This window comes from Pongo pygmaeus, chromosome 21 (genome assembly GCF_028885625.2).
Source record: "Pongo pygmaeus isolate AG05252 chromosome 21, NHGRI_mPonPyg2-v2.0_pri, whole genome shotgun sequence".
Classification (NCBI taxonomy): Eukaryota; Metazoa; Chordata; class Mammalia; order Primates; family Hominidae; genus Pongo; species Pongo pygmaeus.
This window is the reverse complement of record NC_072394.2, coordinates 13,081,815-13,658,530: the sequence shown is the minus strand read 5'-3', so window position 1 is coordinate 13,658,530 and position 576,716 is coordinate 13,081,815. Positions and strand designations below refer to the sequence as shown.

At 42.3% G+C, this 576,716-nt stretch overlaps 7 protein-coding genes, 4 long non-coding RNA genes, 1 other non-coding gene and 6 pseudogenes across 27 annotated transcripts; 10 read left to right on the top strand and 8 right to left on the bottom strand.

Annotated features, from left to right (window-relative positions):
• Positions 1-104,397: 104,397 nt before the first annotated feature.
• On the top strand, positions 104,398-125,396 carry LOC129022059 (uncharacterized). Its single transcript, XR_008496207.1, has 3 exons — positions 104,398-104,582; positions 109,287-109,369; positions 124,632-125,396. It is a non-coding gene; the product is annotated as an uncharacterized LOC129022059 (long non-coding RNA).
• Positions 120,356-120,976, bottom strand: SCP2D1 (SCP2 sterol binding domain containing 1). Its single transcript, XM_054468181.2, has one exon. It carries the CDS (start codon positions 120,930-120,932, stop codon positions 120,462-120,464), a length of 471 nt encoding a protein of 156 aa, XP_054324156.1. The 5' UTR covers positions 120,933-120,976; the 3' UTR covers positions 120,356-120,461.
• Positions 125,397-129,963: 4,567 nt separating the features above from the next.
• Positions 129,964-146,664, bottom strand: LOC129022056 (uncharacterized). Of its 2 annotated transcripts, XR_010125196.1 has the most exons (3): positions 146,606-146,664; positions 142,974-143,132; positions 129,964-130,650 (listed from the first exon to the last, which is right to left on the bottom strand). It is a non-coding gene; the product is annotated as an uncharacterized LOC129022056 (long non-coding RNA). The 2 variants fall into 2 exon arrangements; XR_008496206.1 differs by lacking the exons at positions 129,964-130,650; positions 142,974-143,132 and adding an exon at positions 144,650-146,192 and having other exon boundaries at positions 146,606-146,650.
• A 64-nt stretch (positions 146,665-146,728) lies between these two features.
• On the top strand, positions 146,729-155,543 carry LOC134738889 (uncharacterized). Its single transcript, XR_010125113.1, has 2 exons — positions 146,729-147,055; positions 154,634-155,543. It is a non-coding gene; the product is annotated as an uncharacterized LOC134738889 (long non-coding RNA).
• A 4,427-nt stretch (positions 155,544-159,970) lies between these two features.
• Positions 159,971-161,034, top strand: LOC129022055 (putative elongation factor 1-alpha-like 3; annotated as a pseudogene).
• Positions 161,035-179,316: 18,282 nt separating this feature from the next.
• On the bottom strand, positions 179,317-352,485 carry DTD1 (D-aminoacyl-tRNA deacylase 1). The gene is made up of 6 exons (XM_054468180.2): positions 352,270-352,485; positions 346,559-346,649; positions 344,130-344,365; positions 317,746-317,852; positions 199,996-200,167; positions 179,317-179,854 (listed from the first exon to the last, which is right to left on the bottom strand). The coding sequence occupies exons 1-5, from the start codon at positions 352,310-352,312 to the stop codon at positions 200,015-200,017; spliced, it is 630 nt and encodes a 209-aa protein (XP_054324155.1). The 5' UTR covers positions 352,313-352,485; the 3' UTR covers positions 179,317-179,854; positions 199,996-200,014.
• On the top strand, positions 245,429-270,429 carry LOC129022054 (uncharacterized). The gene is made up of 4 exons (XR_008496205.1): positions 245,429-245,688; positions 252,369-252,417; positions 265,918-266,082; positions 269,211-270,429. It is a non-coding gene; the product is annotated as an uncharacterized LOC129022054 (long non-coding RNA).
• LOC129022053 (double homeobox protein A-like) lies at positions 302,346-303,292 on the top strand (annotated as a pseudogene).
• Positions 334,597-334,717, top strand: LOC129022193 (U6atac minor spliceosomal RNA). Its single transcript, XR_008496282.1, has one exon. It is a non-coding gene; the product is annotated as a U6atac minor spliceosomal RNA (small nuclear RNA).
• Positions 337,318-337,374, top strand: LOC129022156 (U6 spliceosomal RNA; annotated as a pseudogene).
• A 16,817-nt stretch (positions 352,486-369,302) lies between the features above and the next one.
• On the bottom strand, positions 369,303-374,102 carry SMIM26 (small integral membrane protein 26). The gene is made up of 2 exons (XM_054468178.2): positions 373,925-374,102; positions 369,303-372,267 (listed from the first exon to the last, which is right to left on the bottom strand). Exons 1-2 carry the CDS (start codon positions 374,040-374,042, stop codon positions 372,098-372,100), a joined length of 288 nt encoding a protein of 95 aa, XP_054324153.1. The 5' UTR covers positions 374,043-374,102; the 3' UTR covers positions 369,303-372,097.
• A 6,498-nt stretch (positions 374,103-380,600) lies between these two features.
• Positions 380,601-434,186, bottom strand: SEC23B (SEC23 homolog B, COPII coat complex component). 2 transcript variants are annotated; one of them, XM_054468175.2, is made up of 20 exons: positions 433,676-434,186; positions 430,592-430,826; positions 429,391-429,448; positions 425,933-426,019; positions 417,361-417,597; positions 416,994-417,079; positions 415,748-415,892; positions 415,151-415,309; positions 414,080-414,195; positions 410,878-411,001; positions 408,929-409,009; positions 405,920-406,009; positions 399,965-400,071; positions 399,193-399,346; positions 396,348-396,425; positions 393,612-393,773; positions 390,907-390,993; positions 387,732-387,887; positions 386,981-387,046; positions 380,601-381,073 (listed from the first exon to the last, which is right to left on the bottom strand). In XM_054468175.2, the coding sequence occupies exons 2-20, from the start codon at positions 430,810-430,812 to the stop codon at positions 380,984-380,986; spliced, it is 2,304 nt and encodes a 767-aa protein (XP_054324150.1). In that variant the 5' UTR covers positions 430,813-430,826; positions 433,676-434,186; the 3' UTR covers positions 380,601-380,983. The 2 variants fall into 2 exon arrangements, with proteins under 2 accessions (XP_054324150.1, XP_054324151.1); XM_054468176.2 differs by having other exon boundaries at positions 433,694-434,133.
• A 2,350-nt stretch (positions 434,187-436,536) lies between these two features.
• LOC129022048 (small ribosomal subunit protein eS19-like) lies at positions 436,537-437,090 on the bottom strand (annotated as a pseudogene).
• A 6,839-nt stretch (positions 437,091-443,929) lies between these two features.
• RBBP9 (RB binding protein 9, serine hydrolase) lies at positions 443,930-454,138 on the top strand. Its single transcript, XM_054468174.2, has 5 exons — positions 443,930-444,252; positions 445,437-445,479; positions 446,616-446,721; positions 450,189-450,274; positions 450,679-454,138. The coding sequence occupies exons 1-5, from the start codon at positions 443,962-443,964 to the stop codon at positions 450,903-450,905; spliced, it is 753 nt and encodes a 250-aa protein (XP_054324149.2). The 5' UTR covers positions 443,930-443,961; the 3' UTR covers positions 450,906-454,138.
• A 1,619-nt stretch (positions 454,139-455,757) lies between these two features.
• On the bottom strand, positions 455,758-473,388 carry POLR3F (RNA polymerase III subunit F). Of its 2 annotated transcripts, XM_054468171.2 has the most exons (9): positions 472,902-473,343; positions 471,398-471,515; positions 467,531-467,598; positions 466,984-467,051; positions 465,230-465,342; positions 460,230-460,373; positions 459,902-460,009; positions 458,594-458,785; positions 455,758-456,912 (listed from the first exon to the last, which is right to left on the bottom strand). In XM_054468171.2, the coding sequence occupies exons 1-9, from the start codon at positions 472,961-472,963 to the stop codon at positions 456,835-456,837; spliced, it is 951 nt and encodes a 316-aa protein (XP_054324146.1). In that variant the 5' UTR covers positions 472,964-473,343; the 3' UTR covers positions 455,758-456,834. The 2 variants fall into 2 exon arrangements, with proteins under 2 accessions (XP_054324146.1, XP_054324147.1); XM_054468172.1 differs by lacking the exon at positions 460,230-460,373 and having other exon boundaries at positions 472,902-473,388.
• On the top strand, positions 472,621-557,276 carry DZANK1 (double zinc ribbon and ankyrin repeat domains 1). Of its 13 annotated transcripts, none has more exons than XM_063659400.1 (21): positions 472,621-473,474; positions 475,136-475,228; positions 480,183-480,336; positions 485,180-485,294; positions 486,713-486,809; positions 487,841-487,908; positions 491,439-491,524; positions 497,055-497,172; positions 506,729-506,842; positions 513,322-513,414; positions 525,050-525,172; positions 525,990-526,154; positions 527,695-527,902; positions 541,992-542,095; positions 544,074-544,148; positions 546,260-546,356; positions 546,788-546,888; positions 550,137-550,217; positions 550,766-550,893; positions 555,508-555,582; positions 556,084-557,276. In XM_063659400.1, exons 2-21 carry the CDS (start codon positions 475,219-475,221, stop codon positions 556,247-556,249), a joined length of 2,178 nt encoding a protein of 725 aa, XP_063515470.1. In that variant the 5' UTR covers positions 472,621-473,474; positions 475,136-475,218; the 3' UTR covers positions 556,250-557,276. The 13 variants fall into 13 exon arrangements, with proteins under 13 accessions (XP_063515470.1, XP_054324143.1, XP_054324142.1 ...); XM_054468168.2 differs by having other exon boundaries at positions 472,624-473,474; positions 475,150-475,228; positions 487,784-487,908; XM_054468167.2 differs by having other exon boundaries at positions 472,832-473,474; positions 487,784-487,908.
• LOC129022045 (beta-1,3-galactosyl-O-glycosyl-glycoprotein beta-1,6-N-acetylglucosaminyltransferase-like) lies at positions 518,931-520,470 on the top strand (annotated as a pseudogene).
• Positions 557,277-559,081: 1,805 nt separating the features above from the next.
• On the bottom strand, positions 559,082-559,764 carry LOC129022144 (uncharacterized; annotated as a pseudogene).
• Between the last annotated feature and the right edge of the window lie 16,952 nt (positions 559,765-576,716).

The following is a 576,716-nucleotide window of genomic DNA, read 5'->3' as shown; positions in this document are numbered from 1 at the left end:
TGGGGACCTCCTGACTACCAGAGGCCTCCAACAGTCCGAAAGCTCTATATGATAGGCCAGCATGTTAGCTTTCAAAAGGTTAATGTCATTCCAGCCTGTGGTAACAAAAGCATCATGAACTGCTTCTGACTCCAGTCTATTCTTTCAGCCCAGTTTCCAACCAAGCTAAGCTTACAGTTTCCTGTGCACATCTAGCATTTTCCACCACTGTTCCGTGGCTCTGACTCTTTCCTCCCTCTCAAATATTCCTACCCATAGCACTACATGTTCTGGTTACTTATGAACTCATCTCCCCCTTAAGCTCGTTTATGGTAGAATATTTGTACCTGATTTGCATTTGTGTCCTGCTTAATACAATGCTTATGTTTGACAACAATATTTGCTGAAAATTATTTTACTCAGAAACATTTTGATGTTACCACCTTTCTAGCCAAAAATTTCTCAGGTCACTGGCTGGGTCTAAGCAAAACTTTTAATATATGAGGGATAAGATGACTGCATTTATTTTCAGTTGGATGTCTTCTCATTGTTCTGTACTCTGCTCTCCTTAGTCCCATTGGTAAATACTTATAAATGGTACCTTCTGTTGGGTCACAGTTTGAATGGGGTTACTGTAAATTTTATCCATCAAAAATATTTCTGGGGCTCAAATCAAATGAGTGTCAAGTGAAGACACTCAGCTTTTGCTAAATCACCACTGAGCCAGGATTGCTTCAGGTTTTGGAAACAATAAATTATCAAGTTAGAGCTGGGAGGAACATGCGCATAATTGGCAAGACTGATGGAGGTTGCTTAAACTGCTGAGCAACATCTGCAAATGAAAATCATTCCACATGTCTGCCACTCAGGCCCCAATCTAGAGCTATTTAGAAAATGGTATTTCCCTAGCTTAGGACTTTGTGCCTTGTCCCTGAGGGCAGAATTTGAGTGAATCTGAATCCTCCCAGGAAATATAAGCCTAAAATTTACTTCACAGTTGTCCAATGTACACCTGTTACTTCAGATCACTGCCATGAGTGAAGGAGAGAGTGCCCTGGGGCAAACCAATGAGGGTAGAAGTCAAAATGTGAGGCTAACAAAAGCCAAAATTGACAAATGGGATCTAATGAAACTAAAGAGCTTCTGCACAGCAAAAGAAACTACCATCAGAGTGAACAGGGAACCTACAGAATGGGAAAAAATTTTTGCTATCTACTCATCTGACAAAGGGCTAATATCCAGAATCTACAAAGAACTCAAACAAATTTACAAGAAAAAAATAAACCATCCCATCAAAAAAAGTGGGCAAAGGATATGAACAGACACTTCTCAAAAGAAGACATTTATGCAGCCAACAGACACATGAAGAAATGCTCATCATCACTGGCCATCAGAGAAATGCAAATCAAAACCACAATGAGATACCATCTCACACCAGTTAGAATGGCAATCATTAAAAAGTCAGGAAACAACAGGTGCTGGAGAGGATGTGGAGAAATAGGAACACTTTTACACTGCTAGTTGGACTGTAAACTAGTTCAACCATTGTGGAAGACAGTGTGGTGATTCCTCAAGGATCTAGAACTAGAAATACCATTTGACCCAGCCATCCCATTACTGGGTATATACCCAAAGGATTATAAATCATGCTGCTATAAAGACACATGCGCACGTATGTTTATTGCAGCACTATTCACAATAGCAAAGACTTGGAACCAACCCAAATGTCCATCAATGATAGACTGGATTAAGAAAATATGGCACATATACACCATGGAATACTATGCAGCCATAAAAAAGAATGAGTTCATGTCCTTTGTAGGGACATGGATGAAGCTGGAAACCATCATTCTCAGGAAACTATCGCAAGGACAAAAAAACAAACGCCGCATGTTCTCACTCATAGGTGGGAATTAAACAAAGAACACTTGGACACAGGAAGGGTAACATCACACACCAGGGCCTGTTGTGGGGTGGGAGGAGGGGGGAGGGATAGCATTAGGAGATATACCTAATGTAAAAGTCGAGTTAATGGGTGCAGCACACCAACATGGCACATGTATACATATGTAACAAACCTGCACGTTGTGCACATATACCCTAGAACGTAAAGTATAATAAAAAAAAGTGATGCTAATTAATAAATGTATTTATGCTTCTTTCTTGTTCTGTTCTGGGGATCAATTCAAGTTTGCTTGCCTGATAGAGACAAAGATATGTGGGAAATTATACAATCATTTGATAAATTCAGAAATGCCCACTTGAACATCTCGGATAGTAAATTAAGATCATCATTGTCCCAACAGTTTTTTAAATTGATCGTTGTTTGAGACCTATATTAGTACAACCCCCAACTCATAGTACAATTTTTCTGTCACTTACTCTTTTTACCAACATTTAAGGCCATTTGTTCTCTCCAAGACTTTTTCAGAGTCACTCAAATTTGTACAGCCAATAGACTCATGGAAGTCAAAGCTACCCTTAGGGAGACTCTTTCTACAGATGAGAACCCAGACAGGCATCCAGCCAGAACAGGTGACTTATCTATGTTTACAGACCTGGTTGGTGCCTAATATAGCCCCAGAACTCTGGCCTCTCCATTCCAAGGGTAGCATTCTTTCCAAAGGACATCAAAACTGTCATTTTAGTTCACAATGACTCCATCAGTTACTATCAACATCTGATCAATTAAACTGGAACCAGTGTTTTTTGCCACTGATCCCCTAATAGCCCAACATGGATTCTTTGGAGATTCATCTGTGTGATTTTGCCAATTACCCATGAGCCATATTTGCTGTCAAAGACAATAAGCCATTCATTGGGGGAAATTAAGCTAATGTCTCATTTTATATTCACAGCTATCCCTGAGACTACATGCGGTATTGTTTCTACAATATTAATTGATCTAACCTTCTGAAAACGTACAACAGATTAAAGTTCTCCCCACTGAGTGTCTATCGAGACAAAATTTGCTTAACATTCTAAAAACCCAATTCATTTGAGGTCCAGGAAGAAAAGATGTGCAGGCTTTAAAGAAAATTGTTTCCTGTCTTAGAGCATAAAATGAAGAACTTTGATTTATATGCAATATTTTCCAGAGTGGGTAGAGGTTGGCCCTATAATAAAACATGATCCTAAATGTTGGGATGCTATTCCTATTGGAGTTGTATTTTGAGTTGATTATCAGCGTGGGTTGGCCCACCTTGAAAAAAATAATCATTCTTGGAGTCAATCACCCAAGGAAGGAAGCTGGAGAGAGTTTCCATCCACTGACTCTTGCTTTCTTGTTTTCTCTTTCTTGTCTTTGAATAGTGGAGATGACCAGGTACATGGGATTCAGTTATAGGGACTAAGATGTGTATAACTAAATGCCTATAACTAAGATGCCTATACTATCTTTGTATTTTGGGAATACAAAAGCATCTTTGAGAATATCATGAAAGCTATGAACTCTATTCCCAAAAAATAAATAGGCACACAGGCATTCAATTACAATCTCAGGGGACCCATGGACCTTGGTAAAATTCATCCATGGACTTCCCAACCTCTATCCAAGGTCCAATATAGCAGCAAGCCATGGCCTAAGAAGAGTGCACCGTCTGTCAAACATACCAAGCCAAGAATTAAAAATGTAAAAAAAAATTAAAAACTACTCTACCTTACAGTCAGATTTTCTAATTTATTGTTCTTTTTGGTGTGTACGTCCATTTTGCAACCCAGAAGCCTTTAAGGACAGTCAGTCTTTTCTCAATTATACTATTAAGAGAAAGGGCTATATGCCCATTTGAGCCAGAACATAGGTGAGAAAGTTCCAAGAAGGTTAGTTTTGGGAGAACAAGATCTGGGCCACATGATCCAGCTACCCCACACAGGAAGGAGTCTCCTTAGATAATATGTATTTTGTTTTTCTATTTAGGAAGGTGGACAATTTCACAGTTGACTATACAATCTCATGATATTGGTGAGGATATTTGGCAGTACCATCCCCATCATCAGAGGCTGTAAGACTACCCTTGTAATTTTCTTTACTTTCCTGAATGACCTTCCTTTCATGCAAGGAGATCTATCTCTTCTTCTGAATCTTGTTGTTTCAATCTCACTCACACAGAGTGAACACAAGCTGCTGTCATTGGAAGCTGCCCGAGAAGTTCCACTTTTCAACTTGCACCAGCTTCTGGGTAGCAGTCACTTGAGTTAGTCAATGTCATCTCTTGGATCTGAGGAGTGGAGCTGAGTCATCTAAAAAGCATCTTCTTAAGGAGGAGTATCTCCCTGCAGCTGTCCTCAGGGTAGGCTGAATTTCATAAATGCAGCCATTTCATTCTGGGGAGCCAGAATGAAAGAACACATGTGGTGACCATTCTATGCACCTTCCCACCAGAAAGGAATAGGAGGTGGGTTAGACTTAGAAGTGGTTGGCACCTGAAAGGCCTATCCTCGGGTTTCAGGGCAGGGCTTAAATATCTGGCAGGGATCCTGAAAGAGCAGAGTGGGTTTCCAGGTTTAAGAGCATGCAGGGGTACACATCAGGTCACCACAGCAGGAAATTCATGACAGGAAGCATGGCAGAACCGGCCATAATAACTTATATACACAGGTTCTGGGCTTCAAACAAGAAAGGCAGTGCCTTAACCAAAACCGGTCAGACAGACAGCAAGGGAAATGTGAGAATGAGCCCAGGAAGGTAAGGGGAGCTGGTGAACCCCTTGTGAGTGCAGAGGAGGAGAGAGGCAAGGAAATGGTAGTCTTACCAAACCAAGTAAAAAGTGGTTGAGTCTCAAAGCTACACTGTCTCATATATAACATCCTACTTAGCAAACACTTCTGTTCCCAAAACAGTTCAAGGCCACATGATAAACACCAGCCCCACTTGATACATGGACTGACATCAGCTATTAATCAGAAAAGATCAGAAAGCAATAAAGTGCTCAATCTGGAGATTTATTTTGAGTATGGATGTCTCTGAGGTTGTTAGGGTCAGCAAACGCCAAGAGCATTCACTGAGTCCACACCCTAAGCAAAACCAACATTTTATTTTGAGTTTTGAGACAATTTCTAATAAACGAAGTCTACACTTGACTCATCTTCTGATGTAGAGTAAATATGTGTAGGGTCCCAGTTGTTAAGGGCTCTGCAAGGCCTCATAAAATATTGACACTTAGAAATAAGTAATACTCTTGCCTTTGTTTCTGACACAAATGGATATGTTGAATGATATTTAATACACATCACACTTCATTGGCTTCTGCTCGGCAGTCACTCCGCATGTTATTTAACCTCAAGATGGCTCTGGGGGTAGCCAGCCCGAACAGATAAGCTAGACAAAATGATCCCGAAAATATGTCCCTCTATGGGCATTCCTCTTCTGATGACGTTTGGAAATCCTGGCTGTAGGTTGTTTTCATTGACTATCCTCCAAGCAAGATCCTTGAAGGGATATTCAGTCTGCACTCACACAAGACTCCTCTGAGCCTTAACAGCAATTGTCAAGTTCTAAAAGAAACCAAAGCTGTTTGCATCTTCAGCAAACTTGTACTCTCTACATTGACCTGATTCTTTGCAGCAGTTCTTTTCTAAAAGGCTGCAGTTATAATTGGATTCATGATAAACGTTCTTTTTCTCTTACTTTTGTTTGCAAAAGATATGCTTAATATTATAAAAAACATTCAACTGTGCTCCCTAACCTGTGACTGAAGGTGGGAATTTAATATGAGAACCACTTACGTCTCAGTTCCTTTGAAGATTCCTTGGCACATGAAGGCTTAGTGAGTGGGTGGCTGCGGTTTTTATGTATTTTGAATTGAATTTCACCTCGTTCTGAGAGCATCAGTGGCAGCCTACGCATTTATAAGGAAAAGCAAATGAAACTAAATAGGTGAGACAAAGAGAGTTAAGATAGGGAATGTCAGTTTGAGAGTGAAATTTGGGGGGGTTTTGAACTTTATATTAACCATTTTACTTGATTTTTTTTTTTTTTCTAATCTTGCTCCATGTAGAAACTTTTTAAGGTATGGGAAAGCAGGAGGCAGTGTGGGGGAGGGAAACACAGAAAAATAAGTCTCTTATAATTCTACCACCCAAAACCAATACAGTTCATTTTGGCCTATTTCTTCCCTGCTATCATTCTATACATTTTGTGCACAGTTGATATAAAACTGTATGTAGCAGTGCTCATCCTGTGAACCTTTACGTGATAAACAATTTCCTATGTCATTAGAAGTATAAGATCAACACAATCCTCAGAGGTCATACAACATGTCACTGTATGAATGTTCCATGATTTACTTACCAATTACCTTAATGATAAACATTTAAATTTTTAATTTCCTACTTTTATAAATACCTCTGAAGCAGCCATCTTTTAATATTTGGCCATAAACCTGGGCTGTGCTAAAGATTGTGTGTTTAGGGAAGTTTCTTAGCAGGAAATGTACAGGGTCAAAGAAAAAGGATGCTTTTAAGGCCCTTGACACGTGTCGTGAAACTGATGAGCTACTTCCTTTGGAAATAGGCAGATTAAGCAAGCGGCTTCACAACCTGGAATCTCACAGGCCTGCTCAACTCTCTGCTATCCAAGTAGGAGGGCAGAACCGTACCACCCATCCATGAGGGCAAATCAGTTGGACATAGAAATTATTCAGTAAGCAGAAGTTATAATTATTATTTCCCATATTTTCCAAGATTTATACAGAAATTTTATAATCACAGAAAAGGTAGTGGGAAGAGAGGTATAAAGAAGGGATGATTATGGCTGGGTTTGGTGGCTCATGCCTATAATTCCAGAATTTTGGGAGGTGGAGGCAGGAAGACTGCTTGGCCCCAGAGTTTCAAGAGCAATCTGGGCAACAGAGAGACACTCCTCTCTGAAAAAAAAAAAAAAAAATGCAGCTGAAAGTTCAGGACCCAGAATGAAATAACGGATAGGGTGACCATGCTGTGGACCCCGCCACCAGTAAGGAATAAGCAGGTGGGTTAGACTTAGAAGGGAGTTAGGCTGTCCAGCTGCAGTGGCTCACACCTGTGATACCCCCAACACTTTGGGAGGCCAAGGCAGGCAGATAACTTGAGGCCAGGTGTTTGAGCCAGGCCAACATGGTGAAACCTCGTCTCTACCAAAAATACAAAAATTAGCCAGGCGTGGTGACACATGCCTGTAGTCCCAGCTACTCCAGAGGCTAAGACAGGAGAATCACTTGAACCCAGGAAGCGGAGCTTGCAGTGAGCCGAGATCATGCCACTACATTCCAGACTGGGTGACAGAGCAAGACTCCATCTCAAAAAAAAAAAAAAAAAAAAAAAAGAAGGGGGTTAGGCTTAGAAAGAAAAATTAGCTAGGAGTGGTGGGGTATGCCTATAGTCCCAGCAACTTGAAAAAGCTAAGGTGGGAGGATTGCTTGAGCGCAAGAGTTTGAGACTGCAGTGAATCATGATTGAGCCATTATACTCACCTCTGTTTAGGGCAGTTTATAAACTTTACAAAGCCCTTTTTAAGCATTCCCTTACCTGATCCTCCCCACAACTGTGTATGCTCTGCAGCTCAGATATCATTATCATCCTCATTTTACCAGTGAGAAGACTGAGATTTTCCAGAACTTAAATATTTTTACTGAGGGAACGGACAAGAAAGCTTGTGAACCACCAGATCCTAAGAGAGTTGCCAATGTTTGCTCCCGGGTCTTTAACTTAATATTTTCTCTTGCTCTCATTCATCTGAAATGTATATGCTGCTGTGGAAAGAGAGCATGGGTAGCCATCAGTGTGGTACAAAGCTGGAGAGAAAAAGAACAAGTGTATCTCTGCTTAATGTCCCACTTGAATGTTGTCTGGTGAGGGGCCAGCTGTGTTCCTGTGAGTCTTTTCTCTGAGCCTGAATAGAACGTGGGTGGGCTGCTTTTGTAACATGTTACTCTCTCCACCCGTGGGGGGAGAAGCATTGTCGGCATTGGCATTAGGGCAGTGGTTGCCAGTGGTTACATTTAGGATAGCCCAGGGAAGGAGCAGTGGCCTATCATTGTTCATCATTTATGGGGCCCCTGGACTGTTGAGGAAAAGTGTCTCAGGTATCTTTCTCTGATGGGAAATACCATAATACCTAAAATGTGTATAGTCCATTCAACTTCATCAGAGATAAGACAACTTCTTATAGTTTGATCTTCACAGCAACCTGGGGAGGTTGACTTCATTATTATTCTCATCTAAAGAGAGGAAATTACGGCATGGTGTGGCAGAAACTGGCCAGACACCCACCACTCTTGTGTCCTCTACCTGGGTACTCAAAAAGACTATATTTCCCAGACTCCCTTGCAGTTAGGAGGGGGCCATATGCTTGTGTCTGCCACACTGGATTGTGGGCAGAAGTGATGTAGTTCATATAAGGCCAAGCCATATAATTTCCCATGTGATTTTTCCATGCCCTCTTTTTCCACTCATAGGCCAGCCAAATGAAGAGAATACAATAAAGGATTCCAAGGAAGTTCTCAAAGATAGAAGAGCAACCACATAGAAGGAAATTGGATCTCTAAGTTGTGATAGGAAAGAGAGCTGCCTGACTCTCATTCGATTGCAATGAGAGTGATAAATAAACGTGTATGTTGTGAAGTTGGGAGATATGAAGATTTGTTTGATCTTGCAGTGTTGCGTAGACTAGCTAAACTAACACATAGTGATTGGCTCAAGATCACCCATGAGTGACACATAGATTATACCATCCTTCTGTAACTCCTGCTGTGAGCCCTTAAATGGGATCAGGAGATTCTGTCTCCAATTCCTTTGCAGTTCATCTGTGCTCCATGGTGGAGTGGCCTCAAGGCTGGAGGCTGGAATCATCTCAAGTTCGTCCCTCACATTTCCCAAAGTTGATGCTGACTGTTGGCTTGGACTTCAGCTAGGGCTGTTGGCTAGAAAACCTAAACATGACTTCTCCATGTGGTCTCTACATCCTCACAGCATGGCAGCTGGGTTCTTGAGTGAGAATGCCAAGAGGACCAGGTGGTAGTTGTATTACTTTTCATGATTTAGCCTCAAAAGTCACATAGTATCACTTTCAACATAGTCTAAAGCCCACCCAGATTCGAAAGAAAGAGCCATAAATCTCACCTCTCAATGGGAGGGGTGGCAGGGGCTTGGGAAATGGTAGATCTCGGGGTAAAAATACACTCTTCCATACATGGCTAACCAAGACACACAGTAATAAGAAAAAGCCTGGTACAAACAGTTTAGTCACATTTCCCCTGCTTTTACAAAGAAAAAATATGTAGGGGTGTGTGTGTGTGTGTGTGTGTGTGTGTGTGTGTGTGTACCTAGAAATTTTCTGGAAATATTGATAAGACACTGTTAACAAAAATTTCCTCCAAAGAATGAGACTGGAAGTCCAAAATAGAAGAAAAGCTCACTTTTCATTGCATACCTTTTTACTGTTTGAACTGTTTTCTATATGCTTGTGCTATTTTCATAATTATAAATAGAATTTTAAAGTGATGAATAGGGATATTCTGAAATGATTATACACGTTTTCCCTTTTTCTCTGTTGAAATCATTAAATTTTTGGAAGCCAACCAAATGATGCCAACAAGAAAAAAGATTTTTTTTATTTTCATTTGAGATGCCAATTTCCATTTTGTACCGACTAGATGACAATTTGGCAACAACTAGAATCAGATTTGCATATGTAAGAAATTCTTTATTTTTCCGTATCATTGGTTACCCATCCCAGCTGCACATCCAAATCACCCAGTGAACTTTTAAAAAAAAAAAGCAAGATTCCTAGGGCCCTCTTCTGACCTACTAAATCACAAACTCTGAGGTAGACAACCAGGAATGTGTAACTTAAAGCTCTCCCATGTGACTGATACCATCAACTCAGCCCTGGGTTTTTGAACTTGACTTTGGAAAGAAAACAACTGGTGGGGCCAGGTGTGGTAGCTCATGCCTGTAATCCCAGCACTTAGGGAGGCCGAGGCCAGCAAATGACTTGAGGTCAGGAGTTCAAGACCAGCCTGGCCCACATGGTGAAACCCTGTCCCTACTAAAAGTACAAAAATTAGCAAGGCATGGTGGCTCATGCATATAATACCAGCTACTCAGGAAGCTGAGGCAGGAGAATTGTTTGAACCTGGGAGGTGGAGGTTATAGTGAGCTGAGATTGTGCCACTTCACTCCAGCCTAAGTGACAGGGCAAGACTCTATCTCAAAAAAAAGAAAAAACAAAACAACTAGCAGTCCTGCCTCCAGGCATGAAACCACATGGTCTTCAGCCTTGCTGCTCCGAATCACTGTGAGACACAACAGGGACTCCTCTTAGAGGTCTACGGGCCCTCCAAGCATGGAAATAAAAGAAAATCTTGAGTTCCTTCAAGGGAAATTCCAGGCACCTGGCTAGCCCTGAGAGCAACTTGATATGCAAGAAGGTAATAATAGCTTGAAACAATAGCCAAAGAAGTTAGAGTCACTAGATGTTTGATTTCCTATAGAAACTAAAGATAACATCTTAACATGTGTGTATTACTCTGTTCTCACACTGCTATAAAGAAATATCTGAGAAGGGGTAATGTATAAAGAAAAGATGTTTAATTGCCCCATGGTTCCACAGGCTGTACAGGAAAGATAATGCTGGCATCTGCTCAGCTTCTGGGGTGGCCTCAGGAAACTTACAATCATGGCAGATAGTGAAGGGGGGCTGGCACATCATATGGCTGGAGCAGGAGGAAGTGGGGAGAGGTGTCACACTCTTTGAAACAACCAGATTTCATGAGAATTCACTATCATGACAACCAAGGGGGGATGCTGTTAAACCATGAGACAAAACTGCCCCCATGATACAATCACCTCCCACAAGGCCCCACTTTCAGCATTGAGGATTACATTTCAACATGAGATTTGGGTGGAGGCACACAGCCAAACCTTATCATTCTGTCCCTGGCCCCTCCCAAAACTCATGTCTTGCCCACTGCCTAGACAGAGCTGATTTATCAAGACAGGGAATTGCAATAGAGAGTTATTCATGCAGAGCCACCTCTGTGGGAGACTGGAGTTTTATAATCAGTCTCCCTGAGAATTTAGGGATTGAAGTTTTTAACGATAATTTGGCACAGAGGGGCCAGTGAGTTGGGAGTGCTGATTGGTTGGGTTGGAGATGAGTCAAAGGGAATCAAAGCTGTCCTCTTTTGCTGAGTCAGTTTCTAGGTGGGGGCCGCAAGATCAGATGAGCCAGTTTATCAGTCTGGGTGGTTCCAGCTGATCTATCAATATCTCAATCACTGATCATAGGTTTTACAATAGTGATGTTATCCCCAGGAGCAATTTGGGGAGGGTCAGAATCTTGTAGCCTCCAGCTGTATGATTCTTCAACCATAGTTTCTTATCTTGTAGGTAATTTGTTAGTCCTACAAAGGCAGTCTAGTCCTCAGGCAGGAAGGGGGTTTGTTTTGGGAAAGGGCTGTTATTATCTTTGCTTCAAAATTAAACTATAAGTTCCTCCCATAGTTAGTTCGGCCTGTGCCCAGGAGTGAACAAGGACAGCTTGGAGGTTAGAAGCAAGATGAAGTTGGTTAGGTCAGATCTATTTTACTGTAATAATTTTCTCAGTTATAATTTTGCAATGGTTGCTTCAATCATAAGTTCCTCATTTCTACCTGAGTCCTCCTCATCCTAGACTTTACTGCCCACATCACTATCAGCATTGTGGTCACAACTATTGAACAAGTGTCTAGAAAGTTCCAAACTTTCCCTCACCTTCCTTTCTTCTTCTGAGCCCTCCAAGCTGTTCCAACCTTTGCTGGCTACCCAGTTTCAAAGCTGCTTCCAAACTTCAGGCATCTTTATAACAATGCCCCCACTTCTTAGTACCAATTTTCTGTATTAGTCCATTAGTCCATTGTATTGCTATAAGGAAATACCTGAGACTGAGTAATTTATAAAGAAAAGATGTTTAATTGGCTCATGGTTCTGCAGACTGCGCAGAAAGGATGATGCTGGCACCTGCTCAGTTTCTGGTGAAGCCTCAGAAAATCATGGCAGAAGGCAAAGGGGGAGCCAGCACTTCACATGGCCAGAGCAGGAGGGAGAGAGAGGAGGGGAGGTGCCACACACTTTTAAACAATCAGATCTCATGAGAATTCACTATCGCTATGACAGCACCAAGTGGGGATGGTGTTAAACCATGAGAAACCACTCCCATGATCCAATCACCTCCCACCAGGCTCCACCTCCAGCACTGGGAATTACATTTCAATACAAGATTTGGGTGGGGACACAGATCCAAACCATATCAGTATGTCCCTGAGTTGTTTTTCAGAAATCTGGATCTACACCAAACAGATCCACTGGCACACAGACCTCAGATAAGGAGAAACTGAGGACTGGAAACTGTCACTGCTGTCCTTTGTTCTAAATTTCTTCCTGAAAGGCCTGAAGGAGGTCACACCCATGAGCCAGAGCTAACATTCTTTTCTGCTGATCCTAAACTTTTTACACAAAGCTTCACCTCCTTAACCAATTGCAAATCAGAAAATCTTTGACTCCACCTATGACCTTTGGGCCCCTGCTTCAAGATGTCCTGCCTTTCTAGGTCAAAGCAATGCGTAGCCTCCATGTATTGACTCATGACTTTGCCTGTGACCTCTGCCTCCCCACCTTTAGAAACCCTTATCTGTAAGCCCTCAGGGAATTTGGGTCTTAAGGTTTAGCAGCCCCATTCCCCTTGCTTAGCGCCCTACCATAAATGCCTTATTTTCTCTCACTGCAATCCCGATGTCAGTGTTTGAGTTTGCTGCATTGGGTGGGCAGACCCCAGATTCATTCAATAGCAAGTATAACCTGAGAGCTTGTTGGAGATGCAAATTCTCAGTTCTCATCCCAAAGCTACCAATTAGAATCTACATTTTAAAAGGACCCCCAGGTGATTCCTGGGCATATTAAAGTTGGAGAAGCCCTGACCTAAAGGATACAGTCCCAAAAGTAGGGAACAAAGACAAAAATTCCCATCTTCATGGAGCATATTTTCACTTGGGAGAGATAAACGGTAAATAATAACGATAATGTTACATATAGTATTTATTTATTTAACTAGAGATATGAAACTGGTGATTTTGGAAGTCACCAGTGGATTTTTTTGCTTTAAATTTTGAAAATTGCTTGTAAGACATTGATAAGTGCTAGGAAAAAGGAAAGAGAATGTGGGAGATAAGTTTGCATCTTCAGATAGGAAGACAGGAAAGACCCCCATCCAAAAGACAGTATTTGAATAATGGCCTGAAGGAGGGGAGCAGGAGAGGCCTGCAGAAATCTGGTGAAGAATATTACCAGCAGAAGGAACAGCCAGAGCCAAGGCCCTTCCAGGTAATGTGGGCCAGGAGGGGGGACAGAGAAGTACCTGGGGCAGACTGCCTGAACCCATTTGGCATTGGATAGAATTTGTCTTCTACTCAGAGTGTGAGCTGAGGCTGGGTTACCTAGAACAGTGATGTAATCTAATATGTTTTTAAAAGATTCCTCTGGCTGCTGATTTGAAAATACACCATGGGGGCAGAAACAAGGAGAACCAGTCACAAAGCCATTGCAATCGTCCAGGGGAGAGGCGGTGGTGGCTCAGAGCAGGGTGGCAGCAGAGAAGGCCGTGAGAACTGGTGAGATGTCCACATCCTGCTCTAAACTGGCCATTTGTGATGGCCCCTCCCCCACCTCCAACAGGGAGGGACAAAGCTGGCATTTTCTGTGACTCTTAAAAGTGTCACCCGGGCCACAGGCGTGTAAGTTATACAGAGCAATCTGTACCAAAGCTCTGTCTCACTTCCCCATGTTTACATCAGAGCCCACTGCTGACGAAGGCACCTTCTGACTATGTCATTCACAAAAGTTAATGTGCCATGTTGTTTTTACTGTTCTATATAAAGCACTGTAATGGTCGCCAATGGAGGAAATTAGAGTCCCTGCAAAGCACAGAAGTAATAAAAAAACACAGCTTAGTTTCCAGTGAGGTTTGGAAGAAGACCCTGGATGACTCATACAAAGTTTCTCTTTTCACTCATTCCGGAGTTGAATGATTGCCATTTATCTTTATCAGCAAAGATAATTAAATAGTACAATTCTGGTGGGAAGCCAGCCTTGAGGGGAAGAGAGAAGGAAGGGGAGGGAGCAGGAAGCATTAAGTTCTACCTGTCGTCACATGGATCATCTCACTGCCCACATAAACTCATTAAAATGTTCTTTCCCTCAGGTCGACCCTACCCCAAGCTCTAAATTTTCAACCACCATGGCCCATCCTGGTCATTGCTAGTCCATACTTTCTTAGGTGCCTGAGGTTGGAAGATGAGTCAACAGGAGGAACTCTGCCAGAAAGATCATAGAAGCTGAGAGATGGCAAGGGCCAGTTGCCATCTTGAATGACTGCAAAGGCGCATACAGTCGCCCAGGTGAAAGGGGGTGAGGCTGCCTCAGACAAAGGCTGAGCACAGATCTCCCTTTCAACAGCTCTAATTTTATAAACACATGGGGGCTTACAAATGGACCAATTCCATTCATTCATTTACCCACTGATAAGGAACATGAAGCCCAGAAATGCAAGTGATTTGCCCAAGGCCACACGACTAATCAGAACCAGACCAATAAATTAAATGCAGAGACCCTTTTCTTATAGCACCAAGTTCATCTTTTGTGTCTTAATAGTTCAAGACTAGCTTCTTTGGGGACTAATAATGGGCTCTCCATTCTATCATGGGTCAAAATTGGTGCTTCCCTGGGGAAGCCCAAATACTAATTCCAATACCTAATGCTATACCCTGACGTGGACTAGGACACACAACCCCGAAATATAGTACCTTGGCGTTTAGCAAAATGGAAGGAGCAGGAAGGATCTCTAGCCTTCTCTTGCTGTTCTACCCTGAAGCAGGCCATAAAAGAATTTTCCGACCTTTATTTTAAGTAGGTTATAAAACCCTAATCCCAGAGGGGTCCTATGCCTGGAAGAAAGACACAGATATGCCAAGAAGAATCTGAACAAACAGGCCTTGCTCAGCATCTCCCAGCTTGTTACCACTAGATCACACTCCCTTTGTCCAATTCTACTTCTGCATAACTGTCAGTATGCATAACTTCATCAAATCCAAGCATAAAAATACGCAGCATCCCTGTTTCTTTGGGTCATCATTTCTGAAGCCTCCTATCACACACAAAACTTATATTACATAAATTTGTGTGACTTTTTCTCATTAATCTGTTGTCATAGGGGTCTCAGTTATGAACACTGTGAGGAGTCAGGAAAAAGATATTACTTCCCCTACCTTCAATCTCCCTTTTTTTCAAGAGGCACTATGAGGAAAGTACATGTCATGTCCAGATTCCCACTCCTTTTCTCTAACTCAGCTTCTTCTCCTACCCTCAAAACCAGTGGAGTTTTTTTCTTCTGCTCAGCTTACTTTATGCTTCTCAAGACAACTGGCTTGCTAGTATCCTATTCTTGCTATTTCCTCTCTGTTTTCCAGTTCTGCCTGGTGGGCTAGTGTGGAGAGAGATGGGAGGAGGAACTATGGTCCTTCATAAATATGTCATTTGTCCCCTTTGCATTGTCCAAGACTCTCTCCTTGCCCAAACTTCAGGCAGGCTCCTCTGAGCCCTCTTCTCAATGAGGCCTCAGCCTTGGCCTTGGTCCCATCACACTTGGTATCTGATCACACTCAATATCTGATCAAATTCCTCATTCTCTACCCATGATATTGAGTCACCCTGGCCTGTCTTCAGCAAGGATCCTGTCAGCTTAGCAAGAATCCGCCATCCTTGATGTCTCCACTTGTAATTTTCCATCCACTGACCACTTCATTTTGCTCATTGATCATTAAATCCCCACTTGCCCTTGCTGTATTCAGAGTTGAGCTCCATCTCTCCCCTATTTGTGAGTCTTGACACTGATCACAATAGTCCTGAATAAGGCCGTCCTTAGCATTGTAATGAATGTCAGAATAAATTTTTCTTTAACAGCATATACATGGGAGGGAGGTTGGAAGGAAATAAACCAAACATGAATGATGATTACCTCTGGATGGTACTTGACTGTATACTTTATTGTGTTTCAGTACAACAAATTGATTTTTATAATCAAAACATTAAATGAAAGTATTTTAATTTGAAGTTTTCAAAAGTCAACAGCCATGCCTATCAAATATTTTTTAAGTTTATTCTTAGCTTCTTAAAATAAATTCCACTTTGTTGCAATGAAGCAAGAAATGCCCTGCCCACCATGGGTCATCCTAAAGGGTACTGGTATGTGGAAGGGAGTGTCTAGTGGAAACACATTCACCTTCAGAATCATGCCCAGTCCAAACCTTCTTTTCAAATATCCAATCAGCCAGTGATTAGGGACTGGTAACCTGATCAGAGAGTTAAGGAGTGCACAAGCAGTGGCCGCAAGGAGACAGAAGAAACAGTCAGGAAGGGAGTGGCACAGTAGGTCTTTGGCTATTTGAATATGTGTAAGGGTTTATGTCAGAAAAGAAACTCTATCTCACCATGTTTTTCCTCTACTGTCACATCACAACAATCATTAACAAACAGGAAGACTTCTGTGACCAAATGTATGGGGGTTTGGTCACAACAGACATGCAACAGACACCAGCTGTGTGTCCTCCAAGAGAGTGTCAGATCCCACAGATTGGGGGCTAAGGCCCGAAGACTGCCACCCAGACACCAGTCATAAGTCCAGGCCACCAGAACTTCTGACCAGCTGGCTGAATTCAAGTTGGGATTACCATGACTCCATCTTTGGGTTTGATTAATTAGCTGGAGAAAATGTACAAATTTGCATTTACTGGTTTATTAAGAGAATTATTACAAAGGGTACAGATGAAGAGATGCATAGGGTGAGCCATCGGGGAAGGGGCCTGGAGCTTCCATGCCCTCCTGGGGTGCCACCCTCCAGGAACCTCCATGTGTTCAGCTATGTGGAAGCTCTCTGAACCCAATCCTTTTGGGTTTTTACAAAAGCTTCATTAAGTAGGAATGGTTGGTTAAACAATTGGCCATTGGTGATTCATTTAACTTTCAGCCCCTTCCCCACTTCTCAGAGATTGGGGGAGGTGGCTCAAAGTCCAACCATCTAATCCTGGCTTGGTCTTTCTGGTGACCAGCTCCCATTGTGAACCTGACAGACAAAAGCCACTCTAAAAGACAGCCCTTTGGAGATCTTAAGGATTTTAGGAGTGATAAGCCAGGAAACCATGGACAAAACTCATGTATATAAAATACCACAGGTTGGTCAACCATGTAAAGTAAAAAGAAAACATTTCCTAAGGAAGCCCCAAGGCTTCAACCACCCAGTCATGAGACTACTCTCTGACTCGAACTTGATGGTGAACACTACACATGTCACTGTCTCCTTCTAAGAGACCACGTTGACAGATGTGAACTTTCTAGGCAGCCACTTGATTTAACCCCTGTCTGAAATTCAATTGAAATCCAATGTACATCCAAATTTTAGTCGTACTTCAAAGTGATCCCCCAACTTTATTAGGGGGAAAAGCCAAATTCTGTCCTTCTCTGGTCACAACCAGGTATGAGTTTACAAAGAGTAAACACACCTTGGCTTCAAACCGAGAATAATCTGGTTCACCTGATGTTACACAGCACAGATTCCTGGAGGCAGAAGGACCTTGCAGGTCACTTTATAGATGAGGACACCAGCCAAGGTGAGACAAGGTTTTTCCTCATTCTCTTTTGTTTTCTATGCATTAAATTTAAATTATATGAGCATTACCTAAAAGCTGATTGTTAGAAATCTATGTAAACTGAAAGTGTGTCATTTCTGATACCTGTCTACATCGCTATGGATATAAAAGTCTACGGTTCTGTTTGTGTTGTCAGTGGGGTGTGCAGATGAATGAGGTAGTATTGAACATTGTTTTTTCTGTAATGCTGTGCCTTGGAGATCTTCTGCTGGAGCCCAGAAACCAATATCCCAATAGACAACACTTTGACATGCTGAACTGAAGCAGAGGCTTCATATCCTCTCTGACCTCCTGCCACCCTCAATCTTCTGTTTCCCCTAAAGCACAGGATAGAGTTGTTTCCTTAAGTTCCCTGATATGTCTAAAGTCTGGACCTGACAAAGAAGAAAACAGTCACCTCCGGTTCCTTCCCTGAGTTTTTGTTAATTGAATTCATGTCGCAGGAAGAAAGACTGAAGTCTTTCAACTCACCCGGACAGACTTTTGTCTCAAATCATTGTCTACTCTGCAGGCCCAACAAACTTTGTCTCAGGCTACTGTGTGTTCTTTAAGACCACTGAATTCCACTAAAAATCATTTACTACCTCCACTTTCCCCTAAGAAGAAGGTATGCAGCCATTTCTACCCCATTGCGTGAGATCACTCTGTGGCCCTGCCCCGTGCATGATAACACATTTGAATGCCATTCCTCCTGTTAACCTGTCTTTTGTCAGTTGATCTTCAGTGAACCTTCAGAGGGCAAGGGGGATGTTCTTCCTTGGCCCCTATACTTGTGATGCTGAAAAATGGTCCTACTGTATTCTGTACAGCCTTAGTTTACATAATTGTTACCCTTTTGATGATCTCTTAAGTTGTTTTCAGTTTCTAGCTATTATCAAAAAAAATACTTTATTTCTAACCTCTTTTCTACAAAACTCAGCTTCTGATGATGTGCCCCCACCAACCAGAAAGGAGACCTACTCCACCATCAGCCTCCCAGGAGTTGACAGACAACTCCTTCCTTTCAGATTGTTCAGGTCAAAAACCCAGGAGTCAGCCTTGATTCCCAGTGATTCACATGGTGGAAAATCATGTGGGTTTTACCTTTGAAACACTTGCAGAAAGATACGGAAACAATCTAAGTGTCCGTTAACAGATAAGTGAATAAAGAAACTGTAGTGTATATGTGTGTGTGTATATATATATTTTTATGTGTGTGTGTGTGTATATATATATATAGAGAGAGAGAGAGAGACAGAGAGACAGAGAGAGAGAGAGAGAGAGAGAGAGAATGAAATATTATTCAGCCTTAAAAAAGAAGAAAATCAGCCAGGTGCAGTGGCTCATGCCTGTAATCCCAGCACTTTGGGAGGCCAAGGCAGGAAGACTGCTTAAGCCCAGGAGTTCAAGACCAGCCTAGTAAGTCAACGTGGAGACAGGTTCAACAAAGTAAGAATTCATCTATACAAAAAATAAAAAATTAGCCAGATGTGGTGGTACACACCTGTAGTCCCAGCTACTTGGGGGACTGAGGCAGGAGGATCTCTTGAGCCCAGGAGATCAAGGCTGCAGCAAGCCATGATCGCGCCACTGCACTCCAACCTGGACGATAGAGCAAGACCCTGTCTCAAAAAAAAAAAAAAAGAAAGAAAGAAAGAGGAAAATCCTGCCATTTGCCATAACATGGATGAAACTGGAGGACATTAGGACATTATGCTAAATGAAATTATCCAAACACAGAGATAAGAATATTGCAGTATCACTTATACCTAGAATCTAAAAAAAAGAAAAAAAAAGTCAAATATACAGAGAAAGAGAATAAAACAGCGGGTACAAGGGTAGTGGGAAGGAAATGAGGAGCTGTAAGTAGCAGATGTGTAGCATGAATAAGCCTCGAGATCTAATGTATAACATGAGGACTACAGGTTGTCCACAAAAGGAGTCAAACTCTATAAAATGCTTGAAGAGATTTGTTCTGAGCCAAATATGAGTGACCATGGTCTGTGATATAGCCCCAGGAGATCTGAGAACATGTGTCCAAGGTGCTCAGGCTACAGCTTGGTTTTATACATTTTAGGGACACATAAGACATCAATCAGTACATGTAAGTTGTACATTGGTTCAGTACAGAAAGGCAGGACAACTTGAAGCAGGGGCTTCCAGGTCGCAGGTGGATTCAAAGATTTTCTGACCAGCAACTGACTGAAAGAGTTTATTTAAAGACCTGAAATCAACATGAGGGAGTGTCTGGGTTAAGATAAGGGGTCGTGGAGACCAAGGTTCTTATTATGCAAATGAAGCCTCCAGGTACCAGGCTTCAGAGAGAATACATTGTAAAGGTTTCTTATCAGATTTTAAAAGGTGCCAAACACTTAGTTAACTCTCTCCTGGATCAGGAAAAAGACCTGGAAAGGAAAGGGAATTCTCTACACAATGTGGATTTTCCCCACAAGAGACAACTTTGCAAGGCCATTTCAAAATATGTCAAAGAAATATATTTTGGGGTAAATACTTTGATTTCTTTCAGAGCCTGCTATCTCATGTTGCTATCTTATTGCTACAAAGAGTCCATTTTATGGGTCTTAAGTTTTAGTGTTAGTGCTGGTCAGCTCTGCCTGAATTCCAAAGGAAGGAAGTTATAATGAGGTATGCCTGACCGCCCATTCCCAACGTGGCACGTGGCGTGAACTAGTTTTCAGGTTTACTTCAGAAAGCCCTTGGCAGAGAGGAGGGTCCATTCAGTCTATTGAGGGGCTTAGCATTTTATTTTTGGTTTACAAGGTAATAAAATTTTACTTTATTTGAGATTCCTGCTAAATGACAAGATTTAAGCTGCCCTTGTCACCAAAAAAAAGTGTGGGTAACTATGTGATATGTTAATGGTGAATACGTTAACTTGTTTTACTATAGTAATTATTCTACTATCTATATGTAGCCCATAACATCATGTTGTATATACACAATAAAATTTATTTAAAACACACACACATACTTGCAGAAGCTGACCACCTTTAACTCCTCGACTGCTGGCCCAATAGGCTAGTCCAGACCAGGGGCAACACTTCTGGACTGGTCCCGTGTCCACCCTCCTGCTCCTACCATATATGTATTATCTACATAGCAACCTTGGGGGATTCGGGGAACATGACACTCAGATGGTGTAACTTCCCTGCTCAAAACCTTACAAACTCCCCACTTCAATGACAGAGATTGCTGAATTCCTTACAAAGCCTAGTAAGGTCCCTCAAGTTTGGTGTCCTGTTATCCACACCAACTTCCTTTCCTGCTACCCTCCCCTGGATCCACAGACACTGGCTTCCTTGATTTTTCTTCAACATGCCAAGCACACTCCCACCTCAGTGTCCTTGCCTTTGCTCTTCCCTCAAACACCTACATGACTCACTCCCACACTCCTTTCAAGTCTTCATTCAAATTTCACCTTCTCAACGAGGTCTACCCTGACCGCCATATTTAATACCCAAACCCATTCCCCTACTCCCACCCCAACTCTCAGCACTACAAATTCTTCCTTACCCTAATCTACTTACTCTTTTTTTCCACATTTATTATCTTCCAAAAAACTAGGGGATTTATATATTCATTATATTTTTTATTGTCTATCTGTACCCGTGAGAATACACATTCCAGCAAATAGGAGCTTTGGCTGGTTTGTTCACTGATATGTCCCAAGCATCTCTGAGCTTGACACAAAGTAGGTGCTTAATGAATATTTGGTAAATGAATTAGTGATGCTTTTACCATTATTCACTTGCATGTTTGTTACTATTTCTCTAGAAGATATATCTGTAAGTGGAATTGCAAGCAGATGCCCACATTTAAAATTTCAATAGACACTACCAAATCGTGCTCCAAAAAGATGTAACCAATTTATACTTCCAACATCAATGCATGGAAATCTTTGTCTTTCCATCCTGGATATTAACTGATAAAACTTTTATGTTGTTTTAGTATGTTTCCCATGAATAGGCTGGTGAGGTTGAGCAGTTAATCTTATATTTGTCAGCCATTTATAGTTCCTCTTCTTTGAATTTATTATCTTTTCATATTGTAACAGGATAAAAAAAATTTTGAGATTATACTTTGTCAGGAAAAAATTGTCCAAGATGTGGAAATGGGCAAAAGAGATCCCTGAGTATTCTTTCAGTAGAGTATTGGGCATTGCCTAGGGGACCTTCTGGGATGATCTGAGTCTAGAGAGGCCTGTGCCTTTGGATTGACTTTCCATTATTAGTCTATTTTACACGCCTGTAGGGGCAGCAGTTAAAGTGAAGACAACTGGTAGCAATGTAAATGGTTCCTGTCCTTAACAATGCAAATGAGTTTTGTCCCAAAGAGAATATAACTCTTTGTAACTCAAATTCTGATTTGAATCTCTTCTAACAACTGACTTGCCCCTTCAATAATTAATGAGCTAAATAAAATCTTTGACACCTGTTCACTTTATATTTGTATAAAAGTCATGTTTCCAACTTCTAGGAAATTATACTCTAGCAGCGTTTCCCCTAATCAGTGTAAGGAATTTGACTGCCCTTGCAGTTGAGGACCAGGGAGGGATTTTAGAATTATCTATAGCAGTGGTACCAAGAATTAATATTCAGCTACTGACATTCAAAGGAGAGTTTGAATTCACAGCAAGATAATGGGCTCTAAATCCAGGCTTTGTGGAGAGAGAAGAGATTTTCTAAATTCCTTTATCTCCCTCCTTGAACATATTAAGAGCCTAGAGGACCCAAGGAAAGTCCTCACAGACAGAGAGGAAAACAGGGGGAAGTCCCAGTAGCCTGTGTAAAGAGAATGTCTTAGTTTAATTGCTCTGGATTGAAGGCATAGAGGAGATAAATAGAGGAAAAAACAAAAAGCAGCAGAACCTCAACCTCACTTTCTATCCAGACAGAGGAAAGAGGCAGCCTTATGCTCAGCCCCCAGCCTAACTGGAGTGGGCACAACCAAGTCGACCCAGTGTGCCAGGTAGCCAGGCAAAAGAAGGAAGGCCTTGAGTTCACCTCTTCCAAGCAGGCTTTGGCTCCCACATGGCTAGTGTTGACAGACTTCACAAATAAAAATACAGGATGCCCAGTTAGATAAGAACTTTAGAAAAACAATCAATGTTTATTTTAGTACAACTAATATACTAATATAATGTAATATTTGAGACCTGCAATATTTGGAACACACTTATACTAAAATATGATTTGCTGTTGATCTGAAATTCTAATTTAACTGGGCATCCTGTATTTTTATCTGACACTCCCTACATGAGGCTTTAAGGGAACCCAGAGTTCCCTTTAGCCCTGAGCAGGTACAGAGGTACCCAGATGGCTAGGCAGGAGCACACCAAACAGCCAGTGAGATGAAGGGAAGCAGCTCCCAGGTGAGGGCTGCAGGACAGGCCACAGGACCTGGGGACACACATAGACCTCAGGCAAGGTCATAGTGAGGGCAGTAGTGGGGCTGGGTCAGCCAGAAAGTGTTACCATAAAGGGGTCCTGATCCAGATGCCAAGAGAGGGTTCTTGGATCTCACACAAGATAGAATGCAGGATGAGTCCACAGAGTAAAGTGCTAGCAAGTTTATTAAGAAAGTACAGGAATAAAGCACAGCTACTCCACAGACAGAGCAGGGTGTTTCCAAAAATAAGAGGAGGAACGCGTCCACCCTAGGTACAATACTCATTTATATAGGATAAAAAAAGATCATGGGAGATGTGCTCTGCTACAGGGGTGTGCGATAAGGGATTAATTTTCTTAATTACTGTATTTTGCAAGAATCAATATTATCTTTAAAGCAAAATTAGGACTGCTTCTGTTCTCGAGATATTGGATATTAGGAGACTCTCAAGTCTGGGTCTGTTTAGTAAATGTTATCAATCTGTTCCCTTAACCATAAACATCTAGAGGCTAGGATACTTAACTTTCTGGGAATGCAGCCCAATAAGTCCCAGCCTCATTTTCCTAGCCCTCACTCAAGATGGAGTCACTCGGGTTTGAATGCTTCTAACAAAAGGGCCATAGGCATTGGCCCAGCTAGGAAAGGAACCAGAAATGAAGACATCATCATGAACCTCAGCCCTAAGTGCCTCCAGAAATTAAGCAGCCAGGCATGACACCAGCTGCACCCGGGCAGTCACTAATCCACGAACTGAAGTGGACATGAGGGGAAATCCAGAAGACAAGAAATGAATCCTCCACTGTCCTTACCATCTCAAGGCCACACAAGCCACAGCCTCATTCCTACATCCCCTGCATCTTAGGGAGGAAGTCTGGGCATTTCATCCAAACGAGAACCACATTGTCTAAAGAAACTTTTGGATGCATTAGTTCATATTACACTTACTAGAGTGGACAAAATTATAGAGGCCTTATAGAGGAGATGAAATCAAACACAGAGAAATAAAGTAGAAGATAACTTTATCTGCACTTTGGAGTGTATGATAATTTTGTGATTCAGTCACACTCATTTTTATAATCCTTTAACTCCCATATGTTGCAAATATTTTCTGGTTATTTAAGTTGTCTTCAAGTGTGGTTTTATACCAGCATGTGTTACATAGAAGTTTTCATTTTGAAGTAGTCTATCAAAATCTATCAATTATGCCTTCTGTATTTTGTGCCTTGCTTAAGAAAATTTCCCTATCTCACGATGACTAACAAATGTTCCTGTATTTTCTTCTGCTACCTTTATAGTTACAATTTATGCATCTGGCTGTTAATTTGTTGCATGTAGCTTCATGGTTATATCTTATAAGGCAAGAACCCTGTCATGCTCTTCATAAAAGGAAATTGGCTGACTTACTCTACTTATTATATGCTTTCTAAAAATTACACTGGTATTTTATGCATTAATTTAGTAAGAATTGAGAAATATACAATATAGAAACATAGTATAGGTTTTCACTTACTCAGATTTCTATTGGTGACATTTAATAAGGATTCATAAGTTTTTGTGTAAATCTTTCACATTTGTCATTATATTTGTTAGGTATTTTACGGTTTTGTGGTCATGGAATCCTATTTGGTATTACATCGTCTAATTTATGATTGCTGATATTTAAGTCTTTTGACTTTTTAATGTTGATTTTATATTAGACTCCTTTTTAGAAATCTAAGTTCTAATAATTTGTCACTTGATTTTCTTAGATTTTCTAAATTATCATATCATCTTCAAATATCTCATTTTCACCTCTGTTATTGCACTGGCCTTTAGCATAATGTTGAATGGCAGTGATGATTGTGCTATCTTTTTTCCAGGTTTGACAGAAACGCTATAGTGTTTGGTAGACACTTTGTATCAACATGTTATCTTAGATGTATGTGTCAGTAGTTTGTCAACTCCTAGTATCAGCAGCTACCTGGTACCTGCCTCTCTTTCCCAAGTACTCATGGTTTCTGCTCACACCTGGCAGAAAATGCCTCTGTCTGCTGCTGCTTGACACAGGTAGGTGGCAAGCCACCAGGCTGCACCCAAGGCACATCATCAGTCACTGGGATAGATGACCTTAGGCAACCCTCTCACCCTCTGCATCCACAGCCTCAAGCTGAGAGCTCTCCTGGGACTCTTGTGCGGCACCCCTGGACTACTTCTGCCTTTTAAAAAAACTCACCTACATGTGTTTTGATCAGTGAACTCCACTTTCAACCTCATTTCCTCTCGCTTCTAGCTTACATAATTTCACATCCAAGAAAAGTAAGATCTAATTTTCTACAGCTGTAATGAATGTGTTTTATGTCTGTTCTGTAATTTCTAGAGATCTAATGCAGAAGGGAGTATGATTCTCAAGTATGTTCATTCTGGTACCTTTATCCAACTCCTTTCCTCTTCCAGATCAGTCTTTTTACACCTTCATCAAAGTTTCCCACCACCCTAAGGAAAGTATCTTCATCTCCTCTGCATGTTACCGAGAACAGTTGGTGATGGACACCTTCTCTGATTCCTCTGGGCTCTCTAGGATGCAAAAGGCTGTCAGGACCCCCTGGGCCCATCGTGAAAGCTAATTACAGATGGAATGTTATTTATGTTGGTGCTGTAAATTTGTCCTCAAAATCACCTTTTCAATAGGGATAGTTCCAGGGGGAACATAAAAAGAAATAGAGAAGATTTCATGATGTCTGTAGTCACAAAATTTTAGGCACTCAAATGAAATTCGAGCTTGACTATGAACTTACAAAGAGGCTTCAAAATATTATTGGCACTAAATTTGCCTAAGAAAAGTGCCCCTATGGGCCTTTCAGTCGTCAACTGTGTTTCCTGAATGATGACAATACTAATGCTTCTGGTTACTTAGAATTACTTTTTAATCTTCAAAATCCATATTTACATATTGTCTGACTTCTCTGATGCCCATTTAGTGTTTGATAGTTTCTCTGGCTTGGGCTACATTGCCTACTTTGGGACCCGTTATTAGTAACCATTTCAGTCCCATTGACTTCCCTCTCCAAGGAGCCATAGTTGAGTCAGGCTCAGAAAAAGGGGTTAAAAAGAGACAAAGAGAGGTAACAAATTACTTTTACGCACATGCACTAGCAATTATTAGTCTCAGATGTGCAGATGAGTGGATTTCTAAGACGTAAAAGTCCTCTTCAATTTCCTTTTATTGGAATCATCCCCTTGCTGGCTTTTCACTTTCAAACTTAACTTTGTGAACAATTACGGAAACAATATGGTTATGGAGGGTGCTAGGTTCAAGGGCAGGGATGTCAGTTGGTTGGAAAACTGAGTCAGGACTAGTAAAAGACTTTCAAACTCTGGAGTGGAGAGACGAAAATTCATCTCCAACACTTTGAGGAAAGGATGATAAGTTCCAGCTGAGATGACCAGGACTTTGCTGCCACCTATCCTCCATCCCTAGATCTGGCCTTGCCTCCAAATGCCACACAGCAACCATGCACCCTCTTCCATCAACGGAGCTGCGAAACAGTGCAAAGCTGATTCTCACAGCATGTCCCTGAATGTCCTGATTTACAGAAACCTGAAGACACCACAACACTCAAAGGAAAGCAGTGGCCCAGAACGGGCAGAGGACTTGTGAGACGTCATACAGCAAACCATCAGAAACCTGTATGGTTTCTGGACATAGTAGATCCAGAGAACTCCTCCCCCAAAATGGCAAAGAACTGAAGCTCATAGTTCAAAGAGCAGTGATTGTGATTTGTCTAATGTTGAAGGAGAATGTCTAGATGCAGAATACCAGAGCGTCTGGTTTTAATCTGTCTTAGACTGGGATCCCCCAGAAACAGACCCTGGAATAAGAATTTGAATATAAGTAGCTTATTTGGGAGGTGATCCCAGAAACCACCACTAGAGGAGGGGGATGTGAGGCCAGGAAGGAAAGGCAGCCAATGCCTGGGATTTATTGGGTTACCACTGCAGGCCACTGACATCAATCATGCTGGGCACTGTGGGAGACGGTGCATAACACAGCTCAGAGTTGTCCCCACCTTGGGACAATGATGAGGAAGTGGGGGTATTTATCCATCAAACAGCATCATCACTGGGGTCCTGTCTCCAAGCCTGCTTAGCTTTGACCAAGCACAACTTGGATGGAGAGATGAAGGGCAAGTGCTGGGTGCAGATGGACAAGGCGCCAACCACATCTGCAACACTGCTCTTTCCCCTCGGTGAGCTTGGACAGTTGGGTTTTCTGACCCTCATCTCTTCTCTTGGGTGATTATATCTCAACATCATTTCTGGGACACTGCAGGGACTCACTCAGGCTAGGGCCACTTGCTGTTCCACAGCCTCCCGAGTCATGCCCTTTCTCACTGGGATGTCCATAAACTCCAGTCTGCAGGGCTCTGCCCACTCTATCAACTCCTGAAGGAAAACACTTTCTGGAGCAATGTTTTGTATGTGCCACTCCTTCTTACAAAACATTTCATGGCTTACCATTCCCTGCAAGGCAATATCCAGTCCTCTTAATCTTCTAGGTCTCCACAGGTCACACTCAGCGTGGCTTCTCAGTCTAGGGATCCAGCCAACCTAGCCCCTAAGACAGGAATGACTGGGTCACCTATGCCTTTACTTTCCCCTTAGTTTTCTGCCATCCCCTCAGCCATCCACAGAACTATTATAGAAGGGAAAACAGGGAATGGAGTATCCCTTAGGTTTCAAGCAAGTCTATGGAGAAAATGGCTATGGAGAGATAGAGGTGGTCATACCGAGGAAATCAAATGCCTTGGCCTCCAGCTGAACTGTAAAGAAGAGGCAGCATGGTAAGCACAATTAATAACAATGTACTTGATGTAGTTAGGCTTTGTGTCCCCACCCAAATCTCACCTTGACTTGTAGTCCCCAGGTATTTAGGGAGAGACCTGGTAGGAAGTGATTGGATTAAGGGGGTGGTTTCCCCATGCTGTTCTCTCGATAGTGAGTGAGTTCTCACGTGATCTGATGGTTTTATAAGGCAGTTTTCCCCACTTTTGCTAACACTCTCTCTCCTGCCACCATTTGAAAAGGTCCAAGCTCGTTTCCCCTTTGCCTTACACCATAATTATAAGTTTCCTGAGACCTTCCCAGCCATGTGGAACTGTGAGTCAATTAAACCTCTTTCCTTTATAAATTACCAGTCTCAGGAGTAACTTTATAGCAGTGTGAAAATGAATTAATAACGTGCTATATATTTCCAAATTACTAAAACAGTAGATTTTAAATATTCTTACAAAAAATAAGTAGATTAGGTGATGGACAGATTAATTAGCTTGATTTAATTATTTCATAAGTATACACATATCAAAACCTCACACTGTACCGCATAAATATATACAATTATTACTTGTCAGTTAAATTTTTTAAAATCGAGTCCGCCAAGATGTAATGGGCCTTCATTCCAATGAGATTTCTCTTCTTGGTCTAAAAATAGACTGACCTACCAGACTAAGGGAACTTTCAGGCTATAGAATTTTGGCTTTTAAAACCAGAAGCATCCCAGGCAAACAAGGACCAGTTGGTTCCACAAGCCATTTGCTTTGGCCAACTGGATCAAGGGAGAAAAGATGACTCTGCTGAGATGAAATAGCTCCGTGCCTACCAGACAGAGTCTACCATAAACCATAGCCAGATGCATATGTTGCTTATCGCACACATCGCTTCTTTGAAGAGAATAGCTAGTGCCAAACCCCAGGCTAAGCGTGAGCTGGCTGGGTAAGTAAACAGATTGCTCAAAAGAAGTTCTTCAGGGTGGCCTGTGAGTGAGCTGCTGACCCTCTCCCATCTTCTGCAGGTGGCTCATTCAATCGCCAAATCTTCCCCCACACACCATCCCAAAAACCTGACCACCAGTGACCTCCCAGCTGAAAGACATTGTGTGAAAGAGGAAAACACATTCCAGCTTGGCCACTCAGCAATCTTAATTGAGATAAGCCTGCTCATAAATATTCAACCTGTCACAAAGCTCCATAAGCTCTTGTTTGCTTATGGAACGGCTTAATTGTAAAGTCTGGGTCTTGAGCACCTGTTGGTGTCTCAGACTGATGTAAATACCATTAACCCTGAGAAAAAGGTTGCACCCCTGGCAGCCAGAAGAGAATATGCAAATCTGATGGGGGAAAACAGCTACACATTCCTTTGCACATAAAAAAGCAGCAGCATCCAATGAAAGTTAGGTCTTTCTCCCCTGCTCAGTCTAGAGGTCTGGACGGTAAGCCCAACTCTACCATGAGGACACCAACTTCCAGGGAGGCATTTGGCTTTCCCCAGCCTTATTTTCTTCCATCTGCAAAATGAAGCCATGGATTCAGCTCTTTCAGAGATCTTTTCAGCTCTAGGGGAGTGCTCCATCCCTGAAGATGGATAAAGACCAAGAGCATGGCTATGGTAAACTGTATAGGTATAGGCTGGAGACAGCTCTGGTGTTGAGGATTTGGGTAACAGAACACTTACTATGAGCCCACAATGTGAAGTGGTCACTAAAGAAGGTTTCGTGAAGCCTTAGCTTAAAGTGTCTGCATAGATACTGTTGGGACTGCACCCAGATGACCTCAGAGCCTTCTCACCATTTGTCATGGACTAAATGTGTCCCATCAAATTCATAGGTTGAAGCTCTAACCCCCAATGTGGCTGTATTTGGAGATAGCTCCTTTAAAGAGGTAATTAAGGTTAAATAAAGCTGTTAGATTCTCAGGTAAAGGCAAAAAGGAAAAAAAAAAAAGAGGCTGTTAGGGTGGGACTCTAATCCAGTCTGACTAGTGTCCTCATAGGAACAGGAAGAGACACCACGGATGTGCAGGCACAGAAGAAAGGCCAAATAAGGACACCATTTGGGAAGGTGGCCACCTGCAAGCCAAGGAGAGAAACCCTCACCAGAAATCAATGCAGTGGCACCTTGATATTTGATTTCCAGCCTCCAAGGTGGTGAGAAAAAAAATTCTGTTGCTCAAAGCACCCAGTCTGTGGTATTTTGTCATAGCAGCCCAACCAGACTAATACACCAGTTCTGGGTGCCCAGTCCTCTTCTGTGCACTTCACATTTTTTTTAGTTTATGTTTTGACTCAGGTTCTTGCTCTGTTGCTCAAGCTGGACAGCAATGGTGTGATCTCAGCTCACTGCCATCTCTGTCCTGGGCTCAAGTGATCCTCCCACATCAGCCTCCTAAGTAGCTGGGACCACAGGCACACACCAAAATATCCAACTAATTCTTTATTTTTTGTAGAGAGGGGGGGTCTTTCTATGTTGCCCAGGCTGGTCTTGAACTCCTGTCCTCAAGCGACCCTCCCACCTCAGCCTCCCAATGTGTTGGAATTACAGGCAGGAGCCACCACACCCAGCCTTCACTCCTATCACTCACACCTGCAACCCACTTCAATGCCCTTGAACTGCTGGAACTACGACCCAGAACAAAGAAGGCAAGAAGTGCCTTGGAGTTGATGTGCCTGCCCTCCCTGGTGCAGGGTATGAAAGCCCCACTCCCTGGCCTTGAGGTGGAGCGAACTCGGTGCAATTCACACTCCAGAACTGTCCACAGTATCACCTGAAATTACCCCCTTGCTTGCTGCTGCTGCTTCTCTCCCCTGCCTGCTCTACTGCCTTTCAATTTCTCTCCAGAGTCCTGCCTTAATGAAACACACGCACACAGATTGTCATCATAGGGCTTGCTTCAAGGAAGCCCCTCCTAAGATGCTAGCTCAAAAGATGTGTGCACCCCAACACTGTAGCTTCAAGCCAACTTCATATTTCACACTCCTCTTATCACTTGCTCCTAAAGGGAGATGGGAAGGGCCACTGCTGGCTACAGTGAGCTCAGGCCCTCAGTTCTAGCATATGCATGTTCTCAACCATGTCTCTGACTATACAATCAGATCCAGCCTCCGATTTGGAAGTCTCCAGCGAGTTGAGCAAGGGAATACATTCCTCTGACTACCCTTCAAGTGCTCTCCTGAGAACTCAGCAGGCTCCATCCTAGCCTGTTCAAACTCCACCTCGGGGCTGTGCTCATTTTGGGGCTTATGATTTTTGAGAGACACCGATAGGGGGCTCACAGGAGGGACCAGAATGGAGAAGAAATACAAAACTTCACAAAGACCCTAGTTTATATTTTCCTAGAGGCAAGTTCAAGAAAAGGATTCATGTGCTTTAGTTAGGAGGTGATCCCAGAACTAATAGGGATGGGTGATAGGGGGATGTGAAGGAAGCCAGTGAGAGTACATCACTCGAGCAGGTCCCTGTGGTGGGCACTGCAGCTTCCTCCTGCTGGGACCCTTTGGGAAACAGTGTAGAGCACACACCTCAGAGCTTCCCACACAATGGGGAAGGTTGCTGAGAAATGTCTACAGCAACTCCTGAGTGGTATGAGGGGTCACTGACTAGTCCAGGGCTGCTCCCAGGGGGTGCCACCTCTGATGGGCACAGGGTGGCAGAGCTGGTGCTGTGACCATGCTGAGCCCTCAGATGCTGCACCCAGAAGCAAGGTTCAAATGTAAGGGCTAAGGGAATGTGGGCAAGGCATGGCAGGTCTGACACACAAAGGATGGTTTAGAAACTGACATTATTAAGCCAGGAATAGAGATCACTCATGGGTGAAGAGGTCTGACCTAGAGTCAGAAAATTGAACCTTGAGTTTTGCTTGCTGACCTCGTGAGCCCAGCAAGTTGCTCCACCTCTCTGAGCATCAGTTTCCTCATCTGTGAAGTGTGGGTTAAGAGTAAACACTGCAGGGTAGAAGTTTGAGGAAAAATGAGTTATTTGCCTAGTCTCAAAGTATCTCTCCATGAGGTCATTATAAATGACAAAGGGAAAAATAGCGACTTTAAACCAAAAGAAATTGGCAGATACCAGCTTAACCAAGTGATCAAAGCTATCACCCTCATAATGGACATGTCAGCACCACATACTTCCTCACATGCCCTGAGAAGACACAACACACCTCTATGTGTTTCTGCCAAAAATAATCACCTGAATCTAGTCATAGGAGACATGAGACAAACTCAAGTGGAAAGAGATTCTGCAACACAATGGGCCTGTGCCCTTCAAATATGTCAAAAAGTATATATATGAAAAAGTATATATGCATATGATAAATATATGAAAAAAGTATATATATATACATATGAGATGAAAGACAAAGAGTCTAGGTACTGTTCCTGATTGCAGGAGGCTAAAGAAACATAACAACTGAACTCAATGCGGCAGCCAGGATTTTTTTCATTTCTTGGTTTGTTTATTTATTTATTTATTTTTGCTATAAGGGACCAACATCTAAATCATGTCTATAGTTTATATGATAGTATTTTATAAATATTTAATTTCCTGATTTTCATAATTGTGCAATGGTTATATAAGAGAATTTTTGTTTTAGGGGAAAACAATAACTAAAAATGCAAAGGGGTATTGTTTCAGTCTATTTTGGCTTCTATAACAAAGTATTATAGACTGGGTGGCTTATGAAAAACAGAAATTTGTTTCTCACAGTCCTGGAGGCTGAGATTCCAAGATCAAGGCACCAGCAGAGTTGGTCTCAAGTGAGGGCTCTCTTGCTGGTTTGTAGATGGTGACTTCTTATTGGCTGTGTCTTTGCATAGTGGACAAGGCAGGTGCGCTCTCTGAGGCCTATTTTATAAGGGCACTAGTCTCATTAATGAGGGCTCCACTCTCTGACCTAATCATTTACCAAAGGCTCCACCTCCTAATACCATCACAGTGGGGGTTAGCATTTAAACACATGGATTTGGGGGACACATTCAGTCTACAGTAGACATGACATCTGCAACTTATTTTCAAACAGGAAAAGAAAATCTCACACCTTTTTGGAAAATCTGAAACTGTGTCAAAATTTAAAACTTAAAAGAAGTTAATAACCACCTCACAGCATTGCTACTGTTGCTGAAATAGGAGTTAACACCATCTCAACTCCTCTCTCTCCGGAGCTCCTTTATCCCATGAATCCTGCATGGTTTCCTCCCAGCGCTCCCCTATCACCCTCAGCTCTTCCCAGAGCCTTCTGCCAGCCTCTCTGCCTGCATGTCCCTCCTGCACGCTCTACCCAAACCACCACCCCACTATGGCCCTAAGTCACCCTCCACACTGGTCAAAATGGTCTTCTTAAAATGCAAATCTGACCTTATTTGAAACACTTCAATGCCACCCCCTTGCTTATAGAACAAAATCCAGACAAATAAGACCCTTTGTGACTGGCTGTGGTCCATCTCTCCATCCCTCCCTCCCCACCAACTCCCTGCCCCATCTCAAGCCCAGGCTTCCACCGCACTAGGAGACCAGGTGACCAGAGGACCAGATGGGATACTGTCTCCTAGACTCACTATGCTGTTTCCCACATCCATGCCTTTCCACATGCTACTTATTCTGTTTGGAAGTCCCTTCCTTTCTTGACCCCAAAACTTTCACCATGACCCCTCTTCAATATCATCTCCTTTGCGAAGCTTTCCATGACCTACCCCACCACACCCCAGACAAAGCTAATTAATCATTCCTTCTTCCATACAGTCATTATGCCATTTCTATTTCCACAAACACACCTGAAGCAGGTAGGAATCTCAACCCCCAACTCAGACAAGTGTTAAAGGATAACTTTTTCTTTTATCCCAGCTCCCTTGCCCTTGTGAAAGCTGATCATAAGAATTGAGTCATTCTTGTCATACCCAACTAAAACAGAATCAAGAGGCCAGGAGAAAAAGTACTCAGGGCACAAAACATTGCTCCAAAAATGTAATTCTCTGCAAGCCTGGCTGCTGAACTCCCTGCCATAACCTGAAACAAATTTTATCTAATGGCTGCTGAAATGACCTGCTGCAACTAAGACTACTTTTGCCCACCACAGTCACTTACCTATCAGAACTTGCCAGCTCCTCAGAAGCTTACTAGTGCCAAAGAAATTTCTCAAAGAATAATACATAACATTTCTCCTTTGTTCTTTGGACATACCAAAGACCAGCCAGTCTGCATGGATGCCCAAAATTGCAATGCTTTCCTCCAAAATAAAACATTTTAATTTTAGAGATTGATTCCTATATTTTATTTGACTTTGAGATCCTTCAAAATATTAACACAATAACTCTTCTAGCCTTTTGCAGACTGGCTTACAGTTTCCCCAGCAAACTCAAGCTCCAGTTATCCACAGCAGTGGCTGAGTTGAGAACACACTTCCCTTCCTTGCATCACTTCCTGACTCCCCTACTGGAGTTCCTTTCATTTCCCAAATAAAGTCCTTGAACTTGAATCCTTGTCTCAGCTCAGCTTCTAGGAGAAACAAAACTAAGACAGATGACGTGGCTCAGATATATTAGTTCTGACCCTAGTCTCCCCTGTCCACATAAATTGATAAACCATACAGTCTGATAAATCCCCTTCTAATACCCTAATCTAATGCATTAATACTAGGTGACTCCTCATTTTATTTTTCTACCCTAGCTTTCTTTGGAAAGAATAAGGAATAAAGGAAAATACGTGTCATTGTCATCATATTTTGGGGTATAAAAGTCTTTCAGATGTTGTATTTCAATGTTGAAAATATCGAGCATAGATACCAGCCTTCTACACTCCAAGGGCTGGGTAAAACATCATTAATGCAGTGTTCAAGTTCACCTTGGCTGATTTTGTTTTGTTTTGTTTTTTAAATAGACTATTTTTTAGAGTAGCTTTAGATTCACAGCAAAATTGAGTAGGTAGTATGGAGTTCCCACGTACCCTCTGCCTGCACACATGCACAACCTCCCTAAATTCTTCATCAGAGTGGTGCATGTGTTACGATTCATGAACCAACCCATGTTGACACATCACAATTACCCAAAATCCATAGTTTACATCAGGGTTCACTCTTAGTTCTGTACTTTCTATGTGTTTGGACAAATGTATAATGACATGTATCCACCATTACGGTATCATGCAGAACAGTCTCACTGCCCTAAAATTCCTCTGTGCTCTCTCTACCCATCCTTCTCACCCCCCAACTCTGGGAAACTACTGATAGATTTTCTTTTTCCAGAGTGTTACTGTATTAGTCCATTCTCACGCCATTAATAAAGACGTACCCAATACTGGGTAATTTATAAAAGAAAGAGGTTTAATTAACTCACAGTTTCTCATGGCTCACAATCATTGTGCAAGGTGAAGGAGGAGCAAAGACGTATCTTACATGGTGGCAGGCAATAGAGTAGATGCAGGGGAACTCCCCTTCATTAAACTATCAGATCTCGTGAGACTTATTCACTATCACAAGAACAGCATGGGAAACCCTGCTGCCATGATTAAATTACCTTCCACCACGTCCGTACCATGACACGTGGGGATTATGGGAGCTACAGTTCAAGATGAGGTTTGGATGAGGACACAGCCAAACCATATCAGTCATATAGTTGGAAATCCATATAGTATGTGTGCTTTTGGGGTTTCTTTCACGTAATAACATACATTTAAAGTTCCTCCATGTCTTTTCATGGCTTGATAGCTTCTTGGCACTGAATAATACCCCATGGTCTGGATGCACCACAGTTTATTTATTCGCTCACCTGCTGAAAGACATCTTGGTTGCTTCCAAGTTTTTGAAATTAAAAATAAACCTTCATATTCAGATTGTTGTGTGAACATAAGTTTTTGGCTCATTTGGGTAAGTACCAAGAGACATGATTGCTAGAGTGTATGGTAAGATTATTTGTGAGAAACTGACAAATTGTCTTCCACAGTGGCTGTACCATTTTGCATTTCCATCAGTAATAAATGTTCCTATTGCTCCATGTCCCAGTCAGCATTTGGTCTTGCCAGTATTGTATGTCTTCACCATTGTAACAGATGTGTAGGGGTAACTCATTGTTTTAATTGGCAATTCCCTATTAACTTACAATGTTGAGCACCTTTTTAGATGTTTATGTGTTATATGTATATATTTTTGGTGAGATATTTTGTCAGGTCTTAAGCCTGTTTTTCCATCAAGTTGTTCATTTTCTTGTTGAGTTTTGAAAGCTTTTTGTATGTTTTGGATAACAGTCCTTCATCAGATATATCTTTTGCAAATATTTTCTCCTAGTCTGTGGCTTGTCTTCTCATTCTCTTAACAATGTCTTTGACGAGCAGAAATTTTGATATTAATGATGTCCAGCATATCAGTTTTTTCTTTCATGGATTATATTTTTGATGTTATATCTAAAAAGTCAAGACCATATGCCAAGGCCATCTAGATTTTCTCCTATGTTGTATTCTAGTAGTTTTACAGTTTTGCATTTTGTATTTAGTACTGTGATCCCATTTGAATTCGTTTTTGTTGAGGTTGAATTAGTTTTGTTGAGGTCTGTGTCCAGATTCTTTTTATTGGAGAGGGTGGTGCGGGCACATGTGGATGTCTAGTTATTCCAGCATCATCTGTTGTAAAGACTATCTTTGCTTCTTTGTCAAACAGCAACTGACCATTATATGTATGTGAGTCTATTTCTGGGCTCTCTATTCTATTCCACTAATCTATTTGTCTGTTCTTTCAACAGTGCCTCACTGTCTTTGTTACTATAGCTTTATAGTAAGTCTTAAAGTCAGGTAGTGTCAGTTCCCTGACTTTCTTTTTCTCCTTCACTATTGTGTTGGCTATTCTGAGTCTTTTATCTCTCCATATAAACTTTAGAATGAGTTTGTTCATATCCACAAAATAACTTGATAGGATTTGTATTGGGATTACATAGACTTTATAGATCAAATTGGAAGGAACTGACATATTGAGTTTTCCCATCCATCAACATGGCATATCTTTCCATTTCTTTCATTCTTTGATTTTTTCATCAGTTTTCTAGTTTTCCTCATTTATGTCTCATACATATTTTGTTAGATTCATGTCTAGGTACTTTGTTTTGGGGTGTGCTAATGTAAATAGTAAAGTATTTTTATCTCAAATTTCACTTGTTCCTTGCTGTTATATAGGAAAGTGATTGTATCTGGTATCATGCAACCTTGCTATGATATTAGTTCCAGGAGGGTTTTTTATAGATTCCAGATAATCATTCATCTGTTAGCAAAGACCGTTTTATTTTTTTCCTTCCCAATCTGTACCTTTTTCTTGTCTTTTCTTGCCTTATGGCCTTACCTGGGGCCTCCAGTTTGATGCTGAAAAAGAGTAGTAAGAGAAAACATCCTTGCCTTGTTCCTAATCTTAGCAGGAAAGCTTTTAGTTTCCTCACCATTCAGTATGACGTTAGCTGTAGGGTTTTGTAGATATTATTTTTCAAAATAAGGAAGTTCTTTATTCCTAGTTTGCTGAGAGGTTTTACTTAACCATGAATGTGTGTTAGAGTTTGTCAAATGCTTTTCTATATCTATTGATATGATCATGTGATTTTCTTCTTCTATTGATGTGATGCATTACATTAATTAATTTTTAATTGTTGAACCACCCATGCTTACCTGGAATAAATCCCACTTGGTCATGCTGTATAAGTCTTTTTATAGATGGTTGGATTTAATTTACTAATATTTTTCAGTGATTTTTTGCTTCTATGATATGTTCATGAGTAATACTGGTCTTTAGTTTTCTGGTAATATCTTTATTTTGTTTTGTTATTAGGGTAATGCTGGCATCATAGAATTAGTTAGAAATATTCCCTTTCCTTTTATCTTCTGGAAGAGAGAGAAAATTGGTGTAACTTCTTCCTTAAGAGTTTGGTAGAATTTGCTGATGAACCTATCTGGACCGGGTACTTTCTCTTTGGAGAGGTTATTAATTATGGATATAATGTCTTCAATAGGCAAAAATTTATTCTGATTGTCTATTTTTATGTGAATCTTGGCAGATTGTATCTTTCAAGGAATTGGTTCATTTTATCCAGGTTGTTGAATTCATGAACGTAGAGTTGTTCATAGTAATTTTTATTATTATTTCAATGTCCATGGGATCTGTAGTAATATCTTGCTTTTATTTCTGATATTAGTAATTTATTCTCTCTTTTTTCCTTATTTAGCCTAACTAGAGGCTGATCAGTTTTAATCTTTTCCAAGAACTACCTTTTGTTTTAAGTGATTTTTTCTATTGATTTTCTCTTTTCAATTTCACTGATTTCCACTTTAATTTTTATTATTTCCATAAGACCAAAAATGGTCTTACTTTGCAGTTAATTTGCTCTCCCTTTTTAGTTTCCTGAAGAGGAAGCTTAGATTGTTGATTTTAGATCTTTCTTCTATTCTAATACAGACATGCAATGCTATGAATTTTTTTTTAGTATTTCTTTCACTGCATCCCACAAATCTTGACAAGTTGTACTTTCATTTTTTCAGTTCAAAGTATTTTTAAATTTCTCTTGGGATTCCTTTTGGACTAATATGTTACTTAAAAGCATGATATTTAATCTCCAAGATTTTCTAGCTATCTTTCTGTTATTGCTTTCTAGTTTAATTACATTGTTGTCTGAGAGCTTAAATTGTATTATTTCTATTATTTTAAATTTGTTAATGTGTATTTTAGGGCCAGAATGTGGCCTATCTTGGTGAATATTTTATGTAAGCTTGAGAAGAACGTGTGTTCTGCTGTTGTTTGATGAAGTAATCTTTAGATAGCAATTATATGCAGTTGATTGACGGTACTGTTGAATTCAACATTGTCCTTACTGATTTTCTGCCTGCTGTGTCTGTCCATTTCTAACAGAAGAATGTTAAAGTCACCAATTATAAGAGTGGATTCATCTATTTCTCCTTACAGTTCTATCAGTTTTAGCCTCACATATTTTGATGCTCTGTTGTTAGGCACACGCAGATTAAGGATTGCTATGACTTTTTGGAAAACTGACTACCTTATCATTATGTACTAGTGCTCCTCTTTATCCCTGATAACTTTTCTTGATCTGAAGTCTACTTTCTCTGAAGTTAATATATCTCCTCCATCTTTCTTTTGATTGGTGTTTCATATTTCTTTCCCCATTCCTTTACTTTTTATCTATATGCATCTTTATATTTAAAGTGGGTTTCTTATACATGACATATAGTTGACTCTTGTTTTTTGATCCACTCTGATAATATCTCTCTTTTAATTGGTGTATTTAGACCATTAATATTTTAAATTATTATTGATATACTTGGATTAATATCTGTCATATTTGCTGCTGTTTTCTATTCATTGCCTTTTCTCTTGGTTTCTACATTTGTTTTCTACACATTTTCTGCCTTTTGTGGCATTAGTTGAGCATTTTATGTGATTGCATCTTCTTTTTTTATTAGCATATCAATTATATTTTTAAAACTCTTTTAGTGGTTGCTCAAGTTTGCAATATACATTTACAACTAATCCAAGTCCATTTTCAAATAACTCTATGCTGCTTCACAAGTAGTGTGAGTACTTCATAATAATAAAATATTCCTAATCCCTCCCTCCTGTCCTTTATATCATTGCTCTCATTTATTTCACTTATATATAAACTATAATCATTGACTATAAACTTTACAAGTGCTTCTCAGGTTTTTTTCACCCCCAAGGTGGTATAGGATGGCTAAAGAAAGCTGGGGTGGAGCATTTGTCTTCCCCTAGGTCAATTCACCTCACATGAAACAACAGTAGGTTAGGCTCTGGTAAAATAGTTCCTCTTGAGGGCAGGCCTTGTTGAGACATACTTCAAAATGACTCCCCATGCCAGAAACTCAAGATTTTTTTTTTCTCTAATCTTCACTGTAAGAATCTGGTAGAGTTCCAGGAAGTAAAATTTACAAAAGTATGAAGGCCTCCCATGTCTGGATCCCCCTGGAGTTTCTAGTTCTCAGACTTGTCCACACTGAGCTTCCATCAGTTCATCAGTTACAGTTCAGGTTTTCCACCCTGGCACTGGTTCTCACAGAAATTTCTTCCCAAAAGAAATCAATAGGCATTATGGTTTAGAGCATCAGCTGTGGGGTTGGACAAATAGGAGTTCATGTTTTAGCTCATCTATTTCCTATTAAATAGTTGTGAGATTATAAACAAGTTACATGCCCTTGCCAAGTCTTAGCTTCCTTAGCTTAAAATGATGAAAATAGTTCTGCATTCACAAAGTTATCATGAAGATTAAATATTAATTACAAATATTGCATAGGACATACTTATACAATGCTTTGTATAGAGCAAGTGCTCAACAAATGGTTACTGGTACTGTTATCACCATTATGCAGACTCTAATTATTTCGCTCAGGACCTACCCTGTTCAGATGCTCTGCGTTAATGGGTTCCTATAGTCAAGTAGCATTTGCTGCTGTGGAAAGAGGCCTGGGATGGCATTGTTTAATTAATCATATCTTTATCCAGGTGGCACAAGCCTTTGGTGGAATTTTAGAGGTAAGAAAACCAAACAGCTACTGTGGTGTGGCAGCAATGGAGGCAAAGGAGATTGTACCCATGGTTGCCATGGATCATAGATGGGCAGCCTCACCATTTGTCTGGTGAGAAGTCCCATGCAGCGGCAGTGAACTGCAAAGGGCACAGATGCCAGAAACCAGGGAATGTGAGCCCTAAAGCACACACCTGTATCTGGAGAGGTCAATTCATGACACTTTACAATTGGGGCCCTGACCAACGTGAATTACAAAGGGAGCAAGATAATGAGCTATCATCAATAGCAAGATGGGAACTAAAACTAGAGCACTGGGTCTCAAGCTTCAGCTAGCATCAGAATCACCTGGAAGGCTCATTGAACCACATCTTACTGAGCTGCACCCCAAGGAGTTTCTGATTCCATAGGTCTGGGGTGTAGGGTGTAGGGTTACTAGATTTACAAATAAAAATAGGATTCCCAGTTAAGTTTGACTTTCAGTTGAACAACATTATTTTTAGTATTTAGTCCCACATATGGCATAGGACATACTTATACAAAAAAAAAAAAAAGTCATTATTGCTTACCTGAAGCTCAAGTTTCCCTGAGCATCCTGTATTTTTTCTGACAACCTTACCAGAGTGGATCCCAAACGTTCCCATTTCTAACAAGTTCCTACTTAATGCTGATGCTGCTTGTCCAGAAACCACACTTAGAGAACCACTGGCCAACTCAGACACACCTTCAGCAATTTCCAATTCAATTCTGAGTGCTAAATGTTGGAGTTTTCCATCCTGGAGGTAAATACCTAAGTACCTTCATATGGTGCCTGAGGACCAGGTAAGCTGGGTGCCTTTGACAGCTCTGTCTGCCTTGGTAAAGGAGAAGTGGTTCTTAAAAACTCACCCCTTAAACTAAGTGATTATAATAATTTCAACAACAGAGCTAACCTTCTTGGGACAGTAGAAATTTGATTTTCTTGGCTAAATTTGTGTAGACTACCACAGAAATTGGCCCTGCTAGTTTTGTGAGTAGGAGGTACTGATTTCCTGATGACAATGAGCTGTTCGTTTGCATTTGGCAATCAATCATCTCCTTTGTTTTCCATTGCAGTTTCTTTCTGATTACTACACAGACATTTCCTCCCTCCCTTTGCTCAGAATCATAGGTGATAATGAATGTTCACATGTCTGGTAAGTGATTCTGTTTGCCAAGCCATTGTTTGCTCTTTATAATCAAGCCCAGGTCTGTGAGTAATAGTTTCACCTTGGTATGAGGGTAGTTCTTGTCATTTATTTTCCAGGCAAGAGATTGCTTTTTCCATTGATTGTATGTTTTTACATGCATGAATCATCCATAAAGAAAAGAGAGTAAAAGCCTGAATAAAAAGAAACCAAAAAGAGCATATTAAGTAAAACTGACAATTTTTTATTGAGTGACAGCTTTATGCACAGGCTGCACTCTGTTGTTATTCCCTGTCTTCTCTCCCTATATTTCGATCCATGATGGTCAACATCAGGTGTAGAGTGGGTCCACTTGGGCAGCTTGAAGACTCCTACCCTGGGTTCCCCCACCAGAAATGCTAATTTAATTGGTCTAGGTATAGCCTGACCAAGTGCAGTTTTTAAAGCTCCCTAGATCATACAATCATGTTAGTAAACTATTAGGCATTAAAGTTGAACATATAGTCTATTATTATTCGCAGTAGTATATGTTCTATAAAGTCACAGTGAGCATTGAGTTGGTGACTACTGAACCACTGCTCCTAGGGGAACTGCAGGATTAGATGCCTGCCAGCCCTTGATCACAAGATTTTGGTCAGCTAGCCAGGCGCAGTGGCTCATGGCTGTAATCCTAGTATTTTGGGAGGCTGAGGTAGGAGAATTGCTTGAGTCCAGGAGTTCAAGACCAGCGTGGGCAACATAGAGACTCCCATCTTTACCAAAAATTTTTTAGAAAATTAGCCAGATACAGTGACGTATGCCTGTAGTCCCATCTACTTGGGAGGCTGAGATAGGAGGAGGGCTTGAGCCTGGGAGGCTGAGGCTGCAGTGAGTGATGATTTCAGCACTGCACTCCAGCAGCAACAGAGTAAGACACTGTCTCAAATAAAAAAAAAACTTTGCTTAGCCAATCAATACATAACCTTGTTTTATGTGTGTTTCTGTTTAAAGACCTCTTACTTAATTTATATTGTTGATAACATTCATGTTAATCTAATGCCTGGAACAGAGTTTATCTAGCCCATGTATTTTTTCCAAAAGGCACATCCCACCCTTCTTATGCTTAGGAACACTACATAGCACTTCAGCACTACACTTGGTGCTGGCATTTAAAACAGTGAAATCACTCTTCAAAAACATACAGAAATGCAAAATACAGGGCACTAGCTACACAGCAGTTTACAGTACGAGGACTGAAACAAGAAGGCGGGGCCTTGCCATGTTCAGGCTTACTGGGAATATGCACATCAATTGACTCAAATTTTTCACCTCTCTGCAATTGTCCATCAATAACTGTGAAAGTGCCATGAGTATTGATTTTTGAGGCTACAAATACATTTTAGCAAATAGGCAAATTTGCAAATACAGTATCCATGAATAATGAGGATTGACTGTACATGCACCCTCAGACCCAGCAATTTCACTCTTAGAGAAGTGAGAACATAGGTCTACAAAATGATACGTGTAAGAATGTTCAAAGAAGCTTTACTCGTAATAGTCCAAACCTGGAAGTAACTCAGTCATCCATCAACAGGAGAATGGATAAACTGTAACATATTCAAACAGTGAAATACTAAGCAGCAATATAAAAGAACTATCAACGCACTCAACAACACACATGAATCTCAAAAACATTAGGTTGAGCAAGAGATGCCAGACACAAAAGACCACACATGTTATACACAATTGAAGATCAGGTGAAATTAATCTACAGTGACACAAAACAGAACAATGGTTACCTTCAAGTGTTGATAGGAAGGAACATAAGGTCTCCTCCTGGAGTGCTGGAAATATTCTGTATCTTGATTAAGGTAGTGGTTACACAGATGTTATGTATGTAAAAATCCATCAAACTTTACACCTAAGATTAGAATGTTCCACTTTATAGTATGTATGATATATTTTTACCTCAATTTTTGAAAAAACTGCCAATGTGACTCTAATGTACAGCCAAACTTAGGACAGCTAAGAAATTTTAGAGAAATTTCTGAGCCCCATGAATGCTCTGGTCGTTCCAAATTATGCTGCCAGTTCCACCTTTGGGATCATTCTCAAGTAACAACCTGCAGGATGAAATCCATGCAACCCAGCTTTTAAAACCAAAAAACCATAGAATAGCAGAGCTGGAAGGAAACTCGAATGTCATCTAGTGCCAAGATGACTAATCAGTTTCATCTTGAGTGCTAATCCCGGCTAATTTGTAATGGCTGCCTGGAATTCTGGATTCAGAAAGAGTCTAAGACTGTATCCAAATATAGTGGGAAGGACATTGCATGACCAATTAGCAATGTCTGGCTTGTGCACAATCAGGAGAGATGTATGTGCTTTCCTTGTATTTGCCCACCAGTCTAGTCCAGATCTCTCCTTTTTCATGCACAGATATTGAAACCCAGAGAAATGACTTGCTAAAGTTCACCTTGGTAGTCAGTGGCAAAAGCAATATTAAAACAAAGTGTTTTCTGAGTGGCCTTATCACTCCATGAGATGAGGTTGGTTGCTAGAAAGGATGGAAGTGGGAGTGAGGAACCAAGGTATAATTTTAAATGGACTGGAGATGCAGGCCATCTATGGACAAAGACCATAAAACTGGTCCCCTGAATATTCAGGGAGTTCGAAAGGACACTAGTGCAAACACACAAATTCTATTTCAAAACTATATGTGTCCATTCATTTATTCATAATTTTTGCAAGCATTTTAATAGAAAAAGAGTGGACCTGAATGTTCTTTGTAAACCAAAAGATACTTTACAAATACTTGTCATGTTTTATAAAATGCTTTTTAGAAATTATAATAAATGTCCACTGTATGCCCAGTCCTGTACTAGAAGTTGTGGAAAATACCACAAAAGTTGGAGATGCAAGTATTTTATTAAACTGTAGTAGTAGGACCTCGATTTGTGCATAATGTCACTCAGCAATTAGCAAAGTTTATTTGCTCACCTGAGTCTCAGTTTTCCCAGTTGCAAAGTGAGTTTTACATGAGTCTTCACCTTGTAGAATCATTATTCGGACCAAATGAAATGTGAAATAACTTTGAGTACCAGAGCCATGCTTTTGTAGACTGAATGTTTCAAAGTCAAAAGAGCAAATCATGTAGGGTCAAAATTGGCTAAAGGCTGATAAATGTTAGTTACTATTTTGCAATGCTCTAAAAGGGATTGTCTTGCTTTTCTATCACACTGGTCCCCTGGTTAGCTAGTCAGTTAAATTGTAGCCACTTCTTGACCTGCAGGAAGATCCAAGTCCACATAGGGAAGATTATCTCTGAGTTCCCACAACATTAAAATTCTGACTCATGTAGAGTGGTGGTTCTCAATCTTTAAACACTGCAGCAGCTTTAAAGGCCAACCATGTAATCCCAGCACTTTGGGAGACCAAGGCAGGAGGACTGCTTGAGCCCAAAAGTTTGAGACCGGCCTGGGCAACATAGTGAGACCCTGTCTCTACAAAAAATTTTAAAAATTAGCCTTGTGTGGTGGTGCATACCAGTAATCCAAGCTACTCTGGAGGCTGAGGTGGGAAGATCACTTGAGCCTCAGAGGTTGAAGCTGCAGTGAGCTATGATAGTGCCACTGCACTCCAGCCTGGGCAACAAAGCAAGACCCTGTCTCAAAAAAAAAAAAAAAAAAGACCCATATCAGACTTCTGGTTTCCAGTCCAGCATGTAAGAACCTGGAAGTCACCACTTCATCCTAACAACAAGTGAAAGGCTGGACAACTCTTTATGACATCCTTTCTCTTTCTAACTTTGGGCTTAGTTTGTCCTTTTTCTAGTGTACAGTTACGTTGTTTGAAATCTTTCTTCTTTTTTAATGTAGGCATGTATTGCTTTATATTTCTCTCTTAGCACTGTTTTTGCTGCATCTCATAAGCTTTGGTATGTTGTGTTTTCATTTTTCTTTCTCTCAAGATACTTTTTAAATTCCCTTTCGATTTCCTCTTTGACCCAATCAATGGTTGTTCAAGAATGTGCTGTTTAGTTTCATGTATTTGTGAGTTTTTCTATTTCCTTACTGTCATTGATTTCTAGTTTCATTCCATTGTGATTAGAAAAGACACTTGGAATGATTTTAATCCTCTTAAATTAGTTAAGACTTGTTTTGTGACCTAACATGTGACCTATCCTAAAGAATCTTCCATGTGTGCTTAAGAAGAATGTACATCTTCTGCTGGGTAGAAAGGTCTGTATATGTCTGTTAGGTTCATTTAGTCTAAAATTTTGTTTAGTTCTTCTGTTTTCTTATTGATTTTTCTGTCTGGAATAGCCAAAACAATCTTGAGAAAAAACAAAGCCATAGGCATTTCACTTACTGATTTCAAAATATATTACAAAGCTAAAGTAATCAAAACAGCATGAGACTGGCATAAACTCCAACATATAGACCAATGGAACAAAATAGACTAGAAATAAATCCATGCGTCTATGGTCAGATGATCTTTGACAAGAGTGCCAAGAACTATGGGGATAGGATGGTCTATTCAATAAATGGTGCTGGGAAAACTATATAACCACATGGAGAATAATAATATTAGACCCTTCTCTCACACCATATACAAAACTCAAATCAAAATTAATAAAGACTTAACTGTAAAACCTGAAGCCTTAAAACTACTGGAAGAAAATGTAAGGGAAAATCTTCCTGACACTAGCCTGGGGAATAATTTTTTTGATATGACAACAAAAGCAGAGACAACAAAAGCAAAAATAGACAGGTGAGGCTGCATCAAACTGAAAGGCTTCTGCACTACAAACGAAATAATCAACAGAGTAAAAAGGTAATCTACAGGATGAGAGAAAATATTTGCAAATCACATATATGATAAAGGCCTAATATTCAAAATATATAAAGAACTCAAAAAACTCAGTAGCAAAAAGCAAATAACCTGATTTAAAAATAAATGAGCTAAAGACCTGAGTAGACATGTCTTAAAAGAAGACATACAAATACCCAACAGATGTAGGAAGAGATGGTCAACATCACTAATCATCAAGAAAATGCAAAACAAAGCCACAATGAGATATATCATGTCACACCTGTTAGAATGTCCATTATCGAAAAGACAAAAGGTAACAAGTGTTGGTGAAGATATGGAGAAAAAGGAACCCTTGTACACTGTCGATGGGAATGTAAATTGGTACAACCGTTATGGAAAACAGTATGGTGATTCCTCAAAAAGTTAAAAATAGAATTACTGTATGATTGGGGCCGGGAGTGGTGGCTCATGCCTGTAATCCCAGCACTTTGGGAGGCTGAGGCAGGTGGATCACGAGGTCAGGAGATCGAGACCATCCTGGCTAACATGGTGAAACCCTGTCTCTACTAAAAATACAAAAAAATTAGCCAGGTGTGGTGGCAGGTGCCTGTAGTCCCAGCTACTCAGGAGGCTGAGGCAGGAGAATGGCATGAACCTGGGAGGCGGAGCTTGCAGTGAGCTGAGATCTCACCACTGCACTCCAGGCTGGGCAACAGAGTGAGACTCCATCTCAAAAAAAAAAAAAAAAGAATTACTGTATGATCTAGTTAATCTCACTTCTCAGTATATATTCAAAGGAAATAAAGTCAGGACCACATATCTGCAAACCATGTTCATTGCAGCATTATTCACAATGGCCAAGATATGAAAACAACTTAAGTGTCCATTGATGGACAAATGGATAAAGAAACTGTGAGATATACACACACACACAAACACACATAAACAATGGAATATTATTCAGCCTTTTACAAAAAAAAAAAAAACACTGTAGTTTATTACAACATGGATGAACCTGGAGGCCATTATGCTAAGTGAAATAAGCCAGGCACAGAAAGACAAATACCACATGATCTCACTTATGCAGTATCTACAAAAGTTTAATATAAAAGCAGAGAGGAAAAGGATGGTTGAGGAGGACTGAGGGTAGGGAGAGTGGAAAGATGTTGATCAAATTGTACAAAGGTACAGATATACAAGATGAATGAGTTCTAGAGTATCTGGCTTGTGCACTGGGTTGTATATCTGATGTACAGTATGGTATCTATAGTTAACATTACTGTATTGTATAATTGAAATTTTCTCATAGAGTTGATCTTAAGTGTTCTGACCACAAAAATAAATCAGTACTATGTAATGAATATACTAATTAGCTTGATTATAGTAATTATTTCACCTCACCTTGTATTCCTTAAATATACACCATTTTTATTTGTCAAGTGTCCTTCAGTAAAGCTGAGGGAGAAGAAATGAACAAACTGAAAAATTAACAACTCTTCTTGGATGCGTGACAAAGTGGGGCCACAGGGCAAATCACTACCCCCAAAATTGGAGAGACACACAGGTAGATGCAGAGAATTGTGGCTTGCCAGAACAGAAGCCCACAAGCAGCAATCTCCACAAAACTGCCAAGGTAAAAAAAATCTGAACTGTAACTGCCAAATTGCTGGAGGCACAGTGTGGACAAGTCTGAGAGACAAAACTCCAGGGAACACAGTCATCAGGGGTCTCCACATTTTTGTGAGTTTTACCTGCTGGAGCTCTATCAGATTCTCACAGGGAAAATCAGAGAAAAATTATCTTGTGCTTTTGGCAGGAGAAGGAAGAAATGAAGCATTATGAAATAATTCAGAGCACTTTGTTCTTCCCTCAGGAAAAACTGTTTAACCAGAGCCTAACCTGTTTTATCAGAGCCTAACTGACCTGGGGTAAGGGAAATACCCAAATATAGTTCACTATAGCCATTCTATGCCACCTAAAAGGAAGGAAAGACTATGAAACCCCTTTGAGTTTTACAGTACAGGGGCAAAGGCTCACTAAAAGATTGAGACCTGACCATGGGATAATAGAATGTTTGCCCTTCCCCCACACCTTACCACCACATCACTAAAGGCTTATTTACAGCAGTTCCTTCTACCCAGTAGCTCATGTCTAGCTATCAAGAAAAGATTACAAGACATTAAAAAGCAGAAAACATAGTTTGAAGACACAGAAGAAGCATCAGAATCAGACTCAGATCCATCAGGAATTAGAATTATCAGACTAGGAATTTTAAACAATGATCAACATGCTAACGAATAAAGTAGGCAGCAGGCAAAAATGGATGGGCAATGTAAGCAGAGAGATAGAAAGTTTAAGAAATAATCAAAAGGAAATGCTAGGTAGACATCAAAAACACTGTTACATAAATGAATAATGCCTTTCATGGGCTTACTGGTAGACTGGAGATGGTTGAGGAAAGAATCTCCAAATTTGAGGACATCTCAGTAGAAACCACCAAAACTGAGAAGCAAAGAGAAAAAAGAGCAGAAAAACAGAATAGCATATTCAAGAACTGTGGAACGACTATAAAAGCTGCATACACATAGGGAATTCCAGAAGAAGAGAGGGCGAAAAGAACAAAAGAAATATTTTTTAAAATAATGACTGAGAATTTTCACAAAATTAATGTCAGATATCAAACTACATATCCAAGAAGCTTGGAAAACACCAGGCAGAATAAATGTCAAAAAGACTACACCTAGGCATATCATATACAAACTGCAGAAAATCAAAGATAAAGAAAGAATCCTTAAGGAAACCAGAGAAAAACATATCTTACCTGTAAAGCAACAAAGATAAGAATTATACTCAACTTCTCCTCAAAAACCAGGTGTATTAGTCCATTTTGCATTGCTATAAAGAAATATCTGAGGCTGGGTAATTTATAAAGAAAAGAGGTTTATTTGGCTAACAGTTCTGCAGGCCATACAAGCATGGCACCAGCATCTGCTTGGCTTCTGTTGAGGCCTCAGGAAGCTTTTAGTCATAGTGGAAGGGAAGGGGAGCTGGCATGTTACATGGCAAGAGATGGAGCGAGAGAGAGGAGGAAGTGTTGGGCTCCTTTAGAAAACCAGCTCTCGCATGAACTAACAGAGTGAAAACTCACTAATTTACATGAGAAGGGTAAAAAGCCATTTATGAGGGATCCACCCCCATGACCCAAACATCTCCCACTAGGCCCCACCTCTAACAGTTAGGATCACATTTCAACATAAGATTTAGAGGGGACAAACATCCAAACCATATCACCAGGCAATCAAGGAGAGAGTGGAGTGAATATTTAAAGTGTTAAGAGAAAAAACCTACCAACCTATAATTCTGTACCCTGTGAAATTATCTTTCAAAAGTGAAGGAGAAATAAAGTCTTTCTTAGACAAACAAAAATTGAGGGAATATTTTTCCATAGACATGCCCTGAGAGAAATATTAAAAGAAATTCTTTAGCAAGAAGGAAAATGATAAAGGTCAGAAATGCAGATCTATGTGAAGAAGGAAAAAGCATCAAAGAAGGAATATTCAAGGTAAAATTAAAGTTTTTATTTTTCTCCTTAATTGATCTAACAGACAATATTTTGTTCAAAATAATAACAGAAATATATTTTATTATATATGCTTATTTGTGTGTGTATATGTATATATGCTTATATATGCTTATGTGTAAGTAAAATGAATGACAGCAATGATACAAGGCTCAGGAGGGAAGAATTAGGAACATTTTGTTATTATAAGGTACTCACACTACAAGTGAAGAATATAGTGTTGTTTGAAAGTGGACTTGGATTAATTATAAATGCATATTGAAAACTTTAGGGTGAGCACTAAAAAAGGTAAGAAGAAAAAAGAAGCATAACTAATATGCTAATAAAAGAGAGAAAATAGAATTATATTAAGTAAAACCACAAAAAGGCAGAAGAGTGGAAAACAAAGATAGGAAAAAGAACAAGGGTAATCAATAGGAAACAGGAACAAATACAGTAGATATTAATCCATCTCTGTCAATCATTACTTTGAGCATCAATGGTCTAAATGCACAAGTTAAAAGGCAGATATTGTCAAGGTGGATTAAAAAACAATACCCACCTATATGTTGTATACAAGAAACCCATTTAAAATATAATTACACACATGGATTAAAAGTTAAAGGGGAGAGGGAATCATCATGGTGGACGGGAGGCAGGACTAGATTGCAGCTCCAACTCACAGGGACAGAGCAGCATGCAGAGGCTTGCACTGTGAATTTTAGCTCCAGATCAACTGCAAGAACAAACCAGTAATACCAAGAGAACACAAAGACCCTCTGAAGGAAGTGGACTGCTCCTGCAGGACCCAGGAGACATCCCAAATACTGCGAGTGCCCCCAACTGCAGAAGTGGGAAAGGGAGATCCTCCTCTCCTGAACACATCCCCACTGGAGAAACTGGAGGTCTGTTTGTGGGAGAAGTTTCTGACCTTACCTGGAGCTGAGTCAATTTAGAGAGCCAAGTGAAATACAGGGGTGGAGGAAGCAGCAAGAAAGGCACTGAGAGCTCACTGGGTCCCCAAACAGGCCATTCCTGCCTGGCACCACAGGGATCCATCAGGAGGGCAGCCAGAGGAGTGGGGAAAAACACCACAGGGAGAAGGAAATCTCCAGCTGAGCTTTGTAACAATTTGAACTGGGTGAGAAGCCTCCCAGCCAGAACTTGGGGGAGGGCACGAATCCAGTGTGCAGACTCCACAGATTGGGGAGGAACCAAGCCATTTTGTCTCCCAGCTGGGAGGTGAGTAGCCTGGGGCAAGTTCTCAAGCCTGGCTCACCCACTGCCTAGAAAGATACTCTGGACTGTTGGGTGGGGCACGGTGGGAGTGCCCCTTTGGTTTGTGTGGGAGCTGGGTGAGGCCTGTGACTGACAGCTTTTCCCCACTTCCCTGACAACCTGCATGACTGAGTAGAGGCAGCCATAATCCTGCTAGGTACACAACTCCATTGACCTGGGAACCTCACCCCTATTCCCCACAGCAGCTGCAGCAAGACTGGCCCAAGGAGAGTCTGAGCTCAGACATGCCTAGCCCTGCCCCCACCAGATGGGCCTTCCCTACCCACCCTGGTAGCTGAAGATGAAGGGCATATAATCTTGGGAGTTCTAGGGCCCCACCCATGACCAGTTCCTCTCCATACTACCACAGCTGATGCTCTCAGGAAAGTATCACCTCGTAGCAGAAGGCCAATCAGCTTTAGAGAATTAAGCCACCAAAGCTAAAAACCCTCACAGAGTGCATTTCACACCCCTGCCACCTCCAACTGAACAAGTGCTGGTATCCACAGCTAAGAGACGGATAGACAGTTCACATCACAGGACTCTATGCAGACAAACCCCAGTACCAACCCAGAGCTAGGTAGACTTGCTAAGTGGCTAGACCCAGAAGAGAGACAACAATCACTGCAGTTCGGCTCACAAGAAGCCACATCCATAGCAAAAGGAGGACAGTACTACATCAAGGGAACACCCCATGGGACAAAAGAATCTGAACAACAGCCTTCAGCCCTAGATATTCCCTCTGACAGAGCCTACCTGAATGAGAAGGAACCAGAAAACCAACTCTGGTAATATGACAAAACAAGGCTCTTTCTTTAATACTATCCCCCCCACGAACAAAAAAAAATTACACTAGTTCACCAGCAATGGATCCAAACCAGGAATAAATCTCTGATTTTCCTGAAAAATAATTCAGGAGGTTAGTTATTAAGCTAATCAAGGAGGCACCAGAGAAAGGTGAAGCCCAATGCAAGGAAATCAAAAAAATTACACAAGAAATTAAGGGAGAAATATTCAAGGAAATAGACTGCATAAAGAAAAAGTCAGAAATCCAAGAAACACTGGACACACTTATAGAAATGCAAAAATGCTCTGGAAAATCTCAGCAATAGAATTGAACAAGTAGAAGAAAGAAAATCAGAGCTGGAAGACAAGATCTTTGAATTAACACAATCCAACAAAGACAAAGAAAAAAAGCATAAGAAAATATGAAAAAGCCTCCAAGAAGTCTAGGATTATGTTCAATGACCAAACCTAAGAATAATCAGTGTTCCTGAGGAAGAAGAGAAATCTAAAAGTTTGGAAAATATATTTGGGAGAATAATCAAGGAAAACTTCTCCAGCCTTGCTAGAGACCTAGACATCCAAATACAAGAAGCACAAAGAACACCTGGGAAATTTATCACAAAAAGATCATCACCTAGGCACATTGTCATCAGGTTATCTAAAGTGAAGATGAAGGAAAGAATCTTAAGTGCTGTGAGACTGAAGCACCAGGTAACCTATAAAGAAAAACCTATCAGATTAATGGCAAATTTCTCAACAGAAATCCTACAAGCTAGAAGGGACTGAGGCCCTATCTTCAGCCTCCTCAAACTAAACAATTATCAGCCAAGAATTTTGTACCCAGTGAAACTAAGCATCATTTATGAAAAAAGGATACAGTCATTTTCAGACAAACAATTGCTGAGAGAATTTGCCACGACCAAGCCACCACTACAAGAACTGCTAAAAGGAGCTCTAAATCTTGAAACAACTCCTGGAAACACAACAAAACAGGACCTCTTTAAAGCAAAAATCACACAGGATCTATAAAACAAAAACACAAGTTAAAAAACAAAAACAAAAAACAACAAAAAAAACATACACAGGTAACAAATAGTACAATGAATGCAACAGCACCCCACATCTCAGTACCAACGTTGAATGTAAATGGCCTAAATGCTGCACTTAAAAGATACAGAACTGCAGAATGAATAAGAACTCACCAACCATCTGCTGCCTTCAGGAGACTCGCCTAACTCATAAGGACTCACATAAACTTAAAGTAAATGGGATGGGAAAAGGCATTTCATGCAAATGGACACCAAAAGCAAGCAGGGGCAGCTATTCTTACATCAGACAAAACAAATTTTAAAGCAACAGCAGTTAAAAGACACAAAGAGGGACACTATATAATGGTAAAAGTCCCTGTCCAGCAGGAAAATATCACAATCATAAACATATATGCACCTAACACTGGAGCCCCCAAATTTATAAAACAATTACTAATAGACCTAGGAAATGAGATAGACAGCAACGCAATAATAGTGGGGGACTTCAATACTCCACTGACAGCACTAGATAGGTCATCAAGACAGAAAGTCAATAAAGAAACAATGGATTTAAACTATACCTTGGAACAAATGGACTAAACACATATATGCAGAACATTTCATTCAACAACTGCAGAATACACATTTTACTCAACAGCACATGGAACTTTCTCCAAGAGAGACCATATTATATGCCATAAAATGAACCTCAATAAATTTAAGAAAATTGAAATTATATCAAGTACTCACACAGACCACAGTGGAATAAAACTAGAAATCAACTCCAAAAAGAACCTTCAAAGCCATGCAAATACATGTAAATTAAATAACCTGCTCCTGAATGAGCAATGGGTCAAAAATGAAATCAAGATGAAAATTTAAAAATTCTTCAAATGGAATGACAATAATAACACAACATATCAAAACCTCTGGGATATAGCAAAGGTGATGCTGACAGGTAAGTTCATAACCCTAAATGTCTACATCAAAAAGACTGAAAAAGCACAAACTGACATTCTAAGGTCACACCTCAAGGAACTAGAGAAACAAGAACAAACCAAACCCAAACCCAGCAGAAAAAAGGAAATAACCAAGACCAGAACAGAACCAAATGAAACTGAAACAACAACAACAAAATACAATAGATAAATTAAGAAATGAAACAGGAGATATTACAACTGACACCACTGAAATACAAAAGATCATTCAAGGCTACTATGAACACCTTTACACACATAAACTAGAAAACCTTGAAGACATGGATAAACTTCTGGAAAAACACAACCTCCTAGCTTAAATCAGCAAGAATTAGATACCCTGAACAGACAAATAACAAGAAGCGAGATTAAAATGATAATTTAAAAATTACCAAAAAAAAAAAAGTCCAGGACCAGATGGATTTACAGCAGAATTCTACCAGACATTCAAGAAAGAATTGGTACCAATCCTTTTGACACTATTCCATAAGATAGAGAAAGAAGGAACCCTCCCTAATTAATTCTAGGAAGCCAGCATCACCCTAATACCAAAACCAGGAAAGGACATAACCAAAAAAGAAAACTACAGGCCGATATCCTTGATGAAGATAGATGCAAAAATCCTTAACAAAATATTGACTAACCAAATCTGACGACATATCAAAAAGATAATTCACCATGATCATGTGGGTTTCACACCAGGGATGCAGGGATAGTTTAACATACACGAGTCAATAAATGTGATATGCCATATAAGCAGAATTAAAAACAAAAAGTCCCATGATTATCTCAGATGCAGAAAAAGCATTTGACAAAATCCAGCATCCTTTATGATTAAAGCTCTCATCTAAATCGGCATACAAGGGGCATATCTCAATGTAATAAAAGCCATCTATGACAAACCCACGAATGGGGAAAAGTTGAGAGGATTCCCTCTGAGAACTGGAACAAAACAAAGATGCCCACTCTCACCACTCCTCTTCAACATATTACTGGAAGTCCTAGCCAGAGCAATCAGACAAGAGAAAGAAATAAAGATCATCCAAATTGGTAAAGAGGAAGTCAAACTGTCACTGTTTGCTGATGATATAATCGTTTACCTTGAAAGCCCTAAACACTCCTCCAGAAAGCTCCAAGAACTGATAAAAGAATTCAGCGAAGTTTCCAGATACAAGATTAATGTACACAAATCAGTAGCTCTTCTATACACCAACAGCAACCAAGCTGAGAATCAAATCAAGAACTCAACCCCTTTTACAATAGCTGCAAAAAATAAAATAAAATACTTAGGAATATACCTAACCAAGGAGGCAAAAGATGGCTACAAATAAAACTACAAAACACTGGTGAAAGAAATTATAAATGACAAAAACAAACGGAAATACATCCCATGACCATGGAAGGATAGAATCAATATTGTGAAAACAACCATACTGTCAAAAGCAATCTACAAATTCAACGCAATCCCCATCAAAATACCATCATTCTTCACGAATTAGAAAAAACAATTCTAAAATTCATATGGAACCAAAAAAGAGCCCGCATAGCCAAAGAAAGGCTAAGCCAAAAAAAAAAAAATCAAATATGGAGGCATCACATTACCTAATTTCACACTATACTATAAGGCCATAGTCACCAAAACAGATGGTATTTGTATAAAAATAGACACATAGGCCAGTGGAACAGGTTAGAGAACCCAGAAATAAACCCAAATGCTTACAGCCAAAGATCTTTGACAAAGCAAACAAAAACATCAAGTAGGGAAAGGACATCTTTTTCAACAAATGGTGCTGGGATAATTGGTTAGCCACATGCAGGAGAATAAAACTGGATCCTCATCTCTCACCTTATATAAAAATAAACTCAAGATGGATTAAGGACTTAAATCTAAGACTGGAAACTATAAAAATTCTGATGATAACATTGGAAAAACCCTTTTAGACATTGGCTTAGGCAAGGATTTCATGACCAAGAACCCAAAAGCAAGTGCAATAAAACAAAGATAAATAGTTTGGACTTAATTAAACTAAAGAGCTTTTGCACAGCAAAAGGAAAAGTCAGCAGAGTAAACAGACAACCCACAGAGTGGGAGAAAATCTTCAAAATCTATGCATCTGACAAAGGACTAATATCCAGAATCTATAATGAACTCAAACAAATCAGTAATTAAAAAAACAAACAATTTCATCAAAAAGTGGGCTAAAGACATGAATAGAGAACTCTCAAAAGAAGATATACAAATGGCCAACAAACATGAAAAAATGCTCAACATCACTAATGATCAGGGAAATGCAAATCAAAACCACAGTGAGATACCACCTTACTCCTGCAAGAATTGCCATAATCAAAAAATCAAAAAACAGTAGATGTTGGTGTGGACGTGGTGAACAGGGAACACCTACACACTGCTGGTGGGAATGTAAACGAGTACAACCACTATAGTTGTACTAGTTGTGGAGGCTTCTTAAAGTACCAGAAGTAGAACTACCATTTGATCCAGCAATCCCACTACTCCATATTTACCCAGAGGAAAAGAAGTCATTATATGAAAAAGATACTTGCACACACATGTTTATAGCAGCACAATTTGCAATCACAAAATCATGGAACCAACCCAAATGCCCATCAATCAGTAAGTGGATAAACAAACTGTGGTATATTGATACAATGGAATAATACTCAGCCATAAAAAATGAATTAATGGCATTTGCAGCAACCTGGGTGAGATTGGAGACTATTATTCTAAATAAAGTAACTCAGGAATGGAAAACCAAACATTGTATGTTCTGACTTATATGTGGAAGCTAAGCTATGAGAATGCAAAGGCATAAGAATGATATAATGGGGATTTGAAGCAAGATGGCCAAATAGGAACAGCTCCAGTCTGCAGCTCCCAGTGAGATCAACACAGAAGATGGGTGATTTCTGCATTTCCAACTGAGGTAACCAGCTTATCTCATTGGAACAGTTTAGACAGCAGGTGCAGTCCACGGAGGGCAAGCCAAAGCAGGGTGGGGCATCACCTCACTCAGGAAGCACAAGGGGTCAGAGAACTCCCTCCCCTAGCCAAGGGAAGTTGAGAGTGACTGTGTCATGAAGAATGGTGCATTCTGGCCCAGATACTATGCTTTTCCCATGGTCTTCACAAACCACAGACCAGGAGATTCCCTTGGGTGCCTACACCACAAGGGCCCTGGGTTTCAAGCACAAAACTGGGCGGCCCTTTGGGCAGACACTGAGCTAGCTGCAGGAGTTTTTTTTTCATACCCAGTGGCACCTGGAATGCCAGTGAAACAGAACTGTTCACTCCCCTGGAAAGGGGGCTGAAGCCAGGGAGCCAAGTGGTCTGAGCTGATCACACCCCCACAGAGCACGGAAAGCTAAAATCCACTGGCTTGAAATTCTCACTAACAGCAGAGCAGTCTGAAGTCGACCTGGGACACTCAAGCTTGGTGGGGGGAGGGGCGTTCACCGTTACTGACACTTGAGTAGGTGGTTTTCCCCTCATAGTGTAAACAAAGCTGCAGGGACGTTCAAACTGGGCAGAGCCCACTGTAGCTCAGTAAAGCCAATGTAGCCAGACTGCTTCTCCAGATTCCTCCTCTCTGGTCAGGGCATCTCTGAAAGAAGGGCAACAGCCCCAGTCAGGGCTTATAGATAAAACTCCTATCACCCTGGGACAGAGCACCTGGGGGAAGGGGTGGCTGTGGGTGCAGCTTCAGCAGAATTAAATGTTTCTGCCTGCAGGCTATGAAGAGAGCAGTGGATCACCTAGCACAGCGCTCAAGCTCTGCTAAGGGATAGGCTGCCTCTTCAAGTGGGTCCCTGACCCCAGTGCCTCCTGACTGGGAGACACCTCCCAGCAGGGGTCGACAGACACCTCATATAGGAGAGCTCCAGCTGACATCTGGCAGATGCCCCTCTGGGACAAAACTTCCAGAGAAAGGAACAGGCAACAATCTTTGCTGTTCTGCAGCCTCTGCTGGTGATACCCAGACAAACAGGGTCTGGAGTGGACCTCCAGCAAACTCCAGCAGATCTGCAGAAGAGGGGCATGACTGTTAGAAGGAAAACTAACAAACAGAAAGTCATGGCATCATCAACAAAAAGGATGTCCACATAAAACCGCCATCTGAAGGTCACCAACATCAAAGACTAAAGGTAGATAAATCCACGAAGATGAGGAAAGTCTAGCACAAAAAGGCTGAAAATTCCAAAAACCAGAATGCCTCTTCTCCTCCAAAGGATCACAACTCCTCAACAGCAAGGAAAGAAAACTTGATGGAGAATAAGTTTGACAAATTGACAGAAGTAGGCTTTAGAAGGTGGGTAATAACAAACTCCTCCAAGCTAAAGGAACGTGTTCTAACCCAATGCAAGGAAGCTAAGAACTTTGTAAAAAGGTTAGAGGAATTGCTAACTAGAATAACCAGTTTAGAGAAGAACATAAATGACCTGATGGAGATGAAAAACACAGCACAAGAACTTTGTGAAGCATACACAAGTATCAATAGCCAAATTGATCAAGCAGAAGAAAGTATATGAGAGATTGAAGATCAACTTAATGAAATAAAGCATGAAGACAAGATTAGAGAAAAAAGAATAAAAAGGAATGAACAAAGTCTCCAAGAAATATGGGATTATGTGAAAAGACCAAATCTACATTTGATTGGTGTACCAGAAAGTGACTGGGAGAATGAAAACAAGTTGGAAAACACACTTCAGGATATTATCCAGGAGAACTTCCCCAACCTAGAGGGACAGGCCAACATTCGAATTCAGGAAATACAGAGAACACCACAAAGATACTCCTCAAGAAGAGAAACCTCAAGACACAATCATCAGATTCACCTAAGTTGAAATGAAGAAAATAGTGTTAAGGGCACCAGAGAGAAAGGGCGGGTTACCCACAAAGGGAAGCCCATTAGACTAACAGTGGATCTCTCTGCAGAAACCCTACAATCCAGAAGAGAGAGAGAGCCAATATTCAACATTCTTAAAGAAAAGAATTTTCAACCCAGAATTTCATATCCAGCCAAACTAACTTTCATAAACAACAGAGAAAAAAAAATCCTTTACAGACAAGCAAATGCTGGGAGATTTTGTCATGACTAGGACTGCCTTATGAGAACTCCTGAAAGAAGCACAAAATATGAAAAGGAAAAGGGGGTACCAGCCACTGCAAAAACATACCAAATTGTAAAGACCATCAACGCTAGGAAGAAACTGCATCAAAGGCAAAATAACCAGCTAGCATCATAATGACAGGATCAAATTCACACATAACAATATTAGCCTTAAACGTAAATGGGCTACATGCTCCAATTAAATGACACAGACTGGCAAATTGGATAAAGAGTCAAGACCCATCAGTGTGCTGTATTCAGGAGATCCATCTCATGTGCAAAGACACACATAGGCTCAAAATAAAGAAATGTAGGACCAATTTACCAAGCAAATGAAAAGAAAAAAAAAAAGCAGGAGTTGCAATCCTAGTCTCTGATAAAACAGACTTTAAATCAATAAAGATGAAAAGAGACAAAGAAGAGCATTACATAATGGTAAGGGATCAATGCAACAAGAAGAGCTAACTATCCTAAATATATATGCACACAATACAGGAGCCCCCAGATTCATAAAACAAGTTCTTAGAGACCTAAAAAGAGACTTAGACTCTCACACAATAATAATGGGAGATTTTAACACCCCACTGTCAATATTAGACAGATAAACAAGACAGAAAATTAACAAGGCTATTCAGGACTTGAACTCAGCTCTAGACCAAGCAGACCTAATAGACATCTACAGAACTCTCCACCCAAAATCAACAGAATATACATTCTTTTCAGCACCACATCACACTTATTCTAAAACTGACCACAAACTTGAAAGTAAAACACTCCTCAGCAAATGCAAACGAACAGAAATCATAACAGTCTCTCAGACCACATTGCAATCAAATTAGAAATTGGAATTAAGAAACTCACTCAAAACTGCACAACTATATGGAAACTGAACAACCTGCTCCTGAATGACTGCTGGGTAAGTAATGAAATTAAGGCAGAAATAAAGAAGTTATTTGAAACTAATGAGAACAAAGACACAATGTACTAGAATCTCTGGGACACAGCTAAAGCAGTGTTTAGCAGTAACTTTATAGTGCCAAATGCCCAAAGGAGAAAGCAGGAGAGATCTAAAATTGACACCCTGAAATCACAATTAAAAGAGCTAGAGAAGCAAGAGCAAACAAATTCAAAAGCTAGCAGAAGACAAGAAATAACTAACATCAGAGCAGAACTGAAAGAGAAAGAGACATGAAAAACCCCTCAAAAAACCAACGAACACAGAAGCTGGTTTTTGAAAAAATTAACAAAATAGATATACTGTTAGCCAGGCTCATAAAAAAGAAGAGAAGAATCAAATAGACACCATAAAAATGATAAAGAGGATATTACCACTGATCCCACAGAAATGCAAACTACCATCAGAGAATACTATTAACACCTCTATGCAAATAAACTAGAAAATCTAGAAGTGGATAAATTCCTGGACAAAAGACTAAACCAGAAGGAAGATGAATCTCTGAATAGACCAATAACAAGTTCTCAAATTAAGGCAGTAATTAACAGCCTACCAACCAAAAAAAGCCCAGGACCAGATGGATTCACAGATGAATTCTCCCAGAGGTACAGAGAAGAGCTGATACCACTCCTTCTGAAACTATTCCAAACAATAGAAAAAGAGGGACTCCTCCATAACTCATTTTATGAGGCCAGCATCATCCTGATACCAAAACCTGGCAGACACGACAAAAAAAGAAAATTTCAGGCCAATACCTCTGATGAACATCGATACAAAAATCCTCAATAAAATACTGGCAACCTGAATCCAGCAGCACATCAGAAAACTTATCCACCATGATCAAGTCGTCTTCAGCCCTGGGATGCAAGGCTGGTTCCGCATATGCAAATCAATAATCATAATCCATCACATAAACAGAATCAATGACAAAAATTGATTATCTCATTAGATGCAGAAAAGGCCTTCAATAAAATTCAATGCCCCTTCATCCTAAAAACTCTCAATAAACTAGGTATTGATAGAACATATCTCAAAATGACAAACCCACAGCCATTATCATACTGAATAGCAAAAGATGGAAGCATTCCCTTTGAAAACCAGCACAAGACAAGGACGTCCTCTGTCAACACTCCTATTTAACGTAGTATTGGAAGTTCTGGCCAGGGCAATGAGGCAAGAGAAAGCAATGAAGCATATTCAAATAGGAAGAGAGGAAGTCAAATTGTATCTGTTTGCAGATGACATGATTGTATATTTAGAAAACCCCATCATCTCAGCCCAAAATCTTTTTAAGCTGGTAAGCAACTTCAGCAAAGCCTCAGGATATAAAATCAACATGCAAAAATCACAAGCATTCCTATACACCAATAATAGACAAACAGAGAGCCAAATCATGACTGAACTCCTCCCATTCACTATTGCTACAAAGAGAATAAAATACCTAGGAATACAACTTACAAGGAATGTAAAGGACCTCTTCAAGGAGAACTACAAACCACTGCTCAAAAAAATAAAAGAGGACACAAACAAATGGAAAAACATTCCATGATCATGGATAGGAAGAATCAATATCATGAAAATAGCCATACTGACCAAAGTAATTTACAGATTAAATGCTATTACCATCAAGCCACCATTAATTTTCTTCACAGAATAAGAAAAAACTACTTTAAATTTCATAGGGAACCAGATAAGAGCTCATATAGCAAAGACAATCCTAAGCAAAAAGAACAAACTGGAGGCATCACACTACCTGACTTCAAACTATACTACAAGGCTACAGGAACCAAAACAGTATGGTACTGGTACCAAAACAGATATATAGACCAATGAAACAGAATAGAGGCCTCAGAAATAACACCACACATCTACAACCATCTGATCTTTGACAAACCTGTCAAAAACAAGCAATAGGGAAAGGATTCCCTATTTAATAAATGGTGTTGGGAAAACTGGCTGGCCATATGCAGGAAACTGAAACTGGACCGCTTCTTACACCTTATACAAAAAGTTAACTCAAGATGGATTAGACTTAAACATAAGACCTAAAATCATAAAAACCCTAGAAGAAAACCTAGGTAATACCATTCAGGACATAGGCATGGGCAAAGACTTCATGACTATAACACCAAAAGCAATGGCAACAAAAGCCAAAATTGACAAATGGGATCTAATTAAACTAAAGAGCTTCTGCACAGCAAATCAAAGTATCATCAGAGTGATGAACAGGCAACCTACAGAACGGGAGAAAATTTTTGCAATCTATCCATCAGATAAAGGGCTAATATCCAGAATCTACAAGAAACAAACAAATTTAAAGAAAAAAAAACAAACAACCCCATCAAAAAGTGGGTGAAGGATATGAACAGACACTTCTCAAAAGAAGACATTTATGTGGCCAACAAACATATGAAAAAAAGCTCATCATCACTGGTCATTAGAGAAATGCAAATCAAAACCACAATGAGATACCATCTCACACCAGTTAGAATGGCAATCATTCAAAAGTCAGGAAACAACAGATGCTGGAGAGGATTTGGAGAAATAGGAACACTTTTACACTGTTGGTGGGAATGTAAATTAGTTCAACCACTGTGGAAAACAGTATGGCAATTCCTCAAGGATCTAGAACCAGAAATACCATTTGACCCAGCCATCCCATTACTGGGTATATAACCAAAGGATTATAAACCATTCTACTATAAAGACACATGCACATATATGTTTATTGTGGCACTATTCACAATAGCAAAGGCTTGGAACCAACCCAAATGCCCATCAAAGATAGACTGGATAAGGAAAATGTGGCACATATACACCATGGAATACTATGCAGCCATAAAAAAGGGTGAGCTCACATCCTTTGCAGGGACATGGATGAAGCTGGAAACCATCATTCTCAGCAAACTAACACAGGAACAGAACACCAAACACTGCATGTTCTCACTGATAAGTGGGAGTTGAACAATCAGAACACATGGACACAGGGAGGGGAATATCACACACTGGGGCCTGTCAGGAGATGGGGGGCTGTCAGAGGGATAGCATTAGGAGAAATACCTAATATAGATGATGGATTGATGGGTGCAGCAAACCACCATGGCAAGTGTATACCTATGTAACAAACCTGCACATTCTGCACATGCATCCCAGAACTTAAAGTATAATTTTAAAAAAAATGATACAATGGACTTTGGGGACATGGGGGGGAAGGGTGGGAGTGGGGCAAGGGATTAAAGACTACAAATAGGGCAATTGCAAGATGGCCAAATAGGAACAGCTCCAGTCTACAGCTCCCAGCATGACCGACACAGAAGACGGGTGATTTCTGTATTTCCAACTGAGGTACTGGTTTCATCTCACTGGGGCTTGTCAAACAGTGGGTGTAGGAAAGTGGGTGCAGAGCACCAAGCATGAGCTGAAGCAGGGTGGGGCATCGCCTCACCCAGGAAACACAAGAGGTCAGGTAATTCCCTTTCATAGCCAAGCAAAGCAGTGACAGATGGCACCTGGAAAATTGGGTCACTCCCACCCTAATACTGCGCTTTTCCAATGGTCATAGCAAATGGCACACCAGGAGATTATATCCCACACCAGGCTCGGAGGGTCCCACGCCCACAGAGCCTCACTCACTGCTAGCACAGCAGTCTGAGATTGAACTGCAAGGCAGCAGCGAGACTGGGGGAGGGGCGCCCGCCATTGCAGAGGCTTGAGTAGGTAAACACAGTGGTGGGAATCTCAAACTGGGTGGAGCCCACCACAGCTCAAGGAGGCCTGCCTGCCTCTGTAGACTCCACCTCTGGGGACAGGGCATAGCCAAACAAAAGGCAGCAGAAACCTCTGCAGACTCGAATGTTCCATCTGACAGCTTTGAAGAGAGTAGTGGTTCTCCCAACATGGAGTTTGAGATCTGAGAATGGACAGACTGCCTCCTCAAGTGGGTCCCTGACCCCCGAGTAGCCTAACTGGGAGGCACCCCCCAGTAGGGGCATACTGACAGCGCACATGGCCAGGTACCCCTCTGAGAGGAAACCTCCAGAGGAACGATCAGACAGCAACATTTGCTGTTCAGCAATACTCGCTGTTCTGCAGCCTCCGCTGCTGATACCCAGGTAAACAGAGCCTGGAGTTGACCTCCAGCAAACTCCAACAGACATGCAGCTGAGGGTCCTGACTGTTAGAAGGAAAACTAACAAACAGAAAGGACATCCACACCAAAACCCCATCTGTACGTCACCATCATCAAAGACCAAAAGTAGATAAAACCACATATATGGGGAAAAAACAGAACAGAAATACTGAAAATTCTAAAAATCAGAGCGCCTCTCCTCCTCCAAAGGAATGCAGCTCCTCACCAGCAATGGAACAAAGCTGGACAGAGAATGACTTTGACAAATTGAGAGAAGAAGGCTTCAGATGATCAAACTTCTCTGAGCTAAAGGAGGAAGTTCAAACCCATCGCAAAGAAGTTAAAAATCTTGAAAAAAGATTAGACAAATGGCTAACTAGAATAACCAATGCAGAGAAGTCCTTAAAGGACCTGATGGAGCTGAAAACCATGGCATGAGAACTACAAGACAAACGCACAAGCTTCAGTAGCCGATTCGATCAACTGGAAGAAAGGGTATCAGTGACTGAAGATCAAATGAATGAAATGAAGCAAGAAGAGAAGTTTAGAGAAAAAAGAATAAAAAGAAATGAACAAAACCCCCAAGAAATATAGGAATATATGAAAAGACCAAATCTACGTCTGATTGGTATACCTGAAAGTGATGGGGAGAATGGAACCAAGTTGGAAAACACTCTGCAGGATATTATCCAGAACTTCCCCAACCTAGCAAGGCAGGCCAACATTCAAATTCAGGAAATACAGAGTATGCCACAAAGATACTCCTTGAGAAGAGTGACTACATGACACATAATTCTCAGATTCACCAAAGTTAAAATGAAGGAAAAATTGTTAAGGGCAGCCAGAGAGAAAGGTCGGCTTACCCACAAAGGGAAGCCCATCAGACTAACAGCTGATCTCTCGGCAGAAACTCTACGAGCCAAAAGAGAGTGGGGGCCAATATTCAACATTCTTAAAGAAAAGAATTTTCAACTCAGAATTTCATATCCAGTCAAACTAAGTTTCATAAGTGAAGGAGACATAAAATACTTTACAGACAAGTAAATGCTGAGAGATTTGGTCATGACCAGGCCTGCCCTACAAGAGCTCCTGAAGGAAGCACTAAACATGGGAAGGAACAACCGGTACCAGCCACTGCAAAAACTTACCAAATTGAAAAGACCATCGAGGCTAGGAAGAAAATGCATAAACTAATGAGCAAAATAACCAGCTAACATCATAATGACAGGATCAAATTCACATATAACAATATTAACCTTAAATGTAAATGGGCTAAATGTTCCAATTAGAAGACACAGACTGGCAAATTGGATAAAGAACCAAGACCCATCAGTGTGCTGTATTCAGGAAACCTATCTCATGTGCAGAGACACACATAGGCTCAAAATAAAGGGAGGGAGGAAGATCTTCCAAGCAAATGGAAAACAAAAAAAGGCAGGGGTTGCAATCCTAGTCTCTGATAAAACAGACTTTACACCAACAAAGATCAAAAGAGACAAAGAAAGCCATTACATAATGGTAAAGAGATCAATTCAACAAAAAGAGCTAACTATCCTAAATATATATGAACCCAATACAGGAGCACCCAGATTCATAAAGCAAGTTCTTAGAGACTAGAAAGAGACTTAGACTCCGACACAATAGTAACGGGAGACTTTCAAACCCCACTTTCAAAATTAGACAGATCAATGAGACAGAAAGTTAACAAGGATACCCAGGAATTGAACTCAGTTCTGCACCAAGCAGACCTAATAGACATCTACAGAACTCTCCACCCCACATCAACAGAATATACATTTTTTTCAGCACCACACCACACCTATTCCAAAACTGACCACATACTTGGAAGTAAAGCTCTCCTCAGCAAATGTAAAAGAACAGAAATTATAACAAACTGTCTCTCAGACCACAGTGCAATCAAACTAGAACTCAGGATTAAGAAACTCATTCAAAACCGCTCAACTACATGGAAACTGAACAACCTGCTCCTGAATGACTACTGGGTACATAACGAAATGAAGGCAGAAATAAAGATGTTCTTTGAAACCAACGAGAACAAAGACACAACATACCAGATTCTCTGGGACACATTCAAAGCAGTGTGTAGAGGGAAATTTATAGCACTAAATGCCCACAAGAGAAAGCAGGAAAGATCTAAAATTGACACCCTAACTTCACAATTAAAAGAACTAGAAAAGCAAGAGCAAACACATTCAAAAGCTAGCAGAAGGCAAGAAATAACTAAGATCAGAGCAGATCTGAAGGAGATAGAGACACAAAAACCCTTTCAAAAAATCAATGAATCCAGGAGCTGGTTTTTTGAAAAGATCAACAAAATTGATAGACCACTAGGAAGACTAATACAGAAGAAAAGAGAGAAGAATCAAATAGATGCAATAAAAAATGATAAAGGAGATATCATCACCGATCCCACAGAAATAAAAACTACCATCAGAGAATACTATAAACACCTCCATGCAAATAAACTAGAAAATCTAGGAGAAATGGATAAATTCCTTGACACATACATCCTCCCAAGACTAAACCAGGAAGAAGTTGAATCTCTGAATAGATCAATAACAAGCTCTGAAACTGAGGCAATAATTAATAGCTTACCAACAAAAACAAGTCCAGGACCAGATGGATTCACAGCCGAATTCTACCACAGGTACAAGAAGGAGATGGTACCATTCCTTCTGAAACTATTCCAATCAATAGAAAAAGAGGGAATCCTCCCTAACTCATTTTATGAGGCCAGCATCATCCTGAAACCAAAGCCTGGCAGAGACACAACAAAAAAAGAGAATTTTAGACCAATATCCTTGATGAACATTGATGCAAAAATCCTCAATAAAATACTGGCAAACTGAATCCAGCACACATCAAAAAGCTTATCCACCATGATCAAATAGGCTTCATCCCTGGGATGCAAGGCTGGTTCAACATATGCACATCAATAAACGTAATCCAGCATATAAACAGAACCATAAACAAAAACCACATGATTATCTCAATAGATGCAGAAAAGGCCTTTGACAAAATTCAACAACACTTCATGCTAAAAACTCTCAATAAATTAGGTATTGATGGGACGTATCTCAAAATAACAAGAGCTATCTATGACAACCCCACAGCCAATATCATACTGAATGGGCAAAAACTGGAAGCATTCCCTTTGAAAACTGGCACAAGAGAGGGATGCCCTCTCTCACCACTCCTATTCAACATAGTGTTGGATGTTCTGGCCAGGGCAATCAGGCAGGAGAAAGAAATAAAGGGTATTCACTTAGGAAAAGAGGAAGTCAAATTGTCCCTGTTTGCAGATGACATGATTGTATATCTAGAAAACCCCATTGTCTCAGACCAAAATCTCCTTAAGCTGATAAGCAGCTTCAGCAAAGTCTCAGGATATAAAATCAATGTGCAAAAATCACAAGCATTCTTATACACCAATAACAGACAGAGAGCCAAATCATGAGTGAACTCCCATTCACAATTGCTTCAAAGAGAATAAAATACCTAGGAATCCAACTTACAAGGGATGTGAAGGAGAACTACACACCACTTCAAGGAGAACTACAAACCACTGCTCAATGAAGACACAAACAAATGGAAGAACGTTCCATGCTCATGGATAAGAAGAATCAATATCGTGAAATTGGCCATACTGCCCAAGGTAATTTATAGATTCAATGCCATCCCCATCAAGCTACAAATGACTTTCTTCACAGAATTGGAAAAAACTACTTTAAAGTTCATATGGAACCGAAAAAGAGCCTGCATTGCCAAGACAATCCTAATCCAAAAGAACAAAGCTGGAGGCATCACACTACCTGACTTCAAACTATACTACAAGGCTACAGTAACCAAAACAGCATGGGACTGGTACCAAAACTGAGATATAGACCAATGGAACAGAACAGAGCCCTCAGAAATAATACCACACATCTACAACTATCTGATCCTTGACAAACCTGACAAAAACAAGCAATGGGGAAAGGATTCCCTATTTAATAAATGGTGCTGGGAAAACTGGCTAGCCATATGTAGAAAGCTGAAACTGGATCCCTTCCTTATACCTTATACAAAAATTAATTCAAGATGGATTAAAGACTTAAATGTTAGACCTAAAACCATAAAAATCCTAGAAGAAAACCTAGGCAATACCATTCAGGACATAGGCATGGGCAAGGACTTCATGTCTAAAACACCAAAAGCAATGGCAACAAAAGCCAAAATTGACAAATGGGATCTAATTAAACTAAAGAGCTTCTGCACAGCAAAAGAAACTGCCATCAGAGCAACCATCAGGCAACCTACAGAATGGGAGAAAAATTTTGCAATCTACTCATCTGACAAAGGGCTAATATCCAGAATCTACAAAGAACTCAAACAAATTTACAAGAAAAAAACAAACAACCCCATCAAAAAGTGGGTGAAGGATATGAACAGACACTTCTCAAAAGAAGACATTTATGCAGCCAAAAGACACATGAAAAAATGCTCACCATCACTGGCCATCAGAGAAATGCAAATCAAAACCACAATGAGATATCATCTCACACCAGTTAGAATGGCAATCATTAAAAAGTCAGGAAACAACAGGTGCTGGAGAGGATGTGGAGAAATAGGAACACTTTTACACTGTTGGTGGGACTATAAACTAGTTCAACCATTGTAGAAGACAGTGTGGCAATTCCTCAAGGATCTAGAACTAGAAATACCATTTGACCCAGCCATCCCATTACTGGGTGTATACCCAAAGGAATATAAATCATGCTGCTATAAAGACACATGTACACATATGTTTATTGCGGCACTATTCACAATAGCAAAGACTTGGAACCAACCCAAATGTCCAATAATGATAGACTGGATTATGAAAATGTGGCACAAATACACCATGGAATACTATGCAGCCATGAAAAATGATGAGTTCATGTCCTTTGTAGGGACATGGATGAAGCTGGAAACCATCATTCTCAGCAAACTATCGCCAAGACAAAAAACCAAACACTGCATGTTCTCACTCATAGGTGGGAATTGAACAATGAGAACACTTGGACACAGGAAGGGGAACATCACACACTGGGGACTGTTGTGGGGTGGGAGGAGGGGGGAGGGATAGCATTAGGAGATATACCTAATGTAAATGACGAGTTATTGGGTGCAGCACACCAACATGGCACATGTATACATATGTAACAAACCTTCACGTTGTGCACATGTACCCTAGAACTTAAAGTATAATAAAAACTATATATATAAACTACAAATATGTTGCACTGTATACTGGCAATGGGTGCACCAATATCTCACAAATCACCACTAAAGAACTTACTCATGTAACCAAATACCACCTGTGCCCCAATAACTTACGAAAAAATTTTTTAAAAAGATATGTATTAAAAATTTTTTTACGTTTAAGGGATACAGAAAGAAATATTATGATAACTTTCATCAACAGAAAGCTGGAGTGGATATATTAATTTCAGACAAAGTAGACCTCAGACCAGGAAAAGTTATCAGAGATAAAGAGCAGCATTACGTAATGATAAAGTGGCCAATCCTCCAAGTGGACATAAAATTCTTTAACATATGTACACCTAACAACAGAGCATCAAAATATGTGAGGCAAAACTGGACAGAATTGTAAAGAGAAATAAATTCATTCACTCTTATAGTTGGAAATTAAACACTCCTTGTGTTAGCCTATTTGCACTGCTATAAAGAAATATGTGAGACTGGGTAATTCATAAAGAAAAGAGGTTTATTTTGATGTATGTTTCTGCAGGCTATACGGGAAGTATGGTGCTGGCATCTGCTTCTGATGAGAGCCTCAGGAAGCACATCATGGCAAAAGACGAAGAAGGAGCTGGAATATCACATGGCAAGAGAGGAAGAAATGGTAGGGGGAGGTGTCACTCTCTTTCAAACAACCAGATCTCATGTGAACTCAGAGCAAGAATTCACTCATTACCTTGAGGAGAGTACCAAGCCATTCATGAAGAATCCACCCCCAGGATTTAAACACCTCCCACCTGGCCCCACCTCCAACATTGGGGATTACATCTCAACATGAGATTTGGAGGGGACAAACATCCAAAGTATATGATTAAGCCCCTTTCCCCCCAACTCCCCCACCAAATCTCATGTCCTTCTCTCATTGGAAAATACAGTCATCCCCTCCAAGTAGTCCCCAAAAGTCTCAACTCATTCCAGCATCAACTCAGGGGTCCCAAAGTCCAAAGTCTCATCTGAGACTCAAGTAGAGCTGCTTCCACCTATAGGCCTTTAAGATAAGCAAACTCTTTACTTCCAAGATACAATGGTTGTACAGGGATTGAGTCAACATTCCAATTTCAAAAGGGAGAAATCAAGCAAAAGCAAGGAGCAACAGGTCTCACACAAATTCAACACCCAGCAAGACAGAAATTAAATCTTAAAGCTCCAGCATAATCCTTGACTCAATGCCCCACATCCAGGTCACACTGTGCAAGTGGTGGGCTCCCAAGGTATTGGGCAGCTCCACCCCTGCAGTTTTGCAGGGTGCAGCCCCCATGACTGCTCTCATGGATTGGAGTTGAGCAGCTGTGTCTTTTCCAGGCACCAGGTGCAAGTTGCCAGTGGCTCTACCATTCTTGAGTCTAGAGAATGGTGGGCCCCTTCCCATAGCTCCATTATGCAGTTCCCTGGTGGGAACTCTGTGTGGGGTTTCCAGCCCTACATTTACCCTCAGCCCTGACCTAGTAGAGGTTCTCTGCAAGGGCTCCGCCCCTGCATCAGGCTTCTGCCTGGGCACCCAGGCTTTCCCATACCTCCTCTGAAATCTAAGTAAATGCTACAAAGCCTCATTCACTTTTGCATTCTGTGCACCTGAAGGCTTAACACCACATGGAAGCCACCATGGCTTATGGTTTGCACTCTCCAAAGCAGCAGCCCCAGGTATACCATAGCTCAAAGGAGCTATGGCTGGAGCTAGAGCAGTAGGGATAAGGGCAGTAGTCTCCCACTGTGACTGGTAGAGCAGGGCAGTGGTGCCCTGGTCCTGGTCCCAAACCATTTTTTCCTCCTAGGCCTCAGGGTCTGTGATGGTAGGGGTTGCCCTGAAGGTTTCTAAAATGACTTTGAGACCTTGTTTTCATTGTCTTGGATATTAGCACCTGACTCCCTTTCAGTCATGTAAATCTCTCCAGCAAGTGGTTGTTTTGCAGCCACAGCCTGCTTGTATTCCTCTCCTGAAAATGCTCTTTCCTTCTCTACCATGTGGCCAGGCTGTGAATTTTCCAAATTAATACACTATGCTTTCCTTTTAGTTGTAAGTTTCAACTTTAAATCATTCATTTCCTCGTATATCTGACCATAGGTTGTTAGATGCAGCCACGCAACTTTTTTTTTTTTTTTTTTTTTTTTTTGAGACAAAGTCTCACTCTGTCACCCAGGTTGGAGTGCAGTTGTTCTACCATGACTCACTGCAGTCAGATCACTTCTGAAATGCTTTGCTGCTTAGAAATGTCTTCTGCCAGATACCCTAGATCATCACTCTTAAATTCAAACTTCCTCTGACCCCCAGGGCATGGATATAATGCAGCCAAGTTCTTTGCTAGGGTGTAGCATAGATGATCTTTACTTTAATTCCCAATAACTACCTTGTTTCCATTTTAGGCTTCATCAGCCTGGCTTTTACTGTCTATATCACTATCAGTATTTTGGTCACAACAAATTAACAAGTCTCTAAGAAGTTCTAAATTTTCCCTCATCTTCCTGTCATCTTCTGAGCCTTCTAAACTCTTCCAACCTTCCACCCCTGTGACTGAGCCCTCTAAACTCTTCCAACTTCTGACCATTTCCCAGTTCCAAAGCCAATCCACATTTTCAAGCATCCTTATAGCAATGCTCCATTTCTTGGCACCAATTTTCTGTGTTAGTCTCTTTGCATTGCCATAAAGGAATATTTAAGACTGGATAAAGAAAAGAGGTTTAATTGGCTTACAGTTCTGCAGGATGTACAGGAAGCATGGTGCCAGCATCTCATTCTGGTAAGGGCCTCAGGAAACTTACAATTATGGTTTAGAGGATGAAGGGAGAGCAGGCAAGAGGAAGCAACAGAGCAAGCAAGGAAACAATAGAGCAACGAGGAAGAGCCAGACTTCTTTAAACCACCAGCTCTCACATGAACTACCAGAGCAAGAACTCACTCATTGCCATGGGGATGGCATCAAGCTATTCATGAGGGATCCACTCCCATGATTCTAACACCTCCTACCGTGCCCACCTCTAACATTGGAGGTCACATTTTAACATGAGATTTAGAGGGGACAAAACATCCAAGCCATATCACCCCTCTGTCAAAAATGAATAGATTTGGCAGGCAGAAAATCATAAGGACATAGTTGATCTTAAGAACACCATCAAACAACTGGCTATAATGGACATTTATAGACTATTTAATCCAAAAAAAAGCAAAATACGCATTCTTCTCAAGCTCACATAGAAAATTAAACATGGACAACATTCTGAATCATAAAATACACCATAACAAATTTAAAAGGATATAAATTATACATGTCTACTCTCAGACCAAAATGGAATTAAACTAGAAATCAGTAACAGAAAGCTGGAAATTCCCAAAATGACTCATCTAGGTTCCAGTCTGGTATTTTTTAAAGAATCAGATATGACGGCCAATTTTATGTGTCAACTTGGCTACACTACAGTGCCCAGTTGTTTGGTCAGGCACCAGTCTAAATGTTGCTCGCTATGAAAGTATTTTTTAGATGTAATTAACCTTTAAACCAGTAAACAAGGATTAAGGCAAATTACTTTCCATAATGTGAGTGGATTCCATCCATCGAGTTAAAGGCCTTAAAGAGAAAGACTGAGGTTTCCAAAGGAAGAAAGAATTTGATCTCAAGATTGCAATATAGAAATTATCTCTGAGTTTTCAGCCTAGTAGCCTGCTCTGTGAATCTGGGACTCAAGACTACATCAACTCTTACGTGAACTTTCAGCCTATTGGCATGTTCTTATAGAGTTTCAACTTGTTAGCCACCACAGCCACACGAACCAATTATTTAAATAAATCAACCTCTGTCTCTCATATATTTGTGTGCGTGTGTGTGTGTAATTCCACAGAAAGAGAATCATAAATATATATGAAATCTAACTAACACACCAGGTGATAGCCAATGTGCAGCCAAGGTTGAGAACAACTGGTACAATGGATCTGTAAGAAATTGTGATGAATCCTATCAATATCAACTACACAGATGAGAGGGTTCTTCCCCATCTCATGGTCAGTAGAATGACCTGAGCAGTGTCAGTGGTGGAGCTCCACAAGGCCTAGGGGCCCCACATGGCCTAGCAGCCTCCCACATGGGCAATGAGACTGTAGAGGCACAATACCACAGCAGGCAGGCTAGTCAGCCACCAAAGGGATAGGAACCACCAAAGGCATTCCAAGGGTCATTTTGGGGCCAGACTTAAAAGACAGCCGGGATTTATGGGAGGGACAATGCAGAAAATGTAGGTTTCCCTGGTAGGTCTTAGAACCAATGGTCATTTCCAGCCCCATTGCTATGAGCTAAACCCAGACAATTTTCACGGATGTGCAGCCCAGCATGGTACAGAGAGAGAATGTAAGTATCCACTCATATTTACAAAATTATTCCACTGTGCAAATGGCTTTCACACATATGAGACCACTTCTTCCTTCTAACAATCCATGGGGGTATCCAGGAACAATATTATTACCCTCAATTTACAGACAAGAAAACCAAGGCTCAGAGATTAGATGACTGGCCAAATTCACTAAGCCAGGGAGTACTTAAGTTGAAATTCAAACTGAGATTCCTTAACTCACAGTGCAGATTTCTCTTTAGTTACTACCATTAACATTAATAGATAATATTTATTGAACATTTATGTATTCCAGGTGCTTACTGCATTTTATATCAATTATAACATTTAATTCTCATAATTACACTAGGAAGTATTAGGACCACCACTTTACAGATGAAAAAACTAGGATTTAGACTTTTAGGGGAGGAGCCAAGATGGCCAAATAGGAACAGCTCTGGTCTACAGCTCCCAGTGTGAGCGATGCAGAAGACAGGTGATTCCTGCATTTCCATCTGAGGTACCGTGTTCATCTCACTAGGGAGTGCCAGACAGTGGGTGCACGTTAGTGGGTGAGTGCATTGTGCACCAGCTGAAGCAGGGGCGAGGCATTGCCTCACTCAGGAAGCGCAAGGGGTCAGGGAGTTCCCTTTCCAGGGGTGACAGACGGCACCTGGAAAATCGGGCCACTCCCACCCGAATACTGTGCTTTTCCGACGGGCTTAGGAAATGGTGCACCAGGAGATTAGAGCCCACACCTGGCTCAGAGGGTCCTATGCCCACGGAGTCTCGCTCATTGCTAGCACAGCAGTCTGATATCAAACAGCAAGTCAGCAGCAAGGCTGAGGGAGGGGGGCCCGCCATTGCCCAGGCTCACTTAGGTAAACAAAGCAGCCTGGAAGGTTGAACTGGGTGGAGCCCACCACAGCTCAAGGAGGCCTGTCTGCCTCTGTAGGCTCCACCTCTGGGAGCGGGCACAGACAAATAAAAAGACAGCAGTAACCTCTGCAGACTTAAATGTCTCTGTCTGACAGCTTTGACGAGAGCAGTGTTTCTCCCAGCATGCAGCTGGAGATCTGAGAACGGGCAGACTGCCTCCTCAAGTGGGTCCCTGACCCCTGACCCCCGAGCAGCCTAACTGGGAGGCACCCCCCAGCAGGGGCAGACTGACACCTCACACGGCCGGCCGGGTACTCCAACAGACCTGCAGCTGAGGGTCCTGTCTGTTAGAAGGAAAACTAACAGAAAGGACATCCACACCAAAAACCCATCTGTACATCACCATCATCAAAGACCAAAAGTAGATAAAACCACAAAGATGGGGAAAAAACAGAGCAGAAAAACTGGAAACTCTAAAAAGCAGAGTGCCTCTCCTCCTCCAAAGGAACGCAGTTCCTCACCAGCAACAGAACAAAGCTGGATGGAGAATGACTTTGACGAGCTGAGAGGAGAAGGCTTCAGATGATCAAATTACTCCGAGCTACGGGAGGAAATTCAAACCAAAGGCAAAGAAGTTGAAAACTTTGAAAAAAATTTAGATGAATGTATAACTAGAATAACCAATACAGAGAAGTGCTTAAAGGAGCTGATGGAGCTGAAAACCAAGGCTCGAGAACTACGTGAAGAATGCAGAAGCCTCAGGAGCTGATGCGATCAAATGGAAGAAAGGGTATCAGCCCTGGAAGACGAAATGAATGAAATGAAGCGAGAAGGGGAGTTTAGAGAAAAAAGAATAAAAAGAAATGAGCAAAGCCTCCAAGAAATGTGGGACTATGTGAAAAGACCAAATCTACGTCTGATTGGTGTACCTGAAAGTGACGGGGAGAATGGAAACAAGTTGGAAAACACTCTGCAGGATATTATCCAGGAGAACTTCCCCAATCTAGCAAGGCAGGCCAACATTCAGATTCAGGAAATACAGAGAACACCACAAAGATACTCCTCGAGAAGAGCAACTCCAAGACACATAATTGTCAGATTCACCAAAGTTGAAATGAAGGAAAAAATGTTAAGGGCAGCCAGAGAGAAAGGTCAGGTTACCATCAAAGGGAAGCCCATCAGACTAACAGCAGATCTCTCGGCAGAAACTCTACAAGCCAGAAGAGAGTGGGGGCCAATATTCAACATTCTTAAAGAAAAGAATTTTCAACCCAGAATTTTATATCCAGCCAAACTAAGCTTCTTAAGTGAAGGAGAAATAAAATACTTTACAGACAAGCAAATGCTGAGAGATTTTGTCACCACCAGGCCTGCCCTAAAAGAGCTCCTGAAGGAAGCACTAAACATGGAAAGGCACAACCGGTACCAGCCACTGCAAAATCATGCCAAAATGTAAAGACCATTGAGACTAGGAAGAGACTGCATCAACTAACGAGCAAAATAACCAGCTAACATCATAATGACAGGATCAAATTCACACATAACAATATTAACTTTAAATGTAAATGGACTAAATGCTCCAATTAAAAGACACAGACTGGCAAATTGGATAAAGACTCAAGACCCATCAGTGTGCTGTATTCAGGAAACCCATCTCACGTGCAGAGACACACATAGGCTCAAAATAAAAGGATGGAGGAAGATCTACCAAGCAAATGGAAAACAAAAAAAGGCAGGGGTTGCAATCCTAGTCTCTGATAAAACAGACTTTAAACCAACAAAGATCAAAAGAGACAAAGAAGGCCATTACATAATGGTAAAGGGATTAATTCAACAAGAAGAGCCAACTGTCCTAAATATATATGAACACAGGAGCACCCAGATTCATAAAGAAAGTCCTGAGTGACCTACAAAGAGACTTAGACTCCCACACATTAATAATGGGAGACTTTAACACCCCACTGTCAACATTAGACAGATCAAAGAGACAGAAAGTCAACAAGGATACCCAGGAATTTAACTCAGCTCTGCACCAAGCAGACCTAATAGACATCTACAGAACTCTCCACCCCACATCAACAGAATATACATTTTTTTCAGCACCACACCACACCTATTCCAAAATTGACCACATACTTGGAAGTAAAGCTCTCCTCAATAAATGTAAAAGAACAGAAATTATAACAAACTATCTCTCAGATCACAGTGCAATCAAACTAGAACTCAGGATTAAGAATCTCACTCAAAACCGCTCAACTACATGGAAACTGAACAACCTGCTCCTGAATGACTACTGGGTACATAACGAAATGAAGGCAGAAATAAAGATGTTCTTTGAAACCAACGAGAACCAAGACACAACATACCAGAATCTCTGGGATGCATTCAAAGCAGTGTGTAGAGGGAAATTTATAGCACTAAATGCCCATAAGAGAAAGCAGGAAAGATCCAAAATTGACACCCTAACATCACAATTAAAAGAACTAGAAAAGCAAGAGCAAACACATTCAAAAGCTAGCAGAAGGCAAGAAATAACTAAAATCAGAGCAGAACTGAAGGAAATAGAGATACAAAAAACCCTTCAAAAAAGTAACGAATCCAGGAGCTGGTTTTTTGAAAGGATCAACAAAATTGATAGACCACTAGCAAGATTAATAAAGAAAAAAAGAGAGAAGAATCAAATAGATGCAATAAAAAATGATGAAGGGGATATCACCACCGATCCCACAGAAATAAAAACTACCGTCAGAGAATACTACAAACACCTCTATGCAAATAAACTAGAAAATCTAGAAGAAATGGATAAATTCCTCAACACATACACCCTCCCAAGACTAAACCAGGAAGAAGTTGAATCTCCAAATAGACCAATAACAGGAGCTGAAATTGTGGCAATAATCAATAGCTTACCAACCAAAAAGAGTCCAGGACCAGATGGATTCACAGCCGAATTCTACCAGAGGTACAAGGAGGAACTGGTACCATTCCTTCTGAAACTATTCCAATCAATAGAAAAACACGGAATCCTCCCTAACTCATTTTATGAGGCCAGCATCATCCTGATACCAAAGCCGGGCAGAGACACAACCAAAAAAGAGAATTTTAGACCAATATCCTTGATGAACATTGAAGCAAAAATCCTCAATAAAATACTGGCAAACAGAATCCAGCACACATCAAAAAGCTTATCCACCATGATCAAGTGGGCTTCATCCCTGGGATGCAAGGCTGGTTCAATATACGCAAATCAATAAATGTAACCCAGCATATAAACAGAACCAAAGACAAAAACCACATGATTATCTCAATAGATGCAGAAAAGGCCTTTGACAAAATTCAACAACACTTCATGCTAAAAACTCTCAATAAATCAGGTATTGATGGGACGTATCTCAAAATAATAAGAGCTATCTATGACAAACCCACAGCCAATATCATACTGAATGGACAAAAACTGGAAGCATTCCCTTTGAAAACTGGCACAAGACAGGGATGCCCTCTCTCACCACTTCTATTCAACATAGTGTTGGAAGTTCTGGCCAGGGCAATCAGGCAGGAGAAGGAAATAAAGGGTATTCAATTAGGAAAAGAGGAAGTCAAATTGTCCCTGTTTGCAGATGACATGATTGTATATCTAGAAAACCCCATTGTCTCAGCCCAAAATCTCCTTAAGCTGATAAGCAACTTCAGCAAAGTCTCAGGATATAAAATCAATGTACAAAACTCACAAGCATTCTTATACACCAATAACAGACAAACAGAGAGCCAAATCATGAGTGAACTCCCATTCACAATTGCTTCAAAGAGAATAAAATACCTAGGAATCCAACTTACAAGGGATGTGAAGGACCTCTTCAAGGAGAACTACAAACCACTGCTCAAGGAAATAAAAGAGGATACAAACAAATGGAAGAACATTCCATGCTCATGGGTAGGAAGAATCAATATCGTGAAAATGGCCATACTGCCCAAGGTAATTTACAGATTCAATGCCATCCCCATCAAGCTACAAATGACTTTCTTCACAGAATTGGAAAAAACTACTTTAAACTTCATATGGAATGAAAAAAGAGCCCACATGGCCAAGTCAATCCTAAGCCAAAAGAACAAAGCTGGAGGCATCACACTACCTGACTTCAAACTCTACTACAAGGCTACAGTAACCAAAACAGCATGGTACTGGTACCAAAACAGAGATATAGATCAATGGAACAGAACAGAGCCCTCAGAAATAACGCCACGTATCTACAACTATCTGATCTTTGACAAATCTGAGAAAAACAAGAAATGGGGAAAGGATTCCCTATTTAATAAATGGTGCTGGGAAAACTGGCTAGCCATATGGAGAAAGCTGAAACTGGATCCCTTCCTTACACCTTATACAAAAATCAATTCAAGATGGATTAAAGACTTAAACGTTAGACCTAAAACCATAAAAACCCTAGAAGAAAACCTAGGCATTACCATTCAGGACATAGGCATGGGCAAGGACTTCATGTCTAAAACACCAAAAGCAATGGCAACAAAAGCCAAAATTGACAAATGGAATCTAATTAAACTAAACAGCTTCTGCACAGCAAAAGAAAGTACCATCAGAGTGAACAGGCAACCTACAAAATGGGAGAAAATTTTCGCAACCTACTCATCTGACAAAGGGCTAATATCCAGAATCTACAATGAACTCCAACAAATTTACAAGAAAAAAACAAACAACCCCATCAAAAAGTGGGCGAAGGACATGAACAGACACTTCTCAAAAGAAGACATTTATGCAGCCAAAAAACACATGAAAAAATGCTCACCATCACTGGCCATCAGAGAAATGCAAATCAAAACCACAATGAGATACCATCTCACACCAGTTAGAATGGCAATCATTAAAAAGTCAGGAAACAACAGGTGCTGGAGAGGATGTGGAGAAATAGGAACACTTTTACACTGTTGGTGGGACTGTAAACTAGTTCAACCCTTGTGGAAGTCAGTGTGGCGATTCCTCAGGGATCTAGAACTAGAAATTCCATTCGACCCAGCCATCCCATTACTGGGTATATACCCAAAGGACTATAAATCATGCTGCTATAAAGACACATGCACACGTATGTTTATTGCGGCATTATTCACAATAGCAAAGACTTGGAACCAACCCAAATGTCCAACAATGATAGACTGGATTAAGAAAATGTGGCACATATACACCATGGAATACTATGCAGCCATAAAAAATGATGAGTTCATGTCCTTTGTAGGGACATGGATGAAATTGGAAATCATCATTCTCAGTAAACTATCGCAAGAATAAAAAACCAAACACCGCATATTCTCACTCATAGGTGGGAATTGAACAATGAGAACACATGGACACAGGAAGGGGAACATAACACTCTGGGGACTGTTGTGGGGTGGGGTAGGGGGGAAGGATAGCATTGGGAGATATACCTAATGCTAGATGACGAGTTAGTGGGTGCAGCGCACCAGCATGGCACATGTATACATATGTAACTAACCTGCACATTGCGCACATGTACCATAAAACCTAAAGTATAATAATAATAATAATAATAATAATAATAAAAAGAAACTAGGATTTAAGGGTTTAAGTAACTTTTAAAACCTCGCATGATATTCTTCTAAGAGTATTTATGAGCAGCACTGCATTTGTAAACCACAAACATACAACATGGCAGCTGGAATGCCTAGTCTATTATCAAAGAAGGTAAAACCTACATAGATAGGCATAGATCCCACTAGATTTGTTAACCCATGTCTCAACCAGAGCTGGGTAAAACAGACTATGCTGGAGGGACATTACTGTCCCTATCCCATCTCCCCATTTCCCAACTTCCTCTGAATCCAAGGAGCTGGGCAGAAGAGCAGAATCCTCATCTTATACAATTCCTGAGGCCAGAGCTCAGGCCTGACATGTGGGTGTATACATCACCTCTCACATGCATAATCCTTCCCTCAAGGCACAAATAATGTAAATGAGGGATAGGAATGGAGAATGTCTAAGGGAAATCTGATTCCACCAGCCATATGAATCCTCATTTTTAAGAACAGAGCTCCTACTTGATGATTTCCTTTTAAGTTTTTCACTTAGAAAAAACAATTGGCCTTAACATCACCAATTACGGAACAAGTAGGCATCATCTCCTTCCTGATGTGATATACTGAGAAAGATGTATGCACATCATTTCTGGGGTATTCCTGCCAAAATAATATCAACTAAATCTAATCAGAAGGGATATCAGACAAAACAAAATTGAGGGACAGTCTACAAAATAACTGTCTTATGCTCTTCAAATATGTCGTCATGAAAATCAAAGAAAGACTGAAGAATAAGTTCCAGATTAAAGGAGAAGAAAGAAATGTTAACTAAATGCAATTCATAACCCTGGATGGAATCCTGGATCAGGAGATGTTTTTGGTTTTGTTTTGTTATAAAGGATTCTATTGACACTTGACACAATTTGAAGAAGGTCTGTAGATTCACTAACAGTATTGCATCTATGCTAATTTCCTGATTTTGAAGATTGTACTGTGGTTATGCAACAGGATGTCCTTGTCTTTTAAGGAACTGAAGCTTGGGGCATGGAGAAAAGAGAGAGAGAAAGTCAGATAGAGAGAAAGAATAATAAAGCAAATATGATAAATGTTAATGTTTGGGGCATCTGGGAAAAGAGTAAAAGAATTCCACAGTACTACTCTCATAAGTTTTCTCTAAGTCTGTAATTATTTCAAAATAAAACCCATTATTATTTAGAGACATTGAGCCTTTATGAGTGAACATGACAGAATCTTCAGTCTTGGTAGGAAACTGTGATCAAAGTCTGTGCAAAACAAGTCTTAATATTGTATCATTGAGGTGGGAGGAAGCAGAGGCATTAATCCACCAACTCTCATCCTCTTTGGTTGAGAGTTGCCTCTGAGGCATTAAATCTGCAACAGTTTCATGCTGCCCTGTTCACAGACAGAGCACATGCCTACCACCACAACCCCTAAGGCAGAGATGCAAGACGCCATGATGTGTACAAGAATGGCCTGCAGATGACCTCTGGTATGGGATTAGAGGATATGAACAGGGTAGCTACAGTGTCTACCAGAGTGACACGACCTAACTCCTACCCACTAGCATGGTATCTTCCTTCCAGTCATCTGTCACCCAAAGAGCTTTTAGGCAGAGAAACTTCAAAAAACACATATACCTGAAGTTGAGTTGATATCCATGTTCTGGAAAACAAAGAAACAGGTGCTATGGAATGAACAATCAGAAAGCCCCGAGTGAACACAAAGGAAGTATGTATTTTCTGTGTGGATTTTCTCAGTAACAGGCCAGTTTGGTTCTTTTCAGCTAGGGTAATTGGAATAAAGGTGTTCCATTTTGAGACAAGAGGGCAAGCCAGGGTCACTGCTTGCAGCCAGGAGCTAAAATGAGGCTTCCATGAAGACTGGCAAAAAGGAAGTAGACTCCTGCTGCCTGAGATTATGGCATTTAGGGCCAAGGAATGTAGAAGGACTTTAATGAAGCTTGATTCCAGGAGCTGAATCAAGACACCTGCACCTTAAGAACAGAGAGTTTGCCAAAGAGGAAATACAAATGGCAAAAAAAAATATATATATATATGAAAAGATTTTCAACATCATTAGTCATGAGGAAATGCTAATTGAAACTACAGAGAGACATCACTATGCACCTATCAAAATGTCTAAAATAAAAAATAGTGACAAAACCAAATGCTGGTAATAATGTAGAGAAATGGGATTGTTCATTCATTGCTTGCAGGAATGTGAAATGACATATCTACGCTGGAAAGCCATTTGAAAGTTTCTTATAAAACTAAATATGCAGAGTGACAACAAGAAGATTGGCAAAGCAGAAAGCACAGGAATCTATCTCCCCACCAAGACAAAAAATGCACTGGCAGGATCTGTCTGATGTAACTATTTTGAAACTTGGAGTCTATTTGAAGGCTTTCGACTTCCAGGCAAAAGCTTGACTGGAAAGTTGCAATTAATTTCAGTCCATTTAAACTTTTAATGTAGTACAACAATTAAAAATAAAGGAAACCATGTGGAAAGGGAAGTATCTGATTTTCAGAGGTACAAATTATAAGATTCAAATGTCAAAAATCAAAAAGCATACAAAGAAAGAGGAAAGTATGGCCCAGTCAAATGAAAAAAAAAAAAATCAACAGAAACTCCCTAAGAAAGAACAGCTGTCAGATTTATTAGACAAAGACTTTAAAACGACTGTTTTAAAGATTCTCAAAGACCTAAAAGAAAACATAGACAAATTATTACATGAAGAAAATGATGTATGAACAAACAGAAATATAAAGACAGTATAATAGGAATATTATGGACAGAAAACATAAAACATTAGGATACAAAACAAAAAGGAACCAAAAATAAATTCTGGAGCTGAAAGGTACAATAACTAAAATGAAAAATTGACTGCAATGATTTGAAGCATATTTCACAGGCATAAGAAGAAATCAACAAACTTAAAGATAGGACAATTGAAATTATTCAGTCTGAAAAATAGGAAAAATTGAAGAAAAGTGAACAGATTCTAAGGGACCTATAGAACACCATCAAGCTGACCAACATATACTTTGTGGGAGTACCAAAAGGAGAAGAGAGAGAGGAAAGGGAAGAAATATTATTTGAGTAAATATTGGCTAAAATTCTCTCAAATTTCATGAAAGGCATGAATAAAGACATCCAAGAAGCGACAAATTTCAAGCAGGATAAACTCAAAACAACACACACCCAGACAATATAAAGAAATTTTCAAAAGCCAGAGACAAAAAGAAAATCTTGAAAGCTGCAAGAGAGAAACAATTCGTATATACAAGAGATCCCAATAAGATTGGTAACAGATTTCTCAGAGAAACTTTGGAGGACAGAAGGCAGTGGACTGATTAATTCAAAACGTTGAAGGAAAAATAAGCATCAATCGAGAATTTTATATCTGGCAAAATTGTCCTTCAAAAATGATGGAAAAATTAAGACATTGCCAGATAAACAAAAGCTGAGATGATTCTTCACCACTAGACCTACCATGCAAGAAATGCTAAAGGGAGTCCTTCAGGTTGAAACAAAAACCACTGGAGAGTAACTCGTAGCTGTTCAAAGAAATAAATATCTCTGCTAAAGGTAAATGTATGAACAATTATAAAAGCCTCAGACTGGGCTAAGTGCCTTTCTCTGTACTTAAATTGCCCACCTCCACCTCCTCACCATCCCCGGCTTACCTCTATTAGAGTATTCATCTCCCTATATGGAAATGTCTGATTGCCTGGGCACTCTCTACAGCTAACTATGACCACAGTAATGTCACATACAAACAGGTCAGCCAAGAATTGGTTGATCTGGGCTGAGTGGCTCTGCTAATCTGAGTTTGATTTGCTTATGTGTCTGTGAGTTGACTGGGATCAGCAGATATAGGTTAGCCTCAACTGGTATGGCTATGCTCCATGTGTCTCTCATCCTCCTCTGGAAACAGTGGGCTAGCCTGGACATGTATTTTTCATGGCAGTAGCAGAGACACAAGCAGAAAATATGCCAAGGTTTCTTAAGGCATAGGCTCAGAACTGGCACAGTTACTTCCACCACTTTTTATGACCCCAAGCAAGTCACATAGTCTAACCCCAAGTCAAGGGTTGGAGAAATAGACTCCACCTCTTTAGAAGGAGATGCTGAAAAATCAAATGCAAAGAGGATAGACTAAGATACAGGGTGGAATACAGAACTAGGGCAGTGATGCCATCTTCCCCAAGCTCCTGTGGTAGGAGTCCTATCTTACTCATTTGTATCCTAGAAGCTCATCATTGTGCCAGCCATCAAGTGTTTAATAGTCATTAACAGAGCTCAGAAGAGAATGAATGAATAAACAAACAACTCTTTCTTTTACAGATGAAGAAACAGTTCCATGAGATGCAGTAAATTGCCCAAAGTCACACAGCTAGTTCATAGTGAATCCACTATGAACATAACAGATATCTGAATGATATCTGTTGAGCAGATAAAGAAAGAGATATCTGAATGAACATAAACAGAATTCAGATATCTCTTTCTTTCCACCATGGCTTGGTGATGAAACAGTCATGGCATGGCACCACCCCTATGCACACTCTGTCTGCTGAGGACTGGTGTCTGGGATGAACACCTGCAGGCCAGCTCACAGCTCTGTTGCAGCTGCCATGCTATGAATCCATCTAAGGTGGGGTGTGGCTAGCCCTTTGCTAACTTCTTGCATAGAATAAGAAGAGACACTTTCTCTGCCAACAGACAGAACACAGAGCCAAATGCCTCCCTGCATCACTGTCATCTTTCCCCCTTACATGCTAATATCCCCATCAGGGGGTTGGAGGAGGCTGCTATTTCTGGGCAGTTTCCTGCAGTTTGATGCTTGTGTTTCTAATCGCTATTGCCACTTGCTGGCATCCCCTTTGGTATATTAACAGTTTAATCCATGTGAATTTTGTGTGTGCTTGCATCCCGAGGCTGCTTAAAGTGAAAGGTAGAATTTTATTTGCCTAAAAAACTAAAGACTCCTTCTTCCTTCTGAGGAACTGGCGGCAATTGCTTCATCAGCAAAGGGCAAGGTTGAGGTCTAAAAGGATACAAAACTCCCCTTGGCAAAGAAAAGGGCATTGGGCCAAATCTTTCACTGTCCCCACCTGAGGATCAAGGAGGAGGTGAGGGTGCTGCTCTGTATAATCTCCTTTTTCTTGGCTGCTGATTAAGAAAATCAGGTTCTCAGCTGGGTGCGGTGGCTCACGCTTATAATCCCAGACTTTAAGGAGCTGAGGTGGGAGGATTGCTTGAGGCCAAGAGTTTGAGACCAGCCTGGGCAACATAGTGAGACCCCATCTCTACAGAAAATGTAAAAATTGGCTGGGCATGTTGGTACATGCCTGTAGTCCCAGCTACTTAGGAGGCTGAAGTGGGAGGATCACTTGAGCCCAGGAGTCTGAGGCTGCAGTGGGCTATGATTACACCACTCCACTCCAGCCTGTGTGACAGAGGAAGACCTTGTCTCTAAAATAGAGAAAGGAAAAAAATAAAGAAAGAAAGCAAGTTAGGTCCAAGTAATTGACTTTCTCATTAGATAGCTGTGTGACCTTAGAAAAGCCACTTCACTTCTCTGCATCTGAGTGGCAATCAGTAAAACAAAGTGAATTACTAGATCTATGCTTCAGAAGAACAGGCTTAAATCCATCAGATGTACACTTCAGAGAAGGGCTGTGTGGGCAGTTGGTGGGGGGTGGATAACAGGGCTCAAAGCCATGGGATGAAGTTGTAGAATCTTTATGGGAACTCCAACTCCATGGTTAATACTTTTAAGTACATAGTGTATCTATACCATGGAGTAGAAGGCAAGTTTCCATGAACCTTTAGTATAAACAATGAGACACTGATGCTTGGTTGGCTGCATCAGTCTACACTCTCCATTCCCAAAGTACGCTTTTCTCCTCTTCTGACCTCAGAGGCACTTGGTAGAAAAATGTGAGAAGCTCCAAGATCACCACTTGTTCTAATATTTGCTGAGTCTATGAATCAAGGACAATTAAATAGCAAAACTCTCACCCTGAGAAAGGTAAATAAATACAGCCACTTTGGAAAATTGTTCAGCAGTTTCTCATAAAGTTAAAAACATATTTACTGATGGCCCACCAATTCCACTCCTTGTTACCTAAAAGAAATAAAAACATTTATTAAAGACCACACAAAAATATTTCTTCCTAAGTCCACACACGCTTATGTTCTAGCAAAAGCTAGAAACAATCCAAATGTCCATCAATAGAAAAATGGATGAACTTTGCTACATCCCAGTGATGGAATACTCCTCAGCAATGAGAAGACAGAACAAATAATATGCAAAAACTAGGATGAATCTCAAAATCACATGCCAAGTGAAAGAAACTAGAAACAAGAGTATATACCATAAGATTTCATCACATGAAATTCTAGAAGCCATACAAAGCCATGATGATAGAAATCAGAATAAGGTTTGCCCCTTGAAAGGGGCTGGGGTGAAGGTATTGCCTGGAAAAGGGGCACAAAAAATTTCTGGGATGAAGGAGAGGTTTTCTATCATGATGAGGGTGTTGGTTATACAGGCATATAAATTTACCAAAGCTCGTTGGACTGTGCATTTTACTGTTTATGAATTACACCTTAACTTAAAAAGAAAACAAAACTCTCACCTGCTGAACAGAGATGTCACTAGGAAGCATGAGCTGCTTCTCTCCCTGAAAACTAAAAACAGTCCCACTTGATTTTCTCAATAATCTTATAAAAATGACACTACTGTAAGTCCTCAATTCCTTATTCACAATTCTGAAATCTAAAAAGTGCTGAAAGCCAGTAATTTTTCTTAAGTTTGTAATAAACTCATTTGGATAAAACCTGAAAAAAAAAAAAAAAAAGAACAGCAGCACTCTAAACATCAGATGCTCCTGAAACTGTCACTAAAGAAGGACTGTTGAACAGAAAACATTAAGCCTGGGACAAACCCAATTTGTCAAGACACAGCAAAGAGCCTACCCAGCTGAAGGTTGCTGTTAACACACAATATCATGGATGATATCATTACAGTTGGGCTCCCTGAAAATCAGTCTCTGGGATGAAGATTAGCTTGCAGGAGGCCTCTTAGGAAGTATTCTTGGGATCAATGCTTGTGGAAGGGAAGAGAAGGAAGCAGGATTAGGCAGAGAGAAAAAGCTAAGCTGCAGTGTGGTCTCAACAAAGGCCTCAGCCAACCCCCTGTGAGCTCGGGTGCCCAAGTGGCTCTTCAGAGCTGACTCCTGAGCACGGAGGGATCATGCCTTCTTACCTGACATCAACTGGTAATTGGATGCAGGTTGCCCCTGGAAGGAGGTATAACCCTGAGCCAGCCAGTCCCCAAATGGGCTAACAGCTGACAGATGTCTACCAGCAGCATTCTCAGAAGCTGGGAGGGTTAGATTTTCATAAAGTGGATCTATACATCTCATCATCACAAAGCCCACCAAAGTCTCCAAAATTAACTTATAACAATAACTTTCTCATTTCTTTTAGCGCAAACCCCACTCTCCCTGACCTAAGTTTTTATGAAGAGTTGGCACTTCACCCTGCTTGAACAATCAACATTTACACACAGTTGAAGATAAAAGTTAACCAGGGCAGCCCTAACTTTTACAGACCTGTGGTAAGGTCCCTCCTTCATTCCCCAAATTGGATGTAGAAGTCACATCAACTCAGGTCTTAATTGGAAAGAACCCGTGCCAATAGCCATTCTCTGGAGAGAATATTAACTCTCCCATTACATGGAATGGATGGTCAATCCACTTGCAATAAAGCCCCAGTCCAAGGTTTCTGCCTGTCTGACGGATGACTGGCGATGACAATGTGGGTCTCTAACTGAAAAGCAACAACAAAAAAAAAAGAATTTTTGCCTTCTCTCCACATATATGACTTACCTGAACTGACTGATGACTTTCTTTCTTGAATTGCTTTTCACAGAAAAATCAATTTTGTTTCTCCACATAAGTTAAGTATGAGTGACAAGGCAAAATTATGTTATTACATACCACATGACTGGTAAATCCATGGGTGTGAAAACACTACCCTTGTGTTAGATCATTTTTGCATCACTATGAAGAAATACATAAGGCTGGGTAATTTATAAAGAAAAGAGGTTTAATTGGCTCACAGTTTTGCAGGCTGTACAAGCACGGCACTGGCATATGCTCAGCTTCTGGTGAGGCCTCAGGGAGCTTTTAACCATGGCAGAAGGTGAAGCAGAAGCAAGCACTTCACTTGGTGACAGTGGGAGCAAGAGTTAGGGGGAAGGTCTTAGACTTTTCAACAAACAGATTTTGCACAAACTAACTGAGCAAGAACTCACTCATCAACAAGGGGACGATGCTAAGCCATTCATGAGGTATCTGCTGCCATGATCCAATCACCTCCCATCAGGCCCTACCTCCAACATTGGGGATTACATTACAACATGAGATTTGGAGGAGACAATATCCAAACTATACCAATGCTATACTGATTTAAATTTGCAAAGGCCCTAAGTATCCCCTCCACACCTATCTTAGCCTTAACCATATGATTAATGAAAATATGTAGGCACCTCTACATATGCACCTCTATTTGCAAATATGTATCAATGCCCCCAAATTCTTAGCATATGTAGCAGATTCTGTTGCTTTCCCACCCAAGCCCCTCGGCTAACCTCTTGGATTCACCCGCAGCTGTGATGGAGAATTCCTGTGTACACCAGCGGTATCCACACTGAAGCACCTCCTCCTTTCAGCTTCTCTGCCTGAGAGCTTTCTCTAACACCAGGGGACCTTGCTCAGACCACGCACAGGGCAGCCTAGTGTGCTGAGGAATCCATGTTCCCAAGCAACCTCAACCCACGAGGGAGGAGAGTTGGCAGATTATCACTCCAGCTTCCTCATCCCTCAACCGCTCAGTGGGACAATTCTGTGGCATGTTCTGTACCAGCAGTTTTCAAACTTTCATATGCATCAGAATCACCCAGAAGGTTTGCATGACATGGATTGCTGAAGCTCACGATAGAGCTCCTGGGGTGGAGACTCAAGATTTTGCATTTCTAGTAAGCTCCCAGATGATGCCACGTTGCTGATCTTGGAATCACCCTTTGAGAAGCAGTTCTTCAAGAAGACTCCAATGGAAAGGAGTCCCTACTGCCCACAGAGGCCACCCTGATCACTAGTGCACACTTCCTTGGCTGCTTCTCTTTCCAATCTCATTTTCCCACCCTTTCATTTGGATTACCTTAGAATCACCTCCCAAATAAACTCCCACCACTCAAGCTTTTGTCTTGGAGTCCGCTTTTAGTAGAATACAAGTAGGAGACCATGGCTTCTTATATGATCTCTCAATTACATTACATGTATATATTCTTTCAATTAAAAAAATACAACTACTAGTGTGGGAGTCTTCAAGGAGGTCCCAAAAGATCTGAAAACCATTGATTTAGATAAAGTCCTCATTTTACAAATGGTCTACAAATGTTCGGGGCCTTTAAAAAAGAGATTCAAACCCAAATCCAAAGCTCCTAGATTTTCACTCTCTCATACTGCCTATTTAGAAAGTAATCTGTTCCTGATGTCATATATTGAATAATGACTATAGATCCACCTGAATGATCAAAAGGTGCCACGTATGGGGTTGGAGGCCAGTTTTTCTGGTATTTCCTTCTTTGGGGCACCAAATTGAGTCTTAACATCCAAGGTCTTGGAGACTTACTTCCTATCCAAACCACATTTCTTATTTTTTCTGCCCAGGCAGGGTTTGGAATTTCTGTGTCTCATTCTGAAATATCAGGCCTTCCAGGTTCTCTCCATTAAGGCAGACATCTGCCCTGTCCCTCCTCCTTGGTCATCCCCTGAGCCTGCAAGCATCGGTGGTATAGAAGGACTCAGCCTGCTGTCTTCCTCTATTCTGCTAACTGTAAACTAAACAAAGGCTACTGTGAAATTCTCTCCTATGTAGCTTATACAAAACCTCCTACATATTTACAGACAGTGGAGCAAGTGGTGAAATGCAAGAAGATACTCTGGTGCCCTAAAGCTAGAGGAAAAAAACAACCAAGCAGCACCTCTGAAAACCCCACTGTCTGTGTCCTGCAAGAAGCGGCAAGTCTCCCTCAACCCTCGGCCTTCTTAGCTCTGTGGGCCTCCATCCAGTTCCCTTCTATGACACTGTGTTTCATTTTTCCACTGCCTCCCCATGATCTGTAGCTGGTGTGATATTTTGGAGTTTGCTTTTGGAAACATTCTTTCAAACATGTCACCCCATGATGCCATCTGCTGTGTACATGCCCTCCACCTCCACCAATATGTCCCTTGGCATTTGAAAGTGCTTGGCATTTTAGAAGCTTGTGAGGAGCACTGCTTGGGGGATTTGCTGTCAAAAAAAAAAAATATATCACCTCTGTCCTGACAGAGGCGTTCTTTGTGGAGCCATTGGCCTTGATTGAATTTAGAATTCATTTTCTGAAAGGCGTCTCAAGTGACCCTGTGGTAGGCTGAATAATAAACTCCCAGTATGTCCATATTTTAATCCCTGGAACCTGTGAATGTTACCTTCCATGGGAAAGGGGCTTTGCAGGTGTGATTAAGTTAAGGACCCTGAGATGGAGATATGGTTTCGATGTTGTCCCCTCTAAGTCTCATGTTGAATTGTAATCCCCAATGTTGGAAGTGGGACCTGGCAGGAGGTGTTTGGGTCATGGGGGCGGATCCCTCATGGTTCAGTGCTGTCCTTATGATAATGAGTTCTCATGAGATCTGGTTGTTTAAAGAGTGCAGCACCTCCTCCACTCTCTCTCTTGCTCTTACTTTCCCCATGTGACAAACCTGCCCTGTTTTGCCTTCTGCCATTATTGAAAGCTCCCTGAGGCCTCCCCAGAAGCTGAACAGATGCCAGTGCCATCCTTCCTGTACAGCCTGCAGAACTATGAGCCAATTAAACCTCTTTTCTTTACAAATTACCCAGTCTCAAGTACTTCTTTATAACAATGCAAGAATGAACTAACACAGATGGGGAGATTATCTTGTATTATCTGAGTGGATTCAGATGTAATCATAGGGTCTATAAAGGAAGTCTATAAGGTGTTGCTTTTAGCCACTAAGGCTGTGATGATTTGCAGCAGAAAGGTGTCTTTTAACTATCTCCCGATGAAGTGATTTGCTTTCAAAGCAGGAACCTGTTCTCAGGGCATGATTCTGTTTTCATTTATACCCCAATCATGGTGATAAGTTATCACCACCCCTTTTGCCCCTCATGAAGTAGTGGAGACACCGTGACACATCCAAGCAATTGGTAGCAAACTTTCTGCAGAGCAAGTCAAACAGGCATGTTGCTCCTCAAGCCTGTGGGCCAGCAACAGACTATGATATTGTTTGAATTTCCTTCAATAGCCAATCCAATATCTATACTTGTGGCTGCTGTGCTCTGGCACTGAAAAGGGGAGAGAGGAGAGACAGGAAGATCTTTGTGACTATCATATCCCTTCAAAAACCATTCAGACCATCCTTTTCCTAGAAAATGAAGTCATTCTTGTTCCAGGAAATTAATTACTGTTCTCAGAACTAGCAGAGATCCATGGATACGCAAATTGTCCATTGAAATTCCCATCAATCTCCTATGTAACTGATGCCCAACCAGCATCTCTTCCAAAGGCAACATGTTTTCAGCCCCTTTTTCTCTCGGGAATAATGCACATCCTAATGGAAACATGTTGATTTATCTTCACTTCTCTCCTGTTCCTGTTTCCTCTCTGGAAAGAGACATACTATTTGTCCAAGGATCTAGCTAGTTAACTTTCGCTCACCCAGAAGCTGGTCTCTAGTATTATGAGCTGCCAAGAGGCAACTTTCACTCCACAGAGAGATGTCAATCCTCAGTCCTTAGAGGAGGGAGAGTCAGTCTTCTGTAGGGTAGGATAACAAAATATTCCAGCTGGCCTGGGGAAAACCCCAGTTTATGCCTATAGTCCTTGTGTAATTATAAATGATATCCTTTTCACTCTCAAAAGTGTCCTGGCTGGACGATAAATGTATGATCATCGTGCCTGGAGCTTTTCCTGAGGTCTTGGTCTGGGGAAATGGTCTGGGAAGGCAGCATGTTGTCAGTTAATAGCTGGATATCCACCCGGCCCCCAGCCCAGGTGATGCTCTGCCTCCATGCAGCACAGAGTTTAATTTCATTAAAGATGCCAGCCGTGCATGGAGACAACCTTTTCCTGATGTCTACCCAGAAGGTTTGGAACTGTGGCCCCATCAGGGCATCTAAATACCGTTTTCTAAAAATAAGTTAGGTCTCTTCCTTAGAGTGAACCCCAAAATAAATTTTGGATGCCTGAATGAGTTAGATGTAAGAGATAAAATGACAATAGAGTTAGTAGAGACCCATATAATCTGGGTTGGAGAAGCTTTATCTATGCACTAAAAGGAGGAAACTTTGAAAGAAAAGATTGATCTCATTACAACAAATTAAAGTTTTCTGAATGGCAAAAACACACCTATCCACTCAAACTTAAAAGTAAAATTCAATCTAGAAAAAAAAGTGTGCCACATAGGAAAGACAATTGCTTGATAAACTTAATAATTAGATGTAATTCACCTAACCAGAGTTTCCTATTATATTGAACTAGGAAATGTGGCAATGGCAATTAGATGTAGCTTGAAGTATAAAAATAACAGCTCATACATATCGAACTTTCAAAAATCAATTTTTAAAACTTCAAAAGAAAAAAACAAATAATTTGAGCAATTTACAAAAGAAATACAAATATCAAATTAAGCATATTTATTCTCTCTCTCTCTCTCTCTGGTAATAAAGCAACACAAATCAATATGGCATATTTTTCACCTATCATTTCCATGACAACTCCTGGTGCTGATGAAGAGATGGGTCAATGAGCACTCTCACACACGCCTAGATGTCAAGTCAAGCTTTCTGGAGAACAGTTTGAGTATACATCAAAATCCTTATGTGTTTACAAACCCCTTGATTGCTCATTTGAGTCATGAGAGCAAAGTCAGATGATCATCCCAAAGTCAGTCAGACAAACCTCCAGGTTTCCAGGCCTCCCCTCAAAGTTACCATTAACATATCAGTAATTGCCTCTTGGGAATCTAATTCTGTCTTTGAAAACTCATTCAGTTCAGGAGTCCCCAAACACAGAAACTCACCAAAAAGATAACTCCTCACAGTCTGGTTTCCAATTCCACTGCTTTCTGACTGCAGACGCCCCTCTTCCTCTCTTGGGGTTAAGGTTAAACTGCTAGTCACCAGTTTAATAGATGACAAGGGCTGAGAAACACTAACCTAAGTTATTCCCCTCCCCTTGAATTCACACTAAGAATACCCTGTAGAGGCCAGGCACGGTGGCTCACACCTGTAATCCCAGCACTTAGGGAGGCCGAGGTGGGCGGATCATGAGGTCAGGAGTTGGAAATCAGCCTGGCCAACATGGTGAAACCCCATTTCTACTAAAAATATAAAAATTAGCTGGGCATGATGGCAGGCACCTATAATCCCAGCTGCTCAGGAGGCTGAGGCAGGAGAATCGCTGAGCCCAAGAGGCAGAGGTTGCAGTGAGCCGAGATCATGCCATTGCACTCCAGCCTGGGTGACAGAGCAAGACTCTATCTCAAAAAAAAAAAAAAATACCCTGTAGACCCAGGACATGGAATCCAAGAGCAGTCAAGTCCGCAGGAAAGGAGGTGAGGCCTGCATTTGCACTATCTTTTTATTGAGAAGCACATGAGTCTGGGTAGCCCAGCGTGCAGGGAACAGATGTGCTCACCCCACCCTGTGGCTGGGGACATGGTGCAAGGAAGCCAATGGCAAGGGTTTGGCAAACAAAATCAGCTTCCAGGCTGGAGGAGAGGAATGGAGTGGGAAGGAACGTGAGGCAGGGCTCTGGGTGCTGCCAGGGCTTGGCAAACAAAATCAGCTTCCAGGCTGGAGGAGAGGAATGGAGTGGGAAGGAACGTGAGACGGGGCTCTGGGTGCCGCCAGGGCGTTCTCATTTCCCTCCATTCATCACCCGCCATTGTTTCTGATTACAGTTTTTGCTCCCGTCCATCTTACATCCTTACATTAATCCTTCCAATTCGGGGCAATTTTACCATATTGTGTTTGCTAATTTCCCATTTAGAGCAATACGCAAGCAGGTTCCCACTGCTTCCTGAATGGCTCAGAAGCCAGCTGAACAGTCAAGACACGAGAATTCTTTGCTTCTGGAGTCTGCCTTTGTGAAACAGGATTAGCTTTGAAATACAGACATACCAGAAGCAGGGTAGCAGCTGCTTCCATAGAAGAACAGGGGAATCAGGACAGGGGAAGCGGTGCTGAGCGGAATGGTACGTGGCAAACCACTAATTTCGGCTCTCAGCTCAGAGATTGACACCAAAGGCAGAAGTAACTGCTTTGCTTCTCTCCTCTTTCCCTTATCAGGCTCAGTAACAAAGGAGTTTTTCTTTGTTCCCTCCCTTGAGACATGAAGTTAGCCATAGGGGAGTGTGAACAGCCTGGCATGACCAAAATGCCCACCCATCCACATGCCCTTGGAAGATATCTCTGAGTCACCAGGAAATGGGGGTTATAGCCTAGGCCACCCAACAGACAGAATAACAATTGTGTATAGCTCTGTAACACTTTTGTCTAAAACAATTTCTTTAGCTCGCAATTCTGTGAGTCAGAACTTTAGGCTGGGCTCAGCTGGCGATTCTACTGGTCTCAGTTGGCTGCCCCATATGTCTGCAGCTGCAAATTGGCTTTGTTGGTCTTGTCCGGGCTTTCTCACATGTATGGGTCTCAAATGGGACTAGTTGGCTCTGGAGCATTAGCTCCCTGGTCCCCAACAGGTTACTCTGGATCATTTTCATAGTAGAGGCAGGGGTTCAAAGAAAACAAGCAGAAACATGCAAGCCCTCTTGAAGCACAGTCCCAGAATTGGCCTACCTTCTCTTCTACTACATTCTACTAGTTAAAGCAAGTAAAAAAGCCAGATTCAGGGGGCATACAAATAGACTCCCTTCTCAACGGGAGGAGCTGCAAAGTCACATTGCAAGAGAGATGCATACAGCAAGGAAGGAACAAGTGTGGCCATTTTTGCAACCTTCTGCAGCCAGCCACAGGGATTCTTTGCCCAGTCATCTACTGTTCCACAGCTGTGAAGACAGACTCAAACGATCTTTTATAATGCAATTCTGCCCAAAGAACACCCAAGGTCTATCCCCTCCAAAATTCAAGGAACTCCTTCATCATGACACATCAATCTCAACACCAACAACTGCAGAAGCAGCAACATTACAAAACCCAAGTCTTAGCAGAGAAAGATTCTAGCAAAAACAGAAAATGACCTTGGGTAGTTTTAGAAAGAAATTTATTAAAATGGAAAGTATTGTCAGTCACAGTGGCTCACACCTGTAAGTCTCAGCACTTTGGGAGGCTGAAGTGAGAGGATCACTTGAACCTAAGTGTTCAAATTAGCCTGGGCAGCATAGTGAGACCCCATCACTACAAAAATGAACAAAATTAGCTAGGTCTGGTGGTTTGCACCTGAAGTCCCAGCTACTTGGGAGGCCTAGGTGGGAGGATCACTTGAGCCCAGGAGATCAAGGCTGCATTGAGCAGAGATCACACCACTACACTCCAACCTGGACAACAAAGTGAGACCCTGTCTCAAAAATAATAATAATAATAAAATGGAAAGGATTAAAAGATCAAAAAGAGGGATGCTAATGCACCCAAAGACTAGAAATGGCCAATCATGAGATCTTTAAATTTGGAAAAGATTTCTCTTTCTCTTTCTTTCTTTCTTTTTCTTCTTTCTTTTTTCTTTCTTTCTTTTTTTCTTTCTTTCTTTTTCTTTTGAGATGAAATCCTGCTCTGTTACCCAGGCTGGAGTGCAGTGGTGTGATCATAGATCACTAGAGCCTTAAATCCTGGGCTCAAGTGATTATCCTGCCTTATAAAGGTTTATAGCCTACAAGGTGGCCATCCTGACAGGTTGGGAAGCATAGCCTCCCACAGAGACCTTTAGCAGGCACTTTGAAGGAGGAACGGATAAGATAGGAATTTTTACTGAGTGGGTTGGCCAAGTATAAATATTCAACAGGTTATAGGATGTTCCATGAATATTCATGACAGGGGAATCTTAACATACGTATACTGAATAAACATGTATGTTACATATGACCCGTGTTCACCTTGGGGTGGAGACTTAACATGAACTGTATTACAATTAGGCCCTATACGTCAAAAGGTGAAGCAGGGATACAAAGGCACTTAAGTGTGCAGCCTCTGTAAAACCAGCCAGAGCCGGTCCGTTAATCAGGAGTAAGTTATAGAAATCAGTCTCTTGTCCAATCAAAGCTATAGAGATGACTTGTGGAACAGTAGGTGGAGGTCAGCATCTGGTGGCGGTTGAGCTACAACTGTTTCAATATTGCTTATCTCAAGACCAGTACTTGCTTAGCTGATAGAGAAAAAGAAAAGCCTTGTGGCAGGTAGAACACAGTTTATTCTTTTAGTGTAGTTCTTTACTTGTATGACTTAACCCTTGCCTGGCATAGCCTTAGGTCCTATTTTGGTATCTTATTGCCGCAGAGAGCCTGTACTGTCAGTGGTATGATCTCTATTTTAACATTAATGCTGCTAGTTGTGTCTAAACTGCAAAAGGGCAGGGGTAATAAGGTGTGTATGACCTCCCATCCTGTCATGGCCAGCAACTCAGTTTTTTAGGTTTCTCTGGGGTCCCCTTAGCCAAGAGGGAGTCCATTCAGTCAGTTGCAGGGCTTAGGATTTTATTTTTAGTCCTCAGAATTCATTAACATCCCTAGGTCTGAGCTGGAATCCAGTGAGTGCTGGAGCCTTGAGGGGTCAAGTGAGGGATGGAGGGCAGGGACCACACCGGAGCTACAGTCATGGAAAGACACAGCCACTTCCAACTATTTTCGCAGTTGGTAACTGAAACCATGGATAAGGAGAACTACCATATTGAGTGTTGTATGCCCAGACCTATTTAAGTTTTTGCCTAACCATATTAAGCTTTCACAACAACCCTATGTAATGGACCCTATCACTATTTCCCTTTCACAGATGAGAAACCGAGGCTCAGAGATGTTAGGCAACTCACCCATGGTCATAAAGCTGGTGAATGGCAGAGCCAGGGTTTGAACCCAGGCAGTACATAAACTCCTGCCCAAAAGGCTTTACTGTCTATGGCAAAGCATGGTCCCAGCAGATTTCCTGGGACTCTGCAGGATTCCAAAGTGTCTTACATGTCACTCTATTTGCTTCAATTACGTTTACCTGATGATAATCTGTTTTGAAAACTGGTCATTGATGTGTGCTAAAAACAAAAAAATAGCCAGATTATTGTCCAGATTTTTATCAGACAAGGTTTGTTATTTACAATCTAGATTACTACCTGTGTAGAATTTTAACATTCACTACATTTCTTAACCACTTACCCTCTGGGTGCTGAGATAAAGACCTTGTATGTATCATCTCTATGAATCTTCATGATAACATAAGGAGGTACCTATAGAACATCACCATCGCCATCATTAACATCATCCCATTTTATAGAAGAAGCTCACAAGAACCCTTCAAGTGCATTATTTTGTGCTCTATAGCCAAAGTACATGGGAGCAGCCCACGGAGGCCCTCTGAGGCCTTAACCAATCTCTATCAGCTGTAGCTTTCTCCCCCCTTCCACATCTGCCTGCCTTCCTGGCTGCTGCTGTCTCATTGCTTCTCTCTTCTCCATCTTTCTCTCTCTCTCACCTCCCTGTCCTGCTCTCTCCTTTGTCCACATCACGGACCACTCAGCTGCTTCCCAGACATTGTTAGCCCTAAAGGTGATATCTAAGATCTCATTTCCAAGGGAACAGTTCCTACCAGGAGCACCCCAAACGTTCCTCAACACCAGTGACAGGTACAAGAAATGTTTCCTTTTGGGAAATGTCCATCCTGAACATTTGATAAATTCAGACATAGGGACATGGAGAAGCTATAATACTTATTTCAAACCATTAACAGAATCAGGAATCACATTTAAGTTATCTTTAATTATCTAAGCTGACAGAGGCAAAAATCAGCATGTACAATCCAAATGTATAGGCAAAAGGAGAGAGATTGTGGCTGGGCATGATATTCAAATGCTGTGTTGTGGCCATTCTGACAAGCACATTTTGTTCATATTTCATCAGCCTGAAATCAAGGCTATTATTAATGGTGTCTTCATAATTGCTGTTGGATGGGCAGCAACAGCACTACAGTTATCTTTGCCATCATCTCAGTCATGGTGCATTATGTCATCGCTTCAGTTGTGCATTGCAGATTCTGTGGCTGTTGGGTTTAATTTCCATTTAAAATACAAACCAAGGCATATAAAAGGGCAATTTAGCCTTGTCCCTTTACTCCATCATGGTCTTTCCAGACTAATCTGATTTAGAGGGTAAAGCCTGTGGTGTGTGGCTCATGAATGTTCTTAATCATAGAACACCTACTGGAAACTTCCTTGGACTGTGGCAATGATTGTTTCCAAAGACAAGGCCAAATTTTGACTTTGTGTGTGTTTTCACAAATTTGTTAAAGGGAAGTCAGAAAGAGGAATATAAGAAAGGGCATACTCCACAGTCGTGTAACACCAGGAGGCTCCCAGTCTACAAATTGTTGCTGTTAAAGTTCACATTCTTTGCAAGCCTACTTGGCCATGGGGTTACAGAGTGAATAAATCCAAGTGCTGACCTAGTGTCTTTTCTAGAGATGACTAGGGCACCTCTGATCCAACCTCCCTCCCTCACAGGATCACACCTCAGAGCATCACTCCATAAACAAGCCTATGACATGGCTTTTAACATTTTGTTCAAAAAAGAATACTAGCAAACTTTTTGACAGTAACTACTGAAGTGGACCACAGATGGACTCTAAGGCACAGCAATTCCAATTCTAGGTACATGCCCAATAGAAACATGTGCTGACATTTACCAGAAGACATGTACTAGAATCTTTGACTTTTATTAATAGCACCAACTAGAAATAAATGATGTCTGTCAGTAGCACAATGAATACATAAATTGTATTTTATTCATATAATCACATACTATAAAGCAAAAAGAATAAACAGCCTATGACTACATGCAACAACATGGAGACTCTCACAGACATAATGTGGAATGTCAGGAAAGTATACCTACTGGATGACACCATTTGTATAAAGTATACTCTAACTATCTCTTGCTGTGCAACAAATGACCTGAAAAGTTAGTGGCTTTAAACAGCAGCAACATTTTTTTATAAGTCTGCATTTGGGCAAGGCTTGGTAGACGACAACTCATCTCTACTCCACTGTGAGGTACGTGGGAAGATGGGAATGCAGGGGGGTGGAATCATCTGAAAGCTTCTCCTCCTATAGGTGGTAGCCAATGCTGGCTGTCAGCTGAGACCTCAACTGGAGCTGTGGTTGGAACACATCGACTTGGCCTTGCATATGGCTGGATTCCAAGGGTGATCACCCCAAAAGGACCAGGGAGTCATTATCTTTTATAACTAAGCCCCAGAAGTCACATGCTATTGCTTCTGCTATAGTCCCAGGACCACACATACTCAAAGGGAGGAAACAGAGATGGAGGAATGTCGGCAGCACATTCTCAGGAAAGGAAGGATGGGATATATTAGTGCAGAGGTCTTTGGAAAACACTCCTGCCATAATGTACACAGGAGGCAACAGTAATCTGTGGTTTTAAAAGGCAAGGTAATGGTTACCCTTAGGAAGAGAGTAGTGATTAGAAGGGAGGATGAGAGGGGCTTGGGGGTGTTCATAATATTCTGTTTTTTGACCTAGTGCTAGTTCACTTTGTGAAAATTCATCAAGATGCCCATTATGACTTGTGCACTCTACTTATGTATGCTATAACCCAATAAAGACTTTTTAAAGAATTGTAGCAATGATATTTTGGCAAAGCTTGGTGGATTCAGTAGGCCCAATAGAAAATTTTCTCAACAATAGCCACAAGTCATGTCCTCTGGGATATGATTTGAGTTGGATGCTAGCTCTCTCCTTGGTAACTTATAACTTGCTAATATGGAGAAAATGGGTTTCTTCTTGTAGAGCTAGAGAAAGATTAAAGCCAACTGTGATGGTTAATTTCATGTGTCAAATTGGCTGGGCCACAGTGCCCAGATACGTGCTCAAACATTATTTTGATGTTTCTGTGAGGGTGGTTTTGAATGAGATGAACATTTAAATTGGTGAACTAAAGCATCATCCTGCATAATGTGAGCCTCATCCAGTCAGTTGAAGACTTGAAATAGAACAAAATACTGACCTCCCTTGAACAAGAAGCAATCAGCCATGAGGCCTTCAGACTTGTTCTACAGCATTGGCTCTTCCTGGCTCCATGGCAGACTACCTTCAGGCTGAAACTGCAACAATGACTCTTCCCTGGGTCTCCAGCTTGCCAGCCCACCCTGCAGAATTTGGACTTGTCAGCCTCCATAATCATTTGAGCCAATTCTTTTAAAACATAAATAAAATATATATATACATATGCATAAATATACACACACACACACACACACACACAAATCCTATTGGTTTTGTTTCTCTGGAAACCTTTGACTAATGGACCTGCATTCTTGGTGTCTGTCTTGTATCCTTTCTTATTTAAGCTGACTATCCACTGAATGGTCTATGTCTCTCAGAGAGCCAGTAAAACTTAGCCCAACCCCAATTTCCATGGCCTTAGGAGGCTCTAAAGCTGTCCCTGCAGCCTCTCTCCATCTGGAACTTTCTTCCAAACGCTTCCTTCTCCTGCAATACGGCCTTACAATTCACACACAATCCCTCACTGGTTCCCATTTTTAAAACATCATTTATCCCAAGCATTTCATGAATTTATTGACTTTATTAATGATTTGAGAGAATAAGAAAGCGTTCTGTATTAATCAGCTATTGCCACAATGTGCTGCATAACAAATAATCCCAAAGCACAGTATTACACAACAATGAGAATTTATTCTCTGATCACATATCTGTGGGTTGGCTAAGGTTTGGCTAATAGTCTGGACTTGGGTGGACTTGGCACAAGCTGTGGGTTGGGCCTAGGTCTGTTCCATGTGTATCTTCTTGCCCCTGGTCCTACAAATACCCAAGGCATGTTCTTGCTATGGTAAAAGTCAGGAGTGCAACAGAGCAAAATCCCCACCCAAGAGCCTTTCAAGCCTCTACCCATGTGATATCTGCTAACATCCCATTGACCAAAACAAGTCACACAGCCAAAGCTAAAGTCAGAGGAAAACACCTCATCCCCTTCCCCCACATCCGGGGCCATGGCAGGGGTGTCGGAGAATTAAGAGTAATGATCTGAGCTCCCACAGTGGGGTCTCTTGCCAGTCCCCAGCCTCCCTCTCCTTTCTCTCTTCCACTTTGCCTCTCTCCAGAACGTCAAGAAAAGCCTTCCCTGGCCTCTGCAGAACGGTGTCTCTTTCATCGGGCCTGAAGCATTGTTTTATTCTACAAAGCTCAGGGCATCTTCTCAATGAAAGTGAGTCTCTCCCCAGGAAGCTGGCTGAGAAAAGTAATCTGTTCAAAACCTCATGTAGAACAGACAGAGTCCCCTCACAGAGTCTGTGGCCATTATCATGCTGAACCAAAAGAAAAGTAAGCCATCCCCTTTCAAGCCCCCAGATCCTTTCTCAGCAAGCTCTGAAGTGGAAGAAGATTAATATTGCATCTCCAGGCTCCTGAGCCACTAAAAGAATGAACTTCCTCTGGGGAGTTGCCTAGGCCTTTTTCTGAATGCACCTCTGGCCAAAAAACAAATAAAACAAACTCTTTCTAGGGATCTCAGGGGCAGCACTTTAATGGAGGAGCAATGAAGAACAAAGCCTCCCATTTGCCAGCGCTAAAGATGATCCCCGGGCAAACTGGGGAAAACAGAGCAGAAAATTAAGCCTTTGCTTGGTTTCCTCTCTCAGGCTCAGTTCTCACCAGTCCAGACCGCAGCACACCCTGCAAAGAGGTAAGTGTAATGCAGAACAGGAGCAGGAGCAGAAGAGAGCCTGAACATTGACCCTCCCCAAGGCTGCTTTGATGCTGAGCCATTTTATGCCTAGATAATGAACATACCCACAGCACTCCCAGGTCTGAATGCTGATACCACTCTCTCTACTCTTGCTCCAGAAAAGCCAATGAATTGTGTTACTTGGTTTAGTTTGGAGGGAAGTGGGGAGTAGAGCAATGTAATCAGTTTACATACAGTCTTTCCAGAAAGATGAAGATAAATCGAGTGTTCAGACACAGGTAATGACTCACAACGAGGCTGCAGGCTTCTGGGAGGCCGTGATTCTGGGGGATGGCAGAGCTGACTAGCAGGCAGGGATGGGGCTGTGATTTTTTGCATTGATTCTAACTTATACTTTTTTCTGTATCTAAGTAGTTCTGAAGTTGGAATGCATCTTAGTATATATCAAAGCTTCCTTACAACCACTTCCTCTAAGAAGTAGTCATGCCATATAGTTGCCCTTGCCTGTTACATGCATGAATATCAAAAGCACCAGCATCAAATCCAGCAGAGTGGTATCTGCCATGTGCATGGAAATCCTGGAGCCTCTCCTAATTGGTCTGGGAGTGAGAAGGGAAAATATGCCTTCAGGAGCCCTCCCCAAAGCAGCAATCAGAAGCAGGCTGCAAAACCAGCTTCAGAACCCAGGGCCAATGCTTTTAGTTCATGCATGGATAATAAAAGGCAAACTCATAGAAGGAGAGAGTAGGATGGTGTTTATCAAAGGCTCAGGGATGGGGGTGAGTGGAGAAAAGAGAGATGTTGATTAAAAAGCGCAACATTCAGCCAGGCGGAGGGACAAAGATTTAGTGATCTATTGTACAGCATGATGAGTATAATTAATCATAGCATTGTATATTTCAAAATTGCTTAAAAATTGGGTTTTAAATATCATAAAACCCAATCATAAAAATTCTTATCATAAAAATTGATAAGTACATGAGGTAATAGATATGTTAATTTACTTGATTTTATCATTCTACAATGTAAACACATACCAAAACATCACATTATACCCCATAAATATATGCAATCATTATTTGTTAGTTAAAGATAAAATTAAAGAACAGAATTACCATATTACCAAGGCTCTTCATGGCACTCAGGATGACATTGCCAGAGGAGTGGAGAAACTACAGGCAACAACAATTTGGGAGTCAAAAGTGAATCAGAAAAATCAGGTCAATGTTAAGAAATTTAGAATATATTAAGCAATTTTATTTTGCTTATCTTTTTCTTTTTATATTCACCCAAGTATTATATTTAAAAATTTTTACCTAATTAAATGTAAAGCCCTTTCAAATAAGTTGAAAATAAAATTCTAAAGAAAGCAGGATGCCATAGTTTTCCATTGCAATGTTAGTTCTTCCTCAGTGAGACATAAAATAAAGGTGCATTTAGGATTAGGTTGAGTTAAAGGTCCCAAATCTAATCTCCTGCTTCAATCTCAGTGCCCAATAAAACGAGCCAGCGACAGGCAGAAAGCGGAGCCCCACTGAGTTTGTAGTCAAAGTCCCCACCTTGCTTTGGGGCACGTTCCTCTTCCTCCCCTCTTCAATGAAAAACCGCTTCCCTCAGACATCAAGTGCTACTGCATTCCTGGCCCAGATCAGTTATCAGGAAGTCTTGTTCTTTTCTTCTCTTTCGGGACAAGTGACATAGAAGGCTCACTTTGGAGAACATGCCTTCTGGGTGGAGGGGGTGTTGTATTTCCTCTTTTTCTTTTTGAGACGGAGTCTCGCTCTGTGGCCCAGGCTGGAGTGCGGTGGCGCGATCTCGGCTCACTGCAAGCTCCGCCTCCTGGGTTCACGCCATTCTCCTGCCTCAGCCTCCGGAGTAGCTGGGACTACAGGCGCCCGTCACCACGCCCGGCTAATTTTTTGTGTTTTTAGTAGAGACAGGGTTTCACCGTGTTAGCCAGGATGATCTTGATCTCCTGACCTCGTGATCCGCCCGCCTCAGCCTCCCAAAATGCTGGGATTACAGGCGTGAGCCACGGCGCCCGGCCGGGGTGTTGTATTTTAACAGTGGGAAAGGAAGGGCCCTCCTGAGGTGAGATTTCAGGCACTGGCCATTGGAACAGACAAGGGAGAGGGTTCTCACCCCCCACTCCTTGAAGTCTGGCCATTTGGGTGGGAGAGGCTGGAGCAGCCAGTGAGGACACTCAGCATAGTGTGGGCAACCAGACAGGATGGATTTGAATTTATAAAGAACCTGCCTTCCTTCCTTCATGTTCCAAGCAAATGTTCCAGGTATTTAAGCCACATGCTGGGGAGGTAAGTTAGATAAGTTTCATTCTGGAGAGATAGGTAGATGGGACACAAATCTGGAAACTACCCATCAACAGTAGAACAGATAAATAAATTGTGGTATGTTCATAAAATAACATATGATACAACTAAGAGGATGAATGAGCCAAAAGATGTGCAACAAATGCGTGAGTGTTACAGAGACAGTGTGGAACCGAGGAATCCAGACACAAAATCAGAGTGCATGATTTTGTTTATGGGAACAGCAAAAACTGGGGAAACTAAACAATGTTATTTTTAAGTCAGAATTGTGGTTTCCCTGGGTTGGGGGACTAAGTAGGGACAAGAAAGAGGAGAAGGGACATCTGGGGTGCTGGAAGGGATTCTGTTTCTGGATCTGGAAGTTGGTTTATGAAAATACGGGTGCCTGTAGTTTATGAAACTTCATCAAGATGAACACAGGATGCGTGCACCTTCTGCGTTTATGGGTGTTATTTGTCAAGTGTGTTAAAAGGAAGATCCTTCCTGTGGATCGTATGGGGCAAAAAAAGGAAGATCCTTCCCTTCAGGTTGCAGAGATGGGGAAGAAACCCAAACAGGCTGGCTACAGGATCTGAGGGAGGAGACTACATTAATTTTTTAGCTTCCACTTTTATCAGCCTGCTCAAAGCAATGCCCCAAACAAATTATATATTCTATGTCCCTGCAACTTCATGAAATAGGGATCTGCACACAAAAAAAGTGTTCCCCTGAGAGCTCCAGGAAATGGGTTTCGCACACATCAATCAAGACTGCAAAAGGGGCTAGGCACGGTGGCTCATGCCTGTAATCCCAGCACTTTGGGAGGCCAAAGCAGGCGGATCACTGAGGCCAGGAGCTCGAGACTAGCCTGGCCAACATGGCGAAACCCGTCTCTACTAAAAATACAAAAATTAGCCAGGTGTGGTGGTGGGTGCCTGTAATTCCAACTCGGGAGGCTGAGGCAGGAGAATTGCTTGAACCTGGGAGGCGGAGGTGGCAGTGAGCCAAGATCACGCCATTGCACTCCAGGCTGGGCAACAGGGCAAAAAAAAAAAAAAAAAATCTCCACTTCCTTATTAAAGGAAGATTTGAAAGCATTCACACACACACACACACACACAAACACACACACACACACAAACACACACACACACACAAACAGCCTCTAACGGCCATAATTTGTAGCCTAGGCTGAACCACAGCACTGTTTCAGTCATCCCATCTGCCCATTTTTTGGCCTCCGAGCTCTACCCAGCCAGAATTCACCCTATGAGCCCCATTGAGCAGTAAGCAGTTATTTACTCCATCAATATTGACTGAGCACCTGCCACCATCCAGGCCCTGTGCTAGGTGTTTAATCTGGCAGCAATCATAGGAGGCAGGGAACACGATCCCCATTTTTACAGATGAAAAAGCTGAGATTCAGGGACATCAGAGCACTTATCCAAGGTTACAACCAGGTGGCAAGTGGGGGAGCTACAATTCACCCCATGCACCATTCCTTGCTAGAAACTGTAGCCTTGATTTTCCAGTTATCTAATACTGCATAATGAGCCACCCCAAAACAGTGGCATAAAACCGGAACGATGATTTGCTCATGGATCTGGGGGTTAACTGGGCTCCACTGGGCAGTTCTTGCTCAGGGACTCCCATGTGTTTGCAGAGACATGCAGTGTCTGCGGCCCTCTCCAGAGATTCCTCGCTGGGAATCCAGGCATCCCCGAGCATCTCTGTCTGGTCTCCCCACATGGGGACCTTGGGGTGTCAGAACTTCTCACGAGGGGCAGAAGTCTGCAAGAAACCAGCAGAAGCCTAGAAAGTCATGCAGTATCACCTCTGCCACATTGTGTTCATCGAGGCAGCCACAATGGCCCACCCCAGCTCAGAGGGAGGGGACCTGGATCCCACCTCTTGATGGGAGGAGTAACAAAGAATTTGCAAATGTTTAAAACCACCACAACTGATAAGTTTGTCAGAGTGGGTATTGACCACGATGACTGTCTTCACATTTCCACTCTCTTCCTTCACTTCTGATGTGCATTTTAATGCTGTACTTCCTGCTTCTGAGTTTGGCCATGTCTCTTGCTCTGGCCTGTGGGATGTTAGCCCAATGATGTGTTTCCCCTCTGCCATCACCATGGGGAAAATGTGCCCGGACCATGCCACAGGTCTAAAGGGGAGTGTCTCAGTTCATTTTCTGTTGCTTATAACAGAATATCTGAAACAGGGTAATTTATAAGAAGTGAAATGTATGTCTTACAGTTCTGGAGGCTGGGAAGTCCAAGGTTCAGGGGTCACATCTGGTGAAATCCTTCTTGCCAGTGGGGACTCTCTGAAGAGTCTTGAGACTGTGCAGGACATTACGTGGCGAGGGAACTGAGCACGCTAGCTCGGGCCTCTCTTCCTCTGCTTATAAAGCCACCAGTTCCACTTCTACAAAAACCCATCAATTCATTAATTCTTAACCCATGAATGAGTTAATCTATTTGTAAAGAGAAGAGCCTTCATGACCCAATCACCTCTTAAAGGCCCCACCTCTCAATACTGCCACATTGGGGATTGAGTATCCAACACATGAAATTTGAGGGACACATTCAAACCATAGCACGGAGGGAAAGGAGATAAGAGACTGGAGGGGCAGGGCCCAGCCAGCCTGAATTAGCAGATCCTCAGTCAGACCGCAGGTCCATGAGTATAATTCAGTGCTGTGCCTTAGCACAACTTATTGCAGAGTTTTGAGATAGCTTGTGACTCAGTGTTGTTGTGGCTCTAAGTAATTTGGACACTGCCACTCAAAAAAGACATTGGAATCTAACTTCAGAGAAAATATTGGGAGATATGAGAAAACTTATAACTAATCATATGTCACAGAGTTGTTCAAGATGAAGAAAATATAAACAGGAGACAATTTAAGATACCGGCCAAGCTGGTCAGTGACATCTCAGAAAGTTTTTCAAGGTTCTGTGCCTATGCACCCCACCAAATGGACTTCTCCAAAGAGACTCCCACCAAAGCCATAACCAAGTCCTGCCCAGAGCTGTCTGCCTTGAACAACTCATTAATTCAGCTCATTATGATGCTTGATTGACAGGGCATGTTTGATGTGCATGTGTGTGCAAGTGTGTGTTGAGCTTTATGTGTTATGTGGGTGTGAAAATGGGAGAGCATCTCTGAATGATTCTTTGTAATAAAGAAAAATGGAAATTCATTGTACACTGGTCAGTCATCTTGAACTCCAATACTAGCTATTTCTTTAAAATAAAAAAGGAAAGAAATTTTATTTTCTCTTTACTAAATAAATTTTCCTTGGAAAAATTATTGCCTCTACATTCTTGGTTCATTTATGCCACCCCATTTCTTATGGGGCCTCCCCTTACCACGACCCCAGTTTTATCCCCAACAGACAATGGGAAGTAACTCAATCAATGAGAAGAGGCTGGAATCAGAGACAGAGAGCTTTCAAGCTTGAAGGAATGTGAGAGTACACCTAATCCAACCCACCTGATTCCCTGAGAGGCGGGGGCTTGAACCAAGAAAGGGCAAGTAGCCTCCTGGTGACCACACAGCAAGGCTAAGAACCAGCTTGAAGTAGAGTTCAGGCCTCTTTCAAGAGCTTCCCTGGAAAACTGGTGAAGCCAACCAAAGCACAGTAACCATGGTTTTGCGTCATTCAGTTTTTCTTCTCTGGATTTGAGTTCATTCATCTCTAAAACGCATGCCCTGGATTAAATGAGTTTCAAAGCCCTGTCTAGCTCTTTGATTTTTTTTTTTTTTTTTTTTTTTTTTTTAGTAATTTAAAGAGGAGGTCAGGAACACTAGATCTCTCTCAACAAGACACCTGGAACCAAGCAGACCCATTTCCAAACCTCAGCTCCACCATGACCTTGTGCTGTTATGCAAGTCACTTAACTTCTCTTCCCCTAAGTGACCCAGTAGGTAGAGAAAGTACCTACTGTGGCCACACACAATTCAAAGGCACTGAGGGATTTTTTTTCCAACATAATTTGCTATATGGCAGTTTTATTTATTAGAGAGATACTTTCCTGAAGACCTCATGTAAATCCCAGCTCACTGAAGTCCAGACCAACCTTTCCATAGTAACAACACAAAGCGTGATGGGTCTCCCTTTTACCAGCTGAGAGCGGCCCCATCTTGGACAAGTTTCAACAAAGCTCACAAACCAGTCTATCTTAAGGCCCTTGAAATTCTGAGATTCCCAACTCTCTTTAATCTCTTGGTATTCTATTTCATATTTGGGTTGTAAAGTGAGACTTTATTTTTATTTTAAACTATTTCAGAATCATATAATTCAAATTTACATAAAAATAACCACAATTATGTACAATAATGTTTCAAAATACACATCAAACTAGTCATTGTGAAGAAACGCCCAGAACTTGGTTAATCTATCTTGCACTTGATTTATGGTTTAGCATAGTTTTATTTTTTAGATTTTTAATTACATGGTTTGGAAGTAGGGGGAAGCACCACCACCTTTCTAAGGCCAAAACCTCAGCAGGTTTTCATCCTCCCAGTGGAAATGGAGCTAATTTCAGAAGTAGTGGTGACAAGAAATAAGATGATACTTGTTAAGCCCTGAATGCAATGCCAGGAACATAGACAAATGTGCCCAAAACACCACCTTTTATTGTTATCGCTGAGCTAACTTTCCTTTTCTTCATTAGCTTTTAAATACTGATCTGTTTTTAGGATTATAAATATCCAAGGGAAACAGAGACCATCTGGAGTTATCCCTACATTGTGGAGGGGTCCCACAAGAGCCCATTGGAGAGGTAAGGATGGCATTGTGGATCTGGGCACCATGTTCTCTCATCTTCCAAACCACTTCCCATGGCGCCACACCACCAGCCCACCCAAGCACACCATCCCCTGTCCACATATGTGTGGCCTTGGGATAACCTTAGACTTGGAATAAAAGGCGGCGCCACTGGGAAATGCAAGTGGTGGCTTTCCTTCTTCCCTCGGCCATTTCTCCCTTTGAGTCTGTTTAAGGACCTATTAGGCTGTGGCTTAGACAGACACTGAGATGAAGCCCTCAATTTCATGGAGCTGGGTTTGGGTTTAGGTCCTTGTTCACTGTCCCTTCATTGATGTCATAGAGCCACCTCCATCTTCATGGTCATCATCAGGGCTTGGAGGAGTCTGGGGTTACAATTTTCAAGATGGGGAGAAAACCTAAATCTTTCTGGCAACTCCAGCCTTAAGGGTGCCATTGCCCACCCCAACTTTCTTTTCCAGAATAAAATAAGGCCAGCATGGAGTCCACACCATAGCAGGTGGTTCCAGGTCTCAGATCATCTAAGGATGACTACCAGAGTTCTGGCTTCAGTCTACAAAGCTGGGCCCCAGGCTCCAACCTTCTGCCACTGACCCCCATTCTCCATCTTCACTGGTCTTGTTCTGTTCCTGGAACTCACCGTGCTCTGTGAGCCACAGGGCATTTGCACATGATGTTTCTTCTGCCTGGAACAGCCTCATCTCTGCCCTATCTCAGGGACCTCTCACTCATTCCTCTGATCTTGTTCCTCAGGAAGTCTGTCCTAAGCCCCTACCAAGTCTATGAAGAGCCCCTCAGCTTTCCCTCCTGAGCCCTCACTGTGTGTGTAGCAAGGCACCACACTGGGAGTTCCCTGAGGATCGGAGGTGTATTACTCCATTCTCACGCTGCTAGAAAGAACTGCCTGAGACTGAGTAATTTAAAAAGGAAAGAGGTTTAATTGACTCACAGTTTCACAGGGCTGGCAAGGCCTCAGGAAACAAAACAATGGCAGAAGGGACAGTAAACATGTCCATCTTCACATGGCAGCACGAAGGAGAAGAATGAGAGCCGAGTGAAGGAGGAAGCCCCTTACAAAACCATCAGATCTCATGAGAACTTACTCACTATCATGAGAACAGCATGGGCGAACCCACCCTCACGATTCAGTTACCTCTCACGAGGTCCCTCCCACCACACGTGGGGATTATGGGAACTACAATTCAAGATGAGATTTGGGTGGGGACACAGGCAAACCATATCAGGAGGTGTCCATTTTGCTCAGCCTTGCATCCTGTATTCTCAGCACAGGGCCGAGAAGGTATATTAGGTAGTAGTTGCTTGGTAATTATCACAGAATGAATGAATAAAGAAATGCTTATGGGCTCAAAACATCAATGGGTTTTCCCTTTTCCTCATGCAAAGAGCAGAATTCCAAAAAAAGAGGATGGCCAAAACAAGGGTACTGTCCCTGGACTGCCTTCTCAACTCCATACTTCTCAAGCTCCCCGGAAGCCCTTCTGAATCCCACCCCTAACCGCACTCTGGAGGCACCCCTGTAAAGGCCTGATGTTTTTATGGCATCTCAAGGCTTCAGAGGAGACCCCACACCAGGCCCTGCCCACAGTAGGCTCCAGTCCTGCTTTGCAGGCCTCGGGGGGCTCCAGTGAGAAACTTGCCCAGCTGAAAAGCTATGGAGCCCCTTTGCCTAAAAACTATGCTTAGTACTTGGGGACGGGATCAGTCATCCACAAGCCTCAGCATCATGCAATATGCCCAGGTAACAAATCTGCACATCTGAATCTAAAATAAAAGTTGATTTTTTTTTTTCCAAAAAAGAAAAAACTCGCTTCAGCTTTGCTCTTTTCTTTATTGATGAGGAGTAAGAGAAAGCACAGACTCCACTCCCTGCCAGTTGAGATCCCCACCAATACTAGCAGTTCTCCAGGAACAAGCATGAAACCCTCCAGAAAAACCCACCATTACCCCACTTCATCTCCTCAGGCTACAAAACAACAGCAAAGGCGCTTTGAGACAGAGCACTTTCTGATTAGTCCTTTAAGAAAAAACCTTTCCTCAGCAGGAAATGACGCTCCAGAGACTGCTGGACAGAAATATAGAAAGAGCTATAATCCAACTGCCCCGGAGTGAGCCATGCAGTCCCTCAACACAGCATGTTCCTCAGTTCCTCAGGCCCCCCCAGTCTCTGTGGCCACTCCAGGACCCCCCACCAAGAGCCTGCGGGAACACCTCCCAGGGCCCCTTTCCAGCCCACTCCAGGGCTGCCTGCAGATCTCATCCTGCGCTTTGGGAGCCTTCAGCTGTTTCCAAGAGTTAACTAAACATCAATTTAATTACATTGCTGGGCTATATAAATATTATGCTCTACAAAATGGTACCAAGCAGATATTTTTAGGAGGTCACAGATGTTTCTTGTGATTAGCCTAGTTACAGGTCTGGAAGAATCTTTTTTCCTTCAAAGAAAAGTCAATGAGGATTCTCAGCTGTTATCTGCAGGTAGTTCCCAACATGGTTAAGCGCTGCGCATGTTAATGGCACACCTGGGAGACTTCCTTTTTGTCTCCTCTGCCCTGTGGCTGTCAGTTTCCCTCTGAAACCCAGCAAGTGGGGCCCAAAGTCTAGGATCATGGAGGAGGTCAGAGGCCAGTGAACCAGACACCAAATCCCAGCAAGGCCTGTTCCTCTACCTCTGGACTTGCCCTGCCTCTCCATTCATGCCACAAACATTTATAAAGCACCAGCTGTGTGCAAAACACCACACTGTAGCTGCCACTGCAAACTGGGATAAGACACTAACTAATATTAAGTGGCAAAATGAGACTTCTGTTCCCATTGATATACAAGAGGGCTCACAGCAACGCTATTTAAAATCACCCTAAACTGGAAACAATCAAATACAATGGAAAACCACTCAGCAATAAAACAAACAAGCAGTAACTGTGCACAACAGTGTGGATGGATCTCAGACACAGAATTCTGAATGGAAGGCACCAGACACAGCAGAGTGTGCACTGCATGGTCCCATTTATATAAAGCACAAAAGTAGGCAAAACTAAAGTCTATGGCATTAGAGTCAAAATAGTGGTTATCCTGGAGGCAATAGTAACTAGAAGGGGGTGTGAGTGAGGATTCCTGGGGTGCCAGTCATGCCCTATTTCTTGAGCCAGATGTTGTGTTGGTTACACGGGTGTATTCCCTTTGGGGAAGTTTGTTAGCTGCACACTTAGAATGTGTAGACTTCTTCATATGTATGTTATTCTTCAATTTTAAAAATGCATTAAAAAATAAGTAAATAGGCCGGGTGCGGTGGCTCACGCCTATAATCCCAGCACTTTGGGAGCCAAGGCGGGTAGATCACCTGAAGTCAGGAGTTCGGGACCACCCTGGCCAACATGGCAAAACCCAGTCTCTACTAAAAATACAAAAATTATCTGGGTGTGGTGGTGCACACCTGTAGTCCTTTAGAAGGCTGAGGCAGGAGAATCGCTTGAACCCTGGAGGCAGAGGTGGCAGTGAGTCGAGATTGTGCCACTGCACTCCAGCCTGGGTGACAGAGCAAGACTCTATCTCAAAATAAAATAAAAATAAATAAAACAATAAAGTAAATAAAAGCAACTTGCCCAATGAGGCAAGATCCAGCCCCAGGCAGTCTGCTTCCAGAGTTCGAGTTCTAACTGCCTTGTCCTGGTGCCCCTTCAAATGCAAGCGCTGCTGGAGATCGCCAGGACTCAGCACTTGCTCTGATCCTTCTCTGGACCTCATCATCAGAGTCTGCTGCACCTGACTTCCAACTGCTGGAGGGCTTTCTCTCAAATGCCCAGACCCAGGGAATCAAAAACCCCTGTCCCAGGAGCAGCCCTGTATTAGTCAGGGTTCTCTTAGAGGGACAGAACTAATAGGATATGTATATATATATACATATCCTATTAGTTTACTAAGTATCCTAGGAGTTTACTAAGTATTAACTTACATGATTACAAGGTCCCACAATAGGCTGTCTGCAAGCTGCAAAGCAAGGATAGCCAGTCCCAGTCCCAAAACTGAAGAACCTGGAGTCTGATGTTCGAGGGCAGGAAGCATCCAACACGGGAGAAAGATGTAGCCTGGGAGGCTAGGCCTGTCCCTCCTTTTCACGTTTTTCTGTCTGCTTTATATTCGCTGGAAGCTGATTAGATTATTCTCACCAGATGAAGAGTGGATCTGCCTTCCCCAGCCCACTGACTCAAATGTTAATCTCTTTTAGCAACACCCACACAGACACACCCAGGATTAATACTTTGTATCCCTCAATCCAATCAAGTTGACGCTCAGTATTTATCATCACAAGCCCTCAACCAAAGACTGATGGGGATTAGTTCAAAAATTCTGCAACTCCCTCTTTCCTTGGGCTGGACAATGCTGAGGGGTGTTCTATCCTGTCTCCCTGAACTGCTCTGTGGGGTTGAGCCCCTCAACAATGACCTGCTCAATAATATGCCCTGTATCACCTTCCTTCCTTCCCTGTCCCACTGCCCCACTCCCGAGGGGATATTTCCTGGAATCACCACACAAATCCACAGCTGGCAGTTGCATCTTTGCCCCAGGGCCTGCCACTAGAGTGTGAAGTTCAAGAAGCCCCTTCTCAGAGAGGCCTTCCCTGGCCACCCAGGCCCCCGAAGCCACATTCCCTTCCTTTCTCAAGTGTCTTCTCTGGTTATTTGTTTGCTGTCTATTGCTTGTCTCCCCACAACCCACCCACAACCCCCATCTGGAAATACAAGCTCCAGGAGAAAAGAAACCTCAGCTTGCTTGCCACCAACTCCTCAAACCAGGAGTGATTTCCAGAATGTTTCATAACCATATGGCAAAGGAAAAAAAACCCATCAGAACGGGTTACTGAAAACCAGAATGGTGTTTGACCAATCGGAACCAATTCTGGCCTCATATATCCCAGCTTACTATCAGCCCTGCCAAAAGTAATTAACTCCTAAGACATCACGAGTGCTCAAAAAATATTTTTTAGGCAAATAGATTAATTGCTCAGTCAGTGAGTGAACAGAAGAAACTGGCAAGTTACAGCTAAAAATCCAAGATCTTCCCTAACTTAAAACCTCCAGAATAAAAACCTTGCCCTCTTTGGTGGTGCTGTCCTGGAACTTGTGCTAAAACACATGTGAACAGATCCACCCATAGGAGCTGAGACAGTCCTACTTCCCTGTTTCTTGTTTGGAGAATGGAAAAAATTACCTGCAAAATCGTGAGGTCCCTAAGAGTTGCCCTAGGATCCAGAATCTCAGTCTGGTCTCCATGCAGCCAGGCGCACCTCACTGAGACTCCCACAGGGGCCGTGAGCCATTTGCTCCATCCTTCCTAGGGCACAGTGCACATCTAACCCTGTTCAGAGACAAAAGAGGTGGGATCTCTGGGGGCAAACTGGGAATGTCCCAGATAAGCCAGGGCATTTGTGTGGCCCACATAGGACCACACCCATACAAAGGCAGAACACAGAGCTGGAAAAAGGAGAGGTATACAAATTGTGGGAGAGAAAGACAACAGCTCAATCAGGGCAGTTTCCTGGAGGATGACCTTGAGAACATGCATGGAATGTAGATGGTGGAGGCAGGGGAGTTGGTAGGATTATGGCCTCCAAGAAGATCCTACACCTCAGTCTTCAGGACTGTGGCTAGGATGAGATATCACACCCATGAATACATTATTTGTCTTAGTGTGGGCTCTATCACAAAGTATCATAGACAGGCAGCTTAAACAACAGACTTTTATTTCTTATCATTGGAAGCTGGTAAGTCCAAGATCAGGGTGCCAGTCTGGTGAAGGCCCTCTTCCTGGTGTACAGATGTTCACCTACTTGCTACATCCTCATTGGCAGAGAGAATAAGAAAGAGAGAGGGGGGAATGGAGAGAGAGAGAGAGAGAGAAACAGAAAGAAAGAAAGAAAGAAAGAAAGAAAGAAAGAAAGAAAGAAAGAAGAAAGAAAGAAAGAAAGAAAGAAAGAAAGAAAGAAAGAAAGGAAAGAAAGAAAGAAAGAGAAAAGAAAAGAAAGAAAGAGAGAGAGAAAGAGAAAAAGAAAGAAAAGAAAGAAAGAAATAAAGGAGAGAGAGAGAAAGAGAGAAAGAAAAGAAAGAAAGAAAGAAAAGAAAGAAAGAAAGAAAGAAAAAGAGAAAGAAAGAAAAAGAGAGAGAGAACGAGCGCTCTGGTCTCTTCCTCTTATAAAAACACTGATATGGTTTGGTTCTGTGTTCTCACCAAATCTCATGTCAAACTGGAATCCCCAGTGTTGGAGGTGGGGCCAGGTGGGAGGTGATTGTGTCATGGGAGTGGCTCCTTCACAAATGGCTTAGCGCCATCCCCTTGGTGCTGTTGTTTTGATGGAGCTCTCACAAGATCTGGTTGTTTTAAAGTGTGTAGAACCTCCCCTGCCCAATCCTTGCTCCTTCTTTGGCCATGTGAAGTGCTACTCCCCCTTTACCTTCTGCCATGATTGTAGTTTCCTGAGACCTCCTCAGAAGCCGAGCAGATGGCAGCATCATGCTTCCTATACAGCCTGAAGAACCATGAGCCAATTAAACCTCTTTCTTTATAAATTACCCAGCCTCAGGTTTTTCATATAGCAATGTGACAACAGACTAATACAGACACTAATCTTATCATGGGGGAACCACTCTTGTGACCTCATCTAACCCAAATTACTTCCCAAAGGCACCACCTCCAAATACCATCACATTGGGGTTCAAGGTTTTGACATATGAATCTGGGGTGACACATTCACTTCACAGCATTACTTCTCATGGCAGAAGGAATTTTGCAGACATAATTAAGGTTACTAATAAATTCACGTTAAGATAGGGAGCTTACTATGAATTATGAGTGGCCCAGTATAATCACATGAGTCCTTTCATGAAGAGGCAGAAGATAAAGACAGAAGAATTCAGAGAGATTCAAAGCCTGAGAAGGGCTCGACACACCGTTGCTGGCTTTGCAGACGGAGGAGCCATGTGGCCAGCCTCAAGTTGCTGAGAGCATTCCCAGCTGATAGGAAACAGTCCTATCACCACAAGAAGGTGAATTCTGCCACAACCTGAATGTGCTTGGAGAAGATTCTCCCCTCAAGCCCCCAGAGAAGAGCCCAGAGTGGCCAACACCTTAAGGTCAGCCATGGGAGCTGAGACGACAGCCCAGCCTGCCTGGACTTCTGGCTTCCAGAAGCTATGAGTTAATGAATGGGTGTTGTTTTAAGCCACTTAATGTGTGGTAATCTGACACTGACAGGCAAAGAGTAAGACCATGTATGGTAGGGAGCCACGGTCGTGAGCACAAATATCCACAGGGGCCCTGCAAGGCTGGCCCAGCCCAAGGAAACTGCAGCCACCAACACTCAGCCTCGGAGCCAGGGAGGCCGAGCGGGGAGGAGTGGGGCCTGGGTCTGTCTGGAGAGCCCATCCGCTCCACACCCGCAGCTGTTGCCTGGCAGGATACAGGCTCAGTGTATCCAAATGACCCAATTTTTAAAGAGAATACAGAAATCCAATTTTTTATATACAATGTCCTAATTCAAACTTTACTAACACTATGTTGGCCCACCTTGTATAGACCAAACAAAACACAGATGTGTGTTTTGAGCCACTTGTGACCTTCTAGGGCACCAGCCGAGTGTAGAAGAAAAAGCAGGAAAGTCCCTAGAGGCAGTGGGGAGCCAGCCTAAGTGCCTGCCCTTCCTCTTACCCAGCGGAGAAAGGGACTCACATGCACGGGAAGCCCACTTCCAGCCAGGGGCTCTGTTGGGCCGCCTGAATGAGGGCTCCCCAGCAATCCACTGTCACGAGGGCTCCTGGTCCCGTTTGCAGATGAGGAAGCTTGGGCAAGAGGCGGTTCAGTACCTACCTGTGGTCAGGCAGGTGTAAAATGGTGATGCTGGGCTCAAAATTCCGCTTCTGGTTCCAGAATCTGAGTCCTTCCAGCAGCTTCACGTGGTATCCAGCATCGAACGTTTTCTTGAGATTGAGAGGGGTTTGCGGTCACGTTTCTGAGGCCTGGGCTTCCCACTCCTCACTTGTTGACCACCTTTCTCTCCCTACTTCAGGTTCCGGACCCTCCATCTCTCCAGCCCCTGCCCCATGGCTGCCCTTCCTCAAAGCCCCTTCCTCACCCCTTGCATCCCAGCCTCTCCGATTCCATTCTTGCTGCTTGCTTGTAGCTCAGGCTCTCACTTTCCCAGTTCCAAATTCTTGAGAAAGGAATCGAGTTAGCTCAGGTCATTTTTTTTGTCCCAAGTCAGAATAGGTCATAGGTCAGATGCCAGCCCAGGCATGAGCCTGCATAACCCCTCTGCCCACTCTCCTGTCTCTAAGCAAGCCCCATTTCAGGGCCAAATGATTAACACATGGTATGAGCAGGACTCCCAGGTAGTAGGGGCTTAGGTGAGCCATTTCCCTTAAAAAGGAATGTGGCACAGCTGGGCACAATGGCTCACACCTGTAATCCCAGCACTTTGGGAGGCTGAGGTGGGCAGATCAGCTGAGGTCAGGAGTTCAAGACCAGCCTGGTCAACATGGTGAAACCCTGTCTCTACTAAAAATACAAAAATTAGCTAGGCATGGTGGCAGGGGCCTGGAAGCTGAGGCAGGAGAATTGCTTGAACCTGGGAGGCGGAGGTTACAGCAAGCGGATATCGTTCCATTGCACTCCAGCCTGGGGGACAAGAGTGAGGCTTCGTCACAAAAAGAAAAAAGAAAAAAGGAATGTGGCACAATGGCACCCCAAACACCTGCCAGCCCCATGCCTGACACTGAAACATGGTTGAATGGGAGTGGCCTGGGCCGGTGGAGCTGAGTGCTCACAACAGAGCTCAGAATCCATTGGAAGCCTCTGAGACATTCACAGGCTGGGGGCACTGACAGGGACAAGATGCAGATCACCCCTATAATGACGCACATGAGAGAAGAAGCCAGGATGTGCACTAAGTCCGTGCCCATCCCCTTAGCAATGTCTAACTGTGGAGTAGAGCACTCTCAGGACAAATGGTCTCTTCCTTTCCCACAGACAGGATGATATTTTGAAAGCAACAAGTTCTCACTCTGCCTTTCTCTAATATGAAATGGAGGAAGTCCTCTGCAGAGCCATCCAAATAGTCAGGAGCTGAACACTAGACCAAGATGAGGTGAGAGGGCTCATCTCTCTGAGAGAAGGGGAGAATTGCTGATCCTTCCTCTTCAGGAACACAGCCACACAAAAGCCTTATTTCTAAGGGAGGGTGGCAGGTTCTTAAAAACAACCTGATTAGCTTATATGACACATAATAAACTGCATGTGTTTATATTGCAGTGCACAAGGTGATGCTTTGACTTGGGAAAACATCACCACAATTAAGATAATGAATATACCCACTACCCCCAAGTGTCCTCATGACATTTGTCATAATCCCCCCATCCTTCCTCATTTTTCTATGCTCCTGTCTCTTGGCAACCACTGCCTTTTTTTTTTCTGTCACTACGTTTACGTTTTCTAGTATTTAATATAAATCGAATCATATAGTATGTGCTCAGTCTTCTCTGGCTTCTTTCACTCAGCATAATTATTTTGCCATTTATCCACATTGTTGTTTGCGTGTATGCCAATCATTTCTTCCTTTTCATGGCTAGGTAATATTCCATGGTATGACACCGCACAATTTGTCCACCCATTCACCTGTTGATGAACATGTGGCTTGTTTCCAGTTTAGGACTACTCCCAACACAGCTGCCATGAACATTCACAGGCATGCGAGTGTTTCTTTTATGCTTGTACATATGCTTTCTTTTCTCTTAACAAAATACCCAAGAACAGAATGGTGGGATTATTTGGTAGGCGTGTATTTGAGCATGGCAGTTGTGATGAAACTTCCACCCAGGTTTCAGAGTGTCCACACTGTGTAGGTGTTTGAGCATGGCAGTTGTGATGAAACTTTCCTCTAGGTTTCAGAGTGTCCACACTGTGTATATTTAGCCCACAAGTTAAAGGTACACACAAACCACATGTGAACCAAGAACACACACACCCTCATCCACAAGGAGTTTGCATCAGCTGCATCAGACTTCATCCTATCCTCCCAGACAACATGTGAAGGGAGCTTCCGGAAGGGAAATCTCCCAGGCTGCCCTCTGATTTTGTAAAATGTTCAATGCACAAGCTCCTGACAGCATGGATACTTTATAAATGGCTCACAGAGGGCTGTGGGGTCTGTCTCTGGGAGATCCTTTAATTAATGGCACCATCTCATTGGCCTAGAATAGAATAGTTACAGTCAATACTGAGAGCTTTGGCATGAAGTGAAGCAGAGCTGGAATTCTCTAAGGGTGATGCCATCAGCATCCCCTGGGAACTTGTTAGAAATGTGCATTCTCTCCAGCCCAGATTTCCTGAGTAGAAGCTCTGAGATGGAGCCCAGCAATCCAGACTTTAACCAACCTTTCCGGTGATTCTGATGCATGCTCCAGTTAAGAACCACTGGCCTAGAACACCTCCCAAGCCCTTCAAGTTTCTTGGAATTGAAACCATCAGAAATTATAATACACCAACAGCACCACCCCCTCTATTGCCTGGGTTCCACCCACTGACCTGTGGCCCAATTCCCTTAGCACCCCACAGTCTTATAGTAAAGTTTCCTCATGGAATCAAGTTACCATGCAGAATGCACACCTGCGCAATGATGGTTATCGCTTCTTTCCCCAAAACATCAAACTTTTTTAGAAAAGGAAAAATGTCTCAAGAACACAATCATTGGGGTATTTAATTCCAATGATCATAATCACCCATTTCTTTACACGTGGCTCTTACCCTGGCATAAATGGAGCATAAAGGGCATAAATTGAGCTAAAAAAAAGAAAAGAAAAGAAAAGAAAAAGACAAAGATTCTAATTGATGCACTACAACACTTTTTACTGCTTCAGAACCCTCCCTGAAAATTTACCCATCAGCAGGAAAATCAATTAAACTGGAATAGGAAGAATTTGAGTAAAAATATTGAATACTTTTTACTTTAATCTTCAGATTAAGCATGATTTCCACTCGACATTATCATCGAAGAGAAGTTCTTCCTTGGTATTTTTGCATGCTTAAAATTTAGCCCAGTCTTTGAAAACCCTTTCCAGCTTCTGGCTAAGCAGAACCTTGCCACTCACTTTGAACTTGCCGGCAAGGAAAGCCTTCTGCGGGTTCATTTTGCCCAAAACCAGCTCCATAAAGACGGACTCTGGGATTGTAAAGACAGTGTCTGCTGGGAGCCTGGCAGGTCCCGGATACATGTCCCCAGAACCATTCTTCAGATCAATGGTCCACCGCAAAATGGTTTTCCCATCTTTGGTGATGTCCAGCTGAAAGACGGCATTGACTTTCTTGACCAGTTGAGCTCCCACTTCCCTGATGTGAAGCCTAATGTCCTCAAACACTGGGAAGCTCTCAAATTCTGACAGCTCTAGAGGATGCGGCATGGCAGGTTCTGGAACTGAACCCAGAATCTCGAACTGGCCCGCCGGAGGTCCATCCTCTCCTTTGATCTTGGGTTGATGGTCACTTCTCTTCCACATCTTCCTGTGCTAGTCCCCTGGACCTTGCCATCTGGTCTGTGAGCAGCTGTGACCAGATTAATACCCACAGGTCAGATTGTGACATCAAAGGTAAGGCCAAGTGGGGACTGAAGCTGGTGTGTGTGCTACAGTCTTATTGGCCAAACAAATGCTAACGTGTGACCTCAGATAAGGGTTCAGACAGGCCATTGTGAGGCAGATCCACACACACACACCCCTCCCAAACCAATCAGGGATGTTGGTCCTGCAAGCCCAAAAGGTCTGCAGGCTGCAATGGGGATAAGGGAAACTGGCCCCAAAAGCTTCTTTAGTGACATGAGCTCTGTCTTTCCAATGCAGACATCTCCTCAGTGAAACCCTACGTGAGACAGAAGTTATTCTTATTCCTCTAAAACTGGGTAATACTTAAGTCCCATTAAGTGGGTAATACTTAAGGTAGTACTACAGATCCTGGCGCTGAATTTGGCTTTATCTGGCTGCTGGTAGAAAGGGAAATGCTTTTAGGCCAGAGTAATTGATTGGAGAAGGAATCAGTCCAGGGGCCTGCATCAGAAACTTTCCGGAAGCACAGTGAGACACACACAGAGAGATTAAATGTCCCTAAGATCAGCAGATGCTGCCAGTCTCCTCTGATAATTACACATAATAGCATAGCCCTTACTCTGGGCCAAGGTGCAGAGTTCTAAGTACTACACATGTATTAACACATTTAACTCTCATTACAACCCTCTATGATAGGAACTTTTTTTTTTTTTGAGACAAGGTCTTGCTCTGTCACCCAGGCTGGAGTACAGTGGCGTGATCTCTGCTCACTGCAGCCTCCGCCTCCTGGGCTCATTTGATCCTCCCACCCCAGTCTCCCAAGTAGCTGGGAATACAGGCGTGCGCCACCACACCTGGCTAATTTTTGTATTTTTTGTAGAAACGGGGTTTCACCATGTTGCCCAGGTTGGTCTCAAACTCCTGGGCTAAAGTGATCCACCTACCTCGGCCTCCCAGATAGGTACTCTTTTTATCCCCATTTTACAAATAAGGAAATTGAGGGGAGAAATGAAGTAACTTGCCCAATATCACACAGTTAGTAAGTAGTGTAGCCAGATTTGAAGAGAGGCAGAATGACTCCAAAGTCCACCTGTTTATTTCTTTACCTTTTATTCTGAAATAATTTCAGCCTTATAAAAAGTTTGCAAAAATAGTACCTGTTTAACCTGCTCCCAGCTTTCCCCAAAACTAACATCTTATGTAACCACAGTACAGTGATCTAATCTGAGAAATTCACATTGGTTCATGACTTCTAACTAATCTACAGACCATATGAGACCATATCCATTTGGTCTCAGGTCTCCCTAGTGCCTTGCAGTCTGGGGCAGCTCTTCGGTCTTTGTCTATCATTACTTTGACACTTGAATACTGGCCAGTTATTCCCAAAAATGTCCCTCCTTTGAGTACTGCCTGATACTTTCTCCTGGTTAGGTGGAGGTTATGCATTTGGGACAAGGATACCACAGAGGTGACCTGTGCTCTTCCCACTGCGCCATAGCAGGCATCCATGATGTTATCTCCCATTTCTGCCGATGTTGTCCTTGATCACTTGGTTAAAGTGGCTCCTTCAGGCTCCTGCACTACAGAGTTACTGTTTTTCCCTCTGTGATTAGTATCTTTGGGGGAGGTGCCTTGAGACCTTGCAAACGCCCTGTTTTGCATCATTCTCTGGCCCACTCTTGTTGCATCCATCCATGGCCCATCCCTGCAGCAATCAGTGTGACGTAGGCCCAGCAGTCATTTTCTATGCTTCTTACTCCCTTGAGATTTAATAACTGGAATTCTGCTCTAAGGAAAAGTGCCCTCTTCTCTCCCATTTCTTTATTTGTTCAATCATTTATTTATCTCAGCATGGATTTGTGGGTATTTGTTTATTCTGTGGGTCATAATCTACTATTATCATTGTTTATTTCCTTGCTAAATTGTCCCAGATTTGGCCATAGGGAGCTTCATCAAGTTGGAGCCTGTGTCCTTTCCTACATCAAACTGCTCTTATGTGTAAGCAAAGCTCTGTTATATGGAGTTGCTGGAAACTTCGTTCTTTCTGGGAATGATGCAGAAGAATGAAAAAGGCTTCAAAGTACATTTGCAAAGATGGATGAGCTGCTGTTATCAACGTTGAACAGCTAAACAAAGCCCAGTGTCTTCCAAAACCATGTTCTTGCCATGAGGTCACCAGGTATGGACAACATCAGCACAGAGATTTTAAAATGAGGAGGGCAGGAATTCCCCAGCAAGTTCACTATAAGCAGCCAACAAAGAACTGAGCCCCACCACTGCCCGTATCTCATTTTCCTCAAGGACAGCGTTGTCCCATCTAAATTATTCAGGCAGGTCCCCAATGGGGCTGTCATTCTCCTGCCACAGTGTGTCCAAGGGGAACGCAGTTCCACAGCTCATACATAAGAAATCCAAAACATGCCAGGACTCAAGGGAGCACTTCCCCAATGACATTGTTTAGAATTGTCCTCCAATAGAAATAATAAAAGTAGAGACAATGTCTAGTCAGTTTTGTTATTTAAATTCTCAACAGACACCGCTGCCTTGTTACCTGCACCATGGCAGGCTGCTTCTCATACCTTGACTGCCACCCCATTGGCATCTGGAAAACACGCACCCTGCAACTGGACACAATCTTCCTCAGCCCTGTTGAGATTCTTTCCCCTTCGGTTGCCATTCAGACCCAAAAATCTGGTCCCGGCAGATTTGTAGCTTTTTGTTTCTGAATTCTTCAAATGCTTTAAAGGAATGTGAGAGGCAGGGAGATCTGTTCCCTAAGAAATACAATTAAATTAAAATTTAAAAATAAAAAATTGCAAAACCATTTTATTAAACAGGATGCTTTTAGCTTCAAGTAACAACCACTACCATAAAAACTGATAATGGTTCAATTCAGTGGTCCCAAAATGGGGTCCCCAGGCCAGTGGCATCAACTCCACCTAGGGATTCATTAGAAATGCAATGCACATTCTCAGGCCCCATGCCAGATCTGCTGAATCAAAAACACTGGGGATGGGACCCTGCTGTATTAATCAGGGTTCTCCAAAGAAAAAGAACCAATATGATATATATAGACAGAGAGATGAAAGGAGTTATTATAGGAACTGGGTCACATGGTTTCGAAGGTCAAGAAGTCCCACATGCAAACAAGGGACACAGCCAGGGGGTGTAATTCATTCCAGGTCCAAAGGCCTGGACTGGGGGGCGGCGGGGGTTGGTGTAAGTCCTGGACCAGGACCCCAGATGTCCAAAGGCAGGAGAAGATCCACATCTCAGGCCTGGCAGAGAGGCTGAGTTCCACCTTCCCCTGACTTTTTGTCCCATTAAGACCCTCAATAGATGGGATGATGCCTCCCACATTGGGGAGGGCCATCTGCCTTACTCAGTCCACCAATTCAAATGCTGTCCCCTCCTTCTAGAAATGCTTCCATGGACATTCTCTGAAATAATGTTTTACCTCTGGTCTGGGGATCCCATGGCCCAGTCAAGTTGACACATAAAGTGAACCATCATGCCAGCAACTGGGGTTATAACAGGCCATCCAAGCTCTGAAAATTGGGTTTTTCCACCATGGCTCGGAGAGAGGTCAGCCAAGACCTCTGTGCTGTGTCCACTCTTGCATTCTACCGTCCTCAATGTGTTGCCTTTTGTCCCCAGCTTGTCACTTCATGGCTGCTGAGCTGCCATGGCTCCTTCCATCACATCCTCACAAGACAGCAGCCCAAGCCAAAGGGACCAAAAAGGCCTCTCCTTGGACTTATTGCTTACCAGAAAGAAAAGGTCCCAAGGCCTCCACTGGTCTCATTGGCAAGGACTGAATCACATGTCCGTCAAGATTCACACCCCTGAGCAGGGCTCCCCGTCCCTTGGACAGAATTGGAGTTGGGGCAACAGGAAAGAAAAGGGTGTTACACAGCAACAAGTGCCCACCACAGGTACCCACAGCTTCTTCCATTGCTCCTTGGAAGGCAACAAGGGGAAACCCCATCATTTTAGAGAGCTTTGTTATCATTACATTTCAATAACAAAAGGTCATTTCCCTTTTTTGCCAACCTCCTCATTGGGAACAAAATGTGGCTGGGGGCTTTCTTTCTGAAGTTTACAAATCCGTCTCCCACCTGCCAACCCAGCACCTGGGCAGGTGTATTCACTCACAGGTGTCAGGCTGGCAGATGGGTCAAACAGAATGGGGGAATGGGATTAAGAAGTGTCACCCACCCCCATCCCCTGAATGGGAACAAATCTATGTCACCGAGTTTACCCTTGCTCTGAGGGCCTCAGACAAGGTGCCTGCACCTGGTTATCAGATGCAGTGAGAGGAGAAGGAAAGGACTTTCACCTTTTACTTAATGTATTCTGCTTTGTTTGTAATGAGTGTGCACTCTTGCCATGGTTTTTTAATTGAATACAATTTTTCCAACATCTTATTCTTAAAATTTTTAGGCATATTTTGCAAAGTTGAAAGACTTCTACAGTGAACACTCAAATATTCACCAATATTCTATCATTGCATTATATTACACTTGTTGGAAGCTCTCCATCTTATTTTTATCTTATTTTTATGTTTCAAAGTAAATTACAAGTATCAGTAGCCCCCAAACACTTGAGCATGCAAAGCATTTACTACAGTTCAATATTTCTTTAGTTTTTAATGTAAAATTTACACACAAAGAAATGCACAAATCTTAAGTGTACATTTGCTGAGAGCTGACCAATGCACACACCTGAATATAACACATTTTAGTACTAAGGAGCTGAACGCCACATGGCCCACAGCCCCCAGTTGCCTTGAGCATGGAGCCGTCTACAGTGTGTGCAGAAGCATGAACAAGCAGGAGCTGGGGTTTCTTCTTCACTCGTCAGGTGGAAGGCTGCTTCCTGGCAGCATGGGGCTGTCACCATGAGTCCCCCGGAGGAAGGTCTGAAAGTGTCTCTACCAAAGACCCAAAGACCAGAGGCATAAACCAGGATTTCCACATTGAGAAGACATCATAGCTTCTGAGCCTCGACACAGATGGGAACTCAACTTTTATGAACACCTCTGAAGGCTAAAATCTTTGTTCTGTGGGCCATCTGGTTTCCAGTAGGACCATCACCCACTTCCCTGGCCCCTGCTGAGTCCAGTCACATTTTTAACAATGCTGAGCCCTGGCCTGGGTCCCAGAAATACTCACAGGATTGATGGTTCAATTGAGGGTTGGTAAGTACCAATCCTGCCCAACATAATGAGCTGGAGCCTGCATGGGATACAGAGAAGGGCAGATATATGATCCCTGCTCCCAGAAACTCAGAACATGAGCAAGAGAGATGCATACAAGTTTAAAAATCCAACTATGAGAAGAGATTGATAATAACTGCTTAGGGAAGAAGACAATGAGGTAGCATGTCAGGATCCCCATTCTGCGCACCCAACAGGCAGCAGCCTCTTGTCTGAAACTTACATCATTTCCTGGAATCTTGTTTGTCTGCCCCCAGACAGAGAACCTGAGATATGAATTCAAAGTAGCTTATTTGTGAGATGAAGTTGGGGGAATGGAGAAGTGAGATGGAGAAGGGAAACCAGCCAGTAGAGGGTGTGTACTCAAGAGGTTACCCTGGGCTTTGGGAGGCCAAGGCGGGCAGATCACGAGGTCAGGAGATCGAGACCATCCTGGCTAACACGGTGAAACTCCGTCTCTACTAAAAATACAAAAAAAAAAAATTAGCTGGGCACGATGGTGGGTGCCTGTAGTCCCAGCTACTCGGGAGGCTGAGGCAGGAGAATGGCGTAAACCTGGGAGGCGGAGGTTGCAGTGAGCTGAGATTGCACCACTGCACTTCAGCCTGGGCAACAGAGCAAGACTCCGTCTCAAAAAAAAAAAAAAAAAAAGAAGTTACCCTGGGCCACTGGAGTTTAATCCTGCAGGAAAACTCTAGGAAACTCATGTAAGACAAGTTAACCCCACTCCCATGAGGGACAGGGAAGCTGGGACTTACCCACCCACTCCATCAGCCACTGCTCCCAAGACATTAATTCCAGCATGCATAGATGGGAACAAGGCAGGTGTCAATGGCCAGAGAAAGCGCTGGGGCAAGTGCAGCCAGCTGGGAGCCAGGCTGTAGGCACCACTGTGTTGGGGACAGGGTATGGGTGGGGCATCACTAATGCCTGCCGTACCCAGGGATCACCAAAATCTGCTTTGGGATGGCATTTCTCTGGCCCCATTATGTCAGAAAATAAATGGACTCAAACAGCATATAGCAGGAAGACATAAAAGACTACACGCCGTTTGCTTCCATTTATATGAAGTTCTAGAAGCAGCAAACTAATCTATAATGACAGAAGGCAGAAGGTAGATTCATGGTTGCCTGGGACTGAGGGTTGGGGGACTTTCAGGGACTTTCTAGAATAACAGGAATGTCCTGTAGCTTGACTGCAGTGGTTACACAGGGTACACACTTGTTAACCCACCTCCCAACTGTACACTTGAGACTTGTGCATTTTACTGTGTATAAAATTAAAAATTTAAATTCTAAAATTTTAAAAACAGCTCAAATAAATAAGTAAACTGGGTAACTATCTAGTCCTTTCAAGCTTTGGGAAAGGACTTCTGGACTGAGCCTCCACTTGGGAGGCTCTCCAAAGTAGTTTTCCAAAGTACCATTTTGTATTCCCACAAGAAAATGCATGAGGAGTCTAGTTGCTGTGTGTCAGGGACTGAATATTTGTGTCCTCCCAAAACTCAAATATTAAATCCTAATCCCCAACATCATGGTATTAGGAGGTGGGGACTTTGGGAGGCAATTAAATTGGGTAGGCTATGATAGGATTAAGATGGGATAAGAAAAGAGGAGGCCAGGCACAGTGCTTCACACCTATAATACCAGCATATTGGGAAGCCAAGGTGGAGGATCACTTGTGTCCAGGAGTTTGAGACCAGCCTGGGCAACATAGTGGAACTTCATCTCTACAAAATAAAAAAGAGAGAGAGAGAGAAGAAGAAGAAAAAAGAAGGAGGAGGAGGAGGAAGAAGAACAGAGAAGAGAGAAGAAGAGGAAGAGAGCCCCCCTGCCCATCCCGAACATGCTCTAAGCAAGAAGATGGCCATCTACCAGCCAGGAAGCAGGCCTTCAGGAGACACTGAATGTGTGGGCACAGTGATCTTGGACTTCCTGGCCTCCAGAATTGTGAGAAATAAATTTCAGTCATCTAAGCCATCTAGTCTATAATATTTTATTACAGCAGCTCAGCCTAAGACACTCTACACACTTGTCAGCGCTTGGTTGTTTGGTTGGTTGTTCCACCATTCATCTTCGTCTGTTTTGTGTTGCTATGAAGGAATATCTGAGGCTGGGTAATTTATGGAAAAAAAGAGGTTTATTTGGCTTATGGTTCTGCAGACTGTACAAGAAGCATCTGCTTCTGGTGAGGGCCTCAGGCCCCTTCCATTCATGGCAGAAGGCAAAGGGGAACCAGTGTGTACAGAGATCACATGGTTGCAGCAAGGCGGGGGAAGGTGCCAGCCTGTTTGTAACAACCAGCTTTCTCGGGAATTAACAGAGCAATAACTCACTCGCCTCATCCCCGAAAAGGGAAGGCATTAATCTCTTTATGAGGTTATCCTCTCTTCATGAAGATCCATCCCCATGACTCAGCCCCCTCTCATTGGGCCCCACCTCTAACACTGGATATCAGATTTCAACATGAGATGTGGAGGAAACACACATTCCAACTACAGCATCATTCTATATGTATGCATATATGTATGCAGCCCACATATCTTTGAGTTCTAAGACAGTGACAGCAGCAACAGGAAAGCTGTTCAGAGGCAGTGGTGAACAATTTTTTTATATTTGATATGGCTTCAGGAAATGGCATGTATTACTGTGGGTGAGGCTCTTATCTAAGTAGAATTTCACCTCTTACTCTGTTGATGCAAAGACTGTGATAGGTCAAATTACGGGTCTTAATCCATCACACCTGTAGTAGGATTATTCATCCATAACCTTTCCATGACTTCACTGCAAGTGGAGCAAAATTCCCCACCCTTGTGAAGGTGGCTGTTTCTGTGGGGTTTGCTTTGGCCAGTGGGATGTTATCGGACATGATGTGAGCAGAGGCTTGAAATGTCCTTGCGCAGTGGGGCTTTCATGATTGTGCTCTGCCATGGCCATGACAAGATCATGCCCTAGGGAGCTGCTGGTCCAGGAAGGATGAGACACGTGTGGAGCTGACCTAAATCAGTCAAGCAGGAAATTACCATGTAGACCCATGAGAATAAATTCTGCTCATTTTAATCCTCTGAGCTTTTAAGTGGTTTGTTACTCAGCATTACTGTGGCCCTAACTGACTGTGTTAACGTCCAAAAAAAGGAATAGCTGGGCTTGCAAACCAGTCCTTATGGGCAAAGTCTTCAGTACTTAAACAGACAAATCTTACTGAAGTTACAGCCTGCAGTCTTTCCACACAGCAAACAAACAGACACATTCAGTGCTAGGGCTTGGCTGAGATGATGAGATAATGTTCCCTACCTGAGTCAGGCTCCACACACTCAGTTGCTTTTGTCTACACACTTGCTACTTAAAATGTTTGTGGACCAGCATCAGTGGCATCCCTGGGAGCTCGTTAGAAATATGGAATCTCAGACCCCACCCAGACCTGCTTAATTGGTGTCCACATTTTAACAAGATGCCCAATGATTCCTCTGCTCATTAAAATGTGGGATATGCTGAACTACAACACGAAGATAGAGAGATTGACAGAGATAGATGATAGATATACATATAGATAGTTACAGATGATATCGATATAGATAAATATGATCACTCACATACCTGTTGCATTCTCGCTGGTTTGAAAATAAAAACTATCTCATAATTTGTCTTTAGGTTAAAGATTACAACACACACACACACACACTTTGGGAAAAACGTGATTCAAACTAAGAAGAAACATTTAATTTAAACATTTTCAAGTAAAAATGTTTTTTTCTTCATTTGCTTTTTTATTAATAGACTTTAATCTTTAGAGCAGTTTTAGGTTTATAGAACATTTGAGAAGCACAGAAAGTTCTGAAACACTTCATCTCCCTGCTCCCCTGCTTAGTTTCCCCTATTTTAATATCTTGCATGAGTGTGGTGCATTTGTTACAACTGATAAGCCCATATTGACACATTATTTTTCATTAAGGTCCACAGTTCACATTAAGGTTCACACTTAATAAGGTACATTACATGGGCTGTGCGGAGTGCATAATGTCATGTATCCACCACTACACTATCGTACAGAGCAGCTTCACTGCCCTAAAAATCCTCCGAGCTCTGTCTATTCATTCTTCCCTCCTCCCTAACCTCTGGCAATCACTTATCTTTTCACTGTCTAAAGTTTGGCCCTTTCCAGAATATCACATAGCGGAATAATACAGGATGTGGCCTTTTCAGATTGGCTTCTTTCACTTAGCAACATGCATTTAAGTTTTCTCCATGTCTTTTCATATCTTGATAGCTCATTTCTTTTCATCACTAAATAATATCATATGGCTACAACACAGTTTATCTATTCACCTACTGAAGAACATCTTGGGACTTCTTCCGAAGATGGCCGAATAGGAACAGCTCCGGTCTACAGCTCCCAGCGTGAGCGACGCACAAGACGGGTGATTTCTGCATTTCCATCTGAGGTACCGTGTTCATCTCACTAGGGAGTGCCAGACAGTGGGCGCAGGTCAGTGGGTGAGCGCACCATGCGCCAGCTGAAGCAGGGGCGAGGCATTGCCTCACTCGGGAAGCGCAAGGGGTCAGGGAGTTCCCTTTCCAGGGGTGACAGACTGCACCTGGAAAATCGGGCCACTCCCACCCGAATACTGTGCTTTTCCGACGGGCTTAGGAAACGGTGCCCCAGGAGACTATAGCCCGCACCTGGCTCAGAGGGTCCTACGCCCACAGAGTCTCGCTGATTGCTAGCACAGCAGTCTGAGATCAAACAGCAAGTCGGCAGCGAGGCTGGGGGAGGGGCGCCCGCCATTGCCCAGGCTCGCTTAGGTAAACAAAGCAGCCTGGAAGCTTGAACTGGGTGGAGCCCACCACAGCTCAAGGAGGCCTGCCTGCCTCTGTAGGCTCCACCTCTGGGGGCAGGGCACAGACAAACAAAAAGACAGCAGTAACCTCTGCAGACTTAAATGTCCCTGTCTGACAGCTTTGAGGAGAGCAGTGGTTCTCCCAGCACGCAGCTGGAGATCTGAGAATGGGCAGACTGCCTCCTCAAGTGGGTCCCTGACCCCTGACCCCCGAGCAGCCTAACCGGGAGGCACCCCCCAGCAGGGGCAGACTGACACCTCACACGGCTGGCCAGGTACTCCAACAGACCTGCAGCTGAAGGCCCTGTCTGTTAGAAGGAAAACTAACAGAAAGGACATCCACACCAAAAACCCATCTGTACATCACCATCATCAAAGACCAAAAGTAGATAAAACCACAAAGATGGGGAAAAAACAGAGCAGAAAAACTGGAAACTCTAAAAAGCAGAGTACCTCTCCTCCTCCAAAGGAAGGCAGTTCCTCACCAGCAATGGAACAAAGCTGGACGGAGAATGACTTTGACGAGCTGAGAGAAGAAGGCTTCAGACAATCAAATTACTCCGAGCTACGGGAGGATATTCAAACCAAAGGTAAAGAAGTTGAAAACTTTGAAAAAAATTTAGAAGAATGTATAACTAGAATAACCAATACAGAGAAGTGCTTAAAGGAGCTGATGGAGCTGAAAACCAAGGCTCGAGAACTACGTGAAGAATGCAGAAGCCTCAGGAGCCGATGCAATCAAATGGAAGAAAGGGTGTCAGCCCTGGAAGATGAAATGAATGAAATGAAGCGAGAAGGGAAGTTTAGAGAAAAAAGAATAAAAAGAAACGAGCAAAGCCTCCAAGAAATGTGGGACTATGTGAAAAGACCAAATCTACGTCTGATTGGTGTACCTGAAAGTGACGGGGAGAATGGAAACAAGTTGGAAAACACTCTGCAGGATATTATCCAGGAGAACTTCCCCAATCTAGCAAGGCAGGCCAACATTCAGATTCAGGAAATACAGAGAACGCCACAAAGATACTCCTCGAGAAGAGCAACTCCAAGACACATAATTGTCAGATTCACCAAAGTTGAAATGAAGGAAAAAATGTTAAGGGCAGCCAGAGAGAAAGGTCGGGTTACCATCAAAGGGAAGCCCATCAGACTAACAGCGGATCTCTCGGCAGAAACCCTACAAGCCAGAAGAGAGTGGGGGCCAATATTCAACATTCTTAAAGATAAGAATTTTCAACCCAGAATTTCATATCCAGCCAAACTGAGCTCCATAAGTGAAGGAGAAATAAAATACTTTACAGACAAGCAAATGCTGAGAGATTTTGTCACCACCAGGCCTGCCCTAAAAGAGCTCCTGAAGGAAGCGCTAAACATGGAAAGACACAACCGGTACCAGCCACTGCAAAATCATGCCAAAATGTAAAGACCATCGAGACTAGGAAGAGACTGCATCAACTAACGAGCAAAATAACCAGCTAACATCATAATGACAGGATCAAATTCACACATAACAATATCAACTTTAAATGTAAATGGACTAAATGCTCCAACTAAAAGACACAGACTGGCAAATTGGATAAAGACTCAAGACCCATCAGTGTGCTGTATTCAGGAAACCCATCTCACGTGAAGAGACACACATAGGCTCAAAATAAAAGGATGGAGGAAGATCTACCAAGCAAATGGAAAACAAAAAAAGGCAGGGGTTGCAATCCTAGTCTCTGATAAAACAGACTTTAAACCAACAAAGATCAAAAGAGACAAAGAAGGCCATTACATAATGGTAAAGGGATTAATTCAACAAGAAGAACTAACTATCCTAAATATATATGCACCCAATACAGGAGCACCCAGATTCATAAAGCAAGTCCTGAGTGACCTACAAAGAGACTTAGACTCCCACACATTAATAATGGGAGACTTTAACACCCCACTGTCAACATTAGGCAGATCAACAAGACAGAAAGTCAGCAAGGATACCCAGGAATTGAACTCACCTCTGCACCAAGCGGACCTAATAGACATCTACAGAACTCTCCACCCCAAATCAACAGAATATACATTTTTTTCAGCACCACACCACACCTATTCCAAAATTGACCACATACTTGGAAGTAAAGCTCTCCTCAATATATGTAAAAGAACAGAAATTATAACAAACTATCTCTCAGATCACAGTGCAATCAAGCTAGAACTCAGGATCAAGAATCTCACTCAAAACCGCTCAACTACATGGAAACTGAACAACCTGCTCCTGAATGACTACTTGGTACATAACGAAATGAAGACAGAAATAAAGATGTTCTTTGAAACCAACGAGAACCAAGACACAACATACCAGAATCTCTGGGATGCATTCAAAGCAGTGTGTAGAGGGAAATTTACAGCACTAAATGCCCACAAGAGAAAGCAGGAAAGATCCAAAATTGACACCCTAACATCACAATTAAAAGAACTAGAAAAGCAAGAGCAAACACATTCAAAAGCCAGCAGAAGGCAAGAAATAACTAAAATCAGAGCAGAACTGAAGGAAATAGAGACACAAAAAACTCTTCAAAAAATTAATGAATCCAGGAGCTGGTTTTTTGAAAGGATCAACAAAACTGATAGACTGCTAGCAAGATTAATAAAGAAAAAAACAGAGAAGAATCAAATAGATGCAATAAAAAATGATAAAGGGGATATCACCACCGATCCCACAGAAATACAAACTACCATCAGAGAATATTACAAACACCTCTACGCAAATAAACTAGAAAATCTAGAAGAAATGGATAAATTCCTCAACACATACACCCTCCCAAGACTAAACCAGGAAGAAGTTGAATCTCTGAATAGACCAATAACAGGATCTGAAATTGTGGCAATAATCAGTAGCTTACCAACCAAAAAAAGTCCAGGACCAGATGGGTTCACAGCCGAATTCTACCAGAGGTACAAGGAGGAACTGGTACCATTCCTTCTGAAACTATTCCAATCAATAGAAAAAGAGGGAATCCTCCCTAACTCATTTTATGAGGCCAGCATCATCCTGATACCAAAGCCTGGCAGAGACACAACAAAAAAAGAGAATTTTAGACCAATATCCTTGATGAACATTGATGCAAAAATCCTCAATAAAATACTGGCAAACAGAATCCAGCAGCACATCAAAAAGCTTATCCACCATGATCAAGTGGGCTTCATCCCTGGGATGCAAGGCTGGTTCAATATACGCAAATCAATAAATGTAATCCAGCATATAAACAGAACCAAAGACAAAAACCACATGATTATCTCAATAGATGCAGAAAAGGCCTTTGACAAAATTCAACAACCTTCATGCTAAAAACTCTCAATAAATTAGGTATTGATGGGACGTATCTCAAAATAATAAGAGCTATCTATGACAAACCCACAGCCAATATCATACTGAATGGGCAAAAACTGGAAGCATTCCCTTTGAAAACTGGCACAAGACAGAGATGCCCTCTCTCACCACTTCTATTCAACATAGTGTTGGAAGTTCTGGCCAGGGCAATTAGGCAGGAGAAGGAAATAAAGGGTATTCAATTAGGAAAAGAGGAAGTCAAATTGTCCCTATTTGCAGATGACATGATTGTATATCTAGAAAACCCCATTGTCTCAGCCCAAAATCTCCTTAAGCTGATAAGCAACTTCAGCAAAGTCTCAGGATACAAAATCAATGTACAAAAATCACAAGCATTCTTATACACCAATAACAGACAAACAGAGAGCCAAATCATGAGTGAACTCCCATTCACAATTGCTTCAAAGAGAATAAAATACCTAGGAATCCAACTTACAAGGGATGTGAAGGACCTCTTCAAGGAGAACTACAAACCACTGCTCAAGGAAATAAAAGAGGATACAAACAAATGGAAGAACATTCCATGCTCATGGGTAGGAAGAATCAATATCGTGAAAATGGCCATCCTTCCCAAGGTGATTTACAGATTCAATGCCATCCCCATCAAGCTACCAATGACTTTCTTCACAGAATTGGAAAAAACTACTTTAAAGTTCATATGGAACCAAAAAAGAGCCCGCATCACCAAGTCAATCCTAAGCCAAAAGAACAAAGCTGGAGGCATCACACTACCTGACTTCAAACTCTACTACAAGGCTACAGTAACCAAAACAGCATGGTACTGGTACCAAAACAGAGATATAGATCAATGGAACAGAACAGAGCCCTCAGAAATAATGCCACATATCTACAACCATCTGATCTTTGACAAACCTGACAAAAACAAGAAATGGGGAAAGGATTCCCTATTTAATAAATGGTGCTGGGAAAACTGGCTAGCCATATGTAGAAAGCTGAAACTGGATCCCTTCCTTACACCTTATACAAAAATCAATTCAAGATGGATTAAAGACTTAAACGTTAGACCTAAAACCATCAAAACCCTAGAAGAAAAACTAGGCATTACCATTCAGGACACAGGCATGGGCAAGGACTTCATGTCTAAAACACCAAAAGCAATGGCAACAAAAGCCAAAATTGACAAATGGGATCTAATTAAACTAAAGAGCTTCTGCACAGCAAAGGAAACTACCGTCAGAGTGAACAGGCAACCTACAGAATGGGAGAAAATTTTCGCAACCTACTCATCTGACAAAGGGCTAATATCCAGAATCTACAATGAACTCCAACAAATTTACAAGAAAAAAACAAACAACCCCATCAAAAAGTGGGCGAAGGACATGAACAGACACTTCTCAAAAGAAGACATTTATGCAGCCAAAAAACACATGAAAAAATGCTCACCATCACTGGCCATCAGAGAAATGCAAATCAAAACCACAATGAGATACCATCTCACACCAGTTAGAATGGCAATCATTCAAAAGTCAGGAAACAACAGGTGCTGGAGAGGATGTGGAGAAATAGGAACACTTTTACACTGTTGGTGGGACTGTAAACTAGTTCAACCCTTGTGGAAGTCAGTGTGGCGATTCCTCAGGGATCTAGAACTAGAAATTCCATTCGACCCAGCCATCCCATTACCGGGTATATACTCAAAGGACTATAAATCATGCTGCTATAAAGACACATGCACACGCATGTTTATTGCGGCATTATTCACAATAGCAAAGACTTGGAACCAACCCAAATGTCCAACAATGATAGACTGGATTAAGAAAATGTGGCACATATACACCATGGAATACTATGCAGCCATAAAAAATGATGAGTTCATGTCCTTTGTAGGGACATGGATGAAATTGGAAATCATCATTCTCAGTAAACTATCGCAAGAACAAAAAACCAAACACCGCATATTCTCACTCATAGGTGGGAATTGAACAATGAGAACACATGGACACAGGAAGGGGAACATCACACTTCGGGGACTGTTGTGGGCTGGGGGAAGGGGGGAGGGATAGCATTGGGAGATATACCTAATGCTAGATGACAAGTTAGTGGGTGCAGCACACCAGCATGGCACATGTATACATATGTAACTTACCTGCACATTGCGCACATGTACCATAAAACCTAAGGTATAATAATAATAATAATAATAATAAAAAGAGCATCTTGGTAACTTCTAGCTTTTGTCAGTTATTTAAAAAGCTGCTATAAACACTTGTGTGTAAAATTTTGTGTGGACATAAGCTTATGCTGTTTTATAGGTTTTTTGAAATATTGAAGTATTTAACAACTGAGCCAATTGTTGATATTATTATTATTGTTGTTAATATTTACTGAGCTATAACAATCCTCCAAGCACTGTAGTAAAGCCCTTTAAACCTCATAATATTCTGGGGTAGTTACTAACATTGTTCTCACCTTAGAAATGAGGAAATTGAGAGGCTAAGTAGCTTGTCCAAAGACACATAGCTAATTACTTTGAACCCAAGAGTTTATGGGTTTGGACATTTCAAAACCATAATTTTTGTTTCACCTGATCCTTCTGGAATAATGTTTGTTGTTGAATTGTTATTACGTATTAAGACCTAAAATATATCTTTAAAGAAAGAGGTTTCCACCCCCTTCATGAGCTTCTCTCTTATAAGTGGGTGCTTCTATCTTTAGAGAAATCCCAATGCAACTGGCCAAGAAGCACATGAAAAGGTGCTCAACATCATTAGTCATTAGGGAAATTTGAGTTAAAACTATAATAAGATTCCTCTTCACACCCACTAAAATGGCTAAAATTGGAAAAACTGGCAATGGCAGATGTTGGTGAGGAGATGGAGCAACTGGAACCCTGTGCTTTTTTAATAAGAGTGCGAAATGATGCTGCTTCTGAAGCCGACTGTTTGGCATTGTTCCATAATTAAATACGGACTTACCATACAATCTGTTATTTCCACTCCTAGCTATTTATGCAAGAGAAATATATAGGTCTACAGAAAGACATGTAATGAGTGTTCTCAGCAGCATTACTCATTAAAGCAAAACACTGGCGATGATCCAAATCTTTTTTTTTTTTTTTTTTTGAGACAGGGTCTCACTCTGTCACCCAGGCTGGAGTGCGGGCAGTGGCACCATCTGGGCTCACTGCAACCTCCGCCTCCCAGGTTCAAGCAGTTCTCCTGCCTCAGAATCCCCAGTTGCTGGGATTACAGATGCGTGCCACCACACCCAGCTAATTTTTTGTATTTTTAGTAGAGACAGGGTTTTACCATGTTGGCCAGGCTGGTCTTGAACTCCTGACCTCAGGTAATCCACCCACCTCGGCCTCCCAAAGTCCTGGGATTACAGGCGTGAGCTGCCACTCCCAGCCCCAAATCTTAGGTTCTTCATCTTCTGTTCTTTAACACGAAAATGTATCAACAAATTGTGGTGTAATGATGGAATAGAATACTACATGGCAATAAACAAGAATGAGCAATTGATTCACTCAATGACAGGGATGAATCTCAGATATATTATGCTGAGTGAGAAAAGCCAGATTCTCCAACACATGATACGATTCCATTTTAAGACAGTCTAAAAATGGCAAATTACACAAACAAAAATAAGTGACCAGTGGATTGCAGGGACTGGTGGTAGACAGTGGATTTATCTGCAAAGGGGCACAGAGTTTTATTGGGGTTTTTCTAAGGCAGGGAAGGTGATGGGACTTTACTCGGTCCTGATTGTGGCAGTGGTTACACAACTGTTTTACCTTTGTCAAAACTCAGAACTGCACTGGGAAAGATTTAATTAAACATGTAAAGTATACCTCAATAAACCTGACTTGAAAAGCAAAAAGATGTGTGGGCAGATTTGCATTGCTACTGCTCTGAGCTCTTTCTAAAGCAGAGGTCACAGCCAAATCTAGAATACTGGATTTTTATTTTTTAAATTAGTTTCCATATTAGTACCAATTGCTATTACCGCATTATGATGCATAAATTTTAGCTTTTTAGTTCCTTCTTATATAAGTTAATTCTTGCTACATTATGAAGCGAAACAAACCAACCACAAAATTTCAGCAGCAAGTAACATTCACTGTTTATTTCTCACAGGTCTGTCAGAAATACAGACCTGGGCTGAGATTGGCTAGGCGGCTCTTCTGGGACACACGTGTTGCTCATCTGTTCTCTGGGACAGCCAGGTGTGTTCTTTCCATGATGATGACAGCAGCATAAGAGCAGCAGCGGAAACACACATGACCTCTTAAGGCCTGGCACTGGCTCACAGCCATTCTGCGCATGCACCAATGGCAAAAGCAAAGCTCAGAGCCAGGCTTAAAGTCGAAGATTTAGGACATACTCTCTGTCCGTGATGAAGCAATAAGTAGGTGAGAGGCAGCGAGGGAAACAAAATTGGGACCGAAAATGCAATCTGCCATAGCTACTGACATGTAAAAAGGGAGAGATGTCAAATTTTAAGATCCAGATTTCTGGCTTTTCTTACACTGGAAGGATCTGAACCTTTATCTGGTGACAATTAGCCAGCTTTGAAAACAAAGTTGCTGCTTGCTTCAGGCAGGCAGGGGTTCCCATTCCGACAGCTCCTAGTCATAACCTGCCTGACCCCTGGTGACCCCTTTCCAAAAGTCAGGTATACAGAGGAAATGTTCCAGAATTCCCGAGATCTTTTCTTCACTATATTTCACCAGAAATGCCACAAGAATTTGGACAATATGAAGTTTGCCTCCGTATGCATTCATCCAACAAATATTTACTAAGTACCTAGTGTGTGGAAAGCACTGGGCTGGGAATACACACAAAAACAAAAGGTGGCCGGGCACTGTGGCCCACACCTGTAATCCCAACACTTTGGGAGGCTGAGACGGAAGGACCACTTGGACCCAGGAGTTCAAGACCAGCTTGGGCAACATAATGAGGCCCTGTCTATACAAAAAAAAGTTTTTTAATTGGTTGGGTATGGTGGCTCACTCCTGTAGTCCCCACTACTGGGGAGGCTGAAGTGGGAGGATTGCTTGAGCCTGGGAGGTCAAGGTTACAGTGAGCTATCATGGCCACACTGCACTCCAGCCTGGGCAACAGATCAAGACTCTGTCTTAAAAAAAAAAAAAAAAAAGCCGGGTGCGGTGGCTCACACTTGTAATCCCAGCACTTTGTGGGGCTGAGGTGGGCAGATCATGAGGTCAGGAGATCGAGACCATCCTGGCTAACATAGTGAAACTTCGTCTCTACTAAAAATACAAAAAAATTAGCCAGGCATGGTGGCAGGTGCCTGTAATCCCAGCTACTCGGGAGGCTGAGGCAGGAGAATGGTGTGAGCCCAGGAGGCAGAGCTTGCAGTGAGCCGAGTTCTTACCACTGCACTCCAGCCTGGGCGACAGAGCGAGACTCCGTGTCCAAAAAAAAAGAAAAAAAAAAAAAAGATGGCAACAACTACTGGCAAAGATGCAGAGAAATTGCACGATTGGTGGGAATGTAAAATGGTGCAGCTGTTACGGGAAACAGTGTAGTAGTACCTCCTTTAAAAATTAAACATAGAATTGCTACGTGATCTGGCAATTCTACTTCTGAGCATATACCTGAAAGAACTGAAAGCAGACTCCAACACTTGTACACCCATGTTCATAGCAGCGTTTCTCACAATAGCCAAAAGGTGGAAACAACCCAAGAGTTTATCAACATATGATTTGATAAACAAAATGTGGTCTATACATACAATGGAATTTTTTTATATATACTTTAAGTTCTGGGATACATATGCAGAACATGCAGGTTTGTTACATAGGTATACACGTGCCATGGTGGTTTGCTGCACCCATCAACCCGTCATCTACATTAGGTACAATGGATTTTTTCAGCCTTAAAACAGAATGAAATTTTGATACATACTACAACATGAATGAACCTTGAAGACATTACACTACATGAAATAAGCCATTCACAAAAGACATATCCTCTAAGACTCTACTTATGTGAGGTACCTGGAGTAGTCAAATTCATAGAGATAGAAAGTAGAATGGTGCTTGCCAGGGGGTACAGGGAGTAGAGAACGTGGAGTTGTCGTTTAATGGGTACAGAGTTTTAGTCTGGGTAGATGAAAACGTTCTGGAGATGGACTGTGGCGATGGCTGCAGAACAATGTGAATGTACTTAATGCCAATGAATTGTACACTTAAAAACTGTCTCAATGGCATACATACACATATATTTCATCACAATAAAAAAGAATATACAAAGAAAATATGTCTAAGAAGCAGCTTAGAGCTAGCAGAATTGAGAAAAACATATACATAAACATCTAAGATAGAAGGTAACCTAAGTGCCATGAGAGGAATACATATGGTGGCTTTAAAATATGTTCACAAATTCTTCCATACTTCTACCTTCAAAAGGTAGAGCCTGATTCCTCTTCCTTAAAGGTAGGCTGTACTTAGTGATTTATTTCTAACAAATAGAGTATGGCAGAAGTGAGGGTATATAACCCCCAAGATTAGGACATAAAAAGCACTGTGGTTTCCTATTTGCTTCTTCTTGAATCACTCACTCTAGATGAAACCAAAAGCCATGTTTAAGGATTCCCAAGCAGCATCTCCTTGGAGACTTCCACGTGGTGAGGAGCTGAGGCCTCCTGCCAACAGTCATGGAGGGAGCCATCTTGGAAGACAATCCTCCAGCCCCAGTCAAACCTTCAGATGACTGCAGCCAACATCTCAACTGCAACCTCAATCAAGACCCTAATACAGAGCCACCAAGCCAAACTTCTCCAAAATGTATGATTCATGGAAACTGTGAGATAACAAATGATGTTTAAGCTGATGAGTGTAGGGGTAACTTGTTAGAAGCAATAGATAACAGATACAAAATACACACATTGCAAGAGAGTTCAGGAAGAGGGAGGTGAATCAAAGGACGTTTCCTGGAGGACATTTGTGCTCAGCCTTTTAGCATCCATCAGGACTTGGCTCTCTGATGCATTAAAAGCCCTGGGTGAGACACTGATAGGGAAGATGGAGCAGCAAGGAAGGCTTTCAGAACAGGTAGAATGATCAGGCAGAGAGAAAGACCTGACAGTTTGAATTTAAAGGAAGCCAAGAGGAAAGAAGGACAGAAGGAAGACAAATGGTCAAAACAGTCAAATCTACAGGACAACTGCAAAAGTGGGAATAAAGAGATAGCCATCACTGAATGCCACACCTTCCAGCAGCAAAATGGAGGTGATGGTGGGGAAGAGGTGTCCCTTAGCAGACTCCTCAAGGAATTTGGCAGGAACAGAGAGGAGAGAGGCAGAGGAAAGCTTGAGGAGATGAAACAGTTAAAAGAAGTTCTTGTTTCTTAGGAGAAAGGACATGTGAATATCTTTATATGCAGAAGGGGAGTGTAAAACAAGAAAGAAATTACAAGAGAAATAGAAGCAGCTGTAGTGTAGTTAAGAGCTTCACCCTGGTCTTGGTTTAAACCCCAGCAGTGTGACTTTGGACAGGCTGCTTATCCACTTGGTGCCTCTGATGCTCCACCTACAAAGAGAGGATCATATTACCTGTGTCACAGGTTGTTGCTCTAAAGATAAAATAAGATAATCCATAGAAAGTGTCCAACACAGATAAATGCTCAGTAAGGTTATCCCTTCTCATAAAATGGGACACAAAAGGGAACAAGATGCTGGAGGAGGTGGCAAAGGATAGGAAGGCAGACCTCGAAGGAGTGTGGAGGACTCCTGTTCCTGTCTAGAAAGGACAATGAGCAAAGATGTTGAATGATTTTGAGGTGAAGAGAAATATCACCAGCTGATGATCCTGATCTCTCCAGACCTTTCTCTTAACATGTGCCTGCAGGAGCCTTTCAGTCCAATCCAAATGGCTTCACACTCCCCTTTTGAACACTCCTTGAGTTTCCTGTCTCTAGGTTTTTTCATCCTGTCCTCCATCTTTACCCAAACTGTGTTCTTCCTTCAAACCTCAGTTAAATGCCATCAGCCTTTATCAAGCCCTTCCACCACCATGCAGCAGAATTCACAAGAACATAGAGCTGGATACACTTCAGACTACGAGGGTCAGACACAAGCTAAACTGGGAACGAATGCAGCCCAAGTCAAGTATGCGGCAGCCTCAGAAAACATTTTACCAAGACATTGAGGTCTACAGGAACACCCAACAAACAGCGTCTTTCTTCCCCACTTGAATTCCAAAGAAATCAAGACAAAAAGACCAAAAAAAATGGCAGATGTAAACCAAAATTTTGCTTTATCCCTGACAGAAGTATTGTTCAAAGAACAGACTCAACATGAGGGCCCAATGGGCCTGCAACTAAACCCCACAATATAAAGAAGAGTGCCCACCCACCCATCAGTCACCCTCCTTGGGTGCCCTCTGAACATAAGGCTAGTAGTGAGGGGCCCACCCAGGGAAAGTTCCAGACATGGAGGAGCCTAGTTTATACTCCCTAGATTCATCATCCAAGTGAGTGGTTTCCTTTGAGGAAACCAGAAAGCAGAGACAGGCCGTCCCCTCTAGTAAATCCTAGCGAAAGTGGGGTGGAGATGGGAGGATAAATACAAAGGAACCTTGTCCAGTGGTACCTGGGCATTTCCTGATTTTGCCCAAAATTCCTTTCCTGTGCCTTGGTTTCTTCTCTTTTTCTCCCCTCAGGTTTTGCTGGGGTTTTCACAACTCAGGCTGGAGGGTTCCATCACTCCCTCCCACAGCCTCACTCTGCCCTGGCAGAATGGATACTCCTTCTGTAAAATAAAAACTCCACTTTAATGGCTAGCTCTGTGACCTGTAAACTAAGAGAACATTCAATGATGTAGGTGTCAAAACAGGCTAGCTTGAGTTTTATATAATAAACTAGGGAACAATAATATTTTTCCTAGGAGTTCCAGAGTGAGGATCTGTCATAAGCAACTGGTCAGCAGAAACTAGAAGTTTAGGCAGAAAAGATTCTGTAAATAAGAAATGTGAACTAAGCATTGAGACCAACACTGCCGGATAGAATTTTCTGAGGTAACACAAGTGTTCTGTATCTGTGCTGGCCAAAGCAGTGGCCACTAGCTGTATGTGGCTACCGAGCATTTAACACATGGCTGGTACAAATGATAAATGGAATTCTTAATTTTATTTAATTATAATTAACTTAAATTTAGTCATATATGATTTCCCATCAGAACTGTAGGAAACAACCCCAACATGGTCATAAACTACTGTAAGGAAGTTACACGGGAATCTGGTGGATGTAGTCTTTAATCACTTAATTACACCAAACATAGAAAAACCCATTCCTAAAACCCCCAATAACTATTACACATGTGAAACAGAAATCAGCTCCCACTGGTGGGATGTGATCCATCTGAGGGCACTCCCATTTTGGGGCAAGGCAAAAGGCATAAAGACACACATATATACTTAAAATGGTACTGTTGCATTCATCTTTGAATAAGACATACACATGCATAAGTGGGTGATTACTGAATAACTTCTGAGTTAAACTGTGTAGGGTACAATTGCCTGTTAAGCCAACATATTTAACTCTTACAGCCCTTCCCAAAATGTCCCTAATGCTTTAAAGATATCTTGGTTATGAATTGCCACAATAATGCTACACAACACACCTCCCCGGAACTTAGTGGCTTAAAACAATAAGCATTTATTTAGCTCATGAGTTAATGTGTCAGCAATTTAGGCTGGGTTCAGCTGGGTGATTCTTCTGGTCTCCTCTGGGCCCACTTAAATCTGGTAGTTATCTGACTTATCATCAGCTGTGGCAATAGTGGTCCTTGGACCATGTGACACTCATTCTCCCCAAGCTAACCAAGGCACACTGTCATCATGAAAGCAGAGATATGAGCAAACAATCCCAACTCCCCAGTGCCCTTCAAATCTTTGCTTGCACCTATTAGCCAAAGAACATCACATGGGAAATCCTAGTGTCGTAGTGAGAGGCCACTACCAGGCTACATGGCAAAGGGTAGGTGTAAAGAGTTGGGACCAATAATGCAATTAATTGACCACACCCACAGAACAGTGTCAAGCCCTGGAAACCTTTCTTTCTTTCAAAAAAAAAAAAAAAATCACCAAACTGTACCAAACTCATGTGCGAATATATTTTTTAAATCCCAGTAACTCATTTGAGACTTTTAAACATGTAGAACAAAGATCATGCCCTCCCTTCCTTCCCAGATGGCATCACTGCAGGAATCTGGCCCATATAAAAGCACTCCTATTTTAGGACAAAACTAAACAAAGGTCCAAAGACATATGAATATCTAAAATTGAAAAAGTTTATTTATCTTTGAATATATCACAAGCATGCTCAACTGGCAACATTTTTTAAAATTAGGTAAAATGTACAAGGTGTATCTTCCCATAAATTAATGAAACTGATTTTGAACAAACAAAACTGACACACAGATACATTTTCTAAGTGATGCACTTTTCCAATGATGTCGGCATTACTCAAAACATTTTTTAGAATATAAACATATAATTGATTTTATAATTGCTGTCAGAAATAAAGGCACATTCTTTTACTGTCTCAGAACATTCAAGATGTTTTCAATTACAAGTACCAAAAGCAGCCACAACTCAAATGGCTCAAGCAGTTAAAGGAATTATTCTTTCCCATAAAAGAGGTCCTGAGGTAGCGCTAGAGTGGCTGACCTTCTGCTATGATAAGTATTGAGGGGTTTCCCAGGACACAGGATCAATGCTAAAACTGGCAAAACCCCAATGGACTGATCCCTTCAATGGATGACAGGATCCTCTATGGCTGAAAGACTCTAAAGTTCTTAGTTCTTAGCTGTGACAGGACAGAGAACCGACACATCCCACCTGCAGCCACACTCATCCCCTTATTATTACCAGATCTTATCAAAAGCTGACTTGAAGAGGAAAAAAGGCCAAAAGACTTCTCTTCACCTAACTGCTGATGCCCTCCTTTTGGTTTTATGGTCCCAACCTGACAGCTACTCTCGGCTACAAAGAACCCCTTCTTGACAGACGACTGCCAGCTGCAGGCTAGATCAGACTGGTCTCCGGAGATTGCACAGATCGTGAACTTGTGCCCTATGTTTCACCTTTTTGCATTTATAGCCTAATTATAATACATTTAAATGTTAAATCTTCACCCCAGAGTGAACATAGGTCATCCGCTTTTGGATACTCTTCATATGTAAGCCCAGTGCGTGTCTCTAACGAGTTTCCTCCATTAATTTTCATAGGCTTCTCCTGTATGCTACAGAATACGTATATCCTACCTCTCCACCTAGCATAAATACCTACCTTTTCTCCTTCAAAGTATGCTTTATGGCCTCAGGTAGAGGCCTGCTTCCTGCCTGCAAGTTGTAACCTCTTAGAAATAAAGTTATATTTTGTTTATTTTGATTCTTTTCAGTCGACACATGCAAGCAGGAACGAGTTGGCTGCTTGAGGGTTGGTTCCTTGCGCATCTCAGTGAGTCTTGAAAAACCCCAGATCCGTCCTTCCTTCCTGCCGCATGTCATCCTAAGGCCAGTGTCTGTCAGGGGGGCAAGGCAGCAGCAGTACTTTTGGGAAACATCCAGAATAACATAAAAAAGCCCCTTTTTCCCCACACGTGTCTTTTTATCCAGAGGGTCTTGTTTTCCACAAGTTCTTCAGTGATTTCTCCCCAGTCTCATTGGCTAGGATTGGCTTTCATGCCTCTTAACAGGATTGGCCATGGTTCATCACGGGTCACCTTGAAAGCTGAACCCTGCCAGCTTTCCCTGAATCTCCTGACTACGGTGGAGGAGTGTGGATCCTGGAACTAAACTGAGGTGATACTGAGGAAAAGAGAGAAACCAACAGTAAACGCTGCACATCCTCTGTCTGGTAAATGTGCATCACTGATTGTATCCATTCTAGTTTCAACCAGAGAGACGGAAGCATTAAGAATGACATAGAATATGGAATTTGCTATAGGGATTTGAGCTTCTACATTTGTGGGAAGGAGCGAGTTGAACACTTAGGGACAGCTGTTGCTTCCGTGTCTGGTGGGGGGCCTGAGAGTGGCAGGACAAGCAGCCTGGCCCAGAAGTGGAAGAAACTGAAGGTGGAGTCCTGAGAGCTGAATCTGCCGCAGGCCCGCGGGCCGCCCGGGAGTTAGGAAAGTTAGAGGGGCTCCACGCCCACAAGGTAAGCCAGCAGACGGGGACAATTCCCCGGGCTGCGACAGTCCCTAATGTCGGGCACCTACCTTTCAAGCCTACGAGACGACAACGCTGCGTCACTTCCGCCTCACGAAGCCCGCATCAGGTCACGTGGCCTGTGCTAACCCCGGAAACCTACGGGCAAGGGAATTCTGGGAAACGTAGTTCCCACTTAGCTAGGTGGACATGGTACAAAGCCACATTACCACGCTAAGTGTGGCTTTGATTTTTAGAAACAACCGCCTCATGCTAAGTCTAGGGAATACAGTGGTTGAATGGGGTGAGCGCTGACCTTTAGCTATTCTGGAGGAACATGTCACTTTCACTTATTTTCTTTCATGCTTTCCCACACAGTGCTATGGACTCTGATCGCCCAACCAGAGCAAACCCAGAAGGACAACTCTCCAAGCCTTTCAATCACTCCCACTAACCAACCCGTAGTGTGGACACACTATTGTGAGGCCTACTAAGGATGTACTGCTGATGACCTTTTGAAGGTAAGTCAGATGCTGTTAATCCTAAGAGCTTGGTTAGCCCCCTGCATCTTACTGAACACAGTAAATCAAAAGCGCTGTGCCCGTGAGACAAATATGATGAATTCCCTCTACAGTTTTGAAATATGTATCAATGCTAAACAAAGTAGGGGGATGTGGGGAGCATGAAAACAAAAAGACAAGGTCTGACAGACACATGAGAGAGGTGTCTGTTTCAGAGGCTTAGTTCAAGTGGTTACTGTATTTAGGCTATTTAATTTAAAGGTGGTTACTGTATTTACATACACATCAGAGAAGTCCAAAATTTTAAAGTAAAGATCAGTTTGCAAAGATCTTGTCAAATTATTCGTTTTAAAATGAGGACCCTTATAACTACACAGGTACTCAAAAATATTTTGTTAATGAAAGAAGCTGGACACAAAAGATTACACCATGTACAATTTCATTTATATGAAGTTCTGAAACAGGCAAAACTAATCTATGATGGGAAAAAATCAGAATAGAGTTCACCTTGGGGGTTGGAGGTAGACTTACCTGGAAAGGGGCCTAAGGAAACCTTCAGTGTACACATTTGTCAAAATTCACCATAGGGGTGAAGAGTACTGATGCCTGCCAGTTATATGAAAAGCATCAAAAAATAAGATGGATTGATGGATGTATACAAGTGTAGATAGACATATACAAAAAACAAATACAGCAGAATATTAATTGCAGAATCTATGTGGCGAGTATGTAGTTCAGCCCAGGATTGAGTCATAGATAGATGGATGTCATAGATAGATAGTCATAGGTAGATATAGAAATACTGATTGGGGAAGAGATAGTAAAGAAGTCATGGGAAAAGGATATAAAAAAAGAGAGAAAAGTGGCCAGGCGCAGTGGCTCACGCCTATAGTCCCAGCACTTTGGGAGGCAAAGGTGGGCGGATCAGGAGGTCAGGAGAACGAGACCATCCTGGCTAACATGGTGAAACCCCGTCTCTACTGAAAAAAAAAAAAATACAAAAAATTAGCCAGGCATGGTGGCAGGCACCTATCTATGGTCCCAGCTACTCGGGAGGCTGAGGCAGGAGAACGGCATGAACCTGGGAGGCGGAGCTTGCGGTGAGCCGAGATCGGGCCACTGCACTCCAGCCTGGGAGACAGAGCAAGACTCTGTCTGAAAAGAAAAAAAAGAGAGAAAAGTTACTGTCAGTTAATAGGAAGATATCAACAGACAGTCCAGACATTCAGAATATTTAATGTGATTCACTCTAATCTTCAAATTACATGATATACAATCAACCTGTTGAGCTCCATTTCTCTCATAGTTACTAGGTGCTTGCTATGTGACTACCCTAAGCCAAGCACTTTTGCAAGCATTGTCCACAGCACGCTAAGAATCCTCCTCTACTTATTCTACTCTTAATAGCCCTATATTTGTCCATTATAACATAATGTGCTGCATAACAGACCACCACAAAACTCAGTGGTGATCTGAGTGGGTCACAATAGTAAACAATTATTTCTTGCTTACATGTTTTCAGAGTGGCTAGTGGTTGGCCCATGTAGGCTGAGCTCAGCTGGTCCATCCTCCTTGGACCCACAGACTCCCTGGGGTATGTTCTTCTCATGATAATGTCTGCAACACAAGAGGGCAAGACATCCTACACAAGCACATTTCAAGACTTGGCTCACATCATCTCTGCTAAAATTCCATTATCCAAAGCAAGGAACACAACTGGTCCAAATAAGCACAGGCCTCCATATATCCAGATCTAAAAATGGAGTGTTCGCCTCAAGCTCCTTATTTATCACTGCAAGAGATTCTGGGGCTGGCAACTAGTGACATGAGCTGGAATCCTCTTCCTGAAATTACTGTCTTCTTGGATGGGCTCTCCACATCTTCCACCATGAAGTAAAAACAATTCTTTGTGTGTGTAAGTAGACCAATTCAAGTGGACTATTTTGTTTTGCCTCTTTCAGCTTCCCCCAAGGTAGAATCCCAAGGGGACAATTACAAACATCTGGCCAAGAGAAGGAATACAGGCCACTTATTTTTCTGCTTTAGGAGAAGTCAATTAGAGTTTCCATTTCCTCAGTTAAATGTCACCTTTTTACAACATCCTGGAGGGAGAGTTGGCAGCCCTGTCATTAGGGGGAAAAATTCTTTCAGGGAAAGGCTTATTGTCTAAAAAGATACAGAAGGGTCCAGAGATGAAAGGACCTTCTCAGGCTGTCTGAGTTTTCCAGAGCTCTCGGTTTCTATTTTGAGCTGAGCATTTGGCTTCCCTGGTATCCTCGAGTGAGCTTTGTCAGCTCAGCCTCCCTGCATCACTTTTCTACCATTTGCAAAAAAAAGGATAATAAGACTTGCTGCTGGTTAATGCATATAAAATGCTCTAAGGAGCTCGGCGGGAAGGTAGGCTTCTCAAGGGGAAAGCTGTCAGCATGTTTTATCCTGATCTCCAGATATTTTCACTGTCTGGTACCCCTCATTAGAGCATCTGGTCCTTTCTCAGAGAAGTTAGATGAAAGCCAAAATAAATGGAGCAGAGAGGATCCCTTCTCCTGCCTCTGCTGCAAAGGAGATATGTCAAGTTGAGTGATGAACGATTACTCTTCTTCACTTGCTAACACTTTGTACCCTATTTTCAAATTAAGGAGCACATTGTTGGTGCACCCAAAAGGTTAAACACTCCCACTTCTTTGCTGTAGTCACTAATTGGTGCTTTATCACAATTTCTGTGGAGGGAACATCTTGTCTGCAGAATCCTTCCTCCACAGAGCTGGATGAGATTTTGAGAGCATCTCAAGTTTCTAAAGTTAGATCATGAATCACTCTTCTGCTTGTAAGGAGGTAAGGCCCCGTCTGTTATTAATAATTGTCTGCAACTTATTTTAAACTGTATTGAAAAATAAGATGGATTGATGCATTTTTAAAAATTCTTTTTAAAAATTATTTGGAAAATTCTTCCTTTTTCAATTATAGGGGGACTTATTTTCTCTCTCTCTCTCTCTCTCTCAGTATTTTACTTATCTATAGAACAAGAACTTCTGCCCTTTTCAAAATATTGGGAGGCAAGGAGGTGGGCATCTGGAATTCTCATAATGCTGCCAGTGGGAGTACGACACGGTTCCACTTTGGAAAACGGTTTTTATTATCTAAAATTGCTAAGCATCTTTTGTGCGTATATCTCTATAAGTGGAACCTCTGGGTTCTAAAGGATAGTTCTAGGGATATGCCTAACAGAAATACCTGCATATTTTCACAAAAGACACATATCAGAATGTTTTAATCAGTCAAATCTAGAAACTAGACATGGTTTCTAGATGTATTCACAGGGCATTCCACTCTACTGTTGATGCAGTTTACCCGTCAACAGTAGAATGGGTAAATTGCAATGTATTCACAGAGTGGAATACTATAGAGCAACGAGAATTAACAGGTCACATCTACACACAACATGGGTGAACCTCACAATCATCATTTTGAGCAAAAGAAGTCAGACACAAAAAGAACCCATACAGCTTCTAGGGGGCTGGTAATGCCTCAATTGTTGTTCCGGGTGCTGGTTACACAAGTGTCTTCCATTTGTGAAAATGTGCTGAGTTGTCTGCTCATGTTGAGTGCTCTCCTCTGTGTATTTTCCTTCAACAAGAAGTTAACACAATATGCATATAGAAAAATTGCCCCGAAAGTCAAAATAGAAAGTATTTGGAAAAAACTTCCACCTAATTTTTTCATCCTTTCACTCCTCACTCCTCCCCTGGAAAGGGCAGGGCTGTAGCTGACTGGTGATGAGGTGGGAGAAGGAGCCATATTCACACACAGCCTGGTGGCCCCTTTTCTCCCTGTTCCTGAGCCCTTCCCTGATCCCTCTGTCTTGACTGCCATAATCTGGAAGGTGAGAAGTAACAACTTTCCTTTTTTCTGGCCAGGCCAGTGGACCTGCTCTGCAGACCCAGGCTCCTCTCCCATGGAGCATCCCAAGTCTGCCCTTATGGGAAGAAGCAGGAGCCCTGTCTGGCTGTACCCCAAGCTGCTTTCTCTGGACCAATGATGTCAGCAATAGAGATATCATTTTGAAATGTTACTGGTTTATCAACTTACTATACTATTATTATTTTAGAGTGTACTTCCTTCTACTTAAACATTTAAAAAAATAGTTAAAAGTAGCCCGGGTGCAGGCTCATGCCTGTAATCCCAGTACTTTGGGAGGCCGAGGCAGGCGGATCACGAGGTCAGGAGTTCAAGACCAGCCTGACCAACATGGTGAAACCCCGTCTCTGCTAAAAATACAAAAATTAGCTGGGCATGGTGGCGCATGCATGTAATCCCAGCTACTCAGGAGGCTGAGGCAGGAGAATTGCTTGAACCTGGGAGGCAAAGGTTGCAGTGAGCCGAGATAGTGCCACTGCACTCCAGCTTTGGCGACAGAGCAAGACTCCATCTCAAAGAAAGAAAGAAATAAAGAAAAAATAGTTAAATGTAAAACTGCCTCAAGCAGGTCCTTCGGGAGGAATTCCAGAAGGCGGCATTATTGTCACAGGAGACGACAGCTCCATACCTGTTATTGCCCCTGAAGACCTTCCAGTGGGACAGGCTGCGGAGGTGGAAGACAGTGATACTGATGATCCCGACCTTGTGTAGGCCTAGGCTAACATACGTATTTGCGACTTAGTTTTAAACAAAAAAGTTTAAAAAGTAAAAAATTTAAAAATGTAGAAAAAACTTTATAAAACAAGGATATAAAGAAAGAAAATATTTTTGTACACCTGTACAATGTGTTTGTGTTTTAAGCTAAGTGTTATTACAAAAGAGTCAAAAGTTTTAAAAAATTAAAAAGTTTAAAAAGTAAAAAAGCTTGACAGTAAGCTAAGGTTAACGTGTTATTGAAGGAAGCGAAATTTTTTTTTTTAATTTAGTGTAGCCTAGGCATAGAGCGTTAATAAAGTCTACAGTAGTGCACAGTAATGTCCTAGGCCTTCCCATTCACTCACCACTCACTCACTGATTTGCCCAGAGCAACAGTCGGTCCTGCAAACTCCATTTATGTAAGTGCCCTTGACAGGTATATCATTTTGTATCTTTTTTTTTTCTTTTTTTCAGACAGAGTCTAGCTCTATTGCCAGGCTAGCGTGCAGTGGCACCATCTCAGCTTACTGCAACCTCCTCCTCCTAGGTTCAAGAGATTCTCCTGCCTCAACCTCCTGAGTAGCTAGGATTACACGCCACCGAGCCCAGCTAATTTTCTGTATATTTAGTAGAGATGGGGTTTCACCATGTTGGCCAGGATGGTCTCAGTCTCCTGACCTCATGATCCGCCCACCTCGGCCTCCCAAAGTGCTGGGATTATAGGTGTGAGCCACTGTGCCCGGCCTATTTTGTATCTTTTATACCATGTGTTTACTGTATCTTTTCTATGTTTCCATATATTTATATACATAAATTATTACCATTGTGTTACAATTGCCTACAGTACTCCGTACAGTATCATCCTGTATAGGTTTGTAACCTAGGAGCAACAGGACTTACCATATAGCCTAGGTGGATCAGCCATCTAGTTTTATGTAAATACACTCTGTGATACTCACACAATGACAAAATCACCTAATGATGAATTTTTCAGAACGTATCTCTATCATTAAGCAACACACAACTGAACTTCAAGAACATATTAAGCCCCTCCCCCTCACACTATAGGTCTCTGGAGTCACAAGTTGGCCTGGGAGAAGAGTTTAAGCCAATTATAGATTACAGTTATAGCCTGGATAGAATTAAGTCAAAAGTAATTAAAATGTTAAAGAATTTGCTCAAGATTTTATTAAGGGACAGGAAAGAGGAAATTGACAAAGTGTGGCTATAGGCAATGACTGCAAGAAATAAAAACTATTCCTGGTTTATATCCCCCTGAATTTGACAGGTTACAGATTATTTTTAACAACAAAATCGTAATAGCACAGGAAAACAAGAAAGGCCATCAAAAGGCTATAAAATGTTTTTAAATCCTGGGAAGATACCAGATGGAGTTACGTTAGTATAAAAATCGGAACTGAGAACATGCTAGCCCAGAAGACCTGAGATGACTGAGGCTAACCCCCAAGGGCCCCAGAGAACTCCATAGTCTCTACAGAGAAACACCAGGTGCAGGGGCTGGCCAGGCAGCCATGATCAGAGAGATTTATGGAAGAACTGCATTCTGAATCAGTGACAGTGCTAATGGGGGTTTCCTGGAGCTGTTGAGGGAGGGTGGAGATTGATTTCAAAGAAGCATGAGGGAAATTTTGAGAGTGATGGGAGTATTCTATATCTTAATTGGGATGGTGGTTAAACAGCAGATAGACTGGACACCAAAAATCAATGCACCACTGCGCTCCAGCCTTTTTACATTTTATTATATGTAAATTATACCTTAGTAAAGTTGATTTTTTAAAAGAGATTTCAGCTACACATTAACCAGCTGAAAGGTATGGGTCGTGTTTGGATCCTAATTCAAACAGTTTAGGGAAACAAGAGAACTTAAAGAATAAATTGGAAAATATGAACATAATCTGGATAGTCTATGATTTAGGTATTATTGCTGATTTAGAGGTGGGTATGATGAAGGTATTGTGGTACATTTAAAAGGAGCATCCTTATCTCTTAGAGATTTACACTAAAATGTTTACAAATGAAAGTATACAATGTCTAGGGTTTGATTCAAAATAATTCAGGGGGGTGGATATAATGAAAGGGACTACAAAGGAAACAAAATTGGCCACGAGTTAATTATTGGGTGATGGATACATGAGGCTCATTATACTCTTCCCATTACTTTTTTGTATATTTGGAATTTTCCACATTAAAAACTTAGAAATAAAAAAAAAAGAGAGATCATTTTGATGTTTAATTCCCATTGCTTGTGTCTGTTTCTCAACTGATTCTAAAGATGGAAGGCAAAGAAGTACAACTAATTGTAAGCCCTTAAACCTCAAAAACTTCTTGTTTAGCAGTTAAGAAATGCAGGCAAGAGTAAATGTATTGCTTTTATTTTATAGAACATTAAGACCAGAGATTCTGAGCTCCTACAGCTGGGGTTTTAGGGTATGATGACTGCCTCCTTGGAACAAGACCAACTGAATAATTAGAAAAGCAGAATTAATTAATCTCCTTTCTATAATATTTCCCTGTACTACCTAAAGAAGCTGTTTTTATTTATCTATTTTAATTTGTACTTGTATAAATTTATGGGGTACAAGTGTAATTTTGTTACATGCATAGACTGCATAGTGGTGAAGTCAGGGTTGTCAGTGTACCCATCACTCAAATAACATACATTGTACCCACCAAGTAATCTCTAATATTATGGGTGCCCATTGATTTAGAGTGACTGGATGTAACGTCAGAGGTTATCTCTGTGCTGAGTTAGACATCACAGTCGCCAATTGCCATAGAAGGGGAAAATAGAGCAAATCCTTCCATGAAGAAATAGAATCCAGCTCTTCTCTATCTCTTCAATTTAGGCCTAGACGTGTGACTTGCATTTTTTTTCATGTAGCAAACAAGCCAAACAGCAGCTTGAAAAAATGCTTTCTACTTACACATACCCTCTTGCTGCAGGGAACCCTTCCACCATCATGTGAAGAAGCGTGGTCTAGCCTGCTGGAGGATGAGAGATCACATGGAATGAGGCCAAAACCATTCCAGCCAAAGCCCCAGTAATAGAATTAAGATCATCCAAGACCATGGCATCCCGCCTGAGAAGTTCAGATGAGAAGGGCCACCTGAACAACCAACAGAATCTTAAAAAGTAAAAAATGAGTGTTACCACTATGCATCTATTAGAATGGCAGAAATCGAAGACACTGACAACAGCAAATGCTGGTGAGGGTGTGGAGCAACAGGAACTCTCACTCACTGAAGATGGAAATGCAAAATAGTGCAGCTACTTTGGAAAACAGTTTGGCTGTTTCTTACAACACTAAACATGCTATTATTATATGATCCAGAAATTTTGCTCCTTAGCACTTACCCAAAAAAGTTGAAAACTTATGTACACACAAAAACCTGCACATGGATATTTATAGCAGTTTTTGATATGGTTTGGCTCTGTGTCCCCACAGAAATCTCATCTTGTATTTGTATAAATTTATGGGGTACAAGTGTAATTTTGTCAACATGCATAGACATGCATAGACTGCATAGCTCCCATAATTCCCACATGTTGTGGGAGGGACCTGGTGGGAGGTGATTGAATCATAGGGGCAGGTCTTTCCTGTCCTGTTCTTGTGATAGTGAGTGGGTCTCACAAGATCTGATGGTTTTAAATAACAGGAATTTATCTGCACAAGCTCTTTTATTTTGCCTGCTGCCATCCACATAATATGTGACTTGCTCCTCCTTGCCTTCTACCATGATTGTGAGGCCTCCCCAGCCATGTGGAACTGTAAATTCAGTTAAATCTCTTTCTTTTGTAAATTGCCCAGTCTTGGGTATGTCTTTATCAGCAGAGTAAATGTGGACTAATACAGTAAATTGGTAAATTGGTACCAGTAGAGTGGGGTGTTGCTTAAAATATCCTCAAAAATGTGGAAGTAACTTTGGAACTGGGTAACAGGCAGAGGATGGAACAGTTTGGAGGGCTCAGAAGAAGACAGGAAAATGTGGGAAAGTTTGGAACTTCCTAGAGACCTGTTGAGTGGCTTTGACAAAAATGCTGATAGTGATATGAACAATAAGGACCAGGCTGAGGTGATCTCAGAGGGAGATGAGGAACTTGTTGAGAAATGGAGCAAAGGTGACTCTTGTTATGCTTTAGAAAAGAGACTGGTGCATTTTGCCCCTGCCCTAGAGACTTGTGGAACTTTAAACTTGAGAGAGATGATTTAGGGTATCTGGTGGAGGAAATTTCTAAGCAGTAACGCATTCATGAGGTGACTTGGGTGCTGTTAAAGGCACTCAGTTTCAAAATGGAAACAGAGCATAAAAGTTTGGGAAATTTGCAGTCTGGCAACGCAATAGAAAATAAAATCCCATTTTCTGAAGAGAAATTCAAGCTAGCTGCAGAAATTTGCCTAATAACGAGGAGCCAAATGTTAATCCCCAAGACAATGGAGAAAATGTCTCCAGGGCATGTCAGAGGTCTTCACAGCAGCCTCTTCCATCAAAGGCCCAGAGGCCTAGGAGGAAAAAATGGTTTCCAAAGGCCCAGGGTTCCCAATCTGTGTGCAGCCTAGGGACTTGGTGCCCTGCCTCTCAGCTGCTCCAGCCATAGCTTCAGAGGGTGCAAGCCCCAAGCCTTGGCAGCTTCCACATGGTGTTGAACCTGGCAGTGCACAGAAGTCAAGGATTGAGGTTTGGGAACCTCCACCTAGGTTTCAGAGGAGGTATGGAAATGCCTGGATGTCCAGTCAAGAGTCTGCTGCTGAGTGGGGCACCCATGGAAACCCCTGCTAGGCCAGTGTGGAAGGGAAATGTGGGATGGAGGCCCCCACACAGAGTCCCCACTGGGGCACTGCCTAGTGGAACTGTGAGAAGAAGGCCACTGTCCTCCAGATTCAAGAATGGTAGATCCACCAACAACTTGCACCGTGCACCTGGAAAAGTTGAAGACACTCAACGCCAGCCCATGAAAGCAACCACGAGGGAGGCTGTACCCTGCAAAGCCACAGGAGCAAAGCTATCCAAAACCATGGGAACCCACCTCTTACATCAGCATGACCTAGATGTGAGAGATGGAGTCAAAGGAGATCATTTTGGAACTTTAAGATTCGACTGCCTTGCTGGATTTTGGACTTGCATGGGGCCTGTAACCCCTTTGTTTTGGCCAATTTCTCCCATTTGGAATGACTGTATTTACCCAATGGCTGTACCCACATTGTATCTAGGAAGTAACTAACTTGCTTTTGATTTTACAGACTCATAGGTGGAAGGGACTTGCCTTGTCTCACAGGAGACGTTGGACTGTGGACTTTTGAGTTAATGATGAAATGAGTTGAGACTTTGGGGGACTGTTGGGAAGGCATGATTGGTTTTGAAAGGTGAAGATATGAGATTTGGGAGGGGCCGGGGTGGAATGATATGGTTTGGCTCTGTGTCCCCACCCAAATCTCATCTTGTAGCTCCCATAATTCTCACATGTGGGAGGGACTTGGTAGGAGATGACTGAATCATGGGGATGGGTCTTTCCCACACTGTTCTCATGATAGGGAATGGGTCTCATGAGATCTGATGGTTTTAAAAAACGGAAGTTTCTCTGTACAAGCTCTTTTGTTTTGCCTGCCACCATTCACGGAAGATGTGACTTGCTCCTCCTGCCTTCCACCATGATTGTGAGGCCTCCCCAGCCATGTGGAACTGTAAGTCCAATTAAACCTTTCTTTTGTAAATTGCCCAGTCTTGGGTATGTCTTTATCAGCAACATGAAAATGGGCCAATACAGCTTTATTCATAATTGCCAAAACTGGAAGCAACCAAGATGTCCTTCAGTATGTGGATAAATCATGGTACATCCAGATAACAGAATATTCAATGCTTAAAAAAAAGTGATCTATCGAGCCATGGAAGAAACTTAACTGTATATTACTAAGTGAAAGAAGCCAGTCTGAAAAGGCTACATACTGTAGGGTAACAAATATATGATATTCTAGAAAAGGCAAAATTGGGGGACAGTAAAATGATCAGTGGTAATCAGTGGTTATCAGGGGTTAGGAGGAGGGAAGGATGAATAGGCAGAGCAGAGGATTTTCAGGGCAGTGAACCAATCTACATGATACTGTAATGGTGAGCACAAGTCATTGTACATTTGCCCCAACCACATAGAATATAGGATGCCAAGAGTGAACCCTGGGGTAAACTGTAGATTTTGGTTGATCATGGTGTATCAATGTAGGTTTATCAATTGTAACAAATGTATTGGTGTTGGATGTTAGTCAGGGACACTGCACATGTGTGGGGGCAGAGGATGTGTAAGAGCTCTTTTTACTTTCTGCACTATTTTTCCATGAACTTAAAACTTCTCTAAAAAATACAGTCCATTTTAAAAAATGTATGTCATTCTAAGCCACTGACTTTTGGAGTGGCTCATTACATAGCAGAAGCTAACTGATACACTGGGTCAAACCTTGGGTGAGGAGGAGAATCAAAGGGAAATTGGGTCTCTGTCACTTCAGAATTCAGATACACAAATGAGAAAACATCCAATAAAATAACCATCATGGAATCCAGAAATAAGTTATATCCACACCTATAGTTTGGCATATTGGTTAAAACCAGACAACAAGCCAAGTCTAATATTTTACAAGGACACACTTCACCAGCCCCATTGCATGCTGTTTTAATTCCTTCCTGATTGTTAGGGAAGGGAATTACTTGTACTGAGGCCTGGCAACAAAATTCCTCTTTCTAGGAGCTTCAAAATTGGATTACAATACAGTGAATGCAATTCCTAGGTTTACTTTTAAAGAGGCAGAGGGGATGAGATGTTTCAGCCTGAGCAGTTCAGTAGGTGCTTGTCCTCCTCTCACCACCTGATCTAGTACAGTCCCATGACATCTGCACTAAAGAGGGGAGAAAAGGCAATACTGAAACGGTGGATTATCCAGAATCATTTATTTGGTTCTTTGGAATGCGTGAACTCACCACCACTCTGCTGCCTCCCCTTCACCCACCTTGCTCTCGGTCTTCTTCTCACACACCAGTGAGCACAAATTGGGCCCAGTCTCTTATTAAAAGACTCTGACATTGATAACAAGGATTTCTCTGGATGTCAGGGATCATGTGCTGAGAACATTGCCTTGAAGGTAAGACCAGAAAAATTCCCTATAGATGAAAAACTGAAGTTGGGGGTCCTGAGGTCAGAGTCCAGCCCCCAGCAAGTTGGGCCCTGATGGGCATGCAGGCTGAAATCCTTACCTAGCTCTGCAGCAGACTCTGGGAGTCAGAGATGAGGGGGAACAGAGCACAGCTTATTAATAGAGGGAGCTGGCAACGGCTTCAAATCAGCACAATATCCTGAATTGTTAAGAATTCCATCAAGGCCGTTAATTAGCTACTAACCATAAGCCTCTTGTCTTTGAATGTGCTTCCTAATCCAACATGAAAATGACCCTAAATTACAGACTGATCCTGAAGTTGAACTGTTATACCTGATACACTTTATTCATAGTCTCTTTCGCATTCGTAGGACAACCCAGGGAGATAAAGTGATTTACCCTGGACAAGTGGTGGGACGGCTGTGCCCACCATGCGCTTACACCACTGCAGAGAGCACAGGAACAACTAGAGAAGCTGTGTCTATACATTTTCAGACATTTCTCTGTTTCAATGAAACAATATTTCAAGGGGTAGACTTCCCCAAATTCTCCATTTGTGACTATATGGGTCAACAAATGGGAGGTGTTAGGCTGAAATAAGTGTGCTTTTCTTTAATAGTAAAAATAGTGATAGAGGAATAGAAAGGTGTGTTAATATTTTGCCCCACAACCCAAAATCACACTATGATATTGACACATTTCTTTTAATTACATTGTTTCTTTTACCAATATCAATAACGTGCTGACAAACAGATGCTGGCAAGAACACAAAGCAGCCTGAACTCTCCTATACTGCTAGTGCGAGTGCAAAATGGCACAGGACATTTTTTTCCCCAGAGAGCCTATTGTTTAACATTTACAGCTCGGCAGCGGGGGCATGTGTGAATATGTATATCAGGCAGAGTTCTTAGTTGCAGACAACAGACTCTAGTTTAAGCAGATCGACAAAGAGGCATTTAGAGAATTTGAGAAGGTGGCTGCTCAGATGGGAAAGGGTTCCTTCAAGTAAGCCTGGGTCTTGCATAAACTGAGGGCTGAGAGTGAGTGTTGTATCACCATTTACCTCTCCCTGTGGGAACTGGAGACCTGCAAGTGTTGCGTGATCACCACTGATGCCCCAGGACACTGAGTCTTTACCAAAAACATGATTACGGGAACATTTGGGGCTGTCTATCCTGTCCTGACTGTTGCTTCCATTGATGAATCTGAACCTGTTATCTCCAAGAATGGGCAGACCCATGAGCACACCCTTCTGGCTCACACTGAGTGTGAAACAACTAATTGTTGGTGTTAAGAAAATGGATGCCACTGAGCTACCTTAATGCCAGAAAAGATATGAGGAATTTATTAAGGAAATCAGCACCTACATTAAGAAATTGCCTACAGCCCAGACACAGAAGCATTTGTGCCAATTATCAGTGGGAATGGTGACAGAAGGCTGCACCCAGGTGCTTATATGCCGTGGCTCAAAGGATGGAAAGTCACCCGTAAAAATGGCCATGCCCATGGAACCATACTGCTGGAAGCTCTGGATTGCATTCTGCCACCAACTTGTCCAACTAACAAGCCCTTTCGTCTGCCCTTCAGGGAGGTCCACATATTGGTGGTATCAATACTGCCCCTGTGGGCCAAATGGAGACTGGTGCTCTCAAGCCTAGCATGGGTACTACACCTTTGCTCAAGTCAACATCACAACTGAAGTCTGCTGAAATGCACTATTAAGCTTTGAGTGGAGCTCTTCCTGGAGACAACGTGGGCTTCAGTGTCAACAACATGTCTGTCAAAGATGCTTATTGTGGCAACCTGGTTGGTGACAGCACAAATGACCCATCAATGGAAGCAACTGGCTTCACCACTCAGGTGATTACCCTGAACCATCAAGGCCAAATCAATACTGGCTGTGCCCCTGTGCTGGATTGTCACATGGCTCATATTGCTTGCAAGTTTGCTGAGCTGATGGAGAAGACTGGTCACCATTCTGGTGAGAAGGTGGAAGATGAACCCAAATTCTTCAAATCGGGTGATGCCGCCATTGTTGATATGGTTCTGTGTGTAGAGAGCTTCTCTAACCGTTTTCTTCTGGGTCCCTTTGCTGTTGATGATGTGATACAGACAGTTGCTGTGGATGTCATTAAAGCAGTGGACAAGAAGCCTGCAGGAGCTGGCAAGGCCACCAAGTCTGCCCAGAAATCTCAGAAGGCCAAATGAATATTAGCCCTAATACATGCCACCCGAGTCTTAATCAGTGGTGGAAAAAGTCTCAGAACTGTTTGTTTCAAGTGGACATTTAAGTTAATAGTAAAAGACTGGTTAACAATAAATGCATCATAAAACATCCAGAAGGAAAGGAGAATGTTTTGTGGACCATTTGTTTTTTTGTGTGTGTGATAGTTTTTTGAAGTTATTAGTTTTTAAAATCAATACTTATTAATCAGAATCTATTTGACCAAACATCGGTCACAGGATTTTGAGACCCATGAAAAAAATGTTTATTGAGGAAAAAAAGGTCCAGTGTGACAAAATTAACCTAAAATTACATTTGCATGTAGGAGGGAAAAATGTTTTTTAATGATTGTTTTCATTCATTGGGTGAAAGCAGAGGCATTGAGTTAGATTTAGGTGATTGCTCCTAAATCACTATCAGACCCCAGAGATCCAAGTGAGCGCCCCCAGGAACAGGCTGCACGTCAGGAGACACTGGACATTGTTGCCTGCCTAGCACCTCCTCCACTTTTTGCCACAGTGCCTATCTTCTCCTTTGGGGTGCTCCCTTCTCCCCACCCCATGTGGTCCTATCAGTCAAGTTTCCTGCCCACTTACCCACCGAAGCCTTGGAAACATGTCCCAAGTCAGGCCAGTGCTCCCCAAGAAATCTGAATCTTGAGCCAAATGACAAAAGGACCAAAAAAAAAAAAAGTCAGCAAAAATAAAGTCGTTCCCATGGTAGTCCCCTCAAATGGCTGTCCATCAATCCCTGCTTCAGAGACTGCTCCCCACCCCCAGAGCTGCCCTGTTCCTGATGCTTTTGAGGTCTCATTGCAAAACTCCTCCACCAAGCCTGTGAGCTTTCTGACACCCTTCTCATGGATGGCTGTTCTGTTTAAGTTGGCTACAGTCTGTTTCTGTTGTTTGCCACCAAAGATCACTAGCTGACATGCCAGTGCTGTAGTTGAGAGAGGCTTGCTTTTTTCCTGTTGGGGCATGTTTTGGTTAATTCTTGCTCACCAGATCATGGGGTATGGTAGATTGATCATTATAATAATGGCCCCTGATGAGTCCATGCCCATTTACAATGTGGCATTGCTCTCCCTCCCATCAAGACTTCACCCTTGGAGTTTATTTCTGTACCTCCTTGCATATGGGCTGGCTTTGTCTGTTTATTATTTTAACCCATAAAATATCGTGGAAGTGATGTGTGTGGTTTCATGAGTCTAGGCCTTAAGAGACCTTGCAACTTCCATCTTCAACTTCTTGGAAACCTGAGACCGCCATGCTGTGAGGAAGCCCATGCCGGCCTCCTGGATGATTAGCAGCCATTTAGAGAACTGAGGCATCCCGCCAACAGCCAGATGTGTGAGTGAGGGCATCTTGGACTCTTCAGCCCAGCTTAATCATAAGATGACAACAGTCATGTGTGTATACCCAGATGAAACCAGCAGAAAAACTACCAAGATTGCCAACCCACAGAAATGTGAGAAATAATTAATGGTTGTATTTTAAGCCACTAAGTTAGACAATCAATTGATGAGGAAAGAAATGTAGTGCAGAACACAGCAGCTATGAAACACTGGTAGCAGTGGCAGCAGTGGCAGCAGTGGCAGCAGCATCATGTGCATGGCTGGGGTGTGTATATGCGTGTGTGGAGGGCAAACTGGAGTGGAAATGGACTCCAGCTGCAAGAAACAGTCCATATGTTAATGATGGAGGATGTCCAGGTTCTTGGCGTCTTGAACAAAGAATTGGACACAACGCACAAACAAAGCAAGGAAGGAATGAAGGGTTTTATTGAAAATGAAAGTACACTCCACAGTGTGGGAGCGGGCCTGAGCGTACGAGCTCAAAGGCCCTGTTACAGAGTTTTTGTGAGTTTAAATACCCTCTACTTGGGGCACACCCTATGTAAATGAAGAGGATGAAGTAAAGTTACAAAGTCATATACGGCATATGCCTTTTAGTTATTTCTGTGGTTTACAATAACTTAACATAACTATAATTGTGATTGGTAACATATACTTAGACGTTAGAATTTTAGAAATCCTATAAAATTTCAGAATATATATTAGTATTATTCACTAAAATGTAACCTAAAGAAGATTGAGCATCATTTTGGCAATCCCATGTACCTGAACACGTCAAATAATCCTGTTTACCTCTCTTTTCTGGACATTTCAGGGGCCTTCTGAAGTATTTGAAAAGCCAGATGCCAGGGAAGACAATTTTGAAACTGAAGTTTGATTTTGGGAATTACAGATTACCACAAGTTATTTATTTTGCCAAACTCACGACTCAGAAATTTTAAAGAAGCAAAAACCTTATAACCCTTTTGAATTTAGTCAACATGTTCACACAGAGAACCTCTTCTGCAAGATTAATTTTCACAATTTTTCCACCACTTTTTTGAACCTTCAGCTTTCCTTATCTAACTTAAAACAATCCTTTAACCCTCAGCAAAAGTTTACATTTCCATGCCTTCATATACCCTTTTACTAAAAAAAAACACATATTTTACTGTTCTTACACACCTTACAGACAATAAATTAAAGAACATAAAACTTCCTGAAGTTGACAATCATGCAATAGTTAAGTAAAAGGAGGTCCCTAATCTTAGGAAATACACATTAAGGTATTTAGGGGTAAGTAACCATGGGATATGTAAATTACTCTCAAGTATGAAGGTAATTTATCCTTGAATGGGTTCAGGAAAAAATGTATATATGCAAAGGGGGTGGAAAGAAATAATAAATGGAGGAAAATGTTAGCAATAGGCAAATCTGAAAAAAGTACATAGATATATTTTGTACTATTCTTGAAACTTTTCTACAAGTTTGAAATTGTTTTCAAATAAAAAGCTTTAAAGTAATCTTTTAAGTTATTTATCATAGCAGTTTGTAATCCTACATTCCTGGATATCCAGAGACTTTTCTCCATATTTTTACTCTCTTCCATATTGTTGACCCCAAAATGCCAAAATACAGTCTGTTATTCTTGTTAATACAGACTCATTTTCAGAGTGGTGAGTTTGCTGAAATGGGTGATCATCATCTTGGGGAAAGAGGGGCATCTGAAGCAGCCTGTGTAAGGAAATTGACCCCACTCTAGGTGGAGCCAAATGGGTGCCGCCGAAGTTGGGGGGGATCAATGATTATGCCCAGGGTCGTCACTCTCCAATCAAAGCGCAGCCACTGCTTGGCTCCCTCTGGGATCCACCTCTGGGCAGGGAGGGCTTCCTCTTTCCATGTCCTCATGCAGCAGCAGCCCTCTTCAGGAAGTAGTAAGAAATGTGAGGAGAACATTATTTGCTGTCAGTTATCCACGAGGTATTTCTGTTTCCTTGTTGAGCAGCAACACTTGCATCAATGTGTGCCAGAAAGAAAACCAAAAACTGAATAGAGTCGCATGGCCAGGGAGTCCCAGCAGGCCCCTCTCATGCTCTCTCACTCCTGATCTGCCCTCAGCCCACGGCTAGTGAAACACATTTCTGGAGTCAAGGGTTTGGAGAGAACACAGCCATAGCGAGCACAGTCCTCCACTTCCAGCCCCCTACTTCCCTCCACTGTGACAGCATCAGCGAAGCAGCTGGTATCTCGCTGTTCCTGTTCACAGGAATTATTGTCTTGAAGCCTCACAGCAACCCAATGAGGGAGACATGGCCACCGTACAAATATGAAAGATGCAGAGGTCAACTGGCTTGAAAGGGTCAGGCCTCTAGTAACTTGCACAGGGGCGGAAGCCAGACCTGGTTCTGGTAATGCCGAGCTCTGGGGCATAAAGTTTCCCACTTCATGTACCGAGCAACCCCCACCAACAATTTCCTTGGGTTCCACCCCATTTATTATACCACAGAAAAGGCAAAGCCTATCCCTGTGTTTGGCCCAGAAAAGGAAGACAAGACCCTTAGACCAAAGCCCATTTTCTCTGGAATACCACCAAAAATGGTGCAGGACCTGGAGTGCTGGCATTGCCCTCGGATGCTGCTCCAATGTAACTGAATAACCTGTTAATGGACAATAAGACTAAGATGAAAAAGACTTGCAAGGTCTTGAATGGGGCATTATGTCTGGGTACTAGGCCTTCCTTGAGATTCTCAGAACACTCTGCTTCTCCAGGTTTGTTCTCTAGGTACACCTTGATACAAGCTGTCTGCTGTTGCCTGGACATCTCCTACATGTCCCAGACCACCAACCAAGCTTCCCTGGAAACTCTCCTGAGCTATCCCTTCCACCAAAGGCTTGGGAATTCTTGCTGGATCATGTCAGGAGACCTCGTTGCCACCTGTATGTAAGCACTCTCCACATTGTTGTGGCTGTGTGTCTGTCTGTCCATCCATTTTCTCAGCAGACTGTAAATCCTTTCATCAGGGCTCAGTGACATTTGTCCATATGTGTCCAGAAACTAGCAGAGTCGCCAACATAGACTGTTGAATAAATGAATGAATGAACAAACAAATTAGTGAGCCCCAGGATTCTTAGTTTTGAGCCATGGCCCAGTCACTTTCTTTGATCTTGAGCAAGTCAGTTGACTTCTAGGTGGCTTCATCTGTGCAGTGGTAAAGAATCTTCTCTGACACATATCTGTTCCAGAAAAAAAAGTAACATCTGCTAGAGCATTTTCAAATGCAAGATACCGTTCCCATGTGCATTATCCTTATGGCTTTAAGGAAGAAGGGCATGATTGAAGAGCTTTATAAGGTGGAAGGCACAATGTAAAATCTAGTACACCTGTGGTTCTCAGCCTCAGCTGCTCATCAGAGCCACCTACGAAATTTCGCTGGCTTTGGATGCAGCCTGGGCACCAGGATTTTCAAAACTTCCCCAGGTGGCTGTAATATGCAGCTTAGATTGAGACCACTGGTAGACTCAGGCATGTGATGCTTGCCACTCTCCTATTTGGAATAGACTAAAGCAGTGGCTCTCAAAATTTAGGCACATTACTATTAGCTGGAGGCTTGTTAAAACCTAGATTTCTGGAAAGAGGGGGCAAAGCAAGATGGCCAAATAGAAGTCTCCAGCAATCGTTCCCCTACCTGTTTGAAATGCTTGTTCCCCAGTACTGTAAAGAAATAGCACTTGAACATAAATTTAAGTTACTCATCAAGGCCATTTTTACTTTCTGCAGAAAGGGTACACTCACCAGAAGTTTTGCCACAAGAGTACACCGAACAAAGGAGACAGGGTTATTTATAATCTGACGCGTCCACCCTACTGCTGTGTCTGGTTTTCATTGGCTGGAACGGGACCTCACAGTTTGTGTTTGTCCCGATTGGCTAGCAACTTAGAACTTTTTTAAAAGAGGCAAAGGCAGAGGAGAACAAATGAAGGAGGAAGTAAATTGTGGAATGCTGAGAAAGGTAAAAACACCTTCAAATAAGGAAGAGGAACAGGCTATGAGCTAATGCTTGCTTGGATCAGTATAAGCATGCCAGCATATTTAGGCTAAATTGTGGGAGCTAGGAACATAAAGTACATTGATTTATTTATCACAGCTAGTAGATATTTAAGAATGTTAGCACAGGTCTTTGAATAAATTTTGCTTCTAAGAGAAGTTACTATTTATTCCTAATTAAATGGGGAGGAAAGTCTTTGAAGAGGACCCTCTACTTTACTTTTTATAATTCCCCCTCTTTTTATTTCATAATTCCTCTTCAAACTTGTTTAATATGTTTTAACTTAATTGCTTTGCTTGACCTTCTAAGAGAAGTAATTTTTCGGCTAGCAGATATTTAAAAATGTTAGCACAGGTCTTTGAATAAATTTTGCTTCTAAGATAAGTTACTATTTATTACTAGTTAAATGGGGAGGAAAGTCTTGGAAGAGGAACCTCTACTTTACTTTTTACACACCCAACAGAGGAACACCAAATTGAACAACTGTCTACACAAAAAGACATCTTCATAAAAACCAAAAATCAGGTAAATGATCACAATACCTGGTTTAAACATCATATTAAGGAAAGAGGCACCGAAGAGGGTAGGAAAGACAGTCTTGAGTTGCCTTTATTGCCCGTCCCCTATCCCCTGGCAGTAGCCACATGGTGCGGAGAGAGAATCTGTGCACTTAGCAGAGGGAGAGTGCAGTGATTATGGCACTTGGCATTGAAACTCAGTGCTGCCTTGTCACAGTGCAAAGTAACACTGGGCAGAAATCAGCTGACATTTATGGAGACAGCTTTTAGACCAGCCCTAGCCAGAGGAGAATCGCCCATCCCAGCGGTTGGAACCTGAGTTCCAGCAAGCCTCACTACTGTGGACTAAATTGCTCCGGGTTCTAAATAAACTTGAAAGGCAGTCTGAGCCACAAGGACTGCAATTCCTGGGCAAGTCTTGATGCTGTGCTGGGCTTGGAGTCAGTGGACTTGGTGTGCACATGACTTAGGGAGGCAACAGCTAAGGGAGTATTTGCATGTCCTCCCTCAACCCCAGGCAGAGAAGCTAACTCCAGGAGAGATTCCTTCTCTCTGCTTGAGGAGAGGAGAGGGGAGAGTGAGGAGGACTTTGTCTTGCAACGTGGACACCAGCTCAGCCACAGTAGATAAGGCAATAGGCATTCCAGGCCCTAGGTCCCAGATGACATTTCTAGACACAGTCCAGACCTCAAAGACCTTCAAGGGAAGGACCCAGTCTTGACAAGATTTATGACCTGCTGACTAAAGAGCCCATGGACCCTGAATAATTGGCAGTGGTAGCCAGGCAGTACTCACCACAGGCCTTGGGTGAGACTCAGAGCCATACTGGCTTCAGGTGTAAATCAGCATATTGTCAACTGTGGTGGCTATGAGGAAAGCCTACTTCAGCTTGAGAAAAAGAGGGAAGAGCAAAGGGGAGTTTTTCTTGCAGCTCCACCACCACAGTGGAGTAGAGAACCAAGTAGGCTCCTGGGGCTGCTGATTCTAGGCCTTTGCTCTTAGGCAGAATTTCTGGACCTGCCCTGGGCCAGAGGGGAGCCCATTGCCCTGAAGGGAGAGTCTCAGGACTGACAGCATTCACCACACACTGACTGGAGAGCCCTTGGGTCTTGAGTGAACATCAGCAAAAGCCAGACACTATTTACCATGGGCCTGTGGTAATGGTGGCCATAAGAAGAGACTCCTCTGCTTGAGGAAAGAAAAGAGAAAGGTGGGAAGGACTTTGTCTTGGGCTTTGGTGCCAGCTCAGCCACAGTAGAATAGAGCACCAGGTAGATTCCTAAGGTTCCCAACTCTAGGCCCCGGCTCCCAGACAGCATCTCTGCTGCTCCCAGGCTTGGGGAACTCATTGCTCTGAAGTGAAGGACACAAGCCTGGCTGGATTTGCCACCTGCTGATTGTGGAGTCCCTGGGGCCCTAAGTGAACATTGGTAGTAACCAGGCAGTGGTCACTGCAGGCCTTGGGCAAGACCCAGTGCTGTGCTGGCTTTGGGTCTGACCCAGTGTAGTCCCTGTTGTGGTGGTCACGGCAGTGCTTGTGTCATCCCACCCCCAGCTCCAGGCAGCTCAGCACAGGGAGAGAGACTCCATTTGTTTAGGGGAAAGTGAAAAAAAAGAGCAAAAGTCTCTGCCTGATAATCCAAAGAATTCTCCTGGATCTTACCCAAGACAACCAAGGCAGTACTTCTATGAGTCTGCAAGAGCCACAGCACTACTGAGTTTGGGGTGCCCCTAAAGCAGATATGGTTGCAGTGACAGAAGACTTAGATCACAACACTCAAGCCCCTTTGAATACTTGGAAAGCCTTCTCAAGAAGAAAAGGTAAAAGCAAGCTCAGACCACAAAAACTATGATCAATACCTAACTCTTTAATGCCTAGCCACCAAGAAACATCCACAAGCATCAAGACCATCCAGGAAAACACGACCTCACCAAATGAAAATAAATAAGGCATGAACAATTAATCCTGGAGACACAGAAATATGCGACCTTTCAGAGAATTCAAACAGCCGTTCTGAGGAAGCTCAATGAAATCCAACATAACACAGAAGAGGAATTCAGAATCCCATCAGATAAATTGAACAAAGAGATTGAAATAATTAAAAAGAATTAAGCAGAAATTCTGGGGCTGAAAAATGCAATTGACATACTGAAGAATGCATCAAAGCCACTTTCTCTCTTTCTCTCTCTCTCTCTCCCTCCCTTCCTCTCTCTTTCTCTCTCTTTTGAGACAGGGTCTTGCTCTGAAACCCAGGCTCTCTCTCTCTCTCTTTTGAGACAGGGTCTCGCTCTGTCACCCGTGATTGTAGTGGTGCAATCATGGCTCACTGCAGCGTTGACCTCCTGGGCTCAAGTGATCCTCCCCACTCAGCCTCCTGAGTAGCTGGGACTACAGGTGTGCACCACAGTGGGCTAATTTTTTTGTTGTTGTTTGTTTGTTTTGTCGAGACAGGGTTTTGCCTTGTTGCCCAGGCTTGTTTCAAACTCCTGGGCTCAAGCAATCCACTTGCCCCAGCCTCCCAAAGTGCTAGGATTACAGGCAGGAGCTGCCATGCCCAGCCCAGAGTCTATAAACAGCAGAATTGATCAAGCGGAAGAAATAATTAGTGAGCTTGATGACAGCCTATTTGAAAATACACAGAGGAGACAAACAGAAAGAATTTTTTAAAAATGAAGCCTGCCTATAAGATCTAGAAAATAGTCTCGAAAGGGCAAATCTAAGAGTTATTGACCTTAGAAAGGAAGTAGAGAGAGAGATTGGAGTAGAATGTTTATTCAAATGAATAATCACAGAGAACTTCCCAAACCTAGAGAAAGATGCTAATATTCAAGTACAAGAAGGTTATAGAACACCAAGCCGATTTAACCCAAAAAAGACTACCCCAAGACATTTAATAATCAGACTTCCAAAGGTCAAGGGTAAAGAGAGAATCCTAAAAGCAGCAAGAAAAAAGAAACAAATAATATACAGAAAAGCTCCAATCCGTCTGGCAGCAGACTTCTCAGTGGAAAACGTACAGGCCAGGAGAGTGGCATGACATATTTAAAGGGCTGAAAAAAACGCTTTCATTCTAGAATAGTATATCCAGTTAAGATATCCTTCAAACATAGAGAAAAAATAAAGGCTCCCCAGACCAAAAAAAGAAAAGAAAAGAAAAAGCTGAGGGATTTCATCCACACCAGACATGTCCTACAAGAAATGCTAAAGGGAGTTTTTCAATCTGAAAGAAAAAAACATTAACGGCCAAAAAGAACTCATCTAAAGGTAAAAGAAAAGAAAACAAACCAATAAAAAAACTCCCTGGTAATACTAAGTACACAGAAACACAGAATATTATAATATTGTAATTGTGGTATATAAACTACTCATATCTTGAGTAGAAAGACTAAAACTGGTCCTATCAAAAATAACAACTCTTCAAGACATAAACAGTATAATAAGATATAAATAGAAACAACAAAAAGTTACAAAGTGAGGGGATGAAGTTAAAGTGTAGAGATTTTATTAGTTTTCTCTTTGCTTGTTTGCTTTATGCAATCAGCGTTAAGTTGTCTGCAGTTTAAAATAATGGGTTATATCATTCATAAGCCTCATTGTAATCTCAAATTAAAAAAAATACAACAATACACAAAAATATAAAAATCAAGAAATTAAAACATCACCTGAGAAAATCACCTTGACTAAAAGGACGACTGGAAAGAAGGAAAGAAGAAAGAGAAGACCACAAAACAACATAAAACAAATAGCAAAATGGAAGAAGTAAGTCCTTACTTATCAATAATAACATTGAATGTAAATGAACTAAATTATCCAATAAAAAGACATAGAGTAGCTGAATGGATTAAAAAACAAGATCCAACAATCTATTGCCTACAAGAAACACACTTCAGCTATGGACACACATAGACTAAAATTAAAGGGATGGAAAAATGTATTCCATGCCAATGGAAACTTAAAAAGAGCAGGAGTAGCTGTTCTCATGTGAGACAAAATAGATTTCAAGACCAAAACTATAAAAAAAGACAAAGAACGTTATTATATATTTATAAAGAGGTCAATTCAGCAAAAAGACATAACAATTCTAAATATATATGCACCCAACACTGAAGCACTCAGATATATAAAGCAAATATTATTAGAGCTAAAGAGAAAGACAGATCCCAATGCATTAATAGCTGAAGACTTCAACACCCCACTCTCAGCATTGGACAGATCACCCAGACAGAAAATCTGCAAAGATAAATTGGACTTAATCTGCACTATAGACCAAATGGACCTAATAGATACTTACAGAACATTTCATCCAATGGCTGCAGAATACACACTTTTCTCCTCAGCACATGAATAATTCTCAAGGATAAACCATATATTAGACCCCGAAACAAGTATTAAAACATTCAAAAACATTGAAATTATATCAAATATCTTCTCTGGCCACAACGGAATAAAACTACACATCAATAACAACAATAATTTTGGAAATCATATAAACACATGGAAATTAAACAATGTGCTCCTCAATGACCGTGGGTCCACAAAGAAATTAAGCACAAAATTTAAGAATTTCTTGAAACAAATGAGGATGGAAATGCAACATGCCAAACACTATGGGATACAGTGAAAGCAGTACTAAGAGGAAAGTTTGTCACAATAAGCACCTACATCAAAAAAGTAGAAAAACTTCAAATAAACAACCTAATGATGAATCTTAAATAAACAGAAAAGCAAGAGTAAACAAAATCCAAAATTAGAAGAAAAGAAATCATAAAGATCAGAGCAGAAATAAATAAAATTTAAATTTAAAAAATACAAAAGATCAATAAAAGGAAAAGTTGATTTTTTGAAAAGATAAACAAAATCAACAAACCCTTAACCCAACTAAGAAAAAAGATAGAAGACTCAAATAAATAAAATCCGAGATGAAAAAGGAGACATTGCAACTGATACCACAGAAATTCAAAGGATTATTAGAGGCTACTATCAACAACTATATATCAATAAATTGGAAAACCTGTAAGAAATGGATGAATTCCTAGACACATACAACCTACAAAGATTGAACCATAAAGAAATCCAAAACCTGAACAGATAAATAACAAGTAATGAAATAAAAGCCATAATAAAAAGTATCTCAGCAAAGAAAAGCCTGGGACCCAATGACTTCACTACTGAATTTTACCAAACATTTAAAAAACTAATATCAATCCTACTCAAACTATTCCAAAAAATAGAGGAGGGAATACTTTCAAAATTATTCTGTGAGGCCAGTATTACCCTGATACCAAAACCAGACAAAGACATATCAAAAAAATTATACAACAGGCCAACATTCATGATGAACACTAATGCAAAAAATCCTCAACCAAATACTAGCAAACCAAATTCAACAACACATTAAACAGATCATTCATCATGAGCAAGTGGGATTTATCCCAGGGATACAAGGATGGTTCAATATACACAAATCAATCAATGTAATACATCAAAGAAACAGAATGAAGGACAAAAAATTCATATGATCATTTCAGCATCATTTCAATTGATGCTAAAAAAAAAAGCATTTGATAAAATTCAACATCCCTAAAAAAAACTGGGTATAGAAGGAACATATCTCAACATCATTGATCATCCAAGATATGCAAATCAAAGCTAAAATGAAATATCATCTCACCTAAGTTAATATGGTTTTTATCCAAAAGAAAGGCAGTAACAAATGCTGGCAAGGATGTGGAGAAAAGAGGACCCTCACACACTGTTGGTGGGAATGTAAATAGTATAATCAGTATAGAGAACAGTTTGGAGGTTCCTCAAAAAACTAAAAATAGAACTACCACATGACCTAGCAATCCCATTGCTGGGTACATACCCAAAAGAAAGGAAATTAGTATATCTAAGAGATATTTGCACTCGCATGTTTATTGCAGCACTATTCACAATACCCAAGATTTAGAAGCAACCTGTGTCTACCAACAGGTGAATGGACAAAGAATATGTGGTACTTATACACAGTAGAGTGCTATTCAGCCATACAAAAGAATGAGATCGCGTCATTGCAAAAACATGGATGGAGCTGGACATCATTATGTTAAGTGAAATAAGCCAGGCAGAGAAATACAAACATTGCATGTTCTCACTTATTTGTGGGAGCTAAAAAAAATTAAAACAATTGAACTTAAAGAGATAGAGAGTACAATGATGGTTACCAGAGGCTAGGAAAAGTAATGGTGGGGAGGGTAGTGTAGAGGGCTAATAGGTAAAAAAGTTAGATAGAATGAATAAGATTTAGTATTTGATAGCACAACAGCGTGACTACAGTCAATAATAATTTAGTATGCATTTTAAAATAACTAAAAGAGTATAACTGGGTTGTTTGTAACACAAAGAAAGGATAAATGCTGGAGGTGGTGAATACTCCATTTACCCTGATGTGGTTATTATGCATCACATACCTGTATCAAAATATCTCATGTACCCCATAAATATATATACCTACTATGTACCCACCAGAAGATAAATGAGTAAATACCTAGATTTCTTGGCTGCACCCTCAGTTTCTGATTCAGCAGGCTGGAGTGGTGAGAAGGGGAGGGATTCAAATGAGAGCAATGTTCAGTGCACAATCACAAGTAAAATAATCATTGCGTGAAGGCGCTGGTGACCAGTTAGACATGGCGCCACAGCTCAGCACCTCCTTCCTGCACTGAGTTGTCCTGGGGGCAGCATGGTGGGAGCAGGGCTATAAGGACAGGCTCTGGGACCCGATGGCCTGGCTTTGAATCCTGACACCACCACCTCCTAACGGAGTGATTTTGGTTAAGTTCCTTTTGGGAGACAATTGTCTGTGGGTCTCTTGTTTCTTCATAGCTGGTGAGCTGTGGTATTGGCCACCTCTGCTCTAGGACTCTTTCCAAGGATGTTTCTATAGTCAGCAGCCCTGGAAGAGAGAGAGTGGCTCTCTCAGGGCAAAGACAGAAGATTTGGATTCTCTACACTTGGGATTCTTCTGCAGCACAACCCACTGTGTGTGAAGGTGTCACTTTTTGAACTTAATAAGGGAGCTGGCATAAACGCTGACACTAGATCCTGCTGTTGCTGTAATAAAGCTCAGCCCTGACCCTGGCCCAGCATCTCCCGTCTCCTGCCAGCACCCAGGATACTGCAGCAGACTGTCTACTGGTTAGTAGAGTAAGATTCCAGACCCTTCACAGTTCCTGACAGCCACTTCATTTCTCTATCTCAACTTCCTCAACTGTAAAATGGGAATAATGAAAGAGATGTGGGAATTACAAGAGCTGACCCAGGTACGGGTCTTAGACTAGCTTCTGGCCATGGCTACGGGTTCAAATTCAGTTAGTTATTTCATCTACTCTTGTAAGCAAATGTTTCAAACTCAAAAAAGGCAAAATAAACATCATAAAAGGGGACTCAAAGCCCAGTAGGTGAGGAGATAGCCTTACAAGGGACTCTGAATGAACTGAGGTTTCAAAAGCTCTGAGAGAACTTGAAGATGTGCACATGGGGCAGTTACCACTGACAACTTTTAAAAATATTCTGAAAAGGCCGGGCACAGTGGCTCACACCTGTAATCCCAGTACTTTGGGAGGCCAAGGTGGGCGGATCACCTGAGGTCGGGAGTTCAAGACCAGCCTGACCAACATGGAGAAACCCTGTCTCTACTAAAAATACAAAAAATTAGCCAGGCATGGTGGTGCATGCCTGTAATTCCAGCTACTGGGGAGGCTGAGGTAGGAGAACCACTTGAAGCTGGGAGGCGGAGGTTTCGGTGAGCGCGCCACTGCACTCCAGCCTGGGCAACAAGAGCAAAACTCTTTCTCAAAAAAAAAAAAAAAAAAAAAAAAAATCTGAAGAGAGGGGACAGAAAACTGAACACGTGAAAAAATCCCAGTTTCAACAAGATGGATCCCAGACACTGCAGACAGCCCAGTTAGATGTGGGCTCCTAAAATCATTCTAGAATAGATGATTAAACAGATGGCTCATGAGCCTGTGGAAAAGAACACAGTGATCATTGGAAGTGAGAATGAATTCACAAATAACGCATTGTGCGGAACTAATATTTTTTGACAGGATCATTGGATTAATCATCAAAATACTGTGAAAATAGTATGGCTTGATTTCAGCAAGAATTGGCAATATGGGAAGGAGGAATGAGGGTTGGATGGGAATTGAAGTAATGCACCTATTGATCTGAAAGAGGATTCCAAATGGAGCGCCAGCTCTATCCTGTGAACTGTGTTTAGCCAAGACTTAAAGACAAAGAAGACAGGTCCAACGTTGACTCAAAGCTGAGAGGAATCACCAACGTGACACTGGAAATATTTCAATAGACCAGACCACAGGCCCAGCCCAACAGGTATAAAATCAAGTTCTTTTGGTTCTTCACTGGTGGAGGACAGTGGTTACATGGAGTAAACCTGGGGGTTCAGTGACCTGCAGACGCAGCAGAGACGTGATGCAGCCACAGGAACGGGAACTGTTCACACTGTGCTGAATTTGAGCCTCCTCTTCCTTTAACTCTTACAACTATGCTCCAAGTGGCAAGCACTTCCTCCTTCGGACAGATGAGGGAACAGAAGCATAGAAGGCTGAATAATTGAATAAACTGTCCTGAGGCCATGCAGCAGGTCAATAGCAAGGCCAGGATTCGACCCCAAGTCTGTGCAACCCCATGGCCTGTCGAGACCACAACACCACTGTCCACATCGTGAGCCTTCATCACAACACATTGGCAGAGCTGCATCCCGTTCTCCAGGGTCGCTTGACAGTCACATCACATAAGAAACTGCTGAAGCACTAGAACAAATCAGCCTGGAGAAGACAAGAAGTGGGGCATAATAGAGCCTAGATGCATTATCATGACTTACAAGACCTCTGTGGTCCAGGACCTGCTCACCTACGAAGTCTTGTTTATGTCCCTGTTCCTCTACATGCTCCCTCTCTCCCCAAGTCCAGTCCTACCGACCTGCGAGCAGACATCGAAACTCCCCTCCTCTCACACCTTGTGGCAGCTCTGCCGGTTGTTTCACCCTCCTCTATGTCCTCCTGTCACCTGGCCAACTCTTCCTACTGAACTCTGCTCCCTTGGGAGGCCACCTTTTCAGACCCCCGGCCTGGGTCCAAGCCTATCTCTCTGCTGCAGGGGACTGTCAGCTGTGGCATCTTCAACAGACCACTCCTAATGTGTTTCCTGCTCAGTGATGGAGCCTCTAACTCATCCACCCTCAGGGAACATTCAAAAACAAGTTATTTTTAAGGCCCCTACAAATATTAAGCATATTATCAAAACTAACATAGTAATTTAGATTTAACAAACCTAAAATACCATCATTAATAGATACTTTCCTAATGGGAATTTAAGGTTTTGTTTCCTAGAACCTCTAAAAATTTAATACTTTGGTGTCTGTACCCTAGGAGAGAATGAAAACATCGTCTGCAGAAGACAGACTCCCCTCAAAACAGGGAAACAGGGCTTTCCCTCTTCTTTTTTTCTTTTTTTTTTTTTTTTTTTGACAGTCTTGCTCTGTCGCCCAGGCTGGAGTGCAGTCGCATGATCTCGGCTTACTGCAAGCTCCACCTCCCGGGTTCACCCCATTCTCCTGCCTCAGCCTCCCGAGTAGCTGGGACTACAGGCACCCGCCACCATGCCCAGCTAATTTTTTGGATTTTTAATAGAGACGGGGTTTCACTGTGTTAGCCAGGATGGTCTTGATCTCCTGACCTCATGATCTGCCCGCCTCGGCCTCCCAAAGTGCTGGGATTACAGGCGTGAGCCACCGCACCCGGCCTCCCTCTTCTTTTCTGATGCAGCCAGTGGGTGGCTCTACTTTTGATATTATTCCATGTCTTCTGAGATGAGGGTGTTAACTCTATTTTTAAAGGACCTGAATCAATAATGAACAACGAATTAAGAATTCTTAAAGTGCCTGGCTGAAAAACGGCAGAAAATCTGACAAACCAGAGACAGAAAAGATTGCCTCTCTGGCTTTGGAGTTACTCAAATGATACCATATCAAAGGAAATAGGGTGTTTGCGGAACTATTTGTTCCTTACGATCAAATCAATGAAATGCCAAATTGTCCATATATATGCCAGCTGGCACCCATCTGAGCCAGGACACTGCTTGGTAGAGAAAATGCCCTCCCTGGGACCACTAACCATGAGGCGCTGCTATGGACATCCAGCCCCCAAAGATGCCTTTATTTGGTCTATGTTTTGTGTAGCCACAAGAGCTTGGTCTCCTATAAAGTAAACCACAAAAGGCAAGATTAAATGGGTCCTGCTATGCAGTGTTATCGGCACAGCACTCTGTTTAAAGTCCTGGGTCTGTGATCTGCCAAGGCTTCTCAGAAAAGCCATACATGGTACGATTCTCCTCTCCCATCCTCATTCAAATGATGTTTTAACGGACAATAAACAGTATGCTTTATAAATAAGCAGAAAGAAGGAGGCAGAGATGTTGGGAGAGATGTAAAGACTGGGAGATTTATTCTCCACAAGAATGCCACCCAAAATCTAATTTTAGCCATTAGTTTCAAAGCAACTAGGAAAGGACCTTCAGGAGTGTAGGTGGGGGTGGAAATTAACCACCTTTTTGAGGTAGCTGCAGATATTATGGGGTTTCTTCTTGAGCTTTCATTGTTCTCTATAACCTGGCCCTGTGGTTAGATCTGACCCTCTTAGGACAGACTTTGGTGTATTCACTGCTATTTCTCTGATCCCAGGAGTTGAAAGTGATTTTCAGGATGATGGAAAAGTTCTCTTCAATCCAAAATGTTTACAAAAGTAGTAAACGCTTTCTTTTACCATGTTCCTGCGTACTGTGAGGAAGATGTTTTAATTAATCAAAGATCCCCCCTCACACACATAGGCTCAGAATTTCTACTCAAACAGCAAAAGCTCCCAACGTCACCTTCCACTTTTGAATCATGCTGTTAGAATGCCAGAATCTACGCTGATGCAACTTACACCCATTGCTCCTATTTTTGTTCCTGACCCAGCTTCTCTTCCACATCTTTCAAACATTTAGAGTTCCCCTCCCAGATGAAACAGCCCCAGCTCCTTCAGCTCTTCCTTTATGGTTTCAGATCCTTCAGCAATTTGACCACATGGTGCTCACTCTCTGGTATGTCTCTGTCCCTTTAGAATGGGAGCCAGGAACTGGGCTGTGACCAGCGAAGGCCTTTAGCATTTTACCACCGTCCAAATGTCATGATCCTTAGGTCGTATCTCTATGCAATCCTCGTTACCCCTTACTACAAGGACAGGCTGCAACTGTTCAATAAGCATTAATTGGTGGCAATAAAATGCTGTGGTGAAGAAACATGACAGTTATCCAGCAAGCCAAACCCTACAACTGAGTTTATCGACATGTAGGTTCAAGTAGCTTTAAAGTGAATTTGAATTCACTCTGTAAAACCCTGCTTAGATAACTCAAACAGCAGAGCTTCTGGGACCTCACTGCCCATACAGCTTAGGGAGCTGGCCAGGGTCTGCACCTGGGATGTAATGACTTCAAATCTAGAGGTTTAAACCATTGTGAATTATACTGGACCATCTGAATTGGTTTAGAACAAAGCAGTCTGGCAGACCCTTTTCCAACTCTATATTCCAAGAGATGTGTTTTGAGCTTTTTTGTTTTCCACATTTTCTGATTTATTATCATTTGAAGTAGATGACTGGGTCAGACTAGATGGATTCAGAAGTTATTATAAAGGTCATGGAAGATAGAGTTTCGGCATTATAAAAATCACAAATAAGGATGTCTCTTCTATATACAAAAATATTTTCCAGAGAGCATATATGTGAGCATTATTAGATATATAAATAAAGCTATTAAATCATATGTCAAAAAATGACTACTCTGAGTGTGCCACCAGTAGACTGAAATTTAACTGAGAAATTATTTTGGCAGAATGTGATTCTTTCTTCCCAGAGTGCTGGGTGTGGTGACTTGGATACATGGACAACCGTGTAGCTACTGGATAAAGGGTATCTGCACCATCCGCCATGCTGAGGCTTTCCTCCACCTCCCAAAGGTGGATACACCAGATGTGGCTCCACACTCGGTCTCAGAACAGTGTAGCCATTCTGAAACTGGACTCTCTTCCGACCCACACTCCCTTTTCCTGACATCTCACTTCCAAGTACCATGTCATCAATTGTAAACTGGATAGACAGGCTCCCACCTGGACTCAGGAGCCTGTGTGGGCCAGTTAGAGAAGGCCCTCTTGCGAGAGGCTTATTTGAAAAGAAGTGTAGATATGCATAGAGAGAGGTCAGACGCATTGCATTTCTATGGACATCATTGTTATGCAGAAACAGAGCAGAATTTGTTTGATAATAAAGTGGTTTGTTGAGATTTAGGATTTTATTATTATTTATTTTTAGAAAAAAGAGAAAATTTACAAGATGCAAAGGTCTCACACAATACATTATCACTGATGATTGCTCTCTTGACACTTCAACACGGGCCCTGGCAATAAAAAGAACATGGACAGTGTGAGTGTATTGGAGAACCCCCGCCATGGACACGCAGAATACACCACAGTGGACTTGATGACAAATGATGCTGGGCCAGCCTGTTCCAAAAGCAAGCCAAGATGTGGTAGAAACCAGCAAAGCCTTTCTGTGGGGGAGGCACGAGCGCACACCTTCTACCAGGTGCGCACCCACCTCCTGGCCCACTGGCAGTGCCCACTGCATCACTCCACCACAGCAACAACAGAAAATGATAAAACGGTCCTTTGGTGTTTTTTGCAGAGCTATTCAGGTTCCCAATTTCTTATTTCTGTCTTCCTCTTCATATTTCAGTTCCAAATTCTTAAAGTAGTATAGGTGCTTAGCATCTTGAATTTTTCAGGATCCAGTTCTGCCCAATGATAACACGCTAAAAAGACCAAAGAAGACATGTTATTAAGAAGGATTCCAATGTTTGCCTTCAGATTCTATTAGCATAGGCATATAAGAGTAACTAAGCAGCTGAAGATATGTTTTCAAGCTCATACAGTGACACCAGCATCAGTGTATCACTTTACTGAAAAACCTGCCATGTTGCCATGTATAAACCCAAATACCCTCTCCTCAAAGAGTCTCCAATTCATTACAACTCCATTCTTAGAGCAAAAGACACCAAGCCAAACATCTGAACACACTTCTAAATGGCTTTTGCATCAAAGAGATGTCACCAGGCAAAATAGAATACTTTGAAGTAAATGAAAACACAACATATCATAATTTGTTATATTCACCTAAGGCAGGGCTTAGAGGGAAATTCACAGCATTAAATGCTTATATTAGAAAAGAAAAAGGTTATCAAATCAATAATCTTGGTTTCTACCTTAAGAAATTGAAGAATAAAAGCAAAGTAAATCCAAAACAAGCAGAGAAGGAAGAGAATAATAAGCAGCAGAAACTGATGAAATTTCAAACACAAAAAGGCAAGAGAGAAAAAATAAAAATAAAAAGATCAATAAAATAGATAAGTCTCTGGTCAGACTTACCCAGAAAAGAGAGAAGACACAAATTATCAATATCAGGAATCAAAGAGGCAACATCAGTATAGACATTACAGACATTAAAAAGATAAAAGGAATATATCACAAGCAACTTTCGACTCACAAACTAGACAACATAGATGAAATGAACAAATTCCTAGAAAAGAGATATAAAAGCATGATTTCCAAATCCTTTTAACAATGAAGGAGGTAGAGGGATGGGAGCTTAAGGAAATGCAGGGACAGGGAGTAAACTAAATGCTTAGTCTTGCGACGTTTTAAATACTACTCAAAGGATGCCTGGCTGTTTGGTACAGAAGTCCAAGTGTCTCAGGGTTTCCTTTTGTAATTCCGAGGCTATAACAAAAACCAGCTAGTATGGCCGAGATCTATGACGCATGCATTTGTCATCCAAAAGTTAAACTAAATCTAAAGCCTAACAGAGGAGTTTCTATTCCCTCAGATCTAGATTCTAATTGGATGGACTTCAGTAAAAGCAAAAGATTTCAATAAGAGTCAATATGCCATGGCAGTGCCACCTCCATGGATGTGCTTCCTGATACACTCAGTGCAGGCCACCTTCTTAAGAAAGGGTTGTATCACAAGCAGATGCTTCCATAGACTAACAGCCCTCATTCCCCTGCCCAGCTGGATAGCGAAGTCCCTATGCACACATGAGAAAGGCAAGCTGGAACCACAGCTAGCCCATGCTCTGCGGCTCTGTCTGCCACCATATCCCCAAGGCCTACCCTCGTACACCCAAACCCACCTGTAAGAGTCCTGCACACCTTCCTAAGAGCTTTCTAAAAGACAACCAGTGGGTGGAGAACAGACAACATCATTCCTGGGGACCATATTACTTTCAGTTTTTAGCTATTAGAAACAACTGATTTGTTCTTATATTGTGTGGATGATGTTAACCCAAATTACGGACCTGGGGACTATTCATACTTGTTTTCCTACCTTCAATACCAATAACTGAAATTCTGGAATTGTTCCCCACACTGACCTTTGAGAAACTCCATCTTGTTGGCATAGATTAAAATATTTGCTTTTGAACTTAAGATGAGCTTTGGAAACCTGGTTGAATGTATTTTTCTTTTACATTTACTTCAATTAAATAATCTACAATATTCCACATTTACAGTGCGTTGGGATAATAAATTTAGTCTTCAAATATTTGATGTGCAGATGGAAATTATAAAGCTCACAGTAAAAGAATGACCTAGAGAAATGTTAAAGATATTCTGTTAAATGATAAAAAACAGGTGACACTATATATATACAGTACATCTCCAACTTTGTAAAGTTAGAGAAACAGATGTAGAATTACCTGTTTAGAAAAACTATTCCAAAGCATTATGTTAATAATAATTATCGGAGGTGGAGCCAAGATGGCCGAATAGGAACAGCTCCACTCTACAGCTCCCAGTGTGAGCAACGCAGAAGACGAATGATTTCTGCATTTCCAACTCAGGTAAAGGGTTTATCTCACTGGGGATTGTTGGACAGTGGATGCAGGACAGTAGGTGCAGCACACCGAGCGTGAGCCGAAGCTCAAGGGGTCAGGGAATTCCCTTTCCTAGCCAAGGAAAGGGGTGACAGACAGCACCTGGAAAATCAGGTCACTCCCACCCTAATAATGCGCTTTTCCAACGGTCTTAGCAAATGGCACACCAGATTATATCCCATGCCTGGCTCGGAGGGTCCTACACCCACAGAGCCTCACTCATTGCTTGGACAGCAGTCTGAGATCAAATTGAAAGGTGGCAGCGAGGCTGGTGGAGGGGCGCCCACCATTGCCGAGGCTTGAGTAGGTAAACAAAGCGGCCGGGAAGCTCGAACTGGGTGGAGCCCACTGCAGCTCAAGGAGGCCTGCCTGCCTCTGTAGACTCCACCTCTGGGGGCAGGGCATAGCCAAACAAAAGGCAGCAGAAACCTCTGCAGACTTAATGTCCCTGTCTGACAGCTTTGAAGAGAGTAGTGGTTCTCCCAGCATGCAGCTTGAGATCTGAGAACGGACAGACTGCCTCCTCAAGTGGGTCCCTGAACCCCAAGTAGCGTAACTGGGAGGCAACCCCCAGTAGGGGCAGACTGACACCTCACACGGCCAGGTACTCCTGACTGAGACAAAACTTCCAGAGGAACGATCAGGCAGCAACATTTGCTGTTCACCAATATCCACTGTTCTGCAGCCTCCGCTGCTGATACCCAGGCAAACAGGGTCTGGAGTGGACCTCCAACAAACTCCAACAGACCTGCAGCTGAGGGTCCTGACTGTTAGAAGGAAAACTAACAAACAGAAAGGACATCCACACCAAAACCCAATCTGTACGTCACCATCATCAAAGACCAAAGGTAGATAAAACCATAAAGATGGGGAAAACACAGAGCAGAAAAACTTAAAATTCTAAAAATCAGAGCGCCTCTCCTCCTCCAAAAGAATGCAGCTCCTCACCAGCAATGCAACAAAGCTGGACAGAGAATGACTTTGACAAGTTGAGAGAAGAAGGCTTCAGATGATCAAACTACTCCAAGCTAAAGGAGGAAGTTCGAACCCATGGCAAAGAAGATAAAAACCCTGAAAAAAGATTAGATGAATGGCTAACTAGAATAACCAATGCAGAGAACTCCTTGAAGGACCTGATGGAGCTAAAAACCACGGCAGGAGAACTATGTGACGAATGCATAAGCCTCAGTAGCCAATTCGATCAAATGGAAGAAAGGGTATCAGCGATGGAAGATCAAATGAATGAAATGAAGCAAGAAGAGAAGTTCAGAGAAAAAAAGAATAAAAAGAAATGAACAAACCCTCCAAGAAATATGGGACTATGTGAAAAGACCAAATCTATATCTGATTGGTGTATCTGAAAGTCACAGGGAGAATGGAACCAAGTTGGAAAACACTCTGCAGGATATTATACAGGAGAACTTCCCCAATCTAGCAAGGCAGGCCAACATTCAAATTCAGGAAATACAGAGAACACCACAAAGATACTCCTCGAGAAGAGCAACTCCAAGACACATAATTGTCAGATTCACCAAAGTTGAAATGAAGGAAAAAATGTTAAGGGCAGCCAGAGAGAAAGGTCGGCTTACCCACAAAGGGAAGCCCATCAGACTAATAGCAGATCTCTCGGCAGAAACTCTACAAGCCAGAAGAGAGTGGGGGCCAATATTCAGCATTCTTAAAGAAAAGAATTTTCAACTCAGAATTTCATATCCAGCCAAACTAAGATTCATAAGTGAAGGAGACATAAAATCCTTTACAGACAAGTAAATGCTGAGAGATTTTGTCACCACCAGGCCTGCCCTAAAAGAGCTTCTGAAGGAAGCACTAAACATGGAAAGGAAGAAAGGTACCAGCCACTGCAAAAACATGCCAAAATGTAAAGACCATCAAGGCTAGGAAGAAACTGCATCAACTAATGAGCAAAATAACCAGCTAACATCATAATGACAGGATCAAATTCACACATAACAATATTAACCTTAAATGTAAATGGACTAAATGCTCCAATTAAAAGACACAGACTGGCAAATTGGATAAAGACTCAAGACCCATCAGTGTGCTGTATTCAGGAAACCCATCTCATGTGCAGAGACACACATAGGCTCAAAATAAAAGGATGGAGGAAGATCTACCAAGCAAATGGAAAACAAAAAAAGGCAGGGGTTGCAATCCTAGTCTCTGATAAAACAGACTTTAAACCAACAAAGATCAAAAGAGACAAAGAAGGCCATTACATAATGGTAAAGAGATCATTTCAACAAGAAGAGCTAACTATCCTAAATATATATGCACCCAATACAGGAGCAACCAGATTGAGCAAGTCCTTAGAGACCTACAAAGAGACTTAGACTCCCACACAATAATAATGGGAGACTTTAACACCCCACTGTCAACATTAGACAGATCAACGAGACAGAAAGTCAACAAGGATATCCAGGAATCGAACTCAGCTCTGCACCAAGTGGACCTAATAGACATCTACAGAACTCTCCACCCCACATCAACAGAATATACATTCTTTTCAGCAGCACACCACACCTATTCCAAAATTGACCACATAGCTGGAAGTAAAGCACTCCTCAGCAAATGTAAAAGAACAGAAATTATAACAAACTGTCTCTCAGATCACAGTGCAATCAAACTAGAACTCAGGATTAAGAAACTCAAAACCGCTCAACTACATGGAAACTGAACAACCTGCTCCTGAATGACTACTGGGTACATAACGAAATGAAGGCAGAAATAAAGATGTTCGTTGAAACCAACGAGAACAAAGACACAACATACCAGAATCTCTGAGACACATTTAAAGCAGTGTGTAGAGGGAAATTTACAGCACTAAGTGCCCACAAGAGAAAGCAGGAAAGATCTAAAATTGACAACCTAACATCACAATTAAAAGAACTAGATAAACAAGAGCAAACACATTCAAAAGCTAGCAGAAGGCAAGAAATAACTAAGATCAGAGCAGATCTGAAGGAAATAGAGACACAAAAAACCCTTCAAAAAATTAATGAATCCAGGAGCTGGTTTTTTGAAAAGATCAACAAAATTGATAGACCACTAGCAAGACTAATAAAGAAGAAAAGAGAGAAGAATCAAATAGATGCAATAAAAAATGATAAAGGGGATATCACCACTGATCCCACAGAAATACAAACTACCATCAGAGAATACTATAAACATCTCTACGCAAATAAACTAGAAAATCTAGAAGATATGGATAAATTCCTTGACACATACACCCTCCCAAGACTAAACCAGGAAGAAGTTGAATCTCTGAATAGACCAATAACAGGCTCTGAAATTGAGGCAATAATCAATAGCTTACCAACCAAAAAAAGTCCAGGAGCAGATGGATTCACAGCTGAATTCTACCAGAGGTACAAGGAGGAGCTGGTACCATTCCTTCTGACACTCGTCCAATCAATAGAAAAAGAGGGAATCCTCCCTAACTCATTTATGAGGCCAGCATCATCCTGATACCAAAGCCTGACAGAGACACAACAAAAAAAGAGAATTTTAGACCAATATTCTTGATGAACATTGATGCAAAAATCCTCAAAAAAATACTGGCAAACCGAATCCAGCAGCACATCAAAAAGCTTATCCACCATGATCAAGTGGGCTTCATCCCTGGGACACAAGGCTGGCTCAACATACACAAACCAATAAACGTAATCCAGCACATAAACAGAACCAAAGACAAAAACCACATGATTATCTCAACAGATGCAGAAAAGGCTTTTGACAAAATTCAACAATGCTTCATGCTAAAAACTCTCAATAAATTAGGTATTGATGGGACACATCTCAAAATAATAAGAGCTATCTATGACAAGCCCACAGCCAATATCATACTGAATAGACAAAAACTGGAAGCATTCCCTTTGAAAACTGGCACAAGACAGGGATGCCTTCTCTCACCACTCCTATTCAACATAGTGTTGGAAGTTCTGGCCAGGGCAATCAGGCAGAAGAAGGAAATAAAGGGCATTCAATTAGGAATAGAGGAAGTCAAATTGTCCCTGTTTGCAGATGACATGATTGTATATCTAGAAAACCCCATCATCTCACCCCAAAATCTCCTCAAGCTGATAAGCAACTTTAGCAAAGTCTCAGGATACAAAATCAATGTACAAAAATCACTAGCATTCTTATACACCAATAACAGACAAACAGAGAGCCAAATCACAAGTGAACCCCCATTCACAATTGCTTCAAAGAGAATAAAATACCTAGGAATCCAGCTTACAAGGGATATGAAGGACCTCTTCAAGGAGAACTACAAACCACTGCTCAATGAAATAAAAGAGGATACAAACAAATGAAAGAACATTCCATGCTCATGGGTAGGAAGAATCAATATCGTGAAAATGGCCATACTAACCAAGGTAATTTATAGATTCAATGCCATCCCCATCAAGCTAACAATGACTTTCTTCACAGAATTGGAAAAAAACTACTTTAAAGTTCATTTGGAACCAAAAAAGAGCCCGCATGGCCAAGTCAATCCTCAGCCAAAAGAACAAAGCTGGAGGCATCACGCTACCTGACTTCAAACAGTACTACAAGGCTACAGTAAACAAAACAGCATGGTACTGGTACCGAAACTGAGATATAGACCAACGGAACAGAACAGAGGCCTCAGAAATAATGCCACATACCTACAACTATCTAATCTTTGACAAACCTGACAAAAACAAGAAATGGGGAAAGGATTCCCTATTTAATAAATGGTGCTGGGAAAACTGGCTAGCCATATGTAGAAAGCTGAAACTGGATCCCTTCCTTACACCTTATACAAAAATTAATTCAAGATGGATTAAAGACTTACATGTTAGACCTACAACCATAAAACCCCTAGAAGAAAACCTAGGCAATGCCATTCAGGACATAGGCATGGGCAAGGACTTCATGTCTAAAACACCAAAAGCAATGGCAACAAAAGCCAAAATTGACCAATGGGATCTAATTAAACTAAAGAGCTTCTGCACAGCAAGAGAAACTACCATCAGAGTGAACAGGCAACCTACAGAATGGGAGAAAATTTTTGAAACCTCCCGAACACCCCAGATGTGCTCTGAATGACTGTTCCTCACATAGCATTCCAGAGCACTCCTGCTCTGGTCTGAATGTTTCTCCCTCAGATAGTATTCCAGAACACTGCTGCTGGGTTCCGAGTGTTTCTCCCTCACGTACAATTCCAGAACACTGCTACGTGTGTCTAAATGTTTGTCCCTCATATAGGATCCCAGAACACTGCTACGAGGGTCTGAAAGTTTGTCCATCACATAGGATTCCAGAACACTGCTACGAGGTTCTGAATTATTCTCCGTCAAATAGGATTGCACAACACAGCTCTTGGGTTCTGAGTGTTTGTCCCTCACTTAGGATTCCAGAACACTGCTACATGGGTCTAAATGTTTGTGCCTCACATAGGATTCCAGGACACTCCTGCTGTGGTCTGAATGTTTCTCCCTCACATAGGATTCTAAAACACTGCTGCTGGGTTCTGAGAATTTGTCCCCTCACATAGGATTCCAGAACACTGCTACGAGGGTCTGAATGTTTGTCCCTCACATAGGATTCCAGAACACTGCTACGAGGGTCTGAATGTCTGTCCCTCACATAGGATTACAGAACACTGCTGCTGTGGTCTGAATGTTTGTCCCTCACTTCGAATTCCAGAAGAATCCTGCTGTCGTCTGAATGTTTGTCCCTCACATAGGATTCCAGAACAATGCTGCTGGGTTCTGAGTGTTTGTCCCTCAGATAGGATTCCAGAACACTGCTATGATGGTCTGAATGTTTGCCCCTCACATAAGATTCCAGAACACTGCTACGAGGGTGTGAATGTTTGTCCCTCACATAGGATTCCAGAACATTGCTGCTGTGGTCTAAATGTTTGTCCCTTACATAGGATTCCAGAACACTCCTGCTGTGGTCTGAATGTTTGTCCCTCACATAGGATTCCAGAACAATGCTACGAGGGTCTGAATGTTTGAGTGGGAGAAAATTTTTGCAATCTACTCATCTGACAAAGGGCTAATATCCAGAATCTACAATGAACTTAAACAAATTTACAAGAAAAAACAAACAACCCCATCAAAAAGTGGGTGAAGGATATTAATAGACACTTCTCAAAAGAAGACATTTATGCAGCCAAAAGACACATGAAAAAATGTTCATCATCACTGGGCATCAGAGAAATGCAAATCAAAACCACAATGAGATACCATCTCACACCAGTTAGAATGGCAATCATTCAAAAGTCAGGAAACAACAGGTGCTGGAGAGGATGTGGAGAAATAGGAACACTTTTACACTGTTGGTGGGACTGTAAACTAGTTCAACCATTGTGGAAGTCAGTGTGGCGATTCCACAGGGATCTAGAACTAGAAATACCATTTGACCCAGCCATCCCATTACTGGGTATATACCCAAAGGATTATAAAACATGCTGCTATAAAGACACATGCACACGTATGTTTATTGCCGCACTATTCACAGTAGCAAAGACTTGGAACCAACCCAAATGTCCAACAATGATAGACTGGATTAAGAAAATGTGGCACATATACACCATGGACTACTATGCAGCCATAAAAAATGATGAGTTCATGTCCTTTGTAGGGACATGGATGAAGCTGGAAACCATCATTCTCAGCAAATTATCGCAAGGACAAAAAAACCAAACACCGCATGTTCTCACTCACAGGTGGGAACTGAACAATGAGAACACATGGACACAGGATGGGGAACATCACACACTGGGGCCTGTTGTGGGGTGGGGGGAGGGGGGAGGGATAGCATTAGGAGATATACCTAATGTTAAATGACGAGTTAACAGGTGCAGCACACCAACATGGCGCATGTATACATATGTAACAAACCTGTACGTTGTGCACATGTACCCTAGAACTTAAAGTATAATAAAAAATAATAATCATCATCATCATAGAATGATAAGGTGGCAGATGACTTTTATTTTCTTCTTCGGGTATTTTGGCATTTTTGATATTTTCTATGAGTGAGCATTACCTTTGTAATAAAAAAATGGCTTTCAAAAGAAATTTTATATGAGAAAGATGATTTAGGAATTTCTGTTCCCTACTAGAGAAACACAGAACTGGAAGGGATCCTGAGAGGTTTTGGCCAATGGGTTCTTAAAGTTTTTAGGTAAACTTCCTAGGCATAAGAACTTTATAAAGCATCTAACCTGAAGGACAAACCATTAGGTATGCCTTTAGAATTAACTGTGCTACTACTGGGAACACTAATGGGCTGGCCTAATCATAAGATCAATGTTAGTATCATGAGTGATTTGTAAACTACACGCAAGAGATTTTTGGCCAGCAGTGGACACTGTTCCAGCTGAGAGCCACCGCCCACTACAATACATGGATTGGTCAATAGACGTTGCTCTCTATTTCTAGTCTCACTTGCTAAAGATGTCTCTTCCTATTTCTTGAACTATAGAATAACCCAGGAGCCAGGTTCCTGGCCACCAACCTGGAGTAGCTGGAGAACATGCAGCTCACATAGCTGGAAGCTTGAATGAGGAAGGTGAGGTCCAGCTGCCAAATTAGAAGTGCTGAGCAGAAGTTCTGTTTAAGCTAAACCATGTGTTTAAGCTAAACACATGGTTCTCCAGAAAAGGGTGGACTATTGAGGCTTGAAATTCAGAAACCCTGGATAAGGGGTAATGTGTCTTCCTCTAAGAGCTACTGAAGGGATGCTGTCTATTTCCAAATGTATGTGCATCACATGAGCTACTGAGGACAGACATGACCCGGAGGCTGGGGACACCTGACAGGCAGTAGTAAGAGGTGCCTGATAACTTAGCACCACAATTTCATAGTCTTATGAAAGAAGCTAGGGGAACCACCAGTTTCCTCCACCTGCTGTAGTAGTTCTCTTTTACTGCCGTCAACCACCAGGGACAGGGAGGAACATCTCCAGTGAGGCCAGCCCAGGACCAGAAGAAAGGAAACCTTTCACAGCCCACTTAAACACTGAATCCCTCAAAGACACTGACTTCCAACTGACCTGCTTCTGGCTTCAGGCCATTTAAGCAACCACAGGATGCAAGTACTAGACTTAGAACACACACACGCCACAGATCTGTTCTCCAAATCACTGTTAAAAGGAACAAGATTTTTTTTTTTACCTATTTATTTCAGGTCTTAGCTGGTAATCGCATCAGAATTCATTTACCTAGAAAGGTAAGGCTGTTCTATGCAAAAACATGAGAGATGCTGGGAAGTTATCAGTGCAGGCTTCACTCTGACCTTCTAGCACTGTTAGATTCCAGCAAGCTCCCTCCACTGAAGTGTCAAAAGATCCCCAGAATCAGAATCTCTTTCTTTGCTTGAGAGCTGATCGTCCTGACTTCACAGATAGAACATGAAAAGAATGATTTCCTAATTACGAATGGAAAGCTTAATGCAATGCAATAAAACAAGCATGGGGAAAAAATTGATGTTACCTGAAAGTGGTAGGAACAAACTTTGACAGCAATTGGCTTTTATTTTTTGGCTTTAACTTATTCTCCCATCTATTATTTCTCATGTATATTGTACTTATTTATATATATCAATGTCTTTTTTTTTTTTCTTTTTTTGAGACAGAGTCTCGCTTCATTGCCCAGGCTGGAGTGCAGTGGCGCGATCTCAGTTCGCTGCAACCTCTGCCTCCTTGGTTCGAGCGATTCTCTTGTCTCAGCCTCCTGAGTAGCTAGGATTACAGGCGTACACTACCACACCTAGCTAATTTTTGTATTTTTTGTAGAGACGGGGTTTCACCATGTTGGGCAGGCTGATCTTGAACTCCTGACCTCAGGTGATCCACCCGCCTCGGCCTCCCAAAGTGCTGGGATTACAGGCATGAGCCACCACACCCGGCCAGTGTCAGTCTTATAGTACTTAAAGTGATTCAGATGACAGTATCAAAATCATAACTTGATCCCTATAGGTTGGTGCTGTTTAGTTGAATTTTCTGCAATGATAGAATAGCAGCCACTAGCTGTATGTAGCTAGTGAGCACTTGAAATATGGCTACTGTGACTGAGAAAGTGAATTTTAAATTTTATTTAATTGTAATTTACATCCAAATAGCCACATGTAGTTAGTAGCTACTGTATTAGATGGCACACTCTAAATTATTTGTAAGCCTGGCTCTGCACCTTAGCAATAGACAGAATCACTAATCATGGCCAGTTATTTTCTAATAAATAGGGTAATGGCCAATTTATTTTCTAATAAATAAGGTAATGGAGGTGGAAGCCTGGGCATAGACAAAATCCAGCCCCACTACTGGTAAAGTAATATAACATGCTACTCTGCATCAGTGAGGAAGCAAACCAACCTCATGGATAACAAAAAACCAGAATAACACTTAAGGTTTGGGAACAGTAACCTCCAGGTAAGAAGAAGAATGGGGCAGACAAAAATATTTGAATAGATATTACTTAAAATGTCCCAAATGTATTGAAAGGCATACAGTTACAGATTCAAGATCAGCGGACCCAAAAAGATCCCCAGAATCAGACTGGGACTATGACACAGATGTTGGAATTATCAGACAGGGAACTTTTTAAAATTATGGTTAATATGTTAAGGGCTCTAATGAAAAAGTAAACAATATGCAAGAACAGATGGGTAATGTAAGCAGAGAGATGGAAACTCCAAGAAAGAAACAAAAGGAAATAATAGAAATCAGAAACACTGTAACAGAAATGAAGAATGCCTTTGATGGGCTCATGAATAAACTGGACACAACCAAGAAAGAATCAGTGAGCTCAAAGATAGGTCATTACAAACTTTCCCAACCAAAAACAAAGAGAAAAAGAATGGGAAAAAAAGAACAGACTATCCAAGACTGTAGAGCAATTGCAAAAGATGTACCATTTATACAATTGGAATACCAAAAGGAGAAGAGAGAACAGAGAGGAAATTGTGAAAGAAGCTAGGGTTATTGAAGTATTAATGGTCAAGAACTTTCCAAACTTAATGACAGACATCAAATCACAGATCCAAGAAGCTCAGAAAATACCAAGCAAGAACCACACCTAGGCATGTCATATCCAAACTGCGGAAAACCAAAGACAAAATTTTGAAGAAGCTGGGGGCTGGGGGTGGGGTGAGGAGAACCCACCTTACCTATAGAGCAATAAGAATGAGAATTACAGGGGACTTCTCATAAACTGCAAACAAGGAGAGAGAGGAATAAAAATTTAAATATTGAAAATATTTAAATATTTCTTTCTCTCTCATGCCTTGGAAACTCAAAGCTGCTCCTCTAGGGCTGTGAGGCTCCTAGGGCTCTTTCTGTTTTTAAAGAAAGGCAAATAAAAAAACAAACAAAAAAAAAAACAAAAACTACAAGTCTAGAAGTCTATACCAGCAAAATTATCCTTCAAAAACAAAGTAAAGGCCGGCCATGGTGGCTCACTCCTGTAATCCCAGCACTTTGGGAGGCTGAGATGTGTGGATCACTTGCAGCCAGCAGTTGGAAAGCAACCTGGCCAACATGGCAAAACCCTATCTCTACAAAAAATTAGCCAGGCACGTTGGTGCATGCCTTTAATCTCAGCTACTCAGGAGGCCAAGGCACAAGAATCGCTTGAACCTGGGAGGTGGAGGATGCAGTGAGCAGGGATTGCACCACTGCACTCCAGCCTGGGCGACAGAGTGAATGAGACTCTATCTCAAAAAAAAAAAAAAAAAAGACTATTTAAGGTAATGATAGTGACAATGTATTAGGTGAGTATCGCATATGTAAAGTGAAATGAATGATAGCAATGTCACTGGGAATACGCTGTTGTTATAAGGTGCCTGTTACAAGTGAAGTGGTAGAGTGTCATTCAAGGTGGACTTAGACTAGTTAAAAATGTATATTGTAAACTCCAGGGCAACCACTAAAAAAATTGTTTTAAGTTAAAAAAAGATAAAAACACTACCCAGAGACACAGCTAGTTTTATACCATGAAATACCAGCACACGGACGTGAGAATGTGGTACGAATGTTGATACAGGGAAGCAAAGTGAAGCTCGGAGAATGAAAGGAGTCCTACCTTATATGGTGAAAAGAACAGTGAAAAGGGATTGAATACCTTTTCAACAGAAAACACACACCCACACACACACACACACTCGGCTGCTGTAGCTCATTAGGAAGAAGTGTGCTCAGCCTAGACACATCTTACTATTCAGACAAAGGTCACATTGAAAAAGCAAACAGATGGCAGCTTCTGAAACACTTCCCTTGTTTGGTTTCAAGTGTGTTGCCATTTGAGGAGAGAAATGTGGGGTGTCGGTCAGGAGCACGCTCCTCTCACACCCTAATTACAGCAGCTAAGTCAATACTCAAATGAGGCAATACTTGACCCTGCAATCAAATCAGAAACCACATTCTTTTAGTGAGAGGTGGCCCTAGTGCCTTTAGCAGTGGCCAGAAAGGAGAAATAATAGAGCTGCATCCTCATAGAAAACCTCAAATCCTCCCAGCAAGGTGAGAGAGCCTGAAGGATTGAGACAGAGGACAAAAACACAGTTAATTTTAGCAGTTTCATGTCCACTTGGTAAAATAAGAAGCAACATTTGCAATGTGATAGAGAAATGTCAAGGCCCTGGAAATGTCCTCTGAACCATGAAGGGTTCTGAATCATTTTCAAAGAAAAATATGCCCAAGATCATGCAGTTTCTCATTCAATTTTCTTTTGCCTTTTCTTTCTCTCTCGTGCCTTGGAAACTCAAAGCTGCTCCCCTTAGGGCCTGCCAGATTCCCTAGAGCTCTTTCTGTTTTTAAAGAAAAGCAAATGAAAAGTGCTACTCCCTTCATAGTGAGGGGGCTGCTGTTGTTCTGGGGAACAAAACAAATGTCAGGGTCACCTTCTGTCTGTCACCATTTAATCCAGCTCTCACAGATATCTGAATATTTGGTGGTGATTTTGTGGCCTACTGGGATGACAAATTTCATCAGAAGGGGCAACAAAACCCACGCGCAACAAAAAACCCCAAATATATCATTGGAATACCAGCTGTCACTTGGTTCTGGTTCCGTTTAGGATCTTCAAATCAAGGAACATGGCTAAATTCTCAGAAGCAAGAGCACCCAGCCCCGCTCTGGTCCTCGGCTAGTTGTGGGCAGCTCTGAAGGACTCCTCCCTGCCTGGACATCTGTCCGTGCCTGACACCGTCACTGCTGACCCTGATGTAAAGAAGAACAACCGGATGCCTATGGTAAACCATCAATAAACGGTTTTCCTTGTGCACTTTGTCCAAAACCCAGACAGTACCATATACATTGGTATAAACAAAACGTGGCCTCTGTCTTTTCATGGGCCGATCTAAACTTGTTCATGAGCCTCCATGCGCTGAGTAGCAATAGGGGGGTTCCTGAGCATACAGAGGCTCCATTTCACCTTAATGTCAACAGTACTCTGGGTCCTCAGTGTCCTCTGTGGCAGGATAGCTGGTGCAGCTCGGCACCTGGGCCCTGACACTGCACCACTGAGGGACGGTGGGCTACTTGAAGTTTGGTGTCTCTGGCTCAGGGACCCAAAGCCCTCTCTGGCTGACCTGGCCTCGTCTCAGTTCTCACCAGCATATCTCACTCAGTCTCAGGTCTCATTAATGACAGACCCCTGCAAGTCTCATCCAGGAGGGCAGTGGAGGTCACAGCTGAGACCTGGAGGGACTGTCAGTGCTATGAAGAGCTGAGGCCATGACCCCCAACCTCCTAATGAAGCTGCCCCCTCATGGCCTCTGCAGCAGGCTCACCTCACCACTTCTATCCAGGATCCAGAGTCAGCCCACAGGCCCAACACAGCTTTCCTCCACACCCTCCACCAGGCAGAGAACACCCTCTGGAGCCTTCCCCACCCCACAGCGATGCTGGGCAGCACTCTCACAGGCCCTGAGGCCTGACCGTGTCTTGCCACCTCACTGGGCTGCAGCTGCCTCCTGGAGCCCTGGAGCCACCTGCACTGCTCTCCCTCCAGAATCCCTGTCACGGCTTCCAGGTTTCCTGCAACCCAACCCCCATTCCCCCACTCCAAGGATCCCAGCCTGGAGCACAGCCAGAACATGCCAGGAGCCTTCAGCTTCCCTTCCATCTGTCCCTCTGCTCCTTCCCACTAAGTCTCCTAACCTGAAGGCTGAGGCCAGCCAGGAACTTCCCTCCATTGCCCTCTTCCTCCTCTTTTGCCTGCCTCTTCCCAAGGGCCCCATGATGGCATGGCTGCAGTGAACTTGACTTATAGGGAAGGGGAAGGAAAAACACAACTGCCTCCTCCTTTCCAAACACTGCCCGTGGGGTCTGCTCCCCTTGCTGCCTCCCCTCTGTGGCTGGCCCTATTTGGGTAATTCACAATAGCACCACTGACCCCAAGTTCTATGCTACCTAATCTGCACTACCGTGAGAAGGAAATAAATACGTTTTTTAAATGTCATTAACGTGAGAGAAGCAAGAAGTAGATACCTACGAGTCCATGAGAATTCCCCTCGTAAACTTAGATGTTGGGGAAAAATGTGAAATGTTCACACCCTCCTCCTCCCCCTTCTTTTTATGTGCTCAGTTTTCCTTCTATGAGCATGTTCTCCTGTACATTCTGTGACACACGCAGTATCTGTCCCCTCATCTGCCCATGAGACCCTAGGGTGTTTTTCTTGCCCACAGAATTAGCAGAATTACTCCCAGGCTACACCCAGGGGCCACAGAACACTAACATCCATGGTGTATTCTCTACAGGAATTACTCTGAGGCCAAATCTAAAGCAAATGGAAGTCTTTAAGTTGTTATGTTTTGCACGAATTTTAAAAGTAACAAAACTCAGTACCCCATCATAGATTAAACCAAAGATTTTCAAAGCACTGATCAGATATAAAGCAAAAATCAAGGCATTAAATTTATAAAATGTATTAGGCTAATAATACAACCCAGGAAGGAATCAGCTAGGTGGCATTTGAATTTTTTAAGCTGTTTTGAAAATACAAACCTCCAAGGCATATGTGAATTTGTATTTGTGTGTGTGTGTGTGTGTGTGTGTGTGTGTGTGTGTGTGTGTGTGTGTGTGTGTGTGTGTGTGTGTGTGTGTGTGTGTGTGTATGCGTGCCAGTGTGTTTAAGCTTGATAATCTGGGTCTGGTTGCTGGGAGACAGGGGCTTGTATGTTTCTCCCTCTCCCATTCATTAAGTTCATGATGGGAGTCTGAACATTCAAGTTGTTTTTTTGTTTTGTTTTGTTCGTTCGTTTGTTTGTTTTTGAGATGGAGTCTCGCTCGGTCACCAGGCTGGAGTGCAGTAGCGCGATCTCAGCTCACTGCAACCTCCACCTCCTGGGTTCAAGAGATTCTCCTGCCTCAGCCTTCTGAGTAGCTGGGACTACAGGCGCGCATCACCATGCCCAGCTAATTTTTTTTTTTTTTTTGTATTCTTTGTAGAGACGGAGTTTCACCATATTGGCCAGATGGTCTCGATCTCTTGACCTCGTGATCCACCTGCCTGGGCCTCCCAAAGTGCTGGGATTACAGGCATGAGCCACCATGCCCAGCCCAAGTTGTTTTGAACCTGTTGTTAAGGTCCCAATTCACTGCAGGAAAGGCTATTGAGTACAGTCTTCAACAGAACTGGAAGGAGAGACATGGGCCATGCCTGAGCATTAAGGCTGGGAAGCTTCCCTGAACCCCAGGAGTGGAAACTGGAGTGTCCAATCTGAGTTTTGCTTCTGGACCAAGTAACTACTAAAACTTGGCCTAACCAGTAACCAGTCCCTGCACCTTTCATTCAAGGAACAGGAGCAGCGCTGGGATGCTCTCTCTGTCATGCTTCCCTGTGATCCAGGGAAGCCTGAGAAAACACAGAAACATGGCGGGGAGGGAACGGGCCCACCCCCGCCCTGCCCAGGCTGCTGGGGCCAGTTCCAGGCACCACGACTTCTACCTGCCTGCCTTCCACAAAGCACTGCTGAGGGAGATGAGTTTTCCTCCAATAGAAGAAAAACCACAGAACTTACTCACTGTCACCCAAAAGTTAGCAGGATGGAAAGAAGACCTCGATGAGTTTCTGAATTACTGCTTGACCCATTTAACTAGCACAACTGAAAAAGTATCTTAAAGGGCCACTCTGTGCCCTGTCTTCACTTAGCACATTTCACCTCTTTGGATTAAGGATTTCTGGACAGATCATAAATCAGAAGCACCAGCAATATTTGTGGTGCCAAAAGTGACCACTAACAAAAGTGAATTATCATGAAGTTTTGGAGGAGTGGGAGTGGAAGTTTTATGTGACGTCCCTTCCCTCCGAGGGGACACCCTTCAGTGTCCCATGCATACGTGAGATACATAAGCCAAGGCTGGTCACCACAGTGCTGTTGTCTCCCTGCACAACACTAGCAGGAAAACACAGTGATGAGGGAACAGTTAAGAGGACAACAGGACTCACTGTCCAGTCCCCTCCCCTAAAACTGTCTATGAACCAACAATTCACCCTTCCTGAGCTCTCCATTCTGTTCCTCTCGTCTGTGTATCCATTTGGGAGCTGGTGCCACTGTGCCCAATTATTACTAATGTATCTTTTCTAAATTTTATTTTTAAGAGTCAGGGTCTCACTCTGTCACCCAGGCTGGAGTGCAGTGCTGCAATCATGGCTCACTGCAGCCTCCAACTCCCAAACTCAAGCAATCCTCCCACCTCAGCTTTTTGAGTAGCTAGGATGATAGGCAAGCGCCACCATGCTCAGCTAATTTTTTTTTTTTAAGAGATGGGGGTCTCACCATGTTGCCCAGGCTGGTCTCAAACTCTTGGGTTCAAGTGATCCTCTTGCTTCAACCTCCCAAAGTGCTAGGATTACAGGTGTAAGCCACCACACCTGGCCTAATATATCTCACTTCCTGGTATTGTGGATCCTAAAAGCCATTTCATAGGTACACTTCTGACCCTTGCTCTCTTTCAGAAGAGAAAGAGAAGGCTGAAAAACACCTTCTGGATGTTCTTCTATCATAATTTGGTGTCTCCTGGGTGAATTCTGTCTCCTAACTTGGTTTTAACCACAGTCTGTGAGCTGAAGGCTCCAAACTGTATGTCCGAGACCTGGCTCCCCAGCTGTAAAGCCACAGACTCAACAGACCACTGGCAACACCATTGGCTGCCAACGGGCACCTCAAACACAACACACCCAAAATAGGTACCGTCAGCAACCCCCATCTTCCTCCCTCATCCTTCTGGATGTCTCCTCTTCCAATCTCATCAGTCACCAAGTTGAAATGATTCTATTTCCTTTACATCTTTCAATCCCACTCTTTCCCCTCTGTTCCTACTATAATTTCTTCTCTGGACTTCTGCAATCACCTCCTAATGGGCCTATCTGCTTCCAGCCTCACTCCCCAAAGCTGCTCGAGTGCTGTTTTTAAACTTTGTATCGGATGATGTCATTTGAACACTTAAAACCTTTCAGAGGTCTCTCCCGCCCCAGGATAAAATCCAAATTCCTCAGGGTTGCATACCAGACCCTATACAATCTAGACCTCCTATTTCTCTAACTTCAGAGATGCTCCCTGCCCTCCCACTCCACTTGGCACTCAACACTCCCACCCTTCTGCAATTCCTCCATTCCCAAACTCTCCTGTCCTTGCTCCACAACCTCCAGACAGCATTTGCACTGCTATTCTCTTGGCTCAGGCAGCTCTCCCCGGCCCTTGCCCCTCATCTCCCTCCCCACTGCCACCTGTCCTTCCAGATCTGGTCCCAGGCCTCTGAGGGGCCTCCCCTGACCTCCCATCTCCACCCCACGCCTGTTCACACTCCTGCCACACGCACCTTGCTGTAACTGTTCCTATGCTTCTCCTTGAACCTGTGACCTCCCCGTGACAGGTCCTGGGTCCCTCAAATCTGCACCCAGTAGTTGGCCCAGTGCTTGGCAAAATAAACAGGTTCCCTGGGGGGAGGAACTAGGCACAGTGCCATCAGATGGCCGCATCACAGTTTCAAGGCCTCTGATGTTGAGGCAGGGAGGTGGACTCTGTGCTACAGTGAGCCACGATAAGAATAAAATGCCATTTTAGGAAAAGTAAACTGGCAGTGCCACATAGGGCACTGTGAAGGATTTCAGAACACAGGACAGGTGGCAATGAGAGGAGGCCGCTGAGATGGCAGTGCCCTTTCCTAGAGTGGCTAAGAGCAGGAAGGGAGATGCGGGAGCGCAGGTGGACTCTGCATCTGCATCTGGATTCTGTATCCGTGAGTGAGTGCTCTGCACAGGCAATCACAGCAGCAGCTGTGGACAGGCACAGGCAGCCAGAGAAGGTGGCACAAGCAGGTTCCACCCCAGGCCTGTGGTATGCCACCCTCCTGCATCTCAATGAATAAAATACAATCTTATTTGCTAACTGATATGGTTTGGCTGCATCCCCACCCAAATCTCATCTTGAATTGTAGCTCCCATAATTCCCACGTGGGAACACACACGTGGAAATTATGGGAACTACAATTCAAGATGAGGGACCTGGTGGGAGGTAACTGAATCATGGGGGCAGTTTCCCCCATACTGTTCTCTTGGTAGTGAACAAGTCTCACAAGAGCTGATGGTTTTATAAGGGGAAACCCCTTTCACTTGATTTTTTTTTTTTTTTTTTTTTTTTTTTTTTTTTTTTTTTTTGAGATGGAGTCTTGCTCTGTCACCAGGCTGGAGTGCTTGACCCTTATACTCTCTTGCCTGCCGCCATGTAAGAAGTGCCTTTGCCTGCAACCATGATTGTGAGGCCTCCCCAGCCACGTGGAACTACGAGTCCACTAAACCTCTTTATCTTTATAAATTACTCAGTCTCAGGTATGTCTTTATCAGCAGTGTGAAAACGGACTAACACACTAACTTTTGTCTCCATCCTGGAAGGCTGCAGATTTAAGGAAGCTATGGATGAATGCTGTGAAATGAATGAATTCAGCCTCAGCAGCTATTCCCTCCTATTCATTGCTGCTTCCCCAAAATGTGGGAAGATGAAGCCAAGCAGGGAAACTCCTACCCGAATTCTGCCTCCTGAGCTACGGCTCCCGTTCAGAGGACACGTCGCCCTCGGCCCCGCTGCTGGCACTGCGGTCTTCTTTTCGGGGAGTGTTTCTTTCCTTGCTTGATTCAGAAGGTCCCTTAGCTCTGGTCTTTTCTTTCCTCTGCTGCTGTTTTTCGAGCTTTGACAGCTGATTAAATAAAAATAAAAAAGAATATTTTACAAACACAAACACATGCCTGTGTATCCCACACACCAGTGACTTCCCAGGTAGGAACCAGTGAAAAGTTTTTTTCTGATAACCTGGCAGAGCACAGTGGTTCAGATATACCAAATTATACACAGACTGTTTCTCCAACAGGCACCTGAATCACTGAAACAAATCATTAGTCATAGGAGTAATCACTCTCAGACTTTTCCCCAACCATAATTCAACTTGGCACACAGTATGAGGGAGCGGTCATGCCACAGCCTTCTTCAACAGCCTTAGAAGAGCTCCATATTTGAAGGCTTTTCATCTCTTACTTTTTTCTTTGATAGTTTTTTTTCTCATCAAGTTACCTTCTACTTGTTGTTTTCTTTTTTCTTTTCTTTTTTTTTTTTTTGTTTTTGAGACAGGGTCTCACTCTGTTGCCCAGGCTGAAGTACAGTGGTGCAATCATGGTTCACTGCAGCCTCAACCTCCTGGGTTCAAGTGATCCTCCCACCTCAACCTCCCAAATATCTGTGACTACAGGTGCATGCCAATTTTTCTGTAGAAACAGAGTTTCACCATGTTGCCCAAGCTGTTCTTGAACTCCTGGGCTCAAGCAACCCACCCACCTCGGCCTCCCAAAGTGTTGTGATTACAGGTGTGAGCCACCATGCCACACCACGTGTTTTCTAAAGAATGTTCAAAACATGTTACTCTTTGCTGAAGATTACTGAGAAAGCTATGAAACAAAGTGCATCAAGCACACTGAACACCGTCTCAGTTACCAGTTGATTTGAGACTGAAGGCTGACTTGCCTGCAGGCTGCGTGGTGGCAACACTCAGGACGCTGGCCGCTAGAGCCTTCTCAGGCTCCCACCAGGCCAGCAGGGGACATGCCCCTGATGTCTCCCTCAAATGGAACCTGGGCCCACTTCTTCCCTGAATAGTTCTTCAAAGAAAGCATCAGCTAGATGGCTGAAAGAAGCTTCCATCATCTAACACTGAGCAGCAGCCCAGCCACTACAGGAAGGCCTGCTGAGAAACCCAGCAGAGAAGACTGGCCAAGTTTTGAACCACGGAATTTTCTTAGACCAAAAAACACAAGAGACAGCAATACCCAGTTTTATCTCCCTCCCAGACTAAGTCTGTGAACTTTTTCTAGTTTACATAAAAAGAAGGAAACTTATTGAAGGGCTGGCTTCTCCCTGCTGGTCCCTGCCCCACATCCAAGACACAAAGAGGAGTCACTTCCCCCAATCTGCCAGATCATTTCTTCCACTGTGAACAGACTTTGAGTTAACCCTTCGAGAGATGAACAACCAACCAGTAGCTCTCAATTGGGTTCAGGAAATCAAATTTATTAATAATTGACTTATAGTAGTGGTCCCCAACATTTTTGGCACCAGGTTTTATAGAAGACAATTTTTCTGTGAGATGGGGGGACAGAAGAGGGGATGGTTTCAGGATGAAACTGTTCCATGTCAGAGCATCAGACATTAGTGAGATTCTCATAAGAAGCATGCAACCTAGATCTCCCATATGCGCAGTTCACAATGGGGTTCCCGCTCCTATGAGAATCTAAGGCTACTGCTGATCTGACAGGAGGCGGAGCTCAGGTGGTAATGCTCGCTCACAGGCTGCTCACCTCCTGCTGTGCGGACTAGTTCCTAACAGGCCACAGGGATTAGTACCGGTCCCTGGCCTGGGGGTTCAGGACCCCTGGCTTATTCTTTCCTACTCCCCATTTACCTGAAAAGCTGTAGAATATAGCTAAGTTTGGTTAATATACTAATTAGATTTTGTGAATGAAGACATCACTTCACCTTTGACTCAGCAACTCTCCTCCGAAAACTCCCCTGGATAAATTTCCACTTGTGTGCACAGTGGGGGCTTCTAAGAACATGCACTGTAGTGTCATTTGTATTTGCAAAAACCTAGAAACAACCCAAATGTCCATCAACATTAGGAGGACAGATACATGTAATGTGGTCTGGTCCCCTAAAGCAATACTGTACAGTAGATCTACATATATCAAAATAGCCAAGTCTTGGCCAGAGGCGGTGGCTCATGCCTGTAATAGCGGCACTTTAGGAGGCCAAGGTGGGCGACTGCTTGAGCTCAGGAGTTTGAGACCAGCCTGGGCAACATAGAGAGACCCTGTCTCTACAAAAAAAAAAAAAAAATACAAAAGTTAGCCAGGTGTGGTGGCACATGCCTGTAGTCCCAGCTACTGGGGAGGCTGAGACAGGAGGATTGCTTGAGCCCAGGAAGCAGAGATTACAGTAAGTCGAGATCATGTCACTGCACTCCAGCCTGGGTGACAAAGGAAGACTCTGTCTCAAAAAAAAATTTTTTTTAATTAAAAAAAAATAGAGAAATCTTGAAAATCATGTTATACAAAACAAATTTAGCTTCAGAAGGCTATACACAGTAGGATTCCACTAACACAAAATAATACTCTATATTGCTAGTGAGCTCGTGCAAATACAGTATGGCCTGGAAGAATACACGCCAACTTCAATACACTAGTTAACATGGAGGGGAAAGAGGATAATGGGATCTTAGTGGAATGAATATATACAGGCTTCAACTGTAACCATCAACTTTATAAGAACAAAACCAGATCTAGAGCAGAGTTACTAATCAGTGCAGTCCACAAAATGCACGTGACACCTGGACCAGCAACAGTAAGATGCTCGTGTCAGAATGTAAATCAGCACACAGCTTCCTTCATCAGCAAAGTATTGTGAGAGATTTCTTCTCAACTGTGAGCTCCGTGGTGTAGCTGACTTCATTCTGGCCCAAAATGAAGGTTGCAGTGAGCCGAGATCACGCCACTGCACTCCAGCCTGGGTGACAGTGAGTGTGCATACACATATACACACATATATAAATACTCATGAACAGGTCCAAGTTAGATGCTGAGAAAGTACAATTTTAGTTTTAAAAAGTAAGATGCCCTCTCAGTTTTGTTCTTTGTTTCACCATGGCCTGGTAACAGTTCTTGCAGCAGCACTTTAAGTAGGAATGAATGATCTGGAGCAAAGATGACAAAAAGCTAGCATTTTTAAAATCTGAGAAATGGCCACACAGAGCTGCTTGTTATATAGTTCTTTGTAGTATTATTTTTCCATGGAAAAATATTTTTCTCTTGACTATTCCGCCACAGGTTAGGAGGAATTTCCTGCATCTAAAATAACAGGCTTCTTTCCTTTCGTCTCTCTTCTGGTGTTAAAATGTTCTTTCTTTGATGAAATGATAAGGACAGTATATAGGACTCCTTCTGTCTCGTTCCCTTTCTTGCAAACTGATTTTGGATTTTTGCAATGTGGATATACCCATTACTACTAAGCTATACACTTTAAATGGTTAAGATGGTAAGTTTTATGTGTATTTTACTATAATTTAAAAAATTAAGCAATTTTGGAAATCATAAGTTAGCAATCCATGCTAGACTCCCCAATTTCTTTTTGTTTTCTATATTCCTGATTCATAAAATCCAAATATCTTAGAATTGGTGTTCTGCAGTAAATTGTGGTAAGCTGCCTTCTGCTGCCAGCAATTTACATTTTATATTCGCATTCATGTGTTCATACTTGTATGTCTTACTTGTGTGTAGATGCATACACATATACACACATATATAAATACCCATGAACAGGTCCAAATTCGATGCTGAGAAAGCACAATTTTTAAAAAGCAAGATGCCCTCTCAGTTTTCTCATCTTCAGAGATAAAAAAAAAAAAAAAACATAAAATGTGAATATCAACAGTCACAAAACTAAATAAACCTCCCCGCTCCCCGCTAAGACGTAATCTCATGCAAAGGCCTCTTTGTGACCCAGCCTGTTCTTCACGTTGTACTCTTTTATGCTACTGAGAACCAGATCCAGAGAGGATGATGGGGAGTAACCCCAATTAGCACAGCCTTCTGGAGGCTTCTCAGCTCCTCGTAGTGTCATTCGACTCTGTGCTGAGGCAGAGGCACAGACACCACAGATGCAGAAACGTCCATCTGACCTTCCCCTCCAACCCCATCCCCTCCCACCGACAGCCAGCTTTTAAATCACATGTGATAACTATTTAAATGACAGGCACAGCCCACATTTCTGCCAGTGATGTAATGCTGACTCTCTTACAGTATTTATCTTAAAACAACCCAACCACATATGGCTCCATGCCGCAAACTTAAGTTCTCTGTGAGAACATTGTGAACTAACCTAATAAATTTAAGCCTTTTCTGGGAAAACTTGGAATCCAATGCAGCCAAAATGTGGAATTTACATCTCAAGGCAAGAAAGCAGCTGGATTTTTTTTTTAAGGAAACAAATGAGAAAGAAGAAGAAAAGAAACCGGTACTGCATATGAGCTCAAGCAAAATGTCAACAGCTTTCAAATTAAGAGGAGATGCATGTCAAGGAGAATATAAACCACTACAGATCTATGAACATACAATCTACAAACACTGAAATAGAGTACTTCTGGGTTTTTGTCTGTTTGCTTGTTTTTAATCAACTGGCAAGAAAGCCCACATTGTAAGGGAGAGACTGTCCAAACCATGCTGGCTTTAGCACCTTAGAGAGAAACCCAGCCTTCCAAAAGCTGCCCTGGACACACAGACACCACCAGCGGCCAGGTGATGGTCCTGTGGTCAGCCTGCACCTCTCACAGTGAAGCTTGGGAACACGCGTGCCAAAAGAGGGGGGACTGGAATATGCAGATCCAGACTCACCCAATTCATGATTAAATCCACTGAAAACATAAGGGATTTTCTTTTTAATTAAGATGCCCAAGCTCTAATTGCACAATCTAAGAATGAACTAGTTGAACATTGATCTTATAATGCCTGATTTCAGGGCCTGCAAACTTAAATGGCTTGAGAGACCAGCCAGGAAGCAAAATGAGTTAAGTGGCCAAGAGTAAGACAATATGGCAGGGTGGAGCCTGAGGCCACACTGCAGAGGACAAGCTCCACCTAAGGCCTGAGGACACACTGCAGAGCACAAGCGCCACCTAAGAACATTCACACTTTCTTTTCAAACATGTATCTGGACCATAATGTTGATGGGATGCATATGTGTCACCTGTTAGGGATCCCCACTTAGCATTTCCACCTATGTGACCTTGTTTTCTCTTAATAACCTGACAGCAGTTGAATGATCATCAATGTCCCACGGAGAAGCCACCGCCAGCTGCCTACACCACAGCTACTCATCTTCTCAGCCCCTTCCTCCCTCCCTGCTGGCAGGAGCCTCCTACTTCAGAGGTGGCAATGTCTGGTTCTCCTGTCACATGGCATGTGACACAAACCATAGCCAACAGGACCTGAGAGGACTGACTGCAGAGGGTCTTCGGAAAAAGCCTTCCCTCCCTAATAAACACAGGTGTGAGGAAACACTGCCTTCCTTCCTATCCTTGGCCATAGTCAGGGGACGAAATGGAGCTTCGGAAGGGTGCAGCTCTCAAAATGAGGAGGGGACATCCAGAGGCACACAGAAGTCTCTGGAGAGCCCCGGCAGGGTTGAGCCAGCTGAACCAGCTTTCGCCTTAGGCAACCCGGCTCCTTACTGTTTAAGCCACCCTCACGTTATAAGCCACCCTCATGTAGGTTTGTGGCACTTGCAGTTGAAAGCAAAATCTTGCACCACATGCTCATGGACATAAACAAGACAGCGACGCCCAGCAAGGTCATGCGACTTGCTTAAGGTTTTGCAGCCTGCTAGTGGCTGAGGGGGACCACACCCAGGCCTCCAGATGCCAAACCCCGCATTCTTCCCAGGGAGCCACATGACCTCTCTTGTTTAATCTATTAACTTCACTTAGAAGGTAACTGTTGGGCACTGAGTATACCTATTCTAGGTGCCAAGGATACAGCAGAAAACCAAGCAGAGCCCTGCCTTCCTGAGGCTGACTGTCCACTAGAAAAATAATTGGCAATCCCCACTCACACGAAGCCAGGCCTGCTCTAAGCACTTGATGTGTATTAGGGGTAAAGCAGAGGAATCTGGGAGTGCTTCAAGCCCTCACCATTCTGCTGTTGCCCTCTGTAGCCGCACACTTGTCTTCATGGATAGAAAGCATACAGGGACCTCAGGGCCATCTCCATTTGCCAAATTAAAGAGAAACTGGTCCTAACCTTGGTCCAGCTCCTTGGTGGTTTAGCAACAAGCTGCTGCAGGACTCAATTCGTCCATCCTTTTCTGTCCCGAAGGCTGAAGAAGTCAGAGGATCAAATACAATTACCAGCAACAGTTTAACTCAACCAGTAATAAGGCTGGCTAAGAGCAGAGTGGGGAAGCCTCAGAAGTGACACGAGCCTAGTATTGGCTCTCTGATGTCCCTGGTACTCGGCCTCAGGAAAGGGCCCTGTGTGCCTGTCAGTGGCAGTGGGAGAAGCAGATCAGAGTGAGAGAGCAGAGTCTGACCCGGGCCCACCTGCTGACCCAAGGTAGCCCGAGGCAGGGGAAGCCCTGCAAATAGGACATGGACACTCAGGACCAAGCCCTCTGGTGATGGCCTAAGAATGCAGTCAGTATCCGCACATCCTAGTGGGGCCACTGCATGGCCAAAGTATGCAGGGGGGTCTCCAGGGCAGGCAAGCCCCAAGTTTGGGGAGGGCCAATGAAAGCCATGCTGGGAGTGGGAGTCAGGTCCTGGTTGGGGGTGAGAAGGCAGGAGCACTCCAGGGACTGGCATCACCCGAGTGTCTACTCCTCACTCCCAGGCACACCGTGGCAGATGGCACATGGCAGGGCAGTGTGTCTGAGCAGAAAACAACACACAGAGATGACTGAAGACAAGGATGTTAGGGCCACACACGCAAAGGCAGAAGAACAGAGGCCCAGATGAGAGTGGGGTGACAGGAGGGAAGGGCCGAGTGAGGGGCACCCTAGGCAGAACTGAAGCATTCTTGTTGGGAGTGGCAGGGGAGTCGAGGCAACACCAGTGAAAATCATCATCAACGACTTCGGACAGGACTGGCACGGCAAGGCAGCAGGGCAGGCTGGGACACAGGCATTGGGCAGGAGCCCGAGCCCCCCATTAGTTGAGACGGACACAGTGATGTGGCTCGTGTGCTGTGGCACATGCAGGCCACAGATGAATGACTGAAGAAATTAAGGGACAGGACAGGTTTTGTTTGCAAGATCAGGCCAGGCAATAGCCTCAGAGGGCACAGAGGCTCAAGCTTTTATGCCAGCTGAGTAGGAAAACTGAACAGCTCTTCACTAGCACTCAGCGGGCATGGGTGTTGGCAATGGCAGGTGAAGGGCCTGCCTTCGGGGTTGGGGTATCTGTCTCCTAAGCAGGCAACAGGCCACTGGGAAGAGAAAAACAGAGGCTCTTGGGCAGCCAGTCAAGGTCTGTTTTTCTGTATGTGATATGCCCAGGGCAAGGAGAGGGGGTGGCTGCAAGGTGCACACGCCCTGAGACGTGCAAAGCACCAGATCAACAGGGAATTGCGATCTGCCTCTGTTCCTTCACACACATAGCATCACTCCTGAAGCACCTTTAAAGACAGATCCCTTCACACTGTGGGATGATCCAGGGTGACGATGACACAGAACATGAAATGGATAAAGAAGTTCAGGCTCCCATGGACACTAATGAGGCAGAGGGTGCATCTTTGTGAATAAATTGGAGAGCTGAGCACTTTGTGTCCAGTTGGACTCTAGGCCGCCTGAAGATTCCACTCACTCCAGGGGAAAATCAGACAAGGTGTGCTGCCTGCAACCAGCAGCACTCACCTAGGCTTGAAGGATTAAAATCTAGCCCACAGGAACATGATGTCTGCCGTTGCCATCACCCCCATATCTCTCTCAGGAACACCCAAGTTTACCAGGCCATTAGGCACTAGATTTAGCTATGAAGGGGTTCTAGAAAACCGATTTATGGGCAAGTCCTTTCAGAACACAGGTGCCCGGAAATCCCTGATAGGAATGATTACTCTAGAGTATGGATGCCCAACCTTTTGGCTTCCCTGGGCCACATTGGAAGAAGAAGAATTGTCTTGGGCCACACATAAGATACACTTACACTAATAATAGTTGATGAACTACTAAAAAAAAAAAGAGTCTGTGCATAATTTTCATGATATCTGCCACTACAGAGAAGCAAAAAAGTCCTTACATCCAAAGGGTTGGACACTGGTGCTCTAGAGTGAGATGGTGATGGTGTCTTGAACTTACTTCCAGCATGATTTTGGGGAATGATGGTGAAAAATTACAGCTTCTCATAGACGTCCTAGTTTACTTTTGTGATAAGTCCCACAAAACTCAACTCAACTCAAGACTTATTCTTTGTCTTGAGTCTACAATTTACAAAAAGAGCACCTCCGTCCTCAAAGGGCCCATGCACATAACTTGAAATCTTAAGCTCTTTAAGAAGTCCATCTTCACACTCAGGAAATAAACGACCCCTTAGATTGTGACAATCAATTTGTCCCCTTTGGCATTCCAAAAAATCAAGAACAGATATTATAATTTGCAGATTGCTTCTGAACACAATAGAGATGAGGTCAGTTAAATGGGAGCCCACCTCATGCCACCTCCAAGCAGCTGTCAGGCTGGGAGGAGCGCCAGGTCTCGGGACTCCTGGCCAAGCCTTCAGTCAACCTGGTTCCTTGTGGTGCGAACACCTGCACAGGGGCTTCTGGTAATTGCCACAGGTCCAGGACAGCACACCCTGTTTCCATTCTTGCTGGACAATGCCAGGTATGGCCCTATCTTTGAGTTACTCTAATGCTGGTTATTATCTGCCAGACTACTCTGTCCTGCATATGAGCAAAATCTAATTAGAAAGCGAAGAAAATAACAAAAGAAGAACTCAAATCCCATGAAGTCAGTTACTATGATTTTTATAGATCATAATGTAGACAGAAAAGTTCTGTTCCAACCAAACCCTTGCAAAGATTCCAAAAAAGTCTTATGGTGCAAGTCATAAAGATCAAATATCTCCTCTGCAATTACTTTTAAACATACCTCAAGGTAGATTACTCAGCATTCTCACCCACTCCTGTGGCCTGGCTGATGTCAGGGGGCACAGGTGGAACCAGAGGATGCTGCGCAGAGGATGTGCCCCGCCAGACCCCACAAAAGTCAAGACATGAATTAAAGGCAAAAGAGTAAATGCCCCCATCCATTAGCCCATTAACTCATTTCAATAGCTTTAGAAATTTATCTCCACAATGCTCACTGTCCTTTCTGAGTGTTCATCAACTACCACTGGTAACAAATACTCTAATTTTTGTCAAGTCACTTAAACCATGCTGTGTGATCATTCTGTCACCCTGGAGATAAATACAACCAGCTGTCATTTGGTATTTGCTTAGTTGAATAATGAAGAATTTCAAGACAATGTAAGAGTAAAGCATGCTGTGGAACACAGAAAAATGGTTTAGGCTGTTTCTCTGAATTTCACCATGCCTCAGTGTGCTCTGCTAGGCCACAGAAACTTCTGGAAGGCAACTTTCCACCACTACTGTCCAGATGCAATAAAGCCCAAAAAGGGCACAGTAGCCTGAGAAGCCCACTGCCCTTTGTAGCAAGATGAGACATCTTCGGGAATGGATTATCATGAGAATGATGGAGACTTGCATTCAAACTCAGGGAGAGGACATCACCACTGGCCAGCCCGATGACCATGTGTCAACTTCGTACAGAGATTCATCTTTCCCTTCAGAAGTGGGACATCTCTTGAACTGAAATCCCACGAGTCCGTGACCTTTGGCTTCTCCCTGTTTCTTCCTGCTACTTACAGGCCTGGTGGCAGAGGGTGGGACGGGGAAAGGAGGAGGAGGCAAACTGCAGTGAGCAAATGACATTTATTGGTAAAAATTTGAGGATAGGAGTCTGAATCTAATGTGGCATTTTACAAGATCTCTATTATAGAGACCTACATCCGTACATTACCTCTAGCTGATAAAGACGTGTTTAAAACGCAATTGGAATTTATATGTGAATAATTTGTTTTCTCAAACTGCAGCTTGATATAATTTCATATTATGTGATAATTCTGAAAGCTTTTAAAAAAAATGTCCTTCTGTAATGGAAAACCCAACAGAATATTAAGAGAGGATGTTTCCATAACACACCGTGTAGAGTGCCATTATGTCAGTGGTGGCATTGCATTATTTTTAAATCAACTGGTTGCTTAATAAAAACATTATGAAGCAAAGTGCACACATGGTACCTAATTTTCATACATTATTAACTCTGCTTGAGGTTTTTGTAGAATTTTTTTTAATCAAGCAAACAGGCATCTGTCCCTATCTGAAATCATGCAAGCTAATTTTATTTTCTAATTCCCCATTGTTTAAAAGAACCCTTTTAAGTATGCAAAAATAAGAAGAGGGACAGTTCAGTTGCCTTTCTATTATTCTTATTACTCTGACTTAGCTAAGTCTCTTTGGTCTACTCCTTCCCTGCAAAGGGACATGGTGGAACAGCTCCAGCCTTCAGGCCCTAGTGGTTGCTTGTTTCAGACCATAGTGGGATGGGAGAGGTTAGAGGTCAGCCCAAGAGTGTTTCCCTATCAGTGTAGCTGCCCTCAAATCCTCTTTGTTAGCTCCCCACCACAGACACTGCCAGAGCTCACTGTGTTCCCCAGCCCAGAGGTCACCTGCAGCCTCCCTGGACAACTGACCTGCAAGCCCACGGCCTCCTACCTGAGCACCTGCCCCTTTCTGCTTAAGGACACCCTGTGGCCACAGGCGGGCACAAGGCCTGAGTATAGGGCAGGCCAGAAGTGTCTGGAAGTTAAGGATTCTAGAAGTGGTCCTTGGTCACTGAGACATGAGACATGAGGTGCTAAGAACCCCACCCTCCTTCTGCCCACTGAGCCAACTGAGATATGTCCCACACAGTCCCCCTGAGGACACCTGGGATGGTTAGCATGCCCTTTCAGGCTTTCCTCCCTGGCCTCCCTTCCTAGTCCTCACCTCCTTCATGGGAGGACCTCCTAAACAAACCACCTGTACACCTAAATCCTTTCACTTGGGGACCTAAACCACAAGCTTTGAAAAAAGCCACATGGTAACATGAGAATTCATTATGTGTAACTTGTTATCTGGCCCTCTCTTAACCAGACGCCTACATTGGTTTACGTGTCTGCATATTGGAAGGCCATGGCGGATGTTCAGGATTACTCCCCATCCTGCAAGGCACTTAAAGAGGCTGGAATGAGAAGGAATGATCAAGTAAGTTTGAGTATAATCTTGTCACATTTTTATTATATATGCTAATTCTTTGAAAACCAGTACTCCATACATGTGACAAACGATACACTCTAGTAGCCAGGGTTTTGTATTATGTTGCTGTCCATTCCCTAACCCTACTGGCGAACAAGGTGTCAACTGCACTTCTAACACTCCCAGTGCTGAAGTCGCCTTTGCTTCACCACACCTATGTCCTGGGTTTTTCCTTCAGTGGGGCTAATGGTAAAATGTCAAAGAGAGGACAGAAGTAACCATTTCCCTTTCCACTGAAGGAGATGCACTGGCCATGCCCCCCATGTACTCCTGGCATGTGTACCCTTACCATTTTGTACGTCGTAAGCTATTAGAAGGCAAAAGTAATCAGCACCTATTGATTCTACATCCACTTTAGACTTTAGTCGACATCTATTACCCTGTCGGCACATGTCTGGTTAATAATCATGAACTGTAAGAGAGTTTAAGGAGGTACTTAAGCAATTTCAGTGTCGGTATTCCAATGCATAATTGGTAACAGAAAACTGTTCATGAGCATTTTAAACTAACAGTGTTCTTTAAATGATTCAAAATGTTTCTTCAATTTACTAGAGTCTTAAGAAAAAGAGAACCATTTTTCCTCTCCCACTTGGTCTATACCTTGTATAAATGCCAAGCAAGCAGATTTGGAACACTGAAGAATTATTGTACAAAATAACAATAAAACAAGAGAGGAAGACATAGAACCTAGAAGAGCAGTAGACATGACCTGAGAGAAAGGTGGAGACCAAATTTGGGCAAGACGTGTGCTCAGCAGCCAGGACAGCAAGTGGCCCACAAGGGAGCTAGTAAGGCTTCCAGAGAGTGGGCTCCACAGAGCGGCACTGGAGCGAAGACCTGGGAGCAGGAAGAGTAAATAGAAGCACTTTCCCCAAGGCTTCAAGGAGAAAAGAAACAGAAGAACACACTCCCAGAAAAGCAAAAGGCTGAACAACAGCAACAAAGATTATAGGATACAGTGCAGCTTTGTGGTGCATAACAGTTACAGAGTCCAGACAATAAATATTGCTTATTGAATCAATTAAAAATAATGACATAACAATGATGGAGAGAGGGAAAGTAGTAGGGAGTGAAGAGTGTTGAGTCTTCATCTATATAGTAGCATGAAAAAATAATGCCAAATTTTAATATATCAAGAAATAGCAAAAGTTCATTATTTAGGAATAGAGAAAAAATACATAAAGAAATTGCTTAAAATATGTTCAAGCTGGTTGCCTGTGGATAAGAGGACAAGGATTGAGGGCGGAGAACAGGCAGAGAGTGTTATTTTTCATTATACACCTTCAGGTATTATGTGATGTTGAATTATGTTCATAATACTTTAATAAACAACTTAAATTGATTGGAGAAAGAAAGCACACACAGTGGATGTGGTTAACAACAGATCAAGTTCTACAGAAAACCAAACTAATGATTCAGAAAAATCAGTTCATGTCATTTTTCTGATACCCACAGGAAAAGATAATAAGCAGAAAGCAGAAACTTGGAAATTCAACACAGGAAATCCAGTCATCTGTAGGATAGGACCTGTAAAAGGAGGGAGCAGAGCAGATGCAGAAAAGACAATATGAAAAGACATTACAGAAGGGCTACAATCCTTCATCCCATCGGCTAACGAAAGGCCCAGTATATAAGGGAAAGACCGACCCTCAAGGAAATTTAAGAAAGGAGATCCATACCAAGGGCACTAACCTTCCCTTCCACACCACTAAATGCAAGTGGACAGCCAGGACGCTAAGACACTGACAAACTATGTGTTGGGTGAATGAAAGACTGCATGACAACAGAGGAATGGACAAAGAGAAGTAAAGAACTCAGTCAACCAAACACCAGGACAGGACAATGTCTACAGAGTCTAAGAGTAAAAGATGGTGACCCAAATATTCTATGTCAACCAAGACATTCCAAAACACGCAAATATTCAGAAAATATAACATCATTACCATCCTTAAAAAATAAATGAATAAATGACTCAAAAGAGTTCCAGCCTCTTGAGAATAATAAAGGAAATTATGTTAAGTAATGTAACCAGTAAAATCAGTTATACAAATGCCAAAACCAATTCTTGAATGAGAAAATATAAAATGCAAACAAGAAGATAATCAAGCTTATCTGGATCTAAAATCCAGATTCACAATCAATTTAAAAATTGTAAATAAATGCAAATGCCTAATGAGCTTGTGGAAAAGAAGAGCTCAACTTCATTAGCAATTAAGTTGATACAAATACAAACAATAAGATATAATTTATGATTCATGAAATTGATAAGGACTAAACAATTACAATACTCAGCCTTTGCAAGGGTTTGAGGAAAGGAATATTTTGTGTTGGTGAAAGGAGTATAAATTTGGGCCTTGGGAATGCAATTTGGCAATGCATATTTTAAAGCACTAAGTATATGCTTGTTATGACCCAGCACTCACACCCATTGGGATTTATCTTGTGGAAAATAACTGGCTATTAAGCACAAAGATACATGCAAAAGGATGTTCACTGCACTGGTTTTTACAATAGTAAAAACTGTGGAACAACTTAAATGCCCATAAGAAGAGAGTTCTTTAAACTATGACATATTCTGTACAGATTGATTTACCATTTGAGGTGTTGATAGGGAAAATAAATGGCTGCAGTAAACAAAAACCACAATTCCCATCTCTTTGTCATTAAAAAGCGTATATTTTGGGGAAGAGTACAAGAGTCAGCTCTGAGGGACTGTTTGGCAGTGGAGCAGGTAGAAACGGGAGAGCACACACAGGCCCCACCTAGAAGAAAAGACACAAGCAAAAGGACAGCACTGGAGGAGGGGCTCAAATACGAAGGCCAGGCCACCTGCCTAGGGACACACATGTGCGCTAGAAGCCACTCAGAGAGAGAAGGAAGAAGGGAGGTGATGAACATAAGGGGCAGGACAGTGGCCATCCCCCGGCAGGGGCGGGCTATGCAGGGAGGAGGCAGGAAGGCCCTGGGTATGGAAGTTGCTCTGCTTCTTAGGCTGGGAGGCAGTGCCTAAGCTGTTTGTGTTGTCGTTATGCTTTTGACACATGTGTATTACAGATACTCCTTTTCAGCTATCAAATATTACATAATAAATTTTTTAAAGCATCAGAAGTGATGACACTTCATTTTTAGTCATGGCTTTGCCCAAAGGGCTCTAATATATGACTTGCTTCCCCACAGAATATCTGAAGAGGAAAAAGACCACTATTGATCACAAATGTACAATTCTCCAGTATGCAGCTTGTCAGGGAAAATGAAGTGCTCTTCAAAAGTATTATTATGACACTTCTGCAAATTTAATTGAAATCTCAGCTCTGAATACCCCGGGGCCATGGTTGAGCCTGTTCGGTTTCAGGATCTACCAGTAGCACACAAAGAACCAGAAATCAAACGTGTGTTATCATTGCCATTTACTTCTGAAAAGAAATGTTAGCAAACCATGACAAAACTCTCGTGAACTCTATTTCCGTAGAAGAAAATGTATCTATAAAAGCCTTAGCCATGAGGCGGAAGGATCACTTGAGCCCAGGAGTTCAAGACCAGCCTGGGCAACATGGCAAAACCCCATCTCTACAAAAAATACAAAAACTCACCAGACGTGGTGGCACACGCCTGTAGTCCCAGCCCCTTGAGGGGCTGAGGCAGGAGGATGGTTTGAGTCCAGGAGGTCAAGGCTGCAGTGAGCCGTGACTGCACCATTGCACTCTAGCCAGGGCAACAGAGTGAGACCCTGTCTTAATCAAGCAAGCAAGCAAGCAAGCATTGGCCATAGGTTTGGTACAAACAAAAGCTGCTGTGCCCAGCTCCCAGGTATCTTTGTCATTAGCCTCAATTCAGTTTCAAGATGCTGTCAGGAATTGTCACTCCTGGGAGGAAGTATGCTAACAATGCAATTGGAGAATGGATGCAATGCTCAGAGCCATCTTACTATTTTTATTCTCCTGCCTCAAAATACACCTATCACCAGACAGACCCAGGGGACCCAGACAGGGGCTTTTCATGCCACACGAGCACTGCTTTGTGCTCTGAAAAAGCCCTGCTGCCAGCCTCAACGGCTGCTCTTGTGAGTTTCCTATGCAAATGAGGCCTCAAAAAGATCTGACAACCTTAGGGCCACATCCCTTTGGTTATTGCACTTCCCCTACTTACAGATTCCCACATCCAGACACTGAAATAGGATTGAGGAGCAATGACCTGTTTGGAAGTGAGGCTGGTCCCGGGAGCAGCAATGGCAGATCTCCAAAGAGCTGTCAGAACGCAGACTCCCAGGCCCTACCCAGACTTGCAGAACCACAATCTGCATTCTGACAGATCCCCATGGGACTCCTGTGCATCTTGAACTTTAGGAAGCGCTGGGCTAGAGGGCTTATCTTAAACTGAGGTTTCATAGGGAACACGGTTTTCAATCAGAGTTCAAGTGGCTTTGAAGATGGGCTGACTCCCATCCCCCAGCCAGGTCTTGCTGCGCCACTGACCAGAAGCCAAACTCAGGGTAACGGCCCCGCCCTCTTCCCTACACTCCAAGGGACCTTTTAGCTAGCCCATTCCCCAGGCAGGGCCCTCTTGCCGGCTGAGGGGTCCCCAGTATTCAGCAAGTAGACAAGGCCAGCCAAGGAGGAAGGAAGGCCAGGAGGGGCTGACAGGCTCCAAGTCCATGAAGGGGCTGAAAACCCCTCCAGGGTCCTACCATGCCCCTCCCATCCCCTATCCCACACACTCACAATGTTCCTGTCACTGCTACCTTTCCTTCAGCCCCTTCTCACCTAAGCTCCCTGGAACCCCCTTTCCACAGTGAACACACCATCTTCTCCATCAGCCTCCCCTCTGCTTCACCCTAGGCCATCTCTCCCACAAACGCCCATCCACCGCTAGGTGGGTGAGCGAAGTGTGCTATATCCACATGATGGAAGATTACACGGAAATAAGAAGGACTGAAGTGCTGACATGTGCCACGGCATGGACAAACACCGAAGATGCTCTGCTCTGTGAAAGAAGCCATGCACAAAGGTCACATACTGTGTGCCCTCCTTTACATGGAATGCCCAAAATAGGGAAATCTACAGCTCAAGGCTGGGGAGGATGGTGGGAACAGGAGGGTGACAGCTAAAAACAGAGGTCTTCTCGTGGTGATGGTTGCTCTGCGAATGAACTGCAGGTCATGAATTGTGCACTTCACATGTGCGGACTGTGTGGCATGTGAATATCTCACTAAAACTCATTACAGAATAACGTCTCTCCCCACCCAGATCCCTTCCAGGACCGCCCTCCCCTTCAGGGCTGAAGAGCATCATCAAGGTGTTACAGGAAGTCCTCCCAGACCCAGCCTCAAACAGCCTCACCAGTCTCCTCGCCACCCACTTCCTCTCGCCTTGCATTTTACCCTCCAGGAATTCCAAACCCTCCCCAGCCCCACCACGTCATCCTGTTTCCTGCCCAGGCCTACATTCATGCCTGGTGCTTCTGAGCCACCTCACACTGGTCTTCTCTCAGGGCTGGGCTGAGGCTGCCCTCCAGGTTCCCACTACACAACACCTCACCCCTGGGAGCCGTGGGGGAATCCACATTCTGTCATGCAGCTCCAAAGCTCAGGCAGGCCCCTCTGCTGCCACCCATGGGCCCTGCCCAGGCCTCCAGGCACGCGGCCAAGTCCCAGGTACTACAGCTGCTACCTCACCACAGCACCTGCCAAGGACTCCTCTGTCACTCTGCTCATTCCCCATGGCCACGGGTCCCAGCACCCAAGAGTCCACCCGTCCTCACAGACTCTCAGCCAGCCAAGGCCAACAGGTGCCTGGAATGCAAAGATGGTAACTCTTCAACTGTCTCCAGCATCCCACTTCCCTTCTCTGAGAAAGATAAAGTCAGCTCCAAGGAGAGTCCTTTCTGGCCCCTATAAGTAATCAGCATCTTAAGAAGACACTGTGTCCCCATCTCCTGTGTCTGGACTGTGAGCAAAAGTACAATGCATGGTATTAATTACCATAACAGGGAAGAGCAGTGTGGTAGGTGTCTGTCCCCCAAGAAAGGGGGCAAGGGGAAGAAGAAGTATTGGGAATGGTATCAAAACCCCCAGGACTAAGTCTAGATCTTCCTTGCTGGCCAAAGTATCAACGCTCCCCACTAAGTGACAACAAGGAGTAGAATTCCTAGTCATCCCAATGGGGCTTCCCTCAGAAACACCTCTAGGATTTTGAGTCTCTTCACATCCATGCACAAGGCACCTAAATTTTGGTGAAGGCAGCTGACATTTACCCTGATGAGTAACAGGCTGAATTATGTTAGTAACCTGGTAAGAAAAAAACTCTTGATTGACAAAAACACCCCCCTCATCTTTGCTGAATTTGTGTTAGATTACTTGTACAATGCAATTTTCATGATGAGAATTAAGGTAAACATGGGGCTCAGAGGCTGACAGATAAATTGAGTGATTTTCAATTATTAAATCAAGATCAGGAACATTCCTGGACAAACAAGCAAAGAATGCACCTGACGAAGCCTGAAAAGAAAATGCCCCCATTGTCACTAGGAAGGTCAGACCATCAAGATAAATGTTTGCATTTTAGGTTCAATAAATGATTCACAGAATGTCTATGCCAGAGGCCACCCCACTTCACCCACACCTGTAAATTCAGACACATCCCTAAACATGTGAGGATCTAGACAAGTGAACTTGAGGATAATCCAATGCTTTGGCACCAACTGGCTTCCCTCCCCTATAACAAAACAATCCAGGTGGGAGAGCCACACACAAAGATGCCAGTTGTCTAGAACTGACCACAGTACCCAGCTGCCTCAAAGGAGCAGAGTAAGGAGGCTCCCAGTTCTGCTGGGTGTCCACCTCCATCTTGGAAGATCTGTCTGAATCCTAGGGATAAAATGCCATACCAGACACAAACCAAGACCTGGGAATGAAAGAAAACACTGATGACATTGGGAGGTTTTTTGTTGGACATCTGCTGAGCAGTTAAAACCAGGAGACTGAGGATACACTGGTGTAGGGTGATGGTGATACTGACCAGCATCACCCAGAAAAATGAGAGATGTGAGCCTCTGTAAGCAGAGGGTGACTTGGGATTAGGCTCTAATGCTGAGCCCAGCCCAGGAATACCTCGGAGAGTTCAAAGTGAGGCTATTACAGCATCTTATGCAAAAAACGAGTGGAGCACCTTACAGAAAGAGCGTCATTAAAAAGTGGCTCCTGCCAGGTCAGCTTAGAGACCTGGACCCAACAGAACTCAACCTGACAGAAACAAATTATTTAAATCAGTGACATCAGGACAGAGGCTAAAGCATATTGCTTCAAACTATTTGCTTATGAACTACAAATAAAAATATAAATCAATTTATCACCCATTCTGAGGTAGGAGGTGGGACTCGACTCCAGAGGTGGGGCTCAGACACTGGACCAAACTGAGGACTAGCTAAAACAGGGTTCAGGTGAAAGCAGCTTTCCATCAGACACGCCCATCAGTGTGCCACTCCAATTACTATTGCCATGGCAACACCACAGAGTTACTGCCCCTTTCCATGCTAATGACCTGGTGACCCAAAAGTTACTATCCCTTCCCTAGAAATTTCTGCATAAACCACCCCTTAATCTTTGCATGCAATAAAAAGTGAGTATAAATATGACTGCAAAACTGCCCTGAGCTGCTACTCTCTGCCTGCGGGGTAGCCCTGCTCTGCAAGAACAGCCACAGGCCTGTAACACCACCTCTTCAATAACAGCTGTTTTCTTCTACTTCCAGCTCACCAGGGTTCTTTCCTGGATAAAGCCAAGAACCCTCACTCACGGGCTGAGCCCCATGTAGTGGCTTCCCTGCCCTGCATCAATTCTGCCACTGAAAGAACAAAAGAGGGGGGGTGCCAGTCACATTTCTATTAGTTAAGGACTGCCTTGTTCCGGGAAGGTTGCTGACAGCTTGTGGATTTCCTCCCTTGGAAATCTTACACAGAAATGAAATAGATCCCCATTTATTTGGAAGCGAAACAACATTTTCAAATATTTTAAATCTTTCCAGGGGAGGGAAGACTCCTGTTTTTAGGTGAATTTGAAGAAAAATGAAAGTGTATACAATATTTAGTGCCCACTACAGATTCTAAATCACATTCTAGGTTACAAACATGATACATAAACTATGGCTGAGCTGTAAGGTGATATTCACACATTATAGTTCATCTTTATAATAATTACTACTTACATATGAAATTTTGAACTTTTTGTTATTAAAAAGTTAAACTCTGGAAATCTAATATCACTTAGTATGAGCCAATTTTTGAAAAAACGATGAGTATTATGATAGAAGAACTGAGATCTTGAGCAATAAAATTCTCCATGGCCATTCTGCTCAGAAGGCTGAGGGCAATAAATATCATCACCACTCTCCCCAAGTCACACACAAAATACAAAAATTTAATGAATACAAATTTCACAAAGGTGTCACTGCCCACACACCACGGTGGGAGGTACCCATGTGCCTACCTGCCCACTCCGCCCCACCTTCTTCTTTGCTCATGGAACTCCTCTTTAGTGGATTGTTCTCCACCCAGCCAGGTCCTTCCTACGGGCTCCAGTCTAAACCATCACAGAGCTCATGGGGCTTTCCTCTTGCTGGCAATGGCTGAGACAAAGTACGTGATGGAATTCTGGCCAATGAACATGAGAGGAAGTTTGCCAGGGGCTTCCAGGAAAGTCTTAAAAGGGGGCAGGAGATAGGGACATTCCCTTTTCTGCCTTTGATCATTGCTGTGTGTCTCCACACAATGCCTGGAAATGTGGTGGTGACTCTAGGACCATGAGGGAAGCCAACACACTTAGAAAACTAAATGGAAAACAGGAGGAGTCTGAACCCTTGAGGACACTACTGAGCCACTCAATTGACAGAGCCTGACCTCTAGCACTTGGTTATGTGATCTAACACATGTCCTTATCATTTAGGCCAGTTTATCTTTTGATACCTGTAGCAAAAACATCTGAACTCATAGAATCATTAAGTGTAGGAAGCAATAGGTTAAAATTCTTTTCCTCTACAATGGAGCTGCAGCACACATGAATTTGAGGTATGCAAATTCACCTGTAACAATCTCTTGTGTTATTAAATAATTCTCAAACAGACTATTATACCCTGCACTGACAGAATTATACATACAAAACCAAGTGTACTGTAGTGTGGATATCAGAGCTGGCTGCAGAAAATAACCTGCTTGGAATATGATCATTTGTTCCTGTGATCAGGCTAGCCATGGGCTCTATTCCACAAATTAAAATTTTAGAAACACCAAATTCCTTGGAACATTCCTGCTTTTGTAAATGCCTTGGACAGGCAGTGTAGGTAAGACTGGCTAAGTTTCCTGAAATATACTTATTACTATCATTAGCCTCTATCTCACTGGTATGGAGCCAAGTAGCAGGGACAATAATAGCCAAGATGACCACAATGGCACCAAAGCATCTAATGCAGGGGCTCCAGACTAGAGGCGACTTAGCACTCCTCCTGTCTCCTGCCTTCCCCTGCTCCTCTAGACATTGGCAGTCTCTGGAGATATTTCTGATTGCCACAGCTGTGGGGGGACACTACTGGTACCCAGTGGGCAGAGGCCAGAGATGCTGCTGAACATCCAACAATGCACAGGACAGCCCCTTCCAATAAGGAATGATCTGCCCCAGAATGGCAAGAGTGGTGAGGCTGAGAAACTCTGGTCTAAAGTGATATGACTCTTTCCACAAGCCAGACACACACAAAACTTCATATCATTAACTGAATAATGAAGTCTTCTGTATTTATTTAGATGTTGTTTCTATGTGTTTCGACTTTTTTTGTCTTTTTTCCCTCTCTTATGGTGCTGACTTCTCTGTGTGTTTTAGGTCCAGAAAAATAAGACAGTGTTTTCAGATTTTGAGAGAAACTGATAGATAAATTTGGGGCATGCTCCAAATCTGCCGTATCTGAATGATGATTTGCAAAGCACCAGCCTGCCAATTACCTGACACTTCTACACTGAAGACAGCCCATTCCTTAAAACCATGTTTTGCAGTCCCAGCAAGTCCACCTACCTGCTATGATGTCTCTTATTTTACTCAGCAGGGAAACTGAGTGTGCCCATGATGAACAAGCACAGTCCCCAATAATACAGCTGGATAGTTCACACTTTAGCCATAAAATTGATGCAAATGGTGAATGAGTCAATAAAAAACACATTCCATCTAAGCCAAATGAACCTAACATAAGACTGTAAATCTCCATCAACCAGGCATCAACTCAAGAAAAGCTATCAAACATGATGCAGTATCTTAATAAAGTGAACATAAAATCTTTCCCCTCCCACCTCCACAACCATCTTAGTCTCCTTTACTTAAAGTGCAGATGTCCAATTCCATATGCATTGCTCCACTTGGCCCTTTCTGTGCCATCTCTGCCTTTTCAACACTGGCTCCTAGCCAAGTGGCCCGGGCATGTTAGGATTGTGCACAATGCAGAGTGCCTGGTACCACCAGATGGGCAGGGCCCAACTCCCAGGAACCCCATGCCCACAGACTATGGTGCCAATTACATCTACTGGAGCTGTGAGAACATGCAGCCATGTCAAAAGAAAGGGCATAGGGAGAGGAGAGTGGGGGTGAGGTCTGAACTTGGACAGCGTGTGCACTCAAGGAGCCACGAAATCAGATGGGCCTGAGGAGTCCAGCCCACCCTTGATGGTGGCTAGCACAGACCGACTGGCATCCAGAGCCTGGCTAACCTATGTGGGTCAGAGGAAAACACTGCCAAGGTCCTCATGGAGCCCCAGGGTTGCCCTGACTTAATTCTGGGGAGTGGCCTGAAGAGACTGATATCTCTCATCTCCCACACTGCACAGACCCGGGTGTGACCCAGCTACCTGTCCTCTTCCAGGACAGAGCGCAGGGCTGGAGCTGAAGGAGGAATGCCACTGACTACCCAGCCCCCACAGCTTCCCATCTGTGTCTCCACAACCACTCCAAAACACCTTCACAGTCTGTAGAACATATCTAAAATAAAACTTAAAATAGGAAACAAGCCTGGCTTCGAAAGTGGGAGGAAAAAAAACTTCCCACAAGAAAACGACCAGGCCCAGATGGTTTTACGGACACAGTCTGCCAACATTCAAAGAACAGATCGTTCTAATCAGATATGTTCTTCCAAAGCAACAGAAAAAAGAAAGAGATCCTCCCAACTCATTAATTTTATGAGGATAATATTAATTCAATTACAAAACTAGATAGTAATAGAACAAAAAAGGAAAATGACAAACTAAGTTCACTTCTACATAGATACAAAACTCCTAAACAAAGTATTAACAAACTAAAATCTGGCAAAATGATGATATACTATGACCAAATCTGACTTTTGCCAAGAAATGCAAAGATAGTTTAACATTGGAAAATTAATCACTACATTAACAAGCGAAGAGGGAGGAGGACCATGTGGCCGTGTGAACAAATGAGCATCATTCAGTAGCCACACATGCTAAATGCCCTCAAGAAACTAGGACAGAAAAAAAACATGCTCAAACCTGGTAAAAAAGGACTTATTGAAACAAAATAAACTTATAGCAGTCACCATCTGGATGGTGAAACAATAGAAGCATTGTCTCTGAAATTAGGACACTCTGTTCACGCCACTTCTGTTGGCATTATACTAAAGTACTCGACAGTGCAGTAAGACAAGAAAAGGAAATAAAAGGCATAGCGGTTGTCACGCCGGAAGCAAAACTGTCATTAATCTCAGATGGTATGACTATCTACATGGAAAGTCCAAAGGAATCTGCAGGTCACAGATTATAAAACATTAGTGTGTTTAACAAGGTTGCTGGATATAATATCTAAATTAATGTGTCTTAAGGAAATCATAATTGAATCATACTTTACATGTTAACAAAAAAAATTTTTTTTTGAGACAGGGTTTCACTCTGTCACCCAGGCTGGAGTGCAGTGCCTTGATTTCGGCTCATTGCAGCTTTGACCACCCAGGCTCAGGCGATCCTCCCACCTCAGCCTCTTGAGTAGCTGGGACTACAGGCACACACTGCCATGCCCAGCTAATTTTTGTTTTTTTTTTTTTGTAGAGAGGGATTTTGCCATGTGGCCCAGGCTTGTCTCAAACTCCTGGACTCAAGCAATCCACATGCCTTAGCCTCCCAAAGTGCTCGTATTACAGGTTTGAGCCAAGGTGCTTGGCCAAAAAACTTTTAAAGTTACCTATTGGGAGTAGAAATAAGAATCTGCTGATAAAAACACTACAAATGCAACAGAGATGCGTTTGAAGGAAAAAGATTAAAACAGAATAAATTAGACAAATATTTCCTGAAAATCTTATGAAGGTAATTCAGGGGCAAAAGCTAAGTTTATCTTCTCTAAGGAAGGAGGCCTACTTTCAAAAAGATTTTCTGCAGGTAGGTGCAAATGAGGTTACCTAGTTAGTATTAAGTATATTTTATGTCTGATCTGCATTTATATTGTTATGAAATGTTCTCTTAACAGTCAATAGTAGAAAACCAATTGGTCATTTTCCTCCCTACTAAGCGATACACTTTTTCAAAGTTACACTACAGTCTTGAAAATAAAAATGATTACAGGTATGGCCTGAGTGTGGCATATACTCCACTAGATCTAGTGCTTTACAAACCAGCCATGGTCTTCATGCAAATCCAAGAAGAAACTCTGACATTATTTACATGTAAGAAACACATCCAAACAGTTCTCCTTTTACACCAGTGAGGCTGATATCCAAGCTCTGAAGAAAATCATTATCTGTTTGTTCTGTAAGGAATCTTAAAAACTGCACCCCGTACTGCCTCAGGCTTTTAACTGAGTAAATGTGGCTGTATTTTGATAAATGGTGATAACAATATCAGACTCAAGAACCAGATTTCTAGAATGTCAACAGATTTCAATTGCCTAAAATGCCCCAACTCTGACAAAATAAATTATTATGACAAAATGATTAAAAATGCCTTGCCACAGAATTACATAAAAGTAAGTGTCTTAAGTCACAGCCACTACCAGAGGCTGGACTGCTGTCACCAAGGCACAGGAGGGGCACGCCCAGTGGGGAAGCAGCAGCTATCCCTCTTCTGCCATGTGTAGCAGCAGTACCACTCGGAGGCTTGACTCACCCCTCGCAGTCTCCAGGAACTCTTCATCTGGAGAAAGAGCTGAATCCACAAACTATGCACTGGTAACCACAAACAATGCCTGTTTCCACAACTTGGGTCCTCAAAATTACTAGGTTTGCCATAATGTGACATTCTACTATTCCCATTTCATGTAAAGGCTCCAGCCATTCCAGTCACTCCAACTGATGGGAGAGTTTAGTGGCTAATTCCTCAGATGCCATATTTTAAGGACTCACCTACAAAAACTGGCCTAGGCCAGGCCTTTAGATCTGTACTAATAAGAGGAAATCTGCCTAATATACTTTTAGAAAATAGGTTAGGGTAGGGGGAGATGTGGAGAAATACATGAATAATCAAGATACACACACACACACACACACACATATATATACACACACACACACAGAAATATACACAAAAAATAGACAATCCCCAACTTATGAGATTATTCAACTTTAAGATGGTGTGAAAGTAATAAGCATTCAGTGCACTCCTTGACTTAGGATGAGGTTATATCCTGGTAAACCCATTGTAAGTTGAAAACATACGAAGTCAAAAATGCACTTTTGACTTCCAATATTTCAATTAATTATGGCTTTATCGAAACAAAACCTCATCCTAAGTCTAGGAGCATCTGTACAAAACGGAGAGACCATGCTCCCCCAAGGAAGGACAAAGGTTTGTAGCTCTCTGCTCAGGGTAGAAGTTGTGGCAAGTCAGGCTTTTGGTCCAGCCTCCAACCAAGGCAGAGGACAGAGCTACCACTCCCCTGACATGCCTAACTCTGGATTCTTATGTGGGCCAAAGGGAACATAAAATAAGTTCTCCTTAACTTAGAGATGGCTAATTAATAGCTGGTATCTTTCTCTTGAACTACAAGCCAATCTCTTTTTGAGAATGTTATGAACCTAGAGGGGTGTGTGTGTGCATGTATATGTATAACATTATATTAGATAGAACCATACAAAACTGAAGTATTTGTAATAAAAATGGTCAAAAAGCAGCAAATTCATATAGTTCAACCTTATATAATCTATATAGCATTGCATAGTACACATTATCAAAATTATATATTGGCAATAATATAGATGTATTACACAGATGATTGTTGCCCTAAAGGCAGCTCTTTGCTCCACAGTTCTAATTTTTCCACATGTAAATATGTCTCCCCCTCATTATCCCATACATCCTCCCTCTGGAATCCCAGGCTCTATCATCCCACACGGCCCCACCAAGTGCCATGACTTGCGGGGATGGCTGCCTCTGGTTGCCACACTGGCCCGTGAAGGTCGCTGCCACCTGGAGGTAACAGCACCCTATGGTCACACAGTCCTAGTGCTTTTCTTTCAGAAATATGAAAGAATTCTCCAATTAACTTAACTAATTAATAAACATAGATCTCCAGCTTTTTATCCAAAATAAATATCTTTAATAAAGTAATATTACTGGAACCTTCAAAGCTCATTGTTCTTCTTAAATATTTTTAAAAAAATAAACCCAAGATTGAGCAGGATAAACTAGTAAAGACTGGTTAAGAAAAACCTAACTCTAATCTTAAATTGAACCTAAAAACATTTGGTTTTCTTTGGCTGTTTCCCAAGAGGCTCCCAAACCTGTTTCCTTTTGAACCCAGACAGAGCCCATCTTTTGGCTACATTTTCCTAAGTCTTTTTACCTTCTAAATCTTTAATCCTGGACTGTTAAATACCATATTTTTTTTCAGTTTAGAAGAGAATTCTAACTAATTTCTCCACATCCACTGGCACCCTCTGTAGACTGAGTTTTTAATCAACATGCAATGGCTGGTTAATTAGAAGTTCTAGCTGATCACATTTAGCTTAAGCTCTAAGTTTTCTGAGGGGACAGTCCAAAAGATTAAAGTAACAAGAACTCTTGCAATCAAAGACCCAGAAGAAAATAAACTGGTTCCATTACACAAGATGAACCACAGTTGACCTTTGAATAACACAGGTTTGAATTGTGAGAATCCACTATGCATAATTTTTTCAACAAATATGCTGGAAAATGTTTTGAAGATATGAGACAATTTGAAAATTTGCAAACTGTGTAGCCTAGAAACATGGAAAAATTGAGAAAAAGGTATGTCATGAATTTACTATGTATAAACTATACATAGATACTAGTCTATTTTTGTCACTTACTGCCATAACATATACATAAATCTATTATAAAAAGCTAAAATTTACCAAAAACTTATACACAGACTGTACATGGCACCATTTGCAGTCAAGAAAAATGTAAACACATGTAAAGATGCAGTATTAAATCATAGTAGCTTCATCAAACTAACTGTGGTACATACTGTACCACTGTAATAATTTCGTAGCCACTTCCTGTTACTACTATGGTGAACTCAACTGTTGCAAGAATCCACTTGAAACACCATGTGACGCTAATTATCTCCCGTGAGCAGTCATCTCTCCGGTAAATTGCAGATTGCAGTAAAAAGTGATCTCTCCTGGTTCTTGTGTATTTTTCACTGTGTTTAATGCAAGAACTTGAACCTTGAATAACACTGTGAGACCCAAACAAAGTGCCACTAATGACACTGGAGGTGCTCCCAAGAAGCAGAGTAAAGTTACAACATTCCAAGGAAAAGCTGAATTGCTTGACTGCTTGATGTGTACCTCAGATTGAGGTCTGCAGCTGCAGTCCCCCACCATTTCATGATAAATGAATCCAGCATAAGAACCATTGTAAAAAAAAGAAAAGAAAATTCATGAAGCCATTGTTGCAGCTATGCAAGAAAACGTAAAAACCTTACCCTTTTTGCAAAATACAAAATATGTGTTAATCGACTATTTATGTTACCAGTAAGGCTTCTCTGATCAACAGTAGGCTAGCAGTGGGTAAGTTTTTGAGAAGTCAAAAGTTTTACTTGGATTTTCCACTTAGTGGGGAGTTGGCACCCCTGACCTCCACATTGTTCAAGTCAAGTGTACTCTTTTACCTAAATTGAAATTTACAACACCACAGGCTGGCCTATCTTACTATTTTTAAAAGACTGTGACATCTTCCCTCTAAAAACCTTTCAGGATAAACAATAAAGAAAAAATAGAGCCCTAAATGCCTCCGTCAGTTTAGATTTACTCCTTCTATGAGTTAGAAAGCAGACCCTGGACAAGTCCATGGGCCTCCCGTGAGACCCGGCAGCCACCTGTGCAGTGGTATGTGTCTCCTGGTGAGAGTCGGACCCCAGTGAGGAGGAGCCAGTGTGACATGATGCTGCTTCCCCAACCAGTCAGACCCCACGTGCCACAAACCTGAATCCAGACACACTGTGGAGCTTGAGTTCCTTCCTCAGTCTTAAAACATTATTTCCCCTTTCTGGGAAATGGGGAAATGTTACAGCCTTTTCAAGGAGAAAATCCAAATGCTTCTGGGGTATCAAAGGGTTCAGATCCTGAACCAATATTTGGAGGAAGTGCGTGAAACAAACCACATGGGTTACATTTGCTGCAAAACACATGTGGCTCTAAAATAGATGAAGAAGGTACCATTGAAACATGCTGGGTGCTGGTGAATCCAAATGCCTGAAAAGTAGTTTGAAGCTTCTAGCAAACCAAGAGCACAGCAGGATTGGTCTTTCCTTAGCACAAACTCAACAGTACAGTAAGGGGGTCCAACCTCAAATCACTCAATTTGTGTTTCAAATATGACATAAACTAAGCCCAAACAAGAGTCAGTGCCAACAACAGACTCCAGATACAACCAGAATATCTGCATGCTGGAGACTCAGCACCCGACTCCTCCCGAGATAAAGCAGCACAGGACATGAACCTGTTGTTTGCCCAGAACGTGAAGCCTATGAATGACAACCTGACACATGAGCCTTTAGAGTTTATGGGAAATGTTTCCATGTGAGTCCAAATAATTTGTCACTAGGGATGCAAGTAAAACCAGCATTGCCAACTTTTGGTTAGTCATCATTTTATAGATTACATCCACAGAAAATCCCAGTTTCATTTTAAACAATGGTTTCCATCTCTTACCCCACCAGAATAGAAATACTAATTATCTGCTTTACTTTGTGACTTGGTTTAATTTAGCCTCCTCTTCTGATGTTTCTCAGTCGATGGCCAGCCCACCCCAAATGCACCCGATCTCATCTGATGCTTCTCTGACTGTGAATGCTGTAGCCCAGTACACAGCCAGACACCACTTAGCAACCACTGCAGGACAGGGAGCTTACACAGGGAGCCTTCAAAGGGCCACATCCAAAGATGAAGCAGATATGCAGAAGAGCTCCCCAACTGCTAGGGTGGGTGGGGAGGCTGACTCAGCCTGGAGCACACCATCAACAACAGGGGTCCCAGTCAAAGGAGTGATCTGGGGGAGCAGGCACCCTTCCATAATGTCCCTGGAGTACAAGTTTAGGGACAGGGCTTGCTGTGTTCTGACCCTGGGGGAATGGGGTGGGAGAGGGGACAGTGTATGGCAGGAGTTGGTCACTACCCAGGACTCAGGGATGACACCCACTCAGGGTGGACCAATGGCAGATGCAGCAAAGGCAGAGTCCCAGCTGGCCCAGCCTGGTGCCCAAAGTCAGGGTTGGTCCTCACGCTGTCACTGAGATACAAGCAGGGACAAGGCCTGCACAGCCTAGGATCTAGGAAAGGCCTGGGCACTGGAACCAGAGACTTCTTAAAAGCCCTGGACAAGACATTCGTTCATATCACCAATGTCATATCACCAAACACAGGGGTTTGGCTGAAGGGGCAGGAGTGTCGGCACCCAGTTTCTCCTTGGGGTACTGAAGGTATCACCTATTGAAAGAAATCTTCTAGTAGAAATAGGAAATTAGTTTTGCCCTGAGGAGAAATTTTTTAAAGCTTCTCCAGGACTTGGATGATTCATCAAAACTAATCTTCTTACCTGCTCCTCATTTGAGAAAGACACTAAGAGAAGGGGCCTCAGTGCTCCTAAAGGACAGCCTCACTGTGTCCCACCTAGAGGATGGCCTTGACCCTGGTTCCAAGCAGCACTGCAGGAGATGGTGTCTGTCAATTCCACCACCCCGGATGTGTGCTTCATCAGAAGCCTATATGCACAGGGGCCACAGAAATGAACAAAGGAAAAAACTACTTATCCTAACTAGTCTCCTCTACCTGTGAAGAGTAGAGTCAATGAAAAGTCCTAAAACTAGCTCCAAGGAGAAGGAAACTTGAGGTAAAAGAGAATTATCCCCATAGCAAGAAATGATCAGCACAGAATGTGGGGATTTATGTTAATAAAAACAGCTTGAACCCAAGCATGAGAACAAGAAGCCTGATGAAACAGTACCCCAGATCAGAGGAAATAAACAAACACACAAGTGGTTGGGAATGGGAAAACCAAAAAGGTTATTTGGTCGAAAAATACATATCTAGTACAGCCTTCTTGTTTCACAGGTTAGAAAACCAGGTCCTAAGAGGTTAAATGACTTGGCAAAATAATTTGCTCTGTGTTTACCTAATAGACCCCCCTTTCTCATTCTGCCTTTCCTTTGACCCTAACAATGATGAGGAAGGGTGGGTAGGCCTCACAGTCACCCCCATCTGACAGATGGTGAGCTAAAGCATGCAGACCTTTGGGCCTTCCAGGTCACATCTCCAGGAGACGGTGGAATGCAGGCTGGAGGTCAGGGCTCCTCAGGTCAGACCAGGCTCTGGATGAGAACCTAGACCGTGCTGGGCTCTGGGCAGCTCACCTGCGTGAAGGCAACAGAACATCCAAGAAGGACCACTCTATCCACAACCACGCTATGTCACAACAGGAAAGCAAAGTGAGGGTATAACCTGCCCTTGAGGAGAGAACATCAAGAGCTGCCGAAGACACTGAATGGGGCAGTGCAGCCTTCAAGAATGGGGATAACTATATGAGCAGAGAGAAACCTTAGTCCAGAGAAAGTGCATGAATGAAGAACCAAGGTAAGTAAAAGAATGTTCAGGGAAGACCAATGCAGAAAAAAACAGCCTAAGGCTTGACAAAGGAGGAATGGAGGATATGGTCAGAAGATGAAGGTGGGGACGTGAACCCAGGCTAAGGATCCTCCAAATCCTTTTCTGTGCACCAGGGACCTGCTCCAGTCTCTGGACCAAAAACACTGCGCAGCTCAACCAACAAAGACACCCACAGCCACCCACAGCCACTACCATCCTGTCAGGTCCCTTCCAGGGGGGAATATTTCTAAAGGAAGCAGGAAGCAGGGCTTGCTCATCCAATCAAACTGGAGAATCAAGCACTCAAGCATGCATAGAAACCCTGGGAAGATTTTAACAAGAGGACATTTCTGAAGAAGCAAAAAGGTTTGGGGAAGAAAACAGCAACCTAAAAATAAGCCTTTTAAAGTCATTAGGTGCACACCTATAAAGTCAGACACTACATGAAACAGCTCCTGAAATGCCAAGAGGACATGCACTAGAAAGAAAGAACAGTTGGCAGAGGAGCACAAAAAAAGGCATCTTTCAAAGCGTGACCTCTGCAAAAGATGCCCAGAGGGCCAGCCTCGGCAGGAGGCCATGGGAGGGGCAGCAGAGGCTGTGGCGAGCCCCAGGAATGGCTCTCCAGCAGCCCCTTCTGGCCAAGGCCAAAGGAAGAAGGAAGGCTGGGAAAGTGGAAACCCAGGACAGGGGAGGGAAAGAGAACAGGTTAAAATGGTAATCCCATTACAGAGAGATCTGGTAACAGTCAAACCATGAGAGCCTTGCCAGATGCCTCTGATGAAACTGGTACCTTATGTGGCAAGGTGAGGAGGGGAGTCTGTACACGAAAGGATTTGGGGGGGGGCTGAAGGAAGAAAACATTCCAGTGTCCACACAGCTACTGGTAAAATGGGTTCTGTGTGAGCCATGTAAGGTCATGATTGTTCTATGCTTAGAGCAAGACACAGTAGAGAAGTATCCGGTAAGCTTGTGGATCCCAAATATGTGCATTTGGGAGTTTTATTTCCACTGGGGACCTTTGCAGACACAGTGGGCCCACTGCTACTTTATTGAAAAGCCTGTGGGAGGGAATGACCTTAATTTATGGCATATGTCTCCATTGTTAAGGTTTCGTTTTCATATGGGACCTTGGGTCGAGCTCCATGCTGACTTATGATCCAATGATTCCATGGTAAATGAATAGCCAGCTAAAACACAAGTGAGAGAGACCACTGTGGGAGCAAGGACAGTCTTGCTGGATCACGGGATCAGAGTCACTACTTCATCCTTGCTTCCCCCTCAACCCCCCCCCCCACCCCCACAACACGCACAAAGTACTTATGAAAATGATATCATATGTGTCCTGTGGTCACAAAGGCAAGAATTTCAAAACACAATTGCTAATGTTTATGAGCTTATTCCTGTGCTAATCCCTGTGGAGAGCACAAAAAATTACAAACAAGAACCCCTGGCTCAAGAAGTTTGGAAAGTGAAGACTTAATCACTGTAAAACAAAGATGAAACACTGGTAACAGTATGCCACTGAACACTAGAGTCTCTAAGTACTCTAAGGAAAAACCCATGCAGAATGGAGTATGAAGAAATATTTGTGGAAGAATTTTTTTTTTTTTTTTTTGAGACGGAGTCTCCCTCTGTCACCTAGGCTGGAGTGCAGTGGTGCCACCTTGGCTCACTGCAACCACTTCCACCTCCCAGGTTCAAGCAATTCTCCTGCTTCAGCCTCCCGTGTAGCTGGGATTACAGGCACGTGCCCCCCGACCCCCGGCAACCCCCGCCCCGGCCTCCTGGCTAATTTTTATATTTTTAGTAGAGACAGGGTTTCACTATGTTGGCCAGCCTGGTCTCGAACTCCTGACCCCAAGTGATCCTCCCGCTCCAACCTCCCAGAATGCTGGGATTACAGGCATGAGCCACTGCGCTTGGCCTGAGCCGATTCTTAAAGAAGGTTTCTACCTAAATAAGCACAGTGAAGCAGGAAGGACTTCAAGGCAACCCAGATACCGCCCTTGACCTAGAAAGAGGACTCAGAGCAAGAACAGCTCACAAGAAAAAAAGTTACACCAGATCATGATTTTTTAAAAACACTATCCTGACACTTCTGCTTCTGTCCAAGATGGGCCAACAGGAACCAAATTTATCCTCACACCATCACACTGAAGTTTAAAAGAAAAAAAAAGACAAGCCTAAGAAACAGCAGTTGTTAAGACACAGGACCTCAGGCAACAAAGGCCAGGAAACAACAAGTCAGGTAAGCCCCATGGGAGCTCCATCTGACCTCCTAGGGAGAGTTCACAGGTCACAGTATGAGAGAGAAACCAAGGCAGAGGCTGGAGGACTTCCTGAGTAAAGGAGATGGGGTTGAGAGTCCCAGAGGCCACTCAGCTAAAGCACTCAGGACACAGTACTGGAGAGGAGAAGCTGCACAGAGGGAGAACAGTGGAGTTGTGCAGAAGGCCCCTGGGGCATCCAGCTGAGTACTAAGCAGGTAAAGAAACTACACAAGGTCAGGAAAAGATTAGTGCTTACAACACCCGCGCTCACACAGGGCTGAGACTAGCGCCTGCTCCCACAACTCCACGGAGCTCAGGAAGGACTCGCTGCAGTAGTGGGAAGAATTAGTCCTACTGAGCACTGCTCCAGACTCACCTAAGAAATCATAAGATCCAGACCCAAAGTAACCAAAGTGATTTCAAGTAGCTTCACGAAAAACTCAAGTACTGTCATAGGAATACAAGAGTCTCCAGTACCCATCAAGGCAAAAACTGTCTGCCCAACCTCCTTAACCCTCAAATGGCCAAAGCAGAAAACACAGGGAAAACAGGCCCATGATTCAACTCACTCACAGAGCCCCTTCCTGGCTCTACACAGGAGGCATGTGGCTCTGGTGGCACTATCATCCAGGACCAGAGGCATGTCACTGTCCAATCACATTGGTAACACTGGCCACTGTCAGCCACCTGCATTTAAGGGCTGTTGACTGAGAAGTAGTACAGTGAATCTTTCCTAAGAGTATTCTAAGCTACAGGCAAGTCTTAATTATATAGCCATTTCTAAAGTTGATAAAATTTAAAATAATTAAGGTGCTCACTTTTACATTTTATAAAGCTTATTATCTTATTAAACACCATTCTGTTTCATGTGGTAGAATTTTATTAGAAACACCAAACTTATGAATAATAAACTGACTGATTAAAGATTTGAATGAGAGTAATCTCTGAGATAATTTTAAACAAGGGACATATTTTACATATGAATTCTTAACAAAAACCACGGTCACTATTTACCTTCAAACACTGTCAATTAAAAAAAAGATCAGAATATGTTTGAAAGATTCTGAAAATATAATGTCATTTTTTATTTTCTCAAAAACCCCATTTTTTATGAAATGATTTCGGTATAGATTTATTTCATAAAACTGAATTTACATAGTTTTAATAGAAAATTTTATCAGGATAAGACATGATATCTAACCTGTCAGTTCTGTCAAAATTTCTGGTTTTAGGATGAATAACCTAAATTGATCTTCATAACTAGGGTGACCACACATTCTGGTTTGCCCAGGACAATCAAAGTTTATACCTCTTGTCCCCTTCATTCTCAATACTCTCAAATGTAGACAATATATCATAAAGCTGCCCTATTCATAATGGAAGTGAAAACATGGTGCTCTCAGAAGTCAGCAAATCCTCAAATACAAGCAGAATAAGTTATTTACCCTAATACATTCTAAAATCAAAAATGAAATTAGGAGTAAGGCCCAAAGTTTCCAGATTGCCTGTTTTCTAATGGTTTTCCAGGCATTAAAAAAAAAAGAACGCCACTCACAAATGAAAGTGTCCCACCCCTCCCTGACCTCTAACTTCTGGGCATGAAGGTAAGTTGGAACGTCCTTGTCAGCTGCTTCCATTCCCTGTTTTCATCTGTCAGGTTCCCCAGGAGAAGTTTTATACCAAGTACACCTGGGTATTATAAATTGCATCATGAGAACATTTAATTTACACAAATTCAACTACCTGGCACTCTGATAAAAAAGGATGACTCCAATCAGCCTAGGTATTCTGCCCCCACCAATTGCCCTTAGTGACCGTCTGCCCACAGGTGATGACCATGGAGGACTACCCAACCATCTGGTGAGACCTGTGGACAGAACTTGCCAGTCTCAGACATAGCCATGACCTGCACCTTTAGGAGCCAGGTAGATAGTTGGTAAAGATTCTTTCAACACCTTCCAGAAAGAAATGGAAGGAGGTATGGAGAGTAACACAGAAATAATGACCATGAGGGAGGGAAATGGCAACCGTGTTTACCCAAACATGATGATGGTGATGAAGAGGAAGAGAAGCTGCAGCTCATTATACGATTATATCACCCTAGGTACACACCACATTGATTTACATAAACATGCACCTTTCTGTGCAGGGCTGCCAATACAAAACCCTGGGCTTTGCAAGGAATTTGCAAAGTGGGGGATCATATTTATTGTGAGCATATTTATTGATCATATTTATTGTGTACAAGTCTTTTCAAAGGGTCTTATTCTATAACAGAGGCTGGGAAATAACACGCTCTGTACATCAATATGCTTGCAAAACATGTGAAGACTGAGAGTCTGAACTAGTCTAACAGCAAGCACGGTTGTCCTAGAGGCAGGCAGAGATAGCCCCAGAAGTTCTACAAAGAAGGGACGCAGCAGTGGCAATCGATTAAGTGGGGAGGAAGTCCAGTCTTGAAGCTGTATTTACATTGCAAACCCATCGCTTTTACTTAATACAAAATACCTGTATTTTGAGCAGCCTTCAGAACTGATGGAGATGACAGGAGGCATGGGGCACTCCTGCTGCCACCACGGGGGCAGGTGGGAGGGCAGTATCTCCTTATGTTGACAATAGCTCTAGAAAAGATTGCCCTCTAAGCCAGCGCTGCTCAAAGAAAGGGCAACAGACCACTGCCTGCCCTGAACTGTTTGTGCAGATCTGTGAGGAGGTAAGTATAAAAATGGGAGTGTTTAGAAATGTTTACAGCAGTTTGTGGCCGGGCACGGTGGCTCATGCCTGGAATCTCAGCACTTTGGGAGGCCGAGGCAGGCAGATCACTTGAGGTCAGGAGTTTGAGACCAGCCTGGCCAACACAGTGAAATCCCATCTCTACTAAATATACAAAAATTAGCCAGGTGTGGTGGTGCGTGACTGTAATCCCAGCTACTTGGGAGGCTGAGGCATGAGAATTGCTTGAACCACGGAGGTGGAGGTTGCAGTCAGCTGAGATCATACCACTGCACTCCAGCCTGGGCGACAGAGTGAGACTTTGTGTCCAAAAAAAAAAAAATATATATATATATATACACACACACACATATGTTAATAATTAGCTATTTTACCTTCTTTATATACTACATCTTTGATCCAGTGTGTACTGTATACCCACAGCACATCTCAGTTGGGACCAGGCACATTTCAAGAGGCAGAGAAATGGCCCTGTCTCCCCAAGCTCCTAACCATCCCCTAGTGCATGGGCCCAAAGCCCCACCCACTCATGGAGAGCTGGTAACACTGGCTGGTTCTGGAAAGGTGCCCCTCACCCCACACCCTCACCAGACACACTCACAAGGAAACCTCGGTCCTGGGAGGCCCGTAGGCCAGTTGGAGAGGTGCCAAGGGACAAGTCCCCTCTACTCTTCTCTTCAGCTGATCTGAGAAGGAAAGGAAGCAGCATAAGGACATGTGTGTGAGAAAGTGTGTGAGTGTGTGTGTGTGCGTGCGTGTGTGTTATCATGTACTGTAAGAGTTTCTGTGGCAAAGCCCACTAGTCCAGAGAGAAAAGAACCAGCCCTAAGACTCACCCTCAATAGGAGGCAATGAGCCTGTAACACATGATGCCCAAGGAGTCTTTCTTGTGAACAGACAGCCACCAGTTCACCTTGAAAAGAGCCACTCACCCTTCCAGTTGATCAGTGCTCACTCCCTTTAGAGTCTGGTGCTGCTGTACTGCACAGCACTCTATGGCCAGAGAAGGTGGCACATTTCCAAGACACCCACCACCACAGTTTGGTATATTCGGTAAGACCAGGTGCATATATGCGTGAGCACGCAGGGTGAGTCCCAGACACAGAGCAACTCAAGGTACAATCTTGTCTACTGCAGTCTGTCCAGGGTTGCTTTACTTAAACAACAACTGTGTGTGGCTTTAACCAGCTAAGGAGGTTGTTTAAATGGAAAAAACCTTGAAATGAGACCAAACAGGTCTCTGCTTTTCCCCAAATTGATGATCATGTGCTTTATTTATCCTACAAAACTCTCTTTCTGAATATAACTGGAATCCTGACCATGTCTAAGGGAGCTAAGGAAATGGGAGTCGTCTGAACTCTGCATCTCACTCATAAAGACGTTAACTGCTTACAGGTGATGAACATCCAGGTGAAAAGTGGCAAGTTACAGGAGAACAGCGAGAGACATTTGGGGCCACCCAAGAGCAGTGGCATCCTCCCCACACCACTGCTCAGGCCAAGGCTCACACTGCTATTCAGCCCCCTCAGCACACGGGGTCTCCAGGGGGCACACCTGATGGATAATGCCAACACTCAGAAAGGCTTCACCTGCTGAATTCCGAAACATTCAATTAACATATGGAAATGCACCGCTAACGGGATTAAAAAGAACTCAATTACAACGGCAGCACTTCCTTTCAGAGTCTTAAATACCAGGACAGGGCTAATTACTGAGCACCGAGTTACACTGCTTCCTTAGATATAATTCACACAAAATGTTTTTCTGCCTAGAAATAAACTCCACTTGATCTGCCTCAGAGAACACAAGTAAAAGGTCATTTTCTGTGCTATTTTTTCAAGAGATTAGCTATTAATCCAGCTCCTCAGAGGCAACTTTCTACACCACTGTCAAAGCAAAACTCTTGTTTTTTAGAGGTAGTGGGTTCTCCACCCTTAAAGAAAGCCCAATTTGCCTTTTTCTCTTCCAAATTCAACTTGAAACGCTGAACTGCCCACACTCAGGAGCAACCCCACCCACCTGACAGGTTACCTGTTTACTGGAGAGCAAAAGATGATTCTATTCCAAAAGACATTACCACAAGAAGAAAGTCTAAAGCAACAGCAAAGAGATGATATTTTATTTATTTATGCCTTCTAATTTCAATGATGCTCTTCATAAAAAGGTCTTTCCAGGTGCCAACGAACAGCAATCCCCCCAAACAAACCTCAGTGAGGGGAGGCAAATCTGGTACCATGAACACAGGGTGTGGCGCAATTCCTACCTCTACAAACCACACAACTGCCTTGGTGTAGCCCCTGACATAGAGAAAGCGTTCCAAGCTATTTGGTCAGTATTGACCCCAGTATTCCCCACTCTGAACCAACAACTGCTGAATCTTTAGCAACAAACCACACAACTGCTGATAGCTGTTTACTTATCATTTATCCTCTTTATCCAAATCTGAGGGAAAAGAAAACTGAGGAAAGCCACATGCACTAAGCCAATCCCCTTTTCCAGTGGAGTGCTAGCAAAAGGCTTGATCAGTCATGGCTCCAATAACACAGACAGACAAAGAGAAAATGGACCACATAAGAAGGGTTCAAATGGCTTTGCATTCAGTAGGATACAGGCTCAAAAAACAGCAAATGAGCTTAGAATACATTGGGCTACAAGAGCAAAGTCTTCCATTTTTAGAACAGATTCAAGATTCCAACAATGTTTCCGACCTTTGGCATTTTCTCTCTCCCATCTCCACATTCCATTCAGTCATTCTCACACAAAGCAGATCTCCTAATGCAGCCTGACCACCAAGACAGTGGAATCACTTCCGTCCAGCTCATCCTTCCCACTGAGGCCTCTGCCTCTGAGCTCACCATCATGTGATGAAAGGGCTCAGATTCTTCACCATCCTTTTGGGAAGGCACAGGAGTGAAGGCAGTCACCCACCACTACCAGCTACCATGGCACCTGAACCTGGGAGTGGCTTCCTGGAGACCTTTTTGAACAATACCTAAAGCTGCTCTCACTGTCCACTGGCTTGAGTTCAAACCCTCTTCTCATATTAACTATAAATTAACTGTGAGAAAGGGTACAGGCAGGGGCGGGAGTTGCTGTGGGGGTGCAAGTGGTTTTTGTGTCTTGTGTCGGAGGGAACATTATGAATGCATGTCCATGTGTGAGGATAGTGATGAACTCAGATCAATCAATTAAATTTCAAAATTACCAATTGTTAATTTGTTTCAAACTCTCCTTATCCCCTGATATCCTGAAAAGCAAAATTTTATGTTTTTAAACATAACAGCACTCCTAGTCTTCAAGTTCCTTAAAACGGCACCAATACTGTCTAGACCAGCTCTGTCCAGTCGAATTATCTGTGATGGAAATGTCCTATCTTTGCACTAACCAGTAGAGAAGTCACAAATGGCTGTCAAGCATGAGAAAGTGGCTAGCGCAAATCAATTAAATTTGTAATTTTATTTCAGTTTAGCGCTTGTGGCTAGTGGCCATGCTACTGGATAGCAAAGGTCAGATAATCTGCCTTAACAACTGCTCTGAGATGGAAGCTTATTTAGTGTGACCCAAGTCTCCCCTTGGCAGAGTGTGCAGGCAAAATAGGAACCGGCACACTTCCAGACATGCTTCCTGACCTCCTTCCCCCGCCCCGCTCTCTCCTTGATCACCTTCCTCTGCAGTGGTGTTTCTCAACCTCAGCACTACTGACATTCGGAGCTGGATAATTCTTTGGGGTGAGGTCTGTCCTGTGCATTTTAGGATGTTGAGTAGCAACCCTGGCCTCTACCCACTAGAAGCTGGTTGGTAGCATGTCCTCCTCCCCTATTTGTGACAACCAAAAATGTCTCCAGAGTTGTCAGATGCCCCCAAAGGTGCAAAATGGGTGAGAACCACCGCTCTAGAGATAACTTTTAAAAACAACAGTGACAACAACAAAATTTCTGTTCTTAGAATTTCTGTCTCTGCTTATTTTACAGGATGAGGATACCCTCTCATATTTGCCCTTGGTTAGGCATCTTTTCCCCACCCCTTGCACACACCCTTTTGAACCTGAGTCCATTGGAGTTCCTGTGCCATTTTTCTAAGGTTCCTGCCCATGTAAGCACATACACTGAGTGCCCAGCTACCCTCCTGCTCAGGAGGCTCACTGGAGACCAAATGACCTGCCTGTAAAGCTACGAACTACTGGCCGGGCGCGGTGGCTCACACCTGTAATCCCAGCACTTTGGGAGGCCGAGGCAGGAGGATCACGAGGTCAGGAGATCCAGACCATCCTGGCTAACACGGTGAAACCCCGTCTCTACTAAAACTACAAAAAATTAGCTGGGCGTGGTGGCAGGCACCTGTAGTCCCAGCTACTCGGGAGGCTGAGGCAGGAGAATGGCGTGAACCCCGGAGGCGGAGCTTGCAGTGAGCCAAGATCGCGCCACTGCACTCCAGCCTAGGCGACACAGCGAGACTCCGTCTCAAAAAAAAAAAAAAAAAAGCTACCAACTACTTGTGTTAATCTACCCTGGCCAGTGTTCTTAATATGAACAGACAGCCAAAGACATCGAGATATTTGGGGGCACATCTACAGCTCAAAAGAAAAAACTGAGTAGAAAAAACAGAACTGACTCTGAGAAAAAAGCTACTTCAGCAAACAGAAATGAGTATTTTAGAAGTTCAGTTAGTATGTATCTTCAGAGAGCATCAAGAAAACATAATACCCCTAAAAACAAAATAAGAAAACAGAAACAAAAAAAAAACTGGATACTATGAAAAAGCAGAAATTATGATAAAAAATGAGTTCATGGATATTAAAAATTGATTGCCAAAATTAAAAACTTAGTAGAAAGGTTGGGAGATTAATAATTTCAAGTTTAATAATTGCCTCATGGGGTTAAAAAAACAAACAGAAAAAGAATGGAAAATACTGAGAAAGTTTAAGAAAAATGACAACCTGGGAGGATTATCAACTGGTCTCTACACTTTCCAGAAAGAGAGAAGAGAAAAATAAATGGTGAGAAAATATTGAAAATAGCAATAATAGAAGAAGAGAGCTTCCTCAAGCTAAAGAAAAGGCAAGGGAATTTAGATTTAAGAAACCTAGATTACCAGAAAGGATGAAAATGGGACACATCTTCATGAAGTTTGAGGACACCAAGATCAAGACAGGTCTCCACATGACCCAGAAGGAAAAAAGAAAAGCTCCCATCCAAGGTTGAGAATACGGTCAGGAAATAGTCCTCATAGAAACACCAGAAGCAGAACCATGGCCTTCAGAATTCTGAAGCAAAGAATTTTGAACCTAGAATTCTACATCCATACAAACTAACTATAGTCAAGTGTAAGGACTATAGGGACATTTTCAGATTTATTTTTTAAAAGGCAGAAGATTTACATTCTAAACATTCTTCTAGGGAAAAAAATTATTGAAAATAGACTTCAGCACAAATAAAAAAGAAACCCAAGAAAGATGAAGACGGGGGTGGGAGGATCCACAAAGCTGACCCACCCAGCAGGATAGTGAAAGGAAGCTACGGATTCCTGCTGGACGGCAGCAGCCCGGAGGGCAGGTCCAGGCAGTGGCCCAGTCAGAGGCCCCAGGAGAAATGGGTCTCATAAAACAGGAAGCATGACTGACAGGGAGGGAAACCTTAGGAATATGGCAAAGGCACATCTGCTAAGAAAAATATTAGTTTGCCAATTCTTTTAAAATTTTTGTAGACAGTTCCTTTTTTTTTTTTTTTTTTTGCCTCATTCCAGACGTGATTTCTACCCCAACAGAACTAGTGATACCTTTGTGACCAGATTCCCATCCTATGTGGCAAGCATGTTCTCTTCAGTATCCCTGCCTCAGGTGCTGACACAGAGACATCAAAGACCAACCTGCTCCTGGTCACTGTGTTGGCAGCCACAACACCTGATATTACTGAGGAGTTAAATCTGACCTGCAGTAGATCAATGTCTCTGTGGTCTCTAGTATGTACTCCAGCCTGGCTTTTCTAGCCTGCATCTAATCTAGATCTTTATTCTATAGCCCTTGCTAAATTAGTCAACTTCCCCAGTTCATTCTGGACTCAACAACTGCCCAGTCTGGGAAATGAGAAAAGGGGAAATTTAAAACAAGGATAAAGCCAATAGCACCCAACTGAAGGGTTCAATTGTCAACTTCCCCAGTTCATTCTGGACTCAACAACTGCCCAGTCTGGGAAATGAGAAAAGGGGAAATTTAAAACAAGGATAAAGCCAATAGCACCCAACTGAAGGGTTCAATTGTCAAGAAAATTAAAATTAAGGAAGAAGAGCTTATTACAGAGATGGAGGGAAGGGGGCGGGAGTACCATACACAGTTGTGGATTACTCAGGGATGTTGGAATGGAAACCAAAATCTTTCTTGGTTTGAAAAGATTATCAGTCCTTCCCTCTGTCTTGGCCTGAGGGATCAATAAAAAGATCTTCCCTTTCATCTTTGACCATTTTGAAGGATGTACAAATAGACGCTTTGTCTAAAATGGAAGTGAATAACAGACTCTCTAAATATTTATTATGCAACAGATTAAAATGATTGTAGACAAATTTCTCCTGTCAACAATGATTAGGTTACATAGCAAGATTTTAAAATGGACCTCAGGCATCACACTATATGTTAGCTCTAAGCAAAATGAAAAACTAAATTATACTTTAAATCAACCAAGAATGTGTTCTGTTCCTATTCAGAATCATCAGCTTACTTCATGTATTTTATCTGACAGAAGGACAAACCGGCAATTTGAAAGACTTAAAGAATTATTAGGTGATTCTTTCAAAGGAGAAGCCAAAGCAAGCACACATGACACATTCATGTGTCAGTTAGTATTTACTGAAAGCCTACTGCATCCCAGGCACTGGGGCAAGTCCAGTACTCATTTCTAAGTGACGACCTGTGTGTCAGGCCTATGTCCCACGTGGTCCCATGCTACTGCTCTCCCCGACACTGAAAGGCCAGACAGACTCCCTGGGTGCATTCAGCTCATACAGTGCAATAGAACCAAGGGCTCTGGGATGTCCCTGTCCTCCACATCACCCCCATTCTGTTGCTCCTACCTGACCACAAGATTGCACATGAGGAAGGAAAGGCATACTGCACAAATTCTATTGTTGAAAAGACCTAACAAGTTCAAACCATATGGCCAGGGTCTGGCAAAGGACATAATGAATCATTAGGAACCACCCTACTTAAAGAAGACCATTTCTATTTTTTTAAAAAGACATTTGCTATATGCCCCCCTTATCGGGGTGCTTATTAGTACATCTCTTTCATCAGGAGTTCATTAAACCAAGTCTGTTAGGTAACATGTTTTCTCTCCAGCTGTAAAACTGCCCTCCAGCTACCTGTGTCTCTGTGGCCCAGAGTGCCCATCCACAGGCAATGCTAGGTTCTTGTGCAAAGCACCAGGCAGGGGTACCGAATCTCTGGCCTGAATGTGTGGGAACAGAACCCTGCCAATGCCCCCATAAACAACAACTCTCTGGGGCTCACTATCCCTAATGAGAGAATCCAGCACCCTGTCATTTTGTAATAAATGAAAAATCAGTTAACATGTGCTTTAGTATGTACTGACCGTTGTGAAAAATATTCCAAAAACACTATGGGAAAACAGCAGTAGCTTTTCACCTCATAGAGTCAGGCACTACTCTGATGCCACCTCTCATCTGTAGTCCTTTGTACATAAAGTAATTTTACAGCCAGTCTCCACACAACCCTGTCCTGTGAAAAGCCTTCCTTCCTCCCAAGGTCCCCCTTCCTCTGAGCCTTTGCTACACCCTCAAGCTCCAGGAACCTTAGTCCAAGTCTTCACTTCCCCAGACTCCCTCCAGTCGAATCTCAGTCCACTGAAGCCCTGACTGCCACCTCCACCATGCCACTGACGCCACGTCAAAAGGGTCACTGTGGGTGTGGAAGGTGTGGAATAAACAAGTACATATTGAGTACCATGTACACCACTCGGGTGACGGGTACACTAAAATCTCAGAATTCACCACTATGTAATTCATCCACATAATCAAAAAAATCCCACTTGTATCCCAAAAGCTATTGAAATTTTAAAAATTAAAAATTAAAAAAAAAAGGTCACCACTATTTGCACAGGAAAATTTTCAGGAGGATATACGATGAGGAGAATTTTATTTTTTAATAATCTGCTCTCTTTGAATTTTCTAACCAAGTGGATGTTCCTTTGATTTTTAAAAACATCAACAGAGGCTACTGAAGACGGTCAAATGATGAGCCACTAAAAAGAACCTGTGTTTTAAGAAGTCCATTTAAGAAATGTTCTCTTGAGAAACAAACAAATAGTAACTTTCCAGCAGAGAAACCTGACTGATACCATCTTGACCAAGGGAGTGAACAAGGTCAGCATCAGTAGTCATGAGACACATCAATACCATGTGCCCTGACATGGTGCACCAAGGACATCAAATTCCCAAACTAAAGGACATTCTAAAAAATAACTGGCCCGTGTCTTCAGCAGTATCAAGATCATAAGATTGGAGGAGGCTGAGACACACCTAAATGAACATGGGATTCTAGATTGGATTCTGGACCCAGTGGGACAATGGCAATATTCAAATAAGGCCTGCAGATTCATTATTAGTTAATGCTATGTTACCAATAGTAACTTGCTGGTTTTGATCACTACTACAGATATGTGAGATCATTAACATTAACATTTCGGGAAGCTGGGTAAAAGGAATATGAGAACTCTTCTGGTCTATTTTTGCAACTTCATTAAATCTGGAATTATTTCAAAGTAAGTTTAAGATACATATGTGTACACACACGTACACACACACAAACACACACAGGATCACTCTTGACTGTGTGGCCAGCAAGCCCAATGGCACTTTCCAAATGCTCACCTCCTCAGCCTCTTACAGCAAGACAGCATGGAGCTGCCCTTCTAGAAAGCCTCTCCCACTAGGCTTCCACACTGAGGTACTTCCTTGGCTCCTCTTCCACTTTATAGCCATCCCCACACAAGCTGGGCTCCATCCTCTCAGAGGACCACCTCTAACAGATGACTTGCCTCAACGCGGGAGATCTGACAGAAACTTGAAGGCCGGACCTCCCCATGACTGTCCTGCTGGCATCACGCGAAAACCCCAAAGCTGCCCCTCCCCATGTCCCCGTTAGCCTGTTCAAGGCTTGCTGTCACCTCAGGGTCCTTCTCCACATCTCCCACTTCTCTGGCCTTCTCTGTTCCTACTGCTGACCCATTTCCAGGCCTCTATTTGCTCCACCCAAGCCTCCTGCACAGAGACTTCAGGTGACAGATGGGGAAAAGAACACCGCCGCCTCCGGTGGGAAGACCTGGGTTGGAGGCCTCATTCTGCCATGGCCCACCCGTGGTTCTGCAGAAAGCTTTTAGAGACTAAGGCTTTTTCACATGTAAAACAGGCTATTAAATAAGAGCCCCTAAGGCAGGCTCTCTTGACCTAATAGCCTTCCTCTCCTGCTGCAACTCCACTCCAGAGTGTGAAAATGCCACAAATCCACTTTCCCAAACTCCCTGGTGACCTTCTGGACAGTAACCCAGCTCTGCCCAGAGGACATAAGAAAGTATGCTGGGCACTGCTGGGAAAGACTCCTCTACCTGGCAAAGGAAAGAAAATGAAGGGAAACACCAACCCTCCGGCCTGCCTTGGACACAGACATGGAGGGTGTAAGGGCACTGCTGTGGCAGCCATTTTGTAACCAAGAGGAGGTGAGGTAAAGGACAGAGAGGACAACAGAACCCCAGCACCTGGGAGCTGCCAAAGTAACCAGCCCTGGAGTCCCTGGGCTCGGGCCTCAGAACTTATGAAAGAAAATCAAATGTTTCCATTGTTTAAGGAACTTTTAACTGAGAATTCTATTTGACTGTGACTTTCAGCCATGGCAGGGCTCAGTCACCAACTATTCCTAAGAGGGTAAGGAGACAGATGCAGGCAGGGAGCGGGAGGAGGGAATGGGAATGAGCTGAGCAGCAGCATCACAGCTGAAGGGCTGGACATGGATGACCAGCTCCTCACTTCCAGGTGTTTCCACATTAAGCATCCTGCAGAGAGCTAACAAGTTCATTCTACAAAGTACAGTTCTCACCACTTTATCCTTCCTCTGCTCGGAAACAGTCAATGGTCCCCCACTGTCCACAGGGGATGCTTAACGCATGTGGGTTATGCAGCTAGAAAGACAAGGTAAGGACTTTGGATGTAAATGTAGAGGTTAAAAAAATAAATCACTGAATATGTATAGATGAAATAACACTGAGATTTGCTTCAAAGTAATAGAGGATGTTAAAGGGTTGACAAAATCAGAGCTGCCATCCTGGGTGTCCACTGATGCTGGACACATGGGGGTTCGACAGACTCTATTGCCCAGTGTACATGTGCTTAATATTTTCTGTGATAAAAATTTAAGATTGTTTCAAGTTAATAATACAGAACTGAACTATGTAATTATTAACATATTAACATATTAACATATGATGTATATGTTAACATATACATCAGCAGATCCTAGAAAAGCTTATCAGAATAGTAAAAATGTGTGATTTGCTAAAGTTTTACTGATTTGCTCATACAAAGGTGTTCATACCCATTTCTTGGAATTTCTCTTCAGTCAAAGAAAAATATTATCAGAATAAAGATGATCACTTGCATACTACTTATAATTGTGAAAAATTAATCTAGATGTCCAAGAGTAAAGTTATGGTAGACTGATTTAATAAATAGCATGCAAACATAAAAATTATATGAGTTGAGAGACCGAGACCATCCTGGCTAACGCAGTGAAACCTCGTCTCTACTAAAAATACAAAAAATTAGCCAGGCGCGGTGACAGGCGCCTATAGTCCCAGCTACTCGGGAGGCTGAGGCAGGAGAATGGCGTGAACCTGAGAGGCGGAGCTTACAGTGAGCCGAGATAGCACCACTGCACTCCGGCCTGGGCGAAAGAGCGAGACTCCGTCTCAAAAAAAGAAAAAAAATTATATGAGTTGAATATCCACACTCCACAAATCTGAAATCTAAAATCTTCCAAAATCCAAAATTTTTGGAGAACAGACATGATCCTGAAAGGTTGTACTCAAAGTGAATTTCACTGGAGAATTCTGGATTTTGAATGTTTCTATTAGGGATGCTCAACCAATAAGTATAATGCAAATATTCCAAAATCTGAAAAAATCCAAAACACTTCTGATCCCAAGCATTTTGTTTAAGGGATACTCTACCTCTATACAAAATTTAGTCACCCTCACTGAAAATGGTAAAGCTTTAAGTGAAAAAGTTCATGACGATTACATCAATAAGAAGGATATGTGAATATCTGCAAAACACTATGAAGAAATAAGGAATCAAAATAGTTGTATTAAGCACATTGGTTTTCTTATTGTATTCAATGTTTTTGTAATGTTGCTTTAAATAATTTTTTTTTTTTTGAGACAGAGTCTCACTCTGTCGCCCAGACTGGAGTGCAGTGGCGCAATCTCCGCTCACTGCAAGCTCCGCCTCCCAGGTTCTCGCCATTCTCCTGCCTCAGCCGCCCGAGTAGCGGGGACTACAGGCGCCCACCACCACGCCTGGACAATTTTTTTGTGTTTTTAGTAGAGGCGGGGTTTCACCGTGTTAGCAGGATGATCGTGATCTCCTGACCTTGTGATCTGCCCGCCTCTGCCTCCCAAAGTGCTGGGATTACAGGCATGAGTCACCGCGCCTGGCTGCTTTAAATAACTTTTAAGAGATTTACCCAATCTTGAGTACAAGATTTTTCTCCAGTTTCTCAGATTTTAAATGGAAGCAGTAAAAACTACAGTTCAGGCCAGGCACAGTGGCTCACGCCTGTAATCCCAGCACTTTGGGTGGCCGAGGCGGGTGTATCACCTGAGGTCAGGAGTTCGAGACCAGCCTGACCAACATGGAGAAACCCCATCTCTACTAAAACTACAAGATTATCTGGGTGTGGCGGTGCATGCCTGTAATCCCAGCTACTTGGGAGGCTGAGGAAGGAGAATTGCTTGAACTCAGGAGGCGGAGGTTGCAATGAGCCGAGATCGCACCATTGCATTCCAGCCTGGGCAACAAGAGAAAAACTTTGTCTCAAAAAAATAAACAAACAAACAAACAAAAACTACAGTTCACCTGTGAGCACAGTGACCTTTTCTAGACTCTGCTGACTCAGTGTGTCAGTCATGCCCATGAATTTCCTCCCTAACCTAAGCATCCATCATGACTGCAGGACCCCCAGTCTAGGAGGGCACCTGACCTGAAGGACTGGGGTAACCAAACCACCTGAGACGGAGAAAGACGTGGAAACTGCAGATGTCATCTTTCCCGGTCTTGGCAAGGCCCTGCACGTCCCCATTTTCACCTACAATGAGACTCCGAGACAGGCGGCCTGACTTGCTCAACGACATGAGTGTCTGAGAGGGGGTGGAATACACACAGGCAGGAAGGTGACATATGAGGCCCACACTCCCCTCGCTCCTGGAAAATTCTAGGGAAGATTCTGGAGCAGAGATGTGCTCTTTACAGGAGACAACGCAGCCTGGGTGCAGATATGACAACAGCATCCATTAAAATGTGGTCAAATAGGAGTCTACAAAACACCTTGACTTTAAGGGAAAACAATTTCTCAAGACTATTATAATTGTCACCAAAGCCTTAAATCCTCCTATCTTCCTGACTGAATAAAACTTGGGCCAGGCACAGTGGCTCACGCCTATAATCCCAGCGCTTTGAGAGGCTGAGGCAGGTGAATTTCTTGAGCCCAGGAATCCATGGCCAGCTTGGGCAACATAGTGAGAACCCCATCTCTACAAAAATAAAATTAAAAATAGATTAGCCCTGTGTAGTGGCACGCGCCTGTAGTCCCAACAACTTGGGAGGCTGAGGCAGGAAGATCACTTGAGCCTTGGGGGTTGAGGCTGAAGTGAGCTATGATTGCACCATTGCACTCCAGCCTGGACAAAGAACAAGACCCTGTCAGAGGAAAAGGAAAGGGAGGAAGAAAGAGAAAAAGGGAGGGAGGGCAGAAGGAGAGAGAGAGAGAGAAGGAAAGAAGAGAAGGGAAGGGAGGGGAGGGGAGAGGAGGGGAGGGGAGGAGGGGAGAGGAGGGGAGGGGAGGAGGGGAGAGGAGGGGAGGGGAGGAGGGGAGAGGAGGGGAGGGGAGGAGGGGAGGGGAGGGGAGGGGAGGAGGGGAGGGGAGGGGAAGGAAGGGAAGGGGAAGAAGGGGAAGGGAAGGGAAGGGAAAGGAAGGGAAAGAAGGGGAAGGGGAAGAAGGGGAAGGGGAAGAAGGGGAAGGTGAAGAAGGGGAAGGGGAAGAAGAGGAACAGGAAGGGGAAGAAGGGGAAGGGGAAGAAGGGGAAGGGAAGGGGAAGGAAAGGGAAGGGGAAGGAAAGGAAGGGAAGGGAAGAAGAAGTAAAGGAAGGAGGAAGGGAAAGAGAAGGAAGGAAGGAAGGGAGGGAGGGAGGGGCGCGGATGGGAGGGGAGGGAAGGGGAGGGCGAGGGGGAGGGGCCTGGCATAGGCAGAGCATTTCCCTTATGCAAGGGATGAGATTCCCAGAAACCTGCACTGCTTTCTCCTGGTTTTATTTACCAACCAATAAATGAAATTCTTACAACCAGAGGCAGATGTGCGCCTGAATGAGAGACCTTCAGTATCAATCTCTTTTTCTCCCAGGCAAGGACTGGTTGGGTTCTGTGGCCAGCTACCCAGCCCACTCCAGCTCTATGTATGAATCGTTGCTGACGTTTGTACAAGGGAAAAGGGATTTTTTAATTTCTCCTAAGGGCTTGATGCTAACATGGAAGCAGGATCTGCTTTTAACTCTTAACTGCAAGATACTGCAGGACACATTTGCGGAACACGTGCTGAGTATCTGTGTCCTGATATTTCTCATGCTGGTCATGACCTGAAGGGAATCTACTGGCACATACTACACGTCGGGAGTTTTTAACTTGATCACGGGGGCTCGGAGGTGCAACTTCTTCTTCACATACTGTACATACCTGAGACCACTCTTGGGGGTACTGCAGTCTTTAACCATGCTGTGTAAGACTGCTGTGGCATAAGTTCTCTTGTCCAAATAAAATTATTAATAAGATCTATATAGAGTGATATACACACTTTTGATTGTTTTCTAGATGTCTACAAATAAATGCAATTTGTGACCTGTGTATAAAAAAAGTAGGAGTCTGCAAAGTGTTCCATTTACAAGAATCTCACTGAGGCATGTCCCCCTCAGGGAAATGCAATCATTTTGGAAGGCCCGGCCGCTGCTCCATAACCCAGTTGTTCCCTTTCCCCATAAAGGCCTCCTCTTCCCGCGGCCTCCAGCTGAGGTTGCTTGTTAGCTTCCAAACCAGTTTTATAGTATGAAAGGTTACCGTAATAATAGCCTCAATGTATTTAATGGTGAGTGCTAAGCAGAAGGTTTCACACATTTTCTTTGGAGCCCTCACCAATGCTCTGGAGAGCACGTTCTAAAAGCCGCACTAACCAGTGTAAGAAGATGCAGCTCAGAGAGGCAAAGGGACCAACTGCAAGGCACGGGTGAGCTCAATTTACCTGCACTAACCTGTCTCCCCATTTGTAAAATATGATGCTTAATTATCTCTCTTCCCTGCTGAGAAGAGGGAATAGGATCTTACTCCTGTAACCCCAGGGAGCCATGGGCACTGCGGTACTGACATTTATGATGTAAGAATTTCGTTCACTTCTCTCACCTTGATCCTCACCCAGATGGTGTCTCTGTGAGTGCCAGGCCTGGCCTTTGTTGCTCCTCACAGCATCCCTGTGGTCAGAACAGGGTCTGAGAAGATACTCAGCAACATCTGCAGACTAAACAAGCTCATTCCAGAAAGGTCAACCATGGTGCTGTCAGGTAAAACCTTCAATGCGATGGAGACTTCCTGCATCCATGCTGTGCAATACAGTAGTCACTAGACACACAAGGCTACTGAGCACTTGAAACGTGGCTAGTGCAGCTAAGGAAAATTTTTTATTAATTTAATTTTCATGGCTACACATGGCTGGTGCTAGCATGTTGGTCAGCACAGATCTAACTCCTAATTTCTAATGTCCTGCTCATTTACAGATGGGCTTATGGTCCCTGCATGTGCCCACTCTCCGTGAACACCTCACTGAGACTGGATACACAATGGGGACAAGGGTGCTGCTTTCAAGGTGCTTGGTTAAGGAGCAAAGGGAGAAAACAAATGTCTAATAAATAAGTGTGATCCATGCGGAAGACAATTTTTTTTTTTTTTTTTGAGATGGAGTCTCGCTCTGTCACCCAGGCTGCAGTGCAATGGTGCAACCTTGGCTCGCTGCAACCTCCGCCTCCTGGGTTCAAGCGATTCTCATGTCTCAACCTCCCGATGCCACCAAACCCAGCTACTTTTTGTAGTTTTAGTAGAGATGGGGTTTTGCCATGTTGGTCAGGTTGGCCTCGAATTCCTGACCTCAGGTGATCTACCCGCCTCAGCCTCCCAAAGTGCTGGGATTACAGGCATGAGCCACCGCACCTGGCCCTCAATTTTTCTATTATAAGAAAAGCTGGCAGAAAACAACAAACAATGTTATTCACTGACTAACTTCTCTTCATTTACATAAAAGAGTCATATAAACAAATGTCCCCTCCCTTCCCATCCACCACCAACCACCACAATAAAGAGAAATACAAGGTCAAAAAGAAAAGCAAAGGATAATTTTGTTGGCCGGGTACAATGGCTTACGCCTGTAATCCCAGCACTTTGGGAAGCCGAGGTGGGTGGATCACTGGAGGTCAGGAGTTCGAGACCAGCCTTGCCCACATGGTGAAACCCCGTCTCTACTAAAAAGACAAAAAAATTAGCCAGGCGTGGTGACACGCACCTGTAATTCCAGCTACTCGGGAGGCTGAGGCAGGAGAATGGCTTGAACCCAGGAGGTGGAGTGAGTGAGCTGAGATTGTGCCACTGCACTCTAGCCTGGGAGACAGAGCAAGACTCTGTCTCAAAAAAAAAAAAATCCATGTCCTGTTTCTAGAAAATGTCCAAATGATGTACAAGTAGAATATAGCAAAATAAAAGATAACTGATGTATTTTAATAAGAGTGCTGATTAATTCACATGCAGCTCTATCCTGTTTGGCAGAAAGATTTTTCAGGGATGATTTCATAAAAAGTAAACATAATTTATAGGTGTATGGTGCCAAGTGCTAGGAGTCAAGGTTCAGAGCCTCAGCTCTCCTTCCAGGCAGTCAGTGGGGCTCCTCCTGACTCCAGCCCAGATGGCTCTGCCTTTAGTGCATCCCTTTGAGCTACTGACCTCAGCAACAACTGAATCAGTGCCATAGCTAGCAGGCATTTGTCTTCTTCCCTCAATGAGTGGATCCATTCATGGTGGCTTGTACTAGCCTGATGAAACCAGTTAACCTTGTCATAAAGGCAGAGTAAAATGACCTCTTCTCCCCCTAGCCTGCTCCAAACCTGCAGATAAAAGGCATTCCCCCGGCAAATAGCCAAAGGAAGCAGAGATACAGAGAGCTTGTGGCAAATATGAATGGAGATGCTACGTGCCAGAGACTTTTCTCTAAGAAGTTAGAAACCATTTCATTACCTCCATCACTTACAAACAAGGCATCAAATCAGCAACATCAAACTCCTTGTCTTAGGTATCATGTTAATATTTAATTACACATGAAAGAGGGAGATCATTAAGTCCTTGCATTGGCCAATGTGTACACTAAAGTGAAGAATAAACTATGGAGGAGAACACAGTTTGGGGTGTGGCTCTCACATCATTGGTAATCAGTAGACAATAAAAGTATGTTCTTAGGTACATGCTTTATTGTGCCCTAAGTTGTAAGGTGCTAATTTTTTTTTCTTGTTACATAGGCACAACCTCTTTGGTCTCTGCCTCTTTTCACGGCACAGACACCAAAAGGTAAGTAAGTGGCAGCCTGAAAACTGGCTTTACGCTGACCAGGTGTGAGATTCTCCAAGCAGTAGGGGCCAAGGCTGGGGAGTAGGAGTAATGCATGCACCCCAGATGCAGGCAACAAGGTGGGACATTGTCTAGCCCTGCACTGTCCAATATGGTAGCCACTAGCCATGTGTGGCTATTTAAATTTTTCTTTTCTTAATTTTATTTTTGATTCAGAGGGTACCTGTGTAGGTTTGTTACCTGGGTATATTGTGTGATGCTGAGGTTTACGGTACAGATGATCTTATCACCCAAGTCATGAGCATAGTACTCAATAGGTAGTTTTTCAGCCCACATCCCCTTCCCTCCTTTCCCGCTCTAGTAGTCTCCAGTGCCTGCTGTTCCCATCTTTACTTCCATGTGTACTCAGTGTTTAGCTCCCACTTCTAAGTGAGAAGCAGTATTTGGTTTTCCACTCCTGCATTAATTCACTTAGGATAATGGCCTCCAGCTGCATCCATGTTGCTGCAAAGGATATGATTTTGTTCTTTTTATGGCTACAGAGTATTCCATGGGGTATATGTACCATATTTTCTTTATGTGTCCACTGCTGATGGGCACTTAGATTATTTCATGTCTTTGCTAGAATGAATAGCACTGTGATGAACATATAAGTACATGTGTCTTTTTGGTAGAACAATCTATTTTCACTTGGGTATGTACATACTCAGTAATGGGATTGCTGGGTTGAATGATATTAATAGTTCTAGGTTCTTTGAGAAATCTCCAAACTGCTTTCCACAGTGGTTGTACTAATTTACATTCCCACAAACAAGGTATAAGCATTTCCTTTTCTCTACAGCTTTGCCAGCTTCTGTTCATTTTTAATTTTAAAAATTGTCATTTAGACTGGTGTGAGATGGTATCTCACTGTGGTTTTGATTCGCATTTATCTGATGATTAGTGACAACAAGCATTTTTCCACGTTTGTTGGCCATGTATATGACTTCTTTTGAGCAGTATCTGTTCATGTCCTTTGCCCATGTTAAAATTCTGCCCAAAAAAATTTATAGATTCGATGCCATTTCTATCAAAATACCAATGTCATTTTTCATAAAAACAGAAAAAACTATCCTAAAATTTATAGGAAACCAAAAAAGAGCCCAAGTAGCCAAAGCAATCCTAAGCAAAAAGAACAAAGCCAGAGGCATCACATTACCTGACATTAAACTATAGTATAAGGCTACAGTAACCAAAACAGCATGATACTGGTACAAAAGCAGTCACACAGACTAATGTAACAGAATATAGAACCCACAAATAAGGATGCACACCTACAACCATCTGATCTTTGACAAAGGTGACAAAAATAAGCAATGGGGAAAGCACTCCCTATTCAATAACGGATGCTGGGATAACTGACTCGCTATATGTAGAAGAATGAAACTGGACCCCTACCTTTCATCATATGCAAAAATTAACTCAAGATGGATTAAGATTTAAATGTAAGACCTCAAACTATAAAAATACTGAAAGAAAACCTAGGAAATACCCTCTTGGCATAAGCTTTGCTAGAGAATTTGGCTAGGTCCACAAATGCAATTGCAGCAAAAACAAAAATTAACAAGTGGAACCTAATTAAACTAAAGAGCTTCTGCACAGTGAAAGAAATTATCCACAGAGTAAACAGATAACCTATAGAATGGGAGAAAATATTTGCAAACTATGCATCTGACAAAGGTCTAAAATCCAAAATCTACATGAAATTTTTTAAAAATCAACAAGACAAAACAAATAATTCAATTTTTTACATGGGTAAAATTATTATTTATTTATTTATTTTTTTTTTTTAGAGACAGGGTCTTGCTCTGTCACCCAGGCTGAAGTGCAGTGGTGTGATCACAGCTCATTGCAGTCTTGAACTCTTCGGCTCAAGTGATCCTCCCACCTCAGCCTCCTAAGTAGCTGGGAGTACAGACACACACCACCACGCCTGGCTTATTTTTGTTTTTCATAGAGACAAGGTCTCACTAAGTTGCCCAGGCTGGTCTTGAACTCTTGGCCTCAAGTAATCCTCCTGCCTCAGCCTCCCAAAGTATGCTGGGATTAAGGCATGAGCCGCCATACCCAGCTGCTATTTTTTTTATTTTTTATTTTTTGAGAGACAATGTCTTGCTCCATCAGCCAGGCTGGAGTACAGTGGCACAATCTGAGCTCACTGTAGCCTTGAACTCCCAGGCTCAAGTGATCCTCCTGCCCCAGCCTCCCAAGTAGCTAGGACTGACTACAGGCATGGGCCACTATACCTGGCTTAAATTTAAACTTATGAAAAAATTTTTAATTAAAATTTAAGTTCCACAGTCTCACTAACTGCATTTAGAGTGCTCATTAGTCATAAGTGGCTAGTGTCCAATGTACTTGACAGTGAGATGTAAAATATTTGCAACACTGCAAAAAATTCTATTGGACAGTGCTGGTCTAGATAGTTTTAAAACAAATAATAAAAAAGTCATTATGGTTTTTATTGTCCACATGCACTGTAATTTTAAACAATGTTAATGATAAAATACCAACATCCTTCCTGCCCCCATTGACCCTCTCCATATGCCACTATCCAAATAAACCTGCCTAGTGAGACAGAGGATAACTTTAATCCAAGAGCAAACTAAAGCCTCAGTTGCATCCCTGCTCAAATGAATGCTAAAAATGAAAACAACATGAAACCGGTGTATATTTCATTCCCTTTTTCTGTCCCTAACAGAGGTACCCTAAAGAAAGTCTATAGGTGATTCTATGAAAATCTAGAGAGAAAACTAGTAAGGAATTTTAAATCACCGAACTCCATATACCCCCTTAAAATTTCACATAACACACATACAAAGGGGGCGGGCAGTGGAGGGCAGAGCACACCATTCTTCACCTCTCAACTGTACCTGTTCACATGGGAGGGAAAAGGCAACTCTGGCCTCAGACTCCCATTCTGGTAAAGTCCACTTCCCAGATACAAGCCTAAAATAGAACCAGCTTCTTTATTCCGGAAACGAATGGAAAAACGGGGCCATGGAGAGCTGTTCAGCTCTCTATTACGGTCCACGCATTAAACATTAACACAGCTATAGTCTTTTTCCTAGCACAAGTATTAGAAATGCACACAATGTTTCTAATTTCAATTCCCATCATATTCTGTAATGCTTTCAGAGGGTTCTGAATTTTTTATTTCTCACTGGGTCATGCCTTCCTGGCCGCTGCTGGCTCCACCTGCTAACACATACCTCTCCACCCCCCACAGCCCACCCCAGGGAATGAGGATCAGGGCAAGGACTTCCCGCTTCCTACTCAATATTCTGCGGGCATTTTCTCCCAGGTACACGGGTTACCCAATTAAACACCACATTCCTGGAAGGAAATCTTGGCTCTGATCATTTCTGTGAATGCTTCATAGCTAAAAAACCAAACACTAGAAGATAAAATGAGAGCAGACAACAAAAATAACACTTGGCAATCTAGTATAGCAAGATGCGTCATTCCCAGCAAGGGACCTTCCAGATATCCAAAAGGTAATAGTTTATGCCCCCAAAGTGTTACGCTGTAGTCCCCTGACATTATGTAGGAAAACCGCAGGGTCACCCTGTCTCAGGACTGTTGCATGTGCTGCTCCTTCTCCCTGGAGTGCTCTTCCCATTCCACTTCACCTCATTACACCCTTTTCCTTAGCTCAGCTTCTCTTCCTCAGGGAAGAGTTCCTGTACCCTGCATGAGTCTAGGTTCACACTCCTCTGACATTTTGTACTTACACTTCACGGCACTTATCACAGGTTATAATTAATACTTATTTGTAGAATTATTTCAAAAATGTCTGCCTGATCCCAAGTCCGAAGACTCAGTGAGGAGAGGGTCTGTGTCAGTTTTGTTCATCATGGTATCCCAAATGCCTACTGCGTGGCATAGTAGGTAAATGATAATATTTGACAGGTGAAAAAATTGATTAGTGAATGAATAAACATCTTCTGAGAACCAAGGAACTATGTTCCTTCTTATTGATGTGTGTCCAGCAAAGGACAGGAACAGGCAATTCACAACTTTAGCTTCAAATATAGATGGACCATGCATGGGTTTTATTAATTAAAAGAAATAAAGAGATATTCCATTTTACTCTTTGAAACTAGCCCCTGGCATCAGACTGTTCTTTTGATGAATGGTGAAGGGAGAACCAACTAACAACCACCTCTGAAGTGGGATGTGATGGTACCTTGCTTAAAGATTAAGAAGGCACAAGTCCAAACAGCCTTCTGCAAACACGTTTTCTCCAATTCTACAAAACTGTCTTCTTTGTTACTGTTACTGTCCAAAGACTGTGCACCCCATCCTTCAAAATCCTATTTTGGCTAGGCACAGTGGCTCGTGCCTGTAATCCCAACACTTTTGGGAGGCTAAGGTGAGAGGATCATTTGAGCTCAGGAGTTCAAGACCAGCCTTGGCAACATAGTGAGACCCCGTCTCTCCAAAAAATAAAAAATTAGTTGGGCATGCCTATAGTCCCAGCTACTCCAGAGGTCGAGGTAGGAGGATTACTTGAGTGCAGGAGATTAAGGCAGTGAGCCATGCTTATGCCATTGTACTCCAGCCTGGGTGACAGAAACCTTATCTCAATAAAAAAAAAGAAAAAGAAAAAAAAAAGAAAACCCTGTATTTATGTTTTACAAACATAATACACTATAAATACCTCCTTTTACTTCCTACAGTTCACTAAGTCTAACCTGGGCTATCACTGTGGAAGAGATTTCTCCTTTATCAGAAGGCACTTCAGCAAACTACACTCCTGTACAAGTTCTAATCCCTCTTAACTTGCTATTTGTAAAGTTGCTCAGATTTAAGGCCCTATGTCCCTGGTCCTGACACCCCCTCACCTCCCTCCACCAACACTGCCACCCTCACGCCCTGTGTGCTGTCACAGTTCCTCAAACTCACCCAGCACTGGCCCTCTCTGGGACCCAACCTGGAAGTTCCCTCTACCTAGAATGTCCTTCCTTAGACCTCTGCATGATTGTTCCCTGGCATAGGTCTTGACTCAAATGGTTCCCTAAAAATGTAGCCCACTAGGAAGCCCCATCCTTCTCCTCTGCCTGAATTTTCTCCATCACCTTCATCACCACCTGGCACACCTGTCTGCTTTTGCACCATTTCCCATAGCTCTGCACAACCCCCAATAGACCAGAATCTAAGCTCTGTATGTATCTTTTTATGTTCACTGCTAAATCCCAAGTGTCTAGACAGTGCCTGGCACAAAGTCAGTGCTAAATAAATATTTGTGGAAGGCCTGAGTGAGTCTGCATTGTGGTGGTGCAACTTTTCATAAAATCTCTTCCGCAAGACTTTCTGCTCTAATCTGGTCTTTGAGTAGGGCCATAGCCATGGTCTGCTACAAGGAAGACCATGGTGGACAACAGAGAACAAACACATCAATAAGAAAAAGAACACCTCCATTAAAAAGATAAAAACCAGCAAAGGACAGGAACAGGCAATTCACAAATGCACATGCACACAGACACACATACACACACATACAGCTAATAAATATATGTTTAAAAGGTTCAACCTCACATATAAGAAATGACATGTAAATTCCAGCTGGATCACTTGTCACCTACTAAATTGACATGGATTTTTAAAGCATATACAATATTGGGAAGAATCCAAGAAAACAAGTACTCTTACACATTGCTGCTGGGAAGGTAAATTATAAACTTTTTGGAAGGCTAACTGGCCATATATAACTATATATAAAACAATATAACTGGAATTCCACTTCTAGGAATTTATCCTGCAGAAATTACCAAAGGTATATACGCAAAAATAGATGTGCAAGGGCACACACTGCCTAAATACCCGACAATAGGAGATTGGTTTTTAAAAGCTGATACATTCACACTATGGAAAACTCTGCAGCCATTTATAATCATGCTAGAGAAGAATATTTCAAATGGGGAAAATGTTTATAAAATCTCTTTAAATCAAAAGAGGACACAAACTATGGTGGATATTCTATATCTCAACATAGGAGAAATACATATGTCATTGATTTCTGTAAATGTGTGTCTCAGTCTGGATCCTCCAGGAAACAGAACCTGAGGCTGACACTTTCTTTAGCAGGTGCAGAACCAGGGCGACAAAAGTGAGGCCACTGGGAAGGGAAGTAAGAAGGACTGGGACATGATGCAAAGGCCCTACAGGCTCCCACTTTACGATGGGCCTACAAATGACACTGAAGTTGGCGCAGCACAGAGGACTTTCTCTGGGCAAGCAAAAAGAAAAACCATAACTTGGTGTACACTGAAGGGGAGAAGGAAGAGGGGAACTTATCTGCCTGGCTTTCTCCCGTCTCCTATTCCCATTGTTCAGTGTGACTACAACATACTCTGGGCTGCATCAAAGAAGGTGCATTTGGGGCCGGGCGCGGTGGCTCACGCCTGTAATCCCAGCACTTTGGGAGGCCGAGGCGGGTGAATCACGAGGTCAGGAGATCGAGACCATCCTGGCTAGCACAGTGAAACCCCGTCTCTACTGAAAATACAAAAAAATTAGCCGGGCATGGTGGTGGGCGCCTGTAGTCCCAGCTACTTGGGAGGCTGAGGCAGGAGAATGGCGTGAACCCGGGAGGCGGAGCTTGCAGTGAGCGGAGATCGCGCCACTGCACTCCAGCCTGGGTGACAGAGCGAGACTCCATCTCAAAAAAAAAAGAAGGTGCATTTGGGATGTCACATCAAAGCACAAGTTCCTACTTAGGTATTTAGCTTTGAGAAAAGAGAGCCAAAACAAACCACAGAGTATGAAATGTGCTGATTTGGTTTTTAACCCTAGGAATCTGTACTAAGCCAGAGTTGAGTATGCAGCAACAACAAAACCCAAATGCACATATGAGAGAGAGACTCGGTCACCCACGTGTCTGCCATGGAGCCACTGAAGCTGGAGCGAGATGTAGGGCTCAGTCACTCCTGCCTCCGCAAGGATGTCTGCCATACCTTCTCCCTTCCTGGCGTCTCTGCCCCCCTGCACATTTGCACAGCCACCCATGGCCACAGGTCCATGGCAGAAAGCACTCTCACATACACCCGTCATGTGCACCCAACTGGCAGCTATGTATAAGGAGGAAAACAGGTCTGGCTTTATACATGCCTGGGGTGGATTCTCTCTCCTTCCAGCACCTTTATCCCTTCCCACATATTTCCTTCAACATACTCTAAAGGGTTGGCTGTGTCTTGTGAGCTGATCTCTGGAGCCTTCTAGCCTTCCTCTTTCCTTCCAGAAGCCACTTATCAAAACTGTTTGTGGCTGGGTGCGATGGCTCACATTTGTAAACTCAATAATTAGGAGGATGGCTTGAGGCTAGCAGTCTGGGACTGGCCTGGGCAATACATGAGACCCCGTCTCTTCAAAAGAAATTTTTTAAATATGCCAGGGCATGGTGGTACGCACCTATAGGCCCAGCTACTCAGGAGGCTGAGGTGGGAGGACTGCTTCAGCCCAGTTTAAGTTTACAGTGAACTATGATCATTGCACTCCAGCTTGGGTAACAGTGAAACCTTATCTCTAATAAAAAAAAAAAAAAGCAAAAAAACAAAACTGTGCCTTAGTGGGGCTGAGCCCTCAGGCACAGTCACTTACAACAGGATTTGAGAAACTTCCAACTTTAGCTCCAACATGTAGAGATTTTGGGAGTTGTCACTGTCATTCTTGTAACAAGAAAAAGCTGGACAAACTGAAAATTAAAGACTTTTCTTGAACCCATCAATAAACTAAGACCATAGGACAAATCACCACCTTGAAATCTGGAGAGACAAGCATATCCAGAGTGACAGTTGAGATCTGCTCAGCTGTGGCAGAAGCTTCTGGAGTCATAAATTGAAAGGAACATCTAAATGGTAATTTGGGGCTGGGTGTGGGGGCTCACACCTGTAATCCCAGCACTTTGGGAGGCCTACGCTGGTGGATAACTTGAGGTCAGGAGTTAGAGACCAGCCTAGCCAACATGATGAAACCTCATCTCTTCTAAAAATATAAAAATTAGCTGGGCATGATGGCATACACCTATAATCCCAGCTACTCAAGAGGCTGAGGCACGAGAATCGCTTGAACCCGGGAGGCAGAGGTTGCAATGAACTGAGATCACCCCACTGCAATCCAGTGTGGGTGACAGGGTGAGACTCCATCTCAAGAAAAAAAAAAAAAAGTCATTTGGTGAACTGCTGGAGGTGAGCATGGACTAGTGTGAAAGTGAGAAACTCCTGGGAGCCCATCATGCAGCGGTGGGGTGGGGAGGCAAGAGTGGGGAGATCCACATACTTTGGTGGATCTTTCCAGACAGGAACTGGACCAGATTCTCACAGTGAATTGCTGAGAAGACCCTCATGTGGCTCCAGTAGGAGGGAAGAGCAACCCTTGAGAAATACACATAGCCACATCTCCATAACAAAGGCCCACTTTCCAGGGAAAGGCCTACTCTCCAGGATTTGCAGAGCCTCATCTGAGCTTTGAAAAGGGAATTCTTCCTACTCTTATCCCCTCCAGGATACCTATCTAAGTAGAGGGGGGAAAAAACACAGTTACAAGAGGTCAGAGCTTTGAGGAACTAGGCTGGGAAGGCTGCAGGCAGAAAGGGAGCAGGAACCTGCTGCCATTGCCTGTCCTTGGAATCAAGCAAGACGCACAGTGCCCAGTCAGCTTGCTGGAATTCTGCTCTGGGAATACTGCTAGTCCCTAACCATAAAACTACCCTCAGAGAAGGCCACAGTTGAAAGGGAGCATAAACTGCATCAGGCTATCTTTGAATTGCAAAAAGCAGTGGCTCAGTCAAAGCCTGTTGGGCCCGATGATCCACACTCAGATATGACTTTGGAAGTGTCTTCAACCTGCACTTACACAGACTGAGGCTTAGGGCACAGCGCATGACTACCAGCCAGCAGCAAGCACTGGAATCTTAGACCTGAACATTTCTAAACATAGTGGTATGGTATATGCCACTTGAGAAATGATTATTGGTTTGCTGTTGGGTACTAATGAAAATTGCCCCAATGACTGAAAGACATAAAATAATCTTGAAATCTGAAATGCCCATAATGTCTTAGACAATATTGACAGAGAAACACTCTAATAAGAAAGGCAGTTCCCAGAAGAGTGACATAATAAAATGGAAATGGTCACACAGAAATATGCTAACAGAGGAACTCAAGGAGTTACTCACTGTATCCATGAACAGGTAGTCTATTTTCACCTAGGGCCAACTTTGGAACCACCTGAAAAGCTGCCAGACCCTACTGTCACATGGGCAGTGCCCTATGACCAACTCACAACTGACCAACAAAAAGCTGCCTGGTTTACAAATGGCACTCCAAGATAGGCAGCATTCTGTTTGGAAGTCCATTACACCACAACCGACTAATGGGAAAACTCTGATTAAAGAAGGTTAAGAGTAAATCAGCTCAGTGTCCTAATCTGTAAACTGTTTTCCTCATAATGAAAAAAAAAAAAAAATAGGCAACAATATGAGTCCTGAAGTTTGAGCATATACAGATTCATGGGCAGTAGCCATGGCTTGCCACATGGTCAGACAGAACACAGGGCTATTGAGGGTATACCCACATGGGGCATGAACCTATGAAAACCACTATGGTAATTTAAGGAGCTAAACAGACATGTTGATGCCCATAAGAACCTTCTTCCAGGACAGAAGGTAACTGAAACCAACAAGTGGATACCGGGTGTGCTCACTTGGGCCAGCCATCTGTGTCCAAAAAATAAATAGACAGGGGAGCTATGGCAAGGTAGAGATGAGTTGACTGTCAACATTTTCCTCTTGCATGCTCTAAGGCACAAAATGTCAAGGATTGTCCTGTCTACCAGCAAGAAAGAGACTACAGACAGCTAAGGGAGGAAGGTTCCACACATAGCAGCCAAGGACAACAGACAACATGGGACCACTGCTTCTATGCTCAGGAGGCCACACATGGGTCCTAACAGGAACATACATTTACTCTGGACTGGGTTTTGCATACTGGGTGGGATATGGTAATGCTCAAGACACTATTAGCGGATTAAAACAATAGATACTGTGCCCATCTGGGACACCATGTTACATTTCTTCAAAGCAAGGAACACACTTTACAGCACAATGTCCAACAATGGGCGAAGAAATCTCTCATCACATGGTCACACATCACGTATATATCACCCTCAGAGTAGTGGCCTGATGGAGAATTGAAAGAGGTAATTGAAATGTCTGTTGCCTAAAATGGGAAGAGATGAGCATATGAGGGGCTGGTTATACACCTTCACAAATACGGGTTCCCCCTCTCAGTAGATCAATTATACTTCTTTTTAAAATCCACAGTGATTGCCCGGAGCTTACAATACACACTTGTAACTCATCTAAGCCCACCTTCAAATAACACTGTACTGTTAATGCCTGTGAGCAGGTACCACAGAACAGCACTCCCAGTTCCTCCCTCCCATGGCTGGTGGCACCGCTGCCACTCATCTCCCTTATCCATATGCCACAATCGCCAGGACATCATCACTGTGATTGGTTTAAATAGTTAACTTTTGAGTCAAGTAAGAATAAGAAAAATAAAAGAATTTATTTTACTTTCATTTATCTTTCCCTGACGCTCTTCTGTTCTATATGAAGATCCAAATTTCTAACCTATTAATATATTATTTTCCTTCTACCAGAAGAACTTCCTTTAACATTTCTTGCAGGACAGGTCTACCAGCTATGAATCCCCTCAGTTTTGGTTTGTCTGAGGAAGTGTGTTTTTGTTTCATTTCTAAAGGATAACTTCCCTGGATTTAGAGTTCTAAATTGGCAGCCTTTTTCTCTCAACACTGGAAACATTTTCTTCTACTCTCTTCCTGCTTACATGCTTTCTGACAAAAAGCCCATTCTAATTCCTGTCCTTGTTCTTCTCTAGACAATGATGTTTCATTTTCATATTGAAAAACTTCCCGGTAAAACACCTTCCTCCAAAAAAACACTTGGTGGATCCCATAGAATTTCCGACGAGATAAACCTGAATGATATGTGCAATCCAGACAAATTAATGATGGCTCAAGTGGATGACATCTTGTCATAAAAAGTGTCTGTGGGGCTTCATCTGATTTTCACATTATAATGCTTAAAATAATTGCACACCTTGCCTGCAAACCAGATTATAAATGAATCCAGTTGCTTATAAAGTGTCCCAAATGGACAGACAGCTCAGCATGCCCAGCTGGCATCTGAACCCTGAGATGACAGCTTCCCATCCCCAGTCAGGAGTCTCCTGCATGAGGGTGTGTGGCTCAGTACTCAGAACCACCTAATCCTGGCTAACTCAGATGAAAAGCTCCAAACCACTCACCCGGCATAGAAACACACAACAACAACAAATCACTGGGATAAAGAGCAGAGAACACTTATTTCTTGCAAGTGGTTATTTGTTGACTTATAGAAAAGGACTGGCGAAAAACTATTCTGAATCAAATTACTTATTGATACACAGTCAAAACAAAAGTCTCTCTATGGTGGTTCCTGGGGATACAGTAACAGCTGGAAGACTTTTATGGTTCATGAAACTGTCCTTGTGATACAGATAAACTCATCCAGGGAACCATTTTAAGATGACACCACCACAGTTTAACCCGTCATCTACTCTGAGCTGGCTTTATTTTGTACTTTTAACCTCCTGAAGTGAGGCCTGTTCAAGGTCACCTTGCCTCAGACCACAGTAAGAAAATAGCTGTGTGGTTGCTTTGCTATCTCCCTACAGTAGAGACACGGAGGCCTTGGCCTGCACACCACAGGAGTGAGCACCCCACATTGGAATCAGGAGCCACACTCCAGAGGCAGCGATACCAGAGGCTTCAGTTACCCAGACCACGGCATGGAGCTATGCTATGACAAAATGAAGGTCAGAGTAGGTGTTCAGTCCAGGCACGGTGGCTCACACCTGTAATCCCAACACATTGGGAGGCCCAGATGTGAGGATCACTTGATCCCAGGAGTTCAAGACCAGTCCAGGCAACATAGTGAGACCAAAAAAAAACATAGACAACAACAACAAAAATCACTGTGATAAAGAGTGTCTCCACAAAATTTAAAAAAAAAAAAAAAAAAAAGTTAGCCAGGCATGGTGGCACACACCTTTAGTCCCAGCTACTCAGGAGGCTGAGTGGGGAGGATTACTTGAGCCTGAGAGGTCAAGGATGCAGTGACCCATGATTGTGCCACTGTACTACAGCCTGGGTGACAGAGTGAGACCTCAAATAAAATCAGTGATTTGATAATCTGCAAAATGGTTGTTAGAAATGAGTTCTCACCAGTGAAATTAATGGTATATGTGAAACGTAGATTGGCTATGATATTTGAAGCACACTCCCCTCCCCAGCATAAACAAGGTATATAAATCTACCTAGGTCTATAGTCTCTACAACACTTAGGGAAGGTGTCCAAAGTTTAATTCCTGAGCAATGATACATATACTGATCCTGGATCAGAGACTACTGAGGGCCTAATGGAGACCCAATTTTATGAACCATAAAAGTCTTCCAGCTGTTACTGCATCCCCAGGAACCACCATAGAGAGACTTTTGTTTTGACTGTGTATCAATAAGTAACAGGTAACAGCTCCTGCTCCTATATCTAGAAGATGTGGCATCTGCCTTGAGCAAGGAGCCTTCAGCAAGCTTGCAGAACAGGTTGCAGGAAATATTTAGGACTTACTTATTAATTCATGTGTCTTTAATAAATCTTGTAGAACAGAATTTGGTTACTTATTTCCATCACATCTGGCAGTGAGGGGAATAACCAGCCCTCACCCACCTCAAACATCTAGCAGTGATAATTACCTACCAAAAAGAATCTAGGAGTTGAATATGGCCAGTTTGATTAGGTCAATTCTCAGCAGCAGTTTATTCTTCCCCCTGACAATCAGGCAGATCAGTGTTACATATAAATCATACCAGAAAGGGTAATTATTTGAAATCTCACTTTTAATATCTGTTCTCCAAAAAATGTATCTCAAGTTCCCAGACTCCTTAGAAAATTAAAGACACTAGTGGCAAATTAAAATCACTACTACAGTTTGGATGCATGTCATGTAAACCTCAGACTATAATAAGGTGGGAGAGAACAAGGTTCATGTGCTTTATGAGGGAACCTCGTTCCACACCGTGAATAAATAGGCACCTGATCCTTTTGATAATGGTGACTGCCAACAGCATTAACCACCAGTATCATTCCCATAGCAACGGTTGTCAGGCCAACAGGCCTTTTCAGATGCAATCAAAGAAAATGTAAATCAAGAAACGCTTTCACAACTCAAAAGGATGGTATTGAGAAAACCAGAAATAAGTTGCTGGCTCACTCATGGACCTGGTTAAGGATGTGGCTCACTCTGGGTTTAACTCTGAATACTATAGAAATGTCAAAAAAACAGCTGCTGACATAAGCCCAGGGTCTCACTAGCTTTTCCTTCCACTCCTAATAAGCCATCTCATGGATGACAAGACAACATGGAGAAAAGAGCTCTCCTAGAAAGCCAAGACCCAGAAGAGTGAGGAGAAGGCCTGTGTCCGGCAGGGTCTACTGATTCTAAGCCTACGACATACTGAGAAGAAAATCAACTCTCTATCAAGGAATGTGATAGATGTGGGGTTAGCAGGGGAGGGGAGAAAAAAAGTAGTGCTGCTAATGCAGGAGGAAGGGAAGGGGAAGGGCAGTGACGAGGGGCGGAAGAGGAATGGGGAGGTAGAGAGAGAAAACAAATGCGGAACCAAAAAGGTAAAATGTTGCCTTCCCAGAGGGTAAACAGCTCACCTGAACTTCATTTCAACATCGAACATTTAGCTAATGTCCATTTTATATCCTAAAAGGGTATTTCTGATATGTTTTCAGATCTTTTATTTTAGAATAGATCACAGTTACAATATGGTCTCACCTGCAATCGAGTTTCAAAATATTATATTACAAGTTTCCAGAAAATGGCAAGTGTCAGAACTCAAGAGATACTACATGTCCAGTGAGATGTGGGGTTAAAGTAGGCAGTGGGCTAACCTAGAAAGATGCAAGCTTATATGAAGAACAATTTCTGGACAGTAAAGTTGAATTACCAGTGGAGGTGTTAACAGTCCGCCCCTCACCCAGAGGCCTCATAAAATCAGCTCTATTTCCTTTCACCTAAGGGGCTGAGCTGGTGCACCTGCAGACAGAGGGCTGCGAGGTGGCCCCATGGCCCCAGGTGCTCTCAAAGTGCTGATCAACCTGAGGCTATCTACATCAGGTCGCTCTAGTACACAAGCAGTTTCACTAATTTCTCTTATTTGCTGACCTACCTGACCCTGCTGGCATTTAGTGAACCTCTTGGTTTCAAATTCTCTTCTAAGCCCTTCTTTTATGTTCCAACTAAATTGGGCAATATTCTATTGTCTCAAAAATCCCAGGGAAACCTGCATTTCTAATTTATCCCACAAGAGACCAAAGAATCAAGGTGTGCAGTGTTGTAGAAGTGAGCTCTTCTCTTTCCTCTCACCAAGCATGTTTAAGATCACACTTGTGTATCCACTAAGGAGATTTGAGGTTTAATTTTTAAAAAGAAGCAACTCCATTTCTCAAATTACTGCTTAAGATTGTGTAGATAGTCCCGAATTTTGTCTTTGCAAATGTATTTGGATAGAAGTTTGTAAAGAGAGAAAAATAAGAGGGAATTCGGGACCTAGTTCTTATCTGACCCGGCCTCTCTGTCCTGTGTCCTCTGCATCAGTAAACTGAAGCAGTTCTCCTTTGAGGTGTGGGAGGAATTTAATAAAACTGTATCGGTGGAAGGTTCTAGACACTCTGGAAAGTAAACATCTTCATTAATCAGCATTTGCTGAACACCCATGGCTTATGAAAAGCATTCCCTGGGAGCAGATTTCCACCACGTCCAACATCAGAGCAAAGCATTCTGCTCAGCACAGGATGGGCATTAGAGGCATGTCAGCCAGTTTTGATCACCCCTCCCCAGTTCTCTGTGTCCAGTGTTCTTAAATAAGAGAAAACAGCTCTGGGAGGAAGAAAAAAATTCAGCAACATAAACTAGGAGCATCTCATCAATGAAATGTTCCCAACATAACTCAGAGCTGCACAAGAGAACACGGATTCTTCAGCAACAAGTTGAACAGTCACAGCTCCAGTCCATTAAAAAAAAAAAAGTGACATTTTATCTACTCAATGGAAAAACTTGTGCATGTTTTCTTTTTGTCTGTAGAAACAACACAGTGAAAACTCAAACCATTTCAAGTGCACTTGGGCTGTTAAGGGTTGTAAAGCTCTTGAATTCAAGCAGAGAAAACAAAAGCATCAAATAAGAAAACATTTACTTGCTCATAAAGTTCACAAGAGAAGGTATTCAGCTGTATGTTATTTATAAATGATTAATTACTTGGTCACCTGAATAAAATAATGTATAGGAAACACCTGTTTCTTTTCTTTTTAGGGGGGTGGGAGGCAGTAAGAATAAAAACAAGAGAAACGCATGGCAAGTAGGAGCTAGAAGCTGGTAAATGTGAGTTCCTTTCTCCTTCCCTTTCCTGACCTTTTGGGGGGCTTGATATGGCATTACTCAAGGGCGAACGAGAATTACTCCAGTGCACGCACAAGTGTGAAACACCAGACTGGGATCCAAAAGTCTGCTTGTCACTGAGCCATAAGTTAACCAGCGGCAGAGCTGAGAACAGATAGGACCAAAATGTGATCCTACAAGCAGCAGCCATCGGTGAAGACAGGCAGGACATCTCTGGTCTTCAAGGCTCTGAAGATAAATCAGTTGTGTGTGTATTCTACTCTTATCTGTTTTGCTGCTCAGCAGAACCTTGAGATTTCAGGTGGGTAGACAGAAATGAAGGTTCAAACATACAACAGTCAATTTTCCAATTTATTGGCTACACCACGGGGTGGAGAAAACAGCTTCTCACAGGGGAAGCTACTTGGGTTTCCTCTTGAGTTGCCTGGCAGTTGCAATTCAATCTGCACATCCTACTCCCCACCCACTCCCGACCTAATTTCTTTAGACAATTAGGAATAGCTGACTTTTTTAAAAAAACAAGGCATACTCCACATAAACAAAGTTGCTCTATCACCTCATTTTTTTTATTCTACCAAATTGGCAAACATTCACAACGATGTGCTGACTCCAAGGTGGGGAAGGGGCAACTGCAAACTCTGCCAGTTAAGGGTACAACATACAAACATCACAGAGGAGCTCTTGATGAGCAGTTTCGAAACCTTGGACATGTCTGCATTCTCTGCCCCAGCATTACGGGTCTGGGAACTTACACCAAGCATCAACCTGGGCTAGATGGCAAGATTCAGTACACAGTACAGTTCACCAAATCACTGCTCCTAAGAGGAAAAACTAGAGCATAACTCCAAAATCCAAAAACAGTGATTTCGCTAAATAAACTATGATATGTCTTATGGCAGAATGGTAGGCTACCATCAAAATTGAGGTCAGAAAAGATTATTTCAAGGTATGCAAAAACATACCAATATTCACAATATTAGGAGTAAAAAACTTAGGTTATAAATCAGTACGTTGTGATCCCATTTTGTAAATATACACATAGGTATACTTACATATATATGTGTAAATATACACATAGGTATATTTACACATATATATGTGTAAATATACACATATGTAGCCATAGGGAAAAAGGACTACATAGAAAAAAGACTAAAACCATTTTGGTAATGTGAAGGTTAGAATTAAAGGTGATCTTATTTCCTTCTTTTTAAAAACAAGATTAAGTATCATCATTGATTTAAAGAGCACAAAGTTTGAAGAAAATGCTTCCTCCAGACATTCGGCAAGGATACAGCTTTCCTCTATTATGCCCAGGCAGCCACCTCTGAAAGCTCCCTAGAATGTAACTCAAGAGTGGCACCCAAAATCCCTGAGCATCTTGTTCCTCTCCAGCCGTACAAAGGGATGATAACAACATGGATCCAGCAGCCAGAAGGTATGTTTGCCACTGTGTGTCAGCCAGACTTCAAAATGGTCCCCAGTGATTCTTGCCTCCTGGTATTCATGACCCATGTAGTCAGGTAGGTCTGACCTACATAACCAACAGGATGCTGCAGAAATGACAGTATGGGACTTCCAAGGCTAGGGCTCTGGGGGAAACCAGTCCCCATGTTGTGAGGACATTCAAGCAGCCCTGTGGAAAAGCCCATGTGGCAAAACACTGAGGCCTCCTGCCCACAGCCAGCATTAGCTTCCCAGCCTCTGTAGCAGGCCACTTTGGAAGTAGGTGCTCCTGCCTGTCCAAATTACAGTGGACTGCAGCCCCAACCAACAGCTTGGCTGGAATCTCATGAGACCACCCTGGCCAGAAACACCTGGGCTCAATGGTCCAAATTCCTAACCCACAGAAACTGTATAAAAATGTTTATTGTTGTGTTGAGCTGCTGAGTTTGGGAGTAACCTGCTATGCTGCACTAAATAACTAACAGAGATGGCCTGACTTAAAGACCAATGTGACACACACAGAATTCACTTCCCAGAAGCTGGAACTGGAGTCTCCACCAGCACAACCGCAGGCAAAGGCTGAAAGGTCTCCGCACAGGCACCCACACTATTCTGCCCAGGGGGGTCCCAGGGGCAGAGGCAGGGGCAGATTTCCATCACCATGGTCTAGGGCTCCCCTGTGACAGACGGGAGGCCAGCTGACTTCCAAAACTGCTTGGTGAGCACTAACTGGGGCAGCAGAGGAGGGGCATCAGCTCCCCCAGAGGAGATAGCATCTGGCCTTGTCCACAGAGGCACTAGGAATCAATCTGGAGTCATGAGGTCACATGTGGCCCCAAATTGGGGGTAAACCCACAGAAGAAACGACCCTCCGCAAAGTAACTCTTGAAACTATGCATGCTGCCCTGCAATCCCTTTGATGTACCTTTAAGTTCATTTGGACCTTTTGATATTTGTTCTTGAAGTCATCTCCAAGTAAAATTATTTAACTCTCAATATTGTGACCATATTTTAAGTGACTTGGGTTAACTGCCTCCCTATGGAACTGCTACAAGCAGTTTCTAATTTAAAGAGCATTTTTTCCATTCCCCTCTCTACCTCTTCTCCTGCTTTTTAAAAAATCACAAACGTTTGGTAATAATCTCAGGGTTGTCAGTTACTTTAAACACTGCAGGCAAACACTGGAAATCAAGACAGCCAGGCTTCCAAGTCAATAAAATTATTATTGCTCAGAATGTTTCACTTGCAACAGTTTCTCTGTATATTAGTATCAAATCAAGTTAGTAAATTGGAAAAAAAATCGCCAAAGTAGGATATATAAATCCACATGGAAATACAGAAATTTAGCAAGTAATTACAGGAAAAAAGGTAATCCTGAGAAATTTGGTTTGGTCATTTAAGAAAAGGTGATTCTGAAATGGTTTGTAACAAAATAGAAAAATATGATAAAGTTTTTAAATTGTTAGTTCTAAATAAAAAAAACCTAACATAGGGTTTTATTTCATTTTTTAGAGAAACATTTTTCTCTAAAGTGGATACAATCATTTTTATGTAGTGGGCCACCACACAATTTATAGAGAAAACTAATCAGATCAATGTTGCCAGGGTGGTTTCGTGGGACTCTCGGCTGAAACACACTCTAGGCCCACACAGCCACACAACTACCCCTCTGAGGACCAGTAGAAAGACCTCTGTGTTTGTTCCCTGGAGCCCAAACTAGAAATACCATTTTCCTTCTCCTGTAAGGGTATTTTTTTAATGTCATTTTAGACATAAACAGGCTTTAAAGAGTGGAAGTGCTTTTGAAGATAATGAGTTACAGTATTTCAAAGAAACTGTACTTTCATTTTTCTAATCAACTGAGACAGACACCATTCTAAAAAGGTCAAGAATCATAAACTTGACAAGAAAAGTTTTCATCACTCTAGGCCTTTCCCTTTACATTATATAAGAGCAGGAATCTGGGAAGAATTAAGTCCCTCCCATTCCCTCTCCCAATAACTTGTAAAAAGGAGTAGCAGTCACAAAAGGAAATATGATTCATAGATACATTCTACCATGTGTTTTGACTTGTAGAATTTTTCATACCAGAAAAGGTTAAACATTTTATTAACTGTAAGGTGTTTAGGTGGGTACAAAATACGAGGAAAAAACATTAATTAATCTCAAACGGTTTAAAACATCAAATGAAAACAAAAAGTTACACTAACATCCAAGAAAACCTCAAAATTTCAACTTGGGACTTGAACATACTGGACAGATTAAACAGCTAGGCTATCAATTAACAGTTACAGATAATAACAACACTGTGGAAACCAGATGGCACTCCATCAATAAGCTACTCCATAAGTACGAATGACATCTGGTCACTTAACTCTTTCTGCAATTCATTAATTCGATAAACAGTTACTGAGCGCTTGTTATGTACCCAACCACCACCGTGCTCAGTACCGCCATGCATAGAATGAAGCAGAACCCAGCTGGACGACAGGGCCCGTTCGCTTTTTGGCTCAGAAGCCACAGACTTCTGTATCTAGGAAGCCGAATTATGAACTGAACAGCACCTGTCTGGCTTATCATAACAAATAACCATAATGGTACAGCCCCAAATCAGCTAATGTATTAGTTAACTAAAGGAAGTTTGCTAGACCCTACTGAATTCAGCAGGACCACTTACAATGAGGATGTTGACTTGTTAGGCATCTGCTTTAGGTTTAACCAATGGAGTTCCCCTATCTATCCAAACTCTGAAAAGAGGAGAGAAGATAACTTGAATAGTATGTAAAAGAATGTAAGACCCATAAAATAATCCTTTCATTCTTAAAGACTTTTTCTGAAGCTAAAATTCTTCAAAATACTGAGTTAGGATATCATTTTGCAAACTGCTATAAAATACCAATTTGGGAAATATATTTTGACCCAAACAGGGAAACAAATCTTTTTTTTCTTGAAAATTAGTATTGATAAGCTTTTTGGTGAAACACCTAAGTTCAAAAAAATAAACTGAAAACAGCTATTCAAACTCACTAGATTTATTTAGCTATGGCATGTGAAACAAGCATCATGTCCAAGTCTGAAGTCAGCTAACTGCTTTACAAAGGTACTGAGGTTGCAAATGACTTAACTGGTTCACAAGCTATCTCTAAACAGGTTGATTTTTTTTTATTTTCTTTATCTTGTAACAGTGATGACTTAGCTTTTACATTCTTTTTGTGACAGGGTCTCACTTTGTCACTTGGGCTAGAGTGCAGTAGTGCAATCACTGCTCACTGCAGCCTTGACCTCCTGGACTCAAGTGATCTGCCTGCCTCAGCCTCCTGAGTAGCTGAGACCACAGGCATGCACCACCATACCTGGCTAATTTTTTAACTTTCTGTAGAGATGCGGTCTCACTATGTTGCTCAGGCTGGTCTTGAACTCCTGAGCTCAAGTGATCCTCCCACCTCAGCCTCCCAAAGTTCTGGGATTACAGGTATGAGCTACTGCACCCAGCCAGCTTTTGCATTCTTAAAAGCTGTATTTCAAGGTGGTTTGACATCTGGGTTGCTCTTGAATGTTCTGGTGACTGTAAATGGAGAAGTTTCTGCACACTGGCCCCAGCTTTCCAAGTTTATGTTTCCTGCCCTCAAACTTCTTGCCCCAGCAACCTCACTTCTCTCTCCAGGCCCAGGTCTGGTGAGGACCAAGGGGACTGCTCTGCTCCCACAGCCCACAGTTTTGTTTTTGTAAATGTAGATATACAAGTCCTGCAAGTCATCAGAAATTAAGCAAATATAGTCATGCCAAAATATTCCTTTTAAAACATCTGCTCTAACAACAACCAATTAAAGCGATGACAGAGCCTCTGAAAAGTAAAACAGATGACCATGCTAGTGCTGTTTTTAATGCTTTATGCAATAAATAGCACAGGAGTAACTTATCCAGCTTACTCTGGCTTCAGCCTTTTGGTTATGAAGTCAATGCTTTAAAAGTGGAATAACTCAGAGTGCAATTGGCCAAAAAACATCAAGCTGTTCTGTGCTGATGGAGATGGGATAAAGGCCTTGAGAAATAATGAAAAGGAGGCCCTGCACTGGGGAGTTATATTCGTTCATCATAGGGATCAATTAAAACCTCCGCATGACCCCAGACTCTTTACAACTACAATGTTTTAAACATTTTTTCATTGAAATGTTCTCAATTAAATAAGCCATTAAAGTACGAGAACAAAATTTAAACTGTAATGAGACCAAGGTCTCAAGATAAAATAAATACTAGAGAATGAGAAAGAGGCCCCTTAGATGAGAATGTCATGTGAAGTGGCGGCCTTTCTCCATCCACCTGCCTTTATTCTACTAAGCGACAGAGCCACAGACTGCAGATTCCAGGGCATGTGCACAGTGGGGACTATCTGGAAGAGCACTGACTAGGGATTGACAAGGCATCTCTCAGTTCCATTTCCATGAGGTTGTCATCCACAGCCACACCCAAGAATGGCCAGCACACCCAAGAATCTGCCTAGTGGGTCCATGGGACAAACACTAAAGGAAATGACACAAAATAACTCACTATGACTGCCACCAGCACTCCAGACTCATGTTTTTCTGTTAATAGATGATACTGATGATGATGACAATGTTTTCACTGTCTGGATGTACAGAAATCTCACAAGGTTTCACTCCATGGCTTCTCTGTTCATTGGCTTCATTTGCTCTTAGCCTCTCATGAACCAATGAAGAACGACAAGATTGGATGTGAGCAGGAGAAACAGCAACACCATGTTCTCATTCCAGTGACACAAAGCTTCTTTATTCTGAGTAAATGACTTTATTTAGAATGCTAATCAAAAGCAAATATTTGTTGACTGCCTACTCTGTGCACTGCAATGGGAGCTGTGGCAGAGTTTTAAGTTCTGGTTCTTGCCTTAAGAAGTTGATAATTTAATTGCAGAACAAGAGATGAGCTCTTGAGAAGTCAAATGGAAATGACTTACATTTGTTTGTTTGTTTTTGAGACACAGCCTTGCTCTGTCACCCAGGTTGGAGTGCAGTGGCGTGATCTTGGCTCACCGCAACCTCCGCCTCCTGGGTTCAGGCAATTCTCCTGCCTCGGCCTCCCGAGTAGCTGGGATTACAGGCGTGCACTACCATACCCACCTAATTTTTGTATTTTTGGTAGAGACAGAGTTTTGCCGTGTTGGCCAGGCTGGTCTCGAACTCCTGACCTCAAGTGATCAGCCCACCTCAGCCTCCCAAAGTGTGGGATTATACGCATGAGCCACCGTGCCCGGCCAAAATGACTTACATTTGAAGACAATGAGAGCGCTAACAAGCGGCTGTACACATCAGCAGTATACACACAGACATCCCATGCCTGCCATTCAAATTCAAAATCCAAGCTAGAGAGAAGAGGGCAGGAAGAAAGAAACTAATTTGCAGCCATGCAGGTGACAGAGTTAGAGCATAGACTTGTGGACAAGAAAATGCAGGTGTGCACTTGCAGACAATCCCTACAGGGAAGCAGTCGGAGACAGGAATGGAGATACAGACCTGGCTCGCCTGAAGTTTGATCTTTACCCCCAATGGAACTGGAGCCAGCAAAGACTTGTGGAGAGAACTGCTGTGATCAAAGCGTTCAAGAAATGTTAAGCAGGCCACGGTATGCAAGACACAGTACAGAAACCCCTGGCATGCAGACCCCCCCGGGAGCGATTAGAATAACTCCAGTTTGGAGTGATAAGGCCTCAAGTTCAGCAGTCACACACACACAAAATGGAAAATCTGGGTCATCTGCACCTAACATTTAGAGGCTGGGGAGAGGGGTGAGTGAGGCACTAAGGGCAGGCCCAGCAGAGCAAGCGCTCAGTCGACAGTGGTCACTCATTGTTTTCATTATCACCAAGATGTGGATGAACAAGCCCTGGTTACAGATGAGGAACAGAAAGCCAAGGAAAAGGGGGTAGATCCCAAGAGCCTGATTCGATGACAGCATCCTGCACATGACAGGAGAAAGAGGAGCTCAGCCGAGGAATGTGAAAACGGGCCAACTTTCAGGCGGAAATACCTGGCCTCCAGTTTCATGCAGGTCCACAGCCTGGAGGGAGTCGCTGACCTGAGAGAAGGGACAGGACTCTCAAGGAGAGGGCATCAGGCAGCATCAAGGGCAGACCCTTGACCAGCGGGAGGGGACCCTGCTGGCAAACCCTGACTCTGGAGCTATGGCTTCCACCACTGTGTGGCCAAAGGCCCCTCAGGAGTGGCCTCAGAGACGCCCCTTCCCACACACTTCTACTCACCTCACTACCCCCTGGTCCCCACATCAAACAGCAGCTCATGATGTTTCCTATTACAGTCCAGATATAATTACAAGTCCACAAAAGGGTCCTCGCTAAAGAAGCTTGAACACAAGCACTCTATAAAGTGCCCTCCCTGCCTTTTGAGGATGGAGCCAAGCCACCAAGGTGAGCTGCGCCTCTCAGATATGCCTGTTCTGGGCAAGACTTGCACCTCAAAGATGCTCGTTAGCCAGAATAAGAAGAAACACATTTCTGAAAGCAAGGTGGCCACAACTGCAAAAATGTCCAATTCTATAGCATTAAAGCTGAAAAGAAAACCTTTAAATGACCTCACATTCAGCTCTAAAAAGTTGAGAGGCAGAAAAATCTGGAAAAGGGCAAGTGAAACTATTTAGTTTCCTCAAGAAAGAACAGTGAGCAGTTCAGAGGGGACTGTGAGCTGCATGAAAATGAGAACCTGGTAGCTCATTTCACTCAACAATGCCACTGTGGCTCCAGACGCAGAAGAAAACACCTCACAGTAATGACTAGGGGGCTCAGTCTCTATCCCCTGGCCACTGGCAGTGGTGGCCCCAGGAGCTCTCACACTCAGGATGGGGCCTTGCCACAGGTGTGGGTCAAGCTAACTTCACCAACAACAGAGGTCTTCAAATGGTGCCACCGTCCCACTGCTTGGCTCCTGGCTCGCTCACCCCTAACAGTGGCAGGATTCAGCTGCCATTCTTCAGCATTACACTTGCATGCCAAAATCCTCACAGAAATATAACTGCCTGCTCCTTTTTAGAGCTGTTAGGAACTGACCTGTTTATCATGTGTGTAACACACTGACATCCCATAAACAGAAACTCAAGAAAATTCAAAATTCAAAACAGCTTGTCCAACTATATCCTACAATCAGGTAGCACTCAGCACTCATGCTATAGTACTAGCCCAAAATGTGTTTCTAAGTTTCAAAACATAAATCAAAAATAGATAATAAAAACTGGTACTACAGACATCTGGTATCTTAAAAATATATAAACACATGGACAAACATATGTTGTTCTGTTCAACAGTACTGCAAGAACCAAACACTGACATTTCTAACACCTTCAGGAAGCTCTGTTAAAAGCAATGCATCTTGTTTTCTTATGGAAAAAGAACTGGCAGCCTCCGTCTAAATTTATCAGCCATACACATGTGCAGACAGTTTAATGACTGCCCTGGGCACCTTCGCACCTATAAGCATTTCTCATTCGGGATACGCAAGTCATTCCCACCTGAGGTAGGTAGATACTCCCTATGCCTCTGACGAGGGCCTTCTGCAGGTCAAGTAATGTGCCAGGCGCCAGAGACAGAAGAGAAAGTGACCTGGCCCCAGAGGCAGAGGCGTGGGGAGAAGGGAGAGGGCGCTCAGGTTGGGGGCTTTCTGTGGAAACCTGGCAAACAGATTTAGGTAAGAAGCGGCAAGTGACTGGACTCATTAACACAGAAGCTGGTGGTCAGTTCATAAGGCAGACGGATCCATGTCACAGTCGCTGAAAGTCCCCTGAACGTGTGGCAGGGCAAGGAAGAAATGCCTTCATTGGATCAACAAATGTTCAAAAAAACACCTGCTGTATGCCAGGGGGGACCTTGCCTTCAAGGGACACACGCCCTCTCATGTGCCATCCTTCTTTCAAGTGAACTGATAAGAGGGGAACTGTCAGCAGAGCAGCCCCCTTTGGTTCCCAAGTCCCAAAACCTCCTCTCTGCCTGGCCCATCAGCGATCTTTCAGCTCTGGAAAGCCTCGTCAGGGCCGCTTAGACAACAGTGGTCTCCTCTCCAGGATGAGCTGAGCCATCTTTGAACTCTGCAGTCCCTGGCTGCTTCCTGGAACACCTGCTGCTGATGAAAAGCAGGCCCCGATTTGACGGGTACCAGCTGCTGAGAACAAAACACTCAAGGTAATTGTGGTGCAGAATGGCTGCTTTAATGAAATGCAATGCCATCTGATGGGCTAGGTGCACTTCATGAAACGAGAGGTCGGGTTTCCTTTTAAAAGCAAACTACACAGATCTCTTTGGCATCCCCACCACCTAGCCCTCCTTGGTTTCCACAGCCACTTAGAATTCTCTCGCACCTGCTGGAAGTCAGGGGTCATAAGCAAATCACAAGTGCCTTGTACTGCCAGGCTGGATGGAACCGTTTGGCTGGCTGCTGCTTTAGTCACCTGGGGCTGCTTCCAGGAGCAGCGCCTTCTTCCCTGCCCCTCCCACAATCTGCACTTAGAAATTCGGCACAAATCCCTTGTTTTCTTCAACTCTGGGTTTCATTTATAGGGGTTGGAAACTAATGTGCCTTTTGGCTCATATAATGAGAAAAATCTTTTGATTAAAACACACACATAAACTGATTCATTTTTTGAAGCAAACAAAACTATTTTCCATGTTGCTTTAAAAAAAATTAAGTAGAGAAAGTACAATCACTAAAGTATATGAAACTCTGCTGAAGGATGACAGAAAGTAGGAAGAAAGCTATACCAAGAAGATGGTGAAATCAAACTCAAAATCAAACGTCAAGGGAAAGAGACAAATCTTTCTTACAGAAGAATTCCAAATAGGGTTGCCAGATTTGACAAAATATAGGACGTCTAATTAACTGTGAAGTTCGGATACTGCAAGGGACACACACTAAAAAAAAAAATTTCTTGTTTATCTGCAATTAAATCTATCTGGGTGTCCTGCCACTACAAATAATGCATGTAGATAACTTCAGGAGATGGGGCTTAATCCTCTCAACCCCTTTAAGAAAGGACTGTGCTTAGTGACTCACTCTCAAAGAACACAGGAGGAAAAGAGAAAAATAGTAACTTTACAATGGAGAGGCCTGGCCAACATTACATTAACCAAGTGATCAAGGTTAACATCACCAGGGATGTCACATGGGTGTCACATACCCCTTGACACGATATGAGAAGGGTACTTCAGCTTTTTGGTACTCATCCCAAAAACCCAGAACCATAGTCTATCACTAGAAAAACCTTGGACCCAGATATTCTAAGGATACATGGCCAGTCCTCCTTAAGACTATCAAGGTGGTGAAAAACAAGGAAAGGCTGAGAAACTGTCACAGACAACAAAATGCAATGTGGCAGACCTTGAAACAGGATCCTAGACTAGATTCTGGAACAGAAAGAGGATATAAATGGAAAAACTGGTGCAATCCAAAAATATGTGTTTAATAGTAATGTACCCAATGTCAGTTTCTTAATTTTGACAATATGTTGTGGGGGTAACAATGGGGGCAGCTGGATGAGGTATATGGGTACTCTCTATACTCTCAGCAACATTTCTATTTTTGCAACTTTTCTGTAAATCTAAAATATTTCAAAATAAAAACTTTAAAAAGATATATTTGTGTGTAACATGCAAGAGAAAAAATAAACCCTATAGACCACATACATTCTTTTGTAAAGCATTATTGACAAGGCTATAAAAACTGACTTATATTTTGTTTACATTTCAGATGACTAAGTAACCCTTGCAAACAAGGCTGCAAAGGATGGGTACTTCATCAAACACTAAAGACTGCTGCTTTTCAGGAATGGTGGTCCTAAATGCCAAAGACATTTCAGAGCCACTTGTCAACTGTAACTCAGGACACCATTCAAACTAAGAATACGTAACTACGTTGAGTAACCCACACTCTTCCTGGAACTCACAAACTAGAGAAACTGCCAGGGCAGAACCACCAGGCTCCTGAGCCTGATGGAAAGGCAGGTCTGACTCCACAGCTGGCACTCCTCAAGGTGATACCCGAAGAGAGCTTCCCCAGAGCCGGGGCTGATCCCAGGAGGCAGGCCAGCCACCAGTGGAGCACTAGGCAGGTGCTCTGCTGGCATCTGTCTGAGGGCTGCTGTTGGAGGTGCCTGGGCCTCTAATGAAGTGCCAGCCTGTCACAGAAGCAGACACTGGGCACAACTGCCAAGGCCCCCTGGCCCCCAGCCCCAGCTGAAGCCACCTTCCTCTCAGCAGCAGTCTCCAAACTCAGTGATGGCCCACACTACTGATAAAAAGATTGGGGGCATGTTCCTCCCATAATGCCCATTCACTACTTACAAGTTAGCTGTCTTCTGTGGTATTCACACACTAAAAACATTATAAAATGGCCCAAGATACATATAAATAGGAGTCGTAATATTTACTTTCCATCCTCCAAATGGCTTTTTATTATTTTTTTGCTGACAGCCCACACTAGAGACCACTGGCTTATTAAGTCCCTGAACCCCACCCACCCCGTGTACCCAGGTCTCCCTTAAGGAAGAGGTAGGGGAAGATGGGATTTGAGGCAACTAGTGACCCTAACCTAGCTCTAGATGCCTGAGAAGGGTGAGGCCTGCAGGGCCCCTAAACTGACCAGCAGGAGCCCCTGGGCCACACACCCTTGCCTCACACACAACACACCCCACACTTCTACCAGAGCTATAGATTGAAAAAGCAAACTAGCCATGTCATCTCTCTGCTTAAAATTTTTCCAAGGCTTCCAAAACTTTGAAGTCAAAATACAAAGTGCTTAAAATGGTGTCCACAGCTTCAACTGAGTTCCTGAGCCAAATCGGTTCCCCAAATCAGCCCCCATCACCCCTGGCTACCACCACACAGATCTGCTCATGGATTCAGGACAGCATCACTGCAGAATCTTGAATCCTGCTGTATAATTTCCCATCACTGAGGACATTACAAGAAACAGCATGGAGCTGAGCCCCAGACGCCAATACCATCAGAAAGCAGGAACACAAGGGGCATGAAGGCAGTCGGTCCCCTCATCATTAGAACATCCTAGAAGACTCTGTGAGTGGGAAGAACACTTTCTCATGCTCAGAGGTGAATACACCAGGCATTCATTGTGTTATTCCTTCTTATAGGTCTTAAATAAGAATGCACAGTAAAAAATTTTGGAAAAAAAGAGTGAAAAGGATATACACAACATGAACTCTGTTCACAGAAACAATTCTGTTCTGAAAGGTTGTTGAAAAAATAAATACAGTCATCCATCACTTAACTGTGGGACACATTCCAAGAAATGTACGGTTAGGTGATTTCATCGTCTTGTGAACATCACCAAGTGACTTACACAAACCTAGATTATAGAGCCCACTACACACCTAAGCTATGTGGTATAGCCTATTGCTCCTAGGCTACAAACCTGTACAGTATGTGATATGGTTTGGCTTTGCGTCCCCACCCAAATCTCATCTTGAATTGTAATCTCCATAATCCCTACATGTCATGGGGGGAACCCAGTGGGAGGTAACTGAATCATGGGGGCACTTTCCCCCATGCTGTTCTCATGATAGTGAGTGAGTTCTCATGATATCTGATGGTGTTATAAATGTCTAGCAGTTCCCCCGCTGGCACTCATTCTCTCTCCTGCTGCCCTGTGAAGAGATGCCTTTTCTACAGTTGTAAGTTTCATGAGGCCTCCGTAGCCATGCATATCTGTGAGTCAATTAAATCTCTTTCCTTTACAAATTAACCAGTCTCAGGTATTTCTTCATAGTCGCATGAGAACGAACTAATACAGCATGTTACTCTACTGAATACTGTAGGCAACTGTAACACAATGGTAAGTATTTGTGTATCTAAACATAGAAAAGAAACAATATTATAATCTTATGGGACCAGCATCATGTGGATATATAGATGGACCACTGCGTAGATATATGGAGTCCATTGTTAACCAAACATCATTATGTGGCATGTGATTTGCCACATAATTTGATTTATTAAATTAAATGAGCCATTCATTTTGGTAAGAACGTAGATCAAAGTACTTAATAACCTATTGTATGGAAACTTTGTATTTTTTGTTTTTTTTATAGATACAGAGTCTCACCATGTTGCCCAGGCTGGCCTAGAACTCCTGGACTCATTGATCCTTCCATCTCAGCCTCCCAAAGTGCTGGGATTACAGATGTGAGCCACCACACCCAGCTATATGGACACTTTCTATGAAACTTTTCTACCAAACTAGATCATGAAAACAAGGTTGCCAGCCCTATTAGGGCATCCCATGAAACTAGGATGCCAGCCCTATTAAGACCTTTTCAAAGGAAAAGCCATTGTTAACAGAGAGGTTAACACTGTCCTTCTGACCTGGGTAGGATACCAAAGGGGCAGGGAAGTGAGAGGACAAGACCACTGGGCATAACCAGAGACACATGGTTCCTGCCCCAGTCACAACCCCAGCCTCCCCAGGCCCTGGACCCTCATTCCCCATTCCCACTACACAACAAAAGCAATATAAATGACTTTGCGATAAGAGCCATAAAAAGAAAGTTAATTTATCAGTAATTTCACCTCCTGAGCCACAACTGAGTTATCTGAAGCAGCTGTGTCTGTTCAACCATGTGACAAGAAGGCCAGAACTGACCAGATGGCTGTTTTATATCTATTTAAAAGGAAAGTGGAACCAAAAAAAAACAGGAGGGGGGAATATTTGACTTCTTTCCTATTATCCCATTGGAAATGTCAGTACACATAGGATATAGGTCAACTGCATTCTTTTTAACTGGCGCACAGTATTCTACACTGTGGACAAGACACTCTTTGTGTAACCTTTCCTCTACTGATTAGCATTTTGGTTGTTTGGATAACGCTGTATTGAGCATCCTTCTACCAATACCCTTCTGCACATGTGTATGTGCTTCTGGAGCAGCTTGCAGAAGCGGAATTGCTCAGTCAGGTTAGGTCTGGTTCTGATTTTACTCAGCATTTGCTGACTGCTTTCCAAAAATACGCTCCCCCACCCCCCAGCTGGGCATGGTGGCTCACACCTGTAATTACAGAACTTTGGGAGGCTGTGGCAGGCAGATTGCTTGAGGTCAGGAGTTCAAGACCAGCCTGGCTATAGCAGGCAGATCGCTTGAGGTCAGGAGTTCAAGACCAGCCTGGCCAACAAAAATTGCTAGTATTATTGATTTTTAATTTTTACCAATCTAACAAGGCAAAACATGGGAGCTTATAACTTGCATTTCCTGGATCATCAGGAAAACTGAACATCTTTTCACAACTTTTTTTTTAAGAAATGGGGTCTCACTCTGTCACCTAGGCTGGACCACAGTGGTGCAATCATAGCTCACTGCAGCCTTGAACTCCTGGCCTCAAGCGACCCTCCCACCTCAGCCTTCTAAGAAGCTAGGACTACAGACTTGTACCACCATGCCTGGCTAATTTTAAAATGTTTTGTAGAGACGAGGTCTCACTATGTTGCCCAGGCTGGTCTCAAACTCTTGACCTCAAGCAATCCTCCTGCTTCAGTCTCCCAAAGTGCTGGGATTACAGGCATGAGCCACTGTGCCTGGTCTCTTTTCAAATCTTAATGTCCATTTATATTTCTTCGGAACATTACCTGTTATCAGCCTTTTCTCAGTTTCCTATGGCTCTTCAGCCTTTTTCTTATTGATTTGTAGGTGCTCTTTACAGATTCCAAATATTATTACTTTGTTTAAAAAAGTTTCATAAATGGAGAGACATACCATGTTTAAAGACTAGAAGACTCGGCCAGGTGCAGTGGCTTACGCCTGTAATCCCAGCACTTTGGGAGGGCAAGGCGGGCAGATCACGAGGTCATGAGATCAAAACCATCCTGGCTAACACGGTGAAACCCCATCTCTACTAAAAATACAAAAAGTTAGCCAGGTGTGGTAGTGGGCAACCGTAGTCCCAGCTACTCAGGAGGCTGAGGCAGGAGAATGGCATGAACCTGGGAGGCAGAGCTTGCAATGAGCCGAGATCACGCCACTGCACTCCAGCCTGGGTGACAGAGCAAGACTCTATCTCAAAAAAAAAAAAAAAAAAAAAAAAAAGACTAGAAGACTCAACACAGTAAAAAAGTTAAATCTCTGCAAATTGAGTACAGGTTTAATGTAATTCCTATCAAATTCCCAGCATCATTTTTTGTAGACACAGGCAGCTTTTTCTAAAATTTATACAGAAAGGCACAGGTCCTAGAACTGCTTAAAAACATGTCTAACAAAGGAGAATAAAGTGGGAAGAAATACTGTACCCAACATTAAGGCTTACTATAAAGCTACAGTGATCAAGATAGAGTGATAATGGCAGAGGGATAGGCACAAAGATGAATGGAACAAAACAGAGCCCAGAAACAGACCACACAAGTCTAACTAGTTTTTGACAAAGGTATAAAAATGGAGGCAAGACAGTGCTGGATCAACAAGACATCTATAGAAGCAAAGAAAATGAACCTCAACCTAAAGGTGGGTAGACAGAATCATTGTCAATATCCTGGTTGGGATATTATCTGTGGTTCTGCAAGATGCTTCCACGTTAGGGGAAACTGGGTGAGGGGTACACAGCATCTCACTGTATTATTTCTTACAATTGCATGTGACCTTATAGTAACCTCAATACAAAACTCAATTTAAAATATTACAAATATTTTTTCCTGGCCTAACTTTTTTCTTCTGAATTTGTTTATGGTATATGGGGTTAATTTTTATCTAGTCAAAATATATCCCCTGGATTTATTTAATATTTTATATTTCACAATTTTCTCGAAGTTGCTAAAATGAGCCGATAGGATGTCTATTTTAAACTCTCTTTATACTAAGTAATTTTTTTTGTAATAAAAAGCCTTTTTGTTTTCTTTCTTCCTTTTTCTTTCAGTTTCTGCTTTGCTAAATAAAAGCTTCTTTTTGGGGCCACCCGCGGTGGCTCATGCCTTTAATCCCAGCACTTTGGGAGGCCAAGGCACGCAGATTACTTGAGCTCAGGAGTTCGAGACCAGCCTTGGCAACATGGCAAAACCCTGTCTCTACAAAAAAATACAAAAATTTGCCAAGCGTACTTGTGTGCACCTATAGTCCCAGCTACTCAGGAGGCTAGGATGGGAGGATTGCTTGAGTCTGGGAGGTTGAGGCTGCAATGAGCCATGATCACACCACTACACTCCAGCCTGGGCAACAGAGCGAGACCCCATCTCAAAAAATAAAAATAAAAAATACTTTTTTTTTGAGACGGAGTCTCGCTCTGGCTCCCAGGCTGGAGTGCAGTGGTGCAATCTCAGCTCACTGCAACCTCCACCCTCCCGAGTAGCTGTGATTACAGGCTCCCACCACCACGTGTAGCTAATTTTCATATTTTTAGTAGAGATGGGGTCTCACCATGTTGGCCAGGCTGGTCTCAAACTCCTCTTCTGACCTCAAGTGATCCACCACTTCGGCCTCCCAAAGTGCTGGGATTACAGATGTGAGCCACCATGCCCGGCTGGTAAAAAAATATTTTTTTTCTTTCTTTCTTTTTTAAAGTTATGGGATACATGTGCTGAACGTGCAGGTTTGTTACATAGGTATATATGTGCCATGGTGGTTTGCTGTACCTATCAACCTGTCATCTAGGTTTTAAGCCCCGTATGCATTAGGTATTTGTCCTAATGCTCTCCCTCCCTTTTCCCCCCACTCCCTGACAGGCTCCAGTGTGTGAAGTTCCCCTCTCTGTGTCCACGTGTTCTCATTGTTCAACTCCCACTTATGAGTGAGAACATGCGGTGTCTGGTTTTCTGTTTCTATGTTAGTTTGCTGAGGATGATGGTTTCCAGCTTCATCCATGTCCCTCCAAAGAATATAAACTCATTCTTAAAAATATATATTTTTTGATTAACCATAATAAACTCTATAAAAGACAACATTTAAAAAATTAAACAAACCTGAGCATGACATTAAAAGATATGGTTAAGTAATTTCAATTTCAAGCTTAAGTTGATAAGACAAAAGAGAAATTAAACATCATGAATATAATGGAAAGGGCACATGTACTTGTAGCTGTTCATAAAGGGAGGGAGGAAAGAGTCTGCAAATCGAGGAGAATGGGAGAGTCCCCTTCCACAGATCAGCCTGGGCACTCATGATGGGGAGCAACAGGGCCAAAGGTGCAAACCAGTGCCAGGCGCTGCTTTTGACGAAGTTTGTTAGCACCTGACTCAGGCTTGCATCCATCAGACTACGTCCCAGAAAGAAAAGATGTCTGTTTCACTTTTCTAAAACTTTCTTGAGGAGTATACAAAAAGTATTAGTTTTGAAATTATAAATTCTTCTTAAGAAAGCAGCCATGCACATTTGAGATCTCCGTGCTTATGCTTTTTCTTTTTTTTAAGAATTCATTTAGATATCTTAGAACGACAAATAATAAAGTTCATTTTCAATTCCTAAAATGTGCCAGATGCCATTCTTTCTACAGAGTGCACAAATGTGCCACCTTTCTACAGAGAGGTAAGTGACATGTCCAAAGCTGTCAGATGCCACACCCAAGCCTGGGGCATCAGGGGGCTGCTTCTCTAAGTGCAAGGCTCACTCTGCACCACAGTCACATCAACTGCTAATCAGTGTCCCACCCCTACATAAGTGGGTAAGGCTGCTTGTACCAAAACTTTCTTCTTTGATGCTAACATGGGGAGTGTTAATAAAGACTGACTCTGTGAAACAGATAAACATTTATATGTCAGTCATGTTTCACCAGTAGAATAGGAAAAAGTAAAGTCAGAGATCTTCCTCTTCCTACAACTTACTAACCAAGTTACCTGTGTGTTTACATGGGGTTGCACTCGAATGACAAACCATTAACAGACATTGAGAAATGAAACTGGCTAGCACAATGACTTCATCTGAGAAAACGTCAAAGTTCATCCACATTTGCATCTATTAATATCTACGGCAAAGACATAAAGCATAACAAACATTTAATTATTAGAAATTAAGTATAAATCTCGTGAGGCTGAGGCAGGAGAATGGCATGAACCCGGGAGGTGAAGCTTGCAGTGAGCCAAGATCACACCACTGCACTCCAGCATGGGCAACAGAGCAAGACTCTGTCTCAAAAAAAAAAAAAAAGAAGCAACAAAAGCCAAAATTGACAAATGGGATCTAATTAAACTAAAGAGCTTCTGCACAGCAAAAGAAACTACCATCAGAGTGAACAGGCAACCTACAAAATGGGAGAAAATTTTCGCAACCTACTCATCTGACAAAGGGCTAATATCCAGAATCTACAATGAACTCCAACAAATTTACAAGAAAAAGACAAACAACCCCATCAAAAAGTGGGCGAAGGACATGAACAGACACTTCTCAAAAGAAGACATTTATGCAGCCAAAAAACACATGAAAAAATGCTCACCATCACTGGCCATCAGAGAAATGCAAATCAAAACCACAATGAGATACCATCTCACACCAGTTAGAATGGCAATCATTAAAAAGTCAGGAAACAACAGGTGCTGGAGAGGATGTGGAGAAATAGGAACACTTTTACACTGTTGGTGGGACTGTAAACTAGTTCAACCCTTGTGGAAGTCAGTGTGGCGATTCCTCAGGGATCTAGAACTAGAAATTCCATTTGACCCAGCCATCCCATTACTGGGTATATACCCAAAGGACTATAAATCATGCTGCTATAAAGACACATGCATACGTATGTTTATTGCAGCATTATTCACAATAGCAAAGACTTGGAACCAACCCAAATGTCCAACAATGATAGACTGGATTAAGAAAACGTGGCACATATATACCATGGAATACTATGCAGCCATAAAAAATGATGAGTTCATGTCCTTTGTAGGGACATGGATGAAATTGGAAATCATCATTCTCAGTAAACTATCGCAAGAACAAAAAACCAAACACCGCATATTCTCACTCATAGGTGGGAATTGAACAATGAGAACACATGGACACAGGAAGGGGAACATCACACTTCGGGGACTGTTGTGGAGTGGGGGGAGGGGGAGGGATAGCATTGGGAGATATACCTAATGCTAGATGACGAGTTAGTGGGTGCAGCGCACCAGCATGGCACATGTATACATATGTAACTTACCTGCACATTGCGCACATGTACCATAAAACCTAAAGTATAATAATAATAATAATAATAAAATTTTTAAAAATAAAAAATAAAAAATAAAAATAAAAATAAAAATAAAGAAATTAAGTATAAATAGAGGAGAGACTAGCTATAGCATGGTATTTAGACCTATAGTTAAATCTTTTAAAAACAACAACAACAACACACAGGGGTGGGGGAAATACACACACACACACACACACACACACACACACACACACACACACACCTCAGACTCTTATGCCCTCTGCCTAGAATGTTCTTCCCCCAGGTACCTACATGGAAAGGGGCTTAATAAATACTTTTTATAGACAGAAATAATGCTTAACAAGCAAACCTATTTAGTGTCACAGAGCCTTGCCACTTCTCTCTCCCACTGTGGTAGCCAGCCTCCAAGACGTGCCCCAAGTATCCTCGCCTCCTGGTATTCAGGCCCTGTGTACTCCCCTCTAATACTGAATAAGGCTGACCTCTGTAACCAATAGAATATTGTGGAAATGTGTGTGTGATTTGCAAGGCAAGGCCCTGAAGGACGTTGTAGCCTCCACCTTGAACTGCTCACTCAGCACCATGTCATAAGCCACGTCAAGCAGGCCTATGGGGAGGCCCACGTGGAGAAGAACTGAACCTCCTGCCAACTGCCCAGCAAAGCCTCTCCTGAATTCCTGGCTCACAGAAACTACATGAGATACTATATGTTATTGTTTTAAGCCACTAAGCTTGAGGTAATCTGTTACATGGTGACAGATGACTAATAGACATATCTGTATTTCTTTCTAAGATTCCAAGCACTCAATAGACAATAAGTGCTTGCTGACTTGAATTAAGGCAGTGGTGAGAATGATTTTCTGCTGAGCGATCTGGACTCCCTCATTCTGATCCTTTCGTTGGCCAAGCCCACATTTGGGCAACCCAGTTAGCTGAGGTTAGAGGTGCTATCTCTGGCCAAGAGAAATGGAAAGATTGCAGAAAAGTGACGGTCTGAGTTTTAGACCATTTTTATCTCCAAAGTCTCCAAAATTACTAGAGGTTCTTTGTCTATTTTCTAATAAATAAGAAGGGCTATTATCCTTTCCCCTTGTTTTTTTTTCAGCATGTTGCCAACAGAGTAGTAATGCATAAATAGTAATGCATAAACTACAAAAGGCCCAGTGCTAGGTTGTCTGTTAATCAGCAAAGTAGGCACTCTCAGCGCATCCTGCTCATTTGTTGAGTAAGGGGTCCCCATGACCAAAGAAAGACCACACATAGGTGATGGGATGTGCAAAGTGGAACCTGAGAACGGCTTTTCCTTTACTTATAATAGTATTGCCTTTGACAAAATTCAAAGAAGATCTGTGGATTGGTGTTGTATCAATGTTAATTTCCTGGTTTAAATCATTATATTACAGTTATGAAAAAACAACCATTAAGGAAAGTTGAATAAAGGTATAAAGGTGATCTGCATCCTATTTTTGCAACTTTTTTTGTATGACAAATTATTTCAAAATTAAAAAGTTTAAAAACTAGAATTTATTTAAAGTAACAACAAAAAAGAATATTGCCATTAAAATTTAAATGACACTAAGCCCATTTACTGAAAGGCTCCGATGCCAGTTTTCCAGGATGCACTTGGAGAGGCTGTTCTGCCACGGCCACAACTAAGGAAGGTACTGAGACACGTGTGGAGTCTAAGCTTGATTTCAAACCTCCTATTCTCTGGTAAACAAAAGACTTCAAGTGTATGGGGTGTGGTGTTAGCTATGTGAGGGCTGCAGGGACAAGAGCTGTCAAATCTACAATGGCACCTTCTCTGACGACCAGAGGAGCGAGGCAGACATAATGCTCCCCCAGCATCCATGTGCTCCTTCGTGTTACCCGCCAGCCTCCCAAGAACTGAATGGGAACATGAGCAGAGGTGATGTGTAAGAGTCAGTGAGGTGACTCCAGATCCCTGTTCCTCTGTCACCAGGTGGTGACACAAGCTAATGGAGACTGGATTCCTGAGTCAACAGATGGAGTAGACTCCTGCCAAATCGTGTAGTACTTTAGCAAAATTAACTTTTATTGTGTTAAGCCATAGAGATTTCTGAGTCTGTGTGCTGTGACAACTAGCATTTCTTAAGATAATCCCTATAAAGACAGTTCCATTTAGAGAATAATTAACCTAGAACTAAGAAAAAAGCCAAAGTGCTAAAAATTATCAAGTCACAATAAAATATTTGTAGAGAAGAAAGAAAATATCCAAGCCTTCTTTATTTCTAGTTGTTTCCTCCATTTTCCTACAAAGAAAACAGAAGTAAGCAAATATTTACATAGAAAAATACTGCCACACTGCCTGTGTTAGGCAAAAAAAAGAAAACAAATGAGGCCGGGTGTGGTGGCTCACACCTGTAATCCCAGCACTTTGGAAGGCTGAGACAGGTGCATCATCTGAGGTCGGGAGTTCAAGACCAGCCTGGCCAACATGGTGAAACCCCGTCTCTACTAAAAACATAAAAAATTAGCTGGGTGTGGTGGCGCATACCTGTAATCCCAGCTACTCGGGAGGCTGGGGCAGGAGAATCGCTTGAACCTGGGAGGCGGAGATTGCAGTGAGCCAAGATCACGCCATTGCACTCCAGCCTGGGCAACAAGAGTGAAACTCCCTCTCAAAGAAAAAGTAAAAAGAAAAAAAAAAAAAGAAAACAAACGAAATGCCCATAAATTAGGAAAAGAATATGGCCATTCAATGACATACCCTCTGGGGACCCCCAGGTATTGCCCCTGATGTGATGTGTGCTGCACCCACAATGCTCCCCTCCAGCATGGCTCTCAATTGTCCATGCTTACAGCCCTGCCATGCCACAGGGACGCCCATGCACTTTCTGTGATGGCTGATAATTGCTGATACAAGATGATAGGTACATGGTGGTCCATTATACTATCCCCTCTACTTATGTGAGTTTGGAGTTTTCTATAGTACAAAGTTTTAAAAATAAGTATTTCAGAAAAAAATTGCCATAATTAAAACAGACTTACCCTTGCAACAAACAGAAATTATCACTCTCACTAAAAGAAGCAAGAAAACTAACTCATACAGATAAAGCAACTAGCCTAGTACATCACTGGTCAGAATGGGTTGCTAACAGATTAACTCATTAGTCTACTATAATCATTCACATAAATTCAGTGGTAATCGAAGCTATCTGTATCTGGATTAATTGAAGAGAGTTCATAACCTTCTCTGAAAAACAAAGATACTAAATTGGAAGCATTCCCACCAGACCTCATTTCCTAGGCTGTATTACAGATCCTAAAATTATGGGTTCTTGTTTTGTTACTGAAATTAAATTTAAGTGTTATATCATAACATAGCTAAACATTCTAATAACCAAAAGCACTCTTTGAAATAACTTTATTCCAAACTACAGATTAAAATGAAATACATAAGCATGATCCATAAGCATTTATTAATTTTCTGAATCATGATTACTTTCTAAAATAATGTAATCTCACTTTAAAAGCACTGTTAATATTGATTAATGCTTTTAAAGAAAAAGGGTTTTTTTAGCAATGTAAGAGACTTTTATTTGCGTATGTATAAAACCAAAGCCTCCCTTACCAACTTAACCTTTTATTCAACAGATTTTCTTTTTTAATGAGCTTTTTCAGGTTGAATAGATTATTTTTCCCAGCCCATCAAATACAGAGAATGTTTCTGACAGAGAAAAATACAGGTTCTGGAGATGAGCCAGTGTGACTCCCAGAGCTCTGGCCTGGAGAAACAGAACAGAATGGGTAAGCACTGAACAATGGCTTTACACACAGGTACTGAGAGACTCTCCTTAACACCATCCAAGCTTTGAGGACAGAGCCCACAGATAGACCTGTAAACCCCTGCAACTACACTGAACTGAGCTGGCCTTCGAAGAACAAATGGCAAGGACTTGAATACTTTCCAGAGCAGCTCACTCCTGGAGGACCCAGTGCCACTGCATTAGTCCATTTTCATACTACTATAAAGACATATTCAAGACCAGGTAATTTATTTTTAAAAAAGAGGTTTAATGGACTCACAGTTCCACATGGCTGGGGAGGCCTCACAATCATGGCAGAAGTGGAAGGAGCAAAGGCACATCTCACATGGTGGCAAGCAAGACAACATGTGCAGGGGAACTGCCCTTTATAAACCATCAGATCTCCTGAGACTTGTTCACTATCATGAGAACAGCACAGGAAAACCCTCCCACTGGGTCTCTCCCACAACATGGGAAGATTATGGGAGCTAATATAAAATTCAAGATGAGATTCGGGTGGGGACACAGCCAAATCATATCAGCCACCCACTGATCTAAGAAATTCTGGAGCTTTATTTGTTTAAACAGACCATATTATAAATTGGAAAGAAATCATATTTAAGGAAGTTCAGTCCGAAAAAAATCTAAAGCAGTGCAGCCTGAAACACTGTTTTCTACTGGGGCCCAGCTCTCTCACTGAGCCATGTCACATGACCTTGAACAAGCCATTTGAGGCCATCCCCATGCCCCTCCCCTCTCATGATAGCTCTGAGGGTCATGTGCATGGATTTGAAACTTTAAAACTGTTTGTTCTCAAACGTGTTTTTATGAGCAATGATGCTCTGTTATTATAATCCTCCTTCACATATAACAATTTCATTTTTCAAAAGCAAGGTTTACTTTTGGAATTATACATTTCCAAAACAACAGCTTTCTAAATTTCATTTTTAAAAAGTGAATAAACTTTTGGAAAGAATGCCAGAGCTACTATCCAAAGAGAGATGTCTGATTAGAAGTTTATGAATTAACCACTGTCTAATTGTTAAACAAGTATGCTATTTGTCTGTTTAGATCATATACCTTTCACAGTAATTATAAGCCACTAAGTAAAAATTATTTGAATTTCATAAGCTTACTTTAATTTTTAGAGTATTCTTACTTCACACTCAAAAATCAACATATTACTTTCATATATTAGCATACTTTAGACTAATATTTGAGTTCAAAGACAGCTAATTTATGAGTCTGTTTGTTTGTTTTGAGACAGAGTCTCACTCTGTCACCCAGGTTGGAGTTTGGTGGTACAATCTTGACTCACTGCAGCCTCGACCTCCCAGGCTCAGATGATCCTCCCACTGCAGCCTCCCAAGCAGCTGAGATTATAGGCATACACCATAATACCCAGCTAATTTTTTGTAGAGACAGGGTTTCACCATGTTGCCCAGGCTCTTCTCAAACTCCTGGGCTCAAGCAATATGCCCACCTCAGCTTCCCAAAGTGCTGGAATTACAGGCATGAGCCACTGTGCCTGGCCTGTTCTTTAATTAATTAATTAATTAAGTCAATGCCATGTGGCCACAACCCACCTGCTAAAAGCCCCAAGCTGCAGCTGGGTGATCCCTTTTTGCTTCAGGAAGTCTCAGACACACTGGCAAAAATTCTGTTTCTTAAGCAAGTCAGCCAACAACTGCTTCTGAACAACTCTCTCCTCTATTCCCCAGTGCCATTTAGTCCCTAAACAGACATGAAAGCATCCATCGTTCTGCTCTAAATTCAGCAAAAATCCACAATTTATCATACTATTTTTAGTCCCACCCCATATCTGCATAGAGTTTTGAAGTCTACAAAGCATTTTTCCTATTGTGTCTCCCTTTCTACTGCTTCATACTGATGAAATTCAGATGCTACTCCTGATATCCAAAACAGGTCTACAAGCTGGAGTTGAGAGTGCTTCATCAAAAATGAGACCAAAGTGCTCCAGCAGGATGGAAATGTCAAAGCTAGTAGAGTCCGCTTATGTGTGCCAGCCCCCTGAGACTACACAGGACAAGGCAGCCCAGGTAGAGACACACTGCTCAAAAGTGGAGCTAGGAGTGTTACCCGTGTATCCCTGAAAGGGTCCTTTGGTCCCCTGAGGCCCTCCAGGCTGCACCTGCCTTGGTCTAAAAGCTGGATGGGCCCCTCCAGACTCAGCCTGCCAGCTCCTGAATAGGAGCCAAGTACGCACCGGAAAGTAAAAATGTTGTCCAAGATTGTGACTGACTTTTAATCCTAGGAGTTACTCTACCTTACTAAAGATTGTAAACTGAATAAAACCAAAATGGCATTTTTCTTTTATTGCTTTAGAAAATATTTTTATAGCTATTATTTTCCAGCTAATATTTATTGGGAATCCCCCAAATGCCTAGAAGTGCACTTAATTTCAAGGACGGGGTATATAAGTTTATGCAAAGACTCAAATGCAGACACTTCTCAGTGCCTGCATGCTGCCCCCTGGGCCCGCCCTGTGTCAGCCCCAACCACTGCGGACAGTTCCACGTTAGCTTCAGCTCAGCTGACAGTCAGTACTCCTCACCATGCACTGCAGGTCTTTTTGTCATGAGGCCTTCTCAGAAGCCATGGAAGCCTGCTGGCCTGCTTGAACTGCCAAGGCGGACAGGAACCAGTGGCTAAAGGCCCTACCTCTCATCCTCTGGACACATACCCTGGAAAGCATTCTGTCCACTTCAAATAAGTGGGCTGGTTTGAAAGACCCCAGATCTACCTCCATCCCTGCCCAGCTACAAGAATCTGGCAAGCCCTATGCCCTAATCTTTTCGGGCAGTGTTCTTAGCCTAGATCTTGGACTATGCCCCAAAAGGATGCCAGAGCCTACTAAAACCACGATTCTCAATCTTAGCTACAGTTTAGAAGCACCTGGAGAGCTTTGAAAAGTCTTGATGCTCAGACCACTCTCCAGAAAAATTTCACTGAACCGTTTTGGGGAGGGGCCCAAGCTGCACAGGGCTCAGCCTATGCTGGGACCTGAAAGTTCTAACGTTGGCCAGGAGCAAGATGCAGTGAGACAACTCTCAAAGGGGGCAGTCATGAGAGGGTTAAGACAAACCCTCTCTTTATCAGAATATACTGGAGGCAAAGGAGCCACAGAAAGACAGCTAGGCAGATTATGTACCAACAATTTTTAAAACTACCAGCTGTTGGCTGGGAGCGATGGCTCACGCCTATAATCCCAGCACTTTGGGAGGCGGAGGCAGGCAGATTGCCTGAGGTCGGGAGTTCAAGACCAGCCTGCCCAACATAGTGAAACCCCTCTCTACTAAAAATACAAAAATTAGCTCAGTGTGGTGGCACATGCCTATAATCCCAGCTACTCTGGAAGCTGAGGCAGGAGAATCACTTGAACCCCGGAGGCGGAGGTTGCAGTGAGCCAAGATCACACCACTGTACTCCAGCCAGTGTAACAGAGTGAGACTCCATCTAAAAACAAACAAACCAAACAAACAAACAAAAACTAACCAGCTGTTTTAACAGGTTTTTTGAAAATCCACCTCTTGCCACTGCTCTGAAATGGTATCCTTTATTATATTCTCAACTTCCCATAAATAATCAGCTTCTCTTTCAGGTTTTTCATCTAGTCTGTTAATAGGTTTCTCTCCTGCTCTGCCAGTACCATCTGTTGCATTACTAGAGTGTTGAAACACATTTTTATATTTAGGAAGACCAGTACCCTCTGTGAGATTTTTTAAAATTACATTTATCTTTTTAATTCCACTGGAATTTATTCTAAGGTATGGTATAAAGGATCTAAAATCATTAATTTTCCATAATTGCAACCAGTTGCCCAATTACTACCTGCTGAGAAATCCTCCATCTGCCTTTAGTTTGTAATGCCTGCTTTATCACATGTTACAACCATACACAGCAAATAGCACATAGTCAATTCTGAGCTGCCTCTTGCTTTCCCATAATTGGTCTAAGATCCCAGCCCTTGGGGAACTTATATTTTGGCAGGGGAAAGAGACAATAAATGTAAAAAGTAAATAACCAATAGATACAGTGACAATATTTTAAAAGATAAGTCTGACAAAGGAAATCAGAAGTGGAGCAGCATGGGGCACTGGGGGTTCAGTGCAGGGCAGCTGCAGCATGAAGTAGGGTGATCAGCGTGCAGGCCAGAAGTACAGAGCGGGAGGGTAGATTTCATCACGGAGAAGGATGGCCAGGATGTGGGCAGGGAGGACGGGGCCGTGATAGGCTGCAACATGACAGGGTGACAGGGCTGATTTCACAGGTGTGTGACCTGAGCAAGCACACAGGGCCTCGCACTCAACTGGTTCTGCACTTAATTAAATGCTCTGCTATAGCCATGTAGAAACTGTTAACAATTTTACCTGTTTTGTTTTTGTGTTTGTTTTTGTTTTGAGACAGGGTCTTGCTCCGTCACCCAGACTGGAGTTCAGTGGTGCAGTCTCGGCTCACTGCAGCCTTGACCTCCTGGGCCCAAGTAATCCTCCCAACTCAGCCTCCTGAGTAGCAGGGACTACAGACGTGCACCACCACAGTGGGGTAGGTTTTTGGTGTGTTGTTTTGTTTAAATTTTGTAAAGATAACATCTCCCTGCGTTGCCCAGCCTAGTCTCAAACTCCTGGGCTCAAGCAATCCACTTGCCTCCACCTCCCAAAGTGCTGGAATTACAGGCATGAGCCACTCATCCAGCCCAATTTTACCTTCGAATGTGTGTTTTGTAGGTGAAGTCCAACAGGACTGTGGTGCATGAGCATAAGCAGAGGTGATACACACAATTTGGGGGTCTGACGCCTTTCCCTGCTGCCCACTGAGCACAGCACTTGGGATTCCATGAGCACAGCACTGGGTGGGCCCACAATGGGTGGGGGTTCAGCGACACTCAACTCACATGTACAGTAAGCGTGTTACTTCTACAACTGAGTAAGGGGGTGCTGACAGCCCCAAGAGCCCACACTTTCCATCTGAACCAGAACTTGCCTTGAACACAGAAAGAGCAATGGTGTTCTAAGAAAGATGAATGGCTTTGGGAGGCCAAGGCGGGCGGATCACGAGGTCAGGAGACTGAGACCATCTTGGCTAACACAGTGAAACCCTATCTCTACTAAAAATACAAAAATTAGCCGGGCTTGGTGGCGGGCGCCTGTAGTCCCAGCTACTCGGGAGGCTGAGACAGGAGAATGGTGTGAACCCGGGAGGCGGACGCTGCAGTGAGCGGAGATCGCGCCACTGCACTCCAACCTGGGTGACAGAGCAAGACTCCATCTCAAAAAAAAAAAAGAAAGAAAGATGAATGGCTGAGAAAGCCCATCAGAGTCTTTCTCGCTCGAGTCTTGTCTTGTGTTAGCCACCACTTCCCCTGGACATGCTGACTCAGAAAGCAAACAAGGCGACCCACGGCTCCCCGACCTGACAGTCCCTCCTGACTCATCAGTGAACTGAACAAGACAGTGGTGGCAGGACATGTGTGAGACAAAAAGAAGGAATATGTTAGTTCCTACTGTTCTGGTAAGAATGAAATTCATATGATGTAGGAGCTACAAAATACAAACTGTGTAATTCTGGTCATTCCACATACAAGTTAAATTTGCATTTTTTCTTTTTTTTGAGATGGAGTCTTTCTCTGTTGCCCAGGCTGGAGTGCAGTGGCGCAATCTCAGCTCACTGCAAGCTCTGCCTCCCGGGTTCACGCCATTCTCCTGCCTCAGCCTCCCGAGTAGCTGGGACTACAAGCCGCTGCCACCACACCCGGCTGATTTTTTGTATTTTTAGTAGAGACGAGGTTTCACCGTGTTAGCTAGGATGGTCTCAATCTCCTGACCTCGTGATCCGCCCGCCTCGGCCTTAAATTTGCATTTAAAACTGGCACTGCACAATATAAATGGTAAAATTCACGCTAATAAATTTTTTATTTGTCCTTGGTTATAATGACTTAGAAAATAGAAGCACCATGACAAGTGGAGGAGGAAGAGAGAGAGATGAAAGAAGAGAAAATGATTTGCCTTTTAGTGCCTTTAAAAGTACTTTTCTACTGCTTTTTGAACAAGGAATCTGGCATTTTTCATTTTACACTGAGCCCTGAAAATGCTCTAATTCAGCCTATGGGTGACCTAGGAAAAAGGTCCCCAAGCAAGGCACTGGGCACTCTCTTGTCATCCTGGTCCCTCGCTGTACATCCCAGATCATTGCTCCCAAACTCAGCTGCAGATGCAACCATCTCTGGTCCCATCCCCAGAGAATCTGGTGTCATTGGCTTGGGGTACAGCCTATGCACTGGGAATTTTCACAGCAACTCAGGTGATTCTAATGCACATTCAAGGTTGAAAACCAGTGGCTTAGGTCAAAGCTACCAAGTACTAAGCACACCTGCCCACCAACAGCCACAGATCCTGCAGTTGGCCTCCCAGCAAGGCCTGCCATGGTATCAGAGAAGACTGCACCAGCTTCCTATACCCGTGACCTGGTCTTTTATCTATAATATGAGCCAACAACGAAGGACCACTGGCTATTTGAGGGAGATTATCAGCACCAAAGAGAAGGGATCAGGTGAACAAAGAGAACAACTGGTCCTGCAGGGCCAACAGTGATTCAGGGAACAGAAGAGATCTTTTCAAAGCCCTGCTCCTGATGTGGGCCCCATCTAGGTTGATGACACCACTCTCCCCTGGCCCCTGCCCATCTGTTCCTGCTCTGTTCCTCTCTACCCTGGCCCAGTGCAGCAGTTCTCACCTTTCAGGTCTTTCTGCCTCCTTTACCTCGCCCAGTCCAATCTATCTGCCATCCTGCTACAAGAGGGTCACAGCTGAGGACTACTTCTGACCTTCCCTTCACTGCAAATCCCTCCTCAGTGGCTGCTCACTGCCCACCACCAAAGAACAAAGGTACACGCTCCTTACCAGGACACAGCATTGCCACCATCTGGCTGCCTCTCCATCCTCATCACCCTCCCCACCCCCTGCTTTCTTGCCCCATCAGGCTCACCTGCTTTCATTCCCCAGGAGGTTCAAGCCTCCATGCTCGTGTCCTGATCTTCTGGGCATGCACCACCCTTGCCCCAAGCTTTCAGACCCAGCTGCCTCTTCCTCAACCTTCGAGATGCAACTAAGACATCTGTTCTGTGCTCAGGGACACCTATTCTGACGACCAAGTCCCCACCAAACCTCCCTGTATTCCACTCACTCCCTCAGCACTGGGCAAATAACATCCTCTCGGAACTGCCCCAATGTGACTTCCATCTCCCTAAGGGAGAAGCTCTTGAAGAAAAAAACCATGGCTTATCGCTCTTTCTAGCACCCACCACACAGAAATCTGGCATATGAAAAGTAGTTAATAAATATTTATTAAAAAGGAACCAAATGGAGGCAACCACCCCAATTTCTACATGTAAAGTTAAGGGTCAAGTATAGAAATGAGCCTCTCACTCAAAGCCAATGAAAACACCAATATATTTTGGAAAATAGATATTCACGATGAAAATTAAGTTATTTGCATTTGTTATTTCTGAAATACTTGGCCTTTGAGACTCTCAGCTTGATTGATTAGAAGGGCAGAGAAAGTTGGAATTCCTTTTCCCCATTGTCAGAGCTTTACTTTGTTCTGCTGAGCTCAAGTTAAAGCCAAATGTAAGTGGTTCATCTCAGAAGGTCAGGGCTGATGAGCCTGAAATGCAATGGGGTCCATATGGCTCATTAACATGCATGCCCTCCTCTCTCGACATCTGATTTCCATCAGCATACAAAGACTGATGCCTGCAAAGTTCCTAAGGGTCCCCAGTGGAGATTTCAAAACCATGTTGGGTTGTGGGTTTTTTCTGGAGAATAAAGTCTAACGAAAAACACTGTCAACAGAGACAGCCAATGAGGGCACATGAGGAAGGCAGACCTATGAATGGCCAACTGTCAACACCACAGAGTCACCGGTTCCTAGCACCAGAAAGGCCCCATAGGATCACCTGGCCCAACCCTCTAACCTGACACACGAAGACACCAAATCCAAGAGGCTCTGTGATGTGACCAAAGTCAGTTAGTAGGAGTCCTGCCAGAATTCCCAGGCACCCAACTCCCAGACCTACTTTAGGCTACTCCTCTTTTCCTTCCTTTAGTTCCTCAAGGGTTTTCATGAGAAAAATAAGGGACAAAACTGCACTCAGCATCATTTGTATTGCCCCAGCCTTTAACAGAGAGACAGATGGGGTGAATGGTAGATTCAGGACTATAGGAAGCCCAGGGACCCCCTTGAGATGCTGCCCACAAGCTCCATGGGAAGGTGTGTGCACAGCAGCAGGCATCTGCACAAGGAAAGCCCCTTTCCTTACAAACCCATGAGGACATTCTTCCATGATGGGCATTTCAGCCACCTACAGAACAAATGCCAGACCAAAGCCAGCTGCCAACTCGTCACAGGCGTTGACAGCCACAAAGACGGGGTACATAGTGAAGGTGTGTCATGCCTGCCAGAGCCTTGTACCTGTCCAGTGAAGCCTCGCTTCTGCTTTGGTCTCTCGCAGGGCCTTGGACACAAATGTAAGGTAGACGCCTAACAACAGGCCTCCACTATCTGCAGCAGCAATCCAAGGCCTTGGATGATCTCATTTCAAATGCCAAGCATTCCACGTCTCTAGGAAGGATGAAGGAAAAAATACCCTCAGAATTACTATTTATACACTATGCCCAGAATCTTAAACTGATGACTGAAACATGTCCACTCTGCCATATGCTAAAATACTGACATTTCATTTTTAGCGCCTTGAAATATATAGTCCTTAAAACACTATGAAAAAGGAACCCATCAAAGCCCCAAACTGACTCCCGGTGTGGTTCCTGTTGTTGCTGTTATTTTTCAGGCTGAAGGCCACAGACCTTTTATCCTTACCCATAACCCAGGTACCAAAACATAAAAATGAATGCCACATTTCTGCAAAACACCACTTCAGCCAGGAATAGGATTCCAATGTAGTGTAAATGTTAAGAAACCTCTGTGGTTCCTTTGTATAGTATTCCACTATTAACAGGCAAACCTGGGAATTCTAGGAATGCAATTAAGCATTAAAAACAAAAACACCCAACAACAGGCACACAGAGACTTCATTTTAGGTATTGAGGCCACATCTCCAAAGCTTGCAGGAGCTGGTATCTAAATCTATCTCATTTTCCCAGAACTGGTACGAAGACACAACTGGCCACATGCCTCTGCTTCTGGTCCAGGCACTGCCATCTAGAGTCACACACAGATTTCTCCCAGCAGGTATGTAAATTAGGAGACCAGTTCCTCCTTGTTTCCATTTCTGCAGGTGAAAAATTAGATGCTTCAATAAAACTCCTGATGCTGCACTCCTCTCCAAGTCCCGAATTTATCTCTCTCTCTCTCTCTCTCATCTATCTACCTAACTTTATAGAACTCCATGTACCACAGTTGATTGATTGATTGATTCAATGATAGGTTGATTTACAGACAAGTTCTCACTTTGTTGCCCAAGCCGGAGTCCAGACGCACGATCATGGCTCACTGTGGCCTCAACCCCCTGGGTTCAAGCGATTCTTCGCCTCAGCCTTCCAACTGGCTGGGACTACACACGTGCACCACCACATTCTGCTAATTTTTTTTTATTATTTGTAGAGATGGAGTCTTGCTATGTTGCACAGGCAGGTCTCAAACTCCTGGGCTCATGCGATATTCCTGCCTTGGGCTCCCAAAGTCTTGGGATTATAAACGTGAGCCACTGCGCCCAGCCCCATATGCCACGGTTGAATGAAGTAAGCTGAGCTCTGACCTGATTCCTTTCCTCCTCCTTCCCTTGATCTGCCTAATGTCACGCCTCAGTATGGAACTGATTTATCTCAAATCTATCCTGGGTACTGAAATAGACTTGGAATGAATTCCTGAATGGACGTCTCATCTCACCTGATGCCAAGTAAAGGAACCAAGATGAGAAATGAATCTACACAGGTTCCAGGCAACTCTTTCAGGTCTATTATTCTTAACCTTTGATGATTCCTCCTCCTGCTTCATTTTATTAAATTCTATTAAGAAAGACATGAAAGAAGCATAAAAGAAAAGTTGGCTGAGCCTACCTGGTATTTTATTCACAGGTCACATCTGGGAGGTATACATGTTCTGTTTGTTAAACCTGACAGTTTTCCCAAAATATCTCCTTCTTGGAGAAAGCTACATAGTTTTGAGGCAATTTTATCGTTAACAATAATTCTCACTCAGTGAGACACTAACTTAGAACAAGTCCCTGTAAAACTCCCAGTTTAGCCATTTATTGAATAATATAATTCCACCAACTTAAAGATTGTAGAGCCTATATCAACATGCGCTAAAGTGAGGTGTTGCTGTATCATTCTCTGTACTTCTAGTATGTTTGAAATACTTCAAATTTTAAAAACAATAACAAACATTATAAAAGAGCAATTTTCTATTACCTAGAAAATCTAGATCCACAAAAGGAGATGCAAAAAAAGTAATTTTGCATCATCATTAGTAACAGCAAAAAATTGCGACCAACTCCACAAATCCATCAAAAGGAAAATAGCTACACAAAATGCAGTATATTCATAGGAGAGAATCCCATCTTGCAGTTAGAATGAATGATCTAGCTGCATATGTAACCACACAAATGCCCTTGTGGAGTGGGAAAGAAAGCATGTTTCAGAAAAACATAGGCAATACGGGACCATTTCTGTCAAGCACTTGTGCACATACAAGCGCATGTACACACACATACACATACACACAAACACACACCCTGAATCTAACCTTAAGGAAACATCAGACAAACCCAAATTAAGGGACATGCTTCAAAATAATGGGCTTGTATTCTTCCAGAGACTCAAGGTCATGAAAATCAAGGAAAGACTGAGGAAATGATCCAGAATGAAGGACGCTAAAGACACATGACAACCAAATACAACGCATGATTCTGAACTGGATCCTTTCACTATGAGGACCTTCTTGGGACTCTCTTCCAGCATGGCTGAAGACAACTCTTCATACAAGATGGTAGCAACAAGTCATAGGCGCAGTTGCACCAAATTCACAGAAGATTAATTGAAAATTCTCATCAATAGCTTCAATCAAAAACTTTACTCAGATTATGCTATCAAACAAAAACTTGCTTTAGAAATCAATACAGAAGATCCACCCAGAATCCAGATTTGGTTTCAGAATCGAAGAGCTAGGCACAGATTCCAGGAAAGACCAGACCTGAGACTTTAGAGTCAAGCCAGAGCCATAAGCAAGATCAACCTGGTAGAGAAGCCAGACGGTGTCGTACTACCTATAGCACCTCTCAACTATGCACTCTCGACAAGGCATTTATGAAAAACCCATACCCTGGGATTGATTCCAGAGAACAAATTGCTAAATAAATTGGTGCTCCAGGCTGAGCATGGTGGCTCACACCTGTAATCCCAACACTTTGGGAGGCTGAGGCGGGTGGATCACCTAAGGTCAGGAGTTCGAAACCAGTCTGACCAACATGGAGAAACCCCATCTCTACTAAAAATACAAAATTAGCCGGGCATGGTGGCACATGCCTGCAATCCCAGCTACTGGGGAGGCTGAGGCGGGAGAATGACTTGAACCCAGGAGGCAGAGGTTGCGGTTAGCAGAGATCGCGCCATTGCACTCCAGTCTGGGCAACAAGAAAGAAACTCTGTCTCAAAAAAAAAAGAAGAAGAAAAGAAAAAAAAAAAAAAAAAGAAAGAAAGAAATTGGTGCTCCAGAGTCAAGAGTCCAAATTTGGTTCCAAAATCAAAGATCTAGATTTCATCTTCAGAGAAAAAGGGAACCTGTTGTGTCCTTAGAAAAAGAAGACCAGGGGCAAGATCTCTGAGGGACTTCGAGGTACAGAAGACACATACAATAGCACCAACCTCACTAGCAACTCTCACTTCTCTAGAGCCAGAACATGGTGAAAACACTCAAGTTCAGTGTATTTAGTATTATCAACTTGGGTCCCAAATCTCTCTCACGGTCTTCCTGGGAGTCGATCCTTCTGCTGAAACTGCAAGCTAAGCCTTCTGAAGAGGGTAAAGAACTTGGCCAGGTGTGGTGGCTCATACTTGTAATCTCAGCACTTTGGGAGGCAGAGGCAGGAATATTGCTTGAGCCCAGGAGATTGAAACCAGCCTGAGCAACATAGCAAGACCCTGTCTCTATGATAAAAAATAAAATAAAATAAATAAAAAGAACTGTAGGAGGCAGAGATAGGTACAAGAGGCACCACACTACCCTACTGACAGCCTGGATCCAGAGTTCCGCAGACCTTGAGACAATGAAAATAAACTTAATAATAATAGTAATAAAAGACCTCCTTGGGATAACTGATAAATTATGAATGGAGTCTGAAGATGGCTGCTAGTAAAATGTCAATGCTAATTTTATGATTTTGACAGCTGTTTTGGGGCTTCTATAAGAGAATGTCCCTGTTTGCAGGAAATATACTAATGAATTCAGGGGTGAGAAGGCATCAGGCCAACAACTTACTCTCAAGTGATTTCAGAAAATAAAGTCCCTGATACTGTTCTCCCAGCCTGTCTGCAAGTAAAAACATCATACACCTTATACCATACTAAAACTAACTCAAAATGGATCAAATATCTAAATGTAAAAGCTAAAACTATAAAACTCTCAGAAGAAAACATAAAGAAAAAGCTTCATGATTTAGATTTGGCAATGATTTCTTAGCTATAATATCAAAAGCACAGGCAACAAAAGCAAAAATAGACAAATTGGATTTCATCAGAATTAAAAACTTCTGTACATCAGAAAACACCACCAACAGAGTGAAAAGGTAATCCACAGGATGACAGAAAATATTTGCAGATCATCTATCTGTTAAGAAATTAATACACAGAATACATAAAGAACTTCTGCAATTCAACAATAAAAAAACACAAACCAATTCAAAACTGGGCAAAGAACTGAAATAGATCTCCAAAGAAGATATATAAATGGCCAAGAAGCACATGAAAAGATGCTCAACATCACTAATCATTAGAGAAATGTAAATCAAAACCACAATGAGATACCCTTCACACTTATTAGGATGACTAGTATCACAAAACACACACACACACAAACACACACACACAAAACAGCAAATGTTGGTGAGGATGTGGGGAAATCAGAACCCTTGAGCATTGCCGGTAGGAATGTAAAATGGTACAGACACTGTGGAAAACAGTATAGTGGTTCCTCAAAAAAATTAAACAAAGAACTACCATACGATCCACAACCTGTACCTAGGTATTTACCCAAAGGAATTAAAACCAGGGTCTTGAAGAGATATTCGTACACCAATGTTAACAGCAGCACTATTCACAATAATGAAAAAGTGGAAACAACCCAAGTGTGCACGGATAAACGAATGGATAGACAAAATGTGGTATATAAGAGAATATTCTGTGGCCATAAAAAGAAAACTCTGACACATGCTATGAACATAAGGCTCAACATGGATGAATCTTGAAGAAATTATGCTAAGCGACATAAGCCAGTCACAAAGGGACAAATACCATATGATTATCCATACGATACTCAGAGTGGTCAAATTCAAAAGGCAGAAAGTATTATAGAAGGGCCGTTGCCAGTGGCTGAAGGGAGAAGAGAATCAGGAATTACTACTTAAGGGTAAAGTTTCAATTTTGTAAGATAAAAAGAATTCTGTAGATAGTCTGGGAGCAGTGGCTCACACCTGTAATCCCAGCACTTTGGGAGGCCGAAGCGGGTAGATCACTTGAGGTCAGGAGTTTGAGACCAGCCTGGCCAACATGGTGAAACCTCATCTCTACTAAAAATACAAAAATTAGTCAGGCATGGTGATGCATGCCTGTAATCCCAGCTACTCGGGAGGCTGAGACAGGAGAATTGCTTGAATCCGGGAGGTGGAGGTTGCAGTGAGCTGAGATCACTCCACTGTACTCCAGCCTGGGCGACAGAGTGAGACTCCATCTCAAAAAAAAAAAAAAATTCTGCAGATAGATGGTGATAATAATAGTTGCATAACAATGTGAATATACTAATGCCACAAAACTGTATACCTAAAAATTTTAGGTTATGTACAATTTAACACAATTTAAAAAAATCTTCTGACACACACACACCCAGAGATACCAGGTGTAAATGTACGTAAACATATTTTTGTTAAGTCTGGAAGTAAATACATAGTACTTATTAACGGCGCTACCTCTGAGAATGAGAGTTATTGTCAAAAATATTTTTGGTGTATCTTAAACTTCTAAATTCTTAAAAGAATACTGATTTTATGTATTAGGTATAACAAAAATTGATATAAAAATGCTATTTTATGGACTCATGAGAAAAAAGATAGGAAAATAACTGTTTCTATAAAAATACCTTTCTACCCAGGAATACTATAAAAGCTTACTATTAAAAAATAACATTTCTAAATTGTTACTTTCCAGTTAATACACTGCTTTCTTGCTTGGAATTTTTTTTCAAGTAGTAATTATGATAATAAGAGACTCTTCCCAAGAGAAAATGAAGGGGGCAAAGGGACAACATGAAACTTAAAAAAAGAAAAAAATCCTCAGAGCATAAGGCCAGATCTGGTCTGGATTTCAAAATGAAATTTTATAGAACTTATACTTATCCCCTGAAGGTTTCATGACCCAACAATGACACGAATGGTTAATAATAGCCTTTGCCCTCCTCTGCAGTCAATCAGCCATGCAATTCCTGAACAGAGCCACTGCCCGGGGGATATTATGTGAGTATCATGTTCCTGACTTAGCAAAGGAGAAGTGGAAAATGGAAACAAGGCCACAAACTTAGAACTTTCCATTACACAGAAATTGAGGCTTCCGGGCTTCACTTTCATGATTAAAAATAGAAAAAGAAATTGACTTCACATTTTATGGAAAATAGTCAAAGGAATATATCTTATGTGAAAAATATTCATAGACATGCCATTCTTTTGTGTTTCGTATTGACAGAAATAATTGCGATGGTGGAGCTAGTGAGGTATAAAGTGGCTGCTGCGAGACTCTTGACCAGCAAGCAGCAAGAGGCACGCTGGAGCCCACAGTGTGACAACCTTCTCCAGTCCTGACTTCCACTCCGCCTCTGGAGCAGCTGCCTCCCTTCTGACAATGACTTTCCATAATTTCCAAGCTCAATGAACACCAGGAAACATACTTTTCCAAAAATAAATCTTTCTTTTTCTGACAAGCTCCTATGACAGACATTTAGAAATTTCCCTGAAAATATTAGCTACAATAGTATACAAAAATCAAATTCAATACACGTTTCTTGGGCTTTTTACAGTACCTTTTTATAATTAACGTTTTTGTATTTGGGGGAAAACTGGACAATAGTGAAACATTTGGCTTCATGTTGACCAGGAAAAAGGAAGCTGCTTCCCTGAACTTGCTTGCTTTTTTTTTTTTTTTTTCCTTAAAAAAAAAAACAAACCATCAAACAAGTTCTGGCTTTTGTGTCCAGACTGTGCCCAAGGATCACTAAAAACCAGGCATGAGCATCGCACTCCTTGATGTCCAATGTCTGATGTCATCATAGAAACTCATGCCATGGAATCCCTCCACCATGCTGGCCTTGGAGGCAAGAATGGGGTCATTCCTGCAGTGAACTGTGGGAGGCTGAACTTTACAATATTACTCTCTAATGCTCAAGCCACAGTATGAAAGAACCAAACATGAGTCACTGACAGAAAAGCTCTACTGTGGAAGGCAGAACATGAGAGTGGTTGAGGGCCTCCAAAGTGTATCCAGAATCTTTCCACAGCTCCTAAATGTCCTCTCTGCCACCCTGTCACAAGCCACACATCCCCCGATCCTGAGTCTACACTAAACCTAGTCTCATCCATCTCTGCAAACACAAATCAGAGCTCTCAACATTCTAATAGGTCTTTGGCTTACTAACAATAAAAGCCAAATTCCTTACCTTGGCCCATGAGGCCTTGTTCCATCAAGCCCAGGTCACAGCTCTGGCCTCAGGTTCTGCCCCTCTGCCTGTCACCCTCCAAGCTCCAGCCACACTGGCCTTTCTTCCACCAGTCACCCTAGAGCTCTGCATCTGCTGACCCCTCTGTCTGGCACTCTTCCTTCAGTCTTCACTGGCTCCCTCTTATCTCAGCATCCTTCCCTAGCACTTGTACCTAAAGGGACCTCTAGCCAATAGCATTCTCTATACCTAACCCTGTTTGATTTCTTTATATCATCAGAATTTTAAATTATACTTGTTTTTGTTTTTGTTTTTGTTTGTCTCTCCACTAGAATGGAAGCTTCATGAGGGTACAATGTTGGTTCAGTGCTGGACCTACATGCAGGGCCAGCACAGAGCAAGCACCCAATAACAATCTGCTGGATGAAGGTATGGGATGAGTAGGTAGTGGACAGGTGGATGGATGGATGGATGGATGGATGGATGGATGGATGGGCAGATGGATGGACATATGGATGGATGGATAAGTGGATAAATGAACAAGCAAGCAAACTAACAAACAAATGAGCATGAGCTTTTTATTCAAGGGCATTACCACTATGAAATCCTTGCCACACCACGTGATGGGGAGCCAAAGGCAGGAAGAAAGGCCTCGCCTGGATGGGCACTGAGGTAAGCATCATGTGTGAAGAGCTACCTATCTGAAATGAAGCTTAAAAGATGGGGAAGATGTCAGCAGGTAGAGAAGGGGAAGGAGTTCATTTCAGGTGGATGAGCAGAGACACAAAGGAGAAAAAATTGTGACACTTACTCATGAAACAATAAATAATCTGCAGGAAACTAGTCTACAATTCATTGTGAAAAGCTTTTACCATGAACTGAATAGGTAATAATACATCATAAAATATGAGCCCTTAACAATTTCCCATGTGTGTTTAAATGTAAATGATCAGCGAACTGCCCATGGAAGCCTCCACATTCATGCATTTCATTAAATTACAATTTCCATGCAGAGGCTAAGATGTCGATCACCCTGGGTTTTTATTCTAGTTCCATTAACACTTCGACAGATGAGTAAGGCATTCCATGTCTGGTACTCAGAAAGCCAAGAAAACTATAAATTACTTTCAACTACAAGTCTTAAAGTGGCTACACTGCTACAATCTTGCCCACTCATTGAGCAATCCACATGTTGGGCTCATCTCTCCTAGGAAAAAAGTTATTACCACAGCACATGTCTCAATGTCACCCAGCAGAGCGGCTGATCATCAGTCACTAACATATTGAGCTGTTGTTGCTGCATCGGCTTTTCCCTGACACATCTGTAATTGTGTTGAGAAGGCACCATATTCTGGAAACATTTTCATCACTGCCTGTGTGGCAGGGGGAAGGGGTGTTGGGAGACTGAGGGCTCATTGATGAATAAGAACAGCCTCACATGTGACCTCAATAATCAAGCAAAGCCTTCTTATTTCCTGGCAGCTGCAGTAACATAGGTTGTAAAGTATTTTTAGACATTTGGGGGTGGGGAAGGCAGGGCAGGGTGGTCCAGAAGAAACCAACACCTGGAGCAGATGATCACTGCAAGGCCTGATTCTCTCTATTCCAGTAGTTCTCAAATGTCAGTGTGCTTAGGAGCACACAAGGACCTGGTTAGAAACATAAATGGGCTACTCTTCTGCCTTCCTCATCCAGATACTCCAGGAACTCTGGCTCAGAAAACCTGGGTGGGCCCAGGACTCTGCATTTTAGTAAGCACCATGGGTGGCTTGATGCCAGTGGTCCTCAGTCTGCCATTTGAGGAACACTACCACCAACCCCTGGATAACTTTGGTAGAGAAAGAATGTGTAATCTCTGCACACAACAGCCCCAGTCCATCAGCCTCTTCACTTCTTGGGACCTCCAGAGAATGTGACAAATGTCCTGGTCCCCTTTTTCCCAGCAAAAGGCACTTGCACACATCCACACACACAAAACTTGTGGGATAAGCTCAGGCCAGTCTGTGAGCCCCTAAGAGTCTACTTGATCCAATTCACACCCCACTGGCCCATCCTAACCTTCTCTTAAAGACTAAGATTAAAAAAGATAACTACCTCATCAGTCATTACAGACTACACCTATACTGCAGCAAGTTGGCAAACACCTCTGTGTAGATAAGGGTTTTATCTATACCTTCAAAAAAAGTATAGCAAGAGCTGCATTTTTTAGATTTCTATCACTTCCAGATCTTTCATTCTCTCTCCATTACTAATGCAAATGTTTCGGCAAGGTTTTCTACAAAACACCACTGACTGGCAGAACATCTTTCTACAATTACCCGGGACTATGAAGCTCCTGGTAAATCACTTAACAAGCTAAGAATTCCCAATTAAAATACTGAGTCTGTTTAACTAAATTATTGCTATGCACAATGTATAAATCCATGGAAGGAAAAACTCTACCTCTCTCCCTTGAGAATAAAAAGGATGCTGTTAATCTTTGGCAGGTCAAGTCAGTAAGGTAAGGAGTTTGTTTTTTTAACACACACACAAATGAGATTATAAGATTAAAATAACTAGGAATCTGCCCAAAACACATATACAGGAACAAACAAATAAAGCCCTTAAACCTTAAATGCACTACCCTATTAGTGTCCTGAGAGATTGGTTTAAAGCAAAACAGATGTTTTGCTCTGGTTGGAGATTAGAAATGTCTTATGTGTCAATGGTAGAAAAGAAACAGATCCTAGTTTTTAATTTACCAGACATATTCCAATAGAAGAGAAAAAAAACTCTTTTCAATTTTTGCAATTTCCTTAACCCGTGCTATGGATTTAAGATAGTAAGGTGAAAGTCAATTGATTAATCAATTCATCAACGGGTCCCCAACAAAGAGCCAGTCATGCCAGCCTTGTAAAGGCTTCTTTTTAAGCCCACTATGAGCTGACTTAGGACAACCATCTATTTGGAAACAAATTAAAGTGATAAAAGTGATCCCTTGCAGCTCTCCACCAGGAAGAAAAACATCTACTAAGCTCCCACCCTTTCATACCAAATATTCATGCAATAGGCAGGCATTCCCCCAGGCACTGACAAGGACTCAGGATAAATTCTGACTGTGCAGAGCAGTGGGCTGGGCTGAGTGAGGTCAGGAGCCCCACCATCTCTACACCCAACTCACTCCCCAGAGGGTTGAGCTGATCTCATAATTCATGGAAAGCAGGTGTTCAGACAGAAAGGAGAAATCCAGGTGTGATTCCACGTGTGGTGAGAGGTCTGGCCAGGTGGTGCCCTAGCCCTGGTAGGAGGCCTTCCATGTGGCAGCCTAGGTCCCAGAAGTCAGCGTCACTGACAAAGACTGCACAACACCAACAACTCTGTAATGAGGATGCTTCGCTGAGTTCCCACTTCTGTTTTGGTGATACTTCAGCATAAACAAAGCTGGACTCTCAGTCAGCATTTGTTCAATAAATTAATATGACAAAATGAACTAATATTACTGGAGTAATTGACAGGATCTGGCTACCATCTTGGCAACCAGACTTTAAAACGTACTCCTGCAGTAAGTCAACAACTCGAGCTTGGTTCAGGCCATGTGAACACTGAAGCTGAAACCAACCACAATTAGGGAGCTAGAATCTAGAATTCAAGCCTAAAAATAGAGTGAAAAGGAGTACATTTAAATAACTGTTCTTCCATGAAGAGATGCAAAGTTATTAGCAACAACATAATTCTTCCTTATATTCAGAGTACTTCTCATTTGATTTGTCCCCCAAACTGAAATATGCAGCAAGTGAGAGCTCCCCTCTGTGCACCTGTGATGGGGCCACCTGGTAGAAGCAAGCCACCTGTGTGCTCATGTGTCCTTCATTTCACCTCTGGATTCCACAGCAGGTAATGAAAAGGCTGCCCCTGTCACTGGAAGTATAAATAAATAAAACCAAATGGAATTCTTTTCCCCTACACCCCCTTACCCTACATATTACTTTCAGATCCTACAGAAGCCATGAATGTCTCAATCTTGACATTCCAAGGTCCAGGCACAGGGATTAATGCTTGCTGATAAGACAAGTATACAGAGAAAATTATGGACAGAGCAACGGTGATACTCAGAGGAGCATAAAATTAATAGCTCCGTAAAATTAAAGGCACCGTGTTTCACTAGCCAACTCATCCCAGTGATTTGTCAATAAACACGTCTGTTAACTCAAACATATATATTTGAAAGTTCATTTTTTTAGCTCCTTCCAGCATTTCAATTTAATGAGGTCTTCCATGGCATTAAATAAATGAGAATGTAAATAATTAATGGCAACACTATGAACTAAGTGGGCCCTAGGCCCCAGGGAAGAGTACTTCAATTACCAAATGGCCCTTCTCACCAGGAAAAACCTCCATCTGACCCCCCATCCATGTGAGGCTCAAGAAAACAAGCCCTACTCAGGGGAAGAGCACTTAAGATTAAAACAAGACAAGAATAAGCTTCTATCATAGAAATGGCAGGCTAGGGTGTTAAAATCTCCCAATATCTAGCCAACAATGGAAGAGCTCATGCACCAGCAATCATGCACTAGGCAATAATAGGCAGGATGTTCCTACCAGAATCGTGTTCTCCTGCAAAAAATGCACCAGGCAAAACAGCAGTCAGTTGGTTCTGCTGCTGCTTCCATGTCCTGTTCCCTTTGGAAATATGTCGTTTGGAGCAAGAATGTAATGCTCTCCTTCCAACTTCTCACTGCCAGGACATAGCATGAAACCCACGCAGCAGCCTATAATGTGATGGGTATGCTGCATGGAAAGCATACAGATGCTGCAGCAGCCAGTTCTGCAAACAAGCAGCGGTCCAGTTAGAAAGGCAAACTGCTGTTTACCTTTACCAGCTCAGTCTTCACCAGCAGTAGCTGCATCACATAAGTAGAGCTCTGAGATTCTTGAAAATAAGAATCTACCCTTATTTGAAGTAGAAATTTGAAAACAACAATTCGGAATCCCTTCTACTTTCCATATCCTTAAAGGTCAGCTAAAACCTCCAGTCCCCTGGGAGGCCCACTCAGCTGAGAGGCAACAGCAGTTGACAATGGCCTTCTCTGAACTCAGGACATTCATAGACACCACAGCCCACCAGCTGTGAGCACCACTGCTAAACAAACACCACTCCTCCCACCCACACACACCTCCCTGGACAGGGCAGTGAACACCACTCAGGGAGCTTGAGTTTTATGAGTGGTGTGGACCATGACAGCAGATGGTGTGAAGTCTGTGAAATACACCGTCAGAGCAACAGGGCAGAGTAGAGTAGCCGAAGGGGCTTCCTGGGAACTGTGGGGGTCAGAGAATCTTGGAGAAGGAGGGGGAGACCCTGGAATTGAGACAAGAGCTCCGAGGTAGGAAAGAGCTTGACCTTCTTCTCAGCAAGGGAGAGGAGGCAACAGCAGATGCAGTAGGTGAAGCATAGGGATGGAGAGAAAGACAGCCGCAGAGGATGCAAGAGAGGGCCACGGACGCCTGGTCACTCAGGCCCTGGGAAATGACAGCAAGGAATGCAAGGCTTCAGCAAAATGCACTTGGAAGGCACTGAAGAGTTCTAAGGAGGAGCACAAACTGAATGGTCTTGTAACCTTTCCTAAGTTGTCTTATGCTGTCCACCTCTTTCACTGTCATTAACCTTTCAGGTTTATGTTACCCAAAATCTATCCCCGGCTGCACAGGCTGGGCGGCAGCAGTTCCTTCTCTTCCTCACAGTGCCTAGCACAGCATCAAATACCAAAACGACACTTGGTGCTTACATACATACACAAATGCATGCACACACACCCACATGCACATGCACATGGGCACACACATCCACATATACACACACACATATACACACATACACATATGCACACATACCCATGCACACATATACATCCATACACACACACACACATTGTCCATTTGTTCAGATAGTTTAAAGAACTTATTTAAATTTTTAAAGAACCTGCTAAAAGAATCATTTTTCTATAACGTTGCAATTTGCCAAAAGAACCATTTTTCTTTAATGTAATTGTAGCAGTTTTCATTCCTGATTGGAATATAATGGAAAAATAAAACACTGAGAATTAAAAGCTTAATTGATAGAAACACATGCTTATCTATCAGTAAAAACAATTTGGCTGCGCTCCTCCTATCAACACAAAAGCAAGCAAATTAGCTATTTGCTCCATGAGGAAACTCCTTCTAATTGAGAAGAAAAGGCAGAGAGAGGCCCCAGGCACAGGCCAGCACCGACCTAACGCAGGCCGCTTCCGCGCCTACCCGCCGCCACCTACTGGAGAGCTAGGGGCAGAGCACAGTGTAATGTCCAGGGTCTGAAGTTTCTGGGGGTTAGGAAACTGGTCCATGTAAATGAAGTTGATGCAAGACAATTTGTGTATTTGAAGAGAAAACTCCTAAAGGATTCAGAAATAACTAAAAGTCTTTTTTAATCCTTATAAGTTAACATGGCTCGTTAGAAGTTTAAAAAATGCCTACTTGAGGATTTTTTGATTTGGGGAGAGGGATTTATTGTATAAGGTGTACAACATGATGCTCTGATCTACACACACATAGTGAAGTGATTACTACAGTCAAGTAAATTACATGTCCAGCATCTCACACAGTTACCGTCCTTTATTCTGTGTGTGCTGAGAGTTCCTAAATCTACTCCCAGTGCACAATATGATACTGCACTCCTTGTGGTGTACATTAGATCTTGAGACTTACTCACCCAAAATAACTGCATCTTTGTACCCTTTGACCTAAACAAGAAGAGGGTACTGGTTGAAAGAAAGCTGAAGATTCTAAAGGCAAAATGTACTATTCTACCATTTCCAGAAAAATATTTAGAATGAAAAAAAAGACTAAAATTTTTCTCAAAACAGAGTTAAAGCAGAATAATAAATAAAAACTATGGAATAATGATCAAATAAAACCAGAGGGAGTAGCCAGAGGCAAGATGAAAACCCAGAGAGAATGGCGTCCTGGGAAACACGGCTCCAGCCATTTCCAGGGCAAAAGCGGGCAGCAGTGGCAAGAAAGGGGTTCTGAAAAATGGGCATGAAATAAAGCAATGTGAGGTCACTGGGGCCCTCGGTGAGAACCTTTACAGACCCAAGGACACTGAGGCAGAGCAGAAGGGAGGAAATGGAAGCATTTCTCAATTGAAGACATTTGGGCATATTTAAAACCCAATGGGATAAGATGGATGACTGTGAGAGGCAGACAGACCCAACAAGAGGACAGAGGGCTTCCAGGAAGCTGCTGAGGAGGTGGAAGGGGAGGGCTCCAAAGCCCAGGTCGGTCTAGCCCCACAGCCGAGCAGTCACACAGGCCCCATCTTCAGGGGGGCCCCACCTTTCGTTTTATGCTCTATGTCACCATCTTGAAATTTGTAATATTTTCTGAACAAGGGGCCCCACATTTTCATTTTACACTGGGCCTCTCAAATTATGTAGGTGGTCCTGGCCCCAGGGAGAGGCTGGCCTCAGCCCAGGAAAGGGTAGCTCTGCTACCACGGTGGCAGAAGTGGGATAGAGAAGCAGAGTCAGTGCCATCTGCTGGCTTCTTTCCCTGCAAAGCTGAAAGACAGCTGTCTGCTGTGAATGAGCCAGAGGACAGACAAGGGGAGAGAGGTTAGAACTTCATCTAACATGGAGGTATCTGGTAGACTTCACCTGAACCAAGTGATAAGGCTGGTATCACCGGTAACAAGACAAATCAATACCACATACCTCCTGGTAGGATGCACTATGAAGGGCACAAGATCACTTTTGTGCTATTTCCTATTCCTGTCCACATGCATTACCTCAATATAATCATAGAAAACCCAAAGTGAGAAACATTCTACAAAATAGTAGACTAGTACTCTTGAAAAGTATCAATGTCACAAAAGACAAGGAAAGGCTGAGGAACTGTCACAGATTGGAGAAGACTAAGCAGAAATGACAATTAAATGCCGTGTGGAATCCTGCATTATCCCAGAGCAGAAAAAAGACATTTAAAAAAACCTAGTGAACTTTGGCCGGGCGCGGTAGCTCACACCTGTAATCCCAGCACTTTGGGAGGCCAAGGCGGGTGGATCACGAGGGCAGGAGATCGAGACCATCCTGGCTAACATGGTGAAACCCCGTCTCTACTAAAAAAATACAAAAAAATTAGCCGGGCATGGTGGCACGTGCCTATAGTCCCAGCTATTTGGGAGGCTGAGGCAGAAGAATGGCGTGAACCCGGGAGGTGGAGCTTGCAGTGAATGGAGATCACGCCACTGCACTCCAGCCTGGGAGACAGAGCGAGACTCTGTCTGAAAAACAAACAAACAAACAAACGAACAAAAAAAAAACCTAGTGAACTTCAAATAAGGTTTATAATATAGTTAATATAATAGTACTATATCAACATTAATTTCAAAGTCTTGGTTATTGTACTATGGTTATGTAGACATTGAAATCAGAGGCAGTTGGGTAAAAAAGTATATGGAAACTGTTTTTTCAACTTTTCTGTAAGTCTCAAATTATTTCACAATAAAAAGCTTACATTTTCATGTGGACTTTTCATTTGTGATTTTTTTAATGTCATTAGTAATTCCAAGACCCTCAGTTACTACCACTGAAGTCTAGCCTACTATATCAGATATGTTCCTCAATACAAAGAGAGTCAGAAACTGCTATGGTTTGGATTTGTGTCCCCACCCAAATCTCATGTTGAATTGGAATCCCCAGCATTGGAGGAGGGGCCTGGTGGGAGGTGACTGGATCATGGGGGTAGACATCCCCCTTGCTGTTCTCATGACAGTGAGTTCTCATGAGATCTGGTTGTTTAAAAGTGTGTAGCACCTCCCCTGCTTTCTCTTCTGCTCTGGCCATGTGAAGATGTGCCTGCTTCCCCTTCACCTTCCATCATGATTGTAAGTTTCCTGAGGCCTCTGCAGCCATCCTTCCTGCACAGCCTGCAGAACTGTGAGCCAATTAAACCTCTTTTTTTAATAAATTACCCAGTCTCAGGTATTTCTTTATAGCAGTATGAGAATAATACAGAAACAAAAAAGAAAGATTATGTTCCACTTTAAAAATCTGGCTTTGGCCAGGCATGGTGACTCTTGCCTGTAATCTCAGCACTTTGGGAGGCTGAGGCCCTAGGTGGATCAGTTGAGCCCAGGAGTTCAAGACCAGCCTGGGCAACATGGTAAAACTCCCTCTCTACAAAAATTCAAAAATTAGCCCAGCATGGTAGCATATGCCTGTAGTCCCAGCTACTCAGGAGGCTGAGGTAGGAGGATCACTTGAGGATCACTTGAGCCTGGGAGGTCGAGGCTGGAGTGAACCATGATCGCACCACTGCACTCCAGCCTGGGTGACAGAGCAAGACCCTGTCTCAAAAAAAAAAGACCGGGCGCAGTGGCTCACACCTGTAATCCCAGCACTTTGGGAGGCTGTGGCGGGCAGATCACCTGAGGTCAGGAGTTTGAGACCAGCCTGACCAACATGGAAAAACCCATCTCTACTAAAAATACAAAATTAGCAAGGCATGGTGGTGGGCGCCTGTAATCCCAGCTATTCGGGAGGCTGAGGCAGGAGAATCGCTTGAACCCAGGAGGCGGAGGTTGCGGTGAGCCAAGATGGCGCCATTATGCTCCAGCCTGGGCAACAAGAGCGAGACTCCATCTCAAAAAAAAAAAAAAAAAAAAAAAAAATCTGGCTTTGAACAGGTTGCCCAGCTTCACGTTTCTATCATGCTGTCCCCTTACCGCTGCATCACTGGCCATCACAGCATCCTAGCAAGGGAGGGAGACCAGGAAGGAAGAACGGAAATGTTTGCTCAGTCCTTCCTCCTCTGCCTGCCAGGCCCTACGTGTCTCTATCCAGTGAGTGCATTAATTAAGCCTTTATAAGTATGCTAAGCATCTATGAGACCACGCAGGTTCCAAAGACTATTACATATTTCCTTTCTCTATTTTGATTAACTTTTATTTCATGAAAGCTTACAAATTGGCAGCAAATCCAGGTCAGATATTGCTTTAGAAAAACGGAGATTTACAGCAAACCTTGGGGGGCACATCTACCCACACCTGGGACCAAACCCAATTCAGGTAACCATTCGGAATGGGTGAACCGGCCAATCCAGGGCCATTGCTCTGCTGCCACCCAGGGGCAGGTGGGCGCCATGGCACCTGGCCAAGGGAAGTGAAGCCCAGGGGAAGAACCTGGCTCTGCACAGGACACGTCCTCTGGAATTCAAAGGCAGGAGGAGGCAAGGGAGAAGTGCTGTACCCACCCGCCACAGTACTCAGGAGTGCACTGTAAACATGCACTCTTGGGAAGGCAGGCATTAAAATAAATACAAGGTTGCAACAGTGATGTATTTCTTCAGACTGAGGACTTGTTCCAGGGACTAAAGAGATGTTACAGGTACCCAAGGGACGGAGCCAGGCACCAGACTCCAGGCTTACCTGCTTTGGGTCAGAGGTAGCAGTGCTGGGAGCTGGCGATTCCAGCTCTATGGTCACAGGCCCATCATTCTGAATGTGCACCTGCATGTAGGCCCCAAACTTGCCATCTGAAAAAGCAATCCAAACAGTTACCAAAGATGGAGACACCAGATTACTCCATCCAAATGCACACTGTATTAGTTCATTTTCACACTGCTAATAAAGACATACTCAATACTGGGAAACTTACAAAAGAAAGAGGTTTAGTGGACTCACAGTTCTTCATGGCTGGGAAGGCCTCACAATCATGGCGGAAGGCAAGGAGAAGCAAATGAGATCTTACGTGGATGGCAGCAGGCAAAAAGAGAGAGACCTTGTGCAGGGAAACTCCTGTTTTTAAAACCATCAGGTCTCGTGAGACTTATTCACTATCACGAGAACAGCACAGGAAAGACCCGCCCCCATGATTCAATTACCTCCTACCAGGTTCCTCCCACAAAACATGCGAACTGTGAGAGTTACAATTCAAGATGAGATTTGGGTGTGGGCACAGCCAAACCACATCAAACACCTAGATCAGCGTGATCCAAAACCTGGGTCACAGTGGGAGAAGGTTGACCGGGAGGAGGATCGGCCAGTCAACACAGGAAAAGTTGGCCAGCCCTGTAAGAGGGATGGAAATGCAGGATTAAGTAGCACAGATGCTGCTGCGTGACCAACAGATTTGGCAAGAAATAAAAGGTCTGGTAACACCAAGGGTGGGAAAGAACGTGGGTTACTGGGACTGTACATGGTGGGAAGGCAAACACAGAGCATTCTGGAAGGCCATGTTTGCACTGTATGCAGTGAAGCTCTCCATCTCCCTCCATGGAAGGCACTGCTTTTGGGCTACTGGGTCACAGGCAGGCCTCACACCCTGAGGTCCTTCCGCAACCTGGGTGACCTCCATGAGTCTCTGTTCCTGCCACCACAACCTCACAAATTCCATCTCCGAGTCTTTCCTACCAGTGGCCTTAACTTCAGAAGGACTCAGCAAAATGGGCATGCCAACAGGCAGCTTTCTTTGGCCCACAGACAGTAGCATTGGAAATTGTATTAGAAGCACCCAAGCTGTTGGCCATGTTTATAAGCAAGAATAATCTAGATCCTACTGGATAGTCAAAGGTGCTCAAATAATGATGACTTTCCGTGACGTCCTATCAGATTAAAGTGGCCGTTCAAATCAACAGAGCTTTTGTCTCATCCATGTCAGACTAACTAAAAAGACATCAGCTGGGAAGGAAATCATGTGTTTAATTGCATGCTAAAATTATGGCTACAATTAGTAGAAAATTTCAGTCACTGCACTCCTCAGGGAGGCTGAAGGCAGGCTCAAGAGGACAGGAATTATTTCCGACCTTGAATTTCTGTTGCCAGGATATACAGCATATGCTTCACCTTGTTTATCATTCCAAGTAGCGAGAAATTTATTTTCTTTTCCTGTTTTTCTTCAGTTAAGAATAGAACTATTATGTGAATTTCCATCTGTACAGATGATAAATCCAAAGACATGTTTTAAGAGATCTTAAAATGGTAACATTTTTTTCCAGTCCAGATCAAAGGGTAAAGCCCCCAAGAAGAATTATACTAGCCAGGGAAAATAAACACATTTAAAACACACACACAGACACACAAAAGCATATCTATAAAACGACATCTGGGCTCCTATGGTGATATAATCAAGTTGTTCTTAAATATTAAGTCCCAGCATTCTTTCTACCCAGAGCTGCAGGTTAAGCACGTGTTAAACACGCTTATGCTGCATGTTTAAAGCAGGAAAGCTCTCAGCTGGAGCCTAACCACCCATGAACTCATCTCCAGCAGAACTTTTCAAGGCCCTAACAGCTGTAAACCAGAGTGCCTCCCTGCAGATTCCCTGTGTAGATACAAAAACTGGTGTCCACACCCCTTTGGACAATGCTTCACTGACTTCAGCCACCAGCCAAGAAGGCTCAGACCACCTCTCCGGGCCCCAGTTTGTTCTGGTGCAACAGGACAGTTGTCCTGGGACGGTTACAAAGGTGTACATAGGTTAGTACACAGCCCAGCACAGTGAGTGTACAGGAAATCAGTCACTATTATTACTATTGTCATGCCTACCACTGTCCATGGTAGTATATGGGCAAATTGCAGGGATGGGACAGAAAAATATTATGCCAAAAAAGTATACTCTGAAAGAAAAATGGAGAGAACAAAAGGCGTGTACCATTGCTTCTTGGCCTGGCTGGGAGCAAGCCCACATTCTCTGCTCTCCAGAGCTGGCCCTGTGTGGCCATGAATGGGCTAGACCTCAGCCAACCTTTGGGGACCAGTATGGGACATGGGCACTAGACACTGAGCCTCAGGTCAGCCCACCCAAGCACAATCCCTAAAGGCAGTTATCTGCCACCAAGGAGGCATTCTCACCCCGCAGGCTTCCTCTTCATTCTACTTTCAATCTGTTCAGAACCTGAGCAGGCAGGAGGCTGTTACTGATGGAAACTCCAATAGTAGGTTACATGCTGGGACCTCAAGAAATTAAGCAAATCAGTGGCATTGAGGGGTTCAAAATAAGCCTGGGACCAGGCTGGAGCCACTGCCTGCTAGAGGAGTTTGATCTGGATGTGCAGGATTGTGCCTAGAGCCTTTGGGAGTATGACTTTGGAAGCCGCTAGCATCCATGGTGATTCTGACCTCAAGTACAGAGCTGCTTCTACAGAGACAGGAGTGTTCCTTGGCATCCCCAGAGGCTTGGCCAGTGCCAGTGAACCACCACTGGGACAACACAGCAGCAGACGCCTGGCTCAAAGGTGCCTGGAAAGCTGAGGCAAGGGCTCTGGGGCCTTAGGCAGAGACCAGTAGCTCTAGGAATGACATGTCCTAAGTGATTTGGTGGTGAAAATATCTGTTTTGTCAGCAAATGGGTACATTACAGGCCCTTCCCACCCTGGCAGCTGATTTTCTCACAGTTTGAGGGCTAGGCCTAGGTCTGACGGCATGCCACACTTAGGGCCATGGAGGGAACTGGAAAGGCAGACCTGGGGCTCTTGTGGCTTTTTCCCAGGCTTTGGGCTCCCCTTATCAGGGTTCTCCACTTGGCTCTGCAACTGCACAGAGGTGGTGTCTACATCTGAGGGTGGTGTCTACAACAGATTCATTTCTTGGAAACAAGTGTCTCAAGCCTGGAACTTTGTAGCAAGAAGCATTGGAGGACCCAAAATACCTAACTATGGAAAAGTGAGGGCACCTTTCACTAACAGGGCCACCCTCAATTCCAAACTAGAGTGTCAAAACCATGAGAAGAAACAAACATTACAATGGTAAATGTCTAGGACCAAAGTTAACCTTTAGCTGGGAAGTTAAATTCCCAACTATGCCTACATCCTGAGGTCATAAATTCAAGGCAATTAAGGTAGCCTTCTTGCATAACAGGAGATCCAAGGCACGGAGCTCCCTGATTATCAAACTTTGCTCAGACATCTCTGGGCCCTGCTGGGGTCCTTGACATCACTCTGCCTGGGATAACTCTGTATGGTTGAAGGCTGCATGGTTGTCTAACTGAGGCCCAAGGAAGCCTGTGTAGGGATGATGCAGTGTTTGAGGCCCCCAAAGGACCTACAAGGACACCTGTACAACACACCTCAGACACAGCTTGGACAAGGCTGCTGCATGAACCCAGACTCAATCGAGCATGGCCACCCTTATACAAAGAACAGCAGGGGAGGTGGCTTCTGAGCTCATGAGGTCATGGGATATGATTTCATATCTTACTTCCTTTGGTCTTCAAAGCTTTTGGATTTGATTATGTTATAGAATTAATCTTGGCCTGTAATTTCTCCCTGGGACTGTAATAATGGGATAGGATCTGCATTCAAATCCACTGCATTTCCATGTTGCTGGCATTTTATTATGAGTTTCTTAAGTATTTTACTATTGCAGTATATTGTCACTTAACCTCACTGCAGGAGCTCTGGTGTGCTGGGCTGGGCATTGTGGCTGGACACGGCTTGGGAAACAGCCTAGGGAATAAGTCTTCACCTTGGGAGCAGAGTGGCCTTGGAAGGGCTTCACGGCAGGGTTCTGACCCAGTTCAGAGCCTCCAAGGACAAAAGACAGCAGGAGCAGCCTAACAGAGGCTCCAAGGTAGACTGGTCTGAGCTGGTGAGGCTTCCTTCCCTGACAGGGCACCCCCATGACCAGAGTGAGCCTCTGCTCAGAACCACCCTCCATCAGTTCCTGTCACTCCCATGACAAGAGCCATAGTCCCTGGAGTAGCATGCCCTCTATTGTGCATGCTCTTTTTCTGTCTCTACACACACACACACACACACACACACACACACACGCACGTATAGTTCTTCTTGTAAGTATTGTTGAGAAGTAAGACAAAGTGATCCCTGTAAGTTTTCCCAACTTAAAAGTACGTTATTATAGTACCATAGAATACATGGGGGAAGTGGCTCACTCAGGCTGCTGTGTTGGGTATGTCCTGAAAGGAGACCCAGCTGGAGGCAGGAGGCCCATTAAGAGGCTGTCACAAAAATTCAGATGAAAGATGTAGACGGCCTGCGCCAGGGTGGGTGCAGAAGCGGCGTTCTGCTCTCAGCTTCTGTGTGCATGTCCCAGGCGAGGCAAACAGGATTTGCTGATAGACCAGATGTGGGGAGGAGGAGCCATGCCAAACTCTGAAGTTTCACCCCATAAATGCATTTATTAGAAAATAAGACTAAAACCAAATTATTAGAAAATAAGACTAAACCCAAATGAAATAAGAAATCAGGAAAAGAAACCAAATAAATCACACACTCATTAAAGTGAAGATGAAGTGAAAAGAGTGAAGATGAAGTGAAAAGAGTGAAGAAGATTAAAGCAAAACAATGAAACGCAAAAAAACTAAAAACGCTGATTAAGAAAAAAAGGAGGAAAATACAACCAAACCACATGAGAAAATTAATGTGACTCTAGATATACAGATCTTTCAAAATAATTTTAAAAATCTATAAAATTGCCGGGCACGGTGGCTCACGCCTGTAATCCCAGCACTTTGAGAGGCTGAGGCGGGCGGATCACGAGGTCAGGAGATCGAGACCATCCTGGCTAACACAGTGAAACCCCATCTCTACTAAAAATACAAAAAACTAGCTGGGCGTGGTGGCATACGCCTATACTCCCAGCTGCTTGGGAGACTGAGGCAGAAGAATCACTTGAACCCGGGAGGCGGAGGTTGCAATGAGCCGAGATCACGCCACTGCACTCCAGCCTGGCGACAGAGCAAGACTCCATCTCAAAAAAAAAAAAAAAAAAAATCTATAAAATTGTCTTCTAATAAGTTGGAAAATCCAGCTGTGAAGGAGAGGACAGGTAAAGTTCACTGCCCAGAGGAACTTGAGGGATATTGGGAAACTTCCTTGGCAACAGCCAAGGAAGCCAGCCCGAACAGATCACTAACAAGTTCTATTAAACAGTAACGCCTATGTGATTTAAATTGGTCCAGACCACGGGAAAAGGTGTAAAGCTTTCTAGTCTATTCTGCAAGGCCAGTATCACCCTTACACTAAAATTAGACAGGAATTTTTTTTAAAGCATAGACAAATTTCTCTTTTGAATACAGATGCAAAAATTCTACACTAACAACACTTAGGAAATTTCTTGCAGGCATTTATTAGAAGAACACTATGCAGTGGCCAGGGAAGGTTTAATCAGCATGGCTCACGATTAGGAAATGCATTTACCAGGTTAACACTTAGTGAAAAAGACTGGAAAAAATCAAATTCCCTTCCTGTTTAAAAATGAAACTCTTAATTTGGCTAGAAACCCGCTTCTTTAAGAAGACTATGTAGGGACCTCTTTTTCCTGCAGTCAGGTAACTTAGGCACCCTGAATAATCCTCCTCACCTCCTAAGAAGTAAATCAATATATTTAAAAAGATATCATAAGTGGGAGTTGAACAATGAGAACACATGGACACAGGGAAGGGAACATCAAACACCAGGGCCTTTCAGGGGGTCGGGGGCAAGGGGAGGGAGAGCATTAGGACAAATATCGAATGCATGTGGGGCTTAAAGCCTAGATGACAGGTTGATAGGTGCAGCAAACACCATGGCACATGTATACCTATGTAACAAATCTGCACATTCTGCACATGTATCCCAAAACTTAAAGTAAAATAAATTTTTTTTTTTTTTTTTGAGACAGAGTCTCGCTCTGTCACACAGGCTGGAGTGCAGTGGCACAATCTCTGCTCACTGCAACCTCCGCCTCCTGGGTTCACACCATTCTCCCGCCTCAGCCTCCCAAGTAGCTGGGACTACAGGCGCCCGCCACCATGCCCGGCTAATTTTTTATATTTTTAGTAGAGACAGGGTTTCACCGTGTTAGCCAGGATAGTCTCAATCTCCTGACCTTGTGATCCGCCTGCCTTGGCCTCCCAAAGTGCTGGGATTACAGGCGTGAGCCACCATGCCTGGCCCAAAAAATTTTTTTAAAAAAGTAAATATATTAGCCAAGGTGTTCTGGATCTCGTAATTGAATGCTAACCAAGATAATGAGATTCACCCAGCCATTTTAGCATACACAGATCATTTAAGAATATAACCATTATTAAAAATACATAAGATTTTTATTAAAGTCCTAATTTATTTTTACATTTCTAATGCAAATATATATATGGAATAAACTTATTTCAAAAAAAAAGATGGATTGATTAAGCAAGTACTTCAGTAATAACTGTTACAGGCAAAGACCATGGATGGAGGCTAAAATTAGTGAGTGGGAGTAGGTTGAGTAACAGGATATTTGCATAGTCTCAAATTATCTCCACACAAAACACTGACCAATTACAAAGTGGAAAACAGTAACTTGACAGAGAAAAATCTGGCAAATAATGTGACATGTCGACATCATATGCCCCAACACGATGCACTGAGAAGGGTACAAGATCACTTTTGTAGTGTTCCTGCCAAAAATGCCTAACTTTAATCATGAGAAGACATCAGGCAGACACATAATGAGGGACATTCTACAAACTGACAAAATAAGTGACTCTTCAAAAATGGCAACGTCATGAAAAACAAGGAAAGACAAGGCAATCACCACATACTGGGAGAGACTAAGGAGCTGCAACAACTAAATGCGGTTTGGAATTCTGGATTGAATCCTGGACCAGAAAAAACGATATTAGTGGGACAACTGGCAAAATTCAAATAAGGTCTGTAGTTTAGTCAATAGTATGTTATCCGTGTTAATTTCCTCATTTTGATAACTGTACTATGTAAAATGTTATCAATAGAAGTTGGATGAAGCTTATTATTTGTCGAACTTCTCCGTAAGCCTAAATTATTTCAAAATAAAAAGTTAACAGCCAGGCATGGTGGCATGCACCTATAGTTCCAGGTATTTGAGAGGCTGAGAGGCAGGAGGATCACTTGAACCCAGGAGTTCCAGACCAGCCTGGGCAACATGGCAATACTCTACCTCTTAAAAAAATTTCTTTAAATTAAGTATGGTGGCACATGCCCATAGTCCCAGGTATTTGGAGACTAAGGCAGGAGGATTGCTTGAGACCAGGAGCTCAAGGCTGCAGTGAGCTATGATCATGCCACTGTATTCCAGCCTGGGTGAAAGAATGAGACCCTATCTCAAAAAAAAAAAGAAAAAAAGAAAGTCAGCCTATGAAAGCTGTAGGAAAATGTTTAAAAATAAAAATGAATAAAATGAAATACAAAAGAGTTAAAGAAATATATTCCATCCAGCATTAATTTAGTTGGTTCAGTTGAGAGGTTTTTTGCCTAAGCCACTAGAAGGCTGGCGTTGCCACCAACTGAGATAGGTAAGCCCACAGCGGCATGGGTTGGGGTTAGGAAGTGAAATTAAGAGGTCAGGGTTAGACCCATTGAGTTTGGGGGTCTCTTAGATACCCAAGTGGGGATATGTAAACAGGCAGTCAAACTTAATGTGTCCAATACGGGGACCCAGAGGATTGATGAATTCATAACTTTAACACACTCCAGATAAAAATAATATGATTACTTTCTGGAAGTATATAAGCTGATTTAAAAATTCATATGAAAAAATAAACGTTTAAGAAGAGCTAGGAAAAACTCTAAAGGACAATGTGGGAGAAATTCACCTTACCTGGTAGGAAAGCATAGTAAAAATCCTCAATAACTAAAACAGTGTGTCTTCAGCATATATACAGATAAGACAGACAGACAAAAAGAATAGATAGAAACGAAATTTTTTCAGTGAATGGAAGTTTTTAAAAATTAAAATTAAAAACTAAAAATAATAAATAAAATTTAAAAGTTCATAAATACATACAAGAATTTACTAGAAGATAAAGCCAGAAACTCAATTAGTAAAGCTAAAGGTGGCTTTTTAAATAAATAGTTTTGGGAAGCCATTTAGTAAATACCTGAAGAAAAAGATAAGTGTTCAATCCATGCTTTACATTTATATGGGATAAACTACAAACAGATAAAAGATTTCAAAGTAAAAAATGAAAGCATAAAAGCAGGAGAGGAGGCCAGGTGCGGTGGCTCACCCCTGTAATCCCAGCACTTTGGGAGGCCGAGGCGGGCAGATCATGAGCTCAGGAGTTCAAGACCAGCCTGGGCAACACAGTGAAACCCCGTCTCTACTAAAATACAAAGAATTAGCCAGGCGTGGCGGTGTGCACCTGTAGTCCTAGCTACTCGGGAGGCTGAGGCAGGAGAATCGTGTGAATCCAGGAGGCGGAGGTTGCAGTGAGCCGAGATTGTGCCACTGCATTCCAGCCTGGGCGACAGAGTGAGACTCCTTCTCCAAAAACAAATTAAAAACAAAAAAAGGAAGAGAGGCAAAAATAGCCAAATTTGTTTGTAATTTTGGAGTAGAAAATGTCATATGAGTCATAGAAAACTTGATTCAAAAGCCAGCAGACATTTCAAAAAATTGACAATCTACTGCTTAAGGATCAAAATTGTCTACCCAGCAAACAGTCCCTTAAGCAAGGTCAAGGGGCAAATGACAAAATAGAGAAAGATAGCTGCAACTCATAGCATGTATAAAGCACTCACAGAAATAAAGAACCTGACAAATAACTTGACAGAAAAAATGAACAGGCCAGGGGAGGTAGCTCATGCCTGTAATCCCAGCACTTTGGGAGGCTAATGTGGGAAGACGGCTTGAGCCTAGGAACTTGAGACCAGCCTGGGCAACACAGTGAGACCCTGTCTCTACAAAATATAAAAATAGCCAGGCACGGTGACTCACGCCTGTGATCCCAGCACTTTGGAAGGCCGAAGCAGGAGTACCTGAGATCAACAGTTCGAGACAAGCCTGGCCAACATGGTGAAACCCCATCTCTACTAAACATACAAAAATTAGCTGGGCGTGGTGGCAGGTGCCTGTAATCCCAGCTACTCAGGAGGCTGAGGCAGGAGAATTGCTTGAACCAGGGAAGTGGAGGTTGCAGTGAGCCAAGATGATGCCATTACATTCCAGCCTGGGCAACAAGAGCAAAACTCCATCTCAAAAAAAAAAAACTATATGTGTGTGTCTGTGTGTGTATAATTATGTATATATACACATGTATGTGTATAATTATGTATATACATATACATATATGTATGCATATATAATTTTTGTATTATACATGTATTAATATGTATTATATATGTATTTATATATATAATTTTTATATCTATATTAGCTGGGCATGGTGGTACATGCCTGTGGCCCCAGCTACTCAGGAGGCTGAGGTGGGAGGATTGCTTTAGCCTGGGAGGTTGAGGCTGCAGTGACCCATGATCATGATGCCACTACACTCCAGCCTGGGTGACAAAGAGCCAGACCCTGTCTCAAAAAAAAAACAAAAAAAGGACAAAGCACATAAACAGTTAAGAGAAAAGGAAATAAGTCAGTCAAACATCTGAAAAAATGTCCAACCACACTCTGTACATTAAAACTACAGTGGGATATCTATCAGATGGGTGAAATTCTAGAAGTTCAAAATACACTCTGCCAATAGAGCTAGGAGAAATATGGTAGTCTCACACTGCAGAAAGGTGCGGTGCCTACAAACGGCCATCTGGCACCATCTATCCCATTTCTGAGAATTTCTCCAACAGGTATCTCCCAACTGCATATGAAGTGGCATATGTACAAATGTATTCATTATGTCACTGTTGTTTTTAAGAGACAAAAATTAGAAATAATCCAGGTCCAACAATACAAGATCTATTAAATAAGCCAGGCTATGGTCCTGCCATAGAACAGTACACAGCAGTTAAAAAGAACAAATTAAAAAGAGATTTAATTTGTTCAGAATAGAAGAGAAAAAAAAAAGAAAGAAGTCTCTATGAACTGGTATGAAAAGAATCTCTAGGACATACTGTGAATTTTTTTTTAAAGCCAAGATATAAAACAGTACATCACATCATACCTTTTGTATAGAAAGGGGAATATTTTTAAAAATTCATATTTGCTCACATTTGCAAAAGGACAGATGGATAGAAAAAATTAATAAAAGTAATTACCTCTAGAGAGCAAGAAAAACAGGCCGGACAGAGACACGAATGAGAGCAAACCTTTCCAATTTAGACCTTTTCATATCATTTTGATGTTTGAACTGCCTCATCATACTACCTATTCAAGCATTAATTAGAAGAATAAAGTTAGAGGACTCACACCTCCCAATTTCAAAACTTACTACAAAGTTACAGTAATCAAAACAGTATGGTACTGTGTAAGTACAGAAACATAGAACAATGAACTAGAACTGTGAGTCCAGAAGTAAACCCTCATATATATGGTCACAAATATATATATATGTGTGTGTATATGTATATACATTATATTATATATACACATTATTAAAAATTATATATCTAATATTATATATTATATATAATTTTTTTCTGAATTCGTAGTCCCTGAATCAATAAGGTTTTGAACTCTTCCCATTCCTCCTGCTGAATGATTCAGACTTTTCCTTTCATCCCAAGTCACCTTATTTTTGGATTGTAACAACACTGAACAGAAGTTTCTTTCTACCTGTGCCTGTATCTTCTTTTAAAAATTATCTTTATTTCTTCCAATTGAATTGTCATAATAGACTCTCGGCTAAGGAGAAAGAGCCGATCCTGCAATTCATGGCCAGAAGTGCGGAGGAAATTCAGGAAATGAGATAAAAGTGAGGAAGGAGAATAAGGACAGGAGGGGGAAAGAGCCCAGAGAGAATGGAAAGAATAGAAAGGATGGCAAAGTCACCAAAATGGACCAGTCCTCATCTCCTGAGACCCAGAGGCATTCATTACACAAAATCACAAAGCACCCACTGTGCATAAGGCATGCTGCCATTAGTGCAGGAGTGCAAAACCCCACCATACCACTGACACTGCTTTTTTAAAAAAATTTTTTTAGAGACAGGGTCTTACTCTATCACTAGGGCTAGAGTGCAGTGGCGTGATCATAGCTTGCTGCTGCCTTGAACTCCTGGGCCCAAGCAATCCTCCTGCCTCAGCCTCTCAATTAGCTGGGACTATAGGTGTGCACCATCACACTCAGCTAATTTTTTCTTTTTTTTTCTTTTTCTTTTTTTTTTTTTTTTAGAAATGGGGTATTGCTATGTTGCCCAGGCTGGTCTAGAACTCCTGGGCTGAAGTGATTCTCCTGCTTCGACCTCCCAAAGTGCTGGGATTATAGGTGTGAGCCACTGTGGTGGCTGACATTGCTTTTAGGGTGGCCATGGTTATTTTAGGTAGGGGAAGGGAGAACTGGCAAGATCAGGTTGCTGTTCACAATAGACAATCAACTAAGCAAATCAATGAAATCACGAAAAGATAGGGTTTAAGAACGAAAGTAGATATAGTTAGCCATTTGGGAAGAGGGATGCTACATTGTAGCTGTGGAGATGATTTACGTGTAAGACCAAAAAAGAGACATGCAGGAATAAATAATGAAGTCAGTAAGCAAATTAATGAAGAGAATGAAAGAAAAGGAAAGAATGAGAGAAAATATAAACGTATTTGGCCAAAATCAGTTGGACATCTGTGTCAAACTTTTACACAAGAGCAACAGCCTGTACCACAGTTTGCCAACCCTACCATTCATTAACAATGAAGACACGATCCCACATTGTAATTTCCTAAATTTACAAGAAAAATAATGCCTTTGGCATCACAGTCTTTGCCAAAGTATATAGAACAGGCTTCCACTGAAAGTTCACTCATGCTGTTAAAATGCTTTAAATAGTAAACAGAGTAGAAAATTAAACAAATCCACAGAAATCAAGTACTAAGCACGAAACAAAAACTAGACGTGGTCTTCCAGCTCCTGGCACTTTCTCTTTGCATTATGAAGTGGGAGACGCACAGGCATCACGGACATCCCATGGAGCACACAGAGCAGAAGCGTTCATAAACTGCTGCCCTCCTGAAGTGTCTGTCCACATTTCTCTAGCTCTTAGATGCCCACAACAAATCAGACCCAGCAGAGAATATACAGGTAATCCTTTTGAATACTGTAGCAGCTTCTGATTTGCTGAACAAAGCTGACTAGTGAATGTTTCCCTGAGCCCATTACAAATGCCTCAGAGCTGGAACTAGAAGCTTGAGAGCAAAGGTTGCCCTTCTCCACTATTCCATTTTGGTATAACTTTTTTTTTCTAACTATAAAAGCAATGCATGCTTAACACTCAACTTGGACAGCGTTCAATGCCTCCTGCCAAATGGGGCCTTCAGCATTCATATGAAGGCTGGAGATCCCTGAAGGGCTGTCGAGGATACAAGTGACCCAGTTTCCTGTGCCTACTCGGTCTGGGGACCCAATAATGCACCCTCAACATTTAGCTCATTCTCAGTAGAGGGGAAAATATGACAGGACTATTCACTAGAGTTTTTCCCCTAAAGCAATGATTTGAGAAACAGCCATGAAATGAGGAAAGTTCCACCCTTTGAGAGCAGCAGGGTTACAAGCTGTGGAAGACTAGAGATGGCTGCAAACTCTGACACTCCTGCCATTACAGCGTGGAACTATCCCCTCCTCTTGAATCTGGGTAGGCTGTGAGACTGCTTTGACCAACATTACATGACAGAAGTGAGGCTGTGCCACTTTCCAGGCCTGGTCTGAAGGGATCAGCACATCTATTCCCATCTTGGAATGCCTGCTCTTGCAATGCTCACTGTGGAGGAAGCCAGCACCATGTTAGGAAGCCAACTGCCCTGACACCACCAGATTGGGAGGAGCCCAGCAACGTGGGGAGGCCAAGGATGAGAAGTGGGGAGGAGTAGGGGGAGGAAAGCAGAAAGGGGAAGAGGGTACACTGCGGCCGTTTTAGAAGGAAGAAAGGAAGGAAGGAAGGGATTGAAGGAGAGTGGAAGAAAGAGTGAGCAGGAGGAAGGGAAGGAGGAAGGGAGAGAGGGAGGGAGAAGGGAAAATGTGTGCAAGCCTAGGGAGCTTGCTGGGACACAGGAAGTGCCTCTAAATGGGCCCAAACAAAAAACCCTTCCTGATACTACAGCCTGCAGCTTCTCTCATCCTTCTCATCTCAGCTTAAATATCTGTCCCGGCTGTCTTCGCCGCTAACAAACATAGAAGTCAGCCAGTGCACCAGATGACCAAGTTGCCAGATTGCCAACAGTGTTTTTCAGCAATGTGGTCTCTCTTCCACTCCTCCATCCAAGTCTGTCCCTGAACCTCTTGAACCTGCTCAGGCCAGTCACACACCTGCCTAGAGCTGGGTACTCCAGCAGCTTTACTGGGGACCTGGCCGTGAACTCTGTCATTTCTCCAGCCGAAGCAGACAGCTAATCCTCCTGCCCTGATGTTCATCCTATCCCTACCTTGTCTCCTATGCAAAGAGGAGTGCATTTTTACACAATGCATTCACGATATCACCGGGCCCAAGTTTTCCCGAGAACTGCACTGCCACAGGGCTGCTTCTTAGGGTGGCCAGCCATCCTAGTTTGCCCAGGACTTAGGGGTTTCTAGGGATGTGGGATGCTCAGTTCTTGAGCAGGAGCATGCTGGGAAAACCTGATCTCTGCTCTGAGGCTGGTCTGTCCAGTGCCCCAGGTCATTACAATAGAAAAAGAGGCTCAGAGAGTTTTTAAAAGAAAAATAGGCCGGTGCAGTGACTCACACCTGTATCCCAGCACTTTGGGAGGCCAAGGCGGGCAGATCATTTGAGCCCAGGAGTTTGAGACCAGCCTGGGCAACATGGCGAAACTGTCTCCAATCTTTTACACTTTATGTAAAATATAAAAGAAAAACAGTGGGGGTGTTTCCAATTTAAATAGCATGCACCCTAATGGCCAGTCAATATTTAACGAGGGGCAACAGTACATACGCACATACAAGCATAAAGATCAACAACATTCTGCATGGATATTGGTTTGATGAGTCAAGAAGATTCAACAAATGACCTAAACACAGCTCAGACAAAATCATGCCCAAGCACATGTGCAGCCACCACCTTAGCGACTAACTCTGTTATTCATCCCTAACACTCCCTCAAAGCATGCATCACACCAGTCACCTCAGAAGATCCTGATGACACTTGTTTCTGAAAGGAGAATCGCTCATATACAACTGGTAAATGAAAGTGCATATACCACAGAGGCTGTATCTGGGCAGCGGTGGGTTTTCTCAGACAAGGAGAGCCAGACTAGTGGGAATAAAATGACAGCCTTCAACAGAAAAGCCCTCAGCACTGGCAGCAGAAGCCCCTAAAAGTATCTTATGAAAATAAAAAACAAGTGCCTACTGCCTTCCAATCCAGCCACAGGACTTTGGTGTTCTGCTATTAACTCCATTTTTCCCATAAGCCCTGAGAGTTTTAGCAGCAGTTTCGCAGAGCAGGAGGTTTCTGAGGAACGTTTACCACACTGTGGCAGAAACAGCCACACTAGTTTAGCATCCCTCTTCTCTAGATCGTGAGCTCCTTTAGGGCAGGAACTGCATCACTCTTACTCGGCACTGTATACCCAGAGCCTAGCACAAGGGCTGACAGATAAAGTGTCTTATTGATGGATAAGTTACAAAACTGACTTGAATGGAACCAATAACATCTCCCCCAGCAGAAACAGGACTGAAATCCTGGATGAACATCCTGCTCAGAGAGGAAGGACACTCTGGCCTCAGGGCACACTGCTCCCCTTCCTAGGCCCAAATGAGGCCCAAAACCCCTCCGCTGATTTCCTTGATCATGACAGAGAAGGCAGGAAAGTCCCAGTAGACTCAATAAATACAGAAAGATAACAGAAAAGGGCCAGGCGCAGTGGCTCACGCCTGTAATCCCAGCACTTTGGGAGACGGAAGTGTACAGATCACTTGAGGTCAGGAGTTCCAGACCAACCTGGCCAACATGGTGAAACCCTGTCTCTACTAAAAATATAAAAATTAGCCAGGTGTGGTGGCGGGTGCCTATAGTTCCAGCTACTCAGGAGGCTGAGGCAGGAGAATCGCTTGAACCTGGGAGGAGGAGGTTGCAGTGAGCCCAGATTGCACCAATGCACTCCAGCCTGGGCGACAGAGTGAGACTCTGTCGCAAAATAAAAAAAAAGAAAGATAACAGAAAAGGCCAATAAGCCAAGAAGATGTGAATTTTACAGTGAAGCAAAGATATCAGTGAAGCTCAGGTTCTAGAGACAGCTGCTGGTTCAATTCCAGGCTCTGCCACTTACGTGCTGAGTGACCTTCCATAGGTTACCCTGCTGCACCTCACCTACAGAATGGCAGTAATCCTCATACTCACCTCTTAGAATTGTTGTGAGTATTCAACAAGATAAAGAATGAAAGAGTGTTTGCTTTGCACAGGGCCTGGAATATAACAAGCCCTCAACAGAGGTATTTTGGCATGTTATTAACTAACAATAATAATAAACATGTGTGGGCCGGGCGCGGTGGCTCACCCCTGTAATCCTAGCACTTTGGGAGGCTGAGGCAGGTGGATCACAAGGTCAGGAGGTCAAGACCAGCCTGGCCAAGATGGTAAAACCCCGTCTCTACTAAAAACACAAAAATTAGTTAGCCGGGCATGGTGGTGGGCGCCTGTAATCCCAGCTACTCGGGAGGCTGAGGCATGAGAATCACTTGAATCTGGGAGGCGGAGGCTGCAGTGAGCTGACATCGCGCCACTGCACTCTAGCCTGGGTGACAGAGCAAGACTCCGTCTCAAAAATAATAACAATAATAATAATAAAAAAAGTGTGAGGACCAAACCATAACTAGCTTCTCCTCCAGGGTTCTACTGTATACAGAACAAGTGAAAGAGCTTGGGGTTATATTACCAAGCAGGCCATAAAACAACAGGAACCAAGAGAGCCGGCCTGCTGTCGGCACATGCATCACAGCAGGGACCATGTGGGAAGAGCTGCGGCAGATGAGGAAATGTCCCTAACCGCATGGGTGCTGGCAGGGATGTGAGGAACACAGAGAAGGAACAAAGGGGACAAGGATCTTCTCTGTCGCTAACAACAAATAAGATAAACAAATCAAATATAAATGTAAAATAAAATTTCACTTAGGAAAGGAGAAGGGAGTGAAAAAACGTTAAATCTAATTAAACTTTACGTTTTAAAGTTGCTGAAGTGGTCTTAAAAATCCTAAAATAAAGAAAATGCATTTAGCATTTCATCTGCATTCCAACATCCCTTGGGCTCACAGAGCCTTTTCGTACTGGAGCTGGAAGACAAATTCTCAAAATTAACCAAAAGACAGCAAATGTGTAATGCATGCTCTATGAATTTTGTTTCATTGGAGGCTGTAAAAGAGACAAGGCCAAAAGAAAATGTGACACACTGTTGATATAATTGTAGGACTTCTGGAAGTTCAAAACATTTGGAAATAAATTTTGATTAAAACTGTCTGTATATGCTGTATGAAAGGAGAAAAGGTTAGCCCTTGACAAGGATGGAAGGGGCCCTTGGGCCTGACAACATGCATAAGTTTAAGGCATTGCCACCTACTTCGTAGCATCTAACCATGATTTTTTACTCTTATTAGGGGAATAAGAAAGTAAATCTATAACCAACATTAAAATTACTTTGCACTTGTAATCAAAATAGTTCTATGATTTGTCTCTGACTATTCACAGAATTGTACATTCTGGTGTTTTTTGTTTTGTTTTGAGACAGGGTCTCTCACTCTGTTACCCAGGCTGGAGTGCAGCGGCACCATCTCAGCTCACTGCAGCCTTAATCTCCTGTGTGCAAGCGATCCTCCCACCTCAGCCTCCTGAATAACTGGGACTAGAGGCACACAACCCCGTGTGTGGCTAATTTTTTTGCATTTTTTGTAGAGACGAGATTTTGTCATATTGCCCAGGCTGGTCTTAAACTCCTGGGCTCAAGCAATCCACCCGTCTTGGCCTCCCAAAGTGCTGGGACTACAGACAAGAGCCACCTTACCCAGCCATAAATTCTGGTTTTTTAAGCCCAAGTTATTTTACATTTGCTTTTCCAAAATGCATTAAATTGTAATATTAAAATCCTTTAAAAAAAAAACTGTGTATAATTTATGTCAATTTTTCATCAAAATGATCAGATGTATTATACACCACGAGCTTAAATTCTGATCCATTATAAAATTATTTATGATTGCCCCAGGCACTTCATATAATTACCTAAATAAAATATACATTATTTCAAGAAGTATGCCAGGTGTGGTGGCACACCGTCTGTAGTCCCAGCTTGGGAGGCTGAGGAGAAAGGATCACTTGAGCCCAGGAGTTCAAGCCCAGCCTAGGTAACATAGCAAGACCCTCTCTGTCAAAAAGAAATAAATAAATAAAAGGTGTTTAGGAATACAAACACCCAATAATAATAAACACTCCTCTTTAAAAACGTAGACGAAAGCAGTTTTCCTTTCATTCAAGCATTCCTTAACAACTATAAATGTTCACCCATTTAAAATGCCTTCACTTACGCTTTTCTGATATTCTTTGCTTTCATCTATGTTTCAAGGGACTTTAGAGCATTCTAAAACTCATCTGAGATTACTCAGAAATGGAATGATTCCACAAACACCTGCAAGCAGAGAAGAACAATGCTGGCAGCATCTAATCCTTGTCTCAGAAAAGAAAAATAATTACTCAGAGGACTTGACTTAATTACTCATTCTGTGAAGAAACATGTTTGCAGCAAACCACTTTGGAGGATCCCAGTGGACACAGGGTAGGAAAAACCACTGGAGACATCCATGACCAGACTTGTAAATGGAGTTCTAAATTTGGATATTTCCAGGAGAGGCAAATCTATTCTGCTCCATCAGAACCCAAGTAAGAGTGGGATTTGAATTAAGGTGAGAATGTTCTGTTCATCTAGAATCCATGTATTCTTACAGCAAATGGACATTTTTTACAAGTAGGAAGAGAATTAAAAGGAAATGCCAAGGAGGAGTAGGAATATCACCCATCTAAACACGAGCACATCAAATGAGCTGACAATCCTCAATGTGGGCTCTGCTACAGAGCTTCAAAAAAATTTCAAAAATTTTATTAAGGTTGAAAATAGGCCTAATAAAAAAAAAATCTGGGTTTGCTTAATCCAGAGAGAGAAAGTTAAAGCATAGGAAACACTAAAGAGTTAACAATTAGGATGGGCTTGGTGGCTCACGCCTGTAATCCCAGCACTTTGGGCGGCCACGTCAGGTGGACTGCTTGAGCCCAGGAGTTCAAGACCAGACTTGGCAACATAGTGAAACACCATTTCTACTAAAAAAAAAAAAATACAAAAAAAATTAGCCGAGTGTGGTGGCACGTGCCTGTGGTCCCAGCAACTTGAGAGGCTGAAGTAGGATGATCACCTGAGCCCAGGAGGTGGAGGTTGCAGTGAGCGGAGATCTCCTACCACTGCACTCCAGCCTGGGTGACAGAGTGAAACCCTGTCAAAAAAAAAAAATAATAACTGTCTACAAAAGGGTGTAACTAGAGCAACAGATACTGCAGTTCGACATTGAGAAAGACATTCTACTTAGGAAGAGCTCAAAATGAAATGCATTACCAAAGGAGGCTATGTTTTCTAATTTAAAAAGAAACTTTTTTTCTTATGTATTTCTCCGTGAAGACCTATGAATATGTTTTCCAGCAACCTTGAAGAAAAGGGTAAAATATGATTATATTTAGTGCAATTTATCCCCAGAAACATGAAAAGAAACTAGAAATGAATGACACCCTTAAAGTCTTTACAGAATCATAGTTCTCCTGAAAACCAGGACCATTATTCTGAGACATTTTCTAGCTAAGTCTTGATTAGTCGAACTAGGTTGGCACACCCAAGAATAAACAGGTAAGCAGAGACCTAAATCTACATTATCCAATATGACAACCATGACCTATACATGGCCATTGGGCACCTGAAAGGTGGCTGGTCCGAATTGTTAAGTATAAACTACACACAAAGTTTTGAAGACTTATTACAAAATTCTTAGCACAATAGTGGGGAAAAGAGAAACTTATAGCACTAAATGTGTATATTAGAAAAGAAGAAAGAACTAAAATCAATAATCTAAGTTTCCTCCTTAGGAAACTAGAAAAACAAGAGCAATTAAATGCAGAGTAAGCAGAAGAAAAGCAATAACAAAAACTAGAGCAGAGTGCTTGCTTCAGTAGCACATATACTAAAATTGGAACAATACAGAGAAGATTAGCATATAAACTTTTTTTAAAAAAATAGAGCACAAATCAATTGACAATAGGAAACCAGTAGAGAAAATCAAAACAAAAGCTGGCTCTTTGAAAAAATAAAGTCAATAAGCTTCTAGAAAGGATAACTAAGAAAAAAAAAGAGGACACAAATCACCAATATCAAAAATGAAACAGGACATCACTATAGAGCCCATGGACATTAAAAAGAGGGTAAGGGGATACCACGAACAACTCTAAATCCACAAATCTGATCACTTAGACAAAAAGACCAATTCCCTTAGTTTCTCAGGGTTCCCAAAGAAAAAAAAAAAAAAATTAAGAAAAGACCAATTTCTTGAAAGGTACAATCTGCCAAAACTCTCACAAGAAGAAATAGACAGGCTGGGTGCAGTGGCTAATGCCTATAATCCCAGCACTTTGAGAGGCCGAGGCAGGTGCATCACCTGAGGTCAGGAGTTTGAGACCAGTCCAGCCAACATGGTGAAACCCCTTCTCCACTAAAAATACAAAAATTAGCTGGGCATGGTGGCATGCACCTGTAATCCCAGCTACTCAAAAGGTTGAGGCAGGAGAATTGCTTGAACCTGAGAGGCAGAGGTTGCAGTGAGCTGAGATCATGCCACTGCACTCCAGCCTGAGTGACCAAGCGAGACTCCATCTCAAAAAAAAAAAAAAGAAAGAAGAAGAAAAGACAATTTGGATAGACCTATATCCATTGAGGAAACTGAATCAATATTTAATAACCTTTCAAAAAGAAAGCACCAGGCCTAGATGGGGTCATTGGTGAATTCTATCAAACATTTAGGGAATAAATTATACCAATTTTCTACAATCTATCTCTTTCAGAAGATAGAAGCAGTGGGGGTACTTCCCAACTCATTCTATGGGGCCAGAATCTACCCTAATACCGAAACCAGATAAAAAAATTACAAGAGCCAGGCGCAGTGGCTCATGCCTGTAATCCCAGCACTTTGGGGCCTAGACATGTAGATCACTTGAAGTCAGGAATTCGAAACCAGCCTGGCAAACATGGTGAAACCCCATCTCTACTAAAAACACAAAAATTAGCCAGGTGTGGTGGCACACACCTGGATCCCAGCTACTCAGGAGGCTGAGGTATGAGAATCGTTTGAACCCGGAAGGCAGAGGTTGCAGAGCCAAGATTGCACCACTGCACTCCAGCCTGGACAAAGTCCAATACCTCTCACTAATACAGACACAAAAATCCTCAACAAAATAGCAAATAGAATCCAACAATGTATAAAAAGAATTATACACCATGATCAAGTGGGATTTATCCCAGGTATGCAAAGCTGGTTCAACTCAAAAATCAATTAATCAATCAAGCTAAAGAAGAAAAATCGCATCATCACATCCATAAACACAGAAAAAGCATTTGATGAACTTTAATATCTAGTCATGATAGAAACCCTCAGTAAACTAGGAATGGCTTTTTTTTTTTTTGAGACAGAGTCCCGCTCTGTCATCCAAGCTGGAGTACAGTGGCGTAATCTCAGCTCACTGCAACCTCCGCCTCCCACGTTTAAGCGATACTCCTGCCTCAGCCTCCCAAGTAACTGGGATTACAGGTGCGTGCTACCACGCCTGGCTAATTTTTGTATTTTTAGTAGAAATGGGGTTTCCCATGTTGCCCAGGCTGGTCTCAAACTCCTGACTTCAGATGATCTGACCTCCTCGGCTTCCCAAAGTGCTGGGATTACAGGCATGAGCCACCACGACTGGCCGGGGAGACCTTCTTCAACTTGATAAACAGTATCTTCAAAAAACCTACAGGAAACGTCATACTTAACAGTGGGAAACTAGAAGCTTTCCCGCTAAGAGCAGAAATAAGCCAAGGATATCCCCACTCACCACTCTTTCCAACAATGGACTGGAAGTCCTAGCTAATAAAATAAGGCAAGAAATAAAAAGAAAAATAAAACTGTCTTTGTTCACAGATGACATGATCATCCAAGAAGAAAATCCTAAAGACTAAACAAAAAAAACTGAAACCAGGCAGTGATTACAGCAAGGCTGCAGGATACAAAAGTCAATCACTTTCCTATATACCAGCAATGAACAGGTGGAATTTGAGATTAAAAACACAATACCATTTACATTAGCACCCCCCAGAATGAAACACTTAGGTATAAATCTTTAAAAAATTTAGAAGATCTATATGAGAAAAATTAAAGAAGTGATTAAAGAAGTCAGAGCACTAAATAAATGGAGAGATATTCCATGTTCATAGACAGGGAGATTCAATACAGTCAAGTTGTCAGTTCTTCCCAACTTCATCTATAGACTCAATGCAATCCCAATCTAAATCCAGCAAGTTATTTTGCAGATATCAACAAACTGGTTCTAAAGTTTATATGGGGAAGCAAAAGACCCAGAATGGTCAAAAAAATATTAAAAGAGAAGAACAAAGTTAACGGGCTGACACTATATGACTTCAATACTTATAATAAAGCTACAATAAATAAGACAGTGTGGTATCGATGAAAGAAGAGAGAAACAGACCAATGGAACAGAACAGAGAGCCCAGAATTCGACCCTGATAAATACAGTGAATTGATCTTTGACAAAGGAGCAAAGGCAATACAATGGAGCAAGGGGTCTTTTCAACAAATGATGTTGGAATAACTGGATATCCACATACAAAATCGTGCCCTAGACAAAGACCACAGACCCTTCACAAAAATTACCTGAAATGAATCATAGGCCTAAATGTAAAATGCAAACCTATAAAGCTCCTAGAAGATAACAGGAAAAAATCTAGATTATGTTGGGTAGGATGATGACTTTTTAGATATAATATCAAAGGCACAATCTATGAAAATAAGAATTGATAAGCTGAGCTTTTTTAAAATTCAAATTTTCCTCTCCATGAAAGGCAGTGTCAAGAGAATGAAAAGACAAGCCACAGACTGAGAAAAAATATTTACAAAAGAAATATCCTGTAAAGGATAAATATTTGCAAATTGAATATTCACAGAAGACATATCTGATAAAGGATAAATATTTGCAAGTTGAATATTTGCAAAAGACATATCTGATAAAGGACTAGTATCCAAAATATAAAAAGAACTCTTAAAACACAGTAACAAAACAATCCAATTTTTTAAAATGGGCCAAAGACCTTAACAGATACCTCACCAAAGATGATATACAGATAGTAAATAAGCATATGAAAAAATGTTCCATATCATATGTCATCAGGGAAATGCAAATTAAAATGAGGTACCACTATATACCTATTAGAATGGCCGAAATCCAAAACAATTACAACACCAAATATTAGCAAGAACGGGGAGCAACAGGAACTCTCATTCATTGCTGGTGGGAATGCAAAATGATCCAGCCACTTTGCAAGACAGTTTGGCAGCTTCTTAACAAACTAAACATACTCTTATTAAGTCCAGCAATTGCATTTCTTGGTATCTGCACAAAAGAGCTGAAAACTTATATACATACAAAACCTGCTATAAACACAGATGTTTGGCCAGGCATGGTGGCTCACACCTGTAATCCCAGCACTTTGGGAGGCTGAGGTGGGCGGATTACCTGAGGTCAGGAGTTCGAGACCAGCCTGGCCAACATGCCAAAACCCCATCTCTACTACAAATACAAAAATTAGCCAGGTGTGGTGGCACGCACCTGTAATCCCAGCTACTCGGGAGGCTGAGGCAGGAGAATCGCTTGAACCCGTGAGGCAGAGGTTGCAGTGAGCCGAGATCACACCACTGCACTCCAGCCTGGGCAACAGAGCAAAACTCCATCTCAAAAAATAAAATAAATAAAAAATAAGAAAACATAGATGTTTATAGCAGCTTTATTCATAACTGCCTAAACTTGGAAACAATCAAGATATCCTTCAGTAAGTGAATAAATAAACTGTGGTATCTCCAGACTATAGAACATTATTCAGTGCTAATACAAAATGAGCTATTAAGCCATGAAAAGAGAAACTTTAAATGCATACTACTAAGTCAAAGAAGCCAATCAGAAAAGGCTACACACTGTATTATTCCAACTATATGACATTCTAAAAAAGGAAAAACTATGGAGGCAGTAAAAAGATCAGTGGTTGACAAGAGTTAGGGAAGAGAGAGGGATGAATAGCCAGAGCACAGAGGATTTTTAGGGCACTAAAAACTACCATTACTGGCCGGGCGTGGTGGCTCATGCCTGTAATCCCAGTACTTTGGGAGGCCAAGGCAGGCGGATCACGAGGTCAGGAGATCGAGACCATCCTGGCTAACACGGTAAAACCCCGTCTCTACTAAAAAAAAAAAAATACAAAAAAAAATTAGCTGGGTGTGGTGGCTGGCGTCTGTAGTCCCAGCTACTCGGGAGGCTGAGGCAGGAGAATGGCATGAGCCTGGGAGGCGGAGCTTGCAGTGAGCCAAGATTGTGCCACTGTGCTCCAGTATGGGCGACAGAGCAAGACTCCATCTCAAAAAAAAAAAAAAAAAAAAAATTACCATTACTGACTATATACCCAAAGGACTATAAATCATTCTACTATAAAGACACATGTACATGTATGTTTACTGCCGTACTTTCAACAATAGCAAAGACTTGGAAGCAACCCAAATGTCCATCAGTGATAGACTGGATAAAGAAAAGGTGGCACCTACACACCATGGAATACTATGCAGCCATAAAAAAGGATGAGTTCATGTCCTTCGCAGGGACATGGATGAAGCTGGAAACCATCATTCTCAGCAAACCATCACAAGAACAGAAAACCAAACACCACATGTTCTCACTCATAAGTGGGAGCTGAATAAGGAGAACACATGGACACACCAGGACCTGTTGAGGGGTGAGGGGCTAGGGGAGGGATAGCATTACGAGAAATAACTAATGTAGGTGACGGGTGGATGGGTGCAGCAAACCACCATGGTACATGTATACCTATGTAACAAAACTGCACGTTCTGCACATGTACCCCAGAACTTAAAGTATAATAATAATTTTTTTAAAAAAGACAAAATGTTAGGAGAAAACAACTGTCAAGCTAGGATTCCATGCCCAGCTAAGCAATCATAAAAAATTAAGGCAAAATAAAAACATTTTAAAACCTACAATGACTATGTTCTACTAACAGACTCTTAGTAAACAACTGATATATCATAGACTGTACTTCAGAAAGAAGAGCCCAAAGAAGGAAGCAAGACAGGTTGGTGACCACAGAAATTGATAAAATATATTATCAAATACAGCCAGTTACAGATTATAAATAAATTATGATTAAAAGTGATTATGATTATGATGAAAAGAAAAGTGGCAACATGGATGAACCTTGAAAACATTATGCTAAGTGAAAGAAGCCAGGAACAAAACCACACATTATATAATTCCATTTACATAAAATGTTCAGAATAGACAAATCTAAAGAGATGGAAATTAGATTAATGGCTACCTAGGACTGGGGCAACAAAGAAGAGAGTGGGAGTAGGCTAGTACTGTTGATGAGTACAGGATTTCTTTTAAGTGGGATAAAAGTGTTGTAAAATTAGATTGTGGCAATGGTTGCACAACTCTTAATAAACTAAAAAAATTGACTTGTACACTTTAAATGGGTGAATTGTATAGTATGTGTATTATATCTCAATAAAGTTATTTTAAAAAGTGGAACTAGAAAGGAAAAGGGGATGTTCAAATATGCTAAGATCCTTATAAATTTTGATAGAAATTTTTGTAACTATTCATGAATGTTAAAAACTTAGAAATAACCATTAGGAGAATAAAAACACCATCTACAGCTCCCTCTATATACACACACATACACACACACACAAACACACACACATACACACACTTCCTCTCATCTACTAAAAGACAGAGTCTATGAGACTAGGTCAAAAAAATCTTATTGAGAAGCCAGAACAGAAAAAGAAACAAAATCATAAAAATAAAACAAAAAATACTCTGTATGATACTGTAATGGTAGACACATGTCATTATAAATTTGCCCAAACCCACAGAATATTAGAGTGAACCCTAGTGTAAACAGGAGACTGTGGGTGATAATGATGTGCCATGAACAACTGTTACAATCCAACAATGAACTTAGGTTCATCAGTTGTAACAAATGCAGCACTCTAGTGGGGGATGTTGATAATGAGGGAGGCTATGCATGTGGGGGCAGGGATATATGGAATATCTCTGTACCTTCCTCTCAGTTTTACTGTGAACCTAAAACTGCTCTAATCAAATAAAGTCTTTATTTAGAAAAAAAAAGAGAATGTAAACTACCTCATCATTGCTTGTAATGATTACATAGTAAAATCATATTTTGAATATATTCAGTTAAATAAAATATATTTTAAATTAATTTCACCTATTTCTTTTTACTTTTTAAAATGTGGCTACAAGAACTTAAAATGACATATTTGGCTCACATTTGAGGCTTGCACACATTTGAGGCTTCTCACATTTGAGGCTTCTATTGGACAGGGCTAAGCTAAACAATCAAAGAAATACCACTGTATTAGCCACACCTCTGGGTTCCCAAACATTTTCAAAATGTGAACAGAAGAAGGGAGGAGGGCAAATGCCAGCAGGAGCATTCTGAGGACATGTGTTAAGTACAACAGCAGCAATAGCAGCAGCTAGTATGTGGTTCTAAGTAAGTAACAAGCATAAACAATGACTTTCCAGGAAAGGAGATGCTGAGTTGCAGCTTCTTTTTTCTCTCCATCCAGGAGTCTCTCAAAGACCCCTTCCTGGATGTGGCTCTCCTGCTTACCTTTGATAAGCTCCGGCCTGTACATTTTACGCAGCTGCTCCAGGAAGCTGTTGTAGAAGCCCTCTGCCTGCTCCGTGGGCATCGCTAGGTGGAAATCAGGCTTGTTTCCCTTCAGGACACACTGGAGGGTAAACTGGCTGACACACAGAATCTCGTACTGTTTGTCCATCACACTCTTCGACCAGTGCTTCCCGCTCTCATCCTCAAATACGCGCAGGTTTAGAATCTTTCGGACCCTAAGGGGAAAAAGAGCAGTGAGAGCTACCTGAGAGATCACAAGCCCCCCAACACACTCCATACCCCAAAAATGTCACCAGCTTCCGGCCAAATAAGGACATAATGATGACTCCATCCCTGACAGGAGGCATGACCTCAGGCAAGTCACTTATCCACCCTGTGCTTCAGTGTCCTCAGTTGCGATACAGAATAATAACAGTTCTACCTCACACAGTTGTTTTGAGATTGCTTCTTTTTTGCCAGTCGCTCCAGTTCACAGCAGCTACTGGTGAGAACTGGGGATAAGATGACAACCACCTATTCTCTGCTCCTTTAGGTCGGGGATATGTCAAAACATGGGTCCAATTGTAATTTTTCATGAACGAATTCATCACATTAGGATAAATGACATCCATTTTTATACCCCTTCTTGGAGCTACTCAAAATGAATAATTCAGCTGAGCACGGTGGCTCACGCCTGTCCTCCCAGCACTTTGGGAGGCCACAGTGGGTGGATCACCTGAGGTCAGGAGTTCGAGACCAGCCTAGCCAACATAGAGAAACCCCATCTCTACTAAAACTACAAAAGTTAGCCAGGCATGGTGGCGGGCACCTTTAATCCCAGCTACTCAGGAGGCTTAGGCACAAAAATCGCTTGAACCAGGGGGCAGAGATTGCAGTAAGCTAAGACTGCAACACTGCACTCCAGGCTGGGCGACAGAGGGAGACTCTGTCTCAAAAGAAAAAAAACAAAAAAAAAGAACAATTCAGCAAATACACTGAGAGAAAAATCATGGTTATTGCAAATATGCAAAAAGATCTGGAGAAAGACACCTTGACAACTATGTCACAAGCTCCTTAAGCCCCAGAGGGGCTCTCCCTATACATGTGGATGAAGAAGGATAGTCACCATGGCAAGAAAGTCGACCAGGTGACATCTATAGGGTCAGATTTGAGAAGCACAGCAGAGAACCACCAGCATGAAAGCTGAAATCCCATCATTTGAGAGCCACCCTTCTGGATGATGTTAAGTAGATGACAGTTTCAAAGACTCTATAAATACTAATTCACTGGCTCTTAATATGGGCATCCTCAGGGACAGGTGCTACTCATTACCCCCTCTCCACAGCCAAGACTTGTCTTATGTTGAATCACATCTCTTAAGCACCAGGCTAAGTATTAGCTCTGTAGTATGTCAGAGCCATAAAGACATTCAAACCCACAGCCTCAGTTTTTAGCCATTACACCATTCTACAACTTCTTTGAGTATCCAGGGGACAGCTACTAAAATACCACCATCACTGAAGTAGTATTGAATGATAGTTATCCATCATCAACACCTTAGCAGGAATTCATTTTCAAGTCTGATTTTCAATCTAACACAAAAGAATCAGTTGGGCAGGGTTATACACAAGCTCTGAGCACCAAGAGCCAGAATAAATGGATCCAGCATCTAAAGTAAAAGTGCCCCGTGGTAATGGAGGGGAGGAGGTGCACGGAGGGCACATTCTGATTTTATGTCTGGAATGAATGGGAGCTATAAAGTGAACAATCATTAAGCAGGATTTTAGGGCCATATTTCATCTATGCTGCCTTGGCTAAGACACCTAAACCTTTCTGTAGTCGAGTTTGCCCATCTGTAAACTCAGAGAGCCGGGCAGGCAGCAGCAACGGCAACCCCTGCTCCTCAACCCCCGCCACCACCTTAGTAAAAAGATCATTGGCTTCAAGGTCAGGGAGCCCAGACTCTAACTGGGGCTCAGGCTTTTTGCTAAGTGTGTGTGCATGAACTGGGGCAAGGAATTTAACCTCTCTGAGTTCTAGATCCCTATGTGCACAGCGAGCTAGCAGACATTCTAAAAATACATAGTGCCCAGATAACATTGCCCAATTTAAAAAAGAGAAACCAAACATAAGAAAAGAGGCTTGGTTTTTGCGTTAAGAAAACAAGAGGCATGCTCTGAGGCCATAGTAGCAAACAGACAGAGGATAGGCGGTGCTCCTGCTCTAAGGCTGACTTAGCATTGAGGTCTCCCAGATCATTCTTCCTCAGTCTCCTTCTCTGAAACACGGAGATAACCATACTACATCCAATGCGACAATGGTTAAAAGTGACAGGGGCTCACTTCACAGGCACAAAGTACTATGGAAGTTCCCAGCATAACCACCACCACATAGCCCACTCAAACAGCAATGACAGAAATGCATCTTACATGTGCTCCAGTTCCTTCTGCGTATCCTCCAGGGAAATACCCAGCAACACACATATGCCCCTTCCAATGGCACTAATCTGCTCTCCTCCAACTAGAAAGGAATCAAAAGGGAGAGAAGAACTCAGAACCAAACAAGGTCATAAAGCACTTTTAAGTAACCATAGGAGTATTTTAAACATCATACATACTTCTTATAACTTCTTTGGTTAAAGTCAGTATGTATTCGAAAATGAAAAGAGTTACATAAATGCAGTGAGATGATAACAATTCCCATCCATTCTGATTTTATCTCTGGAATGAATGAGAGCTGTAAAGTGAACAACCATTAAGCAGGATCTTAGGGCCATATTTCATCTATGTTACCTTGGGTAAGACACCCAAAATTTTCTATGGTCAAGTTTGCCCATCTATAAAAACAGAACTGTGTTTTCCTCCCCCAGAGAAGCCAGCTCAGCTATATTAATTCTCAGAAAAGAGATTCCTGCCTTTTGCAGAAAATCAAAAAAATATGGTAACACAGTATACAGGAAGCACAAAGTGGAAAATGTTCATATCATAAATGATTTTCCTACTTACTATGAGGACAAATACATAATACATAAAAATCACAATTTATGTGTTAAGCTTCAACTCATCAAACTGCTATTATTTCCCAGTTTAGTTTTGCGGTTACATTCTAAGCCAATGATCTCCAAATATTTTTCAATCATGCATCTTGTCCATTTGAAAAAAAAAGGCTCTAAGCACATACTCCTAACATTTGTATATGTATTTACAACCAAATGTATGCCCTACTACCACTAGACAATATCTCAAATGGTAGCAAGATGCATCATTATGGGCCGGGTATGGTGGTTTATGCCTATAATCCCAGCACTTTGGGAGGCTGAGGCAGGCAGTCACATGACGTCAGGAGTTCGAGATCAGCTTGGCCAACATGGCGAAATCCCATCTCTAATAAAAATACAAAAATTAGCCGGGCATGGTGGCGGGCGCCTGTAATCCCAGCTACTCAGGAGGCTGAGGCAGGAGAATCATTTGAATCCAGAAGGTGGAGATTGCAGTGAGCCAAGATCACACCATTGCACTCCAGCCCTCCAGCCTGGGTGACAAGAGTGAATCTCCATCTCAAAAAAAAAAAAAAAAAGTGCATCTTTATGATGGAGAATTCCTGGTTTTTTTCATTTGTTTGTCTTTTTAAGAGGCAGGATCTCTCTATGTTGTCCAAGCTGGAGTGCAGTGACTATTCACAGGTGCAATTCCACTACTAATCAGCACAGGAGTTCTGACCTGCTCTATGTCCAACCTAGGCTGGTCCATCCCTCCTGATGGTCCTCTGGTCCTGGGAACTCACCATATTGATGCAGAACTTTGGTATGACAGCAGGTCAGCATAGCGTACTATAGCCCAGAACCCCTGGGCTCAAGCAATCCTCCCTGCCTGGGCTTCCAGAGTAGCTGGGACTATGGATGCATGCCAACATACCCAGCTAAATCTGTATTTCAAGTGGTGCTCTTTAAAATTTTCTATTTTTTGCCAATTATTTGCCAATCTTATTAGATTATGTTGTTTTACTACTTCATCTTGTACTGACCTAATGTTCTAATTGGAATAGAAGGGTCAACTCAGCCATTTTCTTGTTGTTTGCTTGCTTCTGCAGGATAATAGCTATAAATATAACTAACACAGTAGCAAAGACTATGCCATGTTGCAATACACTGCTAAAGAAAGAGTGAGAAACCTCCCTCTTTCTTCAGTTGTAATGGCAAGAGACCACCTGCTATTCAGATCCCAGCAGAGCACATCAATCCATTCCTGAAATATCAGTAATGCTTAATTTCTTTATTTTTATGCTAAAAATTTTTAAATCTTTTCTTCTGTGCTGCTTTTCTTATAACGAACTATGTGTGTGTGACTTATTGTCCTTTGAGCCACTGCCTCAAAAGCTGAAATAGAAATAATCTATCCTGACATAGGCAGTAAACAATTGGGGGTTGGTTTGCTCATTTGCATTGCTTCAGAAAAAGCCTTTGGCTTTATTCGTTCTTTGAATAAATCAACATTACTTTCTATGTTGATATACTTTCTAAATTTTTCCCAAAGTATGTTTTAAAAAATAAAGGTCATGAAGTTATATCTATCATCGAAGTAAGGATTATATATTTTAGAAAATATGAGAAACACGAAAAAAAGAACAAAGGTAAGTACTTTAATATTTTAATGATTTCCTTTTAATATTTTATCTATTCATACATTTTAATTCATATTTGTTTTCAACTACTATAATAATGTTGCATGTAAATTTTTATAATAATATTGCATAAGAATTTTTTCATGTCATAACCTTTTCCTAAACACCTTTTAATAGATTCATCTCATCGAGGAGACTGATTAACCATTCCATTTTGCTGGACATATGGCTTCTTTCAAAATTTTCACCTCAATAAATAACAGTATAGTGAAAATCTTTGTACACTAAAGCCTTTTCTACAGTTAGGATTATCTGCTTAGAGTAGATTCTAGAATCACTGTCAAAGAATTTTGACAGTTTTATAATTATCTTAACATGAAACAAATTATGGCCCAAAGTCTATATATGACACAGAGACTGCTGTCTTATTTTGGAGCAGTTTTGTCCCCCCTCCAGGGACAAGTAGAAGGACTAGGAGATTCAAAAGGATTTTTTATTATAAGTAAATGGATCACCAAGGGAAAAAAATCTGAGAATCACCACTTTGAACAAAAGATCAAAGGGCTGGAAAAGACCTGAGATGTTTGGTCAATTTTTCTACCTACTAGTGGCATCAGACCTGAGATCTCTACTTCAAGAATTCATAACCTTTAAAGTTAACCTAGTTAAACCCAAACATTTTAGATCCTCTTCCAACACTGTTTATGGACATCAAATTTTAGCTGCTGACACTGAATGATGGGACATGGGGGTTATTGCACTATTCCATCTGTTAATATGTTTGAAATGTGCCATAATAAACTTTTAAAAATCAGATTATCACAATACCCAACCTAAGGCATCAAAATGTGTTTGATCAAGCTGGGTGCGGTGGCTCATGCCTGTAATCCCAGCACTTTGGGAAGCCGAGGCAGGCAAATCACTTGAGGCCAGGAGTTTGAGACCAGCCTAGTCAACATGACAAAACCCTGTCTCCACTAAAAATACAAAAAAATTAGCCAAGCACAGTGGCGTGCACCTGTAAGCCCAGCTACTCAGGACACAGAGGCATGAGAATTGCTTGAACCCAGGAGGCAGAGGCTGCAGTGATCAGAGATGGCACCACTGTACTCCAGCCTGGGCAACAGAGCAAGACTCTCTCAAAACAAAAACAAAACCAATTAGCCAATTGGAGAAATCTGATGGACTGGGCATCAAATTATATTAATGGGTTACTATAAAAAAAATGTGTTTGACCAATCACATAAATTGAATATACCACATAGTAAAATGTGTGACTCCTAAGCTGGACATAGTGGTGGCACATGCCTATAGTCTAACTACTCAGGATGCTGAGGCTAAAGGATCACTTGAGCCCAAGAGTTTGAGGTTGTAGTAAGTTATAATAGTGCCACTGCACTCCAGCCTGGGTAACAGAGCAAGACCCCATCTCTAAAACAAACAAACCATAAATACATAAATTTAAAATAAGTGTGACGTCAACCAACTATTTTAAAATAAAATAAAATGTGTGACTCCTGATATTCTATGCTGTCCTGACCATAAAACAGGAAGTTAACATTTTAGAACCCCTAAAATAAAATGCCATTCAAACACAGCCACATTTCAGTGAAACCCGCCACATTTTAAAGGAATCAGAAAATCTCTTTCCATTACAATGCAACTAGAAGGCCTGCATAAGTAGAGGGCCCTTCTAACAGAATTCCACAGTTCCCCAACCCAGAATTCCCGAATTATTTACACTTTCCCATAATTAACACCCTTATCTTTTTTAATATGCAGGTTTGGTTGTTTTAACTGAAAGCATATAACTTACTTAATGAACCAAAATAACCCAAACTCTATTCAGCACATCTCACAGAATACACATTTTCAATATTCCAGATTAGCAGGGTGGAGAGTTCAGGAGAGAGATCAAAATTTAAATCTGTCAGTGATGACCACACACAGCAGCAGACTGCAAGATTCTTCTCAATAACGCAAAACATCTTTCATCTATGAATTTTCCCAGTTTTCATGAATTTAAATATTTACAGAAATGTTATAAAAGCTTTAAAATTCCTAAATCCCAGTGCTACTCTATTCCCTATTATTCCAGGACCATTTCTAAAACCAAAGCTACCAGAACAGCTTAGAAATCATTAGGCGGGATTGAAAAATAGACTCTTAGATTTAAATATATGGTTTTGGTGGGTTTGGTTGTTTCTTCAGGGGTTTTTGTTGTTTTTGTTTTGTTTTTTGTTTTGGGGTTTTGTTTGTTTGTTGTTGTTTTGAGACAGAGTCACGCTCTGTCTCCCAGGCTGGAGGTTAGTGGCACAATCTCGGCTCACTGCAACCTCTGCCTCCCAGGTTCAAGCGATTCTCCTACTTCAGCCTCCCGAGTAGCTGGGATTATAGGCACCCACCACTGCTCCCGGCTAATTTTTGTATTTGTAGTAGAGATGGGGTTACTCTATGTTGGCCAGGCTGGTCTCGAACTCCTGGCCTCAGGTGATCTGCCCGCCTTGGCCTCCCAAAGAGCTGGGATTACAGGTGTGAGCCACAGCCCCTGGCCTGTTTTGTTTTTAATTCATACTTTTGTGGACACAAGAACACATATTTGGTGCAGACTGGCTCCAAGGACAGGATATCTGAAATTATTTGAACTGAAACAATATAGTTGTGCCAATAAAGACAGAAAAGACTAAAGACAATATAAAGCTTGTCACTTAAATGTTTTTTAAAAAATAACTTTCGTACCGTGGTTTTCTTAAAACGACTACATTATCTACACTAATCATCTGGACCTCTGATGCCCAACCGAGACTAAAGTGCTCGAGTGATGACCAGGGGTCGGGTAGCTTGGTCCACAAGAAAAAAAGAAATGTTTTCATCTTGAATTATTTAGATCCCGACCCCTCCGCGCAGAGTTCAGCGGGCGAGGGCGAGGGGCGTCCTGGGCAGGTGGCGCCCCTCATCCAGCCTGGGCTCCAGTCACGTGCGTGCACGCAACTGTCAAAGCTCAGCCCAAGGAGCAACTCTTCGCATCTGTGCATTTCATCCTGAGTCAAGCCCCATAAAAACTGGAATACGTAAAAATGGGCAAAAATTGAACATTTAAAATACAGCAGTGAAAAGGGAGGAGTGCCTGCTCCGGAAATGCTCTAAGCGTGGTTCATCAACACTCCCTGAACAGCGGGCCACGGGGATGCTCCGAGGCTCCGCCATCCCGCACTCAGGACAAAGGTGCTGAGAATGAGGCGCGCTGGTCCTGCACCCGCTGCCGAGAGCCGGAAGCCAGGGGCGCGCCGGGGCCGGCCGGGCACGTGCAGGGGGCTCTCCGGCCGCCGCGCTGCCCCGAAGCCGGCCCAGGGGACTCGCGGCTGCGGGGACCAAGCTCGCGAAGGGGACCAGGCTCGCGGAGGGGCCGCAGCGGCCCCGAGGATGGCGCAGGAAGACCCCCCACGCAGGACAGCCGGTCGCGGGGGTCAGGGGCGGCTCCTCCCCGGCCCGGGCCCGGCCCCGGCCCCGCCCGACTGACCTGTGACGCTGGCCCGGGTGACGCGCTGCACCACGGCTTTCATGGCGGCGGCTGGGGCGAGTGGGGCGGCGCCGCGCTGCGTCCGGCCTAGCGACTCTGAGGGCGGCTCCGCGGCCGGCGCCCTCTGGAGGTGACACCCGGAAGCGCGCCCAACGGGCCGGTCCGACTCGGTCGGCTGCTGCCCACCCCACGTCGGCCACGCCCACTCTCGGCCTGGCGATAGGCCCACCCACTCATAGATTGACTCCGCCTATGCCTGCCACGCCCATCTGCTGCCCAACCGTAACCCCGCCCGTCATTGAAAAGCCCAGTCCCCACGCTCGGCCCTGCCCCACCCACATCTGGGTCCCGCCAGAGCCCTTTGATCCCACCCATCCCGGGCCCAGCCCCTACCCAGTGCCCAGAACCCACTCTGCCCCGAAGGTAGTCTCTACGCTGGTTTTTTTCTCCCACATACCCGAACCTAAGAACCTGTCATCACTAAGCCTTTAAATTCAGCCTGAATCCTATTTCTAATTGTATTCCTCTTTCCTCTTTTCCACTCCTCTGCACGCAGATCCTCCCAAATTCTTCTTCCTTGTCTTCCTGCCTCAGTGGCTTTTCAGATACCACATACAAAAGGATCTGCTGCCTAAAATAGCCATTTAACTATCTCACTATTAATTCGACTTAGCCATGTCATGATAATAAATAGGTATGTGATTCTAGAATTCTAATTTCTCATGTAATACAAATACTAATAATTGGCCCCCTCACTGGGTTGTTAGATTTAAATGAACCAAACCACGTAAAAGTGCTTAGATGGCGGCAAAGGGCTGTACAACTATTACCCCAACAAATTATTATCATTGCTAAAAATAATTCCATCTCAGCAGTCTTCACCTTAAAGGTGACTAATAGCATTGGTGGGCATAGAAAAGGCATTGAAATTGAGAAGAAACCCTCACTTGCCCAGAAAAGACTACAAACTAGTGTGCTTGTTTATTAAATACTGAATACTAAATTGCCTTAATAACGTTGTCAAAGTTAACATAACCAGTAACAACACATCATGTGCCTCCTGATATAGCACTGGGAAGGACACAACATCAATCTTGTGGTATTTCTGCCAAATAATGTATAACCTGAATCCAATCATGATGAAACATGAGACAAAAATAAATTGAGGAAACTTCTACAAAATAACTAGGTAGGATTCCGAGAATAAAGGAGGATTTTTTTTTTTTTTTTTTTTTTTTGAGATGCAGTTTTGCTCTTGTGGCCCAGGCTGAAGTGCAATGGCGTGATCTCGGCACACCATGACTTCTGCCTCCTGGGTTCAAGCAATTCTCCTGCCTCAACCTCCCGAGTAGCTGGGATTACAGGCATGCGCCACCACGCCCAGCTAATTTTGTATTTTTATTAAAGATAAGGTTTCTCCATGTTGGTCAGGCTGGTCTTGAACTCCCGACCTCAGGTGATCCGCCCGTCTTGGCCTCCCAAAGTGCTGGGATTACAGGCATGAGCCACCGCGCCCAGCCACGGACTTTTTAAAAGACAGGGAAACTACCTGTAATCCCAGCACTTTGGGAGGTCAAGGTGGGCGGATCACTGGAGGTCAGGAGTTCAAGACTAGCCTGGCCAACATGGTGAAACCCCGTCTCTACCAAAAATACAAAAATTAGCCAGGCATGGCAGTGCATGCCTGTAATCCCAGCTACTCAGGAGGCTGAGGCAAGAAAATTGCTTGAACCCGGGAGGCGGAGGTTACGGTGAGCCGATATCGCACCACTGCACTCCGGCCTGGGTGACAAAGCAAGACTCTGTCTCAAAAAAAAAAAAAAAAAGACAGGAAAACTAAATTAACCTGGGTGGTATCCTGGCCAGAAAAATAAGGAAAAAGAAAAGCTTATTATTGGAACAATTGGTAAAATTTGAGTTTTTGAAAAATTAAATCAGCAGGTCTCGATATTTTGATCACAGGATCGCTTTACATTCTTAAAAATTATTGGGCCCAAAGTATAGCTTTTGTTTAGGTGGATTGTATCTAAAAATGTTTACTGTTTTTAACTAAGAGAAATAGTTAACATAGATTTATTAATGCATTTAAAAATAGCAATAATAAATCCCCTACATATGAATATCAGAGCAATGAAGTCACTATATGCCACGGAGCCCCTGGAAAACTCCATTGTGCACTCCTGAAAGAATAAGAATAAAAAAGGGAAAATTGGGCTGGTCGTGGTGGTTCACGCCTGTAATTCCAGCACTTTGGGAGGCTGAGGCGGGTGGATCACTTGAGGTCAGGAGTTCAAGACCAGCCTGGCCAACATGTTGAAACCGCATCTCTACTAAAAATACAAAAATTAGCCAGGCGTGGTGGTGGGCACCTATAATCCCAGCTACTTGGGAGGCTGAGGCACAAGAATCGCTTGAACCCCAGAGGCGGAGGTTGCAGTGGGCTGGGATCTCTGCCACTGCACTCCAGCCTGGGTAACAAAGTAAACCTGTGTCTCAAAAAAAAAAAAAAAAAAAAAAAAAAAAAGTTAACATACTTAAAATGGAATTCAAAATGTTCACCCCTATGGTACAATAAAGACTTTGGCCTTTGTTAATTCTGGGTTTCTGGCATGGAGCTTTTAAAATTCTTGGAATTTCTCAAGAGACAGGAGTATCTTTGTTGTTCATGAGCTCCTTGATTATTCCTGAGTTTACTAACAAGACAATTCAGATTGGGAGCTGGTCACTGGAAAGACCAATCGTGGCTGGATGTCTGAGCCAGCCCAACCTGTGGGAGGGGTAGAAGACAGAGATTGAGTTCAACCTGTGGCCAATGATTCAATCAGTCATGCTTAAATGATGAAATCCCAGGAAAAACTCTGGACATTGAAGCTCCATTGAGCTTCCTGGTTGCTGAACACATTGATGTGCTGGGAGGGTGATGGCCCTGATTCCGCAGTGAGAAAGCACAGAGGCTCTGTGTTTAGTACTCTCGCAGGCCTTGCCTAACATATCTCATTCCGCAGTGAGAAAGCACAGAGGCTCTGTGTTTAGTACTCTCGCAGGCCTTGCCTAACATATCTCATTCCGCAGTGAGAAAGCACAGAGGCTCTGTGTTTAGTACTCTCGCAGGCCTTGCCTAACATATCTCATTCCGCAGTGAGAAAGCACAGAGGCTCTGTGTTTAGTACTCTCGCAGACCTTGCCTAACATATCTCATTTGGCTGGTCCTAATTTGTATTATTTATAATAAAACTATAAATTATAATTACAGCATTTTCTTCAGTTCCATGAGTCATTCTAGTGCATTATCAACCCTGAGGGGATCATGGATACTCCTGACTGTGTAGCCAGTTGGTCTGAAGTACAAGTGGTTTGGGGACACACAAGTATGGTTGGCACCTGAAATAAGGGCAATCTTTTTGGAAAACGTACCCTTAAACTTGCAGGATCTGTTCTAACTCCAGGTGATTCCTGCCAGAGTTGAACTGCAATTCACCAGTTGGTGTTCAATGAACCCCGAAGCCCTTCATACTCCACCATAAGAGTCATAGCTTTTTTTTTTTTTTTTGGAGACAGAGTCTCGCTCTGTCGCCCAGGCTGGAGTGCAGTGGCTCGTTCTGGCTCACTGCAACCTCCGCCTTCCAGGCTCAAGCGATTCTCCTGCCTCAGACTTCTGAGTAGCTGGGATTACAGGTGCTGCCACCATGCCCGGCTAATTTTTGTATTTTTAGTAGAGATGGGGTTTCACCATGTTGCCAGGCTGTTCTCAAACTCCTGACCTCAAGTAATCCGCCTGCCGTGGCTTCCCAAAGTGCTGGGATTACAGGCATGGGCCATCACACCTGGAAAATCCACACTTAAATAAGTGGCTCCACTTGTTTACTGGAGCCAGAAGTGACCTGTGATTGCTGTCTTCCTCATTCCCTAAGTATCTCATCCATCAGCAAATCTTCTCCCTCTCCAAAACCTATCCCAAAGTGCCCTCTTCTTTCCATCCCTCCTGCAGCATCCTGCTCCACCATTCTTTCCCACTTGGATTTCTACCACACCTTCCTCACTGGTCTTCCTACTTCCCCTTTGTCCTTCTCCGATCCATTCTCCAGGCACAGATGAAAGTGATGCTCTTAGAATATAAAGTCTTAACAATCCAGACTCTGACCACCTTTAAATTCCTCAGATAGTCATTGGTTGCTAGCTCAGGACTTTAGGATCTGCTCTTGCTCTACCTGGAACAGGTAGGTTCCTCTACATTGATTCACTCTTTGTACAACATGCTCCTCTCCTGCCTTTAGGTTTTCAGCTTCAATGCCACCTCCTCAGACAGACCTTCTCTGTCCACACCAAGAAAAGTAGGTGTTCCTGCTCCCTGTTTTTCTCATGTTTGTCCCATGGGTTTTCTCTCATAATCTTCTGGTGACTTTCAATGACTCTATTTGCCTGGTAAGCTATGTTCTTCTACCTGTGTCTCTCATGCTTACCACTGAATCCTCAGCATCTAACACAGTACTTGGGGCTCAGGTAATAGTGCCAAAGGAATAAGTGTGAGAAGCCAATTTTTTGGCTTAAGAGTGTATCATGGATTTACAGTATTTCTCTATTAATAGATGTGCAGATGCTAAGAGCTAATATATGTATTGTAATTCCCCTAAACAATTTTTTCTATGGACGAACATTTAGGTCTGGATCAGTTGGGATGTTTTTTGGTTGCATGGAACTCAAAATGGCTCAAACTTTGAAGAAATGTGTTATTTCCGAGTAGCTGGGTCTACAGGCGCCCACCACCATGCCCTGCTGAGGCAGGAGAATGGCGGGAACCCGGGAGGTGGAGTTTGCAGTGAGCCGAGATCATGCCACTGCACTCCATCTTGAGCAACAGAGACTCCATTTCAAAAAAAAAAAAAAGAAAAGAAAGAAAAAAATGTGTTATTTCATTGGAATCTTTGTGCACTTTTTTTTTTTTTTTTTTTTTTTTGAGATGGAGTCTCGCTCTGTCACCCAGGCTGGAGTGCAGCGGCACAATCTCGGCTCACTGCAACCTCCACCTCCCAGGTTCAAGCGATTCTCCTGCCTCAGCCTGCTGAGTAGCTGAAATTACAGGCGCGCACCACCATATCCGGCTAATTTTTGTACTTTTAGTAGTGACAGGGTTTCACCATGTTGGTCAGGCTGGTCTCGAACTCCTGAACTTGTGATCCACCCGCCTTGGCCTCCCAAAGTGCTGGGATTACAGATGTGAGCCACCATGCCCAGCCCTCCTTGTGCACTATTGATAGGACTGTAAAATGGTGCAGCTGCTATAGAAAACAATATGGAGGTTTCTCAAAAAATAAAAAATAGAAGTAATAATCCAGCAACCATATAATCCAGCAATCCCACTGCTGAGTATATGTGCAAAAGAATTGAAAGTAGGGTCTCAAAAAATATTTGAACATCCATGTTCAAAGCTGCACTATTTGTAATGATTAAGAGGTGGAGGCAACTCAAATGCCTGTTGACAAATGAATGGATAAACAAATATAGTATATCCATACAGTGGACTATTATCCAGCCTTAATAAGAAGGAAATCTTGTCAAATGCTACAATATGGATGAACCTTAAGGACACTATGCTACTTGAAATAAGCCAGTCACAAAAAAAGGCAAATACTGTATGATTCCACTTACATGAGATATCTGAAGTAGTCAAATTCATAGAAACAGAAAGATGAATGGTGGTTACTAGCGGCTGGGGAGTGGAGAAAGGGAATTGTTGTTTAATGGGTACAGAATTTCAGATTTGCAAGATTAAAAAGGTCTGGAGATCTGTTTCACAACAATGTCAATATGCTTCACACTACTGAACTGCACACATAAAATGGTTAACATGGTAAATTGTACGTTATGTGCTTTGTGCCACAAGAAAAAAAAAAGGAAAAAGAGAAAGAAGAAATATATTTGACCTGACAAGACAGCTCCAAAGTTAACCAAGATCAGGAGCCCAGTTCTTTCCCTCTTTCTGCTCTATCACCCCAGCATGTTGGCTTTTCTCAGGCACCCCACAAGGCTGAGAGATGGCTGTGGCTGTTCTAGGCACCCCACCCAGACACAATGTCCTGATGAACAGCAGACCATCTCTTCCTGGCCCTGCCACTGAAGCTGGGGTATCTTGCTCAGAGGCCCTCCTACTTAACTCACCACGATGAGGTCACACCACCATGCTTATGCGAATTACTGGTAAGGGAGACGGGGCATACTCTCACCCAAGACTGGCTCAGACAAGAGGTTCTCACCTGCAGGGGAGACAGTTCTCCAGGGTGCACGGGATGTGTGTAGGGAGGAAAATCTGGAGCTGGGAGGCTGTTGGTAGCATTCAGTGTCCACGGGACTTGAAATTCTCAAGCTCTTGCAACACCTGGGGCAGCCTGCAGAATGGATCATCCTGTCCACAATGCCAGCAGTGCCATCTTCGAGAAATACTGACATGGACCAATCAGGACTTGCCCTCTGGAGCTAGGCTAGTCCCCCTGAAGCACATGGTGGGGTGGATTGAGGGGTCTGTTATAAAGCAGGAATGGGGGAAGTGGATGTTGGGAAGACAGCCGGGAGTGTCTCTCAAAAGGTTGATTTCAGTTCCGTGCCATTTTGAACAAGTTACAATGAAGAACCTTCTGCCTACAGCTCTTCATTTATCTCTTTAAGTTCTTGAAAGTGGGATTGCTGGGTGAAAGGTTGTGCCCATTTTCCTTTTTGATACACACTGCTAAACTGGCCTGCTGAAGTATGTTAACACCAATGTAGGCCAGGTGCAGTGGTTCACATCTGTAATCCCAGCACTTTGGGAGGCTGAGGCAGGAGGATCACTTGAAGCCAGGAGTTCAAGATGGTCTGGGCAAAATGGCAAGATTGTCTCTACAAAAAAAATTTAAAGTTATCCAGGCATGGGTGTGTGTGCCTGTAGCTCCAGCTACTCAGGAGGATGAGGCAGAGGATCACTTGAGCCCAGGAGTTCAAGGCTACAGTGAGCTATAATGCCTGGGTCACAGAGCAAGACCCTGTCACTATTTAAAAAAAAAAAAAGTATATTCCTATATTCCTACTTTCAAAGGACAGGCAAGTATTGATGGGAAGAGTAACTGCCTGGGTTACCATAGTGAAGAAAGCAACACAGATGGAGGACTACAGAAGACTGGATTTATAAGAAAGAAGGAGGCCAGCCATGGTACCTCACACTTATAATCCCAGCACTTTAGGAGGCTGAAGCAGGAGGATTATTTGAGCCCAGGGATTTGAGACCACCCTGGGCAACATAGCAAAATCTGGTGTCCACAGACAAAAAAAGAAAGGAAGAAGGTATTGCACATCTGGCTTTCAGGAATGTCTAAAACATACTTTACTCCTAAGAACAATGGCATGTGCAAGTGAAGTGCTTGCACATACACAAAGAACTTTCTCATTTGAGAGACATAACGCCGTTAGTGAACGAGCAGATACATACTCTTCTTCAAAAGACATGGATGCTCAGAAAACACAGGTGATTCTTCTGCCATGGAAAGATAGGTTCACTTTTGTTGTTGTTGTTGTTGAGACGGAGCCTCACTCTGTCTCCCAGGCTGGAGTGCAGTGGTTTGATCTCAGCTCGCTGCAACCTCCACCTTCCCAGTTCAAGCGATTCTCCTGCCTCAGCCTCCCGAGTAGCTGGGATACAGGCGTGCGCCATCACGCCTGGCTGATTTTTGTATTTTTAGTAGACACATGGTTTCTTCATGTTGGCCAGGCTGGTCTCAAACTCCTGACCTCAGATGATCCACCCACCTCGGCCTCCCAAAGTGCTCGGATTACAGGCATGAGCCACCGTGCCTAGCCAGGTTTGCTTTTTAAAAATAAATTAAGGAGGAGGTGGAATGTGCTTACAGCAACACAAACTGTAACAGAGACTCAAGTAACAATGGCTTAAACTACATAGAAGTTGATTCTTTCTCTCATAAATTCCTGGGCTAGGATGGTACTCCACAGGCCACAGAACTGAATTCTTTCCACTTTGTTGTTCTACCATCCATCATTCATCTGAGTGGTCCGAGATGGCTCACGGGGGAAAGGGACATCAGAAAGGGACGGACATGTCCACGACTGCACTCAGCGCTCTTGCTCAGACTCCCTTAGAAATGGGGCCCCACTCCCTGAGAAAGAAGCTGGGCCATGATTCAATGAGGCCTCAGACTTGGGTAAATACTCCTGTGGAAGTATTTGCCATGCTAATGAAGTAACTTTTTCCAGTCATTTTATTTTATTTTGAGACCGGGTTTCACTCTGTTGCCTCGGCTGGAGTTCAGTGTCATGATCTCAGCTCACTGCTGCCTCCGACTCCTGAGTTCAAGAGATTCTCCCACCTCAGCCTCTCAAGTAGCTGGGACAACAGACGTGCACCACCATGACCAGCTACGTTTTTTGTATTTTTGGTAGAGACCGGGCTTCACCATTTTGCCCAGGAAGGCCTTTAATTCCTGAGCTCCAGCCATCCACCCCCCTTGCCCTCCCAAAGTGCTGGGATTACAAGTGTGAGCCACTGTGCCCAGCTGCAATCATTTTAAATAGAAAATATTATTGACCTAATATAAATCTGACATGAATAACTATTTACACAGTCCCTATGAATTATGAATCTAAGAATTATTTTCCTGTTCCTACAGGGTGATGACCATTGAAGGTACTCTATAGATGTGATATGAATATGTGAATGAATAAGTGAAGGAAGAATGAGTGAAAAAAATGAACTGCCTAGCTTGTGTTCCTGCTTCTGAATTAGTTGTACTATGGGAGACATCATCTGTTTAATACTAATATCTGAGCCAGGCACGGTGGCTCACACCTGTAATCCCAGCATTTTGGGAGGCCGAGGTGGGAGGATCACTTGAGGTCAGGAATTTGAGACCAGCCTGGCCAACATGGTGAAACCCCATCTCTACTAAAAATACAAATATTAGCCAGGTGTGGTGCGCATGCCTCTAATCCCAGCTACTTGGGAGGCTGAGGCAGGAGAATCGCTTGAACCCCAGAAGGCGGAGGTTGCAGAGGCAAGATCACACCACTGCACTCCAGCCTGGGCAACAGAGAGAGACTCCATCTCAAAAAAAAAAAAAAAAAACAGAAACAATACTAATATCTGGATATAGCTTTTTCCTTTGCCACTAGAATAAAATAAAATATATTTAATACTAAAGTTCCCTTTGTGTATTCAACCTTTCTTTGATGATACAAGATGCTGTTGTATCCCAAATCATCTACCACCACTCCATTAGATAGCAAATACATAAAGCCAGTGGGTACAATGTGTGGCCAAACTGCTACTTACCCTAAATCCACTTCACTTTTGTTCTTATTAGAGCCCTGATGGTAGTTTCTGACTTGTTCTCTGGCTCTCACGAAAGCATGAAACATCCTGGTAACTGGAGCTCTCTGGCATTTGGATTTTAGAAAAGTAAAAAGTCTTCAGTGTTTCTTTTCAAAACGTATAGTCAATACCTCCCTTTCTTTGCTTTATGAGAGGAAGTTCATATGGTGCCAAAAGCTTAGGCTTTGGTGCCAGAAAAACCATGGCTTCTGTGCTAGCTCTGCCACTTTCTATATGACCTTAGGAAATGTGACTTAGCCTGATTCAGCTTCAGTCTTCTTATCTGTAAAGTGGGGATAATATCTTGTCTTCAAGATTGCAGTGAGGAGTAAATATAACACTGGAGCACTCAAAAAACGATCTTGCAGCAAACAATCTAAGTATATTTTCACAACCACACAGATATGATTGGGCCATATCTGTCATTTTGGAAATGATGATAGGTCATATAATTAATCTTAAAAGTCTAATTCAGGCAGTTAAAGCAGAGCTCCCCAGAGGGTTGAAAGCCCAGTGCTGTGTGTGCTAGAACCCGTGGGAGCACAGCACCCTAAAAAGCATGGTTTTCATTCCATCTGGGTGAGTTTCTGTTGCTAGGAGCACCTTAACTCCATCACTTCTTTGACATCAGGCATTTCAACATTTTTCTCTAATCCATCAGCACACAAATTGGGGAGCCATTTTCTTCTCTGAAAATGGATTAGTCCAGGAGAGTCTCATGTTTGCTTTGAAGTATGCTGGATCTGAGATGAAAAAATCCAAAAACAGGGCCAGATGGTCCTCTGATTTGAAATCACCAGAAAGTCTCTGTGAACTCCAAGTGCCTGATCCCCAACTACACGTGTCCTGCCAGAAATTCCACTCAAAATACCTCCTCACCTTGGATATTACTTTGATTCACCTACAGTGTTTGGCGAGGCAGCAACTACAGGGCAAGCCCAGCCACTGAGCAACCCACCGAGTCCTGGGACCTCCAATGACCAAATTCCATCAGGATACTGTTAGGGGAAATTATCGGAAATTTGGAATCTAAAGCAAAAAACGTAGTGAGTTCTTTCAATGTCATCTTGGGGCACTGTGTTTAATGGGCTCACTCAAGAATTATTTAATTAATTAGGGTATTTAATTAATTAGGGTACCTTTGTTTGACTCATCATCTACTTTTTTTTTTGAGACAGAGTCTCGATCTGTTTCCCAGTCTGGAGTGCAGTGGCATGATCTCAGCTCACTGCAACCTCCACTTCCTGGGTGCAAGTGTTCCTCCTGCCTCAGCCTCCCAAGTAGCTGGGATTACGTTCCACCATACCCAGCTAACATTGGTATTTTTAGTAGAGACGTGGTTTTGCCATGTTGGCCAGGTTGGTCTCAAACTCCTGACCTCAAGTGATCAGCCCACCTCGGCCTCCCAAAGTGCTGGGATTACAAGTGTGAGCCAGTGCACCTGGCCAACTTTTTTTTTTTTTTTTTTTTGAGGCAGGGTCTTGTTCTGTCACCCAGGCTGGAGTACAGTGGTGTGATCATTGTTCACTGTAGCCTTGAACTCCCAGGCTCAGGCGATCTCCCACCTTAGTCTCCTAAGTAGCTGGGACTACAGGTATGCACCACTGCACCTCACTGATTTTTTAATTTTTTATAGAGACAGGGTCTCGCTATATTAGCCAGGCACCATCACCTACTTTTAATTAAAGGCTTGGATTTTGTGAAGGTTCATTTTAACTTGTAAACTTTTGTTGGATAAAAATAAAAATAATTTATGTCCATTAAAAAATAATAACCCAAAATTTAGGGCTTTATCCCCACTAGAACATTAACCGGAAATCTTATTCTAACACTTTTTTCTCCAGTGCCTAAATAACCTCTGGTCCTTTCTTCTTCTTTGAATCAGCTTTACCATGCTGCTGGTTTTCTCATTTACGAGTTGAACAAATATTTGACCTTTGCTCATTCTTGTATTTGACTCATGTTTTTAACTTTTGAAAAGTATACTTGACAGTCCTGAGCCTCTATGCGTCACAGATATAGAGTGGGACTATAATAGTATTCCTTCCATAGCTGGGTGGCCTTTGCCTGCGTAGCACGTCCAGGGTCCCCAAGATCACCCCCAGGTTCAGTGATTTGCTGGGAGGACTCACAGGGTTTAGCATATAGTTATTGTCACGTCTGTGGTTTATTACAGCAAAAGGATATGAAACAAAATCAGCAAAGACAAGAAGTGCACAGGGCAAAGTCTGAAGGAAAACAGGTACAGGCTTCCAAAGCCCTCTTCCTATGGGGTCGCAAGGCACATTCTTTTCCTCTAGCATTGATTTTTTTTTTTTTTTTTTTTGAGATGGAGTCTCACTCTGTCAGCTCACTGCAACCTCCGCTTCCTGGTTTCAAGCGATTCTCCTGCCTCAACCTCCCAAGTAGCTGAGAATTCAGGCATGCACCACCCTGCCCGGCTGATTTTTGTATTTTTAGTAGACGGGGTTTCACCATGTTGGCAGGCTGGTCTCAAACTCCTGACCTCAAGTGATCCACCTGCCTTGGCCTCCCAAAGTGGTGGGATTACAAGCATGAGCCACCACACCCAGCCTGACAACACTTTACAAGTGTGGCCTACCGGGGTAGCTCAATAAAGACTTAGAATTTACGTTTTTTTATTGGGGATTTTTAAATATAGACACCCTCTACATAACACATACCAAAATTCCAGGTGGGTGGAGGCAGGGTGAAGGGTGGGCTGGACGTAGAGAGATGTTTGAGTCTGCAGAAGCGACACTTGGACCCCCAGGTACCCACCCCAACTTCCTCCACTTCACTCAGGAAACCTGAGGTTTCTGCTCTGGCCAGAGCAGAGGAGGGGGATGTGGCTCCGGATTCAATGGAAACTCTTATTCTAAACAACCATCTCCAAACCCCTCCCCAATCTAGCTCCCAGGATTCCTACAGCCAGGCATCTACCCTCAATCCCTGTGGGAGACTGGAGAGAGGACCCTTCTCCTGGGAACTGATTGACAGATACTGGCATGTCAGTACCTCCCACTAAAAAAATCTGGCTTGCTGTCTCTAGTGGACATTTGTCATGGTATTTGTCTTTCCAGCATTTTGTGAACATCCTATATTTGGTGAACTTCTTACATTAAAACTCCACATATCCCCACAGTAGAAGCCAGAAATTATTTCCCATACTTAATTGCAACTAATGCCCAGGAGTGTGACCAACATGCCCTGAGTTAGGCACCCCCATGTGAAACTAGATTCAGAGGCAAGTGATGATAAGCAGGCTGCTCTGGGAAGCCATTCTGATGTGGGGTCTTCAGAAACTCCCTGCTCTCAGAGGTACTGGAGTCAGGGGCCCGGCAGGAACAGCCTATTTTGTCAGCATGACCCCACAGTGCCTGTACCTGGTGGTGGTCTGGCAGGATACTTGGGGTGCCATTCCTGGCTGCACTGTCTGTAACTGTGTTTCCCTGATGATCCCTCTAATTCTGGGAGTTTCCCAATATCCTTTCCAAAGTTCCTTTTCAGCATGAACTGGCTCCAGTTCTGTGGTGTGTTGCTAAGAATCCCAACTTCAACACCAACCACCAGTAAAAAGCTAGTCATAACTTATCAAACACCTACCCCCATCCTCAAGCTGCAGAAGGTTCGTGAAAGGTTCTTAAATCAGTGCCTGTACAATAAGAAGGGACATTAGACAAATGCCTCCAACTTGAGAGAGACAAAAACAAGTCATGTAAAGGAACTTATAGCAGTGCAAGAATAAATAGTAAAACAACTTAGAATACCTTCAGCCATCAGAAAATGTTGTATTCATCAATGAATAGGATACCATAAAAAGGAACTAATTTACAAGAGCTTTCTATAATAGCCAATATTAAAATGCAATTAAAAAGTTGGATTACAGCCAGGCACAGTGGTACACACTGGTAGCTCCAGCTACTCAGGAGGCTGAGGTGGGAGGTTCACTTGAGCCTAGAAGTTCGAGACCAGTCTGGGCAATATAGTAAAACCCCATCTCAAAAAAAAAAAAAAAAAAAAAGTTGTATTATATAAGACATAAGGTATTTGCTTAGTTTTTGTTGTCTGTTTCTCCGCTGGAAGATAGAACTGTTTGAGGGCATTGTTTATATAGTACTCAGCACACAGAACAATGCTGGCCCAGCGTCCCATGGCAGGCAGGGCTATACAAACTGGCCCCAAAGTCTGAGGAAGCCGAGAGGCCAAAAAGGAGGCTGACAAATCTGGTTTCTTAGACAGAAACATTTAATAGGGACTTAGGAACAGAAGCCGTGTCTGTGTCTTGGGTGGCTGCCAGGCAAGATGGTGGATCCCTGAGCCATCACCCCGCAGACCCAGGGCTTTTATACCCTAGGGAAGGGTGGTTCAGCAGGGATATGTGGGATAATTGAAGTAAAATAACATCAAGGTTGTTGGATCTAAGGGCAGGATTGACTGTGAGGACATGCTCTGACACAAGGAACAATGATAGGCTGCAAATCTTAGAGGCCTTCATGGAACAAGGGTTAATCAGAATCCAACATGGCAGATCAGCATCCAAGATGGACTTGCTTTGTCCTCCACTCCCAAGGTAGGGGTTCAGTAGGTATCTGTTGAATGTGAAGGATAGTGGAATACACCACCAAAAAATATGCCACTTTGGCTTAAGATTTATTTCGAGCTAAAGGCACTTGAAAAATAGCAGGTGCAGGAAGGGTGATCTGACCTCCTCTTTTCTCTTTGAAAAGAAGAGACAGGCCGGGCACGGTGGCTCACGCCTGTAATCCCAGCACTTTGGGAGGCAGAGGCGGGTGGATCACCTGAGGTCAGGAGTTCGAGACCAGCCTGGCCAACATAGTGAAACGCCGTCTCTACTAAAAATACAAAAGTTAGCTGGGTGTGGTGGTGCGTGCCTATAATCCCAGCTACTCAGAAGGCTGAGACAGGAGAATCGTTTAAACTCAGGAGCCGGGGATTGCAGGGAACAAAGATCATGCCACTGCACTCCAGCCTGCGCGACAGAGCAAGACTCTGTCTCCAAAAAAAAAAAAAAAGCAAGCAAGAGATAAAACTGCCATGTGGAAGATGCCCTCCCTATACCAGGAAGAAAGAACCATTCTTATCACCAGAGATGGAGAGTCAAGCTCGAGATAATTCTATACAAATAGGCCTTGTTTAAATAACTCTTATCCTCCTCTGGTTTCCTGTACATTTTAGTTCTTTTTCCATAATTGCCTCTTTTTGTTCAACTCAGTATATAACCAGTTAGGTTTTGCCACTTTGGGTCTCCATTTTTCTATGGGGGCTCCCACGTGCATGTAAGAATCTGTACACTTTACTTTGGCTAATCTGTTTTATGTCAATTTAATTCTCAGGCCCAGCCACAAACCCTAAAAAGTATAGGTAAAATTTTGCCTCCTTCACAAGTGTATAAGTAAATGAATGACCCTCTCCCTGAAAAGTAGAAAATAAACAAAGAGATCCACAGTAGTTAAGAAAAAGTATAAAATAATAAAAAGTAGTCTGGAATGTCTATTAGGAATTCCAGACACAGAGAAAAAAAATTAAAAGGCAAACGGAATTCCTGAAAAATAAGAAAATTCCCCAGAACCGAACAAGAGTTTCCATAAACTAAGAACCCACTGAGTGATCAGCCTAATCAATTTTTTTTAAGCCACACTAGGTGCATCATTGTAAAAATTTCAGAACACTAGAGATAAAGGAGGTCCTAAGACCTTCTGGAGAGAAGAAAACAGGTAATAATCAAAGATTAGGACTTCTCAGCTGAAATATTGGAATTGCTAGAATACAGGGGACTCATGCTTCCAAAATTCTGAGGGAGAGTAATGATCAAACCTGGGGTTTTGTACTCAGGCCAACTAGTAATTCAGTATGAGAATATGAAAAAGACATGTTCTGGTTGGGCACAGTGGCTCATGCCTGTAATCCCAGCACTTTGGGAGGCGGAGGCAGGCAGATCACTTGAGGCCAGGAGTTTGAGACCAGCCTGGCCAATATGGTGAAACCCCATCTCTACTAAAAATGCAAAATTAGCTGGGTGTGATGGCGCAGGCCTGTAGTCCCAGCTACTCGGGAGGCTCAGGCATGAGAATCGCTTGAACTTGGGAAGCGGAGGTTGCAGTGAGCCGAGATCGCACCACTGCACTCCAGCCTCAGTGACAGAGTGAAACTCTCTCTCAAAAAAAAAGACATGCTCAGACATGAAAAATCACCAAAAAATTATATACCCTTTTTCAGAATTATGGGGACACGGTATCGAGAAAACAGAGATCCATTATAGGATGGCAAAGGAAACTGCAAAGAAAAATGGATGCAAAGCAGAACTAGAGTGATCAGTCCAGATTGTACCAAGAAGACAAAGAGCTCCAAGATTTAAAAACAGAAAAGAGAAACTGGAAAGGTTTGTATGGAAAATTATATTGTGAGGTTAGAGGATGTGGAAAGAATGAGAGAGAAACAACAAGGAAACAAAGCAAATGAAAAAAAGAATGCAGTTAACTCCAGAAAGAAAAGTTATATGAGAAACAATTATAGCTTACTTACTTGGCTTATCAACAAACTATGTTTGCATAGTTAAAACAGGGTAAATATTAATTATTGATTCAACAAAAATATGCAATAGTTTTATTGGTCAGTTGGAAAGGAGGATCAAATCCTGATTAATAAATCCCATATGTGATTGATAAATTAAAGATATTAGTAAAGGCTTATTATTTAGAAATGTGGACATAAATACCAAAAAAAAAAAAACCACCTAATAGTTGAAAGCAAGGAGGGATAAAGCAGGAAATGTTTTTTTGGTTACAAACTTCTGATCACTATTTAATTTTTTAATGCATTTGTTGCTTTGTTAAAAATATAAAAATTAATTTCAAAAAAGTCATGCTGGCTAATACTGTAGAAACCAATTGGAGGGGACTCCAAGAAGAGACAAAGAGAGTAGGAAGTTGAGGCTACATAAGCAAAGAGGATGGAGGATTTTAGTAAGGTAGTGGTAAAGGGAATGGGGAGGTGGGAATGGAGTGGAATATTTGCAGTAGAAATGATGGGACCTGGTGGCTGGAGGAAGGAGAAGGAACAAGAAGAGGGAGAAGTCTAGAATGATAGGTTCCTAATTTGAGGAACTGAGTACTCTCTGAGAAAGAGAACGGAAGGAAGAGCAGGCTTGTGGGTGATGGCAGCAATTTAAGTTATAGACAAAGCTGAAGTAGCTAGATATCCAAGTAGCAATGCTAGATGGACATGGATCTTGAGTTCAGGAGAATGCTAGGCTGAAATAAGAGAATAAATTAGATCTAGCAAAGAAACCCAGCCAAGTCCCAAGGAAAGCTAACCCAAATGTCCCCTTAAGCCCCACAAGTGTACGAATCCTGGGTACAGACTGCCAGGTGAGAGTAGAAGCTCAGCTGTTTATCCTAGGTGTGCTCTATTAACAACTCTCACAACAAGTGCCACAGCCCCTCAGCCCTTGCCCTTTGTTTCTCTGGAAGTCCCTCATGTTAGGAAATGTCTTCCAAAAGGTTCATGCTACTGTTCCCATTTCTCCCATACTTCTGATTCGTTTGCTTCTCACCTTCCCCGTCTACTGTTGTGAAGGGGGTGGGTCACCCCTTCACACCTGTGGGTGTTTCTCGTTGGGTGGAACGAAAGACTTGGAAAAGAAAAAGACACAGAGACAAAGTATAGAGAAAGAAATAAGGGGACCCAGGGGACCAGCGTTCAGCCTATGGAGGATCCCACTGGCTTCTGAGTTCCCTTAGTATTTATTGATTATTTGTCGGTGTTTTTCAGAGAGGGGGATGTGTCATGGTCACAAGACAATAGTGGGGAGAGGGTCAGCAGACAAACACGTGAACAAAGGTCTTTGCATCATAGATAAGGTAAAGAATCAAGTGCTGTGCTTTAGATATGCATGGACATAAACATCTCAATGCTTTGTTAAGCAGTATTGCTGCCCCATGTCTCACCTCCAGCCCTAAGGCGGTTTTTCCCTATCTCAGTAGATGGAACGTACAATCGGGTTTTATACGGAGACATTCCATTGCCCAGGGACGGGCAGGAGACAGATGCCTTCCTCTTATACTAATCCTCCTCAGCACAGACCCTTTACGGGTGTCGAGCTGGGGGACGGTCAGGTCTTTCCCTTCCCACGAGGCCATATTTCAGACTATCACATGGGGAGAAACCTTGGACAATATCTGGCTTTCCTAGGCAGAGGTCCCTGAGGCCTTCCGCAGTTTTTGTGTCCCTGGGTACTTGAGATTAGGGAGTGGTGATGACTCTTAAGGAGCATGCTGCCTTCAAGCATTTGTTTAACAAAGCACATCTTGCATAACCCTTAATCCATTTAACCCTGAGTTTGACACAGCACATGTTTCAGAGAGCACGGGGTTGGGGGTAAGGTCACAGATTAACAGCATCTCAAGGCAGAAGAATTTTTCTTAATACAGAACAAAATGGAGTCTCTTATGTCTACGTCTTTCTATACAGACATATTAACAATCTGATCTCTCTTGCTTTTCCCTACACTGTTGCACACTGCTTCTCATTCATCAGTTTGATGCCAACCAAGATGGTCCACTGGAATACACAGCTAATTGGCATGAATCCATGCTTGACCTGATATCCCTTGGGAAGCTGAGTCTCTGCTACCAGCATCTGGAGCTGTTACTTGTGATTTTGGAATCCTTGTCACTAAGGCTGACTGCACCACAGCACTGCTCAGGCCACCCATATGGTGGAACTGACACCAATGAGAAATCAAGATGAGGGTCTGAAGGTCATACATAGTACTGTAGAGGAACCCTGAAATGCCCAATTCCTGTCCTACCACACATCTCTACTCACAGAGTTCCGACAGCTATGAACAGGAAAACACTACCTAAATGAGAAACAAATGCCACTTTATTCATAACTGAGGCAGTACTCTATAATCCATAGGCAGGGATCTGACAAAAACTGAACTGAGTCTCTCGCAAGGGTGAAGCCAAAGACCGGGTTGAGGAGAGGCTGGTCAGACTTTGGCACTACACACGGGAGGTAGTATCTTCTTGGGATATTTGTATTACTCCGGAAAGGTGAGAAAAGCAGCTGGTATGCAATAAGAAAAGCAAGGTCGAGAGCCCAGGCAGGCTCAGTGAGTGGCTACCTGCATTCTGGTCCCACTGTCAGGCCTTCTGAAGACCTCAACATACTGCTTTTTTTTTTTTTTTTGAGATGGAATCTCGCTGTCACCAGGCTGGAGTGCAGTGGTGCTATCTCGGCTCACTGCAACCTCCGCCTCCCAGGTTCAAGTGGTTCTCCTGCCTCAGCCTCCCAAGTAGCTGGGACTACAGGCACGCGGTGCCATGCCCAGCTAATTTTTGTATTTTTAGCAGAGATGGGGTTTCACCATGCTGGCCCAGATGGTCTCGATCTCTTGACCTTGTGATCAGCCCGCCTCAGCCTCCCAAAGTGCGGGGATTACAGACGTGAGCCACCGCTCCTGGCCCATACTCTCTGCTTTAATTCTTAGCTACCAATACACATTTTTTATAAACACCCCCTTTTGATTTAAGCTCACTTGTGTTTGTTGCCTGCAACCAAGAGACCACTGAGGAAACCGGTTCAGCATCAATCATGTCGTCCTGACTGCATTCCCAGCATTAGAATAGCACTGGCCACAGTTGGTGGGTAATCCACACCTGCTGAAGGAATGAGGGGTATGTGCACTAGTCCTAAAGAATAGGTCCAGTCTATTTAATTCAGAAGTTACAATCAAATTTATATCATACTTACCCAGTACGCAGCAGTACCCAAAAGGCTACTGTGAATCCCAAACTGAATATGGAGATTTGCTGAAACTAACCTTAAAGCGACCACTAAAGCTGTGCCTAATAGCAACATGAAAGAAATATAAATGTACATTAACTAGTTTCAGGAAATCAAGCTTATGGAAGCTCTATGTGAAATTTCACAGCAATCTTTCACTCATGCAAATATAGAGGAACACCTCTTGAAAATGCAGATAGTAGGCCGGGCACGGTGGCTTACGCCTGTAATCCCAGCACTTTGGGAGGCTGAGGCGGGCGGGTCACAAGGTCAGGAGATGGAGACCATCCTGGCTAACACGGTGAAACCCTGTCTCTACTAAAAATACAAAAAATTAGCTGGGTGTGGTGGCGGGTGTCTGTAGTCCCAGCTACTCAGGAGGCTGAGGCAGGAGACTGGCGTGAACCCAGGAGGTGGAGCTTGCAGTGAGCAGAGATCATGCCATTACACTCTAGCCTGGGTGACACAGCGAGACTCCGTCTCAAAAAAAAAAAAAAAGAAATGCAGGTAGTTTCCTTCAAGAAAATATTTATTGCATATTACTAGTGATTATGTTTTACAGCAAATTTAAATACATACACTTTTTGCAAACACAAAATGGGAATCGAGGCAACTATCAAATTTAAATGTTGAACCAAGTCCTGGTTTTCAGAATTCAGCAGCCAGTCATGGTTCTGTGCCAGGGCCACCAGTCCATGATTTCCAATAGTTGAGGATCTTTTCTGTATTTGGAACAAAATCTTCTTTACATGTGACAATTGTTTCCACATAAAATCCTTTTGGGCGTTCAGATAGTTCACTGGGTGCTTCACTTGTTGAGCCATCCTTTTGGTTTACTTTATCACCATTAAGAGAAAAAAAAAAAAAAGAACACCTGAATTATTAACTTAGAAAGCAGTCATTAAAGTCTTAGAAATTAACTAAGGTACATATTACGTCCACTCCCTCCAACCCAAATAATGAAGGAAGGAATGAAAAGGAAGGGAAATAAAGAAAGAAAGAAAGAAAGAAAGGCCGGGTGCGGTGGCTCACACCTGTAATCCCAACACTTTGTGGGGGCCGAGGCGGGTGGACCACCTGAGGTCAGGGGTTTGAGACCAGCCTCGCCAACATGGTGAAACCCCGTCTCTACCAAAAATACAAAAATTAGCTGGGCGTGGTGGCATAGGCCTATAATCCCAGCTACTGGGTAGGATGAGGCAGGACTGCTTGAGTTGGGAGGTGGAGGTTACAGTGAGCCGAGATAGCGCCAGTGCACTCCAGCCTGGGCGACAGAGCTAGATTCCATCTCAAAAAAAAAAAAAACAAAACAATTTGCCGGGCAGTAGTGGCCTGAGCCTGTAATCCCAGCTACTCGGGAGGCTGAGGCAGGAGAATCACTTGAGCCCAGAGACGCAAGTTGTGGTGAGCCGAGATCATGCCACTACACTCCAGCCTGGGTGACAGGGTGAGACCCTGTCAAAAAGAAAAAAAAAGAACTAAAGAAAGGAAACATAAACATGGACATTAAAATATTTTTACTTTATATATAAATATAAAACATTTTTACCATATATTATATATAAAGTAAATATAAAATATTATATATATAAATTTCTTTTTTTTTTGGTAGAGATGGGGGTCTCCCTATATTGCCCAGACTGGTCCCGAACCCCTGGGCTCAAGCAATCTCCCAACTCGGCCTCCCAAAGTTATGGGATTACAGGCGCGAGCCACTGCACCCGGCCAAAGTGTTTTTAAATGCTTAATGCTGGACACATGTACTTTCAGGTCACTGACAGCTTCAACACCAAATGTAATCTTCAGCATAGTTTTTACACAACAACTTTACTGAGATATAATTAACATATCATACGATTAACCCACTTAAAATATACAATTTAATGTTTTTTAGTATATTCAGATTTGTGCAACCAGCACCACAATCAATTTAAAAATATTTTCATCCACAAAAGGAATCCATACCTTTGGCAGTTATTCCCCATCTCCCCAACCCCTCAGCCCCTAGCAACCACACTAATCAACTTAATGTCTCTACAGATTTCCAGCATATTTTTCAAAGCTGAGCTTTTTCTCCCTTTGCGCCTAGTAACTGGAAGATTTGAATACGCCTTGGCTGCTAAAAGTCCTGAAATTGCTCGCCACATACGATGAAGGAGAGTAGTACTGAAGCATCACTCTTTAAAAATCACCGGCCAGAGTCTCTGAAATTCCACCTTGAACTTTACACAGATTCCTCCAATTCTGAGTATGGGGACGGCCCTATCCAGTAAATGATTAAGATTTAGGTCACAATATTTACAAGGTATTAATAATTCCTGGCGTCTAGTTCTTTGCAGATTCCATTATAACAAACGGCTGTTAGCACCCGTTTCAATTTGTTTTGCAGAATAAACCTGGGGTTTAAAGGGCAGGAGGTTGTTTCCATGACCCCCGGGGAACTCTCCACTGAAGGCCGTGTGTCCCGAGGCAGGCCCCGCCGAAGAGCCCTACCTGACGACGTCGCCATTGTCCGGCCGTAGTAAAGCAGTGAGCCCAACACAGACCAGATGCCGATCCCGTAGACCACGGACATCCGCCGGTACCAGGCCGTGAACTCACTTCGACACATGGGTACGCCGGCCAGTGCCTCGATTCTCGCAGGCCCCCGGCGGAGGCGGGACTTCCGGTGAGGGCGTCGCTGCCGTCCCTGCCCCCGGAACCATTAAGGAGCCGCCAGTTTTCCGCGTCCGCTTCCGGCTCTGCCTTGATGCATTTCAGGGCCTCTGGTCCGGAAAGTCGCTCGGGTGTCCGGACTTTCGGGTGCAGAACTGTGGGCGTGCGATACTTTTTACCACGTGACGAGGACTAAATGACAACTTCTTAGAGGAGAAGCTTCTCACTTGCAAAATTGTAATGCCTTCATGGGCTCCAGACGGTATCTGAAAAGGTTACTTCCAATTCCTCTTCCAGTTTTGAGATTTGCAGGGATACTGCTTGTCTCTCCCCGCAACTTTTCTTTTCCCCCATTTTCCTTTCCGGAACTCTGGGTGAACTTTAAATACTTCCAGGCCAAAGCTAATCCCTCCACTAGGCTCTGGGTCCTATTTTTTCCTGCCTCGGGAGCCTTTCCCCTCATTGACTCCCTAAGCCCTCCCCCATCTTCATTATTGACGTTTATCCTTCATACAAACGTGCCCGTCTCAAAAACAAAAAATCTCCTTCGACTCCGTCCACCTCCAGCTTTTGTCTTATTCATACATTTTTTAAAGCAAGATGCCCTCAATAGACTGAACAACTTAAGAGCAAGTGTGATGTGCTTGGCACAGGGTAGTCTCGGTAAATTGACGTTAAGTACTTTTCAGCCACACTCAAACTTGGTTTCGGAAGCATTTGGCACCACCGACCCCACCTGCACCTTTCATGGCTTCAAAAACATCATTTTCCCTGGTATCCTTCAAGGTTCTTTTCACCTTGCCCACCCTTTAAAAACTGATGTTCTGCCCTACAGAAATAGATATCCACAAAACTTAACTCTGAATGGATCGCTGACTTAAATGTAAAAGCTAAAACTATTTAATATAAGCCTAGAAAAAAAAAAACAGGAGAATATGTTTGCCATCTTGGAATAAGCACAGATTTCTTAGAATAAAAAAGGCATCCCAAGCGGGGTGGCTCATGCCTGTAACCCCAGGACTTTGGGAGGTAGAGCAGGGAGGATTGCTTGAACCCAAGAGTTCCAGACCAGCAAGGCCAACATAGTGAGACCCCATCTCAATTTATATATAGATGCATAAAGCAAAAATGAATAGGGCTTTTTAAAAAAAATTAAAATTTTTGCTCTTTGAAGGTCACAGTTGAGAAAATGAAAAGCCAAGCCACAGAATACAATATTCACAATAACATATATCTAACAAAGGACTTGGATCCAGAATATATGAGGACCCTTTATAACTCAGTTATAAAAATACAACCCAACTAAAAACCAGGCAATAAATTTGAGTAGAACAAAAGGAGATACAAGTGACCAATAAGCACAGTAGCATCATTAGTCATCACAGAAATGGACATTAAAAAAATACAATAGGCCGGGCGCGGTGGCTCACTCCTGTAATCCCAGCACTTTGGGAGGCCGAGGTGGGTGGATCACAAGGTCAGGAGTTCAAGACCAGCCTGGCCAAGATGGTGAAACCCTGTCTCTACTAAAAATACAAAAAAATTAGCTGGGCGTGGTGGCACATGCCCGTAATCCCAGCTACTCCAGAGGCTGAGGCAGAGAATTGCTTAAACCTGGAGGGGCGGAGGTTGCAGTGAGCCGAGATCGCGCCACTGCACTCCAGCCTGGGTGACAGAGCGAGACTCTGTCTCAAAAAAATGAAAATAATAAAAAAAAAAATACAATAAGAGACCACTACACACCTACTAGAATGGCTAAAATCAGATCGAGAATGTCAAGAGCTGTAAGGATTTGGAACAATTGGAACTGTTATTGATGGGAACATAAAATGTTACAATCTGTTTGCAAAACTTAGTTTTTAAAAAGTTGAACATATGCTTACCATATAACCCAGGCATTCCATTTCTAGTTATCATGAGAAATGAAAACTTGTGTCTACACACAGTCATGTACATGAATGTTCATAGTTTTATTCTTAATAGGAAAAAATGGAAACCACCCCAATATCCATCAAGTAAATGGCTAAACAAAATGTGGGATACCACTTGGCAATAAAAAGGAACTACTGGCTGAGTACGGTGGCTCACACCTGTAATCCCAGCACTTTGGGAGGCCAAGATGGGTGGGTCACCTGAAGTCAGGAGTTTGAGACCAGCCTGGCCAACATGGTGAAACCTCGTCTCCACTAAAAATACAAAAATTAGCCGGGCATGGTGGCGGGCGCCTGTAATCCCAGGTATTCCGGAGGCTGAGGCAGGAGAATTACTTGAACCCGGGAGGCAGAGGTTGTGGTAAGCCGAGATCGCACCGCTGCACCCCAGCCTGGGCAACGGAGTGAGACTCCATCTCAAAAAAAAGAACTACTGATAAATACAACCACACAATAAATCTCAAAATGGATTATGCCAAGTGAAAAATCAAGCCAGACACAAAAGAAACCAGTCACAAAATTCTAGAAGCAAACTATAGTGGGAGAAAGCTGATCAGTAGTTGTCTGCAATAAGGGTGTGGAGAAAGGGAAGGGCTAAAAGGGTCTGAGGAGAATTTGAGAGGTGATGGCAATGTTCTGTATGTTGATGATTGTGGTGGTTTGTCAAGATTTATCCAATTGTATGCTTTAAATGGGTGCAGTTTATTATATGTGAACTATAGCTCAATAGTTATAGACAAAACAGAAAAATTGGTATTGTTTCAAGCTTGCGTCTCTTCTCATCCTTACTTCTCATCAGCCTTACTCATGATACCTATTTTATGTTAACTCTTAAATCTACTCCAGATTCTCTGAAAGCAAATTCATGTTACTGCCAACCTGCTATGCATCCTTGGCTGCATATTCCACAAGCTCCTGAAACTAAAAAAATGTTCAGAATTGAATTTATCAATGCCACTCCCAATAGGAAACAAACCTTCCCTTTCTCTTCCCTAATTCAGAGAGTGATTGAGAAATTGCCCAAGCCAGAAACTTGGAATCATCTCACCTGACATCCTATCTGTCACCTCTGTCTAAATACCATCTCTGTTTAGGCCTCATTTCTCACCTGGATTACAGTCTCCTCTTATCCTTCCCTCTCTGGAGTATGTTTCAAAGCTTAAATTATCATTTCACCCTCTGCCTAAGATAAGTCAGAGTCTTGCCTTACCTTCAAGATGGAGTTCAATACCCACAAAAATTAACAATTAGTAAAAAGATGGACTTCAGAGTCCTCACTGGGCATACTGGGCTCAGTGGCCCCTTCTCATGATAGCTATTTTCCATACAGCACTATCACCCCGCCACCCCCTACATTCTGTGGAAAAACGACACTGGTACCCCAAGGTGGGACCTGCATGGCCATGTCATACCATGCAGTTCCCTCAGCTCCTTAACTCACTGACACTTGAGAGAACCCCAGAGTTAGCTGGGTCTATCACACAGTCTTTTTTCTGTTAATTTGAAACAGAAAAGCCGAAGAGAATGTTTTGGCCTTAATCTGTACAGACAACTTTATGTATTCTTCTATATGATGTATTAAAAATTATATCCAAAACTAAAAATATTCTTGGAAAACGCACAGAAAAATGTAAATGTTCAACTTTTTTTTTTTTTTAATTGAGATGGAGTCTCCCTCTGTTACCCAGGCTGGAGTATAGTGGCGTGACATCGGCTCACTGCAACCTCCACCTCCCAGGTTCAAGTGATTCTCCTGCCTCAGCTTCCCAAGCAGCTGGGATTACAGGCGCCCACCACCACTCCTGGCTAATTTTTAAATATTTTTAGTAGAGATGGGGTTTCACCATGTTGGCCAGGCTGGTTTTGAACTCCTGACCTCAAGTGATCCACCCGCCTCAGCCTCCCAAAGTGCTAGGATTACAGGCGTGAGCCACCGCGCCTGGCCAATCTTCAACATTTTAAGATAGGAAACTCTGCTAGAATTCTGCTAGAATGTAGGGCAGAGACAAAAAGAAATACAATAACTTGTATTCGAATACAAATTCAGAACATAGAGTATCGGAATCAATCCAGCTGTTCCAACATCCAATTAATAGGAGCTTCCAGCTTAATTTTCCTACATAGCACTCATTACCTTCTAATGTATCATTTACTTGTTTTTTTTTGTTTTGTTTTGTTTTTTTGAGATGGAGTCTCATTCTGTTGCCCAGGCTGGAGTGCAGTGGCACAGTCTCACTGCAACCTCCATCTCCTGGGTTCAAACAATTTGTCCCTGCCTCAGCCTCCCAAGTAGCTGGGATTACAGGTGTGCACCACCATGCCTGGCTAATTTTTGTATTTTTCATAGAGAAAGGGTTTTGCCATGTTGGCCAGGCTGGTCTCAAACTCCTGACCTCAGGTGATCTGCCCACTTCGGCCTCCCAAAGTGCTGGGATTACAGGCATGAGCCACCGCGCCCGGCCATATCATTTACTTCTAACATTGTTATCTGTCTTCCCTAACTAACACATAAGCTCTATGAAAACAGGAATTTTCGTTTTATTGGCAGTATTCCCAATGCCTAGAAGACTACTCCATAGACAACAAGTACTGGATAGTTATTTGTTAAATGAATGAAAGAATGGCTCCAAAGTTCTGAGATTATCTTGGGCCTATACTTTTAGACCCAGTGGGTTAGTCTGTCTTTGGATCTCTGTAATGGAACATCCGAGACTGGGTAATTTATTTTAAAAAGAGGTTTATGGTTTATGTTTATGGCTCATGGTTCTGTAGGCTGTACAGGACGCATGGTGCCAGCATCTGCTTCTGGTGAAGGCCTCAGGAAGCTTACAATCAGGGCAAAAGGCAAAGAGGTAGCCCGATGTACCACATGGCAAGAACGAGAGGAAGAGGTGGGGGAGGTAACACTTTAAAAAAAATTTTTTTGAGACAGTCTTGGTCTGTCCCCCAGGGAGTGCAGTGGTGTGATCTCGGCTCACTGCAACCTCTGCCTCCTGGGTTCAAGGCATTCTCATGCCTCGTCCTCCTGAGTAGCTGGGATTACAGGCGCAAGCCACCACGCTCGGCTAATTTTTGTATTTTTAGTAGAGACAGGGTTTCACCACGTTGGCCAGGCTGGTCTCAAACTCCTGACTTCAGGTACCTGCCCACCTCGGCCTCCCTAAGTGCTGGGATTACAGGCATGAGCCACCGTGCCCAGCCAACACACTTTTAAACAATCATACCTCATTTGAACCCAGGACAAGAACTCACTCATTTCTGTGAGGATGGCACCAAGCCATTCATGAAGGATCCAGCGGTATGACCCAAATTCCTCCCACCAGGCCCCACCTCCAGTCCTGGGGATTACATTTCAATGACAGACTTGGAGGGGACAAATATCCAAACCATATTACCTGGCAAAGCTGTAAAGTGTGAAGACAGAATAGATTCGCAGATATGCTGAGATCCAGTGAGTTCTCCCCAAGTACTCCTTTTAGTAAAAGTCATTTGAGATTGCAAAATGCCTTATGGAATAAAGAGAAGAGTGGAACTAACATCAGTGGCCTCCAAAGAAGAAAAAAATGGACTTCATTCAGTAGAATAAGCTAGAATTTCTTAGTAAATAGAGAGCAAAATATTTCTTCTCTCAAAAAGCAAACAAAATTTAGAAATTCTGGGGAAAACCACAGCAAATCTAAGAAATCATAATCCAAATAGGGATCAAGCCAACATGCGGCATGATGGAATGTAGGAAAGTAACTCTGATTCTGTCCTTGGGAATGTTTTCCTACAAGTAACATAGGGACTGACTGGGACACTAGCACCCTAGAGAAAAATGTCATCCTGCCTGGCTTGGACTTGAACAATATTTACATCATCACGACTGTGTAAATGCTTCTTAGGAGCTTTCAGCTTTCACAATCAACTTAGTGACAAAAAATATGATAATAGGCCAGAATATAATTTCTTTTTCTTCCTGAAACAGGGTCTTGCTCTCCCACCCAGGCTGGAGTGCAGTGGCATGATCAGAGCCCACTGCAACCTTGAACTTCTGGGCTCAAGTGATCCTCCTGCCTTAGCCTCCCAAGTAGCTAGGACTACAGTCACATACCACCATGGCCCAGTAACTTTCAAAATTTTTTGTAGAGACAGTCTCGCTATGTTGCCCAGGCTGGTCTCAAACTCCTGGACTCAAGTGAGTCTCCTGCGTTGGCCTCCTAAAGCACTGGGATTACAGGTGTGAGCCACTGTACCTGACCCAGAATATACATTTTACCAATCTTGATAATACAAAAATAAAAATACAAAAATGACCAAAGGTATATTAATATATTGATTCTTTGAAAATGAGAATTGAGACATGGGCTAAAATTAAATACATCAACAACAAAAATCTTGTAAGGAGAGGTTAAAAGCAGTTATCTTCAAAAAGTAAGTCTGAGTTTATAGAGTGGAGGTAACTTATTTGTTATAAGCTCTTTAGGATAAGGTATTTGTTTCATTTTGATCCTGCATATATATTACTTTAATTATGAGGATTAGGTTCAGGAAACACCTCTTAAGGAAGTCACTTAAAACACATACACACTCACACAGAGACCTCAGGAAATCACATTTGTATTAGCAATATTTTAGCCAGTACTTTCTGCATCTAGATTTATTTCCTTTATGATCATTAAGATTCTCACCTAAACAAGCTGCCAAAATACATTACCTCTGATTTTATTTAGATTCTAAAAGTTAGGATACAAAAAGCACATAAACATCTACAAGAACCAAAACATTTATGACCTTATAATTTTATAGTGCAAGAAAAAGGACAAAGACAGGAATACAAATAAATTATAATCTAAAGAGTTACATACAAAAATGTCCTTGATTATTTGTTAAAATCTGCTAGAAAAGTAATAGGAATGTTACTAAGCCTTTCTAGACATTTTGAACACAATCAGACACCGCTGCATTTCCTGGTTGCATCCTCAGCTTAACAGGCACTGGAGACAGCCAGCTTCTTCAAATGGTCCATGAACACCTGCAGGCTAACATCATCAGTTAGGATGGGTGCTCCCGTTTCCTGAAATGTAATGATAAAGATTAGTTGGCAGATATCTTAGAAGGTGGTTAGAATTCATGAGCTGTCAAGCACCTTCCCTCAGAACATTCACAGGTGTTGTCCCCTCTGCTATGAGTACTCCCATCACCCCATCCTCTGCCTCACTAATGACTTCTTTTGACTAAAGCACAATTTCCTCACAAAATCCTTTCCTGGTATGCCGAGATCAGGCCACCACTGCCTGCTAGTTTTGAGCATCAGGCCTTCTACTTTACCCTCTTCTCCACAGTCCTGATGAAGTACCCAGGGTCTAGCTCCCCACCAATGTGAGCTCATGGAGGCCCACATGCCTGCCTTTCCTCTTAAGTGCTCTCCTTACCACAGAAGCTGGATAATAGTGTACCCACAAACGAGTGAACCGGTATCTCCACTGAACAGATGGATATTTCAAATATCAGAAAAAGGTTATAATTTTATTAAAGTTATGGGAAAAAAAATTGAATAGAAACCTCAATTTGTAGTAAGATTCCAATTTTGTAAAGAAATTTAAAAAATACGTATATACACACAAACACACACAAAGAATAATACACTTTACATTACGTAGAAAAAAGCTGGAAATAGTTAACTCTTTAAATAATGATTCTAGGTAATTTAAATTTTCTTATTTTTTAAAACATATTCAAATTTTCTAAAATGAAACCATACTGTTATAATTAGAAAAGTGTAAGCATGAACAAAATGTTTTCAGAGGATTTCGAGGAAGAAGGAGTAGAAGATATACTTTTCTCTGTTCCTCCCACTAAGTACAACTGAAAACTTCAGGCATCTTATATAAACCAAACATAAGAAGACATTTAAAGGTGGAGAGAAGACAGAAGACAAACTAAAGACCTTGGGACCCAAGGAACCACAGCAGTGAGTTCCTTGGGCTTTCTTATGCCTCATATACTCCGAATTTGGAGCTGAGGAAACTGGCAAATTGTCACTGAGCACAGACTTAAACAAAACAAAACAACAAAAAACACCCACTTTCTCTAGCCAAAGGACTAAAGCAGCCTAGCAAGACAGAACAATCTTAAATAATAACCACTGTACTCCGGGCAAAAATAAGAGGAAAAACTGTGGCCCTGACCCACCTGAACCAGCAAAGGCTGGGTGAGCAGCTACAATTTCTACCCTCACAAGGCAGTAACAAGGCACCCCAATACTCCCAGCAAGATGGGGGGAGAGAAGGCTAAGTATGGAACCAGGATGTTCATCCCCAATGGCCAAGTAAGAACTTTTCCTACCCCTGTGGTGTCAGTAGAGGCCATCTGGGGAGCCTGGACTTCCACCGCAACCTGGCAAAAATATATGTCCCTCCTCCTGCCTACTGGGGTGGCATCAGAGGCCTGGAGGAGGGTCAGGACTTTCACCATCACCCAGATGTAACAAGGCCATCTCCACAGCAGTGTCACTGGAGGTTAAAGGGGAGCTGGAACTCCCATTCCCACTAAGCAGTAACAAGAAATCACTAGGCGCCCCCAGGTGTCAACAGAGGCCAGTGGAAAACCTGCATTTCTCCACCTAGCAGTAATGGAGCCCACCAGTACCCCCGACACCCCCACCACCACCTTCCCTGTCAGAGTAGTGTAAGAAAAAATCGGCGAAAAGTAGCAGGTTTAAATAAGATCCAGGGTCTCATACAAACACTCAAGTGTCCAAGTTTCAATCAAAAAATCACTTACACAAAGTGATTACCAAGACCTCCACCTGAATTTAAAAAGACAATTCACAGGTGTTAACACTAAGTTGACAACAATGTTAGAATCACCTGACAAAGATTTTAAAACAGCCATGATAAAAATGCTTCATGAGCAATTACAAACACACTTGAAACAAATGAAAAAATAGGAAGCCTCAGCAAAGAAACAACAAGGTCCCAGGAAAGAAGTGGAAGTCATGGAGAACCAAAAGGAAATTTTGTAACTGAAAAATACAGTGACAAACAAAAAGAGCAGTGCATAGGTTCAATGCAGAAAGAGAACAGAAAAAAGAATCAATACATTGGAAGACAAAATAACAGAAGTTACCCAAATGAACAAAAGAAAGAAAATACATGGAAATGTAGTACCTGGGGTACTGCAAAAGATCTAACATTCATGTCATTGGATGTCAAGAAAGAAAGAAAAGAGAGCAGGTGAAAAGGCATTCAAAGAAATAATGACTGAAAACGTTCCTATCTGGCAAGAGATATAAACCTACAGAAGCAGAAAGCTGAGTAAGCCAAAACAGGATAAACCCACAGAAATCCATGCCAAGACATGTCATAATTACACTTTCTTCTCTGTCCCTGCCCATCCACCCTGAAAACTAACAACAGAAAAAGACTACTGGAAGCAGCCAGGGAAAAATGACACCTTCTCTACAGGGGAAAACAATGAGACTGACAGTGAACTTTTCATAAGAAACCATAAAGGCCAGAGGAAGCAGCACAATATTTTTCAACTGCTTAAAGAAAAGGGCTGTTAGTCAGAATCCTATATGCAGAGAAAATATTCTTCAGAAATGAAAGGGACATCAAGACATTCTCAAATAAAAGAAAACTAAAAATCTATCACCAGCAGACCTATGCTAAAAGAATGGTTAAAAGTAGGCCAGGCGCAGTGGCTCATGCCTGTAATCCCAGCACTTTGGGAGGCTGAGGCAGGCGATCACCTGAGGTCAGGAGTTCGAGACCAGCCTGACCAACATGGAGAAACCCTGTCTCTACTAAAAATACAAAATTAGCCAGGCGTGGTGGTGCATGCCTGTAGTCCCAGCTACTTGGGAGGCTGAGGCAGGAGAATTGCTTGAACCCGGAGGCAGAGGTTGCGGTGAGCTGAGATCCCATCATTGCACTCCAGCCTGGGCAACAAGTGCAAAACTCCGTCTCAAAAAAACAAAAAAACAAAAAAAAAGAAAAGAAAAAAGAAAAAAAGAATGGCTAAAAGATCTCTAAAAAGAAAGAAAACAATAAAAGCAACCATGTAGAGAAATATAATAGGTTTTTCTTTTAAGACTTATCAATTATGTTTGATGCTTGAAACAAAAATTATAACACTGTCTGATGTGATACTAAATGTATGCAGAGGAAATATTTAATAATATTAATAGATAATATTAATATTATATAATATATATTATATAATATATTATATATAATATATGTAATATATAATGTAATATAATATATAATATAATATAAAATATATATAATATATATAATATAATATAATATAATATATTATATAATGTAATATAATATATTATATAATGTAATATATAATATAATATAATATAATATATTATATAATGTAATATATAATATAATATAATATATTATATAATGTAATATATAATATAATATAATATAATATATAATGTAATATATAATATAATATAATATATTATATAATGTAATATATATTATATACAATATAATATATAATATATAATATTATTATTAATAATAATAATCGGTAATTATATTACTGATGGGGGAGAGTAAAGTGATGAAAAGGGAGGTAAGGTCTCTAGACTTCGCTTGAACACCAGTAGACTGTGATAAGTTATGCATATATGATGTAATACCTAGGGCCTGGCCAGGTGTGGTGGCTCATGCCTATAATCCCAGCACTTTGGGAGGCTGAGGTGGGAGGATCGCTTGACCTCAGGAGTTTAGACCAGCCTAGGCAACATAGCAAGACCTCATCTCAATTAAAATTAAAAAACCTAGGGCACTTAGGAGCAACCACTTAAAAAGCTAAATAAGGGGATACACTCAAAAACATTACAAACAAGTCAGAAGGGAATCCTAAAACATGTTCAAATAACTCATGGGAAGGCAGGAAAAAAGTACACACAACGAAGGCAGGAAAAAAAGTACACAAAATGAAATGAAAAAAGAAAAGCAGAAAACAAAAAATAAAATGGCACACTTAAGCCCTAACATATCATTAATTACATTATATATAAATGGTCTAAATATACCAAGTAAGAGAGCTCAGCAGAGTGCATTAAAAACCATGACCCAACTATACACTGTCTATAATAAATTCACTTCTTTTTGTTTTTCAAGATAGCATCTTGCTCTATTGCCCAGGCTGGAGTGCAGTGGCGTGATCTCAGCTCACTGCAGCCTCCGCCTCCTGGGTTCAGGCAATTCTCCTGCCTCAGCCACCCGAGTAGCTGGGACTACAGGCGCGTGCCACCACACCAGCTAATTTTTGTATTTTTGGTAGAGACGGGGGTTTCACCGTGTTGGCTAGGCTGGTCTCGAACTCCTGACCTCGTGATCTGCCTACCTTGGCCTCCCAAAGTGCTGGGATTACAGGCGTGAGCCACCGCACCCAGCCGAAAGGAGTTTTTAAAAACCTACTGCAAACAGGAGAGAGGAAATAATAATGACTAGAGCAGCAATCAATGAAATTGAAAATAAAAAGATAATAAAGTCAATGAAATGAAGAGCTGATTCTTTCAGAAAATAAAGTAAAAGTCATTCAGATTGAAAAGGAAGAAATAAAACTGTCCCCGGCTTGCAGATGACATGATTGTCTAAGTAGAAATTTCTGAGAAATTTACAAAAAAACTCCTAAGAGTAGTAAGCGACTCAGGAAGATCACAGAATACAAGATAAACATACCAAAGTCAATTGTATTTCTGTATACAGTCATCCCTCAGTATCTGTGGGGGAACGGTTTTAGGACCTCCTGTGGATCCCCAAATCCACAAATGCTCAAGTCCCTAATACAAAATGGTGTAGCATTTGCATATAACCTATGCATACCCTCCCATACACTTTAAATCAGGGGTCCCCAACCGCAGGCCATGGACAGTACCGGTCCATGGCCTGTTAGGAACCAGGCCACACACCAGGTGAGTGGCAGGTAAGTGAGTGAAGCTTCATTTGTATTTACAGCTGCTCCCCATCACTTGCATTACCGCCTGAGCTCCACCTCCCATCAGATCAGTAGCAGTATTAGATTCTAATAGGAGTGCAAACCCTATTGTGAACAACACATGTGAGGGATCTAGGTTGCATGCTCCTCATGAGAATCTAATGCCTGATGATCTGTCACTGTCTTCCATCACCCCCCACTGGGACCATCTAGTTGCAAGAAAACAAGCTCGGGGCTCCCACTGATTCTACATTATGGTGAGTTGTACAATTATTTCATTATGTATTACAATGTAACAATGATAGAAATAAAGTGCATAATAAGTGTAGTGATGGAAATGCTGCACATCTTGACCTTAGAAATCTCAATATCCCAGTTGTGATACTGTATTATAGTTTTTGCAAGATGTTAACACTAAGGGAAAATGGGTAAAAGATACAGGTGATCTCTCTGTATTATTTCTTACAACTATATGTAAATTTACAATTATCTCAAAAAAATTTAATTTAAAAAGTGTTATAAGAAAACAGAATGAAAGGAAAGACTCATCTGAGAGAGACATAAATGCTGGGAGCAGTTAGATAAAGTAGTAATCGGGCAGGGTGGGGGGAAGAAAAGGGAAGGAATTAGGCTGGAAAGTGAGGAGGCCACAAAACCGATGGTGACAAGTTGCCCTGTATTCCTGGTGGGGAGAGGACTAGGGGCCATGAGGCTGTGTGACGGAGGAGACCTCCATGGAGGCCACAGTACAGTGCTCTGTCCCCTGGCCTGAACCTGGCATGTTCTGCTGTATATTGTGGAAGGGGACACACCCAGGGAGCTCCCTCAACTTCCGGCCCAGCAATGTTATTCAACCTGTTTCCCTCCCCGCTACTCCCCAGCAAAATACCCAAGTTATGCAGTTATTCTGTCACCAGGCCAAAAGAGATCCAATTTGTAGAATTTTAAAACAAGTTTAAAAAAAAACTAGCTTAGCATCCTCCCCAAATACCTGAAAATTTCTTACCTGTCCCCAAGCATAGAGGTTATTGTGTGTCTGAGATGGGTTCACTTTGGACAAAAGGAATCGAGCCTTTAACAACAACAACAAAAAAAAGATTTAAAGATTAAAAAGTGACATTAATAATGTAACAGAAAAAAGATAAGTTTTTACAACATTTCTTTGGTTAAATTAGAATTGTTTTACTGCACAGTAATCTATTTCTTTAGCTTAAGCCCACTGGCTCTCCATTTAAGGATCCTAAAACATAAAATATGTATTTTATCTTGGCAATCCCTTTACATAAGCATATTTTGACCACTCATTTTTTTTTTTTTTTTTTTTTTTTGAGACAGAGTCTCGCTCTGTAGCCCCAGCTGGAATGCAGTGGTGCGACCTCAGCTCACTGCAAGCTCTGCCTCCCAGGTTCACGCCATTCTTCTGCCTCAGCCTCCCGAATAGCTGGGACTACAGGTGCCCGCCACCACGCCCAGCTAATTGTTTGTATTTTTAGTAGAGACGGGGTTTCACCGTGTTAGCCAGGATGGTCTCGATCTCCTGACCTCATGATCCGCCTGCCTTGGCCTCCCAAAGTGCTGGGATTACAGGCATGAGCCACCGCACCCGGCCTGACCACTCATTTAAAAAGAAGTCATATTTGGAAGATTACCTGTGTGTCAATTTATGTCATCACAAATATTAACCATCCTGTTTAGATGTATAGCAATAACTATCATAAAACGAACAAACCACTGGAGTTAGAACTCAGCTCACTCACCTGACTGCCTCCATGTTCCGTGTTAATGTAACGTGGCATCGGGAAGCGCGCTTGCAGAATTTCTTGAGCATCATCCAGTGGTGCTTGCAGAAGGTGCTTGAAGTTTTCATACTCGGGCATGTCCTGGTAGCCAGCTTTACGCCACTGGGCTATGGTCTACACAGAAACAAACCAACCAAAACTATTGTGGAAACTGTAATAACAGCCTTCACTGACACTGACATTCTACCATCACCACCCAGAGCTTGTTTCTAGAGAAGAAGTCTAATGTCAAAAATGACAAGCTTCAGAGGGAAAGCAAAGCAGAGCTACCGGCGGAGGAGAAGCAGGAGGAAGACGCCCCCGCCTGTGCATTACCCCAGGAATGTCAGGCATCACTCATGCCTCCTCTCTTCTATATCAACTAGTTAACAAAGCCCGTGGATTACTCATCCCAAGGAGCAGCGGCCTCCCTCCTTTTCCACTTCCACTGTTATTACTCAGTCTAGCCTCTCATCTCTGCACATCTGGTAAGGAAAGGGATTTGTTGGCTGCCCACACAGACTCCACTCCCCCATCTCCTTTCCTAACAGCACACATATTACACTCCTCCAGTGAGCAGTAGTCATACAGACTTGGGTGCAATTGTCTCACCCCCATCCCCTGCTCCCGCTGGGCCCTGAATTGGGGTACCCTTGGCAAAGGAGACAAAAGCTGTAAGAATCAAAGTATGAGTGTTGATCAGGCAGTGAGGAGAAGCCATATGCTAAACTGTGGAAAGCAGATGATCTGTCTCCCTGACTACGCTACACATTTTATCACCCTTCCTTCTTTTATACTCATCAGCAACTGGTCTAGAAAATATCTTGTATACACAGGAAATCAAGAAACATTCATTAACTGATTCATATACCTTTATAAATAAAGTGAAGTGCTTTCGCACGTTATTTAGGAGAACAAGAAGACAATGGAGAGGAAAAATGGAGAAAGAGGCTACAGCAAGTGTGCAATGTGTCTTAACAGAGCCATTAACACGGCTCCAAGCAGAGGATTATCATCAGATTCCTCCTTCTGTAGCCTGCTCGCTCCTTCTCAGAGTGACAGTTACCGTTTTCCAGGTCTAAATGCTGTGATTGACTGTTGGCCTATGGGAAATGCCCACGAGCTCACCAGGGTCCAGGAGTTCATAAGAACACTCGTGTTCAGCACGCTCAGGACTTTGGGAAGGTGAGAGCAATGTCACTCTCTTTATCCTTAGAACCCCTCACTTGCACAGGAAGGAGCTCAATAAACAAGTGAATGAACAGGATCAGGGGTTACAAAAGAAATGTCGATAAGGAGATGAGCTTAAGGCAAGGAAAGCTTCATCTTTAGTACAGTCGGCCCTCGGTATCCACGAGATTGGTTCCAAGACCACTCCTCCCAATACCAAATTCCATAGATCCTCAAGTCCCTCATACAAAATGGCATAGTATTTGCATATAACCGATGTACATCTTCCCATACACTTTAAATCATCTTTAGATTACTTATAATATCTAATACAATGTAGAGACTATATAAATCGTTCTTGTGCTTTTTTTTGTTTTTTTTTGTTTTGTTTTTTGAGACAGAGTCTCACTCTGTCGTTCAGGCTGGAGTGCAGTGGCTCGATCTTAGCTCACTGAAACTTCCACTTCCAGAGTTCAAGCGATTCTCTTGCCTCAGCCTCCCAAGCAGCTGGGATTACAGGCGTCTGCCACCACGCCCAGCTAATTTTTGTATTTTTAGTAGAGACAGGGTTTTGCTATGTTGGCCAGACTGGTCTTGAACTCCTGACCTCAGATGATCCGCCCGCCTCGGCCTCCCAACGTGCTGGGATTACACGCATGAACTACCACACCCGGCCTGTACTGTGTATTTTATTTGTATTATTTTTTATTATTATTTCAAAATTATTTTTAACCTGCAGTTGATTGAATCTGCAGAGGTGGAACCCGTGGATACGGAGGGCCAACTGTACTGATACCAAAGGTCCCAGTGGGAAGAGCAGCTGGTCATCCGGCTCTCAGTCTAGGACCATTACTGACAGCCTAGCACTTGTGTACAAGTGGCTAGCAGACTGGGTGTTAATATGCTGAAAAAAGTTTAAAGTTATAAAATACTTAGGAGTATTAGAAAACGAATACTTCCTAAGTTACTGAAGGAATCCTGAAACACAATTTATATCTTTTCACGACATCAGAAATCATTTCCAATGGTTGGCCATTAGGAAACCAAATCAATAACCAGTTTAATGAAGGTAGAGAACATACAATTGAAGAAAAAGCATCACTGAATACAAATATCACCATCATCCTCATTAAAGGATTTTTTGCTATAAAGATGCAAATAATTCAGAGGAGCCATTCCCTTTCTCAGGGCATGAACCCCACTGAGAAAGAAATGGACTGAAAGCTATCCACAGACATCCTAGGGATCCACAGACACAGCGTAAAGTTCCCTGGGCCATGTTATTTCGTCAAAGTACAACTTTAGCTCTAAACGCTAACTCTGAAAGAACAGCAGTATGTATAAAATATTTACTGAGGAGAAAAAACTAGTTTGCCTAACTTTGAAGGTAATAATTTACAGTGATTTAAAAGAACCACCTGAGTTTTTTTACAGCATATATTATTATTATTATTTATTTTTTGAGATGGAGTTTCACTCTGTTGACCAGGCTGGAATGCAGTGGTGTGATCTCAGCTCACTACAACCTCAACCTCCCGGGTTTAAGTGATTCTCCCACCTCAGCCTCTGAAGTAGCTGGGACTACAGGTGTGTGCCACCATGCCTGGCTAACTTTTGTATTTTTAGTAGAGATGGGGTTTTGCCATGTTGGTCAGGATGGTTTCGAACTCCTGACCTCAGGTGATCTGCCCACCTCAGCATCCCAAAGTGCTGGGATTATAGGTATGAGCCACTGCACCCAGCCCATACTTAACAGCAAATATTATTAAAATTAATAAATATACAAATACTCTAGGGATTTACTAGAATAAAAGCCACTGCGCTTTCTAAGCCCAAACTGTGGTTACAAATGTCATTAAAAACCTAAATTAATAAATAAGAGAAGAAAAAAAAACCATCGTTAAGGACAATAATTCTCCTTGTGTGCACATTAAATGTGTATGCCAATTTAAAAACAAAAAGAGATTAATTAATATCATCTTACCTCACCAAGATAAATGACAATTTGAAAGAAAGTATCCATCAGCAAAATTCTGTCAGCTAGAATGCTGCTGCTATCCAAGAGTACTGGCTGAAGAAAAAAGAGAGAAAGATGGCATTGGTCTTCCCTGCTCCCCACACAGCAAGCACTTCCGCCCGACTCTGATCCCATGCCTGGTATCCACAGCAAAGGCTATTTACAAATGGTGCCCAGCACAGTAAGTCACCCCTTTTCTTCCTGACACACTTCCACTTTCTGCTCCTAACTCATTCTCAACTTTGTAGGAAAAATAGGCTCCAAATAATTCCTCATCAATTGAGAAGGGAGATTAATGATATCTTTTTTTTTTTTAAGAGTCAGGGTGTTGTTCTGTTGCCCAGGCTGGAGTAAAGTGATGTGACCCTGGCTCACTGCAGCTTCGACCTCCTGGGCTCAAGTGACCCTCCAATCTCAGCCTCCTGAGTAGCTGAGGCTACAGGTGCATGCCACCATGCCCAACTAATTTTTTATTTTTGTAAAGACAGGGTCTCACACTATGTTGACCAGGCTTAATGATATCTTTTGATCTTGGAACGAAAAATAATTCTGAATATTCTCAGTTTTGTATGTATTTTAGCAATCTCTACAGACATTCTCTGTAGATGAGACAGAATACGGATACCTATATGAAAAACAGCATTTAATACAAGTTTTTAAAGTTTACTACAAAATATAAATTGTGGCTGGGCGTGGTGGCTCACACCTGTAAACCTAGAACTTTGGGAGGCCAAGGCAGGCAGATCACTTGAGCCCAGGAGCTCAAAACCAGCCTGGGCAACATGGCAAAACCCCGTCTCTACCAAAAACACAAAAAATTAGCCGGGCTGTAGTGGCACGTGCCTGTGGTCCCAGCTATTCAGGAGGCTGAAGTGGGAGGATTACCTGAACCTGGGAGGTGGAGGTTGCAGTGAGCCAAGATCGCACCACTGTACTCCAACCTGGGTGACGGACACCCCATCTCAAAAAATATATATGTTTATTATTTATTTGTAAGTAATATTTTATATAAGTATATAATTTATATTTATATATACATATATAATTTTATATATACATATACATATATTTACATATACATATATAATTTTATATATATACACATATATTTACATATACATATATAATTTTTATATATGTAATTATTTCTTTTTTATTTTTATTTTTTGAGAGGGAGTCTTGCTCTGTTGCCCAGGCTGGAATGGAGTGGCGCGATCTCGACTCACTGCAGCCTCTGCCTCCCGGGTTCAAGCGATTCTCCAAGCCTCAGCCTCCCTAGTAGCTGGGATTACTGGCGCCACGCCCAGCTAATTTTTGTATGTTTAGTAGAGATGGGGTTTCGCCATGTTGGCCAGGCTGGTCTCAAACTCCTGATGTCACGTGATCCGCCTGCTATTTTAGTAATTATTTCAATAATAAAAGCAAGTGGTACTCAATAAAGAAAATTTTTTTTTTTTTTGAGACGGAGTCTCGTTCTGTCGCCCAGGCTGGAGTGCAGTGGTGCAATCTCGACTCACTGCAAGCTCCGACTCCCAGGTTCACGCCATTCTCCTGCCTCAGCCTCCGGAGTAGCTGGGACTACAGGCACCTGCCACCACGCCCGGCTAATTTTTTGTATTTTTTAGTAGAGACGGGGTTTCGCCGTGTTAGCCAGGAGGGTCTTGACCTCCTGACCTCGTGATCCGCCTGCCTCGGCCTCCCAAAGTGTTGGGATTACAGGCGTTAGCCACCGCACCCAGCCAAAGTAAATTTTTAAATGTGTACCCAAGTACAACAAATATTGATATTTTGTTTTTTTCCATATAGTTCTTTATTTTTGCAGGGAATATTTAGAAACGTTTCTATTTTGACTTTTTTTCATGTAACATTTTTACATAAGGACTTATCTATTTTATTATGTTACATACTTTTTGTGAATACTGTTGGCCCTCCATATCAGTGGGTTCCACGTCTATAAATTCAACCAATCTTGGACTGAAAATATTTGAAAAAATATGCATCTGTACTGTACATGTACAGACTTGTTTTCTTGTCATTATTCCCTAAACCATACAGTATGACAATTATTTACATGGCACTTACATTATATTAGGTATTATAACTAATCTAGAGATGATTTAAAGTATATAGAGGATGTGCCCAGGTTACATGCAAATATTACGTAATTTTATATTAGTAACTTGAGTATCTAAGAATTCCGGTATCTGAGGGAGGTCCTGGAACCAATCCTCCATGAATACTGAGGGTCAACTGCATTTCTCAGGTTACTTATTTATTTTCCTATATTAAACATTCGGATTGTTATTTGATCCTGTATTATAGTAGTTCCTTTACTATTTTTTTTTTTTGCACAAAGTCTACTCTATCTAGGAGTCTTTCCTTCAGATACAAGACATGGAATTGCTCGATGTAAGTATACAAGCACAAGGAAAAAGAAAGCATCCAAGTTATTTCTTGGAGTTTTTTACATTTATTCCTGCCTTCCACAAATAATAGCTTTATATGTCCTTTGACATTTTCCTAAAGGTATTTTTTAATAGAAATAGTGTTAAGTTACTATAAAAACTCCAAGTTTTACTTCTTTTTTACAGTTCTGCTAAGTAAATTTGCTTAAAAAAGGATATATGTTAGGTGATTCCAATCCTCAGGAAAGCATTTGGGTAGAGCCTTACCTCTGGTGGCCCATGAAAGGAGTAAGAGTAGAGAATGGGCTGGATCATGATGAGGGACTGGGTCAGGTCCTGCCGGGCAAAATGATGTCTGTAATATGACGACTCGTCAGGACTGTTGTTAAACACTTGAAGAAATGGAGATCTTCTCAGATGGAACATGAACTGCATTCACAAAGAACGAAAAGAGAAATGCATATAATTGTAACCTTCTTAGACACCCACAGAGTAGATCTACCTCAGGGCTCTGAAATAGGAGAACCCAGAAAAGGGCTCTCTGGGTTCACAGAACAGAAAGCATATAAGGTGGCACCAGGGGCTAGGGAAAGAGGAAAACTGGGAGTTGTTGCTTAATGAACACAGAGTTTCAGCTTTGCAAAGTGAAAAATTCTAGACATCAGTTGCTCAATAATGTGAATACATGTAACACTACTCAACCGTATGCTTAAAAATGGTTAAGATGGTAAATTTTGTTATGTGTGTTTTACCACAATTAAAAATTAATTTTTTTTTTTTTAAAAGGGCCTTTGGCCAGGCGCGGTGGCTCACACCTGTAATTCCAGCACTTTGGGAGGCTGAGGCGGGCGGATCACCTGAGGTCGGGAGTTCAAGACCAGCCTGACCAACATGGAGAAACCCCGTCTCTACTAAAAATCCAAAATTACCCAGGCGTGGTGGTGGCCGCCTGTAATCCCAGCTACGCAGGAGGCTGAGGCAGGAAAATTGCTTGAACCCGGGAGGGGGAGGTTGCGGTGAGCCGAGATCAGGCCATTGCACTCCAGCCTGGGCAACAAGAGAGAAACTCCGTCTCAAAAAAATAAAAAATTAAAAATTAAAAAAAAAAATACAAAATTTTTTTTTTAAAAAGGGCCTCTGGGTATGTCAAAGCTTCCACAGTTAAGAGGAAAGCCAAAGAAATGTTTATTTCTAGAGTCACTGTGCCAGGCAGTGGAGACAGAATATCTGCTCTCAGAAGTCAGGCCCAGTGAGAAAGGCACACTCGGGGCTACGAGTTATGAGCCAGAGTACAGGATAGCACTGGGGAGTGGGGGTGGAGGGCCAAGAGGAGACTTCCTAGAGCTCTGGGGACTGACAGTGTACCCTGAGAGACATGGCTGAGGAGGCCACAGGGCCAGGGGGAAGGGGATTCCAGGCACAGGAACAGCAGATGACAGCTCAGGACACAAGCTGGGATGGTGAAGTGCTGGTGCAGGGGAGAAAGGGACAAGGGATGACACTGCAGCCATAGGTTCTCACCCTCGAGGATGAGAAGAAGGGGTGGGGGCAGACTTTCAGCTCACATTAAAGAGTTGCCAGAACATGAAAATGAGCTGCTTTGTGAAGTATAAAGCTTTCTGAGACTCCAAATATTGAATCATAGGTTCCTAAATAATAATCAAGGCTGACATTCAACACATCCTACATGCAAGTCACAAAGCACTCGACAAGAACTACTTAATCCTTCCAATAAGCCCATGAGGTAAGTTCTCTTACCATCCCTAGTTTACAGGTGAGGAAACTGAGGCACAGAGGGGCAAGCAACTTGTCTAAGGTCACCCCACTACTAAGTGTCACAGCTGGACTCTACACCTGGCCGCCTGGCTCTAGAGACTGGGCTCTTGGCCTCTTTCCTAGAATGCCTTGACAGAAGGAATCTGAGAAAGCATTTCATCTGGTTTTCAAGCTGTGCTCTTAGAGTCTTCATCAAGTCCTCAAGGGCCCAGGGATGAGGGCTCTGGTGGGACCCAGTGTGGGGGTGGTACACAGGCACAACCAGAGAAGCACCAACTCTATCTGCTTTATGTGCTGGCTTTTAAGGGCAGCTCCTCTCAAAGAAAGGATTCCATGGCTTAAAAAAAAAAAAAAAAAACTGCAAACCACTTCACCAGACCAACTCCCCACTGCTAGAGGTGGGAAACCAAACTCTACAGGGCTTTGGAACCTCCTCTAAGGTCGGCCCCTGCAGAGCCAGCACTGGAACCTCACCCTGATTCTGGCCAGTCCAGGGCTCTTCCCACAACACTACACAGCTTTAACCTCTGGCACATGGGCACCTCAGAGTCCCAGGCACCTGCTATGGAGCTAGGTTACATTTAGTGCTGAACAGGTGACTGGCATTGTGCTAAATATTTAATACTCAATTGGCCTCAGCTCCTGTAATCCTTATAGACACCCATGAGTTATGCTCTATTTCCTAAGTTACAATGGAGATGGAAATTCATCTACTTCTCCCGCTCCTCTCTCCTGTCCAACGGCTTCCAAAGGCTTGGTTCATGCAGAGTGCAGTTACTTTCAGGAGCTGCTTATTGCTCACTCCTGGTTATGATGCACATAATAACCATGACATATTATTAAATATTTGTTGTACTAACTGTGGTTTTGTTTTGTTATCTTCATCTCCATGTGTGCTCATTTTCTTGGTTTGTTGCTGAGGTAGCTGTTTCCCCAGAACTTCTACACATCAGAGATATTTTTTACGGCCTTATATCAATGATACTATTTTGCCTGTTCATGAAAATGTATGCATGAGTTTCCTCCCCTCTGCATGTCATCTTTATCTTCTGTAGGGCTTAGGGTGCTGTCTTGCCTAGACACACATTCGACTTGGGTTGAACAGTCTCTGTCACCTACAGACTGAGTCTCAAGACATTAAAAAGCCTTCACTTTACCCTGAGAATAAAGTTAATTTCTATCAAAATTTATTGCTCTGTAGTTATTTTAGAAACATACATTACTTACCTGAGGATATAGAGAAAAGGAATCTGATAACCTAAAAGAAGTGGGGTCTTCTTTGTTATACTGTCCAAACTTTTGACACTATGGAAGGAAAATACCAAAAAACAAACAAACACACACAAAGAGAGAGAGAAGAATCTAAGTTAGCGTTACCTGGAAATATTCTTGGACTAAGCTACATCCAGTCTGAACTCTGCCACTTACTGTAAGTCCTAGACTAGCACTTCTCAAGCATCAATGAACAGGCAAATGACCAGGGGGTCTTGTTAAAATGCAGGCTCTAGGGAGGAGCTGAAGATTCTGCATCTCTAATCAGCTCTCAGGCAATGCTGGCCTGAGGACTGCCCTGGCCAGAGAAGCTAGGTGAGCTCTTCCAGGCACCTGTTCCATATGAAAACCCTCTAACACCATGAAAACTAACAATTATAGTTACGCTTTGATGTTCTCTCACACTAAAACTCAAATTTATTTCTCCCAATGGCAGATTTCTGAACCACAATGTTTTCTCTTCCTGCCTTTATTTCTGCTCACACATTTCTGGTCACTAAATAATTGGGCTGTTCACCATTTAAAGAAACCCCATTTCTAACAATAACTTTCTTCCCACAAAATCTGGTGTCCTTCCACAGTTCTCCTCTTCTTGAACTTCCTAGCAGCGTGAGGCAGGTGACTGCCCAAACGTCTTGAAACTTTCTCCTTCAGCTGCTAATACATCACTTTCCTATTTCTCATAATCTCTCCAACCAACACTTTTCTGCCTTCTTCAATGGTTTTGTCTTCCTCCTCCCCCTAACTGTGGACTCCTTGGGGATTAGTTCTTGGCCCCCTCCTCCCATCCTCACTGCTTTGGGTAAATATGAACACTAGAGCCAGACAGGTGTCATCCAAATCCACCCTCCAGTGTCCAGTGCTGACCTCTAGCCTGAGCCCGTCAGGACATCCACCCAAATACGGGAGTTTTCGTGAGACACACTTTTGCAAGTTCACATTCAATTATCAAAAATAAACTATTACATTAAGAAAAAGAGAAAAAACCTTCTCCCACCCTAAAGTTGCTCTCCTTTCCCATCTTCTACCTCATCACCACTCATGCAGTTACCCATGTGTGAAATGTCACTCAGTGCGGACTTTTTGGTTTTTGACTTTACACAGAATCATTTCATCAAGTTTTATCAGTTCTTTCAGTTTACATCCTGATTTCAAACCTTCTGCTTCCTCCATCTCTCCTGCCACTATGCTGGTTTCAGCGCCATTGAGCCTGAAAAATCCTCCATTCCCAACAATAGCCTTTTCTCCCTGCAAGTGCCTCACGTGGTGATATTAAATGTAAACAGAAGCATCATGCTGACATCAAACCCCCGCTTAACAATCACACCCAAGTCTCCCTTGCTCCCTAAAGTTAAGGAGCTCCCCAATCAAGGTGTACCTTCCCTGACTCTGTTCCCCACTGCACAACCTAGCCTCATGTGACACTGGTTTCTCCAAAGTCCTCAGCATAAGCTAAAAGACCCAGCTAGCTCCTGCAGGCTTGTTCCTGCTAGCCCTCTACTCAGCAAGCCTTGCCTTCTCTTCTCCAGTTAACCTATTCTTTAATAAAAACCTGACTCAAGGCTCATTTCCACAGGAAGTCTTTGTTAGCCACCTGGGCCCTCTGCTTATCTATCCTCCCTCTGAAATCCTAAAGAAGCAATTTTCAAATTATGTTTGAAATGTTGACACTTCCTGAAAAATGGTTCCATGAGATGGCAAGCAAATAGAGGGCTGAACAAAATGAAACCGGTTTCCTTGCTGGGCCTTTCCGTGGTGCCTTTGATCACAAACACATGCTGTGACTCTCCAGGAAGGTAAGATTATCGTGTGCTAATTATTGATTTATTGCCTTGTGCTGGCTCCAAACTCACCCCCTTTGCCTGCTGTGAAATGGACATGGGCCCTTTCACTACCTCTCCTTTGCCAGCTGGCACGATATCAAGCTTTGTCAGTAGAGAGTGCTGGAGGTGAGCCTCAGCTTCGGGCGCCTGAGTGCTCATTCAGCAGCTTCCTGGGTGCCAGGTCCTGCTGCACCGTGGCTCCCCAGTGCTGAGCTCCTGGAGAACATGGCAGCCAGCAGCTAAGCAGCATCCCTCCATGTCTCCAGTGAGACATTTTCCTGTACACAGCTTTCCCTGGCACCCTGGAGGGTGGATTTTCTTCAAATCCTAGAGAGTGAATTTCTAGTAGGTTCCTCTGGTACAGCACCATGGTAACTTCTCTGCAAAAGACTCACCAAGCCACGGCCATGCCCTCCCAACTAGGTCTGGATCAGCCCTGGGGAGAAGGGCACTTCCTTTGGTGCTCTATCTCAGCCCCACAAGTAGTGGCTGCCCACTTCTCTATACATCCTTCTAGCCAGTCCCTCACTACTCCCTTGTTGTATTCTTTATAAAAGACTTTCCCTGTTTAAATTATAGTGTGACTTCTCTCATCTGATTAAATCCAGACTGATAAAAGGCATCTCCCTAAACTCACCAGGCTGGATCCCTATTTCCAAAACCACTTTCCAGATTTAGAAGAAAAATACAAGACCAGAGCATTCACAAAATGACTCATCTAAGTCAACTCAACCCACACAGATTTGTATCACTCTCCAAATGCTCCGTGCGTGTTGTTTCTTCCCAACTATAATGTAAATCTCTGAGGGGAAAATGCACATTTAACACGTCTTTAACAGAATGTCCAGTGTGCAGCATAAGGTATGCAACTGGTAAATTCTTGCTGATTCACTACATAATAATTAAGTGACAATTTTCTTCTCTCGAAAGTAAAGCAGAAACCAAGACTGAACCTAATGCCACTGTCCCCAATTTACCAGTCGGATGAGTTGTCGGTCCAGCCACCGGAGCACATCAGGCCCCTCCTCCGACTCCGCTCGGAACACCCCAAGCCGTGCCATCAAGACTGCCGCAGCCTCCTGGTCAAATGCTGCTTCTATGTGCCTGAGCTGACTCTGTACATCTGCCCAACTGAAAATTCCAGAAGTTAGTGCCATGCTTATGTTTAGGAGAGATCAGAAAGCCAGACATCCATTCAGAAAGAGAAACACCGGCTAGGTACAGTGGCTCATTCCTGAAATCCCAACACTTTGAGAGGGCAAGGTGGCAGGATTGCTTGAGCCTAGAAGTTCAAGACCAGCCTGGGCAACATTGTGAGATCCCCATCTCTCTGCATAAAAGTAAAAAGATTAGCTAGTTTTGGTGGCAGGCGCCTGTGGTCCCAGCTACCTGGGAGGCTGAAGTGGGAGGATCACTTGAGCATGGGAGGTTGAGGCTGCAGTGAGCTGTGATTGTGCCACTGTACTCCAGCTTGGGCAACAGAGCGAGACTGTCACCAGATGATAATAATAATAATTAATAATTTTTAATGAACTATATTTCCTACAGAAAGATGATTCCTCTAGGCAAGTGTTCATAGGCCCAACTGGGTTAGCCAAAAATGCCTCCTCCTCTGATCAAATAAGCCAATGAAGTCTGGTGAGAACCATTCAATGGAATCAAAAAGACAAACTAACAAATGTTAAAGTATCTCTTCAAGGGAAAAATGTCAGTCAGTTCCTCAAAAGAAAGGAAACTGGGGCTGCTTACTTTCGGGCGATGGTGGTCACGCGGATGCGTCTCTGGGTGCTGGAGTGCTGATAATGCGTGACAAACTGGATGGCTCCTCTGCCTCCTTGGGGGATCGGGGTGTTATGCTGTAGGATGAGAGGCCATAACCTTGTCTGTTATAGGCATGACTCAAACACGGTCACAGAGCCCACTGTACTCTTCTAAAATGACTGACACAGCAATAACAAGAAGGTTCTTGACACATTTTGAAGGGCACACTTAGGATTTGCACATTTCACTGCATATAACCTTATCTCCAAAAAAGTTGAAGAACTACATTCAATACTGAACTTAAGTTAATGATATACCTGCTGAAGGGTTTAGGCATGAAATACATGGATGACTGTGGCTTGTTTTGAAATGCAGCGAAACGAAGATGGATTGATGAATCACAAACTGGATGAGTTATTGCTGATGAATTATCCAGTTTCTGATGGACTGTTAATCATTAAACAAACACAGACACGCCTCATTTATTTGCAGATTTTTTAACAAATTGAAGATTTGTGGCAATTGTGCATCAAGCAAGACTATCGGCGCAAGTTTTCCAACATCATGTGCTCACTTCATGTCTCTGTGTCACAGTTCAGTAATCCTCACAATATTTCCAACTTTTTCATTATTAGTATATATCTGCTATGGTGATCTGTGATCAGTGATCTTTGATGTTACCATTTTAATTGTTTTGGGGTGCTACAAACTGCACCAATATAAGATGGCAAACTTAACTGATAAATGTTGTGTATATTCTGGTTGCTCCACTGACTGATCTTTCCCTCATCTCTCTCCTCCTCCTTGGGCCTCCCCTATTTCCTGAGATACAATAATATTGAAATGAGGCCAATTAATAACCCTATAATGCCCTCTAAGTGTTCAAGTGAAAGGAAGAGTCACACGTCTCTCACTTTAAATCAAAAGCTAAAAATCATTAATCTTAGTAGGGAAGGTATGTTGAAAGCCAAGATAGCTGAAAGCTAGGCCTCTTGCCCCAAAACTGCCAAGCTGTGAATGCAAGGAAAAAGTTCTTGAACGAAATTAAAAGTGAACATGTGAATGATAAGAAAGTGAAACAGCCTTATTGCTGATCTGGAGAATGTTTTAGTAGTCTGAATAGAAAATCAAACCAGACACAACATTCCCTTAAGCCAGGGCCTAATCCAGAGCAAGGTCCCAACTCTCTTCAATTTATGAAGGTGGAGAGAGGTAAGGAAGCTGCAGGAGAAAGCTGGAAGCTGGCAGAGGTTGGTTCCTGAGGTTTAGGGAAAGAAGCCATCTCCATAACATAATGGCACAAGGTGAAGCAGCATGTGCTCTTGTAGAAACTGCTGCAAGTTATTCAGATTAGCTAAGATCACTGATGAAGGTGGTAGCTATACTAAACCACAGATTTTCAGTGTAAAGGAAATAAGTCTTCTGTTGGAAGAAGATGCTATCTAGGATTCTCATAGCTAGAGAGAAGTCAATGCCTGGCTTTAAAGCTTCAAAGGGCAGGTTGACTCTCTTGTTAGGAGCTAATGCAACTGGTGACTTTATTTTTTTTTTCTAAGACAGGGTCTTGCTCTGTCACCCAGGCTGGAGTGGAATGGCATGATCTCAGCTCACTGCAACCTCGGCCTCCCAGGCTCGAGAGATTCTCCCACCTCAGCCTCCCAAGTAGTTGGGACTACAGGTGTACACCACCACATCTGGCTAATTTTTGTGTTTTTGGTAGAGATGAGGCCTCACCACATTGCCCAGGCTGGTCTTGAGCTCCTGAGATCAAGTGATCCACCCACCTTGGCCTCCCAAAGTGCTAGGATTACAGGTGTGAGCCACCACACCCGGGCAGCTGGTGACTTTAAGTTGAAGCCAATGCTCATTTACCATTCCAAGTATCCTAGGACTCTTAAGAATTGTGCTCAATCTACGCTTCCTGTGCTCTACAAAAGGAACAATAAAGCCTGGATGACAGCACATCTGTGTACAGCATGGCTTACTAAATATTTAAAGCCCACTGTTGAGACCTGCTGCTCAGGAAAAAAAGACTCCTTTCAAAATATTACTGCTCACTGTCAATGCACCTGGTCACTCAAGAGCTCTGACAGAGATATAAAGGAGATAAATGTTTTCATGCCTGCTAACACAACATCCAATTTGCATCCCATGAATCAAGGAGAAATTTTGACTTTCAAGTCTTATTTAAGAAACACATTTCATAAGACTATAGCTGCCATACATAGTGATTCCTGGGATGGATCTGGGCAAAGAAAATGAAGAATCTTCTGAAAAGGATTCGCCATTCTACATGTCATTGAAACACTCATCATTCATGGGAAGAGGTCAAAATATCAACTTTCACAGGAGTTTGGAAGTTTACTCCAATTCTTACAGATAATTTTGAGAGGTTTGAGACTTCAGTGGAGGAAGTCACTGAACATGTGGTGGAAGCAGCAAGATAACTAGAATTAGAAGTGGATCCTCAGCTGGGCATGGTGGCGTACGCCTGTAATCCCAGCACTTTGGGAGGCCGAGGCAGGCAGATCACCTGAGGTCAGGAGTTCAAGACCCGCCAGGACAACATGGTGAAACCCCGTCTCTACTAAAAATACAAAAATTAGGTGGGTGTGGTGGCAGGTACCTGTAATCCCAGCTACTCAGAAGGCTGAGGCAGCAGAATTGCTTGACCCCGGGAGGCAGAGGTTGCAGTGAGCTGAGATGGTGCCACTGCACTCCAGCCTGAGCAACAGAACAAGACTCCATCTCAAAAAAAAAAAAAGTGGATCCTGGCTGGGTGTGGTGGCTCACGCCTGTAATCCCAGCACTTTGGGAGGCCAAGGTGGCTTGAGCCCAGGAGTTTGAGACCAGTCTGGGTAACAAAGAGAGACCCCATCTCTTTTTTTTTTTTTTGAGACAGAGTCTCACTCTGTCGCCCAGGCTGGAGTGCAGTGGCGCCATATCGGCTCACTGCAAGCTCTGCCTCCTGGGTTCACGCCATTCTCCTGCCTCAGTCTCCAGAGTAGCTGGTACTACAGGCACCCGCCACCACACCCAGCTAATTTTGTTTTTGTATTTTTAGTAGAGATGGGGTTTCACCATGTTAGCCAGGATGGTCTCAATGTCTTGACCTCGTGATCCACCTGCCCTGGCCTCCCAAAGTGCTGGGATTACAGACGTGAGCCACCGCACCCAGACTTTTTTTTTTTTTTTTTAGACGGAGTCTCGCTCTGTCTCCCAGGCTGGAGTGCAGTGGCGCAATCTCGGCTCACTGCAACCTCCATCACTCGGTTTAAGCAATTCTCCTGCCTCAGCCTCCTGAGTAGCTGGGATTACAGGTGTGCGCCACCATACCTGGCTAATCTTTTTTTTTGTACTTTTAGTAGAAACGGGGTGTCACCGTGTTGTTCAGGCCGGTCTCGAACTCCTGACTTCGTGATCCACCTGCCTCAACCTCCCAAAATGCTGGCATTACAGGCGTGAGCCATCACGCCCGGCCTATTTTTTTTACTAAAAAGATGAAGTGGATCCTGAAGATGGGACTGAATTGCTACAATTTCATGATAAAACTTTCATGGATATGGAGTTGCTTCTTATGCATAAGCAAAGAAAGTCGTTTGTTGAGATGGAATCTATTCCTCATGAAGATGCTGTGACATTGTTGAAATGACACGAAAAGATTTACAATATTACATAAACTTAGTTGATAAAGCAGCAGCAAGGTTTAAGAGAATAGATCCCATTTTTTAAAGAAGTTCTACTGTGAGCAAAAAGCTATCAAACAACACTGCATGCTACAGAGAAATCTTTCCTGGAAGGAAGAGTCGACTGATGCAGCAAATTTCATTGTTGCCTTATTTTAAGAAATTCTGGCCAGGCGCGGTGGCTCACGCCTGTAATCTCAGCACTTTGGGAGGCAGAGACGGGCGGATCACGAGGTCAGGAGATCGAGACCATCCTGGCTAACACGGTGAAACCCCATCTCTACTAAAAATACAAAAAAAAAAAAAATTAGCCGGGCGTGGTGGCGGGCGCCTGTAGTCCCAGCTACTCGGGAGGCTGAGGCAGGAGAATGGCGTGAACCCAGGAGGCGAAGCTTGCAGTGAGCCAAGATGACCCACTGCACTCCAGCCTGGGGTACAGAGTGAGACCCCGTCTCAAAAAAAAAAGACATTCCCAGGCCGGGCGCAGTGGCTCACACCTGTAATTCCAACACTTTGGGAGGCTGAGGCAGGCAGATCACTTGAGGTCAGTTCAAGACCAGCCTGGCCATTGCGGCAAAACCCTGTCTCTACTAAAAATACAAAAACTAGCCAGACATGGTGGCTGGCGCCTGTAATCCTAGCTACTCGGGAGGCTGGGGTGGGAGAATGGCTTGAACCTGTGAGGTGGAGGTTGCAGTGAGCCAAGATCGTGCCTGGGTGATAGATCATGCCTGGGTGATAGAACAAGACTTTGTCTTAATTTAAAAAAAAAAAAAAAAAAGAGAAGAAACTGCCACAGCCACTCAGCCTTCAGCAACTACTCACCTGATCAGTCAGCAGCCAACAATGTCAATGTAAGACCTTTCACCAGCAAAAGATTATGACTCGCTGAAGGATCAGATGAGCATTAACATTTTTTAGCAATACAGTTGACCCTTGAGCAACACAGGTTTGAACTGTACCGGTCCACTTATATGTGGATTTTCTTCTGCCTCTGCCACCCAAGACTGCAAGACCAAGCCCTCCTCTTCCTCCTCCTCCTCAGCCTACTGAACATGAAGATGAGAGTATGAAGACTTTGTGATGTTCATTTCCACTTAACAAATAGTAAATATACTTTCCTTACCTTATGATTTTCTTAATAACATTCTCTTTTCTCTAGCTTACTTTATTGTAAGAATATAGGATATAATATATATTACTTACAAAATATTTGTTAATCAACTGTTATCAGTCAGATTCCCAGTCAACAGTGGGCTACTAGTAGTTAAGTTTTGGGGGAGTTACAGTTATATGTGGATTTTTTTTTTTTTTTTGAGACGGTGTCTCACTCTGTCACTTAGGCTGGAGTGCACTGGCGCCATCTCGGCTCACTGCAAGCTCCGCCTCCTGGGTTCACGCCATTCTCCTGCCTCAGCCTCCCGAGTAGCTGGGACTACAGGCGCCCACCAACACGCCTGGCTAATTTTTTGTATTTTTAGTAGAGACGGGGTTTCACCGTATTAGCCAGGATGGTCTCGATCTCCTGACCTCGTGATCTGCCCGCCTCGGCCTCCTAAAGTGCTGGGATTGCAGGCGTGAGCCATCGCACCCAGCCGTTATATGTGGATTTTTAACTATGCAGTGTCAGCACCCCAACACTACTCAAGGGTCAACTGTAAAGTATTTTTTTAATCCAAGAATGAACAATGTTTTCAAAGACATAATGCTATTTAACACTTAACATACTATAGTGCAAACATAACTTTTATATGCAATAGGAAACCAAAATATTCACGTGACTTGCTTTATTGCAATATTCACTTTATTGTGGTAGTCTGGAACTGAACCCACAGTATTTCCAAGGTATGCCAGTAGAGTAAAATGTTAATTACAGAATCAAGTTGATGGGTTCACCTAGGTAGTACGTGTTCACTGTACAATTCTTTTTTCTGTATGTTTGGAATTTTTCATAATAAAATATTAGGGAAACAACCCATGCACTCAAAAATTCAACATTATGATGACCGGTAAAATCCATTACACTTCTAATGACCTTATCAGTTCAACAATACAGGGACAAAAGTAATTTGCTGCCTGACTCCGACTAAACCCTTGAAGGAATAAATAAGAAAAGGTCATGCCTGACTATCATCAGGCCTAATACAATACCCAAGGAATATCGGTTTGTGAAGAAAGTAACCAGAGACCACTGGTTTGAGATAAATCACAAAACAGGACACTAAGACGTGAAGACATGTGAAGAAATCCAACTCACCTGATTGACAACTTCAAAATAGATGCCAAGTGTAGATGTAGGATCTAGGCCACAGATTTTCCACTGACTCGTGCCACCAACACCAAGCTCCTAGGGGTGGGAAGAGGAATTTAAAAAGCAAAACCAGAAAACCATCCCTATGGTTAATCGCTAATGAAAAGTACTGACTGAGCAGGGCAGGCTACTTAGAGTATCTTCTTTTAGGAGAACATTTAAGTTGAAATAAAACCTTCCCCTGAAAAGAGAACAACTGCAGACCAGATGAAGGCTTAACATTTACATTTACAACTTAAAATTAAGCTTTTTATATTGACATTCTGACCAACTTTTATTACATCATATATACTATACATATATGTTATTTATGTTTATTTATTTTGAGATGGTCTCTCACTCTGTTGCCCAGGCTGGAGTGCCGTGACACAATCACAGCTCACTGCAGCCTTGACTTCCTGGGTTCAAGCAATCCTCCCGCCTCAGCCTCCCAAAGTGTTGGGATTACAGGTGTGACCCATCGTTCTGGGTTTACACATATATTATGTGTGTGCGTGGCGGGGTGGGTGTGTCGGGGGGTGTCTCTACGTGGTATATAACACTGAAATCCACAAATAATCAATCAAGTCAGACTCTTAAAAAGACTCTTAAAGTGAAATCACACAGCAGCTCTAAGGTGAAGAGTGGAGAGGATGCACTCTGTTCTGTCAGTACTCCCTAAGCTAGATAATGAGATAGATGGATTCATAGGAGTTCACCTTCCTTGTAGTGGCCTTTTCTAAAGGATGCAGGTGTTTACTATCTGCTGGAAAGTGAAGAGCTGTGCTCAGGAAAAAGGCAAAGAAGTCAAAGGAGCGTTCATGCCTCCCATTCTTGCCTCGCTAACCCCATTCTAAGCACCAGACCCATGATGGCTCCTCTAGAGCTCCAAAATATCATTTTCTCACTGATACACAAATTCCTTACTTAAACATTTGCTCTTTAGATGCCTTTATTGGAGAAACGATAAAGACAATTAGGAAATGACCATTTTATAATCCCCAAAGAAATAAACTGATTTGCATGAAGATCAATGGATGCTAAAAACCATTAGGCTGTTGGCAAACAAGATTTTCATATTGTGCTACACACTCTCATTCAAAAGATTGCCTGCTAATGGCAAAGGGGGAAGTGTTCCCTTACGGCAGAAAGGCAGTGGGGCAGTCACCACCATCACCAAGCGATCTAACTCAGCACATCTAACATGGGACAGCAGACATAGTGCCTCTGGATGTGACACAAGCATAAAGTACACACTGCCCAGGAAGAATGCTTGGCAAAAAGGCTTCGCCTGAATGTAAACACACTTTTAACCCTAACTCTCACTTCACAAAGGCTATAATATCAAATGCAATGCCAGTTGGGGTAAAAACAGCTACAAAGGGCATTTGGGGGGAAATTTGGCAAAAAATATGAACTAGATATTAGGAAATTATTATTTTCTTAAGTTTGATAATGACATCGTGGTAGGAGAACATCCTTATTTTTAGAAGATGCATACTGAAGTGCTTAAGGACTGTCATGATATCTGCAAATTATTTTCAAAGGTCGGCAAAAAAAAAGTTGATAAATCAAATGTGGCAAATAAATGAAAATCAGATAAAGCAAATGTGTCAAACAAGACAACAGAGCAATTATGGCAAAATATTAACAATCAATGACTAAATGGTAGGTATATAGAAATTCATCATACTCTTTTAAACTTCTCAGTATGTCTGAAAATTGTATTTTCCTATTCTTTGCATCCTCATTCCCCAAACACAACTTTCACGGCTGAATTCTACTAGAAATATTAATTAGTTTGTACTAATTCATAAAAATACCTTCTTAAACTACTTCAAGAAGCCTTCAGCAGGCAGATTTTAAGTCCATGAAAAATATTTTATAACAAGGCAGCCAGGAAATAGGGGTACAAGCCCCTTAGTACTCTGGGGGTAATGAATGACTCATCAGATGGGCTTAGGGCAGCAATTTGCCTCACTCAGAAGGCTACAGGAATATGCTCTCAAATCACCTTGCCTCTCCCAAGCTCAACAAAAGTTTAATTTATGTGGTCACCCAAGAACGTTTGTTGCTGACAACATGAAAGAAGACCCACACTTCCAGTGTGCCAGGCACTAACTGCTTCACCTGAACCAGCTCATTTAAACTTCCTAACAATGCTGTAGAGTGGGCACTGTTATTATCCCCATTTGCCAGATAAGGATACTGAATCACAGAGCAAATAAGTCCTTTGCTTGGGCCAGGTGCGGGGTGTAAACCTGCACCTTGGATCCACATCCGGCTCTATGGTCTACCCTCCCATTGACGATGACAATGAGGGAAGAACATGACTGTGTAACCCCAGCCCAGGACCACCTTAGAGAGGCCTTGCCAAACCAAATGGTTTGCCTCCTAGCAAGTAAAGTATAATCAGAGGAAGCGGACAATAAGCAAAGCCGCTCATCCCAAGTGATAACTAAACTGTTCTCAAAAACTATTACTAGAGAAAACAGATGTCTGCACACACAGCAGTGTCACCCACTTCCACAGCAACTCATGGTGGTCTCTGTTGTAAAAGGCTTGTTATTAGCTGAGTGAGACAAACATATCACCTCTAAGGGCAATGAGCAATAGGCTTACTCTGGAAGGACTGTGCTGAATGTTTGCCTTGTGCTGAACAGCATGCCGTGGCTTTGGCACAACGACCATGGGCGGTGGAGTCAGGGGCACTTGAGCTCTAACTCCTTCATGTCAGTTCTGACCCTGAGGAAAACACTGAACCTTTCTGAGTCTCAGTTTCCTTCTCTCTAACCCTTTGGATGAACAGATGGAATAAAACCACCTCTCCAAGTACAGTCATCAATGAGGGTTAGCCCTTCTCCTGTCACTGCAGACACATCCAACAGGTGACACATGTGAGATCATCATGCTCTGACACTTCTGACGGGTTAAATCCAGGGCAGGAGATGAGGGTGATGGAGTTGTTTTCCTTACATTTTCTGACACACACGGTCCTTTCACATTCAGAGATACGCATGGACCAATGGCTCCTGCAATCTTCAGTTCCCGAGAGGTCTATAACAAAATGTGACAGTGTAAAGTTAAAGATCACTTCAATCCACCCTGCTCTCATCATGGCCACAATGAAAGCTTAGAGGGAAAATATAACACTACTATTCTGCCAAGAGAAAACTCCACAGGGATCATAACTGCTTAGTCCTACAAACTTTTCCTCAGCCACTGTGATTAGAACTTTAATAAAATCCACCCTTAGAAACACTTGAAACATGAGTATTTTCAACTCTCACAACTTACTTTTTAAACTTTGAAATTACTGTACATGTAGATAACAAGTCTAACAATACTACATTCTTTTCCAATCCCTTGTATGAATATATTCACATTCATGTATACCCATAATTATTTGCATATTCCTAATCAGAGAACATACTGTTTTCTGCTGCTTTAAAAATACTTAATTCATGAACTCCAATATAATGACAAGGCCAACATACTTAGATTTTTAAAATGTGATTTCAAAAGTCCATCTTTAAAAGAAAACCCTCAAACATTTAAGATTATGGTTTAAAGTCTAACCTAGATGATTTAATAATTATCTCTAATTCTCCAAGTAATAATTCCAATCGTATCTTCTAATGACGGCCCCCTACCTGCCACGCCAACTGGCAACTCTGTTGCCCAGGCTGAGTGCAGTGGCATGATCATAGCTCACTGCAGCCTCAAACTCCTGGGCACATGTGATTTTCCCACCTCAGCCTCCTGAGTAGCTGGACCCACAGGTGTGCGCCACCACATGAGGTTAATTTTTTTTTAAAAAATCATTTGTAGACACAGGGTCTTGCTATGTTGCCCAGGCTAGTCTGTAATTCCAAAGCTCATGCAATCACCCCACCTTGGCCTCCCAAAGTGCTGGGATTACAGACGTGAGCCATCATGCCTAGCCTAACACCCTCTTTTAATGCTTTCTCAATGACTTAGAATCAGCTGTATCAGGGTCATGAGTCCCTACGTGGAGAAAAAAAAAAAGAAAAAAAATCTCACAATGCTGTCTTTTTTTTTTTTTTTGAGACAGTTTCACTCTTGTTGCCACGGCTAGAGTGCAATGGCAGGATTTTGGCTCACCGCAACCTCCGCCTCCTACGTACAAGCCATTCTCCTGCCTCAGCCTCCCAAGTAGCTTGGGCTACAGGCATGTGCCACCACACCCGGCTAGTTTTGTATTTTTAGGAGAGACGAGGTTTCTCCCTGTTGGTCAGGCTGGTCTTGAACTCCCAACCTCAGGTGATCCGCCCGCCTCGGCCTCCCAAAGTGCTGGGATTACAAGCATGAGCCACCATGCCTGGCCCAATGCTGTCTATTTTAGAGCACTCTGGCTATTCTTTAAGAAGGCATTAAACATAACCACAGCTCTGTGCAATGCAGTGAGCGATGCTGATGGCTGGGTGGACGCAGACCACCGTGTGGCTGCCCCTGTCCTCAGGCCACAGTGCTGCTCATAACACCCACCCTACTTCCTCTTCTATCTCCTACTGCCTTGAAGCAGGGTGGAGCAAAGCCTGCGGGGGAACCAGGCAGCTCGTTACTTAGAACATAAATAAATATATAGGTCATCCTCAAGAAGCAAAGGGATAAAGTGAATAACATGCTTTTAATAGCCATTTGGTTGAGATCCTTTTAATTGGCTTTTACATGCCCGTGTCCAGCAGGTGGAGGTTGCCAGAAGTCTGGATATTGATTGAAAAAGTAAGAACACTATAATTCCACTGAAGTTTTAAAAGTATGGCCAGGTACAGTGGCTCATGCCTCGTAATCCCAGCACTTTAGGACACTGAGGCGGGAAAATTGCCTGAGGCCAGGAGTTTAAGACCAGCCTGGGCAGTACAGTGAGTCCACATCAAAAAAACAAAAAAAGTCTACTGTACCTTTACGTCCAAAGTAGCACCAAATGCCATTCGGAAATCTCCATTAAAATCTTTAGTAAAGATTCTTTGGAATGTCTGCTTGAAGAGAGAAGTGTTGAAAGAATCTCCCATTACCATGTAGCCTCTAGGTAAGAAGAAAAAAATCAAGTGAATATTAGGAAGATTGAAAGCCATTCAGATGCTCCCTCAGTGTTTACAAAAATAATTTAAAGAAAAAAAGAAACCAGGTCCCCAAAGGTGCTACTGATTAATTTAAATATAAAAAACAGGCCGGGCACAGTGGTTCACGCCTGTAATCCCAGCACTTTGGGAGGCCGAGGAGGGCGGATCACTTGCGGTCAGGAGTTCAAGACCAGCCTAGCCAACATCATGAAACCCCATCTCTGCTAAAAACACAAAGATTAGTAGCCACAATCCCAGCTACTCAGGAGGCTGAGGCAAGAGAATCACTTGAACCCAGGAGGCAGAGGTTGCAGTGAGCCGAGATCAGACCACTGCACTCCAGCCTGGGCGACAGAGCAAAACTGCTTCTCAAAACAAAAAAATAATAATAAGTAAATAAATAATAAAATAAATTTAAAAAATAAAAACCAGCATGTTAAATTCAGACTTAGCAAAGAAACTACTTCTAAAGCATTAAACAGAAGCCTTAAGAACAGCTCTAATTCCTCACAGTTCTTTGGTATGGGAAAATACCCAGGCCTGTGGGAAATCCTTTTCAGGTTAATTTACTGCCTCAAAACACTGAATTCTTGACTTTACAAGAATTATTTTTTCCAACTCATGGGTATTAATATTAATCCCTTACTGAAGTTAGAGGAAAACATTGTGCAAAATGTCAGCATTTCATGCATTTGGACAAAGAAGCACAGCTTGACGTAAGTTATGCCTCCAAACGTCATTCATAAAACAGTATCTCAGAATCTTGAAGAACACAAGAAAGATCATCTGGTCCGGCCATCTCAGAGTGTCTGAACCGTCTAGTGAGGAGTCAGCTCTTTGGCACCAAATATCTACCTCTTCCTTAGTTTCCTGGAACAATGACATTTTCCAGCCTGCCTTGCCTATGGCCATGTGCCTCTGTTGACATGTGAGTTCTGACTATTGCTGTGTCCTTTATATGTGGAGTGTGTTCCTCCAGGAAGAGCAATCCTTCTCTGACCTTTCCTCCTTCCTGCTGCTGTAAATGGCTAGAGCTCCAGCAACTGTCTTGAGCCACAGATGGCATATGAATGGTGGTAGAGCAGCTTAGTAGGAGCCTCAGCCCCTAATGACGATGAAAGCAACATACTAGCCCCGGGCTGCTTACCGCCAGAGAAATAAACTTATTTTGGGTTTTCTGTGACATTCACACAACTCTAATACTAACACTCAACCAACCCCTCTGCAAAATACCTGCCAAGTTACATCCAGACTAGGCTTGAACTCCTCCAGCATTGGGAGCTTCCTCCCTGAGCTGTCCATTCTGTGTTTGAACAGCTCTGTTAAGAAAGGCCCTTCTTGATATTGAGTGAAATTTCATTTGCCAGCAGCTTCCACCCACTCGTTTGGTTCTAGTTCCACTCTTGGGTCACATACAGAAAAAATCAGCTTCCTTCACAGGAAAGTCCCTCAACTGCTGAATACAGTTCTCACACCCCCATGTGTCTTCAGCTTAATCTTTTCCAGCTACTTCAATCATTCCTCACATGACAGTTTCCAGGACTCTCCACCACTGCTCTTCTTCAAACATCTCCAATTCATCTCCTATTGCCCCTTGAAATTGCAATGCTCAGAACAGAAGACAATGTATTTGGATAAGGTGTGACTAGCACCAAAGAAACCAAGCATATGGTCTTCCCTGAAGATAATCTCCTCCTATAGCGCAGCCTAGGATCACCTTGCCTTTGCTGGAAGTCATCCCACACTGTTGGCTCACCTTGAGCTATACTAACACATGTGTGCAACAGATGGTAACTCTTCACAGAAAAAATTCACACAAACTCTAGCATACAATTTAAGGGATGTTCACAAATACACTAAAGCTTTTCTATGGACATTCTGAGTCAGAACTTCTGGAAGGCCCTGGTAGGAATTCATACTATTAAATGTGGATTACTTGAGATAGCTACATCAGTATCATTTGGGACCCTAATTCTATCACCTAACTCATCTGCTGCTTTCTAGGACAACTCCAACTGATTCCGGTTCTACCTTCTATTCCTTTTACTCACTGGGGACCAGCAGCATCACCTGTGGGGTTGTTAGAAATGCAGACTCTCAGGCCCATTCCACAGCTCTATGATGCTTCTCCAACTTCTGTGCATGCAAATCACCTGGGATATTGTTCAAATGCAGGTTCTGATTCAGGTCTAAAGTGAGGCTCAAGATGCTGCATGGTTCTCAAACTCAGCTCTATGTTATGTTAGACTCATGGGAGAAACTTTTAAAATGCTGATGCCCAGGCTGTACCTCATGCTAATTAAATCAGAATCTCTGAGGACAAGACCTAAAGAAAGTGTAGTTTTTAAAGTTCCCTTGGTGATAACAATACGTAGCCAGCTGCAGACCAGTGCTCATCAGTGGTTCCTACACTTTCACGTGCCCCAGAATCTCCTAGAGAGCTGCATTCCTGGGGTTTCCAATTCAGGAGGTCTGGGTAAGGCCTAGAAATATACAATTCCAATCAGTTCCCAGGAGCCCCTAAGGCTGCAAATCTTTTGGACACCACCACATGTTGAGAACCACTGCTCCACACTCTGGTCTGTGAATACAATACTGACTTAGGTTTTGAGTCAGTACAACCTCTAGGCTGAGGGCACTTGGAGTCAGCCACAAAGTATGGCCACTTAGCCAGGTTTCTCCTAGTTGTTTCAGCATTCAGACCCTGTTTTCCCCAATTCTCAAAAAGTGCCCTGATGAAAGCCAGATAGTCCATGCTGCTTGCTTTCCTGGCCTGGTCTCTGTAAAAGTGTTAACAACTCTAAGGAACAAATGAAGTTACTCTGAAACGACTTGTTTGTAGTTAACTCTTGAGCCCTCCTACTAATCACTACTTCCCTCTCCAAGGAGCCCACAGGCCCTCCCCAGTCACTGAAACCATAGCCCAGAGCTACCTGAAAACTTCTCTAAGTTGGCCTTGCCCATTCCTATGGCTCCATCACTAATTTCTCTTTCCTTAAAATAACCTGTCACTCTACCCAGGTTTTCGCTGTCAACATACCCAGTGAGATTTGCACAACACTTCATCTCCAGAAGTCCAGTTTGATCAAGGGCACAAGCATAAATATCAATGCAGTGACCATTTGCAGCTGTTCGATTAGCAAGCATCTCATAGTGCTGTGAAGAGAGGAAAGCTATCTTTAGGAAACAGTGACATTATTCCCACGGTATGCCTGAATATACCGAAGGAGGTAATCAAATATAAAAATATGTAAATCATTTTCTTTTCTCTTTTTGTGACAGAGTCTCTGTTGCCCAGGCTAGAGTGCAGTGGTGCAATCTCCACCTCCCAGGTTCAAGTGATCATCCTGCCTCAGCCTCCCAAGTAGCTGGGATTAAAAGCGTGCGCCACTATCCCCAGCAAATTTTTGTATTTTTATTTATTTTTTGAGACAGTCTCACTCCATCACCCAGGCTGGAGTGCAGTGGCATGATCTCAGCTCACTGTAACCTCTGCCTCCCAGGTTCAACGGATTCTTGTGCCTCAGCCTCCCGAGTAGCTGAAATTACAGGCACATGCCACCATGCCCAGCTAATTTTTGTATTTTTAGTACAGACAGGGGTTTCGCCATGTTGGCAAGACTCATCTTGAACTCCTGATGTCAAGTGATCCGCCTGCCTTGCCATCCCAAAGTGCTGGGACTACAGGCGTGAGTCACCACGCCTGGCTTAAATTTTGTATTTTTAGTAGAGATAGGGTTTCACCATGTTGGCTAGGCTGGCCTTGACCTCCTGACCTGAAGTGATCTGCCCACCTCGGCCTCCCCAAGTGCTGGGATTACAGCCGTGAGCCACCGGGCCCGGCCTGGAAATACTTTTCAAAAATATCTGAATAAAATAAAAATATAGTTTTCAATCTCAGAACACTTTGAGTAGTTTTAAGGCCACCCATGCTAATTAAGGTCTGAAAGTAGGAGCGATAATTTAACAGCAGCTAAGATTGGAAAATTGTCTCTGAAACAGCGTCTTGCTGACCATGACACATGACCTTGGCAAAGTAGCTGTCACTCCAAAGCAGCCCAAACCTGACAGTGGGCTTTCAGAATTACAGCCCGTAACCAAGAGCACCTACCTTGGTTGCCTTTTTCATGAATCGTGCATTATCTTTCTCAATATCATGCCAAGAACGAATAGGAATCTTTAATTCATCTCCAACCACCATGCCAGGCCCTTGGGTAGGGGGCCCTCCAGTAAACAGCATGATCCTGGCTCCCGTGTTTGGAAAAGTGCCCTAAAATAGCGAATGGCAGCATGTTAGAAGTATACAGCCCCACCTTTGAGTATGGTTTCAGTTTCCCAATAGAAATACTCCAAAGATGCATTCTCTCCAGCTGTTCTAAAAAGTGGTGATACTGCAGAATAATACAGATGATAATGCAGAAAAGCAGCACTTGCCTTCTTCCAACCTTATGGGTTTGCACACTTTTATTAATTCGCTGTGAGTGCTCCCTATTGCTCTAATTCTTAGTTTTTCAATGAAAACTTTTGGCATTTTCAAAATGTTGAGGGGCTCCCTCAACATGAATGATAATGATGCCTCAAATGCTTTCTGATACATTAACACAGAGGGTTGACTTAGATCACAAGTGATTTTCAAACAAAGCCAACAAATATATTTTCTGAGAGCAAATTTGTATGATTTGAGAGGTCCTGGTAAATTTTAAATTACCTCCAGCAAGCCAACAGCAATGGACAAAGCCACACCAGTGGATCGCAAAGGTCTCTTCCCCTGAGTTACTGGCCATGGGTCCCTCTGTAGCTCCCCAAGAAGATCAGTGAGGTTCATATCAATCTTGTGAACAGGTTGCAGAAATCTGCAAGATTTTAACAGACACATCAACCCAGATTGAATAAAGTACTCTGGTCTTCAACACTAGATGCCACATAATTACTGCTCTTCAAGATAATTATTCATAGTAGTAAATGACTGGTAATTTTTTTCTTCAAAGCTATCTCTCTACTAACACAAAACAATTTAAAGCAGTTTTATTGAGGAATATAAAGCCCAGTACTTAGCAATTTACATATGTTGCATGGAAAAAAAATTGTCTTGAAAAGGAGCAATTCAGTTTAACTAATTTTTAGGCAGCAAAAAAATCCTAAGGACATGCCTAACACGAGTTCAGTCTACGTGAGGTCCATTTACATGGACAATCTTCATCATTCTTTTTTTTTTTTTAATTTAATTTAATTTTTTTTTTTTTGAGACGGAGTCTCGCTCTGTCACCCAGGCTGGAGTGCAGTGGCCCGATCTCGGCTCACTGCAAGCTCCACCTCCCAGGTTCGCGCCATTCTCCTGCCTCAGCCTCCCGAGTAGCTGGGACTACAGGCACCCGCCACCGCGCCCGGCTAATTGTTTGTATTTTTAGTAGAGACAGGGTTTCACCATGTTAGCCAGGATGGTCTCGATCTCCTGACCTCGTGATCTGCCCGCCTTGGCCTCCCAAAGTGCTGGGATTACAGGCGTGAGCCACCGCACCCAGCCCATTCTTCATCATTCTAATCTGTGCTTCTCTTAAGCCTGGAGAGTAAGAGGTTGTCTTCAGCATATTGGGCAATGCATTTTATCGAGCTTGTTAGCTCAGTCTAGGGCAGCCCCAGGCACTCAGTGGGCTGAGTGAAGTGAATACCCAGTCATAAGTATGTTTGAGCACACATGACAGAAGTCTTTTCAGTTTTTCCAGTTTTACTTAAGCATCAAAAAGGACAATAGATGTGGAATGTCTAAAAACAGCAATTGAGCACAGTGGTCTCAAAACCTTTTTGACGAAACACTGAATATTGATTAGGCTTAATCATTTATCCTTTTCTCTAATAGTAAGAAAATACAAGTTCTAATATTTTTCTTCCCTTACTCCCATCGATCATCTGCATGTCCATCACAGTACGTGTAACACTCCACGTTGGGATCTCACCTGCTTGAAGCAAAAGGGTGCTCCTGTGGTTGCGCAGGTCGTGCTTGCTGCATGGGCATGGCTGGCTTGGTCAGGCCCAACATATCCTTAAAAAAAAAAGCCAAAAAGATTCATTTCCAATGACACTAAAAGTGAATGACTAATTTTTAAGAAATGTCCTCAGCTGGGTGTGGTGGCATGTGCCTCTAGTCCCACCTACTCATGAGGCTGAGGTGGGCCAATGGCTTGAGCCCAGGAATTCAAGGCTACAGGGAGCCATGATCACACCACTGAACTCCAGCCTGGGCTACAGGCTCATTTAAAGAGACCCCAGTCTCCTTTAAGAAAAAAGTCCTTGTTTCTGCTCCTGTACAAGTAAGGTACAAACCTGTATTTGCTTTGCAGTTAAATCCTTGGTCCCTCGGAAGACATAACTTTTGGAGATTCCTTCACAGCTTAGCTCATGAACCTGCACCATCCTTCCAAATGTGATCAGACCCACCAGAGCATCTGGAGGAAGAAGACTCAGGGACATCTGCAGGGACTCTTTGAGTGCTTGAAGGTCATCTTCCTCCAGGCATGTGTCAACCACATAGAGAAAGATCAGAGGGGACTGAGCACCTCGCTTTGGGCAAAGAAAAACAGTATAATGATCAATATACAAATAGACTTAACCAGCACTTTTTAAGGCAAATTAGGTATGAAAATCGTAAGTCTTCATCTGTATTTAGTTTTAGGAGATAAGGACATCTATACAAAGCTCTAACTTATTAAATGACTTAGATTCTATTAAATCAAACTAAACATAAAAACTATTTGTATCCAACAACTTAGCCAACATTTTTTAATACCTCCTACATGCTAGACATTGTTCCAGGTCCTGGGACACACAGTGAACAGAAAAAACAAAGACTTCTACCTGCCTCAAGGAGCAAACTTTCTGGAATGGAGAGGTTAAGGGGGACTGCAAACACCAGGAGGAGAGGCAGAGGGCAGAGTCAACTGTTAAACAGAGAAGTCAGGGCAGCCTCATTTAGAAAGTAGCATATGAGCTAGGTTCATGCCTGTAATCCCAGCACTTTGGGAGGCTAAGATGGCAGGATTGCTTAAGCACAGGAGTTCAAGACCAGGCTGCCAACATGGCGAGACCCTGTCTCTAACAAAAAAAAATATAAAAATTAAAAAATTCGTTGGGCATGATGGCACACGCCTATGGTCCCAGCTACTCAGGAGGTGGAGGCAGGAGGATCCCTTAAGCCCAGGAATTTGAGGCTGCAGTAAGCTATGGTTGCGCCACTACATACCAGCCTGGAAAACAGAGCAAGACCCATCTTAAAAAAAAAAAAGAAAAAGAGGGCCAGGCACAGTGGCTCATGCCTGAATCCCAGCATTTTGAGAGGCCAAGGTGGGTGGAACACGAGGTCAGGAGTTCAAGACCAGCCTGGCCAACATGGTGAAACCCCATCTCTACTACAAATACAAAAATTAGCCAGGCATAGTGGGGTTCGCCTGTAATCCCAGCTACTTGGGAGGCTAAGGCAGGAGAATTGCTTGAACCCAGGAGGCAGAGGTTGCAGTGAGCTGAGATCGTGCCACTGCACTCCAGCCTGGGTGGCAGAGTGAGGCTATGTCTAAAAAAAGAAAGGAAAGAAAGAAACAGAAAGAAAAAGAAAGTAATGTTTGAGCAAAGCCTGAGGGAAGAGAGGGAAGGAGCACCACAGATACAGGGGAGAGCTCCAGCCTCAGGGAAAAGCTAGAGCAAAGGTCCTCAAGCAGGAGTGTTAGCACATTCAAGGAGAGTCAAGGAGGCCCACTGGGCTGAACGAGGACACTAGCAGATACTGGGGTTGGAGTGGTAACACGTGGGGCTTTGAAAACTGTCTTTTACTCTGGGTAAAGGAAAGCCACTTTCACCACTGGGGTTTTCTGAACAGAGAAGTAACATGATTTTTTTTTTTTTTTTTTTTTGAGACGGAGTCTCGCTCTGTCACCCAGGCTGGAGTGCAGCGGCACGATCTCAGCTCACTGCAAGTTCCGCCTCCCGGGTTCACACTATCCTCCTGCCTCAGCCTCCTGAGTAGCTGGGACTATAGGCACCCACCAGCATACCCAGCTAATTTTTAAATTTTTTTGTATTTTTAGTAGAGACAGGGTTTCACTGTGTTAGCCAGGATGGTCTCGATCTCCTGACCTCGTGATCCACCTGCCTCGGCCCCTCAAAGTGCTGGGATTATGGGCGTGAGCCACCGCGCCCGGCCGATTTGTTTTTAAGGAATTACTGTGGGCTGACTCCTTTTTTGGACTCAGCCCGCCTGCACCCAGGTAAAATAAACAGCCTTGTTGCTCACACAAAGCCTGTTTGGTGGTCTCTTCACACGAACATGTGAGATATTTGGTGCCAAAGACCCGGGTCAGAGGGACTCCTTCAGGAGACCAGTCCCATGTCCTCACCCTCACTCTGTGAAGAGATCCGCCTACGACCTCAGGTCCTCGGACCAACCAGCCCAGGGAACATTTCACCAATTTCAAATCGGGTAAGCGGTCTTTTCACTCTCTTCTCCAGCCTCTCTTGCTACCCTTCAATCTCCCTGTCCTTCCAATTCCAGTTCTTTTTCCTCTCTAGTAGAGACAAAGGAGACACATTTTATCCGTGGACCCAAAACTCCAGCGCCAGTCACAGACTCAGGAAGACAGCCTTCCCTTGGCGTTTAATCATTGTGGGGACGCCTGCCTGATTATTCACCCACATTCCATTGGTGTCTGATCTCCACAGGGACGCCTGCCTTGGTCATTCACCCACATTCCCTTGGTGACAAGTCAATTGTAGGGACTCCTGCTTTGGCTGCTCACCCACATTGCAGCCCAGGGCTGCTCCCCACCCCCTACTCCGTGTCTCTATCCTTCTCTTTAAACTTACCTCCTTCACTATGGGCAAACTTCCGCCCTCCATTCCCCTTCTTCTCCCTTAACCTGTGTTCTCAAGAACTTAAAACCTCTTCAACTCTCACCTGACCTAAAATCTAAGCATCTTATTTTCTTTTGCAACACTGCTTGGCCCCAGTACAAACTTGACAATGATTCTAAATGGCCAGAAAACGGCACTTTTGATTTCTCCATCCTACAAGATCTAAATAATTCTTGCTGTAAAATGGGCAAATGGTCTGAGGTGCCTGACGTCCAGGCATTCTTTTACACATTGGTCCCCTAGTCTCTGCTCCCAATGCGACTCGTCCCAAATCTCTCTTCTTTCTCTCCTGTCTGTTCCTTCAGTCTCCACCCCAAGCTCTGAGTCCTTTGAATCCTTTTCTACGGACTCATCTGACCTCTCCCCTTCTCCCCAGGCTGCTCCTTACCAGGCCAAGCCAGGTCCCAATTCTTCCTCAGCCTATGCTCCCCTACCCTATAATCTTTCTATCACCTCCCCTCCTCACACCTGGTCTGGCTTACAGTTTCGTTCCATGACTAGCCCTCCCGACCTGCCCAACAATTTCCTCTTAAAGAGGTGGCTGGAGCTAAAGGCATAGTCAAGTTTAATGCTCCTTTTTTCTTTATCTGACCTCTCCCAAATCAGTTAGCATTTAGGCTCTTTTTCATCAAATATAAAAACCCAGCCCAGTTCATGGCCCGTTTGGCAACAACCCTTAGACGCTTTACTGTCCTAGACCCCAGAGGAAGGCCCCCAGAGGAAGGCCGTCTTATTCTCAACATGCATTTTATTACCCAATCCACTCCTGACATTAGAAAAAGCTCCAAAAATTAGATTCTGGCCCTTAAACCCCACAACAGGACTTAGTTAACGTCACCTTCAAGGTGTACAGTAATAAAGTAGAGGCAGCCAAGTAGCAATGTTATTTCTGAGTTGCAATTCCTTGCCTCCACTGTGAGACAAACCCCAGCCACATCTCCAGCACACAAGAACTCCAAATGCCTAAACCATAGCTGCCAGGGGTTTCTCCAGAACCTCCTCCCCCAGGAGCTTGCTTTAAGTGCCAGAAATCTGGCCACTGGAACAAGGAATGCCCGCAGCCCGGGATTCCTCCTAAGTCGTGTCCCATCTGTGCGGGACCCCACTGAAAATCGGACTGTTCAACTCACCTGGCAGCCACTCCCAGAGCCCCTGGAACTCTGGCCCAAGGATCTCTGACTCCTTCCCAGATCTTCTCAGCTTAGCGGCTGAAGATGGACACTGCCTGATCACCTCAGAAGCCACCTAGACCATCACGGACGCTGAGCTTTGGGTAACTCTTACAGTGGAGAGTAAGTCCGTCCCCTTCTTAATCAATACGGAGGCCACCCATGCCACATTACCTTCTTTTCAAGGGCCTGTTTCCCTTGCCTCCATAACCGTTGTGGGTATTGACGGCCAGGCTGCTAAACCTCTTAAAACTCCCCAACTCTGGTGCCAACTTGGACAACATTCTTTAATGCACTCCTTTTTAGTTATCCCCACCTGCCCAGCTCCCTTATTAGGTCGAGACATTTTAACTAAATTATCTGCTTCCCTGACTATTCCTAGGCTACAGCCACACCTCATTCCCACCGTTTTCCCCAGTTCAAAGCCTCCTTCGCATCCTCCTCTTGTATCCCCCAACCTTAATCCACAAGTATGGGATACCTCTACTCTCTCTCTGGCAACCAATCACACGCCCATTACTATCCCATTAAAACCTAATCACTCTTACCCCACTCAATGCCAATATCCCATCCCATGGCATGCTTTAAACGGATTAAAGCCTGTTATCACTCGATTGTTATAGCATGGCCTTTTAAAGCCTATAAACTCTCCTTACAATCCCCCCATTTTACCTGTCCAAAAACCGGACAAGCCTTATAGGTTAGTTCAGGATCTGTGCCTTATCAACCAAATTGTTTTGCCTATCCATCCCGTGGTGCCAAACCCATATACTCTCCTATCCTCAATACCTCCCTCCACAACCCATTATTCTGTTCTGGATCTCAAACATGCTTTCTTTTCTATTCCTTTGCACCCTTCATCCCAGCCTCTCTTCGCTTTCACTTGGACTGACCCTGACACCCATCAGGCTCAGCAAATTACCTGGGCTCTACTGCCGCAAGGCTTCGCGAATAGCCCCCATTACTTCTGTCAAGCTCAAATTTTTTCCTCATCTATTACCTATCTCGGCATAATTCTTCATGAAAACACACATGCTCTCCCTGCTGACCGTGTCTGACTAATCTCCCAAACCCCAATCTCTTCTACAAAACAACTCCTTTCTTTCCTAGTCATGGTTAGGTACTTCTGCCTTTGGAAACCTAGTTTTACCATCCTGACTAAACCATTATATAAATTCACAAAAGCAAACCTAGCTGACCGCATAGATCCTAAATCCTTTCCCCACTCCTCTTTCTGTTCCTTGAAGACAGCTTTAGAGACTGCCCCCACCCTAGCTCTCCCTAACTCATCCCAACCCTTTTCATTACACACAGCCTAAGTGCAGGGCTGTATAGTCGGAATTCTTACACAAGGACCGGGACCGTGCCCTGTAGCCTTTTTGTCCAAACAACTTGACCTTACTGTTTTAGGCTGGCCATCATGTCTCCGTGCGGCAGCCACTGCCGCCCTAATACTTTTAAAGGCCCTCAAAATCACAAACTATGCTCAACTCACTCTCTACAGTTCTCATAACTTCCAAAATCTATTTTCTTCCTCACACCTGACACATATACTTTCTGCTCCCCGGCTCCTTCAGCTGTACTCACTCTTTGTTGAGTCTCCCACAGTTACCATTGTTCCTGGCCCGGACTTCAATCCGGCCTCCCACATTATTCCTGACACCACACCTGACCTGCATGACTGTATCTCTCTGATCCACCTGACATTCACTCCATTTCCCCATATTTCCTTCTTTCCTGTTCCTCACCCTGATCACACCTGGTTTATTGATGGCAGTTCCACCATGCCTAATTGCCACACACCAGCAAAGGCAGGCTATGCTATAGTATCTTCCACATCTATCATTGAGGCTACCGCTCTGCCCCGCTCCACTACCTCTCAGCAAGCTGAACTCATTGCCTTAACTCGAGCCCTCACTCTTGCAAAGGAATTACGCGTCAATAATTATACTGACTCTAAATATGCCTTCCATATCCTGCACCACCATGCTGTTATATAGGCAGAAAGACAATCACTACACCAGGGTCCTCCATCATTAATGCCTCTTTAATAAAAACTCTTCTAAAGGCCACTTTACTTCCAAAGGAAGCTGGAGTCATACACTGCAAGGGCCACCAAAAGGCATCAGATCCCATCACCCAGAGCAACGCTTCTGCTGATAAGGTAGCTAAAGAAGCAGCTAGCATTCCAACTTGTGTCCCTCATGGCCAGTTTTTCTCCTTCTCATTGGTCACTCCTGTTTACTCTCCCACTGAAGTTTCCACCTATCAATCCCTCTCCACTCAAGGCAGATGGTTCTTAGACAAAAAAAAAAAAAAAAAACAACTCCTTCCAGCCTCACAGGCCCTTTCTATTCTGTTGTCATTTCATAATCTCTTCCATGTAGGTTACAAGCCATTAGCCTGCCTCTTAAAACCTCTCATTTCCTTTCCATCGTGGAAATCTATCCTCAAGGAAATCACTTCTCAGTGTTCCATCTGCTATCCACTACTCCTCAGGGATTGTTGAGGCCCCCTCCCTTCCCTACACATCAAGCTCAGGGATTTGCCCCTGCCCAGGACTGGCAAATTGACTTTACTCACATGCCCCGAGTCAGGAAACTAAAATACCTCTTGGTCTAGGTAGACACTTTCACTGGATGGGTAGAGACCTTTCCCACAGGGTCTGAGAAGGCCACTGCGGTCATTTTTTCCCTTTTGTCAGACATGATTCCTCAGTTTGGCATTCCCACCTCTATATAGTCCGATAACGGACCGGCCTTTATTAGCCAAATCACCCAAACAGTTTTTCAGGCTCTTGGTATTCAGTGAAACCTTCATACCCCTTACCATCCTCAATCTTCAGGAAAGGTAGAACAGACTAATGGTCTTTTAGAAACACATCTCACCAAGCTCAGTCTCCAACTTAACAAAAAGGACTCTGTCAAGAATAGAGCCCAAAAACTCACCAACCAAACAAGTAATTACACTGAACCCCCTTGGACACTCTCTAATTGGATGTCCTGGGTCCTCCCAATTCTTAGTCCTTTAATACCTGTTTTTCTCCTTCTCTTATTTGGACCTTGGGTCTTTCATTTAGTTTCTCAATTCATAGAAAGCCACATCCAGGCCATCACCAATAATTCCATACAACAAATGCTCCTTCTAACAACCCCACAATATCATCCCTTACCCCAAAATCTTTCTTCAGTTGAATCTCTCCCACTGTAGGTTCCCACACTGCCCCTAATCCCGCTAGAAGCAGTCCTGAGAAACATCGCCCATTAATCTCTCCATACCACCCCCAAAATTTTTTCACCGCTCTAACACTTCACTATTTTGTTTTGCTTTTCTTATTAATATAACAACACAGGCATGTCAGGCCTCTGAGCCCAAGCCAAGCCATCATATCCCCTATGACCTACACGTATATATCCAGATGGCCTGAAGCAACCGAAAATCCACAAAAGAAGTAAAAATAGCCTTAACTCATGACATTCCACCTGTGATTTGTTTCTGCCCCACCCTAACTGATCAATGTACTTTGTAATCTCCCCTACTCTTAAGAAGGGTCTTTGTAATTCTCCCCACCCTTGAGAACGTATTTTGTGAGATCTACCTCCTGCCTGCAAAACATTGCTTGTAACTCCACCGCCTATCCCAAAACCTATAAGAACTAATGATAATCCACCACCCTTTGCTGACTCCTTTTTCGGACTCAGCCTGCCTGCACCCAGGTGAAATAAAGAACCTTGCTGCTCACACAAAGCCTGTTTGGTGGTCTCTTCACATGGACCCATGAGATAATTATTTCTGATAAAAATGGAATAAAACTGGAAATCAATAACAGAAGAAAGCAAAAATATCAACATATATATGGAAATTAAACTCACTTTTGAGCATGCTCATGTTCAAGGGTTGTAAGACTTAATATTGTGAAGATGTTCACGCTACCTAGTGAACCAGAGATTCAATGCAATCCCTTTTCAATTAACAATTTTTTTTTTTAGAAATAGAAAAAGTAACCAACAAATTATATGGAATCTCAAAGGACAATAAAGAGCCCAAAAATGTTTAAAAAAAGAAACAATGTCACCTTTTCTAATTTCAAAGCACATTACAAAGCTACAGTAATAAAAACAGTTTGGTTCTGGCATAAAGACAGACAAGTTTTCCAATAAAACACAATGTAGCAGAAATGCAAACCTCCAACATATGGGTAAAGTTATTTGAACAGCTATATTCATTGAAGCATTATTCACAAAGGCCAATATTTGAAAGCAAAACAAACTTTCCTCACTGAATAAATACAATTTGTAAAAAAAAAAAAAAAAAAAATTACTTTGGCTGCTGGGTGAAGAATAATGTATAAATAGGCAATGGTAACATTAGGGAGAACAATTAGGAGATTCAAGTAAGAAGCAGTGGCTGGCCCAGGGCAGTTGGTAGTAGGGAAGGGAAAGTGGGTGGATTCTGGATAAATTTCGAATATAGAGCCAATGGGATTTTCCAGTGAATTAGATATGGAACATGAAAGAGAGAGGTCAAGGATAAGTCTAAGGTTCTGAAGCTAAACAACTAGATGATGGAGTACCATCAACTGCAATGAAGAAGGCTACAGAGAACAGGTTTGGAATTTAATCAGTTTTACCTTTTTAGTAGCCTTCTATAATGTCAGGACTTGAAAACAATGTCAGTAGATGCACACACATCAAACCTAACGGTCAGGATCCTGCTGCCCTCACAGCTTTAAGTCCCCTGCCCAGGTAAGAGACATGGAAGACAAAGGATTTCAAGAGAAATTCAGTATTTAACATTGCTCATTAAATGCACAACAAAGAAATTACCTGTATCACGTACTCAATTGTAGAAAATTGGGGCATCAATTCGGCAGGCTGATTCACCTCAGATATGCCTCCATAAGCTGGAGGAAACTGAAAAGAAGGAAACAGTTTTATTAGGGTTGACATATCTGTATTACACTTTTTATTTTCCATGTGTAAAAATGATAATGATGCCAAGACGAGAGGAACACTTGAGCTCAGGAGCTCCAGACTAGCTCGGGCAACACTGTGAGACCCTGTCTGTATACAAGAAGTAAAAAAATTAGTTGGGCGTGGTGGCTCGCACCTGTAGTCCCAGCTACTCAGAAGGCTGAGGTAGGAGGATCACTTGAGCCCAGGAGGTTAAGGCTGCAGTGAGCCATGATTGCGCCACTGCACTTCAGCCTGGGAAAGAGAGCGAGACTCTGTCTCAAAAAAGAAGAAAAAAAATGGTAATGACCACATATTTATTCTGAAAGCACAAAATACAGGACACGTTACAAAAACATAAAAATCAGCATTTAAAACTTGTAACTCTGCCTTATATTTATATCATTTCTATCTTCTTAAAAAATATTTTTTAGAGCAGTTTTAAGCTATTGTAACTTCTAAATGTTTAAAAGCACACTTTATGTTGCCCAGGCTGGTCTTGAACTCCTGGCTTCAAGTGATTTTCTCCCCTCAGTCTCCCAAAGTGCTGGGATTACAGGCATAAGCCACCATGCCTAGCCAAAAACACACAAATGAAAACCATTTCTTAACTTTTGTCCCACAAATTAAAGGCTGAGATTTCACCTATCTCATCAATAGTCAATAGTCTAAATAAAGCCAAAGACTTTATTTAGGTTTATTATTTTGGCTATTATCAATAAAGTAATACATATAGAATGTAGAAAAATTGGCAAGTCCAGGAAAATAGAAGCAAACAAGGGAGGAAAAACCCCCCAAAATCCTATCACCTAGAGGCAGCTACTGTCAACCTCCTGGCAGATTTCCTTCCAGACTTAAGCACAGTTGAGAACATCCCATATATACAATGTGGAACTTGTTTTTTCCAGTCAACATAATGCCACAGGCATTTTCTTTTGTTTTTAAAACTCTCTGCAAATGTTTTAAATTCACAGCTTGTGGGTTGGCTTATAATCCAAATAGTCTTTAGCTTTACATTAAAAATACAAGTTGAGGTGCATCTCCCCAAAGTGAGTAGATTATCACTCCAGGCCAGTGACCTCAGAGTGACCAAATGCAAGTGCTGCTGAGCAGCTGACAAGCACCTTTAGGGGCCTCTGGTTGGGAGAGAAGGGTACAACTGAGCATGTGAGCCCCAGCAGGAATCTCAGTCAGAGCCAGCAGAAGACTCTAGCCTCATCCTGGCCATGACTGCCCACTGACTGCAGCTCCCAGCAGGGAAAAGCTCGATCTATGACTACAGACACACCAGCCACCTCCCAGCAACCTGGAGAGGCCCTGTTCACCCACCCAGTCAGCCAGCTGCACAGAAGGGAGCAAAGGAGATGGAGATCACCCTGATCCCTCCGTCTTCCAGCTCTACATTCATTTAGAGCTAGAAAACCCCCACACTGTCCAGCTAGGAAGGTTACAAAAGATTATTTCCACTTAGGACACATAGACTTGCAGGTCATACTTGTAAACTGGCAGGTGACAATCTTAGGTAAGAATAATAATACCAAATACTTATATGGCACTTACCATGTGTCAAGCACTGTTCTAAGTCCTTTATACTCATTAACTCAGTTTAATTCTCACAATAATCTCATGAAGTGACTATAGGTATACTATCCTATCATCCTAATTTTAAAGACAAGGAAGTTGAGGCACAGGCAGTTAAGTGACCCACCCAAAGTTACACAGGAAATAAGTGGTAGATCTGAGAGCCAAACCCAGGCAGTCTGGCTACACATCTCCGGCTCTTTAGCCACTATGCTACCCTGCCTTACAATTTCTATAATAAATTATATTAAAGACATTAATCCTAAATGTAATAGGGAGCAGAAATGCTTTTAAGATTTCTATATACTTCTGAATCTCTCACGAAGATATATTTTAAATGACATCTGCTTATAGTTTCTGAACCTATGGTCAGTCATCAATTGTACACTGTCCTCTTCATCACTAGACTTATGTGCTGTATCTGAGAATGAGTAATTGTAATCACGATCAAATATATGAACAAATGCATGCGAAGAGCTTAAGATCTGTTAGAACAGTGTACACTATGCTGGACACAAATTTTTTCTAACAACTTTATTGAGGTATAGTTTACGTAACATAAAATTCACTCATTTTAAGTATACAAGTCAATGATTTTTAGAAAACGTACAGTTGTGCAATAATTACCACAATCCAGTTTTAGAACATTTCCACTACAGGCACAGTTACTTTTTTTTTTTTTTTTTGACACTCTTGCTCTGTTGCCAGGTTGGAGTGCAGTGGCGCAATCTCAGCTCACTGCAACCTCCACCTCCCGGGTTCAAGCAATTCTCCTGCTTCAGCCTCCTGAGTAGCTGGGACTACAAGTGCGCACCACCATGTCCAGCTAATTTTTTTTTTTTTTTTTTTTTGAGACGGAGTCTTGCTCTGTTGCCAGGCTGGAGTGCAATGGCACAATCTCGGCTCACTGCAACCTCCACCTCCCGGGTTCAAGCGATTCACCTGCCTCAGCCTCCTGAGTAGCTGAGACTACAGGTGCCTGCCACCACTCCTGGCTAATTTTTGTATTTTTAGTAGAGAGGGGATTTCACCATGTTGGCCAGGATGGTCTCGATCTCTTGACCTCATGATCTGCCCGCCTCAGCCTCCCAAAGTGCTGGGATTACAGGCGTAAGTCACCGCGCCTGGCCTAATTTTTGTATTTTTAGTAGAGATGGGGTTTCACCATGTTGGCCAGAATGGTCTCGATTTCTTGACCTCGTGATCCATCCACCTCGGCCTCCCAAAATGCTGGGATTACAGGCATGAGCCACTACGCCTGGCCGCACAGTTACTTTTATAGAGAAGTCTCTCTTGTGATTTGTGAGCTCCTTCTAGTTTGGTACTTTTAAAATTTTTAAATCAAAAGAAGCTCAACACTGATACCTGGACCCTAAATGTTAGAAAGATCAGAAAATGAAAATTCAGTAATGTATACTGTTCAATTAGAATATACTGAAGTCAAGAGAAATATGAACAACAGGTGCTTTCCTTGGGTCACAGATTCACTGCCAACAGAAAATGTGTAAGAAAAGGGAATTCAATGAACAGCCCCCACTAGCCCCAAGCAAACGACAAGGACTCAAGAAAACCACTCAACAGAATAAACCACAAATGTTCAAATTCAATATTGTGCTGAACAATAGCTATCACCCTGAGTTCAGCAGAAACTGCTCACTGCCAATGTAAACACAAATTCAATCTAACTTAATTTTTTTCATAATACAACTAAAATAAAACATATAACATTTTTTTTTAAATAATTCACATACCTGATTTCTTTGAAAACAGAAATTACAGGCCCAAAGTTTTGCTCGATAATCAACCTGACTGTGAGAAAGATAAATATTATAAGTAGGTACCACTTTTATTTTTAAGGTAGAAAGTGTTTATTTGTAAATTTCAAGTTCAGTAAATCACACAAATAAGTGTTTCTATGTGTATGCATAAGTATGAGTATGCAAAACGTTCACTGCAGTTAGAATTCTGGCTAAGTACACCAAAATTTCCATCAAACAGCCACAGTGAAGAAATACTAAATCTTTTTCTCTTTTCCAATTTCCTAATTTTTTAAATGTCATGATTTATATAAATTATACGTCATTTCTCTCTTGCCTTTTATCTTAACATACTCTTCATGATTTTTTTCTAACATCTTTATTGTCCAGCTATGTGAAACTACTAAATTCCAACATTAAAAGCATATTTCACACACAGGAAAATGCTTCTAGATTTTTAACCTGACTTAGTCCATTTTAAGAAAAGTTGGGCAAGCACATTTCACTTCCTCAAACTGGTTCAAAATAATGCTTCAGTTACTTTTCCCTTATTTTCTACATTTAGAAAATTAATAACCAGTGGCTATGCACTCACATATGGGCACATTAAATAAAAGCAACGAGAATGAAGTAAAAAATGTTCCCTCAGATAAAAATTTTATGACACTCTCTACCTGTTTAAAAATCATTTCAAATAATGCCCACATTTAAAAGAAATAGGTCACTATCTCAGGCACAAAAAAAAAAATTACACTTAACAAATTGTTAAGAGTTAAAATTTCTTCTGCCTGCTACTTCTCCTTGCCATACAGCATCACTGTACCAGGGAAGCATGAGAAGACAGTCTAAGCTTTCGAATTCTTTTGGGAAATTACTTTAAGAGGAATCAATAAAGTCTACATTTAAGCCAAAAGCAAACTGATTATCAGCAAAAAAAAAAGTGAATTACAAATCCTCTCCCTCTACCTCTACCTCATTCCTGTAAGATTCCAATTTTATCTGGAATTATCAGGCCAGGGAGATTTCTACAAATATTCACCACTTACTACTCTCCACAAGAATCGTAAGAGTCTCATCATCTACTACTCATCACAAATTTGATGATCTGCCCAAATTTAATGACTTTTATGAGCATCACATAAAATTCATAATATATTGTATTTATCATTTTTACCAGTTTCAAAAGAATCCATACCAAAGTGGGTTGAGAACAGCTTTACAAGTTGGCCTGCTGCAAAGCACAGGTTCATATTGTACAGGAGGTAGGTCTGGACGTTCTTTCAAAGGAGTAAGGAGACAAGCCAGGGGTACAACCATTCTTGTAGCCTCCAGCCGGCTGGAAGGCCACACGTTCCAACTAAAACGCACACCATCCCGTTCTTCATTCTGCTGGATGAACTCCAGGTATGTCGCCATAGTCTAAAAGGGAACTGAAGATAAAACTTTAATGACCTTAATGGTATGTGAAATTCTGAACTAAATGTCAAAAAAAGAAGATGGATCATGTAACACAGCGTTTCTTTTTTTTTCCCATCTCAGCTCACTGCAGCCTCCACCTCCCGGGTTCAAGCGATTCTCCTGCCTCAGCCTCCCAAGTAGCTGGGATTACAGGCATGTACCACCACGCCCGGCTAATTTTTTGTATTTTTAGTAGAGGCAGGGTTTCACCATGTTGGCCAGGCTGGTCTCAAACTCCTGACCTCAGGTGATCCACCTGCCTCGGTCTTCCAAAGTGCTGAGATTACAGGCGTGAGCCACTGCACCCAGCCTATCTAACACAGTGTTTCTTAAATACTTGGGAAGAACCTGTTGCTGTAGAATGACAGTATTTCTTTTCCATCTGATACCCAAAAGTCAGTTAACCGCACAGTTATTATTGACCACTGCTCCTTTCTCACCTCTCCTCTCAAGCACTTAAAAACAAATCAAAGGAGTGGGAGGTTTACAATCACCTGATCATCTCCAAACTACATGTAGTTAAATACTACTACCTCTTCAAACCTCTTCACAGATCACACGTCCTATCAGTCAAGCCAATTTCAGCCCCTTGCTCAGGGTAAGTCTTGAATCCTGTTTCAGCATCCAACTATCTTCCTCTCTAATCTCCTTCCTTTCTTCCTCTATTAAATTTTACATCCCAAGTGATTTTTTCTTTTAGTAGCGGCGGGGGGGGGGGGGTGCTCATTCCCTTCCGCACTTTGTTAACTTTGGAGAAAGAGCTGGATACTGATCTTCAAGTTTGGTTCATAATGGGAACCAGTTTTGAGCTAAATTCTTTCTACTTGGTATTACCAAAATTACTATTATGCTGAGTCTCACCAGAACCTCTTTCCTCGCCACGGTTGCTTATGTTCATGCCTTGATAGGCTGTGGTCAAGGCCAGGCGCAGTGGCTCACACCTATAATCACAGCACTTTGGGAGGCTGAGACGGGCAGATCACGAGGTCAGGAGTTCAAGACCAGCCTGGCCAACATAGTGAAACTCTTGTCTCTACTAAAAATACAAAAATTAGCCAGGTGTGGTGGCACGTGCCCATAGTCCCAGCTACTCAGGAGGTTGAGGCAGAAGAATCGTCTGAACTCGGGAGGCGAGATTGCAGTGAGGCGAGACGGTGCCATTGCACAGCCTGGGTGACAGAGGCAGACTCTATTTCAAAAAAAAAAAAATGAAGACTGTGGTCAATAAAACTGTCCTACAGGCTAAACTCTCAAACCCAGATGATCCCAACTTCATTGAGTGTTTATACATCCTGTTCATATCCTAAAATCTAGGGTAACACACAACTCAGCTATTGGGGTTCAAGGGTACAAGCCCCTCAAGAAAAGTAGTAAAATGGCAAATTAAAGAGTCTATCAAATTAAAGTGGCCTCTCGCGCCCACTTCCTGAATATGGATAACAACTGTCTCTGTTATTTTGGGAAGTACCATACTGTAAATAATTTTGATTAAGGCAATAATATTGCATGGCTAGAAAAGCAAATGAATTACTCTACTACATAAAGCCCAGAACACAAGAATTCCAATGTTTGCTCCAACTGAAACTCTAAGAAATCTATTTGTTATTTCTGGCAAAGGCAAGAACCTGAAGCACTGTGTGCACAGGAAGCACTCTGGAGCTTCATGGGAAGCAAAGGGATAACTAAAGTCGGAACGAAAGCAAGTTCTAATATCACAACTCTCAGCAAGCATGTCAGCAGATTTCATTAAATAACAGTCTCTCTCTCAAAACGTTCTTTATTAAAAGGTACTGGCGGCCAGGCGCGGTGGCTCACGCCTGTAATCCCAGCACTTTGGGCGACCGAGGCCGGTGGATGACCCGAGGTCAGGAATTCAAGACCAGCCTGGCCAACGTGGCAAAACCCCGTCTCTACTAAAAATACAAAAATTAGCTGGGCGTGGTGGCAGGCGCCTGTAATCCCAGCTACTCGGGAGGCTGCGGCAGGGAGGACTGCTTGACCTTGGGAGGCACTGGTTGCAGTGAGCCGAGATCGCGCCACTGCACTCCAGCCTGGGCGACAGAGCGAGACTCCATCTCAAAAAAAAAAAAAAGAAGCTACTGGCTCCATCTAATGGTTTCCAAGTATGTACAGCCTAAGACCTGCTCCCTCCTTTTCCCACTGCCTGTTTCCCTCACCCTTCTAGGGTCTGGATTCTTAGCAGTGGACACATAATCCAAGGGGACTATAGAAGGTCCACTAATCATCTGAAGTTATGCGCATGAGGGAATATGCCTTTTTTCTAGGGAGATGGGTCCATAGCTTTTACCAAAGTATCAACGGGGAAGGTATCTGAAGAGGCAAATAACTGAAAGTATGAATTAGTGAATGAATGAAAGGCCTGGAAAGATAACAGGAGAATACGCCAAAAAATCTGAACCACTCTTATCTCGCCAACTCGTAACTTCTCAGGACACAGTGACCATGTGTATATAAGAATAAGTGAGGTTTAATCCTTGAAGGGAGTCCAAGGACCTGGGTTCCAGTTCCAGCTGTCATGAAGCAAAAGTCGTTTCACTTGTCTGAGTCTTGAGTTTCTCAACTATAAAACGGGGGTTGGGTCCTTCCAGCTGTGCGCACCCCGCAATTCTGGGGAATCTGGAGCCAGAAATGAGTCCCGGCCTGGTGCGGGACGACACCCCCAGGGGACTCCTGGATCATCGATTCTCCCGCTACCCCAAACTATCAAGAAAAGGCCTCATCCCAGAAGCCGCCCACCTCGCCCCCGGCAGAAACTCATACCCGTGCCCTCGGCCCTCCGTCACCTATGCGCCCCGCTCACCTGGCCGGAGCCGCTCACCTAGCTAGAGCCTTCCTCACCCACAGCTGCAACAGGCAGGTTCCGGCTCCCACCGCCAAGTCCAGCTCAGCTCTCAACCGATTGGCCAGCTCCCCAGTGTGTCATGCCACGGCACTGTCCACTGGCCAATCAAAGAGCGCTTCTCCGACGGACTGGAGGAAGCGAGAGACTCAGAGAAGCTCTGCCACCATCTTGGAACAGGGCAACACAGGTGTATCTGGCACTTCAAAACGAGAGTTCCTCGGAACACGTTTCCCCACCCCTAAACGTTTGTTTCAGAAAACCCCGGCGCCTGCCGCACCGTTGCCTAAGCGCAGCCAGCGCTCCTCAGAGGTTCGCCCTGATACAATATGACATCCGCTCGTCTCAGTGGGAAGCCCCGCTGATCGCCTTAGCTACCGGAAAGCGAGAACGATGACGTATGCTCGCGGAACAGGGAGCTGCACTGGTTGGAAGAAACTAAGACTGCCGGAAGAAGGTATTAGCATGCGGAAGGGGCGTGGCGGAGGGGCGGGGGGGGTGGTGAGCGCGGCGGCGCTTACGCACTTGCTGGTTTGGGAGTTGGTCTCTGTGGCCAGTTAAGTTTGAAGTACGGAGGTGTGGTGGTGCTTCACGTTACAAGCTCTTCTCCCCTCGCTTGCTGTAATGTCTTGGCGCTCTCAGCGGAGGCTGGCACTAGCGCACAGTCCCTATCATCCTTCTACATGGAGATAAATAATTGAGAATTGTAATATTCAAGCATTTTAGGAAAGTAAGCTTATAAATACATGGAACACAAATTTCTTTTAAAAAATAATTCCAACTTTTAGATTTAGGGGGTACACTGCATATTTGTTACCTGGCTGTGAGGTTTCGAATTCGAATGATCTGGTCACCCAGATACTGAGCATAGTACCCAAGTTTTTCAGCCCCTCCCTGCCTCCCTCCCCACTCTAGTAGTCCCCAGCGTCTATTAATATCACCTTTGTGTCCATGTGTGCCCAATGCTTAGCTCCCACTTACAAGTGAGAACATGTATTTGGTTTTCTGTTTCTGCGTTAATTCTTTTAGGATCATGGCCTCCAGATGCATCCATGTTGCTGCAAAAGGCACGATAGAACACAACTGTATACAGCCACCACAACCGTTTTTACACACGCTGACAAGTGGCAAACATGAACACATCATTACTGTGACTCAGAGTTGTAGTCTCTGTAGCATATAAAAATAAGAAGCAAAACGATGTAAACATAAAATTATGCAAGAACATATCTAGGCATCCAAGAAGTATCCATTAATTAGCTCAATTTAATACGAAGTTTTAAGTTATCTACATATCATAGAAATTGTTAATAGTTTAAGGCACAAAGAAACAATTACTGTTAAATGTGAGAATGATTCAGTTTTGTTGAACAAATTGACATTTTTCAGGATCTTAAACATGTAATGTTAATATTAGCTTATCAATAGTAAACTTTTATAAATTTAGGAAGTTCAGATTAATTATTCTCTATAAGGAAACAAACTCAAGTAAAATGTACACATGTATAATACTTAACACTGAGAAAAGACAAAGCTGGGATTTTTTTAACCAAAAATTAAAATAATATTATTTGCCAAAGATTTGCCTTGATTATTTGAACCTGGATTCTTTCTGTACTAGCAATTTCTGTAAGAAGGACTGTTATAAGACCATCAGGTTCGATTGTCCATTGTGCGGTAACAGAAAGGAGTTGCAGCAGATAGAGTTCCATAATCAAGTGGCAGCCGAATGAGGAGACAAGAGGAATCCTCAAATCCACCTCCCCAAGAGATTAGAGATGGCATTTTTAAGAAGTCTAGAGGGGCAATGGGCTAAAGTGTGGGGATTTCTGATTGGTCAGGAAGTGAGAGGTGAAGTCATGGGACAGGGAGACGAAGACGCTTCATTCCAGTGTTGTTCCTTGGTGGAGGTCTTTATTTATTTATTTACAAAAAATTTTTTTGTAAAGCCAGGTCTCACTTTGTTGCCCAGGCTAGTCTCAAACTCCTGGCTTCAGGCGATCCTCCCGCCTTGGCCTCCCAAAGTGCTAAGATTACAGGTGTGAGCCACTGTGCCCTTCCTGGTGGGGATCCCTAGACAGTTTGGCATCAGCTGTTTTGTGGGAATTCAGGATCTGAAAAATACGTTAAGCAATTCCTGGGTACAAAGAGCTAGTGTCAGAGATTCTGTGGATAGGAGCAATCAGGGAATAGGTGATCAGTGTGCTGCAAGGCTTTTGGTTAGTTAGCAGCTGCAGAGAAGTGAATTGAAGGGCACCAATGCACCCTGGTCAGTGCCTAACTAACTGCCTAAAGCCTGGCTTGTAATCTTGTTAACCCTGTGAGGATGGTTTCAGCATTTTTAAGAAATTTTGCCTGCATAAAGTTTAATTTACTTATTTTCTGGAATTTTAGAAATATTTGATTTACATGTGTTTATTTCCATAAATGAATTATAACAGAGCTCCTTTAAGACATGAAATAATCTAACTTATTAAAACTTTACAAAGGTAGTAAGATATTTTTTACTCCCACAACAAAAGGGGAAGGCCTTTGTTGATTACAGCCAGGAAAACACATAGACACATAGCATATAGCTTTGGTTCTACAACTTTGGCCACAGGTCAAAAGTAAATTCAGAAAACATAAAAATTCAGTGGACTAGATAACAAAAAGCTGTTCTCCTTCCCAGTGGGCATGGAAGTCTTAACTGATTTGAACTCATAAATAGACAAAAAGGCAAACAAACAAAAAGACTAACAAACCAGATTTTTCATCATCTCCTATCCAAAAGAGAATAGATCTCTAAAAACTATTAATTCACTTAAAGAGATCACCAAATGTTCAGAATGTAAAACCTAGTTCCTAATTTTTTTTTTTTTTTTTTTTTTTTTTTTTTTTTCTGAATGAGGCAATGTATTAACCCAGCATGGTTTGTTCCAATGCTTCTTGTTGGCAGCTGCCACCTGTCCGGCAATTCTGTCCAGATCTCTCTGTCCCTGTGGTGTCAGTTTGCGGCCCCCATCTTGGTCCTTTTCCACCATTTTCAGCCCCTCCAGGGCTTGGAGGACCCGGCGGAGGACACTCGTGAAGCCTCGGCTGAAGTGGCTAGGCATGACGCCGTTTCTCTGACGTCCCCATAGATCTTGGTCATGGAGCCAACCCCAGCGCCACCCCGGAGGTACAGGTGCGGCGCTGTGGAACCAGCTCGTGTGTAGAACCAGTTCTCAACGTAGGGAGCCAGCTCTTTGTGCTTGGCCAGCTTGACGGTGTCCACCCATTCGGGGACTTTCAGCTTCCCGGACTTTTTGAGAAAGGCTGCAAGAGCTCTGACGAAGTCCCGCTGGTTCACGTGGTTTACAGGAACTCCAGGCATCGTGCGGCTTCCGCGCTGCCAGCCAGGGCAAAGGGAGCGACGGGGATTCCCGCAAGTTTCTAATTGGTGTCGCCATTCATGGGGAAAAATCCGCCAGCTGTGGGCGAATCCGAAACAAACCCCAAAATCAGTAAGGAGGAGAAAGAAACCTAGGGAGAAAGTCAGCAACGCTGTAGTACTATTGCTACTTGGTATTCACTCCCGGAGCCAGGAAAAAATGTGCTTGGGCTTAGCCCCATGGGGTGTTCTTCAGTAATGTGGTTTACCTGGTTCTGTCAGGTGAATCCATTGGGATGTTGGTGAAAGCTTCAAAACTGTTAAAGTGTTTCAAAAGGTAAAATTATGGCCTTCATGCAAATATAAAATGAACATGTGCCAAAGATCTTACTTAATTCATTCATTGATTTTAATTAATCCCTACACCAGGAGGGATGTTCAAACTGGTTCTAAGAAGAATTTGATTTATAGTGACATATTCTCTATCACACAAAATTGATTTGCATTGCTGTGGACAGGAATAGTTTACATTGTTATGGGCAGGGAACATTTGCATTACTATCTTCTATAAATTAATTTCTATCTCTACAGAGTTGTAAAATAGCATACTCAAAGGCAGAGGTACATCCCTCCTACAGCAAATGACCCGGGGGATTTTTTGTTTTTGAAACAAAGTCTTGCTCTGTCGCCAGGCTGGAGTGCAGAGGCGGGATCTCAGTTCACTGCAACCTACACATCCCGGCTTCAAGCAATTCTCCTGCCTCAGCCTCCCGAGTAGCTGGGACTACAGGTGCATGCGACCATGCCTAGCTAATTTTTGTAACTTTAGTAGAGACGGGGTTTCACCACGTTGGCCAGAATGGTCTCGATCTCTTGACCTCGTGATCTGCCGCCTCGGCCTCCCAAAGTGCTGGGATTACAGGCGTGAGCCACCACTCCCCACCCCCAGAGAGTCTTAAAAATGCACAGCACTCCCTAGAAATTTCACCCAGTAACCTCTTTTGACTATTTCAAAATCTTTCATAATTTTTCTGACATATTATCATCATCTATAGCCTGAGTCTAAATTCTTTTATTTATTTTATTTTATTATTATTATTTTGAGATGGAGTCTCACTCTGTCACCCAGGCTGGAGTGCAGTGGTGCAGTCTTGGCTCACTGCAACCTCTGCCCCTGGGTTCAAGCGATTCTCCTGCCTCAGTCTCATGAGTGGCTGGGATTACAGGTGCATGCCACCACACCTGGCTAATTTTTGTGTTTTTAGTAGGGTTTTCGCCATGTTGGCCAGGCTGGTGTCAAACTCCTGACCTCAGGTGATCTGCCCACCTCGGCCTCCCAAAGTGCTGGGATTACAGCTGTGAGCCACCACGCTCAGCCTAAATTCTGTATTTCTGGGTCAGACTTTTCTACCTAACATCGGATTCAAATATTCAGCAACCTGCTGGGTTCTTCAAAGCTTGTTTACTGTGCACTGGTTACCAATTCAGTTCACTGCATCTTGGGCTGTACTTCTACTACCTGCCCGAGTCTGGTGAGCCAGAACACTCACATACACAAGTTACATGAAGTGGATTTATTACTCACAGAGAAGCAGCAAGGGACAGCAGAAGCCTAGGATTCATGATGAGCTGGTCTCTCAAGACTCAGGAAAGCCACACGGTGCAGATCGAGTCTCGTCTGTGCATGCCCACTTATACTCCAGCTGGGAAAAGCCGTAAAAGCATTGAAGGACATCTTGTTTTTAGCGGGGCTAGAACACAGCCTGGGCTGTTCTGGCTATTTCCTCCTTGTCTCAGAATATTATATTCCCAGCACATCAAAATTATTCTTCAGAACTAGGAGCAAGAAAGTGGGGAGAACTGGGCCAGTCCAAGGCCATCTGGAGAAATGTCCTGCAGATATCACTGGGTATTCTTGCACATCTCGATCTTAATATGTCCTAAACTGAATCCATCATCCCCCTGGCTCCCAGTGAACCTTCTGCCTCTTGTACCTTGTTTCACTTGAAGATGCCATTCTTCTCCCAGTTACTGAGTCTATAAAGTAGGAAGTTATCCTTGGCTCCTCCTTATTTCTAACACTTCCACTTTGAAGGTGACACTGAATCACTTGGTCTTGTTAATTTGTTACTGTAAATATTTCTCAACTTCATCTACTTGCTTAGTTCAGGCACTCATCCTCTGGTTGGATTCCTTCAACAGTCTCTTGAATGACTGCTTTGCCCAAGTTTTGCCCGATCCAAAAATCACATTGGTTGCTGAATAGATTTCTCTAAATCACATATCTGACCCTACTATTCTCTTGCTTAAAACCCTACATAATTTTCCCATCATTCACAGGATACAGTAGGGGCCCCTGTGCTACTCACGGGCCTCAATGATCTATAGACCTCAATCCTCCAGTAATGAACCACTGTCCTTCCCAGTCCACAGGTGCTGTTTGTTGTTTTGGTGCCCTTTTGCATGCCTTCCTCTCTGCCAAGAACAGCCTCTTCACCTCCCTTCCTTTCCCAGGAGCTGCCATGTGCGCTTCAAGACTTTGAAGAAGGCTTCCATTGACCTCCTTTCTCCTCAACGTGGCAAAACCAAAAATCAAACAAACAAGTAAACAAAAGCAGTGGCAGAAAGGAAAAGTAACCACAGAAGCGAGGAGAATAGGTTTAGACCATGAGTTTGAAGACTTAGAGACAAACTGCCCACAGAAAAGATCCTGACCTGAAAAGAAAAATCCAGGCAGAGGAAGATTATTCAGCAGGAGGGCCTCAGTGGAGGGTGGGTGATCCCTTTAGAAGGAGGGCCTCAGTGGAGGGTGGGTGATCCCTTTAGAAGGAGGGCCTCAGTGGAGGGTGGGTGATCCCTTTAGAAGGAGGGCCTCAGTGGAGGGTGGGTGATCCCTTTAGAAAGAGTCAAACTGTCTCAACAACTTCTTGCGAACAACTTCTTCAATATTAGCAAATGAGGTACCAAATATAAAGGTGCATTTTCCAATTTTTAAAAATTCACAAAAATGGCCAGGTGCAGTGGCTCACGCCTGTAATCCCAGCACTTTGGGAGGCTGAGACGGGTGGATCATGAGGTCAGGAGATTGAGACCATCCTGGCTAACACGGTGAAACTCCATCTCTACTAAAAAAAAAATACAAAAAAAAAAAATTAGCCGGGCATGGTGGTGGGCGCCTGTAGTCCCAGCTACTCGGGAGGCTGAGGCAGGAGAATGGCGTGAACCCGGGAGGCAGAGCTTGCAGTGAGCCAAGATCGCGCCACTGCACTCCAGCCTGGGTGACTGAGCGAGACTCCGTCTCAAAAAAACAAAAATTGACAAAAATGTTGGCTTTTAGCTTTGAAACCAAAACTATTTCTTGTGTGATAATGATAAGCTCAGAAATTGTTTGTACAAGAGATAAAAAGTAGAAAACAAAACGAATGTATGTAATTATAATCTCAATTATTATCGGGATAAACAACCTAAGATGAGAGTTAATGTCACTGCCTTTTTTCTCCTTCTAGAAGAGTGAGCTAACTAAATCTTAAGAAAAGCTAGATTGCTAGATCCTTTTCAGCCCCCAGTTCCTGTTCAGGGAGTATCATTGCTTCTTGAACTAAAAACTACTAAGCAAACAACCAGTTGGTTATAGGAATGTCTCTACTTGTTTTATGTTGAAATTTTATTCCTTTTTTTTTTGAGACAGAGTCTCACTGTGTCACCCACGCTAGAGTGCAGTCGCATGATCATAGCTCACCGCAGTCTCCCATGCTCAAGCGATCATTCTACCTTAGCCTGCTGAGTACCTGGGACTACAGGTGTACACCACCATGCCTGGCTAATTTAAAAAATTTTTGAAGACATGGAGTCTTGCCATATTGCCCAGGCTAGTCTCAAACTCCTGGGCTCAAGCAAATCCTTCCGCTTTAGCCTCCCAAAATGCTGGGATTACTATTTTTAAATTTGAAAGAGCTATATTGAGGTATAATTGATGTACCTTAAGCTGCACATATTTAAAATGTACAATTTATTAAGTTTTGACACCCATCACCACAATCGAGATAATAAACATGTATCTCACCCCCAAAAGTTTCATGTCCCTTTGTTAATGGTGGAGGGTGTCCAGTTTCTTGGCGTCTTGAACAAACAATTAGACAAAATGCACAAAGAAAGGAAGGAATGAAGGGTTTCATTGAAAATGAAAGTACACTCTACATTATGGGAGCGGGCCTGAGCATAAGGGCTCAAAGTCCCCATTATAGAATTTTTGAGCATTTAAATACCCTCTACTTGGGGTACACCCTATGTAAATGAAGAGGATGAAGTAAAGTTACAAAGTCATTTAGTTGGCCTATGCCCTGTGGAGAGGTTATTTCGTCATAACTGAAGTGTGAATCGGCCTTCTGTTCCCTGCCTCCAGACCCTATTTTCCTGCCTCATCTCCCCGCTGAGAGATGTGATCCCCATAAATCTTTATGGGAGGCAGAGGGACTGATGGTCTTTTTTTTGTAACTGCATCATGCTGGCTTGGGGTGTAGTCCCTACCTACTGGTGATCATGGAACTCGCCCTGCTCTATCTAGTGGAGGCAGGGTAGTTTCTTGATGGCTAGGGGTGGTGTCTTCACCTGGAACTGGCTGGAACCTTTGTTGCATGATCATTTGAAGCTTGATGGTCTCTAGACGAGAGGAAATTAATTTGGTTAAAAGATTTAATGGGAACTTTAGGGGGTGGATACCTACGCTGTCAGAGATGTTTGTTATAGAGATCTGCAGAAAAAAAACACAAAACCTAGTATGTTCTAGAATCTATGGTTCCTTAAAGTCTTAGCACAAGCAACTCCATTTTGGTTTGGTTTGGTTTGTTGGGGCCTAATGCATGAGCTTAGTCCAAAACAATGGCCTCCCAAAATTTTGTGGAAAAAATTCTCCCTTTTTGGTCAGGTTCTCTCTTAGGTGAGAGTGTGACCAAAACTTAGGGCCTTAGTGCCACTCTCAGTTACCATCATTTTGGGTTTCGGTCTCAGCACATCGTTTATAGGTTTTGGTATTCTCATGGTTGCACATTTCTTTCAGCTTTTGTCATTCCAGTTGAAGAGAGAACATCTGACGTTCTAGAGATGACTGCGTGCAAACATTTAAAACCTTTGAGAGAATACAGCGCACCAGGGAGACTATTATAACTATTGGGAGGATAACACCAAGAGTTTGGAGTATGCTCCTAAACCCAAGGCCCCGATAAATCAAACCTCCTAAAATCAAATAGATCAAAGAATAAGCTAGATAAAGAGTCTACTCACTTGACTAAGCAATTTCTTCATTATTAATCCTCTACCACTGAATTTCTTTTTTTTTTTTTTCCTTTTTTTTTTTTTTTTTTTGAGATGGAGTCTCTCTCTGTCACCCAGGTTGGAATGCAATGGCACAGCCTCGGTTCACTGCAACCTCTGCCTCCTGGGTTCAAGCAATTCTCCCGCCTCAGCTTCCTGAGTAACTGGGATTACAGGCACCTGCCACCACGCCCAGCTGATTTTTGTATTTTTAGTAGAGATGGGGTTTTGCCATGTTGGCCAGGCTGGTCTTGAACTCCTGACCTCAGGTGATCTGCCTGCCTCGGACTCCTAAAGTGCTGGGATTACAGGCGTGAGCCACCGCGGCCAGCCAATGAGGGATACATTTCTAATCATTGCTTCTTTTACTTCAAACCATGGTAAAAGGACCTAACAAATGATGCCTTTCTAGAAGAGTGAACGCCTCCTGGCAATGTTTTCTTTAACCCATGATGTGGGTTAGCAGAGTGAACCAATGTTTTGTTTTTGACTGATTAGGAAGCAATGCATGTACCATTAAAGTTTCTTACCTACTTCGGGCCTTCATCTTTTATCTATCAAAGTATAAGGTTATCCATGTATAAGGCTGGCTGCAAACTCCTTCACAAATAAAAGTATGCCCCATAAGTGCACATAACAGACCCCTTTTCCACTTCTATTGTTTGTAGAGGCATAAACAAGAAAAAGAAATATTGAAAGGTAAGAGTTTCATGATAGTAGAAGTCTTAATCTGTGAACTTGGGAAAAGCTGTTCACATCAAGGATGCCATTTTCTTCTTGGGAGAAATTTCCCAGAGTAGCTTTACCTCAAAAGTTCCAATGGCTGCACAGTTCCAAAAGTGTGGAGGGACCCTTCTCAGTTGTGAGACCATGAACCCAAAGCCCAAGGTCCTGAAGTTTTGTTTTAGTGTGGATGACAAGGACAGTCTTCTCCAATGTTTCCAGAAAATTCAAACCATAAAAAGCTTTCTTTACCGGGTGAAAATACACTGTAGCATAGTAATCTACTGTTATAACATCAGCCCTCTTGCATGGGAAAGCTTTTATACAACCAGAATGACAAATTGGAATTCAAATAACAATTGAATGAAATCCCCTTACAAAATGTTTAAACGGCCCACCGGGTGACCAAATGTACATGAAGCTTTAATTGTCTTCCCAGGAATATGGGACTAAGCGTTGGTTATAAACTATTTTAAACAATTTCAGTATCAGCTGGTTTAATATGAAAATCTGACGAAGTATTTTCTTGGTATTTAATTAAATTTTTGTTTGTTTTACTTGGTTTAGTAGCTTTATGCAAGGAAATTTCATTCAAAGCAATGAAAAACAACAACCAGGGCTGATACTGACTACTAAAAATTGTTTTAAAATCAGAAGGAAAAATAATATGGATTTCAGGCGTTGCCAGATTATAAATGGGTTTTCTGCATGTTTGAAACCAAAAACAAACTTTCCTATAGAAATATCAGTAAATCTAGCAAAGAAATAACACACCCCAAGCATGTCATAGCCTGTCTTAAATAAGGGGAAAACATGAGAGCACTAGTAAGAGGCAAGTAAAGGGTGCTTTGCTTTACAATTGATGGAAGCTCGCAGGCTTTGTTCTTCGCTGCCCCACGCTGCCAGCGGCAGGCAGGCCAAGGAGGAAAGAGCCCGGCCTCCCCAGTCCCCGCAACTACAACTCCCAGGATGCCGCGGCGCAGGCTCCCTGCGGGTGCAGGCTGGGTTCAGCTCCGCTGGACCCGCGCTCGGGGACTCTGGCCTCGCTGCACTCATGGCTTCTCCTAGCAAGGCAGTGATTGTTCCCGGGAACGGAGGCGGGGATGTGACCACCCACGGCTGGTATGGCTGGGTGAAAAAGGAGCTGGAGAAGGTAAGCGCCCAACGCCTCGCTGCTCCGTGAAGTCAGCCTGGAGGGAGGGACGGCGGGCGAGGACTGAGGGCTGAAGTTTGAATATGCGTCTAATCCCCTCCAGCAAAGCCCTGTGTGTTTTCCTTCCTCTCCCCCTCTGCCTTCTCTTAAAGTCTGAGCTAGTGGTCGAATTTTGACTGATAAAACTGCCTGGAAGACTTCTCTGAGGGCTCAGCCTTTATAGTTAAAGGAACCCTTTTGAACTACCGAGGCTGAGCCCCCGAGCCCCGCCCCCCGTATCTGCTGCTGGTTCAGATTTGGGACTTCCCAGATAATTTTACATCTTCACTGCTCCCCGCTTCAGCTTTTAAAAAATTAAATATGCTACTTAATATATACAAAGGATATACGTAACATGCGTCTACATTATGAGGCATAATGTAATGAATTACCAAACTAAAATCTGGGACATTGCCTATACATCATCTTCCAAACGACCCGTATGTCTACCCATCTCAGTCCCGTGCCATCCTGAAATTTTTTCATCTGCTTTTCTTTTTAAAATTACTTTTCAACCTATGAATATACCTTTTAAACAATAGACTGTTCTATTTGGCTTCTTGGTGAGCTTTATAAAAATGGCATCTTACTGTAGGCTGCCCTGTGCCGTTTGATTTTTATTTTTTAACCCTCTTCTGTAACCAGGCGGTAAGTCGGCTCCCTGGGTTGCCGTCCTCTAGAGCGGGTCTCCAGAATAGATTGCAGGGCTGTGGCTGAAAACCCTGGTCAGAGTTACAACCCCAAAGGTCGGGGCTGGAGCTTCTGAGAGGATGCTATCTCCAGATTTCTGTATCACGTTCTTGTGCCACGTTTTACCTACTCCCTGGCACACCGTCTATTTGGCTCCAGGTCAGTCTGTCTAGAACACATTTGTTCATGCCTCTCTATAGATGCAGGCCTGTAGAGGCAAATATGGGTGTACGAATGCAGATACAGGTCTCTCTATAGAGATCAGCAGAACTGCCTAGATACAGAACTACAGATGGAGTTAATGCGAAAGGATGGTCACTTAACCTACTTCATTTCATAACACAAGTTAACACTGAATTGGTAACAATCATATCAGGTGCCTCATTTCTTATTAGCAAAGTATTAGTTGTAATTAAGCTCTTTATTATAGCTTTTTCTCCCCCCTCATATCATAGATACCTGGTTTCCAGTGTTTGGCTAAAAACATGCCCGACCCAAGTAAGTTTTAAATTTGTTTTTAAACAGCCTCATCTTGTTGGGTTTTGATATTACCATTTTTGTGGTAGAGAACAAGAATATCGTAGTGGAGAAACCAAAGATGCCTATATACCTAAGAAACCAAAGATGCCTATATACCTATACCTGTATACCTAAGAAAGAATAAGGCAAGCAGCTTGGGGAGGAGGGTGTGAACCAAAAGCCATAGAAAATTCTAGTAAGGATCAGGAAAGCACCTGGGCATGGTAAAATTTAATTTTCAACTTTGCACCAACTAGATTTTTCCCTTCTATATGTCTACAAATATTTTCAGGCAGAATTTGTGGGTATTATACTTGAGGCATAGGTATAAAACTTTACAGCATCTATTTGAGATCCTAATGTTTAAAAATGTCATATTGCTACTTTTGTTCTGGGTATGCCTATGACTTGTCTCAGGAATCCCCTTTTTGGAAAGAATGAATAAATGTGTGTGAATTTTAGAATGTTGCAAGAGTTTTTTTGCTTTTTTTTTTTTTTGAGATGGAGTCTTGCTCTATCACCCAGGCCAGAGTGCTTTGGCGTGATCTCGGCTCACTGCAACCTCTGCCTCCTGGGTTCAAATGATTCTCCTGTGTCAGCCTCCCAAGTAGCTGGGATTACAGGCACGCGCCATCATGCCTGGCTAATTTTTTGTGTATTTTTAGCAGAGATGGGGTTTCACCATTTGGTCAGGCTGGTCTCGAACTCCTGACTTCAAATGATCTGTCCACCTCAGCCTCCCAAAGTGTTGGGATTACAGGTGTGAACCACTGCACCTGACCAATAGCTTTTTTTTTTCCAAGTTTGAAAGTTTACATTAAAATTTCAGAGTTATATTTTATTATTTCCTTAGTAATTTCTTACAAGAACGTGGTAAACAAAAAAAAAAAAAGAGAGAGAAAAGAAAAACTATTTACCAAAACTGTGGACTTGGGTCTTTCAAGTAGTAATACATTAATCTTTGGCTCTGTTAACACAGTCTTGTCTCCTGCTGTGGTCCTGCAGTTTTAAAAGTTGTGAATTGCTGAATAGTTGCCTGTTTGAAAGGTGGGGCAGCATTGGATTCAGACTACCACTATCAAATGACAGACTTTTTCTTTACCCTGAACCTTAAGTTACAGCACGAGAGAGCATCTGGCTGCCCTTCATGGAGACAGAGCTGCACTGTGATGAGAAGACTATCATCATTGGCCACAGTTCTGGGGCCATCGCGGCCATGAGGTGCGATCTTTGTTAAACTGCTATCCCCTTTGTGGGCTCCAGTCATGCTTGCTTGAGAAATACCTTGTGTATATCTTAAATTTCTGTTGAAGAGGAAACAGTGCTGACCTCTAAAGTGGTAACATAATCTGTCCTAATTCCTTCCTGGTTTTGCTAGTGGATTGAAAAAAAGCAAAAAATCTGCTCTTATTGAGATGCAGTGATCGTTTTAAAGCATAAGTGGCTGCAAACCCCACTGGCTTCTCATCAGTCAGCTCTGATTCTGTCTCTACAGACTCTCTTTCTCTCCTCCCAGCCAGGTTTACTGACCTCATTGCAGTTCCTGGAACATGCCAAGTACACGCACATCTTAGCCTGCTCTCATCCTTCTACCTGGGATACTCTGGCCCTAGACATCTGCATGGCTTTCTATTCCCCTTGAAGTGTCTGCTCAAATGTCCCCTTTTGGTGAAGCCTTCTCTAATCACTCCATGTGAAACGGCTTCCTCACTCTACTGGCTCCTATCTCTTTTATATCTTATTATCTGCAGCACTTTTTACCATCTGACATCCTGTTTATTTCTTGTGTCTCCTGCCAATAGAATGTAGACTCCATGAAGGCAGGGCTTTGTTCACTCTGGCACTGAAACCCCATTGCCTAGAAGAGAGCCTGGCATATGGTAGATTGTGTCTGCAGTGTTACCCACCTGGGAATCCCCAGTCCTTAGGATTCATGGGCACATCCCTACTGCTCTCATTAGAATATTACATCTCCCCTTTTAGCCTTATAAGACCTAGCGGGTAGGGAATTAGCTAGCTGAATAAGCTAAGTTTACCCTGTAAGGGTTGAGTTTCTTTCATACTTGCTAGGCAAAATGACAAAGGATAATAGTTTTTATTTGTTCCAAGCAGTCACTTAGGATGTCACATGAATTGCATGTCAGGGAATCTTGCCAAATTTCATAACCTTTCAGCTACACTGATTAAAGTTACAAGAGTATTTCAGGATGGAGCTACAAAATTATTGTACACTCCTAGTGTAAGGATGTTTATATGCTGCCAGGCGTTGTCTGGAAAAGGAAGAGCTCCTTGTATTATTGAATTCTGTTCCAACTCAAGGCCAACTGCATTTTTCTCAAGCTATTGATTAGTAAAGATGTGCCTGCTTTTAAAGATCCTTGAACTCACTGCAGGATTATTAGCAACCTTCTAAGAATTGACTTCTAAAGTTAAGGGAGGCAAGGAGAAAAATGGATGCCAAAATGATTGGGTTAAGGTTGTAGAATTTCCTATTGACAAAATCATGGAGGACTACCCTACAGATGACTCTAATCATGAAAGGGAAATCGTGCCTTTCCAATGGAGAGATCAGGTGGATATCACCTTAAGCAAATGATCAAACTTAATCTCACCAATAATAGACTGGCATCATGTGTCCCCTGATGTGGTGGCATGGGAAGGACACAGCATCACCTATGTAGTATCCTTGCCAGAAATGTTTACCTCAGTCTAGTTGGGAGGAAACAGACAATCCTATTTAGAGGATAATGTGCAAGACAACTGGCCTAAACTCTTAAACAATGTTAATGTCATTTAAAACAAAAAATTTTAAAGTGACTGAAGAGCCGTGAAAATAAAATGCAATGCATAATCCTTGACTAGATCTAGGATTGTAGAATGTTTTAAAGGACATTTTTGGTACAGTTGGGGAAAAATGAATACAAATAATATTGCAGTATCACTGTGAAATTTATTGAGTGTAATAGTGGTACCGTGGTTAAGGGAGTGGCCTTCTCAGGAGATACATGCTAAAGTATGGGTGAAATGTGACAAAATTAATGAATCTAGGTGCTTGTTCTTTTTTTTTTTTTGAGACAGAGCCTCGCTCTGTTGCCCGGGCTGGAGTGCAGTGGCACAATATCGGCTCACTGCAACCTCTGCCTCCCAGGTTCAAGCAATTCTCCTGTCTTAGCCTCCAGAGTAGCTGAGACTACAGGCGCCTGCCACCACACCTGGCTAATTTTTGTATTTTTAGTAGAGACGGGGCTTCACCATATTGGTCAGGCTGGTCTTGAACTGCTGACCTCAGGTGATCTGCCTGCTTTGGCCTCCCAAAGTGCTGGGATTACAGGTGTGAGCCACCATGCCCGGCCTAGGTGCTTGTTCTTTCAACGTTTCTGTAGGTTTGATATTTTTCAAAATAAATGGGGAAAAAAGTTTAGGCCCAAGAACAAAATACCAACCCTAACTCTTTCTTGGCACAAAGGCCTCTTGAAATTATTACTACTATGTGTCTTTCCTTATCCCAGTCTTTGCTGAGGGAGACTGCTGCCTGCAAATATAATTGTGGTTTTTGCCAATAAAGGAGCCTCCCTCTACTGGCTCCTATCCTCTTTATATCTTATTATCTGTAGTAGTTTTCACCTAGATCTAGTCAATCCTAGATCTAGTCAAGGATTATGCATTGCATCTGACATCCTGTTTATTTCTTGTCTGTCTCCTGCTTACTTTTAATGGCAAAAACTGCAATTACTTTTATACCAACCTAATAGTTAGCTGGGTGTCTACTTGCCAGGCACTGTAATGGGCACCAGGAACACAAAGATCAACAGGACTCATGCCTGCCCTTAAGGAGCTGACAATTTATTGAGAGAAATGTACATAAGACAACACAAATCAATAATATAAGGCAATGTGGAGTGTGTGGTAACAAAGGTACATTTCTGGTATTGTACAGTGTTTCTTAAAATACGGTTCACAGACCACTTGCATTAGAGTCATCTGGGTTGAAGGAGGGATCATACCTTAAAATGCAGATTCTAGGCCTTAATGCCAACTTTCTGAATCAGAGGCTCTGGGTCTGAGCCTGAGAATCTGCATGTTCACCAACCAAGTGACACTGATGCATACTAAACGTGGATGGATTACACATTTTTTGTTTACTGGGAAAGGTTTGCACAAGTTTCAACTACCTTGAAAAATGAGTAGTGGCTGGGCGTGGTGGCTCACGCCTGTAATCCCAGCACTTTAGGAGGCTGGGGTGGGTGGATTATTTGAGGTCAGGAGTTCAAGACCAGCCTGGGCAACATGGTAAAATCCCGTCTCTACTAAAAATACAAAATTAGCTGGGCGTGGTGGTGCATGTCTGTTATCCCAGCTACTCAGGAGGCTAAAACAGGAGAATTGTTTGAACCCAGGAGGTGGAGGTTGCAGTGAGCCAAGATTGTGCCACTGCACTCCAGCCTGGGTGACAGAGTGAGACTCTGTCTCAAAAAAAAAAAAAAAAGAAAAATGAGTAGAAGCTCATCCAGTAGCCAGGGTTGGGCTTGTAGTTCTGCAGTTTCCTTGCCATTTTTCACATCAACCTCAACAGCAGGTAGCACGTGCTTTCTGTAGGCTACCTCAAATGAGTTTTTAAATAGTTTATTGACTTTTTGGTGATCAGAGGTAACATTATATATTAGCTGACATCATTTTTCTTTCTCCAGGTATGCAGAAACACATCGAGTATATGCTATTGTATTAGTGTCTGCGTACACATCAGACTTGGGGGATGAAAATGAGCGTGCAAGTGGTAAGTCCAAAGGTAGAAACCTGAGCAAAGCCCTCCTCTAGACATGGGGCTGTCTGCTCAGGTTGTAAAAACAGTGCTGTCTTTCAGATAGGCTAAAAAATTCTAATAGCATATGAAAAAGATTTACCACCTATCTTTGGATATAAGTTTGCACTTGGATTTCTTCCCAAGCTGTAAGTCTAGAATTGAACCCTAGAGGCCTGGTTTTAGTTGAACCATATACCACCTCTTCACGAGTAACTGTGGTATCAAGCCCTACAGATTTGAAAACAAAAGAAGTGCTTCTAACTCACACGGAGGCTCTGCTCCTTTGTGTCTCTATGTGGGTCGCCAGTAGGTATTTTAGAATATCTAGAAGGGAGATTATCCATGGGCACTGAAAGATCATTTTTTTTTCCCCATAGGATACTTCACCCGCCCCTGGCAGTGGGAGAAGATCAAGGCCAACTGCCCTTACATTGTGCAGTTTGGCTCTACCGACGACCTGTTCCTTCCCTGGAAGGAACAACAAGAAGTGGCCGATAGGTTGGAAACCAAATTGCACAAATTCACTGACCGTGGCCACTTTCAGAACACAGAGTTTCATGAACTGATTACTGTGGTAAAGTCTTTGCTGAAAGTACCAGCATAGACTGTATGATTTCCGCTATTTTGCATCCCAATATAGGGGTAGAATAATATCTACTATCAGCTGATTACTAGACACATAGAACATCCAGTTAAGTTCCAAAAGTGCCTGAAAAACAAACACAAGTTTCAACATTCAATCTAAGTTACAAATAGCATTTCCATTTTCCATAGACTCTAAAACTCCCCAAATTACTATGAGCTACTGCAGTATTTTCCTCATTTGATAAGAAACATAAGGACAGCTTAACTACCCTTCTCTATCCAAAGTAAGTCAGAAACAGAACCTAGGTTTCCTGATTGCCACTCCTGAGTAAAATTAAATAGGTTTTATGTATGTTGCAGGTGTTGCACACTTTTCCTCTTTGAAATCAAACTTTTCTATTTCATTGGGGAAAGAAAACATGACTGAAAGTCCAGAGTGTTAGCTTAGAGCTCAAAATAGTAGCTGCTGTTTCAAGCTGGCCCCGGACGTTAAACTCAGACTAGGGCCTTCACCTCTGACACTTGCCCCTAAGTCCTTCAGACATGTTGAGAGAGACTGAGACAGGAATCTTCCAGAGTCAGGCAGGAGGGAGAAGCAGAGCAATATACATACATAATATACGTACAACTGACTAGATTTGTTTGAGACAAGGGTGGTGGGATCAGAGCCATGTGGAGAGCCCATGACCTGTCTAAATTGTTGCCATGTGGAAATGGGGCAGAGTGTTGCCAATTTTCTGATTTTTTGTGTGGAAAAAAATCTCCAAATTGTAGTTTTTAAATTTGGGGAATGCATATATATATATATATATACACACACACACACACACACACACACACACACACACACAATCCATATACATGTGGAGTATGTAAGTTGGCAATAACAGTATACATCAAAAGATTTACAAACACTGCAAGACAAATAAAATCCAAGCCATCCATTTGTGACCACAGTCATAAGCATTCACTTAGCCAGGGGCTTTTAGATAATTATCTGTGAAGTCTGAGAAAAGACTAAGATAACCAAGATGAACATAATGTCAAAGGACGAAATCATGGGGACAATTTGGATTTTGTTCCAAAGACAAGTGTTTTTAAAGAGAACCTTTCCATACTTCATGTTCTGTTCTATAGAGTTCAGCCTTTTAACTTCCATGGCCCTTTAGATCTCTCTCAAGCACATTCCATTTTCTTCTGATCATACTTCCTCAGAAAACCTTTTTTTGGCTGGGTGTGGTGGCTCATGCCTGTAATCCCAGCACTGTGGGAGGCTGAGGTGGGTGTATTGCTTGAGGCCAGGTGTTTGAGGCCAGCCAGGGCAACATAGCAAGACCCCATCTCTACAGAATATTAAAAAATTAGCTAGGCATGGTGGTGCACACCTGTAGTCCTAGCTGCTTGGGAGGCTGAGGCAGGATTGCTTGAGCCCAGGAGTTTGAGCCTTCAGTGAGCTATGATCGTGCCACTGTACTCCATCCTGGGTGATGGAGCAAAGAACCTGTCTCTTAAAAGGAAAAAAAAAAAAATTTAATTAAAAAAACCCACCCTTTTTCATTTCCCAACGTTTTTTGGCTATTATGATCGCTACATGTTACTTCAAATAATTTCCAGTGAATCCACACTTGATGTTGCAAAGCCTAAGTTTGCTGCAGAAATATAATTTCCTACACTTCATGCCTAAAGGAGATTCAGAGCTATCGCTTAAAACCAAAAGTCTTGGTTTTTAAATGTGCTTAGACAAAAAAAATCAGGAAAGGTACCCTAATCGTTCAACAGCAATCATCTTTGGGGAATGGGCATTTTGGTAGGTACAGTGTGGTGGATGTCCTTATTATTATTTTCGAGACAGTGTCTTGCTCTGTCTCCCAGGCTGGAGTTCAGTGGCACAAATCTCAGCTCACTCTAACCTCCGCCTTCCGGGTTCAAGTGATTCTCATCTCAGCCTCCCAAGTAGCATGAACTAAAGGCATATGCCACCACGCCTGGCTAATTTTTGTATTTTTAGTAGAGACAGGGTTTCACCATGTTGGCCAGGCTGGTCTCGAACTCCTGGCCTCAAGTGATCCACCCACCTCAGTCGCCCAAAGTGTTGGGATTACAGGCATGAGCCACCATGCCCGGCCCCTTATTTTACTTTATCCTCCTGATTATTAGAATATGTTACACTAAACATGTATTTTATAATCAAAAATAATTAAGATTTAAAACAATGTATTTGACTACTAAAAAGCAAATTATATAAATCAGTTGAATAATAATGTTGTTGAAGAGGCTGTTTAGCACTAATTTGACCAAATGTATAGTCAAAGTTTGATTCTACTTGAATTTTTTGGAAATTTGCTGTTGTGTTACTTATTCTTTGCCTTGTTCTCTGTGAAGTCCTTTCCTAAAAAAACAAACTTATACAATTTAGTTCACAAAACTTTGTTGACCTCTTTCTCTGTAGAAATGAAAACTAAATATATATAATTGAGAAATAATTCTGATACTCTTCATTCCTATAAAAGTAATTAAGATAGACCTATAGGATTGTTGAACTTTGCTGCCAAATATAGTAACCAGTAACCACAGCTAGCTGTAAAACTGAAAATTCAGTTCAGTCAAACTAGCCATATTTCAAGTGCTCAACAGCCACTGGTGGCTATTGGTTACCTTACTGACCAGCCAATATAGGCTATTGCCGTCATTATAGAAAGCTCTATTGGACAACATTGGTTTAGGACATATATTTTGTATTTTCCCCTCACCCACCATCCAATAATGAGTAATAGTTCAAAGTAAAAGTGACTTAATTTGAAATTACTTCTGTTTGGCTAGTTTGCTTAGCTGATCACCACCAACATCATAGGTCTATAAATTGCCCAACTAAGAGGTGTTTCATGGGAAAATCCACACAAACTATTCATTAAAAACCATAGAGCCATGGACTGTCATTTCTGATTTCTGTTTGATTGTTTGTGGTCATAATTGAATATACAGGGGCCTGTATACACTCTGGGGAGTATCTATTCTCAGGTGAGCAAAATACCGAATACTGAATGGAAATCAACTGTAAGTATTAGGACTTCATATGCAACTTGAATTTTTGGTGCTATCTGGAGTCTAGAGCCCCACAATCTGTTTTGGTTACAGTTTATCCCTGTAGGAGAAATGATCCATTTAACTATTCATCAGAGGTGCTGTATTTTTAAATTGTCTCTTGTCTCCTTCAGTTAATTTTCAGAATTAAAAACATGCCATGGGAAAAAAGCTTGAAGTTTCTCTTTATTGGTGAGGTAAGGAATACTTTTGTTTTAGCCATTGAATGTTAAGCTCTAAAAACCAATCTTTAGCTATAAAGACACAAGACAAAGTCTATATTTAAAACATATAAGCTGGTTTCTTCTCATTTCTAGCTCTCTTCCAAGTTCATATATATACATACATATATATATTTTTTTTTTTTTTTACAGTTCAGAGATCTTTTATTAACACCTATTGTGCCATAAATTCATAGTGAGTAAGTTCCAGCAGCTCAGGCTCCTTCCCATTGGTTCTCACAAAGTGTGCTTCTCTGGGTGGAGCAGGCTGGCACTTCAGTTGAACCCAGGTAACTTTCTCTGGAGACGGAATCTCGCTGTCACCAGGCTGGAGTGCAGTGGTGTGATCTCAGCTCACTGCAACCCCTGCCTCCCAGGTTCAAGTGATTCTCCTGCCTCAGCCTCCTGAATAGTTGGGACTACAGGTGTGTGCTACCATGCCCAGATAATTTTTGTATTTTTAGTAGAGACAGGGTTTCACCATGTTGGCCAGGACGGTCTCGATCTCTTCACCTCGTGATCCGCCCGCCTGAGCCTCCCAAAGTGCTGGGATTACAGGCGTGAGCCACCGTTCCTGGCAAACCCAAGTACCTTTCTCTTTGGCTTCTTTTTTTTTCTGATCGTTTTCCTCATGCATTTCAGGAAGCTATCTCGGCTCTTAGAGTGCTTAATGTGCTCAATATGCACATTAATTCTCTTGGCAAGAATCTTGCCCTTGTTTGTTTACAACAATGCCAACAGCATGCTGGGTAACATTGTAGACTCTTCCGGTTTTGCCATGGTAACACTTGTGGGGCATTCCTTTTTGAACAGTACCCATTCCCTTGATGTCTACAATATCACCTTTCTTATAGATTCGCATATACGTGAAGGAACAACTCCATGTTTTCTAAAAGTCCTAGAGAACATATATTGGGTGCCTCTCCTCTTTCCCTTTGTGTTCATCATTTTGGCGAATTACTGGAAGATGGGGGTTCTGGCCAAAAGGCTGTATATCTTATATATGTATGTATATCCAATACTTGAAATAATTTTTGTTACAAACAGCTAGTGTCATCAAATGCTAATTCACAGAATGTGGCCTGAATTTTATTTTACTGATACCATTTATCTTAAAATAACTCTTCTGATATCCACTTAGAGCATCTCCAAACTGTATTAGAACCCAACCCTCAGTACTAGTGGAGCTTGAATTCCTTTCCATGGGTCCCATGTTTTTGGCTTGGATATAGAAACTTCTAAGTGGAGCTACAAAGTGAAAATATGAAGCTGAAATTCAAAAAAGCCCTACAGTCAACTTCTGTGCAACAATACATCAAATAACCTAGTGTTTTCTATGTGGCTGACGATAGGAACTGAAAGTGCTATTAGAACTGAGGACAATTATAATGGCTTTCTGCTTAGACACATCACACCATGATTTAGAACAGAATAAGGAAGGGAAATAAATCTAAAACAGAATAAGAAAAAAAAGAATGTTATCCCCTCTCTCAAAACAAAGTGTGAATGGAGGGCATGGAGTATATTTAGTTTTAGTTAATGCTATAACAAAATACCGTAGACTGGTGGTTTATCAACAACAAATTTATTTCTCACAATTCTGGAGGCTGGGAAGTCCAAGATCAAGGTGCTTACAGATTTGTTTTCTGGTGAGGACCCACTTTCTGGTTCGTGGATGTTTGTCTTCTCCCTTTCACATGGCAGAAGGGGTGATGGAGCTCTCTGGGTCTCTTTTTATAAGGGCACTAATCCCATTCATGAGGGCTCTTACTCTCCTGACCTATCACTTCCCAAAGGCCCCACCTCCAAATACCATCATATTGGAAATGAGATTTCAACATTAGAATTTTGGGGGCACACAAACATTCAGTCTACTGCAGACATTAAATAAGAATCTAGGGTAAATTCTAACAAAGAATACATTGGAGTTACAGAGTAAAACAGACTTTAAGAAAGAAGGAACAGTGAAAATATTCTTTAGGATGAAAATGATAATATTTATGTACTGAAAATATATCCTTGACAGTAGTCATTGGGTTTGAAGTAAGTATGGTAGCATAATCTCCTAAAAGAACATTTCTGATATAAAAAGGAATTAATATTGTGCGGAAAAGGCATGTTCCACTCTCCCCCAGTCATACCCCAAGTTTGCACTCCTTTGCTATTCCTGCCTTTAACCACTTCTAATTTCTTTTCAATGAAACCACTGAGAAAGTAGAAAACAGAAATGGTGGTAGTGAACCAGATATAAAAAAAACTTCCAATGAAGAACTTAATAAATAACTTCATAAAGAACATTTTTATACTCTAGCCATTATCATAGTACTTGGTAAATACGAGTATGTTGGCATCTTTTTCCTTGACCCATCAGAAGTCTTGAAAGATGTGGTCCTCCGGAGTTTCAAAGTGTTTTATTTATTGAAGAGTGAATTTCACTACTAACCTTATTTCTTTCATATTCCACTGGCTGTTTTACCAATATAAATTTAGTCTTCATAAATAAAAAAAATGTTTTCATAGCAGCAAGTCTAAATCCATTATTGTGAAGTTTGCTTTCAAGGAGATTTGATGTTCCATCATGAATTAAATTATCTGCTCCCAAAGTAACTTCATTTGGAAAATGTCAATAAAGTTCATAGCTCTCTATTAAAATTCAAGCCACTCTGTCATGTAAATACAGTTAGATGGTGAAATCTCACCACCTTCATGGCAGTCATCAAAAACCTTTAAAAAAAGAAAAAAAAATTATATTCAAATTAAAGTTTTAAAATATCTAAGACTCAACCACTTATTTAAAGCAAGATTAAAAACAAAACTTTCAAACTGAAAGGGACTGGGACTGTATTTAAGAACATATTATGGCTGGACACGGTGGCTCTCGCCTGTAATCCCAGCATTTTGGGAGGCCGAGGTGGGCGGATCACAAGGTCAAGAAATCAAGACCATCCTGGCTAACATTGTGAAACCCCGTCTCTACTAAGAATACAAAAATTAGCTGAGCGTGGTGGCAGGCGCCTGTAATCCCAGCTACTCGGGAGGCTGAGGCAGGAGAATTGCTTGAACCCGGGAGGCGGAGGTTGTAGTGAGCCGAGATGGCACCGCTGCACTCCAGCCTGGGCGACAGCAAGACTCCATCTCGAGGGGCGGGGAACACACTATAATAATAGGGCCTGCTCTGTGATCCTCAAGTTAGGAGTCGTAGAGAGGCTTTTTTTACTGTGGCATTAAGATGACCATGCTCACCTGTCCGCTGGACAAAAGGCTATCACCAGGTAACACAGGAATACAGGCAGGGAGACCTATACATATGAATGACTTAATTTTGATTAACCGAATGTTTCATGTTTAGCTACGTTTTTGTGAAGGGTGCAAAACAGAATTCCTAATATGTTAGCCTTTTGTCTAGGGATTGAAACCACGGCATACAGAGCTTAGGCATACAGACAAAGGCTGGTATAATGAAATAAAACACACACAGGCTCATGACTATAAATGCCATGAGAACTGGGACAGTGTCTCTTGCTTTCTCTTGTATCCTTAGTGCCTAGAGCATAGAGTTGGCACTTACAATATTTGGGAACGAATGAAGGAGGAGTGCTGGGGCATGCTGCAGGGGAAAGACATGATCTCTGGGTTTGAATCCCGGTTACTTCTAAGCCGTATGCCCCTATGTCTTCCTAAGCCTAAGCGCCCTCACTTTTAAGGGGAAATAACACCACTAGCTTCAAGAACGTAAGGAGGATTAAATGAGACCACCTATGGAAATCATCAAGGACACATCTGGCCCAAGGTAGGTTCTCAACAAATCTCATTTTCTGCCCTATTTAGGTGAAATGATTAGCCCTCATCAAAAAGGGTCCATTTCAAGGCCAAGAGCAGAAAACGCAAATATCCTTAATGTGGTTGTTCCAAGAAAGAATGTAAAGCAGGGAGCCGGGTACAGGGGCATATGCCTGTAATCTCAGCACTTTGGGAGGCTGAGGGGATCACCTGAGGTCAGGAGTTCAAGACCAGCCTGGCCAACATGGTGAAAACCTGTCTCCACTAAAAATACAAAAAATTAGCTGGGCGTGGTGGCGGGCGCCTATAATCTCAGGTACTCAGGAGGCTGAGGCAGGAGAGTTGCTTGAACCCGGGAGTTGGAGGTTGCAATGAGTCAAGATCACGCCACTGCACTCCAGCCTGGGTGATAGAGTGAGACTCCGTCTCACAAAAAAAAAAAAAAAAAAAAAGTAAAGCAATGATGTGTTCATTAAAGGTCTGTTCATCAAGGTTTCATGGAGGTTTGAATAGCTCTTGTTCAACCCTAAGAGTCTGAGAAAACTGGGGTGTGCTTGCTCTGTTTCTTAATGTGGCACCTGCACCTGGGGTCAGTCAAGTGTAAAGTGAAGCCACTTTAACTCACCGGGCAGAGTCCACAGGGTGCCCGGACCAAACCCGTGGGAGGGATGATTGGATTGACTGCCCTGTACAGTTTCATGTGTCCATCTACACTGCCAACTGTGCCTTCTTTTGCAGCAATAATCGTCATCTCCACTTTTCCATCATAAATGAGCGTATTCAGGATGGTTTCAATGTCTTCCATGGATAACTCTACCTAAAAAAGGGATACATCAGAAAGGACACAAATAGGACAGGGAGACATCCACTTGGAGGGTGTTAAAAACAGTAAAGGGTTGCTGGGTGCGGTGGCTCACGCCTGTAATCCCAGCACTTTGGGAGGCTGAGGCGGGTGGATCACTTGAGGTCAGGAGTTCGAGACCAGCCTGGCCAACATGGCAAAACCCTGTCTCTACTAAAAATACAAAAATTAGCTGGGTATGGTGGCGGGCACTTGTAATACCACCTACTCGGGAGGCTGAGGCAGGAGAATGGCTTGAACCCGGGAGGCGGAGGTTACAGTGAGCTGAGATCGCACTACTGTACTCCACCCTGGGCAACAAGAGCCAAACTCCATCTCAAATAAATAAATAAAACAGTAAAGGGTCATAATTCTGCTGTGAAATGGGAGAAACATTATGCTGGGGTGGAGTAATTTAAAGCACTAAGAGGAGGAACAATAGTCCAAGTTAGCACAAACCACTGAGATGCCAGGGACAGAACTCCAAGCTCATGCTGAGTTTGACACTTTCTGGTATCTTTACTTCCTAAGTAAAATCTAGAAATCATAAAAATAACATTTCTTTAGCAGGAATTTATTGGAGATTTATAAAATGCTTGAGCAGAAAGGCACTTTAGACATCAAATAGTCCAAGTTCCTAGTTTTTATGAGAAATCTGAGGCCCAGGAAATTAAAGTGACGTGTCCAAATGGCCACTTTGATTTCTTCACTGTGAAAAGCATCAGTGTCCTTAAAAAAAGAATTTCAAAAGGCTAGGGTACAGTGGCACTTTGGGAGGCCAATGCAGGAGGATCACTTGAGTCCAGAAATTCAAAACCGGCCTGGGCAACAAAATGAGACCTATCTCCAAAAAAAAAAAAAAAAAAAAAAAAGCACCAGTGTCCCAAGCTGAGTATCAGTTCAGACAATGCCCAATGGGGCAGTGACTGCCTTTGCCTAAGATACAGGACAGTATTTTCCCAAAGTGGATTCTGCAGAATGTTCGTAGCTACCATCTCAAAAAAAAAAACAATCTGGGTCAAATACATGTTTGGAAAACATTGTATATGACAAAGAATAAGTTTTAAAAATAAGATGAAATTCAGTTCTGACCTTACTGATTCCCAATTCACAGATATATTTCCACACTTCATGTGATGAGGCAAATGAACTATTTCTTTGTATCATTGGGTTCTGTTTGCTTTCTCGCGCTGTTTCTGCCTATAAGGATTGAAACATAAGAGATGTAAGTAAGAATATTGGTGTGTTTTCTGAATACACTTTATACTGAGTCAAACCAACAGCAGAACATATTTAGTTTAGTAAAAATTCCCAATTTCAGGTTTTTAATTCCTATAAAATATGAGAAATAGATTAAAATCCTTTGTGAAAAACTTTTTACAAGAGGGTTTGCAGTGATGTTTCCTCAATCATACCTCACCTTGGACTGTAGGAATTTAAAACACTGTTGGTTAAGCACCTCTACAAATTCAGATTCAAAATCCTGGTCACTGTACCAGGCTCCACCAGTCACAGACCGGTCTGGCTGCAGGTTATAGAGCATATACACCTTCTTTTTTGAGGCCTAGGAAAGAACATGCACAGTTCATGTGTTTATAAGATAACAATTTCCAAAAACAGAAAGAAAAACACCTATATTTTGGAACAGTTTAAGATGTACAAAATTATTGCAAAGATAGTACACAGAGCTCCTATATACTCCATGCTGTTTCCCCTATTTTTAACATCTTGGATTAGTGTGGTACACTTGTCACAATTAATGAACTAATATTGATAAATCATTACTAACTAAATGCCATACTTTATTCAGATTTCATTAGTCCTAATGTTCCTTTTCTGCTCCAGGATTCCATCCAGGACATCATACTACATTTAGTCATCTCTCTCAGGCTTCTTTTAGTTGTGACAGTTTCTCAAACACCATATTTCTATCACTATGGACTCATGAGTATTTATTTTATACTTTGATTTACATTCAAATACTTCATTGTTATTCCCACACTGGAAGCTTTGGAATGCTTTGGGCATTGGAAGCTTTTCACTTGGTTCCTGTATCCCTTTGATATGCTCCCATCGTGTGTGTGTGTGTATTTTAGCACTTTTTTTTTTTTTTCTTTTGGAGACAGGGTCTTGCTCTGTTGCCCAGGCTGGCGTGCAGTGGTGCAATCTTGGTTCACTGCAACCTCTGCCTCCTGGGTTCGAGTGATTCTCCTGCCTCAGCCTCCCGAGTAGCTGGGACTATAGGCACGCGCCACCATGCCCAGCTAATTTTTGTATTTTTAGTAGAGACGGGGGTGTCACCATGTTGGCCAGGATGGTCTCGATCTCTTGACCTCGTAATCCCCCCGCCTCGGCCTCTCAAAGTGCTGGGATTACAGGCATGAGTCCCCGTGTCCAGCTATTGTAGCACTTTCTTACTTTTTAGCACTACAAGATGTCAAGAGCATTTTCTTTTCTTTTTTTTTTTTTTTTGAGACGGAGTTTCGCTCTTGTTGCCAGGCTGGAGTGCAATGGCGCACGACCTCAGCTTACTGCAACCTCCACCTCTCAGGTTCAAGCGATTCTCCTGTCTCAGCCTCCCAAGTAGCTGGGATTACAGGCGCCCGTCACCACGCCCAGCTAATTTTTTTGTATTTTTAGTAGAGATGGGGTTTCACCATGTTGGCCAAGCTGGTCTCTAATTGCTGATCTCAGGTGATCCACCCTCCTTGGCCTCCCATAGTGCTGGAATTACAGGCATGAGCCACCGGGCCCAGCCATCAGGAGCATTTTCTATGTGTTCATATTATTGCATGACAGCATTAGAAACCACGACTTGGGCACTAGATGTGTTCATTGCCATCGGGATGCCATCACTTCTAGGCCTTCTCAGTTGGCAGCATGAGATTTATGTGTGCATATTAACCCTTGTATATATACATAGCTATACTCAATATTTCTAAACATAACCATCTATATTATTTATATTAAATTACACAAGAGTCCATACTGATATTTTCAAGTTTAATCCATTACTACATGGATCATTCTAACTTTCCTTGTTTGTCTGTAACTGCTCACTCCAACACTGAGGAACCCAAATTTCACTGGGTTGTAAACATGAAGAATTTGGGCCAGGCATGGTGGCTTATGCCTATAATCCCAGCACTTTGGGAGGCTGAGGTGGGCAGATCTTTAAGTCTAGGAGTTCAAGACAGGCCTGGGCAACATAGTAAAACCCTGTCTCTACAAAAATACAAAAATTAGCTGAGCATGGTGGCATGTGCCTATAGTCCCAGCTACTTGGAAGGCTGTGGTGGGAGGATGGCTTAAGCCCAGGAGGTTGATGCTGCAGTGAGCTGTGATCATGCCACCGCACTCCAGTCTGCATGACAGAGCCAGACCATGTCTCAAAAAAAAAAAAAAAAAAAAAATTTGGCTAGACTTTGTCCCTTTTTCCTAGGAAGTAACTTCTACATCTTTGGAATTTCCCAATAGGCCTTGTTATTCATGGTGAATCCCTTAGATCACACCTGGGTTTATGCTAACAAGGTGACTCCTGATAGGACCCTAAATAGTTTCAGGATAGGAGCTGTCCATGCTGGAAAGACCAACCACATGATTAGAGGGTTGGGGCTGTGGGCCATGTGACATCAGTCCAATCTCTTGGGAGGAGAGAGGAGCTGGAGATTGAATTCACTCACATGACCAAGGATTCAATCAATCATGCCTGTATAATGAAACCCTAATAAAAACTTTGGACAGCAAAGCTTGGGTGGGCTTCCAAATTTGGTTAATGCTTCTGTCATACAAAATAATTTCACCACCCTAGGAATATTTCTCATGCTTCACCTATTCAACCTTCCCTACCATCCCTGCCCTCACCCCTGATCTTTTTAGTCTGTCTAATTTTGCCTTTTCCAATATGTCATATAGTTGTAATCATATAGTATGTAGCCTTTTCGGACTGGCTTCTTTTACTTAGCAATATGCATTTAAGATTTACTCATATCTTTTCATGATAGCTTATTTCTTTTTATAACTGAATACTATTCTGGTTTGTTTATCCATTCACCTATTGAAGGATACCTTGGTTGCTTCCAGTTTTTGATTATGAATAAAGCTGCTGATTACGAATAAAGCTGCTATAAATATTCATGTAGTTATGTGGACATAAGTTTTCAAATCAGTTGGGTAAATACTTAAGAGCTTGACCTTTGGATGATATGGTAAGACTCTGTTTAGTTTTGTAAAAAACTGCCCAGTTTTTTTTACCAAGGGACTGTACCATTTTGCATTCTTAGCAATGTATGAGTGTTTGTCTTGGTCTGTATCTTGTCAGCATACGGTATTACCAATTTTTAGATTTTAGCTATTCTAATAGGTGTGTAGTGGTATCTCACTACACTAAATTTTATTTTAATTTGCAGTTCTCTAATGAAAAATAATGTAGAGCATCTTTTCATATGCTTATCTGCCATCTGTATGTCTTCTTTGGTGAGGTTCAGTCTTTTGCTCATTTTTAGTTGGATTATTTGTTTTTTTTTTTTTTTTTTTTTTGGGAAAGAGTTTCGCTTTTGTTGCCCAGGCTGGAGTGCAATGGTGAATCTTGCTCACTGCAACCTCTGCCTCCCGGGTTCAAGCAATTCTCCTGCCTCAGCCTCCCAAGTAGCTGGGATTACAGACATGTGCCACCACGCCTGGATAATTTCGTATTTTTAGTAGAGACAGGGTTTCACCATGTTGGTAAGGCTGGTCTTGAACTCCTGACCTCAGGTGATCTACCCACCTTGGCCTCCCAAAGTGTTGTTTTCTTATTGCTGAATTTTAGGAGTTCTTTGTATATTTTGGAGACAAGTCCTTTATCAAATATGTGATTTGCAAATATCTTTTGGTTTGTAACTTGTCTTTTCATTCTCTTAACGTGTCTTGCAAAGCAGAGGTTTTCAAAAAATTTTGATAAACTCCAACTTATTACCATTTTCTTTCATAGACTACTATTGGAGTTGTAGTCCAAGAATTCATTAACAAAGCCAAGGTCATGTAGATTTTCTATGTTTTCTTCAAAAAGTTTTATAGTTTTGCACTTTACACCGAGATCTAAGATTATTTTAACCCTTAAAAGGACACAGAAGTTCACCAACGGATGAATGAACAAAAGGTGATATACATCTATACAATGGAATTTTAATTGGCAATAAGAAGGAATGAAGCACAATATGGATAAATCTTGAAAACATCATGCTAAGTCAAAGTAGTCATACATAAAAGACTACATATTCTATTATTCCATTTATAGGAACTGTCCAGAATAGGCAAATCTATAATAAAGGCAGAAAATAAATTATTCGTTATTAGGGCCTGTGGAAAGAGAGGCTGGGAAACAAATACTAGTGGCCACATTTGGGGGTGATGAAAATGTTCTAAAATTAGGACAGCAGTGACGGTTGCACAACTCTTAGATTATAGTAAAAACCAGGGACTGTAAATCCAAAGATTTTACACTTTAAAAGGTTGAATGAATTCTCTGGTATGAATGATGAATTATATTTCAGCAAAGCTGTTATTAAACATAAAGATGTAGAAGGAAGACTGACAAAATGAGGCTACATGATAGGGATTTATTATATGATTTTTTCTACCTTTGTATATATTTGAAATTATCCATTAAACAATGTGGAAGGGAAATGCTATTCTGATAAATAAAATCACTAATAAGCATCAAATTCTTATAAGTGATGTTATAATTCTTATAATTCTTGTTTTATTCAAAAATATAAACTTGAAGCAACATATGTAAGTGGATATTTGAGGAAAGGTCTACTCACTGCCACAGACCTAACAGCTCTGAAATTATAAAATTTGAATTATAGCTGTAATTCTTATGAACTGTGTATTGAAGCAAACTTTATTCTAGGGGAATCTCAGTTCCTCTGATGTCTAAATCAGTGAGGTCAGGGGCAGATGTCCCCGAGGGAGCCAGCTCTGGAGCAGGGGTGGGGCAGGATGAGGAGCAGGAAAAACACACGTGTACTAGAAGAGAAGCTCCACCAAGGCAGGGATCTTTCTACGACTTGTTCATTAATGTATCCCAAGCACTCAGAACAGTGTCTGGCACACAGCAAACACTCTTTGTTGAAGGAGAAAGCTAATATGTCGGGATAAAGTAAATTATCTTACACACCACAAAATCTAGGAAAAATGTTCACAGTTTCAAAGATTCTTCACTGAAGACAGTAAAGTAGTTTTAGATTTTTGAGTGGGTGACACACCAAGAACTAACTGTGCAGGGACAAGTCTAAGCAGTATCTCCAAACCAATCCAACATGAGCTAAAATTTTAAGTCTTTTTTGACCAGCTGTTCTAAATCATGACATAACTTCAAGAATAAAAACTTGAAGCAACATATGTAAGTGGGTATTTGAAGAAAGGACTACTCACTGCTACAGACTTAACAGCTTTGATAAGCTTTTTACTTTCCAGATTCTTCAGAATTTTGTTGATTTCTGTTAATGGCAAATTACTTTTATAGCGGATATCTCTGCTCCATATTCCTATGAGAAAGTAAAGTAAAATAAATTGAACTCTGGTTTTCATGGATTTTTAATGTTATTCCTCTAACTTGTATCTCATTCTAAAGCTAGCAGTATAAAGCTAACAGTAAAAATGAAATGACTTAGAGGTAAGAACGTTGGCTAAAGTAGCAAAAATATGCTAAACAATAAATAAGTGTAATGCTTTGTAAGACTTATTATAATGATTTGTAATTTCTAACTAGAAATTTCTTGGAATCCCAGTGTGGCAAACTTTTAAAAAATTTATGGAAAGGGCTGGGCATGGTGGCTCATGCCTGTAATCCCAGCACTTAGGGAGGCCGAGGCAGGTGGGTCACCTGAGCTCAGGAGTTTGAGACCAGCCTGGCCAACATGGTGAAACTCTGTCCCTACTAAAAATACAAAAATAATTAGCCGGGCCTGGTGGCGTGCACCTGTAGTCCTAGCTACTCGGGAGGCTGAGGCACGAGATTCGTTTGAACCCAGGAGGCAGAGGTTGCACTGAGCCGAGATCACGCCACTGCACTCCAGCCTGGGCAATACAGCAAGACTCCATCTCAAAAAAAAAGAAAAAAAAATTATGAAAAGGACGTTTTTATAATGGAAGGAAAAATCATGGATGCAATGGAATTTTATCATCTGTACCCTTATCTCTGTTTTCTGATATTTTCATTTTAGATTGTAAACGTGAAATACAAACTTAGATTTGGGTCAAGGTCAACTGCCATCCTCAAGTGGGACAAAAACACTCTTTAGATGAGTGTCTGCATGCATGTAATCCATTATTTATACAACATTGTATTTGTGAGATGGAAAAGGAAGCCTAGGGTTCTTATGGCTGCTAAAAGCCTTGTGTGAGAAGCAATGATTTCTTTTTCAAAGAAGGAAATAAGTGTTATATATGGAAAGGGAATGTATGTAAATATTTTGCTTTATTTTCTTCCCAATGTAATGGCATATGAGATAGGAAGATTAAAAAAATATGCAGAATGGCTTTCTCATAGGACTATTTTTAAAAATGTTAATTTTAATAAATATAAGAATTAGTTATGTAATTTCAGATTACATCTCAATTTTTCCAGCTAATATCAATGACTCAAATAGATCCCAAATTATTTTAACTTAGGATTGCAATTTAGATACAGTTCTTCAAGGGGGTAGAAGAGGAACTATAGCTGCTGAGGGACATCTGTTAAGACACTACTACACCACACCAGCTTTCCTGTTGGTCCTTGCAAAAACGAGAGGTGTCAGCATCCACAATTTATAGAAAAGATAAAGGAACTGAAGCTCACAAAGTTTAAGTAACTTGTCCATGGTCATATAGCTAGAAGGCACAGATTTAAAAAAAAAAGAAACTTAAATTTTATTTATTTTGAATAGATAATACATTCATGTGACTCAGAATTCAGAAGTCTTTTTCCATCCCTGGCCACAGCCCTCTAGTTCTTGTCTCTTTCAAGGCAACAATGGCCTTACTCTTGGGTGTCCTTCAAGCACATGCATGTTATATTTGTATGTTCTATTCCCTTCCTCAGTATACTCTGTCCACTGAGTTCTACCCTGGGAAGCTGAGATCTGGGTCCCTATATCTAGTTCCAAAGACAACGTTTTCTTCTGCTTCATCTTCCACATGCTTACCTTTATTTCCTGCATCCTCTATGATTTGATATACTAGTTTTTCTTGGTTATCGGATCCCTTCATTTTACTGTAGCGGAATAAAGTAAAATTAGTAAGGTAAAGACTATAGGATAATCTAATAATCTACATCACTACTTAAACAAAATTAGCAGACAAGGTCACCACAGTGACATATTTACCAAAAGAAAGGCTTACCTTAAAAAGAATGAGACAGAGCTGTGTGTACCAACATGAAAAGATGTCCAAGATACAGTAAGTGAAAAAAACAAGTTGCAAAACAGAATGGATAGCATGATTCCATTTTTGTTAAAAAAAAAAGAGAAAGATTATATATAAATATATAATCATCTATGTGTATTTATATATAGCTAGAAGAAAGGATATATACTAAATTATTAAGAGCAGTTACCTCTGGGAAATGGAATATATCATAGGAGGCAGGGATGATACACAGGACAGGTTTATGTAATTTTGTATTAGCTTTATTCCCAACACATGCTTTTGCAATAATAAACATTTTTTTAAAATTAAAAAAAAAGTACTTACCCAGCATTCTGAGAGTCCTTTATTCTATATAAAAGGCCCGTATTGCTCCTTAAGAGATCCAACTGACCCTAGTTTTTAAGACAGTAGAAAACAGGAGTCAGTTATTTTGGAGATATATTAAATCAAATGACAAATATTGATGCATTCTTTTAACATTCTTAATTTTTCAAAACCTGCTCTTTAATCTCAAAATTTTTCAAAATATCACTAACAATTTCCTGTAGGCTAGATCTTGGCTTGGTTATATGATCAAAGCATAAAGAATTTTTAAAAAGCAGCTTGAGAATAACAATCTATATTAAAAATCAATATAAATCCAAATTACATATATAAAATAAAATATAATTTATATAAATAAAAAGTTGAAATAAAGACTAAATAGGCATATTCTGTTGCACAGTGAAAAATAAAATTTATAAAGTTAATGGCTGGGCGTGGTGGCTCACACCTGTAATCTCAGCACTTTGGGAGGACAAAGCATGTGGTCCATTTGAGGTCAAGAGTTTGAGACCAGCCTGGCTAACATGGCGAAACCCTGTCTCTACTAAAAATACAAAAATTAGCCAGGTGCAGTGGCATGCGCCTGTAGTCCTGGCTACATGGGAGGCTGAGCTGAGATTGCATCACTGCACTCCAGCCTGGGTGACAGAGCAAGACTCCATCTTGAAAAGCAAAAAACAAAACAAAAAACAAAAAAAATTAATAGTGACATTTACTGAAGTCAGCCAATGAATAAAAGGACTAGAGTAGTATTGTTTTTATATAGCAAATCAAAAGTAAAATGAAGTATGTCTGTCATGCTCCTGAATTTCCTTGGGTCCGAACTTAACAGAACCCAGATAATTATACCACTAGGCTCTGGAAGTACTGGAAAGCCACAGTTGAGAGGAATGCTATTCCCTTGTTTATTTATTTATTTATTTATTTAGAGACAGAGTCTCACTCTGTCACCCAGGCTGGTGTGCTATGGCACAATCTCAGCTCACTGCAACCTCTGCCTCCCAGGTTCATGTGATTCTTGTGCCTCAGCCTCCCAAGTAGCTAGCATTACAGGTGTATGCCACCATGCCACACTGATTTTTGTATTTTAGTAGAGATAGGGTTATGCCATGTTGGCCAGGCTGATCTTGAACTCCTGGCCTCAAGTGATCCACCTACCTCGGCCTCCCAAAGTGCTGGGATTGCTAGCATGAGCCACTGTGCCCGGCCCATTCCCTTGTTTTAAAACAAGACACTCATGACTTGGAAATGGATTTACATACTGAATGAACAGTGACACACTCCTTCTGTTCCCTGACCCCACGAAGTGGCAAAGTAGGACTACAAGGCCCAATCCAGAGGCTCTGGGTCATTTATCCAGCTTATGAATATTTACTGAATACTTGTACTGTGCCAGGTGTTATGATAGGTGTTTGGGGGAACAACATTAATTCTAAAAGGGAAACACACAGCTGATTTCAATACCCATCTGGTTGGCATTAAGATAGAGGTAAGTAAAGCCACCCTGAACTCCCAGATTGGGTACTCGGAGAACAGTCTGTGGCCCAACCTGGGGGGGTTCAGTGACTTCCTAGAGACAATGGCAGAGTTGAGTCCTAATGGGTTAGTCATCTGTAAAGAATAAGAAGAACCTTCTAAGCAGGGGAACAACATGAGTCCTGAGGCATGAAACAGCATGATGTGGCTGGAAACCAAAAACAATCTGCTCCTCCTGAAACCTAACTTTTGAAGTAGAGTGGTGGAGATGAGGCTGGTGAGCAATGCAGGGACTCAGTGTGGTAAACCCAGGAGTTTGAACTTGAATCTCCAGTATAAACAAATTGTAGGTGGTAGAGTGCCTTGGTCAGACCTGCATTTAAGACAGATCAGGGGCCAGGCGCAGTGGCTCATGACTGTAATCCCAAATCAGGCTGGCTTCTCTGAGACAGATGGAGTCATGGAAACCAGTTAAGATGCTACTGCAGCTGTCCAGGTAAAAGCCATGAGCCTGAACATGATGCAGTACCAGGGATAGAAATGGAGGGGGTGTGGACAGCAAATTTAAGAACTGTTTTTAAGAGCTAAAATCAGAAACATTACATGATTTATTAATAATCACTCCCTTTCTTAATATCCTTTGATAGCTCTACTACTGCCTACATACAACCTATAGCCATAGGACTCGCAGTGGGTGGGTGGTGGCAGAGGTGGTAAAAGAGAGGTGCTGAAGATGATTTTCAGTCAGAAGGAAAGAGCTGAGAGGGTGATCAGAGGAAAAAAAGAACTTTTTCCACTGCTACAACCTCCCAGAATCCCTTCCTCTGTCTTTCCTAGAGCTGAAGACCTTAACCACAGTGAAATAACCAGAAATCAGCAACATTCCTTTGTCCTTGGGCTAGAACAGGGGTGAGCAATCTGCTCCATAGCTTGTTTTTATAACCAAAGTTTTGTTGGAACATGGCTGTAGCCATTTGTTTATGTATCATCGTCCATGGCTGCTTCTTGCTAAAATGACAGAGTAGTTGTGACAGAAATCATATGGCTCACAAAGCCTAAAACATATACTGTCTGGCACTTTATAGAAAAAGTTTGCCAACTCCTGAGCTAGAAAATTGATGGGAAAGGTTTAAGAAAAGATTCATCGGACCCCAAATCTCCACATCCAGAGCCCTTGGAAATCCAACAAGGCTAGTAGACTTAAAAAACAAATCAGTCATTCAGATGAGGCCTTGGCGTAGAACTCTTTAACCTAACTGCTACTAAAGCCAAACTGAAATGCTCTTAGGAAAAGGATGTTTTGATGATGAGGGAAAGTAAGGGAGATTTAGCGCATCAGGCACCACTAGGTGGGTTTTTAGACAGTCTTGCTTGTTTGTTTCTGGACAGATGGAGAATGGCTTCACTGATAAATTCCATTGCAATGTCACTGGGGGCTAAGGCTGCACTTCCTCCCCAAAGCCCAACATTCTTCATTCAACTGGACTCATTCTTGCTTCCTGAAATGCTCAGAGTGACAATGTGGAGAATGAAACCCTGATGACTGGGCTCTGTGACAACTCATAGGAAAATCAGGGGGTGGAGGGGGGTGGTATATTTTATAGGAAATGGCCCAACACCAGCAGTAGGAAGCAAACAGAAGGTGAGAACAGACTAGGCCTATGTATGGCAGTGGCAATTAATAAATACAACAGTTATACCATAATACATTTATTTCATTTGTCTTATAATGCATAATTATTTCTTCTTTTTTCAATTCAGGTAGTTTGAGCTGTTTCCTGGTTTAGAGTCTTATCAGTCAAACCTAACACACTTTCTCGTTTTATGACTGCTGTATTAGGATTCTCCAGAGAAAAAGAACCAATAGGATACATCTCCCTCTTGAAAGATTCATCAGAAGGTATTTGCTCTGTGATTATGGAGGCTGAGGAGTCCCATCATCTGCCCTCTGTAAGCTGGAGACCCAGGAAAGTTGGTGTTGGAGATCAAAGGGCTGAGAGCAGAGAGCTGATGGTGTAGATGCCAGTCCAAGTCTGAAGGTCTGAGAACCGGGAGTGCTGAGGGCACAAGAGTCATATCCCAGCTCAAGATTGAATTCAAAGAGTGAATTCAATCTTCCTCTGCCACTTTGTTCTGTTTAGGCCCTGAATGGATTGGATGATGCTCACCCAACTGGACTCATATCTACTTTACTCCGTTCACCAATTCAAAATGCTAACTAACCTCTTTCAGAAACACCCACACAGACACTCCAATAAAATGTTTAACTAGATATCTAGGAATCCTGTATCTTAGTCAAGTTGACATGAAATTAACCATCACAACTACATAATAAAAACCAGTGATAATCAGCATATCAGTAATTATGCAAAATAGTTAGATTCACCTTACCATAGACAACAACCTATTGATGGCTACTGCCCGCTGCTGGGCTTCTATATGAGGCATTTCATTCTGAATTACTTGGTCTGTGATTCCATGAGGGAACTGGTGACATAATTCTATAATCCTAGAAACAAAGATATTAATGTTATCCTTCATGGTTACCTGTTTCAAGAGACAGTGGGGGTAAAAATACAAGTAGAATAGTTTGAAATTGTGCCTTTTTCACATTTGGCAGACAATCTGGGTTTCTGTGATGGTTTTGGATCAAAGCATGTTAGGAATTGAAGAAGATGATTTCTAAATACATGTTTACAGTATTATTGTTATTTAAGAATATTTCTTTTCCTCACTAATAAGAACTTTAAATTAGAGCAAAAGTCTAATGAAATCACAGAAAAAATATTAAAGCTGAGACTTCAGTTTTCTCGGGTGTAATAAGTATGACAAGTCAAGCCATAAATCTGCAAGCAGGAGGCAAATGCAGATGTTTCTGGTGGGAAGCCAAAATTTATTATGACAATTCACCATAATGGGGCCTGTTTTTAGAATTATACCTACCAAACAAAAAAAGTCAAAATCTTCACCTAGTCAACATCAACAAATGTATTATTCCTAACAGTCTGAGAAAGTTGGGTCTTTTAAAACTACGTGATAATCTAAGAGTGGCAGTGCCTCGGTAAAGAATATAAAAGTGGGCCGGGCGCGGTGGCTCACGCCTGTGATCCCAGCACTTTGGGAGGCCGAGGCGGGCGGATCACGAGGTCAGGAGATCGAGACCATCCCAGACAACATGGTGAAACCCCGTCTCTACTAAAACACAAAAAATTAGCTGGGCGTGGTGGCGCGAGCCTGTAGTCCCAGCTACTCGGGAGGCTAAGGCAGGGGAATCGCTTGAACCCGGGAGGCGGAGATTGCAGTGAACCGAGATCGCCCACTGCACTCCAGCCTGGTGACAAAGCGAGACTCCGTCTCAAAAACAAACAAACAAACAAATAAAAATAAAAGTGGCAGAGGCTTTGGGTGTCCTAAAAGTCTTGAGTTCAATACTGCACTGAAACCACCTGGCTTAATGTTACTTCGTAATCACCAACTGCGCCCTAACTCCGCCTAAACGTTTTGTCATAGACGTTCCCTTAGTGACAAGAGCGATCCTGGATCAGAACATCCATTCACAAGTGTTCTACGGGGAAGGAAAGCCGAGGGCTCCTCTCAAAGTACTAGTGGATCGCGTCAAAGTAGGAAGGCAGCGCATCATCACAACTTCCTCAAAAGTATCAGGGCAAAGCCAGCCAGCTACACAAAGTTGCAAGCTGTCAAACCCATTTTGAACTTCTTGAGTTCTGCTCTCCCAGGATGGGAAGGAATAAGTGGGTCCAGAACCCCGCAATCGTTTTCCCGCGTGCTCACCTAACCCGCTCCGGCCACTCCCAAGGGATCCCGGAGAAGGGGTCCAGCTGCCCAAATGACTGGGCGCCTGATGGAGTGCCAAGCCGGAGCCTCACTGGTTTACCTGTTTTCTATTTCGACCGGATCCGCGTCGGGCGGCTGCACCTTCACCTTCACCTCCGCCATGAGGGCGCAGTTCCTGACGCCTGGGGGGAAAGATGCACGGAGCAGCCCGGTAGCAAGCCGGGGAACCTGGAAAACCAGTGGAAGATAGCGCTCCGCCGAGGGCGAGGGGCCTTCTTCCTCGTGTCGCAGCCGGTCCTTCCTTGCCTTTCGGCGGGAGGTGGCCAAGCCGCGCCTGCTCCAGCCCACTTACAGGCGCCGCTACAGCTTCTTATTCTTGTTTTCCAGAATGTCAATGCCCATCGGACGCACAAGCCCGGTTCCTTCATTCTGAGTTGGGAAACCAACTTTTAGCACTTGGCAACTCTGTGAAGGAATATTCTTAGATGCCTAAGGGAAAGCACTGGGAAAGGAACTTCAGGCGGGTACCAGGCTCCCTGCGGAGCGGCAGGGGCCGGTCTAGTTGCTAAGAAGCTGAGTTTTCACCAATCATCTGCCCAGCTCCCAGTGGGCGGGGCGCGGCTCGCAGCGTCTGTGGTAACCCGGGCGGCTGCGAAGGAGGAGGCAAGAGGCGGTAAGAGGCCGGCGACTGGGTTGGGCGCGGCAGAGATGCATTAGGGGTCCCGATCCCGGGCCCCGCGGTTAGAGGAAGAGGAGGGCGGCTAGAGGAGGGGAAGAGCTTCCCTTACTCCAGCCGAAGGATGCAGGTGTCCTTGGCAGCCCCTGATGGGCGGGGACAACCAAACCGGGGTTCCGGATCCGGGCTGCGAGGGGGCGGTCCACGTTGGGAGAGTTGAGGGGTCTGGGGATCCTGTTGACTGCACGTTGCCATTTGGGCCTGGCGGATCTGCCTTTTTTCTTGATTCCCTTTGTGTGGAGCCCACTGGCCACCCCAGCTTCCTAAGGCCAGCTGCCAGTTGACGCTCGCGAATTACTTCCTCTCCTACATATTTTTTATTTAGAATTTTTCAACTATTTTTATTTTATCTGCCTTTCACTTGAATGGAAATGCGACTATGGGCAAGTCTCAAGTCCAGCACACTCCTGTAGGAGCTATTGTTGTGCTGTCAGTATCTGTAGTTTATATTCTTAGCCCTAGATCCGGAACTATCCAACAAGGCATTAAGTTCACCCCTTAAATTTAGGTACCCCATTTTTGAGAATACAGTCTGTGACAAAGCTCAAACTGCAGACATGTTCAGATCAGCATTATTAGAACTGCAACAGGCAAAACTAAAAAGAGACTAGAAATAGCCTAAATGCCCAGCCACAAATGGATAAATAAGTACATGGAGAACTAAATAATACAGTGAGAATGCAAGAAGTAGACTATAAAAATGGAATGAATATGTAGATTATAATTGGGCAAAATCTGTGGATTATTAATGAAATTTGAAAAGGCAATACAGAGATGTAAATGGTTGTTGTGTTAAGGTGAGCGTTTTTTCCCCCTGAAATCTTCTGTGCATTAAAAATTATGACAACCTTCTTCCCCACCCTCACCTCCAAAAAGACCAGTAAGGCTTTCATACTGTAGTTAATTATTAATACCAGGATTTATAAATACAGTAGATGGAACGGGAGGCTTGTGTTTATTGGTCACTGTTTATATTCTTGCAAACTTCCTTTCCACTGAGAAGTAGTACTCTGCAGTCCTTCTAAAGTGTCTTTGCAGCTTTCAAATACTAGAACTGCTCTGGTGATAATGGCAAGGCTGTGAACCCGGAGCTTTCCCAAAAAAGATAGCTCTAACTAACATTTTGTGGTACACACAGAATTACTTCTGTTCCCCTTATATGATGACGTGCCCTGAAGCCAAGAGAGCTGACACACACCAGAGGCAGGAAAAGGCAATAAATGATTTAGAGGGAACTCAAGTCAGAGCATTAGTGATAGTCTCTGTTTTGCCTTACTCGTTTAATTTGCCCTTTTAAAGTAACTTCTTTCCCCCATCTCATTCATTCATGCTCTTTTCGCAGAAGTGAGGTATTTAGATAATCGAAACCCCACGCAAGACCTCAACAGCAAATACAGCTGAAATGTAATTATTATTTCAATTAAAAAGGGAATAATATTTGTAGTGCCATGTTAACAGTATTCTCTCGTTTTAACTAGTTTTGCTGCATTTAAATTAAGTGCTTCTCTTCAGCTTTTGTGTACAGCTATAAGTGCACATTGGAATTCATATATATATATATATATATATATATGGAGAGAAAATGACTGCTGGTTCAGTGTGTGTCCCTCAGATCATACCACTACGAGTGCCTCAGCCTGGAAAAGCTAACCATGAAATTGATAACAATACGCTTTTGGAAATGAAATCAGGTAAGAATCACATATGTTTGAAATTGTTTAAAATAACATTGTCATATTTCTTGTGTTATCTGGTTGCTGGTTTATCTCTTTGCCTGCTTTCTCACTCTTTGCTCAGCTTTTTGGGAAATTTGTAAAACTTCTAAAATTTGAAACAGTGCTGTACATTGATGGTTTATAGAGTGGTATACATTTAGAATAAAATGGTTAGCTTTGACCAACCTTTCATTTGTATAGTTTCAGCAATGTCTTGACTTACCTTAGCCAAGGTAAGATGTCCCGGTGCTGGCCGGGCACGGTGGTTCACACCAGTAATCCCAGAACTTTGGCAGGCCGAGGCAGGTGGATCACTTGAGGTCAGGAGTTCAAGACCGGCCTGGCCAACATGGCAAAACTGTCTTACTAAAAATACAAAAATTAGCCAGACATGGTGGTGGGCACCTGTAATCCTAGCAACTCAGGAGGTTGAGGTGGGAGAATTGCTTGAACCCGGGCGGTGGAGGTTGCAGTGAGCCGAGATCGCGCCAGTGCACTCCAGCCTAGACAACAGAGCAAGACTCCGTCTCAAAAAAAAAAAAAAAAAAAAAGTCCTGGTGCTTCCCCAAACTTTTCCAATATGCTCATTATTTAGCTGGTATAATAAATTTGACCTACTAGTACAGGCTTTCCAGTCAGACAGGTTGGAGACTTAATCCCTGCCTTGACAACTTCTAGTGACCTTGGGTACATTACTGAGCCTTTTTGAGTCTCAGTTTCCTCACTGTAAGACAGGGATAATAATATCTACTTCTTAGAGCCATTGTGAGGATAAATAGGTTCGTGTATGTATGAGGTGCACAGGGTTTGGCATATAGTAATGCCAAACTAAATCTCAACTGTAACTACAGAAATAAAGCAGTGAGGGCCAGGCCTGGTGGCTCATGCCTGTAATCCTAGCACTTTGGGAGGCCAAGGCAGGTGGATCACCTGAGGTCAGGAGCTCGAGACCAGCCTGACCAAAATGCTGAAACCCTGTCTCTACTAAAAATACAAGATTAGCTAGGCATGGTGGCCAATGCCTGTAATCCCAGCTACTTGGGAGGCTGAGGCAGGAGAATTGCTTGAACCCAGGAGGCAGAGGTTGCAGTGAGCCGAGATGGCGCCACTGTACTCCAGCCTGGGAGACAGAGCAAGACTCCATCTCAAAAAAAAAAAAAAAAAAAAAAAAGAAAAAGAAAAAAGAAAGCAGTGAATGTATATCCTGCCAATATTTATTCTTCAAAATCTTAAATATGTGTGTATATCTACACATACACATATATATACATACACATATATAATTAACATAAGGAAGGAAAGTTTTACAGGTAAAACATATGAACAAATATATGTGTAAAAAAGACTTTGAAATTCCAATTTTTGCCTTTTTTTAACCAATTATATATTTTAATAACTGAAATGTGTACAAACTATCTGCATTTATAGTATGACCCCTGTGCTGCTTAGACTAAGAGTTCTAACTAAGCATATGTATTATTATCTGTGTTCTCCTTTAGCTTAAAAGCTGATACAATTTTTTAAACTGTCAAACCAAATTAAACATTTTAATATATGTGCCCGTAATTCTTAGGAGAAGTTGGGTGACTATTGACAAAAGATGATATGAATGGTAGGGTATCAAAATTCCCTAATATGTAAATATCAAATAAATAAATAGTTTTCACAATTCAGTAACAAAAAGAACAGTAACTCAAAAGAAAAATGGGCAAAGGATATGAAAAGATCTTTTTTTGTTTTTTCTTTTACAATTTTTATTTTAGGATCGGGGATACCTGTGCAGGTTTCCTACCTGGGTATATTGTGTGATGCTGAGGTTTGGGGTATGATTGAGGCCATAACCCAGGTAGCGAGCATTGCTGTAGGTTTTCAGCCCTCCCCACCCTCTAGTAGTCCCCAGTGTCTATTGTTCTCATCTTTATGTCCATTTGTACCTAATGTTTAGCTCCCATTTATAAGTGAGAACACGTGGTATTTCGTTTTCTGTTCCTGTATTAATTCGCTTACGATTATGACCTCCAACTGCATCCATTTGCTGCAAAGGACATGTTTTCATTCTTTTTTATCGCTGCATAGTATTCCATGGTGTGTAGGTACCACATTTTCTTTCTGCATTTCACCACTAGTGGGCACCTAGGTTGGTTTCATGTCTTTGCTATTGTGAATAGTGCTGTGAGGAACATATGGGTGCATGTGTCCTTTTGGTAGAACAATTTATTTTCCTTTGGGTACATACCCAGTAATGGGATTGCTAGCTTGAATGGTATTTCAACTCTTATTTCTTTTTTTTTTCTTTTTTTTGAGACTGAGTCTTACTTTGTCACTCAGGCTGGAGTGTAGTGATGCAATCTTGGGTCACTGCAACCTCCGCCTCCCAGGTTCAAGTGATTTTCATGCCTCAGTCTTCGGAGTAGCTGGGATTACAGTTGTGTGCCACCATGCCCAGCTAATTTTTGTATTTTTAATCTGCCTGCCTGGGCCTCCCAAAGTGCTGGGATTACAGATGTGAACCACCGTGCCCGGCCTCAACTCTTATTTCTTTGAGAAATTTCCAAGCTGTTTTCCACAGTGGCTGAATTAACTTACATTCCTGCCAGTAGTGTATAAGTGTCCCTTTTCTCTGCAACATCTGTTACTTTTTGACTTTTTAACAAAGGCCATTCTGACTGGTGTGAGATGGTGTCTCACTGTGGTTTTGATTTGCATCTCTTCGATGATTAGTGATGATGAGCATTTTTTCATGTGTGTGTTGGCCACTTGTATATCTTCTTTTGAGAAATGATGAAAAGACATTTTGTAGGAAAGGAAATATAAAGGTCTCTTAAACATATGAAAATATTTCTTCTCCTTATGCTTCTCCCTGCCCCTTCATCTACTTGCTGAGCAGAACTAATCCCTGCTTCACCTCCAAGCACTTAATCACCACCTGACAAACTACATTTCCTTGTTTGTTTACTGTTTCAGTGTCCTTCCTAAAACATAATCTCCACGAGAGCAGGGACCATTCTAGGTACAGGGGATATGCAAGGAGCCCCTCAGATATACTTTTGCATATCCCCTATACCTGGAATGATGTCTGGTACATAATAGGTATTCAGCAAACATTTGTTGTAATGAATTAGTGAGTTTTACTCAAAATGCAAGAAAGATGAATTGAAACTACAAGATAGTATTTTTTTAACCTAGGAAATTAGGAAAACTAAAAGAAAAATGGATAACACACTAGATGAGGAAGATTGTGGTCAAATAGGTGCTTTCATGCATTGCTGGTGGCAGTGTAAATTGCTTAACCATCCACGGAGGGCAGTTTGGAAATATTAATCAAGATTACAAATGCTGGCAGGGCACGGTGGCTCACAGCTGTAATCCCAGCACTTTGGGAGGCCGAGGTGGGCAGATCACCTGAGGTCAGGAGTTCGAGACCACGTTGGCCAACATGGCAAAACCCCATCTCTACTAAAAATACAAAAATTAGCTGGGCATGGTGGTGGGTGCTTGTAATCCTAGCTACTCAGGAGGTTCAGGCAGGAGAATTGCTTGAACTCGGGAGGCAGAGGTTGCAGTGAGCTGAGATCGCACCACTGCACTCCAGTCAGGACGACAAGAGTGAAACTCCGTCTCAAAAAAAAAAAAAAGATTACAAATGCATGTATCTTTTGACTCAGCAGTGACTAGTTCTACATATTTGTCTTGCCCATATATTTACAGAAATAATTCTTTACAAAATTATTTATTATAGTGCTTATAATTGCAAAAGAAACAAAGAAAAGGAAAAAAGAAGGCAGCCTAAAGATCTATGTGTAGGGAATTGGTTAAATTATTGTTCATCTATATAAAAGAATGTGGTGCAGCTACAACAAATAATGAGGAAGCTCTTTTTTTAAAAAAATTTAAATTTATTTCCTAGGAAGCTCTTTATGTACCAATATAAGACATACTGATAAATGAAAAAAGAAATGTGTGGAACAGGGTATAGTATGCCATCATTTGTGTCAAAAGAGAGGGGGAAATAAGAATATGTACATAAATGCTTGTATGGATATAAAATATTTTTGAAGGTTACTCAAGATACCATTGATAACCTCTGGGAAGCTGGTGTCATGGGTTGGGGGAGACTTTTCACTGTATACCCTTTTTGACCTTTTGAATCTTGAATCATGTTTGTATCAGTGCCCTGTTGGAGAGGCAAAAGAGCATAGTAGTTCAAGAGCAGGGGCTATGTATCCAACCTAGCAGAAGTCAAATCACAACTCCTCTATTATTTAGCAACTTTATTCATCTCTCTGGGACTCAGTTACCTCATCTATAAGATGGGTGTAAAATAGGACCTACCTCATAGGGTTGTACAGATGAAATGAGCTCATTCAGGTAAAGCACAGTGCTGGTGCAGAGAAAGAACTGCATTATTGCTATTACTATTCATTTCCATTATGTATATATAATAACCTGTAGATCAGTTATTTAAGGAGATTAACACAATCTTAAATCACAACTTTTTTTTTTTTTTGAGACAGAGTCTCGCTCTGTCGCCCAGGCTGGAGTGCAGTGGCGCGATCTCAGCTCACTGCAAGTTCTGCATCCCGGGTTCTGGCAATTTTCCTGCCTCAGCCTCCCGAGTAGCTGGGACTACAGGCGCCTGCCACCACCCCTGGCTAATTTTTTGTATTTTTAGTAGAGATGGGATTTCACCGTGTTAGCCAGGATGGTCTCGAACTCCTGACCTCGTGATCCGCCCGCCTCGGCCTCCCAAAGTGCTGGGATTACAGGCGTGAGCCACCGTGCCTGGCCTAAGTCACAACTTTAAATCTTAACTTAAATCACAACTTTAAATCTTAAATCACACACTTAGATCTTAAACTGACCTATAGGCATTATTCAGGGACTTGCTACTTTGGTGTTAATTATAGTTATCCTGTTTTGGATTTTTCAGACACTCCAGATGTCAACATATATTATACTCTGGATGGCAGCAAACCTGAATTTCTAAAGAGAATTGGTTATGGGGAAAATAACACATTTAAGTATATAAAACCTATTACTCTGCCTGATGGAAAAATACAAGTTAAAGCTATTGCTGTCTCTAAGTAAGTTAAGAGCATGGTGATTAATTTAATTTATGATATAATAACATTATGTTCTAATTTTATTCATTTTTTCCTATCAGAATCAGTGCTGCATTAGAAGGACACTACTGAAATGTTATTTTAATTTCAGCATACATACGTAACATTTGTATTTTACTTGCCTTTCATTGAGGCATACTGTAAGGTGCAGAAATCATAAGTATACAGCTCAGTGAAGTGTTATGTGTATTAATACTGTTTTTATTTTAAATTCCACATTGGGGTTTCAGGAAGGAAGATCCTTTCCAGGGCTGGGGGCCTCTAAAGAGCTCCATCTGGCTCTGAAGAAAATACTATGTTCACGGAGTGGCTCTTTTATTCCCCAGGATGCAGCCTACAACCACTGCCATCATTCTCGATTTCGTTTTGTATCGACTTAATTGGCCTTCAAAGCTACTGTCATTTCAACTTGTTGGACATTAGCTACCATACTTTTTTCTTTATCCTTTTTTTTCTTAATGACTTTTTCCCGTTTTCAATATAGAAACACTATTTAATTTGGCAACCTTCGCCATGTGTTGTAGGCAAAAAAAAAAAAAAAAAAAAAAAAAAAAAAACTCAAATCCTTGGCAATTCTGTGTGGCTGTGATATAGGAATTATTTTTCCAGCAATGCAGGTTTGGCCACATTTTGGGAACATTTAAAAGCCCCAAACCAAATACAGTACTTGGCTGGCCCAGGTACTTTAAAAGGACTCTAGCCCCACCCCCCACTGACTGAATTACTGCATGGCTTTTTGAGGAGAGCTACACATTCCACAGCAAACATGATTGCTTTGGCATCTGAAAATTATAACAAATAAAATGAAACAAAACAACCCCTTTATGCACATTATTATTGTTTTAAAGTGGGTTCTGCAAATGGAGTATATGCATGTTATTATTCTTTATAAAATGTTGTCTCACTTGCCAGGCCACTTCTATCAAGGTAAGTCATCTCAATTATTAAAAATTAAGAAGCTAAATGCTCTGGTGGCCAAATGCTGTAAAGCAGGCCTCCTTAGAAGCTGCAAGTAGTAGTAAAATGAAGAGGCAATTTAATGACTGACTATGCAGTTTGAAGGAGTTAATAAGGCTTTCAAGAGAGTAAAAAATAAGGTCATTCTTTATGCCTCTCACCGTTCTGCTCTGTGCCCACTAAGTGTCTATTCTGAAAGGTACTGTTAGTATTTCAGATGTACTCAGGTTAGGGACAATATTTATTTAAAAATGTTTGAGTTTTCAACTCAAAAGGTGAGTGCCTTAGCTGGTTCCCCAAGGAAGGGCCAGCTAGGGTGGGGGAAACAACCTGGATCTTAGGGGGTGGAATAGATGGATATGAGCCAGGCCTCTACTCATGTGACCTCATGTGGGGTTGTAAGTGTGCATTCTGGGAGCCTCACGACCATCCAGGATTCAGGTGATTCCTGGATGGAGAGGCTTGTGATGTCTGGGAAGTGTGTGTTAACAGGAAGGACAATTGGATCTTGGATGACAGGCCTGGGGCCAAAGGTGAACTTGCAGACGAGATGGATGCTGAGGCGAATAAGTTAAGCAAGTGGTTCATCTAAAAGATCATCTATATCTGTAACAAGATTTATGAATCTGTTTAACATTAAACAACATAGAAGTTTTAAGCTAACTTTCTTGAAGATGGAGAAAAAAATTCTAAGAAATACACAATTCATCTAAATAGCCACTACCTATCTGTGAGTGACAGTATTTAGAAATAACATCTCAGCTTTCTGTGATCAGAAGGCACTCGCATGTTCACTGGCTGGAGTGACTCATAGGTGGCTAAATTCCCCAGTTTAAATCTCTTCTTTAAAAAAAAACAACAAAACCAGATTTACAGATTCATAAATCTTCCCCTCTAAGATCCAGGGATACTTATTTACTTAAAGGTTCAAAAATTTTAAGAAATATAAAAGTTGAGCATGTAAGAAATCTGAGCAGTTGCTGAAGAAATGCTAATGAACCAGACAATATGTATTAAAGATCATATGAAAATCAGTAAGGGCAAAGCAGACAAAGAACACTGAAGAAAGAAGATAATTGGAAATATAAAAAGTATTAAGAGTCTGGCCAGGTCAAATAGAAACACTGGCTGTGGTAACCAGTGAGCCATAATCACATGGAAAGGACAGCATAGGAAAGGTGAGCTTTCAATGCATATGAGGAGGGGTGAGAGTTAAACACATCAAATAAATTCGCCAAGTGTGGTCATGATGACGTGGCAGAGGCTGCTGGATGTCCCCCAATATCTGTTTTTCCCTTTAATAATAGGGCCCATGATTTTTAGCCAGGCACATGGTTGCCTAGAAGATATTTCCCAATCCCCATTGCAGCTAGTTAGAGATGTGTACCAGGCTGTGGCCAGTGGATACATGTAGAAGTGATGTGTTCAACTTTAAGATTGTACCTTTAAAGAGAAAGGGTGGGCTTTGCTTCCAATTGGCTGGAATGTAGATGTGGTTGGCCAGTCAGGCTGGGCCATGAGGATAAATGCAATGTCGTAGAAATGATGGAGTAACCAAGTAGAAACTTGCTATCGTGCTCCTGTCACCATGACACCCCTATACCTACCTCTAGACTGTTTGTGCCCTATTAATTCTTTCTTGTTTAAGCCTGTATTTGTTTGTTTATTTGCTTGTTTGTTCATTTGTTTTTTGAGACAGGGTGTCGCTGTGTCACCCAGACTGGAGTGTAGTGGTGTGATCTTGGGTCACTGCAACCTCCGCCTCCTGGGTTCAAGCAATTCTTGTGCCTCAGCCTCCTGAGTAGCTGGGATTACAGGTGTGCACCACCACAACCCAGCTAATTTTTTGTACTTTTGGTAGAGATGGGGTTTTGCTATGTTGGCTAGGCTGGTCCTGAACTCCTGGCCTCAAGTGATTCGCCTGCCTTGGCCTCCCAAAGTGCTGGGATTACAGGAGTGAGCCACCGTGCCCTGCCATAAAGCCACTATTGTTTTGATTCTGTGTTACAACAGCCTAGCCTATATCTTGATAGACAAGGGACAAGTATCAAGCAAATACCTACAGAGAACATGATCAAGAGTACAGGTCATCAACAAAGCTGACAATATGAAGTGTCAGCAAGTATGTGGAGAAGCTGGACCCCTCAGCTAATGCTGGTGGGAATGTAAAATGGAACAGCCACAGTTTGGCAGTTTCTGAAAATTAAACACATACCTGCCATATGACCCAACAATTCCACTCCTCAGTATCTATTGAAGAGAAATGAAAACGTGTCCACATAAAGACTTATACATGAATGTTCATAGCAGCATTATACATAATAGCCCAAACCCAGAAATAATCCAAATGACCATCAACTGGGGAATGGACATAAAAATTGTGGTATATCCATAAAATGGAATACTACTCAACAATAACAATGAACGAGTTACAACAACATAGATGAGTCTCAAAAAAAAAGAAATAAATAAAAAATCCAGGCACGTAAGGTGACCACATATGTATAATTACATTTATCTTAAATTTCTAGAAAAGACAAAACTATAGAGATAGGAAACAGATCAGTGGTTGCCTAGGAGGTTGGATAGGAGTGAGTGAACACAGGCACGAGGGAATTATTTTGGGTGATGGAAATGTCCTAAACATTTCCACTGTGGTGATACTCACAAAATTGTGTACATTACATTGACTGAATTCCATTGAACCAGGTACTTAAAATAGATGAATTTTATGTCATGTAAATTATACCTCAATAAAGCTGTTAAAAAATAGAGTATAGGTGAGCTACTGGTACTGAAATAAAATAACCACTAGTTTTTAGTCATGGGCTAAATTGTCTACAATGGGCTAAATTGTGTACAATGGGCTAAATTGCTACATTGTCTTCTTATGAAACTCTTATTGTATCAGAGAACAAGATGAATTGTGAAATATTATGAATGAGTGGAAAACATGACAGTATTTGAGTTACAGAATCTACCAGAGCAGCATATATTACACTGTCTACAGCTGAGACAGGGAAAATGCTCTTGATTCACGTGGAATGACCTAGGTAACACATTTTTTGTTTTAGAATAGTTTGAGGCTTATGGTCTGATATCTTTATGATGAATGTGGTAGATAGTCTTCAAAAATGGCCCCCAATGAACTACGCCTCCCAGAATTTATGCCCTTTTGTAGCCTTTCTGCTGGTGTTGTGACTTACTTTTGACCAATAGAATGTTTCAGAAATGATGCCAAGGACTTCTGAGATCACAAGAAGTATTGTAGTTTCTGCTTTGGTTTCTTGGGACAGAAACACTGGCAGGGGGTTGGGGTAGTCAGATACTATGGAGGAAGTCTGACTACCTGAGGCTTCCATACTGTGAGGAAGCCCAAGCTAATCACATGAGAGAGAGAGGGAGGGACAGAGGGCTGGAGATTGAGTGAGAGTGATGAGTGGCGAGCCCCTAGCTGTTCCAGTTACCCCAGCACAGGCTTTGCATATTTGAGAGAAGTCATTTTGGACATCCAGCCCAGTTGAGCCTTCAGTTGACTCCAGCCCTTGCTGATGTTTGATGGCAGCCACATGGAAGAGCTCAAATGAGACCTACCCAGTGGGGACCGTGAATCCACAGATTCATATTTTAAGGTACTACCTTTGGGGTGGTTTGTTACATAGCAGTAAATAGCCCAAAAGGAAGGAGGTCAGGAAAGACTATAGAAATTACATTTGATTTCTTCAGTTTGAAATACAATAAATTTAGTAACTAGACTAAGGCACTTTAATAAAATCATCTTGTTAGCCACTTTTTAAAAAATCTTTGTGTAACACAGACTTTTTCCTTTTTTAATAATAATTTTCAGAGACTGCAGACAGAGTGGCATTGTGACAAAGGTGTTTCAGGTAGACTATGAACCACCAAATATAGTCTCTCCTGAAGACAATGTTGAAAATGTTCTCAAAGATTCTTCAAGGCAGGCAAGTAATGAAACTATAATCCATTCAGATTGTCACTGTATTTTGGTTCCTTCTTTCTCAGTGAGCAGATCTTGCCTTTTATTACCTTACCTCTGCTCACAGTCAGGTCCTTATAATTGAAGTCATTATCAACCATTGCAAAGCATCTTTACTGATTTCTCAGCCTTTCGTCAGTCTCCTATCCACCCTGAAGATGAGAATTCCTGCTGAGCATTGGGGTCCATGCTCCAGTGTCTTCAGTGGCTCTCTCTTACCTACTGAAAAAACCAGAAACCTTTAGCCTTCCATCCAAGTCATCAGTTTCTGCCCTTGGTCAGCTTTTCCTGGTCTGTGAACCCCCTACATATACTCCAACCAAACTGAACTGTGTTTTTTATGCCCTATTACTGCTATCCTGGCACCCAGGCCTTCTTTTATAAATTGCTTTGAGCATGTGATTACTTTGTTCCTTGTTTATCTTGCCTATGCATTATAAGCTCCAAGGTGGCATGGTTGCTATACTCATTGCCTTGCACAGGAGCAGGCAGGAGAGGGTGGTGAGTGTGTATTTGTTGAATAGATGCATTAAGTAGAAGTCCTCAGTAGGCATAGAATTCTTTTATGTTGAAATCTTTATTCCCAAATATCTGCAAAGCCTCCCCACTGTGAAGAGTTAATTAGATCCATCTGAGAAGGATGTGTGAAGCTTCAGGCACTGGGTGTGAGCATCGATAAGAAAGATTCAAGCAGCTAGGCCAGAGGATGGGCTAGCCTACAGTAAGGCGGCCAACCCAGAGGTCTTGGTCACAGGGATGTTGTTGGGATTGACAGAGGAAGTTTATAGGGGTTTCACTTAAGCTTGACCATGAACCTGATGCTAGAGAGGAGGTTGGTAGATGCAGGCATGGGTGGGATTCAAGTATGATCAAGGCAAGGATCTACACTGGGCAGGGGCTGCCTGCGGGGGCTAAGCCCACATATATCAGCAAGTGCTTAGGCTTGAATCAGGCGTGAGGGACCAAGTCCATGGAGAAAGTCCAGAGAGAAGAGTGTTTAAGGACTGTGTGTGGGCAGGTGGTGTGCAGAAGTCTGATTTTGGTCTGACCCTACCATGCCTTTGCCCTCTGGACTTGGTGGTCCCTCTGTTGTTACCCAGACTCCCACAGTTGTAACATCCTGCCTGCATGTGCTGCTCCCTGCCTCTTGCCTTGGCCGCTTCACCTGGTGAGGCCTACATCCAGATGTGCTGCCAGCTGAGCAGCCCAGTCCAGATACAAAGCTGCATGTTTCCAGAATAAAGTGAAACAGGGGTCACCTTGTAAAAATGACCGTTAACTCTTTCAAATAAGAAATGCACACCATGACACTTTCTCTGTCATGCAGCTTTAATTCTCACATGGGAATAACCAAGCGATTGATATGCAACTCTTCATTCCTAGGAATTCAAAAATGGATTTGTTGGATCAAAACTAAAGAAGAAATATAAGAACTCTGAAAATCGACGCAGCTGGAATGTTAACCTTAGAAAGTTTCCAGGTATGATGTGACAGAACAAAGACAAGGTTTTGTATTCTGAACCCACCGAAGAGGTTCATGGCATGTTCGTTGCATGTTTTCTTGTCTGGAGAAGTGTTGGAATAAGAAACACTGGGGCAGGAAAGTATGCTGTACTTTGAATTTTAATGACATCCTTGCTAACAGCTTAAGATCATGAAGGAGGATCAAGCAGTCCAACCAAGTCAGATTTCTTGACCCACTGCCGGGAGCCATGGGGGCATCTCACCAAACAGAGGAAATGCTGGAGTTGTAGGGTTTGGGGGAAGGGTGGAGTTTGGGTGAAATATAAATGAAAGCAGAGTTTTGATAGTCTCAAAGCGAAGCTGGTCTGGGTGTGAAGGGATCAGCATCAGGTATGGACTGGGAAGGGGACCCAGGGTTCTGTTGCCTTGGAAACTACAAAGATACATGGGAAATACTGTGTTCAGAAACGATTATCTCTGCACCAGGGTTGGACATTGAAGCTGCTTCTCTATGTCAAAGTGGCCTAGATTCCCCAGGCAATAGTTGGATGTTTCATTCTTACTGAGAATTTCAAACAGCAAAGTTTCTGATAATCTGTGATTTTAGAGAACAGGGTTTCTCAGTGAGTAAGAAAGACTAGGCGTGCAAAGAGGGGGCCGTTAACGACATTTTACAGCTGCAGTGTGTTCTTGGGAGATATAATATTTCCTGCTAACTTTGCAACTGGATTGATCTGTCTGTTTTCCCAGCCTAATGTGGAATATTGTAGAATGCAGCGGGGAAGATGATCTCAGTCTGGGCTTGTTTTTTCTTTCTCACTTCTAATGCATTGAGTGTGTGGCGGGAGCTCTTTATATAATTGTTACTTCTAGGGAAGCAATGTGGTGACAGTGGTTCTTTATTAAAAGGTCTCCCACTGTGAAGATATCTTTGTATGATTATGTATAATTACAGATGCTCAAAGAATAATGTTTTTAATATCATTGTAGACCTCCAGGTAGGTCAAAGAACTGACCCTAAAACTTTGAAAGATCTTCGCTTTTCAGAGAGTCCACTGGAAATCCCAGCTTATGATGGAGGATCAGGTTCTAGACCACCCACCTGCCAGTCCCAGGTAACTTCTAAGGACAATCTTTAGGGTACTCAAATACCTCCTATATTTTTAATGCTTCCCATGAAATACTTTAAGACTGCACCTCCCCCACTTTTGACCATGTGCCAGGCACTGCTCTAGTGCTGGGAATACTGTGTTGGACAAGAAAATTCCCTGTATTCATGGAGCTTAGCTTTGATTGGGCTTGGGGGCAGACAGATAATTTTAAGTAAATAAACAGAAAATTTAAAATGGTGGTAAGTGTCATGAAGAAGATAAAATGGTAATGAGGTAGAGCAGTGGTTCTCAGAGGTGATCCCCAGACCTGCAGCATCAGCATCGCATGCTAACTTATTTAAAATGCACGTTCTCAGGCCTGATGAGCAAGGTGGGAGATGAGGCAGAAGGTGGTTGGGGCCAGAGTGTCTAGAGCTGTGGTTCTCAAACATGGTTGCACGTTAGAATCACCAGAAGAGCTTCAAACCAATCCCCAAGGTTTAGCGTCAGAAATTCTGATTTAATTGGTCTGATGAGGGGTTTGAGCATCGTTAAAAAAAAAAAAAAAAAAAAAAACCACCCCTAAATGATTCTAATGGTCAGGTATGGTTGAGAGTCATAGATACTAGTCTGACGGTAAGAAGTTTGAATTCTATTCTAATTGTAAAGGGTATCTGTTTGGCAGGCAAGACACAGTCCCGTTTACATTTAAAAGTTTTCTGTTTGGCCACAGTATGGAGATTAGACCATGCAAGAGGAAAGGGAGAACATTATTTAGGAGGCTTTTGTTCCAGGTGAGAAATGATGGTGACTTGGACCAAGGTTGTAGAGGTGGTCAGGATGGGAGGTGGGCTTTGCTGAGGGATCCGACAGATGGGAGGGAAGGGGAGGAGCCAAGGCTGCCTCTCAGGGTTTGTCCTGAGTATCTGGAGATGATGGTGCCATTGACAAAGCTGGAAAAGATGAGAGAGGAGCAGGTGTCCAAGGGCACATTAGACATCCAAGTGGAGGTGTTGAGTAGACTGTTGGATGTGCAAGTTCACATATGGGAGAGGTCAGAGCTGGAGATATGTACTTAGAAATATGGAAATATTCAATATGTTGATGGTATTTGAAGCTTAGGTCTGAATGAGATCACTAGTCAAGGCTGAACAGAAAATGAAGAGAAGGAAAATGAAGAAAGTCCTCAACTTAGAGGTTGAGCAGGGGAGGAGGAGCCTGAAAGTAGAAAGAAAGCCAAAAGAATATGTTGCCATGGAAACCAAGAGATGGAAGAATTTCAAGGAGAAGATCATCTATGTCATGTGTTACTGAAGGTTCTAATTAGATAAAGACAGACAATTGGAAATTCACATTGGCTTTGACAAGATAGAGGTGACTTATGACCTTAATAAAAGGCATATTGTCTGGGCGAGGTGGCTCACGCCTGTAATCCCAACACTTTGGGAGGCTGAGGCAGGCAGATCACGAGGTCAGGAGTTCGAGACCAGCCGGGCCAATGTGGTGAAACCCCATCTCTACTAAAAATACAAAAATTAGCCAGGCATAGTGGCGCGCACCTGTAGTCCCAGCTACTCAGGAGGCTGAGGCAGAAGAATCGCTTGAACTGGGGAGGCGGAGGTTGCAGTGAGCCAAGATTGCGCCATTGCACTCTAGCCTTGGCAACAAAGTGAGACTCCATCTCAAAAATGAAAATAAAAATAAAAATAAAAACAAAAAAGGCATATCAGTGCATTCTTACTACTATTAACACAAGAAAGATACTCTTACACTGGTTGCCTACTATACTATTATAGTGCTTTGATTTTTCAATGTTTATAAAATCCAATTTGGACTTTTGGCATCTAAGGGCAACCCAGGAGCCCTTGTTCTGTTCCTCCTATTTGAGTCCCAAGTTTAATGTACCTGGAGTCACATTTTCTGTGTAACCACAACTCCTTCTTGTGTGCCCATGATTCCATGGCTGCTCACACTTACCATCAAGTATAAAGGAGGAGAAAAGCATGGGTTCCAAACCCAGTTGCATATCAGAATCACCCAGGGACTGAAGGCTCAGTGTTGCTACATCCAGTGAGTTTGCATGAGAAGGCAGAAACCTACATCTTTATGTGTAATAACATAATTTAAAGTTTTGACTATTACTTCAAATTTTGAAACACTATGGGAGCCAATGCCAAATAAAACTCAATGGCAGGCCAGATTTGGCTAATAGACCACCACTTTGAGACTTCTGGTCTAGGTCATGTTATGTTTTTATCTATTTGTTTTTCTTTTTGTAGAGATGGGGATTCACTATGTTGCCCAGACTATTTTTGAACTCCTGGCCTCAAGCAATCCTCCTGCCTCAGCCTCCCAAAGTATTGGGATTACAAATGTGAGCCACTACACCCAGCCTAGGCCATGTTAGATGTGGCACAAAAGCAATGAGAAACCTCTGACTGCTCCCTATTGCCTGCATGATAGAGCCTGAAGTCCTAAGTTCAGACCTTTGAGTTTCCTAGAGATACAGTTTTTGAGAAAAATAGATACTAAAGTTTATTTATTTATTTATTTATTTGAGACGGAGTTTCACTCTATTGCCCAGGCTGGAGTGCAATGGCATGATCTTGGCTCACCACAACCTCTGCCTCCCGGGTTCAAGCGATTCTCCTGCCTCAGCCTCCTGAGTAACTGGGATTATAGGCATGCGCCACCATACCCTGCTAATTTTGTATTTTTAGTAGAAATGGGGTTTCTCTATGTTGGTCAGGCTGGTCTCAAACTCCCGACCTCAGGTGATCTGCTCACCTCTGCCTCCCAAAGTGCTGGGATTGCAGGCATGAGCCACTGTGCCCAGCCGAGTTTATTTATTTATTTTTACTATTTTTTTTTTTTTTTTTTTTGAGACAGAGTCTCACTCTCACCCAGGCTGGAGTGCAGTGGTGCAATCTCGGCTCGCCACAACTTCCGCCTCCTTGGTTCAAGCGATTCTCCTGCTTCAGCCTCCCGAGTAGCTGGGATTACAGACACCAGCTAATTTTTTTTTGTATTTTTAGTAGAGATGGGGCTTCGCCATGTTGGCCAGGCTGGGATACTAAAGTTTTTAAATCCTAAAATCTGGTCTGTCTCATGGTAGATTCAGGTATCTTTTATTGTAAACTCTCATTTTTAATGAAATACAGATATATGATTGTGAATAGCACTTTAAATAATTTAGAAATGTTAGATACTAGACTAATAATTACTTTACTCATAATGATTTTTTATTTTTATTATTTTTTATTTTTATGGGTTCGGGGGTGCAGGTTTGTTACATGTATTGTATAATGGTGAGGTTTGGGCTTCTAGGGTACCCTTCACCCAAATAATGAACACTGCACCCAATAGGTAGTTTTTCAGCCCTCACCTTTTCCCACCCTTCCCACTTTTAGAGTCTATAGTGTCTATTATTCCTCTTTGTATGTCTATGTGTATTCACCCATAATGATTTTTAATGGAATTTTACTATATCATAGCCTTTACCATGTTATTTTGACTATATGACTCTGTCTATATACCTATATTTTTAATTTTAGTCCCCCGGTTTTGCACACGTAAGCGGTCAGAAGTGTTTGACAAGCACGGAGATAATGAGAATTCAAAGGGAGACAGACTTTCTCAAGTAAGTATCACATTCTCTTTACTCTGTCTTAAATCCTACAAAGATACATCATGGTCAAAGAGAATTTAAAGATACGACATTTTTGCCCACCTCCAACTTTTTTTTTTTTTTTTTGAGACAGAGTCTCGCTCTGTCACCCCGGCTGGAGTGCGGTGGTGCAGTCTCGGCTCACTGCAACCTCCGCCTCCCAGGTTCAAGCAATTCTCCTGCCTCAGCCTCCCAAGTAGCTGAGATTACAGGCATGCGCCACCACGCCCAGCTAAGTTTTGTATTTTTAGTAGAGACGGGGTTTCACCATGTTGGCCAGGATGGTCTTGATCTCTTGACCTTGTGATCTGCCCGCCTCAGCCTCCCAAAGTGCTGAGATTAGAGGTGTGAGCTGCCACACCCAGCCCCAACTTTTTAAATTAAATATTTACAGCCTGTTAAAAAGTATAATTGACATACAGTAACTGCATATGTATTTAGAGTTCATTTGACTCTGTATGTATGTATGTATGTATGTATGTATGTGTGTATGTAACCATGACACTGTCACAATCAAGAAAATGAGTAAGTTCATCCCTGCCAAAAATTTCCTACATTGTACCCTATTTGGTAACCCCTTCCTTTTACCCCCGCTCATCACAGGCAATTATTGATCTGTTTCTTGTCACTATAGTTTAACTTGCATGTGATTCAATATGTCAATGAAGTGACTTAGTGTGTACTCTTTTCTGCTGGACTTCTTTCACTCAGCATAACTATTTTGAGATTCATCCATGTTGTTCCTTGTAACAAACATCCATTTCTTTTTATTGCTGAATAACAGTCCATTGTATGGATATACCACAGTTTGTTTATCCATTCACTTATTGATGGGAATTTGTGTTATATCCAATTTTGGGCTATTACAGATAAAGTTGCTATGAACATTTGTACAAAAGTTACTGTATATACAAAAGTGATCCAGTCTCATACCTGGTCTCTAAATAAATAAATAAATTGATAAAAATTAACAGATACAATAAAATAATTTTTAAAACCCCAAAGTCATTATGTATACACGTTTTCATTTCCCTTGGGGCAAATACCTTGAAGAGGAATATGATAGGTATATATTTTTTTTAAGAAACTGCCAATCTGCTTTCCAAAGTGATTGTTCCATTTTACATTCTCACCAACAGTAGAGGAGCATTCTCTGTATCCTTACTAACTTTTATTTTTATTTTTTTGATCATTCTAATGAGATTGTAACAGTATCTCATTGTGGTTTTTATTTGCATTTCCCTAGTGACTAATGATATTGAGCCTCTTTTCATGTGCTTATTTCCATCCACACATCTTCTTTGGTAAAGTGTCCTTTCAAACTTTTTGCCTTTAAAAAAATGCATTATAGGCCGGGCGCAGTGGCTCACACCTGTAATCACAGCACTTTGGGAGGCTGAGGTGGGCGGATCACCTGAGGTCAGGAGTTCAAGACCAGCCTGGCCAACATGGTGAAACCCCGTCTCTACTAAAAATACAAAAAATTAGTTGTGCGTGGTGGTGGGCACCTGTAATCCCAGCTACTTGGGAGGCTGAGGCAGGAGAATCGCTTGAACCCGGGAGGCGGAGGTTGCAGTGAGCCAAGATCGTGCCACTGCACTCCAGCCTGGATGACAGAGGCATGCGCCACTACACCCAGCTAATTTTTGTATTTTTTAAAGTAGAGATGGGGTTTCACCATGTTGGCCAGGCTAGTCTCGAACTTCTGACCTCGGGTGATCTGCCCACCTCAGCCTCCCAAAGTGGTGGGATTATAGGCGTGAGCCACCACGCCCAGCCAAGTTGAGGAATTTTTTACCTGTTTCCAATTTGCTTAGAGTTTCTTTTTTAAAATCAGGAATAGATGTTGGATTTTGTCCAAAGCATTTTTTCTATTTATTGAGAGGATAATTTAGTTTTTCTTTTTCTGTTTATGTGGTGAATTACAATGATTGGTTTTCAAATGTTAAGTCAACCTTACATTCCTGAAATATATCTACCTGAAGTGTTATCTATTTTATATAATGTTGAATTTGATTTGCTAAAAGGTTTTAAAGAATTTTTTTTGCCAGCATTTGCATAAGGGATATTGGGGGATTTTCTTTTCTTGTTAATGTCTTTGTCTGGTTTTAGTATCGGTATAATTCTAGATTCATAGAATAAGTTAGGAAGTGTTTTCGCTCCTTCAACTTCTGAAAAAGTTTATGTAAAATTGGTGTTATTTCTTCCTTACATATTTGGTAGAAATTCACAAGTGAAATGATTAGATCTGGAATTTTCCTTCAGGAAGATTTTTTTTCAGGAAGATTTTTAACTACACGTTAGATTTCTTTAATAGATATAAGTACATTTATATTTATTAATATTTTGGAGTAAATTTTAGATTTCATTTGTTCTTTTTTTAGTTTCTTTAATGGGAATATGAAGTTACTGATTTGAAGCCTTTGTTCTTTTCTAGCATAGGCATTTAGAACTATACATTTCCCCTGAATACTGTTTTACTTGCAGTCTCTGAATTTTGATATGTTGTGTTTTCATCTTCATTCAGTTCAAACAGTTTCTAATTAACCTTGTTATTTTGTGGGGAGGACAATGGGTTAGTTAGAAGTGTTTTATTAAATTTCCAAATACTGGAGGATTTTCCTTGTATCTTTTGGGCCTGTCTGCCTTCTTTCTTTCCTTCCTTCCTGCCTTCCCACCCTCTCTCCCTTCCTTCTTTCCTTCCTTCCTTTCGTCCTTTCTTCTTTCTTTCTTAGGGTCTCACTCTGTCACCCAGGCCGAAGCACAGAGGCCCAATCATAGCTCACTGCAGCCTCAAACTTCTGGATTCAAGACATCCTCCTGCCTCAGCCTCCCAAGTATCTGGGACTATAGGCATGTGCCACTACACCCAGCTAATTAAAAAACTTTTCTTTTTTTTTTTTTTTGGCTGGGCGTGGTGGCCCCTGCCTATAATCCCAGCACTTTGGGAAGCTGAGGTGGGAGGATCACTTGAGGCCAGGAGTTTGAGACCAGCCTGGCCAACATGGCAAAACCCCGTCTCTACTAAAAATATACACACACAAAAAAAATTAGGTATGGTGGTGCACGCCTGTAATCCCAGCTACTCGGGAGGCTGAGGCACAATAATCACTTGAAGCCAGGAGATGGAGGCTGCAGTGAGCCGAGATCATGCCACTGCACTCCAGCCTGGGTGACAGAGCAAGACTATGTCTCAAAACAAAACAAAAAGCCTTATATCTGTATATATTTTTTTTTTGTGGCGGGGGTGGTGTTCTCACAAAGTTGCCCAGGCTAGTCTTGAACTCCTGGCCTCAAGTGATCCTCCCACCTCAGTCTCCCAAATTGTTGGGATTATAGGTATGAGCCAGTACACCTGGCCTTGTGCTTATGTCAAATTTATTTACTTTTGGTCAGAAAAGATATGTGATTTGATTGGTAAATGTTCTATGTACACTTTAAAAGAATGTGTATTCTGCCAGAATCAATTAGGTTGAGTTAGTTGATGGTATTGTTTAAGTCTTCTCTATCTTTACTGATTTTCTGTGTATCATGTAATCAGTTATGGAAAAAGCAGTATTGAAATATATGACTGGAATTATGAATTTGCCTATTTATTCTTGCATTTCATTTCTATTGGTTTTTCTTCATGTACTTTGATACTCTGCTATTAAGTACATAAACATTTTGGATTCTTTTGTCCTCTTGCTGAGTTGACCCTTTTATCATTATGAAATAAACTTCTTTAACTCTGTTAATATTCTTTGCTCAAAAGCCTACTTGTTCTGATGTTAATGTTGTCACTCCTGCTTTCTTTTGATGTGTGTGTACCTCCCTTTATTGAATCTATTTATGTCTCTATTTAAAGTTGGTTTCTGGCCGGGCGCGGTGGCTCACGCCTGTAATCCCAGCACTTTGGGAGGCCGAGGCGGGCGGATCACGAGGTCAGGAGATCGAGATAATCCTGGCTAACACAGTGAAACCCCATCTCCACTAAAACTACAAAAAAAAAATTAGCCGGGCATGGTTGCAGGCACCTGTAGTCCCAGCTACTCTGGAGGCTGAGGCAGGAGAATGGCATGGACCCGGGAGGCGGAGCTTGCAGTGAGCCGAGATCATGCCACTGCACTCCAGCCTGGGCGACAGAGTGAGACTCTGTCTCAAAATAAATAAATAAATAAAAATAAATAAATAAATAAAAATAAAGTTGGTTTCTTTTGAGCAGCGTATAGTTAGGCCTAGCTTTTTAAAAAACCATACCTGACAACTCCTATGTTCTAATTGGAGTATTTAGAGTATATATAGAGTATTCTAACTGATACCTCAGTAAATATGAATTTTTTCCACTTTGGCTGGTGTAAGCATGAGCTTCCCAGCCCTGTGTGAATCCTGAAGATTGTTTCCCAGCCCTGTGTGAAACCCCTTTGGTATTTACTTTCTAACCTTGAGTGGTTTCTTCCATCACATGCACTCATCAGTAGTACCCAGGTGAAGACTTGAGGGTGACCCTCTGCAAAATTCTGAAGCTCTCCCTGCAGCTCTTCTCTGGTTTTCTTTCCTAAAAGCTCCAGTTACCTTGACCTTCTGAGACTCCCCGCTGTATGCCCTCAATTCAAATCAGAGGAATGAGATAGTCAGATTACACTTCATGAGCTTTGGGCATAGAAAAGAGGGAACTGTTGTTGCTCTGGCGGGTGGGCCCACGCCAGAGACATGGTGAAACCTTGGTGCCATGGTACAGTAGTGAAGGACTAAATAGGATAAGATTGTGGGAATGAGCTCAGCTCCAACGTGGAGACTAGTGCGGGCAACCAGGCAATCCAGTGCACAGTATCCAAGCCTTCTAGTTGCTGAGGAGCTGTTCAGATCGATAGGTCACAGGATCAGGAGCCAACTTGTCTGGAAAGGCATGGCAGTAGCAGGAAAGGAATTAGGGCAGCCTAATTCCAAGAATGCTCTCACTTTGGCGGATAGCCAGAACCCATTTAGATGAGTGGGAGCTACACGATAGGTCCAGCTGCCTAAGAAATGGGGCCAGATGCTGCTGGGCAGGGCCTGAGGACTCTAAGCTAAAGTGGGCTAAGAGAAAGGATGGGTTTGAGGCACAGGCAAGAAGTCCTGTCCCTCAGACTGGCCTCAATGGCAGAAAGTCAGAAAAACATAATGTAAAAATTCCTGGAATTCCCAGGGCTCACCCTCATACACATCAAATCCAATGTGACAGGACAAGCCAGAGCCCGAGCAAGAAGTGGGGTCAAGGCTGCTGATCAACTTCTTGCCATGATCAAGAAGTGAAATGGACTTGGCTTACGCGGAAAGGGCACCAGAGGGTCCAGCTGCAAGGCCACTATTCCACTAAAATAACCTAGAGAAGTATTTCCTGTCTTGAACTTGTTCCATAGCCCTTGAGAGCAGTCTGCTTTTGTTTTGTGTTTAAAACTGTTTGAACGCTTTTAGATTTTGATCAGTCTTCTTAATGTGGACCCACCAGAACATGGCCAATCGGGAACCTGTTTTGTTGTAGGTGTGCCCACTGCCTTGCCCCCCGGCCATCAGATCCCTTTGCTCGCTTCTGTCAAGAATGTGGCTCTCCTGTCCCACCCATATTTGGCTGTCGTCTCCCACCCCCAGAAGGAGCTCAGGTGAGCAGCAGAGTTCTTAAAAACATCTTTCATTGGTTGATCTGATCTTTATTTGCAGCAGTAACACAGTGCTTGTTACACATGAACCGCACATATAAATACTTGTTGAAGAATTACTGGCTGATTGAACTCTTACACACTCCTACTTAAGCATGGAAAAACTTACTTGCAGTGCTGTGTCTTTTGTGTGGCCCGCCAGAAGCACGGGCTTAAAAAAGATCGAAATCTTATTGTTTTAATGGGGCATGCATGGATAAATAAATGTTTACTACTAATTTGATAGCTCTGTTCATATCCTGGGTATAATAAGGAAATATATTCTAGAAATAAAGAGAAGTACCAATTACTTTATGTCTCTGTATATCTATATATCCATAAGATGCATCATTCTGAACAAAGAATCTATAGATTGATCTGTGTATTTAAATTTAAAAGGTTTGGCTGATTTAGGATAGATAATAATTGATATCTCACTACTAATTTTGTAGATAGTTAAAAAACATATTTGGCTTGCTAAAAATTAAAACCTTCACCAAAATGTGTTCATCTTTTAATTCATCTTGATATTTTGGGGATTTTTTTTTGGACTGGGAATAAAGGGATGAAAATGAAATAAAGGGATCTGTGATATTGAGTGAAAAATTACAATTTTTAAGAAGATAGTTACTAAGAAAAAGTCACTAATTGAGTGAGTTCCAAGTCCAGAGTTTTAGATTCAAGTTATGCCTCAAGCAAGGGGTCAGGTATTAAATGGCTGTTTTAATATTTTTCTAATATATTGCTCAAGATTTTTGTAGAAGTTAATTTAATTTACTTCAATGATACATTTTAAACTCCTTAAACATTTTGCTAATATATAATGGCAGAATCTTAGGGAATAAGGGTGGGAGTCAATTTTAAATAAAAACAGACTATAACACCAAATTGGGCCAAATTCACTGATATGTGTGCAGCTTGTAGAGATTCTGGACTAAATGTGTTAGCAAAAGAAGACGATACAGAAAACAAAATATGAACAAGTCCCATTGGTTGATTTTTCTCTGTTTATACTAGTTGGTGCAATACCAAAATTATTTTCTACTTGCCTGGAAAGGGATTTTCACAACTAACTTCATTTTTACAGGGAGGAATGGTTATCAGCGATTATAAATATTTAACATTATGAACTTTAAAACACCTAGATTGCCCCCCAATTATATTTCTATTAGTGCAACAATAGACTATAATGTATAACAGCTTTGTAATTTAAGCTAACAACCATTTATCGAGTACTTCTGTGTCCTGCTCTGAGCTGGGCTTCTAGGATTCAAAGGGGGCAGGATCCTACTTAGACCCACGACTCTTGGAGAGTCTCAGTGAAGAGATGCAGAGGTGTGTGCTCTCCTGTCTCTTTGCTCTTGCCATGTGAGCTAACCTGTAGGACACCTGGTTGTGCTGAACCCTGTGAATTTCAGTGTTGTCCCGTGGACGCTTCTCAGTGGGTTCCACTGGCACCCCAGCCAGCTTCCCAGATAGTCTTTGGGGCATCCCAGTAGCAACTTTCCAGCAAGTTCCAGCCACATCTCTGTATCTGACTTCCCAACATGTTCTGCCAGTTCCCTAGATGAGGAATTCCCAATGAGTTTCATTGGATCCCAGTGGGCGGCTTTTTCCTTGCCGGCTCTGATCTGTGTCACCTTAGTGAACTTCTCTGCCATCCAGTGGGTGACAACCACACTCAATTCAATGAAGTCTGATTTCAGCCTTGGGTGTGGGGCAAAGTAAGTGCCTCTTCCAAATTTGATCCTCCTTCGGCTCTCTGTCTCAGCCACAGAAGTAGGGGATCCTCCCTATGTTTGGAATTTCTGTATATGTAGAATCTGCTTTACCCATTAGTAGTTAATCCCTGGATACCAGTTAATAACTATTTATATGAACTTTTCCTGTTCAAATTACTTGTGGTTTCTATGTCCTGATTGGACTCTGACTGATACAGAATTGGTACTGGGATTGTTCCCAGGAAATAAACCTGCAAATGGGATTTTGGAAGTGGTTTGGTCTTGTCCTTTGCCTGGGAACAGTGCTGAGCTCCTTGCCAATGGGAAATGGGACACTGGTGATCCGTAGCATGAGGGGGCATCGCAGTTAATCAGGCTGTCACCTGTGGCTGATTGTGATGAAGTGCCAATTGAAGCAAGTGTCTTGAGTGGCCAAGTAGCTGCTGCACTTGACTCTATGGCAATGACAATGACTACAAAAACTGTGGTGGAGGATGTATTCTCCTGAGTCCATAGGAGCATTCACAGAAAGAAAACGACAAGCTCAGGACCTTTAAGTCATGGTACAGGAACCAGAGAGCTCCTATGACAGCCCAAAATAATATATTTCTTGTAGCTCCAGGGTTATATTGATGAAAATCAAACAAAAATTATATTGTATACGTTGGGGACTTATAATGTCTGTTAACTTCACCTGATCACCAGATTTCATATGTGAAAGTTAGGCCATTAATTGAGAAAGGATGGGATCCTGAAACTCAGAGATGGCAGATGGGACCCAGATGAAACTGACAGTCTTGTACGCTTGTCACTCTGTGCCTCACGCCCAATGGATGTAGTTTGCCCTTATGTCTGAGGATGCCCTTCTGTCTGAGGATACCAGCCTTCATTTGCTTGAAATGTTTATGATAACCTCACCTGGGCAGATGGCTTGAAAAGGCATGTTTATTCTCCTCACAGGCGGTTGTGGGTGGTTTAAACCCATCACAACCACCTGTTGCATTCTAGGGACCCAACCCAGCATGCTACAGGAGGACAGGTGCATGCTGTGATCCAGGAGGAAATAACTTACACACACAAAGAAGAGGAAGATTTTACTAATATATAGTGGCAGAGTCTTGGGGAATAAGTGTGGGACTAGATTTTAAATGAAGACAATATGACTTGACATTGGTACAAATTCATTGATATGTGCACACCTTATAGAGATTCTGGGTTTAGTGTGTTAGATAATGCAGCTGCAGTGGCTATAACAGCTTGCTTGGTTGGCTGCTTAAAGCTTGGCCTCAGTAGTGGCCTGTGTTTAATGAGATTGGGATACCAGAACTTTCCCAGGTATATTAGTTTGCTAAGGTTGCCACAGCAAAACCCCACAGACTGTGTGGCTTAAAGAACAGACATTTATTTTCTCATAGTTCTGCAGGCTGGAAGTTTAAGATCAAGGCGCCAGCAGGTTTGGTTTCTGGTGAGGCCTCTCTCCTCGGCTTTCAGACGGCTGCCTTCCTGATGTGTCCTTACTTGGCCTTTCCTCTGGGCACACATCCCTGATATCTCTTCCTCTTCTTATAAAGACATCAGTCATACTGGATCAAAGTCCCACTGTAATGACCTCATTTAACCTTAATTACCTCCCTAAAGGACCTATCTCCAAATACAATCACATTGGGAGCTGGGGCTTCAATATAATGAATTCTGGGGGGCACAGTTTAGTCCCTAACACCCAGCATCATGTGGAGCAGGGAATACAGAGACTTAGGCAAATAGGAAAGTTGGAGTGGGGTTGATACATGTGTCCTGCATCCCTAACTCTTACCTACATTTCACAAGAAGGCCCAGAAGACACTTCAATCACTAAGATATCAAGGAATACATTAGTGAGAGGAGCAGCTGCATCCTTAAAAAGTTCTGTGGCTGCTTTCCTTTGTAGGCCAGATATGATCGTGGGGGATGCTGCTATTTAGATGAGCTCCCTGATCTCATTGGAGCTAGTGAGATCCCAGAGTGGCAGAAGTCAAGTGGCAGCACTTAACTGCCAAAGACAAGGACAGTAATGATGTTTCAGTAAGAGGAATCTGACATGGCATTCCTAGGAATGATAGATGGGCAGCCTCCTAGTGCATCACCTGGTCTCTATAATTGAAAAATGCTAGGTCATGTAGCTAAAAACTGACTTGAGCCGCTGCTTTGGAGAACCAAGTTTCTTACCCAGTTTCCAGACATAAATCAGTTCACAAATTCAGTCTCTTGATTTAAGGGGAGACTGGATCTCCTTAGGGAAGGACCCTGGAGCTTTGCAAGTACATATCATAAGTCTTCCTTGAACACTTTCTCAAGGGGACTTGTTGCTTTCAATTGAGTGACTGTGCACTGGGGAAAAGGAAATGCCCAAATCTTTGGGGGATTTCTAGATACTGGCTCTAAATTCATGCTAATTCTTGGAGATTCAGAACACCACTGTGGTCCCCCAGTAAAGCTGGGACTTTAGGTGCTCAGGTGATAGATGGAGTCTTAACCTCAAATCTGACTTGTAGTTTTTGCTTCATGTATTTTGGGGGTTTGTTGTTATGTCCGTGCTATGGATTGAATCTTTGTGTCTTGGCCAAAATTCATATGTTGAAATCCCGACCCCCAAGGTGATGGTGTTAGAAGGTTGGGTCTTTGAGAGGTAATTAGGTCGTGATGATGAACCCCTTATGAATGGGATTAGTGCCCTTATAAGAGAGGCTCAAAGGAGCTTGTTTGCTTTCCACCATGTGAAGACACAGAAGGTACCATCTGTGAAGCAGAGGGCAAGCCCTCACCTGATACTGAATTTGCTGGCACCCTGATCTTGGACTTCTCAGGCTCCAAAACTCTGAGAAATAAATTTCTGTTGTTTACAAGCCACCCACTTTATGGTGTTTTGTTATCATAGCCTGAACAGACTAATACATTCATATACACTTATAATTGTTCTATCTTCCTGACTATTGACCTTCTTATCATCACAAAATGTCTCTTTGTCTATGCTAATATTTCTTGTCTTAAAGTCCTTTATTCTCTGATATTTATGTAGCTACTCTAGCTCTTTTATGGTTACTGTTTGCATTGTAAGGCCTTTTCTATGCTTTTACTTTCAATCTATTTGTCTTTGAATTTAAGGTGTGTTTCTAGTAGACAGCATGTAGTTGGATCTTGCTTTTTTATCCATTCTGAATAACCTTGCCTTTTGAATGTGATATTTAGTCAATTCCTATTTAATGTCATTATTGATGTGGTTAAATTTACATATGCCATTTTGCTATTTGCTATTTGTATCATGGCTTTTTTGTTCCTTTTTCCTTCCTTTACTGCTTTCTTTTGTGGGTTTTTTTTTTTTTTTTTTTTTTTTTTTGAGACAGAGTCTTGCTCTGTCACCCAGGCTGGAGTGCAGTGACGCAATCTCAGCTCACTGCAAGCTCCACCTCCCAGGTTCACGCCATTCCCCTGCCTCAGCCTCCCGAGTAGCTGGGACTAGAAGCACCCGCCACCATGCCTGGCCAATTTTTTTGTATTTTTAGTAGAGACGGGGTTTCACCATGTTAGCCAGGATGGTCTCGATCTCCTGACCTCATGATCCACCCGCCTCAGCCTCCAAAAGTGCTGGGATTACAGGCGTGAGCCACAGCACCCAGCCTTTTGTGTTATTTCTTTTGTGTTACTTTTAGTGTGCCATTTTAATGCTTCTGTTAACTTTTTTATTATTTTTAAAGTTATCTTAAGCTCTAGAGATTACAATATAGACTTCAATTTATTACATTCTATTTTATTTAATTTTGATTTTTAATTTTTCTGGATACATAGTGTATATATTTGTGGGTACATGAGATGTTTTGATATAGGCATGTAATACATAATAACCACATCATGGAAGATGGGGTGTATCACAGTCCATTTTAGAATAATTTAACTCAATTCTACTAAAATATAGAAATTTCACTCCTTTCCTCTTTCTTTCTTTTTCTTTTCTTTTCTTTTCTTTCTTTTCTTTTCTTTGAGACACAGTCTCCCTCTGTCATCCAGGCTGGAGTGAGTGCAGTGGCACAATCTCAGCTCACTGCAACCTCTGTCTCCTGGGTTCAAGTGATTCTCCTGTCTCAGCCTCCTGAGTTGCTGGGATTACAGGTGTGCACCACCATGCCCAGCTAATTTTTGTATTTTTCATAGAGATGGGGCTTCACCATATTGGCCAGGCTGGTCTTGAACTCCTGACCTCAAGTGATCTGCCCGCCTTGGCCTCCCAAAGTGCTGGAATTACAAGTGTGAGCCATCGCACCCGGCCCCTTTCTTTCTTTTTCATAACACTGCTTAAGTATTGTCTTCCTTTCTTTATCTTTTATGTAATAACCATAAATATTGCATCTATATATGTTATAAACTGAAAAATGCAGTGTTATACAATCTTATGTCATTTAAAGAAGTTGAGATAAAAGTTCTATGGAGTCATTTGTATCTGCCCTCATATTTATTATATCTGGTCTTCTTACTTCTTCCTGTGAACTCAAGTGATCATCTAGTGTCATTTCCTTTCAGCCTGAAGAACTTCCTTCAGTTTTTCTTGTAAGGCATGTCTGATAGCCATTTCTCTCTGTCTTCGTGTATGTCAGAATGTTTATTTTGCTTTCATTTTTGAAGGATGGTTTGCTGCAGATGTAATTCTGGTTTAGCAATTATTTTCTCTTTCAGCCCTTTGAATTTGTCATTCTACTGCCTTCTGCTCTCCATTGTTTTTGATGCGTCGTTTTTTCTCTTGCTACTTTCAGTATTTTCTCTTTGTCTTGGACCTTCAACAGTCTGATTATAATGTGTTTAAGTGTGGGTCTCTTTGTGTTTGTCTTTCTTGGGATTGATTGAGCTTATTGGATCTGCTGAGTATTGGTTTTCCTCCAATGTGGGAAATATTGGCCATTGTTTCTTCCATTCTTTTTCTGTTCCTTTCTCTCTCTCCCGTACTTGTTGCTGTGCTTGATTTTGCCCCATAGGTTTTTGATGTTCTGCTTATTTTCTTCAGTCTTTTCTCTCTGTTCTTCAGAATAGATAATTTCTGTTGAGCTATTTGTTCAAGTTCACTGATTCTTTCTTCTGTTATCCGATCTGCTGTTGAGTCCCTCTGGCGTTTTTTGTTTGTTTGTTTGTTTGAGATGGAGTCTTATCTCGGCTCACTGCAAGCTCCGCCTCCTGGGTTCACGCCATTCTCCTGCCTCAGCCTCCCAAGTAGCTGGGACTACAGGCGCCCGCCTCTGGTGGTTTTTAAAATTTCAGTTACTTTACTTTTCAACTGCAGGCTTTGACTGAATTCTTTTTTTAAAAAAATAATTTCTGTTTCTCTACTGTCCTTCCCTACCAGTCAGATCATTGTCATCATACTTTAATTTTTATCAAATGTGGTTTCCTTTAGTTCTTTGAACATTTTTTAAAAATAGCTGCTTTGAAATCTTTGTCTACTAAATCCAGCATGTAAAGGCACTCAGAGATAATTTCTGTGGACTATTGACTATTTTTCCTCTGAGTGTAGGTCACTTTATTTTTCGCATGTCTCATAATTTTTTTCTTGACTGCGTCAGGTAGTATATTCTAGCAACGCTGGATTCTGACTTTTTTCCCCGAGGGTTGTTGTTTTGTGTTTTGTTTACTTGGATTAAATCTTTAATGTCTGCCTCCCCTGCCAAGGCATGGCCACTAGTGTCAGGCTTTTTATTTTTTTTTAAATTTTTTTTCTTAATTAGAGAAGTAAGGAAACAAAAGAATGGCTACTCCATAGACGGAGCAGCAGCTTTTTTTTTTTTTTTAATTATACTTTTAAGTTCTGGGATACATGTGCAGAACATGCAGGTTTGTTACATAGGTATACATGTGCCATGGCGGTTTGCTGCACCCATCAAGCCGTCATCTAGGTTTTAAGCCCCACATGCATTAGGTATTTGTCCTAATGCTTTTCCTCCTCTTGCCCCCCACCCCCCAACAGACCCCAGTGTGTGATGTTCCCCTCCCTGTGTCCATGTGTTCTCATTGTTCAGCTCCCACTTATGAGTGAGAACATGCAGTGTTTGGTTTTCTGTTCCTGTGTTAGTTTGCTGAGAACGATGCCTTCCAGCTTCATCCATGTCCCTGCAAAGGACATGAACTCGTTCTTTTTTGTGGCTGCACAGTATTCCATGGTGCATATGTGCCACATTTTCTTTATCCAGTCTATCATTGATGGGCATTTGGGTTGGTTCCAAGACTTTGCTATTGTAAATAGTAGAGCAGCAGCTTTTTCTTTCTCTTATATTTAAGCCTGACGTTACCTTTGCGTCAGCATATCTTAGTGTTCAGTTGGCCAGAGATTGTACACAGGCAGCTCCATCCAGGAAGGCCTCCACTCCCTGCTGATGGATCTGTGTGTTGGCTGGGTAACAGTCAAATTCAAGGCTGTTTTCCAGCCCCAGCTTTTACTCTATGACGAGCTCTCTTGCAGTTCTCTACGTGCAGTTCCCATCAGCCAGGGCTGTGTGGGTGGCTTGGGCCTACTCGGGTTTATATTGCTTATGTGCATAGCCTCCAGTCAACTAAGGCTATGTGGAGAGCTATCAAGCCCCTATCATTGAATTACCTCCTGGAACTCCATGTTAAATCCTTGGCCAGTTTGCCAGTCAGTGCATCGATTACCCCTAACAGGCTCATTATCTCAGACTAGGGGACCACTGGTCTTCCTTGTTTGCTTGCCACCAAAATTGTCACCTTAACAGTGCTCCAAATCAAGTGATCCCTGCCCATCAGCAGCCACAAAACTTCTAGTTTTCACAGCCTGCCCTGCCCTGGTGGAGCTACCAAACTGACAGTTAGGGGAGGAGGGGGCAGCCCAGGCAACAACCACCCAGAGCTTAGTGTTCTTTTCTGCAGTTCAGTCATTTTTAGGAACTTCTCAGTTTGTTATCTGCCTTTCAATGACTTTCAGGGTGCTGAAGTGGTTGCTTTTTGACAGCAGTATCTGACTGTATGATTGCTTTTTGTTTTTTTGAGCAGGAGTCTCGCTCTTGTCACCCAGGCTGGAGTGCAGTGACGCGGTCTCGGCTCACTGCAACCTCTGCCTCCTGGCTTCAAGTGATTCTCTTGCCTTAGCCTCCCAAGTAGCTGGGATTGTAGGTGCCCACCACTACGCCCAGCTAATGTTTGTATTTTTAGTAGAGCTGGGGTTTCACTATGTTGACCAGGCTGGTCTTGAACTCCTGACCTTAGATGATCCACCCACCTCAGCCTACCAAAGTGTTGGGATTACAGGCATGAGCCACTGCACCCGGCCTGTGATTCATTTTTGGGAAGAGGATTTATAGACCTCCTCATTCCATCATGCTACAATTTCCTATGGATATTTTTCTCTTTTTTTTGAAAATCTGTCTTTTCTACAATGAACATGTTTTTACTCTTAATAGGAATAAAATAATAAATGTAATTATTGTTATTTTATTTTATATTATTTACTTTTTAATTGACACATAGTAATGGTACATATTTATGGGGTGCATAGTGTTATTTGATACAAATAATGTGTAGTGGTCAAATCAGAGTAATTAGCATATCCATCATAAAGGTAATTATTTTAAAAATTGTTTTACAAAAACAAATCAAACTTTACATTCTTCCACCAAGTACTAACCAAGCCCGACCTGCCTAGGTTTTGAGATCAGATGAGATTGGGAATGTTCAGGGTGGTATGGCCATAGACCAAACCTTACATTCTAAGATCTATTCATACCTTCAGTTTTTATGTGCAAGATAAACCAGACCTTTTCCTTGTGCAGATGGGCTTGTGTGCAGAATGCAGAAGCTTGGTACCCATGAACACTCCCATCTGCGTAGTGTGTGAGGCCCCTCTTGCTCTACAGCTGCAGCCACAGGCAAGCCTCCACTTGAAGGTAATGAAATGTGATTCTGTAAAAACATGAATGAAATACATAGTAATGTTTGAACAGGTGTGTGTCCTTTTTCAGCTGGTGGGATGGGGTAACAATTTTTTTTTTTTGAGACAGAATCTTGTTCTGTCACACAGGCTGGAGTGCAGTAGTGCGATCTCAGCTCACTGCAACCTCCACCTCCTCGGTTCAAGTGATTCTCCTGCCTCAGCCTCCCGAGTAGCTGGGACTACAGGCATGCACCACCACGCATGGCTAATTTTTATATTTTTAGTAGACATGGGTTTTCATCATCTTGGCCAAGCTGGTCTCAAACTCCTGACCTCAGGTGATCCGCCCACCTCAGCCTCCCAAAGTGCTGGATTATAGGCATAAGCCACCATGCCCGCCAGGATGGGGTAACAATTGATAAGCTAATATACATGAGCAAAATCCATTCTCATTTTTAGTAAGGTATGCTGTCCAAGAGTTTAATTTGCCAATAGGATCTATAATATTAAGAGAGATATGTAGGATTGTATTCCTTGAACATGGATTTGGAGGGCAAATTGCACTACAGCTGACGAAGACAATTTTACTTCATATATTTAAACTCCAACATTGCAATTAGTATTGATTTATAATTTTGTCCTTAAAGTAGCTTCATACTTTTGTTTGCCTTATTTGATTATAGGTTCTTATTATGGAGAAAAAGAATGACTAGAACTAGTCACATGGAAGAAAAAGTTGTGTATCATCACTTACATCCAAAAAACTTTGCTCAAAAAATGATATCATACTGTGAACATTTTTTTGATAGAATTTTTAAACATACAACTAAATATTTTCTCCATTCTTCAATTTACAGTCCCATTTACTTCCTCTTTAATCCCAAGTAAAGGTCACTAGAGGATAAAATAGATTTAATAGAGGGAATTTGGGGGATTAAAAAACCAAGAATTTTTAGCAATAAGGGAAATACATGGCGTTATGTACAGGCCATAACACTCCTAAAATGGCCTTGTGGGTTGTATATGGGCAAAATATATTCAGAGAAAAGATAAATTCACTTTTTCTTTCACTTTCAAGCTCCCCTTAGCATGAAGAGTTCACAAGTGTACAAGGCTGTGTGAGCCTTCAGAAATGAGATTTTGAATAACTGGCCAGGCCAAAGTCAGGTAGAGGAAAATTTACTAATCTTTTTGTTCGATGACTCTTTTCAATCTTAAGATGCTTAAAAAGCCACTGCAGGAAGCCACTATACAGTCCTGGAAGTCTGTCTCCAGACTTCTTATATATTGGAGAGAGAAATCTATTCTTCTCTTATTTAAGCCTGTGTTATTTTGGGTGCTCTGTCAATCACAGCGTATCTATTCTTATTAATACATTTATTCAGGATGTTCGAAGATAATATCACTGCAAACTCTTTGGACTATTCAGAACAGGAAGAATAGGGGTAAGTGTTAGTTGTGACCCAAACTCAATATATATAATATCATCTTCAGTATTTGAAATCTAGAGTTCTTCCCATTTTATGGGAAGGCAGAGAGACACAAAGGTACGTGTAAGTAATTTTTCCCTTCAATTTGTTGTAAATCCTATATTGAGAATAAACACAGGACTTCTACAGTGATAAGCAGCATTAAATCCAGGAATGGCCTCTTTCTTGCAGGGCAATTTTTATAAGAGACATTTTTATAACTTATAATAAGTTATAATAGGAATAATTTTATAACTTATTTCTACTCCATAGGTGAGACAAAGTTAGAACATATAATGAGGAAATCAATAATGAATTCAAAGATGAGATTTAGAAAATTTGCCTCAAAACTTTGCAAGGAGTTTGGTTTTGCTGGGCTGCAACAATGCTGGGGTGCTGTGGGTTATGGGAGATGGCACCTTCTCTACCAGACTTTGTAGCTCAGATTTTTCCCTGTGGGCCCTGAGGGTTGAATGTGGGGACAGGTTTTAACCAGACTTGATTTGTAGAGAGACTTTTATCATCATAACCTCTGATCCTGGAGAGAAGTGTGTGACTTTTTATGCCAGACAATCACTATTACTGCTTCTACTCACAGAAGGACATCTGTTTGGAAACCCTGGCCTGACAATCTTCATTCCAGTGCCTCTTCCAGATGTCATAAGGGTGACAGGTTTTGAGATAACATTCTCACCCAGCCACCTCTGAAGTTGGTGGGAATACTCATGTGAACTACTCAGGGAAGTCAGCAAGCCTTACCTCCCGGCAGGCGGCAGCATGCCACTGACAGCTCCCGTCCCCTTTCTGCGTTGGTCTCTAGCTCACTCCACCGAGTGCAAAAGCACCATCTGCGCTCTTCCTTCTATGATGAAGACAGATTCCATGGTAGTTGCAGTCTTGTGTGGATTTAAGGCACTGTTAATGCTGAGGAATTTTGCTCTATCAGATTTTTTTTTTTTTTTCCTGCTGGAATTAGAAGATCCAGCAGAAGTTTCTGTATTTGACCTCTGGCAAAGATACCTATTTCAGAATAAGAGAGGATTTTACAACTTATTTATTTAAAATAATTAATACCCAATTTTTGGTAACAAATGAAATAATCCAAAGATATACCAAAAAGTGTATAATTTCTTCACTCTACCTCCATTTCTATTTCTCTGAAATAACCAGTGTTAGCAGCTTAGAGTGTCCTTTTATATATTTTTCTAGATTCACAGAAACATATTTATGTATATTCATACATTTAGATTTGGTTTCGTTTGGTTTTTTAAACAAAATGAAATCATGTTATATACTTTTCCTCGCAACTTATTTGTTTCACTTAACAAATGCATCTATTGGCCATTTCTTTTTTTATTTTTATTATTAATTTTTTTTGAGACAGGATCTCACTCTATCGCCTAGGCTGGAGTGCAGTGGCACGATCATGGCTCATTGCAGCCTGAACTCCCGGGATCAAGTGATCCTCCTACCTCAGGCCCCCAAGTAGCTGGGACCACAGGCATATGCCACCACGCCAGGCTAATTTTTCTGTTTTTTGTAGAGATGGGGTTTTACCTTGTTGCCTAGGCTGGTCTGGAACTCCTGGGCTCACATGATCCTCCCACCTTGGCCTCCCAAAGTTCTGGGATTACAGGCGTGAGCCACCGCACCTGGCCTCCATTGGCCATTTTCTAAAGTTGAAAACTAATTTTTAGCATCCCTGTTTACCAGAAGATGTTAACTCAACACATTTATCAAGAAGAGCTACTACAGTTTCCTTTGGGATTTTACGAGCAACATGCAGTATACCTCCAGGACTTCAGTCATGTTTGTGGTTCTTAGAATTTGTGAGGCTTAGGTCTGGGATACTCCTGAAAAGAGCTGATAATTCCTGTGCCTGAGGCACAGGTGCCTTCAGTGAGTCCCAGCCTCTCACACCGTGATTTGGGGTTAAGGCCAGTGTAACCGTAACTGCACATCAAGCAGAACTTTATCTTAGTCAGTTTTGAGATTAAGTTTGCAATGACCTACTAGTTTGTTTTCAATGTTCTTCCTTTTTAATTGTGTCACTTAAAGCTTATCACTTGGGAGTTTGAAAATTGTTCTCCTCTTTCAACTATTTTAAAAGGAAAAGTTTCATCCCAGTGACTAAGTAGCTCTGTTAAATAGCTTAGAATCATTCAACTAGACAGTATGTTGCAAAGGCTGTGGATGAAATACCAAATGAGGATATTGACTTTTTAAAGTTCTCATCATAGGTGTTTGCCATCCCCATTAAGGCCATCTGATGGTGGCCTCAATTCCAAATCACCTCCACAGACATCTGTGAATTTATGAGTGTAGTGGATTGTGATATAAAATGATTTCTAACTGTGGGTCGTGGTCACTGCTCTAGAAAGAAGTGAGCCACGGCATGGTGTCAAAAGTCTCCACAAATAAAAACATAGAAAAACCCGTCAACCAAGAAAACTATGTTTAATAGAACTGATGCAGTAAGGTAGACCATCACTTAGACAAGTTCATAGTAGTATCTCAGAAGAAGGAAGGCAGGGAAAGATATTTAAAGGGAGTTAGTGCTGGACTGTAATGTAAACCATGGGCTGTGGTGATCATGATGTGTCAGTGATGTTCATTGGTTGTGACAAATGTACCACTTGGGTGTGGGATGTCCATAGTGTGGGGGAGGCCGTGTCTGTGGCATGGGACAGGGTATATGAGAATCTTCTGTAATTTCCACTCAATTTTGCTGTGAACCTTAAACTGCTCTAAAAATAAAGTTTAAAGTTTATTAATTAAAATAAAAAAAAAACAGGGTTTTGTAAGGCAGGGCAGGTATTGGGCAGAGTATGCACTGGGCAAAGTTATGAGAAGTGGTTTTGGATTATGAGCCCTGCAAGGTGAGGTCTTGAAGGAAGCCGTTGGATTTGAGAAGTAAGCAATTTTAGTTGTTCTCCAGTTTTCTCTTCCTAGAGGAAGTATTTTCTGTGGCACCCAGCAAGATTACTTTTATTTGATCTCAGTATTTTTTAACATGGAGACAGGAAATTTGTCTCATTTCTCAGTGGGTTTCACCAGCTCTTTTCTGAGGCAACATCTTCAGGAAAGTCACGGCCCTAAATCTCATAGATAAATGCTGGCCAATTGCTGATTATGCTGTGGCAACTTTAAGTAACTTTGAAGAATGTTGGCCCCCAGGGAGTGTCAGGAACCATTGAGAGCAAGAGTGTGATTCTTTGCCATTTTTAATAGCTGTCAGTTGGCCTCTGCCCTTTAGGAGTTGTTTAGATTGGCAACTGTGGTGCGTTGGCTCAGTGCCTAGGAAAACTTTGGAATCTTCCACTAAAATGGAGTTAACCAGACTTTGAAAGGCTGGGACTCCCTAGAGCTACCTGGTGGTGGTGGAAATAAAACCCTGGGAGTTGGGCTTTCTTTTTCATGATCATCCACTTTACCTGTACCAGCTTCTGAACACACTGTTTGATATATTAGTTTCAGGACACCTAGGGACCACAGTGCTGGACTAGAAAGGAACACTTGAGCACCACTGGTCATTATCAATGGGAAAAGATTGTATCCTGAGAGAATAGTGGTCAGTAACTAAACGTGTTAGAAAACCTCTGATAGCTGAACTCCAGACTATTTTTACCATCATTTCTTTGTCTTTTGTTTTTCTCTGTGTTGCAATGTAACCCCAGGGTCCTGACTTAGAAAGTTGTACTTACGTCCGGGCGCAGTGGCTTACGCCTATAATCCTAGCGCTTTGGGAGGCTGAGGTGGGCAGATCACGAGGCCAGGAGTTTGAGACCAGCCTGACCAATATGGTGAAACCTTGTCTCTACTAAAAATACAAAAATTAGCCAGGCATGGTGGCATGCGCCTCTAGTCCCAGCTACTCAGGAGGCTGAGGCAGAAGAATCGCTTGAACCCGGGAGGCAGAGGTTGCAGTGAGCTGAGATCTTGCCACTGCACGCCAGCCTGGGCGACAGAGGGAGATTCCATCTCAAAAAAAAAAAAAAAAAAAAAAAAAATTTAGTTGTACTTACCACTCTCTTTCTTTTTTTTTTTTTTTTTTTTGAGATGGAGTCTTGCTCTGTCACCCAGGCTGGTATGCAGTGGCGCAATCTCGGCTAACTGCAAGCTCCGCCTCCCGGGTTCACGCCATTCTCCTACCTCAGCCTCCCCAGCAGCTGGGACTACAGGCGCCCACCACCACGCTCGGCTAATTTTTTTGTATTTTTAGTGGAGACGGGGTTTCACCGTGTTAGCCAGAATGGTCTCAATCTCCTGACCTTGTGATCCGCCCGCCTCAGCCTCCCAAAGTGCTGGGATTATGGGCGTGAGCCACTGCACCTGGCCACCACTCTCTTTCTTTGCCAGTCTTTTCACTTCTTCTATTTCTAAGTAAAAACTACAGAGCAAACCTAAATTCATATTTAACATGAAGCCCCAGAGGGCAAACCCCAGTCCAAGAACCAGATTACTTGTAAACACACAGATAATCCCTTGCTGGTCTAGGGTCTTTCTGTTTACTGTTTAAGCCGTGAAATGGAACGTCTACTCAGTGTGATGGTTTTCACACTGGAGAAACACACACACACACAACCTTACACATAACCAGTGCAGAATTTCCAACTTACCTTTTGAAAACCAAACAAATACTCTTTTCAGTGGGTTTGTTTGTTTGTGGTTTTGTTTCTTTTAAAACTACATTCAGGCTGGGCATGGTGGCTCACACCTATAATTCCAACACTTTAGGGGGCTGAAGTGGGAGGATCACTTGAGGCCAGGAGCTGGACACCAGACTGGGCAACACAGTCGGATCCCATCTCTACAAAAACAAATGGAAAAAAAACAAACCAAAAAAACCTACAGATATTTGTCTGACACTATTTACAGTAACTCCTAAACCAATCCAGTCTTCAGAGCCTGGGTGCAATAATAGGGCCTGTAGCTGAATGACTGACAGAAAAGACTGGTTGATGATTTCTTTGCACAGTTGTTTGCTCAGAGGAACATGTATTTCTTATTTTTTGTTGTTAAGGAGAAGGTAATTTGCCGGGCCTGTGGTACAGGAAATCCTGCTCACCTGAGATACTGTGTCACCTGTGAGGGGGCCCTGCCTTCATCACAAGAGGTAGGTTGATTGCATGTGCCAATCCTATGTAGTGGCTACACTGTCAATGTTAATAGAGAAACAGAATCTGCCGAGGGGGTTGGGGAGAGAGACCAAAAAAAGCTTCTCGTGGTAAACTGAAAGCAAGATTTCCATATGTGGGGAGAACTTTATATCAATACAAATTGTTTTCAAAGTCTTAACTTCAAGAGGATTCAGTAAAATCAATAATTTCTTATGATTTTGTTTAATAACTTTGCATGGGAGGCTGGCATTAGCCTGTGGGGAAGTGAACTTGTTCACATTTCATTTACAGACAGGTATGTCTTTGTCGTCCCCTCCACCTTCCCACACCCCATAGTCCATTGTCTTCGTTGACTCTGTATGCACACTGCTTTTTGAAATTGAGAACATTGTAGCCACCTATTTCTTGGGTTTCCTGCCAGCCTATTTTGAATGTTGAAGTGAAGGATTAGGAGTATATGCACTTTAAATACAGTGATGATCTATTTTATGTTTATAAAACGTTTCTGATGAAAATTAAAATTACTTCCAGGTGACTCTTGCTTTGTACCGGAAGAAGCTGGCACTTACTAGCCAACTTGCTTCTTTTGGGTTGCTGTGTATGCTTCTGATTGTTTGTGGGGTTTGTTCTCATCTCAGACAGATTCCTCATGAAACTGGACAATGTGGTTGGTATGGTCTACAGCAGCGGTCCCCAGGCTTTTTGGCACAAGGGACCAGTTTTGTAGAAGACAATTTTTCCACGGACCTGGTTGGGGCATGGATTCAGGATGAAACTGCTCCTCCTCAGATCATCAAGTCATGAGTTAGATTCTTATAAGGAACGCGCAACCTAGATCCCTCACATGCACAGTTCACAATAGGGTTTGCGCTCCTATGAGAATCGAATGCTGCTGCTGATCTGATAGGAGGTGGAGCACTCACCTCCTGCTGTGCGGCCGACTTCCTAACAAGCCAGGGATGAGTACAGTCCATGGCCCAGGGGTTGGGGACCCCTGATCTACCTGATTGGTATCAAATGGGTATGTACTAGTTTCCTAAGCACCATCAACTAGGTGGCTAACAATGACAGAAATCTATTGTCTTACAGCTCTGGAGACTAGAAGTCTAAAATCAAGGTGTTGGCAGGGCCACACTCCCTCTGAAGGTGCTAGGGAATGAACTGTTTCATCTTCTCTCCCAGCTTCTGGTAGCCTCAAGCTTCCCTTGGCTTCTAGATGCAGCACTCCAGTCTCTGCCTTTGCCATTCCGTGGAGCTCTCCCTCTGTGTCTGCCTGTGTGTGTATGCCACTGTGTCCAGATTTCCCTTTTTCATAAGGACACCAGTCACACTGGATTAGGGCCCACCCTAATGACCACATTTTAACTTGATTACTTCTGTACAGACCTTTTTCCAAATAAGGTCCCATTCTGAGGTACTGGGAGTTAGGACTTCAATTTATCTTTTTCTGGGTAGACAGAATTCAACCTATAGCCGTGGAGTTGGACAAGATACCTTTTTTTTTTTTTTTTTTTTGAGATGGAGTCTCACTCTGTCACCCAGGCTGGGGTGCAGTGGTGCAGTCTTGGCTCACTGCAACCTCCGCCTCCCTGGTTCAAGCGATTCAACTGCCTCAGCCTCCTGAGTAGCTGGGATTACAGGCACATGCCATCACGCCTGGCTAATTTTTGTATTTTTAGTAGAAACGGGGTTTCACCATGTTGGCCAGGCTAGTCTCAAACGCCTGACCTCGTGATCCGCCCAACTCGGCCCCCCAAAGTGCTGGGATTACAGGCTTGCGCCACTGCGCCCTCTGACAAGATACCTTTTAATGTTGTCTAATCATGGACAGTCTAAGAGTAGTTGATTTGAGGGAACTCCTTTTGTTTCCAGCTTTATTGAGATATAATTTATATGCAATAAAATTCACCTATTTTAATTGTACAGTTTGATGAATGTTGGTAATTATATACAGCCATTTTAACCACTACCACAATGAAGATATTTAACAGTTCTATTTACCCTGAAAAGTTTTCTCATTCTTCTTACTAGTTGAGCCACTTCCCTGGTTACCAGACCCAAAAAATACAGATCCGTTTTGACACTATGATTTTGTCTTTTATGGAAGTATGTAGTTTTTTGTGAGTGCTTCATTTCCTTCACTTAGCAGAATGTTTTTGAGGTTCGTTCATGTTGTTGCATGTATTGTTTTTTTTTTTTCATTTTGATTGTTGAGTACTATTCCTCAGTATGGATTTACTGGTTGATTCATCCACAGGTACTCATGCTGTTTCCAGTGCTGGCACACTATGAATAATGCTGCATTACATGCAAATCTCTGTGTGGGCATAGTTTTCATTTTCCTTAGGTAAATACCTAGGAGTAGGATTGCTGGGTCCTATTTAAGCACATGTTTAATTTTATAAGATACTGCCCTATATGAAACTGGAACCTTCATATATTGCTGATAGGAACACAAGTGGTATACATTCATATCTTGCTGGCATAGCACTTGTGTTTCTACTAGCAATATATAAAAGTTCCAGTTTCTCTACATTATCTGCAACACTTGATATCACCTGTCATTTTTTTCTTTTCTTTCTTTTTTTTTTTTTTTTTTTGGTTGTTGTTATTGAGACGGAGTCTTGCTCTGTCGCCCAGGCTGGAGTGCAGTGGCACAATCTCGGGTCACTGCAACCTTCACCTTCTGGGTTCAAGCCATTCTCCTGCTTCAGCTTCCCAAGTAGCTGGGACTACAGGCGCCTGCCACCATGCCTGGCTAATTTTTTTGTTGTATTTTTAGTAGAGATGGGGTTTCACCGTATTGGCCAGGCTGGTTTTGAACTCCTGACCTCAGGTGATCTGCCCGCCTTGGCCTCCCAAAGTGCTGGGATTACAGGCATGAGCCACCGCGCCCGGCCGGTATCACCAATCATTTTAATCATGATATTCCCTTTTTACCATTTTAATGTATGTAGGATCTATTCCCCTCTTTCATGCCTGATACTCGTAATATGTGTGTTCTTTCTTTGTCATTCCTTCTCTCTCTGTCTGGCTTGTAAATTTTACTGATCTTTTCAAAGAACTAGCTTCTGGTTCATTCATTTGCTCTATTTTTTTGAATCCTATTTTTTTTATTTTGCTCTTTATTACTGTATTCCCTTTTCTTTGGGTTTAATCTGATTTTCTTTTTCTAATTTTTAAGGTGAGAACTCAAATTATTCATTTCAAATTTTTCTTATTTTCTAACACAAACTATAAATTTCTAAGAACTTCTTTAGCAGCATCCCTATGTATTTTCGTTATAATTCAGTTTAAAACATTTTCTCATTTATCAATGATTTCTTCTTTGACCTATGACTTATTTATTTGATTCCAAAACATATGAGCTTTCTCTGTTTATTTTACTCTTATTGAGGTCAAATTTAATTCCATTAATGGTCAGAGAGCACACTCTGTATAATTTCAGTTATTTTAAATTAATGAGGTTTATTTTATGGCCCAGCATCTAACTTGGAAAACATACCAGGTGCATTTGAAAAGAATGTGTGTTCTGTCATTGTTGAGTTGAGTATTCTATAAATATCAATTAAATCAATGTGGAATGTTGCACAGATATTATATATCTTTGCTTATTTTTGTCTAGTTTTTCTAGCAAATAATGAAAACGGGGTATTGGAAAGCTCCAACTATAGGAAGTGAAAGACTTGTACATTAAAAACTATAAAACATTGATGAAGGAAATTGAAGAACACACAAATACAGTCATGCATCACTTAATGACAGGGAAACATTCTGAGAAATGCATTGTTAGGTTGTTTCATTGTTGTGTTAGCATCATGGCATGTACAGTACTTTCACAAACCTAGATGGTATAGCCTACTGCATACCTAGGCTATCTGGTGTAGCCTATTCCTCCCAGGTTGCAAACTTTACTCAGTGTTCTAGACACTTGTAATACAAATTACAAGGTGATAGAGGTTTTTGGCTTCTATAAAATATGATGGGGCCCACTGTCATATGTGGAGTTCATCATTGACCAAAATATCATTATGTGGTACATGACTATAAATGGAAAGATATCCCATGTTCATGGACTGGAGGAATTAATATTGTTAAAAAGTCCATAATACCTAAAGAGAGATCTACAGGTTGAATGCAATCCCTATCAAAATTTTGCTGACATTTTTCACAGAAATAGAAAAAAATCTTAAAATTTGTATGGAACCACAAAAGACCCTGAATAGCCAAAGCAATTTTGAGAAAAAAAAAAAAAAAGAACAAAGCCAGAGATATCACACTTCCTGAGCTACTATAAAGCTATTCGGGCTGAGTATCAGTTATCTGAAATGGTTGGGACCAGAAGTATTTGGATTTTAGGTTTTCTGGACTTTGGAATATTTATGTATTTATAATAAGATATCTTGATGATGGGACCCAAGTCTAAACATGAAATTCTTTATGTTTCTTATACACGTTATACAAATGGCCTGAAGGTAATTTTATATAATATTTTAAATAATATATATAGTGCATGAAACAAAGTTTTGACTGCATTTCAACTGTGACCCATCACATAGGTCAGTTTGGATTTAGGAGCATTTTAGATTTTAGGTTTTAAGATTAGAGATGTTCAGCATATAGTAATCAGAACAGCATGGTACTAGCATAAAAACAGGCATGTAGATCAATGGACAAGAATAGAGAGCCCAGAAATAAATTCATGCATCTACCATCAATTGATTTTCAACAAAGGTGCCAAGAACACACAATGGGGAAAGGATAGTCTCTTCAATAAGTGGTTTTGGGAAAACTGGATATTTACATGCAGAAGAATGAAATTAGATCCTTATCTCACACTATATACTAAAATCAATACAAAATGGATTAAACTGAAAAACTTCCATCAGAAAACATAGGGAAAAAGCTCATGACATTAGTCTGGGCAATGATTTTTTTGGATATGAACCCCAAAGCACCGGCAACAAAAGCAAAAAATAGACAAATAGAACTACATCAAACTAAAAAGCTTCTGCACAGCAAAGGAAACAATGAACAGAGTTAAGAGACAACCTACAGAATGGAAGAAAATATGTTCAAACCATACATCTGATAAGGGATTAATATCCAGTACGTATAAGGAACTCAAACAACTCAATAGTAAGTAAACAAATAACCTTATTTAAAAATGGGCAAAGGGAGCAGTCCTGCATGGTTTCTGCTAGCAGAAGCTGCATGGTAGGGCAACCTCCTGTGCTCTGGGGCCAGATGATGCTCCAGGGTGGACGAGGCACCTGCAAATTCAGCTGAGCATTGCAGGCCACCCAGGGAGAGATTTTTTCGAAAGCCTATGGGACATACCATTATTCCTGGATGCGTAGTACATTTAAGATGCCTGACAGCATGAAAAGTACTTGGAATAAGTGCAGGATGTCACCTGGAATCAGAGTCCTAAGTGATCTGGACTTTCCTTAATTCTAAATATGGCATTCTTCATTTCAAGATGCCTTTGCGCTTCTGATAAATGCAAACTGACAACCCTCAAGGCCACAATGGAGGGGAAATAGTTGGTACTTAAAGCCTAGAAGACTGCCCTTAACAAAGTAAAGTCCCTGATTGGCATTTGAAATGCTGAGACAGTTGCTGTGGAGGAGACATTTTTCTTATCCCACCAAATACCACTTTGTGGTTCTTATTTTTTCCCTAGTCACCTCTGTTTTAAGGATTCATCGAAAGCCCAAATCTGTAAGCGTCACATATGTGGAGCTTGTTGGAGAGAATCCTAGTAGTCATATTAATTGCACCAAAGTTTTACAGGGGGATGTAGATGAAATCCAAAAGGTAAAACTTGAGATGCTAACAGTGAAATTTACAAAGTGCCCTTGATGTATACCTGATGACTTTATAAACATGACCAGTTATGTACTTCTTCATGTACTTCTTTCAGCAAGAGATGCAGATATATTGTAGAACCTCTTAAGAAGGAAGAGGTGAGGTTTCCAATAGCATATTCTATACTGGTTCATTATAAAATTGAAATGCTTGACAGGCTCCGGAGAGCCATCTACATGCCTCAGAATTTCTATTGCATTCATGTGGACAAAAAAATCAGCAGATTCCTTTTTAGCTGCAGTGATGGGCATTGTGTCATTTCAGTAACATCTCTGTGGCCTGTCAGTTGGAGAGTCTGGTTTATGCCTTGTGGAATCGGGTTCTGGCTGACCTCAGCTGCGTGAGGGACTTCTGCACAGTGAGTGCAGACTGGAAGTACTTAATACATGTTTGTAGTATGGATTTTCCTATTAAAACCAACCTAAAATTGTCAGGAAGCTCAAGTTGTTAATGGGTGAAGACAATCTCAAAGCCAAGAGGATGCCATCCAATAAAGAAGAAAGGTGGAAAAAGTGGTATACAGATATTAATGGAAAGCTGACACACATGGGGACTGTCAAAGGGCATCCTCCGCTGGAAGCACCCATTTTTTCAGGCAGTGCCTATTTTGTGGTCAGTAGGGAGTATGTGGGGCATGTGCTAGAGGATGAAAAAACCCAAAAGTTTATGGAGTGGGTGCGAGGCACAGACAGCCCAGATAAGTATCTCTAGGCCATCATCCAAAAGATCGCTGAAGTCCCTGGCTCATTCGCCGTAAACCATAAGTACAAGTTGTCTGGAATGCATGCTGTTGCTAGGTTTATCAAGTGGCAGTACTCTGAGGATGATGTTTTCAAGGGTGCTCCCTACCCACCGTGCAGTGGGATCTCCATGCACTCAGCATGCATTTTCAGAGCCAGCAACTTGAACTGGATGCTGTGTAAACACCTATGGGTGCAAGCCCATACGTTTGACATGGATGTTGACCTCCTTGCCACCTAGTGTTTGGATGAGCATCTGAGGCATAAAGCTTTGGAAACTTTAAAACACTGACCGTTATTAGCAATTTTGGGAATAAGAAGAAGGATGCACAAAATGCCCGCTATCTCATTCCTCTTCCTTGTCAATAAGCATCAGAAAAGTTGTTTGGGGTCCTGTTTGGGGCAGGGACTTTAAGTCTTCATGTCAGAGAAGCTGCATGTTTTCTGCAGAGTACAATTGGCTAGAAAGGTGTTATAATTTATACTTTAAACAATTATAAGGGCTTGTAAGGGAATTAAGAGGAAAAAAACAAAAAGATAAAGCTGTTGTTTTTTTTTTGTATTTACACCAATGTTTATTTTTACCATTTCTGATGTTCTTTACTCTTCTCTGTGGACCTGAGTTTCTGTCTGGTATCATATCCCTTCACACAGAAGAACTCACTTTATCACTTCTTAGAGTGCAGTTCTGCTGGCAGTGATTTCTCTTGGTTCTCTTTTACCTGAAAATGTCTTTATTTCAACTTCATTCTCAAAGAGTATTTTTGATGGATGTATAATTCTGGGCTGACAGTTATTTTCTTTCCGAACTTTAAAGCTGTTCCACACTCTTCTGACCTCCATGCTTTCTGCTCAAAAGTCAAATGTAAATCAAGTTGACATTTTCACGTACGGGATGTGTCATTTTTCTCTTGCTGCTTTTAAGATTTGCTCTTTATTGTTGGTTTTCAGCAGTTTGGCTATAATGTGCTTTAGTGTGAAGTTATTCTGGTTGGTGTTCATTTAGAATCTTGTAGCTGTAAATTTCTGTCTTTCATCAGATTTGGGAATTGTTTGGCCATGATTTCTTTATTTTCCTACTCCACTCATTTTCTACTCTCCATCTGGAAGTCCATGTACACGCCTGTTGAATTGTTTGATATTATCTAATAAGTCTCTGAGGTTCTGTTCATTTTTTTTTTTTTGAGATGGAGTCTCGCTCTGTCATCCAGGCTGGAGTGCAGTGGCACAATCTCAGCTCACTGCAACCTCTGCCTCCCAGGTTCAAGCGATTCTCCTGCCTCAGCCTCCCGAGTAGCTGGAATTACAGGTGTGCACCACCAAGCCTGGCTAATTTTTGTATTTTCAGTAGAAACGAGGTTTTACCATGTTGGCCAGGCTGGTTTCATACTCCTGACCTCAAGCGATCCACCTGTCTTGGCCTCCCAAAGTGCTGAGATTACAGGCATGAGCCACCGTGCCAGGCCTGTTCATTTTTTAAAAATCTTTTTTTCTCTTCACATTATATGATTTCTGTTGATCTATCCTCCAGTTCACTTACACTTTCCTTTACCATCTCCTTTAGCTATTCAGTCCATCTAGTAAATATTTTATTTTAAATATTATCTTTTTCTATTCCAGAATTCTCACTTGTTTCTCTTTTTATTGTTTCTATTTCTTTGCTGAGATTTCCTCTTTTTATTCATTGTGGACAGAATATGTTTTAAATTTCTAGTTTGCTTCTTTCAACATCTGATTCATCTTAGGATCAATTTTGTGTGTGAAGCGCTAGTTCTAGTTCGTTTCAGGTAACACATTCCCCAAAAGCAAGCATATGTATCATTGCCTACTGAAACAAAGCAAACAAACAACAACAAAATCCCCAGAGTAACAGAATCTAGAAAGTACCACAGCTGAACATTCATAATGCTAGGGTACAATTTAAAATTCCTCAACATACTGAATACCAAGAAAAAAATTTGAGGGGAGGAGGGACAGAAAGTTTGGTCTCCATTCAGATATTTTGTCTTTAGCTGAACTGCTTCAAGCCTATTCTGTACATATGTTGTTCAAGGATTGGTAAGAGATCTGAATACACAGAGAAGATCTCCTCTCTCTCTTGTTTCTTTCTGGGAGCTCCCTGCCTCTTCAGCAGCCAAATATTCCCCAGCTTCAGTTTTCTGGTTCTCTTGGCCAGAAATACCGCCTTGTGCCCACCACTCCACATGTGCTATGTAGACTACCCTTAGCTCCAGGCAGGCTGAAAACTGTGACGATGGGAACTGACTTTGTATAACTGCCCTCCTGCTTATATGTACTTGCTGCAACTCTACCTGCTTCTGTTCGTTCTCCACTGCCTTCATGTATTATCAGCAGATTTTTTTTTTTTTTTTTTTTTTTTTGAGACAGAGTCATGCTCTGTCACCCAGGCTGGAGTACAGTGGCATGATCTCGGCTCACTGCAACCTCTGCCTCCTGGGTTCAAGTGATTCTCCTGCCTCAGCTTCCCAAGTAGCTGGGATTACAGGCGTGTGCCACCACGCCCGGCTAATGTTTGTATTTTTAGTAGAGATGGTGTTTCACCATGTTGGCCAGGCTGGTCTCGAACTCCTGACCTCCAGTGACCCACTCGCCTCGGCCTCCCAGAGTGCTGGGATTACAGGTGTGAGCCACCGCACCTGGCCTATTATCAGCAGATTTTATAGTTGTTTTTTGTGTGGGAGTCATTTATTATGGTCTTACGCTATCATTACCAAAAGGAAAAATCTGTAGTTTTTTTTTTAAAAAAAGATGATTTCTGTTACATACGATGTGTTTCTTTTTCAGAACTGAGACTAAAAACAAACTAATGAGGTGTTGAATTTCATCAGAAAACACATCTATTTCCACATCAAAGCTGATGTAATTTTAGGGTTGTCTTTTGTTGAGAGTTGTTTATTAATATGGTTTTAGACTTGATATCACTCTCTCATAAAATGACACTCTATAATTTTTTCCAAGGCACCAGAGAGAGTAATAGTGAGATTGGGAAAGCATAAAAATAGAAAACAGTGCAACTTCTGGAATTCTTGAAATATTCTTACAGATAGATTTCAGTAAATTGCCAGCAAAAGATTTTCTCAGACATCCTTTCCTCAGGCATTCAGGACTTCTTATGTAAATAATAAAACCATTTAAATTGATTTTATTAACTGTCAGTGATGTAACTGTTTCTGGGTCTCATCTGTCAACAAAACTATTTTCAGAACAATCCTAAAATTGAATTTGTTCTAAAAATTGTATTTCTATCTGAATGGTATATCAGAGCTTAGATGCCACAAGATAATACTTATCTCTGTAGTCCATAGAAGTAACAATGCATGTTCATTCTGATAGCTTTATGTCTTTTCTTTGTTTAGCAGCATTAATATGATGGGGTAAGATAACTTTTCTTTCTCTTCTTTTTTTTTTTTTTTTTTTTTTTTTTTTTATCAGTAAGACTACCAGAAAGATAACTTTTCTTTTTTAAAGCAATGTTATATTTAAAAGCCACTTGAACAGTCATTACATTTCAATGAAAAGTCTGAAGGCTTTGTATTTAGAAACCAAGGTCAGCAACCTTTATGCCAAAATCCTGTTTTAAGAATAGGATAATTGAAATGTAAGTTCTGAAGCAAAAGTTTGCAGAGAATTTCTCTTTGATTTACCTGAAGGAGTTTCCCTCTAATTGCACAGAAATGAAGGCAAGCGCACACAAAGAGGCCCTCTGTTCTCGGCTGTCTGTGAATGCTGGGGGCTGATGTGGCCTCTCTTAGGTAGGTTTCTATTCTAGATAACAGAGCAGTCCCTGAAGCAAAACAGGATAGAGCTGGGCAGATAGAGTGAACTAAAATGTGTGTCTTTAGGGAAAAGTGCCCTTAGCAAATGTTTTCCCTGGTGTGCGAGTTCTTAGTATTGTGCCTGACATATGTGGTAATACACATTCAGTTACCAATTGAATCAGTCATTCACTGACTCAGTAAAACCTTTTGAATGACTCCCATATGCCAAGGTACCAGGACTGTCCTAGTGGGGGGAATAAAAGTGAAATTATAGTCCTTTCTCCTGAAGAAATCAGGGTCTAGTGGAAAGCAAGGTGGGACCGGAAGGAAGCTGGCTGGTGGAGCTTGGCCCTGTGCTAAGCATTCCTATCCACTTAACTGTGATAATCGTCTGAAACCCCCTACAGACCTGGGAGGAAGCTATTGTATTGAAGGGGCTCTATGGAGTCAGGGAGAGAAGCCAGGCTTTAGAGTCAGATAGCTCTAATCGTGCGTCTCACCCTCTCTGTGTCCCCGTGCTCTCCCTCTGTAAGATGGGGACAGTGACGGCACCCACCTTCCAGGTCTGCAGTGGGACTGACACAAAGGTGCAGGGCAGTGTGGGACTGGAGCCTGCACATGGTGGGTAGTCAGGTAGCAGCCACTGTGCTGTCACTCCCATTTGGGAAGTGAGCAAGTCTCTTACCAGGCAATAGTGAGGAAGCAGCAGGAACAGATTCGAATCTAGATTTACCTAACATAGTCCCAGGAATTCTCATGAAACAGTTCTGCCTCTGTCCCCAATATAAATAATTGTTCTCATGTGTCAAGAATGGGAAATCAAGTCACATTTTTCTATGGAAACCAAAACTCCAAAGGATAGAAGATAAGCCTCAATCATGACCCCTCGGGTAGCTTAGCTCTCTTCTTCCTTCATTAATATTGTTCTGTTAAATCAACAGTAGGGCTTGCTATCCCTGATATTAAAGATATTGAAAGATATTAAGATGTGCAAGGCACCAGTTTCATTGACTTTCTGTTATCTCCATGAAGGAATGTGTGCTGTATGTACTAATTTATTAATTGGTGAAACCCATCATAGCTGTACTCCTTTGGGCAAAAAAAAACCAAAAACAAAAACAAAAAAACCCCTGTATTTCCAGGGCTCATCTTGTCTGGGAATTTTTTATCTTTTTTGAATTGGGAGGGGGATTAGAGAATATAGTACTGATCCTGCCTTTAAATGCCATTTCATTCACCAGTCGATGTGCAGTGGGGATAAAGCCCCTCCTCCGCCCACTCAGAAAGGGGGGACCATTTCCTGCTCCAGATGTGGTCGCTGGAATCTCTGGGAGGCATCCTTCTGCGGCTGGTGTGGAGCCATGGTGGGTATTTTAAAACTGAGAATCTATATACTGAGCACCTCACCACTGGCCTGGAGAGAGCCAGGCACTTCTTCCATGGCCTTGCAGAAATTACTTCTTGTGATTTCGCTACTGGTACCTATAACCTAAGAATCTGGAGATAGAGATAATTAATTATCTTACACTGAGAACCATCTCTGATGACTGTTTTGATTTGCATTTCTTTGAGGTTAAACCTTTTCATTCATTTATTGACTACTGGCATTTTTTAAAATGAATTCCTTCTGCCTGCCTTTATAATAAAACACTCAAGACTATGTATTTATTTATTTAAGTATCGCATGCAAATAATAAAAAAGTTTAGAGTGAAGGGTTAGTCTCCTTTCTCTCTAAGTCCCACAGTTCTCCTGTCAGAAGCAATTGCTCATATCCAGTTCTTGAGATGTTCTTTCAGCTATTCAATGCATGTATAAGTAAACTGGTGCCATGATCTCTGACCCAATTATTTTCACCTAGCAATTTGTCTTGTTAGTAACCTCCTCATTCTTTTCAGTGGCTTCATAATCCATTGTTTGTATGTATATACTGTGTTATATTTAGACTATCCCTATTGCTGGACATGTGTGTTGTTTTCAGTGATTTCTTTTAAAACCACAGTGCTTTAGGGGTTGACCTGGAGTATACTTCTTTCTGTACTTGTCCATCTGTAGGATAAATTCTGGAAGGTAGAATGGCTGGGTCAGAGAGTCTGGGCATATATTAATTTGTATGGTATGGGAATAATTTACATGAGGAAATTATAACTCTAATATTCATCAAGATATTTTCTATCCTCTAGCTTGGCATTCCTGCTGGCTGCTCTGTTTGCCCTAAATGTGGGGCCAGCAATCACCTGTCTGCCCGATTCTGTGGCTCCTGTGGTATTTGTGTGAAGTCCCTGGTGAAACATAGCTTGGACAGAAGCCTGGCTCTAGCTGCTGAGGAAGCTCGCCCTTTTTCTGAGGTGAGGCCTCCCCCGTAGTAAGAACTGGTACCCAGGAAGAGGCTGTAACTCTGAATGTGTATGCTCCACCCTGTGAATCAACCCAGGGAAGAGACCCAAAACTTTTAGAACTTTCACATGGAATTTCAACTAGGTGTGTAAATAAATGCAGTCAATTTAGATTTTAAACACTCGAATGATTTCTTCAGAAATCAAAGATCTAAATGGGCATATTTGTGTGTAGTAAATTGAGGTCTATGCCATTGCATTTGCAAGGCCGTAGACATAATGCCACTTTAGTGGCTTTAAAATACATGAGATGGAATGCACTTCTCTTGAATTTCTTATGTAGCATTCTGAGAACTTTTCCTTCCCCTTTTTTATATTTTAGAAAGCTTAGGGTATATAAGATTGCTTTTGTAATTTATAACAGCTGGGCATAGTTTGAGGACAATCTCACCGGGTTATTTTCAGAAGTACTTAAGCTCTAACAACTGGCTTTGTGTTAGATTTTTATAATTTTATAAATTTCTCTAAGCTGGATAAAGACTTCTCAGTTTCTTCTTATCTCTTTATTATACGAAGTTAAAGACTGATAATTATTAGAAGATGCACTCAGCACTTTGTATGCAGTTTTAGGGAGTTCATGACCTTTTTTTTTGAGATGGAGTCTCACTCTGTTGCTCAGGCTGGAGTGCAACGGTGCAATTTTGGCTCACTGCAACCTCTGCCTCAGTCTCCTGAGTAGCTAGGATTACAGGCATGTGCCACCATGCCCGGCTAATTTTTGTATTTTTAGTAGAGATGGGGTTTCACCATGTTGGTTGGGCTGATCTCGAACTCCTTACCTCGTGATCCACCCACCTTGGCCTTCCAAAGTGCTGAGATTACAGGCATGAGCCACCACGCCCAGCTGTTCATGGCTTTCTTAACCCAGTTTGAAAGATTTAAATCCTAGACTGCCACTAGCCCGTATTCCTTTGTGCAAATGAAACAAAGGTGTTCTTTTCTCAAGACACTTGACTGCCATCTATTGGAAATTGCTTGTAATATGCTGGTTTCTCTACTAGAAAAATTACCCTAATACATATGCAAATATATGATGTTCACCATGTGAATGGTACTACTTCGAATGCAGTGATGTTGTGCAATGCACAACCTTTCATGGTAGTCCTCTCAGGTCACCAGGTTTAGATGCAGGAAAGTATGTTAGAGAAAATGTTGGTGACCAGTGGCTGAGTGTGGATGAGTAGTGAAGTCTATCCTCTATTGGATTATAGAGCTGAAAAGGATAGATATCTTCCAGGCATCAAGCAGGCTGGCAAACACCCCTTGATTTGCTGAATTTTAGATAAGAAATGGCTAATCATGGATCGGGCTGGAAGTTGCTGGGAAAGACAGGAGCAAGGAAGATGAGGCAAAGGCTGGAAAACCCTATTAGTTCAAAGTATACTTTTCTTGAGATACTTTTTATTCTGATTAGAGTTGTTTTCTATAAGTAAAATGCAAGATTGATTAAATTATATTCTAATTTAAAAAATGTCTTCTGCCTCACTCATAGCACCGATGTGCCTGGCAGTCCCTGAATATTCCTTTGCCCAGGTCTGATGCTGGGACTAAGAGGGACATAGGAACACAGACTGTTGGCCTGTTCTACCCATCCGGCAAGCTGCTAGCAAAAAAGGAACTGGAAATAGCCTCTCAAAAGCAGAGGCAGGAGAAAATGAGTGACCATAAACCCCTCCTCACAGCCATCAGCCCAGGAAGAGGTAAGGGGGAGGATGCCCTTTCTTCTGATCGGGAGGGAATTCACTCTTTCTCTGAAAGAACATTTCATTTTCTCTTCCTTTTAGATTTATTTGTATGTGTAAGAAGTAAGTTTCTTTCTTTTCCTCTTTTTCAAGTAATTTTCTTTGTATTGGAAAAAGAAGCTCTTCCTGTAAGCTCTTCCTTAAACTTTCAGTATTCTGATGTTTTAGCTCATAGTCCTGTTGTCTAGTTCCTCAGTCACATGGCGCATGTGGGTTTCTTTGTCGTGATAGGCATGTTGTTAGTGCGCAGTGCTATTGCTATCTGCCATTATCCCTTTTTTTAATTGTAAAATTTAAATAACATAAAATTCACCATTTTGACTATTTTTAAGTCTATAATTTGGGCCAGTTGTGGTGACTCATGCCTGCAATCCCAGCACTTTGGGAGGCCAAGGCTGGAGGATCTCTTGAGTCTAGGAGTTTGAGACCAGTCTGGGCAACAAACTGAGACCCTGTCTCTACAATTTTTTTTTTTTAAAGCAGTCATTTGTGGTGGTGCATGCCTGTGGTCCCAGCTAGGTGCTTCAAATTTCATTTTGAAATTTAATCTCTATTGTGGTGGTATTAAGTGGCGGGACCTTTTGGAAATTGATCATGAGGATGGAGCCCTCATGAATAGATCAGTGCCTTATGAAAGGGCTGGAGGGAATGAGCTAAGGCCCCTTTTTGTCCTTTGGCCCTTCCTCCATGTGAGGACACAGCGTTCCCCTCTTTTGGAGGATGCAGCAACGAGGCACCATCTTGGAAGCAGAGAGACCAGGCCCTCCCCAGACACCTAACCTGCAGGGACCTTTATTTTGGACTTCTAGCTTCCAGAACTGTGAGAAATAAATTCCTGTTCTTTATAAATTACCCAGTCTCAAGTATTTTGTTTACAGCAGCACAAATGGGCTAAGACAGTTTGCTAGTATTTTCCTGAAGACTTTTGTGTCTATATTTATAAGAGATATTAGTCTGCAGTTTTCTTCTTTCCTCCTATTGTCTGTCTGATTTTGGTATCAGGATAATGGTAGCCTTATAGAAACACTTCTCTTTTTTGAAGTGGTTATGAAGAATTGGTATTAACTATTATTTAAATTTTGGTAAATTACCTGTGAAGCTATCTGGATCTGCTGTTTGTCTAGTGGGCAAATCTGATTACTCTTTACTTTTTATAGGTCTGTTCAGATTCTCTGTTTCTTGTTGAATCAGTTTTGGTAGTTTGTGTTTTTCTAGATATTTATCTATTTCATCTGATTAATTTATTAGCATACAGTTGTTTGTGATACTCTTTTATAATCTTTTTTATTTCAATAAAGTTGGTGATAACATCTCCTATTTCATTTCTAATTCTAGTAACTTGAGATTTCATTTTTTTTGGTCAATCTTACTAAAGGTTTGTCAATTTCATTGATCTTTTCCAAGAACCAACTTCTGGTTTTATTGATTTTCTATTATTTTTATATTCTATATTTCATTAAATTCCACTCTAATCATGATTTCCTTCTTTCTTCTTACTTTAAGTTGACTTTGCTCTTCTTTTCCTGGTTTAAGGCCAAAGATTAGGGCGATGACTTCGAGATCTTTCTTCAGAATGTGAACATTTGCTGCTATAAATTTCTGTTTGAGCTTTGCTTTCACTGCGTCCCATAAGTTTGGTGTACCTTCGTTTTCTTTCTTTCTTTTTTTTTGAGATAGGGTCTCACTTTGTCGCCCAGGCTGGAGTGCAGTGGCACAGTCATGGCACACTGCAGCCTTGACCTCCTGGGCTCAAGTGATCCTCTTCCCTCAGTCTACTGAGTAGCTGGGAGCACAGGCACAAGCCACCACGCCTGGATAATTTTTAAACGTTTTTGTAGAGATGGGGTGTCACTGTGTTGCTGGTGTTGCTGGTCTCTTGGGGTCAAGGAAGCCTCCCACCTTAGCCTCCCAGAGTGCTAGGATTACAGGCATAAACCACTGTGTCCAGCACCATGAATCAGGGTTTTTTGTCCATTCTGACAATCCCCGTTTGTTTTTTTAATTGGATTGTTTCATCCATCTACATTTAATGTTATTATTGATAAAGTTGGACTTACCATTTTGCTTTTTGTTTTCCAAATGTTTCTAAATGCCTTTTTTGTTCCTCTATTGCTCCTTTACTGCTTTCTTTTGCATTGCATATTTTCCAGTGTAACATTTTGATTTATTTAATGACTTTTTCACTGTATACTTTGAGTTATTTCCTTAGTGGTTACTATAGGGTTTTCCTCATACATCTTAACAGACTATACTTCAGGTTTATACTAACTTAATTCCAATGAAATATAGAAATTCTACCCCTATAATTCAATTCCCTCTTCCCAACTTTTGTGGCATTATTTTCTAATATAACATTATGTTTATGTTTACATATATGTTATAAACTCTCAAAACACTGTTATAATTATTAGTTATAATGTGATGTCTTTTAAAAAAAGAACTATTATTTATGGCTTTTGTTATATTAGCCTTCTTTTCCCCCAGTTATAGTTCTCTTAATTTAGTCCTTTGGATTCATTTCCTAAGCCCAATGAAGCTTTGCTCTTACTCTTACTCACCTCCGTTTTTTGTTTTTTTTTTTTGTTTGTTTTTTTTTTTTGAGACAGAGTCTCACTCTGCCTCCTTGGCTGGAGTGCAGTGACGTGATCTCGGCTCACTGCAACCTCCGCCTCCTGGGTTCAAGCGATTCTCCTGCCTCAGCCTCTCGGATAATTTTTTGTGTTTTTAGTAGAGACGGGGTTTCACTGTGTTAGCCAGAATAGTCTTGATCTCCTGACCTCGTGATCCACCCGCTTTGGCCTCCCGAAGTGCTGGGATTACAGGCATGAGCCACCGCTCCTGGCCTCACCCACTTTCTTTGTGTTGTTATTGGTCAATATATCTTATTTCTATATGTTATAGGCCAAACTTTATAATTATATTCATATTGTTTTACTAATCTCTTTTTGAATCTGTTGAGAAGAAGGGAAAAGAAATATGCATTTATAATGTCTTTTATAATTACATAATTACCTTTACTGGTGGTGGGGTGTGTGTGTGTGTGTGTGTGTGAGTGTGTATGTGTGTATGTATTCATATTACTCTCTAGGGTCATTTGCTTTCAGCCTAAAGAACTTCGTAAGTATTCTTATAAGGTGGATTTGCTAGCAATGAATTCTCTGTTTTTGTTAAACTCTACTAGCTATGAGATTCTTGCTTTACAGTTGTTTTCTTTGAACACTTTGAATACGTTGATCTACTGTCTTCTGGCCTCTGTTATTTCTGATGAGAGTTCTGCTGTTAATATATTGGGGATCCCTTGAACCTTAGGAACCACTTCTCTCTTGCTTCTTTCAAGATTCTCTTCTTGTCATATTCTTTCAACAGTTTGATAATGTGTCTTGCTGTGGATCTCTTTGAGTTTATCCTACTTGAAACTTGTTGAGCTTCTTTTTAAAAATTTTTAAATTTTTTTTCTAATTTTATTTAAAAAATTGTTGTGGGTACATAGTAGGTGTATATATTTATGGGGTACATGAGATATTTTGGTAGAGCCATGCAATGCATAATAGTAACACTGATTGCATAAACAAACAAACTTGCAAAATGGAAACTAATAAAAACTCTAGATTTAATGCCCCCCTGCTTTTTAACTTTTTGTTTTTTCTCTTTAGTCTTATTGTACTGTCTTAAAAAGTTGTAGTTATTATTTTTGATTGGTTCATAATTTAGTCTTTCTATTTAAGTCAAGAGAAGTTCACACACCACAATGACAGTGTTATGCTATTCTGTGTTTCTCTGTGTGCTTACTATTACCCGTGAATTTTGTACCTTTGGATAATTTCTTCTTGCTCATTAACATCCTTTTCTTTCAGATTGAATAACTCCCTTTAGCATTTCTTGTAGGACAGTCTGGTATTGATGAAATTCCTTAGCTTTTATTTGGGAAGATCTTTGTTTCTCCTTCATGTTTAAAAGAGATTTTTGCCAGACATACTATTCTAGGGTAAAACTTTTTTTTTTTTTTAGCATTTTAAATATGTCATGCCACTCTCTCCTGGCCTATAGGATTTCTGCTGAAAAGCCTGCTGCTGAACTTATTGGAGCTCCATTGGATGTTATTTGTTTCTCTTCTCTTGCTGCTTTTAGGATACTTTCTTTATTCTTGACCTTTTAGAGTTTAATTATGAAATGTCTTGGGGTAGTCTTCTTTGGATTAAATCTGCTTGGTGTTCTATAACTTTATTGTACTTGAATGTTGATAGTTTTCTCTAGGTTGGGGAAGTTCTCTGATACTATCCATTTGGTTTTTTTGTTTGTTTGTTTGTTTAAGACGGAGTCTCACTCTGTCCCCCAGGTTGGAATGCAGTGGTGTGATCTCAGCTCACTGCAACCTCTACCTCCTGGGTTGAAGCGATTCTCCTGCCTCAGCCTCCCAAGTAGCTGGGATAGCAGGTGTAAGCCACTGTGCCTGGAAAATTTTTATATTTATAGTAGAGATGGGATTTCACCCTGTTGGCCAGGCTGGTCTCGAGCTCCTGACCTCAAATGATTCACCCACCTTGGCCTCCCAAAGTGCTGGGATTACAGGTGTGAGCCACCACATCCGGCCTGATAGTATCCCTTTGAAGAAACTTTCTACTCCTATTTCTTTCTCTACCTCCTCTTTAAGGCCAAATACTCTTAGATTTGCCCTTTTGAGGCTATTTTCTAGATCTTATAGGTGTGCTTTGTTGTTTTTTATTATGTTTTCTTTTGTCTCCTCTGAATGTGTATTTTTGAATAGCCTGTCATCAAGCTCACTTTAATTCTTTCTTTTGCTTAATCAGTTCTGCTATTTAGAGACTCTGATGCATATTTTAGCATGTCAGTTCTATTTTCCAACTCTAGAATTTCTACTTGATTCTTTTTAATTATTGCAAACTCTCTTAAATTTATCTGACAGAATTCTGAATTCCTTTTCTGTGTTATCTTGAATTTCTTTGAGTTTCCTTAAAACAGCTATTTTGAACTTTCTGTCTGAAAGGTCATATATCTCTGTTTCTCCAGGATTGGTCTATGGTGTCTTATTTATTTCATTTGGTGAGGTCCATGTTCTCCTGGATGCTGATGATGCTTGTAGATGCTCTTCAGTGTCTGAGCCTTGAAAAGTTAGGTATTTATTGAGGTCTTCACAGTCTGGACTTGTTTGTGCCTATTGTTCTTGGGAAGGGTTTCCAGGTATTCGAAGGGACTTGGACCCCAAGCCCCATAACACTGTGATTTTTGCAGACTTGTAGAGGTACTGCTTTGGTGGTCTTAGATAAGATCCAGAAGAATTATCTGGACTACGAGGAAGAGATTCTTGTTCTTTTCCCTTCTTTTTCCCAGACAGACAAAGTCTCTCTTTCTGTGCTGAGCCACCTGGAACTAGTGGTATGGTGATGCAAGCACTCCTGTGGCCACCACTATTGGGACTGAGTTGGGTCATACCTGAAGCCAGTATAGCACTGGGCCTTGCCCAAGGTCCTTCCCTTCCAGGTGGTGAGTTCTACCAGGCCTTGAGCATGTCCAGAGATGCTGTCGGGAGCCAAGGGTTAGAGTAAAAAAACATAATTATTTACTTGATGTTCTATTATATTGCAGCTAAGCAATCAAATCATAATAGAAAGTCTTTCCTGCTCTTCCCTCCCCTTCCACAGGCAGAGGAACCTCTCCCTGTGGCCACCACCACTACTGGTCCACAGGTCCACAGGGGATTCTGCCAGGCCACTGCCAATGTTTGCTTGAAGCCCAAGGGCTCTTCTGTTAACTTGTGGTGAATGCTTCCAGGCCTGGGACTCACCCTTCAGGGCAGTGGACTCCCCTCTGTCCCAGGGCAGATCCAGAAATCCTGTCCAAGGCCCTAGGCCTAGACTCGGGGACCCCAAGAACCTGCTTGTTGCTCTACCCCACTGTGCTCAAGCTGGTACCTAGGGTGCAAGATGAAGTCCCCTTTACTTTTCCCTCTGCTTTTCTCAAACAGAATGAGTCTTGCACCATAGCCACTACAACTTGGAATGTGCTGGGTCTTCCCTGAAGTTAGCACGTATCAGAGCACAAGGCCCACAGCATACTCCCTGGGTATTGCTGATGGTTATTTGGGCCCAGGGGCCCTTTAGTCAAGCAGATGATGAATCCTGCCAGGACTGAGGCCTTCCGTTCAAGGCAGTGAGTTCCCTTCTGGCCCAGGATGTGTCTAGAAATGTCAGCTGGGAGCTAGGGCCTAGAAGGGGGGCCATATGACTCTGCCTTGTGCCCTGTCCTACTGTGGCTGAGCTGGTATCCAAGATACAAGACAAAGTCCTCTTTACTCTGCTCTCCTCTCCTTAAGTAGAAAGGAGTCGCTTTTGTTGCCATGAGCTGCACTGTCTGGAGTTGGAGAAGGGATATTACAAGCCCTCCTTAAACCATACCAGCTGGTGTCTCCCTAGGTCACGTGCCACCCTAGTTTACTGCCTCTGAGCCTAGCCTAGCACTAGGAGTTGCCTAGGAATTTCAGTCATTGTGTCCTAGACTGCCTTTCAAGTTTACCTATGATCCCAGAGCACCTCGGCCACCAGTGGCGAGGCTTGCTGAGAAATTCAAGTTCAGACCACTAGGATGAGCAATTTCCCTCTGGCTAGGGTTGGTCCAAATGCTCCCTCCATGTGCGGGCACTGGCTGAGCCCAGCACAGCTTTATTCTCAGCTGTGACAGGGCAGTACTGAGTTCAGTGTAAAGTCCCCCAGTCACTGTGCTCTCCCTCCCCAAAGTGCACACATTCTCTTTCCATGCTGTATCGCTGCTGCTGGGGGATGTGGAAGGATGGTATCAGTGATTCAAGACTGTGTCTCCTGCCCTTCTCAATGCCTCTTTCCACAATATGAAGTTAAAACCAGGTATTGTGATTGCTCACCTGATTTTTGGTTCATGTAATGGTGCTTTTCTGAGTGCAGATAGTTGTTAAAATTTGGTGTTCCAGCAGAGGGGATGAATGATGTAGGCTTTTTCTGCCATCTTGCTCCAACTCCAGCTTGTTGAGCTTCTTGGATGTATAAATTCATGTCTTTTATCAAATTTGGGAAGCGTTTGGCAATCATCTCTTCAAACATTTTTTCTGTCCCATTTCTCTGTCTACTCTCCTTCTGGGATTCTCATGTAGATGTTGGCATGCTTGATAGCTTCCCATGGGTCTCTTAGGCTCTGTTCATTTTTCTTCATTCTTTTTTCTCTCTTTTTTTACATTGTATAATATCTATTGACCTATTTTTCAGTTTGCTAATTCTTTTTTATCTTACTTCACATTTACTGTTGAGCACCTCTTGTGAATTATCTATTTTAGTTATTGTACTTTTCTGCTACATATTCTTATTTGGTTTTCCTTTCAAATGTTTATTTATATTCTCTTATTTCAAGAAGAATTCTTCCTTCTTTTTTTATTTTTATTTTTTATAGGCAGAGTCTTGCTCTGTTACCGAGGCTGGAGTGCAATGATACAAATCACAGCTCACTGCAATCTCAAACTCCTGGGCTTGAGCAATGCTCCTGCCTCAGTCTCCCAAGCAACTGGGACTAGTGGCGCACACCATCATGCTTGGCTAATTCAAAAAAAATTTTTGTAGAGATGGGGTCTCACCATGTTGCCCAGGCTGGTCTCAAACGCCTGGCCTCAAGCAATCCTCCCACCTCAGCCTCCTGGAATGCATCATAATTTCTTCTATTTTTTTTTTTTTCCTAAGAGTCGGGGTCTTGCTCTGTCACCCAGGCTGGAGTGCAGTGGTGCAATTATAGCTGACTGCAGCCTCCAGATCTTGGGCTCAAGAGATCTTTTCACCTCAGCCTCTCGAGTTGCAGGGACTACATGTACATTCCACTACTCCTGGCTCTTGTTTTACTGCTTTTAAGCATGATTTCCTTTCGTTCCTTGAGCGTATTTATAATGGCTGCATTGAAGTCTTCAATCTTCAGCATCTAGTTGCTATCACAGGCAGTTTCTGTTGCATATTTTTTCCCCTGTGTTTGGGTCAGAGTTTCCTGTTTCTTTGCATGTCTCATGATTTTTTTGTTGGAAACTGGACGTGTTAGATAATATATCGTATCAACTCTGGGTACTGACCTATCTTCCAGGCTTGTTATTGTTATTTGTTTGTCTGTTTGTCTGTTCATTTTAGTGAATTCTATTTCACCCCCGCAGTATGAAGCTTCTGATGTGACTCCATGGAGAGTGTAGCCTTGGCATGCACGCTGTCACCATAGGATGATGATGGTTTGGCAGGGCTCTCTTTGTCTCTTTCCTGACCACACCTAGCCATTAAGCTCTACTTACTGTTGGATGATTCCTCTATTGTTTTCAACCATGACCTGGGGCATAAATTGCTTCCCGGACTGGTTTAATTAAATTTGGCATCCTTTACAGCAGGGGTGTCCAATCTTTTGGTTTCCCTGGGCCACACTGGAAGAATTGTCTTGGGCCACACACAAAATACACTAATGCTAATGGTAGCTGATGAGCTAAAAAAAAAAAAAATCTCATAATGTTCTAAGAAAGTTTACGAATCTGTGGCCCAGTGCGGTGGCTCACGCCTGTAATCCCAGCACTTTGGGAGGCTGAGGTGGGCGGATCACCTGAGGTCAGGAGTTTGAGACCAGCCTCGCCAACGTGGCAAAACCCCGTCTCTACTAAAAATACAAAAATTAGCTGGGCATGGTGGCAGGCATCTATAATCCCAGCTACTTGGGAGTCTGAGGCAAAAGAATCATTCGAACCCGGGAGGCAGAGGTTGCAGTGAGCCGAGATCATGCCACTGCACTCCTGCCTGGGCAACAGAGTGAGAATCCAACTCAAAAAAAAAAAAAAGAAGAAAGTTAATTTATGAATCTGTGTTGGGTTCCATTCAAAGTCATCCTGGGCCACATGTGGCCCATGGGCTGTGGGCTGGACAACCTGGCTTTACAGGGATTGTTTTTTAGGTCAGTGTTTGAATATTTTTCTTACCTCAGGAGGGCTCTTCTTAGTTGTTTATTTCTCTGATCCTCTGAGGTAAACTGGCCGGCCTATTTAGCTCATATCTCTAGTGAATCTTCTAGTCTTTTAACTGCTTTTTAACACAACCTCCATTGTTTTGAAAGCAGCCTTAGGCTTGAACTTTCCCACACTTTGTTGCAAATGAAGTCTGTTTCTTTGGGGAGAGATTCTGAACTCTGTTTTTTGACCTGCCTCTTCCCCTGGGCAAAATCTCTGAGCCAATGCTCTGGATGGAGACAATGGCATGTTTTTTCAATGTGGTACCATTGCTTTAGGGGCTGGGTAAGCAGCAGAGCAGATGCAGCTGTAGCCTTTGTTCTTCATGACTTGCTTCTCCCAACATTGGACTTGTGCTGAATGAGCCAGGAATAGGTGGTCTGGACCCCAGTATTCCCAGTGTTCCAGATCAAAGGTAGAACATCCATCCCATGAGTGGTAACTGGGCAGAGAAAGGGAGCCCCCATCTCTTCACCACACTTGGCCAAAACTTAGCCTGTGCAAAGGGCAATTGGGACAGGATGAGAAATACTGAAGTCCCTGACCTTCCTCGGAAGATACTACACCCCTTTGGGAACTCTGAGGAGAGGGAGCCCTGTGTACTCAGCTGCACCTATGTGGAGTGGAGCTGAGAAGGAGTGGAAGGGAGTGGCCCATGGTTCAAACACCACAGATTCTCATGATTCTGAGTTTTGGTATATTTTCATTAAATGTTTATTTTCTGTATGGCTTTAGAACCATTTCTAGATGGCTCTAAAATACTTGTGATGGATTTTGCTGTTTTTTAAAATAGTTTTGTTAGCAGTGGCGAATTCATACAGGTCTGCAGCAACCTCAGTTCTTGCTTCCAAGGAGGAAAGAATTTGGCCGAGAGGCATAAGGCAGAGTAAGAGACTGAGGCAAGTTTTAGAGCAGGAGTGAAAGTTTATTGAAAAGTTTTAGAGCAGGAATGAAAGGAAGTACACTTTGAAGAAGGCCAAGTGGGTGACTTGAGAGATTCATGTGTGCTGTTCAGCCCTTGATGTGGGGCTTATACATTGGCATGGTTCCAGAGTTTGTATTACTTCTCCCCTGATTCTTCTTGGTGGGCTGTCCCCACGTACAGTGGCCTGCCAGTACTTGGGAGGGACCACATGCACCATATGTTTACGGAAATTGTGTGCATGCTCACTTGAGACATTCCCTTATCCATTGAGTGTCCCTGAAGAAAGGTCATGTACCAGTTAAACTCTGCCATTTTTCTTCTTAGTGCACATGCCTGAGCCCACTCGTCCAACTCCTGAGATCTCATCAGGAAGCCGCTGATCACCAGCTTCAGGTGTCTTCTATCTATTGGGAGACTGCTGTCCCCTGGCACCAGCTGCAGCCAATTGTTATTTTAGAGAAAGTTTAACAACTGCCTGACCATCACCTGATGGTCACCTGACATTTCTGGGGGTGGGGAGAGCCTTTCCTGCCCTGCTCATGTCTCCCTAGCTACCTACTCTAATAATTTTACTGGGGAGTAGGTCCACTCAAATCCCCAGGCTTCCACGCCAGAATTTGGTCATTCCCAGCTCTTCTTTGCCCTCTGGATGTCCTTAGTGGGAGTCAAAACCCAGCCCACAGTCTGACTGAAGTCTTCCAGATATAAATGTGGTATCAGACCTGTGGTAGATTGTCTGCAGAGATGACCAGAATCACTCCTCACATCCCTCCTGTCCTTAGGAGGAAGAGGCTGTTTCTCTTCCTTTGGAATCTGGACTGACCTTGTGACTTGCTTTGACATAGAGAGCGATAGAAGAGACACTGTGATAGTCTGGGCCTAGGCCTTGTGAGAGCTGAAAACTTCCACTTAACTCTCTAGGAAGTCAGTACTGTGTAAAGAAGTTCAGTATAGATTACTGAATTAGAAGAGATGCCACGTGAAGAAGAACAGAGCACCTGAGCCAGCACCCAACCCAAAGACTACAGACATTTGAATGAGTGCAGGTGAAGGCTGAGCCATCCCAAACAGCTCCCAGTAGTTTGTGCCATCTTTGCTGAGGCCTTAGCCTTGTGAATGAAATAATCTTGGATCCCATAGCCCTATTTGAGATGGCTCAACTGACACCATGTGGAGCAGAGATGAGCCATCCCTGCAGAGCACTGACCATATTCTTGACCCACAGAAGTATGGGCAGTAAAGTGGTTGATGTTTTAAACCACTAAGTTTTGGGGTGTTTTGTTTGGTAGCAGTGGATAATAGAAATAGGTTTTCAGTTTCCTGTAGTAGAAACTAGTCCCTTCGAATCCCCTCGTTCAGCCTGAGCTAGAAGGGAACAGACCTCACCTCTCCATGGGGACTCACAGTCTTACAATGACCCTTTCCAAAGGACTTCCTCACAACGTCCTTACTCAGTGCTTTTTTGAGAGTTGAGATTTCATTTTAGAAATATACATCTAAGCCAGGTGTGGTGGCTCATGCCTGTAATCAGAATGCTTTGGGAGGCTGAGGCAGGGAGATCACCTGAGGTCAGGAGTTCGAGACCAGCCTGGCCAACATAGCAAAACCCCGTCTCTACTAAAAGTACAAAAATTAGCCAGGCGTGGTGGGAGGTGCCTGTAATCCCAGCTACTCAGGAGGCTGAGGCAGGAGAATGGTTTGAACCCGGGAGGCGGAGATTGCAGTGAGCCGAGATCATGCCACTGCACTCCAGCCTGGGTGACAAGAGCAAGACTCCGTCTAAAAAAAAAAAAAAAAAAAAGTATAGATCTATTGTATTGTAGCTTCTCAGTCAGAACCTCATTTTTAACATACTCCTACATACGTATTTATTTATTTTCATATTATCTGTCCACTAAGAATATAAGATCCTTGAGGGCAAGAACTCTGTTCACTTCTGTATCCTAGCCCTAGAATAGTACATGACCAATAGTAGGTGCCCAGTAAATATTTGTGGGATAAATGGCTGCTTTGTGTCAAACAGTGCACTAGGCTTAGTATGATCTCTAGTGTTGTCTCGATTACTCATAGTGGGCTCTCCAGATGCCCCGAGCCAGATCTCAGCCTGCTTGTTTTCAGTGCAGCTGTGGTGGATGGTTTCACCCATCATTGCTACCATGCCTCATCAAATGTGCCCCATTCTCTCTCTTGCTGTTTTATTTAAATAATTTTATCTCTCTTAACTTTGCTGCCTCCAACTTCAGAGCGGGAGAAGGCTGCCTATCCGTGCACAGGTGCAACCCTGAAGCACTGGGAGTTAATACTACTTGGGCTGCCCTCACTCATGGGCAAGGGAGCCGGGGAGCAGATCCCCTAGCTTCTCTGTCCTTCAGCAGACAACTGTGAGACATGTTCTCCATGGTCCCTCATATCCCCAGCAAGATTGGGCCCCAGTTGCCCAGGGTATTAACCAGTTTTTAACACATTCGTTCTTCCTTCCCTTCCTTGTCCTGCTCTTTATACTCCATCACTTGCATGTCCCACGGTCACCTTCCAAAGAAACCACCTGTCCAAAGTCTTTATCTCAGGTTCTGCTTTCAGGGGAACCCAACTAAGAACACTTAGGTTCTCTTGTTTAGTGTCACAGTAACACATGAGGTAGAGGATATTAGTCCCATTTTATTAGGTGAGAAAAGTAAGGCTTAGGGAGATGTAAGTGTCTGGCTCAACATCACTAAGCTAATAAATGCTAGATTTAGGATTTAAATGCAGGCTTGTCTGAACTCCAAATTATGTGCTCTTTCCACTGAACCATGCTGCATGACTTTGGAAAATCCCTCTGATTGCTTTCAGCTTAGTGTCTTCATTTGGTAGGTGGGATCCAATGTGGGTTTGCAGAGTCAAGTGGCCACAGGGCACAGCAGGGGCTGTGGCCGGCTGGAGAGCCTGTGCCCTGTCCAAAGCAGCCAGCTGCTCCTTGGCCTCAGATGGTCAGCCTGCGTGGGAAGGTGACCCCAGTGCCCCTGCATCTTCCGCCTGCATATGAGAAACCAGGCATCAGACTCACGTGAAATCTCTCAAGTTTTAAATGGTGGCAGCTAATTCAAATGTGTCTTAAACCCTATGCAGACTGGAAAGGGACCCAAGAGAACTTTTTAGAGTTATGGAAATGTTTTATATATTGATTGGGGTGTACACGTTTGGCAAGCCCCAAATGGTACATTTAAAATATTGTGTAAGGGCTGGGTGCGGTGGCTCACACCTATAATCCTAGCACTTTGGGAGGCTGAAGCAAGCAGATCACTTGAGCCCAGGAGTTTGTGACCAGCCTGGGCAGCATGGTGAAACTCCATCTCTATAAAAAATACAAACACTAGCCAGGCATTGTGATGCATGCTTGAATTCCCAGCTACGTGGGCGGCTGAGGTGGGAGGATCATCTGAGCCCAGGGAGGTCAAGGCTGTGGTAAGCCATGATCACACCACTGTACTCTAGCCTGGGCAACAGAGTGAGATTCCATCTCAAAATAAATAAAATAAAATATTAGGTAAGTTATTGTAGGTGGGATAGAATCATAGAAAAAGAAAAGACCCCATGTGTGGCAATCAAAATATGTTCTTTTGAGATTTTTTTTTTTGAGATGTAGTCTTGCTCTGTTGCCCAGGCTGGAGTGCAGTGGTGCAATCTGAGCTCATTGCAACCTCCGCCTCCCGTGTTCAAGCGATTCTCCTGCCCCAGCCTCCTGAGTAGCTGGGACTACAGGTGCATGCCGCCATGCTCGGCTAATTTTTGTATTATTAGTAGAAGCAGGGTTTCACCATGTTGGCCAGGCTGGTCTCGAACTTTTGACCTCAAGTGATCCACCTGCCTCGGCCTCCCAAAGTGTTGGATTACAGGCGTGAGCCACCACGCTTGGCCTCTTTTGAGATTCTATAATAGTCTATGATTAATCACATATAACAAGCAGTTATGGAGGCAAATGGAACTTGTTCTAGAGCATAGTTGAGGTTCACTAAGGAAAGTCCATCACAAAGTTTGACAAAGGAAATTAACCTCTCTGAGAACATATGTTCCATGCTATCATTTTTCTTTCTTAGCCTCAGGAGAATCATCCAGATGACGGGGTTTCTTTTCTTTCTTAGGGTACTGGAGAAGACAGCTGGATCACATCTCCGCTCACCTCAGGTGTTATGCTCAGAACAACCCTGAATTCCGGGCCTTGATTGCAGAACCCAGGATGGGAAAGGTGGGTGAGATGAAATTTCCACTCCACAAGTGTCCACGGGATCAGGCTGAAGGAACCCTCCATGGACTTTGCCTGAAACTGCATCTTGCCTGGCTCCTTTCCCTTTCCTGCTCTGCTTTCTACACCTTCTTACTCTTCTGCCTTGTGAGCTCTGCTCTAATAAATCACTTGCACATGAAGATTGTCTCAGAGTCTGCTTCTGGGGCACCTGATATAAGACAATAAGATTCTGAACATCTCATGCTCAGATGTCACATTGGAAATTCTAACAGTCAGAATGAAAGGTCCCAGAACAATTTAATCCATCCAGATTGTGCACTTAAATCATACGCTGTTAATATATAGCAATAGTAACATAACGGCTGCCATTTTACAGTGCACCCAGCATCAGCATTGTATTCATCATTCTCACCTTCACAGCAAACCTGCAAGGGAGCTGTATTACCTTTGTGATCACTTTTAAAAAAAAAACCACAAATTCCTTGACTGTCTTCCCCTCAAATGGTAGAATCTGTGTCCCCTCACCTTGAATCTGGGTGGGTCTGTGACTGTTTGACTAACGGACTATGGTGGAAGTGATGCCATGAGACTTCCAGGGCTTGGCCACATAAGGTCATGTGGCTTTCTCTTGCTTGGCACACTCACCTCCAACACTTGTTGGAGCTCAGCCACCCTGCTATGAGAAGCCCAAGCTACATGGAGTGGCCGCATGTAGGTGCGCCAGCTGACCCAGTCCTCGAGTCACCTCTGCTTATGAGCCACATGAGTGACCAGACTCTAGATGATTCCAGCCCCCAGACATCCAACCACCTCTAGCCATTTGAGTCTTCCAGCTGAGGCCTCAGACATGTGGAGCAAAGACAAGCTATCTCTGCTATGCCCTCTCTGAATCCATAGCATAATAAAGTGGTGGTGGTTTAATGCCACTAAGTTTGGGGTGGTTTTTCACACCACAGTTGATAATCAGAAGAAGCCTTATTTGACACCCAGGAATTTTGAAGCTCAGAGGGGTTTGGTGACCTGCCCAAGACTACACTGCTGGGTCTCATGGGGTTCAAGATTTGAAGCAGATCTGTCAGACCCTGTCAGAGTCCCATGTCCTTTCTTTGATACTACATTGCCATTATAAAAAGACAGCTCTGTGAGAGGACCTTTCCTCTGTTTGTCGCAAGACTAGAAGGAACTTTATGAAATAGACTGTGTACTCTTCTGCTGCCAAATAGGCCAACATCGAGATGATCTCATTTTCAAGTATTGCCCAATTTCCTTTGATAATCTATTTTGGTAGTTTATGAATTCTTCAGCCTAATCCAGAGATCTGCAAACTGTGGCGGTTGAGACAAATCTGGCCCACTGCCCAGTTTTATAAATAAAATTTTATTGGATCACAGCTGCACCCATTCCTTTACTTATGTGGCTGCTTTGTGTTATGATAGTAAAGTATTCACAATACAGAACATACGGTCCACAAGACCTAAAATATTTACTATCTGACCCTTCATGAAAACATTTCTTGTCCCTTGGCTTAATCTAAATTCCTATTGCTACTTACAGAGAAACCTGCTCAACTGTGATACTTGTCCCTTAATTACCAAGCCCTGTCCCCACCCCCACCAGGATACCTTTTCCAAGGTGATAACATCTAGTCATGTAGTTTGATTAAAGTGCATCTCTTGAAGAACGTATAGATTTGGATCTTGCCTTTTTATTCAATTTGGCAGTCTCTTCTCTTTAGAGTAGTTTATTTATAATTAGTAGAGTTTAGATATGGCTGGATTTGGATCTGCCATTTTGTTCTTTGTTTTCTATTTATCTCATCTAGTTTTTGTTGCTCTGTTTTTCTTTTCCTACTTTCTTCTGTGTTAATTAAATATTTGGTTAAATTTAGAGTTTAACATCTCAGAATTTGTACACTGTTACTTAAGGCAATGAGTCCCACACCCACAGTTATGAATTCTCTCTACAACTCTTTTAAAAGCTTATCTCTGCTACTGTCCATGAAGATGGTTGTGAAGTTAGCATCAGACTGAATTATAGTCAAGTCTCAAACAAGGTGAGTAAGCCTCCAGAAGTTATTCATTTGAGAACTGACTGATTAATAAATTGAGACAATTTATAGAAATGCTTCTGTGTAATCCATAGAAAGGAAAAGTTTCAAATATTATGAAATGCTACTAGAGGCAAGCAATTTCATAGAATTAGACAAACAAGTTAAACCTCAGACAGGCACATGAAGATATAGTGAGAACAGGAGTTGTTCTGTAGTTCTCAGGCTTATTCAGACTCACTGCAGTCCGATGGCATGTCTGTGATATAATTGATTTGGGGAAAGACTAACAAAAATATTTGCTGATATGCTCTTTGACATATTTTCTTCTATAAAATAAACCAAACTTTGTGGCCATGTGTCCTTGATCTTCCCTTTTATATGGTGATGGGGACATTGCCACAGAGCCTGTGTGTTTCAAACATTGATTGACATTAGCAGCTTTAGTTTCATTGGACAAGAAGCCAGAATAATTAATCAATCAATTGAGAAGCCAGGGAAAAGGAGGGAAATTAACATTTATTAGGCCCTGGCAAGGTGCTAATGGTGCTGTTGAAATTGGGATAGAAACATGGGCCCTGTCTAACTCATGGGGAGGCTGGGAGTATCTAACGAGCTAATGCACATGAATGTGCTTTGAAACCAAATAAAGCACTAACTGCTCTTTTTAATTGTAGCTAGAGCAGAGCTTGGGTCAGAGAGGAACTTCAGGGGAAGGGAAGTGAGAGAAGCAGGTCAAGGAAGGGGATGGGACTGAATGAGCAGGTAGAAAAAAGCAAAGTTGAGCTTTAGCCTGATCCAAGGGGAACTCTGGAGAATGAATTAAACCACAAAGTTGTCCCCAGTTGAGGCAAGGAGGAGAGGGAGCATAACCTCTAGGGCAAAGCAGCATCCACCTACTGAGGGCACTTTGCTGGGGAAGGAGGTCCAGCAGTAAGCTCTTAGCAGCTACACAACAGCTGGGGTGAGTAACCTGGCCAGCTAGTGGGAATGGGGCGGGCCACCAGCAGCACCTCCAATGTGCTAGCTATCTCACAAGTAGAATTGGAGTAACTGTTCCCAGGTCATTGTTTTGTTTTGTTTTGGTTTGGTTTTGTTTTGTTTTGAGGCAGATTCTTGCTCCGTCAACCAGGCTGGAGTGCAGTAGCACAATCTTGGCTCACTGCAACCTCCACCTCCTGGGTTCCAGCAATTCTCGTTCCTCAGCTGCCTGTGTAGCTGGGATTACAGTGTCACACCACCACACCCAGCTAAAGTTTTGTATTTTTAGTAGAGATGGGATTTCACCATGTTGGCCAGGCTGGTCTCGAACTCCTGGCCTCAAGTGATCCACCTGCCTCAGCCTCCCAAAGTGCTGGGAATACAGAAGTGAGCCACTGCACCTGGGCCCTAGGTTTAATAAATCTTTTCTTAGCCTGCATGTTCTAGTGTTCAGGAAGTAGCAGGCTCTTCCCTGGGACAGGAGCAGGCAGCCACGTGAGGGTGCAGGGGGATCAGTCCGGGTGCACACAGACTTCTGTGTCTGGCCTCATTATATAGACGCCCATTTTACTGCATTTTGCTTTCACGACATGCCACTGAGGTAGGTCATATTATTTCCACTTTCCAGGTGAGGAAAGTGAGGCTCAGAGAAGTTAAGCAACCTGCTTCTTCTAAGGGCACTAAGTTAGTAAGTGGCAGACCCAGGATTCACACGTGGCAGCCTGAGACCTTCCCATCATGACACCCTAATTCCAAGACATTGAAGGACTTTAAGCAGAGAAATGACACAATCACTTATAAAGGATATAAAGGTGACTGGGACAGCCACATGCAGGGAGGCTGGCAGACCCCTGTTGAAGGGCTATTGTGATGGTCCCAATGTGAGACAAGGGGGCTGGGGCTTCAGGGAGGGAGAGGAGGAGGGGCCAGACTGAGTGGAAGGTAAGCGGCAGAATGGACAAAGCATCCTGGGGAGGTGAGGAGGAGTCAGGAAGGACATCCAGGTCTCAGGCTCCACTCTCTGGGTAGGTAGAGCTGTACTTAATAAGGAGGAGCAGGTTAGCAGGGAGATCCTTCTTTCTAGTGGGACAAAGCAGCCTCATCATTCATGGTGTTTGAATGTTTTCATTGGCCAGAACCTTTACCTGAACAAGGCAGTGAATTTCAGCGATCACCTTCTGAGCAGTGCTGCCGAGGGTGATGGGGGGATGTGCGGCAGCAGGTCCAGCTGGGGTGAGTTATTCCCTTCTGGCAATTTTAAAGCAACTGACCAGGACTTGGCAGGGATAGCAGAGAATTGCTAAGAGTTTGACAGCCCATTCACAGATCTTGCAGTTATGTTCCAGTCGTTTTATTTCTCTGGCTTCTCTGAAGTCAGAGGTGAGACTTTTGAAGTCCTTTACGGGGCTTGGGGAAATTCATTTGTGGGGTGCACTTTTGGACCTAAAAACTGAAGTCCCTCTTTTCCTCTCCTTCCCACCCTTCCTCTGGTTCCTGGACAGGGGAGTGGCTCCAGGAGTCTCTCCTGCCAGGTTTAATCAAATAGAAATTTCTATGAAAGCCATTTTATCCTCTGACTTTTGAGGGACATGGAAGTAAGAAATAACTTTGTGTGGGGAGTTGGGGGAGGGGCATCATTTTTTTCCCCAACTGTGTCATTTCAGTGAGTGACTACAGCCAGAGTACCTCAGATACTATTGAAAAAATCAAAAAGATAAGGAATTTCAAGACCAACACTTTTCAAGAAAAGAAGGAGCAGCTTATAGTAAGTGTCTTTTTTGGTCTTTGTGGATGTTGTCTTCAGCCTGTGATTTTCAGGTTTTATTTTGACTTTTTTAAAATGGAAGAATAATTTCTCATTTTCTGTTCCTTTTTTATAAGAGCTTTTAGTTTATAAAGGTAGACGTCTTTAAAATATCTCCAGATTATGAATTAGAGTTATTTCAAAGTTCCCATCAGTTTCCTGAATCATCTCTGTGTTTCCTCTGGGGTCAGTTCTGTCTGCCTATCTTTCTCTTTCTTGTCTTTGGTTTGCCTCAAATATGGAACCTTGGTTGTCTGGTCATTTGACAAATGAAGACTAGTTGGGTAGTGCAGATGCTGGCATGGTGCCCAGCATGAGGATGGGCCCTGAAGTCTCTGTGTGAGTGGATGGGCATGTTGTGGACAGACGTCCCTGGAGGGTGTGTGGGCAGGGAGCAGGAGAAAGCCTTCAGATCCCCTGTGTTGCTGGTGGAAAAGGTCTTCCTCTGATGGTGAGGGTGTTGGTGGTGTGAAGCACTCTCACGGGTTTCAGCTTGGGATGAAGCTTTTTTCCTTTCCTTCTACACCCTCCCCTATGTCTGTCATGGAGATCTAGGCTCTGCCCTTCTTTCTTGGGCCCCAGTGCACCAAGTAGAAGCCTTTGCTGGGCAAATCTTACACTTTCTGCAAAATAGTTATCAGGGCAAAGAGCACAAGCCTCCTGCCCTTCTTACATGGGGAAGAAGGGGTAAGGCACTAGCGATCTCAGCTATTCAACACAGGGCCCTTAATAATCTACTCTTGCATTCAGGCTGCACCCAACACCTAACCTCCATATTGATTAGTTTAAGCTTCTGCAGGGCTCCCCTGGAAAGAAAACACTGCTACCTCTGGTGTCTTCAGCTGGATTTTTGTTTGTTTTGGTTTGGTTTCCCTGTCAGATTTCATCTACTTTCAGTCTTCTTGGAATTTCTCAAAATTACTAATTCACCGATGATCAGTACTGTTTCAGAGTTTCCCACATCTTTTAGAGTTTTGTGTTTTAAAAATATATGCCAAGAATAATTCTAAAAGGAGCTTTGGAGAAAAGAGCAGTGGATGCCACCTCCTCCATCCCCAACTTGGCTTTTAATTGGTCCTCTTTGGCTGCAATACAAAGAACAGATGTGATTAGCAGCAAGCCCCAAGGCCTGGGCCCAGGTTGTAGCTGGACACTTGCATGATGCTGTGTGCTTCCTCCATGTGTGGTTCCAAGGCCAGGCCCTCAATGCCGCCTTGTCAGTGCACCAGCTGCCCAGCTTGCACCCTGATTCCTCTGGAGGCAGGGACTCTGTTCTTTATCTTTTTTTTTTCTTCCCACCACATGCTTTGTATGTAACAAACACCAGTACATTTGGAAAGAATATGTTAGAATTGTTTTAACTTCTATTGTTTAGGATTTCTTGTACTCACCACCTTCTCCCAGTTTGAAATATTGTTATTGAGTATAAAAGCATAGAGTTCCATAAACTGAACAGCTTACAATTTGGGAGACTCTACCTATTTACTCTGTGTATAACCTGAATCTTCCACTGTATATGGCTTTTTTTTTTTTTCTCATTTGCACTTGGGGGATAAGTATCAGAAGCTGTAACATTTGTTCACTCATTCAGTGATTATTTTTGAGCACACATGTACCAGGCACTGTTCTACATGTTGAAAATAAAACCTGAACAAAAGACGTAAAGGTCTCACACCTCCTGAAGCTGACATGCCACTGCATTCTAGTACACTTTTCCATGAGGAATGGAAATCAGTGTAAACAAGTTCTCCCCAAGACCCCTGCTGGGGGTTTACTGATTAGAGTACTTGGTTCCAAGCTATTCATCAGTAAGATGGGGACAGCGAGAAAGGAGGCGGCACCACCTGGACCAGGCATCATCTTCTGAAAGGCTCAGAGGCCTTGACCAGGGTCCTCATGGCCATGGCTTCACAGAAGCAAGGACAGGGAAGGTATTATTTCCACTTTACAAATGGAAATGGTGGTCCTGTGACCACCCCACAGCCATGCCCAGAATCCAGAGGCAGAAACATACTAAAAGCAATGTCTCTTGCTTTCTAAACAGCTTCCTTCAGTCTTTCAGCATTTGAAATTCTTTATATATAAAGACGAATGTATGGCATTTAAAAGTATAAAAAGATAAGTTACTCAGCCGGGCCCAGTGACTCACGCCTGTAATCCCAGCACTTAGGGAGACCGAGGCAGGCGGGTCATGAGGTCAGGAGATCGAGACCATCCTGGCTAACACGGTGAAACCCCATCTCTATTAAAAATACATAAAATTAGCCAGGCATGGTGGCATGTGCCTGTAGTCCCAGCTACTCGGGAGGCTGAGACAGGAGAATTGCTTAAACCTGTGAGACGGAGGTTGCAGTGAGCCAGGATCATGCCACTGCACTCCAGCCTGGGCGACAGAGCAAGATTCCATCTCAGAGAGAAAAAAAAAAAAAAAGATCTTGAAATTGCTGAGAGCTTTTCTTTCTTTGTTTTGTTTTGTTTTTTGAGACAGAGTCCCACTGTGTTGCCCAGGCTGGAGTGTAGTTGTATGATCTCTGCTCACTGCAACCTCTGCTTCCTGGGTTCAAGCGATTCTCCAGCCTTAGCCTCCCAAGTAGCTGGGATTATAGGCAGCTAATACGCCTGGCTAATTTTTATATTTTTAGTAGAGACATGGTTTCACCATGTTGGCCAGGCTGGTCTCGAACTCCTGACCTCAAATGATCTGCATGCTTTGGCCTCCCAAACTGCTGGGATTACAGGTGTGAGCTACTATGCCCCGCCTTTTTTCCTAAAGAAGAAGTCAATTTATTGGCTCATTCATTCCTCAGGGGAGTACATTTTCTGAACTGTCATACTTCGGCTGACCTTGAACACTTTATAAAGTATGCAAAATAAATTTTAGGATTCACTTGATTGCTTTTCCTAGAGCTAGTCATAATAAAACTAGTGTGGAGTTTCTGGGTTTTGTGAGGTTTCTCATGGCATCCTTGTCCTTAATATAAAACAGTGTCCATGCAGTAACCTTGCCTGAAGCAAGGTTTTGGAGCAGCAAGATTGATATTAGATGTGGATATTTGTGCTGTGGGCTATTAAAGACCACACACACTCACACATGCACACACTCATAGTCACCTGTCCTTGTGACTTAGAATTCAACGTTGGAAAGAAAGTGTTTGCCTTGAGTGAATATTTTGAAGCGGGGGAAGTGACCACATTCTGTAATCCTGCAGCCTGAAAACAGACTCCTGCTGAAGGAAGTCGGACCCACAGGGGAAGGAAGAGTCTCTGTGATTGAACAGCTGCTGGATGAGGTAAGTGTCGCCAAAGGAGCCAGTCTCTGAAGAGTTCAGCCTGGCATTCCACCTCTGTCTCCTTCAGATGAAAGTTTTGTTCAATACTGTGAAAATTACACTGCCCTTTGATTAAAAACCCGGGATGCAGTGAATGGCTAGTCAAAAGCTTTATATTAATTGTTCCCTGTTGCTAGTTTTTATATCAGAGAAAATAGGCAGAGAAGCACAGACGAGACCAAGGAACATGCATGAAGCTGGATAGAATCTCTGGCCTGTGACCCCATATTACCTTTATGCTGGGTTTCCTGAAGAAGCAACGTTGTCAGGGTGCCTGCCCTCCCCTCCCTGCCCTTGTGGGGAACAGAAGTTTTATCACCTGGGTAACTTTGTAGCTCTGTTCATTGTAGGTCAGGTCTTGAGGTTCCTGATTCTCCTCTCCTTTGATCTGAAAGCACTTTAGTTCCATCAGCTCTGTAAAGGACATCTGTTATACTTCATAGGATGGTGACTGGATGCTGTTGAGTGCAGGGTTTTTTGGCAAGTTTGTCCTTTTCCATTTGCTGCAGGGAGCAGACCCCAACTGCTGTGATGAAGACAATCGACCCGTCTTAACCGTGGCTGTTATGAATAAGCACCATGAAGCGATTCCGGTTCTCGTGCAGAGAGGAGCAGACATCGACCAGCAGTGGGGGCCGTAAGTGAAACACATTGAAAGGAGAGCTAAGGTGGCAGCAGACTAACTGTTTGGAGCTCCACTGCGGCAGAAGCGGTCTACACACACACCCTGTTCAGTTTCAGCCACTTTAACCATTTTAACCTATTTCAGCTTTAATAAGAGGCTTAACGCCTTCTGTTTTCCATAGCTGGGTAAAGTGAAATTTTAAAAATGGACTATTGGGTTGCCTAATTTAGTGGCTTTTATAAATGATGATACATTTTGTTCATTCATAAACTTATACTGTGTGGGGCCAGTAAATCCTTAGCCCTTGGGATGTTAATCAATATTTTCATCATGAATCGTGAAAACACCAAGGGAAGACAGACCTCAGTGTATCCCCCATGAAAATATCCCCATGAAGTTAATGCAGAAAGAAAATATCATACGGTTGTCTCCAGATCTCACACCACTGCAGAGGAGACTGGTACATCTGAGGTCACCACGTGGTCTCCTGCTCCCTTGCTTTCCCACCCGTGATACAAAACAGAAAGGTACCAAGTCCTGTTACTTACTGTCCCAGTCTTGGTCCACTCCTGTCCCATCACCTTCTCTTCTAGCCATATGCTTCTATTGTTCTCTCAAAAATTACTTTGAAAATGTGGGGTGAAAATTCCTTGAGCATGAGTCATTCATGTTAACTGCTCATATCTTGCCGACCACGTTGTTGAAATGAGTCTTCTAGGGACATCATAGGCATCTAACACTTCTGCCTCCTGAAGGCTTACTAAGGCAAGGTCAAGGTCTGTGTCAGTGGAACATTCTGCTGTGTACTTCATGCTACCGTGGAGGCCAAAATTTCAGTAGCTTTGCTTCTGTTATTCTCTGTTTCAAAATTGTCTCTAGTGTTAGTGTTCAAAATATAATCCTGTTAATTTTTCTATATGCATTTTACTAATGTCTGCATTTTAATAGTTTCTACCCCCCTTTTTTTAGTTTTATTTTACAGCAGAATGTTTGGTGTGTTGGTATAAAGCTTTGATGCTTGGAATTTATTTTCTCAAGTTTTCTTAGGGTTTACTGTGTCAACTTCTTTATTTATCCCACACTGTTGTATTATTGTCATTATTAATAAAATGGTGCTACCTTGTTTTGTGTTAAGACATATTTTATATTTTTATAATTCAGAAAAGCTTTTTTAATAGCATTTAAGTATGTTTGTGGTTGATACAGAAATTACTTGAGTGCATTTTGAATTGAAGTGTAAGCAGCGTGAGTCCTGGCTTTATGAAGAGTCCAGCTAAGAGGAGGAAAGTGCCCTGAGCATTGAACACATTGCCTTTTTATTTTGCTCTGCCTCAGCTTCCATGTTTGCTTCATCACCATTCTACAAATTGGCATTTATCCACATGTGATCTCATTGCATGTCTGTAAAGTCTGACACTGCGGTTATACCTGTCTATCTGAATGGTGTGTAATAGCCTTTGTCACCCCCCTGCAGGATCATGGTGACTGTGGGCAGTATGTAGCTCACGTGGTTGTGGGGAAGAAAGCTAGAGGGTTGACCCTTTCTCAAATAGAGCACAGGGATCTCTTCTTCCTTTCCAGTGCATGCCGATAGAGGAAAGTAGCATTTCCCACTGAGAGCCACATTCTGCCAACTCTGGTTTATATCTGTTAGTTTCAAGAGTTTGGGCCTGGATCAGCCCAGCCTCTGCCCTGTAGCTGGACCTCTGTAGACCCAGGAACATGACCTCAAAGTTCCATCCATTCTATTGCTTTTAGGCATAAGTCATCCAGAGATCTGGTTTTACTGTAAAAGAGGCTCAAAGAGTTGTTCCTTAGCAAACAAGAATTAAAATGCTGTCTCCCATCTGAACATGTTTGGCTAGTGGAGCCTAGGTGATCTCTTCACCAGATAACTTCCATTAAGTAGCTTGGCAGGTGGCAGAAAGCTCTTTCCTAATTTCCTAGTTCCATGTTTGTATCATTCCTACCAGAATGAACTCATATTCAACAAAAGGGAATGGCTAGGAGAAATTCACATCCTCCACCAAAGCTCATTCCTCTTACTAGCAGATTTCAGAAACACAGATTCAGGATCTCACTAGGTGAGAGGCCCAGAGAAATGCTGTTTGCTTTTGGACAAGAGCTGCCCTTCCTCACTGTATTGGCGATTCCAAACATGCCATCCCCTGGCTCTGCCCCAGTAGCCAGGTGAGGAAGATGCAAGCATCCGTCTACTTCTTAGAGGTTCAGCTGTAGACATTTATTCCATTAGGTAATTTAAGGAGAGAATGTACATTAATCTACCACGATACTTAGATTTGAGTAAATAGTTTGAATTGTTTGTATATGAATAGTAGTTTCTTTAAAATACAAATTCCATGGCAGAGTCGCCATTCAGCATTTTCCAAAACTGAACTGTGGATACATAGGAAATAGCCAGCACAGAAAATCTAACCACCAGCAAACCCCCCATGCAATACATAGAATGAACCCTCTGCCCTCAATATGGGGAGAATTGTGAAGAAAGAAGATCGTAAGTCTACTTAGGAGATGTGGCAACCCTGTGAATATATCCCAGTTCAAATGGTGAATGCCTTATAAAGGCCCAAGGAACCATAGGGGTGAAGTGACAGACAGTTAAGCTCTATGCCACCAGTGAGGAAGAAAGGATGAAAGATAAGGAGGAAATGGAGTCTTTTCCAGACTAATTCCAGTTAAACCTCTTTCTTTTGTAAACTGCCCAATCTTGGGTATGTCTTTATCAGCAGTGTGAAAATGGACTAATACATTGGCACACAGCACAGCCCATGAACATTCTATGGCAAATTCGTCATTTGTGACCTGTTTGTTCTTTCTGAAAGCGTTTATCCTTGATGTTCTGAAATTCCACAAGGGTATTTTTAGATGTGCTGTTTTTGATTCACCCAGTTGGCCTTTTCATTTTAAAAGTCTTATCTTTCTTTAGGTTAGGAAAAGTTTGTTCTATTATCTCTTTGGCGTTTTCTCCCCTCCATTTTTCTATTCTCTTTCTAGAACTGTTAGTTGGACGGTGGACCGCTTGAATTGGTTCCCTATGTCTGTCTGTCTTTTTTGTTTTTCCGTAGTTTCATCTATCTTTTTCTCTTCTATCTTTCGAGAGATTTTCCTAACTTTGTTGTCCATTCTTCCTATTGAATAATCGTTATTCTTTCTAGGAGCTGCTTTTGTTCTGATTGTTTCTTTTTCATAGTCTCATATTTTTGTGCAATATTGTCTTGAATCATTCTGCAGATACCAGTTAGATTTTTGTCTTGTTTTAAATTCCTTCTGTTTGTGTATCTTGGTTTTCTCTTTGATTCTTCAGTTTTTTCTCAGATGTCTGTGAGCCTTTGTTGTCCATTCACATTTGAGAATGGAGTTGGGGCTACATGACTGGTAACTCTGTGTATGAAAGAAGGGCTTTGTCAACCAAGAGGCTTTCTGGGTAGATGGAGCTACTCCCAGTCTGGGACCCCTGCGTGCCAGAAAGTGAAAGGCTTCCCTCTGATTCTCACCAGAGGTTCTCTTTATCTCCCTCAGAGAAGAAGCCACTCTCCTTTTTCTCCCTAGGGATAAATGCATGGCTGCAGGTACATCTGCAGGTGTGGGGGATGAGGGTGATGGCGTCAAAGGAAGGAGCAGGGGGCAGAGAGAGTTCAGACCATCAATGCTTATTTCATTTCTACTTCCAGTCATGACTCCTGCCCTCCTTCACTCCCGCCACCTCTGCATAGGAGCCTTTCAGGAGTCCTGGCACCACCCCAGCCTCCATTTCAGTTGCTCACTCCTCCCTCACTAGGTCAAACCTGACCAGGAAATACGGAGAGAAACCCTGGCATTGCAGCAAAATATGCTGTGTCTGACCTCTCAGGCCTGCCCCCTGGTTTCTAAGATTGGTGTTTATTTTCATATCATGTAAGCCCAACTCACTGGAGCCAAGGTCATTTTCCCCACACAAAAATAGGACCTTCAGCCCTGAGAAGCTACTATCGTGCCCAAGAGGTCCAAGCCAAAGTTAAGACTGTGTCCTCCTAGCACTTCAGGACGCCGAGGCAGGTGGATCACGAGGTTAGGAGATCGAGACCATCCTGGCTAACACAGTGAAACCCCGTCTCTATTAAAAATACAAAAAAATTAGCCAGGCATGGTGGCATGTGCCTGTAATCCCAGCTACTTGGGAGGCTGACGCAGGAGAATCGCTTGAACCCGGAAGTCAGAGGTTGCAGTGAGCCGAGATCGCACCACTGCACTCTACCCTGGGTGACAGAGCAAGACTCCGTCTCAAAAAAAAAAGACTATGTCCAATATGTTGCATAAACTCCTGCAGGCAATTTAGAACAATGGTATTTATTAGCATTTATTAAATCAGCTACCAACCATATCCTTGTAGGTTTCTCGCATTAAAAAATGAATGTGTTTATAACCTTTTCACTATCTAGTATCAAAGCTTACCCTCCATCACAGTATTCCTCCAAGAGAAAGGCAGAGAGAGGAGACTCAAGAGATTTTCTTAGGTTAGTTAAGTAGGTCGGTGAGCAAAACCAGGACCTTGGGTCACATGCATCCTCTCCAGTTTCCTGATGATGCTAACTAAGGATTTATCCAGGATTTTTTCCCCCTCATTAGGCTCAGAAATACAGCTCTTCATGAAGCAACTCTGCTTGGCCTTGCAGGAAGAGAGAGCATCGCCACTTTACTGGGGTATGTCCCCTGGCCTCTGATGGATACTTCTGAGGGCCACAGGGATCTCCCTAATGGCCTGTGATGATTTTAAGAGGGGCCTTGGTTCCTGAACTGCTGTCCCTGTCCATGGGGACCACCATCCCACCATGGCTCCCCGGGCACTGAGGGCTTTTCAACCCTCATTGAAAGGGTTGAAAGGGTTTCAGCCCTCATTTCAAAGGGCTTTTCAACAATGAAAATGTTGCCCCTATTACACACACTCGGTTGTAGGACTTTAATGCAATGGGAACCAATGGCCAGGATTAGCAATTGGACATTTTGAAATCACAGAGCCTCTTTAAAGGTTTCAGGGTAGAGCCACCTCTGAGAACTGAAGTCACTGTGACCTCTTGGGGACAGATTTGGGGAGGTGGGACCAGGAGGGACCCAGCCTGGCCTCCATGGCAGGGAAGAGTCAAGCTCTTAGGGTCACATGCTCAAGTCCTTCAGTGCACCTCCATTTCTACATTTCCTTTGCAGATGCAATGCAAGCATCCGAAAGAAGAATGCAGGAGGCCAGACAGCATACGACCTGGCTCTGAACACTGGAGATGACCTCGTCACCTCACTCTTTGCTGCCAAGTTTGGCCAAGGGCTCAAGGACCAACTCGCTCAAACTAGGAGCCTCAGCCTGGATGACTGTTAGACCTGAGGCCTCCACGGGACTTCATTTAAGAATATGTGCAGTGGCTGGCACAGTGGCTCACGCCTGTAATCCCAGTGCTTTGGGAGGCTGAGGCTGGCGGATCACCTGAGGTCGGGAGTTCAAGACCAGCCTGACCAACATGGAGAAACCCCATCTCTACTAAAAATACGAAATTAGTCGGGTGTGGTGGCACATGCCTGTAATCCCAGCTACTCGGGAGGCTGAGGCAGGAGAATTGCTTGAACCCGGGAGGTGGCAGTTGCGGTGAGCCAAGATCACGCCATTGCACTCCAGCCTGGGCAACAAGAGCAAAACTCCGTCTCAAAAAAAAAAAAGAATATGTGCAGCTCTGGCTATTCTTTTATCATGTCTTTCTGAAATGTGTATTTGAGATTAGAAATTGAGGTTGAGAGGAACTCAGGAGATTTTTTTTTAAATCATATGACAGTATAAGCCATCAGTACTAAATAGACAGCTCCCAGTATACTGTGGACTGTGATAAACTGAATGTATGTTTTTTAATGATTTATTGCTGCAGGTTTTTTGTGTGTTTGATTTTTAGTTTTTAACTTATTTTTCAATAGATAATAATTGCAAATGGTTCAAAGCTAAAAGTTATGAAGTATTATGGAGGGATGTGTCCCTCCCATCCTGTCCCACAGCCACCACCTCTCTCCTCAGCCACCAATGACATCAGCGTCGACTTGCCTTTCCCGGGGTTGTGCAGAGTTAGATATGCACATACATGTGGTATAAGCACATGTACATAAGAGTACACATAGAATATAAACGTGTCTGTAGCACATATCTATTCTTTACCCTCTTAAAACAAATGGTAGCAAACCAACCACACAATGTTCTGCATCTTGCTCTGTTTGCTTGATACATCTTGTAGGTGGCTCCTAATTAGTATGTAAAGATTGACCTTATTTAAATTTTTTTATGTTGAAATCATCAATATTCCCATCATTATGGTTTGTTCTTTGATTGATAAATCAGCTCTCAATAAACCACTTACAAGAATGTGTAATTTTGACTCATTCCTTTCTTCACGTCATTATTTTAATCTTTGGGTGGTAATGCTGCAGATGTGAAGTCCCTAACTAGTTTGTGTTAACATAGGTAAATAGAATATTTATTAATTTGCTATAATTAATTCAGCACAATAAGTAATGGGCCTTGCTGAGGTGGTTACTGTTATCACCACCTGCTGGGTGGTGATACTACCCCAGACTGGGCAGCTGTCTGTGGGAGGACAGAGGGTGCAAAGTCGCGGGAACACAGGCCCCTGGGCAGGCGCCGGCACTGCTCCTACCCCTGTCAGCCCCTCAGCCACTCATGTAAGGGAGGCTGCTGCATGGTGGCCAGTGTCCAGGGAGACTGGGGAGTGTGATCATCTGGTTTGGGGCCTGTGGTGGTTTGCCCTGCGTCAGCTTGGCTGGGACTACTTTGCCCAGAATTATCTTCCCTTATGGTTCTCTTCAGGGTTGGCCCCAAGAAAAACTGCATGAGATTCAGAAGATAGAAGAAAAGCAACAGCAGTCATGCTTGGATGGTGGCTATAGGGCACCAGGTGCCTCTGCCACTCACATCCTGTGTGAAGGAAGGGATGGAAGTGCTTGCCACCGCCGAGCAGCAAGCCCTGCCTTTGGGATGGAAGAGGATGGATGTTTATTGGGATCAACACTTGTGAAAAGATGTGCAGAGGGAGAAATCAAGTTGGGGGTAATGGGGTTCAAGGCCATTTTCCCCAGACCTCAGGGAGCAGAGAGGGCCTCATGGACCCATGGGTTCTAGAAACAATCACCTTGGGGTTCTTGGTGGGGAACTTTTGTGCCCTGAGTGCAAGAACCATGCTTTTAAGGCCTCTTAGGTTTTCCACACTCCCTCTTGGAGGATTCTACCTTCTGAAACCAAGAGGCCCTTCCAGTGCCGGCTGGCCAGACTCAGGGATCTGTAAATCACGCATCTGACGTCTCATGCTAGGGTCCTTTCCTTTCTCTAAAGCTCACAGAGTACATTCATCACCCTTGAATTTCACTCTTTCAGAATCAAACCTCAGTTAAAATAGGACTAAAAAGTGAAAAGGCAGCCTAATATTTAACACTTTCTGATGAAATCCTACAGGGTCACATAAAATGTTCTATTAATATTAAAGTATATATTTTCAGGAAAATTAAACACATTTTAAGGCAGAACATTTCCGATGTCAAAAATCATGTTGTTTTTTGTCCTTTCTAAAGCTCTCTTTTTCTTTTCCTAATGACAGGGCTTGTTGAGGGAACAGAGCCACTTTAAGTGAAAGGGAATGAGATTTTTTAAATTTTTTATTTTTTAGAGACACGGTATCTCTCTGTCACCCAGGCTGGAATGTAATGGTGTGATCATGGCTCACTGCAGCATCAAACTCCTGGGCTCACGCGATACTCTCACCTCAGCCTCTGGAGTATCTGGGAATTACAGGCACACACCACTGCCCTCAGCTAATTTATTTTATTAAAAACTTTTTTTTTTTTTTGGTAGAGACAGGGTCTCCCTATGTTGCCCAGGCTGGTCTCGAACTTCTGGGCTCAAGTGATCCTCCCACCTCAGCCTCCCAAAGTGCTTGGATTACAGGCGTGAGTCACCATGCCCAGCCTGGAACAAGGAATTTATTAAAGGAGTTAGACTCTTAAGTGCTTGAGCTGGTTAGTTTGATGGTGGGCCTGAAGTTGCTGTACCTCAGCAGGGCTACATTCAGGAAGTACAGGTGAGCGTGAAGGGGACGAGCAAGGACAAACTGGAACCCATGGGGACACATCTCCCTCCTCCATCCTCATGGTCACAGGCAACTTACAGGAGACGTGCCCTTTCCCATGAAACTTGCCCCAGGCTGGGCTCTCTAGAAGCAGATGCCAAGACAGTTTGGGATGGAAGAGGATGGGTGTTTATTGGGATTAACCCTTGTGAAAAGATGGTGGAGAGGGCAAAGTCAACTGCTATGTGGCCCAACAATGCCTCAGCCACCAGGTGGTGCTCCCATGAGCCAGAATTGCCCATCGTGGTGTCCACTGTGCTTTTGTAGCCCTCTGGCAGATGGGAGCTTCCCCAGAAGGGACGGGACCTCAGGCAAGGCAGTTCTCTGAAGTTGCTGATAGCTGGAGGCCACCTGCTGCTGCACTCACTACGGCCAGGGCAGCAAGCCCTGCCTGGAAAGGGGATGTGGGTGGTGCATCTCTGCCTGCCATAAAGCTGCCTAGGTGACCCGGGCTGCAGGACAGCTGAAGGCAGAGATCGGCGGGAGCTGGTGAAGCCACGGGCCTGGCTGCTTCCCACACCTGCCAGATGAGCCAGGGGTTAGTGACTGTGTCTTCCCTGGATCTGGTCCTAAGGCCATGTCCTCTCAAGGCCTGGTTGCTCTTCCTGGAGGGGCTGTCTCTGCTTTGTGGCCTTGTCCTGTGTCCCCAGTGGGCTTCAGTGGGCTGGTTTGCCATTCCCTCCTTTCCACTGAGGTGAGTGAGTTCCCATGCACTCATTGCCCATTTGGGTTTCTTCTATTTTTCTTTTTTTTTTTTAATTAATTAATTAATTTATTATTATTATACTTTAGGTTTTAGGGTACATGTGCGCAATATGCAGGTTAGTTACATGTGTATACATGTGCCATGCTGGTGCGCTGCACCCACTAACTCGTCATCTAGCATTAGGTATATCTCCCAATGCGATCCCTCCCCCCTCCCCCCACCCCACAACAGTCCCCAGAGTGTGATGTTCCCCTTCCTGTGTCCGTGTGTTCTCATTGTTCAATTCCCACCTATGAGGGTTTCTTCTATTTTTCTTATTGGCTTAGAGAATTTCTTTACATCCTCTTGAATCAGAGCATCTTCTAGAGTCCAGACAGTGCTGTCCAATAGAAATACAATCTGAGCCACATAATCATAAATTTTCTAGTAGCCATACTTCCAAAAGTACAGAGAAACAAGCAAAATTAATTTTACTGGGATACATGGACAGACACTTTTCAAAAGAAGACATACATGTGAGCAGAAAGCATATGAAAAAAAGAAAAAGCTCAGTATCACTAATCATTAGAGAAATGCATATCAAAACCACAATGAGATACCATCTAACACCGATCAGAATGGCTATTTTTAAAAAGTCAAAAAATAACATACTGGCGAGATTGTGAAAAAAAGGGGATGATTATACACTGTTGGTGGGAGTGTAAATTAGTTTAACCGTTGTGGAAAACAGTATGGTGATTCCTGAAAGAGCTAAAAATAGGAATACCATTCAACCCAGCAATCTCATTATTAGGTATACACCCAAAGGAATATAAATCATTCTGCCATAAAGACCCATGCATGTATGTTCATTGCAGCACTAGTCACAACAGAAAAGACATGGAAACAACCTAAATGCCCATCAATGACAGATTGGATAAAGAAAATGTGGTACATATACACCATGAAATAGACTATGCAGCCATAAGAAAGAACGAGAACATGTCTGTTGTGGGAACATGGATGGAGCTAGAGGCCATTATCCTTAGCAAACTAACACAGGAACAGAAAACCAAATATCACATGTTCTCACTTATACGTGGGAGCTGGCCAGGCACGGTGGTTCACGCCTGTAATCTCAGCACTTTGGGAGACCAAGGTAGGCAGATCACCTGAGGTCAGGAGTTGGAGACTAGCCTGGCCAACATAGTGAAACTTTGTCTCTACTAAAAATACAAAAATTAGCCGGGCCTGGTGGTGGGTGCCTGTAGTCCCAGCTACTTGGGAGGCTGAGGCAGAATTGCTTGAACCCAGGAGGCAGAGGTTGCAGTGAGCCAAGATCTTGCCATTGCACTCCAGCCTGGGTGACAAGAGTGAAACTCCATGTCCAAAAAAAAAAAAAAAAAAGTGGGAGCTAAATGATGAGAACAAATGGACACAAAAGACACAAAAAGAGGGACAACACCAGCCAGGCACGGTGGCTCACGCCTGTAATCCCAGCACTTTGGGAGGCCGAGGCGGGCAGATCATGAAGTCAGGAGATCGAGACCATCCTGGCTAACACGGTGAAACTCCGTGTCTACTAAAAAAATACAAAAAATTAGCCAGGTGTGGTGGCGGGCACCTGTAGTCCCAGCTACTCGGGAGGCTGAGGCAGGAGAATGGCGTGAACCTGGGAGGTGGAGCTTGCAGTGAGCTGAGATCGCCACTGCACTCCAGCCTGGGCGACAGAGTGAGACTCTGTCTCAAAAAAAAAAAAAAAGGTGGGGGGACGACACCCACTGGGGCCTCTCAGAAGGTAGAGGCTGGGAGGAGGGAGAGGATCAGAAAAAATAACAATTGGGTACTAGGCTTAGTACCTGGGTAACAAAATAATCTGTACAATAAACCCCCATGATATGAGTTTACCTATATAACAAACTCTGAACTGAAAATAAAAGTTTTAAAAATGTTTTACTAGAATAAATATTATTTCAACTTATAATTCATCTAAATTGTCAGTGTAATATTCTTTATATTTTATGTTATTTTTTCACACCAAGTCATTGAAATCTGGTGTGCATTTTACCCTTACAGCACATCTTAATTCAATTCACCACATTTTAAATGCCCCTACCTGCACATGGGGGTTGTCTACAGCATAGTTCTAGAACCTTCTACCTATGTAATAACACACATCAAGGTCATTGCATTCTGATTCCCACCCTGCTAGGATACTAGCAGCACAGATACGCTCATTTGAAGCTTGCATCTCTGTGGTTGGTGGGTTTTCCACGTGTAATCCAGGAAGAGTTCCTCCCCATCACCTGTGCAAGGCCGCAGCTCCAGGTGCACTGGTCAAGGTGCCCAGTAGCGTAAAGAAAATTTACAGGGTCATTTATTTCTGTTGTCTACAAGACATCTCTTCGGAGGACCTCAAGAACGCACATCACTTGCTTCTTTTCCAACTTCTATTTCTGACTGCTTCGGAGCCAGGTTTTTGCTTTTTCCTGGCCAAACAGAAAATAAAGAGCATCTCTTGGATTCTCATCCACCTTCCCGTTCTTCAAGTAATTGCAAACCTAGCCTCCCTTTGTGGTTTTCTAAGGGTACGGCCTTGTGGGAACATAGAACAGACAAGGTAAAGTGACTCATTCTCTACTCTCCCCTCCTTTTCATTGTAGATCCCAAAAAGAGAGCTAAAAGGCCACATATACCTTTGTCCCTCAATGAACAGGAAATGAAGTGTGTTACCTTCTCAAATGCACACACGGATGCAGTTAACTGCTGTGTGTTTTTCTGAATGGAAGGAAGAGGGGCCTGGGCCCACAGAGCCATCTGGGAGCAGCTTCTGTGATGGAGAGGAGTGCCCAGGTGGCTGCTGCTTCTGCCTCTCCTCACTGCTGCTTCTGGTCCTGCTGCTGGAGGCCAGATCTGGGTGAACTGAGTGCTGGGAATTCAACCCGGAATCTAGATTTAGACTGCTAAGTATGTCCACAGAGTTCCCGAAATACATCAGCACCTGCTTCTGGAAGGCAGAGCATTTGGACATTCCGTGGGAACGCTCCTGAGATGTCTTGGTTCTTACTTGAATTGCCAACAAAAACACAGTTCCATCTCTCACCTCTTCCCTCTCCTTCCCCCATCTCCTTCTTCATCCCCTCTCCCTCAACTGGTTTTTCTACCCATTTCCCCCAAATCCTTACCTGACCCCCAAAACTCCCTCCACGTACAATCCCTTTCCTTCTGCCAGGCCCCTGCTTTCCTGTCCGCATCATCTCTTGGCCTTTCTTTCTCTCTTGGGAAGTGATGGAAATGCATGGTATTATTTACCTAAATTAATTGACTCAAAATTTCCCTTTCACTTTCAATGAACCCTACTCTTTTAATGAAATAGTGACATTTTCTGTTTACCTAGACTACATAAATTTTACTTGTTGTATTTCTGTTAGTAAGGATATAAATCCCCTAGCTTTAATAGAACGTTGTAATTATAAATAAAATACTAGTTATTTTTAAATCTTTATGCATAAAACTAGAATAAAATTTTTATAGTGAAAATTAAGAATAACATTTTGAATATTATACAAAAAATGGAAGTCCTATTTCTGTGGCCCTCATAATCCCCAGCAGTAACCACTGTTAGTGGATGTGCTGGCCGGGCGCGGTGGCTCACGCCTGTAATCCTAGCACTTTGGGAGGCTGAGGCCGGCGGGTTGCATGAGCCCAGGAGTTCGAGACCAGCCTGGACAACATGTCGAAACCCCATCTCTAAAATAAAAATAAAAATAAAAAACAGCGTATGTGCAGGCTTTGGAAACCTTTATCTTTCTCTGCAATTTAACCCCATATAAAATATATAGTTTTCTTAAAGTTTGAATGCAATGTAATTATTCTGTAATTAGTTTTATTCATTTATACATCTTGGGGACCTTTCCATTATTTGTGAATGGACTAAATTCTTTTTAAGTGTTTTTTAAAAAAATATAAAACATATACACCATTATTATTTTAACAGATTAACAGAGCTAACCAACATTTCTAGTCATGTGTCAGTATTTTGTGAAGACAGAAGAAAGTAAAATCACTGGATTTAAGACTATGCATATTTTGTTTTGAAAGATATTGCCAAAATTTCCCTCATAAGAGTTGACAGTCCCACCAAAGTATGCGTTTCTCCACACCTCCCCAGTTTCGCAGATCAAACACACATCATTGACATTAGTTAGTTTATTTATTTATTTATTTTTTGCCTGTTCCTGATTTCTTATTAGACTATCTCTTCCTGGATTAAGCGTTGGTAGGTACTTCCATGACTCACTCATCCATGTGCTTCGCTATTTTTTACTGGATAATTTCTCACGGGATAATTTGTATTGGATAGTTTCTCATTGCTATAATGTCAGATTTCTTTACATATTCCTTACTTATTCTGGATAATACAGGTGTCTTGTCCTTCTCGCCTTTTCTTTATGTATATTGTATACCGTCTAATAAATGCTTTATAGATTTGTTTTGTCAAATATGTTAGTATTTTTTAGGACTTCTGAGCTCTTTGACTTGCTGAAGTTCTTCACTATTCCAAAATCAAAACATTTTCATCTTATATTTTCTTCTAATATGTAAATACTTGTCTGCTTTATTTGGCTTTTTAGTTTATTTCCATTTATATTTCTAAAGGGTACACGGACTGAAGTTTACTTTTCCCAAGTGAGCAACCATCCCTTGTGCCAATACAGTTTTGGGGTCACTCATCTTTTCCACACTGGTTGAAAGGCCATCTTTATTTAGCATACCCTGAATTTAGCATACCCTGAATTATCTTGTGTACAAAGGTCTGGCTTGATTATTGTAAAATGCTCTATAAATACCTTTAAAGTAGTCACTCCTATTGTCCTGCTTCAAAAAATTCTTTACTATTCATAGATTTTCTCCTCTCCACAAACTCGAATTAGTCTATTAAAACTCTTACAATTCTTCTTTAGATTTAATTGGGAATATCATGGAATTTAGACATATATTTGAGGGAGAATTGAGACTTTATTAATCAAAAACCATGGTAATCTTTCTATTTATTCTTGACTTCTTTAATATTCTCAGTAAAAATCTTAATTTTCTTCCTGTAAACACTATGTGTTTTTTTGTTCAGTTAACTTTTAGGCTCTTAATATTTTTGTTGTTTTAAATAGTATTTCCCTTAGTGATGTTTTCTTTTTTTTAATTTTTAATTTAGTTTTTTTAAATTTAACTTTTATTTTAAGGTCAGGGTACATGTGTAGGTTTGTTGTATAGGTACACTTGTGTCATGGAGGTTAGTGTACAGACTATTTCATCACCCAGGTATTAAGCCTAGTATTCAACAGTTATTTTTCCTGATCCTCTCCCTCCTTCCATCCTTCACCCTCCAATAGGCCCCAGTGGGTGTTGTTCCCATCTGTGTGTCCATGTGTTCTCATCATTTAGCTCCCATTTATAAGTGAGAACATGTGGTATTTGGTTTTCTGTTCCTGCATTAGTCTGCTAAGGATAATGGCCTCCAGCTCCATCCATGTCCCTGCAAAGGACATGATCTCATTCTTTTTTATGGCTGTGTGGTATTCCATTGTGTGTATGTAGCACATTTTCTTTATCCAGTCTACCATTGATTGGCATTTAGGTTGATTCCATGTCTTTGCTATTGTGAATAGTGCTGCAATGAACATATGCATACATGTGTCTTTATAATAGAATGATTTATATTCCTTTGGGTATATGCCCAGTAATGGGATTGCTGGGTTGAATGTTGTTTTTTGTTTTGGAATCTTGCCTGGACTGGAGTGCCGTGGCACGATCTCAGCTCACTGCAACCTCCACCACCTGGGTTCAAGCGATTCTCCTGCCTTAGCCCCCAAGTAGCTGGAATTACAGGTGTGCGCCACCATGCCCGACTAATTTTTGTATTTTTAGTAGAGACGGAGTTTCACCACATTGGCCAGGCTGGCCTCGAATTCCTGGCCTCAGGTGATCCACCCGCCTTGGCCTGGGATTACAGGCGTGAGCCACCGCGCCTGGCCTGGTAGTTCTGTTTTTAGGTCTTTGAGGAATTGTAACACTGTCTTCCACAACAGTTGAACTAATTTACACTAATTTACACTCCCACCAACAGGGTATAAGCATCATCTTTTTTCTGCAAACTTGCCAGCAGGTTTTTTGTTTTTTTTTTGACTTTTTAAAAGTAGCCATTCTGATTGGTGTTAGATGGTATCTCATTGTGGTTTTGATTTGCATTTCTCTAATGATCATTGATGTTGAGCTTTTTTTCACAGGATTGTTGGCCACATGTATGAAAAGTGTCTGTTCATGTCCTTTGCCCACATGGGATTGTTTTTTCTTCTTGTAAATTTATTTAAGATCTTTATAGATGCTGGATTTTAGACTTTTGTCAGATGAGTAGTTTGCAAAAATTTACTCCCATTCTGTAGGTTGTCTGTTCACTTTGTTGGTAGTTTTCTTTGCTGTGCAGAAGTGCTTTAGTTTAACTAGATCCCATTTGTCAACTTTTGCTTTTGTTGCAATTGCTTTTGGTGTCTTCATCATAAAATCTTTGCCTATTCTATGTCCAGAATGGTATTGCCTAGATTGTCTTCCAGGGTTTTTATAGTTTTGGGTTTTACATTTAAGTTTGTAATCCATCTTGAGTTCGTTTTTGTATATGGTGTAAGGTAGGGATCCAGTTTCAATCTTCTGCATGTGGCTAGCCCATTAAACACCATTTATTGACTAAGGAGTCCTTTCCCCATTGTTTGTTTTTGTTAGGTTTGTCAAACTCAAATACTATCAAGTTTTGACTCTATTTTCTCATCTGGCTTCTTGCTGAAAACTCTTTTTTGGTGCTAACAATTTTCTGAACTTTCATAATTACTGAGAAAGTAAAAATTAATTCAGGCTGAGAAAGTAAAAATCAGTCTGGACTTTTGTCAAGCTGGGATAACAGACACAGATAAAGTCAGCTGCAAATTTAGAGGCGACAACTTGTCTTCTGTGAACAAGCCACAGCTGTGAAATGCCATTAACAACCCTCTCTTTGAGTGACTACTGGTTTCTTACTATGGAGGAACTTTGTTCTCAAAAATTATAGACTGCCAGGAGCTTTGCTATTTGAAATTAAATCAGTATGAATGAAACATCCCATTCTTGCCTGGGGGATCGAAGTCACTTTGACACAGAGAAGCAGCCTCAATTTCCAACCCTGGTGCAGAGCTTCAGCACAGAGGTTTATAGACACAATTTTTACATCTGTTTTAACTTTGTAGTTTCCAAGAACATAAAACCCTGGGCCCACTTTCCAGTCCAAACGTGGTGATGACCTTTTACACATAGCTCTGCTTTATTCTGAGCCTATCAAAAACCTGGGTGTTTAAATTTTGACTAAATTTCATCATTCTTCAGAGTCCTAGAATTACTAAATCTTTTCCTTTGTTTTTCCTGTGAATGGACTCCTTGTTGCAATGAATCAAATAAACCTGACTTTGCGAGACTACTGGTTAGGCTGGGACACTGCTTTAACTTTGTTCATAAATCATCTGAAAAAATGAAAAAAAATGCATACATGTTGACTCTTGTCCATTTTAATATCATGCCTTTCATTTATCTGTAATCCTGGAAGCACTACAGCTTCTAGTACATCACTAAATAGAAATAATGGGCATCTTTTAACTAACTCTTAAATTGTATTATAAATATTTCTAAAGTTATTTTAATATTTAGTAGAATGCTATTCAAAAATTCTGGTAAATACTTTTTTTTTTATTATTATTATTGAGACAGAGTCTTGCTCTGTTGCCCAGGCTGGAGTGCAGTGGCGTGATCTTGGCTCACTGCATCATCCACTGCCTGTATTCAAGCGATTCTCATGCCTCAGCCTCCCAAGTAGCTGGGACTACAGGCACATGCCACCACACCCAGCTAATGTTTTTGTATTTTTAGTAGAGATGGGGTTTCGCCATGTTGGCCAGGCTGGTCTTGAACTCCTGACCTCAGGTGATCCGCCTGCCTTGGCCTCCCAAAGTGCTGGGATTATACTTTCTATTAAATTTAATTTCCACTTATTCCAAACTACCTGTTGGGAATGAAAACCGTATGTTAAAAGTGATTTTCAGGATCTATTAAAATAATTTTTTTACCATTTGTGTGTTACACTGATAGTATATATGCTTTTGAATCAAGCTTCCATTGCCAGGATAAAAACAACTTGGTACAAAATATTCTTATTGAATTCTACTGCTACAATTTATTTGGTAACAATCCATTGAAGATTATTATGTCTTTTTAATAAAATTGATCTATACTTATATATTTGATATTTTATGGAACTAGAGTAATGCCAGACCCGCAATGTTAGAACCTTTTAGTTTTTCCAATATTCTGGAGTGCTTTAAAAACATAGGAAGTTAAACATTTTGTGCAGATTTGGTAGAAGGTTTTCATTATAACTCAAAGCTTAATGATTTTTAGGCATGTTGGCCTCTGTGTCAGTCAGGACTGCTGGGAGATGTCAAGAGATAAAATTGAAACAAATTTAGTTACACCTCCAATGGCCTTTTATTCATGATTCATAAATCTCTCCCACTGGTGCAATGGCAGAATCCACAGGGGAATGGCCAGTGGGTTTTGTGAGGTGGGAACAAGGAAACAGAGCAATAGAAGAAGCGCTCTTTGTTTAACATTAGGTTACTTGTAAGTTAAAGCACAGGGAACCTCCTGATTACACTGACTCAGGTAGGCTGAGCTCTTTTTGATGGGTTGTGTGAATCTTTTTTCAGGAAAATCTGGTTGGTTTGGGGATCTATCTGCTTTCTTAGAGTTTCCATTTGATTATGTGACACATAGCATGAATCACTCCATTTTGGTTTGGTCTGGTCTGTTGAGCAGGAGCTCAATCCTCCCATAGTTTTAGTTTAACAGATATATAGCAACAGATCTATTCCTAGGTGCAGGCTGGAACACCATAGGCACAGGCTGAAGCTGCTACTCATGTGTGAAATTTCTTCAGGGAAGTTTCAGTTCTACATTTAAGGCCTTTCAACTGATTGAATCAGGCCCACCCAAAATTACTTAAGATAATATGACTTACTTAAAGTCAGCTGTTCATGAACTGTAGTTATACTTACAAAATCCATTCAAAGCAACACCAGGAAGTGTTTGATGGAATAACTGGGGACTGTCACCTACTCAAGTAGGCACATCAAAATACCACCACAGTTTCCATTACAATATTACTGCTTGTTAATTTATTCCTTTTTCTATTAACACTTGAATAAAATTAGTACTGTGCACATATATACATTTTCCCCTGATTTCTATAAGGCTATAACATTTTTTCTGCATATAACTTTTGCCCAATGCATAGGTTTTTGGTTCATATGCTTCTCATTAACTTCCTTTCATTGGATGATTAGGTTAGAATTTGATTGGTTTTTTTTTTTTTTTTTTTGAGACGGAGTTTACTCTTGTTGCCCAGGCTGGAGTGCAATGGCACGATCTTGGTTCACTGCAACCTCTGCCTCCCAGGTTCAAGTGATTCTCCTGCCTCAGCCTCCTGAGTAGCTGGGATTACAGGCGTGCACCACCATGCCCGACTAATTTTTGTATTTTTAGTAGAGATGGGGTTTCGCCATGTTGGCCAGGCTGGTCTCGAACTCCTGACCTCAGGGGATCCACCTGCCTCAGCCTCCCAAAGTGCTGGGGTTACAGGTGTGAGCCACCGTGCCCAACCAGAATTTGATTTTTAACCTCTCATGTGGCCACTACTTTTGATATGCTTGGAAGTGGAGCTGGAGGGTCGTAAGTCCCTTGCCCCTGCAAATGCCAAAAGAATCTGGGTGGTAAAAAATTGTATTGTTCTCTCAGGCAAAGCTGAATTTCTTCCAAAACATGATATTTCCACCCAAAACATGTCCTGTGAGGGGGACCAGGGTGACCTAAAATTCATCTGTGTATCACTATCAGACTACTAACTCCCCAATAAGACCCTTCTCAGGGTAGGAAGTTACTTTAAGTTTTGTTTTATTTTTAATTAACAAATAATAATTGTATATATTTATGGGACACAATGTAATGTCTACATTGTGGAATGATCAAATCAGGTCAATTAACATTTATCACCTCAAGTACCTATCGCTTTGTTTGTTTGTTTTTGAGACAGAGTCTTGCTTTGTTGCCCAGGCTGGAGTGCAGTTGTGCCATCTCAGCAAACTGCAAGCTGATTTTTGCATTTTTAGTAGGGACGGGGTTTCATCATGTTGGCCAGGCTGGTCTTGAATTCCTAACGTCAGGTGATCCATCCACCTAGGCCTCCCAAAGTGCTGGGATTACAGGTGTGAGCCATCGCACCCAGCCTCAAGTACCTATAATTTTGTTGTGGTAGGAACATCTAAAGTCCACTCCTCTAGCAATTTTGAAATATACATGACTATTAACTATAGTTGCCATCTGTGCAATTAATCACCAGAACCTATTCCTCTTATCTACCTGAAACTCTGTAATCTTGATCCAAAGTCTCCCTTTTCCCCATCCACCTCTGCATCCTCATACCCTGGTAACCACCATTTTACTTTATTCTTCTATGAGTTCGACTTTTTTTTTTTTATTTGAGATGGAGTTTTGCTCTTGTTGCCGAGGCTGGAATGCAATGGTGCAATCTCAGCTCACTGCAACCTCTGCGACCTGGGTTCAAGCGATTCTCCTGTCTCAGCCTCCCGAGTAGCTGGGATTACAGGTGTGCGCCACCATGCCCTGCAAGTTCAACTTTTTAAGATTCTACATATAAGTGAAATCACGCAGTATTTGTCTTTCTGGGCCTTGCTTAAGGAAATTATTACTTTTTGTGTGTAAATTTAAGGGATACAAGTGTAAACTTGTAAGGGATACAAGTGCAGTCTTGTTACGTGGTTATATCATGTAGCAATGAAGTCTGGATTTTTAGTGTAACCATCACCCAGATATGAACATTATACCCACTAAGTAAGTTCTCATCCCTCATTCCTCTCCCATCCTCCCACCCTTCTAAGTCTCCAGTGTCTATTATTCCACTCTCTATGTCCACATGTACTCATTATTTAGTGTCCATTTAGAAGTGAGAACATGAGGTATTTGACTGTGTCTGAGTTGTTTCATTTAAGATAATGGCCTCCCATTCCATCCATGTTGTTGAAAAAAACATGATTTCATTCTTTTTTTATGGCTGAAGACTATTCCACCGTGTGTGTGTGTGTGTGTGTGTGTGTATGTGTATATATATATACACATACATATATATGTATATATATATACACATACATATATATATCTCACATTTTCCTTATCCAGTTATCCATTGAAGAACACTTAGATTGATTCCATATCTTTACAATTGTGAATAGTGCTATGATAAGCATATGAGTTCTGGTGTCTTTTTGATAACAATGATTTATTTTCTTTTGGGTAGATACCCAGTAGTGTGATCCCAGGATCAAGTGATAGCTGTATTTTTAATCATTTGAGAAATCTCCATACTATTTTCCATAGAGGTTGTACTAATTTATGTTCCCACCAACAATGTCTAAGAGTCCCTTTTTCTCTGCATCCTTGCCAACATTGGTTATTGTTTGACTTTAACCGATAGCCATTCTAAGTGGTGTAAGGTAATATCTTATTATGGTTTTAATTTGATGGTTAGTGATCTTGAGCATTTGTCCATATACTTTTTGGCTATTTGGATGTCTTCTTTTGAAAAAATGTCTATTCATATTCTTTGCCCACTTTTTTTTTAATATTTGACACATGTGTACTTTATTTTACACCAATTCTACCTCAATAACACTGCTTTTTTTTTTAAGATATGGGAGAACCTTAAATATATATTGCTAAATCAAAGAAGCCTATCTGAAATGGTTACATACTGTATAATTACAACTATAGGACATTTTGGAAAAGGCAAAACTATAAGGACAATTAAAAGATCAGTGATTAACAGGGGTTCAAGGGGAAGAAGAAAGGGAAGAATATGTGGATTACAGGGGATTTTTAGGGCAGTCAAATTAGTGTATGATATTGTCATAGTTGACACTTTTTTCTATTATACTTTAAGTTTTAGGGTACATGTGCACAACGTGCAGGTTTGTTACATATGTATACATGTGCCATGTTGGTGTGCTGCACCCATTAACTCGTCATTTAACATTAGGTGCATCTCCTAATGCTATCCCTTCCCCCCTCCCCCACCCCACAACAGGCCCTGGTGTGTGATGTTCCCCTTCCTGTGTCCATGTATTCTCATTGTTCAGTTCCCACCTATGAGTGAGAACATGCGGTGTTTGTTTTTTTGTCCTTGCAATAGTTTGCTGAGAATGATGGTTTCCAGCTTCATCCATGTCCCTACAAAGGACATGAACTCATCATTTTTTATGGCTGCATAGTATTCCAAAACAATAGCAAAGACTTGGAACCAACCCAAATGTCCAACAATGATAGACTGGATTAAGAAAATGTGGCAAAATCTTTGCCCACTTTTTAATAGAGTTGTGAGGTTTTTGTTGAGTTGTTTGAGCCTCTTGTAAATTCTGGATATTACTCTCCTATTGGATGTATAGTGTGCAAATATTTTCTCTTGTTCTGCAGGTTGTTTGTTCACTCTGTTGATTATTTCTTTTGCTGTGCAAAAACTTCTTAGTTTGATTAAGTTTAATTTGTCAATTTTTGTTTTTGTTTCCTGTGCTTTTGATGTCTTAGGAATTCTTTGCCTTGACCAGAAAAGTTTTCCCTAGGAATTCTTATAATTTTTTTATTTTCTGCTCTTATATTTAAGTCTTTAATCCATCTTGAGTTTTTTTATTTTTTATTTTTGAGGCAGGGTCTTGCTCTGTCATTCAAGCTGGAGTACGGTGGCAGGATCATGGCTCACTGCCTTCTCAACCTCCTGCCTCAGACTCCTGATTAGCTGGGACTATAGGCTTGAATTTATTTTTGTATATGGTGGGTATTAGGGAGTCCAGTTTCATTCTTCTGCATGTGACAATCCAGTTTTCCCAGCCCCATTTATTGAAAAGGGTGTCTTTCCCCCCAGTGTATGTTTTTGTCAGCTTTGTCAAAGGTCAGCTGGCTTTAGATATGTGGCTTTATTTCTTGGCTCCTATTCTATTCCATTGATCTGTATATCTATTTTTATACCAGACCATGCTGTTTTGGTTAGTGTAGCCTTGTAGTATAACTCAGGTAATGTGATGCCTCTAGCTTTGTTCTTTTTGCTTAGGTTTGCTTTGAATTCAGGCTCATTTTTGGTTCTATATGAATTTTTAAATTTTTTTTTATGTTTGTGAAAAATGACATTGGCATTTTGATAGGGATTGCATTTAATCTATAGATTTCTTTGGGTAGTATGGTCATTTTAACAATATTAATTCTTTTGATCCATGAGTATAGGATGTTTTTCCATTTGTTTGTGTCATCTACAATTTCTTTCATCAGTATTTTGTAATTTTCCTTGTAGAGATATTTCACCTCCTTGGTTAAATATATTCCTAGATATCTTTTATTTGTAGCTTTTGTAAATGGGATTAACTTCTTGATTTGATTCTCAACTTGTTAGTGGTGTGTAGAAATACTACTGATTTTTGTATTTGATTTTGTATGCTGAAACTTCACTGAATACATTTATAAAATCTAAGAGGCTTTTGGGGGGGAATTTTTAGGGTTTTCTAGGTATAAAATTATATCATCAGTGAACAGAGATAATTTGACTTCCTCTTTTCCAATTTGGATGCCTTTTATTTTTTTCTCTTGTCTGATTGCTCTGGCTAGGACTTTCAGCACTGTGTTGAATAGGAGTGATGAAAGTGGGCATCCTTGTCTTGTTCCCATGCTTAGGGGGAATGCTTTAGACGTTTCCCATTCAGTATGATGTTGGCTGTGGGATTGTCATATATGGCCTTTATTATTTTGAGGTGTGTTCCTTCCATGCCTAGAACATACCTAGTTTGTTGAGGGTTTTTATCTTGATGGGATGCTGAATTTTGTTAAATGCTTTTTCTGCATCTATTGAGATGATTGTATGGTTTTTGCTTTTACTTCTATTTATGTGATAAATCACATTTGTTGATTTGTGTATCTTGAACCACCATTGCTTCCTGGAATACAATTCACTTGATCATGGTTTATTATCTTTTTGATGTGCTGTTGGATTTAGTTTGCTAGTATTTTGTTGAGGAGTTTTGAATCTACATTTATTAGGGATATTGGTCTGTAGTTTTCTTTTATTATTGTATCCTTATCTGGCTTTGGTATCAAGGTGATAGCAGCTTTATAGAATGAGTTAAGGAGGATTTCCTCCTCCTAGATTTGTTTGGAACAGTTTCTGGATGATTGGTATCAGTTCTTTTTTGTAGGTTTGGTAGAATTCTGCTGTGAATCCCTCTGGTCCTGGGATTTTGTTTTGTTTTGGGGAGATTTTTAATTACTGAGTCAATTTTACTGCTCATTATTGGTCTTTTCAGAATTTCTATTTCTTCTTGGTTCAAGGTTCTATGTTTTCAGAAAGTTTTCCATTTCCTCTAGGTTTTCTAGCTTGTGAGTGTAGAGTTGTTCATAGTAGTCTCTGATGATTCTTTGTTTTTCTGTGATATCAATTGTAACATCTTCTTTTTCGTTTCTGATTATGTTTATTTGGATCTTCTCTCTCCTTTTCTTTGTTAGTCTAGCTAGTGGTTTATCTATTTGGTTTATATTTTTAAGGAAACACAAAAATAAAAGTCAATATTTGCCATTATAAAAACACATGAAAGTATAAAACTCACAGGTCTTATAAAACAATTACACAAAGGAGGAAGAGAAAGAAATCAAATAGCAACATGACAGGACTCAACCAGTCCACAAAGACAAGCAGAGTAAGAAAAAAAAACCCACAAAAAATACTAGATAACAGTTAATATTATGTCAGGAATGAAACCTCACATATCAATATTAATGTTGAATGTAAATGGGCCAAGTGCTCCACTTAAAAGATATAGATGGGTAAAATGGATAAGAAAAGCCTGCACCAACTATATGCTGCTTACAAGAAATTAACCTTACTGATAAAGATACTTATAAACTGAAGGTAAAGAGATGGAAAAAATATTCCAAGCAAATGGAAATCAGAGGTGAACAGGAGTAGCTATACTTGTGTCAGATGAAATGGACTTTAAATAAAAAACAGAATAAAAAAAGACAAAGAAGGTCTTATATAATGATAAAGGGATCACTTCAACAAGTGGATAACAATCCTAAATATATATGCATCTAACACTGGAGCACTCAGAATCATAAAACAAATATTACTAGACCTAAAGAAAGAGATAGACAGCAATAAATCATAAGTTGTGGGGAGGGGACTTCAATACCCCACTCACAACACTAGATGGATTATCAAAACAGAAAATTAACAAAGAAACACTGGACTTAAGTTGGACTTTAGATGGACCTAATAAACATTTACAGAACCTTCTACCTAATAATTGCAGAACATAAATTCTTCTCATCAGCACATGGTACATGCTCCAAGATAGACCATATGTTAGTTCATCAAACAAGTCTCAATACATTTTTTAAAAAGAAATACCTAATGTAGATGATGGGTTGATGGGTGCAGCAAACCACCATGGCACATGTATGCCTATGTAGCAAACCTGCATGTTCTGCACATGTATCCCAGAACTTAAAGTATAGTTTAAAAAATTGAAATCGTATCAAGTAACTTCTCAGACCATAGCAGAATGTAACTGGAAATCAATACCAAGAGGAACTTGTGAAACTACACAAATACCTGAAAAGTAAACAATACATTTCTAAATGATCTTTGAATTAATAATTAAATTAAGATGGAAATTTTAAAATGTTTTGAAACAAAGGAAGATGGAGACACAACATAGTAAAACCTCTGGAATACAGCAAAAGCAGTGCTAAGAGGAAAATTTATAGCATTAAATGCCTACTTCAAAAAAATAGTTCACTCTGTAATCCCAGCATTTTGGGAGGCCAAGGCAGGGGGATTGCTTGAGCCCAGGAGTTTCAGATCAGCCTGGGCAACATAGCAAGACCCTGTCTCTAAAAAAAAAAAAAAATCACGAATTAACAACCTAGTGTCACATCTCAAGGAACTAAAAAAGCACGAACAAAGCAATCCCAAAGCTAACAGAAGAAAAAAATAACAAAGATCAGAGCAGAACTAAATGAAATTGAAACCAAGGAAATTATTCAGAAGTAGAGAGGTATTAGTTCATTCATTAATTACCTTGATTTAAAAAAAGTTTAGCAGACATTAATTCAATATTTATTTAATTTTTATGAGTGTCAGTTCCCAGGCCCCTGATTTGACGGGTGGTGATAAATGGCTCAGTTTTTAAATTAATCCTTCCCAGTGTAGTGAGAGCCTCAGAAATTTTACTACTGATCCAAACAATACTAGCAATTTTTTTCCTCTCCACCCTCAGCCTCCCCTTTCTCCCCTTTATCTTGCCTCTCCTCAGCAGAAACTTCCTCCCTGCAACCCCACCAAACAGAGAAGAGAAAAAGGGGAAATATGGGATTTGGGGAAACCGTTCCCAAACATGATTAAATCTCCAGCAGGGAGAGGCATTCTTGAACTTGATTTTATATAAATCAAGCTTGATTCACACTCAAGCTTGATCCACAATCCCACTGCCAGCTGTTGTGGTGCTTTAATTGTTTCTTTTTGCTAGTTCCACCCTCAAATGTTCCTTCCCTTTTTCTCAAAGCATGAAAAAAGAAACTGATGAAATCTGGGCACTTATTCTTTCCTTTTCTGAGTAATGCCAAAGACTCTCCTTGACTAAACTTTAGTTAGGCTCATCTAAGCCCTCTAGGCCTCAACCTTGGCTTTCGTCCTTCTTGGGCCTGCATTGCTGAGTTTTAGTGAGAATCTTGCTAAGTCAGTTTAGAGAGATATTCCCCACCCCTCATACCTGATCACTCTCAATATCCAATCAAATTCCTCA

What these genes read in the sequence shown, in the direction of transcription:
- SCP2D1 (XM_054468181.2), bottom strand. Translation starts at nt 120,932, where the DNA reads ATGTGGAAGAGAAGTGACCATCAACCCAAGATCAAAGGAGAGGATGGA.
- SEC23B (XM_054468175.2), bottom strand. Translation starts at nt 430,812, where the DNA reads ATGGCGACATACCTGGAGTTCATCCAGCAGAATGAAGAACGGGATGGT. An exon ending in GTGCTACTTTGGACGTAAAG is followed by an intron (nt 409,010 to 410,877) that starts GTACAGTAGACT and finishes ATTTTGTTATAG; the next exon opens with ACCTCTCGGGAACTGAAGAT. An exon ending in CGGAACATGGAGGCAGTCAG is followed by an intron (nt 387,047 to 387,731) that starts GTGAGTGAGCTG and finishes TTGTTGTTAAAG; the next exon opens with GCTCGATTCCTTTTGTCCAA.
- DTD1 (XM_054468180.2), bottom strand. Translation starts at nt 352,312, where the DNA reads ATGAAAGCCGTGGTGCAGCGCGTCACCCGGGCCAGCGTCACAG. An exon ending in CACCCGGGCCAGCGTCACAG is followed by an intron (nt 346,650 to 352,269) that starts GTCAGTCGGGCG and finishes ATTCCTTTCTAG; the next exon opens with TTGGAGGAGAGCAGATTAGT. An exon ending in CAGGCCGGAGCTTATCAAAG is followed by an intron (nt 317,853 to 344,129) that starts GTAAGCAGGAGA and finishes TTGCTTTTTCAG; the next exon opens with ATGGCAAGTTTGGGGCCTAC.
- RBBP9 (XM_054468174.2), top strand. Translation starts at nt 443,962, where the DNA reads ATGGAAGCTCGCAGGCTTTGTTCTTCGCTGCCCCACGCTGCCAGCGGC. An exon ending in GGGGCCATCGCGGCCATGAG is followed by an intron (nt 446,722 to 450,188) that starts GTGCGATCTTTG and finishes TTCTTTCTCCAG; the next exon opens with GTATGCAGAAACACATCGAG. An exon ending in TGAAAATGAGCGTGCAAGTG is followed by an intron (nt 450,275 to 450,678) that starts GTAAGTCCAAAG and finishes TTTTCCCCATAG; the next exon opens with GATACTTCACCCGCCCCTGG.
- POLR3F (XM_054468171.2), bottom strand. Translation starts at nt 472,963, where the DNA reads ATGGCGGAGGTGAAGGTGAAGGTGCAGCCGCCCGACGCGGATCCGGTC. An exon ending in AGAGGATGCAGGAAATAAAG is followed by an intron (nt 465,343 to 466,983) that starts GTAAGCATGTGG and finishes ACTTTCTCATAG; the next exon opens with GAATATGGAGCAGAGATATC. An exon ending in AAGCTGTTAAGTCTGTAGCA is followed by an intron (nt 460,374 to 465,229) that starts GTGAGTAGTCCT and finishes GTTCTTTCCTAG; the next exon opens with GCCTCAAAAAAGAAGGTGTA.
- SMIM26 (XM_054468178.2), bottom strand. Translation starts at nt 374,042, where the DNA reads ATGTGTCGAAGTGAGTTCACGGCCTGGTACCGGCGGATGTCCGTGGTC. An exon ending in GACAATGGCGACGTCGTCAG is followed by an intron (nt 372,268 to 373,924) that starts GTAGGGCTCTTC and finishes ATGGTGATAAAG; the next exon opens with TAAACCAAAAGGATGGCTCA.
- DZANK1 (XM_063659396.1), top strand. Translation starts at nt 475,120, where the DNA reads ATGACTGCTGGTTCAGTGTGTGTCCCTCAGATCATACCACTACGAGTG. An exon ending in AAGCTCGCCCTTTTTCTGAG is followed by an intron (nt 526,155 to 527,694) that starts GTGAGGCCTCCC and finishes CCTCACTCATAG; the next exon opens with CACCGATGTGCCTGGCAGTC. An exon ending in ATAGTCAAGTCTCAAACAAG is followed by an intron (nt 544,149 to 546,259) that starts GTGAGTAAGCCT and finishes TTCATTGGCCAG; the next exon opens with AACCTTTACCTGAACAAGGC.